Source organism: Schistocerca serialis, chromosome 9 (assembly GCF_023864345.2).
Source record: "Schistocerca serialis cubense isolate TAMUIC-IGC-003099 chromosome 9, iqSchSeri2.2, whole genome shotgun sequence".
Lineage (NCBI taxonomy): Eukaryota > Metazoa > Arthropoda > Insecta > Orthoptera > Acrididae > Schistocerca > Schistocerca serialis.
This window is the reverse complement of record NC_064646.1, coordinates 143,236,697-143,813,412: the sequence shown is the minus strand read 5'-3', so window position 1 is coordinate 143,813,412 and position 576,716 is coordinate 143,236,697. Positions and strand designations below refer to the sequence as shown.

General features: G+C 43.7%; 1 protein-coding gene and 2 pseudogenes across 1 annotated transcript; 1 reads left to right on the top strand and 2 right to left on the bottom strand.

Moving 5' to 3' along the window:
• The first annotated feature begins 6,222 nt into the window (after window positions 1-6,222).
• On the top strand, window positions 6,223-6,340 carry LOC126420077 (5S ribosomal RNA; annotated as a pseudogene).
• Window positions 6,341-116,328: 109,988 nt separating this feature from the next.
• LOC126420094 (5S ribosomal RNA) lies at window positions 116,329-116,446 on the bottom strand (annotated as a pseudogene).
• Window positions 116,447-195,240: 78,794 nt separating this feature from the next.
• On the bottom strand, window positions 195,241-498,987 carry LOC126418603 (uncharacterized). Its single transcript, XM_050085435.1, has 7 exons — window positions 498,795-498,987; window positions 229,464-229,734; window positions 225,353-225,671; window positions 217,463-217,642; window positions 214,890-215,022; window positions 209,022-209,164; window positions 195,241-198,730 (listed from the first exon to the last, which is right to left on the bottom strand). The coding sequence occupies exons 1-7, from the start codon at window positions 498,843-498,845 to the stop codon at window positions 198,535-198,537; spliced, it is 1,293 nt and encodes a 430-aa protein (XP_049941392.1). The 5' UTR covers window positions 498,846-498,987; the 3' UTR covers window positions 195,241-198,534.
• Window positions 498,988-576,716: the final 77,729 nt, after the last annotated feature.

The window sequence follows — 576,716 nt, the reverse complement described above, 5'->3', positions numbered from 1 at the left end:
AATATAATAATTCCAATCCCAAAGAAAGCAGGTGTTGACTGATGTGAAAATTACCGAACTATCAGTTTAATAAGTCACAGCTGCAAAATACTAACGCGAATTCTTTACAGACGAATGGAAAAACTAATAGAAGCCGACCTCGGGGAAGATCAGTTTGGATTCCATAGAAATGTTGGAACACGTGAGGCAATACCGACCCTACGACTTATCTTAGAAGAAAGATTAAGGAAAGGCAAACCTACGTTTCTAGCATTTGTAGACTTAGAGAAAGCTTTTCACAATTTTGACTGGAATACTCTCTTTCAAATTCTGAAGGTGGTAGGGGTAAAATACAGGGAGCGAAAGTCTATTTACAATTCGTACAGAAACCAGATAGCAATTATAAGACTCGAGGGGCGTGAAAGAGAAGCAGTGGTTGGGAAGGGAGTGAGACAGGGTTGTAGCCTCTCGCCGATGCTATTCAATCTGTATATTGAGCAAGCAGTAAAGAAAACAAAAGAAAAGTTCGGAGTAGGTATTAAAATACATGGAGAAGAAATAAAAACTTCGAGGTTCACCGATATGTAGGCTGCAGTAGGTACTGGGAGATGAAGCTTGTACAGGATAGAGGAGCATGGAGAGCTGCATCAAACCAGTCTCAGGACTGAAGACCGCCGGCCGGAGTGGCCGAGCGGTTAAAGGCGCTACAGTCTGGAACCGCACGACCGCTACGGTCGCAGGTTAGAATCCTGCCTCGGGCAAGGATGTGTGTGATGTCCTTAGGTTAGTTAGTTTTAAGTAGTTCTAAGTTCTAGGGGACTTATGACCACAGCAGTTGAGTCCCATAGTGCTCAGAGCCATTTGAACCATTTGAACCATTTGACTGAAGACCACAACAACAACAACATGAATAACTGTACCTTCCATATTCGTGAGTCGCCTCGTCGATGTACAATCAGGCATGCTGTGAAGGTTACTGAATCAAGAAGATATCACGAGAGAAGGTACTTTCGCTCGGGTATCATGGAGTGAAATTAGCAGCCAGTCGTGTCGCAAAACGGTCACACGCACAGTCCTGTGGCGCAGAATGCTTCCATCTGGGAACAGAATCAACCAGTGCAGTCGTCTTCAGCTCTTCGTCATTGTGGAAGTGCTCACCAGAGGATAGGAACTTCTTGAGGTGTAAGCAAGGCCAGTTTAACATACGAGCGGCCGCTTTGGGTGGCAGAGACCTCAAAATGAAGATTTTTGAAGAGCTTGCCAAGAGCGCAAGAGAAGAGGAGTGACGGAGGTGCAGGGGGAGGATACCAAGTGATGTAGCTTGTGTGAAAAAATGATCTCTGTGGTGTCACCGCCAGACACCACACTTGCTAGGTGGTAGCCTTTAAATTGGCCGCGGTCCGTTAGTATACGTCGGACCCGCGTGTCACCACTATCAGTGATTGCAAACCGAGCGCCGCCACACGGCAAGTCTAGTCTAGAGAGACTCCCTAGCACTCGCCCCAGTTGTACAGCCGACTTTGCTAGCGATGCTTCACTGTCTACATACGCTCTCATTTGCGGAGACGTCAGTTTAGTATAGCCTTCAGCTAAGTCATTTGCTACGACCTAGCAAGGTGCCATATACAGTTACTATGATTACTTCAAGAATGTATTCTGAACAGATAATATTGTGAATCATGTACCGTCAAGAGCGACGTTCATCATTAATGGATTAATGTTAAGTATCAAACTAATGACGTCCGCTTTCTGAATTCTCATTCCTTGTCATGTTCCAGACCTCACGTCAATATACACTCCTGGAAATTGAAATAAGAACGCCGTGAATTCATTGTCCCAGGAAGGGGAAACTTTATTGACACATTCCTGGGGTCAGATACATCACATGATCACACTGACAGAACCACAGGCACATAGACACAGGCAACGGAGCATGCACAATGTCGGCACTAGTACAGTGTATATCCACCTTTCGCTGCAATGCAGGCTGCTATTCTCCCATGGAGACGATCGTAGAGATGCTGGATGTAGTCCTGTGGAACGGCTTGCCATGCCATTTCCACCTGGCGCCTCAGTTGGACCAGCGTTCGTGCTGGACGTGCAGACCGCGTGAGACGACGCTTCATCCAGTCCCAAACATGCTCAATGGGGGACAGATCCGGAGATCTTGCTGGCCAGGGTAGTTGACTTACACCTTCTAGAGCACGTTGGGTGGCACGGGATACATGCGGACGTGCATTGTCCTGTTGGAACAGCAAGTTCCCTTGCCGGTCTAGAAATGGTAGAACGATGGGTTCGATGACGGTTTGGATGTACCGTGCACTATTCAGTGTCCCCTCGACGATCACCAGTGGTGTACGGCCAGTGTAGGAGGTCGCTCCCCACACCATGATGCCGGGTGTTAGCCCTGTGTGCCTCGGTCGAATGCAGTCCTGATTGTGGCGCTCACCTGCACGGCGCCAAACACGCATACGACCATCATTGGCACCAAGGCAGAAGCGACTCTCATCGCTGAAGACGACACGTCTCCATTCGTCCCTCCATTCACGCCTGTCGCGACACCACTGGAGGCGGGCTGCACGATGTTGGGGCGTGAGCGGGAGACGGCCTAACGGTGTGCGGTACCGTAGCCCAGCTTCATGGAGACGGTTGCGAATGGTCCTCGCCGATACCCCAGGAGCAACAGTGTCCCTAATTTGCTGGGAAGTGGCGGTGCGGTCCCCTACGGCACTGCGTAGGATCCTACGGTCTTGGCGTGCATCCGTGCGTCGCTGCGGTCCGGTCCCAGGTCGACGGGCACGTGCACCTTCCGCCGACCACTGGCGACAACATCGATGTACTGTGGAGACCTCACGCCCCACGTGTTGAGCAATTCGGCGGTACGTCCACCCGGCCTCCCGCATGCCCACTATACGCCCTCGCTCAAAGTCCGTCAACTGCACATACGGTTCACGTCCATGCTGTCGCGGCATGCTACCAGTGTTAAAGACTGCGGTGGAGCTCCGTATGCCACGGCAAACTGGCTGACACTGACGGCGGCGGTGCACAAATGCTGCGCAGCTAGCGCCATTCGACGGCCAACACCGCGGTTCCTGGTGCGTCCGCTGTGCCGTGCGTGTGATCATTGCTTGTACAGCCCTCTCGCAGTGTCCGGAGCAAGTATGGTGGGTCTGACACACCGGTGTCAATGTGTTCTTTTTTCCATTTCCAGGAGTGTAGTTCTTCCCTCCTCATGCCAGCCTGCGTGAGCTAAAACGCGTGCATTTCGGCCTCCACTCGTAACACGGTGTTGGCTCTTCTGCTAACACAAAAATCTCTAACAGGCGCTGGGTACAGAGAAGAAAGGAAATTGCTGGTGAATGTTCTAATAGCTCCTCGCCGAACTTCTTCAGAACACTTGTGAACCGAGTCGCGTGCCGGCGAGCATTACCATGAACTGGCACAACACCTGCAGTAAGCATTGCACACCCATTGCTTTGAATGACCCGTCGCAATTTCCACAGTTTTTCACAGCAGCGGTCAGTGGTCACTGCTTCACCTCTGGGCAGGAAGTCAATAAGCAGAATGGTGTTTCTGTTCCACAGCACCATGCCCATTATTATCACTCATCTTGACTAAAGATCCACTGTGACGCCAGTGCATTGAGTGGTGCTTGGTTTCTGTGGTAAAGTGAGCATCCCACGTCTCGTGGCCCGTGACGACCCTCTCGAGAAACTCGTCGTCGTCACCGCGATTCCGCTTCAGAAATGTCAATGCTGGGAGCAAGTGATTCATTTTATGGTCGGAAGTCGGGTTTTTCATCCCCCATCTGGCACACATATTCTCGAACGGCAGGTGCTTTGTGACAGTTTCATGCAACAAAGATCGCAATGTCTGCGGAAAACGTCTGTTGAGATCCGTAATAGCGGAGCTGCGTTTCTTCAGAATGTGCTGCTACAGCAGCTCCACAAGGTCGTCACTGAAGAGAGACGGTCGCCCACGGCCCCTCTTTCAACGTGGACACTTTGACGACCTTCGGAAAATTGCCTTCAGCAGCGACGCACCATTTGTTTGCTCATTAGCTTCGGCCCGTACAGAACGGTGAATTTCGATGGGCAACATGTTTTGTGCGTTAAGAAACTTTACATCAGAGCAAATCTGGCTGTGGGTTATCCCATTACGCACTCCGAAATACTGTTGACTGAAGTTGGGCAAAAAGATCGAAAGATGGCTCGTTTACTAGGGGTCGATGTGTTCCAGTGTAAATCTATTTGACTCCCACTCAAAAGGAGCGAGTTCAAATCGCCGTTCGACAATCTTGATTTAGATTTTCTGTTCTTTTCCTTAAATTGACTGAGGTGGATGTCGTGATGGTTGGAAAGGATAAAGCCAATTTTATTCCACATCGGTAGAGCTCGTTCCTCTTCTCTAATCACCTCAACGTCGACGGCATGTAATCCTAATCTTGCTTCCATCATGCTGGTCTGTTTAATCTAAGCTCAATGGCGTGATGAATTCAGAAACCCGTACACAATTTTGTAACCTTCCACTGTACGTGAATTTCGGAACCATGCTGTTTCCATACTTGTGCCATTAAGGCAGAGGACAATTAATCAAGGATAATAAACGGTATGCTGCCACTTCCCCACCTGTTGACGTAAACCCATTGCTCAATGACATACGGACCACAGAGACAAGTAAAAGGAACTGTAGATAATACCTAGAAAGAATACCGAAGGAGTTAAAGCACAGCAAGTTTAACTGAAGCCCAAAACCATGAAAAGCCTAGCAGTCGCCGCAGCAAAAGGAGTAATAAATGAACATCCGGCTATTTTGCACCAGAAAGAGAATTACTTGAAACGTATACTGAAGGAGATAAGAAAATGTGGAGTACTGTTATCAGACTATAACTTTCAGGAAATATGCAACAAAACTGGTTTTAGCTACTGTTGACAGCCATTATGTGTGTTCCAGTTTCTCTCGCTAAGAGTACAGATGAAAAAATAAGGCCACCAGTGAACCTTTAATGCGTCGTTCTGGAAGATAAGTTGGAAGGGGGCCATTAATTACTCTGACGCGTGGATTGTTTTGTGCTCAAGAGAAAAAAGAGAAGTGTGTTAGACGTCCTTCTGGAAAGAATTGTTATTCCGGAAGAGACAGACAGGTGGATGAAATATGTATGTCGAACACTATCGAACTAAGGTCATAAAATAGAAATAGTTTTACACTAGAAGTTTTTCTAAGAGTAATTTTTACTTAACTGATGACTTACGAGGCTTGTTCAATAAGTAATGCCCCACACTTTTTTCTCAGGTCATATTTATTGTTAAGAGTTAGAATTTGGTTACGTTATACATCATCATGTCTTGTCCATGTCCTATTTTTCTACCTAGACTCCATCACGTTCTGTGGCCGTACGCCAACGTGATGGAAGAGCATGTATTCCCTGCTGGTAAAAGCTTTTGTCCTGTAGGCGCAGCCATGTTTCCACTGCACGAGTGACGCTCCCGTCATCTTCAAATTGTGTTCCCCGTAGAGAATCTTTAAGCGGCCAGTCGGAATGAATAATGGCATCCGCACGATTCAGCATGTCAGGAGCAGTGGTTGTGACAGGACGTCCCGAGCGTGGCTGATCATGGAGCTTTGTTTCTGCGTTTTCTGAGGCTGTAACTTTCTTTACCCATATTCCCAGTGTACTCCTATCAACTGCAGATAAACGTTTATGGCTGTTCACCACAGTTTCTGTCTATGCACAGAAGAATTCAATAACAGAACGCTGCTTGTAACGTGAGTCGTATGTAGACGCCATTTTGACGATGTACTACGGCTCTGCCATCTGCCAGAACGGTTCGAAATTTCACCGGCGCCCAGAACAAACATCAAATATGAAGCATCAACAAGGACGTCTGTCTATCTATATTAATGGCTTTTTAAAGAAATGTGGGACATTACTTATTGAACGATCCTCGTATTAAGATCCTCATTCTTTCGTCTAAAGAGGGAATACTAAAATAGCGAAAATGATTTTTTGAAATGCGTTTTTCTGTTTTCCAGTTCCTCTTTTTACTTTTTTACATTTTTATCACGGAGTGAATACTCACTCTTTGACGTATTTGGGAACACTAGAGTACAAGACCTTCCCATGATATGTTTCCGTCGTTTCTCTAAATAACTTCAGGCCAATGCCCTGCTAGTCGTAGAGGGCGGAGAAAATGAGAGTAGATACGATTGGACGACCATTTGTGGCAGCGCTAACGGAGGAGGGGCAACGGCCTTACAGCAGTGGATACACCGGTTCCCGTGAGATCACCGAAGTTAAGCGCTGTCGGGTGTGGTTGGCACTTGGATGGGTGACCATCCAGGCTGCCATGCGCTGTTGCCATTTATCGGGATGCACTCAGCCTCGTGATGCCAATTGAGGAGATACTCGACCGTCTAGTAGCGGCTTCGGTCAAAGAAAACCATCGTAACGACCGGGAGAGCGGTGTGCTGATCACACGCCCCTCCTATCCTCATCCTCAACTGAGGATGACACGCCGGTCGGAGGGTCCCGATGTGTCACTTGTGGCCTGAAGACGGAGTGCTTTAACGGAGGAGGCAAAGACCTACAACTACTTCCAACAGGATGCAGCAACTACCCATACACACGGCCGAACGTCGGAACACATTTACACAATCTTCACGTCTGACAGAATTGTTAGCCGAGGTCAGTCTGGTCGCTGCCCTAGCATTCCACCCAGTGATAGTGTGCGATTACTTTGTGTGGGGAGCCCTCAAGTCTAAGATGTAGTGCAACAACCCTGATAGTCTTCAAGAACTCCAGCAGAACATTTCGGATGAGACTGCAGCAATTCCACCAGACCAGCTTGGATTCGGCTTCACCAATTTGCTGACCAGGGCCCAAAAGTGCCAAGAGATGAATGATGGTCACTTTAAACATTTGCTACAGTCACGTTAGTGCTGTATTTCCTCTCCTGTGCTTGTTTTTCTTTGTACCTTGGAACTCTATTCTGCGGGCCATTATTATTTGCCGCACACTGTAAAGGAACGTCAGAAAAGTTCTGTGAATACTGTCGGAAACTGAAGGAAAAAAGATTTACGAACTAAATACCTTTACTGGCCTCCAAAGTAATCACCGTTAGCTACAATAAATGGTGTCGCACGTTGTTGGATAAGCGCGTCATCACAGGAGATGAGGCCTGCTCTGCCAGTAGTGTCCGGAGAATAAGCCACAGTCATTAGGGTGGTGTTCATCGTTTTCCATGCCTCCCGAAAAAGTCGGCTGACAAAATTCAAGATTTAGAGGATGTAGAACGCCTTTTTCGACAGCAAGGGCTTGATTCATAACGAATTTCTACGCGAGGGAGGCGGGGAGACGATAAGCACCATGCCATTGACTGTCGCCTGGTCTCCACATCGAATTGGTGGGACCAGGCCTCATCTGCTGTAATGATGCGAATATCCAACAACGCGTGACCACAATGCTTCGAGCGATTCCACAAGAAGCGTTTGTTGACAGTTCCCATCTGCTTTTCGACCGATGTCACAAGTGTGTTGTTGCTAATCGTGATTGCTTTGAAGACCGGTTAAGGTATTTTGTTTGTAACTCTTGTTCCATTTATTTTCAGAGAACATTCATCGAACTTTTCGGACGCATCTTGTGTAAACATGGCTATGAGTGATATTTATCCCAATCTGAGCTTGTGCCCGGTCTCTATTTTCATCGTCGACGGCAAGTTGATCCTTACATTTCTATTCCTCTTTCAAAGATTTGAACAACAACGAAGTTCATTCGTGTCGGATGCAAACGCAATTATAGTGAACAGTGGTGTTGGTTACTGACTTTTTTCCTATTTCAGCGCTTGTGGTCTGTTTTCGAATTTGTATGATCTATATAAGATAAGATGGTCGCAAGCGTACTCTACATTATTTTTATTATTCTTAAGATCTTAATTTCGTTGTAAGGTAAGAATTAATCTGCAATGTGACTGACTTATTTGCTTATTTATTTATCTTATGGCGCACATCGCTATCCTTATACATTTTATATACAATTTAATTGCAAATTGACATCCCGACATTGAATATAATCGATAGATTGAGTTATACGAAACATACGAGGTGCGGCTAGAAAAAAACCGGACTGATGCTGGAAAAAACATTTATTTACAATTATTTACAATTTCATGTTATCTCCTTCAATGTACTCTCCTCCTCGGTCTCTACACCGCTCCATACGAATTTTCCACTGTTCATAGCAATGCTGCAGATCATTTTCGGTAAGTCCATACATTACTTCCGTCGCTTTTTCTTTTACTGCTTCAACAGTCTCAAATCTAGTTCCTTTCAAAGCTGACTTGACTTTAGGGAAAAGAAAAAAGTCACAGGGGGCCAAATCAGGTGAGTAGGGTGGATGACCTAAGATGGGAATGTTGTGTTTTGCCAAAAACGTCTTCACTGATAACGCACTGTGAGCTGGGGCATTGTCTTGGTGAAGGATCCATGACTTTTTTCTCCACAAATCGTTCCGTTTTCTCCGTACTCGCTCACGTAGGGTAGCCAGGACGCTAATGTAGTAATGCTGATTCACTGTTTGTCCCTCTGGTACCCAATCCCTCTGGTGCACAATCCCTTTGATGTCAAAAAAAAAACAATCATCATTGCCTTGAATTTCGATTTTGACATTCGTGCTTTTTTTTGTCGTGGAGAACCAGGAGTTTTCCAATGCATCGACTGGCGTTTAGTTTCGGGATCGTAAGTAAAAAACCACGATTCATCGCAAGTAATAACATTTTGTAAGAAGGTGGGATCACTTTCAATGTTTTCCAGGATGTCAGAACAAACCATTCTTCGGCGTTCCTTCTGTTCAATTGTGAGACACTTTGGAACCATTTTTGAACACACTTTGTTCATGTTGAAACTTTCATGAAGAATCTGCCTAACACTTTCCTTGTCAACTCCTGTTAACTCAGACACTGCTCTGATTGTTAAACGGCGATCTTGTCGAACAAGTTTACCGACTTTTTCAATGTTTGCATCAGTTTTTGCTGACAATGGTCTGCCAGTGCGAGTGTCATCACTGGTGTCTTCGCGGCCATCTTTAAATCGTTTAAACCACTCAAACACTTGTGTTCGCGATAAACAATCATCGCCGTACACTTGTTGTAACATTACAAACGTTTCACTTGCAGATTTTCCTAGTTTGAAACAAAATTTGATGTTAACACGCTGTTCTTTCTGTACACTCAACATTTTCCGACGCACAGACAAAACGTCAACTACTTAAAACAGACGCCACGGGCAGACTGAGTGCAGGAGGCAGATGAAACTCGAGCAGTAGGCGGAGCGAGAGTCACGTGACAGGCCACGCGACTTTCAGCCTTATTGCATTCGTTTTATTGTTTCACCAGTACTAGTCCGGTTTTTTTCTAGCCACACCTCGTAGAGTGCTTCGCTACTTCACACGTACGAAAATGTATTTCTTCACTTTTATGTTCTACTCCCAAAAATTTCCGACACTATGCTTTACTAGCCCAGGTATTTTTGTGCGACTCCTTTTCAGGTAATTTCACATTTCGTTGTGCAGTACTCATTCACTTATTTATTTTTTGCCTTTATCAAATTTCATTACTGTTACAACTAAATAGCGTATTACAGTAACAGTTGCTCAATTTGTATTTGATAAAAGAAATATTGCTTTTAATGACCTATGACTTATTCCACGAGGATAATAAAATGTGTAAATAATTATTCCTCAGACATATCCTCAGGCATCCTAATTTATGTTCCCCCTGATTTTCTTTAATCATTCAAGGTAATTTGCAGGATTTTGTGCCAGTCTTTGTATCAGAAATTGAGGATAGACTTAGCAGTAGATGGCACCCATTTGAACTTAGAGAGAAACTGTACGTAAACCTCTGGAACAGTAACTTTGGGGTAAGCAGATCAAAAGTGAAATAATGCATAAGTCAGAGGCTGCGACTAACCGTTGTAGCGCTGAAAAGCGCAGGCATGGAATAACAATAGAAGTTTCCCAGCAGACCGTTCGCTTGCCCAGTGACGTCACAGAACTGCTGATTACGTGCTGGTGACATCTTTTGAGGAAGGTAAAACTGACTGAGTCATCAGGTTAACGACTTCAGGTATGTACGTGTCAGAATACTACAGCGCTTTTTTGTACAATCTTTTCAGTCCTACTCTGACGTGTGAACAATGAACAAAAACGTGGCGGTCCTATCACACTTCCCTGGGGCACTGCCGACAATACCCCTGTCTCTGATGAATACTCGCCGTCGAGGACAACATACTGGATTCTGCTACTTCAGAAATCTTCGAGCCATTCACATACCTGGGAATCTATTTCGTATGCTTGTACCTTCGTCAACAGTCTGCAGTGCTCCACTGTCTAAAATGCTTAATGGAAATCTAGGAAAATGGAATCCCCCTGATGCCTTTCATCCATGGTTCATAGGATATCGTGCTAGAAAAGGGCAAGTTATAAAATCGTGGACAGAAGCTTCTCCCTGTCAAGGAAATTTGTTATATTCGAGCTAAGAACATGTAATATCTCTTTATATTCGATGAATTATTCTGATACAATTCTACCCTTGAATGACGTTTACTAATTTTCTATCTTCATACACGCAGAATCCATGCGCAAAGTAGTTTCACACAATAGCTATGCCATGAGCGCATAATTATTCTTTGTAGTACTCTCTCTGGTGGTTGTTAGAAAAAAGCTTCCGAGATTGTCTTCGTGCCGATTAGCCTGAGCTTTGTTTGAAGAACTGTAATCTGAATATTGAGATTTATGACAAAAGATAACTGATACGAAATTGTACGATTAAAAGGGATATATATATATATATATATATATATATATATATATATATATATATATTGCTCCTTCATACAAAAGGTGTGTATTTGACATTTGAGAATTAATTATATTCATCGATATATTGCGTAGTTGTTAATCAGAAGGGAACTTCCGAAAGACTGGATACGAACCTGCATTTAATAATCCAATAGCTCCATTACTTCTTCGGAAGGTTAAACTTCATCAAAGCCAAATATCCGCTTGATCTGAGGTTTCCCGACTGATTATACAACGCTCCCAAAATTACGAGGCATTTTATTTGTACAGATTAGCGGACTGCCGCAAAGCACGAGCCTGCAGAGAAGAAGAATCATCGCCTGATTTCATTCTAACAAGTAAAATTTCTGAATCATTTTGAGTGACTGAGTTATGATTGTGTTTCCTATTATGAATGATTGATTGCTCGAACGAATTGAGAACTACATAACTGCATAATTACATAGATAGGAGGAAAAATTACAAACATAATCAAGGATTCTGCAGCATATCGATGTCAAAGATATTGGTGTGTAATTTTGCGGGTTCGTTCTTTTACCCTTATTATATACAGTAGTTACCTGCGCTTTTTTTCAGTCTCTTGGGACTTTGAACTGGGCGTGAGATTCGCCATAAATGCAAGCTAGGTAGAGTGGAATGCTACAGGGCTGGTCGCGATGAAGGGAAGAGCCGCAATATTTAGAATTGGGATTTTTATCATCACAGAAGTTCACAAGCGGAATATATTTTGTATACATTAGAAGAACAATAACATAGACACAGCAAAAAGATGTACATATTGGACTGAATACAAACCACAAAACATTTTCTTCAGTTTGTGTGTTTGGTCCTGCTGACAGGTGAAATGTTAAGTTTCTAATATACTGTCAAACTAGCTAATTCGATACTTCTGAATTCCCAGGGGACAACCATTTATTTGTTGCCTATACAACGTTTTTAAACTTTTCTATTCACGGGATGTAAACAGCTGTTGCTCATTGTCATTGACAAAACCCGCTACAGTTTTAAAAATTATTTATAAATAATAATTGTAAATTTGTAAATAATTTTTGCAACTATAAAGGATTTTATCATTGATGATTTATAAATGTACTGTGCAAGTCACTGTATAGTGGAGGTTATTGCATGCCAGTAATAGTCACTTCCTCTCTTATTCCATTCTGGAATGGCATAATTGAAAAGTAACTACTTGTATACCTCCGTCCATTAGGGGAGGCAGTAGCTAAGGAATCAGACTCGAAATCAGCAGCAATGAGGTTCAACACTTCCTTCGTCTATCCAAGTGTGAATTTCGCGTGGTTCCTCTAAATCACTTGAGACGAGTATATGTATGATTCCTACAAAGAACTCGGTCGGTTTCTAATACCGCTCTAGTGTAGTCCCAGACTGCTACGTCTGTAACGACCAGGTCACTTAAACCCTAATTTTCCTATGGTGGCAATCTAATGGTCGTACAGTGTTCCACGATTGCTGTTATTTTAAATTAGCCGACAGAGTGTCGTAAGAACAACGTCGCCCTTATATCAAAGATTTTTATTAAAGTTCGTTGATCATCGTTTCTAAACGGTCGTGTGATTATGCTGAACCGACATACTTCGACCCTAATCGCGCGTCTTTGAATTTCTTCAGCTTCTCTTGTCAGGCCTACTCGACAAATATCACAAACACTGGAGGAGTAATGCAGAAAAACACTGTTCAAATGTGTATGAAATCTTGTGGGACTTAACTGGTAAGGTCATCAGTCCCTAAGCTTACACACTACTTAACCTAAAGACAAACACGCACACCCATGCCCGAGAGAGGACTCGAACCTCCGCCGCGACCAGCCGCACAATCCATGACTGCAGCGCCTAAGACCGCTCGGCTAATCCCGCGCGGCAGTAATGTAGAATGTAGAAGAATCTTATATGCGATATCCTTAACATTCCTAGCCCTTTCACATAATTTTTCAACAAATTTCCGACTCGCCATTCCTACAATCGATGTGCCGTTGAAACTTATTCTATAAAAGATGTGTTATTCTTTAATATTTTTACGAAAAAATTACCATCCTGTAAGAACTTTTATGTGAGAATATGTGTATTTTCTATCAAAGATTGAATAACCGATGTCATTTATAGCTCACAGGCAGCATGCATAAGACATAATTAACAGCCTTTGCGTTGATTCATTTTTCTGTAAAACAAACGACGGTTTAAGAAGGGAGGTTTCACTCTTCTGGCTACTTACTCTTGTTTCTGATTCCGAGGTATTAGGAGGTACGTGTTGTTTTCTGCAAGTAATATCTAATTTATTGGATAATAATCGTTTTATCCATAATTTTTGGGGTCTGTCATTATTGTATTAATTTTATTCTGACGATTTTATGTGTTGCTGGAGATGTATCAGGAAATTGTACACATCGTTTGAAGACAGATCGACCGTTTTCTTATCGCAACGCGCTGTTTAAGGATTGTAATCTCAACAAGTTGAACCTGCAGATTTATTTTCACGAACACTGAATTAATAATCATTACCGCTTTTTACATTCAAGTCCATGTAGTATTTTCACAATCAACGAACCTTCAAACAATGACGATGTTCAGTATCCACCAGCGCCTGATACACGAATAGATCATGGTGAGCGATGGTGTAGTATTTAATGACAGTGATTCAATACAGTAAAAAATTTGGTTGTATCTTGATGTGTGTCATATTGAAATCACAGTGTGCCACCGCATTTGTGGCATGTCTTTTCCGAAACAAAACATTATTCACGCATTGCGTGATTTTAGCAAGCTTTAAATAAATCACTTACTTTTATCTACCAGAAAGAAAAGCTACTTTATAATGCGTTTGTTTTGTCTGATGCCTCTTTGTAGTACGTTTTACACCAAAATATTTGTATGACGAGATGAAGCAGTCGTCAAGGCACTGGACATGTGTTCGACTGGAAGTCATTCAGATTTGTATTTTCCATGGTCTTGCTAAGTCACTTTGAGCCAATGCCGCGGCGGTCGCTTCCTTCCTCCTATCCTTCTCTAATGAGATCGACATCAGTATGACGCTAAACTCTATTCGTTCCGTCATTTTTCCATCCTTAATGAGTAATAAAATGCTCATGGTCGCCACCAGGAAGCCTGCTTAACGAAACCAGTAAACTGTTACCTCCCTAATCCTTCTGAGTTTCAACTCAAATCAGTGTGTACAGACAAATCAATCCACACAGTTATCTACCACTGCAAACTCAGTACTTGTGCTACATTTACTAATTAAAAATACGCCACTCATTGATATGCAGTGGCTGTTTGTAAGGAGCAGGACTCGATTCTTAGTCTCTCTACCCTGATTTAACTTTTCTGTTATTTCTGTAATTCGGGCAGTGCCGGAATGGTTCATAAGACAGAGCAAGCTAGGCGTCGACGGGACGTTGAATTGTATCATCTCCTTTTCTCTTATCGAAACTTACGCCCGCATTCCATCAGCTGCTGTTTTTGTGGAATTTCTATATTGCATCGGCAAAATGATCCGCAACTGTGTTCAAGCTTATTAATTCTTTATTTTGTCTGTCTCAGGATCACCGACAGCTTGGCTTACTGGTAACTAGTTTCGAACATGTATGTTAGTTATCGAATCATTATCTGAGTGGTTCTGAAGTAGTTAATGAAGTAGTATGTATAGTATGCACTTACATTAAGGACAGAAAATGTTCGAAGATGAACAGTTGTGAATAGCTTAAAATGTAAAGGTATTATTTCATTAATGATTTCAGAACCAATCAGGAAATGGTTCGATAATGGACTGACACATCTACTCTTGCCCCCACATGACTCTTCTGCAATTCACAATTAGCTGCTTGGCGGAGGGTTCATCGAACCACTTTGAGGCTGTTTCTCTACTGTTCCACTCTCTAGGAGCGCTTGGGAAAAACGAACATTTAAACTTTGTCGTGTGAGCAGCCATTTATTTTATTAGAATCCTTATTTCTCCCCGTGTAGGTGGTGCCAAAAAAATGTTTTCCTTCGGAGGAGAACGTTGGATATGGGAATTTGGAGAAAATATCTCTCAGCAACGAAAACGCCTTTGTTTTAATGATTGCCACTCCAACTCGCATATCATATCCGTGACACTGTCTTCCCTATTTCGCTATAATACAAAACGAGCTGCACTCCGTTGAACTTTTTCGATGCTTCTGTCAATCCAATCTGGTAAGGATCCCATACTGTACAGCAGTACTCTAGAAGAGGATGGGAAAGCATAGCGCAGGCACTGACGGTCGAAACTAGTCACCAAAAACCCGAATCGTCAGTGCAACTGTGACAGAAGGATAAAATAATAATAATATACTGTTTCGTCTCCCACTGTGGTGAATTTTTAGTGATTACCCATGCATGAGAAGATGGAAACCTGCACAATTGCAGCTTAACTGTCATGATCTTCTCCATCGTTTTAGAAAGGGTATTTTTTATTGTGGGGTCGACATGTACACCTACACACATACTCCGTAAGCCACTACAAGATGTAGGGCGGAGCGTACGCTCTACCGTTAGTAGTAACTCCATTTCCTGTCCCACTCGCAAATAGAGTGAGAGAAAAATGACTGTCTATATGCCTCTGTACGAGCTCTAATTTCCTTTATCATGTCTTCGCGGTCCTTATGTGAAATGTGCATTGGCAGCCGTAGAATCTTTCCGCAGTCAGTCGTAAACACCGGTTTACTAAATTTTCTCGGAAATATTTTGTGAAAAGAAGATCGTCTTCGTTCCAGGTATTCTCATTTGAGTTCACAGAATATTTCAGTAGCACGTGCCTGTTGATCAGAACCACTGATAACAAATCTAATAATACATCCTGGCAGAGGATCGAAAACATTGCAGCAGTGCTGAAGAAGGGGTCGTATTGGTGTTTCATACGCTTGGTGCTTTATAGATGAACTCCACTTTCGCAGAATTCTCTCAATACACCGGAGTCGACCATCCGCCTTCCCTATTACCGACCTTATGTGCTCGTTCCATTTCATATCGCTTTGCGACGATACAGCCAGGTATTTAATCACGGTATGTCACGGAGTACACCACCAGTCCTGTACTCGAACTTTACAAATTGTTTTGCCACTCATCTGCAGTAGCTTACATTTTTCTACGTTTAGAGCAAGCTGCCATATACCACAGAAAACAGAAATTCTGTCTAAGCCACCCCGTATCCTTGTACAATCACTCAACGACGACACGACATCGGAAAACAATCGCAAATTGCTGCTCACACTATCCGTCCATAGCTAACACTGTGTATTTTTTTGGTAATAAGCAGAATGATGCCAAGTTTACTTGAAGGTTTGCGTGATTACACGAATGAGAGCTTGAGCCTGGGGCAACGACCCCAAACTAAAGACAGAAACATGAAACAAAAACAATAAGGTACAGTAATGGCCCTACTTTTTCAATAACAATAATAATAGCCTTGCTGGGACAGGTCATGATTCTTCCCAATCCCCACTGACATACACACAAACACACATATATATATATATATATATATATATATATATATACAAACACAAACGCACACATGCACAGCCACACACAGCTAGTACACCGCAACATCCTAAATGAAACTTACGCTATGATTACTAAAATTTTCCCTTACAGCTGAATGTACACTATCGGTAGGTTGCGTGCAAGAGTTCCCTTGTAATCTTAGAATAAATGACACTCTGGTAAGAGAAACAGCACCCAGGTACGGAGACACAGTAATTGTCAAATCCAAACCATCAACATTCTCTCATACGCAGGTCCGAAAAAAAGGAATTAAAGCGAGGAAAGATGGAGCTCAGTTGTATCCGTAATAACAAGTAGGGCCTACTGGTGCTGTGATTTCTTTCCCCTAAAAGTTGAGCTTCAGCTGGTGTTGTAGTGTACTTGTAACTGTAACTATGTGTTTACATCGCTAGACAACATGCACGTAGTTATGTCAGGAAACAAGAACGAACTGAACTACTGTGAGAGAAGTAGCGAGTCCGAAGTACTTACCAGCCGCATGTCGGCTGAGCTCAGTGACGTGTGTGTGCGGGAGCCTGCGGCCACCGTGCTTATAAAGGTACGCGCAGTCCATCAGCGGCGGTCGTTGCGACACATACCACCCTTTGGAGTACCGATGGAGCAGCCACGAAATAACACCGGACAAACACCCAGGCGGCGCAGCGACACGCTACGGAGAGTGTCCACCCACCTCCACGGAGCTTCTCTTCGAGCGCGTACTCGCTCTTCACCTTAAAAAACTCCAAGACTCTTCAGCGGGTTTTGTACTCTGGATTATTAGGTAAAGAACGAGATGCTTGCCAATATTGATAACGTATCATAGGTGCTTCTTAATTGATGTTTTGTACACCAAAATGCAGGAATGTCGGAATCAACTTTACAGCAGTAGTAATTTGTTAGTTAAAGCCTTGCACTCACAGACACAAACATCAAACACATCACAATAACGAAAAAAGAAACAACTATCTGTAGTAGCTCGAGCTTTGTGAGTCTCAGCAAAAATTTTAGCCAAGTGCTACACATCATCATCATCAGTTATCAGCTATATTAGCAGGTCCTTCGCCTCTCCATTTTCTGCGATCCATTGCTTCCTTCTTAAGGCTGCTGTATGTTGTACCGTCCATCATGCCATCCAGTATCTGGAATCTCTTCCTTCCTCGCTTCCTTATCCCTTCTACATAACCTTCTAAAACTGTTTTTATCAGTCCGTCATTCTTTCTTAATATATGCCCAATCCAATTTCTTTTTCTTCTCTTTATTGCATCTAGTAACTGTCTTTTCCCTACCACTCTTCTCAGTACCTCTTCATTTTTTACTCTGTCCATCCAACTTATTCTTTCCATCTTCCGCCATGTCCAGATCTCAAAAACCTCCAGCCTTTCTCTGTCTTTTTTCCTTATAGTCCATGTTTCAGCGGCATATAGAAGAACACTCCATACAAGACATTTTATGAGTCTCTTTCTGAGTTCTCTGTCCAGACCGCTGCAGAAATTCTCCTTTTCTTATAAAACGCCTCTTTTGCCATTGCTATCCTTGTTTTAATTTCTGTGGTGCACTTCCAGTCGGTGTCTATCCTGCTTCCTAGATGCTTAAAATTTTGCACCTGTTTTAGTATTCCTCCATGCAGCATAATTTTTATTTCCTTATTTCCTCCTAGTGCCAATACTTTTGTTTTATTTGTGTTAATTTTCATTCCATATTTTTTCCGTTAGTTGCAATGGTGTCCACCAAATCCTGTGATTCTTTTTCCCCTGTGGCTAGAAGGACCATGTCATCAGCAAACCTCAAACACCCTACTCTTCTTCCTCCAATTTCTACTCCTTTGTCATCTAATGAGCATTGGTCAATCATATTTTCCAAGTAGAGGTTGAAAAGAGTAGGTGATAGACAGCATCCTTGTCTGACTCCTTATCCTAGTCTGATCCAGTTTGTACTTTCTCCTCTCACTTTAACTGAAACTTTTTGATTAAGATATAATGAGTTTATAAGTCTTCTGGTTTTCCAGTCCACTCTCTTTTCCCTCATTATAGTCGCCAGTTTGTTCCAAACCACATTGTCAAATGCCTTTTCTAGATCGATGAAGCACATGTATAGGTCTCTTCCTTTTTCAGTAAACCTTTCTCCCAAGATTCGTAGGAGCCCTATTGTATCTCTGGTGCCCGTATTCCGTCTAAAGCCAAACTGCTCCTCGCCAAGATTCTCCTCCATTACTTTTTCACGTCTTTTATTAATTATTCTTAACATCACTTTGGCTGCATGTGAAATAGGCTGATTGTCCTGTGCTCGCTGCATTTCTTGGTTCCTTGTTTTTTCGGCAATGGAATCATTACTGTTGTCAGAAAGTCCTCAGGCCATCCACCACTGTCATATATTTTATTACATAACCTCAATTTTTTTCTTATTCCAGCTTGGTTCAAGCATTTTAGTATTTCTCCCGGTATTGTATCTGTACCTACCGCTTTGCCATTTTTCATTGCAGCTATGGCAGACCTTACTTCTTCCATTATGATGGTTGGTCCTTTCCCGTCATCACTTACACTGTTGTGTGATTCAAGTTCCAGAGTTTCTGGTTTCCTATTTGTATCATATAGCTCTTTTAGATATTCTTCCCATCTCTGGAGGACATCGTCACGATCTTTGTACACTACCTCTTCGTCTTTACTCAAAATTTCAATAGTAGCACTTCCTGCTCTGTTTTTTTCCCATGTCATAGTCTTACTCTGCTGTATAGTAAGTCGTATCTTCCATTCCTGTCCAGTTCATCAATTTCATCACATTCCTCTTTTAGCCATTTTTTCCTAGCCTGCTCTGTTTCTCTTCGCAGTTCATTATTTAACCTTCGGTATATCTTTCTTGTATCTTCAGTGTTCTTGTTTTTCAATTTTCTTCTCTCCTCCATCTTGGAAATCATTTCTTGTGTGACTCGTGGTTTTTTTTTACCTTTTCCCTTTTACATATCCTGTATTTTGCTGTCCTGCTTTAATGATTCCTTCTTTCAGCATATTCCAGTACTCGTTGGCATTATCAGGTGGTTCTTTGTCTCGTAATGTGTTTAGAAACTCCCGAGACAGCATTTCTGTAATTTGTTCTTTGTTGGATCTTATCTTCTCTAGATCCCACTTCTTCACCATGGTCGCCTTCTTCAGTTTTTTCGTTCTTATTACTATTTCTGCCATAAGTAAGTTGTCGTCACTATTAATATCTGCACCTGGTAATGTGTGCACCTTCTTGATTCCATTCCTGTATCTTTCTTCTACTAGTATAAAATCGATTTGGTTTCTGTATTTATCCCCTGGTGATTTCCAAGTGTAGAGCCTCCTCTTGTGGTTCTTGAACCATGTGTTTGCCGCTATCAGCTGCCTTTCCCTTCAGAAGTCAATTAACCATTCACCTCTGTCATTTCTCTTTCCAAGACCATGACTGCCTACTGTGTTTCCCTCTTTCCCTTCTCCCACAATGGAGTTCCAGTCTCCCATTACTATTTTGCAGCATTTTTTATTTTCGTCCATTATTCTCTCTATTACATTGTACGTTTCCTCTACAATTTGGTCATCATGTTCTGAAGTTGGCATATACACCTGGACAACACAACACAGACACAAACATCAAACACATCACAATAACGAAAAAAGAAACAATTATCTGTAGTAGCGCGAGCTTTGTGAGTCTCAGCAAAAATTTTAGCCAAGTGACACACGCACACAGTAAAACGTTGTAACACTGTAAAATTGTAACCTTTCGTCTATGTAACAGACGATCCTAAAAAATCCAAAGCTAAATCAAATGGTAGCTGCAATCAAGTGAAACTGTTCTAAAAATTTCAAGTACTACCTATCTAACACCAAATATTTTGAAGCTCTTTTACTTTTTATATGCATAATACGACGCTATTCCGCGTAGAAAGGATCCATAGAGAGACGAACACTAACCATTCTTAACTTCACAGCACACGCACTTCTCTCACAGTCTAGTCAACAAACAAAAGTTTTGCCTTTCTTCTTTCATCAGCATAATACTTTGTATTTCTTTTCGTAAAATATAGTAGTAAAAAAGATTTCTTATCTTTTAAAGGGAGCTTCCTTTCCCAGATATAATGACGTACATAATCACAGTTTGCTCGTTAATATTTTTAAATAATGGAAAGGGAAAGTTTTAGTTATAAATGATGCATTTCAATTAAAAGCTACAGTTTATTACAAATTCAGGATTTTAAAGTGTCTTAGCCACATTGTTTACTGATTGGAATTGTCTTAACCGTTTCGATTATACACGATTTTTAAGTTTACACTTGTCTGTTGCTCACGATAGATGACTAAGAACTACGTACCCATATCTTCAGTATATGCAATGTTTTTAATGTGAAGGCTTTTTTGTGTTCCTCTGAAAATAATGTATAATCGAAACGCTTAAGGCAGTTAAACTCAACAAACAATGTGGCTAAGACGATTTGAAAGTCTGAGTGCAACATGGCTAGTACGCCTCATACAACATTTTTGCAGATCATTAATTAATACAAATCGAAACAACAAAAAATGTCAGGAGGGCCCATCAAGCTGGAATTGTACAGATCCACACTTAAAATCATCCCCACTACAGATAAACTGCAAAATGTCCTTGGTCTTCCTAGGGAAAATTATTCCTCATATTATTTTACACAGAAAAGCCTTACGGACATCCATTTAACAGCTCCTGCTACAAAATAATCTCTTTACTTTGTTACACAGATTACCATTACATTACCTCTATCCGCTGTCATAACAATAAGTGTTGAATACCGCTATAGTATCGGTGTCCTTATAATAGCAATATACACTGATGAGCCAAAACATTATGATGACCTACTTAATAGTTTGTTTGTGCGTCTTTGGAACGAAATACATCACTGAATCTGCGAATCAGGGATCCAACAGTTTGTTGGTAGGTTTGTGACATTAGAAGTCTAGGGTACAGGTCACGTAATTCGCGTAAATAACGAACCGCTGATTTGCGTACGTGGTAATGGCCCCAGGTAGGTTCCATAGGATTTACATCAGGCGAGTTTTGTGTCCAAGACAGTAACGTGAATTCACTATAATGCTCATTAAAGCATTGTAGCACAGTTCTGGCTCCGAGACAATGACAATTACACTGCAAAAAGGTGACATCGCCGTCGGGGGAGACATCAAGCACGAAGGAATGCGGGTGGTTCGTAACTGTCAGCATGTCTCAGATTACTACTACAGGTCTCATGCAAGAGCAGGAGAATGTCTCCCAGAGTACAATACCGCTCCCACCAGCCTGCATCCGTGGCGCGCTGCACGTTTTGAGCTGCCGTTCACCTCGATGACGGCGTTTGTGGAGCCGACCATCTACCTAGGGTAGCAAAAATGTGATTCAGCAGAAGTGTCAACACGTTTCCATTGGTCGACGGGCGAATCCCGATGGTCCCGTGCCCACTACAATCGTAACTGACGTAGGGTCAACATGTGTACACGTGGGGGTGGTCCGCTGCGGAGCTCCATGTTAAACAATGTACGATGAACGGCCTGTTCCGAACGTGCCCCAGTATTGTGCTTTTTCTGGAGAGATGCCACAAATCATAATCTGTCCTACTTTACAGAGTAGACAAGCCTCCGAACACTACGTTCTGTGAACAGTCGTGGACGATCAGCCATTTAGCGCCTACTAGTAGTTTCACTGTCCTTCTACCTCATTCCGTAGATGCACACGACAGTAGCACGTAAACATTCAACCAGCTTCGCCGTTTTCGAGACACTAGTTCACAGGCTCTGCATAATAATAATAATAATAATAATCTGTAGTTTGTCAAAGTCGCTTATCTCTATGGATTTTCCCATTTGCAGCCCACATCATCGTTAGCGTGATCCCCCGTCCGTGTCTGCTCCGCTCGCATACTTTTGTCACAGGGTCACGTGCTCGCAACGCCACAAAACGACGTTCAATGTCGCGGTGGACAGAGGTCATGTTTTGGCTTATCAGTGTATGAGGAAACTTCAGAAAATAAATTACAAGTTATTGCAGCACAACAAGACACTCTTATTGAATACTATGCTACACTTCATAGTGACACAGATATATGATACTATTTTTCAGTCGACCCGTGTGGCCGAGTGGTTCTAGGCGCTACAGTTGAAACGTCCCCTTAGAAAAACTAATGAATTACTGTGCTGATAAACCTCTTACGTTATTTGATTTTCAAACACCTGAGCAGAACTGAACGTACTCAGACATTTCTCTCTTTACTTATTCTGATCAACACTAAATTGACGCACAATAATTTTAGCGCAACGTAATCTGACTTTCAATAGTCTCTACAAAAGAATGGCCCTGACTGACAATAACCTATACCTTTCACGAATCAGTTACTTCACAAAAATCTTCGTTACTCGAACTACTGCAATACAGCGAGCGCCATTACTGCCAGCTAAATAAAAGGTTCTAACTACTGAAGGCACTAACTACTGATAGGCATAGTTGGCAAATGAAAGATTTTGATAGAGAACAAACAATGTATTTACCTTAATAGTGTTCAAAAATCATTATATATATATATATCAGTTCATGACAAATTTACTCTCTCTGATGGACACACGTCCAGATCACCCACTCTCAAAACTCCGCCATCTCACTCCCCACATCCACCACTGCTGGCGGCTCACCTCCAACTGCGCAACACTACGGGCTGTTCACATCCAACTGCCCAGCACTACAATAGCAAATTCCAACAATGCAAACCAGCCACAGACTGCACGTAGCACAGTCAGTGATTTTCATATAGAGCGCTACGTGGCGTTACCAACATAAAAACCTAAACAGCCTTCTTACACAGTCTGGAACCACGCGACCTCTACGGTCGCTGGTTCGAATCCTGCCTCTGGGAGGACGACGGTTCAATCCCGCGTCCGGCCATCCTGATTTAGGTTTTCCGTGATTTCCCTAAATCGCTCCAGGCAAATGCCGGGATGGTTCCTTTCAAAGGGCACGGCCGCCTTCCTTCCCCGTCCTTCCCTAATCCGATGAGACCGATGACCTCGCTGTCTGGTCTCCTTCCCCGAAACAACCAACCAACCAACCTGCCTCTGGCATGGATGTGTGTGATGTCCTTAGGTTAGTTAGGTTTAAGTAGTTCTAAGTTCTACGGGACTGATGACCTCAGAAGTTAAGTCCCATAGTGCTCAGAGCCATTTGAACCATTTGAACTATTGTTCAACAGTCACCAAATCTCTGTAAACAATGGTCAGATCCTTCTACCAATCGTTCAATCTCTCGACGATGACAATCCGCTATTCTAGGGCAGATGGATGAACGTCCTAATCTTTGGAAAAGCTGAGATTGCTGCGAATCAGTTCCTCGATTACCTGGACATTGTTGTCTGTTGTCGAAGGCGACGGCCTTCTTTCCCAGCCACAATCACAAACGTCTGTGCGGTCTTGGTCAAATTGTTGGCATCATTTCACTGCGACTGGACGTGACTTCTCATTTGACCCATATGCCGCCAGAGTTTCAAGGTGAATCTGTGTATAGTTTAGACGTTTTGCTCATAAAAATCATACTGTCTCACGTACTTTCACTTTGGAGTACATTGCCAATTACCGCGCCATTTCAGTCACACACTATGTTTCACCTGTTATCTGTAACACACCAAAACTGTGGCTGCTGGGAATCTGTTCTGACAATAACCCTCTCCTATTGCGCTATGGACATGTGTAACTCGCTTTTCGAAGTCTCACTCTTCGGCCACACACCTTCCTGACACTTACCTAAACCACGCCACCCGCGGGGTCGGCTATATACGGGACAACTGTGCTTGTAAGGCTTAAGTTTAGATCTAATTGGAAAAGTAATCAGTTTACTATAACTTATCCAAAAGTTTGTTATCTTTTATTATCCTCGCAGGAAAGGTTAACTTACTAACGTTAACGAAAGCCGATGGTGTAAAAGGGCGAGAGGATATTCAAGACATCGCACTATAACTTCTGCTGGCCACTTTGAGAATATTTCCAGGCTTGACAGACCAAAAACATACCTTCTATCAAACTGTTTGTTTGGACGTCCCCTACGCCACTGTGGTACATTGCAATCAACTATCTTTTATGCCCTGACTACCGTTTCCTGCAGCACTTCCGGTACTTAACGCACTCGACTCGCATTCGGGAGGACGACGGTTCAAACCCGCTTCCGGCCATACGGATTTATACTTCCCGTGATTTTCCTAAATTGCATAAAGCAAATGCCAGAATGGTTCCTTTACAAGGGAGCGGCCAATTTCCTTTGCCATCCTTCCGTCCCTGATGATCTCGTTATCGACCTCATTGTCGACAAGACGTTAAACACTAAACTTCATTCTTCCTTCCAGTACATATCTTACTCGTAAAGTTACCAGGCGACTGGAAAATCATTCGATGTTTTTATTATGCAATTAACTCTGTGTAATCTGCAAAGGTTTTTTCCAAGTTGTTGGCAATTGAGGTGGAAGCTACTGTTAATGAAACCCGAAAATGCCAAATATTTCAATTTTAATAAACATTTTTGGAACAGTGATTAAATTTTTCTTAAATTTTTTTGGTTTTTATAATTCAGACTTAATCACACTACGTATGTTACAAGAACATAGGTGACCAGTTACGGTCATATCACATGACCATCGGTGCAAAAATAGCTCTGAGCACTATGGGACTTAACAGCTATGGTCATCAGTCCTGACCATCGGTCATATCACATGTCACATCACAGCAGCTGAGAACAGTGCTGCACCTACCATCTTCGAAGGGTGCTATGGATCTGATGATGGTCATGTGATATGACCGAAACCGGTCACCAAATATTTCACTACCAAATGTAAAAATTACCAGTTGATTTATTTATTTATTAATCTGTTCGAAGCCTGGCAAAGTAGAGCTACTCTGTCCTAAAGCTCTGTACAGGGAAAAATATGTCCAACCAACAGGCGCCCACTATATCGCTCCCATCGCGGACCTGCTCTGATGTTGACTGCCACAGTATATTTAGGCATTTCCATTAAAGAAGCTAGCTCTACCCCTCACATATTGCTGAAGTCGAGCAGTAGCTTCAAACAGAACGTTCAGAATTTCCAGAAACTGAAAATGAACGTAAACGTTTCAAAAATACGTATAAAACGCTTATACACATATTGCACCTAGTGTTTGCGTTTGATATTGCTTAAGGTAGCGTAGAAACACCTGTAGAATACTGAAGATTGAAACTGACTGCAATGTTTCGGTTGCATTTGCATCTTTTATGCTTTTTATCTTCTTTTATTTCTTTGTTAGCTGTAATATTAATCTAAAAGCAAGTAAATGAATGAGAAAAGTATGCAGCAAATTTCAACAATAACCAATCAAACGAAAGAACAGTGACTCAGCTGTACATTATCCTTACATGAGTGTTTCAGTCTTCTGCAGGTAAACCGAAAGCAACTACACGTCATTACGCAGTAAGTTTGATCCGAAATTGTTCAAGTAAAAACACTACAACTCTTGGTTATGTGACATAATAATCATCAGTTCATCTTAATCCTTAAGATGATTTAGATAACGCAAAAAATTCCACATTACATGTCTCAAGACTCTGAAAAACGTTTTCCTCCGTTCTAGCCTCGAAAAGTGCATCTCCTGTAGGGCCTGAAGAAGAGACTGACCTAATTACGACACGCTCTGAAAAGGTTTCGATCTTCCCGAGCTCCTTACGCTATAGGAACACGATAAAATCGTAACTTTACAGTTATTTGCAGAGTATTTATATAAATGTCGATGTAGAAAGTAGACAACACGTCCTATGATACCCACGTAGCGAGATGGCCCAATATGGCCGAAACTATCACCTGAGCCAATCACGAACTGCAAACGGAGGCAAGAAGGAGAGAAAAGGATGGCCATACTTCCTTCATATAGAGCTTTAACTTTGTCGTTGTTGAAGCTGTGCCTCCTCCTATCCACTGTCTTAGTAAATTTATTTTACTTGCCTGTTCCTTAGGCATGAGATCACAAACCTCAAGTAAATTTACAATGGCGAGAATAGTGCTGTACAGCATGATTCTGTCTGCTGATTAAATAACACAACGATAACATCTTCAACTTTTGTAGTCCTGTCGTCCTCATTTGCGTATAATATAACGGTATGTTGATTATTATTACTTTGGGACCTGCAGCACACCGGGGGGGGGGGGGGGGGGAGGGGGGGAGTCATCTCTAACATGGGTCAGTGGCCTGGCTGGTCCAGCTCGGCTCACCATGCACTAAATATACGTACATATAAGTAAATAATTTATTACTACAGCCTATAAAAGGGACATGACTGTCTATAACCCATATGTCCTAAATGTAAACTAAATAGTAGAAACAGAAACATGTACATATTCCAGACACTGAAGATGCTTTGCAAAGAATAGAGGCGAACTGCGTATGGCACAAAAACTGTGTTACATTCCGTTATGATTAGACGGTCCCAAAGTAATAATTAGCAACATACCATAGTACCACAACGATATTTTCTCTTGAATACAGGCCTAAAGCGCTCCTTTCCTGTGCCGGCCGTGGTGGCCGAGCGGTTCTAGGCGCTTCAGTCCGGAACCGCGCGACAGGCTACGGTCGCAGTTTCGAATCCCGCCTCGGGCATGGATGTGTGTGATGTCCTTAGGTTAGTTAGGTTTAAGTAGTTCTAAGTTCTAGAGGACTGATGACCTCAGATGTTAAGTCCCATAGTGCTCAGAGTCATTTTAGCTCCTTTTGTGTAATGTTCCGCTTTAGCTGTGCGGTTTAACAATACAGAAGGGGTCTTTTGATAGGTAACACAGAAGGCGTTACAAAACGAAAAATGCTTTCAGGGCATAGAAATATGATTATGTCAAGCATATTGTGCAGTGCCTTGCTTTTTATAAGCGACTCCACTATTACATGTTCGTTAAGAAAATGAGTCATATGTTTGGACATATCTCTTTTATGCAGTTATAAAAAGATAAATTTACCAAGAACATACACAAAGTTCTCTCTACTGACAACGCTATCAGTGTTTCATTAAATTGCGTCTATGTCATTGTGTAATCGGCTTCAAGCGATTCCTTTCACACAACGCAATTAGGTTGAATTGGTATGGTAAAAACAATAACAATTCGCTTGCAAAAGACGAGTAATACCTATGCTTATCTAGAAGATAAACAACACTGGAAATAGCAACTAATGAAGAAGGCTGTAGCTATTAACAGTTAGTGATCCACGGGTAGCGCCAAGCGTCTAGGGCCGAACCGCTTGTCTGGCGCAAAGGTAATCTGTACGCATGCGACTGGAAGCGCTACCGATGTGCTCCAAAACGTCGCTCTTAAAAACGGGAATTTTCAGCCGCTCGTAACTCGCATTCTGTTGGTGATAGAAAGATACGATTAAGTGTTTTGTATAGTCAATGGGCTATGGACCTTTTTCATACCGAACAGAAGTATCGTCTTACTGTAACTGTCCCCCAACGCAGGGACAAAATTTGAATATTACACAATACCTCCAGCTTAGGCAAACGCAGCAAATCGGTTGGCTCTTTTGTGTTATATATGGTGTATAGTGCCCCTTAAGGGATTCATGGAGGCACCATTTGGCTCATGGGTGGTTCCGGAGAAAACCTGAAAAACATGGTTTTTGGGTACTAAAACCGAGCCTCGGATTTCAATACGTGTGTGCACAGCAAATGGCTGAAGTGTTTTCGATATGTTTCTAAGATACCGATCTCAAAGAATCTTGAAAATTTTCTTGATGGCTTTATCGTCTTCATGATATGGATGTTCGAAGTGACTCTATTTGCACACGTAAAATATGCGCGTAATATCCGGTGCGAGGCGAAAACGTAGTGTACAAAGTGCCCAAGAGAGGAGAAATATGCTGTAATAATGTACCTTACGATTACGATTCTGTGGACTCCACGTAGTACAGAAGCACAGGAAAACTTTTTGTGTACCTAAAGTCCGTCTCAAGTGTAAAATTAGTTTCATGTTATTTCAGCTTCATGTAGGTAAACTATCAAAATTTTACTGGCCCATAAAGTTCTTTTCACATGAGTGATATACCCCACTGTAGCAGGGAAAAGGAGGGAACCAGTGGAAAAATGCTACTCTTCTGAAAGATTCCGACTAAAAAGTGCGGTGCCATCTGCCTTATTCTACTTTCTACATCTACATCTACATGGATACTCTGCAAATCAAATTTAAGTGCCTGGGAGAGGGTTCATTGAACCACCTTCACAATTCTCTATTATTCCTCGAAATCTTTAAAAATCCTGGCTTGCGAATATATGCGCCTTTTTCATTCTGAGAGAGGAAGTTAGTAGACAGTGGTTGTGGTATAGGAACAACGAAGGAGACAATGGCAGTGTGAGAGAAAGAGAGGGACACAGTGGTAGTGGAACATAGTTGACAGTGGCAGAACGGTGGTAGAAAAAGAGTAAATGAGTCAGTGCCAGTGAGAGAGGAAGAAAGAGAAAGTAGAAGTAGGTGAGAGCCAGTGATAATGAGAGAGTAAATGAGACAGTGCCAGTGAGAGAGGAAGAAAGAGAAAGTAGATGTAGGTGAGAGCCAGTGATAATGTGAGACAGAGTATATGATGATAATTATGAGGAAGAAAGAGAGAGAGAGAGAGAAAGAGAGAGAGAGAGAGAGAGAGAGTGATTGATAGTGGTAGGAGACAGCAGCAGTTGGAAGCAATGAATGAGATAGCAGCAGTGAGAGCAAGAGGGAGACAGTGAGAAGAAAGTCATAGGATGGCGGAACGAAGGGACTGTCACTGTGAAACAAGGGACAGTGACAGTTAGACACAAAGAGATAAAGTCAGTGAGTTGGGCTGAATGGATGAGTGAGAACTGGGAAGTGGGAGTGGATGGGTATGAACGACTTAGAGCGATTATCATCAAGTGGGTGCGAGCATGTTACAGTCAGAGGAGCTTGTGGGAATGAGTTGCATTTTAAAAATGAGGCGAATAAATTTTTGGAAAGTTTTTAAAGGTCCTGAGGAAGGTGGAATGAGGCAGCTGGTGTCCTACTTTTCAGTCAGTCTTTTAAAACAGAAGCATATTAGCCTTTTTTGTATACCGATAAGAACATATTTCCGCTGTTGAATTATACATTAACTTCCCTCATGAGTCAGTCTCACTACTCGTATTAGTGAAATGCGTATCAAAATGCGTACAGTAGGTCCTGAGATTATGCTTCAAATACAGACTGAGGTATGCGGTGGGGAACGTCAGTCCATGATGTGTGTAGGACATATAACTTCTCATTCCGTTCACGCGGTTGTCATTAGAGGCGGAAGATTAAATATTGATGCATGTGCCTGCAATGATTTAGAGAAATCACGAAAAACCTAAAAAAATACCATGGAGATTTGAGCCACACTTTTCTCGAGAGTGAATTCATTGTCAGAACAGTGGACACCTTGTTCGGCAGTCTGTTTCTTTCAGTCAGAACTGGAAAGCCAGTGATCCGGTGATTGTGCCCAGTACGTGACGAAGCCTTCGGTGCCATTGCTGAATTTTTATTGAATTTTTATTCAAAATTTAAGCAGTAGTTAGTCAAATATGTTATCTCCTTTCTTGTTTTTTTTATACCTCGTTCTTAGTAATATTATCTTCATCAATTCTGTGCGTATGTCGCATGTTATCATTCAGATGTCACAGATGTGAACGTCACTGAGAGCTTTTTACTACAGAGGGAGGCCAGCCCCTGACCAAACCCGCTGAGCTACCATGCTGACCACTAAGAATATGCTGACCAAAGATGTTTCCTCCAAATCAAGTGTCCATATCGTGTATATCCACAGGATATTGCCTATACCTGACAAACTTTCACAATGATCTCCCCGTTGCCAAAATGTTTCGGATTAGTCCAGCATCTGGATACATGGGATATCAAAATTCTTAATGCGTTAGGGAAGCTAGAAAACCTGAAAAAGGAAATGTGGTGGCTCAATCTCGATACAGTTGGGGGCAATGAAGTGAAGTAGAACGAAGATAAGGATTTCTGATCAGAAAAATATGAAGCAATATCAACAGCAGCGAAACTGATATAGTGGGTTAGGATTCGTTATGAACAAGAAGGCAGGGTAAAGAGTGAGTTATTTCGAGCCATTCAATGATAGTTCTTTTCATCAAACTCGACAGCTAATAAATAGCAACAATAATTTTGGTACACATACCGACGTGAAAAACAGAAGGTGAAGAGATAAAGTATGTGATGATATGGCACTTATAATTGGGTATGTAAAGGAACACGATAATTTAATAATCATGGAGGATTGGACGGTGAAGTAGGGGAAAGAAGAGAAGACGATGCTGTGATAGAATATGAGTTTGGCAGCAGGAATAAGAGGAGACAGATTGCGTCTGGCAATATATTTCAATTACTAACAGCGAATACAACGTTCAACTACTTGGCAAGGTTTGGAGATGTGGGAAAATTGCAGGTAGCTTACATCATAATCGGACAGAGATTCTTAAATCCGATATTGGATTGTAAGACTTGCTCCAGAGCAGATATACATTTGAATCACATTTTTAGTAATGATGAAGAGTGAATTGAAGTTTAAGACAAAAGTCTGGAAGAATAAATATGGATCAAAGCGAATTTGGAAATACTGAGGAGTGACGAGATGCGTTTGAAGTTTACTAAGACTTTTGTAATGAATACAACAGTCAGTTCAGTTAAGAGGAATGAACATTTCTAAAAAAGACAATCACAGAGGCTCGACGGAAGAATATAGGTTCTAAAATCAATAAACGACTATTCAAGCTCATGGATAGAATCTGTGAGGCCGGAGATACAAAATGAGACTTTCAGAAAAATATCCTGAAGATAGTGACACGCAGCAGTCTGTTGCCGGACTGCTGCGTCTCATGCATCAATCATAATCTAATTTATAATGATTACTATATCAACTTAATTCCCATTGCTTCGTGAAACACTTCACAGCTGTAATCAGTAACGCCAATGACTGCAAGAAGAAGCTGTATACTACTACATTAATTAGTCCGCCTACTTAGCTGGGTAGTAATGGGCTCGCCTCCAATGCAAGCGGGCCCGGGTTCGATTCCCGGCCGGGTTGGAGATTTTCTCCGCTCGTGGACTGGATGTTGTGTTGTCCTCATCACCGATTCATCCTCATCACCGGCACGCAAGTTGCCCAACGTGGCGTCGACTGAAATAAGACTTGCACTCGGCGGCCTCCCGGCCAACAATGCCATTTGATCATTTCATTTCACTACATAAATTAATTCCTTTACCGATGGCAGCTTTGCATCTAGTTTCCTCTGTAGCTCAGTTCAGTGCATGGTGAGCCAAGCTGGACCGGCCAGACCTTTGACCCAACGTTAGGAATGACCCCCCAAATGGCTGGAGGCCTGACTTTTCAGAGGACAGGACAAGACTGTTACACACCACTAGACCAGCAAGTTACATATTTAGCTCGTTCTCTATGATTGATTCACTCAAGAACCCCTGCTGGGATGAAGATGACATTTACACATACTTTGTCTCTGTCTAAAGATAGTCTTTCCAAACCCATTGAATAACTTTCATCCAAAGAACAGAATCGATCAATACTGGGAGCCACTGTCAGTGTCTTGGCTTCTTGTGCTGAAAACTAATTTTGTTTGCAGACACCACTTCAAAGAAGCCACAGTGTGTATGTGACTGAAGATCGTCGTAGGTTTTCCAGTCTCCCTCAGTCATATGATTTTCTGATGAATATTGGTCTAAGGCGAAACAGGATCAAGTAAAACTGAAGGTATTGATGATAAGAAGATACGGAAACCCAAGACACCAGAACAGTTCTTAGATGTTTCATATGATCCAGCTGAGATAATTCGATTATATCTGATAGAGGTACCACATCGACTCCAGTGTGAAATCACTATAGTGGGAAGAAGCACTCAGGATGTGAGAGTATTTCAAAATTTACTAGATAAACTTGCTTATGACCGTGATGCCGAAACATAAGAAACCATGCACTCTGTTTTCTGTAAGAGTGGCATTAACCTTATAATCACAGTTGCAGGGCCAAGTAGCCACCAACAAGAAATGTATTCGATGGACTAGGCAGATGCAGCGAGGCCATTGGTTACCGCATTATTGGCCAGACTAGCGGCTTACAATGGAAGACTGGATGAAGGACGATTTCAAGAATGAGTAGAAGTAGCAGAGATCCACAACTCTAATTCCCCGTGTAACCACCAGAACAGTGAAGAGAACGATGGGCCGAGAAACTAACTAGTAATAGCACCTCTGGGCAGAGCTGGTTGTTGTACGATGATCCCTGGAAACCTGTATGTCGTTTTTCATGAGGTGTGAACTACGTTCCCAAGAGAGGAAAGTGAAGAAAGGAGTTGTAGGTTTCCTGTAATAAACGTAAATGTTAATGGTAAATTGGTACGAAGTGTTTTGACACAGGAAGTCAGCTTTTGGTAATTGACGTGTAAACAGGAAAAGCGACAAAGGAAAGCAGTGTCTATTTTTTAAAATGTATTGAATGAAAGTATGTGGCACTGGGAGTGGCAAAAGTGCAGAGGTGGCAGAGCAATCAGGACTGATTTAGAATGTCATTCGCGAGTGTTTGAGGCTAAGTTTCGCAATGTTGAATGTCTCATTGTTGAAGCAATTAGGGGACTTGACTTTATGATGAGGTTCGAAATGATTATGGATTCACCCGAAAAATTTGTGCTGGGAAAGATTGTCAACAAGAAAGTGACTTTGAATTTCAGTGACTATGTAGGGAGAGATAGTGAATGAGAGTTGCCTGATCTGAGACTCATTGGAATGAGCTGCAATGAGGCTCATACCCTCGATAGTGAAATGGTGATGAAAATCTCGCACATTAAATCAGATGATACAAGAAGAGCATTGAGGAGCATGATGAAGTCACCTACACATGTATTTTCTGATGCGTCAGGGACGATAAGAAACTCTGTGTATCAGTTGACAGCTAAGGAACACAAGAAATTTTTCGTTTAACCTATCACATAAGCCCCATTTACAAAGAGAAGGTCCAGCATGTTGAGAAAACGAGTAATTAAAGAGACAAACAGCTCTTACGACAATGCCCTGCTACGTGTCATCGAAAAAGTCAAGCCTATCGTGTTGAGACTCGATTCTCCAGATTGATTTCAATATGATTGGCATCATCGGAGAAAAGAGCAGCATTTAAGAATGAACAGAAATTTTGGTGGTGGAAGTGTTATGATTTGGTCAGCATTTTGCACTAAAGGTAAATCACGCATTGCTTGGGTGAACACTAGATTCAACTCTAATATATGCACTGGGATGCTAGAGACAGAATGGGTCAGAATATATTATGACCTAGGGGATGAAATTTCAATGTTTCAAGAAGATGATGCATCTGTGCACATCAAAAAAGTGGTTTGGAGATAAAGATATCGATGTCTTGCCATGACCTGTACATAGCCTGGATTTGAACCCTGTGGGAAACCTTTGGGGAATATATGAAAAGTGCATTTATTGCAATGGAAGGCAATTAGAGGTGGTATATGAACTGGAGCAGATTAGTGTTGAACGTCCCGTCGGCAACGAGTTCATTACAGATGGGGCACAAGCTCGGATTAGGGAAGGATGGGGAAGGAAATCGGCTGTGCCCTTTCAAAGCAACTAACCTCGTATTTGCCTTAAGCAATGTAGGGAAATCACGGAAAACCTAAATCAGGATGCCTGCATGCGGGTTTGAACCGTTGTCCTCCCGAATGCGAGTCCAGTGTGCTAACCACTGCGCAACCTCGCTCGTGTATGTGAGCTGAAAAGCGTGGAACGAGAAGGGTGGGCGACAATTTCACTGCAACAACTACAAACCCTAACAAAACCAGTGCCACAGAGAATTTTTGAAGTAATCAGGAAGAATGGAGGTTACACATCCTGCTGACAATGCAATAACACAACAGGACAGTGAGTCCATTTATACCAGTTTCCATCCAGAAAATGCAAACGTCTTATTTTGTTACTCGTGTTATGAAGGAAAATATGTAATTCCGTAATGATTGTTTATCTCTTATTTGTATTTACTATTTCATAATAAATTCGATAATGTATGTTTCAGACATTGTATATAGGGTGTTTCAAAAAGAATAATCCGATTTAAGAAACTCATAACTATTATGTTATTTGAGATATGTGAGTGAAGAAGGCGTAACACTACCGCCTGCTACTATCATACTATAACCTCAAAGCTGGAGGCGGATCTTATAGTGAAATTATTTTTATTAAAGCAATTACAGTATAAAGAAGCAGAGCAGTGTTACCCTCTGAAAGGAATTTTGTTGTGTTGACGGTGATGTACCTAACGGAGGTGGCTTATCGGAAGTGAAAGTCAGAATTACGTAAATAATCAAACAGTAACAAACAATATTCAACCTATTCACAATGTTCAAAGGATAAAGGAAACGGTCGCCAGCCTAATTAGGCATAAGAATGATTAACATTCTTGTTCAAGAAAATAGATGTGAGTAATTTTAATGGACAGACACAGCCTATACTTTGTCACACGAAAGTACAATGAACTCTGTCACTAGCAGATGTTGACGTTAAAGAAAAGTGCTAACAGTTATGGGAGAACAAGACTATTTGCGTAAGGACAACAGATAACGGAACACACTACTACCTTGAGGACATAGTCAAACTGAATGGTCTCAGTAATGTTACTATTAATATTCACTGTAGAATCGTAAATTGGACATAGGTTCAATATTACTTTTCGAACATATTCCTATCTGACATGAAATATGGATATGGTTCACAGCAAAATTAGTTATTGTGCATGGATTAAGTCTCTCACTACTGAACACCTTTCTACTTAGAATGAAAATTAAATGGAGTTCGCTAACAAATTACTTTTCACTGTCTTTTGAGTAAAGAAATTACTGTTTTCATAGATAGTGGTCTTTCTATTAATCGTTATCTAGCATGAGCACAATAGACGAACTGTGGATCCTGATACATCATTAATATACACTTTTAGTACACAAGAGGAACCCAATATTGTACAGAATTTGACTTGAATAGCATGAGTAATTGAAACTTTTCTATGATTAAGTAACTTTGTGCATTTTAACTACTTTCAATGGAGGAGGGCCCTTAGTATTGACCACTGTAGCAGAGCAAGCTGAACACACTTTCAATAGACTAAAGAAACAAGCCCTTAACAAGCATGAACATATAACTTTCAACAGTAATACTTCTCAACTTTTACTGCAGTAGAACACAACTTGATGTGGTTATAAGACAATAGCTCACTTTTAGGTGATTCAACAGACTGCACTGGGATCATGTTATTTGCAAAACTCTATAAGTCACAGTTTTGAGAACATTCACTTTAAAAGTTGGCAACAAAATATTAATAAGCAGTTTTAATAGAAAAATTATTTTCAGCAAGCATCATTTACTATATTACTCAGTTCTGCTACATTAACTTTAACTTAGTTTCTTCTTACTACCTTCGAGTGGCATTAATTAGTAAAACACTGAGCTTTAATGTTCTTTCAATAAGGACACTCGGTAATCACTTTAGCATGAGAAGGATCCTAAGTGGAAATGTGACAGAGGATAAATTAAGGTAAGTTTTCATAAATAGTCTTTTGGTTACCTTATTATTCAAAACAAATAAATCATCCACATGAGCTGATCCTTCACTGTACATTTCTACAATTCCTTGGTTCCTTTTCAGTGACTGTGCAACGTGGTAACGAGTGCATGTCGGTGGGTGGATTTGCAGGCGGAAATGCTGGACTCTGTCATTTCTTGGTGGCGATGACAGATACCGATTCCAGAATAGTTCCAGCTCTTTATCCATCCATCCGAGGCATTGGAAAGCGGCACGAAAAGCCTCTCTCGGGACCAGCACAATACCCAACTTTTGCATGAGCAGTTGACAGTTTGGTAGCTCGTCCCCGGCTGACTCCTAATCCACCTCTTCTACCTATGCCAACCACAATTTGCGGTCGCTACCAAGTTCCGTTCCGGAGGGGAACCACACCACCTTTTACATACAAAATAACTAAGAACCCTAAGTGAAGGTCAGCAGTTTACATAACAGCAAACAATAACTTTAAACAAAACATATCGTTTGCACATATTGGTAGTTCTAAACAAAATTATTTAAATAAAATTATTCAGTTTTAAAGATAACCAAAGGGATTATATGAGAAAGACAAAACATATAATTTGCTCATATTGTACGTATTGCAGAGATTACACTTCATACACTCTAAAGGACATCAAAGTTTTTAACAGAGAAAAGAATAACCACTCTTATGGTATCGATTCAATCCAACAACATTTACAGAAATTCAACGCTATAACATTAAACAAAACAAAAGGAAAAATAGATCAGTAGAGCATTAGAGCTACGGTGTTACAAACGTACTGTTGGAAAGAGCAAACTCTCGAATTTTACATGGTTCTCGCTAGGTAGCAGCAGTTTGGGCCCACTTCAGTTCTGGTAAAAATGGTGTCGGGATAACAGAAAGCGTTTTGTGTTTTACGATTTGCGCAGTGCGGGTCAGTAATAACTGTTCAGCGTGACTCATACTAGGTACGGTGTGGATCCTCCTAAAGCAACCAGAGCAATAGACGATGGCATGAACAATTCCGAGAAACAGGTTGTTTGTGAAAAGGCAAAACGCCGGGCCGTCCCAGAGTGTCTGACACAGGCGTCGAACGCATCCTCCCTAGTTTCTCAATACAAGGTGGATCGGTCGCACTGGACCTAATGATTGTCTTCATTACTGGTCTCCAGTGCCACCGGACCTGACTGTATGTGATTACTTCTTTATGTGCCTCCGTTACCAACAACTGAGACATCGCATAACAACAGCTGCGGAAACTATAACTCAAGACATGCTCCTTCCAGTGTGGAAACATTTTGAATACCGCATGGTTCAAATGGCTCTGAGCACTATGGGACTTAACATCTATGGTCATCAGTCCCCTAGAACTTAGAACTACTTAAACCTAACTAACCTAAGGACATCACACAACACCCAGTCATCACGAGGCAGAGAAAATCCCTGGCCCCGCCGGGAATCGAACCCGGGAACCCGGGCGTGGGAAGCGAGAACGTTACCGCACGACCACGAGCTGAATACCGCATGGACATACGCCGTACATCTCATGAGGGGCATACTGAACACCTACAAAAATGTACGAAAAATTTTTTTTTAATTTCCCGTTCATTAAAAAACAAAATTCATTGTACATGTTTATTAGTTTCAGAAATATAGACGTGCCAAATCGAATGATTTTTTTGCTACACCCTGAGTTACTTTCTTAGGAATCCTGCCTTTACACTGATTTCCGCTACTACACTTCCGATTATAGATTAATCTGTGGATAGCCTATGGTCGACACAGGAAAAATAAATGTTAGACTTGCCATTAGTGGAGAGTACCGAACGTTATGATAACGTGAGTTGTGAGATACTTTTTTTATATAATGAGTGATAGGGTTATTGATGATGTTTTTGAAGCCGTAATGATGGAGTTATGCGGTTGTTCTCATACAGATTTAGGGCTAAGAAGTCGTTGAGTCCAGTGGCAGGATGACGAGTGATTGAATGTGTGTCTAATCGTGCTGTTGACAGAAAGAGTCTCTGAATAATGGAGGAACCCAATTCCGCAATGAGGAAAAGGAAAAATGTGCGAAATCCAAACCTTATAGGTACATGGTATTTTTCATGTGTTAAAGGTGTTTCTCATTTGGGTATAAAGTTTAATTATTTTTTATTATCTTTAGGCGAGGACCCTGTTTGTAACGTATACCAACGTGAAAAGTACACAGAGGTACGCTTCAGGACACGAGTACGGGGTAAAATGTTCAACGCAAGGAAATAATGAGATAAGGATAAAGTGTTCAAGAAGTAATGTAATTTATGAAAGAGTTTTTGCAAGTTAATGCGGTATTGAGTGTTATCGATACTGTTTATGTGTTTTATGATGTGTTTCAGGGAAACGAGTGTGCCATAACCAATGAGTAATTTACCAAAATAATAACAATTTGAGATGAGCGTAAGCAGGAAAATGAGGAATTGAAGCACATTTGATGCACTGAATTAAGCGGGAAGTGTAAGGCAGATAGTATGATACTATTGCGGGACCCGCATTAGCGCTGGCATCATTTAGTGGCGACATGGTCGATAAGGATCATGTGAGTCGTGGTCAGGTGATAGTGATGTGTCTATATCTGTATCTACGGACATATCAGGGTAACTAACGTAGTACAGGTCACAAATGAGAAAAACTAACAGTAGAACCTGCAACCCTTATCTCCGGACAAATTAGTCTGACCTTCAGATGATGATAGAATTATAAATATGTTAGCTAGTCTACATCTACATCTACATTGATACTCCGCAAGCCACCCAACGGTGTGTGGCGGAGGGCACTTTACGTGCCACTGTCATTACCTCCCTTTCCTGTTCCAGTCGCGTATGGTTCGCGGGAAGAACGACTGTCTGAAAGCCTCCGTGCGCGCTCTAATCTCTCTAATTTTACATTCGTGATCTCCTCGGGAAGTATAAGTAGGGGGAAGCAATATATTCGATACCTCATCCAGAAACGCACCCTCTCGAAACCTGGCGAGCAAACTACACCGCGATGCAGAGCGCCTCTCTTGCAGAGTCTGCCACTTGAGTTTGTTAAACATCTCCGTAACACTATCACGGTTATCAAATAACCCTGTGACGAAACGCGCCGCTCTTCTTTGGATCTTCTCTATCTCCTCCGTCAACCCGACCTGGTACGGATCCCACACTGATGAGCAATACTCAAGTATAGGTCGAACGAGTGTTTTGTAAGCCACCTCCTTTGTTGATGGACTACATTTTCTAAGCACTCTCCCAATGAATCTCAACCTGGTACCCGCCTTACCAACAATTAGTTTTATATGATCATTCCACTTCAAATCGTTCCGTACGCATACTCCCAGATATTTTACAGAAGTAACTGCTACCAGTGTTTGTTCCGCTATCATATAATCATACAACAAAGGATCCTTCTTTCTATGTATTCGCAATACATTACATTTGTCTATGTTAAGGGTCAGTTGCCACTCCCTGCACCAAGTGCCTATCCGCTGCAGATCTTCCTGTATTTCGCTACAATTTTCTAATGCAGCAACTTCTCTGTATACTACAGCATCATCCGCGAAAAGCCGCATGGAACTTCCGACACTATCTACTAAGTCATTTATATATATTGTGAAAAGCAATGGTCCCATAACACTCCCCTGTGGCACGCCAGAGGTTACTTTAACGTCTGTAGACGTCTCTCCATTGATAACAACATGCTGTGTTCTGTTTGCCAAAAACTCCTCAATCCAGCCACACAGCTGGTCTGATATTCCGTAGGCTCTTACTTTGCTTATCAGGCGACAGTGCGGAACTGTATCGAACGCCTTCCGGAAGTCAAGAAAAATAGCATCTACCTGGGAGCCTGTATCTAATATTTTCTGGGTCTCATGAACAAATAAGGCGAGTTGGGTCTCACACGATCGCTGTTTCCGGAATCCATGTTGATTCCTACATAGTAGATTCTGGGTTTCCAGAAATGACATGATATGCGAGCAAAAAACATGTTCTAAAATTCCACAAGAGATCGACGTAAGAGATATAGGTCTATAGTTTTGCGCATCTGCTCGACGACCCTTCTTGAAGACTGGGACTATCTGTGCTCTTTTCCAATCATTTGGAACCCTCCGTTCCTCTAGAGACTTGCGGTACACGGCTGTTAGAAGGGGGGCAAGTTCTTTCGCGTACTCTGTGTAGAATCGAATTGGTATCCCGTCAGGTCCAGTGGACTTTCCTCTATTGAGTGATTCCAGTTGCTTTTCTATTCCTTGGACACTTATTTCGATGTCAGCCATTTTTTCGTTTGTGCGAGGATTTAGAGAAGGAACTGCAGTGCGGTCTTCCTCTGTGAAACAGCTTTGGAAAAAGGTGTTTAGTATTTCAGCTTTACGCGTGTCATCCTCTGTTTCAATGCCATCATCATCCCGTAGTGTCTGGATATGCTGTTTCGAGCCACTTACTGATTTAACGTAAGACCAGAACTTCCTAGGATTTTCTGTCAAGTCGGTACATAGAATTTTACTTTCGAATTCAATGAACGCTTCACGCATAGCCCTCCTTACGCTAACTTTGACATCGTTTAGCTTCTGTTTGTCTGAGAGGTTTTGGCTGCGTTTAAACTTGGAGTGGAGCTCTCTTTGCTTTCGCAGTAGTTTCCTAACTTTGTTGTTGTACCACGGTGGGTTTTTCCCGTCCCTCACAGTTTTACTCGGCACGTACCTGTCTAAAACGCATTTTACGATTGCCTTGAACTTTTTCCATAAACACTCAACATTGTCAGTGTCGGAACAGAAATTTTCGTTTTGATCTGTTAGGTAGTCTGAAATCTGCCTTCTATTACTCTTGCTAAACAGATAAACCTTCCTCCCTTTTTTTATATTCCTATTAACTTCCATATTCAGGGATGCTGCAACGGCCTTATGATCACTGATTCCCTGTTCTGTACATACAGATTCGAAAAGTTCGGGTCTGTTTGTTATCAGTAGGTCCAATATGTTATCTCCACGAGTCGGTTCTCTGTTTAATTGCTCGAGGTAATTAAACCTAATGGGTAAAGAATTAGTGGTACACTGTCCATAATCTGTATGAATATATGGTAATGTTTTTTGTTGCTACAGAGAATGATTGATCAAGAAGTAATTGTCATTAAGAAAATGTAAATGAAGCAATTTATTTTTGGAGATGTAATTGGTAACTGTCTAGTAAATGAACCAAGCCTTTTTTAACAAGGTTAAATAATCTTTCTTGATCATTAATTGTTTTGTAATTGATGTAAATGTAATTGTAGGAGTAAGTTTGTGACGCCACTGTTGTCACACTGTTGGAGGTAGTACAAAACAGCAGTATCAAATGTTTGCTTATGGCTAAGGTACGCACTTGACCTGTCTGAATAGTTCTCATACAGAACGTCCAACTTGTCGACTAACAACCCTTTTTCTGAAGTCACATCATTGGCGCCGAAATTACCCACACAGATAGAAAACATTCGCCCCCATCCATACCTTTTACGCGTACAATACTCCTCCTTATAAAACAACGCAGTGCATCTAATACATCATTATCACCAATGAGTCCAACATATAAAAGATATTAGTCGGTAACTCTGTACCTACGCTCACCCAAAGCCATTTCCTCGTGCCCTGTGGCGCATCAAGCGAATCGATGTTTAATGACGTTGTACGCAGTTTAGTTGGTTCCTCCCTCATTACAGGAGAACAGTGCGTCACTGGTAGCAGCGTCCGACATCCAGGATAACGTTCGGCAGAGTTTAACAGTGCGCTGCCGAAGATCAGTATTTGCCTGACGTTTAGTCAATAAATCTAATCCCACGATTGCGCAGAACTCCATACGCACATGGGTCTAAGCTCCCATACTCTCTCTGAATGTTTTTTTCTTTTTTTTCATCTGAAAATGTAGTTCCGCTGTCCCTGTCAATTCCACATCGTTATTCCTTACTCCACTTAAACTATAATATGGAGGGTTCCGTCTCCACTTACCCAAGAGGTCCAAATTCGTCATAGACACATGAGCCCGTGTGTCCAACGCCCTCTACTGTTTATAAGGGTAGGGAGGGGGTAGGGAGGGGGCGGGGGCAAGGTGTACATGGGTCAAAGATGTGAATCTAGTTTCTTTCCTGCATCTTGAGTTGACAGATTTTTTGGTGGAAGAGACGGGTATTTGTGTTAGAGGTTTGATCTTTGAAGCTTTCGAGATAAGAGGTGAGATTTTTCTTTTTTGCAACTCTCGATCTAAGTATTTACCATGTAATTAATGGAAATCTGTCGGCTATAAAAAGTCCCAAAGAGTTACCAATACCTCGTATGTAAATAATGCTTTAAGTTTAGTTGTTAGTTTAACAAGTTTCCGTACACGGCAGCTGATACCAGAAGTTAAGAAATCAGCGCCACGGGTCAAAGATCTAGCGAATTAGCTGGGGCAAATGTTTGGATGCGAATCTTTACCCCAAAACGTTCATCTTTTCTTTCTACGGTTTTAATACTGAACGCATAGGTTTATTTAACATATTCAATGGACCTTAATTTATAGTACACTATTTCACAGCGACTGAATCAGTATTCATAACATTAGTTCAACTTCATGTTACAGAAACTACGAGAGAAAAATGTTCTCCACACCATTATCTCCTAAAATGCTAGAGGAGGCTATGAAGCTAATAGCAAACGGATCTTCCATTACGAATACAGCTAAAAGACTTTGATGTAATAAATCCACATTATTTAAAAGACCTAAATCAGGCTATGCAGTGATATCATTGCAGCGTTTCCAGAGAGTCTTCCCCGAGACAGAGGAAAGTGTATTGGCAGAGTATTGTATCAGTCTGGATACTACGTTCTGTGGCTTTACGTTTAAATACTGCCTACATTTAGTATATCAGTTTGCCGAAAGTAATGGCGTAAACCACCCGTTTAATACAGAAACACAAGTGTCAAGAGAAGACTGGGCTAGCTCATTCATCGTTCGTCATAATTTAAGTTTGAGACAACCGGAGAAAATCAGTACCGGGAGAACAACGGGGTTCAGTAAGTAAAACACAAATGGAACTTTCTTCAGCAACTTGGAAACTTTTCAACCTAAATATAATTTTTCGCTCCATCGAGTCTATAATCAAAACGAAACAGGAATACAGACTGTTCAGGGAAAACTGCAGGAAAAATTGTGTCAAGAAATGGCCAAATAATAATAATAATAATAATAATAATAATACAATGTCTGCCCTTGTGTTAAAATGTTTTGTATTTAAGTTAATGATACGTTAGTGTCATGTTTTGATGTTTAATGTGATCACGATGATAGAGGCAATGATGACGGTGATCGTAATGTTGGTGATGATCTTGATACACTAAACATTATAGAAGTTAATAACGGCAGTTCATAACAAATACTGTAATTCTTATTTAGTCTGTTATAATTATAATAATTTCGTTTTTTGTGGAATTTTGCCCCATAACAATAGTAAGTTTACCCTAGGCCTGGAGTAAATATTCATTTTCTTCATTTTTAACAATTTTTAAATGTAACTTAAATACATCATAAAACAATCTTGCAGTTACGGTATCGTCTAAAGTATGATCGCAGGTATTTTCAGTGGCATGTAACCAGAAAAGCAGAAGGGAAAAACAGCAAACTGTTGAGTGCACACGTTTGCCACCGCCAACCAGACATACACTCCGGCTCTGCATACGTCTTTGTGCCACTGAAGTTTCTTAGGAACACGGTTCGACAGATTTGGAGTCACCGTTGGTGTTTAATGACCTTGTCTATTGCTTGCAGTCCCCAACCACTCCACACGTGTAACATTGTGGTTGGTGACACTGCTTCTGAACGAGGACTACACGCCACACGTCCCTAGAGAACACACCCTATCTGTCTCGCATCTCTTTCGCCACATCCTCCTCTTCTAACTCTGTGCATACCCCAATGGCGGCGGAGGTGACCTTCGGATCTGCCGTATGTACCCTCCTCGACATATCGCGTGGAAGCCTCTTTAGAAATGCGTACAATGCTTTATGCTCTGCTTGCACTGTCGTCATTCGCCGCCAGCTGATAGCTGGGTGTGAGCGACTGCTGGGGTGGAAGGTGAAGCTGGCTGTGACAGGTACGCTTTTTTGTGAGTAAAATTAGGATTTTATGGATTTTGTTGCGTTCTTTTGGATTTTTTCATACTGAGGTTAAATAATTCACCTTCAATTTCTATAATTAATTTACTCAAAACACTTACGCGTTGTTACAACTGCTTCGTTACTGTCTCATTTTCTGCCCTGCCAGCACTGCATCCATTGAGAGTATTTTCTGCAGCTACGGACTTGTTTCATCAAAATTAAGAAATAATTTAGGAGAGGAAAGAACCGAGAACTCAGTCAAAATTTATAAATTTCTGCATGCTTCAGAGAAATAGTAAATTGTAATTTACAGTCATTACGGTTCTATATCAAGTTGAAGTTTTTTGTAAATATTATTTGACTGTGTTTCTTATACTGCAAGAAAATTTAATAAAATGAACTGCTGTGACGGTTGTTGAAGGGGGGACTGGACGGAATGAGTTACTGGGGCATAACGGTCTCGGTGGTCTAATTTCGTCTATAGCTGCTAGAGTGCGCTTAAGACTGACAAGTTCAAATGTGTGTTACGGTTTCGTAAGGTTGCAACATCTGTTGCTGGCCTGTTACGTGGTCTTCCCATAAAAGGGAGCGAATTTGCAGTTGCTTCCACCTAAGGCAGTCTGTCATACTTTTTTCTTCACAGTCAACGTTTAGTACCCTAAATCAGCATATTCGTAGCTATTTTTATGTGTAGCACAGTTGGAAAAAAATTGTTTACGGTTGTTAATGAATATTGTCTCAGTAGATGTGTATATGGGCATTTCCGCCCCAGTCGCCTTTTATTCTTCATTTGACGAATTCTACAGCATGTTTTGTCTTGCAAGTTTGCGGATGGTATAGTAAGGATGGAATTGACGACGTGTTAGAATACAACGTAGAGTTGTCTTAGGAACGCCAATATCCGTTTCCGTCATGTGCTCACTTGTGGATGCGATGCTACACAAAAGACAAAAGTGTCTTCGATCGGTTCGTCTTTGCGAGTTCTACGGCAGCTGGACTGCCTTGGGCTGGCTCTGAGCACTATGGGACTGAACATCTGAGGTCATCAGTCGCTTAGACTTAGAACTACTTAAACCTAACTAACCTAAGGACATCACACACATCCATGCCCGAAGCAGGATTCGAACCTGCGACCGTAGCGGTCGCGCGGTTCCGGACTGATGCGCCTAGAACCGCTCGGCCACAGACTGCCTTGGGGTGATACGTTCCGTTTCCTGAAACGTCGCGACATGATGAGTAAATATGGGCCAGGAAGGTGATTTCAGCTCAGGAAATCGTTCTCTGTAGAGTTTCTCTGCCTGTGCAGCATTGCGCCTTTCTGCAGTCGCACTGACATGAAAGTAATGATAATGCAGTTTTTAACCAAAGACTGAGCAACGTATCATTTAGAAGTATTACAATGCTGTGTTAGATGTGCCTGTTGTGGTTACCAAATACCTTGGTGTCCAATTCGATGGCGGCAGCAAGAGATCGCCCTACCACCGAAAGTAGTTGCTGTACTAAGGTGGGTTGCTAAGCACGCAACGACTAATCAGCTCCTTATCGGGGCAAACTAGGAAAGGCGATACAGGTTAAGGTACGAACAGCAATAATTTATTGAAAGATTATGTAGTTACACGCGTTGTGTCTCCTTTTGTATATGCAGTTCGAATAACACAGTCATGTTACACAAATATTTATTTACCAGGTGTAGAAGTGTCAAACGGGAATTTGGTTGCAATAATTACATGTCTGTTGTTTGAAACCGATAAGCAATATTTTTTTCAAAATAATCTCCATTGCTGTTTATACATTTCTCCCACCTTTCCGGCGGGCTATGAATGCCACGCCAAAAAGTAGTTCTTCTTTTGAAGCAAACCAGTCAGCGAGTGATTTTCGTTCATTTTCATGCGAACTGGAATTAAAGCGGTGTTCAGCGAGACCGTGTCCCAGTGATGCAAACAGATGATAATCGGACTGAGCTAAGTCTGGAGAATAAGCCGCATGCCGTAGTGTTCCCCAACTGAACGCCTCGATCGTTTCCCTGACCCGTTTTGCTGTCTGAAGGGGCGTCATCATGGAGAATATGATCTTGTGTTTCCTTTTTCATTATGCCGGTTGTTTTTCAGGTAATGTTCGATTTAAATCTATCATTTGCTGTCGCCAGCATTCAATGTTAACGGTTTCAGGAGGTTTTTAGTAGCTCATAATAGAGGACACCCTTCTGATCTAACCAAAATCAGAGCATTGTCTTCTTTCCAAAGCGATTGGATCTTTCAGTGGATGTCGGTGATTTGCCTGGATTCACCCATGATTTACGACGCTTATAATGCTCAAAACGTATCCATTTTTCAGAGCCTGTCACTATCCGATGGAGAAACGACGTTCTTTCGTATCTGGCGAGGAGCAATTCACAAGTTGTCTATCGATTTGCTTGCTGTCTTTCATTCAGTTCGTGCGGAACCCGTTTTCCCACTTTCTGCACCTTTCCCATAGCTTTGAACCGAAAAGGAACGGCTTTCTGCGTCACATTCAATTGTTCCGCGAGTTCCTGTTGAGTTTGAGTATCATCTTCACCCAATAAGGCCTGCAATTCGTTGTCTTTCAACTTTTTTGGTGGTTTCTGTTATCATTTCTTCAAATGATAATAAAAGCCGATCTGTCCGCCAGTCGTAGTTGTAGGCACAAGACTCGACATGTTTACGGGCTTGGAGCAGATAGTGATGTATGGAACTCGGGTTACTGTGTGTTGACATTCGTCGTCAGCCATTACAGGAAGCAGATGGCGCTGCAGGCGCGGTCTCACGGGCCCTACACTGACGGCTAGCACCGTCTATCGGGAAATTCCGATTTCACACTTCTATACCTAGTAGTACTGAAATACCCTTGTCTTTATAGTTCTCCACTGCTGTAACTGATGGAACACTCGTGGAATTAGCTACACAAAGATAACTTTTGATTTCCACAGTAAACGAAGAAGCAGCCGAAGACACTGCATGATATGCGAGGGTGAGTCAAATGAAAACTATAAATATTTTTTTAATGTTATTTATTGTGCGGAAGTGGTATAAAGATATATCATTTTTCAACATAATCTCTCCCACGCTCAAACGAAGTCCCCAGCGCTTCCAAAGTGCATACATTCCTTTAGAAAAAAAATCTTTTGGTAGTCTGCACAACCACTCATGCACCGCCTGGCATACCTCCTCATCAGAACGGAATTTGTTTCCTCCAATTGCGTCTTTGAGTGGTCCAAACATATGGAAATCACTTGGGCCAAGGTCTGGTGAGTATTGTGGTTGAAGAAGACACTCAAAATGCAGGTCTGTGATTGTTGTAACTGTTGTACGGGCAGTGTGGGGCCTTGCATTGTCATGTTGCAAAAGGACACCTGCTGATAGCAGTCCACGTAGCTTTGATTTGATTACAGGCCACAGATGATTTTTTAGGAGATCTGTGTACGATGCACTGGTGACAGTGGTTCCTCTAGGCGTGTAATGCTCCAAAATGACGCCTTTTTCGTCCCAAAAGAGAGTCAGGATAACCTTCCCTGCTGATAGTTCTGTTCGAAACTTCTTTGGTTTTGGTGATGAGGAATGGTGCCATTCCTTGCTCGCTCTCTTCGTTTCCGGTTGGTAAAAGTGAACCAGGTTTCGTCCCCAGTAACGATTCTTGCAAGGAAGCCATCACTTTCTAGTTCAAAGCGCTGACGAAGTTCTTCACAAGCATCACACCATTTACGAACTTCCTACTCCATTCGTAGACTTGCTGCTGTGACAAACAGGCATCACCGTACTGAACCTTCATTCGTAGATGAATTTCAATAGGTTTCACACCTTCACTACGGAAAAGCCGAATAACAAATGGTTCAAATGGTTCTGAGCACTATGGGACTTAACATCTTAGGTCATCAGTCCCCTAGAACTTAGAACTACTTAAACCTAACTAACCTAAGGACATCACACACATCCATGTCCGAGGCAGGATTCGAACCTGCGACCGTAGCAGTCCCGCGGTTCCGGACTGCAGCGCCTAGAACCGCACGGCCACCGCGGCCGGCGCCGAATAACAAAACGCTGTTGTTCCCTGGTGCAAGTCGCAAGTGGGGTGGCCATCTTTATACTGATACTGCGACGGTATGTGTGCATCCGCACTATGCTGCCACCTACAAGCCATTCTGCACGCTGTTTGTAGCAGGCTTACCAACTCACAGGATAACGGCGCGAAATTTCGATTTGTTATTAAAAAATTCAGATGTGAAAATTACCGAACTATCAGTTTAATAAGTCACAGCTGTAAAATACTAACGCGAATTCTTTACAGACGAATGGAAAAACTGGTAGAAGCGGACCTCGGGGAAGATCAGTTTGGATTCCGTAGAAATGTTGGAACACTTGAGGCAATACTAACCTTACGACTTATCTTAGAAGAAAGATTAAGAAAAGGCAAACCTACGTTTCTAGCATTTGTAGACTTAGAGAAAGCTTTTGACAACGTTAACTGGAATACTCTCTTTCAAATTCTGAAGGTGGCAGGGGTGAAATACAGGGAGCGAAAGGCTATTTACAATTTGTACAGAAAGCGGGTGGCAGTTATAAGAGTCGAGGGGCATGAAAGGGAAGCAGTGGTTGGGAAGGGAGTGAGACAGGGTTGTAGCCTCTCCCCGATGTTATTCAATCTGTATATTGAGCAAGCAGTAAAGGAAACAAAAGAAAAATTCGGAGTAGGTATTAAAATTCATGGAGAAGAAGTAAAAACTTTGAGGTTCGCCGATGACATTGTAATTCTGTCAGAGACAGCAAAGGACTTGGAAGAGCAGTTGAACGGAATGGACAGTGTCTTGAAAGGAGGATATAAGATGAACATCAACAAAAGCAAAACGAGGATAATGGAATGTAGTCAAATTAAATCGGGTGATGCTGAGGGGATTAGATTAGGAAATGAGACACTTAAAGTAGTAAAGGAGTTTTGCTATTTAGGGAGTAAAATAACTGATGATGGTCGAAGTAGAGAGGATATAAAATGTAGACTGGCAATGGCAAGGAAATCGTTTCTGAAGAAGAGAAATTTGTTAACATCGAGTATAGATTTAAGTGTCAGGAAGTCGTTTATGAAAGTATTTGTATGGAGTGTAGCCATGTATGGAAGTGAAACATGGACGATAACCAGTTTGGACAAGAAGAGAATAGAAGCTTTCGAAATGTGGTGCTACAGAAGAATGCTGAAGATAAGGTGGGTAGATCACGTAACTAATGAGGAGGTATTGAATAGGATTGGGGAGAAGAGAAGTTTGTGGCACAACTTGACTAGAAGAAGGGATCGGTTGGTAGGACATGTTTTGAGGCATCAAGGGATCACAAATTTAGCATTGGAGGGCAGCGTGGAGGGTAAAAATCGTAGAGGGAGACCAAGAGATCAATACACTAAGCAGATTCAGAAGGATGTAGGTTGCAGTAGGTACTGGGAGCTGAAGAAGCTTGCACAGGATAGAGTAGCATGGAGAGCTGCATCAAACCAGCCTCAGGACTAAAGATCACAACAACAACAACATTAAAAATTTAAGGTTTTCATTTGACTCACCATCGTAGCAAGTGTGTGGATGTCACAGTCTAAATGTTCCAAAAGCAGTTACTACAAACACTGTCTGTTTGACACAGCTGTAGTTGAAGTCACGAACGACGGCGATCGAATTTAGGCTTGTCTCCGCATTACGTCACGAATAGGACTCCAACCAATGAGCGTTCAGTAGTGTTCTGAGCGCTTTACTGTGAATACCGTAGCTAATGCGAGCGTTAAACGCGATCGTAGCAAGTTGTTAAGTGAATTTCTATCTCATTTGTTGTGAGTTATCATCGCTGATGGCTTTGGTAAGTGATAAATTCTGCATAAGCAAGCGAGGAACATAATATGCATGACATACACTTCCTCCAGGCGGAAAGCACGCGCATGCGCGTACGGCAACTGTCGCTTGGAATCGTCAACAATGCCATACCCGTTCGTGCCTCGACATGCACGAACCGCTGTCGTTCGTGGATCGGACTATAAACGCTCTGAATATAGAAGTCTGGGATAACGTCGGTATAGCGATGACACGACGAATCTGTGGAACTTGAACTGTACACGAATCGGAAATCAAGACGGAACTCATGCTTGTCCCTTGCGACCGTATTTGCAACTGACAAGCGGCGGTGGTGCCACGTAACTCCCGAAGGAGCGACATAAGCCTCGTCTGGATTGGCGCTGTTGGCGACGCTGACTCACATACAGCATCTTTGGAGTGGTCGATTGCTGGTGTGACGTTGTCGACGATCGACAACACCGTGTCTTCAGTGACACGATGAAGCATGGCAAAACTGATAATTTCTGTTCAAAAATCTGTGCCTGAAACTAGTGAACAACGACTAACTAAACCAGCAGTAACTTCTCTCGCCGCCGACATACAGTAAGCCTTGGCTCTGTGTGTTAATACACGAACACTGTGACACTCGGCGCTTACTGCGACACTGTGAGACTCTGGAGAAATTGAATGCAAGGTTTTAGAGACGCTGACTGGGGAGTGGAACTGTGCGTCCGCTTATACTTGTGGTCAGCAGATGAATGTTCGTCTGCAAACTATTTGCGTGACGTCAGATGGTAGCAGGATATAGTCCCTTTTCAGCGCTTTCTGTGACGTTGGACCGTAACTATGGCGGATGAATAGGACTATTTCGGAGATGTATGGCGGGGGCATAGCATAGTCCATTATGTGCGCCCTCTGTGGCGTCTGATGGTGAAAGCTGTGTGGCGCCACACAGAAGATTAACTTGCTACTGTGTTCGACTGCAAAGCGGGCGAGCCGTGTTCAGTCCTCCCCCCTGACTTTCTTTTTTTCTCAAATTATGAACCGTCCGTCCAGTCGCTGACGTGTCTCTTCGCTGTATTCAAGCTTGTGTCTATATCGTGGTGTAACGTCCATTTCCAACAGCGAGGTATAAGGATGGGACCTACAATGAAAGTTGATTCCGCACAACTGCTCTATTAGCAGCCGAAGGAAGTGGCTTTCGAATGGGAACCGCAAACGTTTGACAGTAAGGCGACAAGTCAACCGAACCCTCCAGCGGAAAACATGTCTGGTGTGTTATACACGGCATTAGTGACAGTACGTGTGTCATGTGATAGGAATCTCTGATCGACGCATCTGACTTGTACGCTTTGTGAGTCTAACTTGTACGCCTGGTGAGTGAGTGAGCTATACCTGCTTGCCCGATTTAGGTGTTCGTATGAATGTGAATATGTTCACTCCCAAAGAAATGCTGAAAACATAATAATTTGTCTCATAAGCTGCAACATTTTCCGAGCACACAGTCTTCTTTGAGCTGTATCAAAACATATGTTTTTTAACTTTTTTGAAGTTCCATTCATTTTGGAAATTTTGACTCTCGAATTCTTTTCCTGTTACATAGTTCACACCCGTTTATTTGGTGGTTTCATTTCTGTGGTATGGCTCTGTTGTATCTCGCTTGCACTCACTTTTACTTGCGACGGTTCTGTACTCTTACCACATGACCCATATTCTATAACAAATGTATAGTATGACAACCGCCAAGACTACAGAAAGATAACAAACATTTAATTGACCTGACGGAGTTCATAATTTTGTGAAAAAGAAAAAAGAATTGGTAAGAGAAAGTTTTGAACTCGACTTGTCCACGTTTTAATCCGACACTGTGCCCACATTTTTTCCACTTTTTTTATTTGTAATGTATGTATAAAGGAACCTTCCCGGCGCCCAAGGGGAGGGATGGAGCCAAGGGGACACCATATCCCGTTCCCACCCTCCAGGAACCAAGGAAGGCGTAGGGAACGTGGAGCAGAGGTACAATGAACATTTATTTACACTCCTGGAAATGGAAAAAAGAACACATTGTCACCGGTGTGTCAGACCCACCATACTTGCTCCGGACACTGCGAGAGGGCTGTACAAGCAATGATCACACGCACGGCACAGCGGACACATCCAGGAACCGCGGTGTTGGCCGTCGAATGGCGCTAGCTGCGCAGCATTTGTACACCGCCGCCGTCAGTGTCAGCCAGTTTGCCGTGGCATACGGAGCTCCATCGCAGTCTTTAACACTGGTAGCATGCCGCGACAGCGTGGACGTGAACCGTATGTGCAGTTGACGGACTTTGAGCGAGGGCGTATAGTGGGCATGCGGGAGGCCGGGTGGACGTACCGCCGAATTGCTCAACACGTGGGGCGTGAGGTCTCCACAGTACATCGATGTTGTCGCCAGTGGTCGGCGGAAGGTGCACATGCCCGTCGACCTGGGACCGGACCGCAGCGACGCACGGATGCACGCCAAGACCATAGGATCCCACGCAGTGCCGTAGGGGACCACACCGTCACTTCCCAGCAAATTAGGGACACTGTTGCTCCTGGGGTATCGGCGAGGACCATTCGCAACCGTCTCCATGAAGCTGGGCTACGGTCCCGCACACCGTTAGGCCGTCTTCCGCTCACGCCCCAACATCGTGCAGCGCGCCTCCAGTGGTGTCGCGACAGGCGTGAATGGAGGGACGAATGGAGACGTGTCGTCTTCAGCGATGAGAGTCGCTTCTGCCTTGGAGCCAATGATGGTCGTATGCGTGTTTGGCGCCGTGCAGGTGAGCGCCACAATCAGGACTGCATACGACCGATGCACACAGGGCCAACACCCGGCATCATGGTGTGGGGAGCGATCTCCTACACTGGCCGTACATCACTGGTGATCGTCGAGGGGACACTGACTCGGGCACGGTACATCCAAACCGTGATCGAACCCATCGTTCTACCATTCCTAGACCGGCAAGGGAACTTGCTGTTCCAACAGGACAATGCACGTCCGCATGTATCCCGTGCCACCCAACGTGCTCTAGAAGGTGTAAGTCAACTACCCTGGCCAGCAAGATCTCCGGATCTGTCCCCCATTGAGCATGTTTGGGACTGGATGAAGCGTCGTCTCACGCGGTCTGCACGTCCAGCACGGACGCTGGTCCAACTGAGGCGCCAGGTGGAAATGGCATGGCAAGCCGTTCCACAGGACTACATCCAGCATCTCTACGATCGTCTCCATGGGAGAATAGCAGCCTGCATTGCTGCGAAAGGTGGATATACACTGTACTAGTGCCGACATTGTGCATGCTCTGTTGCCTGTGTCTATGTGCCTGTGGTTCCGTCAGTGTGATCATGTGATGTATCTGACCCCAGGAATGTGTCAATAAAGTTTCCCCTTCCTGGGACAATGAATTCACGGTGTTCTTATTTCAATTTCCAGGAGTGTATTTATTTTCTCTTTCTTTATTTTTTATGTAACATTAACATCACCGAGAAGAGCAGAAACCGGCGTCGCGAGGAGGAGGGCGCAGCAAGACGTCAGACTCATTGAGACTATCGACGTATAGATTTCCCGAGAAGAACATTCCGATGTCCAGATGCGAGCTAACATCCCAAAGATGTTCGGACTCACATGCGGTTCCTCTTAGTCGAAATGTCTCGGCTCAAACTCTTGTAGGAGTTGAACCGTACGTGTCGCATTACACGCCCTAAATTTGACACTTGTGATCCTTTTGTTAAATTGTCTGGCTGATGGCAAGTTTGCGAAATACAAAACATAACATATAATAACAGTAATAATAATATCGGAAACTAAATTAACGATCCATAAATGATGTAGGCCACACAGTTGCGATTTGGTTAGAATAATGTTTATTCAGAAAGCAAACTAATAGTGAAAGTGGTCGTATTTAGAGTTATTGTTACACTCGAGGGCATATCCATTTGACACAGTTCGATCTTTCACAATCTCATCGTGAATTACAAGTCCAATACTCCACCTAGTTAACTACGCGAAAAGTTCACACCAGACGCGCGGCTGCTCACCGCTCAGATACCAAGTCCCGCGATACCACACAATGCGAAATTTTCTAAGTCGTTTCACTTCCTAGCTACCTATGGAGCGACCTATGGAGCGACCTTCCGCTTTCGCGTCTCCACCAGCACTCTTTTGTGTCTAGACCAGAACTGTCGACTTTGGTGTCTCCAGCCGAACTGTACTCTTTCGTGTCTAGACCAGAACTGTCCTCTGTCCGTATCCGACCGCGTTTCCCGCGTGCCGAACATCTCTGCGCGATTGACTAGCGCAGTTCCCTTTCCTGAAGCCATCCATCTGATTGGCTGCAGCTTATTCTACACTACTTTACATTTTAACATATTTAAATAATCAAAGCTTGACCACTTTCACGTTCTAAATAAAGTAACAATAATATCCGTTACATAATAAACGTTAAATTCTTTTACATAAAACCAATACAATTTCCTTCTTAACTTTGAATGTCACGGCCAGTAGCCTTGCGCCAATGTGCTTTCTCATTAATAAATAAAGAACAAAAGTAACTATTATGCACTAAAATTTACAACAAATATTCTATTACCTAATGATCAATAAGGTGTCATGCTATCATCGTTTGATGTGCTTTGTGTGGAGGAAATGATGGTCTGACGCTTAACTGAAAATACTGATAATTTAAATTAACTATGTATTTTAAACAAATAAAGTTACAGAGTTGATATTTACTCTGTTTGTCATTTTAATGATGCGCTTTTATATGAAATGTCGAGTGTTAAGATCGACTAAAGCGTTCAGATTTTAGCATTCAGGTCTTTGTTACAAAACTTGTTAATTTCACTTTAACAGTAAATCCCTCTTACCCTCTTCAAGTTTTATTGGGATCACCATGAAAATTTATGGAGGATGGCAGATAAAATTTACTGTGGCTTGATTCCCTGAATTACTACAGAATTAAATTGTTTCCATAAATGTTTTCCTTTAAGGCCGATCTTAGGTCCGCCATATTTAACACTGCTACGCCTCTTCGGCCACAAAAGGCTTCTACTGGGTTTCCCTATGACGTATGCTGTCTCACTCGCACACTACAGCGCTTGGGCCTCAATAGACAATAGACGCCTGTGAGTTTCCCCATCTCGTGGTGAATCTGCGCCCTTTGTGGACAACAGGGTTCGTTTCACAATTCTTGTAGTCTGACTCTTTCGGCCATATATTTAAATGAGAGTGAAATGCTCGTTAACTCACACAGAGAAAGTATCGATTGGAAGTGTGGAAGAGGCGGGGATCAACTCTTTATGACAGGAACACCCCAGCTCGTGGTGGGTTAAGGAAGACACTACAAAGGAAATTGGAGAAAAATTGTCTGGATTTTAGATTACGGGCAACTGCACAGTGGCGTTCATGAAGGAACTGCCAAAAATTAAAGATAGTTTTCCCTCCATCAGCAAACAGTTAATGAGCCGCGTGTCCGCGTCACCACTCAACCCCAACGCGACTGCTGCCTCCATTCGTTCAATGTTCGCTGTTTCTATTTTGCTTTTTTCTTCACAGTTCATTTTGCCTTCTTCCTGTCTTCATGCCTGATCTGTGTTCAGTTTTCGACGGGCTATCCACTGGACCCTCTTACCACTAAATCTGAGTGGGCATACAATGGGAAGTTTCCCTTGCAAGGAGGCTGAGGAAGGGGGGGAGGCGGAGGGGGTGGAGGGGGGGGGGGGGGGAAGAAGCTCACAAGCTCGCATCACAAGTACGCTAGCGACAGCAAGCGCTTCCAGTATGTATGTTTCAAAACGCGATGCGTAAAGACGAGATTTTTCTGGGGCTCATACCTCGTGTTCTCCTGATGACAGGTACGATCAACTGCTTTGGACAGCCCTTAGACTACGGATCTGTGACACAGGCAAGGTCAAAGTCTGAATGTTACACACTTCCTGCAGATTAGGAAAATGGAACAAATCAATTGGCTTTTTGGATTATAGGTGGTCTACGTGCACCTTACGGGGCTTATGGAGGCATTATTTAGTTTACGTGCGTTCTTGAGAAACGCCAAGAAAAGCTTTTCTCACCACTTTTTCGCCACCGGCGGCGGATATCTAAATAACTAACCGCAGCAAATTGTTCAAATTTTAACACTATATTCTCTACTCATTTATGTAGAAGTGTTATCTTTCCGTTTTCAAAAATCTTAATTCTTTATCGAGAAACACACCAAAAACATGGTTCTTGCGTATCAAAACTGAGCGGCAGATTGCGAGACGGCTCAGATTTTTACGATATATTCGTTTGATCCCGATATCGAAAAGACTTATAAATTTTCTTGATATCTTCATCGGTTTCCGAGTACAGAGGTTCAAAGTTGTACACGTAAAATACGCACTTAATATACGTGACGTAGCGCGGAGCAGTATGCTATAAAGTATCTCTGTTATCATCAGAAAAGTTCTGGGAACTGCATGCTATAGTGCTGAAGCGCATGCAGAATTTTTGTGCACGTGAAATCCGAGTTGAGTTGCAAAATTAGTTTTGCGTTATTTGAATTTCGTATAAGCAACGTATCAAAATTTTACTGACCTATAAATTTTTTCTACTTGAGTGACATGTCCTGCTGTAGCAGAGAAAAGTATGAAAACAACTGAAAAATGTCCTATCACAGCACAAAAAGGCGAATATGCTCCTGATTAAAAGACTGAGTGAAAAGTGTGGAGTGAACTGCCTCGTTATACCTTCCTGAGCTTCTTTAATAATTTTCCCAAAAATTCTGGCATACGATAATATTTGCACTTTTCTATGCTGAGAGAAAATGAGGTAGTGGCAGTAGAAAAGAGATAGAAAAGTAATACTGGGAAATAGTAGACAGTGGTAATGGTATAGAAGAAGCGAAGGAGACAGTGGCAATGTGAGAGAAAGAGAGGGACACAGTGCAGTGGAACCTAGTTGACAGTAACAGAACAGTAATAGGAAAGGAGTGAAGGAGACAGTGCCAGGGGGAGAGGAATAAAGAGGAGGAAGTGTAAGTAAGCGAGAGCCAATGATAAGAAGAGACAGAGTCTGTGCCAACGATAACGCGGAAGAGAAAGATAATGATAACGGTAAATAACGGCAACGTGGAAGAGAGAGATAATGATAGTGAAAAGAGACAGCAGTAATTGGAAGGAGAGAATGAGATAGTAGCAATGAGAGAGAGTAAAAGGGAGACAGTAACAGTGAGAGGAGCAGTAGTAGTAGGACAGAACGAAGGAGGCTGTGGCTAAATACCTAGAAATTACAATTACGAGACCACATAGATAATATTGTGGGGTAGGTGAAACAAAGACTGCACTTTGTTGGCAGAACACTTAGAAGATGCGGCAAACCCACTAAAGAGACAGCCTACATTACACCTGTCCGTCCTCTGCTGGAATATTACTGTGCGGTGTGGGACCCTTACCAGGTAGGATTGACAGACGACATCGAAAAAGTGTAAAGAAGGGCAGCTCGTTTCGTGTTATCACGGAATAGAGGTGAAAGTGTCACTGATATGATACGCGAGTTGGGGTGGTAGTCACTGAAACAAAGGCGGTTTTCTTTGTGGCGAGATCTATTTATGAAATTTCACTCACCAACTTTCTCTTCCGAATGCGAAAATATTTTGTTGACACCCACCTACGTAGGGAGAAATGATCATCATAATAAAATAAGAGAAATCAGAGCTCTAACGAAAAGATTTAAGTGTTCCTTTTTCCCATGCGCCATTCGATAGTGGAATGATAGAGAAGTAGTGTGAAAATGGTTCGATGAACCCTCTGCCATGGGCTTTAGTGTGAATTGCAGAGTAACCATGTAGATGTAGATGTAGATGTTTGAGACGGGAGACAGTGAAACATGGAGAGAAACAAAGAGGTAATGACAATGAGTTGGGCTGAATGAGTTAGTGAGAATGGAAAGTGGGATTGGAGGGATATAACAGACTTACAGCTATGGACGAGTGTGTGTTAGGGGAGCTTGTGCAAATGTGAGGTGAGCTCCGTGTTAAACAGAGTGATAATATGTTCGAACGTTAAAAATTTTAGGAAAAATTTTAAAAGCACTGCGGTAGGTAGAATGAGACAGCTAGTACCCTACGTTTCAGTCAGTTTGGAATCACGATCATATTCGCCTTTTTCGTGCTCAGATGGGCGCAGTTTTCGCTGGTTAACTTCACGCTTCAAGTGCTTGGCGACGTGTGAACATGAGAAGTGCACTCCCCATTGGATATGCCTGTGGCATACTAGGAAAACCGTACCCAATCCCGAGGTGAGGAATCAGTTGGTCAATCCACTCCGCCGTGTCAACGTCCAGTGTGAGGGTTACAGTGTGACGCCACCTTCCTCTGGGCGTCGCCAGTTGGCTGTGACCCTGGTCACAGCGAAGTCACGTGAGCCTGGAAAAGAAAACAGTTTATCTACACTACTGGCCATTAAAGTTGCTACAACAAGGAGAAATGCAGATGATAAACGGGTATTCATTGGACAAATATATTATACTACAACTGACATGTGATTACATTTTCACGCAATTTGGGTGCATAGACCCTGAGAAATCAGTACCCAGAACAACCACTTCTAGCCGTAATAACGCCCTTGATACGCCTGGGCATTGAGTCAAACAGAGCTTGGATGGCGTGTACAGGTACAGCTGTCCATGCAGCTTCAACACGATACCACAGTTCATCGAGAGTAGTGACTGGCGTATTGTGACGAGCCAGTTACTCGACCACCATTGACCAAACATTTCAGTTGGTGAGAGATTTGGAGAATGTGCTGGCCACGGCAGCAGTCGAACATTTTCTCTACCCAGAAAGGCCCGTACAGGACCTGCAACATGCGGTCGTGCATTATCCTGCTAAAATGTAGGGTTTCGCAGGTATGGAATGAAGGGTTGAGCCAAGGTTCGTAACACATCTGAAATGTAACGTCCACTGTTCAAAGTGCCGTCAATGTGAACAAGAGGTGACCGAGACGTGTAACCAATGGCACCCCATACCATCACGCCGGGTGATATGCCAGTATGGCGCTGACGAATACACGCTTCCAATGTGCGTTCACCGCTATGTCGCCAAACACGGATGCGACCATCAAAAAAATGGTTCAAATGTCTCGGAGCACTATGGGACTTAACTTCTGAGGTCATCAGTCCCCTAGAACTTAGAACTACTTAAACCTAACTAACCTAAGGACATCACAAACGGCCACGCCCGAGGCAGGATTTGGACCTGGGACCGTAGCGGTCGCGCGGTTCCAGACTGTAGCGCCTAGAACCGCTCAGCCACTTCGGCCGGCGATGTGACCATCATGATGCTGTAAACAGAACCTGGATTCATCAGAAAAAATTACGTTTTCCCATTCGTGCACCCAGGTTCGGCGTTGAGTACACCATCGCAAGCGCTCCTGTCTGTGATGTAGCGTCAAGGGTTGGTCACTGATAAGATTTTTAAATTCTTGTGGTAACTTACTGTAAATGAATGCAACAGAATACTGCACGCCGTTCTGCACAAGAGTCGAGGAAGTGCGATCGAAATGCAGGTCGGATTTCTCCTTAATACTAACTGAATGAAAGCTGCTAATTCTTGGGAATAAGCTGATACTGTTTACGAGTAACGACAGTAAAGAAAATATATATATTGAGAGGCCAGTTTCAGAATACCCTGACTAATGAACAGGGATAGGCAAGAGCTTCGCGAACGTACATCACTTATTACTCAAACCGCTCGTTTCTGAGTCTAAAGTACCATTTGAGAATGGGAAGAGTTGCCTCAAAATATAATACCATACATCAAAGAGAATGAAAATAAGAAAAGTACTTTTTGTGTGGAACTATCACTTGCTTCAGGCACTAGTGTAATAGTAAGAATGACAGCATTAAATCTTTGAACAGGGCCCTGAACACGGGCTTTCCAAGACAGTTTACTGTCCATCTGAACAGCTAGAAATTTGAACTGTTCTGTCTCACTAATGATAACCCATTCTATTTAATTAAACGTCATGTTTTGTTGTATTGTGTGTCAGAAACTGTAATAACTGAGCCTTACTGTGATTTAGTGTTAGTTTATTTTCTACAAACCATGAACTTATGTCTTGAAGTACACTATTTGAAACAGTACCAAAGTTGCACACAACATCCTTTAGTAACAAGCTAGTGTCATCAAAAACAAGAAATATTTTAGAATCACCTGTAGTAGTAGTAATAATAGTATTTATATAAATAAGAAACAGGAGAGGCCCCAGCACTGATCCCTGGGGCAACCCCCATTTAACTGTGCCCCAGTCGGACTCCACATCATAGCCATTCTCAATACTGCGGAGAATAATCTTTTGCTGTCTTGTATTAAAATAAGAGGCGAACCAATTGTGAGCTACTTCCCATATTCCATAACGGTCGAACTTCTGGAGTAATATTTTGTGATCAGCACGATCAGACGCCTTAGTTAAATAAAAAAAGGATTCCTAATGTTCCAAACCTTTTGTTTAATCCATCCAGTACCTCGCAGAGAATTGAGACTATAGCTTTTTCAGTTGTTAAACCACTTCTGATACCAAACTGTACATTTGACAGCAAATTATGTGTACTGAAATTGTCAGTTATCCTTACATACACAGTGTTTTTAATAACTTTAGCAAACTCTGATGGCATAGAAATAGGTCTGAAATTGTCTACGTTATCCCTTTTATTCTATTTATAAAAAATGTTCAAATGTGTGTGAAATCTTATCGGACTTAACTGCTAAGGTCATCAGTCCCTAAGCTTACACACTACTTAACCTAAATTATCCTAAGGACAAACACACACATCCATGCCCGAGGGAGGACTCGAACCTCCGCCGGGACCAGCCGCACAGTCCATGACTGCAGCGCCTTAAACCGCTCGGCTAATCCCACGCTCTATTTATAAAGTGGCTTTACTAATGAGTACTTTAAGCGTTCAGGACGCAGACCATTCGTAAAAGAAAAATTGCAAATATGTCTAAGTACAGGGCTAACATGTGCAGCACATTAGTATTCTGCTAGATACTCTATCATATCTACGAGAGTCCTTAGTCTCCAGTCATTTAATTATTGAGACATTCTACCCCTTGTCAGCATCACAGAGAGCCGGCGGAACTGGCCGTGCGGTTCTAGGCGCTGCAGTCTGGAACCGCGGGACCGCTGCGGTCGCAGGTTCGAATCCTGCCTCGGGCATGGATGTGTGTGGTGTCCTTGTGTTAGTTAGGTTTAATTAGTTCTAAGTTCTAGGTGACTGATGACCTCAGAAGTTAAGTCGCATAGTGCTCAGAGCCATATGACTCAAGTATCACAGAGGAATATTTCAGATATCAGTCTCGGAAAGGCATTTTGCAAGAAAGTTGTAGCATTCCCTGTAGAAAACAAGTTATTTAATTCACCAGCTATGTTCAGATAGTGACTGTTAATCTTCCCCTGCACCCTGATTGGAAAAAAATGCAGTGTGCATCAGGTCATATGAAGTTAGGAGATCTTCCAACATCCTTTTCATTGCACAATCACACAAAAAATTAATACTGAAGTCACCACATACAACTAATTTTTGATATTTCTTATAAAGTGAACCAACATTGTTTCAGAACAAATAATATATTTTTACCACCTGAGACGCCCTGCTAAACCCGCAGGACAGGGCAGGCAGTTTAAATTGTGGAAAGGGGCCGAAATAAGAGGCTGTCAGTTACACTCGAACGTACAACTTTATTTATTTGACCGAACATTACAAGAGCCAAGAAAATAAAAAAAAAACACATTATTAATTTTTGGAACTTAATAACCAGCTGAATACGCCATACAATCTCATGCCGTAAGCTCAAGACCACTTTAATTTAAGATCGACCGAAAGCCGATAACTTATGACTCAAACCAAAATCAGAATTTTTAAAAGGCAAAAGGCCTTATCTTAAAACAGTTCTATAATTATGGTGAACGCCCAAACAATCTGACATCTCAAGAGCAAAACAACTTTAATTTAAAAATCGGCTGAAGGCCCATCACTTAAGACTCAAACCAAAATAAATTGTCAAAAGGCCAAAGGCCTTACTTAAAACAGTTCTTTAAATTAGGCTGAAGGCCCATACCATCTTACGCCTTAAGAGAAAAACAACCTTCATTTAAAAATCGCCTAGAAGCCACACAAATACGAACGACAAGAACAAACAAGAAAAGGCAGTAGACCCAACGGCGCTCTGAAGTTTCCGAGGGTCGGCCTGGAATTCAAACACTAACGCACGCTTAGGCGAGACAGGCAGTCGGCCCGACCATTCTCGATCCGACGACAACCCAACTGACAGACAGTCAATGGACCCACCGACAAGATAACTTCCGCCTCACCCGACCAGCACACAACAGGGAGTTCAATGGTACAACGTAGAAAGTATTGGCGCCCACACCCAATTATACATTGAGCTGTCAAACTGCACACCGTGCTGGACAGTGACAACACGATGAGGGAAATACACTGTCTGAATTTACGTCAACGGCCAGGGCAGGTAAACGGAGCGTTAACGGCCACAAGGCAGAAGATTCCGCTGTTGTTGTTGTTGTTGTTGTTGTGGTCTTCAGTCCAGAGACTGGTTTGATGCAGCTCTCCATGCTACTCTATCCTGTGCAAGCTTCTTCATCTCCCAGTACCTACTGCAACCTACATCGTTCTGAATCTGCTTAGTGTATTCATCTCTAGGTCTCCCTCTATGATTTTTACTCTCCACGCTGCCCTCCAATACTAAATTGGTGATCCCTTGATGCCTCAGGACATGTCCTACCAACCGATCCCGTCTTCTGGTCAAGTTGTGCCACAAACTTCTCTTCTCCCCAATCCTATTTAATACTTCCTCATTAGTTATGTGATCTACCCATCTAATCTTCAGCATTCTTCTGTAGCACCACATTTCGAAAGCTTCTATTCTCTTCTTTTCCAAACTATTTATCGTTCATGTTTCACTTCCATACATGGCTACACTCCATACAAATACTTTCAGAAATGACTTCATGACACTTAAATCTATACTCGATGTTAACAAATTTCTCTTCTCCAGAAACGCTTTCCTTGCCATTGCCAGTCTACATTTTACATCCTCTCTACTTCGACCATCATCAGTTATTTTGCTCCCCAAATAGCAAAACTCCTTTACTACTTTAAGTGTCTCATTTCCTAATCTAATTCCCTCAGCATCACCCGACTTAATTCGACTACATTCCATTATCCTCATTTTGCTTTTGTTGATGTTCATCTTATATCTTCCTTTCAGGACACTGTCCATTCCATTCAGCTGCTCTTCCAAGTCCTTTGCTGTCTCTGACAGAATTACAATGTCATCGGCGAACCTCAAGGTTTTTATTTCTTCTCCATGGATTTTAATACCTACTCCGAATTTTTCTTTTGTTTCCTTTACTGCTTGCTCAATATACAGATTGAACAACATCGGGGAGAGGCTGCAACCCTGTCTTACTCCCTTCCTAACCACTGCTTCCCTTTCATGTCCCTCGACTCTTATAACTGCCATCTGGTTTCTGTACAAATTGTAAATAGCCTTTCGCTCCCTGTATTTTACCCCTGCCACCTTTAGAATTTGAAAGAGAGTATTCCACTCAACATTGTCAAAAGCTTTCTCTAAGTCTACAAATGCTAGAAACGTAGGTTTGCCTTTCCTTAATCTTTCTTCTAAGATAAGTCGTAAGGTCAGTATTGCCTCACGTGTTCCAGTGTTTCTATGGAATCCAAACTGATCTTCCCCGAGGTTGGCTTCTACTAGTTTTTCCATTCGTCTGTAAAGAATTCGTGTTAGTATTTTGCAGCTGTGACTTATTAAACTGATAGTTCGGTAATTTTCACATCTGTCAACACCTGCTTTCTTTGGGATTGGAATTATTATATTCTTCTTGAAGTCTGAGGGAATTTCGCCTGTTTCATGCATCTTTCTCACCAGATGGTAGAGTTTTGTCAGGACTGGCTCTCCCAAGGCCGTCAGTAGTTCCAATGGAATGTTGTCTACTCCTGGGGCCTTGTTTCGACTCAGGTCTTTCAGTGCTCTGTCAAACTCTTCACGCAGTATCATATCTCCCATTTCATCTTCATCTACATCCTCTTCCATTTCCATAATATTGTCCTCAAGTACATCGCCCTTGTATAGACCCTCTATGTACTCCTTCCACCTTTCTGCTTTCCCTTCTTTGCCTAGAACTGGGTTTCTATCTGAGCTCTTTGTATTCATACAAGTCGTTCTCTTATCTCCAGAGGTCTCTTTAATTTTCCTGTAGGCAGTATCTATCTTACCCCTAGTGAGATAAGCCTCTACATCCTTACATTTGTCCTCTAGCCATCCCTGCTTAGCCATTTTGCACTTCCTGTCGATCTCATTTTTGAGACGTTTGTATTCCTTTTTGCCTGCTTCATTTACTGAATTTTTATATCTTCTCCTTTCATCAGTTACATTCAATATTTCTTCTGTTACCCAAGGATTTCTACTAGCCCTCGTCTTTTTACCTACTTGATGCTCTGCTGCCTTCACTACTTCATCCCTGAAAGCTAACCATTCTTGTTCTACAGTATTTCTTTCCCTCATTCCTGCCAATTGTTCCCTTATGCTCTCCCTGAAACTCTGTACAACCTCTGGTTCTTTCAGTTTATCCAGGTCCCATCTCGTTAAATTCCCACCTTTTTGCAGTTTCTTCAGTTTTAATTTACATTTCATAACCAACAGATTGTGGTCAGAGTCCACATCTGCCCCTGGAAATGTCTTACAATTTATAACCTGGTTCCTAAATCTCTGTCTTACTATTATATAATCTATCTGATACCTTTTAGTATCTCCAGGATTCTTCCATGTCTATAACCTTCTTTTATGATTCTTGAACCAAGTGTTAGCTATGATTAAGTTATGCTCTGGGCAAAACTCTACCAGACGGCTTCCTCTTTCATTTCTTACCCCCAATCCATATTCACCTACTATGTTTCCTTCTCTCCCTTTTTCTACTCTCAAATTCCAGTCACCCATGACTATTAAATTTTCGTCTCTCTTCACTACGTGAATAATTTCTTTTATCTCATCATACATTTCACCAATTTCTTCATCATCTGCAGAGCTAGTTGGCATATAAACTTGTACTGCTGTAGTAGGCGTGGGCTTCGTGTCTATCTTGGCCACAATAATGCGTTCACTATACTGTTTGTAGTATCTTACCCGCACTCCTATTTTTCTATTCCTTATTAAACGTACTCCTGCATTACCCCTATTTGACTTTGTATTTATAGCCCTGTACTCACCTGAGCAAAAGTGTTGTTCCTCCTTCCACCGAATTTCACTAAATCCCACTATATCTAACTGTAACCTATCCATTTCCATTTTTAAATTTTGTAACCCACCTGCCCGATTAAGGTATCTGACATTCCACGCTCCGATCCGTAGAACGTCAGTTTTCATTCCCCTGATACAATTTCAAACGAGACTCGTCCGACGAGACAACATGTTTCCAGTCATCAACAGTGCAATGTCGGTGTTGACGGGCCAGGCGAGGCGTAAAGCTTTGTGTCGTGCAGTCATCAAAGGGTATACGAGTGGGCCTTCGGCTCCGAAAGCCCATATCTATGATGTTTCGTTGAATGGTTCGCACGCTGACACTTGTTGATGACCCAGCATTGAAATCTGCAGCAATCTGAGGAAGGACTGCACCTCTGTTAAAGCTGAACGGTTCTCTTCAGTGGTCGTTGCCCCTCGTTCTTGCAGGATCTTTTTCCGGCCGCAACGATGTCGGAGATTTGATGTTTTACCGGATTCCTGATATTCACGGTACACTCGTGAAATGGTCGTTCGGAAAAGTCCTCACTTCATCGCTACCTTAGAGATGCTGTGTCCCATCGCACGTGCGCCGACTACAACACTACGTTCAAACTCAGTTAAATCTGGATAACCTTTCATTGTAGCAGCAGTAACCGATCTAACAACTGCGCCAGACGCTTGTCGTCTTATATAGGCGTTGCTGACTGCAGCGCCGTATTCTGCCTGTTTACATATATCTGTATTTGTATAAGCATTCCTTTATCAGTTTCTTTGGCTCTTCGGGATAGAGTGCCACTATCTGTACTATTCATGAGGGAGTATCTCAGAAAGACGTTGAGCGTCTGCTCCTAGGCAGCCACCGACGAAACTTACTGCTCACCATGCGAGGGCGGGGACCTAAATAATACGTTGAGCCAGTCACCCTCAGATGGCATAATCGTACACCTAGGTTCTATTTTTCATCTGCTCCACACGACAGCTTGTATTGACCTGTATTTCTACAGCTCTTTTGAAACTGATATCGCTTTGTAATTGTTTTCGTGACATTCGAGCGGCAGTCACCACTACTTTTAAGTATGATACTGTTTATAGTTTTTCTAGTCTCGTTTCTTTAGGCCTCTACCATTCATACGTATGAGTTTTTTGTGGCTTGTACAAGGTAATTTTTGCTATACAGAGACAAAATGCAGGAGACGACGCCAGAAGGACAAAAAAGGTCGCAGGGACACATGCCCGGGAATTCGTACCTAGGCGAGATAAAAGATCTTTGAAAGTGTAGGTTTCCACACTCAAGACGGTAGTGAGATGGGGCGCCATCATTACCCTTCGTATCACCAAAGGCACGTCTTCGAGGAGGGACGCAGGGTCAGCTGCAAAAAGTGTAGATATGCCACACCTTTCGTTCCTGCGAAACGCAACTCGCCCTTTTTTCATCTGGCGAACCTTGGATGAAGGGTATCAGACGGGTGCCATATTCCTTGACTTCCGGAAAGGTTTTGACTCGGTGCCCTACTGCAGACTCCTAACTAAGGTACGAGCATATGGGATTGGTTCCCAAGTATGTGAGTGGCGCGAAGTCTTCTTAAGTAATAGAACCCAGTACGTTGTCCTCGATGGTGAGTGTTCATCGGAGGTGAGGGTATCATCTGGAGTGCCCCAGGGAAGTCCGCTGTTGTTTTCTATCTACATAAATGATTTTTGGATAGGATGGATAGCAATGTGCGGCTGTTTGCTGATGATGCTGTGGTGTACGGGAAGGTGTCGTCGTTGAGTGACTGTAGGAGGATACAAGATGAATTGGACAGGATTTGTGCTTCGTGTAAAGAATGGCAGCTAACTCTAAATATAGATAAATGTAAATTAATGCATATGAATAGGAGAAAGAATCCTGTAATGTTTGAGTACTCCATTAGTGGTGTAGCGCTTGACACAGTCACGTCGATTAAATATTTGGGCCTAGCATCGCAGAGCGATATGAAGTGGCGCAAGCATGTAATGGCAGTTGTGGGGAAGGGGGATAGTCGTCTTCGGTTTATTTGTAGAATTTTGGGAAGAAGTGGTTCATCTGCAAAGGAGACCGCTTATAAAACACTAATACGACCTGTTCTTGAGTACTGCTCGAGCGTTTGGGATCTCTATCAGGTCGGATTGAGGGAGGACATAGAAGCAATTCAGAGGCGGGCTGCTAGATTTGTTACTGGTAGGTTTGATCATCACGCGAGTGTTACGGAAATGCTTCAGGAACTTGGTTGGGAGTCTCTAGAGGAAAGGAGGCGTTCTTTTCGTGAATCGCTACTGAGGAGGCTGACTGCAGTACAATTTTACTGCCGCCAACTCACATTTCCCGGAAAGACCACAAAGATAAGATAAGAGAGATTAGGGCTCGTACAGAGGCATATAGGCAGTCTTTTTCCCTCGTTCTGTTTGGGAGTGTAACAGGGAGAGAAGATACTAGTTGTGGTACGAGGTACCCTCCGTCACGCACCGTATGGTGGATTGCGGAGTATGTATGTAGATGTAGACCTGTGACCTGTTGTGGTCGAATGATTGGTCCCACGAAGTGGTCGCGAACTATCTCCGCCCACGCATCGAGGCTGAACCTGTACTGATGGTTCGCTGCCACTATACCGTAAATGTTGTGAAGGTTAAAGATACCGGCCCTCTTAATGATAGCCTTATCTATGAATAGGATGGATGACAGAAATCGCAGCACAGTAGCGGCGTTTGCGACGGACCAACGACAATATCGTCGCCGTGGAGACGAGTCCGCTGGTAATAAGGCTGAATATGTTGTAGATGATGCGGATACTGACAGTTGTCGTGGGGAATGTTCCACACAATCGTCTGGCACATCCCATGCTAGCGGGCCACCTGCCTGGAACTGATACTGGGGTCACTTTGAGAGACCTTTATTTCCAGTTTCAAGTGACGTATACCTCCCTTGGGACCCATTTCCGGCCATATGTCCATATCACCTTTGTTGCTCATGATCCTTTCAGGGACTGTATTCTCACTCGCCAGTATTGCCTGTGGAAACATTCGCCGTCTGTGCTCGTTGCCGCTTTTTTTACAAGAACTTTTTATACAGCTTTCTAAATATTCTATCTGTACAGTCATTGCGATCTGTCCACCAAGTCAGCTCCCTGAGTGATGTGTTATGCCATCGTGAGAGAGTGGTGGTCTCTTTTCTGTGACCAACGTGAGGCGTCGCAGCTAGGGCGCGATCGCCAATTTGTCTATTAAAGCTTTCTTGTAAGAATGTATGTGGGCTCCAGTGTAAGCAGTCAGAGTTTTATACGATCTACAACGGACGAGCTGTGTCCTGCAGACGTGCGTCATGTCCATATGACGTGACTGAACTACAAAAATTAATAACTGATCTAGAAGTGGCCTGAGGAACTTCATATTAGGTACATAACTTCGGTTGTGTAAAGGAACAATCTGTCAAAATCTGAAGTCAATAACTGTCAAAATTTGGAAGTTACAACAAAAAAAAAAAAAAAAGTCAATATAAAACGTAATAATCCGACACTTAAAAAGCTTCAGTGTTTAGATTCAAATTTGGAAATGTCTCATTTTAGGAAACCTTTCGTAATTTTGCTGTAGTAATAACTTTAAGAATTTCAAGTAGATATTTATGTATTGTGTTAGGGTGAGTGTGGAAGAGAGTACTTGTGTGAGTGTATGTGGGACATTCGCCAATATTAAATTTTCAGTTAGTAATTCTGTATAGGAACTTGCAAGTGTTCCAGCTTTGTATCGTGGGAACGAATCCACCAGTGGTTCCCTTACTAATGGATGACGAATGTCCAAGCATGCTTGAATATGTAAGAGACAGCCAGAACGTTCAACACTATATAGTTAAATTCCAGACGTAAAGTACAGCTTAAAGTTTATTTCAATTTATTTAACAAGAGAGTTTCGAGTTACTTATTTTAATGACGTCATTGAGCTGAGAGCAGCGGTTGGTTCTTGCTAGATTTTGGTGCTAGCCACGCCCTGAAAGTCAGTTCTGATTGGCCGTAATTCTGTGCAACCAATAAGAAGGGAGACGGTTTGCCACCTAACGCATGAGATAGAGGTGCTTGTAGAGGGAGAGAAAAGAAGGAAGTGGTGGACTAGTTTTCGAAGGAGCCGGTCATGCTGAAAGTGTCCGAACGCATCATGTGTAAAATGAAGTGATATTGTGACTTCCGCGTTTCGGTACAGTGATAACGGTAGCTCGTGTTTACCTTTAACTACTTGTGAAATTTTAAGAGTCGAGAGATATTTTGTTCTGGAGAAAATCGCGTGTGTGAACTTTGAACTAAAAGCGTGGCAGTACAAAGTAATTTTTTTTACTGAGTATTTATGGCGAGCAAAAACTTTATTTAAAGACAACCACTGATTGCCGAGTGCTAAAGTAAATAGCAGTTTATTGACTGTTACTCTCGTAAATGATTTCGGAATTGGATAGGAAAAGTTCTGGCTGTTTGAGTGTGACGAGGACAGTGAACAGGAACTTTAATGATTTGAACACATTTGGGCTGATGATCTTGCTTAATAGCAAAAAAAAAAAAAAAATCCTAATGCAAGTTTAAAAGGACCTTTGAACTTAGAAATTTGGACAGCAACCTATTTCCGATTTATTCTTTAGAGTTCACAAGACTATTTTCAGCTTTTTGTACTTATAGCGGCCTCCGACGTGTGGTTATGAAATCTCAGTTTCTTCAACACTGCTTTTCTGAGATCTCTTAAGTAGCTGCAGTCAGGAGTTACGCGTGCAGATCTGCAGCAGTATCGAGGTAGGTGGACAATTTATGATGCAGAACCGCCGTTGATATGCGAAAGAGCGCGTTACGTCGCAAACGGTCACAGTGTATTAAGTATGTGCTCTGGCGTGTCTTCTCTCTCCACAGGAACAATCGGCTTCCTGAGCGAGATTTACACGCAACTCGTTGATGCCGACACGATGTGCACTACGACACTGTGGTTGTTATAGCGTCAGATAATCGGGATGTGAAACGGCCTGGGCTCGTGACTGGCTATCGTGTGTTCTGATAACATTTACTTTTATGTAAGCTATTAGGACATTGATCTGGAACACTCGATACAGACGCGGATCAGAGTAGAGAACGGTGAAGTTCCTGTGGTCGCGGCAACCTTGGAGGCAGGCGGACGTCCCGGTGCGGGCCAAACACGCTTTCACCGCCGGGCATGAGCGGCAGGCAGTTACTGCGCTTAGGCACGTTAGGGTTGCTCTGCCCGCAAGAAGACTAATGGAGTGACGCAAGTGTTTGTCCGAGGGGCAGCTCGGCTTCCGGATGAGGAAGACTAACTCATCGCAGAGCCAGTGCTCCCAAATCCAGATACTTCGGGAAGTTGCAATCGAAGCTACAGAATGCAATAGCACTGTCCTCAAACAAAGCGATCTTGTGGAAGTGTGAAAAAAAAAATGAGTTCGAGAATGGAAATACCCTTGTTCACTATTCACCACTATCGCTTTTATTGACTTACGCTCTAGTGACCCCTTGTATCATAGTGTGCCTCCAAATTACGCTCATTCACAAATTGCGCAGTGTTTCGTATGAGTGGCGACTGCATTTTATTCGATGCAGTCTGGAGAACGACCGCACCATCAATTTAATTCTCAGAGCAACCACTAGGTTTCAGGAACTACTAGTACCAACTAGTATCCGAGGAGTTGAATATGGCATGTGGCTGATTTAGCTCTCTTCATTCTAAAACAGTCTTAAATGTTAAGAGTCTTCTGGTTCCAATGTTACAGAATAAAATCAAATAAAATTAAATTTATTTCTTCAAAATTGATTTTTCGTATATGCATCACCCTTGAAACATTGGATTTCTACACTTCATACAACTATGAGTGGTATAAAGTTGATGCCAGTTTATTTTCTTCAACCACAATTCCAGAATTTGACAGAGCTTTAAAAGGCCTAGGTACAAACAAATCCCTGAAATGGACGACATCCGCTGATCTATTGAGATCCTTCGAAGTCAACCATGACAAAAATATTCACCCTGTATGAAAGATAAAACAGGAGAAATATCCTTAACTTTGAGAAGAAGGTAATAATTCCAACTCTAACATTATGCGTGGTGTCTGTCTGTTCTATATCGTGTCTCCCTACCACTTTCGCGCAACGACGCTCTGAGCGTGTTTTTTAGGGAATTGACTAGTTTGAACCTGGGACCTGTTGCTGGTAAGGAGACACCAGACCACACATGACATGTAAAAATCAGAAGAGTTCAGTGAGACTAGCGATGATATAACCAAATGCTTAATGATTTCAGCGTCAGCTCCACTGCACTCCCTGTAAAAGAATCTTAATACTAGCTAAATTTAGTGGAAGGGGTTCAAGGCTTTCCTATTTTTAGTTAGCTGGTAAAATAACGTCGAAAAAGCAGTTAAGTTTACCATTGGAAATTTTATTCTATTCACAAAACATCGTTTATAAATTGCACTACTGATAAAAGGAAATGTTTTAATACAGGATGGTAAAAACCAACTGTGTTCAACAAAAATGTGATCGAATATTCCCTGAAAGGGTTTCCAAGTTCTACAATGGATCGAAGGATGACCTATGCCATATCACATCTATAATCTAGGTTTAAATTAAGTTTCACAAAAGAGAAAACTATCAAAATGGTCTACAGTGACCCTCAATTATCTTTAATTACTTATCCAACTTGTCGTAAATTACAGTGGCTGATGTGGCTTCTCAATAACTATATAACAGAAAAATCATCGCGTTTCAGATTTTTTACTTCAAGTGGCAAATGTGAACACCATGAGCTTTAATTGACGATTGACACTAGTATTACGCAAAAAGGGGGTGTAACAGACGAGACTTCTGCAGTTCTGAGTGACGCTTTATGCACTGTTATGCGGCATCACGTGCGTTCATTACCTTGTCGGTGTTCGTCAGGGGGCGGCGGGCAGCACAGCTCCGCTCACCTCGCCGTCTCGGAAGCAACTCTCGCCTAACTTCTCCTTACTACAATTTACCGAAGTTGGTTTAAAAAAACTATCTGGCTGTGTTTTCATCTGTCCAATCAGGGTCTCAATGTTAACCTTAAGCTCTGCCTACAAAAATTCTTTCTATCCAATGAGAAACGTTATGCTTTTCGTGGTGGGGCAATGTTTTTAAAGTTTGCAATGTAACAGAGACGTGAAAAAGTCTCACGCTAAAACATGCGGCTGGGGTGGCCCTTTTTGTGTTATCGTAAGATCTATACTGTTCTTCTGGAGGGCTCTAGCTTTTAACATGGGCTGGGGGGTGGTCCTGACGTAACAGAGACGCGAAAAAGTCTCACGCTAAGGCTCTAGCTTTTAACATGGGCTGGGGGGTGGTCCTAACGGTTAGCTGGCGACGTGGGTGTCCGTCCCTTATCGTAGGGCCTTCTAACTTAACACGGTTCTGCTCTCGGCTTCTGTTCTCGTTTCTCCCCTCAGAACTGCGTCTGTCTCATGGTGGGAAGGTATGATATGCATTTAGGCATTCTTGTGTTAGTCTGTGGTATTCCATTTGCTCACTCGTTACTCGTATTACTTTGGTTAATTTAATGTCACGATTTATTCGGAGCTATGTGACATACCACTGGATTTGCTTATCATGTCAGGGCTTTCATGGAAGGTGTTGGATTTGCCTGACACCTTACACAACTCCAAAGAATGCACGAGCTGAGATGTGTGAATATAACCGAACGATCAATTCCATAACTCATGGTTGCAGAATACTGATAAGAACTATTTAAAAAGGCTGGAAAAATCAGTAGAAATCGATCTCAGGGAAGATCAGTTTGGGTTCAAATGGTTCAAATGGCTCTAAGCGCTATGGGACGTAACATCTGAGGTCATCAGTCCCCTACAACTTAGAACTACCTAAACCTAACTAACCTAAGGACAGCACACACATCCATACCCGAGGCAGCAGCACGGTTCCAGACTGAAGCGCCTAGAACCGCTCGGCCACAGCGGCCGGCAGTTTCGGTTTTCGAGAAATGTAGGAACACGCAAGGCAATACTGAGCCCACGTCTTATGTTACGAGATAAGTTACAGAAAGACAAATCTAAGTTTATAGCATTAGTAGACTTGAAGAACGCTTTTGACAGCGTTGACTTGTATGAACTCTATGAAATTCTGAAGATAGCAGGGGTAAAATATGGGGAGTGAAAGGTTATTTAGAACTTGTACAGAAACCAGAGGGCAGCTGTGGCGGATCATCTGCCAAGGAACTCTCGCATATTCTGCGGGAACATATTTCAGTCTATCCACGACTCTACTTGACTTCAAGAAGTTTCAAGATGTAAATGACACTTCAGGGAAATCCTACATAAAAAGGCTTTCATTAAATCCCCTAAAAAGATCACTATTTATTAGTAAATAAGCCAGTGAGTTATCATAAAAGTCTGAGAGAGTGCAGCTACAGAAAAGCTCCTGATTTTACTGACTCTTCCGAAAGTAACAAATTCCAAGGAGAAAAATAAATAGCTCGTGCTCAAAACTTTTTTTCAGTATTCCTTAGGCACAACTCTTCAACGTAAATGGCCAAGTACATACACAAATCAACAATTCGATCACTTCGAACTACGAAAGATAAACACCAATATCTGCTGCAACACATCTTGGATTATATGTCGCACATAATACATCCAATGCGCAGCTTTTCCCTAAGTAACCATGAATGGTTATTAAGTTCAACTATATTTCAGTAATAAAATATAGGCTTGTGCCTATACCATTAGCATTACAACACATGAAAAAGAGACAGAATTACAATAAATTAAGATTTTTTTATGTAATTTCTTCAGTGACGCTCTATTCGGGATTCCATGGCGGCAAACACATTGTACAGCTGCTGTCGTTGATGCCACCTTTGGGGCCGGCCGGAGTGGCCGTGCGGTTCTAGGCGCTACAGTCTGGAGCCGAGCGACCGCTCCGGTCGCAGGTTCGAATCCTGCCAAGGGCATGGATGTGTGTGATGTCCTTAGGTTAGTTAGGTTTAATTAGTTCTAAGTTCTAGGCGACTGATGACCTCAGAAGTTACGTCGCATAGTGTTCAGAGCCATTTGAACCATTTGAACCACCTTTGGGGCCGTTTCTCGATCCAATCGTCAAGCAAGACAGAGTATATATACATAAACGTGTGCTTCCGCGGCCATTGTCACAATCAATAACATTTTTCTGGGTTTGTGACGGCATTGTCAATAAGTAAAACTACCGACGTTTCGGTTACTATGCAAGTGACCTTCTTCAGGGTGTTTTTGTGCTGAACGAGAAAACTTTGTTTCTTATAAAACTTCAGGCGTACCTTATCTAATTCGGATAGGCTGTTAAGGACGAAGGAGAGGGATGTTAGAAATTCTTTATTCATGTTTTTATTATTTCTTTTCGTTGGTGGAAATACGACGTATTCATTGGTGTTCCTGCTTGTGCTTCTTAACATCCCTCTCTTTCAGCCTTAACAGCCAATCAGAACTAGATAACGGCCACGTCTGCTGGTATATAAGAAACAAAGTTTTCTCATTCAGCAGTAAACAAAAACACCCCGAAGAAGGTCACTTGCAATTGGCAATGCGGTCACAAACCGAGAAAAATTTTATTGGTTCAAGATGCTTCTGTAACATTTTTAGCAACACATTTGCATTCACGAAATTTCCCCATCTCTGTACTTCGTCCAAGTCTCAGCAGTAATTATAGCCATCGTGGTTATTTACTCGCGAACTAGAGGATGCCAGTAAATCAGGAAGAGCGCTATAAGCAAACATTCACACTGTTGTAAGAGTGAAGTGGCATGTAAGGGAAGCACTAGTTGAGAATGGAGTGAGACTGATTTGTAGCCTATCTCCGATATTCTTCAGTCTACACATTGAATTAGCAGTAAAGGAAATCACAGAGAAATTTTGGAATAGGAGTTAAAGTTTAGTGAGAAGAAATAAAAACTGTCTGTTAGAGAAGGCAAAGGACTTGAGAGAGCAGTTGAACGGCATGTATTCTGTCTTGAAAAAAGATTATAAGATGAACGGAAAGAAAAGAAAAACAAAGGTAATGGAATGTAGTCGACGTAAAACAAACGATGCTGAGGGAAGTAGATTAGGGAATGAGGTACTAAAAGTAATAGATGAGTTATGCTACTTGGCCAGCAAATAACCAACGATGGCCAAAGTGAGGAAGATATAAAAAGCAGACTGATAATAATATGAAATGCACTTCATAAGAAGAGGAATTTGTTAATATCTCATATAAATTTTTCAGTCCGGAACCTCGCTGCTGCTACGGTCGCAGGTTCGAATCCTGCCTCAGGCATGGATGTGTGTGATGTCCTTAGGTTAGTTAGGTTTAAGTAGTTCTCAGTCTAGGGAACTGATGACCTCAGATGTTAAGTCCCATAGTGCTTAGAGCCATTTTAACCATTTTTCTAATATAAATTTATTATTAAGTATTTCCTGAATGCATTTCTGTGGAATGCAGCCTTTTACTGGAAAGGAAAGCTGACGATAGGCAGCTAACACAAGAAGAGAAGTTTCTGAAATGTAGTGCTGCAGAAGAATGTTTAAAATTAGATAGGTAGATTGAAACCCGCTGACGACGTACTGAATAGAAATGACTAAATAAAAATAATTGACACAACTTGACTAAAACAAGTGACCGGTGGATGGAATTCATCCTGAGGCATCAAAAAGTCGTCAGTGTGGTAATGGAAGCAAGTGTGGGGAGAAAAAATTATAAGGGAGGCCGAGACTTGTATGCAGTAAGCAGGCTGATATCCTGGAAGGCTGTAGTGAGTAATGAGAGACGAAGAGACTTTCACAGGGTAGAGTTGCGTGGAGAGCTGCATGAAACCAGTCTTGGGACTGAAGATCACGTTAAAAACTGCATCAGTTCGAACAATAATTTGTTCTATTCTTGAAGACGAAATCCAGAAACTAAGAGAGAGAAAAGTGATGAAAAATAGCCGGCCGAAGTGGCCGCGCGGTTCTGGCGCTGCAGTCTGGAACCGCGAGACCGCTACGGTCGCAGGTTCGAATCCTGCCTCGGGCATGGATGTGTGTGATGTCCTTAGGTTAGTTAGGTTTAACTAGTTCTCAGTTCTAGGGGACTAATGACCTCAGCAGTTGAGTCCCATAGTGCTCAGAGCCATTTGAACCATTTTGATGAAAAATACAAACAAACGAAAGAGCGAAATATTACTTCAATAACTGTCGCCACTGGCCAAAATACCGGATGATCAAAAAGTCAGTATAAATTTGAAAACTGAATAAATCACGGAATAATGTAGATAGAAAGGTACAAATTGACACACATGCTTGGAATGACATGGGGTTTTATTAGAACAAAAAAAAAGCAAAGATTATGTTCTGTACAGGAAATTCTCAATATGTCACTGTCATTCCTCATCAATAGCTGTAGTCGAGGAATAATGTTGTGAACAGTACTGTAAAGTATGTCCGGAGTTATGGTGAGGCATTGGCGTCGGATGTTGTCCTTCAGCATCCCTAGAGATGTCGATCGATCACGATACACTTGCGACTTCAGGTAACCCCAAAGCCAATAATCGCACGGACTGAGGTCTGGGGACCTGGGAGGCCAAGCACGACGAAAGTGGTGGCTGAGCACACGATCATCACCAAACGACGAGCGCAAGAGACCTTTCACGCGTCTAGCAATACTTTTTTTTTGGTTCTAATAAAACCCCATGTCATTCCAAGCGTGTGTGTCAATTTTTACCTCTCTATCTACATTATTCCGTGGTTTATTAAGTTTCCAAATTTATACGACTTTTTGATCACCCGGTATGTAAATGCGCTTTGCACACGTCAGTAATTGCCACAGAAAAAAAGAACAGATCATTATGAAGGCGACCAGGTTTTTCAAACCAGACAAGTATGAAGGATGCTCGTTGTAACGCAATATTGGGTCAGAAATAAATTGTTTCAAGAAATTCCGTACTTAATGAAGTACTAAAATCTATGAATGATGAAACCATTTTAAGTATCTTCTGTATGATCTAAAATCTTTTATACAGGCTGACCTTTATCAGACAATGCATTACATTATGTTACTGGCCAGTTTCACCTGTGGTCATTTTCAAATGTCTGTAATAACAATACTAACAAATTGAAAAGCTAACCCACTACTTAGACACTGTTACACTCTGCGTATTATAATTGCTGTTATAGGTCGCGGAGGATACGGTGGCGGGTGTAAAATGACTAGTTTTCGTCCAAAGGGCTGGGCGAGTTCATTCATTTGTTCAGAAGGGGTGGCCGACAAGCGTTTGCAGCCTTTCGCAATCGACGCGCGTGCCCTGCAATCTTTCTCAAACGATTTTATAGAAACCATTCGGCAAACAATGTCATTTTTGATTTACTTGTAACTTTATATGTGGGGTTCATTTCGTTAATGGTCATAGCTATTGTGATATTAACGTGGAAGTAAGATACTGCGCGAATCCGAAAAAGCTTGCAATTGAAAAACAGACGTCGCTATGATTTTGCTCTGGTGCATATTACATAATACGTTGCCGCATATGAAATTTAGCTAACATATTGAATTTGTCTTTAGAGTTGGTTGGAGGTCTCTATTTGTCACCAATCTCGAGAAAATTGATCTACATCTACATTTATACTCCGCAAGCCACCCAACGATGTGTGGCGGAGGGCACTTTACGTACCACTGTCATTACCTCCCTTTCCTGTTCTAGTCGCGTATGGTTCGCGGGAAGAACGACTGCCGGAAAGCCTCCGTGCGCGCTCGAATCTCTCTAATTTTACATTCGTGATCTCCTCGGGAGGTATAAGTAGGGGGAAACAATATATTCGATAGCTCATCCAGAAACGCACCCTCTCGGAACCTGGACAGCAAGCTACATCGCGATGCAGAGCGCCTCTCTTGCAGAGTCTGCCACTTGAGTTTGCTAAACATCTCCGTAACGCTATCACGCTTGCCAAATAACCCTGTGACGATACGCGCACTCATTTGCAATCGTAGCGACAGAGTCACGGTGAAATATACACAACATTCATCATATTTCAGAAAAGGTTTGAGATGTAGAAGTGAGAGTTTTGGGAAACGACAGCACGCAAAGGACAGTATTTTGCGATATGGTTATTATTAACGATTTCGTTATCTACCGTTTTATTCCATTAACTACAGACTTTTCTGTCGAAAGAATAATTTTTAAGTGCCACTGATAGTTGGTGATACGAGAAATGATATGGGTTTTGGAACGACATAAGTGAAGTCACTACATTTATTTTGTACCAAGGATGTGCTTTTCATAATATGCTGACCTCACTTTTCCTCATTTCCTGACTTCATAAACAACTGTTTCAGAAATCCCTCCCGATTGCGTCTGCACAACATGTTAGTTAGGTTATACTGTGTAAGCTCCGACCAGTTTTGGCAAAAGAAGCAAATTTTAACATGGCAACCAGAGAAATATGTAGGTTTTACTCTATATTCCCCACTCAGGACTCTTCTCTGAAAGTCGCAAATGGTTAACAAACCAGGCATTTTTTAGATACTAACCAAAGAAGGGGTGACAGGACTTTCTGAATAGCCACCATGCAAGTGTGGGCATGGAGGGGCCCCACTTAATATTTACCACAAAAATTGGATTGCAGGCTTCAGTTCCCCTGCAGTGCTCGGCATTTCTCCTACAACGCTCTGAGGGACCCCCCACCATGCTTCCACAGCCGAATGCGCATCTAGTGACTACTGCATTTTGCGAGCATCAGACGCCACTTACAGTTCCGTCGGTGTTATGTGCGTCATATTCAAAAACAGTTTAATGCTACGTACAAACAGAGAGGAGCTCCCATGTACGCATGCCGAAAAATCTTCATTTATAGACTTGCTATTATTTTTTAAAAAGTAATGATTTTTTCTAATTTTTGCTGTTGTTAATGTTCGTTAACACATTTATCTCGATAAATAACAATTATGGCACAACATTTAACGATCTCACGCACTTTACAACGTGATGATGTAAGTGGGCTCCTTCTGTGTTGGCAGCGCTGGGTAGCGCTTTGCATTGGATCTCTGACTGCGCTTTCTTTGCAAGAGACTCTGTGGCTGGTTGGACTCGTTGTTGGAAGTTAATCACCAGTAGTGTTGGGTAGTTGGAAGTTAGTCACCAGCAGTGATGGAAGTACTGTTGGGCACTTGAAGGTGAACAGCCAGCAGTGATTGATGTGAGGAGAGAATAGCCAGAGGTGATGGAGGTTCGGGGTTCGAAGTGTTAGCTCGAGCGGACGATCTGGACGTGTGTCCGTCATGGAAATGTAATTTGTCGATTATTATATAACTTTTGGAACTGGATGTCACGGACCTTTATATATTATATGATTTTTGAACTGGTTGCCACATTGAGGTAAATACATTGTTTACTCCACAACAAAATATTTCCTTTGCTAACCATATCCCTATTAGAAGTTAGTGCTTTCAGTAGTTAGAATCTTATATTTAGCTGGCAGTATCGGCGCTCGCTGTATTGCAGTTCTCTCGTGTAATGAAGATTTTTGTGAAGTAAGTGCTTAATGAAATGTATAGTTTATTGTTAAGATTTCTTTATAGTCAGGGCCATTCTTTTGAATTAATTATTTGAAGTCAGGTTGTTATTGTTTCAGCAGTCAGATTGCGTTGCGCTAGAATATTGTGGGTCAGTTGTGACATGATAAGAGAAAGTAAAGAAAAAGTAGGCTTAGTACGTTCAGTTTTACTCAGCTCTTTGAGAATCAAATAAAAGTAGAAGTTTCATCTTCTGAGTCTGCAATTTAAGTACAGACACACTCATTTAAACAAAGAAGTTTCACTAAGAAGTTTATACAGGGTCCCCCATGAATGTCGCGACAAAGTACAAGCTGTTGTGGAGTGTGTCTTGAGTAACAAATCGAAGACAGGAATCCGTGTCTGGTAGCGTCATCCACCGACGCTACTGAGCGTCGAAGCTATAGGCGCCGGTGCTTGCCTCTAGCCCACCCCTTCGGCAGCAAACGTGATTTTTTATCCTGACAGACCGCTAGCGGAACGTCTCGCAATGTAGTTTGTTATTCAGTGATTGCGATGATCGCCAGTGGAGGAGATGGACCAAGCTGCTGCGTAGACAGGCCTTGTCTTCTACGAATGTGATTCTCTGTTGACTTCATGGATGACGGTTTCGGACACAGGTTTCCACCTACAGTTTATTTCTCTCCTGAAATCCTCTAAAATCTCCAATGATTTTCGGTGTACTGCAGATCTAAACCTGTGTCCGCAACCGTGATCCAATAAGGCCACGGAGTATTGCATTCATAGAAGACAAGGGCTATCTACGCAGCAGCTAGCTTCATCTTACCCACTGGCGATCGCCGCAATCAGTCACGATCGCTGATTAACAAACTACTTTGCGAGACGTTCCGCCTACCTTCCGTCGGCTTAAAAAAGTCACGTTTGCTTCCGAAGGGTTGACCTAGTGGCAGGCTGTAACTTCAACACTCGGTAGCGTCGTTGGATGACGCTTCCGGACACGTGCTCCTATCCTCGACTTGTTTCTTAAGACACTCTCTGCAGCCCCTTGAAGTTCGTCGCAACACTTCTGGAACGCCACATATTTCGATAATAAGCTAAAATGAAGCAACATTTTTTCTCATCCCAGTGTTATTTTGTCTCGTTAGCAACCTGACATGGGCCGGCCGCGGTGGCCGAGCGGTTCTAGGCGCTTCAGTCCGGAACCGCGCGACTGCTACGGTCGCAGGTTCGAATCCTGCCTCGGGCATAGATGTGTGTGATGTCCTTAGGTTAGTTAGGTTTAAGTAGTTCTAAGTTCTAGGGGACTGATGACCTCAGATGTTAAGTCCCATAGTGCTCAGAGCCATTTGAAGCCAACCTGACATGGCGGTTGATAACGGAAGCAAGACTAAAGAAAAATCAAGACAAGTTCATAGGATTTGTCGACCTGGAAAAAACGTTCGACAATGTAAAATGGTGCAAGAGGTTCGAAATTCTGAGAAAAACATGGGTAAGCTATAGGTAGATACGAGTAATACACAATATGTACAAGAGCCAAGAGGGAATAATAAGAGTGGGCGACCACGAAGGAAGTGCTCAGACTAAAAAGGGTATAAGACAGGGATGTAGTCTTCCATACCCATTGGTGGAAGTTCCATACCCACTGTTCAAACTGTACATCGAAGAAGCAATGATGGAAGTAAAACAAAGATTCAGAAGTGGAATTAAAATTCAAGATGTAAGGGTATTAATGATACGATTCGGTGATTACATTGGTATCCTGACTGAAAGTGAAGAAGAATTACATGATCTGCTGAATGGAATGAACAGTCTAATGAGTACAGAATATGGATTGAGACTAGATCTAAGAAAGACGAAAGCAATGAGAAGTAGCAGAAATGCGGACAGCGAGAAACTTAATGTCGGGATTGATGGTCACGAAGTAGATGAAGTTAAGGAATTCTACTACCTAGGCAGCAAAATAACCAATGACGGACAGAGCAAGGAGGATATCAAAAGCGGGCTGGCACTGGCAAAAACGGCATTCATGGCCAAGAGAAGTCTACTAGTATCAAACATAGGCCTTAATTTGAAGAAGAAATTTCTGAGAATGCACGTTTGGAGCACAGCATTGTATGGTAGTGAAACATGGACTGTGGGAAACTGGAACAGAAAAGAATCGAAGCATTTGAGACGTGGCGCTACAGACGAAATTTGAAAGTTAGGTGGATTGATAAGGTATGGAATGGAGAGGAAAGGAATATGTGGAAAAGGAGAAGGGACAGGATGAAAGAACATCGGTTAAGATGGTTCAAATGGCTCTGAACACTATCGGACTTAACATATGAGGTCATCAGTCCCCTAGACTTAGAACTACTTAAACCTAACTAACCTAAGGACATCACACACCTCCATGCCCGAGGCAGGATTCGAACTTACGACCGTAGCGGCCTCGTGGTTCCGGACTGAAGTGCCTAGAACCGCTCGGCCACTGCGGCCGGCCAACATCGTTTAAGACACCAGGGAATGACTTCCATGATACTAGGGGGAACTGTAGAGGGAAAAAACTGTAGAGGAAGGCAGATTGGAATACATCCACCAAATAATTGTGGACATGGATTGCAAATGCTGCTCGGAGATGAAGAGGTTAGCACAGGAGAGGGATTCCTGGCTGGCCTCATCAAACCAGGTAGAAGACTGATATATATAAAAGCAGTCTGCTGCCTCATATCACCCACCCAACACGTTACAGGTTGTTCTCTTCAATTTAGTGCGTAAGTTACAGGACTATCAGTCGTGGACAAGGCGCACAACGTGTTGTGCGGAGACAGGTGGTCATGCTGGCCAGTGTCACATCGCCTAGCGGTGCTGAACTGGGAAGCCGAGCAGCGAGTAAGAGCGTGGTTTACGTGTTTTTGGTGTAGAGTCATTTGTAAGTACAATTTCGACAATCAACGGAACCAACAGCGTTCATTGTGTTTTCAATCGCGCTGCCTTGCGTCCGACGACATTTGAGATTCAGGAATGCATTTTTGAGAATTTGAAATTCACTGCATATAGACTTTGTTCAGCACGCGTTGTCAGATTTATTTGGAGTGAGGCTTACGAGAAATTTGTTTAGGATCATGCTGGCGTGCCGGCCGGAGTGGCCGTGCGGTTCTAGGCGCTGCAGTCTGGAGCCGGGCGTCCGCTACGGTCGCAGGTTCGAATCCTGCCTCGGGCATGGATGTGTCTGATGTCCTTAGGTTAGTTAGGTTTAAGTAGTTCTAAGTTCTAGGCGACTGATGACCTCAGAAATTAAGTCGCATAGTGCTCAGAGCCATTCGAACCATCATGCTGGCGTGAGACAGTTTCGGTATACTGATGGCAGCGTTGATAATGTCGAAATCATGCCTTCGAGATACGGAGTGAAAACCGTCAGGGTATTTAATGCGCCACCAGAGTGCCCTAATGAGCTCATTGAACATGCTCTGTCACTGTACGACGTTGTCATGTCGGTAAGCAACGAAAAATTGTCGAGTGCGCATCATTACCAAGTTAACAGCAGTGTGAGAAGTTGGCATTGGCGACTGTCGCGTGTAGGTAACTTACATTGGGCAACCTGTTCGATCTGCCACTGGTAGAACAAATCTATGGATGAACTACACAAGTCGACGACCATTTCAGGTTCCATGGGAACGACCTGTAGATGGGAGTGAGAGACTTGTTCCATTGTTGAGTGGACTGAGTCGTGGGGACTGTACCCCAATCCCAGCAGCCAGAAAATTTGGAAATTTGTGGTATGTTCCTATGGGACCAAAGTGCTGAGGTCATCGGTCTCTAGGCTTACACACTTAAACTAACTTACGCTAAGGAAAACATACACGCCCATGCTCGAGGGAGGACTCCGATGGGGGAATCCGCGTGAACCATGGCAAAGCACTACAGACCACACAGCTGCGCTGTGCGCCATGACAGCCGGAACCGGTTTACGAAGCGGAAACACCAGCTCAGGTTAAAAGCAGTGCCAAAGACATTCAGGGAAGGATGTAAGTCACTTCAGCCCGGCTTTGACAGTTGCCACTGGATACCAAAGATGCGCCGGACATCCCTGGAAATATACCGAGTGAGACTCAGGAACAGGTGTAGATCAGTTTGCCTGAACCACCCTTATCGGAAGAGATTCCGATAGAAACTAAGAAAGGACAGGGAAGTGCATAGCGGAAAAGAGGAGAAGCCGGGTAACAACCAAGTCAGACAGTGGCAGTGAGACTGAACCTCAGTCTTCTTGCTCACTGCGATGCGAGAACACCGAGAGGCAAGAACGCATTCGCGAACAAACCAAACACCTGAAGGCATTGGTGAGCGCTGAGAAGGAACAGGTCGCTTCACCATCTAAGAGGAAAGACGAGCAGAGCAACGATCAGCTGCCGTAGCGCTCCTGCAGAAACTCACGATGTCAGTCGTAGCCTTGCGTGGTGGACAGACGCCCTTTTCTGTATCTTTCCGCCATTTTGCTGATCGGTTCGGTACGCGAGCGCACCGAACGGTCTTGTTTTCGAAAGAAGAGTCCCAACATTATTCAGTAAGCACTTGGAAGCCCGCCTGGTCAGCCGGGCGGTCTAACGCACTGCTTTCCGGGCGGGAAGGCTTGCCGGTCCCTGACACAAATCCGCCTTGTGGATTAGTGCCGAGGTCCAACGTGCCGGCCAGTCCGTGGATGGTTTTTAAGGCGGTTTTCCATCTGCCTCGGCGAATGAGGTCTGGTTCCCTTTATTCCACCTCAGTTACACTATGTCGGCGATTGCTGCGCAAACACTTTCTCCACGTACACGTACACCATAATTACTCTACCACGCAAACATTGGGGTTACACTCGTCTGGTGTGGGACGTTCCTGTGGGGGGGGGGGGGGGGGAGGGGGGTCCACTGGGGCCGAACCGCACAATAACCTTGGGTTCGGTGTAAGGCGGCGGTGGGGTGAGTTGACTGCTGTAGCCTGTTGTGGGGTTGTGTACCACTGAGGGCTATGGCAGGGCCGAAACCTCTCCATCGTCAGTTCCATACAATACAATACAATACAATATAAGCATTTGGAAAGGCATGCCGAACGGTCCTAGCGAACTGAAACGCTGTTGTCAGTTCTCCTCTTGTCAATCAACGAAAAGCAATGTGCCTCAGGTCCGCGCATGGACACTGCAGCGCCACAACGGCACGAATTCTAAGCGGCTAGCAGCCGACACAGGCATGCCATTCTTCACAATACCGAAAAGTGTGGTTAGAGTACATAATACCGTTCAAATTTTGCTGACCATGGCTTTCCATGAATGCATGATAACGACAGAGTATTGAATGTGTTCTGGAAGCTGTAGTAAATATCACATTATGTAATTTTATTCTCATTCACATCGACATCTTGTTTTGTATTTTAAGTTTCGGAATATGAGGTAGGAATGGAGTGTAGTACCACACTATAGTAATACATCTATAGAAAGACCCGAAAAATTCATTTTTTCTCTTTTCCGTTGTTCCTTAGTTGCTTCAGAATTCATGGAGGTACGTTCCGTTTATGCAACTGATTGAAGGCATTTTGTTTACTGCTGTACGCGATTCGCTTCCTTTATTTGTGATGATGCTTCACAAATAGAAGAAGCGAAATGCATGTGGGAATAAACTGCCTTCAATTGGTTGCATAGACGGAACACATCTCCACGAACCAAAAAAATTGTTTAAGAGAGTGACAAAGACCACGAAGATGCACAGAATGTGGTTATAACTCGCTCCTAGAGATCCAAATGATGAAGTCTCCTACTTCTCTATATGATACATCAACGATTTGCTTCATAAAAACAAAATTTAAAAAATCGCCTTTTCGAGAGCGTGTGGTGAGTGCAGCCATAGAAGTTCGTTGTAGTTTATAACGTGCATCTGATGAATCAAAATATTTCATATATGATGGTATGGTCTGAAAATATTGTGGCGGGAATCTTTCATCTCTGTCTACTATTGTTAAGGATTCGTTCGCAGATAAATACTTGTGACAAGTTAGAGTATAAAGACGATTGCTGCTTGTTTCATTCGCAGTAATTAACGTTGTGCTCTTGGAGTCCTGTCTGACCACACTCTCGGAAATCGCTACGTATTCCGAAAAAAATGGTGAATTATTTGTGACAAGAAGAAGTATAAATGTCACTGTCAATTGTTTCACTCATCGAAATTTCATCTTTCATTTCTTAAACACGTGGAAGTCACGAAATCGGAGATACTCGTTACTGAGAAAGCGCACTATTACGTGTAAATTACAACGAATATTTCAGAAAAATGCTTAACTTTGACGATTAACGAAGTCTCAGAATGTGTTGCAAACACGAAGTGGAAAAAAAATATTTTCGCATCTAGCAGTATACGAACCTACGCACTTTGCCACCACAGTTCCTCGTCTTATTGACTTCCCCTCCTACATAATTCCATTCGAGAGGGACGCAGGCTGACTTCGTTGCCGAATGATGCGGGGGTAAGCCGTAACTGCATGAAATTTTGGAAGGTTTCCTCTATTAGACCACACAAAATTCCTTTGCATTGTTACTTAAAAGTTTTAAACGCGTTTCGATAACACAGGCCAACGAAAAAAATTTTTTAAAACTTTTTTTACTTATAGCTGATCTTTATAAATTTTTATGAGCTGAATCCAAATTTAGCCGTAGTTTCTTAATATCACCCATAATTTCCGAGGAATATGCTATTTATTACATAGTATAAAAATCCTATGCTGTATGGTAAACGGGGAAATTAATGAAATGCTTTGCTACAACATAAGTATGCTTTGCCGGCCGGAGTGGCCGAGCGGTTAAAGGCGCTACAGTCTGGAACCGCACGACCGCTACGCTCGCAGATTCGAATCCTGCCACGGGCATGGATGCGTGTGATGTCCTTAGGTTAGTTAGGTTTAAGTAGTTCTACGTTCTAGGGGACTTATGACCACAGCAGTTGAGTTCCATAGTGCTCAGAACCAACCAAGAATGCTTTGTATTTACAGCAAGCTACTTAAAACAATGATATGTGTTAATAGAGGTTTCACTTGTCAGCTGGAATTGGTTTGTATTTTCTTTCTCTTTATTCTTTGAAGCTTCTTGCGTAGCTTTTTCTACGATGAGTCGCCTGCTGAACTTCTCGGTGAAGCGACCAATAGTAGTCCGCCATCATGTTGGTGTTCCAGAGGCCTTGGTAGCGTTTTTCCATCATTTTAATGTGCTGGCGAAAACGCTCTCCTTGCTTCTCACTTACAACTCCCATATTGTCTGGGAAATAATCAAGGTGACTGTTCAAAAAGTGAACTTTCAGGCTCATTAAACAATTTGCAGTTTTAAACTTCTTTAACATTGTAGCCATAATATAAACATATTCTGGATCTTTTTCATGTCCTAAGAACTTTGTAACGACTTGCTTGAATGATACCCATGCTTCTTTCTCATTTAAGGTCATTATGGATTCAAAGTTAAAATCAAACATTAATTTTCTAATGTCAGGTCCGACAAAGGCGCCTTCTTTTAGTTTAGATTCTGGAAGGTGTGGAAACTTTTGGCAGAGATACTTAAAATATGGTCCATCTTTAGGAAAAGTCTTTACAAACTGTTTCATTAGGCCTAACTTTATATGCAGAGGTGGTAAGAGTACGTTTTTTGGATCTACAAGGTTTTTGCGTAGAATGTTCTTCTCACCATGCCTTAAAGACTCATCACAAGCCAGTTCTTTCTGCACCAGTGTTGATCCCTAACCCTAGTGTTCCATTCACACAAGAAACATGGAAATTTGGTGAAGCCACTTCGATGACCAAGGAGCATGCACGTTACTTCTAGATCACCACATATCATCCAACCATGAGCAGAATAGCCTATTTTATTTAGCACTATTTCTAGGTTTTCATAGCTTTCTTTCTTGTGTGTAGAATGTCCAACAGGTATAGATGCATACATGTTACCATTGTGTAATAAAACAGCGTTTAAACTAGTTTTGGATGAATCAATGAACAGCCTCCAGTCTTCCTTTTTGTATTCAATACCAAACTCATTCATCAGACCGGGAATGTCTGAGCAGTACGCTAAATCACCTTATTGTTGAAAAAACTTGGAAAATTGCTGCTCTCTCTTTCTATACATGTATATGCTGGTTAGAACTGTCAATAAGTTCTTTTCTTTTAATATAGAGCCAAGCAATTCAGCTTTTTCTTTCATTAAGCCCAGATCCCTAACTAAGTCGTTAAGCTCGGTCTGAGCAAACAATTTGGGCTCTAGACTTTCTGTATTACAATGAAATTCATCATCATCTGGTTCACTTAAATCACATTGTACATCAGAAAATACTTGTGTTGGAATACAATTTAAATCATCTGGTGGTTCAGGAACCGGCAAATCTACACCATGCCCTACTGGTGGGATGGCGGACGGAAGGTTAGGGTAGCTTATTACCTTCTTGTTTTTCGAACTATGACAAGTAACACTGCAAAAGTAGCAATCATCGGAATGATTTCTTGGGTCCCTCCATATCATAGGAACAGAAAATCTAAAGGCTGTTTTCTCCTTTTCGGACAATTTTCTCAGATCTTCAACCCACACATAACATACCTTATGCGGCGCCCAAGATTTATCTTGATCACCAAGTTTAGATCCTAAGTATGATAGATAAACCTTTTTCACAAAGTCTGTAATGTTTCTTCGGTGTTTCTAATTACAAATTCACCACAAGTGTAACAAAAACTGTCAGCAGAGTTTTTACAACCACGATTAGACGTTATACTGAGCACATGTACAGGAAACGGGACTGTGAGGTAAATACAGTATAGAAAACACCATCTCGTAACACAAAAATAGAACCGACCTTTTTTTGGCCAGCAAATGCTTTGCAGCAGTGCAACCAACGTCATCTACATTCATTATACCTAATTTTTAAATCATTTTAACTATATAAAAGCTGTTAAATTCTTTAAAAAATCGCTTAATTTAATAAATTTAACTGTAAAATGTGAAGAAATGGTGGGTGATGCAGTTTTTTGAGTATCGTATTTGGATTTCCTACCATAAAAAACATAAGAATAAGGTATTTTCAGCAAGAAAGTTTTTCCAACGTTGGCCTGTGTAACTAATAAGTAAAGTACGCGAAGTCACTAGTAATTTCAGCTAACACTCATGTGATATATGTAAGTAGAGCCGACCTTTTGAAATTTAATGATTTTTAAACTCTTAATTACGTAAAAATAACAGGTATTTTGTGAGAATATTGACCGAAACCGTTTTTTATATTATAATCATTCACAATAACAACAATACAAACCAAATTCAAACAAAGGAAAATTGTCTATTATGAACTCACTTTCCAACCAGACATGTCCTGGTGATTCTTTAATAACACAATCACTAAATCTTAAGCTGAAACCGCTAAATATGTTTAAAATAACAGATTGTAGGTATAAATAAACCACACTGAACTGAACGAGAGGGCCATACCGAAATTCAAAACCTCTCGGTACAGTTGTCGAAAAATCGGCAGGAGGACCGATCGGTATCAGGTCTCAGAAGCTAACTGAATAGGAACTTCGGATGAAAACCGAAACTGACGTCACTACCGAGGCTAACCTGCTGCACCGATTGGTACGAACGATACAGAGTAGGGCCCCAGGGGGACCGGCCTTGTCGACGGACTCAACCGGCGGCGGCGGGCATGGCGGCGCGCGATCGTCACGTCACAACAGCCGCGGGCCAGAGTGGCAGCAGGACGAAGCGATGCAGCAGGAACTGCTGTCGGCCACTACTGTCGCGCTGCGCCCCCCTGATATTCCCTGACACGCTACGGATTTGACGTTTCATCTCATACTCTAGAAGTTACAAAACGAGCTTGGTGTCAAGACCTCAGGAAGGATGATCCCAACACTCAGATCTAATCGCCACCACAATATTACAACACCAAAGCGCATCGAAATTTCGCTTGCTGGCAGATTTAGTGTATGGCACCAGAGTTGACATGCTGCAGGAAGCAGTCACCATTTTACAAATGCCCAGCTATGTACTTATTGATAACATAACTATGCAGGAAACTGTAAGAACTGTCATGCTTTTGCGCGGCGGTATATCCTTTACGGACAGGCAGCGGGTGCCTATAATGGTCTTGGCCTTTCTCTTCGAGTGAATGCTGTGTGGATTGTAAACCTATAGGTCCCTTCAGGTAGCAGCCATAAGAGAGAACGCTCAATTTTTTTTATACAAATGAGTTTCCCATGCTTCTTAGCGTTATCAGGCACATCTTATTGGTTCAAATGGCTCTGAGCACTATGGGACTTAACTTCTGAGGTCATCAGCCCCCTAGAACTAGAACTACTTAAACCTAACTAATCTAAGGACATCACACACACCCATGCCCGAGGCAGGATTCGAAACTGCGACCGTAGCGGTCGCGCGATTCCAGACTGTAGCGTCTGGAACCCCTCGGCCACCCCGGCCGGCCCACATCTTATTCTTGGTGGTGACTTCAGTTGTGTGCTTAACGACAAATGCCAAGCCGGCCGGAGTGGCCGAACGGTTCTAGGTGCTATAGTCTGGAACCGCGCGCCCGCTACGGTCGCAGGTTCGAATCCTGCCTGCCTCGGGCATGGATGTGTGTGGTGTCCTTAGGTTAGTTAGGTTTAAGTAGTTCTGAGTTCAAGGGGACTGATGACCTCAGAAGTTAAGTCCCATAGTGCTCAGAGCCATTTGAACCATTTGACAAAGGCCAAACTAATAACACGAACAACTGTGTAGATCTTGAATACTTAACTCATGATATGCGTCTTCACGAAACATGCGAAAAACTGCACGGTGAACGAGTAGCGTACACCTTCGTAACCAGTCACTCTGCCAGTCGTCTGGACACGATCTACCTGGTGATCAAAAAGCAAGTATAAATTTGAAAACTGAATAAATCACGGAATAATGTAGATAGAGAGGTACAAATTGACACACATGCTTGGAATGACATGGGGTTTTATTAGGACCAATAAAATACAAAAGTATAAAAAAAATGTCCGACAGATGGCGCTTCATCTGGTCAGAATAGCAATAATTAGCATAACAAAGTAAGACAAAGCAAAGATGATGTTCTTTACAGGAAATGCTCAATATGCCCACCATCATTACTCAACAATAGCTGTAGTCGAAGAATAATGTTGTGAACAGCACTATAAAGCATGTCCAGAGTTATGGTGAGGCATTGTCGTCGGATGTTGTCTTTAAGCATCCCTAGAGATGTCGCCCACGATACACTTGCGACTTCTGGTAACCCCAAAGCCAATAATCGCACGGACTGAGGTCTGGGGACCTGGGAGGCCGAGCATGACGAAAGTGGCGGCTGAGCACACGATCATCACCAAACAAAGTGCGCAGAGATCTGTCGGACATTTTGTGAACTTTGTTTTTTTTTGTTCTAATAAAAACCCATGTCATTCCAAGCATGTGTGATAACGGCGATTCAACGCAAGTAAATGGAAGGCATCATCGTGCTTGACCACCCAAAAGAGGTTGCCGGCGAAGAACGAACCTCTCTGTACCATATTGTGAGAACGAAGAAACAATGTAAATGTAGACTTAAAAGACAAAGAAACTCGTACACCTGCCTAATATCGTGTAGGGCCCTCGCGAGCATGCAGAAGTGGCGCAACACGACGTGACATGTACTCTACTAATGTCTTAGGTAGTGCTGGAGGGAACTGACATCTTGAATCCTGCAGGGCTGTCCATAAATCCGTAAGAGTACGAGGAGATGGAGATGTCTTCTAACGCCACATTGCTAGGCAGCTCAGATATGATCAATAATGCTCATGTCAGGAGAGTTCGGTGGCCAGCGGAAGACTTTAAACTCAGAAGAGTGTTCCTGGAGCCACTCAGTAGCAATTCTGGACGTGTGAGGTGTCACATTGTTCTGCTGGAATTGCCCAAGTACGCCCGAATGCACAGTGGGCATGAATGGATGCAGATGATCAGACAATATATGTACGTGTCACCTGTCACACTCGTATTTAAATGTATCAGGGGTCCCATATCATTCCAACTGCACACGCCCCACACCATTACAGAGCATCTATCAGCTTCAACAGTCCCCTGTTGACATGCAGGATCCATGGATTGGTTCAAATTTTTATTTATTTATTTATTTACGCGTCAAGTTCCGTAGGACCAAATTGAGGAGCAAATCTCCAAGGTCATGGAACGTGTCAGTACATGTACTTACAACATAAAAGTAATAACAGATAAAAATAAATGTTCATGAACCTGAAAAAAAGTGAGTTCATAAGTTTAAGGAAACGCTATTAGCAATACAATAAGAATCAGCTTAATTTTTCAAGAAACTCCTCGACAGAATAGAAGGAGTGACCCACGAGGAAACTCTTCAGTTTCGATTTGAAAGCGCGTGGGTTACTGCTAAGATTTTTGAATTCGAGTGGCAGCTTATTGAAAATGGATGCAGCAGTATTCTGCACACCTTTTTGCACAAGAGTTAAGGAAGTCCGATCCAAATGGAGGTTTGATTTCTGCCGAGTATTAACCGAGTGAAAGCTGCTTATTCTTAGAAATAAACGAATATTGGTAACAAGAAACGACAATAAGGAATATACATACTGAGAGGCCAATGTCAAAATACCCAGACTCGTGAACAGAGGTCGACAAGAGGTTCGTGAACTTCAACCACTTATTGCCCGAACCGCCCGTTTCCGAGCCAAAAATATCCTTCTAGAATGAGAAAAGTTACCCCAAAACATAATACCATACGACATAAGTGAACGAAAATAAGCAAAGTAGACTAATTTACGTGTCGAAGTATCACTCACTTTCGATACCGTTCGAATAGTGAAAATGGCAGTATTAAGTCTTTGAACAAGATCCTTAACGTGGGCTTTCCACGATAGCTTACTATCTATCTGAACACCTAGAAATTTGAACTCTTCAGTTTCACTAATCATATGCCTGTTCTGTGAGATTAAAACGTCAGGTTTTGTTGAATTGTATGTTAGAAACTGTAAAAACTGAGTTTTACGGTGATTTAATGTGAGTTTATTTTCTACAAGCCATGAACTGAGGTCATGCACTGCACTACTTGAAACCGAGTCAATGTTGCACACAACATCCATTACTACCAAATTAGTGTCATCAGCAAACAGAAATATTTTAGAGTTACCCATAATACTAGAGGGCATATCATTTATATAAATAAGGAACAGGAGCGGCCCCAGCACTGATCCCTGGGGCACCCCCCACTTGACAGTACCCCACTCAGATCCCACATCGCAGCCGTTATCAACATTTTGAAAATGACCTTTTGCTGCCTGTTGCTAAAGTAAGAGGTGAACCAATTGTGAGTTACACCCCTTATTCCGTAATGGTCCAACTTCTGGAGGAATATTGTGAGATCAACACAGTCAAATGCCTTTGTTAAATCAAATAATACGCCAAGCGTTCGAAACTGTTTGTTTAGCCCGTCCAGTACCTCACAGAGAAAAGAGAATATAGCATTTTCAGTTGTCAAACGACTTCTAAAGCTGAACTGTACATTTGATAGCAAATCGTGTGATATAAAATGATCAATTAACCTTACATACACAGTCTTATCGATAACTTTTGCAAACACCGATTGCATAGAAATAGGTCTGAGCACTATGGGACTTAACATCTGATGTCATCAGTCCCCTAGAACTTAGAACTACTTCAACCTTACTAACCTAAGGACATCACACACACTCATGCCCGAGGCAGGATTCGAACCTGCGACCATAGCGGTCGCGCAGTTCCAGACTGTAGCGCCTAGAAACGCTCGGCCACCCCGGCTGGCGATACATGGATTCAAGAGTTGTCTCCACAACCGTATACGTCCATCCACTAGATACAATTTGAAACGAGAATCGTTCGACCAGGCAAGATGTTTCCAGTCATCAGTTGTCCGATGTTGATGGGCTCAGGCGAGGCGTAAAGCTTTGTATCGTGCAGTTATCAAGGATACACGAGTGGTTCCTCGGTTCAGAAAGCCCGTATCGATGATGTTGAATGGTTTTTCCGCTGACACTTGTTGATGGCCCAGCATTGAAATCTGCAGCAATTTGCAGAAGGGTTGCACTTCTGTCAAGTTGAACGATTCCCTTTAGTCGTCATTGGTCCCGTTCTCGCAGGATGTTTTTCCGGCCGCAGCGATGCCGGAGATTTGATGTTTTACCAGATTCCTGACATCCTCGCTAAGTCGTGTTGCGGGACTTCTGCGTACTCGCGGCGGGCCAACACGATATTAGGCAGGTGTACCGGGTTCTTTGGCTCTTCAGTGTATATGCTGCAGGAGCCGCTACTAAAAAACATAGAGCAAAGTGTGATCGGGCTTAGCAACAGTTCTGTTGTTATCCTATGCTGAAGACATATGCGTAGTTGTCTCATCATTACAAGAACTTTTGTGAGCAGAAACTCTTTTTAGCGGCATTCACGTTTCTTTCAAGGGGAAAACTGAACAGAACCAAAACCACAGACTTGCAAATAGAACGCGATGTTGGAGATATATCACAAGCTAACTGGTGCACAGAAAAGGACTGTCATAAAGCTCTCGGTGCTAGCCTTGAGGCCATTCTAGACAGATTCCTGACGAAGAACTGGTCACAAATATTGCTTTGGTGCTCGACTCTGACGGTGATTTGAACTTAATACAGAAGGTTAAGAGCGTAGAAATCGCCATTGCAAGCAAGATGGATTATTTGGCGCTAATTCTCCCTGTGCCCGACCATCTATCAAAGAGCATACAGCAAACTGGTTTCTTTTTAGAGGGCACAAAAATGGTTCAAATGGCTCTGAGCACTATGGGACTTAACATCTGTGATCATCAGTCCCCTAGAACTTAGAATTACTTAAACCTAACTAACCTAAAGGCATCACACACACCCATGCCCGACGCAGGATTCGAACCTGCGACCGTAGCGGTCACGCGATTCCAGACTGAAGCGCCTAGAACCTCACGGCCACACCGGCCGGCCTAGAGGGCACATTTTCAAAGTTCAATTTGATGTATTAACTTAGCCCACGTCCAGAGGTGGCATTCAGCTCATTAAGGTACACAAAAAACGTGCCACCCTGCTTCTAAATCGTATTAGCGAGGAAATTCGTACCTGGAGGAAGAGTATCATCACAAACCTTATCAAACGGTGTCTAGATCTCCAACCTTCGGCTGCGGACCCTCGACATTCTTCGAAGGACACACTTCGTCAATATTTACCTAGTATCACGCGTTCCACACATAGCGCGTGTACTTCTAATATCATTAATGACGGCTGGACGTGTGTTAGCGGCATTCGGAGCCTACGTCAGTAGAGGCACACTCTTCAAAGTCAGTTATCAGTCGTTGGTCCCTCCCCCAGACAGCGGAGGTCTTGGCCTAGTCACCTCCACAGTAGAGAGGTGGCCCTGTTTGTCAGCTCGCATATCAAGCTATGGTGCCACCACCCGGAAAGTTTTACAGGTTTGCTACTTCTTAGCTCCGGCGTCCCTTACGTCCCTACTGACGAGGCCAGACATATCCCCACCCTTCAACTACTTCGGTCACTTACGTTGAACACAGCTACTGGTATGTTCGTATCGCAGTACCACCGGCGAAACAGGCGACGACGAGGGAGGTATGTCGCGTCCCACAACAGAAGCGTCCACTACACGTCGTGGAGAGCAGGAACCCTCATGTTAGTTGGAAGGTGGTTTGGTGGACGATACATGCGGTTATACTGGACACAGACGTCCGGTCAGCATGGTGCATCACAGTCAACGGTAAACAGATCAGCCGATCGCGCCCCCACAAGATACATACGGCGGGCTCACCTCTATGTGCGGAATGAGGAGTACCACACACGATGAACACGGTCTCAGACGTGGCGCGGCAGAAGACTAACGGAGCTTGATGCGACAAATTTTGTCGTACTTTCTACGACGGAGAATATCGCACCTCGGCTTCTTTTTCCGGATAAACTGTACTTCCCGCGCACCAAAACCGACGCAGTCGCCTGGGTCCTTGGGCAGGCTGTAAAATATTTATTTCTTGGTGGACCTAAAGATGCATAGGACTTTTGGAAGTGCCTGCAAGAACTTAATTGTAAGAGTGCACAGAAACCAAAATATAGGCAATACTTCTCTAATTACTTAGGAAGGCCTTATCTAAATCTACATTTATACTCCGCAAGCCACCCAACGGTGTGTGGCGGAGGGCACTTTACGTGCCACTGTCGTTACCTCCCTTTTCCTGTTCCAGTCGCGTATGGTTCGCGGGAACAACGACTGCCGGAAAGCCTCCGTGCGCGCTCGAATCTCTCTAATTTTACATTCGTGATCTCCTCGGGAGGTATAAGTAGGGGGAAGCAATATATTCGATACTTCAACCAGAAACGCACCCTCTCGAAACCTGGCGAGCAAGCTACACCGCGATGCAGAGCGCCTCTCTTGCAGAGTCTGCCACTTGAGTTTGCTAAACATCTCCGTAACGCTATCACGATTACCAAATAACCCTGTGACGATACGCGCCGCTCTTCTTTGGATCTTCTCTATCTCCTCTGTCAACCCGACCTGGTACGGATCCCACACTGATGCGCAATACTCAAGTATAGGTCGAACGAGTGTTTTGTAAGCCACCTCCTTTGTTGATGGACTACATTTTCTAAGGACTCTCCCAATGAATCTCAACCTGGCACCCGCCGTACCAACAATTAATTTTATATGATCATTCCACTTCAAATCGTTCCGCACGCATACTCCCAGATATTTTACAGAAGTAACTGCTACCAGTGTTTGTTCCGCTATCATATAATCATACAATACAGGATCCTTATTTCTAAGTATTCGCAACACATTACATTTGTCTATGTTAAGGGACAGTTGCCACTCCCTGCACCAAGTGCCTATCCGCTGCAGATCTTCCTGCATTTCGCTGCAATTTTCTAATGCTGCAACTTCTCTGTATACTACAGCATCATCCGCGAAAAGCCACATGGAACTTACGACACAGCCTACTAGGTCATTTATATATAGTGTGAAAAGCAATGGTCGCATAACACTCCCCGTGGCACACCAGAGGTTACTTTAACGTCTGTAGACGTCTCTCCATTGAGAGCAACATGCTGTGTTCTGTTTGCTAAAAACTCTTCAATCCAGCCACACAGCTGGTCTGATATTCCGTAGGCTCTTACTTTGTTTATCAGGTGACAGTGCGGAACTGTATCGAACGCCTTCCGGAAGTCAAGAAAAATAGCATCTACCTGGGAGCCTGTATCTAATATTTTCTGGGTCTCATGAACAAATAAAGCGAGTTGGGTCTCACACGATCGTTGTTTCCGGAATCCATGCCATTCCTACAGAGTAGATTCTGGGTTCCCAGAAATGACATGCGACCCTCCACGTAACTAGAGCTGACAAGAGCTGACCGATTGTCGGTGGAACAACATACGACATGCGTGAGGGCACACATGGTTGATGGAGCTAAGGAGGGTAGCGGCACACGCTTCGGCATCGTGTACGAATTACATTTTCCGTTTCCCCATACGCATTACCTCTGTGTTGGACAGTCCGGAGATTATTTGTTTGTTTACTTAGTGCACAATGCCGCGCCAGTTGCACGTATATTTGGTGTGGTATAAAAGAAATAAAAAATTAAAAAAAAATTGTATCAGCAGCAGCAGGAACTACAGGAGTAGGATTCGTTATGAATAGGAAGGTAGGACATAGAATAAGTTACAGTGAACAGTTAAGTGATAGAGTTGTTCTCATCAGAATCGACAGCAAACCAACGCCGTCAACAATAGTTCACGCCGAAGATGACGTGGCCGTAAGAATCGAGTGGTCGAGGGCGGAAACAGTAAAATCCGAAACGACAGACCGAGAGTAATCCAGAAAGTGAAAGCCATGGATCGAGGATCGTCAGCGGCATACAAACAAGGCCACAAGAGCAAACTGAGAGAAGAACTTAGAGAAGGCGAGTAAATGAGCGAAAATAGTGTCAGAGATCAGAAGGCTTCGGAAACGTCAGCGGACGAAGAAAGCGCGCACGCTTTCCTGCTAGCTTACGCAGCGAGAGGGTCTTGCCGACAGACACAAAGTCCACGCAATCCGCGGTACGGACGCGAACACAAAAAACTGCAAATGGACAACGATGGTGCGTCCATTTCGATGATCGAGTGCTGCGCGTGTACTAAAAGTGTCACTTCGCTACATGGGAAATGGTATGCTGCCCTAAGCTTTTTGGAATGCATGCTCTTGGAATTTCAGCAGTAAGCTTCTCCGTGATACACACTGTCTCTCTCAGAGGGTCCTGTACCTCACTCATCTCCTATCCCACCGCCTCAATATCCAGAAGTCCGACATTTTTGCCTCCCTCGACCTGGAGAAAGCCTGTGACCGTGTACGGCATTCAGGTGTTCTATTCAAACTCTAGACCTATGTACTTCCAATTAACAATGTCCGCCTTGTTACATGCTTCTTACCTAAGTGCCCATCCTTTGCTACTATTAACAATTCCGATTCCCTTATCTTCCATTCCGTGCGCAGAGGCTCTGACCACTCTCTTATCATCTAAACTACCGATATGCCCCAACCACCTCCGCAAGGCCACCTCTTTTAGCATGCCGATATCACCACTTTCCTCGCCGTCTATCCTACACTCCTGAAATGCCGACAATCCTTTCAAATCCAAGTCAATCAGTTTACGTCCTCTACATCTATATGTACGTAATACTTCGCAAGCCATCTAACCGTGTATTTCGGACCGTTCGTCTGATGCTACTAACTGGTTTATCCCTTTCCTGTTCCACTTGCTATGGTACGTGGGCACCCTGATTGTCTGTAAGCCCTTCTGTATTAGATTTTCTCGAATTTTCACGTCGTGGTCATTTCGCGAGATGTTTGTCGGAGGACGTAATATGTCGTTCGACTCGTCCCGAAAAGAGCCCTCTCGAAATTTCAGTAGCAAACCTCACCGTCATTCACAACAGCTCTCTTGTAGCGTCTGGGCACTGTTTGTTGAGCACCACTATAACCATCTCGCGCGGACAAAGCGATCCCTTAGTGAAACGCGCCGTTTCTCTTTGGATGTTCTCTATCTTTTCTACCAGTCCTACCTCGTAAGGATCCCAGAAGAACGATATTCAAGAATCGTTCGAACAAGCGCCTTGTAAGGCACTTCCTTTTTGGATGAATTACATTTCCCTAAAATTCTTCCTATGAATCTCAGTCGGCGATTGCTTTTCCTACTATTTTCCTATGAATAGTGTAGTTTTACAGTGGTAGATTTCTTTTCCTATGTACGCGCAATATGTTAAATTCATTTACGTTCAGAATCAGTTGCCAGAGCCTTCAACATTCGTTAATCGTCTGCAGGTCATTCTGCAAATTCACACTGTCTTCTGGTGTTGGTAGACAACCGTATAATTTGCAAATGGTCCTAATGAACTTCCGAAGCTTTCTATTAGATCGTTTACATATACTGTAAGCAGTAACGGGTCTAATACACTTTCTTCGGATACTCCGAAATTACCTTTACATCTGTGGATTTTGTTTCATTAAGAGCAACGTGTTGAGTTATACATATAGGGAAGTCTTGCATCCAGTCACAAACCTAACCAGTACTCGGTAAGCTCGTAGTTTCTTCACTGAACGGCAGTGCGAGACGGTGCTAAACGCCTTCCTGAAGTCAAGGAACACGGCACCAACCTTTGTGTACGGCGCTATGAATCTCATGGAGGAACAGCGCGTGCTGAATTTCGCAAGATTTGGGTTTGTGGAATCCATGTTAATTTTTATAGAGAAGATTTTATTTCTCTAAAGACGTCATGATGTGTTACCTCCTGGAGTAGCCAATGACGCTTCGAGATCTACCCTTAGAAATGCCGACATAATCATAGGACGAACCAGCCGCAGCTTCAGCCTCCATAACTTCTACCTCATCGTCTAGAACCGTCCTATCCAATTAACTAACACACAAAATCCCATCTAATAATCATCCAACAGAAAACTCAAAATAGACCAAAACTACTGACTGGCCATATTTGGGGATTACACCCCTTCACTTTCTTCCACACCTACAAGACTTTGGTCTGACCTATCCTCCCCTATGGAAATGTGGCATGGATATATGTCTACATCGACATCTACATTTATACTCCGCAAGTCACCCAACGGTGTGTGGCGGAGGCCACTTTACGTGCCACTGTCATTACCTCCCTTTCCTGTTCCAGTCGCGTATGGTTCGCGGGAAGAACGACTGTCTGAAAGCCTCCGTGCGCGCTCTAATCTCTCTAATTTTACATTCGTGATCTCCTCGGGTGGTATAAGTAGGGGGAAGCAATATATTCGATACCTCATCCAGAAACGCACCCTCTCGAAACCTGGCGAGCAAGCTACACCGCGATGCAGAGCGGCTCTCTTGCAGAGTCTGCGAGTTTGCTAAACATCTCCGTAACGCTATCACGCTTGCCAAATAACCCTGTGACGAAACGCGCCGCTCTTCTTTGGATCTTCTCTATCTCCTCCGTCAACCCGATCTGGTACGGATCCCACACTGATGAGCAATACTCAAGTATAGGTCGAACGAGTGTTTTGTAAGCCACCTCCTTTGTTGATGGACTACATTTTCTAAGGACTCTCCCAATGAATCTCAACCTGGTACCCGCCTTACCAACAACTAATTTTATATGATCATTCCACTTCAAATCGTTCCGCACGCATACTGCCAGATATTTTACAGAAGTAACTGCTACCAGTGTTTGTTCCGCTATCATATAATCATACAATAAAGGATCCTTCTTTCTATGTATTCGCAATACATTACATTTGTCTATGTTAAGGGTCAGTTGCCACTCCCTGCACAAAGCGCCTATCCGCTGCAGATCTTCCTGCATTTCGCTACAATTTTCTAATGCCGCAACCTCTCTGTATACTACAGTATCATCCGCGAAAAGCCGCATGGAACTTCCGACACTATCTACTAGGTCATTTATATATATATTGAAAAGCAATGGTCCCATAACACTCCCCTGTGGCACGCCAGAGGTTACTTTAACGTCTGTAGACGTCTCTCCATTGATAACAACATGCTGTGTTCTGTTTGCTAAAAACTCTTCAATCCAGCCACACAGCTGGTCTGATATTCCGTAGGCTCTTACTTTGTTTATCAGGCGACAGTGCGGAACTGTATCGAACGACTTTCGGAAGTCAAGAAAAATAGCATCTACCTGGGAGCCTGTATCTAATATTTTCTGGGTCTCATGAACAAATAAAGCGAGTTGGGTCTCACACGATCGTTGTTTCCGGAATCCATGCCATTCCTACAGAGTAGATTCTGGGTTTCCAAAAACGACATGATACTCGAGCAAAAAACATGTTCTAAAATTCTACAACAGATCGACGTCAGAGATATAGGTCTATAGTTTTGCGCATCTGCTCGACGACCCTTCTTGAAGACTGGGACTACCTGTGCTCTTTTCCAATTATTTGGAACCCTCCGTTCCTCTAGAGACACGGTACACGGCTGTTAGAAGGGGGGCAAGTTCTTTCGTGTACTCTGTTAAATTCTATCAGTTCCTCCAAATCCTTTCTTTCCGCGTCTATTTATCTTCCCCATGTGGATCCGCTAGCACTTCATCAAAGTCCCATCCCTCTCACCCAACTTGAACACTCCCACGCATCCTACACTATCCGCAATCTAGTTCGAATAGTGTCATTCTTTCCCCTCTGATCACCAACCCTGGTATGCTGCCGCACCCTTACAAACATATCTCTCTGTGCCGACATCTACATACTCTCCGTACCCAATCCCAACGATATCCAGCCGACTTCCTCTCGCAGACAATCAAGTCCACTCCGATATCTACCCATCTTGCCATCTATAATTCTCCATCTATTCCACTTCACTCCTGTACGAGTGCAAACTGTAGACACCTGACTGACGACATACGGAAGTTTGGGTCTGGCTGTGACACGTACTCGGATAGCCTTACGATAACGCGACAGCGCGCGTTCGAGTCCTGGTTCAGCACAAATTGTCATTGTAGTCATTCCGTTACACATCCGCAACTGGGAATACGTTTCGAAAAGTATGTCTCCTAGCCGCATACAGATTCCTAACCCCATATAGATAAATTGTTAAGGTTTTCGTGGCAACTTATTGACAAATTGCCTGTTGGCTTCTGTCCGGGTTCTTCGGCTGATGTTTGATTCATGATTTTCCTACTCGTCATCAATCAAACGTCGGCCGGAGAATCAGAAACAGAAGCCAATGTCGATACAGATAGGCCTGAAAATCTGTAATTGCGAATTTTTAACAGCTATGACAATACCTGTAGAGTTAAAAAATACGTGAGGCAGATGAAACAGATAGTATTAGTGAGGTCAACTGTTTATGCATCGTTTATGTATTGCATGAACTCCATTGTTTTCGTTTTAAATTTGGAAAGTATTTTCATAGTCATTAAAAATCCACGAGCACAAATTTTCAGAGCTATCTTTATGGGGCTACAAATCTTTATGGGGCCAGGAGAAATTCCTGTATACTTTTTAATACGTTTTAAAAACATATTATATTGAAAAATTTATTATTTAAATAATTAATTTCTGATTTTTAGTCTTGTGTGTGTCAGATTTTCAATCGATGTCAAACATTTTGATGAGATTACAACAGAGACATGTGGTAAATACCAGAGTTATTTCAGTTTCTCTTTACCTGAGACCCCCCATGAACCTTGGACTTTGCCGTTGGTGGGGAGGCTTGGTGCCTCAACCTTTTCAGTAGTTGCAGGAGCAAGCGTCTGGATGATTGATTGATCTGACGTTGGTACATCAATTAAAATGGCCTTGCTGTGATGGTACTCCGAACGGCAGAAATCGAGGGGAAACTACAGCTGTAATTTTTCCCGAGGGCGTGCAGTTCTACTATATGGTTAAAAGATGATGGAATCCTCTTGGGTAAGATATTCCAGAGGATCTCCTGGCGGGGACTACCTAGGAGGCTGTCGTTATCAGAAGAAACAAAACTGGCGTTCTACGAATCGGAGCGTGGAATGTCAGGTCCCTTAATAGGGCAAGTAGGTTGGAAAATTTAAAAAGAGAAGTGGATAGGTTAAAGTTAGATATAGTGGGAATTAGTGAAGTTCGGAGGACGGAGGATCAGGACTTCTGGTCAGGTGAATACAGAATTATAAATACAAAATCTGCTCAATCCCGTCCTCGTCGCCAAATGTTGAATCCTGCCTAGTCGTCGATTATGGGGTGTCTAGGAAACCTGCTTTCTCGGGTCGCTAGACAACATTCAGACAAATCGTATTAACGAGTTTTATTACAAAAAAGTAAACGACAATACTTTTCTTTGAACATTACACAGTTGTGTGGCAAGCAAATGGCGACATGCTAAATAAGTAAGGTTCTTCAGTGTAAACAATCCTAATACAAGCGAGTAATAGATTTGACTCTTCTATTCAGGTCGCTAGTCTTGAAGCTTCTGTAGAACTGGGTCTTTTTTTATTATATACTGTGTAGTGTGGGCTGAAGAGATCATGCTTGATGACTTATTATTCTAGGATGGGATGTAAGGATAAAAGGAAAACACTTTATTTATTACACATTCAGTTAGGCTTGGGCACTCAATGGGTCCTTTAGCCTGCTGTCTTTGGTGATGTCTATCTGCTATGGAGGGTGAGATGTGTCTAGGCTGTTATGTGTGACTGCTTCCTCGTGTTATGACAGATTGCCTGTGGGGGGGGGGGGGGGGGGGAGGGCAGGGGGGGTTAAACGTTATTGATTTCGGTACTCGATACTTGTGCCATCTTGCAGGGTTCACCGTTCCTACCGATTCTAATTGTCGAACTTCGTCCCTAAGGGCATCGATTTTGTCAAAAACTCGTAGAGCCTTGTCATGGACCTTCTCTTATATAGTGGTCTCGATGAGTGCGGTGCGGATGTCGATGTTTCTTGTCCACCATGGAGCTCCTGTGATCCATCGACAGCAAATGTTATGCAGCGTTTGAAGTTTGTTGTTGTTGGAGACGCAGGTAGTTCCCCACGAGGTGGAGCCATATAACATTGTGTGTTCCACCGTTGCCTTATACAATTCGAGTTTAGTCTTAGGGTTGAGAGCCTGACTCTTCAGGAACGGAATCAATGACCTGGCCATCTTCTGGGCTGCCGTCTTCTTGTCGTCAATATGCTGCGTAAAGAGTAATATTTTGTCAAGGTAGACACCGAGGTACTTCACTCGCAGCGACCATGGGATAAATTGATCAGCTATTTGGAGTCTGTCATTCAGAACTGGTTTCCTCCGTGTGAACATAACGGCTGGCTTCTTCGCCGGATTGATCGTTATCTTATTTTGCAGCGCCCAGCTTTCCATTACAGCAAGTTGTCATCGCACCTAGCGATTAGCTGGTCCAAGTGTCGTCCAGTTATCAGAAAGGCCGTATCGTCCGCATAAAAACTCGCCGTAACAAGGGGGACTGTTGGGACGTCATTTATATACACTCCTGGAAATTGAAATAAGAACACCGTGAATTCATTGTCCCAGGAAGGGGAAACTTTATTGACACATTCCTGGGGTCAGATACATCACATGATCACACTGACAGAACCACAGGCACATAGACACAGGCAACAGAGCATGCACAATGTCGGCACTAGTACAGTGTATATCCACCTTTCGCAGCAATGCAGGCTGCTATTCTCCCATGGAGACGATCGTAGAGATGCTGGATGTAGTCCTGTGGAACGGCTTGCCATGCCATTTTCACCTGGCGCCTCAGTTGGACCAGCGTTCGTGCTGGACGTGCAGACCGCGTGAGACGACGCTTCATCCAGTCCCAAACATGCTCAATGGGGGACAGATCCGGAGATCTTGCTGGCCAGGGTAGTTGACTTACACCTTCTAGAGCACGTTGGGTGGCACGGGATACATGCGGACGTGCATTGTCCTGTTGGAACAGCAAGTTCCCTTGCCGGTCTAGGAATGGTAGAACGATGGGTTCGATGACGGTTTGGATGTACCGTGCACTATTTAGTGTCCCCTCGACGATCACCAGTGGTGTACGGCCAGTGTAGGAGATCGCTCCCCACACCATGATGCCGGGTGTTGGCCCTGTGTGCCTCGGTCGTATGCAGTCCTGATTGTGGCGCTCACCTGCACGGCGCCAAACACGCATACGACCATCATTGGCACCAAGGCAGAAGCGACTCTCATCGCTGAAGACGACACGTCTCCATTCGTCCCTCCATTTACGCCTGTCACGACACCACTGGAGGCGGGCTGCACAATGTTGGGGCGTGAGCGGAAGACGGCCTAACGGTGTGCGGGATCGTAGCCCAGCTTGATGGAGACGGTTGCGAATGGTCCTCGCCGATACCCCAGGAGCAACAGTGTCCCTAATTTGCTGGTAAGTGGCGGTGCGGTCCCCTACGGCACTGCGTAGGATCCTACGGTCTTGGCGTGCATCCGTGCGTCGCTGCGGTGCGGTCCCAGGTCGACGGGCACGTGCACCTTCCGCCGACCACTGGCGACAACATCGATGTACTGTGGAGACCTCACGCCCCACGTGTTGAGCAATTCGGCGGTACGTCCACCCGGCCTCCCGCATGCCCACTATACGCCCTCGCTCAAAGTCCGTCAACTGCACATACGGTTCACGTCCATGCTGTCGCGGCATGCTACCAGTGTTAAAGACTGCGATGGAGCTCCGTATGCCACGGCAAACTGGCTGACACTGACGGCGGCGGTGCACAAATGCTGCGCAGCTAGCGCCATTCGACGGCCAACACCGCGGTTCCTGGTGTGTCCGCTGTGCCGTGCGTGTGATCATTGCTTGTACAGCCCTCTCGCAGTGTCCGGAGCAAGTATGGTGGGTCTGACACACCGGTGTCAATGTGTTCTTTTTTCCATTTCCAGGAGTGTATAAGTTGAAAAGCAGACGCGAAAGGACAGAGCCCTGCAGAACTCCTGCGGAGATCAGTTTCATTTCGGAGTTTTTATCGTCTACTCGGACCTACAGTTTCCTGTCCTGTAGAAAGCTGTCTATGAGTCCAATGTAACAATCCGCAATAGGGGTGGTGCGATGTAGTTTGAAGATAAGGTTGGACCGCCACACCTTATCGTAAGCTTTTTCGATGTCAAGGAATACACCAATCGTGAAGTGCTGCTTGTTGTATCCTTCTTGTATCCGTTCCGTGATCCGTAGAAGTTGAAGTTCGGCAGATAACTTGTCCTTGAAACCGAATTGTTCGGGTCGTATAACATCATGCGCTGTAAGCGTGTCATGGAGCCTCTTCAACAGCGCTCTCTCGAGCACCTTGCCAAGGGTCAGCAAGAGGCTAATTGGCCGGTAACTGTTGGGTTCTGCTAGGTCTTTACCTGGCTTGGGTATTGGAACTACTCGAGCCGTCTTCCATGCCGTAGGAAAATATCCCTATAGAAGACAGCCGTTGAAAATTCGGGTAAGGAGCACAGTTGGCTTCCTGGGCAACTGTTTCAAATCGGTGTTGCTTATAGAGTCGTTGCCTGGCGCGTTATTCCGAGTCTTCCGGGTAATTTTACGGATCTCTGCTGGTGTGGTGAGTTGTGGGGAGAACTGGGCCTTGGTCAGTCGGGCGCAGCACTTATGTTCTCTTCGCATAGAGGCCGATGTTGTCGCGTTGTCGTCCTGGGGAAGGGTCGGTCAGCGTACAATTGGCTGACATCCTTTCCACAACCCTCTCTGCTCTCTCGTTCCCAACTGGTGTGCCGACGCTTGACTTTACGCCGTAACATCCCTCCCCCCCCCCCCCCCCCCCACCTCCCCAAAACGATGGACCATCGTAGTATAAGGAGCCTGATAACCAGAGGGGAGGCAGGAGCGTGGATGCTACGAAGGACTGGAACCTGTGGCTGCAGAGGACGATGGACCTCCAGTCGTAACCCGCCACCAGCCTTCGCTCTGGCGGAAACGTCCCCCGTGAAACGACCAGAAGGGCACGCGTCCACCTCCTGAGGCCCATAAGAAGATGTAGAAGGGTCGGATGCTGCGGCGTGGGCGGGTCCTGCTCCTTGGGTAGGACGAGAGGAGGCGGCGGAGGTGAAGGCTCCGTTTCCATGGGGTCGTCCCGCGGTGTCGTGATGACACCCTCTGGCGGCTGCCGTGGCCGCACTGTCCTCGGGATCCGCAAATGGGCTTCCTTCGGCGCCAGATGCTAAGGAGGGTGGAGCAGGTGGAGCAGTGTCCGATCGCAGAGGCCGTGAAACAACTCTCCCAGCGATGGTCCATCTTGCGCATGCGAACGATTGGAGGCGAGAAACAGTTGCAATGCTTGATCCTTGGTGTATGCGGTCCGAAGTTTGGCCATCTGGGTGCCTATTCTGTTTCTTTCCGCCATCGTGTCGATCGTTTCGGTACTCAATAGCACCGAACGGTCTAGTACTCGAATTAGAGTCCCTGCGTTATTCAGTATGCATTTCGGTGGCGATACCGTTCGGGTCTAGAGAACCGAAGCGCTGTTGTCGGTTCGTGTCGCGCGAGCCAATCAAAAGCAAGCGGCCGCAGATCCGCGCATGCACACTGCACAGCGCACAGCGCCACGAACAGAAAGCGGCTAGCAGACGACACAGGCGCACTATTCTTCCAAGTACCGAAAATTGCTTTTACGTTGCCATAACGCAAGACGCCGCATTCCATCGAGCTGACGTGCCCGCCTTCATCGCCCTTGCCTCCTCCTTATCAGTATGAGGCGCAGTATATCCATTTCCATGATTCTCAGTTGAAATGCATAAAAAATTTTACAGTTTCTCTGACCGCATGTTTACATGCATGCATAATAATGATAGCGTATTTGACTGTATTCTGCAGATTGTCGTAAATGCCGCATTATGTCATCTTATTGTCATTCACACTGACATTACGTTTTGGATTTTACGTTTCGGAAAATGAGTTAGGAACAGTGTGTAGTACCACATTGTACTAATACATCTATAAAAACACCCGAAAAATTGATTCTGAGAGTTTCAAAGAATAAGAAGATAAACAGAATGTGGTTATGACACGCTCCTAGAGAAGTACTTCCCTATATGATGCGCCAAACATTGGGTCTTAAAAACAAAATTGAAAAAAAAACGCATTTTCGAGAGTTCCTGCAGTTCGTCGAAGTTTATAACATGCTTCTCATGAATGAAAATGTTTCGTACGTGGTGCCGCAGTCTAAAAATATTACGGCATAGATCTTTCACCTCTGTCTACTGTGGTTGAGCATTTGATCGCAGATAAATACTTGTGACAAGCAAGATTATGAAGATGACTGGTGCTAGTTACGTTCCCAGTAATTTAAGTTGTGCTCTTAGATTCCTGTCTAACCACATACTCGGAAATCGTTACATATTCGGAAAAAATGGTGAATGATTTCTGATAAGAAAAAATATAATGTTCACTGTCGGTTGTTTCACTCACTGTAATTTCATCTCCAACATTTTCATATTTCGTTCTTTAAACACACAGAAATCACGAAATCATTACTGCGGAAGCGCGCTCTTACATGTAAGTAATAACGAATATTGCAGAAAAATCTTAACTTACACAAATAACAATGTCTCAGAACGTGGTGCATATATGAAGAGTTAAAAAAAATTTTTTGCAACCACCATTGCGCGAACCCCTGATTTTTCGTATTGCATTCCAGCGCGCTAACCACTTGGCCACACCTAATAGACACGAAATGCTCATTTGTTGTAGTATTGTGTAGAGCAACGTAGGCTGACTTCGTTGCCAAACGGTGCTGCGTAAGTCATAAATGCGTGATAGTTTGCAAGGTTTCCAATATCAGGCTTCACATAATTGCTTTCCATTGTTACTTGAAAGTTGTAAACACGTTTCGATAGTTACTAACTAACCCATTTGTGGGAAAAAGTACACAAAGGCACAAATAACGTCAGTTCACACTCATGTAATATACGTAAGCAGAGCCGATGTCTTGATATTTAATGATATTTAAACTCTTATTTGCATAAAAATAACACGTATTTTGAGAGAACATTGGCCGAAAACCTTTTTTTATGTAATCATTTACAGTAACAACCTAACCTAACCATATTTCTAACAAAGGAAAATAGTCTATTACGAACTAACTTTCCAACAGGATGCGTCCTCTGGTGATTCTTTAGTAACACAATCACTACATCCAAAGCTAAAACCGCTAAATATGTTTAAAATAACAAACCACAGCTCATCGATCGACAGGGCCAGACCGAAATCCAAAACCTCTCGGTACAATTATCGTAAAATCGCTGGGAGGACCGTTCGGTAACAAGTCTCAGAAGCTTACTGAATAGGATATTTCGATAAAGAACCGAAAATGACGTCACTACCGAGACTAACCTACTACACCGATCGGTATGAACGATACAGAATAGGGCCCCTGCTGCTTGAAGGTACTGACAGAACGTTCTGCTTCGCCGTTGCACTGTGGATGGAAAGTGCACTAGTTAGATTCTGTATGACTTTGCGTCACAGAATGATTCAGGTTCATTTGACGTGAACCGAAGGCCTTTGTCCTGCGCTATGACTTCAAGCAAACCTTCGAGGTCAAAAATAGTGGCAAACACCGGAATTGTGCTACGTGACGTTGTCGAGTTCATTGGCACAGCAAGAGTCTGCCACAATCAACCAACGAGTATTCCAAATGAGTCCCGCAAAGTTTATGTGCACACTTTACCATGGTGATTGCGACTTAGGGCAAGCAGAGAACTTTTGTGGCGGAGCGGACGGATTTTCCGCACTTACGTGACACTGACGTGATGTTCTATTTGGATGCCCATACCGTGCCGTGTCGACGCGCTAACCGTTTCGTACCAACACTCTCCAACTGTCCTTGCTGAAGGAACTACAACACTTCTTTTTGCAAACCTTTAGGGATCAAAACACGTGACTGTCCACTGTCATTTCGAATAAGAATCACACATCGCTGTATAGCGAGGCTATGCTGAACATGCCAAGTATCGGCCCACTACAGAGTTCTTTATGTCATGCAATAAGTGAGACCAAGATGTGCGAATGTATTTTATCAGAATGTTCAGATCTGAATCAGCTTCAGTGGCCTGTGCAATTTTCCTATAGTTCAGAGGAAAGGATTGAAGCAATTCAGAATCGTGAGAATCTATGTGACAACAAGAGGCAGCAGAAGCGTCAAAGTCTGTATCGGGGCCAATTGGAAGATGTGCAAATGTGTCCGCATTACCATATTGAGCTGTCGGACGATACACAATCTCGTACTGTTATTGAGACAACAACAAAGCCCATATCTGCAATTTTTGGGCAGTTCGTACAGGAACCGGCTTCGTCGGATGCAACAAGGACTGTAATGGCTTATGATCCGTTACAAAGTAGAATTTTCTGCCATACAAATAGTGGTGGAATTTGCCAATGCCTCTTTCACTATATGTGAGTAGTCGCACTGAGCTTTGGACAATACTTTTGACCCGAAAGCAACAGGCCTGTCTTTATCACCTAACCTTTGCGACAGCACTGCACCGATTCCGTAAGAGGAAGCGTCAACTAGCAACACAACTGGTTTCTCAGTATCAAAGTGAACCAAGTATCGATCACTTAGCAATGAATCTTTAAGGTTTTGAAAAGCTTCTTGGCACTCATCTGTCCAAACAAAGAGGACGTTCTTGCCACGCAAGCGACGCGATGGAGCGCGATTTGGACAGCATTCGGTATGAACCGAATATAATATTTCATTTTCCCTAAGACTGATTACAATACTGTGACATTACGAGGAACTGTCAGGTCATGTATGACTAACAAATGTGACTGAAGAGGATGTACACCTTGACTGTTTATGACATGACCAAAATACTGTAGCTCAGGTTTAAAAAAAATCACTCTTGTCCAGTTTACACTTTAGTCCCGCATAATATAATAAATGAAACAAAGCACGCAAATTTGCAATGTGTTCTTCAGGTGTACGACTTGCTACGACAATATCATCCAAATACTTTTAAAAAATAGTTCAAATGGTTCTGAGCACTATGGGACATAACTTCTGAGGTCATCAGTCCCCTAGAACTTAGAACTACTTAAACCTAACTAACCTAAGGACATCACACACATCCATGCCCGAAGCAGGATTCGAACCTGCGACCGTAGCAGTCGCGCGGTTCCAGACTGTAGCGCCTAGAACCGCTCGGCCACCCTGGCCGGCCAAATACTTTTAACATTTTGGTACTTGAGCAGTCAGCTGTTCCAAATACCATTGGGAAATGGCTGTTCCGGAAGCACAGCGAAACGGCAAACGCAAATGTTTAAACAACCCCAAATGAGTGTTCACAACACACACGGTTTCAGACTCTTCGTCTAGTGGTATTTGAAGATACGCGTCTCGCAAATCAATTTTTGAAAAGTAACGACCAGCACCTCATTTGTCCATAAGATCCTCTGGGAGTGGCAATGAATCACAGTTTGTAGGTTGACTGTAGACGTATAATCAACACAGAGGCGAACGCGACGTGAAGGTTTGGGAAGCAAAAGCAGTGGACTTTCCCATTGACTAGCTTGTATGGTCGCAATAGCTCCAGTATCTTGCAATTTTTTAAGTTCAGCAGCGACTTTGTCCCGTAATGCAACGGGAACAGTTCTGGCCAGGCAAAATTTTGGTTGAACACAGTCTTTCATACTAATATGTGCAACAAAATTGGTACCCTTGCCTACAGATTCACAAAAGAGTTCAAGAAATTCTTTCAGCAAGCTAGCTACACTGTCTTTGTCATTGAATGCAGTCACTGACAACACACTGTCCTGAATTTGAATGCCAAACAAATCAAACGAAGCAAGGCAAAATATGTTCTCACAATCGTGTGATTGTAGCACAGTGAAAGTCATAGTTCACGTATGCGAGAGACACATGGCAGGCAAAGTACATTTTCAGAGAACGGGAATGTCTTCTCTATTATAAGCCGTCAGATGCGTGCTAGTTTTATACAGGAATGGGGAGCCTAACAGTTCATATGCGGTACGATTCAGCAATGTGACAGAGGCACCGGTGTCCAAGTGAAGTTTCACACGTTTCCCAGTAAGATTGAAATGAACAAAACGTTTGTTGGGCTGGCGTAGCACTGAAGAAACTGTTTTCTTACTTGTTTTCTTAATACCTACAGCAGGCTTTGAATACACTGCACTGATTACGTGGGCTTTGTGACTAGATTTTTGTGACTGGGCGGAATTCTTGTGTTTGTTGCGTTGCAAACATACGGATTGTAAGTGACCTTTCTTGCCACAAACGTAACACTGTGCTTGTCTGGACGGGCAATCTTGGTGTTTGTGCAGTGAATAGCACCGAGGACATGACTTAATTCTATTCACTGATGTAGCTGCCTGTTTAGTGAACTGTTTACACGGCTTGCAGCGTGTGTGCTGTCGCTACCCACTGGGCTGCTCGTATGCAAGGGACGATCCAGTCCAACACATTTGGTGGTTGCTCAAATTTGTCGACCACTACGGTACCTGAATCATACTGATCTAGAATTAGCACTATACGATGAAATGATTGATCTGATTGTTTCAAAATCTGTTCTCTAAGTCTGACATCAGTTACATTGTACACGATCACATCACGCAACATAACATCTGAATCTAAAGCACCACAAGCACATTTGAATTTGCAGTTCCTCGTCATACCCTGCAAATCTGTTACCAACTCTTGATGAGTTTGTTCTGACGTTTTCTCACTACGAAAGAACTGATACCTAGCTGCCACCACATTCACTTGTTGGTCATAATACACTCATGCTCATAAATTAAGGATAATTGCAGAATGTGGTGCCACACAACGTGGCACTACACAAAACTGGCGATAATACTTTAGGCACATAGGGAGCACACACGGCACAAATCTGCGACTCCACGACATTGATGATAAGTTGAGAAAACCGTCCCGAAACACATGTGCTACAAAACGCCACTGTTTCCTGCGCATGTACCCTGACATCAATATGGGATATGATCAACATGCACACGTACGCAGGCTGCACAAGGGGTTGGCGTACTCTGAATCAGGTGGTCGAGCAGCTGCTGGGGTATAGCCTCCCGTTCTTGCACCAGTGCCTGTCGGAGCTCCTGAAGTGTCGTAGGGGTTTGAAGACGTGCAGCGATAAGTCGACCGAGAGCATTCCAGACGTGCTCGAAGGGGTTTAGGTCTGGAGAACAGGCAGGCCACTCCATTCGCCTGATATCTTCTGTTTCAAGGTACTCCTCCACGATGGCAGCTCGGAGGGGCCGTGCGTTATCATACATCAGGAGAAAGGTGGGAGCCACTGCATCCCTGAAAAGGTGCAAAATGACGTCCCGTTACGCCTGACCTGTTACAAAAAAATGGTTCAAATGGCTCTGAGCACTATGGGACTTAACATCTATGGTCATCAGCCCCCTAGAACTTAGAACTACCTAAACCTAACTAACCTAAGGACATCACACAACACTCAGTCATCACGAGGCAGAGAAAATCCCTGACCCCGCCGGGAATCGAACCCGGGAACCCGGGCGTGGGAAGCGAGAACGCTACCGCACGACCACGAGCTGCGGACAACCTGTTACAGTTCCTCTGTCAAATACATACGTGCACCAATCATAATCCCACCCCACACCATCAAACCACGACCTCCGTACAGGTTCCTTTCATGGACATTAAGGGGTTGGTATCCGGTTCCTGGTTCACGCCAGATGAAACCCGGCGAGAATACCTGTTCAGACTATACCTCGACTCGTGTTCTTGATACCAGGCTTTACGGGCTCTCTTGTGACCAGGGGTCAGTGGAATGCACCTTGCAGGTCTCCAGGCGAATAAACCATGTCTGTTCAGTCGTCTGTAGACTGTGTGTGTGGAGACAACTGTTTCAGTGGCTGCGGTAAGGATCCGAGCAAGGCTACCTGCAGCACTCCGTGGCCGTTAGCGGGCACTGATGGTGAGATATTGGTCTTCTCGTTGTGTTGTACACTGTGGACGTCCCGTACTGTAGCGCCTGGACACGTTTCCTGTCGCTGGAATCGTTGCCATAATCTTGAGATCACAGTTTGTGGCACATAGAGGGCCCGTGCTACGACCTGCTGTGTTTGACCAGCCTCCAGTCGTTCTAGTATTCTACCCCTCATAACGTCATCAATAAGTGTTCTTTAAGCCATTTTCAACACACGGTCACCATTAGCACGCCTGAAAACGTCTGCACACTTACTCGCTGCACCGTACTCTGACATGCATGAACACACCTCTGCGTATGTGGACTGCTGCAAGCGCCACCGTGTGACGACCGTGGGTCAAATGCACCGCATGGTCATACCCCGAGGTGATTGAAACCCGCAAACCGCCCACCAGAGCGTTGTTTCACCGTGTATCAGCATCATCCTTGATTTATGAGCATGAGTGTAGTTAGAGAACCTACAACCTGATCATAGAAAAGTCCACTTGGAGTGGCGTGAGGGAACAATTTCTGAATGAGGCAAAAGACTGCACTTCCTACTGTTGAAAAAAAGTGATATCGTTTCGCAGTAGCTGATACTTTGTGAGCAATAATGTGGGCTTCATACTGTTGCAGTCACTCGAGCGTTTCCTCTTCTTTTTCGTTAAACTGTTGAAATAGCGGTATGGTACTCGGAGCTACAGTTGTTACATGTTGGACGCGTGGTCGCCCAGCGTTTGTTGTTTGGTTGGCCCGTAACTGCTGTACCATGTTTAGAAGGGTTGTAATCTGCTGCGTCTGAAACTGAAACATCTGTGTCAGCTGCGTTGCATTTATCGCTTGCAGCTGATGCACCTGAGCAGGGGGTGAGAGAGGCGAGTTGCTCATTTAGGAATAGACAAGTGAAATACACATACAATGCAAGCAACAAAAATAAGCATAGAAGCAAAGGAAATTTCTGCAGCGTCCTCATGAAAACACTGAACAGTGAAAACGCTATAAGGGACACTATTAAAGCTGGTAAACACAAAATGTTCAAATGTGTGTGCAATCTTATGGGACTTAACTGCTAAGGTCATCAGTCCCTAAGCTTACACACTAGTTAACCTAAATTATCCTAAGAACAAAGACACACACACCCATGCCCGAGGGAGGTCTCGAATTTCCGCCGGGATCAGCCACACAGTCCATGACTGCAGCGCTTTAGGCGTTATGCTCCGCTTCTCTCAATAAAACTGCATCAGCATCCACTTTGTTAATCAACTCGTAAGGATGGACGTTCATCAACTTGTGTATCCTGTCCGAAAATGCTTCTACAGTCTGATTGGGCATTTGTCTCAAATTACTGATTTTTGTCGAAAGGAAAGAGCACTATTCTTTTTGTGCCGTTGCTTTGAACCATTTGCCAACTCTGTAAATGTGGCCGCCTTACTCAAACCCTCATGGCACATGATGTACGTCTTAACCTCACTAGACACACTCATTTTGGTCATCAGCAATGATGTTTATTCACGCCGGTTGCACAAGCTGGCTGTGGATAACGTATCCTGAACAAAAATAGTGACAGCCTCCGATATTTGGCAGGACAAAAAGGGAAAAAAGACTAGAGGTTACAGGATCCACGAATGAGGAAGGTACTGCCAATATTAATATAACTTCACTAGGACCTGATTGTGAAGGATATACTATTTGAAGCCGTAACTTGCTTCGTTGTAGTATAGGAGCATATAAGTCTCTAGCTCTCACTGAATTTCGTTGGCATTCTCCGTAAATGAGACGCATGTAGAATTGTTCTTCGAAGGAATACATCATTCACATTCGCTTGATTCGATGATACTAATCTTACCGTTCCTATTAGTGTTGCATTGTGAAACCGTCGAATGGTGTTTACATGTCAATGGCACGTTATATGGATACGCCGCATTCGGCGAATATTTACGATTTGCACGAGATACGAAAGAGGAATTGTCATAGCATGTGCTTACATAAGTGCCAAAATGATAAGGAATACCACTCAATCCATGATTACAAGATTTCAGCACTGCTCATATGTTCGTTATGCCGCACTGCAAAGCTTCACTGCGTGCAGCAAAGCAAAACAGGTGAGGAAACACACAGTCACCAACATGCTGTCAACTACCATCCATCCCCATAGTATAGCAGCTATAAAAACGAGATTGAAAACACTACAACTACCCAAAAGCGTCGATTCCATACGCCTTATCTGTAGCTTAGCACCGATAATCGGTACCAGGATGCGATATTTTACTGTTTTAAATAAAGTATGATGGCCGTTAACAGCGTCCGACGTATTGTTTTGTGACAACTCGCATCAGAATTGGAAACATATTCTCACCGGCTGGTTCTCAGGGATATTCTGAATCCAAAACCGCTAGTTACGAGTGGTAACAGCTAAGGGATATACATTGAAGAGCCAAAGAAACTGGTACACCTGTCTAATATCGTTTAGGGCCCTCACAGTCCGTCTTCAGGCCACGGGTGGCCTACCGGCACCATCCGACCGCCGAGTCATCCTCGGAGGAGGATGCAGATAGGAGGGGCGTGGGGTCAGCACACCGCTCTCCCGGTCGTAAGATGGCATTCTTGACTGAAGCCACTACTATTCGGTCGAGTAGCTCCTCAATTGGCATCACTAGGCTGAATGCACCCCGAAAAATGGCAACAGCGCATGGCGGCCTGGATGGTCACCCATCCAAGTGCCGACCACGCCCGACAGCGCTTAACTTCGGTGACCTCACGGGAACCGGTGTAACCACTGCGGCAAGGCCGTTGCCTTTAGGGCCCCCGCGAGCACGCAGAAGTGTCGCAACAAGATGTGGCATGGACTCGACTAGTGCCTGAAGTAGTGCTGGAGGGAACTGACACCATGAATCCTGCAGGGTTGTCGATAAATCCGTAAGAGTACGAGGGGCTGGAGATCTCTTCAGAACAGCACGTTGCAAGGCATCGCAGATATTCTCAATCATGTTCATGTCTGGGGAGTTTGGTGGCGAGCGGAAGTGTTTAAACTCATAAGAGCCACTGTGTAGCATTCTGGAGCTTTGGTGTCTTCGAATTGTCTTGCTGGAATTGCCCAAGTGCACAGTGGACATAAATGGATGCATATGAGCAGACTGGATACTTACTTACGTGTCACCTGTTAGAGTCATATCTAGAAGTATCAAGCGTCCCATATCACTCCAGCTGCACACGCTCCACACCATTACAGAGCCTCCACCAGCTTAAACAGTCCCCTGGTGACACGCAGGGTCCACGGATTCATGAGACTGTCTCCACACCTGTACACCTGCATCTGCTCGATATAATTTGAAACGAGAGTGGTCCGACCACGCAACATGTTTCCAGTGATCAATAGTCCAATGTCGGTGTTGATGGGAACAGACGAGGCATAAAGCTTTGTATCGTGCAGTCATCAAGGCTACACAAGTGGGCCTTCGGCTCCGAAAGCCCATATCGATGATGTTGAATGGTCCCGCACGCTGAAATTTGTTGATGGCCCAGCATTGAAATCTGCAGCAGGTTGCGGAAGAGTTGCACTTTTGTCACGTTGAACGATTCTCTTCAGTCGTCGTTGATCCCGTTCTTGCAGGATCTTTTTCCAGCAGCAGCGATGTCGGAGATTCGATATTTTACAGGATTCTTGACATTCACGGTACACTCATGAAATGGTCGTGCGGGAAAATCCCCACTTCATCGCTGTCTCGCAGATGCTGTGTCCTATCGCTTGGGCGCCGACTGTAACACCATGTTCAAATTTACTTTTATCTTGACAGCCTGCCAGTGTAGCAGCCGTAACCGATCTAACAGCTGTACCACACGCTTGTTGTCTTATATAGGCGTTGCCGATCGCAGAGCCGTGTTCTGCCTGTTTACACATCTCTGTATTTGGATACCCATGCCTGTAGCAGTTTCATTGGTGCTTCAGAGTAAATTTTCTAATCGCATTTGTTACATCCGTGTGTTGTAATAGAAAATTGCCAATCTTTCAAGGTTTGCACGATTTCTTCTTTTAAGGAAACAAAAGGTGAGAGACCAACTGGACTGACGTTAAGAGTTAACACAAGTGAATTTCAAGCAAAAACTGTGAGCCGTGCGCGGCTCATATTCGTGCCGTTATTGCTTCACATCTTGCCTTGGCGGTTTCTTGAATGATTTACTGGCGTCACTAAGTTGCTCGTTTGCCTGCCCGTTAATGGCAGCAGCAGCGTTTATGGATAAGAGTACTGTCGTACCATCTTTCGAGCGACCGTTAGCACACTACTAACCATTAAAATTGCTACACCACGAAGATGACGTGCTACAGACACGAAATTTTACCGACAGGAAGAAGATGCTGTGATATGCAAGTAATTAGCTTTTCAGAGGATTCACACAAGATTGGCACCGGTGGTGACACCTACAACGTGCTGACATGAGGAAAGTTTCCGACCGATTTGTCATACACAAACAGCAGTTGACCAGCGTTACCTGGTGACCGTCGTTGTGATGCCTCGTGTAAGGAGGAGAAATGCGTACCATCACGTTTCCGACTTTGATAAAGGTCGGATTGTAGCCCATCGCGATTGCGGTTCATCGTATCGCGATATTGCTGCTCGCATTGGTCGAGATCCAATGACTATTACCAGAATGTGGAATCGGTGGCTTCAGGAGGGTAATACGGGACGCCGTGCTAGATCCCAGCGGCCTCGTATCACTAGCAGTCGAGATGACAGGCATCTTATCCGCATGGCTGTAACTGATCGTGCAGCCACGTCTCGATCCCTGAGTTAACAGATGGGGTCGTTTGCAAGACAACGATTTGCACGAACAGTTCGACGACATTTGCAGCGGCATGGACTATCAGCTCGGAGACCATGGCTGCGGCTACCCTCGACGCTGCATCACAGACAGGAGCACCTGCGATGGTGTACGCAACGACGAACCTGGGTGCACGATTGGAAAAACGTCATTTTGTCCGATGAATCTAGGTTCTGTTTACAGCATCATGATGGTCGCATCCGAGTTTGGCGACAGCGCTGTGAACGCACATTGGAAGCGTGTATTCGCCATCGCCATACTGGCGCATCACCCGGCGTGATGGTATGGTGTGCCATTGGTTACACGTTTCGGTCACCTCTTGTTCACATTGACGGAACTTTGAACAGTGGACGTTACATTTCAGATTTGTTACGACCCGTGGCTCCACCCTTCATTCGATCCTTGCGAAACCCTACATTTCAGCAGGACAATGCACGACCGCATGTTGCAGGTCCTATACAGGCCTTTGTGAATACAGAAAATGTTCGACGGCTGCCCTGGCCAGCACGTTCTCCAGATCTCTCACCAACTGAAAACGCCTGGTCAATGGTGGCCGAGGAACTGGCTCGTCACAATACGCCAGTCACTACTCTTGTTGAACTGTGTTGTCGTGTGAAGCTACATGGGCAGCTGTACCTGTACACGACATCCAAGCTCTGTTTGACTCAATGCCCAAGCGTATCAAGGCCGTTATTACGGCCAGAGGTGGTTGTTCTGGGTACTGATTTCTCAGGATCTACGCACACAAATTGCGTGAAAATGTAATCACATGTCAGTTCTAGTATATTTGTGCAATGAATACCCGTGTATCATCTGCATTACTTCTTGGTGTAGTAATTTTAATGGCCAGTAGCGTATTATCGGATCGTCGTGTGTTGGGAGTTCAGTGGGGACGCAGCGGCAGTGAGATCCGGACAGTCATTACTCGCCCCACCGTTGCCAGCACACATGACTTCAATGGGGACGACCTTGGTTGATCGTTCGGTCGGTCGTCTCGACGGACGACGTATATTTGGTCGTCGACCGCTACCGTTTCCTCTGCGTGTGTCGACTTGTGATTCCTCGTAGTTGTTCCACAGTGACTACTTTTATGATTGCTCGATTTGTTTGTGGAAGTGTTTTTTCGGAACTGTGTGTAGCTTGTGTGGTTTTGCCTGAGCAGTTATTTTAATGCTGTCTTTGTGCTGGATTGAGGTAGTCAGTCAGCTGGGATGGAGCAGCGAGGAACTGTCCGAGGCATGAGGCCAGGCCGGGACCACTGGCGGCGCGCACGCGCTGTCGGATCGTGACGTGCTAGCTGCGAGAGCGACAAAGTTCGTTCCCCACCGAACCTGGACACTGAAGTTGAGTGATCAGTGAACCTGTTATGAAGTCTCAACTATTGTGACATCTCTTCATCCATTTGCGGGTTGTTGCTCCCTGGGACGTTTGGGCTAGCAACAATGTATAATGTGTTGGAGTCAGCGAAATCTTGCTGCCGTCTTCCTATATTGTGATTAATCATCAAATTGACTGTTACTTACCAGTGAAGTGCACCAGCGGTATTTTCTGCCCTGTGGCCTTTAACACCCCAGTTACCAGCCCTGGTCATTAGCGTAGTTTTCCGGCAGTGTGCCTTTCCTTGTCGTGATGATGCTGTCCGGCACGGCGTGTAGTTCGATAGCTTTTTAAGTTGTTTGGTTCATATTTTGCTTAAAGTGGTTATTGTTCGCTTGACTGTTTTTGAGACGCCAATTTCTGAAGACGTAGTGCTGTTCGTATCCTCTTCCTCGGCCGATATTTTCCATCTTTGTTCAAATGGCTCTGAGCACTACGGGACTTAACATCGGAGGTCATCAGTCCCTTAGAACTTAGAACTACTTAAACCTAACTAACCTAAGGACATCACACACATCCATGCGCGAGGCAGGATTCGAACCTGCGACCGTAGCAGTCGCGCGGTTCCGGACTGAAGCGCCTAGAACCGCTCGGCCACCGCGGCCGTCTCCATCGTTGTGCAGTTGGTCGGACGGAAGGGAATTGCTTAAATTATTGGTCGGCCCTTGGGCCGTTCCTAATGTGGGTTGCCATCCGATTATTTAACTTCAACTCTTGGCTGCCTGTTTCATCTCACCTTACGTTTGAGCTACCTTCTCAGGCTGACCCTTGGAACATTTCTGAGCACCACTTGTTCTGTATGTTTTAGATTGCGATTTTCATTTTAGTTTGAAGTATTGTGTGAGGCCTTCGGCCGTGTATTAATTCAGTTCTTTTTAAATTTTACATAAAGGCCTTCAGCCATGTTAAATTAAAATTTTGAAGATTGATTTTATTTAAAAAAAAGTTTTTCCTTAAAATTGGTTCTGTCTGAAATAGTTTGTAATCCAGGCCCTAAGCCGTTAGTTGTTCGATGTGTTATGTGTGGCCTTCAGCAGAGGATTTACGTGAAGGCCTTTTAATAAGGCCTTCAGCCATATGTATTCTTTAAAGGAAAATTTTTTATAAGCAGGAAGGGCTTTATTTTAAATTATTTGTCTGATTTGTTGTTCAGGCCTTCAGCAGTTGTTTCAAATTCGTTTGTGGCCTTCAGCCATGCAATAAGATAATATTTCTTTTATTACGTTTTCAGCCGTTCTGTTGTAAGTTTAAAAAGAAATTTCTTGGTTGGAAAATTGTTTATTAATGTGTTTTAATTATAGTTATACTTGAAAAAAGAGACAGCATTGGTCGTATATTTTTTACTATTGCAAAATCGATTTTCTGTCACTGAGTGACCATCTTCAGTGCTATATTGTGTAACTTAAATTGGGATGCACTGTTGTCACTAAGCTTACGGCAATCACATAGACCTCAGTCTATGTGATTGCCGTAAGCTTAGTGACAACAGTGCATCCCACTTTAAGTTACACAATATAGCACTGAAGATGGTCACTCAGTGACAGAAAACCGATTTTGCAATAGTAAAAAATATACGACCAATGCTGTCTCTTTTTTCAAGTATACCTGATATCTGGTCGTAGTGCACAAGACAACATGGAGTCGCCAATCAATTAATTATAGTTGTCCTTCAGACGTGTAGTGTAGGTCTTCGGAAAAAAATATTACCTTGTATTTTTGTTTCGATTTCTAATCCAGGCCTTCAGCCGTTCTTGTTTTTTATGTGGTTTTCGGTCTTCAGCCCAGAAAGCATCTCAAGTTCTTTAACTAGGCCTTCAGCCGTTTTTTTAAGTTGTGAACTTATAAAGCAATGTGTAAATGAGTGGTTCTTAGAAAAATAAAGTTGTGTGTTTGACTGTGCAACTCACAGTAACTGTTTACGGCCCCATCCACAACCATAACCTTATCCTGTGCGCTCTCTGAGTACCTACCAACCTGGTTCCATACTGTACAAAAAAGATCCAGTTTCTTCTACCATAAATCAAGGAAGGAAAATAGTTATCTACGGCAGCGGAAGACTTTTCGATGGGCCGATCAGAGGACCTCCCCGTTTCGTCTGACAAATAGTTTTCGGGCGCTGTCTGTGGCTGACGAAGTCCACGAGCCAGGTGAAGTCACTCGACCTGTTCCAGAGGAAGCCTCCTGGCCCGCATGGCCTGACCATTCACGGAAGGTGGGATGACTGGTAGTTGGGAGCTTCAGACTTGAGCGCGTAGTGGGGACCCTTAGGGATATAGCTGCCAACGCGGTGAAGGAATCCACTGTACACACTGTGTGCATACCGGGAGGAGCATTCCAGATGTGGAACGGGTACTTCCAGATCCCACGAATAACACAGGGTGCAGCAAACTGCAGTTGATGGGCTGAGCGGAGTGGCCACGCGGTCTGGGGCGTAATGTCATGGATTGGGCGGCCCCTCCCGCCGGAGGGCATGGGAGGGCATGGGTGTGTGTGTTGTCTTAGCGTAAGTGTAAGTCACTTTAAGTAGTGTGTAAGTCTAGGGACCGATGACTCCAGCACTTTAGTCCGTTAGGAATTCACACACATTTGAATATTTTTGCACGTGATGGCTCATGTTGGTACAAACAATGTGTGTCTGTTTGGATTGGAAGACTGCCAATCTTGCTTTTGAGATGAAGGCGGATCTCATCATCTGTAGCATCGTCGACAGAACCAACTATGATCCTTTGATAAAGAGCCGAGTGGAGGGTCTGAATCAGCGGCTCAGGCGGTAGTGCGACCGTGTAGGTTGCAGATTCCTGTAATTGCGCCATATCATGGTGGGTTTCCAGGTTCCGCTAAATAGGTGTGTCCACTACACATAGAAAGCCGCTACGTGGGTATTGGGGGCTGTGTGGAATGGACTGGGCGTTTTTTAGGTTAGAGGACCTCTGGAAAGTGCAGAGAAAGAGCTTCAGTTTCAAAGGGTGCAGGTCGAATACAGCAAGAAGGTAGACGTAGAACCAATCATTGTTGTAGCTGTAAACTGTCGTAGCGGTGTTGGTAAAGAGCCAGTGTTCCAAATGCTCATAGAATGCACTGAATGTCGAACCGTTATAGGTAGAAAAAGTTGGCTAATGCGGGACATAAGTTCAGCCGACATTTTTACAAAGGACCTAATCGTGTTCAGAAAAGATAGTTGGTGGTGTACAGTTCATTGCTATCAGAAGTAGTTTACCTTGTAGTGAAATTGAAGTAGATAATTCCTATGAACTTGTGCGGATAGAAGTTATACTTGACAGTAATAAATTATTAATTGGTTCCTTTTACCGACTCCCCAACTCAGATGATGCAGTTGCTCAGCAGTTGAAAGAAAACTCGAGTCTCATCTCACTTAGATACCTCACTCATACAATTATATTCGGTGGTGACTTCAAGTTATTCGTGATAAGTTGGGGAAAATACATGTTGAAAGTCAGTGGTAGGTATAAATCGTCGTCCGAAATAGTACTGAATACATTCTCAGATAATTATTGTGAACAATTAGTTCAAGGGCCCACTCGAAGTGTAAATTGGCTGCGAAAACATACTTCACTTCTTAGCGACAAATAATCCTGGCCAAATAGGGAGCTTTATGACAGATGCAGGGGTTAGTGAGCAAAAGGTTGTTGCAGCTAGAACGAATGCCGAAACATCCAAACCCACCAAAAATAAACCCTCCGGAGAGACAGTCTCCACTCCTTCCAATCTGACTATATAAGCGCAGATCAGATGCGATTTGAACTGAAAGACTCAGAACACTGTAGTAAAAGTAACGAAAAAGGGATGTCAAATTTAAAATAACCCAAAATCACCAAGAATGGTGAAGTTTTACAGAAGCTCGAATTTTATAACGTACGCAATTGGCAAGACGCAATCAATTCCTTCACTACACGATAACAGTGGTGACGTTACTGACGACAGTGCCTACAAAACAGAGATACTAAACACGGTTTCCGAAGTTTCTTTACAAAAGACGAGGAAGTAAATATTCCAGAATTATAATCGAGAACAACTGCCAACATGAGTAGCTTGGACGTAGATATCCTCCGTGTAGCAGAGCAGCTTAAAACATTTAAGAAAGGCAGAGCCTCCCGTCCAGATTGTATTGCAGTCACGTTCCATTCAGAGTATGCTGATACGATAGCTCCATACTTAGCAATCGCCGGCCGGGGTGGCCGTGCGGTTCTGGGCGCTACAGTCTGGAGCCGAGCGACCGCTACGGTCGCAGGTTCGAATCCTGCTTAGGGCATGGATGTGTATGATGTCCTTAGGTTAGTTAGGTTTAATTAGTTCTAAGTTCTAGGCGACTGCCGGCCGGAGTGGCCGAGCGGTTCTAGGCGCTACAGTCTGGAACCGCGCGATCACTACGGTCGCAGGTTCGAATCCTGCCTCGGGCATGGATGTGTGTGATGTCCTTAGGTTAGTTAGGTTTAAGTAGTTCTAAGTTCTAGGAGACTGATGACCTCAGAAGTTAAATCTCGTAGTGCTCAGAGCCATTTGAGCCATTTCTAGGCGACTGATGACCTCAGAAGTTAAGTCGCATAGTGCTCAGTTCCATTTGAACCATACTTAGCAATCATATACAACCGGGAATGAGTGTTACCGATAATTGATATCAAATTGATTCCATGTTTCTAGATTTCGAAAAGGCTTTTGACAGCCTTGCTTTTGACAGCTTTGCTCGCAAGCCACTTCTATTCAGATTGCGTGTCTATAGAATACCGTCTCAGTTGTGTGACTGGATACTGGATTTCCTGTCAGATATGTCACAGTTCGTAGAAACTGTCAGGAAGTCATCGAGTAAAGCGGAAGTTATATGTGGCATTCCAAAAGGAAGAGTTATAGACCCTCTGTCGTTCCTAATCTATGTAAAAGATTTGGAAGAGCTTTGAGCAGCCCTCTTAGACTGTCTGGAGGTGATGCTGTCTGATGTAGAAAAGAGCCAAACTTGCAAGATCCAGTTTTTTATTTAATTGATGCTTAGTTTCGGGCTCCCTGTACCCATTTTTAAATCATCCAAAGAGATAAAATCTTATATTCCGAAATAGCATGCAATCTATGTTAAGATCGTACATACACTTATACTAAAGTCAAATTTTTCAATGATTGTCTGAACTATCGCGTTTGTCCTGCCAATGTTCATTGAGAAAGACGTTTGACCCGCCTATGTCCATTCAGTTAAATACTCAGTGATACCAATAACGGACAACTTAAATTAGAACGATGACATAGATAATGTTGTGAGGAAAGCGAACCAAAGGCTGCGTTTTTTGGCAGAACACATAGAAGATGCAATAAATCCACTAAAGAAACTGCCTTCTCTACGCTTGCCTTTCCTCTGCTGGAGTATTACTGTTTGGTATGGGATCCTTACCACGTAGGATTGATGGAGAAAATCGGAAAAGTCCAATGAAGGGCACCTCGTTTTGAACTATCGCGAAGTAGGGGACAGAGTGTCACCGAAATGATATGCGAGTTGGGGTGGCTGTTTTAGTAAAACATTGTATTTCACGATATTCAACATTATATTACATACCAGAATATCAGCTTCAACTCAGTGAGTTAATTTTCTATGAAACTTTAACCTCTATTTTTCTTAAAAATGAGAGAACTGATGTTCATTCTTTCATCTTTCAGCTTCGCTGCTAAAAGATTGTATCATTCTTGATCTTGAATTATGTTTTGAAATAATAATGTCATTTAAATAATTTACATATTTATTTTGGTAGCAGATCGCATAAGCTTGTAATCATGTATCAATCGATTCATTTGCAATTTCTTGGCCTTTTAAATCAGGTAGAAGTAGTCCGTTTAGTGATGCTGCAATCACGCGCCATAAGCGCGCTGTCTTTTTTTATCGTTCCAACATTTATAAATCGAATCTGCATTCTAGCGAAGTTCTATTATGATTATGATTGTTATTATTGTTAGGTAAACCATTTCTTTGCACCGACAATTATCAATAATACGGTTTTGTGTCACCAATTTCGCTGCTTGACATCGACGAGTTCTCGGTCTGAAGCTATCACATACGTGAGTAAGAAAATTAACTTATGCTAGTAAAATTCATTTTATGCGATCAGAAAGAACTTAAAGAATAAATACCATCATACCAGTTATACGATTACATGTTTTCTTTTCTTGCTAGCATTACGACGTGTCCTTTTTTTGCTAACATTTGACTCTGATGGATGAATTTAAAATTCTGACCATACTGAAGAAACCATGAGACATTATACAGTCATTGAAACGAAGACATTTCTCGAAGGAGAGATGTCTTTTCACGAAATTGCATACTTTAACTTTCTCCTATGGATGCGAAATTATTTTGTTGAGTACCGTATACATCAGGAAAAATAAGTAACGGAAACAAAAATGGACGGCATAGAAACTGTGTGAAAAGTCCCACATTCTTAGATGTATATTGTAGAGTTTTCATGTAGATGTAGATGTATGTCACAAAACAAGGCCTCTATCCTAGGAGGTAGAATCAGCACATCGACATCACTGCTTCAGGTGGAAGGTGAGTCTGGTCCTCGCGAACCAATTCTGCCACAAAAATTTCCCTATTGACTTAATCCTACCAAAGCTCCCACGACGTACTAAGGCAGAACTTACAGTTTCCACACAGCGATGTACAATGAGGAGACAAAAACCATGGGATACCTCCTAATATCGTGTCGGAGCTACTTCTTACCGGTGCAGTACACCAACTCTATGTGCCATGCACTCAAGTCGTTAGAATTCCCCTGCATGAATATTGAGCTATGCTGCCTCTATCGCCGACCATAATTTAAAAATTATCCTCGTGCAGGATTTCGTGCGCGAACTGACCTCTCGATTACGTCCCTTAAATATTCGATGGGATACATGTCGGACAATCTGGGCGGCCAAATAATTCACTCGAAACGTCCAGGATGTTATCCAAACCAATCGTGAATAATTGTGGTACGGTGTCCCGGTGCATAGCCATCCACAAAAATTCCGTTGTTGGTTGGGAACATGGCTGCAAGTAACCGAACAAAACAATTTCAGCCGACCGGTGTGGCCGAGTGGTTCTAGGAGCTTCAGTCTGGAACCGCGCGACCGCTCCAGTCGCAGGTTCGAATCCCGCCTCGGGCATGGGTGATGTTAGGTTTAAGTAGTTCTAAGGGACTGATGACCTCAGAAGTCCCATAGTGCTCGGAGCCATATGAACCATTTGAAAACCATTTCAGTCAGTGATCAGTTGGACCAGAGGACCCAGTCTATTCCATGTAAGTACAGCGTACACCATTATGGAGCCACCGCCAGCTTTCACAGTGCCTTGTTTACATCTTGCGTCCATAGCTTGTGGAGTCTGCACCACACTCGAATTCTGCCATAAATTGTTACCAAATGAAATCGAGACTCATCTCACCAGGTCACGGTTTTCCAGTCGTCTAGGGTCTAACCGGTATGATCACAAGTCCAGGATAGGCACTGCAGGCCACGTCGTGCTCTTGCCAAAGGCACTCAGGTCGTTCGTCTGCTGCCACAGAAAATTAAAGACCAAATGTCACTGCAGCACCCTACGTTCGTCGTACGTCCTAAAGTTATTTCTGCGGTCATTTCACACATTGTTGCTTGTCTGTTAGCACTGACAACTTACACGAACGTCGCTGCTCTCCGTCGTTAAGTGAAGACTATCGGCCACTGCGTCGTCCGTGGTGAGAGGTAATGCGTGAAATTTGTTATTCTCGGCACCCGAAATGGAATGTCCCATGCGTCTAGCTGCAACCACCATTCTGCGTTCAGAGTCTGTTAATTCCCGTTGTGCGGCCATAATCACGTCGGAATCCTTCTCACATGAGCCACTTGAGTACAAATGACAGCTCCGCCAATGCGCTACCATTTTATACCGTATGTACACGATTCTACCACCGTCGGTACACTTGAATGTCGCTATCCCACGACTTTTGTCTCCTCAGTGTACCACCCACCAGACGGATAAATGACTCCAGCTTCTGTGAGACATGCAACTGCCTGTGGATGCGCGCACGAATAACACTGGGCAACAAAAAAATAATTTTTGAATGTTTCGAGCAATTCCTACTAATTTTGGGTTGAGAAAAACAAATATGACAATGAAACATTTTTATTAGCTCTCTATGATATACACAAGGTGGAAGTATTACATGTTAACGGATTGAGAGAAAAGGATACATTTTAATTACATACACTACTGGCCTTTAAAATAGCTACACCACTAAGATGACGTGCTACAGACGCGAAATTTAACCGACAGGAAGAAGATGCTGTGATATGCAAGTGATTAGCTTTTCAGAGCATTCACACAAGGTTGACGCCGGTGGCGACACCTACAACGTGCTTACATGAAGAAAGTTTCCAACCGATTTGTCATACACAAATAGCAGTTGACTGGCGTTGCCTTGTGAAACGTTGTTGTGATGCCTCGTGTAAGGAGGAGAAATGCGTACCATCACGTTTCCGACTTTGATAAATATCGGATTGTAGCATATCGCAATTGAGGTTTATTCGATCGCGACATTTCTGCTCGCGTTGCTCAAGATCCAATGACTGTTAGCAGAATATGGCATCGTTGGGTTCAGGAGGGTAATACGGAACGCCGTGCTGGATCCCAACGGCCTCGTATCACTAGCAGTCGAGATGACAGGCATCTTATCCGCATGGCTGTAACGGATCGTGCTGCCACGTCTCGATCCCTGAGTCAACAGATGGGACGTTTGCAAGACAAAAACCATCTGCACGAACAGTTGGACGACGTTTTCAGCATCATGGATTATCAGCTCGGAGACCATGGCTGCGGTTACCCTTGACGCTGCATCACAGACAGGAGCGCCTGCGATGGTGTACTCAACGACGAACCTGGGTGCACGAATGGCAAAACGTCATTTTTCCGGATGAATCCAGGTTCTGATTACAGCATCATGATGGTCGCATCCGTGTTTGGCGACATCGCGGTGAACGCACATTGGAAGCGTGTATTCGTCATTGCCATACTGGCGTGATGGTATGGGGTGCCATTGGTTACACGTCTCGGTCACCTCTTGTTCACATTGACGGCACTCTGAACAGTGGACGTTACATTTCAGATGTGTTACGACCCGTGACTCTACCCTTCATTCGATCCCTTCGAAACCCTACATTTTAGCAGGATAATGCACGACCGCATGTTGCAGGTCCTGTACGGGCCTTTCTGGATACCGAAAATGTTCGACTGCTGTCCTGGCTAGCACATTCTCCAGATCTCGCACCAACTGAAAAATTCTGGTCAATGGTGGCCGAGCAACCGGCTCGTCACAATACGCCAGTCACTACTCTTGATGAACTGTGGTAACGTGTTGAAGCTGCATGAGCACGCCATCCAAGCTCTGTTTGACTCAATGCCCAGGCGTATAAAGGCCGTTATTACGGCCAGAGATGGTTGTTCTGGGTGCTGATTTCTCAGGGTCTATGCACCCAAATTGCGTGAAAATGTAATCACATGTCAGTTCTAGTATTCTATATTTGTACAATGAATACCCGTTTATCATCTGCATTTCTTCTTGGTGTAGAAATTTTAATGGCAAGTAGTGTACATGCTAACAACAATGAAAGTGTATTTGATTTTTTTAACTGGTAATTACATGCTGAGAGTTCTAAATTTCTGGAAAAATACTTCGCAGATCTTCGTGTCTGAAGAGAATCATGTGGTGGCCCATTGACTTCGTCGTCTTTTAGCTTGCCTCTTGTAATGGAGTTCCGCAGAATCCCTACACAAAGACCAACAGTAATCCGCAAGCATTACTTCATTCCAGCGGCCCTGATATATTTGTTCCATAACAGAAATGTCCTGATGGAATCTCTCACCATGTTCATCACTAACAGCTCCTCAACTAGGAGGGAAAAAGTCTAGGTGGGAGTGGAGAAAATGGATCTTAAGGGACATGTGGAGAAAATGGATCTTAAGGGGCATGTTGCATTCAAGGTCACGGTGTGTTTGGAGGAGCACTGTCACCAAATGCTTGTAGTTGTCATCTCTTTTGTTGCCTAAAAATCAATGAACAATACCCTTGAAGGCTTCCAAAGCTTCCTTTTCTTTCCCTTCCAAAACTTGGTCAAATGCAGGATCCTTTACAAATTCTCTTATTTGTGGTCCGACAAAAATGCCTTCCTTAACTTTTGCATCACTTATGTACACTAGTGGCCATTAAAATTGCTACACCAAGAAGAAATGCAGATGGTAAATGGGTATTCATTGGACAAACATATTATACAAGAACTTACATGTGATTACATTTTCACGAAATTTGGGTGCATAGATCCTGAGAAATCAGTACCCAGAACAACCACCTCTGGCCGTAATAACGGCCTTGATACGCCTGGGTATTGAGTCAAACAGAGCTTGGATGGCGTGTACAGGTACAGCTGCCCATACAGCTTCAACACGATACCACAGTTCATCAAGATTAGTGACTGGAGTATTGTGACGAGCCAGTTGCTCGGCCACCATTGACCGGACGTTTTCAGTTGGTGTGACATCTGGAGAATGTGCTGGCCAGGGCAGCAGTCGAACATTCTCTATATCCAGAAAGGCCCATACAGGACCTGCAACATGCGATCGCGCAATATCCTGCTGAAATGTAGGGTTTCGCAGGGATCGAATGAACGGTAGAGCCACGGGTCGTGACACAATGTAAATGTAACGTCCACTGTTAAAAATGCCGTCAATGCGAACAAGAGGTGACCGAGACATGTAACCAATGGCACCCCATACCATCACGCCGGGTGAGACGCCACTATGGCGACGACTAATAAACACTTCAATGTGCGTTCACCGCGATGTCGCCAAACATGGATGCGACCATCATTAGATGTAAACAGAACCTGGATTCATCCGAAAAAATGACGTTTTGCCATTCGTGCGCCCAAATTCGTCGTTGAGTACACCATCGCAGGCGCTCCTGTCTGTGATGCAGCGTCAAGGGTAACTGCAGCCATGGTCTCCGAGCTCATAGTCCATGCTGCTGCAAACGTCGTCGAACTGTTCGTGCAGATGGCTGTTGTCTTGGAAACGTCCCCATCTGTTGACTCAGGGATCGAGATGTGGCTGCACGATCCGTTACAGCCATGCGGATAACATGCCTGTCATCTCGACTGCTACTGATACGAGGCCGTTGGGATCCGGCACGGCGTTCCGTATTACCCTCCTGAACCCACCGATTCCATATTCTGCTAACAGTCATTGGATCTCGACCAATGCGAGCAGCAATGTCGCGATACGATAAGCCGCAATCGCGATAGGCTACAATCCGACCTTTATCAAAGTCGGAAACGTGATGGTACGCATTTCTCCTCCTTACACGAAGCACCACAACAGCGTTTCACGAGGCAACGCCGGTCAACTGCTGTTTGTGAATGAGTAATCGGTTGAAACTTTCCTCATGTCAGCACGTTGTAGGTGTCGCCACCGGTGCCAACCTTGTGTGAATGCTCTGAAAAGCTAATCATTTGCATATCGCAGCATTTTCTTCCTGTCGGTTAAATTTTGCGTCTGCAGTGATGTAGCAATTTTAATGGCCAGTAGTGCACTTAAAGGCCTGTCCTCGGTTCATAGCTGTGACAAAGTTTTTCATCAAACCCAGCTTGATATTTTGGGGTGGAAGAAGAACGTCTTTTGTGTCCACAAAAGGCCTGGCTACGACATTTTTCTCGCTAGGGTGAAGATTTCTTGCAGGCCAGTCTTCTTTAATATAATGTAATTTCCTATCTCTACTGCCGCACATACATAAGAAGCAGCAATGTTTTGTGTAACCCAGTTTCATTCCTAAGAGTATGGCAATGACTTTTAGATCACCACAGATTTTCCATTTGTGTTCATGATATTAAATTGAGTCCAAGAGAGCTGTCGTATTTGCATATGTCTCCTTCATGTGAACAGCATGACCAACAGGGACAGATGAAATAATGTTCCCGTTGTGAAGTAACACAGCTTTCAAACTAAGCTTGGAGGAGTCTATGAATAGCCTCCATTCAGTTGGATCATGGTTCAAAGTCAAAGATTCCATCAAGCCATTAATTTCGCAGCAAACGACAAGATTGTTTTTCTTCTCAAAAAAGGGAAGCAGTTCCATTTGACATTTTCTGTACTGTGAGATTCTCACATCACTTTGGAGAAGATTCCATTGCTGTAGTCGAGACCCAAGAATTTCTGCATTCTCGTTTGACAGGCCAAGGTCTCTAATGAGATCACTCAGTTCCGCTTGACTCAGTCTGTGCGGTTTATCATCTTTTCCCTCAAAATCAGGGGCATGGGATGTGGAAGGCTTGTTTGGTTCTTCTTGTTTTACACTTTCATTTTCTACTTTAAACATACAATTTTCGGGTGGAGTAGGAACTGGTAAACTATCCGAATGTGGAATGGATCGAATAGCAAATGGAAGATTCGGGTACTGAACTGTTCTTCTTTTCTTCATAGACAATCCTGCCTTTATAGGTGGAGTCAGGCAGAAATAGCAGTCATCTGTATGGTTTTTAGGCTCCCGCCAAATCATAGGCACGGCGAAAGCAATAGATCGTTTCTTCTTTTTCAGCCATTCTCGCAGTGTAACTGAACATGCGTTGCAACATATATGTGGAGCCCAAGACTTATTCTGCTCCCCTACTTTCATACTGAAATAACACTAATAGGCAGACTGCGTTTCCTAATCTGTCATTTTTATGGTGATTTTTGAATTCAGCAGATGGAAATACATGTAAATTTACTATTTTTAAGCCAGAAACATTTTCATTGTTGCCCAGTCTAAGCGGAGTGAAGCGTGTTCACTAGCAGACGCCTTTCAATGAGAAATCAAGTAAAAAAATAGTCAAAACTCAGAATTGCTAATTAACTATTGGTGAAAACAGAGAAAAAATCTATTCGTAGCACAGCCAAGTCTATGGATGACACACTAATGTAATCAAAAACCTTTTCAGTCAAATCTCATGCTCTCAAAGTAACACACAATCAGAGTTGCTTTTCTGGAACTAGCATGCAAGTCTCTCAAAGAAGCACCATTTTTTCGGTAATAATTGATTGCTGCAGCTACGAGAATTTCAAACTGGGTCCTTTTCTTGCTGAGTTTTACCATCCACATAAAGATATCATTATTACGATATTGGAGGTGGTTAATTTTGGTATAAAAGTTTAGAGAAATTGACCTCTTACGTCTTTCATAGCTTGCACAAGTTCGGTGTTACAGAAAAGCTTTTAGCTATTTCGTCCAATAGTTCTGACATCAGTAACACACGGAAGAAAATGAAAGGCAAAAAATAAGTTTTGTTCAGAGACATTTACCAGTCAACTAGCAGACGCAGTAGCGTATTTAAGCGCTGTAGTCGCCGTCATTAGACTTGGGTGTGACAGCCGAGTGGAGATCCGTGTCATCAAGCTGTACGGGATTAGCAGAGCGGTCTAGGGCGCTGCAGTCGTGGACTGTGCGGCTGGTCCCGGCGGAGGTTCGAGTCCTCCCTCGGGCATGGGTGTGTGTGTTTGTCTTTAGGATAATTTGGGTTAAGTAGTGTGTAAGCTTAATGAATGATGACCTTAGCAGTTAAGTCCCATAAGATTTCACACAGATTTTAACATTTTTTTTGATCCGTGTCATCAAGCTGTACAAGATGACACTCAGTTTATAGAATAAGTAAGATAGAAGAATCCGTCATGAAACAAAAACCAGCATATGCTATCGAGCAAAGATAGAGATACAGACAATTGTCTGACGAATGATAACGATAGCGAGCTATGATCCTCCTCCCCTCCTACCCCCCATCCCCCTCTTCTCTGCCCCTCACCGTCCTTCCTTCTACATCACATTACATAAAGCTTTCTACTCAGACAGGATGATGCTTACTGGAAAGTATCTTTTCAAGAGGTAACATCGATTGATCCTTCAATGTCTGTGCTGTATCTTTTGAAAAGGAGTGATGCAGCGTAGGTCGTGAATGACGTATGGTCATCTGGTTGAGTGTCAAGGCAGATCAGGATCTGGCACTACAAACCCCAAATGTGCGAGTGTAGATGATCCGATAGCGACTGCTGGTAGGGTCCAGCTCGCCAACGTGTCACGATGTGACACTTCATAAATCAAAGGCGCGTGATTAATCTGTTATTCGCTTGGGGTGCTGCCAGTTAAAAGTTTCATTTCCTGCCGTCACTACTTCACGGCGATCTTTAAATGTTCCGCTATTATATTTGCGAAATACAGAAATAAATAATTTTATGCAAATTTAAGAAAAATCTCACTTGAATTTCCAGGAGACAATCGTGAACTTATTAGACTTTTGAACTTACGAGGAGACCAAAAGTATCGAGTTTTTGCAATTTTTTATATTTACAGTACGTCAAGTCCAGAACTCAAATATCAGTCCTCCACAGCAGTTCGATGCAACTCTCAAAAATTGTCGAGAAATCGAATTTGAAGTTTTCCGAACATTTTTAATTCTTTAAAGTAAGTTCGATTTTATTTTTCCAGTGATAGTGTGGCCCTGTGGTATAGTGCTCGCCTATGGCGTGGGGGTCTTCTATTCGAATCCTGGATGGCGCAAATTTTTAAACAAAGGTTCATGTTTTACGAGCATTTTCATGAGACAAATTAGTAGCGGTCGAGATTAGTAGTCATTGGATCGCTGGTTCGATTCTCATTTCAATCAGAATTTATTTTCGTCTTTTTTCCATTTGATTCGAATACCTATATCATCAAAATATAAAATTCACCAAATATATGTCAGTTAACACATATATATGATTGTCATTTGTATGAAAATTGCAGGTCTTCTTGTTTCTAATGACATACAGCACACAAAAATCCAGTTTTCATTGCAAATATGAATTCTTCGTTACCAATATTTTATAAAAGACTGTTAATTAATATTATTTGTACTTAAAAATTACAAATCGGTAATTTTTTCATACATATGTATTTCATGTTTCACAGAAGCGCTAATGGAACATGCGCCTATATTTAAAAATATATTACCGCTGGTAGTCGAACATAGGACATCCATATTGTACGCAAGCATTCTGCCGCGCCACGTAGTCTGCCGAGTAGATGACGTTGTTTTATGGTATTAAAGTCTCTCGGTAAGCGTCAAAGTCGATTTTCTAGAGAATTTTTACGAGTTGCTTGAACAGCTTCGAGCGACAGATCTTTGAGTTTTGAACTTCATGTACCATGAACATTAAAAAATACAAAAATCCGATCTTCATGTACTCACTTTGTTAATCATATAATCTCGACGCATCCAAATTATCATAGAGAAACCGACAGTATTGATTATACGAGACCATTCGGTAAGGCTATCAGTAAGAAACTGTGCATCGTTGTGCATAAATTGTTGTATAATTTAGCCGGTCGGTGTGGCCGAGCGGTTCTAGGCGCTTCAGTCTGGAACCGCGCGACCGCTACGGTCGCAGGTTCGAATGCTGCCTCGGGCATGGATGTGTGTGATGTCCTTAGGTTAGTTAGGTTTAAGTAGTTCTAAGTTCTAGGGGACTGATGACCTCAGATGTTGAGTCCCATTGTGCGCAGAGCCATTTCAACCATTTTTTGTTGTATAATTTATAAATACGTATTTTCCTCATCTGTTTCGTTTATATCGATCTACGCTGGAGATACAGCATCCATAGTAATGTTTGAGCTACACATATACAGGGTGGTCCATTGATCGTGACCGGGCCAAATATCTCACGAAATAAGCGTCAAACGAAAAAACTACAAAGAACGAAACTTGTCTAGCTTCAAGGGGGAAATCAGATGACGCTATGGTTGGCCCGCTAGATGGCGCTGCCATATGTCAAACGTATATCAACTGCATTTTTTAAATAGGAACCCCCAATTTTTATTACATATTCGTGTAGTACGTAAAGAAATATGAATGTTCAGTTGCACCACTTTTTTCGCTTTGTAATAGATGGCGCTGTAATAGTCACAAACATATGGCTCACAATTTGAGACGAACAGTTGGTAACAGGTAGGTTTTTTAAATTGAAATACGCAACGTTGGTACGTTTGAACATTTTATTTCGCTTTTTCCAATGTAATACATGTAGCTTTGTGAACTTATCATTTCTGAGAACGCATGCTCTTACAGCTTGATTACCTGTAAATACCACATTAATGCAATAAATGCTCAAAATGATGTACGTCAACCTCAGTGCATTTGGCAATACGTCTAACGACATTCCTCTCAACAGCGAGTAGTTCGCCTTCCGTAATGTTCGCACGTGCATTGACAATGCACTGTCGCATGTTGTCAGGCGTTGTCGGTGGATCACGATAGGAAATATCCTTCAACTCTCCGCACAGAAAGAAATCCGCGGACGTCAGATCCGGTGAACGTGCAGGCCATGGTATGGTGCTTCGACGACCAATCCACCTATCATGAAATATGCTATTCAATACCACTTCAACCGCACGCGAGCTATGTGCCGTACATCCATCATGTTGGAAGTACATCGCCATTCTGTCATGCAGTGAAACATCTTGTAATAAGATCGGTAGAACCTTACGTAGGAAATCAGCATACATTGCACCATTTAGATTGCCTTCGATAAAATGGGGGCCAATTATCCTTCCTCCCATAATGCCGCACCATACATTAACCCGCCAAGGTCGCTGATGTTCCACTTGTCGCAGCCATCGTGGATTTTCCGTTGCCCAATAGTGCATATTATGCCAGTTAACGTTACCGCTGTTGGTGTATGACGCTTCGTCGCTAAATAGAACGCGTGCAAAAAATCTGTCCTCGTCCCGTAATTTCTCATGTGCCCAGTGGTAGAACTGTACACGACGTTCAAAGTAGTTGCCATGCAATTCCTGGTGCATAGAAATTTTGTACGGGTGCAATCGATGTTCATATATCGTGCTCAACACCGACGTTTTAAGATTTCCGATTCTCGCGCAATTTGTCAACTACTGATGCGCGTATTAGCCGAGACAGCAGCTAAAACACCCACTTGGGCATCATCATTTGTTGCAGGTCGTGGTTGACGTTTCACATGTGGCTGAACATTTCCTGTTTCCTTAAATAGCGTAACTATCCGGCGAACGGTCCGGACACTTGGATAATGTCGTCCAGGATAGCGAGCAGCATACATGGCACACGCCCATTGGGCATTTTGATCACAATAGGGATACATCAACACGATATCGACCTTTTCCGCGATTGGTAAACGGTCCATTTTAACACGGGTAATGTATCACGAAGCAAATATAGTCCGGACTGGCGGAATGTTACGTGATACCACGTACTTACACGTTTGTGACTATTACAGCGCCATCTATCACTAAGAGAAAAAAGTGGTCCAACTAAAACATTCATATTTCCTTACGTACTACACGAATATGTAATAAAAATGGGGGTTCCTATTTTAAAAAAACGCAATTGATATCCGTTTGACCTATGGCAGCGCCATCTAGCGGGCCAACCATAGCACCATCTGGTTTCCCCCTTCAAGCTAGACGAGTTTCGTTCTTTGTAGTTTTTTCGTTTGATGCTTATTTCGTGAGGTATTTGGCCCGGTCACGATCATTGGACCACCCTGTATACTATTGGTAAATGATATAGCATGTCTCTCTATAGGTCAGACTGTTAGGTAAGATTAGAATTCAAAGATGCAGGGATCGTGCGTGGGTATTTGTGCAGAATTTTCTTCAGCAGTTTGATGACTTGTTGTCTGTACCCTGCAAATGGGAAAGTAGCGATTGTTCGGATTTCAAGTATAAATCCTACGTCTACGCGTAAATGGCTGTATTAGATAGTTCAGGAAGTGAATAGTGAAATGTGGTACAAACTTTTGTGATGGCTGGCTGCTTTTCGTTTTCCTAATTACTTGTCACTTCACGTTGTGTTGATTCGAGGTATTATAGTAAGCTTCTGCATTTTCCGTTCAGGAGATTTTAGATTATCGTGCTAGAGCGGTTAAAATGCCTGTTTTAAGACGGATAACAATTAACTTGTGGATCTTTAGGATTAAGCGATCTGAACACTGTGGATACTTTTCGTGTGAGTAAAGACGGAACATCGTAACGTATGAGACACAGCTTAATATCTCAATATTACCTTGAAGGGCCTGTTTGTACGTGACATCTAGAGATGGTGATGACGGCTCTCGTCAACACATTAGTCAAACATTTTTCAAGAATATTCCCGCTGACCTTGTTCAAAACACGCACGTTAACGGATTACCTGATTTCGAAGACGTACCTCGGCGTAAGCAACATGCCTTAGTCGGGGAAAGACCTAACATAAAGATAAAATTTCCAGGTGACAAGGCTCTGCGTGTACAGTTAGGGTTGTGGAGTCTGGATTTCGGACAAATGCCTCAAAAGAAGAAGCTTGAGGCATGTTCGGCTGCAATTTAAAAAAAAAAGTGTATTTGCACGTTGACTGTGGTTCTATGTTCAGATTTTAAAACTGCTCTCTAAAATAAATCTTGTCAAACATCTAAACATTGCTCTCTCATTTTTTATTAGAAGGCTGTTGGGGATGGAAACCTAACATTGTTAAATTCTGAGAGGAATTGTCGTCTACGTTGATTGCACTTTGGTCAGGCGAAGATTAAATGATTGATGTTCCCGACCTTTGAGATGTTGCTGTGACATGTGTCAGAATTTCGAAGTTGTGGACAAAATAAATGCAAAGGAAAATTACTGTTGTTAAATGTCATCCTCGTGATTTAGAGAGAGCTTTGCGGTGTACAGACAATTTGCATAAGCACAATAAGCTGGGTACGTGCCTCATACCCAAGTATAATATTTTCCTCTATTTACAGATGATGTTTTCTATTTCTCTTCCCACAGGGATCTGACAGCCATTTTAATTTGATTTAATAAGACGGTAAAAGGTAACATGACATCTATGAAAGTTCCGTTTGAGGTAATCAAGAAGTTTACAGAGAATGATAAAGTGATGTTTAAAATTTATAAAGCGAAATAAATGGTGACCAGTCTTTCAATCACAGGGACAGGGACAGGACTTTGAACTTCACGATGCGTTTTATCAGCTGCAATGTTGAGCTGGAGAGCTTCTAATAAAGAGTAACTTTTATTTACCATTAAGAAAGTGTATAATCGTGTTCCACAGGAGAGAGAGTAGCAAGATATGTTGTTTTCATACTAGTCGAAAAAGTGTAAGTGAACAGCAAATAATTAGGCGATACTGCTCGTCGGAATCATGTATCTGTGACAGGTTACTGGGTTGGCTCACAGTTTTAACTTGTTACATTCCATCGAGGTAGTAAGTACTCCACAAAGAGGAAACAACTGCGCATAAGAAAATATTATTCTGTTAACTTGCAGGAGACAAAGTCTTCAGAGGAAACATGAGCTGACCGTTGTAGCCGAGCGGTTCTAGGCGCTTCAGTCCGGAACCGCGCTGCTACTACGGTCGCAGGTTCGAATCCTGCCTCGGGTATGGATGTGTGTGATGTCCGTAGGTTATTTAGGATTAAGCAGTTCTAAGTCTAGGGGACTGATGACCTCAGATGTTAAGTCCCATAGTGCTTAGAGCCATTTGAACCATTTGAATTTGATGCATGAGAAGCAGGAAAAGACACATGTCGACATCAATCCACAACACTTCCCTATGACTTCAGATTCGAGTGACCTTTAGTACATTGGCATACGACACACTTCCTCACTATTCAAAAAACTATCAAGTTATTTTAGATCCATGAGTCGTCTTCACATACTTTCTTGGCAAATACGCCGGCAACTTGTTACTGAAAGCGCTGGTCAAGTATTATTTTAAAAGGTTATACATTCTCCTTTTAATTATGTGGTCAGATGGCTTGCTACAGGACTCACAGCTGGTGATAGTGGAGAACATGATGTATAATGTGATGTGCTGTAACGTGAAAAGTATTTATGCTGCGCGGTCTTCGGTGCCCGTAAAAAGTCCCAATCTTTACACAATCCAATCTAGCCACTTTCACTAATGATGATGAAATGGTGAGGACAACACGGACACCCAATCTCCGAGCAGAGAAAAATCCCCAACCTGGCCGGGAATCGAACCCGAGACCCTGTAATCCAGAGGCAACAACGCTAGCTGTTTTTTTCTTTTTCTTTTTTTTTTTTTTTTTTTTTTGTCGTTGCGGACTTCACATGACATCCGTTGAAGTTCATTGTTGATCCTTTCACTCAGTTCTTTTATTACAGAGACTGACCAGCTCTCTGACCGAACACGCTGACCTACCGTCCCGGCACCACTAGACCATGCGCTTCATGCTTGCTAATATTTTGTAGAGGGTCACTCGATTAAGGCCACGCTGTGAAGTTAGGAAGAGCATCCATTTACAGAAATACATACCAGGGAAGTGTTTAATGTCCATCTCCATCTACATACACCCCACAAGCCACCTGCTGGTGTGTGGCGGGGGGGGGGGGGGGTACTTCCGGCACGACTATCTGATCCCCGTTTCCTGTTTCATTCATGAATGCCGGGTGGGAAGAATGATTGGCGGTAAGTCTCTGTAATTGCTCAAATTTATCGGATTTCCTCGTTGTCACCATTTTAGGAGACGTATGTGGAAGGAAGTAAAATGTGTCCGGCTCTTTCGGTACCGTAGTCTCTCGGAATTTGAACAGTAAACCTCTCTGTGATGCGCGACTCCCTTGTTGTGTTTGCCATTGATGTTTGTGTAGCATCTTCATAACGCTGTCGTGACAGTTAAATGATTCCGTGACGACACGCACCGCTCGTCATTGAATCTCTTCTTTCTCTTCAGGTCTGTTTGCTTTTAGGAGGTCAAAGACGCTATGCTTACTCTGCTCGAAGTAATTTTCTGACAAGACATTCAGAGTAATGTCGTATGTATTCCTGTCCCTGCCACGAATTTTGATCGTATGGCTCTCCGAGTCTATAGCTGGCGAATTAAAGTATTCCCCTTTTGTGTTAATGTTTCTCTCTTTTGTTAAAGGACATCTTCTGAACACAACGAGCTGCATTTAAGTGTTTAATAGTCAAACCGGTATTCTTGTGAGTGTAACCTATAGTCAGCAGCATCTCATACAGAGGACAACAAACAACTGTCTGAACACTGATATCTACGACATGAAAATTGTATACATAACAGCAAAAAGGTAAGTCTACTAATAGTATGTACCTCTAAATAAATCACGTGCGTGTCAGACATAAATTATTTATGTCGTTCGTCTATAAAATAGTACAAAGGTTGTCACGTGTGTAACTGCTACCATATCTTAGACAGCGACATTTCTTATTCACTTTTGACATACCTATCACATAATGTCAACATGGAACTGACAGATAGGGCATAGAGACTGTACGCCATGTCCTCTGACCTCTGAGATCATATTTATATGCGTCAGTTGCTATACGTAAAATTCTATATTTGGACGGTTATTATGGAAGGTCAGAATGCACTAAAGGCATACAATTGTAAAATGTATACGTAAATGGATAAACATTGATGTTGATTCTCACGAATGACGCATTTTGCTGGTTGATTTTAATGCATAATCTACGCCTTTCGTATAATTCGTTGGTCAAATCGGACTAGGGTCCAATGGTGATCCAACACATTATGTCAGATTATATCATTTTTCGTGCAGGATGTAGAAAGATTTCCTGTCGTAACCGACGACCTCATTATACGAAGGAGACAGACATTGTATTAAGGCAAACTTGATAAATATATATGTGATTCCCGTTCTTTCGGAATGTCCAAAACAACAGACACCATATTGTCCTGCAGCCACTATGAATAAAAACGCAAAGGAATTAGTGACATTAACTGCCATCGGGCATTGATTTAAATCAATGGGGAAAGTTGAAAAGTTGAGGTCGACTGGATTTCGAACCCAGGTATCCAATTTAATAGGTAGATCCGATGACCACTGCGCCATCCGGACACAGTGGGTATCGCACCTACACGGATTACCTTAGCGCGCCTCCCGTCGGACCCAAATTCGCAACTTATAGGGATACGACTCTTGCCCATTATCTTCATTACTCGAGTCATTTCACTGATTCCCGCAAGGGTTCGAGCTTGGTGTGCCGCCGCATTGAAGTGATCACTGGCCGTCCTCGTCTTTATTATACAAATGTGTGGTGTCTGTTCTTTCAGACATGTCATTGATTTAAATCAATGCCTATTGGCAGCTAATGCAATTAATTCCTCTGTGTCTTACTAAGTATGTTGTTCACGGCATTCAACAACAATTTGTATCTATTTACAGATATAGTTTACAAATTAATACCTTCTGTATAGTATGCCGCTACATAATAATCGTCCAAAGATAGTATTTTACACATATGAGTAGATACGTGTAAATATGATCTCAGAAGTAACAAAAGAAGCGGAGTACAGACTCTATGGTCTATCTGTCAGTTCCATGTTGATAGTGTGTAACAGTTATGTCAAACTTGACCAAGAAATGTCGCTGCCTATGATCTGGCAGCAGTAACATACACGGAAACCTGAGTACTGCTTTATGGATAAACATCACAAAGAATTTATCCAGAATGAGATTTTCACTCTGCAGCGGAGTGTGCGCTCATACTAAACTTCCTGGCAGATTAAAACTGTGTGCCGGACCGAGACTCGAACTCGGGACCTTTGCCTTTCGCGGGCAAGTGCACTACCATCTCTTTTTTTTGTATTTTTCGTTGTGTTTGGTCTGGTCGGACGTCACAAGACATCCGTTCAAGTTGATCGTTGATTCCTTTACTCAGTTTTTTTTTATTACAGAGGGCGAGAAGTCCTCACCATCTGAGCTACCCAACCACGACTCATGCCCCGTCCTCACAGCTCTACTTCCGCCAGTAGGAGACGAGGCACTGGCGGATGTACAGCTGTGAGGACGGGGCGTGAGTCGTGCTTGGGTAGCTCAGATGGTAGAGCACTTGCCCGCGAAAGGCAAAGTTCCCGAGTTCGAGTCTCGGTCCTGCACAGCGTTTTAATCTGCCAGGAAGTTTCATCACAAAGAATTTATCCCTGACAGGCAAGTGACTTGTTTAGGGATACACTAGATATCCGGCCCGACTTCGTACGGGTGGGATTGTTTCTGTGGCCAGATGATTTGTGTAGCATACCGTATTTTATTTGCGGGCCTCTGTGTAGAGTTACGAATAAATTTAGAGAACAATGTTACGGAAAATAATATAATCTCTTTCACATAACTTTCACGATGCAAGCATCATACAGCATGAAAGTTATTGGCGGCGTGAACGTTATGTATACAATACTGAATTTGCGTTTGGAGTGACATCTCATAGCGCTGATTTGAGCACATCGTGATGTAAGTAATATCTTCACTATCATTATAAGTATTGTATGCGAATCATGGGTGTATGCATGTGTGAGTGATTCAACATATATCGAAGGCTGGCTGAGGTGGCGCAAGTGAAAGAAGAAATGAGAAGAAACTCGTATGATGTACATGTTTAGCTCGCGTTACAGCACTCTTCTTGTGAAACGAAGTACACACTGTGATACATTGCTGAGAGTCATTGCCGCAATTCCTTATGGCAGACTTGGATGATGTGCTCAGTGTTTTCATTAAAGGTGCTCTTGGCGACTATCCAAACGGTGCTGCTCCGTTTTTCTTTGGTTTGTCCTTGGGTGCTACGAGCAGATCCTCTTAAGGTATAGCTGTGGGCGCCAGCTTCGTAAAAGAAGAGACAGGAAATAAAGCGTTAGCAGCGAGAACGTAAACAAATCCCACACGATCGATTGACTGAACGTAATTGCGAGACGAGGCCAATAGTTTGGGAGTAACTACCAAGTTATGCGCTTTGTTGGTAAACGACACTTGTGACGTCATCTGTTCGCGTTGTAGGCTGTATGGCTCGTGGTCTGCAAAAGTGGCTCGACGCCATCAGTAAATTTCGAAGCAAACGGGTTGAACGTTTTCTTTGTTCTCACACCATAAATATATGGAACAAAGACTGATCGAGATAAAAGACACTGATTGAGTTCAGTCGAAATTCTTTCACTCCTCTGTCCATCACCCGTCCACTTTCATATGTTCTACCTTTAATACAGTACTTATTTTGCATTTTGCTGGGTTGTTATTGATATATCTGATAGTAACAGAAAAATATATTTACCGGAAATAAATTTTTCTTTATTTAGAATGTTTTTATGAGTATTTTAGAGTAAATAGTTTATATCTATCACGTCAACTCCCAATCGCAGATTGGCTTTTAACATAATGTCTACCGCCTTACCAGTACGTATACTGAACTGAAATGGAGAGGGGGGGGGGGGCTGTGTTCGTGTGTGTGTGCGTGTGTGTGTAAGAAATAAAATGAAAGAGAAATATAAGAGTATGTTCGAGTATAATGACTTTTCTGGAAACTAGAAATCTACTCTGTAGGAATCAGCATGGGCTTCGAAAAAGACGATCGTGTGAAACCCAGCTCGCGCTATTCGTCCACGAGACTCAGAGGGCCATAGACACGGGTTCCCAGGTAGATGCCGTGTTTCTTGACTTCCGCAAGGCGTTCGATACAATTCCCCACAGTCGTTTAATGAACAATGTAAGAGCATATGGACTATCAGACCAATTGTGTGATTGGAATGAAGAGTTCCTAGATAACAGAATGCACCATGACATTCTCAATGGAGAGAAGTCTTCCGAAGTAAGAGTGATTTCAGGTGTGCCGCAGGGGTGTGTCGTAGGACCGTTCCTATTCACAATATACATAAACGACCTTGTGGATGACGTCGGAAGTTCACTGAGGCTTTTTACGGATGATGCTGTAGTATATCGAGAGGTTGTAACAATGGAAAATTGTACTGAATTGCAGGAGGATCTGCAACCAATTGACGCATGGTGCAGGGAATGGCAATTGAATCTCAATGTAGACAAGTGTAATGTGCTGTGAATACGTAGAAAGAAAGATCCCATATCATTTAGGTACACTATAGCAGGTCAGCAACTAGAAGCAATTAATTCTGGAAGCAGTTAATTCCATAAAGTATCTGGGAGTAGGCATTAGGAGTTATTTAAAATGGAATGATCATATAAAGTTGATCATCGGTAAAGCAGATGCCAGACTGAGATTCATTGGAAGAATAATAATGAAATGCAATCCTAAAACAAAGGAAGTAGGTTACAGCACACTTGTTCGCCCACTGCTTGAATATTGCTCACCAGTGTGGGATCCGTAGCAGATAGAGTTGATAGAAGAGATAAAGAAGATCCAGCGGAGAGCAGCGCGCTTCGTTACAGGCTCATTTAGTAATCGCAAAAGCGTTACGGAGATGATAGATAAACTCCAGTGGAAGACTCTGCAGGAGAGACGCTCAGTAGCTCGGTACAGGCTTTTGTTGAAGTTTCGAGAACATACCTTCACCGAGGAGTCAAGCAGAATATATTGCTCCCTCCTACGCATATCTCACGAAGAGACCATGAGGATAAAATCAGAGAGATTAGAGCCCATGCAGAGGCATACCGACAATCCTTCTTTCCACGAACAATACGAGACTAGAATAGAAGGGAGAACTGATAGGTGGTACTGAAAGTACCCTCCGCCACACACCGTCAGGTGGCTTGCGGAGTATGGAGTAGATGTAGATGTAGAACCGGGCATGGTGACGGTGCAGTGAAACATGCTGATAGTCTTCTGCTTCTGCCAGTCCAGGGCTATGCCAAGGGCCAGTGATCTCATGTCATCCCACTCTATTCTTGTCCCTTGGTTTGTATTCTACTACTAGTTTAGGAAGTCTTTGTGGTGTCATACGAAGTAAATTTTGTTTCCATTTTTCTTTGTACTGGATTGTCTTTTGGATTATTGGTTGGATGCCTAATTCGTTCCTTATTACTTTTTTTCTAATTTTATCCTCCATAGTGCACCCTTTCACAGATCTTAGAAATTTCATTTGTGATGCTTCTAACTGCTGCAAATCTTTATCCATAAGCGTCCAGCTTTCTCTCCCCATATGATAGAGTAGGAATTGCCATAACTGTATAAAAATTCAGTTGTGTCTTTTACTTGTTTTGCTCTTAAGTGTTCTCCCCATTGCGCCATATATATGCCAGCAAGTATTCGTTTTTTTCCATATATCCACAGCTTGATCGAATTTTATGTCTCATCCTAAATACTTGAAATGAGCTTTCAGTTCTACTGGTTTATTATAGAGGACTATTTTTGTTCCTACTATCTGAGTACCTAAAAGGGCAAATATAGTTTTAATTTTATTTAAATATTTAGTCAGATTGTAGCTTGCACTTATCTCATTTAGTTTATGTAATGCCATTTGCAATTTATCTTCGCTGTCATGTATGATAACTTGATCATCCCCGAGTTACACTGTGTTATCAGTTTTATTGCTCCCAATATTTGTTCAAAAATGGCTCTGAGCACTATGCGACTTAACTTCTGAGGTCATCAGTCGCCTAGAACTTACTCTAATTAAACCTAACTGACCTAAGGACATCACACACATCGATGCCCGAGGCAGGATTCGAACCTGCGACCGTAGTGGTCGCTCGGCTCCAGACTAAGCGCCCAGAACCACACGGCCACTCCGGCCGGCCACAATATTTGTGCTTGGTAGTCTATTCTTTTCCACTGCCTGATGATGTCATCTACATTCATACTGAATACTTTTCGTGACGAGCTACACCCTTGTCCTACTCCTCGATTTGTTTCTATTGCACGTGTTACCTACCTCCTTACCCATGTGAATTCTAGTTCTGGTGTCCATGTTTAGGCTTTTAGGGAGCTATTCAGAGATTCCTCTTTTTTACATTATTGCTCATGGGCTCTCTTTGTGAATTCTGTCAAATGCTTTTTCATAATTCACAAATGCTAAGTGAGTTTCCTTCGAATTATCTGTTTCAGGGCAAAAACATCGTCTGTGATGATCTTCCCTTTCAGAAACTTGCTTGTTCCTCCATTAAAATTACAGCCGAGATATTTCGCGCTCTTTCATTTGTTATTTTGCTGTAGATATGGCAAGCAGTATTCAGAATACCTGTGCCCCTGTAGGCAGATGTATTACTTCTTTCTCCTTTCTTGTATACTGAAATGACCTTTTGCTATTTTCCATTCTTCCGGTATCTCATATTTTACCCAGCACATGTTATCGAGATTTAGCATTCTTGATTCTAAGAGAATTGCTCAGTTGACTATGTATTCCACCTAGTCCTGGTTATTTTCGATTTTTCATTTTTTGAAAAACTGTCTTCAATTCAGGCAGTTCAGTATAGTCTATTCCTTGCAGTTGTTCTTTTTTATCTCCGTCTTTTATTTCTGCAATGTACCACAGTTCTGTACGATGTGTAATCCTGTCAAATGGTTGTATTACATTTTGATTTACGGTATATCTTTCTTCTTTGTTCAGGTGTCTCATTAATTCCTGTGCCATTTCTTGCCTCGCATGGATATCATGCTGAACTCTGTTTACAAACGCGTCCCACGATGTAATACATGCTGATATTAGTGTCGCTTTTGCTTGATTTCTTTTCCGATGGTATTGCTCTTTAGCTTCTAACGATTTCTTCTGTAAGTATTCATTATAAGCTTTCTGTTCACTTTTTATGGCTTTTTGTGTCTCTTCGTTCCATATTTTTAAACCATTTTCTATTATTCCTACGTTTTTCGCGTAGCACTTCATTTGCTATCTGCCTTATAGCGTTTTTAGTATGACAGTACTGTTGACAAGTGAGCTCCCAAATCTCAAGGCATCTTCCGTGCCATGCTGAAAGAAGTTTCCTCTAAGTTTTACTACATTTCTTGGTTGTCGTCTCCTGGAAAGGTAACAGACGTTTTCGAGACTGATGTCTTGTTCTTGACGATTCACTATGGATTCAGCGAAAGAACGTTTATTCGATTTATGTGATTAGCATTCCTCTTCTTAAGTACTAAAAGCATAGGCAATGTACATTTAAACCTAGGTTACAACTGCTGCACTGTTTCTGGCTGTTGATAAGTTATCTAACAAAATGTGTGTATCTAGTGACGACTGGAAGATTGATGTACTGTTTTGATATCTGCAAAATTACTGCTTTTTGAATAATAATACCGCTCCAGACTGTGATCGAAATTTTTTTGTGTATATTACGATAGCGTTGTCAGCTTTACAGAACGTAAGTGCTCATTCCAGTGTCCCCGAAAAAAATCATTCCTGTTAAGGTTTGACAGTTCGTGTTACCAATGTCCAGAAATGTTTAAACAGATATTGCAAGACAGATGTATGCGACTCATACGTTAAGATGTATGTCATTCATATGTTAGTATACAACAAAGATATAATAAATGTTTCTTTGAAAGGGACTTTACATTCGTTAATATTAATTCTCATGTCGCAAAGAAAGATGAGAGCAGTAATTAATTCTAAATTTGTCTGCACAACAACAATTCATTGTTGTCTAGTCTCACCTAAACATAAAATATCGACGTGTAATATGGATTTCAGTGAATGACTTTCTGTTGAATAACTAGCTACAAGGCCGTAAGTACTGAAAAAAAAGTCAGTGCATTCACAGACATGCATCAGCATTCTGTAGTAGAGCAACCATATAGTTCGTTATCTGCAAATGAATAACGTTGCCTGTAGTTCGACGACTAAATAAATCTACAATTTAATGGAATGCTAGAAAAATATTTAAAAAGTGATAGTTTTTTTGTTTAAATAGATGCTCAGCCAACTTGCATTACGGAGGCGTGTATTCTGCGATACATGGGAAACTCTGAATAATAAAAGGTTGGATAAACAATGGCTGGTGATAGGAACATCAAGATTACGATTAATAGTAGCTAGTGATAATTAGGATCACGCAGCCACTTACATTCGATCATATCAGGACATAAACAATTTACCTTTACGACTAATAAAAGATGGAACGTATTAGTGATGCCAACTTCGTTACGAATTGAATGCTCCGGAAATGAATATGGATGTTCTTAGCGTGCTCACGTGTGTACCTGCGCCCACCAGGGCTTTTCTATGCTTTAATCGTATGTTGTTAGCGTTGTTGTTGTTGTGGTCTTCAATCCGAAGACTGGTTTGATGCAGCTCTCCATGCTACTCTATCTTGTCCAAGCTTCATCTCCGAGTAACTACTGCAACCTACATCCTTCTGAATCTGTTTAGTGTATTCCAAGAGTTTTACCCCCCCCCCCCTCCGGCTAACACTTACCTCCAATACTAAAATAGCGAGCCCTTGATGTCTCAGAATGTGTCCTATCAGCCGAACCATTCTTTTTGGCTCAAATGGCTCTGAGCACTATGGGACTAAACATGTGAGGTCATCAGTCCCCTAGAACTTAGAACTACTTAAACCTAACTAACCTAAGGACATCACGCACATCCATGCCCGAGGCAGGACTCGAACCTGCGACCGTAGCGGTCGCGCGGTTCCAGACTGTAGCGCCTAGAACCGCTCGGCCACTCCGGCCGGCGAACCATTCTTTTAGTCAGGTTGTGCCAACAAATTTCTTGTTTCCCCAATTCTGTTCAGTACCTCCTCATTAGTTACGTGATCGTTCCATCTAATCTTTAGCACTATTCTGTAGCACCACATTTCGAAAGCTTCTATTCTGCTTTTGTCTAAACTGTTTATCGTCCATGTTTCACTTCCATACACTTAACACTTTAATATATATTCGATGTTAACAAATTTCTCTTCTTCAGAAATACTTTCCTTGCCATTGCCAGTCTACGTTTTATGTCGTCTCTACTTCTGTCATCATCAACTATTTTGTTGCACAAAGAAAAAAACTCATCTACTACTTAGGTGTCTCGTCTAACCTAATTCCCTTAGCATCACCTGATTTGCTTCGACTGCTTCATCCTATAGGCAAGACGAAAAACGGAAAATTCTGTTCTACCACTACTTTCTGATTTATTTGCAGTTTCGTACTGCAGTTAGTACACGACACAGCAAAATTTGAATGCTGTTTTCTGTAACAAGCTGAGAGGTGAATTTTAGTACTTTACCCTAGATCGATACTAAGTAGAGTGTTTCATGATCTTTATGGTACGTAATAATGAATTATCGTATTTAAAGAACAAACGTTTTCATAGTATCATTCTTTCTGTGCACAATTCAGCAACATGTTCCAAATTACCTTGCAAAAAGAGTAGATCAACGTGAGTAGGATATTTTCTCTGTGCTAAAGAAAAGTAGTGTCGCAGACTAATTCATTCCGACGACTATGATCCGTTGCCGCCAATTTTTATAGTGTGAACGACACTGCATTAAAATATTCCTAAACTTTTTTGTTGCTCGTTTGATCTTTAGTTGCAAAACAAACACCGTCCGTATAGGCATGAAGGCCCAACAGTGCCGACTAACTGCCGTGTCATAGATAGTCGATAGGCGTCATTGGATGCTGATATGGAGGAGCATGTGGACAGCAAACCAGTCTCGCAGCCCTTTCCAGTTTTCGTGACTGGACTGAAACTTAGTTAGACGTTTAGTAATTCCTAGGTTGTCGTCTGGCTACTGGGTGTGACGCTGCGCAGCTCCGCCGCAGCCTCCTTCCACCTCTTCCCACGCCACTGTCGAGGCCACTTCTGTTGCCAGGAGACCATTTGGGAAAACCCAGCCGCTAGCACACCTGCTCTCTTTCCTCGTAAGATTACATACCCAACCATTTGCTTCTCTTATTTATATTTCACTGTACACACGAATGGCTGTTGTCAAATTACCTTTCTGGGCACTGGCCATATCCAACACATCTGAATAGAGTTGGTAAAGGGACACGACCAGCTGTGGCACTGGCGAAATTAACTCACCAGATCATCTACTACTGCAGTGTCGCCAAGATGAAGATACGGCAAGGACTGCTACGCACACTGTAAGAGATAAAGATGTTTACAACGTAATGAGAGTAAACAGGACTATGATGTCTTAAATCTGCTAGCTGAGGCTATCTTGGAAAAAGAAAGGTGTAACTACAGCCAACAGACACCACAGAAGAGACGAGTAAGGTTTATAGAGGAGCCTACGGAACTAGAACGAAGCCCGCCAGATTTACAATCGCTTTGTCTTGTAACGGAAATGTGAAGAGAGGCGGTAACAAGCATACCTAAGAAGAACGAGAAGAATCAGTGAAGGATCAGTGATACGCTATGACCTGTCGCCTTACTGTCTGGAAGAAGCAATATGTTGCTGGTCCCGACGCCGTGGCCGATTTGATACGGAACGTGCAGAGAAACTAGATATGAAACTTCTGCAAGGTTAGCAGGAGAGCTTCTGTTAAGTTTGGAAGGTAGGAGACGACGTACTGGCAGAAGTAAAGCTGTGAGGACGGGGCATGAGTTGTGCTTGGGTAGCTCAGTTGGTAGAGCACTTGCCTGCGAAAGGCAAAGGTCCCGAGTTCGAGTCCCGGTCCGGCACACAGTTTTAATCTGCCAGGAAGTTTCATATCAGCGCACACTCCGCTGCAAAGTGAAAATTTCATTCTAGAAACTAGATGCATTACGATCGTAGTAAATTGTGTATGTGTGTGTGTGTGTGCGTGTGTGTGTGCCCATCTCAGACTAAAGAAAAGAGAAAGATTGAAGCTGTACAAAAGTATTCTACTTAACTATTCTCTGTAAGTCAGAGACCGTAACATAAATAACCATAACAGAAGTATTAGTATGAAGTTTACTGTTATTAACATATGTACAGTAGTTACTGTAGAACAATCAAGATGTTGGTAGTAGTAATACGTTCTTTCTATACTTGTAATAATCGCATAGTTTGTTACCATAGTCGTAGTATACTGTATACTGTTGTAATAGTAGGGGATAGTTTAGTAACTTGGAACACATTTAGACTTTCGCCTCTAGGCAGCGAGGTAATATATTTTATTGTTCCATTTTGAAATGACTCCAGTCACTTTATTTTTGCTACAGTTTTTTTTCTAAAATTACAAATATTATTCTGAAAATGTAAAGTTTTGCCAAAGATGAAGTTGTTCCAAGGTACAACATGATTATGCCAGCCGGCCGCGGTGGTCTAGTGGTTCTCGGCGCGCAGTCCGGAACCGCGGGACTGCTACGGTCGCAGGTTCGAATCCTGCCTCGGGCATGGATGTGTGTGATGTCCTTAGGTTAGTTAGGTTTAAGTAGTTCTAAGTTCTAGGGGACTGATGACCACAGAAGTTAAGTCCCATAGTGCTCAGAGCCATTTGAACCATTTTTTTTATTATGCCCCTAGCAACAAATTTCCTTTTCGAATTTAAAAGTGTTGCGGTTCAGAATATCTTGTGAATAATGTATTTAATGGTGTATGTGTTACTTCATTAATCTGCTGTGGACCAATAATCAGAAAGTGCAATCAAATTAAGAAAGAATTATTATCAAAAACAAATTGCAAGTTTTAAAAAAAATTGAAATTGAAGGTACAGGCAACTAAAAAAGTCCATTTTCAAGATAAGCAAAATTAGTAAGACATTAAATACACTCAGCTCATTGCAAAATATCACTTGTTCTGTGGTAGAAGGCCTTCCATTCCCGACTGTGCATGTAGACGAAATTTGGCTTAAACATCCATAAGTTGCATAACTAGTTTTAAAAATATACTGCATTTTACTAAGCTTAAAACTCTGTAGCTGGAGAACTAACAATATCCCCCATGTCGCTTTACTGAGTTATACAGAACTTAAATATGTAGAACTCTTAATATCAACAAGCACTGAACAAAACACAACCGCATACCTCACAACAATGAAAGCAGCAAAACATACCGAAACAGCTTATGCCGTTTTCTTGCACGCATTCGTTCATGTGGTTCGAAAATCAGCCACTACACTGAAAAACGGATCAGGAAACATCAAGAGTTCCTGGGTACACTCTCCTCCATATACAGCACTGTACCTTTCTAACAGCAGTGGATGATAAAGATAACCATACAATTAATGCAAATGGTTTCAAAATGGTTCAAATGGCTCTGAGCACTATGGGACTTAAAATTTGAGGCCATCTGTCCCCTAGACTTAGAACTATTCAAACCTTACTAACGTAAGGACATAACACACATCCATGTCCGAGGCAGGATTCGAACCTGCGACCATAGCAGCCGCGTGGGTCCGGACTGAAGCGCCTAGAACCGCTCGGCCACCGCGGTCGGCGCAAGTGGTTTAAGGCAGTGAAAACCATTGGCTCTTTTTCTGTCACAGTAGAGAAACACCCTAGAAAGTGGAAAAAGAAGGCATAGGAAAATTATACATAGAATAGCAAGCCATCTGAATGTTGTAGCGACAGTAGAAGAAAAAAATAAAGCTAACAAAACTTGTATGATAAACGCAGTAAACTGAAACTTCCTGGCAGATGAAAACTGTGTGCCAGTCCGGGACTCGAACCCGATTCCTCCGTTTTTCACGTCAAGTACTCTACCAACTGAGCTAGCAAAACACGACTCACGAACCCTCCTCGCAACTATACGTCCGTAAGTAGCTCATCTCCTGCCTTCCAAACTTCATGTCAGGCACACAATTTGAATCTACCAGGAAGATACACATCAGCGCACACTCCGCTGCTGAGTGGAAATTTCATTTTGGAAACATTCCCCAGCCCGTGGCTAAGCCATGCCCCCTCAATATCCTGCCTTCCAGAAGCGCTGATACTGCAAGTTTCGCGGGAGAGCTTTTGTGAAGGTTGGAAGGTAGGACGTGAGATACTGCCGGAAGAAAAGCTATGGGTCGGACAGTGAGTCGTGATTGGGTAGTTCAGTTAGTGGAGCATTTGTCCTGGCCCGGCACACAGTTTCAATTTGCGAGGAGGGTTCAGATCAGCGCACATTCCGCTTCTAAGAGAAGATTTCATACCGTAAACGGAGTTCAGCATTCAGAAAAAAATAGATTATTATAAAGATTTACTAAAATCGTTCCAGTTCTCTTCTCAAGAATGTGGACTGCAATAAATAAACGAATAGCATTGAGATACATAAATTTTATTCAACGTTTCGTTATCCATCTCCTTCAGTAAGACAGAAGCAGACAATCACTCGTGCTCTTCTAACATTTGGCCAAAGCCGACTCAGAAATAGAGAAACTATCCTCAGTGGATGCACGAGAATTTCATCCCCATAAACTCACAGTGCTATAAGAAAGAGAACGGACCCAGTAGTATCTGATCACAAGATTAGTGATGAATATCGAGCGCGTCATGTCGTATAACAATCAGTGGCAGTACTAAGGAGCATTATGAAATGGGACGATCTCGGAAAAACAGTATTAGGGAAGGCGAATGAAAAACTTAGATTTGTTGAAACGATTCTGCCAAAATGCAATGTTGCTCTAAATGAAATCGCATATGCGACGATGGTGCGACCAGTTCTAGAGTCCTTCTCAAGTAAGCACGCCAAGAGAAATCGAATAAATCCAAAGGCGCACTGCTTCAATCTTAACAGTTCGGCAAATCCTGTGGGAAAGTATGACAGAAGTGCTTGGAAATCCTCCAAACAAAAACGGTGCAAATCTCGCGAAATACTGTTGTGTAAATTTAGAATACCTTTAACAGTTTCCACAATGAACCTCTGTCTCGAAATGTGGCAGAAAATCCAAAGAGACTCTGCATTCAGAAATTTGGTGATTGAAATTTCGTAAAAAGATCGTGTAGCAACGGAAAACGCCTTTGTTTTAATTATTGCCACCCCGACTAGTGTAACGTATTCGTGACACTCTCTCCCCTATTTCGCGATAATACAAAACGAACTGCCCTTGTCTGGACTATTGGTCTTATCCGGTAAGGATCCCGTATAGCACAATAACATGCTAGCAGAGGAGGGACAAGCGTAGTGTAGACATCCTCTTTAGGAGACCTACGTTCCTCCAATAAATCCCAGGCTTTAGTTAGCTTTTCCCACGGCATTATGTATCTGATCGTTCCACTTTAAGTTATTCGTGCAGTCGCTAAGTATTTGGCTAAATTTGCAGCTTTTAGATTTGTGTGATTTATCGTATAACCGCTTAGTCCTGGTGTGGATGACTTCACATTTTATTAGAGTCAAATGTTATATATGTCATTTTGCAGTTGTTTTTGACCAACGGATGACTTTGTCAGACGGTAAATGACGGTAGTACGTGCAAATAATCTAAAAGCTCAGCTCAGATTGTTTCTCAAGTCGTTTATATAGAGTAGGAACAGCAAAGGGCCTATAACACTTCCTTTTAGAACGTCATTATCACTTCTGTAATTACTACGAACTGTCGCATAACTGAAACTATACGCCGTAGGCACGGAAGGTGATTAGAAGATGCTTGTCAGGAACGGCCTCGAAAGCCCACTACAAATATGGAGTCAATTTCAGAACCGCTGTCGATACAATTCGTTAATTCGAGTGAATAAAGAACTAGTTGTGTTTCACAAGAACGATATCTTCTGAACCCGAGTTGACCATGTGTCAATAAATTGTTTTCTTCGACGTAATTCATGATGTTCGAACAAAGTATATGTTTCAGAACCCTACTGCAGATCGACATTAGTGATATGGGTCTGTAATTCAGCGGATTACCTTTATTTTCTTTCTTTAATATTGGTGTAATCTGTCCAATTTTCCAGTCTTGGGGGACGGCTGTTTCGTTGAGCGAGAATTTGTATGTGATTGCTAAATATGGAGTTATTGATCAGCATAATTTGAAAGGAACCTAATTGGTAGACAATCTGGACGGAACTACTTACCAAGTGATTTAAACTGCTTCCCTGTGCCTATGCTGGTACCAGCAGCAAAACACGATCAGTACCTTCGCTGCGCGATATCGATGGTAGTGTTACCGAGGACATTGGTACTAAACTCTATTTTCCGAAGTTCTTTCATCAACGAAGACGAAGTAGATGTTCCAGAATTCGAATAAAGAACTGCTGCCAGAATGAGAAACTTAGTAGATATTTTCGGCATAGGGTACGAGTACACATGCAAATATTTTTATATATTGTACATTTGCATGTAAACACATCAGTATTTCGACAATAAAAACAAGGCCCACGAAGGGTGTATTATTTTTTTTTATCTATGCGACTGGTCAGTTTCGAACTTCGTCGTTTTCAAGCCCGTATCTTTAACTTCCAGCTTCACTATACATTTTGCACTTACATTATGATGTAAGCTGAAGCTGGAGCTTATGATACGTTCTTCAAAATGCCTAAAGGTCGACATTAGCCAGTTGAATTCGTATGTTGTTGTTATGGTCTTCAGTCCAAGGACTGGTTTGATGCAGTTCCTCATGCTACTCTGTCCTGTATCCTGTATCATATCCGAGTAACTACTTCAACCTACGTCCCCCTGATTTAATTCAACAACATTCCATTATCCTCGTTTTGCTTTTGTTGATATTAATCTTATACTCTCCTTCCAAGATATGGTCCGTTTTGTTCAATTGCTCTTCGAAGTCCTTTGCTGTCTCTGACAGAATTACAATGTCATCGGCAACCCTCGCAGTTTTTATTTCTTCTGCCTGGACTTTAATTCCTACTCCAAATTTTTCTTTTGTTTCCTTTACTACTTGCTCAATAAACAGATTTATTAACATCGGGTGTAGGTTACAACACTGTCTCAGTCCCTTCGATTTCGTGCCCCTCGACTCTTACAGCTGCCATCTGATTTCTGTGCAAATTGTAAATACCCTTTCGCTCCCAGCATTTTAGTCCTGCCACCTTTAGAATTTGAAATAAATTATCCCAGTCAACATTGTCAAAAGCTTTCTCTAAACCTACAATTGCTATAAACGTAGATTTGTCTTTTCTTAACCTATCTTCTACGAGAAGTTGTAGGGTCAGTATTGCCTCGCGTGTTCCTACATTTCTCCCGAATCCAAACTGACCTTCCCGAGGTCCGCTTCTAACAGTTGAATACGTAAAAAAAAAAAGACCAATGACACAGCCCACCTGAACAATGTTTTAGTTCTCGAAATATGTTGAGGCTGTGAACCCTCACAAAAATAGAAGTTTAACACATCAGTGTGACGATTGTTTTTTATCTGCGTCGAATAGTCGTTCCACAAGCACGTCACAACTTTACGACCTTATGTTTCCCGCATGGTCGTCATTGCACCACTAAGTGAACTACAGCTGTCGGTATAGACTAACTGTTTTGTATTCACGCTCCCGCACTTCAACACCTGAACTGTTGCCCGGCTGAAAGTAAGTATTAATGGCTTGCTCTTGCCACACATATTTGGAGGTACTGACGAACCAAAAACATTGGGAGAAATGTGTTCGTCGCTAGGATGACTATGTTGAGGAACAGGTATGTAGACATGAAGAATAAAGATGTAAAATGCGAAAAATATTTTTTGTATAAAAAGCTTTTTGAGTTTTCGAGGAAAAAGATCGGAGGCACTACTTTTCACCACGCTTTCGTAAGTAAGCGCAAAAGAAACTGGTATAGGTATATGTATTCAAATACAGAGATATGTAAACAGAATACGGCGCTGCGGTCGGCAACGCCTATGTAAGACGAGTGTCTGGCGCAGTTGTTAGATCGGTTACTGCTGCTGCAATGGCAGGCTATCAAGTTTTAAGTGAGTTTGAACGTGGTGGTATAGTCGGCCCACGAGTGATGGGACACAGTGTCTCCGAGGTAGCGATGAAGTAAGAATTTTCCCGTACGTCCATTTCACGAGTGTACCGTGAATATTAGGAATCCGGTAAAACATCAAATCTCCGACATCGCTTAGGCCGGAAAAACATCCTGCAAGAACGGGACCAACAATGAATCGTTCAACATGATAGAAGTGCATCCCTTCCACAGATTGCTGTAGATTTGAATGCTGGGCGTGCGAACCATTCAACGAAACATCATCGATATATGCTTTCGTAGCCGAAAGCCCACTGGTGTACGCTTGATGGCTGCACGACACAATGTTTTACGCCTCGACTGAGCCCGTCAACACCGACACTGCAATTTTGATGACTGGAAACGTGTTGTCTGGTCGGACGAGTCTCGTTTCAAATTGTATCGAGCGGACGGACGTGCACGAGTATGGAGACATCCTTATGAATCCATGAACCCTGCATGTCAGCAGGGGACTGTTCAAACTGGTGGAGACTCTGTAAGGTGTGGGGCCTGTGCAGTTGGAGTGATATGGAACTCCTGACACGTCTAGATACGAATCTGACAGTTGACACGTACGTAAGCATCCTGTCTCATCAGCTACATCCATTCATGTCCATTGTGCATTCCGACGGACGTGGGCAATTCCAGCAGGGCAATGCGACACCCCACACGTGCAGAATTTCTACACAGTGGCTCCAGGAACACTCTTCTGAGTTTAAACACTTCCGCTGCGCTCCAAACTCCTCAGACACGAACATTATTGAGCGTATCTGGGGTGTCTTGCAATGCGCTGTTCAGAAAGTGATTTCCACTCCCTCGTACTCTTACGGATTTATGGACAGCCGTGCAGGATTCATAGTGTCAATTTCATCCACCACTATTTCAAACTTTAGTCGAGTCCATGCCACGTCGTGTTGCAGCACTCGTGCATGCTAATAGGGGCCCTACACTATATTAGGCAGGTGTATAGTTTCTTTGCCTCTTCAGTGTGTATCAACACCTGTAACATTTTATCTGTAGAACGTATTTACCAGTGTGTAAGTAGGCTGTTTAGGTTTTTTTATTGGTAACGCCACGTAGCGCTATATATAAAATCACTGACTGTGCTGTGTGCAGTCTGAGGCTGGTCGGCATTGTTGCAATAGTCGCTATTGTAGTGTTGGGCAGTTGGCTGTTAACAGCGCGTAGCGTTGCGCAGTTGGAGGTGAGCCGCCAGCAGTAGTGGATGTGGGGAAGTGAGATGGCGGATTTTTGAGGCCGGATGATCTGGACGTGTGTCCATCAGAAACAGTACATTTGTAAGAATGGATGTCATGAACTGCTATATATATTATGACTTTTGAACACTATTAAGGTAAATACATTGTTTGTTCTCTATCAAATGGTTCAAATGGCTCTGAGCACGATGGGACTTAACAGCTGTGGTCATCAGTCCCCTAGAACTTAGAACTACTTTAACCTAACTAACCTAAGGACATCACACACATCCATGCCCGAGGCAGGATTCAAACCTGCGACCGTAGCAGTCGCACGGTTCCGGACTGCGCGCCTAGAACCGCGAGACCACCGCGGCCGGCTTGTTCTCTATCAAAATCTATCATTTGCTAACTATGCCTATCAGTAGTTAGTGCCTCCAGTAGTTTGAATCTTTTATTTAGCTGGCAGTAGTGGCGCTCGCTGTATTGCAGTAGTTCGAGTAACGAAGATTTTTGTGAGGTAAGTAATTTGTGAAAGGTATAGGTTAATGTTAGTCAGGGCCATTCTTTTGTAGGGATTTTTGAAAGTCAGATTGCGTTGCGCTAAAAAAATATTGTGTGTCAGTTTAGTGTTGATCAGAATAGGTAAAGAGCGAAATGTCTGAGTACGTTCAGTTTTGCTCAGCTGTTTGAAAATCAAATAATGTAAGGGATTTATCGGCACAGTAATTCAATAATTTTTCAAAGGGAACATTTCTAGTGCAGTTGAGAAAAAGCAGTATAGGTATTTGTCTGTAATCATCTTAACATGGAACTGACCATTAACTTCGTAGGACTTGGGTTATGGTTGAAATCGAATAACTGTAGTGCAATCATTCTCTATCAGACGTGAAAAACTAACTATTATAATCTATCTTCCACTCTGATGGATATGCCCTGTTACTTAACTTACATCTTAGGATTATCAGATCAACATAGGGGGAAGTAAATTATTTGAACTTCACTGTCAGTATTACGATGTCTTCCTGGGTGATGCTCTGACGTCCGAAGTAAAGGAATCGGACTGTGTGCGGATATTTCCAGGTAAAAATAAAACCGAAATGCAATATTGCCATGAAGCTACATTTAATTCTGGTGATTCAGTTACTTTCATTCTTCTACGAATTTCAATTGGAAGCGCGTTTTGTGCGGTTAGGAACTCGAATCCAGCTCGCTGTTTCTCACGCACCGACATAGTTACGTTGCACTCCGCCACGTTACACGCTGTAATTCGGAGCCCTCTGGCGGCAGAGGATTGCAAGTTGTGTCAGCGAAGCACGAAATTTAACCGAGTAACATGCATGAGATGTAATACCTCAGCCGATATTGAGAACGGAATAAAAATTTGGAATTACTTTTCAGCACGACCTCTTACTTTGAAATATCTTGTGTGCGTAGTATACAAGAAATTTGTTATTTATGTTGTAGATACACACACTAGATTGAGAAGGTAACACATTAAATGAGTGAATGCACATACCACTTCTACAGCTATACAAGCTGTATGGAAGTCGCTTGCTGGAAAAGAGGCCTCGTTAATAAGTGATTCAAGGCCAAAGACGGCAGCTTCCTGGTATGAGAATGTCAAGAAAGACCTTGTGCAAATGACAAAACGACCAGGAGAGGGGCTCGGAAAGCCTCCTTCAAAACAGCCATTGTGTTTCTTGCAACTTTCCAAGATGAGCGACTGTTAACTGGTGCGAAGTGGATGAAGCAGGCTATAGACGGTGCTAGCAGATGCAGAGTCTTGGTTAAAAAAAAAAGAAATGGGAAAGCATTAGAATTGTGAATAACCTGTATCATGTGGTGTATCAAAGAAATTCGCAAAATACATGACATATGGCGAGAGCTCGTTCATGTTACCAACTGTGGAGTCTCAGTGAAAATCTCGTATTGCTATCTTAATTAAGATATTACTGGAGACGGTTACTATTTTTTTCGTCACTGCAAAGTACAGCGGAGATATGTTAATTACGTTAGAATGTATAGATTAGTACTGAAATGCAGGTGAGGGAGACGGTATTATAAAAACTGACAACATATACACTACTGGCCATTAAAATTGCTGCACCACAAAGATGACGTTCTACAGACGCGAAATTTAACCGACAGGAAGAAGATGCTTTGATATGCAAATGACTAGCTTCTCAGAGCATTCACACAAGGTTGGCGCCGGTGGCGACACCTACAACGTGCTGACATGAGGAAAGTTTCCAACCGATTTCTCATACACAAACAGCAGTCGACCGGCGTTGCCTGGTGAAACGTTGTTGTGATGCCTCGTGTAAGGAGGAGAAATGGGTACCATCACGTTTCCGACTTTGATAAAGATCGGATTGTAGCCTATCGCGGTTGCGGTTTATTGTATCGCAACATTGCTGCTCGCGCTGGTCGAGATCCAATTACTGTTAGCAGAATATGGAATCGGTGGGTTCAGGAGGGTAATACAGAACGCCGTGCTGGATCCCAACGGCCTCGTATCACTAGCAGTCGAGATGGCAGTCATCTTATCCGCATGGCTGTTACGAATCGTGCAGCCACGTCTCGATCCCTGAGTCAACAGATGGGGACGTTTGCAAGACAACAACCATCTGCACGAACAGTTCGACGACGTTTGGAGCAACATGGACTATCAGCTCGGAGACCATGGTTGCGGTTACACGTGACGGTGCATCACACACAGGAGCGCCTGCGATGGTGTACTCAACGACGAACCTGGGTGCACGAATGGCCAAACGTCATTCTTTCGGATGAATCCAAGTTCTGCTTACAGCATCATGATGGTCGCATCCATGTTTGGTGACTTCGCGGTGAACAGACGTTGGAAGCATGTATTCGTCATCGCCATACTGGCGTATCATCCGCCGTGATGGTATGTGGTGCCATTTGTCACACGTCCCGGTCACCTCTTGTTCGCATTGACGGCACTATGAACAGTGGACGTTACATTTCAGATGTGTTACGACCCGTGGCTCCACCCTTTATTCGATCCCTGCGAAAACTTACATTTCAGCAGTATAATGCACGACCGCATGTTGCAGGTCCTGTACGGGCCTTTCTGGATACAGAAAATGTTCGACTGCTGCCCTGGCCAGCACATTCTCCACATCTCTCACCAATTGAAAACGTCTGGTCAATGGTGGCCGAGCAACTGGCTCGTCACAATACGCCAGTCACTACTCTTGATGAACTGTGGTATCGTGTTGAAGCTGCATGGGCAGCTGTACCTGTAGACGCCATCCAAGCTCTGTTTGGGTCAATGCCCAGGCGTATCAAGGCCGTTATTACGGCCAGAGGTGGTTGTTCTGGGTGCTGATTTCTCAGGATTTATGGACCCAAATTGCGTGAAAATGTAATCACATGTGAGTTCTAGTATAATATATTTGTCCAATGAATACCCGTTTATCATCTGCATTTCTTCTTGGTGTAGCAATTTTAATGGCCAGTAGTGTAGTGCCAGAAAAAAAACGAGTTTTATAAAACCATCTATTAGACAAAATGTTGTAATTCTTAAACTGTAACTGACAATTTAATAAATTCCCTGTACTACTTCAGTTAATGTCATTCAGTGTTGGTACAATACCGCAACTTCCTCCGCATTGCCGGTCCCAGGTAACGCGCACCGAAATCGAAGCATAAAAACACAGGCCGCTCACGTCCACGTCCCCTCCAAATGTTCACTTTCCTTTTCCTTCCATATAACAGACGCTTCTCCTCGTGGAATTCGTGTATGATTCATGTACTAATATGAAGTAGTCAGCCACCCGGTACTTATTCATTCTTGAAACAGATTTGCAAGGCAATCACTAAATTACAGAATCTACTTTTAATGTATTCTAGAGGGACAGAGAATTCAGGTCAGCCCTTAAAAAATGCAGACTGTATCTTATCTGCAAGTGCTTGTAATAACGTAAATATTTCGAAGAGTGAGTAATTTGGATGTTCTTATTACTGACAGTTGCACACGGACGCTAGCATAAGAAGTGCACGATAGCTGACGTGAAAAAAATTACGAGCTCGCTTTATAAGCATTGCGGCTGATGAAAGGTTTGCATGAATTTCAAACGTGTCCCAGCATGATGACATATCGAAACTGAGAAAAAAATCGTAAATGGTTCTTATTTTTGTCCATGTTCATAACATCCCACGAGTTTAAGCACTCAACTCTCAAAATGTGACTTCAAGTAATTTTTCGTATGAACATCTGACTTCACATATGTAAACAGGAAGATGCAACTGCCAACAGTTTTCGAGAGAATGGAGTTTAAAAATTTTAGGCGTGAGTAAACACTTCGTATGATGGCTCGTATTCAAGGAGTCTACAGCCGAGCGAATAAGTGCTTAGTTTATTAAGCAAGACATCTGTGGAGCCAGCCGCGGTGGTCTAGCGGTTCTAGGCGCGCAGTCCGGAACCGCGCGACTGCTACGGTCGCAGGTTCGAATCCTGCCTCGGGCATGGATGTCTGTGATGTCCTTAGGTTACTTAGGTTTAAGTAGTTCTAAGTTCTAGGGGACTGTGAACTCAGATGTTAAGTCCCATAGTGCTCAGAGCCAACATCTGCGGATCGGATCACGCTAACTGTAGCCTTCTTTTCCCCTTCATTATGATGTGATTCCGGCAACGACGTGTGTGGAACGCCATAAAACTGTGTAACGTCCGAGAACCGTCAATGAATGTAAGCGAAGTTTGTTTTGCAATAGTCACATTGACCAAAAAAAGAGCACATGCATAAGTTCGGTGTTTATTACAAGTGCTATAGGTTCCAAGAATTATTCTCGTGTTTCTATGATCAGTATTATCCTGATGGATTACAGATTACACTTGTCACACATGTGGAAAAAATAACATAAATAAAATGACTGTGCTGATTATGTTGGAAGTTCTTGTGTATCGTTTTTATTTCCAGTGTCCTTACGAAACGTTTTTCCTATTTTTAGGCATATAGATTATGAAAATAATAAATAAATCATTAAATATTGATAATTTGTTTAGTCATAATAAATCTGTTGTTAGAATTACATGGAAATCAGTTAAAGCGATAAGAATAAGAGATTCTTTCCAAAGACCTTCGCTTCTTAAAGTAACCGCTTGCTCGTTCGACTGCGTACTCATTCAGTACTAGCGACCACGCAACGTATATAAGCACGTGGAAAGTTTTCAAACTTGATTTTCTTGAAGACGGTTGAGAATTGCTTCTTCTTTTTTACATATGTTGAAGTGCAAGTCATACCCTACACATCCTTGTCAATATGAATCAAATCGGTGAGAGGAAGTTCGTGCATCCCCTCGCGAGATCCTAACCGCCTTACAGGAAAGACCTGGGGGTTGCCGATGCGTTCAGGCGCAAAATGTAGGTGAGAAAAGCCTTGTGTTAGCCTTACGTTCCGGGTAGCAATAGATTACTGTACTTCCTAAAGGGTTAATTACTTAGATTGTTCGATGTTATCGTGATGCAGTGATGCAGGAAACTGTACCTGGACGACAGTTATTTCTTAAATGAAAATATTACCGAAAACTTTCCTATAGTTTCACTGCTTCATCTAACAGGCACAACTACGTCACGTGAAAGAGGCGCGAGGCTTTAAGATTTTAAGTGCTTAGTTAGTAGCATGTCTGTGGGCTGATATCCACTGCGTCGGTAGTGGCACTTTAAGTTATCTCTCCAGGATGTAAATCTTTGTGTACTAGTTTTTGTAAACTACTGTGTAAACTACTGTGTACTAGTTTGTGTAAAAGTTTAGGCCAAGGTAAAGTGATTGTGTTCAACGCTAATATAAACGATCTCTCCAGTTTTATACATATTTCTAAGTTTTTAAAGTGTCTTCTCTTAGTTCCACTCTCGTGTATTTTAATTACTTATAAAACAAACTCGAATATCCATATGTATAATGGAAAACCTTATTCGATATTGTTCTGTTCGTATTACTCACCTCACCTCTCTCTCGAATTTGCGTAGTAGTAATCAAAATACGATTTCATCGTAAAGCTTGAGTTACTCATGCTGTTATGCGAAGTTTACGTTTAAATTTTCACCATTTTTATGGCAAAAATGTTTGAGTTGATCCATAGCAGTTTTATTTACAGGGCCAAAATAGTAATTTACACTTCATTCAGTAACTCCTTCGTGACACTAAGCTCTGAAAGTCGAGCACTTCAGTTTTACATTGCACAGTCCCGCTGTATTTAGCTGCGATGTGGCTGAATTTGTAAACCTGTGTCTGGTTTTCATTTTCATCATTGTTTACTGCGATACATTCATCAAAAGCTGTCGTTTATTCTAAAAGTACTCACATAAGATTTTTCAACAAATTTTGTACGTACTTCCACTAGATTTGTTATGTGTAAACTGGTTAGCTAGAGCTCTACAGAATTATTGTCAGAGTAACTTTCTTGCGACGACCATTTACTGGTTGGTATAGTAAGTCCACGGAAGTAAAGAAAGTGAAAGAAAGTGGCATTGTGAGTCGTAATTTTGTTGATAATTATATCGTTCTGTAGTTTGTCCCTTTAAATGCGAGGAATGCTTGCATAAATTTATGAAAAACTAAAATGTTAGAGTGAAGCCACATCCATAGAACTCAAAATGAATAGCACCTCTTCAATAAAATAATGATTTTAAATTGAAAGGGTCTTATTTCATATTTTACGAAATATACCACACCGTCTTTAGTATAAATGTTAGACAGTGTCAATGAGACAATCCTTATGGAATTTCTTTGTTAGGAATTAATCCTGCGCCAAAAATCGATTTTGTTGCTCGTGTACAATGATTCACAATAAATTTCTTGGCATGTACAGTTTTTCTAAGCTCCAAGCTTATTTCCTTCATTTTCGAGATGCAATGGTATGGAAATCCAAGCCCAGCGAAACATCTTTTCTGGAGATACGTCAAAGATCTGAGACTATATATTCTCACCTATTAACAGTTTTTTTAAAATAACAATGATTTTCTGCTGACTGTTTGAAAGATTACGATAGGTTTCCTGTGTGTAGCTGGTAAAGTCTGACTTCACTGACTTCCCTTTCAGAAAAGGGATCAGTTCAGACGCAGAGCAAACCAGTACGTCTGAACATTAAGTTCAGTGATGACGATGGTGACAGTGATCTTGAGTAACGAAACACAGATGATCCTTTGCAGTACATACGTATTCAGTGAATTCCATGGAGTGAGGCCTCTGGGATGTGGGAAGAGGTCAAAAAATGTATATTTTGTTTTAAGTGTAATACAATGAATTGACTTACCATTACTAAATATTATTGCAATACAGTGCTCATGTTAACTATAAGGTAATGTAAAACATAAATTTTACGAGTTTCTATGAAGACACTCTCCAATAATGTAGAAATGGTTTTCGAACGAGAAGTTCTTTAATTCACTCTTACTCTCCAACATGTTACTACCAAGGCATTTAATAGGCTTTAGCAAGTTGTTGGATGTACGTATACCATGCGTTCTGCATTAATTTTAACCATCTGAAGTCTTTGTGAAGTTTTTTATAACCTAATGCTTTTCACTACTTTCATTTTTGAGAAAAGAGATATATTGATGTGTGTGCGTGTGTGTGTGTATTGTCGTTCACGTCCTCTGTCATAAATATTTATCTTTTTTCGAAAAATGGTGGAAAACATGGAAAATTGAACTAGGATCAAGAAAACTCCACAAAGACTACAAAGAGGTTAAAATTACCGAAAAAAGGCGTTATATATATTCAGGGTGATCAGAAACAGCCAGGAATGCTTGTAAGAATGTTGCGGGTAGGTTGGCTGAGAAAGAACTGTTAAGAAATAAATTCGAGACGTTGCGCGGTTTCCGAGTTAATTAGCATTGAAGTTACCAGAATGAGATTTTCACCCTTGTAGCGGAGCGTGCACTGATATCAAACTTCCTGACAGATTAAAACTGTGTCCCATGTCTCCGCAATATCCTTTCTTCCAGGAGTGCTAGTTCTGCAAGGCTCGCAGGAGAGCTCCTGTGAAGTTTGGAAGGTAGGAGACGCGGTACTGGCAGAAGTAAAGCTGTGAGGACGGGGCGTGAGTCGTGCTTGGGTAGCTCAGATGGTAGAGCACTTGCCCGAGAAAGGTAAAGGTCTCGAGTTCGAGTCTCGGTCCGGCACACAGTTTTAATCTGCCAGGAAGTTTCATATCAGCGCACACTCCGCTGCAGAGTGAAAATCTCATTCTGGATCTCTAGGGATGCTGAAAGACAACATCCGACGCCAATGCCTCACCATAACTCCGGACATGCTTTACAGTGCTGTTCACAACATTATTCCTCGACTACAGCTGTTGCTGGACTGTGTCACGGAAAACTTTTGTTATTTCTATTCATAACCTACTTCCTCTCCAGTGTAGAAATAGTGTAACATCAGATAAGTGCGAAGCTCTGTTCGTCACGAAATAATGTAAATTACGTGAAATATTACCAATGTTAACATCCTTCACATAAATTGCTGCAAATCAATTTGTTAACACACTGCTTACGTGTAAAAAGTGTATTACAACATTGATTTTTAGCGATTTATGTGAAGGATGTCAACACTGGTATCATTTCACTTAATTCGCATCATTTCAAGATGTACAGAACTTCGTACTTGTCTCATGTTACTGTCTTTGTACAGTGAAAAGGTTTGCTTTTTACGATGACATTTATACACGTAGGAGGATTTTAAAGTCTAACATGTACTAAAGCAAAATCTTTTGCAGTATCGTTGAAAATGACACACAGGGCGAAAATGCAATTGTGAAATAAGCAACCTCTACAGTTGACGGTGAAAATAGTGTTCTTCAAAACAAAACATTTATATGTCTGTCCTCTTCTCAGTAAACCCCTCAATTACCTCTACAACTCTTTTCTTGGCGATTCTTATGAGCCGCGAATCGCTGCTACTCGCTAGCGCAACATGATCTGTGATTCCACGAGAAGAGGCAACGCCGCCCTCACGTGGGCAGGGCAGCTACAGTGTGTGGACAAACAGAGCCGAGTTGGCAGAGCAGGAGGAAACCGCGCGTGGTCAGGTTTCTGCAAGGGCGACCACTCCCTCCGTGGGCGGCCGGGAAGTCGCCCAGCCGCCGTCCTTGCTCTGAGAGCGCCGCCGCCTCACTTTCAGATTACGTGACGGCAAGCGCTCCAGCAGCTCGCTTCGATAAACGTCCCTACTGTCCTTGTGCCTCCATCGTGTTGCCGGATTAACGCAGACAAGTGTCCAGTGTAGGAGACTCTGCGCCTTTCTACATCTGCATCTACCTACACCCTCAATAAGGCAAGAGTGAATGGTTTGTACCCCTGCTACTTGTTCCCTTTTCTGCCACACTAGCACATCAAACGAAAGAAAAACGATTACTAGGACGTCGTCTCAGTATGAGCCTTTTTTTCAGTCATCAGTCTTCTGACTGATTTGATGCTACCCACCAACTTATCCTACCTTGTGCAAATTCTTTCCTCTCTATTACACTCATCATTTTCTATAACGTCTTTGGCTTATTCTAGTCTTCGTTCAGCCCTGGTATTTCCCCTCTATTGCTCCTTTCAGCACCACGTCGACTATTCCTGGACGCCACAGCATACTCCCCATTAGCTTACCCGCTGGTTAAGGCTTCTATAGCAATCAGTCTGTACCTATTCCCTTTAGTATAAAGGACAGTTAAGTGGAAGTGAGGTAATTTTTTTAATGATGGTACCGCCATTTGACTGTAATAATTTTACTTTGTCGTTATAAAATCCGGATTTCGGGCATAGGCCATTTTTAAGAACAAAAACTTATTTATATGCCAAAAGACATCAGACCGGTATGACATACAAATCCTTGTCAGAAAAGCATATCGCGTCATATAGTCCAGATAGATCATTAGCAAAGGGGGGAACATCTCTAAAATGTCTAAATAGGTTGCAGGCCTCCATTTCTGAATCCTATAGCCCAAATTTTATACGAAACTTTTAACCAACAAACAACTGGAATGATCTGATTTGTTGCTCAGACACAATATTGAGGCGCATACCTGTTTATTGGTTAGCAGTTTCATGTAACAGCCATGTAGCCCAGAAATGAAAGCCTGTAACTTATTTAGACGTTTTAGAGATACTCTTACTTCTGCTAATGGCAAATCTGGATATATGAGCAGGTATGATTTTCCCCTACCCCCATGAACCATGGACCTTGCCGTTGGTGGGGAGGCTTGCGTGCCTCAGCGATACAGATGGCCGTACCGTAGGTGCAACCACAACGGAGGGGTATCTGTTGAGAGGCCAGACAAACGTGTGGTTCCTGAAGAGGGGCAGCAGCCTTTTCAGTAGTTGCAGGGGCAACAGTCTGGATGATTGACTGATCTGACCTTGCAAAACGGCCTTGCTGTGCTGGTACTGCGAACGGCTGAAAGCAAGGGGAAACTACAGCCGTAATTTTTCCCTAGGGCATGCAGCTTTACTGTATGGTTAAATGATGATGGCGACCTCTTCGGTAAAATATTCCGGAGGTAAAATAGTCCCTCATTCGGATCTCCGGGCGGGGACTACTCAGGAGGACGTCGTTATCAGGAGAAAGAAAACTGGCGTTCTACGGATCGGAGCGTGGAATGTCAGATCCCTTAATCGGGCAGGTAGGTTAGAAAATTTAAAAAGGGAAATGGATAGGTTGAAGTTAGATATAGTGGGAATTAGTGAAGTTCGGTGGCAAGAGGAACAAGACTTTTGGTCAGGTGAATACAGGGTTATAAATACAAAATCAAATAGGGGTAATGCAGGAATAGGTTTAATAATGAATAAAAAAATAGGAGTGCGGGTAAGCTACTACCAACAGTATAGTGAATGCATTATTGTGGCCAAGATAGACACGAAGCCCATGCCTACTACAGTAGTACAAGTTTATATGCCAACTAGCTCTGCAGATGATGAAGAAATTGATGAAATGTATGATGAGATAAAAGAAAAGGGAGACGAAAATTTAATAATAATGGGTGACTGGAATTCGAGAGTAGGAAAAGGGAGAGAAGGAAACATAGTGGGTGAATATGGATTGGGGGTGAGAAATGAAAGAGGAAGCCGTCTGGTAGAATTTTGCACAGAGCATAACTTAATCATAGCTAACACCTAGTTCAAGAATCATAAAAGAAGGTTGTATACATGGAAGAATCCTGGAGATACTAGAAGGTATCAGATAGATTATATAATGGTAAGACAGAGATTTAGGAACCAGGTTTTAAATTGTAAGACATTTCCAGGGGCAGATGTGGACTCTGACCACAATCTATTGGTTATAAGCTGTAGATTAAAACTGAAGAAACTGCAAAAAGGTGGGAATTTAAGGAGATGCGACCTGGATAAACTGACTAAACCAGAGGTTGTACAGAGCTTCAGGGAGAGCATAAGGGAACAATTGACAGGAATGGGGGAAAGAAATACAGTAGAAGAAGAATGGGTAGCTCTGAGGGATGAAGTAGTGAAGGTAGCAGAGGATCAAGTAGGTAAAAAGACGAGGGCTAGTAGAAATCCTTGGGTAACAGAAAAAATAGTGAATTTAATTGATGAAAGGAGAAAATATAAAAACGCAGTAAATGAAGAAGAGCAGGCAAAAGGGAATATAACCATCTCAAAAATGAGATCGACAGGAAGTGCAAAATGGCTAAGTAGGGATGGCTAGAGGACAAATGTAAGGATGTAGAGGCTTATCTCACTAGGGATAAGATAGATACTGCCTACAGGAAAATTAAAGAGACCTTTGGAGAAAAGAGAACCACTTATATGAATATAAAGAGCTCAGATGGAAATCAGTTCTAAGCAAAGAAGGGAAAGCAAGAAAGGTGGAAGGAGTATATAGAGGGTCTATACAAGGGCGATGTACTTGAGGACAATATTATGGAAATTGTAGAGGATGTAGATGAAGATGAAATGGGAGATACGATACTGCGTGAAGAGTTTGACAGAGCACTGAAAGACCTGAGTCGAAACAAGGCCCCGGGAGTAAACAACATTCCATTGGAACTACTGACGGCCTTGGGAGAGCCAGTCCTGACAAAACTGTACCATCTGGTGAGCAAGATGTATGACACAGGCGAAATACCCTCAGACGTCAAGAAGAATATAATAATTCCAATCCCAAGGTAAGCAGGTGTTGACAGATGTGAAAATTACCAAACTATCAGTTTAATAAGTCAGAGCTGCAAAATACTAACGCGAATTCTTTACAGACGAATGGAAAAACTGGTAGAAGCCGACCTCGGCGAAGATCAGTTTGGATTCCGCAGAAATGATGGAACACGTGAGGCACTACTGACCCTACGACTTATCTTACAAAATATATTAACGAAAGGCAAACCCACATTTCTAGCATTTGTAGACGTAGAGAAAGCTTTTGACAATGTTGACTGGAATACTCTCTTTCAAATTCTAAAGGCGGCAGGGGTAAAATACGAAAGCCGACCTTACAACTTGTACAGAAATCAGATGGCAGTTATAATAGTTGAGGGGCATGAAAGGGAAGCAGTGGTTGGGAAGGGAGTTAGACAGGGTTGTAGCCTGTCCCCGATGTTATACAATCTGTATATTGAGCAAGTAGTAAAGGAAACAACAGAAATAAAAACGTTGAGGTTCGCCGATGACATTGTAATTCTGTCAGAGACAGCAAAGGACTTGGAAGAGCAGTTGAACGGAATGGACAGTGTCTTGAAAGGAGGATATAAGATGAACATCAACAAAAGCAAAACAAGGATAATTGAATGTAGTCGAATTAAGTCTTGTGATGCTGAGGGAATTAGATTAGGAAATGAGACGCTTAATGTTGTAAATTAGTTTTGCTATTTAGGGAGCAAAATAACTGATGATGGTCGAAGTAGAGAGGATATAAAATGTAGACTGGCAATGGCAAGGAAAGTGTTTCTGAAGAAGAGAAATTTGTTAACTTCGAGTATAGATTTAAGTGTCAGGAAGTCTTTTCTGAAAGTATTTGTATGGAGTGTAGCCATGTATGGAAGTGAAACATGGACAATAAATAGTTTGGGCAAGAAGAGAATAGAAGCTTTCGAAATGTGGTGCTACAGAAGAATGCTGAAGATTCGATGGGTAGATCACATAACTAATAAGGAGGTATTGAATAGAATTGGGGAGAAGAGGAGTTTGTGGCACAACATGACAAGAGGAAGGGACCGGTTGGTAGGACATGTTCTGAGGCATCAAGGGATCACAAATCTAGCATTGGAGGGCAGCGTGGAGGGTAAAAATTGTAGAGGGAGACCAAGAGATGAATACACTAAGCAGATTCAGAAGGATGTAGGTTGCAGTACTGGGAGATGAAGAAGCTTGCACAGGATAGAGTAGCATTGAGAGCTGCATCAAACCAGTCTCAGGACTGACGACAACAACAACAAACAACATGATTTTCTGACAGAGTCATACCAGTCTGATGTCCTTTGGCATATAGACAAGTTTTTGTTCTTGAAAACAGCCTTGAGAACTTGAAAACACACGTTGTTGCTCATGGCAACGTCCCAACAGCCAACAACGAAATCCAGACGATGCAATGTGAACAGTCGTGACTTGCTGGTAGGTTAAGTCAAAACTCAACTTTCGTGTCCAGTATCGGTGAGCCATGGCCCTCGTAGCAATGGGAACAGCACAACACACTCCGACCGCGCGTGGACGCCGCCAGCGGCCTCGGCCAAACTACACGCCGCGGAGATTTCCTATTTCCTCGCTGCTCCAAGCCAACCGACCAACTCCAAGGCCCGGAAACGGTGGAAGGACCAAATATACGTCGGCCGCTGAGACGACCAACCGAACGACCAACCAACGGTCGTCCCTCTCCAATCTGCCTCCGTCGTTCATGTGTGCCACCAGCGGTGGGCGAGCATTGGCTGTCCACGCGTCACCGGCGCTCCGTCCCCGACTTCATTGCCGCTGCGTCCCGACTGCACTGCTGGTCCGTCTCCAATTTACCGCCAGACACACGACGATCCGGAAATACTGTCGGTCGCTCCAGAGATGGTATGACAGTACACTTATCGATACGCGTTGCTGCTGCCGCTCATGGGCAAATAAGGCAGGAAGTTAGTGACGCCAGTAAATGGAATAAGAAAACGAGGCGGTAGTACCGAAATAGAAGATGACAAACAATAGATGGCATAAACGCGAACCGTGCACGGCTCAACTAAGTAAACTGTTTATTATTTCAAAACTAATCGACATAACTGCTAATACATTTATCCCACTGTGAAACAAGACGGTCAGTGCCTTCATGGAAAAATGTTTGCGGTTGTCTACGAAACTATGATTGTATCCAGCTGTGCACCTCTTTGTCCGAAGCAAATCGACGGCCACGAATGTCTTTCCTGAGGGCTTCAAAAATATGGTGATCACATCGGGTGAGATCGGGACTGAATGGAGAATGTGTAAGGTCTTCCCAACAAAACTTCTGTACCAAAGTGGAAACAACCTTGGCAAAATATGGGGGAGCATTATCTTGCAACAGAATGATGCCGTCAGTCAACATTCCTGGGCGTTTAGACTTTTTGGCGCGCTATAGTTTTTGCGAAGATTCCACGTACTGCTGTGAGTTCCTGTGGCGCCGTGTTCCAGAAAGTCAACGGGCAGCGGACTCTTGTAATCAAAGAATAAGGTGAAACTTCCTGGCAGATTTAAACTGTGTGCCCGACCGAGACTCAAACTCGGGACCTTTGCCTTTCGCGGCAAGTGCTCTACTGGCAGAAGTGAAGCTGCGAGGGGGGAAGGGGGGGGGGACGTGAGTCGTGCTTGGGTAGCTCAGGTGGTAGAGCACTTGCCAGCGGAAGGCAAACGTTCCGAGTTCGAGTCTCGGTCCGGCACACAGTTTTAATGTGCCAGGACGTTTCATATAAGCGCACACTCCGCTGCAGAGCGAAAATCTCATTCTTAAAGATAAAGGTCATCATGACTTTCCCGGAGCTGGCGTGCCCGTTGTTCGATGCACAATCAGTGCACAGTGCATTATTTGGACCGATTTTTTATTGAGGAAGCAGTCACGGCAAAAAAGTCCATAGAGATCTTACAGAATGAATTTATACTGGCTGCACCACTCCTCTGAATGCTTCGAAACTATTGGTTCATGCAGGATGGAGCAAGTCCACAACATACTGCGGGCGTTTCTATTTCCTTCAGACAATAATTACAGATCGGATCGATGCCCTGGATACCTTAGCATTCACTGAACATGATCGCCTTATAATCTTCGCGAGGTTATTTCTTTTGGTGTTATCAAAAGGACAGAGCCTTCAAAGATGCACCTCCTGCACTCCAGAATCTTCGTACTGCAATTTCCAGAGAGATTTTTGCAGTCGATGTGCTTCAGAAAGTGATCATGGAATTCAGTTCAAGTCTCTACTCACACATTGCTCCAAAACGAAAATACTTTGAAAACCCTTACATAAACTTTCAGGCTGTCTACTACAGCATAGGTATAATAAAAAGAATCAATCACTCCATATCATATCGTACGAGACAAAAACTTTCTAACATCTATTTTGTGCCACCCTCTATTACTAGCTATGGCGATTCCTTTTGAAATAATTTACTTAAATTTTACTAATCGTTCTTATTTGACAGCCCCTTATACTTCTTCCTGGGGTATCTTACCTGTCGAAATAATTTTTAACTTTTTTTCAATGGCGTCCCATTTCAGATACTTCCAGTTTCTTGTTCTCTGGGGTTTTTACATACGTTCTTCTGTTACAGAAGTACACTTCAGAAACCTTTTGCGTATCAACGCCGGATACCAGTAGAGCTCTTTTATTGCAGAAAGCTCCCATCACCTGGGCCAATATGCTTTTGGTATGTTCTTTTCTTGGGCCATCCCGTGTAACCCTTTTCCCAGATACATACACCAGTAGCAACACTGTTACCTACATCTTGTTCAACAATAAAGACAAGATTCCACCTTTAGAACAGAGTTGAATTTATAGGAACTCCTGTAGGTGAAGCATGTACGGCTATATCTATTAGATTAACTGGAAATGAAAAAGCTGGAAACTGAAAATGAAAGATTACACTGTTCCTGACCATAGTCTGAAGTAATGTCATGATATTAAATGTAATTGTATCTTTTTAGAGCAAATGAAGGCAGAAAACTAACATTACTTGAAACTCTGGCTATCAATAAACACAAATCACAGAATTTTGACTTAATACTTAATGATCAAATACTGTTCCCATATACCCACTCCCTAAAGTAGCAGCAGCCAGTTCATAACTTTCTGATCAAAAGGTTATATGCTTGTTGTAAATTGTACAACTGTTCAGCACACGTATATAATTGGCTCCTTCTCTTCTCCCCTCCCTCCCTTTTCTTTGCTTGATACAATCGCCAGTTATTTTCTACATATAAAGTAGTAGTGTAACAGGATCATTCTGAATTGAAAACTATTCGCCCTCCATTGACTCCTTCCTCCCCTCTGCCCCCTCCCCTTTTTTTGCCTGTTCACGACATTCACCACTTATTTTCTTCATTTGCTGTTTCTTGTTATTGGTTCATTATTTCCTCGTATTTTCTCTCGACGAAGTGGCACAGTACTATCAAAGGTAGTATTCTTCCTTTCTGGCCCTTCTCCCATATAGCACCCTGAGGACAGGGATCAATATCATCTCCCCTCCCCCTCTCATCTGGCCCCGAAAAGCTCCTATTAACACACTAACGATAAAAACTAACAAATCATCTCTATACACAAAAAATATTCCGAATATTCATAATTACAATACACATGAATTACTTCCTTGGCGTCAATGCACACCGGGCATGAGGTATATGGATCTCTCGCTCCTCTGTTGCTCATCCTTCCACTCCCTCCTCTTAGCCTGTTTCCTTGTCTTCACTAATTCCTATGTGATCAAAAGTATCCGGACACCTGGCTGAAAATGACTTACAAGTTCGTGGCACCCTCCATCGGTAATGCTGGAATTCAATATGGCGTTGGGTCACCCTTAGCCTTGATCACAACTTCCACTCTCGTAGGCATACGTTCAATCAGGTGCTGGAAGATTGCCTGGGGAATGACAGCCCATTGTTCACGGAGTGCTGCACTGAAGAGAGGTATCGATGTCGGTCGGTGAGGCCTGGCACGAAGTCGGAGTTCCAGAACACCCCAAACGAGTTTTACAGGATTCAGGTGAGGACTCTGTGCAGGTCAGTCAATTACAGGGATGTTATTATGTTACTTTAAATCCGTCTTGATTGCAATTTTTTTTTTTTTTTTTTTTTATGTGACGTAGCATGTGAAAGTCGCTGAATTGGACGGGTTACTCCTGTAACTTAAATATCAGATCTGAAGATGGTTCTGAATGAACCGAAACCGGTCATATGAATAATAAAAAATTTGCAATCAAGACGGATTTAAAGTAACATTATAAAATCACTGATTGCTGTTATCCCATAAGACATTATGTCTGTTTTTGCAAAGGGATGTTATTGTCGAGTAACCACTCCGCCACAGGTCGTGCATTATAAACAGGTGGTCGATCGTGTTGAAAGATGCAGTCGCCATCCCCGAATTGTTCTTCAATAGTTGGAAGCAAGAAGGCGCTTAAAACATCAATGTAGGCCTGTGCTGCGGTAGTGCCACGCAAAACAACACGACCACACCATAACGTCACCGCCTCCGAATTTCCGTGTACCTTCACGTTTCCACTTAACTATCACAATGGAAACACTCGAACTAGGAATGTTTAGGAGTGTGGAAATATCACGTACAGAGGTATGACACAAGTGACACACTATCACATGACCACGTTCGAAGTCCATTGAGTTCTGCGGAGTCGCCCAACATGCGCAGTCTTTGTTCTTGTCAGCAGCTGCAGCTTCACATTTACTGGTGATGTTGTTTCAGTTACTTGGCGCAGGCAATGGCGTAGTGTTAGAAACTTTTGTCTTTCCCTTCGGAATATACAGGCTTGACGAAATTGCCCACTAGCCTACGCTAGTTCCCACTCGTTTCGTTTCCCACTCGTTTCATCACCTCCACCTGCTTCTCTGTTGGCTTAATATTCCTTACTGGACGTTTCTCCACACTTCCCTCATCGTTCTTGCAAACTTCTGCACCGTCTCTCGTTTCCTGCCTCCTTTCTGGCTAAACATGTCGAATGCTAACGGTATCTTTTTTCCGTACACCACCTCGAATGGCGACAACCCTGTGCTAGAGTCTACTTTGGAGTTGAGTGCACAAACTAAAAAGGATAAATACGTGTTCCATGTCCCATCATAATGCTGTGAAATCACGTAATAACTAAGCATCTTTCCACTTTCTGCTGGATGAATTCATCTGTCTTTCCGTTAGGTTGTAGATGAAGTGAACGAGGTTTTTTTTTTTTTTCCAGCTGACCCTTGGTCCGTAATTATTGTCTTTTGCACCCCGAACTTCAATATCGGCCTGCTAGCTAATGCTTTCACTAATGTGAGTACCTGTTTGTCTGGCATTGGCACCATCTCTAAGTAACGAGTAAAATGGTCTATTATCATTCAACAAAAAAAGATTACCTGCTAGTGTTTCGTTGAATGGGCCAAACACGTTCATCTCAGTAAAACTGAATGGTTCTGTTTCTTGTGGCAGTCTCTGAAACAGTACCTGCTTTCACTTTAAATCTGTCTGCTGTGCACAATCCACACAATTTCTGACGTACTGATCAACATTCTTCCTTCTGTCCTATCAATATTTTAGTGACATTTCCCGATTCGTCACCCTGCTTCCCCTATGTCCCGAAAAGATGTAATCACGTATTTCGTGTAATACTTCTACCTTCAACTTGGCTGGCACCACCAGTGGGGTCCTAATTTCATCTCTCTACAGGTAGTGTGTATCTGTTTATTGGTTAGCTGTGCTATATAGTGCAGGAATGAAAGTCTGCTGTATATTTGGGCCTGTTAGAGAATTTCTCACTTTTACTAATGACAGATCTAGTCTATATGATCAGAATGACTTTTCAACAATGACTTGTGCATTGGGTAACCATCGATTATATCCTTACTATTCAAGTGGCAGTAATCGTAACAAAAGTAATACTTCTGTCAGTCATGACTTCTTGGGCACAATCACAATTCATGCCCTCCAGGAGCTGATGCTCTCTTCTTTAATATCATCACTCAATTGTTGGCCTACAAAGTCCTCCAAACTGATTGCAGCGATCGTGGTTATTCTGTGCAGCCTTTGATGCACCTGTGCTTCACTGCTTGATAGAATCCTGTGTTGTGTTCACTGGTGTAGAGACATAGGCACTTCTGATACCACTTCCAAGGGGACAGGATGAGTAGTGGAGCCAACGTCTCCAGTGGAAACACTGTTGAGTTGAGAATGACTTTTATTGACTTCGGCACATGACACGGTAAGGTGACCGCCCGTCTCTATGTTGTCACCGGCCGGCTCTGACGAATAGGCTGCGGCTCCGACCCTGGCTACTGAACTGGCGCCCTGCGATGCTGAAGACAGGCCAGAGGAAGGCGCGCAACCTTTAGAGGCTTCAGCGGCGTGGTACTTCCCCCTGTGTCGTGGAGTCCGTACGGCCCCTCGCTTCCCCAAGACAGTGTGCAAAGACGGCTGTGCCTGGGGTGCGACTTACTGCCCTCAGGCAGGAGTTGGATGGCAGTTGGCGTTGTGGCACGAAGTCCAACTTGGAACTCAATGTAGCAGGCAGCAGCAGGATCAGATGGCAGGTTGATGGCCTGGGCTGTGGCACCAAGTCCAGTGAAGGACTTAGTGTTGGCGGCAGGTGTAGTCTGTTCTTGAACACATAGCTGTTGCTGGTTGTGGCCAGCCCGGCATAGCTCTGGTGTCATGGTGGTGCTACTGATCTCCGGCGACGAGACGTGACCCTTCATTCAAAATCCAAACTTATTTATATGCCTCTACTGCGCACTTGTTTCACTAGAACCCAGCACCTAGTCACGTCACCCATAACGAGAGATCTGCCCTGGCGAGGTGACATCGCCCCACTGCCTGCACGGTTATCACTGTGCGGTGCAGTTTACTGTTGTGCTCGACTGTCCCGGCTTCATAATCCTCTTGCGTGTCTGTTATTGTGACCCGCATGTCGCCACACCGATGGCTACCAGCTCATGGTCGTTAATGAAATGCTCTGCGGCAGCTTCTACAATACTTCTCATTACTTTTGCTAAATACAAATAATTTTTACTCAGAAACTAGATAGTGGTACTAGATCATAAAAGGTCACTTACTATGGAAAAACAATCTGTGTACAGCTCTAAACTCTGACTTATGTTGTATGGACTATCTGTACAGTCGTAAGTAGCCTAAAGATGGCCTAGATAACTGAATGCCAGTTGACAACGAACTATAAAACATATTATTGTGGAACTTCAATGGATTGGAAATAATAGTCAACCAGTTGCAAAATACAAATTTATTAAACCTTGACCGTGGTTAGTATCGTTTTAAAACTGTCTTCTTCAGAAGGTATCGTATACAGACTCACACATTATCGTTATCCAATGTGGCAGTCCTTGACTGTGTCTAGAACATGTGCGTCCCATCCACTTAATCACCATTTAAAATACCAGGGTAAGTCAATTATTATCCACAAAGTAGTTATAAAATTTTATTGTAATCAAATAGGAAACTTACAAGAACACAATTTTTCGACATAGTCTCCTTGCGTTTCAACGCGGTCCACCGTTGTACAACCTTCCGATGCCCTCATAAATGAAGGCTCTCGGTTGAGCTGCGGGTGAGGAATGCACCGCTTCTTTCATTGCTTCGTCCGAGGCAAATCGACGGCCCCTTAACGCTTGTTTGAGTGGACCAAACAAGTGATAGTCATAAGGGGCAAGATCGGGACTATATGGAGGATGATCCAAAAATGGTTCAAATGGCTCTGAGCACTATGGGACTTAACATCTGAGGTCATCAGTCCCCTAGAACTTAGAACTACTTAAACCTAACTAACCTAAGGACATCACACACATCGATGCCCGAGGCAGGATTTGAACCTGCGACCGTAGCGGTCGCGCGGTTCCAGACTGAAGCGCCTAGAACCGCTCGGCCACACAGGCCTGCGAGGATGATCCAGTACTTCAAATGTGAGTGTCTGGAGAGTTTCAGCAGTGTGTGCAGCAGTATGCGGACGGGCATTGTCGTGCTGCAACACAACACCTTTTGACAGAAATCCTCAGCGTTTGCTTCGAGCCGGCCGGTGTGGCCGATCGGTTCTACGCACTTCAGTCTGGAATAGCGCGACCGCTACGGTCGCAGGTTCGAATCCTGCCTCGGGCATGGATGTGTGGGATGTCCTTAGGTTAGTTAGGTTTAAGTAGTTCTAAGGGAACTGATGACCTCATAGTGCTCAGAGCCATTTGAACCGTTTTTTTCGTTTGCTTCGAATTGCAGGCTTTAGCCTGGCAGTAAGCATCTCGCTGTAAAGTACACTGTTTATTGTTGTGCCCCTTTCCCCATAATGATCCAGAATTGGACCTTGTGCGTCCTGCGGACGGTTGGGTCTTGGACTTTTTCTTGCACGGCGAATTTGGATGTTTCAATTTCATACTCTGCCGTTTACTCTCCGGCTCGTAATGATGAATCCATGTTTCTTCACCAGTAATGATCCTGCCTAAGAAGTTGTCCCCTTCGTTACCACAGCGATCCAAATGTTTTTTTGCAGATGTCCAAGAGTGGTTGTTTACGAAACTGTGTGAGTTGTTTTGGGACCCATCTTGCAAAAACTTTGTGAAACCCAACTCTGTTGTGGATGATTTCGTAGGCAGCACCGTGACTAATTTGCAGACGATGTGCCACTTCGCCAATAGTTAAATGTCTGCCTAAGAGAATCATTTCACGTGAACACTCAATGGTTTCTTCATTTGTAGCGGTAAACCTTCGTCCGGCTCCTTCATCGTGCATAACACTTGTGCAACCAGTTCCGAATTTTTCAATCCATTCGTAGATACTCGGTTGTGGCAAAACACTGCTCCCGTACGCTACCGAAAGATGCATTTCGGCTCCTGATACGCCTTCCGACCACAAATAACGGATCATTGAACGTTGCTCTTCTTTGGTGCAAATAGACAGCGGAGCAGCCATGATTAACAGCATAGTAGCGATAACGAAACTAACCTAGCAACTTGTAAATTGCAAAGATATAACAACAAATAAACAAAGCGTGCGTCATCAACGTAAAGCGACAGTTCCACCAAAATAAACAAAAATATAACTAAACTGTGGATAATAATTGACTTACCCTCGTACGCGATTTAAAAGAAGTAGCTCTCTACCGTACCCAACGGCCTTGCCGCAGTGGTAACACCGCTTCCCGTCAGATCAGTGAAGTTAAGCCCTTTCGGTCTGGGCTAGCACTTAGATGGGTTACCATCCAGTCTGCGCCGGTCGAGCTGGCCGTGTGGTTCTAGGCGCTACAGTCTGGAACCGCGCGACTTCTACGGTCGCAGGTTCGAATCCTGCCTCGGGCATGGATGTTTTTGATGTCCTTAGGTTAGTTAGGTTTAAGTAGTTCTAAGTTCTAGGGGACTGATGACCTAAGATGTTAAGTCCCATAGAGCTCAGAGCCAACCATCCAGTCTGCTGAGCGCTGTTGGCAAGCGGGGTGCACTCAGTTCTTGTGAGGCAAACTTAGGAGCTACTTGACGGAGAAGCAGCGGCTCCGGTCACGTAAACTGACGTACGGCCGGGAGAGTGGTGTGCTGACCACATGCCCCTCCATAGCAGCATCCAGTGTCATCTGTGAGCTGAGGATGACACAGCGGCCGGTCGGTACCGTTGGGCCTTCCAATGCCTGTTCGGACGGAGATTAGTTTTAGCTCTGTACCGTATTCCTGAACCTGGAACCAGGTACCAGTTACCGAATGCCTATCTTATGGCTTACAGGGCAACAAAAAATTGATTCTCAAAATATCGCGTAATTATTTCTTGACCGAATTTAAAAATTTAAAATGGTGTCACAATCTACTCATTAAGAGGTATAACCTTATGTTGAAACTTAACACAATGAGACAAAACTATTGTTAGAAAGTGTGTACTTTTCTCAAAGCAGCATAACAGCTGGCACGCAAATGCTTGGAATTTATTCATCCAGTATTTGAAATTGGGAGCACTTAGTGAATTTCAACAAACTTTACACATAATTTTAAACCTTTAAGAAACTTTTTCTCTGTGACATCCCTCATAAAATAAAAGGAGAAAAAAAGTTTTTCCCTTACTACGTTTTCACTGTTTCTCCAGTGCAAATTCAGCATCAGGCATGTCATTTTAATTTATTTCTTCTTTACAACTAACTCTATTCGCAACAGACTTTGCAGACATTATCTCCTACGGCATTCAGTGAGTAATAAAGACAAACAAACAAAGAAACAACGTCCGGTCCCGGTGGAGGTTCGAGTCCTCCCGCGGGCATGGGTGTATGTGTTTGTCCTTACGATAATTTAGGTTAAGTGGTGAGTAAGCTTAGGGACTGATGACCTTAGTAGTTAAGTCGCATAAGATTTCACACACACAAACAACGTACGAACAGGCCTTAAAGGCCCAACGCTACCGACCGTCCACCGTGTCATCCTCAGCCCTTAGGTGTCACTGGATGCAGATACGGAGGGGCATGTGGTCAGCACACTGCTCTCCTTGTTGTTGTCAGTTTTCATGACCGGTGTCGCTACTTCTCAATCAAGTAGCTCCTCAATTGCTATCACAAGGCTGAGTGCACCCCGCTTGCCAACAGCACTCGGCAGACCTGGACAGGGACCTATCCAAGTGCTAACAAAGCCCGACATAGCTTATTTTCGGGGATCAAACTGGAACCGGTGTTACCAATGCGCCAAGGCCGTTGGTATGTAACAATTTTTATCTGAAAGCAGGTTGGTTTCATTCAGGATTCCAATATGCCATATTATGGGCTATTATGCGCTAGATGAAGATGAAATAGGAGATACGATACTGCGTGAAGAGTTTGACAGAGCACTGAAAGACCTAAGTCGAAACAAGGCCCCAGGAGTAGACAACATTCCATTAGAACTACTGACAGCCTTGGAAGAACCTGCCCTGACAAAACTCTACCATCTATTGAACAAGATGTATGAGACAGGCGAAATACCCTCAGACTTCAAGAAGAATATAATAACTCCAATCCCAAAAAAAGCAAGTGTTGACAGATGTGAAAATTACCGAACAATCAGTTTAATAAGCCACGGCTGCAAAATACTAACACGAATTCTTTACAGACGAATGGAAAAAGTGGAAGAATCCGACCTCGGGGAAGATCAGTTTGGATTCCGCAGCAATGTTGGAACACATGAGGCAATGCTGACCCTCCGACTTATCTTAGAAAATAGATTAAGGAAAGGCAAACCTACCTTTCTAGCATTTGTAGACTTAGAGAAAGCTTTTGACAATGTTGACTGGAATACTCTCTTTCAAATTCTGAAGGTGCCAGGGGTACAATACAGGGAGCGAAAGGCTATTTACAATTTGTACAGAAACCAGATGGCAGTTATAAGAGTCGAGCGGCACGAAAGGGAAGCAGTGGTTGGGAAGGGAGTGAGACAGGTTTGTAGCCTATCCCCAATGTTATTCAATCTGTATATCGAGCAAGCAGTAAAGGAAACAAAACAAAAATTCGGAGTAGGTATTAAAATCCATGGAGAAGAAATAAAAACTTTGAGGTTCGCTGATGACACTGTAATTCTGTCAGAGACAGCAAAGGACCTGGAAGAGCAGCGAACGGAATGGACCGCGTCTTGAACGGAGGATATAAGATGTACATCAACAAAAGCAAAACGAGAATAATGGAATGTAGTCGAATTAAATCGAGTGATGCTGCGGGAATTAGATTGGGAAATGAGACGCTTAAAGTAGTAAATGAGCTTTGCTATTTGGGGATCAAAATAACGGATGATGGTCGAAGTAGAGAGGATATAAAATGTAGACTGCCAATGGCAAGGAAAGTGTTTCTGAAGAAGAGAAATTTGTTACCATCGAGTATAGATTTAAGTGTCAGGAAGTCTTTTCTGAAAGTATTTGTATGGAGCGTAGCCATGTATGGAAGTGAAACGTGGACGATAAATAGTTTAGACAAGAAGAGAATAGAAGCTTTCGAAATGTGGTGCTACAGAAGAATGCTGAAGATTAGGTGGGTAGATCACATAACTAATGAGGAGGCATTGGACTGAATTGGGGAGGAGTTTGTGCCACAACTTGGCAAAAAGAAGGGATCGGTTGGTAGGGCATATTCTGAAGCCTCAAGGGATCACCAAATTAGTATTGGAGGGCAGCGTGGAGGGTAAAAATCGTAGAGGCAGACCAAGAGATGAATACACTGAGCAGATTCAGAAGGATGTAGGTTGCAGTAGGTACTGGGAGATGAAGAAGCTTGTACAGGATAGAGTAGCATGGAGAGCTGCATCAAACCACTGAAGACCACAACAACAACAACATGGGCTACAAAACCCTGTTTTGCATCATTATCTCTGTTCAATGCGACGGCTTTACGACTCATTACTGGGAGGGACTTTATGTCCACGTGGTACCACGATACTGGTCGACGTCGGGGCCAACTTCATGCTGCATCAATAACCTCCACATCATACATGTACTGCTTCCTGCCGAGTGCATCCTTCATTGAACCAGAAAGATGGATGTCCTAGTGGCCTTCTGTTATGTGGCGAGGAACCTAGCGGTCACACGTCTTTGAGTGTCTCAACTGGTGGACTAGTGTGTCGGCACTAGCAACACAGATGTCTAGTTGAGCAGCGAGGAGTTTTATTATGATCCGTTGACCACGTCAAATTCGAGTGTCCGCACGTTCCAAAATTGGAGTAGTCACAGTTATTTGCAACCCGTCGGCACACTCGTGGTCGATGCTTGTTGCGACGATGGCAGATGGCTTTCCCAACGTCTCACCGTGCTTTTGTTCACTGCCAGATCTTCGTAGATATTCTGTAAGAGCCTAAGTGAATTTGCGATGCTCTGGTTTTCCACCATAAGAAATTGAATGGCAGCTCTCTGCTTAGAAGGCACCTCTGCTACAAACGCCATTTTGAAGGATACGTATAGCGCCACAACTTACTGGAACACACAATAAACTTCGCATATTCTCAATTGAAACTGTCCGAGAAAAAAATGTTGCATTACTTATTGAGCGCCCTTGTAAATTACTAAATGTGCCTGCACAACTTCATCATTATATGGCACATAGTTTAGGAGATACGACATCGTAAATATTGCGATACATGATAACCTTTCTTTCGTTTAAAATACAGAGCAAAATACCCACATTATATTTATCCAATATATCATAATAAGAGCACTTAACGATGTCCAGCAAACTTTAAGCACAATTTCAAACCTTTTCTAAACTTTTTATCGCTTACTTACTTAACATCAAATACACAGTTTGAACAAAAATATGAAAAGAGCCTGAGTAATGCGTGCTTGAACATTATTGCAAATTCTAGCCAAGCATGCATTTGAAGCTGTTGTACACTACTGGCCATTAAAATTGCTACACCACGAAGATGATGTGCTACAGACGTGAAATTTAACCGATAGGAAGAAGATGCTGTGATATGCAAATATTAGCTTTTCACGGCATTCACACAAGGTTGGCGTCGGTGGCGACACCTACAACCGATTTATCATACACAAACAGCAGTTGACCGGCGTTGCCTGGTCAAACGTTGCTTTGATGCCTCGTGTAAGGAGGAGAAACGCGTACCATCACGTTTCCGACTTTGATAAAGGTCGAATTCTAGCCTATCGCGATTGCGGTTTATCGTATCGTGACATTGCTGCTCGTGTTGATCGAGATGCAATGACTGTTAGCAGAATATGAAATCGGTGGTTTCAGGAGGGTAATACGGAACGCCGTGCTGGATCCCAACGGCCTCGTGTCACTAGCAGTCGAGTTGACAGGAATCTTATCCGCATGGCTGAAACGGATCGTGCAGCCACGTCTCGATGGGGACGTATTGAACACAACAACCATCTGCACGAACAGTTCGACGACGTTTGCAGCAGCATGGACTATCAGCTGGGAGACCATGGCTGCGATTACCCTTGACGCTGCATCACAGACAGGAGCGCCTGCGATGGTGTACTCAACGACGAACCTGGGTATACGAATGGCAAAACGTCATTTTTTCGGATGAATCCAGGTTCTGCTTACAGCATCATGATGGTCGCATCCGTGTTTGGAGACATCGCAGTGAACGCACGTTGGAAGCGTGTATTCGTGATCGCCATACTGGCGTATCACCCGGCGTGATGGTATGGGCAGTGGACGTTACATTACAGATGTGTTACGGCCCATGGCTCTACCCTTCATTCGATCCCTGCGAAACACTACATTTCAGAAGGATAATGCACGACTGCATGTTGCAGGTCCTGTACGGGCCTTCCTGGATACAGAAAACGTTCGACTGCTGCCCTGGCCAGCACATCCACCAGATCTCTCACCAATTGAAAACGTCTGGTCAATGGTGGCCGAGCAACCGGCTCGTCACAATACGCCAGTGACTACTCTTGATGAACTGTGCTATCGTGTTGAAGCTGCATGGGCAGCTGTACCTGTACACACCATCCAAGCTGTGTTTGGTTCAAATGGCTCTGAGAACTATGGGACTTAACTGCTGAGGTCATCAGTCCCCTAGAGCGTAGAACTACTGAAACCTAACTAACCTAAGGACATCACAAACATTCATGTCAGTGGCAGGATTTGAACCTGCGACCGTAGAGGTCGCGCGCTCTTAGACTGTAGCGCCTAGAACCGCTCGTCCACTCCGGCCGGCCCAAGCTCTGTTTGATTCAATGCCCAGGCGTATCAAGGCCGTTATTAAGGCCAGGGGTGATTGTTCTGGGTACTGATTTCTCAGGATCTGTGCACCCAAATCCCGTGAAAATGTAACCAAATGTCAGTTCTAGTATAATATATTTGTCCAATGAATGCCCTTTTATCATCTGAATTTCTTCTTGGTGTAGCAATTTTAATGGCCAGTAGTGTATTTGACTGCAAACGACGACTATACAATGTCTTCAATACCTTGGAAGAGTGGGCCACGGTCAGAAAAGTTTTCCCTGTAGCTGTGAATGCATTTTGTCGGAGTTAAGTGATTTCTAACACAGGCGAATTGTTGGTTTTCGTATGGTGCATGGCTCCGTAACCATGGTAACCAACGTGTTTGGTGTTTCAAAAGAACAACATATTTAATATTTCTAACGCACACAGGGAAAGTGAAGAAACATCATCGGCTAGGTCACAACCCCGACGAAAGCGAGTTTTGAGTGATTGTGACGGACGGTCTTTGAAAATCACTGTGACGAAACGTAAGAGGACGGCAGTTGCAAAAGTCACTGGAGGACTGAATTTCGTACTCATGAACCGTGTGAGCACTGAAACATCACGAAGGGAGCTTTCGGGCTAGCTGGCACTCCAAAACCACACATCGGTGATGAAACTGTTCGTAAAAATAAACCGTGGTGCTGAAGGATTAAACACTGTACTGTGGAACAATGGAAGCAAGTCATGAGTCTTGTTCCTAACCCTTCCCAACTACTGATTGAGTTAACGCCCGAAGAGTGAAACATGGCGGGCACTGGGTGATGATCTAGGCAGTCATATCGTCGTATCTCATGGGCCCCACGGTTACACCGCAACGTCGCATTACTGGCAAGGATTGTCTGACCATTTTGTCTGATCAGGTCAACCCTACGGTGTAATGTTTATTGACAATGGTGATACTGTGTTCCAAGACGACACGGACTCTCTTCACACAGGTCGTCCAGGATTAGTTTCGTGAACGCGTAGTTGGTAACCAGGGTCACCAGAGTCGCCACCATATCAGTATTATTGAGATTTTGTGAGCTTCTTTGGAGAGAAGAATGGATGATCGCTATCCACCTGCATCATCGTTATCTATATCTTTCCGTGCAACTTCAGATTTCCCTCATTTTGTTATAATGATCGTTCCTCCCTAGGTAGGTCGGTGTCAACAAATATTTTTGCATTCAGAAGAGAAAGTTGGTGATTGAAATTTCGTGAGAAGGTTCCGCCGCAACGAAAAACGCCTTCGTTTTAATAATGCACACACCAAATCCTGTATCATGTCAGTGACACTTTATTTCAGGATAATACGCTACTGGCCATTAAAATTGCTACACCACGAAGATGACATGCTACAGACGCGAAATTTAGCCGACAGGAAGATGTTGTGATATGCAAATGATTAGCTTCTACGGCATTCACACAAGGTTGGCGCCGGTGGCGACACCTACAACGTGCTGACATGAGGAAAGTTTCCAACCGATTACTCATACACAAACAGCAGTTGACCGGCGTTTCCTGGTGAAACGTTGTTGTGATGCCTCATGTAAGGAGCAGAAATGCGTACCATCACTTTTCCGACTTTGATAAAGATTGAATTGTAGCCTATCGCGATTGCGGTTTATCGTATAGCGACATTGCTGCTCGTGTTGGTCGAGATCCAATGACTGTTACCAGAATATGGAATCGATGGGTTCAGGAGGGTAATACGGAACGCCGTGCTGGATCCCAACGGCCTCGTATCACTAGCAGTCGAGATGACAGGCATCTTGTCAGCACGACTGTAACGGATCGTGCAGCCACGATCCCTGAGTCAACAGATGGGGACGTTTGCAAGACAACAACCATCTGCACGAACAGTTCAACGACGTTTGCAGCAGGATGGACTATCAGCTCGGAGACCGTTGCTGCGGTTACCTTTGACGCTGCATAACAGACAGGAGCGCCTGCGATGGTGTACTCAACGACGAACCTGGGTGCACGAATAGCAAAACGTCATTTTTTAGGATGAATCTAGGTTCTGTTTACAGCATCATGATGGTCGATCCGTATTTGGTGACATCGCGGTGGACGCACATTGGGAGCGTGTATTCGTCATTCCCATACTGGCGTATCACCCGGCGTGATGGTATGGGGTGCCATTGGTTACACGTGTCGGTCACCTCTTGTTCGCATTGACGGCACTTTGAACAGTGGACGTTACATTTCAGATGTATTGCCACCCGTGGCTCTACCCTTAATTCGATCCCTGCGAAACCCTACATTGCAGCAGGATAATGCACGACCGCATGTTGCAGGTCCTGTACGGGCATTTCTGGATACAGAAAATGTTCGACCGCTGTCCTGGCCAGCACATTCTCCAGATCTCTCACCAATTGAAAACGTCTGCTCAATGGTGGCCGAGCAACTGGCTCGTCACAATACGCCAGTTACTACTCTTGATGAACTGTGGTATCGTGCTGAAGCTGCATGGGCAGCCGTACCTGTACAGGCCATCCAAGCTCTGTTTGACTCAATGTCCAAGCGTATCAAGGGAGTTATTACGACCAGAGGTGGTTGCTCTGGGTACTGATTTCTCAGGATCTATGCACCCAAATTGCGTGAAAATGTAACCTCATGTCAATTCTAGTATAATATATTTGTCCCGTGAATACCCGTTTATCATCTGCATTTCTTCTTGGTGTAACAATTTTAATGGCCAGTAGTGTACATAACGTGCTGCTATTCATTGAACTTTCCGTTAATTCTATCTCGTAAGGATCACAGACCGCGCAACAATATTCCTAGAGGACGGAGAAGCGTAGTGTAGGCAGTCTCTTTAGTAGATTTGTTACATTTTCTAAGTGCCCTGTTGCCTTCCCCACATTTTCTATATGTTCCTTCAAATTTAAATTGTTTGTAATTGTAATTCATAGGTATTTAGTTTATGGCCTTTAGTTTTGGCCTACTTGTCGTGTAACCGAATTCTAACGGATTGCTTTTAGCACTCTCGTGGAATACCTCACACTTTTCATTTTTCATGGTGAACTGCCAATTTTCGCATTCATAAATCTTTTCTAAATTGTTTTGCAAGTTGTTTTGATCTTCTGATGACTTTACTAGAGAATAAACGACAGCGTCATCTGCAAACAACCTAAGACGGCCACTCATATTGTCTCCCAAATCGTTTATATAGAAAAGGAACAGTAGAAGGCCTGTAACACTACCTTGGGCAACGCCAGAAATCACTTCTGTTTTACTCGATGACTTTCCGTCAGTTACTACGAATTGTGACCTCTCTGACAGGAAATCACAAATCCAGTCATATAGGTGATTCGATACTCCATAAGCACTAAATTTCACTACAAGCCACTAGTGTAGTACAGTGCCAAAAGACTTCTGGAAATCCGGAAATACAGAATCAATTCGAAAACCCGTTGTAAATAGCACTGGACATTTCGTGTCAGTAAAGACTTAGTTGTGTTTCATAAGACTCATGTTTTCTAAGTACGTGTTGACTGTCTATCAATAATGTTCGAACACAATTTGTGTCCCAAAAATCCTGCTGCATATCGACGTCAATGATATGAGCCTGCTACCTTCCTTGAATACTGTTGTGACCTGTGCATGTTTCCAGTCTTTGAGTACGTATCTTTCGTAGAACGAGCAGTTACATAGGACTTAAGTATGGATCTATTGCATCCGCGTACTCTTAAAGGAACGTAATTGGTATAGAGCCTGGACCAGAAGGCCTGGTTTTAGTAAGTTATTTCACTTCTCCGAGGATATCTACTTCTAAGTTACTCATGTTGGCAGCTGTTCTTGATTGAATTCTGGAGTTTTAGTTTATCTTCTATGATGAAGGAATTTCGGAAGGCTGTGCTTGGTAACTCTGTCGATAGTATTTTCATTGCTATCGCGCAGAGAAGGCATTGATTGTGTCTTGCCGCTAGCATACTTTACATACGGCCAGAATCTCATTGAGTTTTCTGTCAGCTTTCGAGACAAAGTTTCGTTTCCGAAACTATTATAAGCATCTCGCTTCGAAGTTGGCGCTAAGTTTCGAGCTTCTGTAAATATCGCCAATTTTGCGTTTGTTTAAATTTGGCATACTTTTTTTCGTTGTTTCTGCAATAGTGTTCTGACGCATTTTGTGTACAGAGGGGGTTCAGCTCGGTCGTTTTTTAATTTATTTTGTATAAATCTGTCAATTGCTGTCGATAATAATTCTTTGAATTCAAGCCTCACCTGATCTACATTTACATCGTTAATTTGGAAGGAGTGGAGATTGTCTCTCAGGAAGGCGTCAAGTGAATTTTTATTGGCTTTTTTGAATAGGTATATTTTTCGTTTAGTTTTGGAGGATTTGGGGGTTACAACATTCATTATCGCTATGACAGCTTTGTGTTTCACTAATCCATGTATACGTTTTGATGCTCGTTATTACCTCAGGATTATTTGTTGCCAAGATGTCAAGTGTGTTTTCACAACCATTTACTATTCGTGTGGGCTTGCGAAGTAACTGCTCGAAATAAATTTCAGAGAATGCGTTTAGCAGAATTTCGGATGATGTTTTATGCATACCTACAGATTTAAGCACGTAAATTAAAGTCACTACCAACTATGACTATACGAGTCGGGTACTTGTTTGAAGTTAAACTGAAGTTTTCTTTGAAACTTTCGGAATTTGTATGATCTGAACTGTGTTTACGTGCCCGATGAACCGCCATACGATCCAAATGTACAGCAGACATCGCTCTATAACTGCATCTCTGCTCATCATGTGTTACACGAGTGCACAAATACTGCCACTGGATGCTCGGGGCATGGAGAAAGATTTGCAACGTAGCCAGCAACTTAAGGATCTGTGGTAAGCCACTGACACCTGTGAGACTAGTGTTGCATTAATCAGTACGTAGTTGATGAAATAAACTGTTAGCTCTGTTACAAGTCGACGATGCTCTTAACTTACACTTCTTGACTTATCTGGCGCCGGCGGAAGATTATAGCGTCGGTTGCATCTCGTAAAACTTAAAGCTAGATAAAGGAAACAGTGAATTGGTGGGGAAGTGTTCAAGAAGTCCACGTACTTTGTACAGCTGCATTTATTCGATACCACTCGAGAGATGTTTTCTAAAACTAAAATTATGAGGTTCTTTGGTCACTTAAGTATTACCCTAGGATACTAGGAAAAAGACTCACCTTACTGAAAAGAGAGCTTTGTTGGAAAAGATATTTGTACTGACAGCATTACAAATCTATAATATGTTGTTTTGAAGACGACCAATGCTCGAAACGTGTCAGGAAATTAATAAAGTATTAGTTGTCCAGACTAACGTACAATTAAATTGTACTGTTCGTTGGTTGATTCATGGACCTATGTGGCACGAGGTGTCTACGCACAAGTCATGTATCTCCCGTAAATAAATGGCCACTGATTTGTGTACGCGGTGATGGCACACGACAGCGACAAAGATGGGAACCATCGGCTTTGAATTTTGCGGCCGAGACATTAATGTGATTTCACTATCATGCTCCTCGAACCCTGTAGCACGATTCTGACTAATTATACTACTGAAAGATGACATCGTCGTCAGGGAAGACATCAAGCATGAAGGGATGCAGATGGTCCGCAGAGGACCTAGTATCATCGATTACCACAACAGGTCCCATGCAAGCGCAGGAAAACGTCTATCATAGCATAGTACTACCCCCCAGCAGCCTACGTCTGGGGTGCGGTGCACGTTTCAAGCAGCTGTTCACCTCAACGACTATCCGCCCCCGGTATCTGAATAGTCAGCGCGAGAGAATGTCAACCCTAAGGGCCCGGGTTTGATTCCCGGCTGGGTCGGAGATTTTCTCCGCTCAGGTACTGGGTGTTGTCCTAATCGTCATCATTTCATCCCCATCGACGCGCAAGTCGCCGAAGTGGCGTCAAATCGAAAGACTTGCACCCGACGAACTGTCTACCCGACGGGAGGCCCTAGTCACACGACATTTCTACATCTACATCCATACTCCGCAAGCCACCTGGCGGTGTGTGGCGGAGGGTACCTTGAGTACCTCTATCGGTTCTCCCTTCTACTCCAGTCTCGTATTGTTCGTGGAAAGAAGGATTGTCGGTATGCCTCTGTGTGGGCTCTAATCTCTCTGATTTTATCCTCATGGTCTCTTCGCGAGATATACGTAGGAGGGAGAAATATACTGCTTCACTCCTCGGTGAAGGTATGTTCTCGAAACTTCAGCAAAAGCCAGTACCGAGCTACTGAGCGTCTCTCTTGCAGAGTCTTCCACTGGAGTTTATCTATCATCTTCGTAGCGCTTTCGCGATTACTAAATGATCCTGTAACGAAGCGCGCTGCTCTCCGTTGGATCTTCTCTATCTCTTCTATCAACCCTATCTGGTACGGATCCCACACCTCAACGACGGCGTTTGTGGAGACGACCATCGACCTTGAGTAGCAAAAACGTGATTCATCCGACGAGCCAACGTGTTTCCTGTGATCCACCGTCCAATCTCGATGATCTCGAGCACACTACAATCAAACTGACGAGATCGTTGGGCCAATAACTGAACACGCAGGGGTCGTTTACTGCAGGGCCCCTTTTACAACAATGTGCACTGAATGGTGTACTCCGAAACATATGTGTATCCATGGGCAATGTGCTATTTCGCCAGGGGTGCCACAGATCGCCATCTATCCTACTTTAGAGAGCAGACAAGCCTCCAAACCCCACGTCCTGTGAAGAGTCTTGGACGTCCAACCACTCAGTGGCTAGTAGTAGTTTCACTGCCCTTCTAACTCTCTGTAGATGCTCGCGACAGTAACAGCTTCGCCGTTTTCGACATACTCAAAAATGGTTCAAATGACTCTGAGCACTATGGGACTTAATTTCTGAGGTCATCAGCCCCCTAGAGTTAGAACTACTTAAACGTAACTAACCTAAGGACATCACACACATCCATGCCCGAGGCAGGATTCGAACCTGCGACCGTAGCAGCAGCGCGGTTCCGCACTGAAACGCCTAGAACCGCTCGGCCACAGAGGCCGGCCTCGACCTACTGGTTCACAGGTTTTGCGTAATAAATAATCTTCCCTTTGGCAAAGTCGCTCATCCCGTTGGATTTCTCCATTTGCAGCGCATATCTTCGCTAGAGCAGTCGCCCATCCGTCTCTGATTGGCTTACATACTTTTCTTATGCGTCACTTGCCCACAACGCCACGAGGAGGCATCCAACCCTGCAGTGGGCAGTGCTCATAATGTTCTGGGATATTAGTGTATCAGCCAGTTCCTTATCGGTTAACGTATCTACACTTCAGTACATTTCTCTTATCCTACTGCTGGAAGAACAAACCTGAGACAGCACCGAGTAGTATTGAATACAAGCTTAAGGACGAAGAGTAAAGGGGAAATTACTGCTTGCAAGATCCCGTCGCTTCTAAACTGATACTGTTATTACTCAGCTTAGCCGCGAGTCCGTACAGGGTGGTATATGTGACGTACAGTATGACTTGTCAGCATTTCCACCAGGAATATGCGAGTGTAAGTCGGACCTTCCTTGATCCGCCTTGGTGGGTCGTGTCGTCGGATTTCCTCCTACCTGTGCGCGGTGCAGCTCTCGTAAATGTCGTCCCGTGCAGATTCTTCATTGGCGCATTGGATGTCTCTGTCGGTGGAAGCTAATTATCTGAAATTGCTATCGTTCAACTTTGGGGTATCTATTTACTCGAAATTAACATTCAGAATGCCGTAATATCACTTTTATTCCTATTAGATGAATAATGAAACAGTCGTGTCACAAGCTATTCGTAACTGAGAGCATGGCTACCATCGAACAAGACAGGTAGAGCTCTTAAGGCCGACTGACGACTTTGCCGCGCAGTCCGTATCTCTCACTAGTTTCGTCACAGTTCGTGGATTTTAGATTAAGTTCGTTCTTACTAAGATATGCATTTGTTAATGAACGGGTGTGAATTTCAACGAGGCAAAATTATGATAAATAGCTTTAAACATCCAAAGGCTCCTCCTAGTATTCATGTTGTTATAAATGACTTTAATTATTAAATATAAATGAACAAAAAGGGTGACTTTGGCGTCAAGATGGCGGTACGTCCCGTCATGTATATTTCCCAGGCTGACGCTTGTTGCTACGGTCCAGCGCCGAGCCCCACCCCACTACGCGCGACGTATGGTCGCTTCGTCACCTAGCCAGCCAGCGTGGGAAATGCTGTCCAATTCATGGTCGGCTACAGACTACAGCACTTCCTAACTATCGTGAATACATCAATGAGAGACAATAATTTATTAAAACTAGTAAAAATGTCTTCCTCACGTAAGAGGTACCTTACATGCTGTCAGCGGCAAGTACCATGAGTGAATGGAACAAACCTATTCCCAAACAAGACACATGACGTATGCGTTTGTATTGTTTGGCTGTTATTTCCAGGGCAGTTCAGATACGAAGACAAAATAGGATAAGAAATCATACTAAATGTAACCAGTGTGTAACGAATCACTGTAGACCACAAGTTCTCTATGCCAAAATACTCGGAAAATGTCCCTGAACATTCTTTGAAATTTTTTCGATGGAGTTGGGTTCATGTTTTATTTTGGAATCTAAAGCCGTTTTGTTATAACACAATAAATTAAAACGAAACTATGGTTGACTAATGCTAGGCATAGTAAAGAAGTGTCCGCGATGTGTATGGCACTTCTAATTACACAGCTGTGAAAGTTACGCGTTATAAGGAAACATGCTCAGTTCATGGAAGAGTTAGCTGAGGAAAATATGTTTCTCCACAGCTAGGCGCACGCGAACCTTGAAACAAGCACCAGCGACTGTGAATGTTCTCTGTCAATTATGTCACATTTGCTAAGAAAATACAGTAAATTGTAACAAATCTTTTTATTCATATCAAATTTGTACAGGCTCGAGTGTTACAGTTCACAACTGTACTATTTGCACTGCAATATTTAATATAAATTACTTGCTACCATCGTGTAAGATATAAATAAAAAAGTGTCTAATCTACTCTAGCCTAAAATGTTCAACGTGAAACAGTGTGATAAGGAATAAACTACGTGAAAGCAGACAAACATAACAGTTACGTTATGAAAATGGTTAACATTGCGTTGCTGTCTTCATCTTCCAACACGACGCATCGAACACCGACGTAATTCGCTAGCAGCCGTTTTGGACGTCGTCTTTAAAGTTATTAGGTGGGAGTATAGCTGCTTGTAGTCACTACAGTGACATCACTATCCTCGTTAGTGAGAACCAAATAGGGAAATAGAACGTAAGAAGGAATGAATGTACAAATATGGTCACTTTTGGGAATGGATGAACAGATGCTGGGATGTGGGAAGTTTCAGGTATACTAAGTGGATCGTTTCGTTTTTTATTCTTTTATGTTCCTTGCAAGTAGTTATGTAGTCTTCTGCAGTAATGCAAGGGGAAGGTACTTAAATGTAGAAAATGTCCTGCATAAGACTGGAGGTTGGGTAGGAAAATATGTAACAAAAAACGGCATAAGTTTAAAAACTTGTTATTAAATGTAAGAACGTGAAAATGGGAGATGTGAAAATTTTAGAAATTGCTGATAACATATCTCAGTTCCTGATAAGGTAAATCGTACAATACACCGAAGTATAATCAAACAATGACAATGCCTATTTTGTAATTGTTAAATAACAAATTGCGCTAGTTATAGAGGAGGACCACATAAAAATGTCATTCCTACTGTTTCAGAAAGAACAGAATATATAAAGACGAGATACCAGTAGGCAAAGGGAAGAGTATTTCCCTTACGGTTAATGCTAGCAACTTTACTTTCCGAGACATTGAGACGCCTATGGTTTGAAACAGAATTATAATTTTTTACGGAATTGGTGAGTCTTTGAAAAGAAGTGAACAGTCATATGACGCTCGTTAAAGTTAGCGCTATCACATTTCGTTAAGAGGCGTGGAAAGTCTTGTAATTATGGATACCGAGAGTGCTGCTCCATTACGCAATGTTTATGTGGCACTGGAGATGAAACTGCGTTTTCATATTTAGCACATCCCTCGCCTCTTTCTTCGAACAGCTTCACTGTATGGAGACTTGACAAGCTAATCATTGCACTCCTCTTTTCAAGAACTGTCGAATATTCCGGAAGAAGTGTATAGTTCCATTAAAAATACATCGATGAATCATCATCTCCATTCATAAAAATGTTATTAACCACATAGAAAATTCTATCCCTTTTGTATCTTCCCACAGTCTGTTAACGTGTTCCAGTACTTCCAACCGTTTATAAACTATTACTTGAAAAGATATGTCTGAGTATATGGGTATGAGTCGATGCTGCCTTAAGTGATTTAGGGTGTCAGTAAATGCCTTGTAAATACAGAAAAATGTACTCGTTTTTATGTTAGAAAGAGTGTCGTATTAATTAGATGGTTTTCCGCGTTAATGGTGGGGGTCTGAAGGTGCGTAAGAACGAAGGGAAGGGACGGCAACACGTTTACTCGGACAGAGCTTCGACCTCGAGGCGGAAACTCTGGAGTAGACGGGCACCGCCCTGCGACCACTCACGAGCTGTGCGACGGACAACGCGTGGGTGTTGCTTCACTCGTGCGAACCTCGCTCTGTTTGCTACGGGGACGGTGAGAAGATTCTGCGGCTGCAGCGCATCCAAAGTTCCAATCCTATTAGCGCCTGGAAATATGGCCCTGCTTCTCGTCGATCAGAATTACTATATCCGCGAGTGAAATAAAAAAATTGCTGTGGCGCCCGTATATTAAGTGAACAAAGGATTATGACTGCTATAAGAGCTGGCACAGACGTTCCCATTTATTTCTAGAATTTGTAGGACCAATGATCAGAAAACCAGCTTGATAATTTTTGAGCGATGAATTTGCGAGTTGTATTGTCATGATGCAGAGATACCAACGGCCTTTTGGCGGAAAGCAGAGAACACTTGGAATTGACAGGCTACGTTGCATATAAATGTGAGTTAATAACAGAGATAGGAGGAAATATATATAAAAAACAATAGAACAGATCATAAGAAGTTCACACAAGAAGAAACTGAGACGATTTGGATTGCAGTGGTATGGAAAAACATTAAAAATCAAATAGGCATATATACTAAGAAAATAAGAGGTAGAAGAAAGAATAATCTAGGTTAGAAGTCTAGAAGACAGTTACCAAAGTGAAGGACAGCTGGTGCATCCAAGATAGCTAACGTGACGATGGACGAAAATTCTTGAAGAAGATAAAAACCGAAATGCGAAATATTTAATACATATTCTGGTGGATGTAGCTTGTAGCAAGATTTTAGAGATGCTTAGAGCTATCCAAGATAAAAAGAGCTGGACGGCGTTAAACCCGAAACACTGGCTTCAAAAAAGGAAAAGTTTTACATTTATTTCGTTATGTACGAAAAGGGACGCGAAACTGGGAATAGATTCTCTTGTTAGGTTTCTTTTTTTTTTTTTTTTTTTTTTTGTTTTTGTTTTTGCAACCACGATTCTCATATCGGACTTGGGAATCTACAACTGTCGTTATCAGTTTTATTAATGACAGTTCCAGTACCACGAAAAGTGCATAATTACGTTTGGGCCTTAGGCCATTAGGACGTGCTCAGCCACAACAGGAGTTGTGTTGTGACGGAGCTCTTGATAAACGTCTAGGAATTAAAGCGGTCGTGTTAATATATAGTCTTTGTAAAGCTACCATTGGCATTTAATAAAACTGATTCTCCTGTGTTATGGTATAGCCCTGCCAAAAGCTAAGTGAATTATGAGAACGTAGTTTACATATTGCAAGTTTGCGTTTTCCTCAATACACCATTATCGTCTCGATTAAAATAATCGAAGATTTGTACTGCACTATATCTGCCTTAGCTGTAAACTCAGAGAAAATTTGAAGGCCACATGAAAATAAATAAATAAATAAAGCTGTAGCAGAGGGCATTGTCAGAGACCGTGGTATCTTCTATCATGGGAGCACCTCAAATACTTGCGAATGAGCAGAAGGAGGGAAGGTGAAAAATATGATCTCGGAAACTCTCGAATACTAACGTAATAACTTTGGGCATTTTGCCTTTGCGAGAGCGGGTATAACAGCAGCAATAAAGAGCAAGTGTCCGGCAGACGAGGGCCATATTTCCAGGAGAGCTACTACTGGATCCGGCGACGCGCTCAGAAGCGGGGGTCGTAGGGCGTCGCGTCGAAGCCGACGTATCGATTGTTCTTGCGGTGGACGAAGCCGGTGTCTGGGGCCGTGTTGTAGTAGATGACGCGCCGGATGCCGAACGGGTCGATGTAGCCGAAGCTGCCCGCTCGCCGGTCCTGCGACAGCGTCTCCTCCTCCTGGTACTGACGCGGCAGGTAGTACCTGAAACACGACCAAAACGCACGTAACACGTCTGGAGGCACTTGTGCTTCTGCATAGCCTGCTGTGCGACAAACAGTTAGCGACTTTCAGAGTGTCTACCTTTTCACTTAGTGTGCCATTCATTCATTCATTCGTTCATTCATTCATTTATCTTGTTACGTAGATCTAATCAAAAAGCAGAACTTTCAAGGATGTGAAAAGTGTCAAGATCTACTTTAACATGGGAAAGGACATCACAGAAATTTAAGCTTTATCTTGAAAGTCTCCTCGGGTTTCCTGCCGGACCCTACAATCAACTCGATTCGATATTTCGGCGATCCAACTGGTCGCCATCTTCAGGAGAAAGCTGCTTCTGCTGATGAGTCCCGCTGAGAACTGACGTTTTTCTTTCTTTTTTTTATTGTAATTTTGATACCTGTACAAACAACAGGTAGGCTGGCAGCAGCAGTCTACGCTGCTCTTCAGCTTTAGAGTAGACAACGAGAAAACAGAAAGAATACTCATAATTGACATAATGGCGGGTAAAAAACAGTAGACATAGAATACAAAACATGGAGCCGTTCACACTCGACGATAATCCACACTACAAACTGTTGACATGATGCACAAACACTGGTGATTTCGATGGAACATGTGAACGATGGAGCGTGACGGCGAACACTAAACACAAAACACGATGGCACACACGAGAAACAGATGGCGATGATCTCCAGCGCGCGAATGTCCACGTAACGTGTGTGAGTCCGGGGACCTGCCAAGAGGGGAGGAAGGTGGTGGAGGAGGGAGAGAGGAGAGCAAAGATGCCAATGGCAGAGGAGATGGGAGAGGGGTAGGGGAAGCCCAGGGGAGGAGTGGGGAGAAAGGGAGGAGGGAGGGAAGGGGGAGAGAACGGAGAGAGGGTGCCCAAAGGAACAAACACAGGAAGAGGGAGGGAGGATCAAAGTTGGTAGGAGGGGCAGATGGAGGGGAGGAGGGCATCATCAGGGAGGGGGAGCTGATGGAAGCCACCTTGGGAGAGGGTGTGGAGAGTGGAGAGATGGAGAGCAGGTGGGACATGGAAGTACAGGCACGGCAGCGGACGGGGGCGGGAGAGGATGGGAGAGACCAACGGGTGAGGGGGATCGAGTTTGCGGGAGGTGTAGAGGATCCGTATCTGTTCAAGGAAAAGAAGGAGGTGGGTGAAGGGAATTAGGTCGTACAGCATCTGCATGGGGGAGGGGAGACAGATGCGATAGGCGAGGCGAAGAGCATGGCGTTCTAGAATCTGAAAGGATTTGTAAAAAGTTGGGGGAGCGGAGATCCAGGCAGGGTGGGCGTAGCGAAGGATAGGGCGAATGAGGGATTTATAGGTATAGAGGATGGTAGAGGGGTCCAGACCCCAAGTTCGGCTAGAAAGGAGTTTGAGGAGACAGAGGCGGGAGCATGCCTCGGCTTGGATCGTCCGGAGGTGGGGGCTCCAGGAGAGGCGACGGTCGAGGGTGACACCAAGGTACTTAAGAGTGGGGGTGAGGGCGATAGGACGGCCATAGTTGGTGATGTAGAAATCGAGGAGGCGGAAGGAAGGGGTGGTTTTGCCTACTATGATCGCCTGGATAACTGAGGCCAGGCCGTCAATCGACGTCCCACACAGGCCACTGTACCGTACACGGCGCATGCGCCGCCCATCACAGTTGCTGCCGCTCCATGACTGGGCATGTGGTGCCGCCCTTAATAGAACACTGCCGGCAACGATAAATCGCACGATATTCGAATACTCGGGCTGGCTGCACCGAAGAACGTTCTGTTTTGATGTGGGATAATACAGGATTTAACGTCCTGCTAAGAGAAAACCCATTGTCTCTGTTAATTACATTATCCGCCAACCTAATTTCAATTGCTTCTTTGTAGACACTGTTCCAAAAATCGGAAGTGTTGGCAACTCTCACAGTTTCGTCAAATTTCATACCATGTCCTTAATTTTAGCAGTGTTCTGCTACTGCCGATTTTTCCGGCTATTGTAGCCTCGTATGATGGCGATGACACACCTGTCATGAACTGTGCGAATCGAACGGCCGATGTAAGCCTTCCCACATTGGCACGTAATTTTGTATACACCGGGTTTTCTAAGCCCCAAATCATCTTCCGCCGAGTAGTGCCCTAATCTTAGAAGGTGTACGGAACGCACTCTTAATGTTAAAATTCCCTGGTCACAGTCAGTGTGCTCCCTGCCGCCGTTGGATAAGCAGCTGCAGCAGCAAGTCGTATACTCCTAGCTCACTCATTTGTTACATAGTTTAATTCTTAATTTCTTTGCATGTTTTTGGTACTTGCGTTGTTTAATTCATAAATTTCGGGTGTATTATAGTATTTGAGAGTTGTAGCATCGCGTTTTAGTACCTGAATAATGTAAAATCGCGTAGTCTCCTTCCGCCGCCGAGCAGTGTGTCAGCAGTGCGCAAGTAGCAGCATTACTGCATTTACTAGGCAATCTTGTATTTTAATAACCGTTTAAATTTTTTGTCGATTTGTTTGCGCTCTCTGTAGATTAGTTCAGACGTTCTTTGCACAACAGTTTTTAGCATGGATAGGGACTGCAACTGCTGTGTTCGGATGCAGGCTGAGTTGGCATCCCTTCGCGCCCAGCTTCAGGCAGTGTTGGCTTCGGTCACACAGCTTAAGGCTGTTGCCAATGGGCATCACTGTGGGGGTCCGGATGGGGGTTTGTCGGGGACGGCCAGCTCGTCCCACGCATCCCCCGATCGGACTACGACTGTGGTTGCCCGGGATACTGCCCGCATTGAGGCTGATCCCTCACCTGTGGTAGAGTGGGAGATCGTCTCAAGGTGTGGCAGGGGGCGAAAGACATTCCGGAGGGCTGAACGGAAGGCCTCTCCAGTTTGTCTGACAAACCGGTTTCAGGCTCTGTCTCAGGCTGATACTGATCTTCAGCCTGACATGGCTGCTTGTCCCATTCCAGAGGTTGCCCCTCAGTCTGCAAGATCTGGGCGGTCGCAGAGGGTGGGCTTACTGGTAGTTGGGAGCTCCAACGTCAGGCGCGTAATGGGGCCCCTTAGGGAAATGGCAGCAAGAGAGGGGAAGAAAACCAATGTGCACTCCGTGTGCATACTAGGGGGAGTCATTCCAGATGTGGAAAGGGTCCTTCCGGATGCCATGAAGGGTACAGGGTGCACCCATCAGCAGGTGGTCGCTCATGTCGGCACCAATGATGTGTGTCGCTATGGATCGGAGGAAATCCTCTCTGGCTTCCGGCGGCTATCTGATTTGGTGATGAAAGCAGAGCTCACCATCTGCAGCATCGTCGACAGGACTGACTGCGGACCTTTGGTACAGAGCCGAGTGGAGGGTCTGAATCAGAGGCTGAGACGGTTCTGCGACCGTGTGGGCTGCAGATTCCTCGACTTGCGCCATAGGGTGGTGGGGTTTCGGGTTCCGCTGGATAGGTCAGGAGTCCACTACACGCAACAAGCGGCTACACGGGTAGCAGGGGTTGTGTGGCGTGGGCTGGGCGGTTTTTTAGGTTAGATGGCCTTGTGCAAGTACAGAAAGGGCAACAGCCTCAACGGGTGCGGGGCAAAGTCAGGACATGCGGGGACCAAGCAGCAATCGGTATTGTAATTGTAAACTGTCGAAGCTGCGTTGGTAAAGTAACGGAACTTCAAGCGCTGATAGAAAGCACCGAAGCTGAAATCGTTATAGGTACAGAAAGCTGGCTGAAGCCAGAGATAAATTCTGCCGAAATTTTTACAAAGGTACAGACGGTGTTTAGAAAGGATAGATTGCATGCAACCGGTGGTGGAGTGTTCGTCGCTGTTAGTAGTAGTTTATCCTGTAGTGAGGTAGAAGTGGATAGTTCCTGTGAATTATTATGGGTGGAGGTTACACTCAACAACCGAGCTAGGTTAATAATTGGCTCCTTTTACCGACCTCCCGACTCAGCAGCATTAGTGGCAGAACAACTGAGAGAAAATTTGGAATACATTTCACATAAATTTTCTCAGCATGTTATAGTCTTAGGTGGAGATTTCAATTTACCAGATATAGACTGGGACACTCAGATGTTTAGGACGGGTGGTAGGGACAGAGCATCGAGTGACATTATACTGAGTGCACTATCCGAAAATTACCTTGAGCAATTAAACAGAGAACCGACTCGTGGAGATAACATCTTGGACCTACTGATAACGAACAGACCCAAACTTTTCGACTCTGTATGTGCAGAACAGGGTATCAGTGATCATAAGGCCGTTGCAGCATCCCTGAATATGGACGTTAATAGGAATATAAAAAAAAGGGAGGAAGGTTTATCTGTTTAGCAACAGTAATAGAAAGCAGATTTCAGACTACCTAACAGATCAAAACGAAAATTTCTGTTCCGACACTGACAATGTTGAGTGTTTATGGAAAAAGTTCAAGGCAATCGTAAAATGCGTTTTAGACAGGTACGTGCCGAGTAAAGCTGTGAGGGACGGGAAAAACCCACCGTGGTACAACAACAAAGTTAGGAAACTACTGCGAAAGCAAAGAGAGCTTCACTCCAAGTTTAAACGCAGCCAAAACCTCTCAGACAAACAGAAGCTAAACGATGTCAAAGTTAGCGTAAGGAGGGCTATGCGTGAAGCGTTCAGTGAATTCGAAAGTAAAATTCTATGTACCGACTTGACAGAAAATCCTCAGAAGTTCTGGTCTTACGTTAAATCAGGAAGTGGCTCGAAACAGCATATCCAGACACTCCGGGATGATGATGGCATTGAAACAGAGGATGACACGCGTAAAGCTGAAATACTAAACACCTTTTTCCAAAGCTGTTTCACAGAGGAAGACCGCACTGCAGTTCCTTCTCTAAATCCTCGCACAAACGAAAAAATGGCTGACATCGAAATAAGTGTCAAAGGAATAGAAAAGCAACTGGAATCACTCAACAGAGGAAAGTCCACTGGACCTGACGGGATACCAATTCGATTCTACACAGAGTACGCGAAAGAACTTGCCCCCCTTCTAACAGCCGTGTACCGCAAGTCTCTAGAGGAACGGAAGGTTCCAAATGATTGGAAAAGAGCACAGGTAGTCCCAGTCTTCAAGAAGGGTCGTCGAGCAGATGCGCAAAACTATAGACCTATATCTCTTACGTCGATCTGTTGTAGAATTTTAGAACACGTTTTTTGCTCGAGTATCATGTCGATTTTGGAAACCCAGAATCTACTGTGTAGGAATCAACATGGATTCCGGAAACAGCGATCGTGTGAGACCCAACTCGCTTTATTTGTTCATGAGGCCCAGAAAATATTAGATACAGGCTCCCAGGTAGATGCATTTTTCTTGACTTCCGGAAGGCGTTCGATACAGTTCCGCACTGTCGCCTGATAAACAAAGTAAGAGCCTACGGAATATCAGACTAGCTGTGTGGCTGGATTGAAGAGTTTTTAGCAAACAGAACACAGCATGTTGTTATCAACGGAGAGACGTCTACAGACGTTAAAGTAACCTCTGGCGTGCCACAGGGAAGTGTTATGGGACCATTGCTTTTCACAATATATATAAATGACCTAGTAGATAGTGTCGGAAGTTCCATGCGGCTTTTCGCGGATGATGCTGTAGTATACAGAGAGGTTGCAGCATTAGAAAATTGTAGCGAAATGCAGGAAGATCTGCAGCGGATAGGCACTTGGTGCAGGGAGTGGCAACTGACCCTTAACATAGACAAATGTAATGTATTGCGAATACATAGAAAGAAGGATCCTTTATTGTATGATTATATGATAGCGGAACAAACACTGGTAGCAGTTACTTCTGTAAAATATCTGGAAGTATGCGTGCGGAACGATTTGAAGTGGAATGATCATATAAAATTAATTGTTGGTAAGGCGGGTACCAGGTTGAGATTCATTGGGAGAGTCCTTAGAAAATGTAGTCCATCAACAAAGGAGGTGGCTTACAAAACACTCGTTCGACCTATACTTGAGTATTGCTCATCAGTGTGGGATCCGTACCAGATCGGGTTGACGGAGGAGATAGAGAAGATCCAAAGAAGAGCGGCGCGTTTCGTCACAGGGTTATTTGGCAAGCGTGATAGCGTTACGGAGATGTTTAACAAACTCGCAGACTCTGCAAGAGAGCCGCTCTGCATCGCGGTGTAGCTTGCTCGCCAGGTTTCGAGAGGGTGCGTTTCTGGATGAGGTATCGAATATATTGCTTCCCTCTACTTATACCTCCCGAGGAGATCACGAATGTAAAATTAGAGAGATTAGAGCGCGCACGGAGGCTTTCAGACAGTCGTTCTTCCCGCGAACCATACGGGACTGGAACAGGAAAGGGAGGTAATGACAGTGGCACGTAAAGTGGCCTCCGCCACACACCGTTGGGTGACTTGCGGAGTATAAATGTAGAAGTAGATGTAGAATCCTATATTAACCCGCATCAAAACAGAACGTTCTTCAGTGCGGCCAGCCCGAGTATTCGAATATCGTCTCTGAATGCGATTTATCGTTGCCGCCAGTGTTCTACTAAGGGCAGCGTCACCTGCACAATAATAAAGGGCAGCAACTGCGATGGGCGGCGCATGCGCCGTGTGCGGTACGGTGGCCAATATAGGATGTCGATTGGCAGCCTGACGTCAGTTCTCAGCGAGACGCATCAGCAGAAGCAGCTTTCTTCTGAAGATGGCGACAAGTTGGATCGCCGAAATATCGAGTAGATTTTAGGATCCGACAGCAAACCCGAAGAGACTTTCAAGACCTATTACGCCGGGAAAGCCTACGATGTCACATTAATCTTTAGCTGTCTACTGACTATCAATATACTGCTTAAAGCTCTTCACGCTTGTATTATCTAAATTTAATCGACTAATTCGTAAGGAATTTAATACTTTTAAGGAAGTTGCTCTCTCCTCAGTTTTACTACGCTCGTCCGCAAAACGTAAGGACGAGATAGATAAAGTAGGATAACATACACTGAAGCGCCAAAGAAACTGGTGTAGGCATGGGTATTCAAATACCGAGATATGTAAACAGGCAGAGTACGACGCTGCCGTCCGTAACACCTGTATAAGACAACAAGTGTCTGAGGCAGTTGTTAGATCGGTTACTGGTGCCACAATGGTAGGTTATTAATATTTATATGAGTATGAACTTGGTGCTAAAGTCGGCACACGAGCGATGGAACACAGCATGTCCGAGGTAGCAATGAAGTGGGGATTTTGCCGTACGATTGTACCGTGAAAATCAGGAATCCGAAAAAACATCTAATCTTTGACGGAAGGAAAAAGTGCCTGCGGGATCAACGACGAGTAGAGAGAATCATTCAACGCGACGTAACTGCAGCCCTTCCACAAATTGCTGCCGACTTCAATGTTGGACCATCAACAAGTGTCAGCGTGCAAATTATTAAACGGAACATCATTGATATGGGCTTCCAGAGACGAAGGCCCCGAAAGCTTTACGCCTCAAGCTTTACGCCTGGCCTGGGACCGTCAACGCCGACATTGGACTATTGATGACTGTAAACATGTTGCCTGGTCGGACGAGTCTCGATAGAAATTGTTTCGAGCGGATGGATGAGTATGGGTATGGAAACAACCTCACGATAACATGGACCCTGCATGTCAGTGGGGGACTGTTCAAGTTGGTGGAGGCTCTATAATGGTGTGGGTCACGTGCAGTTGGTGTGATATAGGACCCCTGATACGTCTAGATACGACTCTGACAGGTGACACGTACGTAAGCATCCAGTCTGATCACCTGCATCCATTCATGTCCATTCTGCATTCCAACGGAGTTGGGGAATTCCAGCAGGACAATGCGACACCACACACATTCAGAATTGCTGCAGAGTGGCTCCAGGAGCGCTCTTCTGAGTTTAAACACTTCCGCTGGCCACCAGGCTCCCCAGACATGTACATTACTGAGCGTATCTGGGAAGCCTTGTAACGTGTTGTTCAGAAGAGATCTCCACCCCCTCGTACTCTTACGGATTTATGGACAGCCCTGCGGTATTTATGTACTACTTCAGACATTAGTCGAGTCCATGCCATGTCGTGGTGCGGCGCTTCTGCCTGCTCCCGGGAGCCCTACGCGATATTTGGCAGGTGTACCAGTTTCTTTGGCTCTTCAGTGTAAATGTCATAACGCGAACGTCCCTTTCTGAAGCCTTACTGTTCTTCTGAGTATACTGCATCAGCGATAGTTCGTAATCTTTGATTAAGAATTTTCCCACAGATTTTATATCCTGCATTTAGAAGACCTATTCCACCACAATTTCCTGTATACAGGGTGGTCCATTGATAGACACCGGGCCAAATATCTCACGAAATATGCATCAAACGAAAAAACTACGAAGAACGAAACTTGTATAGCTTGAAGGGGGCAACCAGGTGGTGCTATGGTTGGCCCGCTAGATGGCGCTGCCATAGGTCAAACGGGTAGCAACTGCGTTTTTCAAAACAGAAACCACCATTTTTATTACATATTCGTGTAGTACATAAAGAAATATGAATGTTTCAGTTGGACCACTTTTTTCACTTTGTGATAGATGGCGCTGCAATAGTCACAAACATATAAGTACGTGGTATCACGTAACATTCCGCCAGTGCGGACAGTATTTGCTTCGTGATACATTACCCGTGTTAAAATGGACCGTTTACCAATTGCAGAATAGGTCGATATCGTGTTGATGTGTGGCTATTGTGATCAAAATGCCCAACGGGCGTGTGCTATGTATGCTGCTCGGTATCCTGGAAGACATCTTCCAAATGTCCGAACCGTTCGCCGGGTAGTTACGTTACTTAAGGAAACAGGAAGTGTTCAGCCACATGTGAAACGTCAATCACGACCTGCAACAAATGATGATGCCCAAGTAGGTGTTTTAGCAGCTGTCGCGGCTAATCCGCACATCAGTAGCAGACAAATTGCGCGAGAATGGGGAATCTCAAAAACGTCGGTGTTGAGAATGCTACATCAACATCGATTGCACCCGTACCATATTTCTACGCACCAGGAACTGCATGGCGACGACTTTGAACGTCGTGTGCTGTTCTGGCTCTGGGCACAAGAGAAATTACGGGACGATGACAGATTTTTTGCACGCATTCTATTTAGCTCATTCACCAACAGCGGTAACGTAAACCGACATAATATGCACTACTGGGCAACGGAAAATCCACGATGGGTGCGACAAGTGGAACATCAGCGACCTTAGCGGTTTAACGTATGGTGCGGCATTATGGGAGGAAGAATAATTGACCCCCATTTTATCGATGGCAATCTAAATGTTGCAATGTATGCTGATTTCCTACGTAATGTTCTACCGATGTTACTACAAGATGTTTCACTGCATGACAGAATGGCGATGTACTTCCAACATGATGGATGTCCGGCACATAGCTCGCGTGCGGTTGAAGTGGTATTGAATAGCATATTTCACGACAGGAGGATTGGTCGTCGAAGCACCATACCATGGCCCGCACGTTCACTGAATCTGACGTCCCCGGATTTGTTTCTGTGGTGAAAGTCGAAGGATATTTGCTGTCGTGATCCACCGACAATAACCGACAACATGCGTCATCGCATTGTCAATGCATGTGCGAACATTACGGAAGGCGAACCACTCGCTGTTGAGAGGAATGTCGTTACACGTATTGCCAAATGCATTGAGGCTGACGGACATCATTTTGAGCATTTATTGCATTAATGTGGTATTTACAGGTAATCACGCTGTAACAGCATGCGCTCTCAGAAATGATAAGTTCACAAAGGTACATGTACCACATTGGAACAACCGAAATAAAATGTTCAAACGTACCTACGTTCAGTATTTTAATTTAAAAAACCTACCTGTTACCAACTGTTCGTCCAAAATTGTGAGCCATGTGCATGTGACTATTACAGCGCCATCTATCACAAAGCGAAAAAAGTAGTCCAACTAAAACAGTCATATTTCTTTACGTACTACACGAATATGTAATAAAAATGGGGATTCCTATTTAAAAAAAACGGAGTTGATAACCTTTTGACCTATGGCAGCGCCTTCTAGCGGGCCAACCATAGCGCCATCTGATTTCCCCCTTCAAGCTAGACAAGTTTCGTTCTTTGTAGTTTTTTTCATTTGACGCTTATTTCGTGAGATATTTGGCCCGGTCACGATCAGTGGACCACCCTGCAGACACAGTCTTATAAACAAGGAAAAATATCCTTTGGATAGAAGATGAGACGTGTTTGTTGTTCTTTGCGAGCATGAGAGAAATGGCGATCAGTGCAGAGTCGGTAAGCAGTGGAGTGATAAGAGTGGAACTCGCTGTTACCTGAAGCCGTTCTGCGTGGTGGCGATGCCGTCGTAGAGCGGGAACTGCGTGTGCGCCTGCGCGGGCGGCTGCACAGTGTTCTGGTAGTAGCCGGCCGCCGCGTTGTCGTAGCGGTCCGCCGCCGGCGGCGACGCCGTCTGGTACTGCGGGAAAAGTGTGCCTCAGTTCAGTACAGCTTTTAGACACTTTCCGTGGCCCACATTCGTGAGAACTCGCTGCGATGTCGAACGTGTCAGTGATTTTACAAGTACGACACTTTTCTCTGAAAACATGGCTACATGCTGCACAAACACAATTTTAACTAAAGTTCAGTCTTGATCACAACACTTATGTCTCAATAACATAGGTGACCGGTTTCGATTTATATAACAATCTTCAGACCCATGGCTTCCTTGAATGATGGTAGGCGGAGCTCTCCTCAGCTGCTACGAAGTCAGCTGAGGAGAGCTCCGCCTACCATCCTTCAAGGAAGCCATGGGTCTGAAGATGGTTATATAAATATAACCGAAACCGGTCACCTATGTTATTGGAACATAAGTGTTGTGATCAAGACTGAACTTTAGTTAAAATATAATAATCTATTGATCACTATATTCCAAAAATGTTTACCAAGATTGTTTTAAAAAAATCTTAGTCTATAACAAAATTTGATAAATGTCACCAAAATGTATACACACTATCTACCAGCGGAAAAATGGTACTATCGGAGAGCAGAGATGCGAATATGTTTCTGTCTTCCTCAGCACCTTTAAAAATTTCCCAAAAATTATGGCATGCAAACATATTTGACTCTTTTTTAACATGGAGCTCACGTCAAACTTCTACAAGCCACCCTAACAGTTACACGCTCACACCTACCAGTCCATCGCTCATACCCACCCCAAGCCCAGTTGCTCTTTCTCACTCAGACATTCAGTCCAACTCACAGTCATTATCCCATTGTGTCTCTCGAAATGTCACTCTCTCCTGCATCACAGCCACAGTCCCCTACAACTACAGTTTCTTCTCTTCGTCATTGTCTCCCTCTTGCTCTTTCTTACTCATAACATCTTATTCCTTTCGTCTTCTTTACTAGTGCTGCTGCTGTCTCTTCTCTCTGTCACTATCTCACTCGTCGTTATTGTCATATACTCTGTCTCTCATTATCACTGGTTTCCACCTCTTCGCCTTTCTCTTTATTTCTTCTCCGGCCCCATGGCACTGTCTCCTTCACTCTTTTCCTAGCACTGTTCTGTCACTGTCTACTATGTTCCACTGCGCTGTATGCGTCTCTTTGTCTCACGCTGCCACTATCTCCTTCGCTCTTTCTAGAAGACAGCCACTGTCTACTATCTTCCAGCATTTATTACTTTTCCAGCTCTTTGCCACTGCCACAAAAGAGTGAATATGTTCCCATGACAAAAGTTTTGGGAAATTTTTAAACGGGCAGCTTATGCCTGTCGTTTCAATCAGAATATTTTAGATAAACAGGTTTGTATACTCATTTTTTGTGATCCCAGAGGAACATTTTTCCACTGATTTACTTCTTTTTCCTGCTGCAACAGAGCATGTAACTCCTATGAAAAGAAAAGTATTGGTCAGTAGATTTAGATATTTTACTTGTGTAAAATTGAAATAGATGATAACTTATTTTACACTTTAGACCGTACTTTACATGCAAAAATGTTTTGGAAGTGCTCCAGAACTACAACATGGGGTTTCCAGATGATAGCGGAGATACTTTACAGTATATTTCTCAGCGTTATGTCACTTTATTAACCACATTTTCGCCTCACACCGGATTCTACGTGCGTATTTTTCGTGTAAAGGCAGGGTAACTTTGAACCACTGCCTCTAGAAAACAGATAAAGATATGAAGAAAATTTTCAACGTTGTTCGAGACCGGGATTTTAAAAATATATCTAATAAATTTCAATCATTGTCCGCGAATAGCCGTCTTGGAATCCGAGGCTGGGTTTTGCTTCACTGGTGATGGCGGGAATATAGTAAAAAACCATTTCTCGAGGGCCCGCCCATGAACTGGTGGGGCCTCCATAAGTTCCATCAGGTTCACCGTAAACCACATCAAATGGAAAAAGAACCAACCGATTTGCTCCATTTGCCTAAGCAGGAGGACGTCTGTAATAATCATACTTTGACCCTGTGCTATGGGATAATGACACTAAGGCTATTCTTCTGTTCTGTATACAAATGGTCCCTAACCCAAGTGCTATCAAAAACACTTGACGCTATCTTTTATCACCAACAAAACCCGTGGTATGAGCAACAGAAAATTCTGTTTTTATTCGCGGCGTTTTGGAACGTATTAAGTGCGAGTGTAGTTGCATGCATATCGATCCAGGAATATAGCGCACCAGGGATATAAGATGGCCTAAGCAGATGATTTTCGTTGTCTTAGAACCACGTGCCTATTTGAAACAAGCAATGTTCCTATTCTTTGCACGTAGAACAATTTCGCTACATAATGGGATTTTGGTAGATGTTGTTATGGTCCTGATCCAAAATCTAGTTATGCAGCCCTCCAAGCTAATTTATTCAGTACAAATACCTCTATCTATGTGTAACTGTTGCATTCTATTTTCTCTTGTTTGTGCCTAATGTGATCATGTCTTGGTCGGCCTCTGCAATTTTTACATCCACACATTTTCCTCCATTACCAATAATGTCTCAAGCTGTGTCTTATTAACCAATCTCTTCTTTTGGGCAGGTTGTGCGGTAAAATTCTTTTGTTTGTATAAAATGACAGTACCAGTTTGGCTTTTGTTTTTGATTACCAAGACTGGCTTTGGCCACCAAGCCCCTTTCCCACTAGTTATATGTGTATCATCGTAGGAGTACAAACACTCAACCTTCCACGACTCGTCTGTTATATGTCTATCGTCGTGTACACACACAGACTCAAATTCTCACAACGACAGCCATACGATCACTGGAAAATCCCCTTAGTGGCCGAATCGTGGAAATCAAAAATAAAAATAAAAGCTCAACTGATGCCGTCGTTTGCTCCTAAATAATACTATATTTGCGGAAGTTGTACCACTGTGATCCATATGCTAGACAAGAAATTAGGTTCCTTTTCTCCCAGTATCTCCACGTTAGTTACTTGGTCTCCTGTTGCACCATTCTCCTTTTGTCTGCATTACTTATCCTCCTTGTTTTAAATCCGTATGGGGCTACACTAGACACAAAAACTTTCAGGAAAAGACTTCACAACACATATTTTTATTTGTTTTATTTTGTGACATCTATCTTTTAACTGGTTTGATGCGGATGGCCTCGACTTCCTCTCCCGTGTCTCTAAAAATCACTCCCACTTAACGACCTCATTTATTTGTTAAATATATTCCGATCACTGCCTTCTTCCACATTTTTACGCTCTACAGTTCCCTCGAATACCACAGAAGTTCTTTCTTGATGTCGTGACACACGTCCTATCATCGTCTCTGTTCTTGTTGTCGATTCTGCAGAGTACCTCCCCATTTCTCATCATATCGGTCCACCTAACTTTCAACATCTTTCTATAAGACAAGATGCGTTAAGCTTTGATTATATTCTTTTTTTAGTTTTCTATCATTCAGCTTCGTATAATGCTTTATGGCAAACGTACGTTTCCAGAATTTTTTTCTTCAAATTACGGCCGATGTTCGACACTAGCAGGCTTTGTTCGGACAGGAATGGCCTCCTTACTTATGCTAGTCTGCATTTTGTGTCCTCCTTGTTTCGTTTGTCATGTGTTATTTTGCTTCCAAGACAGCAGAATTCAGTCACTCTGTCTACTTTGCGGTCGCCAGTTTTAAAGTTTATTGCTAATCTCATTTCTGTTACTTCTCATTACCTTGGTATTACATGCACTGATTTCTCTTTTTCAGAGAAGCTTTGCTTGCTGTTGATAGCTTCATTTTATAATCTCTTTACTTATGTCATATTCATTGTTCCGTTTCAATAACTGATCCCCTTATTATTGTCTGATTTAACCATATTACACTGCATTAACTTTTTGTACGTGTTCACTTTCAAGACATCATCCATTCCATTCAATGGATCTTTGAAGTCCATCGCCATATCGGTCAAAATTACAATGCCATCGGGAAGCCTCAAACTTTTTAATTCTTGTCCCTGTAATTTGATTCCTTTGGTTTCTTTCACTGCTTTCTCAATGCAATTCGATCCCTGCTACATTCAGAGTTTATTCATTTATAGTGATTGATTGCTTTTCATATTTCTATTTTTCTCTTTGCCCAAGTATGCATAACATAGATTGATCAGCCAGAACATTAAGACCACCGACCAACTATCGATATAAACGCGTACAGGCGATAGCAGCGTCACCTGCCAAGGAATGACTGCTGGCGCCATGTTACTGATCGTGCGGCCCCTCCCGCCGGAGGTTCGAGTCCTCCCTCGGGCATGGGTGTGAGTGTTGTCCTTAGCGTTAACTTAGTTTAAGTAGTGTGTAAATCTAGGGACCGATGACCTCAGCAGTTTGGTCCCTTAGGAATTCACACACATTTGAACATTTTGAATGACTGCTAGTCAGGCACACGCAGGGTGCATGTAGTATCATTAAGCGGGCTGTCCGTATGTAGAATGGGCAAGGCGCGAGATCTGCATTTGATCGAGGGCAGATTTTTATTGCTCGAAGGCTCGGCACGAGCATTTCGGAAACTGCACGACTCACCGGGTAATCGAGGAGTACTCTGGTGATTCCCTCAACACTTGGCAATGCCAAGGTGAGACCACGTCCAGACGTCGTGGGGTTGGGGCGCCAACACTCATTACAGACTGGTAAAACAGGACAGGCGGCGAACTGTGGTGGAACCAATACCAAACTTAAATGCTAGGCAGAGCACGTGTCTGAACACATAGTGCACCAAACACTCCTGGTAATGGGCCTCTGCAGCCGACGACCGTGCATGTGCCAATGTTAACACCACGATATCGGCAAGTGCGACTGATTGGGCACGTGACTATTGGCACTGCATGTTGGAGCAGTGGCAACGTGTTGCACGGTCTGATGAATCCCGACAACTTCATCGTCATGCCGACGGGAGGGCGCGAATCCGTCGCCTTCCAGAGGAACAGGTCGTTGACACCATGGGACAGAGACAAGATCCGTTACGCTGTGGGGAACATTCACGTGGGCATCCATGGGTCCTTAACCCAATCGAACACATCTGGGATGTGACTGAACGTGTCTTCAGAGCATAGCACCCCCTCCCCCCTTTTCCCAGAATTTATGGCAATTAGGTAACTTGTCGGTGCAGATGTGGTGCCAACTCCCCCCAAGCGCCCTACCAAGGCGTCAGTGCTTCCACGCTACGACGTGTCGTCGCTGTTATCCGTGCCAAAAAAAAAACATACTAGCTATTAGGTAGGTGGTCATAATGTTCTGGCTGATCAGTGTATTCTATAGTGTGCATGACAGAACTAGGCAACGGCCTTGCCGCAGTGGATACACCGGTTCCCGTGAGATCACCGAAGTTTGGCGCTGTCAGGCGTGGTCGGCACTTGAATGGGTGACCATCCAAGCCGCCATGCGCTGTTGCCATTTTTCGGGGTGCACTCAGCCTCGTGATGCCAATTGAGGAGCTACTCGACCGAATAGTAGCGGATTCGGTCAAGAATACCGCGAGAGCAGTGTGCTGACCCCACGCCCCTGCTACTGCATTCTCCACTGAGGATGAGACGGCGGTCGGATGGTCCCGGTAGGCCACTCGTGGCCTGAAGACGGAGTGCTTAGTAATAAGTGCTTAACATTACAGAACTACTGCGCGTTATAGAGCACAGATCTCATATTGCTGTGATGCGATAATGTAAACTGGTGTAATACAAACAATGGTCTACAAGGGGTTACTTGAGTCCTTTTACCTGGTAGTTGCTCGGCAGACCGGAGTACTGCGGCTGGATGGCGTTGGACGAGATGGGCTGGTAGCCAGGGTAGATGACCGACGCCGGCGGGCTGAAGCTGAAGGCGGGAGCTGAGTAGCCCAGGGCGGGCCGCCTGTAAAAGGTCAGGAGAAAGGACTCAGCACCAACAGACCGGGCAAGGCCAAATTATGTACGCGACTGGGATTTTACTACATGTTGTCTCCAGCTTTGAGCTGACACCCCAGTCAAGCATCGGCTGATGATTCTGAATGGAAGGTGTAGGGTTACCAGCGCCAATGACTTGGTCCTGTTTAAATTAACGAGAAAAATAAAAAATGGAATGTGCTCGCAAACATCAAAACAATACTCGAGGAGATACTTAAACGTTATGGGAAGCGTCTTTTTTTCACAATTTCTACAAAAAAACCCTATGTCTTATTGTGACCTCTCAGGTTTTTTCGGTGTGGTTCATTACTGATGTGCTTCTGGGTATACAGCTGACTTGCTGTTGTTTCCATTTTTTGCGCAATATTTTCGAGTCGTGCAGTTATGTGTGCATAACCTGAAGAAGACGGCTGGATGGGTCGTCGAAATATTGTCCACAACCACTTGGCTGCGTATCTGCAAGTACATCCTTACGTTTTATTGCTTGGTTGCATCCACATATTCTGATCACTAGAGTGCAGAACGACACCCACACCTTCTTTGAGTAGCCAGTCTAATATGAGAATAGCGATAAGTTGCTGTAGCATCCAATGACTGTATAACCATACTGCCTCCCATTTATGAGAACGTATTTTTCTTAGTTCCACTGTTTTGATATGTAAATAAATTTACAGCTACTAGCGTTAAAATATTGGTATGACTTAAAAAGGATGCTCTATATCAGCTACTGTAATTTGTGCCTGGGACAGAGTTATATACAACACAAATGTTAAAATGGACATAGTTAATGTTCGAGTGTGCGAGTAGGGCAGCAATCACTCGCCTAATCACAGTGGAGTGGTAGCTGTCATTGAAGGAAAAAACTTCAGCCAGCCACACTTCTTGATATATGCTTTATTTCATCACGTCTAGTTCTCGGCTTGAGCCCGTCATCAGATGGCATCGACGATTTATTGTACAAATTTCATATCATTTTGATCTATAATATAACAGAATATTCAGGATTTTTTGTTTACCTTTCCATTTCTTATCTTACCAGTCGACTTAATATTTTGAACCCTTCTGTAATACTACATCTCAAATACTTTGACTGTCTTCTTTTTGACAAGAAATAGCTAACTTCAGTGTTTCACATGTACTACTTCATAGGGTAATATATTACCTGTAATATATCATTACTTGGGTGCACCTGTGGACTAGTGCTGGTAGCTACTCTGGATACTATAGCTGGTTTTTCTGTTTCTAGGAACAAGGACTATTCTGCAGCCTGAAGATAATGGAATGCTTTTACCTTAATGTGGCTAAGTGCTGGTGGTCTAGCTTGATCCTGGTGGTTTCTGTAGAAAGCCTGTTTTTTCTAACACCTTTTAAAAAAGAAACTTCTCATAGGCTTGGCAAGAAGCAGCACATCACAGCAAATACTATGAGCATTAGTAAGAGAGGGCCAATTGAAATCTGCTAGCATTCAATTTAGGAGTTGGACTGGAGTCATGATCCATATGTGGTTACCCTGTGATTTAAAAACTGTTACATGTAAGAAGTCAGAAGCCCGTTGATCTTATTTGATCAGTAAAGTTGTTCTTTTGTTATGGAAAGAAAATGATTGGCAAATGCATTGGTGTCAAGGGCTGAGTCAATTTACATTTTTCTGTGAGAAATGGTGCAGTGAAGAAGCACTTGCTAAGCAGACAGCGGTCCCATATCAGACCATAGAGACATCAGCTAGTTGGAAGTAGTGTTTGATAATGATGAAACAGGCTTGGTGAAGTCTTACAGACAGCAATAAAGTCCACATGTTTCCGTGGAAATTTGTGGTGTTTGTGTGTGTATCTTTCTCCTTTTTCAACTTTAGACTGTTTTCTCACAGAGGAAATTCTAGAAAACAGCTGATAACTGAAGCTACTATTTGCTGTGCTCATTTACCAATTCAGTGTTCAGGTCCTAGAGTTTTTTTTTAAATGTGGGTAGACTGCTATAGAGCTTAGATATGTTGAAGAAGTGGTTGTTTCAACCCTGACTTGTGGGTCAAAGTCAGGCTAGCATCAGTTATTTAGACCGTGTGTGTATTGAAGAAGTGGTTGTTTCAACCCTGACTTGTGGGTCAAAGTCAGGCTAGCAGCAGTTATTTAGACTGAGTGTGTATTTATAAAAGCGCAGACGGTTAATCAGGGTCTATCACCAAACATTTTGGAGGTAGTCTATGGAACAATAAGTTGCGTAATTTGTCTAGTGCTTGACACAGCAGAAAGATGGGAGTGGTTCTTCATCCAACACTATGGTGCAGTCGGCAAGGAAGGTTTCATGCCTATTACGTTTGACTGGAAGTCTGACCCTCTGCTGCTGGTTGTGGAACAAGAGCTTTCGTCACGCTCAGAGTCCTTCATCAGAGCAGCGCGGCGTGCACTCACCTGACTGGCTCCTGCTGCGGCGTGGAGAGGGGCAGCGGCGCCGGGGTGGGGGGCGCTGTGGCGATGGGCGCGCGGTAGCTGGTGCCGCCCTGCGAGGGCGCAGACTTGCTCTTGGCCAGCGCGCTGCCGATCGGCTCATCGCGTCCCACGTACACCGACTTGGTGCGCACCACGCGGTACCTGCGAAAGTGGGTTTAAAGTCTGAGTGTGCGTCTGGGACAGTGTGAAAACTACACATTGTTTTGCGCAACAAGAAACTGTACTTCAACTGGTGGACAGTAATGTCGTCGTAAAAGGAAACTAATTTGGTTCTCAATATAATTTGTTAAGGCTACATATCACGTAATTGAAGCTAAATAAGGCTACATTCTCACGTAACTGGAATATTTCATCATCCGACCATGTGTAACACAAGGGAAGCACAGGTACAGATACAATTCTAACCATGCTATATCAAGCAGCTTTGATAAGAGATTCTCGTTGGCTGTAGTAATACTTAATGACATTTCTGACAATGCCAGTGATAATTTGTTTCTTGAAAACTGCGGCACACATAACCAGATATTTACGACAAGATCGCAATAAATGGCAATTCATATTTACGAAAAAAGGAAAACTCGGCTTACAAGTCGAAAAAAAGTTAAATAATTAACTTTTTGGCTGTTTACAGGTATATGTCTACAGTCATGGCAAACATTTAAATCTCTACACCAAGCTAATGTAGCACGCCGGCAGAGAAGCCAAATGGTGCAATCCGTCTGTACTTTGTCAATGATCTGCGCAATTTTGCTTCGGATCTTCTTGTACTTTGCCGCAGACATTTCAGCTTGTAGTAGGACTGTAAACAAATAAAAATTAATTACACGGCATTTTGGTTTGAAGTGATAATTAAGACTTAAAGGCCACACAACGTAACTGGATGTTATTTAAGATATCCTACACACATTTTCAAAGCAATGTGACACTTGGTTTGGCTTTCTTCTGTGGACAGGACTTAAAACTCAATGTCAACATATAGTACGCATTCAAGTAATAACACTAGTTCTTGATCCTAGGTCTAAGTATGTCAGAATTTCTAGAGATAAGGAACAGGAGAAAAGGAAAAGCAAAGGGATACTATAGACAAATACTCAGGGAGGCATAGAGCACTGTCATCGAAGCAACTGTCTTCCTGATAAGCCTGAGATGTCTCCAGTGCATGGATTTTCGAGATATACAGCATTGGACAGGCAGTCCTTCCGTCAGCGCACCACTTGTTAATGGAACAGACTGAAAATTGTATTTCTTTATTCTCTTCGCTTTGTCCATGAGATAATACTCCCTCTAAAAGTGACGCTGTACTCGTTCTGCATACCTGTTAACCATGTACCGGTTCTCCAAAATCCAACTGTTTTATACAGGGTGTTACAAAAAGGTACGGCCAAACTTACAGGAAACATTCCTCACACACAAATAAAGAAAAGATGTTATGTGGACATGTGTCCGGAAACGCTTAATTTCCATGTTGGAGCTCATTTTAGTTTCGTCAGTATGTACTGTACTTCCTCAATTCACCGCCAGTTGGCCCAATTGAAGGAAGATAATGTTGACTTCGGTGCTTGTTTTGACATGCGACTCATTGCTCTACAGTACTAGCATCAAGCACATCAGTGCATAGCATCAACAGGTTAGTTTTCATCACGAACGTGGTTTTGCAGTCAGTGCAATGTTTACAAATGCGGAGTTGGCAGACGCCCATTTGAAGTATGGATTAGCACGGGGCAACAGCCGTGGCGCGGTACGTTTGTATCGAGACAGATTTCCAGAACGAAGGTATCCCGACAGGAAGACGTTCGAAGCAATTGATCGGCGTCTTAGGGAGCACGGAACATTCCAGCCTATGACTCGTGACTGGGGAAGACCTAGAACGACGAGGACACCTGCAATGGACGAGGCAATTCTTCGTGCAGTTGACGATAACCCTAATGTCAGCGTCAGAGAAGTTGCTGCTGTACAAGGTAACGTTCACCACGTCACTGTATGGAGAGTGCTACGGGAGAACCAGTTGTTTCCGTACCATGTACAGCGTGTGCAGGCACTATCAGAAGCTGATTGGCCTCCACGGGTACACTTCTGCGAATGGTTCATCCAACAATGTGTCAATCCTCATTTCAGTGCAAATGTTCTCTTTACGGATGAGGCTTCATTCGTGATCAAAGTGTAAATTTTCACAATCAAGATGTGTGGGCTGACGAGAATCCGCACGCAATTGTGCAATCACGTCATCAACACAGATTTTCTGTGAACGTTTGGGCAGGCATTGTTGGTGATATCTTGATTGGGCCCCATGTTCTTCCACCTACGCTCAATGGAGCACGTTATCATGATTTCATACGGGATACTCTACCGGTGCTGCTAGAACATGTGCTTTTACAAGTACGACACTACATGTGGTTCATGCACGATGGTGCTCTTGCACATTTCAGTCGACATGTTCGTACGCTTCTCAACAACAGATTCGGCGACCGATGGATTGGTAGAGGCAGACCAATTCCATGGCCTCCACGCTCTCCTGACCTCAACCCTCTTGACTTTCATTTATGGGGGCATTTGAAAGCTCTTGTCTACGCAACCCCGGTACCAAATGCAGAGACTCTTCGTTCTCGTATTGTGGACGGCTGTGATACAATACGCCATTCTCCAGGGCTGTATCAGCGCATCAGGGATTCCATGCGACGGAGGGTGGATGCATGTATCCTCGCTAACGGAGGACATTTTGAAGATTTCCTGTAACAAAGTGTTTGAAGTCACGCTGGTACGTTCTGTTGCTGTATGTTTCCATTCCATGATTAATGTGATTTGAAGAGAAGTAATAAAATGAGGTATAACATGGAAAGTAAGCTTTTCCGGACACATGTACACATAACATATTTTCTTTCTTTGTGTGTGAGGAATGTTTCCTGAAAGTGTGGCCGTACCTTTTTGTAACACCCTATATGCATTCCTTCACTTACAAGGACACTGTCATGTTGGAGTGAGCCCGACACTAGCTTGAACTGAAACAAAGTTGCGTGATTTATAATGAAATACGTTAATCGTCTTATTACTTTAGATGCAAAACCTGTGCAATGTACTCATGCTCATGTCAGCTCTGCAACGGCTGCCTCTTCTTGCTATAATATTACCTATTAATTGAAGCTCATGTACACAAGCAAGAAAGGTTACACATCGCTGCATGTAGGAAAGCAAGAAATATTGCCTATATGATTTGAAAAAGAAATTAGCACTCCCTTTTTCAAAAATATGCCGTGCAACATGGACACGACAGAATTACAAGTGCCTGTGATCAATAACGGTGAAAGTACGTTAATCAGACACACAAGTATTCGTGAGTTGAGCTGTAGGCTTATACAACCAGTCCTTCACTTAGGTAAGCAAATATCAAATATGATAGAATATCGCCAAACTAATGATCAGATTAGACAAAGCCTTACCATCGCATGCGTTTGTAGCCATATTTTATGGAAACAAATATTGGACATGGGAGAATATAGCTGACCTAGTAGAAAGAAATGTCGTGTGGCTAGGTCCTCCCGTCGGGTAGACCTGTCGTCTAGTGCAAGTCTTTTGAGTTGACGCCACTTCTGCGACCTGCATGTCGAAGCCGAACAAGTGATCAGATTAGACAAAGCTCTTAGTATTGCATGCGGTTGTAGGCCGCGTCGTCACACACGGAACCCCGCCACAGCCTGAACATACTGACGAAGAGGTTAACAATCCAATCGGAACAAAGACCATGAATTGGAACAGTCACGAAACTCTTGCTTCATTATAGACGACAAATTTAGATAAAATCTCACTGCAGTGGTGTAATGTATCGCTGGGAACAGTACGTCAGAGAAACGAACGCACTTACCAAAAAGTGGCGTGAACTCCAAATAAGCAAATCACGAACAGAGTGACTATGACTCAGCTAAGATGGACTGTTTCAAATGTGATGGATGTCAGGCAATTTCAGACGGGCTAAATATTTAGGTATCCCTGCACCACGACAAGTGTGTGATCTTTTATTTCATCTGTAAATGTATCAGGGCTCAGGGGTCTGTTCGTTGGATGTCTTGACGTGACGTCACGGAACATATGACCAAAACCGAGTGTGGAATGGAACACAGAAGTGAGCCAGTATGGAGAGGACGGGATGTGAGGATGCAGCACGCAGTTAGCTCCACGTCGTGTTTCGTATTGGTAATCGACGTCAGCCCATCTTAATTGAAATACATGTGTCTAGACTTTTTTTAAAAGGAAATCTTGTTTTCTCATATGTAACCGAGAATATTTTAAAGAACTATACTTTAAAATGAATTTCCTTTTAAATACTTTGTATATTTATGTGTGCATCAACCAACCTGTAGGATCGTTTTGCATATAACTGGATGAAGCATGGCGGTTCTGACTGGCGTTACTTTTATATGTTATGATTTGTTGCAAAACAGCAGAATAAGAGGTATATTGTGTTTTTATAATGTAGTGGTTCGTAATGTACTTTCTTTTACTTTTATTGTAAAGTCTGGCGATGGCTAGTGTATAGCTGAAAGCGTTAATTCTATTCAAAAAGCTTCACCATCAAGAGAATTAAATAAGAGTTATTGACGTCGTGACCACTTTACAGATCGTCGTTTTATACCAAATTCTGTTCTACGACTCATGAGTTCTCAAGTGCTACCAGCAGTCCAGGTAGCACAATGAATATCTGTAGGGCGTTAAAAAAATGGGTACACATCATACAACGGTCACATTTCTGCAGTCGGTATTAAGTGGCGCTTCAGGTGGTGTAAAGAATGACGTCACTGAAAATGTCTGGAAACTAGTGATTTAGAGTGACGAACCACGCTAACTGCCTGCAGAACGTTACCTATCGCCATGTGCAGTGCCAACACTAGAGTACAGAGGAGGTGGTGTTGCATTATGGGGTGTCTTTTTCTTGGTTAAGTTGTGATCTCCTTATTGCGTTTAAGAATATGCTAAATGTGAAAAAAAGTGAATAAATTTTACAACAGCAGGTGCTGAACACAGTCCAGGAGCATTTCGGGAACGGTGATGCTTTATATCAGCATGACAACGCAGCGTGTTATAAAGCGGCAACTGTGAGACAATGGTCTGTGGACAATGAGATTTCTGAAATGGGCTGGGATAACCAGAGTCCCGACCTGTACTCAGTGGAACGTCGACTTCACTCCAGAAGGTAGCGTCCAGCAACCTTGCGTTGCTGTTGGAGAGAACAGTCTGCTGATCCTCTAGAGATATTCAGAAACCTCACTGGAAGTGGTTCCAGCAGATTGTAAGCTCACATAACGGTGAAGGGTGGGCACTGTGCTGGCCCTAAGCTATCGCCAGCACACCGATCGGCAAAGATGAAGTGCGAAGATCGATTTGCAGGCACTGGCAGCTGGTACTTTTTGTCGATGATACAAGTATAGCCATCACACTCAACAGACGAGAATTAACTGGGGAAATTGTAAATGATCTTTTTCAGAAAATTATTAAGTGGTTCTCTGCAAATGAGCTCTCATTAAACTTTGACAAAACACAGTATATACAGGTCCACACAGTAAATGGAATGACACCATTAATAAATATAGACTTCGCCCAGAACTCGGTAGCTAAGGTAGAATATTCAAAATTTCTAGGTGTATGCATTGATGAGGGGTTGAACTGGAGAAAACACACTGAGGATGTGCTGAAACGTTTGAGTTCAGCTATTTATGCTATTAGGGTCATTGCAAATTTTGGAGATAAACATCTGAATAAATTAACTTACCACGCCTATTTTCATTCTCTGCTTTCGTATGGCATCATATTCTGGGGTAACTCATCAATGAGTAAAAGAGTATTCATTGCACAAAAGCGTGTAATCGGAATAATTGCTGGAGTTCATCCAAGATCGTCCTACAGACACTTATTTAAAGAGCTAGAGATCTTCACTTTAGCCTCACAATATATATTTTCACTTATGAAATTTGTTATTAGCAATCCGAACGAATTCAAAAGTAATAGCAGTGTACATGGCTACAACACTAGGAGAAAGGATGATCTTCACTACTCAAGGTTAAATCTAACTTTGACTCAGAAGGGGGTAAATTACGCTGCCACAAAAGTATTTGGTCACTTACCCAATAGCATCAAAAGTCTGACAGAGAGCCATATAGCATTTAAAACGAAATTAAAATAATTTCTGAATGGCAACTCCTTCTACTCATTGGATGAATTTTTGGACATAGTAAGTGGGTAATTTCCCCAACACAAAAAAAAAATATTGAGTGTCATGTAATATTTTGTGAAATGTAATGTCTTGTATAGACACCTTTTATTTAGCTGACATGTTCCACAGCATTGTGAAGTGTCGTATTCATGATTTATGGAACAAGTACTAATCTAATCTCTAATCTGGATCAAGTGCGCCTATCACGAGACGCCAGAGACACATCCACAAGCACCACGCCGCCAACGCTCTCTCGGCAGCAGATATTTAGGCCGCCGACGCTGACCGGAGGGACTGACTCACTTATTCATGCAGTTTGGCATCTGTCAGTTTACTCGTAGAGCCAGTATAGTTCCTCACAGTACATAGCGGCCAGATTAGTGACTACAGTAGGACTACTATCATTGAAGTTACATCAGTCTGCAAAGGACTGCTACAAAACATAGACTCTATTCAAGTTAAGTAACAGCTTCCTGTTCGTGTAAATAAATAGCTGTATAATTCCACATGTACTTTTGTGTTGTAGAATGAGGATACCGGCCACCCATAACAAATCCTCTCGCTTTCTTCCTTGTGGTATAAGACTTTACAGGCACAACCCACATTAATGTTTCCAAAATGAGATTTTCACTCTGCAGCGGAATGTGCGCTGATATGAAACTTCCTGGCAGATTAAAACTGTGTGCTGGACCGAGACTCGAACTCGAGATCTTTGCCTTTCGCAGGCAAGTGCTCTACCAACTGAGCTACCCAAGCACGACTCACACCCCGTCCTCACAGCTTTACTTCTACCAGTACCTCGTCTCCTACCTTCCATACTTTATAGAAGCTCTCCTGCGAACCTTGCAGAACTAGCACACCTGAAAGAAAGGATATTGTGGAGACATGGCTTAGACACAGCCTGGAGGATTTTTCCAGAATGAGATTTTCAGTCTGCAGCGGAGTGTGCGCTGATCAGTTTGAATCTGCCAGGAAGTTTCATATCAGCGCACACTCCGCTGCAGAGTGAAAATCTCATTCTGGAAACATCCCCCAGGTTCAAATGGTTCAAATGGCTCTGAGCACTATGGGACTTAACATCCCAGGTCATCAGTCCCCTAGAACTTAGAACTACTTAAACCTAACTAACCTAAGGACATCACACACATCCATGCCCGAGGCAGGATTCGAACCTGCGACCGTAGTGGTCGCGCGGTTCCAGACTGAAGCGCCCAGAACCGCTCGGCCACGAGCGGCCGGCCATCCCCCAGGCTGTGGCTAAGCCATGTCTCCGCAATATCCTTTCTTTCAGGAGTGCTAGTTCTGCAAGGTTCGCAGGAGAGCTTCTGTAAAGTATGGAAGGTAGGAGACCGTTTACTGGCGGAAGTAAAGCTCTGCGGACGGGGCGTGAGTCGTGTTTGGGTAGCTCAGTTGGTAGAGCACTTGCCCGCGAAAGACAAAGGTCCCGACTTCGAGTCTCGGTCCGGCACACAGTTTTAATGTACCAGGAAGTTTCACATTAATGTTCCCGGATAGACGTCAGGATACTATTGATCAGAAAGTTTATTTCAGGACCTTTTGGACAGTGTCTGGTGTTAAAGATTACTCGTTGAAATCAGTGTTACTAGAGTAGAAATTTGACGCCGCTCGGAAGCGTCCCCGCGGTCGCTCACCCCGAGTTGTCGGCGACGTAGTCCCGGAGGCGGAGGACGCCGTCGGCGCCGATCCAGCCGTAGGAGCCGACGACGGAGCCGTCCTGCAGCCGCTTCTCCTTGCGGTACTGGCCGCTCTGCGTCTGGTAGCGGAAGTAGCGCTCGGGGCCCTCGTCCGTCTGGATGTGGAACTGGCCCGCGTCCGCCGCCGGCACCGGAGCGGGCGCTGGAGCTGGAACGGCGCTGTTCCAGGAGGCGGGGCTGCCGCTGGCGCTGCTGATGCTGCGGCCGCTCACCGCGCTGCTGCGGCCGCCAGCCTCCGGCCGGCCGGCGCTGAAACCTGCCCAAGACAAACTAATATACACTACTGGCCCTTAATATGGCTACACCAAGAAGAAATGCAGATGATAAACGGGTATTCATTGGACAAATATATTATACTAGAACTGACATGTGATTACATTTTCACGCAATTTGGGTGCATAGAGCCTGAGAAATCAGTACCCAGAACAACCACCTCTGGCCGTAATAACGGCCTTGATACGCCTGGGCATTGAGTCAAACACAGCTTGGATGGTGTGTACAGGAACAGCTGCCCTTGCAGCTTCAACACGATACCACAGTTCATCAAGAGTAATGACTGGCGTATTGTGACGAGCCAGTTCCTCGGCCACCATTGACCAGGCGTTTTCAACTGGTGAGAGATCTGGAGAATGTGCTGGCCAGGGCAGCAGTCGAACATTTTCTGTATCCAGAAAGGCCTGTACAGGACCTGCAACATGTGGTCGTGCATTATCCTGCTCAAATGTAGGGTTTCGCAGGGATTGAATGAAGGGTAGAGCCACGGGTCGTAACACCTCTGAAATGTAACGTCCACTGTTCAAATTGCCGTCAATGCGAACAAGAGGTGACCGAGACGTGTAACCAATGGCAACCCATACCATCACGGCGGGTGACACGCCAGTATGGCGATGACGAATACACACTTCCGGATGAGACCATCATGATGCTGTAAACAGAACCTGGATTCATCCGAAAAAATGACGTTTTGCCATTCGTGCGCCCAGGTTAGTCGTTGAGTACACCATCGCAGGCGCTCCTGTCTGTGATGCAGCGTCAAGGGTAACCGCAGCCATGGTCTCCGAGCTGATAGTCCATGCTGCTGCAAATGTCGTGGAACTGTTCGTGCAGATGGTTGTTGTCTTGCAAACGTCCCCATCTGTTGACTCAGGGATCGAGACGTGGTTGCACGATCCTTTACAGCCATGCGGATAAGATGCCTGTCATCTCGACTGCTAGTAATACCAGGCCTTTGGGATCCAGCACGGCGTTCCGTTTTACCCTCCAGAGCCCACCGATTCCATATCCTGCTAACAGTCATTGGATCTCGACCTAGGCGAGCAGCAATGTCGCGATACGATAAACCGCAATCGCGATAGGCTACAATCCGACCTTTATCAAAGCCGGAAACGTGATGGTACGCATTTCTCATCCTTACACGAGGAATCATAATAACCTTTCACCAGGCAACGCCGGCCAACTGCTGTTTGTGTATGAGAAATCGGTTGGAAACTTTCCTCATGTCAGCACGTTGTAGGAATCGCCACCGGCGTCAAACTTGTGTGAATGCTCTGAAAAGCTAATCATTTGCATATCTCAGCATCTTCTTCCTGTCGGTTAAATTTTGCGTCTGTAGCACGTCAGTTTCGTAATGTAGCAATTTTAATGGCCAGTAGTGTAGATTGCTAAGCGGCTAAACGACGCACGGGCCCAGTTGCAGGCAGCCTATTTTCACGGCTTCCAAGGGCAACAAAAATTTGATTTTCAGTATTTCACATAATGAACGTACAGTTGCGACTATGGACAGCTGTATAATTGAATGACGACAGTGAAAATTTGTGCCACATCGGGAATCGAACACAGATTTCCCGCATTACGCGAGCGGTCGCCTTGACCGCTTTGGCTATCCGTGCACGACTCATGGCCAGACGCCAATTCCAGTGTGTTGTCAACTATGTGTCTACAACCTGTAGAGCCAAAGAAACTGGTACATCTCCCTAATATCGTGTGGGCCCCCCGCGAACACACAGAAAGACTCGACTAATGTCTGAATGTGGTTCTAAAGGGAATTGGCACCATGAATCCTGTAGGGCTGTCCATAAATCCGTAAGAGTACGTGAGTGTGGGATTCGAACCAGGTCGGGTTGACAGAGGAGATAGAGAAGATCCAAAGAAGAGCGGCACGTTTCGTCACAGGGTTATTTGGTAAGCGTGATGGCGTTACGGAGATGTTTAGCAAACTCAGGTGGCAGACTCTGCAAGAGAACGCTCTGGTTCGCGGTGTAGCTTGCTGTCCAGGTTCCGAGAGGGTGCGTTTCTGGATGAGGCACCGAATATATTGCTTCCCCCTACTTATACCTCCCGAGAAGATCACGAATGTAAAATCAGAGAAATTCGAGCGCCCATGGAGGCTTTCCGGCAGTCGTTCTTCCCGCGAGCCGGCCGCGGTGGTCTAGCGGTTCTAGGCGCTCAGTCCGGAACCGCGGGACTGCTACGGTCGCAGGTTCGAATCCTGCCTCGGGCATGGATGTGTGTGATGTCCTTAGGTTAGTTAGGTTTAAGTCGTTCTAAGTTCTAGGGGACTGATGACAGTAGATGTTAAGTCCCATAGTGCTCAGAGCCATTTGAACCATCTTGCCGCGAACCATACTCGACTGGAACAGGAAAGGGAGGTAATGACAGTGGCACGTAAAGTGCCCTCCGCCACACACCGTTGGGTGGCTTGCGGAGTATAAATGTAGATGTAGATGAGTGTGGAGATCTCTTCTGAACAGCACGTTGCAAGGCATTCCAGATATGCTCAATAATGTTCATACCTAGGGAGTTTAGGGGCCAGCGGAAGTGTTTAAATTCAGAAGTGTGTTCCTGGAGCCACTATGCAACAATTCCGGACATGTGAGGTGTCTCATTGTCCTGATGGAATTGCCCAAGGCTGTCGGAAATCATAATGGACATGAATGGATGCAGGTGATCAGACAGAATGCTTAAGTATGTGTCACCTGTCAGAGTCGTATCTAGAAGTGTCAGGAGTCCCATGCCACTCCAACTGAACACGCCCTACACCATTACACAACCTCCACCAGTTTGAACAGTCCTCTGCTGACATGCAGGGTCAATGGACTTACGAGATTGTCTCCATACCCGTAAACATCCATCTGCTCGGTACAATTTGAAACGAGAGTCGTTCGAACAGACAACATGTTTCCAGTCATCAGAAGTCCAATGTCAGTGTTGACAGACCCAGGCGAGGAGTAAAGCTTTGTGTTGTACAGTCATTAAGGGTACAAAGGTGGGCCTTCTGCTCCGAAAGCCCATATCGGTGATGTTTCGTTGAATGGTTCGCACGCTGACACTTATTGATGGCCCAGCATCCAAATCTGCAGGAATTTGCGGAAGGGTTGCACTTCTGTCTCGTGGAGCGATTCTCTTCAGTCGTCGTTGATTCCATTCTCGCAGGGCTTTTATCCGCCCGTAGCGATGTCGGAGATTTGATGTTTTACCGAATTCCTGATAAGCACGGTACACTTGTGAAATGGTCGTACGGGAAAATCCCCACTTATCGTTACCTCGGAGATATTGTGTCCCGTCGCTCGTGCGCCAACTATAACATTACTTTCAAACTCACTTAAATCTTGATAACGCGCCACTGTAGCGACTGTAACCGATCTAACAGTTGTTCCAGACGCTTTTTGTCTTATATAGGTGTTGCCAACCGCAGCGCCGTATTTTGCCTGTTTACATATATTTGAATACGCATGCCTATACCAGTTTCTTTGGGGCTTCAGTGTATCTTATGTATACAGGGTGGTCCATTGATACTGACCGGGCCAAATATCTCACGAAATAAGCATCAAACGAAAAAACTACAAAGAACGAAACTCTTCTAGCTTGAAGGGGGAAACCAGATGGCGCTGATATTAATATGCATTTATTACGCACACATAGGGGAGTTAGCAGTTCGCAAAGTCTACAATTTTTTTAGATTACTATTATTGTAGCCGACAGAGCAAGGAGTCGGATTAGAGCAGGTATCTGCAGCACGCCGTGCGGACGGCGAGTGTGGGCGACTTACGAGCATCGGCGAGACTGGCGGCGCCTTCCCTGGCGCTCCCGCTGCTCATGACGTCATTGGGTACGGCGACGCTGGAAGTGTCGGACCCCGCGGCGGCGCTGTCGGCGGCCGCAGGAGGCGGCGGGCCCACCGTGCTGGAGCTGGAGCCGGGATCCGCGACCGCCTGGGCTGGAGCCTCCGTGCTGACCGGCGCGGCGGCCGGGCCGCTCTTGTCGCCGTCGCCTTCGCTGCTCTCTGTGGCGGCCGCCGCGGCGGCGGCGAGCGCCAGCACCTGCAACCACGAGCAGAAGGCTTCGTCACTTCACAGCCCTCCAGAAGCACGTTTATATCAGGTAGCAATGTTGCTACAATCATTCTTTGACTCTGCATGGGACAGTGCGGTGATTTAAAACGTACTAGCAGATTAAAACTCCACTGAACAGCCAGAACATTATGTCCACCGGCCTGCTATCGATATAAACACGTACGGGCCAAAGCAGCGGAACTGGCGAGGAATGACTGCTGGTCAGACACACGCACGGTGTATGTAGAATCGGTGAGCGTGCTATCCGTGTGTAGGAAGGGGAAGGCGCGCGATATACCGGGTGATCAAAAAGTCAGTATAAATTTGAAAACTGAATAAATCACGGAATAATGTAGATAGAGAGGTACAAATTGACACACATGCTTGGAATGACATGGGGTTTTATTAGAACTAAAAAAAAAAAAAATACAAACCTTCAAGAAATGTGCGACAGATGGTGCTTCATCTGATAAGAATAGCAATAATTAACATAACAAAGTAAGACAAAGCAAAGATGATGTTCTTTACAGGAAATGCTCAATATGTCCATCATCATTCCTCAACAATAGCTGTAGTCGAGGAATAACGTTGTCAACAGCACTGTAAAGCATGTCCGGAGTTATGGTGAGGCATTGGCGTCGGATGTTGTCTTTCAGCATCCCTGGAAATGTCGGTCGATCACGATACACTGGCGACTTCAGGTAATACCAAAGCCAATAATTGCGAGGACTGAGGTCTGGGGACCTGGGAGGCCAAGCATGACGAAAGTGGCGGCTGAGCACACGATAATCACCAAACGTCGCGCGCAAGAGATCTTTCACGTGTCTAGCACTATGGGGTGTGTTTTGGGGGGATTCTAATAAAACCCCATGTCATTCCAAGCATGTGTGTCAATTTATACCTCTCTATCTACATTATTCCGTGGTTTATTAAGTTTTCAAATTTATACTGACTTTTTGATCACCCAGTATTTGAGTTTGACCGAGAGCAGACTGTGGTGACCTGGAGGCTCGACGCGAGTTTGCAGTTGGAATAACTAGCACTTTCTGTACCTCTGTCAAGCACAGTTTTTAATGAGATTCTGATTCCTCATTTCTTTTGCAGACAAAATTTAATGACACTGTATATAGGATGATTCAGCTTCCCCTACCGCTACTTTGTGTACTTTTTTGCAACCTACAACGCCTTCAAATACCATGTGCTACATTTCATATTCTCTCGCTCAGTACACTAAAATAAAGAGGACTTTTTTGTAGGAAATTCAATGTAGTAAAATTTTGTTCTGGGACATGTTTTTGCTAGAGGCTGTAGTTTTCGAATTATTCAAGAAAAACGTACAAGAGTGACCTTAAAGCACATTCAAAAACTGTGGCCCCCAGCGAAAACTTATTCTAGTACAAAATTTAACTACTTTAAAATTACTACAAAAAGGTTCTGTTTACTTTTTCTCTAGGAATAAAATTTAGTGCATAGCGAGCGAAAGAATATGGAAATCGCCGGCCGAAGTGGCCGTGCGGTTAAAGGCGCTGCAGTCTGGAACCGCAAGACCGCTACGGTCGCAGGTTAGAATCCTGCCTCGGGCATGGATGTTTGTGATGTCCTTAGGTTAGTTAGGTTTAACTAGTTCTAAGTTCTAGGGGACTAATGACCTCAGCAGTTGAGTCCCATAGTGCTCAGAGCCATTTGAACCATTTTTTGAATATGGAAATCTCGCTCTTGGCTTTTTAAGGTGTTGTGGGCTGCATAATACCGATCGCCAGGGGCAGTTGAAGCATTATGTACGATTACACATGTGTGATTATGAACAACTCCCCCTGCACCTTCTGTGCGCAAAGACTGCAATGCCCGACTATGTAGTAAAGAGATAGCAACCAGATCGAACGTATTGCTTAGGTCGTAAAGTGACTGTCAACTGGGGCAGCGCTCTTCGGAACAAAGGGATGCAAATCGACCCTACGCTCAAGAAGAGAATGCGTCTCTTATATTTATTTTTTGTTTATTTAATTATTTAATACAAATAATTTTGTTGAATTTTGTCGTAGTATATTTTATAGAATTGAGTTTTTAAATTATAGTTTATTGGTAATGTAAGAATTTTATGAAATATTATTTTAAATTTTTTAAAGTAGATTTTATTTATTGTACCTTCTGTATCAGGGTTTATCAAAATTTTAATTTTGTTATTTATTTTTAATTTTGTTATTATGTTTATTTTGTTTATATTATGTTTATTTTTAATTTTGTTATTTTTCGCGAGCTGTACTGGCATAGTTGAAGTGCTGAGAGCAGGCACTCAGTCGTGCCTGTGTAGAGCGTAGTCTGTGATAGAAATTTTGCTGTTCCAGTCTAGTAAGAGCGCGCCTACATAACTGTGGTCGACGTGGCCGACTGCCATGTGGAGCGCCTGAGATCAGTTCCTGTTACTGCCAGGGATTTTTCCTTGCTGGGTGGACTGGATCGGGAATGCACCCAGGCTCGTGATGCCAGTGTTGAGGAGCTGTTTGAAGAGGAAGTAGCCGCTCGAACGTCTGCGAAGTCTGCCACGGCCGAGAGAGTGTGTGCTGAAGACAAGACCCTTCAAACCGTATCCACATGACGCCACTGGCCGAAGGTGATAAGGTAGTCGGTCGGTCTCGATTGGCCAGTCTGAGGCCAGAACGGCAGAGCATTATTATCAGCTGCGCGCGATTAGCCGAGCGGTCTAAGGCGCTGCGGTCATTGACTGTACGGCTGGTCCCGGCGGAGGTTCGAGTCCTCCCTCGGGCATGTGTGTGTGTTTGTCCTTAGGATAATTTAGGTTAAGTAGTGTGTAAGCTTAGGGACTGATGACCTTAGAAGTTAAGTCCCATAAGATTTCACACACATTTGAACATTATTATCGTATTATACTGCAGTAAGAGTGAGATGAAACAAATGCAGAAGCGATATGCTATATTCGTAACAGATCAGTGTAGCCCATTTAATAGTTTATGATACACGTTTAGGGAAAATGGACTGTTCGAAAAAAGGGCGGTGTTACTACTACAGTAGCGTGATGGGTAAGTCTAGAGCAAGGGTTCCCAAAATTTTCGTATGAAGGAACACTTCGAAGATCCTGGTACTTTGATTAAACCCGTTGTTTTATAGTTTAATATTTTAAAAAATTACAAAAAGTTGTTTATTCTTTTGAATTTTATCGTTCTGGGATTACCGAAGGAGCGATCCGTTTTTCTTGTTAAATTCATTCAACATCCTAGATCGCATAAATATTCCTTTGTTTAAGGTAACAGGTTTCAAAAGACTTTGCTGTTATCTTCAGGTCTTAAACATCTTTTTGTAGTGAAATTTGTTCATTTTACGTTGGACCTCACGCCACGTTGTCATGTGGATAAAAATCAGAACATTATAAGAGTCCTGTTGTAATTAAAATGTTTAAAAACATAAAGCACCTTGTGCAAATGGGCATATCCATCTATATATCGCTTGTAGATGCTTGTTACATCACAAAAATCACAGCACACAGTAGCACATCTGTTTACATGAGGTGGACATATTCTAAACAGTGGAAATCCACTTTAAAGGGCAGTTGTATTTTATACGTCGTTTAACGTGGATTTTCGCTGTTTAGAATATGTCCAGCTTATGCAGACAGATGTGCTACTGTGTATTGAATTTTTGATGATCGGGAATATTCTGCCACGACCTCTCCTACTTTCAGCCAAATCCTGTGAAATAAAAAACAAATTTCCCGTACCAGATTTCGAAATGGCTACCTTCATTTTCTGCGCCGTACCATTATCATGCGTTATTTATCTCCATTACAGAAGCGTAACGCATGCAGGCAGAAAAATAGGAAATTCATGGCAAAAATGGTTCAAATGGCTCTGAGCACTATGGGACTCAACTGCTGAGGTCATTAGTTCCCTAGAACTTAGAACTAGTTAAACCTAACTAACCTAAGGACATCACAAACATCCATGCCCGAGGCAGGATTCTAACCTGCGACCGTAGCGGTCTTGCGTTTCCAGACTGCAGCGCCTTTAACCGCACGGCCACTTCGGCCGGCTTAGGAAATTCATGTACTTGCGGTTTTGGCCAGATATGAATTAAATGCTAGCATTGGAAGAGTACTATATTTCGATTACATTTTTCATGCCCCTGATCGCGTTGAAAATGTCTCAATAACAATTTCGCAACTGACACGTTACTGTCCTGCACAAGGGTGGTGGCGCATAGTGCGTGTCGCATAGGGTAGGACATGATTCTACAGCTAGTGAATAGCGGAAAAGAACTTTGCGTCGAGAGTACCGCTCTGGTTCCATGCAGGTAACGGAACTACAAGCGAGGAGCAAAAACCGCCGGCCCACGTTCGCAAGTTGCGGACGCCAAGGTCGTGGACGACGACTCGAGAGAGCAGCACGGCTGCTTTGTGTGGACCGTGGAAGGGGAGGAGCGAAGGCCCGCCTGCTTTCACACACTGCCCCTCATTCCTTTTCCTTTTGTTAGTACTTCAGTAGGCCACTTGTAGCGGCTTGTTGCGCAAAAAATCCCTAAGAAAGAGTGCTAAATCACTCCTGTTTCGAACGTCGTTTCTTGTAGTCCCATTCTGCCAGACATTCACACTGATAGCGTTTACCTTGATCCAGTGTTGCGCGAAGCTGTAGTTTAGTTCGTAAAGCAAGACTCCGCCTGAGCCGTAATGAGAATTTGTTTATTTAAATGGTTCAAATGGCTCTGTGCACCATGGGACTCAACATCGCAGGTCAACAGTCCCGTAGAACTTAGAACTACTTAAACCTAACTAACATAAGGACATCACACACATCCATGCCCGAGGCAGGATTCGAACCTGGAACCGTAGCGGTCGCGCGGTTCCAGACTTAAGCGCCTAGAACCGCTCGGCCACACCTGCCGGCTTGTTTATTAACTACACGACCGGATTTATAGCATTACATCTCCGTCCTCAGGTTCGAACAATTAACTAGAAACAACCATACATGCAGATACACCTACATAGTTCGTTGTTGGCCTCGCCGGCCGAAGTGGCCGTGCGGTTAAAGGCACTGCAGTCTGGAACCGCAAGACCACTACGGTCGCAGGTTCGAATCCTGCCTCGGGCATGGATGTTTGTGATGTCCTTAGGTTAGTTAGGTTTAACTAGTTCTAAGTTCTAGGGGACTAATGACCTCAGCAGTTGAGTCCCATAGTGCTCAGAGCCATTTGAACCATTTTGTTGGCCTCGGTGCTGTGCTTCGCTGGCTGTTCGTAGCTCCCTTGCACATGGGAGGACGAGAATCTGACTTTCCAAACAGACAGGTCCGACCGATATGCATGTTTGTATCCAGTTCATTGTCAGCGGCTGAGAATGGAGCTTTACCGGTCTGAAACCAATCACGAAATTAATAAATAAAATCTCATTACAACTGAAGCCGATTCTTACTTTATCTGTAAGTTATACAATTGCGCATATCTTCCACATCGAGTCCCTTGTAGCGTAGTTTTTTAAATTATTTTATACTAAGTATGATTCTTCATTTGCTCTCAGAGTACATAATAAGAAATAAGATTTCATTTAGTTTCAATTTGTACTGGTATCGGAGATAGTGTTCGTGCAGAATGTGCCGCAGCAAATGAGAACACAGCCAATGGCCTTCTCGCAGTGGTAACAGCCGGTTCCTGTCAGATCACCTGGCAAGCGGGGTGCACTCAGCCCTTATGAGGCCATTAAAATTGTTACACCACGAAGATGACGTGCTACAGACGCCAAATTTAACAAAGAAGATGCTGTGATATGCAAATGATTAACTTTTCAGAGCATTCACAGAAGGTTGGCGCCGGTGGCGACACCTACAACGTGCTGACATGAGGAAAGTTTCCAACCAATTTTTCATACTCAAACAGCAGCTGACCGGCGCTGCCTGGTGAAACGTTGCTGTGATGCCTCGTGTAAGGAGGAGAAATGCGTACCATCACGTTTCCGACTTTGATAAAGGTCGGATTGTAGCCTATCATGACTGTTTTTTATCGCATCGCGACATTACTGCTCGCGTTGGTCGAGATCCAATGACTGTTAGCAGAATATGGAATCGGTGGGTTCAGCAGGTTAATACGGAACGCCGTGCTGGATCCCAACGGCCTTGTATCACTAGCAGTCGAGATAACAGGCATCTTATCCGCATGGGTGTAGCGGATCGTTCAGCCACGTCTCGATCCTTGAGGCAACAGATGGGAACGTTTGCAAGACTACAACCATCTGCACGAACAGTGCGACGGCGTTTGCAGCAACATGGACTGTCGGCTCGGAGACCATGGCTGCGGTTACCCCTGACGCTGCAACACAGACAGGAGCGCCAGCGATGGTGTACTCAACGACTAACCTGGGCGCACGAATGGCAAAACGTCATTTTTTCGGATGAATCCAGGTTCTGTTTACAGCATCATGATGGTGGCATCTGTGTTTGGCGACATCGCGGTTAACGCACATTAGAAGCGTGTATTCGTCATCGCCATACTGGCGTATCACCCGCCGTGATAGTATGGGGTGCCATTGGTTACACGTCTCGGTCACCTCTTGTTCGCATTGACGGCACTTTGAACAATGGACGTTACATTTCAGATGTGTTACGACACATCGCTCTACCCTTCATTCGATCCCTGCGAAACCCTACATTTCAGCAGGATAATGCGTGACCGCATGTTGCAGTTGCTGTACTGGCCTTTCTGGATACAGAAAATGTTCGACTGCTGTACTGGCCAGCACATTCTCCAGATCTCTCACCAAATGAAAACGTCTGGTCAATGGTGGCCGAGCAACTGGCTCGTTACAATACGCCAGTCACTACTCTTGATCAAATGTGGTATGGTGTGGAAGCTGCATGGGCAGCTGTACCTGTACGCGCCATCCAAGTTCTGCTTGACTCAATGCCCAGGCATATCAAGGCCGTTATTACGGTCAGAGGTGGTTGTTCTGGGCACTGATTTCTCAGGATTTGTGCACCCAATTTGCGTAAAAATGTAATCACATGTTAGTTCTAGTATAATATATTTGCCCAATGAATTCCAGTTAATCATCTGCATTTCTTCTTGGTGTAGCAATTTAATGGCCAGTAGTGTACTTGAGTGAGAAGGAGCGGCTCTGGTCTCGTAAACTGACATACGGCCGGGACAGCGGTGTACTGACCATACCCCCTCTCCCCCCTCAACCCCCCCCCCCCCCCCCCCCCACATTCCCCATCCAGTGACGCATTTGGGCTGAGGATTATACGGCGGCTGGTGATGCCGTTGGACCTTCATGGTCTGTTTGAGGGGTGGAGGTGGGGTTGGGGTGTTGAATTTTGGTTGAGAACACGTACCACTACTGTCTGATGCAGGGGTTGGACAAATATATGGAAACGCCAAAAACACATTACCAGGTCCAATTACCATGTAGGAAAATCGTTGGCCGTCGAAATAGCTCCCAGTTGTCTCGGTATGGATAAATACTGGTCCTGTATGGTACACAAGGGAATCTTACACCATTTTTCAAGCAAAATTGTGGTACGTCCAGGTAACGATGACTGAGTGACTGAGATGGATAGCGATCATGCACCTTTTTCTCCGAATTAGACCACAAAGGCTCAATAATATTGAGATCCGGTGACAATGGTGTCCAGGCGAGATGCGAAAATTCATCCACGTGTGTGGTAGTTGGGATTATAACCCTGCAGTATGGACTTAAATTTTCGTTCGGCGATCTTGGTTCAAATTTCCTGTGGCTTCTCCGAAAGGAAATCAGACGAAGTCCAGAACATTTATATCAATAAATTACAGGCGCCATGTCCAATCCTTTCCACGATGAGCTAACACTTCATCCATTACGATATAGTCGCAGGCGAGATATCGAAATTCAATCTCCGTTCCATCCTTCCTGAACGTTTGCAAGCTCGCCTACTTCTCACCTAGAACAGCTGATATGTTAGACAGCCTTCAATACTCAGTGAAACTCTGTGATGTGCATTGCGTGACGGATCCCACGCGCGGCATGGCGTAGGTTTCGGCGAAACGCACACCGCCTCTCAATAAGGAAAGGCGTTGCGGTCCTGCTGCCCAAATCCAGAGAACTGGTCCAGACTGGACAGCGAGCCCGGATAATGACGTCACACTTTAGCCGCTCGCTGTAAAAGGAGCCAACCGCGCCCTCGCGGGAAGGAAACACCCACTACATTGGACTAATTATGTCTGTTACAAAGTAACTCATCAAACTATCTTGACGAGCAACTACGCAAAGTATTCAGATAGCCTGATGACTCTTCCTAAGTCGAAACCGTGAACGATACCTATTTTTTCTGATTCAGAAAATATTTTTCTTATGAAACTCAAGTCTTTACTCAAATGAAGCAATGCGTGCTATCGACAGTGGAGAAAAGTAGATTCCATATTTCAAAATTTTACTGATGCCTTACACACTGTTCCTCACAAGTGTCTTCCAGTCGAAATGTGTGAGTGCGGAGAATCGTCACAGTTGTGCGACTAGGTTCTTGATTTGCTGTCCGAAGAGTCACAGTTTGTAGTAACTGACACAAAGCCATACTAAAACAGAAGTGATACTTGGGGTTCTCCAAGGAAGTGTTATTGGTCCTCTGCTGTTCATAATTTATATAAACGATTCAGGAGACGGTCTAACCAGCTCTCACAGATTGTTCACAGGTCATTCTGTCGCTTATCATCTACCAAAACCACCAGAAGAACTATGTGAATTACAAAACGATTTACACAAGATATATCTCTGATGTGAAAAGTGTTAATTGCCCTGAACAATGAAAAGTGTGACGTTCTCCATATAAGGATTACATGATAAATAATACACGTCGAAATGTAACCGTTTCAAATAAATACCTAGGATAACGGTTATGAAAAACTTAAATGTGAAACAATCACATAGAGAATGTTGAGGGGAAGGCGAACCAAAGATTGTGTTTCATTGCCAGAAGAGTTAAGAAGATGCAACTGATCTACTAAAGAGACCATCACATTTTGCTTTTCCGCTCTCTTCTAGAGCTATGTTGCATGGCATGAGATTCTTAGCACATACGATTGACAAACGACGTCGAAGAAGCTAAAGAAGGGCAGCTCGTTTCGTAGTATCGCGAAACAGGACTGTCACAGGTATGATAAGCGACCTGGGATAGCAATCACTAAAACACTTTTAGTTGTGGCCAGATGTTAACTCGAAATTTTAATCACCAACTGTGCCCTCCGAATATGAAAATATTTTGTTCACGCTCACGTGAAACAACCATCCTGAAAAAATAAGAGAAACAAAGGTCGCATGGAAGGATTTAGTTTCGGGAGTGGAGCGGTCGCAAAATAGTGTGAAAGTGGTTCTATGTGCCAATTACGTAAGTGAGAATTGCAGAGCAGTCATGGAGTCGTAGTTGTAGACATGAGGATGAAATAATAATAATGGTTCAAATGGCTCTGAGCACTATGGGACTTAACATCTTAGGTCATCAGTCCCCTAGAACTTAGAACTACTTAAACCTAACTAACCTAAGGACAGCACACAACACCCAGCCATCACGAGGCAGAGAAAATCCCTGACCCCGCCGGGAATCGAACCCGGGAACCCGGGCGTGGGAAGCGAGAACGCTACCGCACGACCACGAGATGCGGGCAAATAGTAATAATAAGAAAAAAAAGGGTTTAAGACGGTCCCTCAGGCAGCATGGCTAGTTTACGTAATATCGAGTGAGCTTTTTTAAGGTATTTTTTCCAATTTTTGCGGTTTTAGTATTCAGAATAATACATTCGATTCTAAAGCATATTTATATCATGAAATGCACGCAGAAGACGCAAAGTATAGCAATAAAATATTTAGAGAAATATCAGTAAGGGATATGAAATGAATGAACACGTGAAATGAATGATAGGCGGATGTAAGATTTGTTGTGGGGTTCGAGGGAAGTGCAGTGTATCTATAAAGACATCGTATACAAGAATGGTGTGCTTAGTAAGTAGAGCTGACAGCAGAGACAGACCGCGGTGAGATATGTGCCGCTAGAATTACAACAGGCGGGCACAGCCCGTAGGAAAGTGTGGCAATGATCCTTATGGAACTTCTTTGTAAGAAAGCGGATGTTGTTTTCGTGAATGCTGAGATTTTGGGAAACGTGAATTTAGGGAAACGTCAGCTGACGAATATTTTGCGACAGTTGTTTCTTCGCATACCATTCATAGGAGGAAAGACCAGGCCGCGTTAACGATGTCTGCTGCTGACGCGAATTGGGTAAGACAGACAGTTCGTAATGTTGGTACGAAACGTAGCACTGGGCAGTGGTGTGCCCTAAACACCATGTAATCAAAAGTTTCAGGATACCTCTTTATAAATGACAACTACACGTGAATGTAGTTGAATCGGCCTAAGCTGATCGTTGACAGTTGTAATGGGCTGGAGGCGGCAGCTTCACGGGCGTTCGACTAACCAGTAACGTCACGCGATTTTCAAATGTTTATATGGCAACGCCTCAGTGTTGTCGCAGCTCTGTCGACGCCTATTGTTTTAGCCTGCAGCCGTTAGCACTTCGCAGTTGAAAGCTGCCAATACCACTGCGATCTGTCAGGGATCTTCTTACGCCGTCTCGACTACAGAACCCGCTAGTGAAAAGAGGAAGCTGGTAGTATTGCGTTGTCAGTACAGTTCAGTTCTTCTTGAGCCGCCCAAGTAGACTGTTGTGAATTAGAAGCAGAAACGAGAAGAAACATGAACATCTAAACCAAGACCAGGCAGACCTATACACTGACAGACAAGGACCATCTAGTTTTGTGGAGGATGGTTGTGAGAAAATTACATGAAATCAGCAGTAGGAATCGCTCGTAAGTTCCAAAGTGCTGCCAGCAGTTCGGCTAGGACAGTGACTGTGGATAGGGAGTTAAAAAGGGTATGGGATATAACAGTGGAACAGCTCCTTATACAAGCAAGGGGTAGTGTAAAGAGTAACAGCACTAGACAGTGGATGACTGGAAACGAGAGATCTGGAGTGATAAATCACGGTACACTTTGTGTCAGCCCCAAGGAGGACTCTGGGTTCGATGAATGTGTGGAGAACCTTACCTGCGATAACGTTTAATGTAGGCAGCGAACTATGCAGGAGATGATGTTACGTTATGGGATGTTTTTCGTTGTTAAATGTGGCACCGTTATTGTGCTTAAGAAAAACGCTATATGCGTAATGAAAAGAACGCATTTTATGATACAGTGTTCTGCATACAGCAGAGGAACGTTAGGAGACGATGATCGTTTCTATCAACATAACAATGCATCTTACGATAATGCAGCATATATGATGATGATGATGTTTGGTTTGTGGGCGCCCAACTTCGCGGTCATCAGCGCCCGTACACATTCCCAATATGTACACACTCCAGTCTAACTACTTTCATGAATGATGATGGAATGATGAGGACAACACAAACACCCAGTCCCCGGGCAGAGAAAATCTCCAACCTGGCCGGGAATCGAACCCGGGACCCCGTGATCCAGAAGTAGCAACGCTAGCCACTAGACCACGACTTACGGACAGTATATATGCGAGTATGGTTTGTGGACTGTTACGATCCTGAAGTGATCTGGCCTCCCCAGCGTCCCGACTTGAACCCAGCGGAACACCTCTTAGAGAGAAAGTCGATTTCACTTCAGATCCCTGCCTCCAGCATCACTATCTTCTTTGGTTTAGATTTTTGAGGAAGAATGTGTTGCGATTCCTCCACAGGCACCGGAAACCTCGTTGAAAGTGTCCCCAGTCGTGTAAAAGCATCATAACGGTGGAGGGAGTACAGACATGATGTTGGTTGCCACTGGTAGGTATCTGGATAGCTTTGATCAGACAGTGTGTGTGTGTGTTAGAGATGGGCAAACTCGTTCATCCTTGGGAACTAGTTCACTGGTGATCATTCTTTTTTGGGAGCCGTTCATTTTTACTCGTTCACCGTTCATTTGTGCTTGTTATATGGTTCTTATGAAAAATTGAAAACTAGTAGTGTAGGTGACTGAAGGATGGAGGGCACCAAGAGGGGGCACTTGCCTCCCCCCTGGAGTATAGAGCTTTTATTCATTACAGAATTCTCACACACTTTTAGAAGAAATTTCTGTGATTCTACAGAACCTCTCGTTTAGCCAACTGTAGCCTTGTGTGGCTGATCGCAAATAAATAATATAGGGTGGCGCACGGAAAACCGGCCTCGAGTACAGACTACTCGCCAATTATGGACGATGTGTTGCCCGTTACGAGAAGATACAACAAATAGACAAACATGTAATAATTAGGCAGTGAAGAAATAAAAAGCTAATGCAAGCAACAACTGCGAAACAATCTATGACGATGTGTAGAGAGCTGGAGAAGAGAATATGAAAATCTCACGCGACGCGCGTGGGATGTAGCTCATGTAGTCTTGTAAACCTGTTGGTGGCTGTTTCCCATCTTAATAAACCACAAGTGTCTTGTATAAAATTCTTCGTTTCGACTTCCACTACATAGCTATGCTACGTTGTAAACAATAATCGTTTACACCGTATATATACTTCACTTCACGTTGTCTCTGAGTTTGTAGGCAAAGTAGACTTCATGGAAGCATAAAATAGAATGTGGTTATCTTATACTTGCATCACACGCTTAGTAAAAATTAGGTTTTTATGTTGCATTATTAAAGTAAATGCAGCAATAATAATAATAACAATAAAGTTCATAGTAATAAAGTTTTTGGTTTGAAAGCTCCTTCTGAACAAATGTTTTTGAGATAATAAGTAAATACGATTTTATGGCAATCTATGTCTTTTCAAATGAAGAGGCACCGCTTTTCCTACTGAGCCAAAATGACCCACAACCCACTTTTTATTCTTTTCTTTCTTTTCCGAAGAAAACAAACTAGCAGGTAATGAAAATTGGAAACAACCAAACTTAAAAATAATTAGAGCCTTCCTAAACGTAATGTTTTGTACATGAAATATACACGAAAATCGTTTTATATGAATTTTCTTACACTAAAAATTAAGCAAATTATTGAAAGTTAGCTGCTAACTCAAGTCGATGAAACCAAAAAATATATGAATAACAAAAAAACTTGCCTTGTTATAAGTATGTCTTCTGCTGTTCATCGATATAATGAAGTGAGCTGATATGCCCTTTTGTTACCTGAAAAGACGTACCTATTACATACAACGTAATTTTTATGTAATTTACGTAACTATAAAATACTTTTTGATTACCGGTCGTGGACGCTAAATAGCCAGAACCAACTGCAAGAACAGTTTGAAACACATGTAAAATAGGTGAGCGCAGTGAACGAAACGAACAACTGGATGCTGAACTATCTAGGAGCGGTCGGCAGTGGAACTGAGACAGGTGGTCATGCGACGAACGACGAGTGCGGCCGAGGGAGACCGAGACTGAGACGAGCATGCGATCGAGGCTGGAACATTAACTGCCCAAGTGACCGCCGCGACCGAAGTGAACTATGAACCGATCGTTCTTCGTTCCCGGGAACTATAAGTAGACCGCCGCGACCGATGTGAACTATGAACCGATCGTTCCTTGGAATTCGTTCCTCGGTCCTTTCGTTCATCTTGGTGAACCGTTCCTTTGCACCCGTTCGTCCGCGAACTACCCACCTCTAGTGTGTGTGTGTGTGTGTGTGTGTGTGTGTGTGTGTGTAGGTGTACACTTTACACAGTTTCCTCTCCAAACAGAGCATTCGTTATGTTCTGCTCAGGAGCAATGCAAGCTGACGAGGGAAGAAGATGAGGTGGCAACCTGGCCCCCATAGCGGCGCACATTGTGTGTTAATGCGGCGACCTTGGGCGGGACCAGCGAGAGGCCGCGAATTGGACGCGCCCGTCAGCCTCTCGGCCTGGTGTGGGCGCGCCGCTGCCCCCGTGTCGGGTTGCAGGTCAGCAGCCGGTGAAGGGCCCAAGCAGCAGACACCTGTCACGCGGCATTGCTCCGCGGGAGGGGGGGGGGGGGGGGGGGGGGGGGAATAGGGAAGGGGGGGAGTAAAGTCATTTGCCAGCGGTCGCAGTGAGAGTTCGGGAGATGGTTTGTCGTTTCCACAAGTAGCTACACTTTCCTCTCTAGTCATTTTATTAAACATTTTCTCATTGAAATAAGTCGCCTGGAGCGCAACAGAGTGTATTGTTTAAAGCCACGCCTAGGAGAGTCTGCCAATACTGGTGATTCCTGGAATAGGGGCAGATAATTCACAACTACTAAAGTTGTAAAACCACCGTAGGTTACCGTTACTGAGCGTAGACTATGGGAGTTTTCCATGTAGAATTGGTCAATAATATTATCTTGGAACGCTTCCATTTGGTCCGTGTTTGCACAGAAAAACAGTAATATCACAAATTGAGTCCGCATTGATGCAAACACCGTGTTATTTGTTTATTTCTTTGTTATCCCAAACTAGTTTCGGCGACAAATATCACCACCGTCAGTGGTTTGTTTTTTAACCTAAAACATGCAGAAAATGGTATCGTTGTACAAACACAATAAAGCATTATTACATTTTTACAAATCGTCTTTTGAAATATAGTTTTATATTGATACTTTCATACTACCTTATTTATTGTATGCTACAGCATGTTTTAAGCTATTATTGGCGCTGTTTGTGACATATTTTCTGTGCTTTTTTTCTGTTGCCATCTACTTACTTAGTGAACATCATGTCATCTGCAACCATGTGAGCGGCTGTTAGTAAACAAATACTCAAGGTGAACTTCGTATGTCAGCAGTATATACTTAGGGTTGTGGTAGTGTTTGTGGAAACCAGTTGTTTTGGTATGTATTTAGCTGTTGCTTAGCTATTCGTGTTCTCACGTTCGTTGGATAGTGTGTGGTTGCTTTTTACACAGAAAAACAAAACTTTTGCACCTTGTTTCCGATCCAGAATATTACGTCATCTTGCTCTTCGCGTGTGTCGCGAGAGGCGTATCGCAAGTGACGAGAAAGGCTATGAAAAACTGTAGCGCGAATTACGACGACTTCTATCCATTATTTATGTCTCTGTGTGTCATGGGGAAGTGGTTCTTTTGCGTGTGTGTGCTTTCTGTTCTGTGTCCTTGGTCAGTTCTCTCAGAGCAGTAAAGAGTGTGTTGTTGCGGAGTGTTGTGTTTTCGTTTATTACATTTTTCCCTTCGACTATAGCCTTTTCTTCTATCGTTAGTTGTCGGTATAGACTGTTGCTGTTTCTCAGAATGCGTAGATCGTTTTCGATATTAGTGGGGTTATGGTTTTTGTTCATTAGATGTTCTGCAAAAGTTGAATGTATGCTGTCACTTCTTAGAGCTCTCATGTGCTCCGTGAATCTCGTTCGGAAATTTCTGCTTGTTTGTCCTATGTAGTGGGCCTGAAAATATATAAACTCACTTGCAACTCTTGTCAGGCCACTACATAGGACAAACAAGCAGAAATTTCCGAACTCAATTTGTGATATTACTGTTTTAGCATTGGTCAGTTGAGATAGTAGCCACGTTACCTGTACCTTAAGCGTGTTGCATACCTATTGGGCGTTACTTAATTTCGATCACTCTGTTTACATATGCAACCAGTGTGTTACTGCATTCTCCTAGAAATTGGAAGCGGTGAACCGTCTTGAAACTGAGTAGGGTATGTAAAGGACCATGTAACCTATGGGAACATTTTTGTTCTACGTAGATATCTTCCTATCTGTTGCTTAATAATATACAGTATTTACAGAAAAATTGAAACTGTCAATTTTTAATGCAGCTTTTATTGGAAAATTGTTGATTTGTAACGTGAAACTCACGGATGTTCCGGTAAAAATAGAAAAACGATACAGATTTATCTTATAGCGTTACAAAACGAAATTTCCTGAAAAAGGTAAAGGTAAAAAACGCATAGCAACACCATATCAAACATTGCTTCAATACTTCGTCGAGGTTATATAGAACATCTTTCTCTTATTCATAAACAACTTTCACACTTATCAATAAGAACGGTAGACTCTTGCCTTCAATCATGATGAAGAACGTTCTATTGAGTACAAAATAACAGCAATAATTGTATAGATTGTTTATATTTGTGCATGTAAATTGTAGTTTCATCAGAATCAATTGCTTTCGTTACATAAAAGCGAAGAAGTTACGCCATCATCTAATTTCCTTTACTTATAAAACGCAATTTGTATATTGTTAGGATATAAAATAACTATGAACTAGCACAAAACGATGCGAGGCTCCAATTATGTAAAAAAAAAAAAAAAGACAAATATAGAACAAAGTGAAGTTGTCGGATCCAAGTTTCTCCTCACACATTCAGTTATGTTTCTTTCCCTTCCAATGCATCCAGTAATCCTACCATTTACTACGCCATTTGTGTACTGTACCAAACCTATTGAACTGTAGTTTTGGTTTAGCGCAACTCTAATAACAACGATTTCGCGCATGCGCTTAATTCATGGGGGATTTCCAACTCACCTACGTCGAATATGATTGAATCAACCCTAGTATGTAATTTATACATTGAAGGAGAAGTGAATCATCTACGGTTCTCGTGTACCAGATACAAGACACAATAAATATCCTTTATTGGTGCATTGCTTAACGCAGAGATTCCTCTTCCAAAGTCGGCTGCAGTGTTGTTATAAACCCGAAAGGGTGCCCTAATATTAGATATGATGTTGAAAAACGTAAAAATTTGTGACCTAACAATCTAGAGGCACCGTGTACATGATATGCGCAATTATGTATGACACGTTTTATTTTATTATTATTATTATTATTGTTGTTGGGGTTGGGTTGTTTTGGGGAAGGAGACCAGACAGCGAGGTCATCGGTCTCATCGGTTTAGGGAAGGATGGGGAAGGAAGTCGGCCGTGCCCTTTCAAAGGAACCATCCCGGCATTTGCCTGGAGCGATTTAGGGAAATCACGGAAAACCTAAATCAGGATGGGCGGACGCGGGATTGAACCGTCGTCCTTCGAATGCGTATTATTATTGTTATTATAGTGGTATATATGCATTCGGCTCCAGGAATTCACTGCCTAGTTCATTCGCTTGAACAGTGACTCGTAATGATGTTCTCGATAAAGTGCCATCATTTTACGCGGTGCGAAAAACTGTTTCGAGGAGCGTAGTAGCAGCCTGCTGGATATTGCAATGGGTCTTCGTCGCCTTGTTTTATGAAAATGTCGCAACAGCACCCCTTTGCTGCCTCTACCGGACTGTCATGAGGCCAATGATCTCCCTGTATTAACTCGAAAGCTTTCCGCCAGCAGAATCTGCAGTGTAAAGGCTGGGTGTAGCTTCTGTAGTAACGAGACATCGTCTACCAGTCTGTAAGCACTACTTGTTTAGCAATTTACAAACAATATTTGTTTCCTTTAAATGACAGTGTTTTGATTTTGGATGACAGCATGGAATTATTATCTCCAACAGTACCTTTGTTGAGGCTCTTTTCGGTAATGTCAAAATTCGTGGTTTCACTATACCATACGCGAATGTATAGTGCGCACAGAAACGATACTAGATAAATGGGACCTTATGATCCGATTATGATGACATGAAAGGCTTTTAATCTCTGGCGCATGTAATAAGGTACCTGTGCACTGATGATAGGGTGAAGTAGACATAAGGTGGCGTATGGTAGCCACGTAATTTGTCTTGCCGCAACCATCCTAACTTGCCATATGAAGCACTGATATGGTCATATCGATGGATGCTGCAGATGCATTCATACCCTGGGCGGCTGGTCCCGGCGGAGGTTCGAGTCCTCCCTTGGGCATGGGTGTGTGTGTTTGTCCTTCGGATAATTTAGGTTAAGCAGTGTGTAAGCTTAGGGACTGATGACCTTAGCAGTTAAGTCTCATAAGATTTCACACACATTTGAACATTTTTTTGCATTCATACCGTTTTGTGTTTCCACTAATTGTGCCATGTTGAATTACGTCACAATAGTTTGGTAGAACGAATGCTTGAACGAGTTTACGTTTCACATCCTATGGAAATACGTATCGAAACTTTCATACGGCAGAGAAGCAAGCGGGATTCTTATCATTTTACAATAGTTTCTGTACCCAGTAGAGATGCACATCCAACGTTACATCCAAGTTCTCAGCTGTTTTCTGATATGGTGTTTGAACATCGTCGTGCTGAATAGGAAACAGTTCGTCATGGAATTCTGAAATCATTAATTTATGATTAGATACTAATAGTACTTGAGAGTTCGTTACATTTTATGTAAGCCCCAGGTTTTCAGTCCATGTTACCGCTAAAGACAGATCATCAAATGGTTCAAATGGCTCTGAGCACTATGGGACTTAACATCTGTGGTCATCAGTCCCCTAGAACTTAGAACTACTTAAACCTAACTAACCTAAGGACATCACACAACACCCAGTCATCACGAGGCAGAGAAAATCCCTGACCCCGCCGGGAATCGAATCCGGGAACCCGGGCGCGGGAAGCGAGAACGCTACCGCATGACCACGAGCTGCGGACAAAGACTGATCATCGTTCATCTGGGAAATCGCAGTATTTATATCTTCAGATCAGGCACTTAGCTAAAGCTGAAGGTCATCGGCGTATTACAGAACCGACGAAATGTGACTCACATACAAGGGAAACAAAATCGGGCCTAAGAGTGATTGTCTCGCACTCCTGAGGAAACACATTCCCAGAACGATTTTGCATTCCCACAAACTACAAAACAACCCTGTACACCCTCTAAGCTGCTTAATCAATGTTTAAAATTCCTTACAAGTGGGTAAAAATTCGATAGTCTTCTACGAGCAAGACTGAGACCAGAAATCGTAATTAATTTTCTTACTTATAGGGCACAAGGTGGAGCTAGTCTCCTCCCATCAAAAGGCTTTCAGTTGCAGAGTCTGCTTCTTGCTCAAGTACCAAGGTAAACGAAATATGTCATCGTTGTAGCTCGAGGAAACCAGAGATCACGTGATAATGTTATGTGGAATGTACGAGTTTAGGTTCCCATCCCTACTGTCTCTTCTCGTACACGTAGTCTACCAACAACGCAGTACTGTCCAGCAGGTAGCATGCCTTTCAGGGACAGCGACGCTGAGGTGCTAACGTCTTTAGATGCATGGCGATAGTTGCATCAGTCACTGTTTCGCATGGACTGAATTCTGCGTTTTCAGGACACGTTATAGTTGTGATGCACTATTAATATTATAGTTTCATCATGGCTCTCAGTCTCTGTGATTTTTTTTTCTGCGTTTGACTTTCCGGCGTAATGTTAAGTTATTCAAAAGAAAATGACCAATTAAGAACCACTGTAATGTTTCAAAGAAGGAAAGGAGCTCGTACATGTCTTATGTATCCGTAGTTAGTTAGTTACGTGTTCCATGGATAATTCGCACGATAAATCGTAATGATATGGAACGAGTCATTTTACAATCACAGAATAAATTAATTTTTAAATTTGGCTACATGCTGACCATATAGAAGCGCTTTTTTAGTTATACAAAATGTAGTTTACTAACTCCTACCCTCCACCTCTTAACATTACGGTAATATCTTTTTCTACTGAATAGCAGGATCTGTCAAGGAGAAACTCTTTCAGTTTGTTTTCAAATTTTACTTTGCTTTCTGTCAAATATTTTAATCACTACGTAACTGATCAAAATTTCTGCTGGCAATATCATGCACCTCTTTTTGTGCCAAAGACAACCTTAATGTAGAATAATTTACGCTATTTTTTCTTCTGAAATTGTAGTTGTGTACATAATGTTTACCTTTTAACTATAGTGGATTATTGACAGCAAATGTTACGAGGGAATAAACATAGTTGGAGCAGTAGTCAGGATCCCTAAATCTTTAAGCAGATGTCCTCAAGAAGATCATGGATGATTACTAGTTATTATTATTAAAGCACGTTTTCGAGCAATGAAGAATTTCGTTCTGAAAGATGAGTTGCTCTAGAACATTAATCCTATGAAATTATTGGATGAAAATATGCGAAATATGTCACCTTACTCCCCAAGATTTGCAATGACTAAAAGTGCAAATGTGGCAGAAAACAGTTGCTTCAGGTTTCACGAAACGTCCTTCTACCAGATTAGATTCTCAGCAATATGAACGCCCAAAAATTTTGAAGTTTCTGTCCTATTTATTATTTCTTCACCAAATGTTACACTAATCACTGTTTCATAAATAAATATGTTGAGTCTTTCTGAAATAAAGAGAAAACCAGTCAATGGTACTTCCAAGAACACTATTTACCATTTATTCTGTTGTTGTATGTTTACTTGGATTGTTTACAATACTAGGGTCATCCACAAAAAGAACTAATACTGCTTGTTGCTGTTAGATGGAATATCGTTTATATGACAACTACCTAAGATTGAGCTTTGGGAAACCCCACGCTTGATTTCTAAGATTTCTCCCGAGTCGGAAGAAGCTCCCCTGATTGCATTCGTTGAATTACTGAGTATAACTTCTGCTTTGCTTTGATTAGGTGTGATATTAGCCATTCGTTGCCTACACCATTAATTCCATAAAATCTCACTTTATCTAGGAGCATATTGTGATTCACGCAGTCTAGTAGAACGTGACTACCAGAACCTCTCGTGGTTCACGGTAAGAAAGGCCTGAATGTAAACATTATCCAGCTCTAATTTGCTGGATCGCTCAGCTTCACTTTTATCCTTCCGAACTCGCCACCGCTTAACATTCGCATCGCGGAGTCAAGTTTCCAGCTCGATGCACATTGTGCGAGCGCCATATTCGCGAAAGCCTCGCAACGAGGGCTCACGCACTCAGGAGAGCAGCAAACGTCTGTAATCAAATCGTAACATTTACCGCTCGTGAGGCGTTAATTGCCTTCTGTGAGCCATGCGATTGCAAAATAAACCGCCTGCCCCCAATTTATAGCTACCCGCGGAGATTCTGACGCAGACAAATCAGATACCACACCGGCATGCTCCATGTGTAGCTTCTTACCGATCAGATTTCTTTCTCCCGCTTAGCAGCATGGCGCCTTTCCAGTGTAATGGTACTTGAATTACGTAACCATTACGGCACCTCACCTCAGCCTCTCGATACCAGCAATATTTACTGTGTTTCTGTAAAATAGTTAACGTATTTATGTGACAACATTCAGATTTGATTTCATTAATGTAGAGGTACTTCTATACATCGATATGTATATATTTCAATGATATTATTCTTATATGTATTCTTTCTTTTGTCACAATGATCTTTGATGTACTTCTAACACTGATTTTTGGGCGCGTAAGCGGTTATTAGAGAGTCAAGCTTTGGTCGTCATGTTAAAAAGACGCAAATTGTAGTCAGTTTATGAAATGTGAACTTTAACAGTGAGGGAGATATTTTCCAGTATGTTTCATATTGTGAAGTGATGTTTTGGAACGAGTTACGCGATATTGCAACAAAAGTAATAAAAGAGAAGTGTAACTTAAATTCGGAGTGCTGATTACTTTTTCACATCACCATTGTCCTAACTTGCAAAAGTGTAATCTTCAAGAATGGTTTATAAAACACATCTATAAAACTTTTGAATATCGCAGAATAACACCTAGGCCTCTTTGCATCCGAGCTTGGAATCATCACTACCTAGATTTTCGACGATTGAGCCATGAGTTCACAACGAGACCAGCGTGGGAAACACGAAAAGATGAGTGCCTAGTTTATCCATTATTTCAAGAAATGACTTTATTAACTGTGCTCTAATGACACTTGCCACATAATATAAGTTTGCTGTTGCCCGAAAATGCAATATTTAGCATCGTGAGCAACACTACAACCATAATTAATTTTTGACCTTTGTTGTGGTAGGGTTATTAGACCAGTTACCATAAAATATTCATTTTGAGACATTTTTACTTTTTAAATTAATTTGTGTCAACCAGTGAAATATAGTGCTAATGCTAATACGAGGATGCTATATTTCTCTCTGATTTCAGTCCATATGTTTCTTTACTTAATCACAAGTAAATTTTTTTGCATAACACACTTCTATATTTGAGTCATACGTCAACTCCTCCCGCTGTTTTGACTGTGGTACGGTCCCTCCTCTTCCCCTCCACCCTTGATTAGTCTGTTGATCAGCTGATTGCTTGGCTCACGCCTATAAATAGATTGTATAGCATGCTTCTGAGACTACAGAGAACGCAACCTCTTTCTTGGTGTCCCCCTGCTTGAACGAACCCGTATGCAGGTTGTGTCTCCCACCACGAAATCATCTTCACTTTCCGCGGTGTGGATGACGTCGTTTCGCTTTGTCTTTCTCTGATGGGAGAGCTAGATCGTCGTGGCTGTTACTGGAGTTCGCAAGTATTTCTGGAGCTGACTTTACACACAAGAGGAAAAAATCGTATGGTCACCCACTGATGGAGCTCATATGCCAAGGATCATTATTTTGATGCTTAACCAACCAAGACGATGAATAATACATGCATATACGCAGTAAAATACGCTGAATGAAAATAGTCCGCTGAACAGTGGCTGGGTGGGTCGTGAGTCGTGCGGGGGTAGCTCAGTCGGTAGAGCACTCTTCTGTGAAAAACAAACGTCCCACGTTCGAGTCCCGGTCTGTTGTTGCTGCCAAAGGTGGTCCCTCCATGTACTACAGTTCGTGCTGTATATACGCCAAAAGCACCTACAAATTTAATCATGTATGCTTTGTGTGTTCTAAACTGTGTATGCACAAGAAGTAACATTTCGTTACTTGCTGTCCTTACTGGTTTTGCAATTGTAATAGACAGTAATGTACATTAAGGTGCTATGTCTATACCGTCCACAGTAAACGATTCACATAGAATACAACTACTAGGTTAAATGAGAACCATCGCCGATGTCTAATTAGTGCCTGGTGCTAGAAAAGTTCTTTGAGAAAAAAAGAAAACAATCACCCCAGTTACGGGTCAAATACGTTATTACGAGGGGCATTCAATAAGCAATGCAGCACATTTTTCTATCGGCCAATTTTTATTGAAAAATGTGGAATTTGTCGTGGGACATTGTGGCATATTCCCGCTTCAGCCTTTATTGTTTTATGAAGCTGTGATAGGTGGCGGCGCTGTGTGCAGCCTGCCGTTGAGTTTCCTTTGGCGGAAACCAGAGCATTACAGATACTCACAGTCGCTTGGAGAATATCTACGGAGACCTGGCAGTAAACAAAAGCACGGCGCGTCGTTGGGCAAGGGGTTGGTCATCATCGCAAGAAGATCGCGGAAACGTGTCCGATTTCACGCGTGCCGGCCACCCGCAATAGCTATGCCACCCTCAGCAGGAATCGACTTCAGCCTGTTCGCCGCCAGAGAAACGCAAATTAACTTCTCCTTCTCTGAAGGTCTGACCCAAGTCTGCGCACCCGAGATGAGCTCAAAGAACTTCATTCGACTGTTCTTCCTCATTCACCCTACAGCCCAGATATCTAAACTTCCATCTGTCTGGCCCAATGAATGATGCACTCCGCGGGAAGCTGTATGTGGATGATGGGGAGTTTGCTAAAGGAGCAAGATATTGGCTCCGACGTTGGCTCCGATGTCGATCAGTAGAGTAGTGCCATGCAGGTGTGCCGTGTGCTCCTGCGATTTGATTGTTCCGGTGTATTGTGTTCGATTTTTTTTATTTGATTCGCTTTGCGGTGCACGGGTTGGTGCGCCCTCTTGGATTCCGTAGGGGAAGCCGAAAAGGCAGTCTCGTGCAGAGGGAGAGACGAGCGGGCCGAGGCGGAGCGACGCCGGAAGACCGCGGAAGTCGCGCCGGCAAGTGGTGTGAGTGTGGCAGTCGCATTAGGGCCGGCCGAGCAGCCGAACTGGAGGTACTGCAGTGACTCGCTGTCGTTCGTTCTGTTCACAAGTTCAACCTTCCTCACGCTGTGGCCACGTGCTGGTATTATTCTGGCCATCACCTTATTAGCGGCATTTGGATTAATATTGTTAAAGGTGAGCCGTTAGTTTGGTGCATCTTCATCTGGTGGAGTTACAGCGAGACTTCTTTCTGTCGTATTCTGGCTTGCGCTGCTGAGCAGTGAGTGTTCCCACGTCGCGGGTCGAAATACTGACTTGTGCCCTGGTTGATTTACGTATGAATTGGAGTGCCTATGTGGGCGTGTTTGCTTAAATTGTTGATGAAGTGTTTCACAATACCCTTACTTGAGTGTCTTTAAATTGCATTTCAGTTTGTTACTGAACTTAGGTCAGTTAAGGGACGCCCAAATTGTCACGCTAGTCAAGTAAAGTTTAGTCTACTCTGACACCACTATTTACCTGTTGGATTAAAATTAATTCAATCTTAACCACAGCTAGGAATAATTCAAGGCTAATTGTAAGGGCCGTGTATTTTTATTTTTTTGTCCTTTCCTCTTTCTCACTACTGTTGAGTGTTAAACTGTTTTGGAAACCCCTCTGACGTCATTTCACGGTGTGGTTTTAAAAAGAGTTCTGTGGGTACTGTTGTGGGCACATATTGCTATACGTCTCTGATATTATTTCCTGTAAGCCATTGTGCCCATTAGATTACGTAAGGCTTAAATACGGTGATCAGTTTGGTAATTTTCTGTGTTTCGTAATAACATTTTACAAACATTAAAATTTTGGGAAAGGTTTCAATCTCATATTTACAGATTGTTTGATGTTAGATAACTTGTTGATGCTTCATGTTGAAACAGCTGATGTACATTTAAATTGAACAAGTTATACGTCAATATGTTGTTACCAGTACCTTGCATGAATTTCCTTGCATAATAAATTAAATGTTCTATTCTATCCTCAATTTATTGCTCAGCCTTCCACTCCAGCAGCCCCTGTATCCTGCTGCCAACCATATCAGCAGGCATACACGCCCTTCCAGCAAGGTGGCGTAAGGTCGTCTCGTTAGATTGAGATAATGCTGAAGAACAGGGTTTTGTAGCCAAAAGAATGGGGTACCCTGAAAAAATCAACCTGGTATCAGAAAAAAATGTGTTGGATTACTTACTGAACGCCCCTCGTAAAATCAGATTACCTCTGTTGATTAACCACGTATCAAAATTGCTATCGTAAGGACTTTTAACTTTCCTGCGCTCGTGCAGAGAAAAACAGCGTAACCTCCATAAATAGATGATGTAGACATTAGACTTGCCTCGGCCTCATCAGAACGCTCCAAACGGCTGAAGGACGTGGAACAGCTGGCTCTGCCAGAAGAACCGTAATAACGGCTCGAAATCTCAGCCCATGTGAAGGCCACCCGGCATAACACGCAACGGTTGGAGCACGCGGTTACCTTAGAGTGCGTGGGGAAGAAGCGTCCACCGGGCGAACGGTCGTTGCTGTGTCGTTTCCTGACGCTCACAAATAACTGACTTTTTTTATGTCACCAGGGCTAAACCAAACACGGCATTCGAGGAAGTAGTATCTCCGAGGTACACAGAAATCAGTCCTTATGAACCAGAAATAGGGCAGCACGTCGTCTGGTGTTGAGAGTAAACGAAAGAAATTTACTATATACTGGGCCGGTGTCCATGTATTCCTAACGGAATCACAAAATGTACGCATCTATGTAATTCGATAAGGCAAACCATTTGCGCTCGTCCCATCTCAGATCCTGGCAGCGGAAGAAATAGTCGTCCTCAACATTTGGCAAGCAGCAAGTGGATTAAGCATAGTGGCAAGAAGTTCCTAGTCAACAGACTAACTTCATCGTCTTGGACTGGATTCCATACCTCTCGGCGGTGTCTCCTGGAGAGATACCTGTGGCACTGTTTTTCAGCCGTCACCTGTCCTTGTCTGGGGTAGTTCTATTTTTGTACTCTGAGAACCACTGTAAGGTGTATGGTAGAACGTATTTCCCATTGTACCTCTCATTAAGGCTTCGTATTATTCCATCTGCGTACTGTCCATAGGGTACATGATTAAATGGCTCTGTGCACGATTTAATTTCACTGTTCTTGTCTTCGCTTTCCCTACGGGACAGACACGTAGAAGGGTCGTGCTAAATTTCTAGGTTCGTCTCTTAATGCTGGTTCTTCAAACTTTCTAAATGGATTTTTCGCGGCATAATTTCCGACTATCTTCAGCATCTCCAAGACGCTCTTCCATGAGTGAAACAAACGTTGACCATCAGTACTATCCTTCTTTGCATGCGTCCTATATCCCCTATTAGTCCTGTTTGATTCGAGACCCACATACATGACCAGTATTCTAGGATGGGTCGTGTCATCTACTCGACGTTCGCTTAATCGGATCGGCAACCCCTCAGACACTGAAGCATCACGGAGTTGAGTATGCTCAAGGCGTTGACTCCCCGGAATGCGTCGATCAGAACAAGGGCGACAGACGACATGACAAGCGTTAGGGACCTATTTCCTTAGCGGTGTCACGGGTGCAGAACCGGATCGGCAAAGAATTCCTTCACGCCCCGGCTATATAGGACGGTGCAAACCAACAAGTTGGCATTTCGCTCCACCGAAGCTCTGGGTCAATTCATGCGCCGGTTCTTAGTAGCCCATCAGTCAGAATCCGGTAGGAAGCGACCGCAGCGGAACCTACGACTTCCAGCGATGTTCCGAGACGTACCTGTCGAATAACTACGCCGAAAGCTCAGCCTCCATCGTTAGGGATTATCAGTGATATTGTCTTCACGCCCCACCACGTTTACTCACTGTGTGTTGCGGGCGTATGCCTGTTAGAGTCTGAGAAGTTTTATTATTTTTAATGAGAAGAGCTTTTTCTTTGTCATTAAATCTCTCTACTGCGGTCGCAATAAACCCTTGTTTTTGTTTGCCTGTGTCTTATTATTGCGTATCAAGCACTTAGTGCAATTCTCACAACAGAATAACGATAAGAAAGTGAAATACAAAGATAAGTTCGCTATATAAATATAAAAAACACAGAATTACGACCCCGGCGTTTCGAACTGGGCCGGGCCCAGAGGAGAATGACATCCACAGCAAATTACGACTGAAAGCTGGATAACGGCCCCGTTTACAAAGACAATTTCTTAATGCAAAGAAAAACCACAATCTCAAACAAAAGCCCCAGTTTTCGAAACGGGCTGGTTCCATGGGAGGACAAGAGCCACACAACATATAGGTCAAATCTGGATGCCGACGTCTTTTAAACAATTCACGAGCAAATATATATATATATATATATATATATATATATGATGAAGTGAGGCAGTTTTACTTCTAGGGAGGGTTAGTCCCTCACAATCCATATTTTTTTACGAGACTGCCTGTGCGGCAGAGTACTTGGTACACACCATTATGACGCGGTTCAGTTCCGCCACCGCCGTTCTGTCCTGAACAGACATTCAAAATCGATGATTCTGAGCCTGTTTAGCCGGGATGGGTAATATCCATATCCCTGCCTCATGCAGATGAGAGAGGTCACATGACGTTTACTGAGCTTCACCGAGGTGAAATATGAGCGCGAAGTGACATTCGGATGTATGGTCGACAGGTGGCAATTGTGATTTGCTTCAGTCGCATGTCATCCACATACATATGAGCCCATGAATATATCTCTTCTTCTTATAAGGTTTCTGAAATTTTATTTCCCTTTTAGTTCAAATGGTTCAAATGGCTCTGAGCACTATGGGACTTAACATCTTTGGTCATCAGTCCCCTAGAACTTAGAACTACTTAAACCTAACTAACCTAAAGACATCACACAGATCCATGCCCGAGGCAGGATTGAACCTGCGACCGTAGCGGTCACGCGGTTCCAGACTGTAGCGCCTAGAACCGCTCGGCCACCCCGGCCAGCATTTAACTCTTAGTCTTTCTAATGGTGCGCCTCCGTTGATAAGTAGTCTGCTTGTGTGGGTACTATGCTGAGGACTCGGATTCGGTTCCCGAATTTTCCTTGGTCGGAGGACTGGAACTGGATGTTGAGAACTGAAAAGGTACTTGAGAGAGAAGTAGCGGCTACAAATCCTGTGAGTGCGCTGTGCTAGGCGCGCTCCTCATACCACATCAGAACGACGGCACTGGCGGAAGAGGACGCGGCGGTCAGCAAGTCTTAGTGTTTCTAATGCCTCTATATTTAGTAGTTTAGCTAACAACATCCTTCTGCAGGAAAGATATTCGAATGGTTCCACTTTGTTGATCTCTGGTTCGCCCAAAGTGGTAACAACTCGGCAATAACAAAGCTTCGATCGTTAAGCGACTTGAGCTCAGTTCTCCGTGTTGTTGCGGACCGTATCTGGTCTGCTGCCGGGCTTATCTCCATCTCCACTGGAGACCTTCGTACGGGGAACGGGAGAAACCGTGCAGGGCGAGTCCATTTTCTCCGCTCCGCTCGGCGCCGCACGCCGTCACGTTTCGCCGAGGCGCGGGCAGCGGCGGCGGCTGCAGATCTGACCGCTAACGAGGCGCCGCCTGGTGACAGCCACTTTCATCAGTGACGTCACGGCGCCGGTCGTTTCTGCGGCTGCGGAGAAACTGAGTCAGGGCTGACACGGTCCACTGGCCACACGAGAAGTGGCGGCCGCGGCCAATCGAGTACTTCGAAAGACCGTAAGCTAAGCTCACCGGGCAAAGGAGGAAAGGAGGAAGGAACGGAGACTAGGGTTTAACGTCCCGTCGGCAGAGAGGAGCAAAAGCACGGATTGTTTCAAGAATGAGGTAAGAAATCGATCGTGCACTTGCAAAGGAACCATCCCGGGATTTGCCTGGAGTGATTTTGGGAAATCACGGAAAGCCTAAACCCGGATGGCCGGACGTAGATTCGAACCGACATCCTATTGAATACGAGTCCAGTGTGCTGACCACTGCGCCATCTCTTTCGGTACCAGACAAAGAGTTTGCCGCCATTCTCCTACAACGGTTAAACATCCCTCGATTACTGACCTATCCGGATTTGATTCCCATTGAGCTGTGGCACAGATTATTCAGATTTCTCCAATGGATAATACTCATGAACCCCAGCGTGGAGAAAGACTATGCGAAAACGTACCAGGCGATAATTTCACGATAACTCACCTCTAAACCAACGTCCGCGTGTTTTTATAAGGACAAGTTCAAATGGCTCTGAGCACTACGTAACTTAACATCTGACGTCATCAGTTCCCTAGAAGTTAGAACTACTTAAACCTAACTCACCTAAGGACATCACACACGTCCATGCCCGAGGCACGAATCGAACCTGCGACGATAGCAGTTGCGCGGTTCCGGACTGAGCGCCTAGAGCCTCTCGGCCACAGCGGCCGGCTATAAGGACAAGTCAGCCGTCTGACGATGAATGTATAAATTTGAAATGTGAAACAACGCTTGCCCATAACCTAAACAAAAAAAACCTAATTCGGCTAGTTGGTATTATAAACTACACTACTGGCTATTAAAATTGCTACACCACGAAGATGACGTGCTACAGACGCGAAATTCAACCGACAGGAAGAAGATGCTGTGATATGCAAATTATTAGCTTTTCAGAGCATTCACACAAGGTTGGCGCCGGTGGCGACACCTACAACCGACTGACATGAGGAAAGTTTCCAACCGATGTCTCATACACAAACAGCAATTGACCGGCGTTGCCTTGTGAAACGTTGTTGTGATGCCTCGTGTAAGGAGGAGAAATGCGTAGCATCACGTTTCCGACGTTGATAAAAGTCGGGTTGTAGCCTATCGCGATTGCGGTTTATCGTATCGCGACACTGCTGCTCGCGTCGGTCGAGATCCAATGACTGTTAGCAGAATATGGAATCGGGGGGTTCAGGAGGGTAATACGGGACGCCATGCTGGATCCCAACGGCCTCGTATCACTAGCAGTCGAGATGACAGGCATCTTATCTGCATGGCTGTAACGGATCGTGCAACAACGTCTCGATCCCCGAATCAACAGATGGGAACGTTTGCAAGACAACAACCATCTGCACGAACGGATCGACAACGTTTGCAGCAGCGTGGACTATCAGCTCGGAGACCACGGCTGAGGTTACGCTTGACGCTGCGTCACAGACAGGAGTTCCTGAGATGGTGTACTCAACGACGAACCTGGGTGGACGAATGGCAAAACGTCATTTTTTCGGATGAATCCAGGTTCTGTTTGCAGCATCATGATGGTCGCATCCGTGTTTGGCGACATCGCGGTGAACGCACATTGGAAGGGTGTATTCGTCATTGCCATACTGGCGTATCAACCAGCGTGATGGTATGGGGTGCCACTGGTTACACGTCTCGGTCACCTCTTGTTCGCATTGACGGCACTTTGAACAGTGGATGTTACATTTCAGATGTGTTACGACCCGTGACTCTACCCTTCATTCGATACCTGCGAAATCCTACATTTCAGCAGGATAATGCAGGACCGCATGTTGCAGGTCCTGTACGGGCCTTTCTGGATACCGAAAATATTCGACTGCTGTCCTGGCTAGCACATTCACCAGATGTGTCACCAATTGAAAACGTCTGGTCAATGGTGGCCGAGCAACTGGCTCGTCACAATACGCCAGTCACTACTCTTGATGAACTGTGGTAACGTGTTGAAGCTGCATGGGTAGCTGTACCTGTACACGCCATCCAAGCTCTGTTTGACTCAATGCCCAGGCGTGTCAAGGCCGTTATTACGGCCAGAGGTGGTTGTTCTGGGTACTGATTTCTCAGGATCTATACATCCAAACTGCGTGAAAATGTAATCACCTGTCAGTTCTAGCATAATACATTTGTCGAATGAATACCCGTTTATCATCTATATTTCTTCTTGGTGTAGCAATTTTAATGGCCAGTAGTGTACGACGGTTCAACATCCCTCGATTGCTGATCTACCCGGATTTGACTCCCATTGAGCGGCGGCGCAGATTACACAGATTTCTTTTGTAGCTAATAGTCATGAAGGACAGCATGGAGAAATACGATGCAAACATGTTCCAGGCGATAATTTCACGACAACACACCTGTAAATCAACGTCCGCGTGTTTTTATAAGAACAAGTAAGTAATCTGACGATGAATGTATAAATTTGAAATGTGCAACGACGCTTTCCCATAAACTAAACAAAAAAACCTAATTCGGCTAGATGGTACTATAAACTACCACAGCCTGCCAAAATTACCTGTGTACGTTGGATGATAAAGATTTTCATGAATAAAACAATCCACATCGCTCAGTGTATTATCTCATTTTTAACATAGTTTCTACTGGCATTATCAAATCTGTAATTATAAGGGGCAGTCAAAAAGTTTCCGTTTGAGGACGTTGCCGCAGCTTTTATGCAACGTAACACGACTCCGATGTGGGTATGTAAGCACCGACATGTCGGCAAACGATAAGTGGGACAATCATTTCTTTCCGACGTGCTTGCGAACTACGGCGAAGTTATTACCAAATTGTCCCAAATGGACCATCGCGTTGTGTTACTATTCTTCCTTGGTTTTTCTTGCACCAGTAGACATCCATCGGAGACTGAAGAACGTATATGGGACAGCATGTCTCTCGGAAACCACCGTTGTGGAATGGTGCGATCTGGTCGCGGTCCGGCGCAAGACGCCGGCCTGTGAGGCCATTCTCATCGACGCCAACTCAGTGGGGGACACTCCAGCACCAGTCCTGTAGTCCTGCTCTCTCACCACGATTAGCAAGCCTGCAGCCTTGAAGGGTCGACGGTTCTTGTCGGACGATGATGTGCAGCAGGCAGTTTTGGACTTCTTCACGCAGTAGGTGACGATGATGATTTTGGTTTGTGGGGCGCTCAACATCGTGGTCATCAAAAATGGTTCAAATGGCTCTGAGCACTATGGGACTCAACTGCTGTGGTCATAAGTCCCCTAGAACTTAGAACTACTTAAACCTAACTAACCTAAGGACATCACACACATCCATGCCCGAGGCAGGCATCGTGGTCATCAACGCCCGTACAGGTTCTACAGGTTCCAGTCTTTCCGTTTCCAGTCTCGCCGTTACCCGAATGATGATGAGATGATGATCAGATGATGAGGATGAAACGGGCACTCAGTCCCCGGGCGGAGAAAATCCCTGACCCTCACGCAGCAGCAAGGATGCTTTACCGAATGGGTACTTTAATGTGATGCGTTGGTGAGATGATTGCCTCAAAGCTCATGGCGATTTTGTCTAATTAGCATACCTGATTTGGACTGTACGGCGTTCGAACGCAAACTTTTTGATCGCCACTTAGAGGATTAAGGTAACATAAGAAAGAGAGTTGTTTGTTATACTTCTTAGGTTAAAAAGGACGAAAACTTAAAAAAAGGGAAAAAAAGATGTTCCTCCACCAGGACACGGAACACAAATTTAACGGAATTAGATCAAACACAGATTAACTTAATGGTTCCATCTGAGTGGCTAATTTTGCGTACTTAAATGGTATTTTATAATTTGCCATCTGAAAAGCTAATTTAAATCATGTTTTATATTGTGGCTCTGAATAATGTTAATTGTAAATAATGAATATCATTTTCTAAGAAAAAACAAAAAAAGTCACCCCACTAACGTCACCTTGTCGCTAAGAAGGTTTGAGCCAAGTTGACAATTGACGCCTCTCTACCTTGATAATGTATAACAAACGCCTCCGGTTATTATGTTCCTTTAACAGTAGTAATAAATAAAGTATTATACTAAGCGCTGTACACGGTTTCGTTCGGAAAATAGCCGCAACGATCGCCGAACCCTTCAGGAAATCTATTTCCTTTATTATTCAAGCTGAATGAAGGTAAAATCTTTTTGATTGTAAGGCCACGTCATATTCCCCTTCAGTTTCTTCTAGACGATCGACGTTTCAACCCCTCTGCTCAGATGCATTTAATTATATTTTCGTGTTCATTGTTAGATGAACAATGCCAAAGACGAGCGTCGCAATGACTTGGAGTTTTCCCGCGCTTATGCTGAAGAAGCAGGATTATTGGGTAAAATTATTCACTCTACTATTGATGGACGATACTCAGTGGATAGCGAAAGAGGCAGAGCAAAACGGACGCACCTGATTACCTCGACACTGCGGGTCTATGAAGTGAAGTGTGGCTGTGGCAGAAATGAGAGGGTTAAGAAGGTATTAAAGTGCACAAACGCTACTCGCGGTTAAAATTATCTGTGAAATACGGTATGTGGTAGCGGAACATCAGGAGAATTGCGGCCATTACAGTGATTTCAACAACGTACGTATGCTGGCCAAGGAAGCGAATGTTTATAGAAGGGAAGCCCGAGAAGCGACTGAGATGTCCAAGAATGAATGTAACTTCAATGGAGAAGACGGCTACAGGTTTTCTGCTTCGTGGACGTACCCGCCTTCAAGCAAATAATTACGCAGCCATGGTACGCGAAGAATACAAACATCACAACAATATTTTCTATGAGCATTCCCCATCTCCTGCTGTGTCTCTTTCGATTTCTATCCAGAGCCGTTACGATGGCCCTCCAGTGGTAGGCGGAAGAATGTTACCCAGTAATTCCACTTCTTCAGCATAAGCGCGGGAAAACTCCCTTTTAATATGTGAACGCGACAGTGGTCTTTCAAAGCATTCAGCTAATCGTGGACACGAAAAGATCCTGAGGAAGATGCGAGCAGTCGGTTCGAAACGTCGATCGTGCATAAGAAATTGAAGAGGATCACGATGCGGTCTGACATCCGAGAAGATTTTACTTTCAATGACGCGAAACCAAGCAGACTTCCAAATGGATGATGAGGTGTTGACCTAGTCTTTAGCTGAAGTGAGTCAGCTCTCCCACATCGAACCAGCACTGTGTTTTCTCAACTCAAGGTGAAAAGCAATTTAAAGAGGCACTTGCGTATGCTTGTACGTGATTGTGCTTTGACGAGGCACTATCTTCATCGTACGGCCAGTGAGACGTACTGTCAGATGAAGTGCATTACATTTGCAGCGTAAACTCCTCCCTGAGTTACTCCACGCAGTGACGCAACGCCCTCTCACGCCCACGCCGCCGCGTGCGTGGGACGGGTCTCCGTGCCGGCCCGTTACCTCAGCTGGCCGGCGCGGCAGATCTTTAAGCCGCAGGCACGCGCCGGGAGAATACAGTGGCTGACGTCACGCCGAGGATATCTGCGCGCCGGTTGCCCGCAAGGACGCCGGAGCCGACGTGGAGTTGCGCGTCGTGGGCGACTCGCCGTTGCAAAAGTGCAGCCGGCGATCCGCGGTCGTGACAGCCCGCACCGCATCCAGCCACTGGCGTTAGTGTGCCACTGAATCACCCTTCACTGCAGCCAATAGCCAACGAAGAACAGCGTGCTTTGACATCTAAATCTGCGCTATCTGCTCAGGAGTATCCACACATCCCTTTGAAATCGGAAAGTGACCACTAGATGTCAGTATAAAAACCATTTCCATTTCTTGCTGTTATATTTCGATTTATTCAAAGGCAAAGAGAAAAGGTGAAGTTGTAGCCCAGCGTAGAGCCTGCGCCTACCGTAATGTATTTTCCACTTTCAAATGTTAAAAAACATAAAATGTTTTTGAAACTTCCTGGCAGATTAAAACTGTGTGCCGGACCGAGACTCGAACTCGGGACCTTATGCCTTTCGCGGGCAACTGCTCTACCATCTGAGTTACCCACGCACGACTCACGCCCCGTCCTCAGAGCTTTACTTCTGCCAGTACCCGGTCTCCTACCTCCCAAACTTTACAGAAGCTCTCCTGCGAACCTTGCAGAACTAGCACTCCTGAAAGAAAAGATATTGCGGAGACATGGCTTAGCCACAGCCTGGGGGATGTTTCCAGAATGAGATTTTCACTCTGTAGCAGAGTGTACGCTGATATGACACTTCCTGGCAGATTAAAACTGTATGTCGGACCGACACTCGAACTCGGGACCTTACCTTTCGCGGGCAAGTGCTCTACCATCTGAGCTACCCAAGCACGATTCACGACAGTCAAGCTATGAGGACGGGGCGTGAGTCGTGCTTGGGTAGCTCAGATGGTAGAGCACTTGCCCGCAAAAGGCGAAGGTCCCGAGTTCGAGTCTCGGTCCGGCACGCAGTTTTAATCTGCCAGGAAGTTTCATATCAGCGTACACTCGGCTGCAGAGTGAAAATTTCATTCTGGATAAGATGTTTTTCCTGTTCCTCGGTAAGAGGAAGGACTGGCTCTCTGTTAACGAACGACGGTAGACGCACGTTATTTTAGAGCGCAATCGGCGGTAAGCATTTTGGTTGTGAGAATAAGTAAAAGTCTGTACTTTTTATGTGCGTAGAAGGAAGAATATAGTATTATTTCACCAGTGAAAAATTGTTTGACTCGTTATTCCAAATAATACTGCAGTATATAAAAACCCGAGAAGCCAGCCTGTGTACTTCGGAGTTATCACGAAGATCCGATTACAACAATATAAAGGACACGAATCAAGATTTTTTAGGTGGATACGGCGATCGGACGTAGTATTATTAATTGGTAAGCATAAATTTACAACAAGAGAAAGACTATTAAGTTCATGTGAAACTAATATGAGAAGATTTTTTACTCATTCACAGGCATGGCTCAGCCTATTGTGCTTGTCCGACACGCCGGAAAATTTTAGAGGAGGCAGTGATCAAAATTCCAATTTCAAATCATCTCTTTATTATTTTCGTATCTGCCATTAATTAATTTCGTTATTTCCATATACCTAAACTTTATTTTTTTATTATATTAATATGGGCCCTTCAGGAGTGCACAGTGACCTCGAACACAGTCTCTACATGTCACTCAGTAAGAAATTCGTCAGTGACATTTCAGCCTTTTTACAGCTGTTCGAGTAGAATGTTGGTGCTACGATTATTAAGTGGAAATGCGAAGGAACAACCATAGCTAAACGAAGATGACGCAGACGTCATGTCATGGCGGACAGGGACCGTCGAGAATTGCAGACGGTGTACGTAAATGCACGAAATCAGCGGAAGGAACCACTTGTGAGCTGCTAAGTGCTACCAACAGTCGAGCTAGCACAACGCCTGTTCGTAAGGTATTTAAAAGAATAAGGTACAATGGTCAAGAAGCTCCTCGTAAATCATACTTTTCATTAATCGTTGGTAAGCGACGCATGAAGTGATATAAACAGCGACGGCACTGGACGGTGGATGGCTGGTAACGAGCGATCCAGAGTGGTGAATCACGCTACACTATGTGGCAGTCTGGTGGAAAGGTTTGGTCTTCGCGAATGACCGGAGAACATTACCTGCCATCATATGAAGGGCTTATTTCAATAGTGGTACAAGTCCATTATCTCCACTTTTCTGCCTATAATGCTTCTGAAATTAATGATCCAAACAAACAGAAAGAAAGGTTCATCTCTAGCAAGAAGCCATATGCTTGAATATTTCTGGTATCTCAACAGCAGATTTTTCAGCGCTCATTTAACTTTAGGACTCTGTATCTCAAAATGAACAAAAATGAATTTGTATCACTATTGAAATAAGCCCTTTATATGTACTGCGAACGGTGAAGTACTGGATTTTTTTGTTTTTTTTTTGTTTGTAGTTTGAATGCGGTCCTCTTAATGCTCTTAAGAATTTATGAATGCTGTAGAAATAACAACCGCTGGTCAGAATGACGTCAAATTGCAAGGGAATACTATTGGAGAAGGGGGCAAATGTATGGCAGAAGAAAAAAAATAGTGTGCAAATTGATCAACAGATGGTGCTGTCATGCGCACGACCCACTGAAGTTGGTGTAATACGCCAGGTACACGGCATTGCTTCCTTTCGCATCTGCGACGTTCGCCATGACTGTCTCAATGCAGAATCGTCCTCTGCTTGTAAAGCTGTATTACAAGAGTGATGACTGTGCACACGTCGCTCTGGAAATTTGTGGTAAGGTCTTATGGGACCAAACTGCTGAGGTCATCGGTCCCTCAGCTTACACACTATTTAATCTAAGTTAAACTAACTTAGGCTAAGGACGACACACACACACACACACACACACACACACACACACACACACACACACACACACACACACACACATGCCCATGCCCGAGGGAGGACTCGAACCTCCGACGGGGTGCCACGCGGACCGTAACAAGACGCCCTGGACCCGCGGCTGCCCTGCGCGGCCCCACGTCGCTCTGAAGAACTTCTGGACACTGAAGGGTTTGAAAAAAGGCGTTGGTCCGATGACTGCGGTGGGTCTGGAGGAAATGATGGAAATTATTCGGAAATTCGAGAAGACTGGTTCGTTTGCTGTGCAACCTGGTAGAGGGAGGAAACATATTGATTCGACGTCAGTGGAAGCAGTGGCCACAGCAATACGGGAGGAGACGAGTGGTGGTGTGCAAACGCGTTGTGCACATATCTGTGAGCACGGTGCGTAAAATCCTATGAAACATCCTTCTTTGCTATCCATTCAAAACTACCCACGTGCACGAGTTGCTTCCTGTTGACCTACCAGCAGGAAAGACCTTTGCTTTAGAATTTCTTGCTTTCAGGGAAGTGGACAATGATTGGCCGTGGAAGATTTTGTGGACAGGCGAAGTCCACTTCCATCTGACAGGATATGTCAATACACAGAATTGTCGAATATGGGCAATGGAAAATCCACACGCAAATCAACCAGTACCACTCCATCCTGAAAAGGTCACTGTGTGGTGCGGTTTTACTGTATCATTTATCGTAGGGCCATATTTTTTCGAAGAGACAGGCGCTTCCTGTCCTGTTACCTGTACCGTCACTCGTAAGCGCTCTGAGTGTCTTTTGCAAACCCCGTCATTCCAGTGTGGCTGTGTGGATGGGATCATAATTATGAAAGATGGCACGCTTCCGCCCACTGCAAATCCAGCTAAGCAGCTGCTGAAGCGCCATTTCGGAAATTCTAGAATTATCAGCCGCCGTTTCCCTACAGTCTGGCCGTCCCGATCACCTGGTCTTAATCCGTGTGACTTCTGACTGTGAAGCTATCTGGAAGATGTTGTGTTCAGTGTTCCGATTGCAAACTTATCTGCACTCATTCAACACATTCTGAACATGACCCCCGAAACACTTCGATCGGTTGTGGAATATGTATGCTGTTTCTCAATTTCAACTTGTTGCAGAAAATGGTGGACAGCATATTGAACATGTTTTGCGTCAGTCACACGAAAATTAATAATTATATTTCATTTTGATTGATGCTTTTTATGCGGTTTTTCACCTCAGGACAATTAGAAAACCAATGTTATTGACGCTTTTTATGCGTTTTTGGCCTCAGGACAATTAAAAACCGATTTTTCCCGTCCGATGTGATATGACCTTGCCGTGGTGGATGGGCTTACGTAGCTAACACTACCACACCTGTACACCCACGCACACTGAGTAGTACAGAATGAGATTTTCACTCTGAAGCGGAGTGTGCGCTGATATGAAACTTCATGGCAGATTAAAACTGTGTGCCGGACCGAGACTCGAACTCGGGACCTTTGCCTTTCGCGGGCAAGTGCTCTACCAACTGAGCTACCCAAGCACGACTCACGCCCCGTCCTCACAGCTTTACTTCTGCCAGTACCTCGTCTCCTACCCTCCAAACTTAACAGAAGCATCTGTATAAAAAACTGCCCTTTGCTGTACAGATTTATGTAAGCATTTTCCTCAAAAAAAAAATCCATAGTAAATCAAGAAAAATAAGATCTGCGATAAAACGCAAACAGCGGCTATTTGGCGTAACTGAGAAAGAAAAAGTTTTGTTTCAAGTATTGTATTTTCTTTTGATTTACAATGCTAAATTTAATTGCCGTAAGCACAAATAGCGTTAAGCATTACGGCGACAGTTTATTGTTAACGTTTCAATTTCTGTTATTTTCTTGTCTTTTGTTCCACATCGTTGATGAGTCTCCTTCTTGATGAGTTCCGCGGAACACTATCGATTAACGAATAAAGCACAATTTCGGCTAATGTTCTTCGTTCTGTTTTTAAGACTCGATCTAACGCAATTGTATTCTGTCACTTATTCGCACTAGCTGTGAGCGTGACGTAACATTGGTCTGTAGCCGTAATTTCCGCGGGCGATAATCTTCGAACTGTTCTCGTTCGATTTGAAGGTTTATCCACACACGCAAGGTTATGCAATGGGCATCTTAGACTGTGAATGGCCAGGTTTCTCCCCGCAAATGACTCCCTGTACCAAGTATCCTGGTAAATGACGTAGCTGAGGAACTGCATCGGCTTTACTCGGTCGAAGTGAATGCTGAACATCAACGTCTCCTGGAGTTCCATTACTTGGGCATTGCCCCACTCTTGTCACGTCTGTACTTGGAGTGGCTAATTAAACAGAAAGGGATTCTTTGTTTCATTGTAGCAATGCTGAGTGATTGTATTAGATCTCAGACATTTTCTCCAGTGCATAAACAGAGATATATTCAAGGTAGGCTGTTTCGACAAGTGTTGAAAGTGCAATAGCCATTTACGAATGTACCTGTGACCTTTCTACGTTCTATGCTGATTTATTCTTTCCTCTCGGACGACCCGGTAGCCTGTGTATAAAAATTCGATGACTCTACTGTGAACAATAAAATGATGTTGTTACGACGAGGAATGCCACTGAAATGAACGAGTATTTGTAACAAACGGACTGAAAGAACGTAATCTGAGGCTGTTTGGCTCTCCCAGAATACGGTGTGATATCTGTTTCTGTGATCTCCGAAGGTGAATGGATTTGACAGCCTGTGACGATAGAGTCAGTAGCTAGGCATTTGGGAAATGTGTTTGTGAATATGTAGGTCGTGGTCACGATGTCTCAACCGTTCCAGCCAGAGACATTTGAGGAGCGTACCAGGCGTCGGATCGGCAGTAATTGTTTTCGCCGTGAGGAGGTGACGATAGCCGCTAACGATGGTTGCCACACAGCGCGGTCGTTTCCCAATGAGCGGCGCAATGGAGCATTTGTGGAACGGCTGAGGGGCCCTGTTACGCCCGGTTTCTTCATCATGTTTGGGTGCACCATTTATAGCGCTTAACGGCACGGAAAGAGTGATTGAGACTGCTAGCACGAGAAGTGAATTCATTGAATGTGGACAGGTACCGTTCCCACATGTAATCAGCTTCTTTTTTTTTTTTATTTCTCGTTCGATCTGCCAGATACATTTTACAAAGAACAGATAAGATTAATATAGATCACAATAAACGTTTGGAACTTACAATGTGGAAACAAATTATATCAGTTATATTACAATTATGTCAGGGAAACTACGTTATTACATTAAAAGGAACAAAAATCACATAATCAGGGTCAAATTAAATGGTGAAACCAGCAGGTGCCATACCCTAAAAAATGGTCTTCCGCAAGGATCAGTCTTAGCTCCCTGGCTCTTCAACATCTATATAGCAGATTTGCCTGATCTGCACTCACGTAAATTTGCCTACGCAGATGATTTAGCTATTACAGAGCAAAGTAACTCGTTTGAAAACCTTGAATCAACACTAAATGAAGATCTAGCTACACTGAAAAAATACTATAACACATGGCATCTAAAAATCAATGTGACAAAAACAGTAAGCACAGTCATGCATCTAAACAACAAGGAAGCGAGAAGGGAACTGCGCATGGTTATAAATGGAAAAGCTGTCAGCCACGAGAATTTCCCAAAATATCTCGGTATTAAGTTAAATCGCAGCATGACTTTCAGACAACACCTAACTGATACTGCCCAAAAGCTAAAGACGAGAAATAACCTGCTCAACAGACTCGCAGGCACCACTTGGGGTTGTGATGCTGCCACTTTACGAACTGCTGCACTGTCACTGGTGTATAGCGCTGCAGAATACTGAGCCCAGCCTGGAGCAGAAGCCTGCACGCCAAAAAAGTGGATGTACGACTAAATGACACTCTGAGAACCGTCACCGGCACTCTCAGGCCAACCCCCGTTGAGTGGCTTCCGGTGATGGCAAACATCGCTCCTGCTTCCATACGTAGAGAGCAAGCAACCCAGGACATAGTAGAAAAAATTGAAGCAAACCCAAGACTACCCATACATGCCGACATGGGAGGACCCACGAGACTCAAGTCCAGGAAACCGATCGTCTGGAGCAGAAAACTGGGCACAGAGGGCCTCGATGCTGAACGGAAGAATGCATGGCAGGGTCTGAGAAGAGGCGTCGTGGAAAACCATCACCTAATTCACGACCCAACCGAAAGGGTTGAAGGCTTCGATCTCAACAGGAAACACTGGTCGGCTCTAAACAGGTTTCGCACGGGAGTTGGACGATGCAGACAGCAAACAACCAAATGGGGCTATACAGACGATTCGTGTTGTGACTGTGGCGAGGTACAAACAATGGACCATCTTCTGGTTTGTAACATTCATGGTTTCAGAGACGGCTCTCTGATGTCGCTCCACAAGTTAACGGACAATGCCAGGAAATGGCTCCATAATCCTAATGTTACTGTGTAATTAATTGTCTTCATGCAATCAGCTAAATAATCATAAATGCTACCACTTAAAACTTCCGACCTATTAGGCGGTGGTCGATGTATAAAACTTTCTTCTAAGGTTTCCTCTCCGACTGCGGGAGACATCTTCAGAGGCAAATGGCGAACTGCAACCAGAAACTCTATGTCGCGCTGAATATATAGGCAATATAGAGGGCACCACAGTCTGTCACGTGACGTCGGCTACGAGATTATCGCTAGTATTGCCAACATTTTCGATTGAAAGTATTCGATCGTCATTCTTAGGTTGCAATGTTGACATCCAAATTTTATGTAATCTTCCCTTTTTCTGTTAGAATTATTGTGGTGTTAATAAATACCAATAGCCTCTTTATACCTACGCGCATGATAACGTGATGTTTTCGATATGAGACTCGTCTCAGTGAATTTTATTTCATGATCATCCTCTTGGTAAAGATGTTCCGCTACGGGCGATTTATCCGTATATTCTAGGCGCAATTCCTCTTGTGTTCAACGAGACGGATGTTAACACTTCTTTTTGTGGTACCAATATAAACCACACCACAACTACAAGAAATTTATATATACCCGGTGTAGACAAAGAATGTCGAATATCTTCTGCCGACCTCAAACATTCTTTTACCTTCCTAGTGGATCTGAAGGTAGTTTCCACACCGTACTTGCTCAACACTTTCCCAATAAGATCGGCAAAAGACTTAAAGACATACTTTGGCTACACCGGGTAAACATTAGATTCCTTGTGGGGTGTATATAAAATTCCCAGCGAGAATCTCGTAGCCAGCGCCACGTGATAGACTGTGGTGTCCTCTACACTGCCTGTATATTCGGTACTTACTCGGGTTCTGGTTGCAGTTCCCCATTTTACCTCTGAAGATTTATCCTGCAATCGCAGAGGAAACGTTAGGAGAAACTTTTCTACATCGACCACGGCTTAATAGCCGAGAGTTTTAAATGATGTTATTTCCAACCGTGAAAGCTTACATTGTATAATCATAAATGCTATTTTTTCTTCATTACACTATCTCTGTAAAAATACAGCTTCACGCATTATGCCTTGTCATTAAGTTCCGCTGACTATGGGAAACACTTCAGAAATATTCTTATACACTGAACTGCACCAAAATTACTCTCAGGTATGTGGGAAACTTTGATTAATACGAGGGTTCATCAAAAGTAACGACTGATGTAGGTTAAAAAATTAATAGTCAACATATAGCGTAATTCATCTTATATCAGTTCATATATTAATTCTTATATTTCATTCTTATGTTTATTTTTCAGGGCGGTTTAGTGCAGTCCCTTCTATGATACTTGTAGTAGAATCCTTCGAAACACAGTAATTGCGAACAACACGAGCATCATGCCAGGGAAGGTTTGCCACAGCGACATTATTTCGAGTGAATCTGACTCGGGGAAGAAACGTCGTTAACATTGATGAAGATTTCACGCGTTGGCAACAATTTCGCGGCAAGCCAAGCGTAACGAATCACTTTACTGAAATCTGGCGCTTGTGACTGATTGTGAATCAAGATACACTACAGGAATTTCATCGAAACAATTTCAAGTAATTTTCTCATTCATTTACTATTCTTTGTTTTTTGTTTCATTCACCAGGCGTACAATTAGCCGACGAATAAGGACAACGATATTTCGACATACACTGGAAAACATTCGTGTAGTAATCTTCTACGACGTTGGTAGATAAATGAGAAAGAAAATTAAAACTGACAATCAGGTTACGAACACAGGGCGTAATAGTGTAAAGCCGCGACGCTAGCTACTGTACCATTGCTTCGGTTGAACTATTTACTCTCTAAAAGGCCCATAAAGTGCCTCGAAAACTTTGAAACTGTCTAGAATCTGTGGATAAGCTGAGACACGTTTTCGCTTATTTTGACTCCCTCTTCCACCTAGAATAGCTTCTGGGAAATCGGATTATGCCACTTGCCGTGTTCTCATCGTTAGTTTTAGTATCAAATCGACAGGGATAATATTTCAACATTGGTGAAAGCGTGAACAGTGTAATGGTACTTGAATTACGTAACCATTACGGCACCTCACCTCAACCCCTCGATACCAGCAATATTCTACTGTGTTTCTGTAAAATAGTTAACGTATTTATGTGACAACATTCAGATTTGATTTCATTAATGTAGAGGTTCTTCGATAGGTATATATTGCAATGATATTACTCTTATGTGTATTCTTTCTTTTGTCACTATGATCTTTGACGTACTTGTAACTCTGATTTTGGGGCGCGTAAGCGGTTATTAGAGAGTCAAGCTTTGGTCATCATGTTAAAAAGACGCAAATTGTAGTCAGTTTATGAAATGTGAACTTTAACAGTGAGGAAGATATTTTAAAGTATGTTCTATATTGTGAAGTGTTGTTTTGGAACTAGTTACGTGATATTGCAACAAAAGTAATAAAAAATAAGTGTAACTTAAATTCGGAATGCTGATTACTTTTTTACATCACCATTGTCCTAAGTTGCAAAAGTTTAAGCTTCAAGAATGGTTTATGAAACACATCTATAAAACTTTTGAACATCGCAGAATAACACCTAGGCCTCTTTGCATCCGAGCTTGGAATCATCACTACCTAGATTTTCGACGATTGAGCCATGAGTTCACAGCGACACCAGCGTGGGAAACACGAAAAGATTAGTGCCTAGTTTATCCATTATTTCAAGAAATGACTTTATTAACTGTGCTCTAATGATACCTACCACATAATATAACTTTGTTGTTGCCCGAAAATGCAATATTTAGCAGCGTGAGCAAAACTTCAGTGATAATTTAATTTTTGCCCTTTGTTGTGGTAGGGTTGTTAGAACGGCTAGGCGAGAAGGAGGAGATAAAATTTACGATGTCAGGAGTCAGCTGAGTCCATGAACAGCCGAGTGGCTGGCTCTGAGCTGAAGGACGTTCAGGCCGTGCCGGATCTGCGCAGAGCGTGGGATAGGCCGCCGGGCCGCCGGTCACCTGTATATACAGCAGACCACACCACACCACAGTACGTGGGCCGCGCAGAGTCAGAGCCAGCAGCGGCCGCTGACGTCCGATCTAGAGCGAATTCTGGCGATGACAGCCGGTCTTGCTGACGACCTGCATCGTATTTGAAGCTCCCGACCTTTGTGCAAATTTTATTTCGAAAATTGGACGATGATTCAATAGGAGGGACGATTATACACTACTGGCCATTAAAATTGCTACATCAAGAAGAAATGCAGATGATAAACGGGTATTCGTTGGACAAATATATTATACTAGAACTGACATGTGATTACATTTTCACGCAATTTGGGTGCATAGATCCTGAGAAATCAGTACCCAGAAAAACCACCTCTGGCCGTAATAACGGCCTTGATACGCCTGGGCATTGAGTCAAACAGAGCTTGGATGGCGTGTACAGGTACAGCTGCCCATGCAGCTTCAACACGATACCACAGTTCATCAAGAGTAGTGACTGGTGTATTGTGACGAGCCAGTTGCTCGGCCACCATTGTCCAGACGTTTTCAATGGGTGAGAGATCTGGAGAATGTGCTGGCCAGGGCAGCAGTCGAACATTTTCTGTATCCAGAAAGGCCCGTACAGGACCTGCAACATGCGGTCGTGCATTATCCTGCTGAAATATAGGGATTCGCAGGGATCGACTGAAGGGTAGAGCCACGGGTCATAACACATCTGAAATGTAACGTCCACTGTTCAAAGTTCCGTCAATGCGAACATGAGGTGACCGAGATGTGTAACCATTGGCACCCCATACCATTACGCCGGATGATACGCCAGAAGGACGACGACCAAAACACGCTTCCAATGTGCGTTAACCGCGATGTCGCCAAACACGGATGCTACGATCATGATGCTGTAAACGGAACCTGGATTCATCCGAAAAAATGACGTTTTGCCATTCGTGCACCCAGGTTCGTCGTTGAGTACACCATCGTAGGCGCTCCTGTCTGTGATGCAGCGTCCAAGGTAACCGCAGCCATGGTCTCCGAGCTGATAGTCCATGGTAGTGGAAACGTCGTCGAACTGTTCGTGCAGATGGTTGTTGTCTTGCAAACGTCCCCATCTGTTGACTCAGGGATCGAGACGTGGCTGCACGATCCGTTACAGCCATGCGGATAAGATGCCCAGTCGTCTCGACTGCTAGTGATACGAGGCCGTTGGAATCCAGCACGGCGTTCCGTATTACCCTCCTGAACTCACCGATTCCATATTCTGTTACCTATCATTGGATCTTGACCAACGCGATACGATAAACCGCAATCGCGATACGCTACAATCCGACCTTTACCAAAGTCGGAAACATGACGGTACGCATTTCTCCTCCTTAAACGAGGCATCACAACAACGTCTCACCAGGCAACGCCAGTCAACTGCTGTTTATGAAAAATCGGTTGGAAACTTTCCTCATGTCAGCACGTTGTAGGTGTCGCCACCGGCGCCAACCTTGTGTGAATGCTCTGAAAAGCTAATTATTTGCATATCACAGCATCTTCTTCCTGCCGGTTAAATTTCCCGTTTGTACCACGCCATCATTGTGGTGTAGCAATTTTAATGGCCAGTAGTGTACCTTCGAATGATTGTTTCTATTGGGGGGTGGCTATTTACTCTGACCAGGAAATTGCAACGAATTTCAGGGGCGGATCGAGCTGTCTTAGCATCTCTCCTCGCCCTGTGTCTGTCACCGTGCCGTCGGAAACTGCCTCTGGGCATTCGAAGTGCGCAGTCAGGCTTTGAAAATCTCTGCTGGCATCAAATAGAGAGGTTATAGTAGCCATTATCTACCGATCTACAGGAGTGGACAAACGGAAAGGCGGAACGCGTTACCATGCCTGATAGTGTGTGAGAAAACAGTTGACTTTCGAAACAGCGTCCAGTCGTCTCAAACTGTTAAATACAGGCCCTGTACGGTTTTCAATCGAATCTTGTACCATTCTTCGAGCAAAGTAGTGGCAAGTTAAGGCAGCGATGAAGTAGGTGGATAGCGATCATCGAACCTTCTTTCCGAAGTGGACCACAAAGCTTCAGTAATATTGAGATCTGGTGACAATGATGGCCAGGAAAGATGTGTCAATTCATCCTGGCGCTCACAAAACCAGTTCTGGACGATGCGGTCTGTGTGAGCAGCATTCCTATCGTCTAGGAACACAGCATTACCATTGGGCAACAAACATCAAACACTGAAATCTGGTCAGCCAAAATAGTCACATCAACCTTGACAGTAACACGATCTTGCTGAGTAACCACGAGGCCCATGGAATACCACGTTGTGGCTGCCCAAATCAACACCGAACACGCACCATGTTTCACTCTTTGAACTTGACCTCTTCTAGAAGTTGGTAACAGTCTGATCCGAGACACATTCGACCAAATGACTTCTTCCATTTCTCCACAGTCCAGGTTTTATGTGTTCGAAATTACATTTTCCTGGTAGGGGCGTTTGGATTACTAATTTGTGGTTTTGGAATTCTAGCTCTCCTTGTAATTCCCAACTTACGGCGCTCCCTTCGTCTTGCTTCCGTGTTTACACGGTTCGCGAGTGGGACACTCAGTTCTATAGTGACTTTTGCAGTTGTCGTTCTCTTATTTTTCGTCAGAGTCCTCTTCAATGACCCTCTGCCACGACCACTCAGCACAAACTTTCGCCTGCGTTGTGGCAGCGGGTGATGTTTTTCCGCTTTTCCTGTGTGCGAAATATCTTCGATAGTGTGCCTCATGAAGCACCAAACACTTTGACTTCTTTGCTTGCGGAAGCGCTCACCATACGAATTCCAACAATTTGAGCACGATCGAAGACACTTAACTCCGACATAATGCACTCACAACTACACGTGTCACTGCTCTGATCACGGCTGACACTTGCAACGTGTTGATGACGCAGCACAGATGTCGTTTGAGATCAAATACAACAGCGCAACCTGCAGGCTAGTGTTTACGTTGAAGCAAGCATTTCTCGTTGTGCTACATATTTTTGTCCAACTCCTGTGTGTTGTAAGGGGATACTTCAGAATCACTTCACTGAACTTCGAGCAACGTTCGATGTGGTTTCCGGTTAGGTCTTAAGGCACGGTATACAATAACTCTAAACTTTTCGGTACAGTGTCTAAACGCAATTTAATCAATAATGGGGGAAGCGTGATTCAATTTATAATAATTTGATCATCCATTCGCTTGCTTCGAATGTGTAAATGTCGATACATTTCAGTTGAATCTTTGAAAGACTGTAAGCTACCAATAGCTCCTTTACGCTAGCTGCGGCGGCCGAGCGGTTCTAGGCGCTTCACTCCTATACCGCGCGAGTGCTACGGTCGCAGGTTCGAATCCTGCTTCGGGCATGGATGTGTGTGATGTCCTTAGGTTTGTTAGGTTTAAGTAGTTCTAAGTTCTAGGGGACCGATGACCTCAGATGTTGTCGCATAGTGCTCAGAGCCATTTGAACCATTTTGAGCTCCTTTACTTCTCCTGACCACGCACAGTGTTTGCGAGATGCTTAAATTTCAGGCACACCTTTAACAATGCAGTTGTGTAATTTACGTTTTCCAATCGAGAGGTCAACATAAACGTAGTAGCATAAAAATTTGGAACGCATACCCAGTGGTACTGTTTTCCTCGTAGCTATTCTTGCCATAATTTTATAAGCTTTACCACAAGATGGAAGTTCCTGATCGTCAACTGCCTTTCACTTGCTTCTTCTCTACAGTGCATTTATTACACATGTATATTTAGCAATAAAAGGGGGGGATGTGATTTTGTACCATTTTATTGACACTACAACTGTTTCCATTTAAGAAATCAGAAAAACAGTGTGCTGATTGTTATAAGCCCTTCGAGTACAGATGTTTTAGCCATTCTAGGACAACATTTTCAAATTTTTGCTTACAACAGGAAATAAAACAATTTTAATAAGTGACATTACTTAGTTGTGTAAAGAAATTGTATGTGTGTGAACTGAACTGTTAAAACATTATGACAAGTCAGTTCATAAAGTGTTGTGCGGAAAACTGCCTTACTTTGTTGCGTCACGCATTCCACTAGTTGTCGGTACGTCGCCGGACGAAATGCCATGAGATATCCGCACACAGGCCACGAAATACCTGACTACCAGCAGTTAGTTTGTGAGCTCTCTATCAGCTCGACAAAATCACACACCGAAATGTGTTGTGTAGGGACCATATTTCGCGAATAATTGCTATGCTCCTGATATTTATAGTCACATGCACGTCGTTCAACTAGAACACTTTTAACAAAAAAATTCTCAGTACCGTGAAGCAAGACTCGTAATGACACTGCTGCACTGTAGGAATACAGGTATCTGAAATACGCTTTAATGTGACGTAGGAAAACAAACTGTTAAATGATTCGGCGAAGCGAATCCTCTCGAACGGACGCTGGACTGCAGACAAATGCCGAGAAGGGCATGTCAGAGGAACCACTCCCTTTCCTCCTTTCCGTCTTTACAGGGACAGCGCAGTCCAGAATGGAAACTCGTCACCGCTGTTTGAGGTGATGCGAGGGGTGCTCAATAAGTAATGCAACATATCTTTTTTCTGAAAGCAGGAAGGTTTTATTCAGGATTCCTATACACCGTATTATTCCCACTGTTTTGATTACAAAATCCTATTTTCCAACATAGTCTCCATTCAACGCGACGACCTTACGCCGTCTTACTGGGAGGCCAGTACGCCCGCATGGTAATAACCGACTCATCTTCCATGTACTGCTTCACACAGAGTGCATCCTTCGTGGACCAAACAGGTGGAAGTCGGAAGGTGCGAGATCTGTAGGGTGGATGAGGAAGAACAGTCCAATGAAGGTTTGTGAGCTCCTCTCGGGTGCACACTTTTGTGAAGCTACGAGTTGTCATCGAGAAGGAGAAGTTCGTTTGCATCCGTCGCCCAACGACTCATCGTGCTTTTGTTCACTGCCAGGTCTCCGTAAACATTCTGCAAGTGCCTGTGAATACCTACTATGCCCTGGTTTTCCGCCAAAAGAAGCTGAATGACAGCTCCCTGCTTCGAACGCGGCTCCTTAACAGATCCAATTTTGAAGACTACTGTAACCTATCGGAATTCCACGAAACGATAGTGGCTGAAGCGGGTATATTCCACGACGTCCCATAACAAGTTCCGTATTTTTTGAACCGAAATTGGCCGAAGAAAAATTACGTTCCATTACTTATTGAACGCCCCTCGCATCATCACCTATAGGTGTTGGCATGGAATTGTGGCAAAAGAGAAAGATGAAATTACTGTAGCGATGCGTATAAGATACAGTGTACTGGTTCGAAAGTGATCTGGATACTCCACCGGCCACCAGAACGTATGTATACAAACTTCCTACAGACGGAACCACCGGCGGGATCACGTATACTGTACGGTATTTACTCCATAATAAGTCTAGTTTGGTAACCATACATCGAAATTGGTTAATTATTTCTTGGTGAAAAATTGGTTCTGTTATAGCAAATAAAGACTCCAAAGTCAAGAAACGATTGTGGGATAATTCGGTTGCTTCCGCCACTTTATATTGTAACAGTGATATGCGGTTTAACGGGTAAATCAAAATTTACCTCTGGAGTGCCCCTATTATAATGTGCTCCTACCACCACATTGGAGCACATGCAGTCATGGCATGTTGCTCATTTTTATTATACACTGCGACAGCAGGGCTCCAAGCAGACGTAAGCTACACCTTTGAATACGATATGGGAGCAGTGCAAATCGTAACGTTTATATTGATTTGTAACGTGATTTTTACAATAGGGAGTGTGTTTAGAGGAATAGAAATCTGCAATAATTAAAAAATTACAGCACAGTTGCCGTTTTCTATTTTCTCAATGTCCCTGGAAGATATTAAACAGCGCATTACAGGACAGTTTATTTACAGTTCTCTTGTAGCGTACAGATATTTATTAAAGAATGTCGTTATCCTTTAAGAGGAAGAAAACGACTAGCAAACAGCAGGAGAGCTCACCTTTTGCAGAAAGGCTCATATATCTACCCAACAATATGAAGTGCTCTTCGCAACACTTCCAACCAAATTAGTAATGTGGAACGTAGGAAACTTGTATTAAATACAATACCTACATTATTTAACGTACCAAATAAGCCACTACATCTGCAGCTGGAGAGAAAATCATGCAGACGGCACAATAAAACGCCAAAAGCAACAAAATTATTTCGAAAGACAGGAGAAATCAGTTCTGCAATCGTTGCTACTTCTGGGCCACAAACGGCAAGAAACTTCAACACAGTCGTAATTATACTAATAAAAGTATTCGTGAATTAGAAAGTGGATTAAGGTGTAGGAATCCGTGAATCATTAGAATCCACGCAAAATTCTTACGTGTCAAGAAAAGTGTCTATTTCAGTTAGAAGAGACAGTAACATAAATATATGCTTCTCATGTGTTTATATTCTCTTTATTCCAAAAGAGTAAGCTGCAGTTATTCACATATTCTTAAGTATTTCTTCATGAATAAGTTGTAGCTTATGCCACTGAATCAGAGAGATACAGCACTTTCACATTCATTTCACGATCGTTCATGTCGGTAATTTACTGATGCTTCAAACGCAAAAATATAATACCTATTTCTTTAATGAAGTAGAAATAATATTAAAAACAAACATTAATCTTACGGCTGGCTTCCCGCCGATGGGGCCGGAGGTGTCTTTCCAACTGTAAGACGATAATAGCTTTTACAGCACTGATTTGAGTATCGCGATTGTTTATATTTAGATTATGCTACAACCATGTTGGCTCCATTGTTTCCCTAACTCTTCCTACGAATATGTTCACTTTGTTATCTTAAACGAGGCACAATCATTTCTCTTTTTTTGCTAAATTAAATAAACGTTTGTTCTACCGATGTGTATTAAATCTACGACTACATGTACATCCCGCAAGCCACTATACGGTGTACGATGAAAGACACTTAGTGTACTTCCAGTTCACTTACTTCATTCCATACTCTTATATTATTCCACTGGCGAAACGTGCACTCAATATATGCCCGAAGTTACTGTTATGGTCATCTCGCGATATGCAAACTGTAGGAAACGTGTTCCTTCTCTCTTGTCTAAATATGCTTTCTAGAAATTTTGCGTTTCTTGCAAAGTATCACACCGTGCTTCTGAGCAATTCAATGAGGATCTGCAGTTTAAGAAAGAAATCAGTGACGAATCGAGTCTGTCTTGCTGTCTCTGTCTGTCCTCTCTCTCTCTCACTCTCTCGCTCTCTCTCTCTCTCTCTCTCTCTCTCTCGCCCTCTCTCTCTCTCTTTCTTTCTCTCTCTTTCGGATTCATAAAATATGGTAAGGATACTATCCTCATGGATAATATTCAAGAATCGATTGGGCAAGACTTTTAAAGGCGACATTGTTCACTGACTAATTACACTTCCTTAAAGTTCTTCCAACGTATCTTAGATTTGTCTTCCACAAAATTAGATTGTGATCTTTCCCCCTCCCCCAAGGGATATTCCTTCACAGATTTGATGTCCTAGAGAAATTCTTGCATTTGATCGACCAAACAATATTGTGCCTTTCGTCTGTATGGATATCGCATTAAATTGGGTAAGGGTGTTAGTCAGCTGCCAGACGATCATCTGCTAGCATTTCTGTAGTTACCTAGGACGCTAGTGGGATCATTTCTAGAGTGTTGCTATAGCCTTTAGTGCCCTTATCAGGTAACATAACAATAGACACCAAACGAATACAGAGACGCGGTGGTAGTGTAGTAACGGTTCGGTATAGCCCATACCAAAGCGTAATAGAAATGATGGCGGTACTCGAAAGGGTATGCTTGGAAGAAAGATGCCGTTCTCACGAAGGCCTGTTTGGTAAATTTAGAGTAGAGTTCATAGAAGGCTGTGCGATCATTCTGCTACCCCCATCGTATATGGTACCTAGGGACCTATGAGAGTAAGATTCGAGAGATTAGGACACGCGGAGAGGCATGCAGGAGCTCGCTTTTCCTTCGCTCAATATATGAATGAAAACGACAGAACATAAATAAAATTTGTAAGAAGAACCCTGCGCCATGCACTGTACAGCGGCTTTGGGGGAAATTTTCGTACTGACACAACCCGCCACCTCACAGCTAAGTTGTCAGTCATCAGTATTACGGACAAACCGTCGTCATCAGCCAGGTGATTTACACGGAGGAGCCAAAACATTATGACCTCTACCCACGCTGACGTTGGATGTCGCCTGGTGGCGTTTCGGGCACGTGACGCGGTAACAAAAGCATGCAAGCGCAGCAGACACGGACGGCGGATGACCCTAGATCAGATATGAAATGCAAACGGGTAAAGCCATTGAGATAAGCGACTTTGACGAAAGGCAGATAATTATTACGCAGACCTGTGAACGAGTAACTCGAAAACGGCGAAGTTGGTCGAATGTTCACAAGCTAATGTCGTGGGAATCTATGGTAAGAGGTAGAAGGACAGTGAAACTACCACTGGGCGCTAAGTGGTTGGTCGCCCATGACTCTTCACAGAACGTGGGGTTCGGAGACTTGTGTGGTCTGTAAAGTAGGATCTCTGCCGAAAGAGCACAATGTTGGTGCACGCTCAAGAGTTTCGGAGCACACCGTTCATCGTACACTGTTGAACATGGAGCTCCGCAGGAGATTACACCTACGTGTTCACTTGCTGACCCAACGACATCGTCAATTACGGCTGCAGTGGGCACGGGACAATCGGGATTCCACCGTCGATCAATGGAAGCGTGTCGCTCCCCGGATGAAAGACAGTTTTGTTACACTAAGTCGATGATCGCATTCACAAACGGCGTTATCGAGATGAACGCCAACCCGAAACGCACAGCGCTGGTGGGAGCAGTATTACGCTATGGGAGACATTGTCCTGCGCGAGTCCTGTGGTAGTAATTGAAGACACGCTGACAGCTTGTGTTGTCTTGTATTCCTTCGTGCTTGATGTCTTCCCCGACGGCGGTGTCATCTTTCAGCAGTATAACCATCCGTGTCTCGGAGCCAGAATCGCGCTACATTAGTTTGAGGAGACGTATAGTGAAATAACGCCTGATGTAAATCCTGTGGAACCCATCTTCGTCGCTATCTGGCGCCAAAACCTCTTACGCAAATCAACGGGCAGTTATTTACGCGATTTACAGGACATGGTTCGAATGGCTCTCAGCACTATGGGGCTTAACTTCTGAGGTCATCAGTCCCCTAGAACTTAGAACTACTTAAACCTAACTAACCTAAGGACATCACACACATCCATGCCCGACGCAGGATTCGAACCAGCGACCGCAGCGGCCGCGTGGTTCCAGACTGTAGCGCCTAGAACCGCTCGGCCACTCCGGCCGCCTTACATGACATGTGCGTAGACATCAAACGCCACGAACCACCACAAACCTACCAACAAACTGTCGGATCCCTGATACGCAGAATCAGTAATGTATTTCGTTCCAAAGACGGAGAAACAAGCTATTAAGTCGGTGATCATAATGTTTCGGTTCACCAGTGTGTGTGTGTGTGTGTGTGTGTGTGTGTGTGTGTGTGTTAGTTCACCAGTTAGGTACTATGTTCCGAGCAGTTTTGACAAGGAATGAAACTTCCTGGAATGTACCGGGTGATCAAAAAGTCAGTATAAATTTGAAAACGTAATAAACCACAGAATAATGTAGATAGAGAGGTAAAAATTGACACACATGCTTAGAATGACATGGGGTTTTATTTGAACCCCCCCAAAAAACACCCCATATTGCTAGACGCGTGAAAGATCTCTTGCGCGCGTCGTTTGGTGATGATCGTGTGCTCAGCCGCCACTTTCTTCATGCTTGGCCTCCCAGGTCCCCAGACCTCAGTCCGTGCGATTATTGGCTTTGGGGTTACCTGAAGTCGCAAGTGTATCGTGATCGACCGACATCTCTAGGGATGCTGAAAGACAACATCCGACGCCAATGCCTCACCATAACTCCGGACATGTTTTATAGTGCTGTTCACAACATTATTCATCGACTACAGCTATTGTTGAGGAGTGATGGTGTACATATTGAGCATTTCCTGTAAGGAACATCATCTTTGCTTTGTCTTACTTTGTTACGCTAATTACTGCTATTCCGATCAGATGAAGCGCCATCTGTCTGACATTTTTTGAACTTTTGTATTTTTTTTTGGTTGTCATAAAACCCCATGTCATTCGAAGCATGTGTGTCAATTTGTACCTCTCTGTCTACATTATTTCGTGATTTATTCAGTTTTCAAATTTATACTGACTTTTTGATCACCCGGTATGTTCAAATCCTTAAGCTATGCCGAATGATAACTTTTCAAACAATGTGATTTATTTCTGTCTTCAGGAGATTGGCTACTGCGTGAAGTAATAAACAAACGTAGGAGATTGACAGATTGTTTGGTTGCTTAAAGGTTAACTTCCTATGCAAGGAGCAACTAATACTGAGCAACAAGTGGGACTGATACCGATTCTTTCATTACGTTTTATGGGAACAGTAAAGCTACGTCCATCCAGGTGGAACTGCTGATAAGTCACAGCTGGTCTGCAATTTCCTTTCGGCGACAATGCAGACGCGCATAGCGCTCTGTGCGTACGGCAGGCGCGCACTTTCTCGCCGTTTGCTAAGACCGTTACGTCACAAGTCTTACAAAAGTCAAGGTACCGTCTTAGGAGAACCACTCGCCGTCATATGCATCTCCCGAGCCCGCGCTTCAGTCGTCCTGTACGGTCGCAGTTCCAAAAGAGCCGCGTTATTACGAAACACTGAAACAAAGAACGGCAGCGAATGCTGACAGCCAGTGCCTCGCGAATCACCTTATCAGCGTCACTGCTTTTAGTTGAGCATTGCAACAGCTGATCTAGAAATCTACCGTGATGCACATCCAAAGTCCTGATCCCGCTGTGTGATTCTGACTCTATTACTGTTGCCGTTAATTTTAACTAAATGAACAGGGGTTATGTAACCACCACCTAATTCTCAGTGACCCGGAATAGGGACAAATACTTCATATCTTGCTTCTTTCATGGTAGCCATTGTATCCATTCTTAGCAATACTGAAACAATGAAGTGAATGGAAAGTTTAATAATAAAGTCCACGTATTTACTTTTTACCAAACAGCGTTTTTACTTCGCTTCAGTTACACCAATTAGTTTATGCTTAACAAATTGTTAATTTGTCATATTAATAGACGATTATTATTTATTGTATAAATGCTTTTGTATTTATACTACAAACAGTATACTAGTACGTCATTGACATTGATTTGCAGTAGAATTTTGGAACAAATACTATGTTCGTACATTACGAAATACATCGAATAAAACGATCTTTAGACGCATAACCAACACGGATTCAGTTAATATCGTTCTTATGAAACACAAAAGGCTCTTTATTCACATGAAGCAATGAGTGCTATCGAGAGGCTAACTCAGGCTGATTCCACATTTGTGTATTTGCACACGGCTTTTGACACAGTGTCTCATAAGCGCCTTCTAGTTAATTTACGTGCCTGCGCAGTATCGTTTCAGATGTGCGACTGAATTCATGATTTACTGTTGTAGAGGTCGCAGTTCATAGTGATTTACGGGAAGCCATCGATTGAAACAGACGTGATGCTATTGGGGATCTCTCCGAAAAAGTGTTACTGGCATACATACGTACAAAAAAGAAATCCGTTAAATTTCGATTACACGATAAATCACATAAATTTAAAGGCTATCAAATCAGCTAAATACCAAGGAATTACAATTGTTGTTGTTGTGGTCTTCAGTCCTGACACTGGTTTGGTGGAGCTCTCCATGCTACTCTGTCCTGTGCAAGCTTCTTCATCTCCCAGTACCTAGTGCAACCTACATCCTTCTGAATCTGCTTAGTGTATTCATCTCTTGGTCTCCCTCTACGATTTTTGCCCTCCACTCTGCCCTCCAGTACTAAAGTGGTGATCCCTTGATGCCTCAGAACATGTCCTACCAACCGATCCCTTCTTCTAGTCACGTTGTGCCACAAACTCCACTTCTCCCCAATTCTATTCAAGACCTCCTCATTAGTTATGTGATCTACCCATCTAATCTTCAGCATTCTTCTGTAGCACCACATTTCGAAAGCTTCTATTCTATTCATGTCTAAACTATTTATCGTCCCTGTTTCACCTCTATACATGGCTACACTCCATACAAATACTTTCAGAAACGACTTCCTGACACATAAATCAATACTCAATGTTAACAAATTTCTCTCTTCAGAAACGCTTTCCTTGCCATTGCCAGTCTACATTTTATATCCTCTCTACTTCGACCATCATCAATTAATTTTCTCCTCAAATAGCGAAACTCCTTTACTACTTTAAGTGTCTCATTTCCTAATGTAATTCCCTCAGCATCACCCGACTTAATTCGACTACATTCTATTATCATCGTTTTGCTTTTGTTGATATTCATCTTATACCCCCCTTTCAAGACACCGTCCATTCCGTTCAACTGCTCTTCCAAGTCCTTTGCTGTCTCTGTCAGAATTACAATGTCATCGGCGAACCTCAAAGTTTTTATTTCTTCTCCATGGATTTTAATACCCACTCAGAACTTTTCTTTTGTTTACTTTACTGCTTGCTCAATATATAGATTGAATAGCATCTGGGAGAGGCTACAACCCTGTCTCACTCCCTTCGCAACTACGTCTTCCCTTTCATGCCCCTCGAGTCTTATAACTGCCATCTGGTTTCTGTACAAATTGTAAATAGCTTTTCGCTCCCTGTATTTTACCCCTGGCACCTTCAGAATTTGAAAGAGAGTATTCCAGTCAACATTGTCAAAAGCTTTCTCTAAGTCTACAAATGCTAGAAACGTAGGTTTGCCTTTCCTTAATCTTTCTTCTAAGATAAGTCGTAGGGACAGTATTGCCTCACGTGTTCCAACATTTCTACGGAATCCAGACTGATCTTCCCGGAGGTCGGCTTCTACCAGTTTTTCCATTCGTCTGTAAATAATTTGCGTTAGTATTTTGCAGCTGTGACTTATTAAACTGATAGTTCGGTAATTTTCACATCCGTCAACACTTGCTTTCTTTGGGATTGGAATTATTATATTCTTCTTAAAGTTGAAGGAATTTCGCCTGTCTCATACATCTTGCCCAGTTACGAACATCTTAAGTTGGAACGATCATATAGCTAACGTTGTGGTGAAGGCAAACCATATAGTGAGTTTTGTTGGCATTACACGTATAAAATGCAACAGGTCTCCTAAATTGACTGTCTACACTACGGTTTTACGTCATCTTTAAAAGTACTGCTGTGCCGTATGGGATCCTTACCATATAGGATTGACGGTGACATCGAAAGAGTTCAAAGAAAGGCAGCTCATTTTGTATTATCGGGAAACAGATGCGAGACTGTCACGGATATGATACGCGAGGTGAGGTGACAATCATTAAAACAAGGGCGTTTTCCATTGCGTCGAGACCTTAAAAAGGCAATTTCAATCTGCAATGTTCTCCTTCGAATGCGATAATATTTAGTTGACACCCACCGGCATAGCGAGAAATGATCATTGTAATAAAATAAGAGAAATGAGAGCTCGCACGAGAAGGTTTTTTCCATGCGCTGTTACAGTGTGGAACGATAGAGAAATTGTGTGAAAGTGGTTCAGTGTACCCTCAGCCAGGCACTTAAGTGTGAATTTCACAGTATTTATATAGATGTCAGACCGATGAAAAAATCGTTATACGATAAGTCATACAAATTTAAATGTTGTCGATACAACTAAATATTTAGCTGTTACAGTTACGAACAACTTAATTTGGAACCAACACATAGAAAATGTTCAGGGAAAGACTGCATTTTATTGGCAGAACACTTATAAGATGCAACAGATCTGCTAAAGAGACTACCTACAATACGCTTGTCCATCCTCTTCTGGAGTGCAGCTGTACGGTGTGGGAGCTTTACCAGATAGAATTGACGGAGGACATCGGAAACGTTCAAAGAAGGGCAGCCCGCTTTGTACTATCGAGCAAGAGAGGAGATAGTGTCACGAAGCAAATTAGGATGGGACTGATTAAAACAAATGCGTTTTTAGTTTCCGAGAGAAACCTTTTCTCGTTATATTCGTGTGAGCTATGGTACTCCTATTTCATATTTCATTTGGTCATTACGACCTTGTCTTAACATAGTTCATGATCGTACAGGGTGCGGTCTGTCTACTGTAAAGATCACCGGGTTCAGATCTCGGTAGCATGTTAGCTAAATACCTAGGAATTACAGTTACGAGCAACTTAAATTGGAACGATCATATAGATAACGTTGTGGAAAAGGCAAGCTAAAGATTGCATTTTATTGGCATTTCCTTAGAAAATGCGACAGGTCTCCTAAAGAGACTGTCTACACTACGGTTGTCCATCCTCTTCAGGAGTACTGTTGAGCCGTATGGGATCCTCATTAGATAGAACTGACGGTGACATCGGAAAAGCTCAAAGAAGGGCAGCTCGTTTTGTATTATCGCGAAATAGAGGAGAGAATGCCACGGATATGATACGTGAGGTGAGGTGACAATCATTAAAACAAGGGCGTTTTTCATTGCGTCGAAATATTAAAAACGAAATTTCAGTCTGCAACGTTCTCCTTCGAATGTGAAAATGTTTTGTTGGCACCCCACCTACACAGCGAGAAATGATCATTGTAATAAAATAAGAGAAATCCGAACTCGCACGGGAAGATTTAAGTGTTCGTTTTTCCCGCGCGCTGTTAGAGAATGGAACGACAGAAAGTGGTTCAGTGTACCCTCAGCCAGGCACTTGAGTGTGAATTGCAGAGTATTTATGTAGATGTCAGGTTGATGAAAAAAACCGTTACACAATAAGTCATAGAAATTTGTTGTCGATTCAACTACATATCTAGCGATTAAAATTACGAACAACTTAATTTGGGACCATCACATAGAAAATATTCAGGGAAGGCGAACCAAAGATTGCATTTTATTGGCAGAACACCTAGAAGATGCAACAAATCTGCTAAAGAGACTACTTACAATACGCTTGTCCGTCCTCTTCTGGAGTGCAGCTGTACGGTGTGAGAGCTTTACCAGATAGAATTGACTGAAGACGTCGGGAAGGTCCAAAGAAGGGCAGCCCGCTTTGTATTATTGTGCAAGAGAGGAGAGAATGTCACGAAGCGAATTAGGGTTGGACTCATTAAAACAAATGCGTTTGTAGTTTCTGGGAGTCACCTTTTCTCATTATATCTATGTGAGCTGTGGTACTGATATTTCATATTTCACTGGATGGATGGATGGATGGATGGATGGATGGATGGATGGAGAGGTTTGTATGAGCGCACGACGGCAAGGTCTTGTCTTATTACTTGATCATGTGGGGTGCGATCTGTTCACTCTAAAGGTCACCGGGTTCAGATCTCGGTAGCATGTCATGGGTATGCTGAATGCTCAACCGTAGTCTCACAGTTGGTGTAGTGGAATAGCTCCCTCAGGTGCAGTACTGATTCCCCAGCTGATGAAAGAAAATGCTGCCTTGGCATCAGTCATGGTCGTTAGCAACCGTGGCGTTCATTAGGATAGCAAAAGCAGTACCGTGAATGGGTAGTGACATCTACTGTCAGCTATGAGCACCGTATTAAGAAGGTAGATTGCGGTTTAAAGTCACAACGGAGACTTCAGTACTAAACGCTACAAGAGAGGCGATGTGTATCATGGAGAAGTTTACTACCTGAATTCCGAAAGCGCATGGTCGAAGAAGAGTCGGGTAACATATTACTTTCTCCCACATAAACGTCTCGTCAAATGAGCGTGACGAGAAAATGTGAGAAATCAGAGAAGATGGAGAGGTTAGTCGACTGACGTTCTTTCCATTTACGATCGAAACAGTGAGGGTGGGGGAAGGGGGCGGAATATAGAAGTGTCTCGTGAAATACAAAGACAGATGCAGAAGAGAGTGTCATTAGAAACAGAGAAGGTTCGATGAGGATGAAAGAAGAAATTTATTTCGATGGAATGAGATGCGAAATGTGTTGCAGACTCTCTAATTTAGAATAACTGATAGAATGAATATTTATTAACGTGTTTCGTCTTTACGGCAAGATTTCTTCATTATGGGAAATCCTCTAAAGAGCGCTGGCGCCTGCTGATGAGTGAGCTTAGTACGCGGACCCTCCGTTCCGGCAGATCTGCCCGTTCTTGCGCCACGCAGTCTTCTTACGACAGTACTCCGCTCTGCCTCGTTGACTCGGCGTCTACATCCGCGTTCCACACGCGGACTTCGCACAGATTTTTTACACATGGCTTTTCTTATGTTCATAGGGAAGTTCATTCCTTCTCTGGCAGTAGTTTGCACAGCAGCAAAGACGGTATTAAAAAAACTGGTAAGTTACCACAGAACAGTTTCTCAGGTACGTCAGTGGAACCAGATATGCATGAGATTGCAGACAAGCGGTTGACGAAGCACTAGTGAGACCATTGCTGCGATAAATAGAGACAAGAAGATCCTAGACTTAAATCCGCCTCAATGGAAGATAGGGAAAAGGGTAGACGTCGTGAGGATGTTAGTGGGACAGATTTGGACAGATTAAGAGGATGTAGATGTTGCGGAGAAGTTGAGCTTCTGTGTTCATCAGTCGGCGGTGGTCATACGCCTGTTTTTTTGTGTTTATCTTTCAAGGGAAAAGATAAATATTCCAGAAATTGGTAAAAAATAAACATTTGTACAACTAAAGGTGGGTCCAGCCTTTAGCTCTTGCTTAATTACAGCAAACAGTTTAAGCATAAAAATGACATAATCACGCAAATAATTGATTGACGTGGCAATAATTTACCGAATCTCTATGTATAAAACGCAGTGTCCCGACTGACCCACTCACACACTGCCTCATTATCGTCCAACTCAAACCACTAAGAACAGAAACATGAAATTTGCAGAGGATGTTGCTCTGTAATGAAGACATCCTTTACGGACAGAGCTTTTGATTATCCATCGCTAAGGGGGCGAAACAGAGGATGAAAGGCTTTGTGAAAATATGTCGCTATTAAGGAAATTTTCAAACAAGAACTAAAAAATTGGTATTTGGTTTCTCGCTCAGAAATTAAAATAATACGTATTTAAGCATTTTTAAAATTCGACTCTAAAGAGGTGAAACAAGTGGTGAGAGGCTTTTTGAAATAAATAATTGTTAAAGAGCTGCTCACTATTTTTATACCTATGAAAACTTGTATTTGACTTTTCGGTCCCAAATAAAAAAATACGTGTTCTAGTATTGTTTTGCAAATGTTTTTGAAGCTCAATCTACGAAAATTTGTATTTGGCTTCTCTGTTGGAAACAAAAAAAATTACGTGTCTCAATGTTTTTGGAGATTCAACCCCCAAGGGGATGAAATAGGGGATGAAAATTTTTAAGAAATTATTTCGTTATGTTAAAAAATTAAAAAAAAATTATTGATTGGCGACTCCATGTTGTCTTGTGCACTACGACCAGATAACAGGTATACTTGAAAAAAGAGACAGCATGGGTCGTATATTTTTTACTATTGCAAAATCGATTTTCTGTCACTGAGTGACCATCTTCAGTGCTAGAAGTTAAAAAATTTTTCACATTACGATCAGAGAGTACAACATAGAAAATCACAATTACATCTGCATATGAACATAACACTTGTTAGAAACAAACCTATATTGTATAACTTAAATTGGGATGCACTGTTGTCACTAAGCTTACGGCAATCACATAGACTGAGGTCGCTGTTTACCTGCACTTGTTCAGCAGACCTCGGTGCGACGGGGCTTGACACGCCCTCTATGTGACATGTATCACGTGAAGACATAGTATTATTGGTTTTGCGAATTATTAACACTAAATAACTCTTGTACTATTGTGAATGGTGTAGTAATTCAAATTTAAAATGTACGTACAACACATAGCAGACGCAGGAGAATATCTAAAATACATTGGCATATTGTTTTTTATAAACTATAAAACATAAAATAGATCGATGATAAGTTGTTAGAGTGCAGAACATATAAAAAGCAAAAGATAATGCCAAAGAATAATAAATGAACAACATAAAAAGAGGCGCAATACAGGTCTTTCTTAAAAAACGTAACACCCACCATCTGGCGTGGGAAGTCAAAAGTACAACGTTCGTAATTTATGTAACAAACGTTAATACCAAGGAGTCAATATATAAAAAATAATAACGTTAATACCAAGGAGTCAAATATATAAAAAATAATCACAGTACGAAACTGCCGTTACTTAATAATTAAAATACCGTGCAAATGTAAGGTGCGAACAAGTAGTATACATCAATCATCGAGAAACCATCATGAGGAAGGACAAGTAATATTGTCACTTATACCAAAATGTACATCGTACTTTAGAGAAATTAAACATAGACTATGCACGATATCCAGCACTTATTCAAATAGCAAAAGAATTGTTAACATACATTAAAAATAATTACGTAAAGTGATAACCGGTTTGTATTACTTTGTGTCAACGCCTACGAGATGTCGACTGTCGAAAAATTATGTTCAGTAGGCGTCTATAAGTTCTGTAAATTACAGAACAAAAAAGAAAGAAGCGTCTTTTAAACAACCGACATTAGTAATGTTATTAAAACAAACTGAAAACATGTGTGTCAATGTGTTGAGATAGTTGAAAAAGCGGCCATTATACGTGTTCTCGTAGCGACTATGACTGAGGCGTTGTATATAAGGGATAACAAGCAGCTGACTATGAATTGCAAATTGTGATAAATGACCACAAGTTGACTTTATTTCATAGTAAATCGGAGAAGCATTCCCAAAAATGTGTGCTTCTCGATATCGTTTGCTCGTTGAGCAGCGTGATATCTGGAGCTTTATTATGACAAAAGATCTCCATCTCTTCCATAAGGTCGAGAAGGCGACCTTTTTTACCCTTGTGCAACAATTTCAATTGCGATGTCAAATCTGGAGTTGTATGACCAGTTGCTACCAGATGGGCTGCGAAATTCGATTTTTCAGCAATATCTTTCCTCTCAAGTGCAACGTTCTCACGGAACCTTGTTTCTAATTTTCGTCCTGTTTGCCCTATGTAACCTCCATTACACGTGGCACACATAAGTTTGTAAACACCTGATTCATGTAAGACTTTGCGTTCATGAATGTTATTCCTTAAAAGCACGCCCAGTCTGTTCGCCGTCGAGAAACCTACATTAATATTTCTCTTCTTGAATACACTGGCAATTTTATTGCTAATGGGACCATAGAAAGGCAATGTGATAAATTTTTGATTTTTAGTTTCGCTTGTCTCATTCCGCCTTAAATTGTCTTTACTATATTTTTTGGATGTCATCTCATAAATTTTCATGACATATTTCAACGGGTAATTATTATTTCTTGCAATTTGTTTAACTGTGTTTAACTCTTTCTCATGGTTTTCCTTAGATAATGGTAATCGGAACATACGATGAAATGCAAAGTGGTAAAACGCTTTTTTGTGTTGGTCTGGGTGTTGTGAACGATAATCTAAGATGATATCTGTGAATGTTGATTTTCTGTAAATGTCAAATGTATGTTTTCCATTTTCCCTTCCAATGGTTAGGTCTAAAAAATTAATGACTCCATTCTGTTCTTTTTCAACTGTGAAAGCAATTTTGTTGTGTAAGCTATTAAATGTACTGACGACTTCGTCAATATCAGATTGACTACCATTAATAAGCAATAGCGTGTCGTCTACATATCTATAGTAGTATACGATCTTTTTAGCTACTGTTGGAAAATCTTTTAGTAATTTCAATTCAAGATAGTTAATAAAGATAACTGCCATAATCCCTGATACACAGTTTCCCATGCTGAGTCCATCTTTTTGGACATAAACTTTATCGTTAAATGTGAAGTAGTTATATTTTAAGCAGAATGATAATAATTCTATGAACTCGTTTATTTCCACGCTGGACATATTACTGTGGTTTCTGAAATTAGCGTCAATAATTTGTATTGTTTCATCAATCGGGATATTCGTATATAAATTGACAATGTCCAGCGAAAGAAACGTCATAGTGTCTGTAATAGGTATATCTTTTATTTTCTCTACTAATTGGGTACTATTTTTAATCGAGAACTGTTGCACAAATTTACAATGCTTATTCAAAATAGTTAGACATTTTTTCGCAATATTCACCAACGGGCCCCCTCTCCCATCAACTATCGGTCTAACGGGATTAGATTGCTTATGAACCTTGAATTGTGATCGTAACTTAGGAATTTTTGGATTCATTATCTTGAGATACTGTATCTCACGAGGGGTTATTATATTTGAAAGCGATTTAAGTTTTTCATTTAACTTTCTTTGGATCTCATTCGTTGGGTCTCTCGCAATTGATGTAATACCGTTTTCTTGAAAAAATTGTAAAGTTTTTTCTACATACATTTCTTTTGTAACAATAATAACAGAATTCCCTTTGTCTGCCTTTGTGACAATTGCATTACTTTCTTGTAATTTATTATTCAAACTTTTCACTGTCAAATGGTCCCTCCTGTTTTGGTTATTTTCTTTTTCTACCTCGTTCTTTAATAGCTTTTCTACCGCTACAGCCATTTTATTCTATTCTACCTTATTTATTTTACAACTATCCATCCCAAATTTTACCTGCACTAGTGTATTCTTAATTGCTCTCCTATCTAATTGTTTATGTATGTTGTACTTTACACCTTTATTCAAAAGTTCCTTTTCTTCCTGATCAAATACTATATCCGTTAAATTTTTAACTCTAGGATAGAAGTTATATTTATGTTCGCCATTTAACATTTGTCCTTTCCCTTGTACGAAAATTGGTATGACATAATAAACTACAATTCAGACAGAGTGTACACGATAACAGTTTACAAGGTTCCACAATGGTGTAGGTGAAGTCGAGACAAACAATTTGATATAGGACACTTGCGGTCTGTCGGGCCGGGAAAGAGCCTCAAATTGACCTACAGTAGCCACTAAGCCATGAGCGTGGCGCGAGATTTTGTCTTTAGTCGTCCATGGGTATCAAACGCACCTTATTCTTGCACTTATAAATGTAAAATTGACGTCTTTGTAAATTTTACATGAAAATACTGTTAATTTAACAGCAGAAAATTAACAATTAAATTGCTTTTTGTCTGTCCTTCTTCCCACTTAACTACCGTTCTTGTGGTTAAGTTTAGAGAGAATTATAAAGTTTTTTCCTAACATTTACAAGAGCTTTTTTTCTCTTTCATAATGTTCACGGGAAAGTTTAAATTAATAATTATAATGAAATAGCAGACTGAACCAGTAGCGTAAGAGAGCGACAGGACACTGAAAATGTCGCGCGGCGTATATATTATGCTGCACCTCACGTTGCTATTTTACCCCAATTTGAGATCATTCCCCGGCTTACGTTGTATTCGAGTGCTCACACTCAAGGCGATACGTACATAATATGGATTTTAATTTAATTGTCATATTTGTAATCAGCTACCTCTTGTTGCGTGTTGGCTGATGAATCAGGGGGACAACCTACATAAAGGCAGATGCAAAAAATGGCTCTGAGCACTATGGGACTTAACATCTATGGTCATCAGTCCCCTAGAACTTAGAACTACTTAAACCTAACAAACCTAAGGACATCACATAACACCCAGTCATCACGAGGCAGAGAAAATCCCTGACCGCGCCGGGAATCGAACCCGGGAACTCGGGTGCGGGAAGCGAGAACGCTACCGCACGACCACGAGCTGCGGAAAAAGGCAGATGCACTAAGGCTTTTCTCACGCAAGTGAAAAAACTGTTGCACACTGTACGCCATAACATTAGCTCCTTAGAGCGAACTCTTCCACTTTTTTGGTCAGATTTTGCAACAAGTACTGGCTCCTTTGTTGCGATAATACACTGACGAATAAAAAAATCGCAAACCCAAAAAATAATTAATGTAGAGTAATGAAATTTCTGGAATATATTTGTATAGCCAACATATTTAAGTGATAAACATTAAAGAGCACTGGTCTACGTAAGCGCGAGGTAAGCCATTGCAAATGTGAAATGCCGGTACATTAATAACTGGTGTAGCCCCAGAAAGTTGCATGTAAGCATGCAGTCGTGCATACATTGTGTCGTAAAGCATCTGGATGTCAGTTTGTAGGATGGACTTCCATGCCGGTTGCACCTGGTCGGTCAATACTGGGACGGTTTGCGTTGTTTGTGGATGACGCTGGAGCTGCCCTCCGATTATGTCCCATAGGGACTCGATTGGAGCCAGATCTGGTGTTCGAGCAGTCCAAGGCAACATGTCGATACTGTGTAGAGAATGTTGGGTTACAACAGTTGTATGTGGGCGAGCGTCTTCCTGTTGGAAAACACCCATTGGAACGCTGTTCATGAATGGCAGCACAACAGGTCGAATCACACTTCCACCATTCTGTGAAGTTTGTGGTGTGCCGCTTTCAGTTCAGCATATTGTGGCTACGTGTGTTCTGTATACTGGTATTAGGGCAGTCCGCGGTCTCACTGGAGATCTGCCCACCGTCCTCGCAGATACAAATACCAGTGTTACAAGAGTGGTGAAATTTTGTGAACTATCAGGCCTCATCCCTAAACTGATGGGGAAGGGTGGCAGACTTTATGTTATAAACTGCTCCGCATGTGGGAACAGCTTTCGTCCCCACCCATGTCATTTGCATGCTGACTTTTCGTCAGGGCGCTGATGACCATGATGTCGAGCGCCTCCTCAATCCAAACCATCATCATCATCGAATCACAAGATTGACGTACAAATCTGTAGTCAGGATGCGTGGGATAACCAGGAGTGCGCCCCTAGTATCATACGAAATCGCACCCCATACCAAAAATCCATGTTTAGGTCCTATGTGTCTAGCACGCAGACAGGTTGGTTGCAGACCATCAACTGGTCTCCCTCTAACCAACACACGGTCATTACTGGCACCGATACAGAGCCAGTTTTTGTAGGAAAACACGAAAGACCTACACCCTGTCCTCCAATGTTCTCTCGCTTGACACGACTTAAGTCGCAAATGGCGGTCGCTTGGGGCCAGTGGAATGTGCGCTACAGGAGGTCTGGCTCGGAGCTGTCCTTTAACTAACCGATTTGCAACCGTTCGTTGTGTCACCGTGCTGCCAACAGCTGCTCAAACAGCTGCTGAAGATGCAGTACGACACGCAAGAGCCATATGCCGAACACGTTCGTCTCCCCTTTCGATACTGCCACGTCGCCGTCCGGAGACTAGCGCTACCAACAGTCATGTCCAGTGGCTGCATTCCTGCCAAGTCTTTCTGCAGTATCGCAGAAGGAACACCCAGCTTCTCGTAGCCTTATTATACGACCTCGTTCATACTCAGTGAGTTGTTGATAATGGTGTCTTTGTCGCCTTAATGGCATCCTTGACTAGCATCAACTCAGCACGTCCAATCTCAAAGGTAACTAACACCCACGACCCTTACAGTGTGTATTTAAAGGACACCAGATTTTGACCCTCATATTGGAGCTACTAACGTCACTCCCATGCTGCTGGTGTGAAATCTGAATAGAAATCATCTTCCAGATGTACGTAGAAACACACCTGCCAACTTTCTTTATGTGGCACAGCTCCTTCTTGGTGTGGCGATTTATTTTCTGTCGGCATAGATTTAAGCACTCTGGTATCATACTGTCCCTTCCAGTGTCCAAATGATTGATAAGCTGCTTGCTGATACGGCCCACCTCAAATAATGACAGCCATCATAGTTGGGAACGAAAGAATGAGATAAAAAGCGCAGCCAGAGTTCAGTGGGATACACACTATGAATGTGAATGATTCTGAAAGCGTTTGACAATAAAATATGGAAGAAGATGGGGCTTCAACATTTTCTTCGTTTTTGTTCCCTCTCACTCTGTTTCTTTTTACGCATAGCGCTGCCTGCAGCGCGCGTGTATGAAGTCGCACTTACATGAAACACTCGTGTTACGTAAAATACAGCATTCCAGTGGTACTAGCAGTTACCGCAGCTTAATTTGTGCCATTCACAATTCGCGAATTTCATGAATGAATTGATTGAGAGAATAAGGACATATTACGTCGTAAGAAAAGCGGCAAGCCAGCACCTGGCAATGACAGGGAACAGCCGTGCCGTGCCGAAAGCTCGTATAATTTTTAACGATCTGTCGTTGCTGTAAAACGTTCCGCCCTGCCGTTCACTTCCGTCTGTACGACACACGTACTGTCACAGCCTGCGCAACGACGGGACAGTGTCGCCAACTGTACTTTAAACTTCTGAACTACTAGCGGCTTTTTATATCCTATGTACACCATTTTTATACAAATCACAAAAAATCGCAATATTGGTATACAACAATGTAAGTGTAAAGGTATGTCAGATGACGGAACAGTCCAAAGTAGTTACTGAAAGATAAAGTTTTACAGCATCTTTTAGCGGTTTGTATCAAAATACCTTATGAAAGCTGTGGTGGACAGCTTAGAGATACACTATATGATCGAAGGTATCCGGACACCCCCAAAAAATACGTTTTTCATATTAGGTGCATTATGCTGCCACCTACTGCCAGGTACTCCATATCAGTGACATCAGTAGTCATTAGACATGGTGAGAGAGCAGAATGGGGCGCTACGTGGAACTCGTAGACTTCGAACTATGTCAGGAACTCATGGACTTCGAACTATGTCAGTTGATTGGGTGTCATTTGTGTCATACGTCTGTACGCGAGATTTACATACTCCTAAACATCCCTAGGTCCGCTGTTTCCGATGTGATAGTGAAGTGGAAAGGTGAAGAAACACATACAGCACAATAGCATACGGACCGACCTCGTCTGTTGACTGACAGAGAGCGTTGGAGAGGGTCGTAATGTGTAATAGGCAGACATCTATCCAGAACATCACACAGGAATTCCAAACTGCATCAGGATCCACTGCAAATACTATGAAAATTAGGCGGGACGTGAAACAACTTGGATTTCATGGTCGAGCGGCTGCCCATGAACCAAACCTAGCTCTGGTAAGTGCCAAACGACGCCTCGCTTGGTCTAAGGAGCGTAAACATTGGATTGAACAGTGAATAAACGTTGTGTGGAGTGACGAATCACGGTACGCAATGTGTCGGGCCGATCGCAGGGTGTGGGTATGGAGAATGTCCGGTGAACGTCATCTGCCAGCGTGTTTTCCATGGAGCGGGCTTGCACCCCTCGTTGTTTTTGGGTGGCACATTCACAGCACAGGTCTCCATTGATGCTTTAAGCACCTTCTTGCTTCCCACTGTTGAAGAGTAATTCGGGGATGGCAATTGCGTCTTTCAACAAGGCCGAGCAGCTGTTGATAATGCACGGCCTGTGGAGGGGTGGTTACACCACAATTACATCCCTGTAATGGATTGGCCTGCACAGAGTCCTGACCTGAATCCTACAGAACACCTTTGGGATGTTTTGGAACGCCGACTTCATGCCAGGCCTCACCGACCGACATTGATACCGCTCCTCAGTGCAGCACTCTGTGAAGAATGGGCTGCTGTTCCCAAAGAACCCTTCCAGCACCTGATTGAACGTATGCCTGCGAGAGTGGAAGTTGTCATCAAGGCTAAGGGTGCGCCAACACCATATTGCATTCCAGCATTACCGATGGAGGGCGCCACGTACATGTAAGTCATTTTCAGCCAGGTGTCCGGATTCTTTTGACCACATAGTGTATGGCGGAAATTCGAGCTACTGTGTTAACAGGTAATTTTAGGTGGCCAATGACTGCACTGTGGCAGATGACGCATTTTTTAGCCCTGAACTTAAACTCATGTCTCAATCTAACCACAACCTCGCGATGGGAAATGTATCCGCGAAAATGGCCGACAACAGTCTGCGGCAGAAGTAAAATCACGATCGCTTTGTTGACGGCAATTGAAGCTAACCTCTACGAGAAAACTCAAGACAGAAAAATTTCAGTTTCAGCGCTAAAAGAAAACTGTAATTTTTCGCTATCACTGGTTACCTGAAATTATCCTCATACTCGCTAAACGAGCTGTCACTTTACCAAACAATGCGAAGTCCTGGTTGGCAATTGGTTGCCAATTATAGGCGACACAGGCATATTCCTAACGAAAAAAGTAAGATAGGAAGAAAAATAAGAGCAAATACGAAAAAGTCAATACGATGATGAAAATAACGTGGCAAAGTATTAGAAATAAAAAATTACCTTTAAGCCAATTAACTGAATAAAGAGAAAGATCAAAGTGTTTTGATCAGATATAGAAATTAAAAAGAATTCACTGCATTTGACGAGATTTGAACCTATGAACTTCTACACATAAGATTTATTAGTGAAACACTATACCACGCCGTCTCATCGCTGTCGATTCTTACATTTATGACTGCTGTGACACAGTCGCAGCGATGAATTGCAGCGTTTAAAAATTAAGTATCATGCACTATCATGTCAATCCCACCTAATGTAAGCCGATTTATGCTGTTATAATAAATTTATATGTGACACTGAATCGCGTCTTGTGCGGAAGGATCCAGTAGTATTTGATTAACGCTATGTATGAAATAAATATTCCGCTAGCATCATTATGTGTCTGTGTCTGTGGTTTTTTGTGTGATTATCATGTGTGGCGAAATACGAAATAAAAGGGCCAGATCTAGGATTCGGCATCCAAACACATCAAGAAAGAAAGGAACTGGAAGTGAACTGATGGTTGTGGCAGTGTGGAAACGGCGAACGGTTCGGGCGTGAGGTTGAGCGCTCTGATTGGAGGAAATCAGCTCCAGCGCGTGAAGTGTCAACTATCAAGTAATTTTAATCGTTTTATAGTCTCTTCTGTGAAAGCCTCGTTACTTCTGAAATCTAAACCCACCACTGTCAAGCGTTGGTTTCTCTCTACAACTTTTACGAGGGTTGCCCAGAAAGTAATGTACCACTTTTTTTTCGCAGCCGGAAACAATGCTACGAGTGTGAAACGTTACGTATGTCTTATTTGAAGTCTCCTGAGTGGGCGCGCCAAGTTTTCGTCCCTTGCGACAGATAGCATAGCTGCAGGACAGTTTCAAAATGTCGTCTGTAGCTGATGTATGTTACAAGTAACGTGCGGTCATAGAATTTCTCACTGCAGAGAAAGAAAATGTGGGGAATATTCACAAATGTTTGTGCAAGGTCTATGGAGCACCTCCTGGTGACAGAAGTACAGTTAGTTGCTGGTCACGGAGGGTGAGGTCATCAAAAGGCGGTTCGGCGGAGCTCCATTATTTGCAGCGGTCAGGGCTGTCACACCTGACATGTTGCAGCGAGCTGATGTCGTCATTCGCGAGGACAGACGCATTATGACTCGGCAAGTGGCGCTACATATGTCAATCAGCAAAGGATATGTGGTTGCAACCATCCGCACTCCTGGAGAATCATTAAGTGTGTGTAAGATGGGTGCCACGGTGTCTAACGGTGGATCAAAAATCGCACAGAAAAAACATTTGTTTTGATCTGTTGTAACGTTTTGAAGCTGTCCCGGATTGTGACAGGTGATGAAACCTGGGTTCACGATTTTGAGCCCGAAACAAAACGACAGTAGATGGAATGGCGCCATTCTCACTTCCCAGAGAAGAAAAAATTCAAAGCAACAGCTTCCGCCGGTAAGGTGATTATCACCGTGTTCTGGGATTGTGACGGTGTGATTCTCATTGATGTGATACCAAGAGGCAGTACCATTAATTCAGAAGCATGTGCCAACACATTAAAAAAAGTCAAGACACACTTCCGGCTACTTCGGCGCCACAGCAACCCAGGAGATGTTCTGCTGCAACACGATAACGCTCGGCCCCACACAAGTCTGAGGACTGCTGAACACTTCGCAAAACAGGGCTGGACAGTGTTATCCCATCCACCATACAGCCCTTACCTAGCCCCTTCGGGCTTCCATTTGTTTGGGCCATTAAAGGATACCATTCGTGGAACACATTTTGAGGACAATGAGGAGGTGATCCACACAGTGAAGCACTGGCTCCGCCCCCAGGACAAGGTTGGTACCGACGGGGCACACACGCCCTTGTTTAGCGCTGGAGGAAGACCACAGAACGGGAGGGAGATTGACTGGAAAAATACGGTGTGTAGATAAAACACCTTTCTTTCGTGTGTGTAATTCTCATTATATTCAATAAAGAAGTGTTGAAGGAAAGAATGCGGTGCATTACTTTTTGGGCAACCCTCATACTTTCCATATAATAAAATAATTATTCTTTAATGCCTCAGGCTGGTCCGCCTCCGTAGCACAGCGATAGCGTTACCACCCATCACGCAAGGGGGCCTGAGTTCGATTCCCGGGACTGGGTGTATGTCCATCATCTTTTTCATCATCATTGCCCTCAAGTCGCCGAAGTGGTATCAACTAAAAGACTTGCAATATGGCGACCGGAACCCCGATAAATGCCATACGATCATACGATCATTTTATTTTCAGTGCCTCAGGGTGCGACCTAGCAACTTGTCTTAGTCAAATTGCGCCATAAAGTTCTTTCTGCACGGTTCGGTTTCGAAGCTCTTCATTATTTAGCCTATCTACTCATCTACTCTTTAGCACTCACTTTTCAAAAGCTTCTGCTCTATACTTGTCTCTACTATTTATCGACCACCTTTCACTTCCATGTAACATAACCCTCCACAAAGATATTTTCAGAAAAGATTTCATATTATCTATTAAATTACGTCTCTTTTTCAGTAACGCTATTCTTGGTATTTCCGGATATTATACCCTCTCTTCACTCATCGGCAGTTATCTTGCTGCCCAATTAGCGAAATGCTTCTTTAACTTCTAATGACTCACTTCATAACGAATTTACCGCATCCTCAAATGACTGAGTCTGCTATATCCCGTTGCTCTTGTTTCACTTTTATTGGTATTCCCTCTTCTTTTCAAAGAGCTATGCTTTCAGTTCAAATGATCTTTCAGCTCGTTTGTTGTTTCTGACGGAATTAAAGTGTCATCACGAAGTTTCAAAATATTTATTTCTTCTTCCTGATTTTAAAATTCTCTTCCCAATTTTAGTGCGGGTTAGGCCTAGAAACACGCTGAAGAGCCAAAGAAACTGGTACATCTGCCCAATATCGTGTAGGAGCCACCGCGAGCACGCAGAAATGCCGCAACACGACGTGGCATGGACCCGACTAATGTCTGAAGTAGTGCTGGAGGGACTGACACCGTGAATCCTGCAGGGCTGTCCATCAATCCGTAACAATACAAGGGCGTGGAGATCTCTTCTGAACAGCACCTTGCAAGACACCTGAGATATACACTCCTGGAAATTGAAATAAGAACACCGTGAATTCATTGTCCCAGGAAGGGGAAACTTTATTGACACATTCCTGGGGTCAGATACATCACATGATCACACTGACAGAACCACAGGCACATAGACACAGGCAACAGAGCATGCACAATGTCGGCACTACTACAGTGTATATCCACCTTTCGCAGCAATGCAGGCTGCTATTCTCCCATGGAGACGATCGTAGAGATGCTGGATGTAGTCCTGTGGAACGGCTTGCCATGCCATTTCCACCTGGTGCCTCAGTTGGACCAGCGTTCGTGCTGGACGTGCAGACCGCGTGAGACGACGCTTCATCCAGTCCCAAACATGCTCAATGGGGGACAGATCCGGAGATCTTGCTGGCCAGGGTAGTTGACTTACACCTTCTAGAGCACGTTGGGTGGCACGGGATACATGCGGACGTGCATTGTCCTGTTGGAACAGCAAGTTCCCTTGCCGGTCTAGGAATGGTAGAACGATGGGTTCGATGGCGGTTTGGATGTACCGTGCACTATTCAGTGTCCCCTCGACGATCACCAGTGGTGTACGGCCAGTGTAGGAGATCGCACCCCACACCATGATGCCGGGTGTTGGCCCTGTGTGCCTCGGTCGTATGCAGTCCTGATTGTGGCGCTCACCTGCACGGCGCCAAACACGCATACGACCATCATTGGCACCAAGGCAGAAGCGACTCTCATCGCTGAAGATGACATGTCTCCATTCGTCCCTCCATTCACGCCTGTCGCGACACCACTGGAGGCGGGCTGCACGATGTTGGGGCGTGAGCGGAAGACGGCCTAACGGTGTGCGGGACCGTAGCCCAGCTTCATGGAGACGGTTGCGAATGGTCCTCGCCGATACCCCAGGAGCAACAGTGTCCCTAATTTGCTGGGAAGTGGCGGTGCGGTCCCCTACGGCACTGCGTAGGATCCTACGGTCTTGGCGTGCATCCGTGCGTCGCTGCGGTCCGGTCCCAGGTCGACGGGCACGTGCACCTTCCGCCGACCACTGGCGACAACATCGATGTACTGTGGAGACCTCACGCCCCACGTGTTGAGCAATTCGGCGGTACGTCCACCCGGCCTCCCGCATGCCCACTATACGCCCTCGCTCAAAGTCCGTCAACTGCACATACGGTTCACGTCCACGCTGTCGCGAGATGCTACCAGTGTTAAAGACTGCGATGGAGCTCCGTATGCCACGGCAAACTGGCTGACACTGACGGCGGCGGTGCACAAATGCTGCGCAGCTAGCGCCATTCGACGGCCAACACCGCGGTTCCTGGTGTGTCCGCTGTGCCGTGCGTGTGATCATTGCTTGTACAGCCCTCTCGCAGTGTCCGGAGCGAGTATGGTGGGTCTGACACACCGGTGTCAATGTGTTCTTTTTTCCATTTCCAGGAGTGTATAATGCTCACGTCTGGGGAGTTTGGTGGGCAGCGGAAGTGTTTAAAGTCAGAAGGGTGTTCATGGAGCCACTCTGTAAGAATTGTGAACTTGTGGGGTGTCGCATTGTCCTGCTGGAATTGCCCAAGTCCGTCGGAATGCACAATGGACATGAATGGATGCTTCCGTACGTGTCATCTGTCAGAGACGTATCAGGGATCCCATAGCACTCCAACAGCATACGCCCCACACCATTACAGAGCCTCCACCAGCTTGAACAGCCCCTTACTGAAATGCAGAATCCATGGATTCATGAAGTTGTCTCCATACCAGCACACGTCCATCCGCTCGTCCGACCACCACGAGTACCAGCATTGAAATCTGCAGCAATTTGCGGAAGGGTTGCACTTCTGTCACGATCAACGATTCTCTTCAATTGTTGTTGGTCCCGTTCTTGCACCGTCATTTTCCGGCCGCAGCGATGTCAGAGATTTGATATTTTACCGGATTCCTGATGTTCATGGTACTTCGTGAAATGGTCGTACGAGAAAATCCCCTCTTCATCGCTACCTCGGAGATGCTGTGTCCCATCCCTCGTGTGCCAACTATAACACCACGATCAAACTCATTTAAATTTTGATAGCCTGCCATTGTAGCGGCAGTAACCGAACTAACAACTGCACCAGACACTTATTGCCTTATACTGGTGTTGCCGACCGCACCACCGTATTCTGCCTGTTTGCATATCCCTGTATTTGAATACGCATGCCTGTACCAGTTTCTTGGGCGCTTCAGTGTAAATGTAAGCTGATCGATTTGTTAGACGACGGCTGTCACCGACAGTAGTTAGGAAAGTCTCAATTCGTTTCTAAACTGTAGTCAACAAACTGCTTACTGCACTTTGCAACACTAGTAAGCGCAAAAATAACATATGAGATTGGGCAGCCTATAGTGCACAGAGGACGGCTGTTCCATGGTCACGCGGCAAACGCTAGCCCGCGCTCTGGATGGTACACGCCAATGGTCGGAGCTAGTTTCTTTGCTGTGAGCTGACAAATGTAATATTAGCACAAACAGAATTATGAAATTTGTTGTAAATTATGCGCCACAGCTGAACAGGAATAAGTTTGTTAAAAGTTGATTTTGGCCCAACTAAAGAGGTTTTAACTTACCATAGTCTGTTCGATTTCCTGTCCAAGTATATAAAATACCTGAGAAACAGCAAAGTTAAGTTTCATAACAAAGTGAAAATTTTATTTTTCTATCACTCTTCTTGCATAGATGAAATTTTATTTAGTAAATATCAGCAAATATGGGGTAAAATAACAGCACACTGCCTATTGCTAAATTTAATTGTTTTCCAATACTGTACGTACTCATCTGTAATGGGGAAGTTGTCACGAAGTATACAGATAAAGTATGTTAATTTCTTGTGTACTGGCCATTTAACGTCGCGTGGTACGCACTGCAATAATATTATAGCAAAGCAAGTAATCAACTATATTAATATGAATCGCTCTGGTGGACTATGATGTGTCAGTACATCTGTACCTTCCTTTGACATGAACGTTTTTCTCTCTGTCAGCATACACGTTTACTCACAGCCCTCGCCCGCAAATATTCATTGACGTGTATCATTTGATTGGCCCATCTCATTAAATTGTCACAAAAATATTCTTGGCATAAACAATAATATTCTTGTGATAGGATCAGAGTTGGTAAAAATGGTGTTTTTCATGGACAATCATCCATCGAACATAACACCCCTTTATAGTAGAACTCACTAAGGCAATTAAGTAATTCTATTGCGAATCAAACGATCAATCTTGCAAGTTGTACTCTATGTTATATGTGGCTGGATCCCGGTTCGCCTTTGTTATTTTTTACGCCTCTGAATGGGGACCTGTTAAATACAGGTACCGCAAGGGAACCTAAAAATCGTCAGAAATGACAGGAGTCACAAAGCGAACCGATCACACATGCCTCCCGTTTGTCTAACGACATCACCGATTTATAATGATCACAAATAATTACTCACTGAAAAACTTATTCTGCCAGTCAGTCGAATGAGGACGGGAGGACGGGAAATGTTAAAAGAATGCCTAAGTAGAAAATACCAAGAACAGATTTTTTTTGGGTAAGATGGTATCTATGAAAATTCCTTAACTGCTGACACAGCACTGCCATACCAACTGTGAAAATAAAATATTAGATTGCTGTATAAGTTCTAGTATTTTGTTTGTATGTTGGTATTCTGGTTTTGTGGGTTTATTGTCATTTTTATAAATAGAGACAATGCATGGAGCTGAGGACGCTAGAAAATTGAGTGCTAAGTGGGAAAATAGGAAAATTTGTGGCACATTCTTCTGTGACAGCAGCGGAGGCAGCTAAAAACATTTTCAAGGTTTATGGGGATAATGGCACTGTACAGAGAACGGCAAGATAATGATTTTCTCATTTTAAGGAGAATCGTTTTGACATTAGTGAACTCTACATTCAGGAAGACCTGTGGGATTTTATGAAGATCTTTTAAAAGCATTAATACAATGATCCATGTCAGTGCGCTCGAGAACTAGAAAATGTGATGAACTGTGATCATTCAACATTGTACGAAATTTGCATGCAGTGGGTAACGTTTAAAAAGCCGCGTGTATGCTCCAAGCCAAAATCACAGAAAATCAACTGGTGGCCATGTCTGCATGTGCTTGCTCGTGGTCAGTTGGCTCGTAAACAATACCGACCATTCCTGTCCTGAATCGTTACTGATGACGAGAAATTGTGTCTTTATGGTAACATGAGGAAAAGAAAGGAGTGGTTGAGCCCAAACGAAACAGTAACTTCCCATGAAGGACGTATGGGCATCGACAAAACAAAACGTTATGCATCTGATGGTACAGGGACGGTGTGGTCTACTGCGAATTTCTTCCTCGAGGTTTAACCATCACTGACGACATTTATTGTCAGCCACTGAGATGGTACTGCCCGCCCGCATTCTGCTAGATTGACAAATAAAAGCCTAAACAGGAGTTTTGTTGGCAAATCATTCCTCGCCTACCTATTTCACCCGATCTTGCGTTATCAGATTTTCCTCTTTTCCGCTCTCTAACAACCTTCCAGGAACATTCTTTATGGATGAAGATTCGTTCCGAACATGACTGGAAGTGTTCTTTGGCTCAAAGCCATTTTAATGTCAGTAACAGTCACGGTAAAGCCTAACCTTAAATGTTCGCATTTAAAGTCAAAGCGATTTGATTTCTACAGTCGCAGAATCGAAAATTTACCCCAGCATTGGCAGACTGTTGTAAATGGTGAAGGAGAATGCATTATTGATGACTAAAGTCTCTGTTACCTGTGTGTGTTGTGTTTAAACTTGTGGGATAACGCTGTGATTGGATTGGATTGTTTGGGGGAAGAGACCAAACAGCGTGGTCATCGGTCTCATCAGATTAGGGAAGGACGAGGAAGGAAATCGCCGGTGCCCTGTCAAAGGAACCATCCCGACATTTGCCTGGAGCGATTTAGGGAAATCATGGAAAACCTAAATCAGGATGGCCGGACACAGGATTAAACCGTCGTCCTCGCGAATGCGAGACCAGTGTGCCAACCACTGCGCCACCTCGCTCGGTAAAAAACGCTGCGGATTTATGCACCAACCTAATAATAGATATTCTTCTTGTTCCCAGCGTTGCACTGGGTTCGCGGGTTTCGCTTTGTGGATGAACATTCGCAACAGCTTTCGATGAAATTCGTCTTCCGACATAGATGACAGATACTTAGAGACCTGTATTTTGACAGGTCTCCAACGCTCTTTTCGTTAGTGCAAAGGGAAGAAATAAATTCAGATTAGCCTGTGTGAAACCCTGGTCAGAAATAAAAACAAATAAGTGCAAAACAATAAAAATTATCTCCGCTTCACGCGTGAAAATAATATAGAATATATAGGCACACATGATAACTGATTTAGGCAAGCTTAATTTGGGATACCTGAACTATACATGATCTGGGATTACTCTCAGTATCACATCGCTATTAAGACGGAAGACACAAAACTTTTCAGAAGTAAACTTTAAAAATGAAGTCAAAAAACGTTTAAGTCTTTTCTGTGTCATTTCTCTATTTCAAGCAACACAAATTACACTGAGACCCCAAAGAACTTGATATGCGTATTCCAATACAGAGATATGTAAACAGGCAGAATACGGCGCTGCGGTCGATGGTTCAAATGGCTCTGAGCACTATGCGACTTAACTTCTGAGGTCATCAGTCGCCTAGAACTTAGAACTAATTAAACCTAACTAACCTAAGGACATCACACACATCCATGCCCGAGGCAGGAGTCGAACCTGCGACCGTAGCGGTCGCTCGGTTCCAGACTGTAGCGCCGAGAACCACACGGCCACTCCGGCCGGCCGCTGCGGTCGGCAACACCTATATAAGACAGCAAGTGTCTGGCGCAGTTGTTAGATTGGTTACTGCTGCTACAGTGTCAGATTATCAATATTTAAGTGAGTTTGGCCTTGGTGCTACTGTCGGTGCACTAGCGATCGGACACAGCATCTCCGAGGTAACGATGAAGTGGGGATTTTCCCGTATTACCATTTCACGAGTGTACCGTAAATATCAGGGATCCGGTAAAACATCAACTCTCCGACGTCGCTGCGGCTGGAAAAAGATCCTGCAAGAACGGTACCAGCAACGACAGAAGAGAATCGTTGAACGTGACAGAAGTGAAACCCTTTCGCAAAATTGCTGGATCGTCAAGAATGCGGAGGCGAAGACCCACTCATGTACCCTTGATGACTGCACGATACAAAGCTTAACGCCTCGACTGGGCCCATCAACACTGACATTGGACTGTTGATGAATGGAAACATGTTACCTGGTCAGACGAGTCTCGTTTCAAATTGTATCAAGCGGATAGACGTGTACGGGTATGAAGACAATATAATGATTCCATTGGCCCTGCATGTCAACAGGGGAGTGTTCAAGCTGGTGAAGGCTCTGTAATGGAGTGAGGCGTGTGCAGTTGGAGTGATATGGGACCCCGACAGGTGACACGTAGGTAAGCATCTTATCTGATCACCTACATCCATTCGTGTCCATTGTACATTTCGACGACTTGTGCAATTCCAGCAGGACAATGCGACACCCTACACGTCCAGAATTGTTACAGAGTGGTTCCACGAACACTCTTCTGAGTTTAAACACTTCCGCTGGTCACAAAACTCCTCGGACATGAACATTATTGAGCATATCTGTGATTCATTGCAATGTGCTGTTTAGAAGAGGCCTCCAACCCCTCGTCCTCTTACGGATTTATGGCTAGCCCTGCAGGATTCATGGTGTCAGTTTCCTCCTGCACTACTTCAGATATTAGTCGAGTCCATGTCACGTCGTGTTGCGGCACTTCTGCGTACTCACGGGGCCCTACACGAGATTAGACAGGTGTGCCAATTTCTCTGGCTCTTCAGTGTATATGCCCGCTGTTTCATGTTGGCGTTAAACTCACTCCTGTCTTCCAGTGCTCATTCTCAACAGTGAGCGGTTGCGCTGCAAAGTAGTTATACGAATTTTACGATGTCAGTGCCATATTCGTCTTTTGCTCTGTCCACATTCCTTGACATTTCGTTGCGAGGTACGAGAAAATAACAGCTACAAGAATGTAGTTAACTACAGTGGGTCCCTTTCACTGATGTGATTGACCGCTGTAGGCCAAACGCACAGATGACAAGAATTCCTCAGTGTATTACAAACGGTTGCGACAGTTTTACATTCCGGACAGGTCGAACTACCGCCAGCGCCAACCAGTAGCCAGCGCTGAGGGGGTTTCGCAAACTGTGCGCCCGATTTCTGTCACACAGACCCATTGTGTCGTCAGTCAACCGTGATTAAGAGCTAGTCTTGATACCACTTCTCTCAGCAGCATTGTGCTGTCGTTGCGTTACTAGCAAAACCAATTCCTGATTAATTTTATAACTAGCTTTCTACCTAACAGCTCCACAATGTGAAGAAATCTATGTAGTGATTTAGAAATAACAGATCAGCCGTGGCCGAAGTCACTTATGTATCTGTGATGGTAGTCGAGCCGGAGATAGAAGATCGAATCAGGTGGTGAAACTTCTCTTTGCAAGCATTTTTGACTTTTAATGAAAGCGAGAGAAGGTGGTTTAATTCCTAAACCTACCCTCTGTGTATCATGGAGTTAGGTCATCTGACACTGTGGCTAGAGACCCGTCCGTTGGATGTGGGCATAAAGTTCGGAGAACACATTGTGTATTATTCGAGAGGAGGCTATATGCCCACGTTACACTTCGGCCTCTTTCACTCATAACAACAGATACACAACGCTTCACCCTAGAAACGTTCAGCACCTTATCTACCGGAAGATGACATGGTTACAAACTTGAGACACTGCTGCTAAGAATAATTTCTTGTCAGGTTTCCAGTCAAGAAAACCTGGCCGGCCGAAGTGGCCGAGCGGTTCTAGGCGCTACACTTTGGAACCGCTTGACCGCTACGGTCGCAGGTTCGAATCCTGCCTCGGGCATGGATGTGTGTGATGTCCTTAGGTTAGTTATGTTTAAGTAGATCTAAGTTTAGGGGACTCATGACCTCAGAAGTTAAGTCCCATAGTGCTCAAAACCATTTTCTGAAGAAAACCTGTCAGTTTACCTGGTTTACAGCAGCAAAGAAGAGTTGTATTACCTCGATATTTGACTACATCTCACAAAACGGCAGAAAAAGGACGACAAAATTTGATTTCTGATTAATGACTAGGTAAGGCACTTCAATGCTTACTTTAATACCTCTTTTTTGTTTATGATTGCTAGCCACTATTCTGTTGCGGCGAGTTACTCTGCAGCGACGCGTAAACACGTGAATACATGTCTTATATATGTGAAACAATCTACATACCCCTTTGAAGAAAATCCTTTCGGCCGCGTCATTTTGTAATTAAAACCAGATTTGAAACCGACATTCTGGCTGACTTTGTGATGGTTCTCTTCAGCGCGACTAAGCTTGTTAACCAACGTAAGACTCCACAACGCAAAACAGTACGTTTGTAGCTTCCATACTGATGTAAGAGCTGGAGGTCGCAGCTGTTAACATTTCCACTGGGTAAATTACATTCAGGATGGGCAAAGTAGGCCGAGAAAACATTTAATGCATCCTTAGATACTTACACTACTGGCCATTAAAACTGCTACACCAAGAAGAAATGCAGATGATAACGGGTATTCCTCGGACAAATATATTATACTAGAACTGACATGTGATTACATTTTCACGCAATTTGGGTGCATAGATCCTGAGAAATCAGTACCCAGAAAAACCACCTCTGGCCGTAATAACGGCCTTCATACGCCTGGGAATTCAGTCAAACAGAGCTTGGATGGCGTGTACAGGTACAGCTGCCCATGGAGCTTCAACAGGATACCACAGATCATCGAGAGTAGTGAGTGGCGTATTGTGACGAGCCAGTTGTTCGACCACCATTGACCAGACGTTTTCAGTTGGTGAGAGATCTGGAGAGTGTGCTGGGCAGGGCAGCAGAAGAACATTTTCTGTATGCAGAAAGGCCCGTACAGGACCTGCAACATGCAGGCGTGCATTATCCTGCTGAAATGTAGGGTTTCGCAGGGATCAATTGAAAAGTAGAACCACGGGTCGTAACACATCTGAAATGTAACAACCACTGTTCAAAGTGCCGTCAATGCGAACAAGAGGTGACCCAGACGTGTAACCAATGGCACCCCATACCATCACGCCAGGTGATACGCCAGTATGGGGATGACGAATACACGCTTCCAATGTTCGTTCACCGCGATGTCGCCAGACACGGATGCGACCATCATGATGCTGTAAACAGAACCTGGATTCATCCGAAAAAATGACGTTTTGCCATTCGTGCACCCAGGTTCGTCGTTGAGTACACCATCACAGGCGCTCCTGTCTGTGATGCAGCGTCAAGCGTAACCGCAGCCATGGCCTTCGAGCTGATAGTCTACGCTGCTGCAAACGTCGTCGAACTGATCGTGAAGATGGTTATCGTCTTGCAAACGTCCCCATCTGTCGACTCAGGGATGGAGGCGTGGCTGCACGATCCGTTACAGCCATGCGGATGTTGTTGTTGTGGTCTTCAGTCCTGAGACTGGTTTGATGCAGCTCTCCATGCTACTCTATCCTGTGCAAGCTTCTTCATCTCCCAGTACTTACTGCAACCTACATCCTTCTGAATCTGCTTAGTGTATTCATCTCTTGGTCTCCCTCTACGATTTTTACCCTCCGCGCTGTCCTCCAATGCTAAATTTGCGATTCCTTGATGCCTCAAAACATGTCCTACCAACCGATCCCTTCTTCTAGTCAAGTTGTGCCACAAACTTCTCTTCTCCCCAATCCTATTCAATACCTCCTCATTAGTTACATGATCTACCCGCCTTATCTTCAGCATTGTTCTGTAGCACCACATTTCGAAAGCTTCTATTCTCTTCTTGTGCAAACTAGTTATCGTCCATGTTTCACTTCCATACATGGCTACACTCCATACAAATACTTTCAGAAACGACTTCCTGACACTTAAATCTATACTCGATGTTAACAAATTTCTCTTCTTCAGAAACGCTTTCCTTGCCATTGCCAGTCTACATTTTATATCCTTTCTACTTCGACCATCATCAGTTATTTTACTCCCTAAATAGCAAAACTCCTTTACTACTTTAAGTGCCTCATTTCCTAATCTAATTCCCTCAGCATCACCCGACTTAATTAGACTACATTCCATTATCCTTGTTTTGCTTTTGTTGATTTTCATCTTATATCCTCCTTTCAAGACACTGTCCATTCCATTCAACTGCTCTTCCAAGTCCTTTGCTGTCTCTGACAGAATTACAATGTCATCGGCGAACCTCAAAGTTTTTACTTCTTCTCCATGAATTTTAATACCTACTCCGAATTTTTCTTTTGTTTCCTTTACTGCTTGCTCAATATACAGATTGAATAACATCGGGGAGAGACTACAACCCTGTCTCACTCCTTTCCCAACCACTGCTTCCCTTTCATGCCCCTCTACTCTTATAATTGCCATCTGGTTGCTGTACAAATTGTAAATAGCCTTTCGCTCCCTGTATTTTACCCCTGCCACCTTCAGAATTTGAAAGAGAGTATTCCAGTCAACATTGTCAAAAGCTTTCTCTAAGTCTACAAATGCTAGAAACGTAGCCTTTTCTTAATCTTTCTTCTAAGATAAGTCGTAAGGTTAGTATTGCCTCACGTGTTCCAACATTTCTACGGAATCCAAACTGATCTTCCCCGAGGTCCATGCGTGATCACACTTCCATACTTATCAAGAGGTCCGAAACGAATAATACGGTCTGCTGCCATCCTGCATTAACGTCGTACATTCCAGCAGGTATTTATCCCATAGGCTAGGGGTGATGCGGTTCTGTAACATATCTGTGTAACGTAACGTTAGTCACAAAATTTAACTTCACTTATCGTTAAGCCGTTACCAAAAAGGTAATGCCGTTCAACGTTAAAACTTTACTGTAGGTCTAGCGTAAGTGACTGTTAATCATTCACTCGTAATAGTGAAATTCATGTTGATGGTTTTAGTAAAACGAGCAAGTGGACTAAAAGTTTTACCGTTGTTTCGGACCTCTTGATAAGTATGGAGGTGTGATTACACATCACAATCACATCGCGATTACGGGCAGCATGGGGTTCACGCCTGAGCCTCAGGACGTGCGCTAGCAGCGCATGTCGGGTGTTTCAAGCGTCAACTTCGCGTCTCAATATCTCGGGATGTAATGGGAATATTGCGATGCAATCAACGCCATTGTGTATGTGCTTTGTCGTGCTATGGATTGCTGAAGAAAAAATATAGGAGGTCCATTTAAAAAAACAAAAACTTGTGTTAAAAAACACATATGCTTCCGTTGTAGAATGTTTCCAAATATGTACATTCATGGGCCCCAGCCCTACACTGATACCGGTGAAAGTCGTTTTCCAATAGCTGTTATTGTTCCAGAGATATTTTAGGTGGACAAGATAGCTGGGACACCCTGTATAAGGAATAAAAGCACTAGCAGTGGACCTTTGAACACTATTGCGCTCTTTCTGTATTTTTTTCCCAGTTACTAAAATATTCTACCTTTCCGACATTGTCTGAATTATTCAGCACAACTTTTGGCATTCTGTTTGTTTAATTTTAGTCATACCAGCTGTGCTTAAAGCCTTCAGTTCCATAAAGCTTGACTTTTTCAAAGAGAGTAATATGATTTGCACAATCAAAAGCATTGGAAAGATCACAAAAAATATCACCTGGCGCTGTATTATTATAACCAAAAGCGATCGGTGCATCAGTTCAGTGCACATTGTTGTTATTTCTGCCTTTAGTAAAAGTGCTGGAAGTTTTTCATTGTACACTGTATTGACGAATGGGCCGCGCGTATTACGTACTTGGGGTCGGCAGGTTGGGAGGAGCTCCTCGTTTGAATAAGACCCACCCACCACCCGGCAGGCGCACAGCGGCCGTGGCGCGTCGCTTCCGCGTGCCCGCGGCGGCCGTAAACAAACGAACGCGCGGAAGGCCGGCGACGCGGCCCGCCGCCCACGCGCTGTCCGCTGTCCCACCGCCCCCGCCCCCGCACCCCGTTCAACCTCACCCCCCCCCCCCCCCCCCCCGCAGCCTCTCACCAGCTACAGCGATCCGCCGTCCCAGCACTTTCACTGCACGGACTGGCCCCGATCTGCGCTGATAAACGGACCGATGCGTGCATGCACGGGAACGCCCGTAGCCAGCGATTCAGAGAGGTACTCATTAGGTTACCGCTAGACGACGCGGTTCATGCGGCTAGCGGAGTAGGGCTCGGTTGGAATTGTCGAACAGCGACGGAACGTCAATCAAATGGTTCAAATGGCTGTGAGCACTATGGGACTTAACATCTGAGGTCACCAGTCCCTAGAACTACTTAAACCTAACTAACCTAAGGACATCACACACATCCATGCCCGAGGCAGGATTCGAACCTGCGACCGTAGCGGTCACGCGATTCCAGACTGAAGCGCCTAGAACCGCTCGGCCAGACCTGCCGGCCATTAACTTATATTTTTTTTACATTTTGAGCTAGCTGCCATTCATCACATCAGTTACAAACTTTATCTTCCGTGCTGGAGAAGTAACATCGTTGATCACGAAGCATCACTAAGTCTAGTTTTCCAATATAATAACCACTTTAACGAAACACAAACTCCTCCTCAGAGTGACCGTGTCTTGCCACCTCAACTACACGAGAGCTGTCGGCTGACAGCCTCGATTTCGCGAGTCCAAAAAAACTGCTCCATGAAATTATTTAACGTACTGGCCTGGAAGCCAGGAGCAGAATGTATTCTATTCTTTCTCATCGGCCATTTCCTGCTTCTGCCTACAGCCTTTCCGTAAGGGACTGCCTCCTGGTAAACTTACAGACCTTTTTCTGCAACAAATGCTGGAAGTACCAGCCGCCATCGAGAAATCACTCTTCATGTAATCAAGCCATGTATGCTCCAACCACAACCCACTTAGGAGGATTAGGGAAAGCGCGGCCAATCTTATTTTGGCAGCACGAAAATACCGTTTCACCTGCAGCCGGAAATTGACTGACTACAACAGCGGACGGAACTAGCGCTTGACCGGGAAGTTTTATATGCATGCTATGGACCGCGCTGTCGAGCGTACCATCGCACGCACGCACGCACACACACACACACACACACACACACACACACACACACACACCAAGAGCGAGAGCTCCCTTTATTCAAGATACGGGCAGCTACACTATTGGCCATTAAAATTGCTACACCACGAAGAAGACGTGCTACAGACGCGAAATTTAACCAACAGGAAGAAGATGCTGTGATACGCAAATGATTAGGTTTTCAGAGCATTCACACAAGGCTGGCGCCGGTGGCGACACTTACAACGTGTTGACATGAGGAAAGTATCCAACCGATTTCTCAAACAGCAGTTGACCGGCGTTGCCTGGTGAAACGTTGTGGTAAGGAGGAGAAATGCGTACGATCACGTTTCCGACTTTGATAAAGGTTGGATTGTAGGCTATCGCGATTGCGGTATATCGTATCGCGACATTGCTGCTCGCGTCGAGATCCGATGACTGTTAGCAGAATATGGAATCGGTGGGTTCAGGAGGGTAATATGGGATGCCGTGCTGGATCCCAACGGCCTCGTATCACTAGCAGTCGAGATGACAGGCATCTTATCTGCATGGCTGTAACGGATCGTGCAGCCACGTCTTGATCCCTGAGTCAACAGATGGGGACGTTTGCAGGACAACAACCATCTGCACGAACAGTTCGACGACGTTTGCAGCAGCATGGACTATCAGCTCGGATACGATGGCTGCGGTTACCCTTGACTCTGCATCACAGACAGGAGCGCCTGCCATGGTGTACTCAACGACGAACCTGGGTGCACGAATGGCAAAACGTCCTTTTTCCGGATGAATGCAGGTTCTGTTTACAGCATCATGATGGTCGCATCCGAGTTTGGCAACGTCGCGGTGAACACACATTGGAAGCGTGTATTCGTCATCGCTATACTAGCGTATCACCCGGCGTGATGGTATGGGGTGCCATTGGTTACACGTCTGGGTCACCTCTTGTTCGCATTGACGGCACTTTGGATAGTGGACGTTACATTTCAGATGTGTTACGACCTGTGGCTCTACCTTTCATTCGATCCCTGCGAAACCCTACATTTCAGCAGGATAGTGCACGACCACATGTTGTAGGTCCTGTACGGGCCTTTCTGGATGCAGAAAATGTTCGACTGCTGCCCTGGCCAGCACATTCTCCACATCTCTCACCAATTGAAAACGTCTGGTCAATGGTGGCCGAGGAACTGGCTCGTCACAATACGCCAGTCACTACTCTTGATGAACTGTGGTATCGTGTTGAAGCTGCATGGGCAGCTGTACCTGTACACGCCATCCAAGCTCTGTTTGACTCAATGCACAGGCTTATCAAGGCTGTTATTACGGCCAGAGGCGGTTGTTCTGGGTCCTGATTTCTCAGGATCTATGCACGCAAACTGCGTGAAAATGTAATCACATGTCAGTTCTAGTATAATATATTTGTCCACTGAATACCCGTTTATCATCTGCATTTCTTCTGGTGTAGCAATTTTAGTGGCCAGTAGTGGATATGAAATGGTGTTAGTCATACAATCTCCGAGCAGTCACTATTGCATTTTCCGTCGTTCCGTAGACTGATGTATTTCTTTAGTTGTATACTAAAACTTTTTTCCATCCAAGTTCACATTGCCACATACCTCATGCCGTATGATAGCCTCGAATTTTGTGACGATGGAAACCTGGACAAAAGCTTGCATTATATTTTATAACATTTCCAAAACGTGAGAAGCCTAATGTACATTTTTTTTGAGACTGAAAACTTAGTTTCTGGATGAACAAACTGGTGATTACGCTTTTTTATCACTATACTGTAACAACTGATCCAGTTTCTGACAGCTGCAATAGGCATAAATCGAGTAATTGCTTATGCTGTTTCCAGTTAAGTTTTAAATGAAATATGCTTTTATGCGCTGGATTAGCCGAGCAGTCTAAGGCGCTGCAGTCATGGACTCTGCGGCTAGTCCTGGCGGAGGTTCGAGTCCTCCCTCGGGCATGGGTGTGTGTGTATGTCCTTAGGATAATTGAGGTTACGTAGTGTGTAAGCTTAGGGACTGATGACCTTAGCAGTCAAGTCCCATAGAATTTCTCACACATTTGAACATTTTTTAATGCTTTTATGTTAGAAAATAAACAAAAATTTTTGCGTGCATATAGTTACTCTGCTGACGTAATCTGGCGCCAGCACAGCATGCGACATAGAGGCCACAAGAAGATCGATCGAGGCCAACGACATCCTCGCTGGAAACGTGCCGCCAACGCTCTCTTGGCGGCCAGCATTTAGACAGCCGCAGCGGACCGGAGGGCAAGCTAGATCGAGCCTGTTAGGCCGAGTTAGTTCTTTCAGTTCGTTCGAATTAGTTCGAGTCTGTCATCTAGCGTGTCATCGCGACGGAGCCGCAGTCTTACCGTCTACCACAGAGACACGCAGCACATAACATCCTTATAGTGAACATAGATGACTTCTACTTCACCAGTAGTGAGGCTGAAGACTATGTAGGAGAGCTTGTACCACAGCACATGGTAGCTTAAGTTAAGTAGCTCTTTGTTTATGAATAAAGAACCCAGATAATAATTGCGTGAAGTTTGTATTATGCCGGCCGGTGTGGCCGAGCAGTCCTAGGCGCTTCAATCTGGAACCGCGCGACTGCTACGGTCGCAGGTTCGAATCCTGCCTCGGGCATGGATGTGTGTGATGTCCTTAGGTTAGTTAGGTTTAAGTAGTTCTAAGTTCTAGGGGACTGAAGACCTCAGATGTTAAGTCCAATATTGCTCAGTGCCATTTGAAACATTTTTTTTAAATTTGTGTTATAGAACGAATGAGGATACCAGCCACCAACCAACATCCTCTCCTTGTTTCCCATTGTACAGCTCTACAGAGACAACGAGACGACAGAAAAGCGGCTAACGAGGGTTCAACAGTTACTAGTTCAAAATCATAAGGGGCGATCAAAATGTTTCCGTCTGAGGATGTTGCTGCAACGTATATGCAACCTGGCGCGAATCCAATGCGGTTATACAACATGCAGGCAAGGGTTCAAATGGTTCAAATGGCTCTGAGCACTATGGGACTTAACTTCTGAAGTCATCAGTCCCCTAGAACTACTTAAATCTAACTAACCTAAGGACATCACACACATCCATTTCCGAGGCGTAGCGGTCGCGCGGTTCCGGACTGTAGCGCCTAGAACCGCTCGGCCACCCCGTCCGGCGCAGGCAAGGGGTTAGTGCGCCTTCGAAAGGAAACGTTTTAATCGCCTACTCCTCGTACGTAACGCAAAAAGCATTAAGTGAAAATTGCTGAATGAAATAATGTTGGCATCTGTCGTACACAGGTAGTCATTTTGAAAAATTTGGATGTATAAAATGAGCAGATGGTAAACTGGATCACGACGGAGACAGTTTAGCTAGGTAACGTCTTAAGTATTAATTTCATAATTTTACTATCAGTCAATACTTTAGTTACACATTCGACTCGCTTGTTCCGTGACTCAGATTTTCCGAATTTGACCCAAGTAACACACATTGTGTTGAAAATTTTAAAGCAAGTTGATCACATGCTACATGCAATTTATATGAAACTAGGACTTTTCTAGGACGTTTCTGTCTACAATTTCTTTTCTCTGAAAGTTGTCTATTATACACATCAATTTTTTTTATTTTTAATGGATGTTCTTTTGTGTAGTAACCACACGAAGACGGGCCCTGAACTGAATATTCTAGAGCGTGCCTTCTCATTTGAACTATCGTCTAGGACTGCAGTATCTAGTCCTATTTGTATATGTTCCAGCCTTTAACGCAAGACGATCAATTTTTTCCGGCGGTAACTGCTCGAGATTAACAGTTGGAAGCTATTTGATAGTTTCTTGGTACTCTATGTACAGCTATCCCACAACGCACTCATTTCTCTTGACAACACAAAATGTGGCGGACGGTTGTTCAATCACCTGCACTCCTGTCGCGCTGTTGCGTCTCTGTGGTATTCTGTCTCTTTGATAGGAACAGCCTTCACTTTCTGATTTCCAGTGCCGTGAAAGGAGCAAGACAAGCACGCGTGCTGGTACCACGTCAGCCCAGCAATGCTTTCCGTAATGTGAGGCGAGGCAACAGGAGCGACCGAGGGCTGGCTGGCGCCGGGCTCCCGCTCCAGCCCCGGCGCGGTCAACAACCGGCTCTGCTCCAGTAACTGAGTGAGGTGTCTGCACTCGGCCGGTCAGTGCGGCCGCAGGCGTGTCGCAACCGCGCCCGGCTCTGCGGTCTTCACTTTCTATACGACCTGTCCGGCACGTGGTGGCCGAGTATCGTACTAGCTGCAGCGGCGTATTCGAGAGATATTCGGATAACGACTGTAGGCAAAGACAAACTGCACTTTGCTTCAAGAGGCTGGCGTCGGTTTCTTGTTTTTCACTCCAGTTTAAACTGTTACTGGAAACCACTGCGCAGTTATGTAATAGACTGGCCGACAAAAAAGTGAGGTACCGAAAACGGGAGAAGGGAACGAAATGAATCTTCACGGATTAAGGGAATATGTGAAGTTATTTCAGTGATGACAATATTGAGTTAAGTGTGGAAAGATCTCGGCAATCTGAGCCCACTTATCAGTATAACTTGCATTCTCTCTGGCCTGAATGCATTCATTGACTAGTTTGGGCAGAGTGACATAAAGCTTGTGTATCTTTTCTTGACGCTAGCTGGCCTAAACTGTTGGAAAATTGTACTGAAATGCAGGAGGATCTGCAGCGAATTGACGCATGGTGCAGGGAATGGCAATTGAATCTCAATGTAGACAAGTGTAATGTGCTGTGAATACATAGAACGAAAGAGCCCATATCATTTAGCTACAATATATCAGGTCAGCAACTGGAAGCAGTTAATTCCATAAATTATCTGGGAGTACGCATTATGAGTGATTTAAAATGGAATGATCATATAAAGTTCATCGTCGGTAAAGCAGATGCCAGACTGAGATTCATTGGAAGAATCCCAATGAAATGCAGTCCGAAAACAAAGGAAGTAGGTTACAGTACGCTTGTTCGCCAACTGCTTGAATATTGCTCAGCAGTGTGGGATCCGTACCAGATAGGGTTGATAGAAGAGATAGAGAAGATCCAACGGAGAGCAGCTCGCTTCGTTACAGGATAATTTAGTAATCGCGAAAGCGTTACGGAGATGATAGATAAACTCCAGTGGAAGACCCTGCAGGAGAGACGCTCAGTAGCTCGGTACGGGCTTTTGTTGAAGTTTCGAGAACATACCTTCACCGAGGAGTCAAGCAGTATATTGCTCCCTCCTACGTATATCTCGGGAAGAGACCATGAGCATAAAATCAAAGAGATTAGAGCCTACACAGAGGCATACCGACAATCCTTCTTTCCACGAACAATACGAGACTGGAATAGAAGGGAGAACCGATAGAGGTACTCAAGGTATCCTCCGCCACACACCGCCAGGTGGCTTGCGTAGTATGGATGTAGATGTAGATGTAACTGGTCTTTGATATTCCGTATACTAGCAAAGGGACGAGCCGATCCTACACGTGCCCTATCAGGGACAGGTCTGAGGGTCTTGGTGGCCACGGGAATTCCTTAACACTTTGCCGTCCGCGCGTCTCGTACAAATGTATTCGCTTCGCGCCGGCAGCGCTAATTCGGATTGCTTGGCTTGTCGCCGGCCGCTTGTCACCTTTCCGCTGATGACAAACTTCAAGTACATTGACCTTCGCGATTTAATTTTCCCGGAAATCCTCTATTTTGCCGAATAGTTCAACAAACTCGAATTTTCTTTTCAAGTAACTTCTCTGCAAGTTCTACACTGTTATAATAATTATCCATGTAGAGGTGATGCCACTTCCCATAAGAAAAGGTGTCAATAGCTCCATCACTTTTTTCGCTAAAGGTTGTCCAGCGCCGAATATATCTTGAATGAGGTAATGTATCCCGTTCTCGAATCACACAGCATCGGAATGAGTATACCATATTTCGTAATTTTCGACGGATTGTAAACTTTAAAATTTAACTGTCCACGCCACGGTATCATTCCTTGATCAGTTGAGATGTTATGACTTAGATTAAACGTTTCTTTAAACTTTTTGGAAACATAATCAATTGCGAATTGCACTTGGAAAAGCCGGTCGGCATTATCCGGTTTCTTGTTGTTGTCGTAAAAATGTAAAAATGATAATATTTTTCTGAATCGCTTGCGGGACATCGTTTTGCGAAATATCGATGTGTCTATCAACGGATTCGTTGATGAATAATAATCGATCCTTGGTTTTTTTTACAATTCCATTAGGATAGCAAGTCGAAACCTTTTTCTAAGTTCGGGTCCCGTAATCTCGACAAATTAGGCATTTTTTAAAATCCAGTTTCCTTCTATTGCAATTTTGATTGTAATAGTTGTTGGTTTCGTTGCCAATATATTCAAATAGATCGTTCCCAATATATAATTCTACGATATCCACGCCGCTCTGTGTATCTTTAGGAAATATGTGTGGAGCCGGAGATCCTTCAAATTTATTATTGGTGCTCAGTAAATCATAGTCTGTCTTCTTCGTCTGATTCATTCGAATCAGTTGGCAATCGTAGCGTTCGCCGAATTCTTCTTGGACGTATTTCACTATCTTCCGACGATTCTGCTTCACTTTCATTTTTTTGATATCCAATGTCTTCTTCCCAATCGGCCAAATCGTCAAGAACGTCAGACAAGACGTCCGCGCATTCATCGTAAATAATCGTATCCTCTCTTTCGTCTGCCATGATGAAAGTGCACAAGTAATTATAACAACAAAAAAACTTGTTGATGAGTGTAACTTATTGTTACCTAAACAAAACACCAACAGAATGAAAAAGATACTAAAATGCTGTCGCTGACCACTGCGCGATACCATGCTCACGACACCACTATAGTGTCGACGGCCACTGCACGATGCTATGCTCACGACACCCCTGTGATGTAGCCGGTCGTTGACCGCTATTTCGCGCACGACACCACTGTGGTGTCGCCGGACGGCAAAGTGTTAATATCACACAGACAATTCGTGGAGAAGCGTGGCACGTGTTAACGGGAACTCTTTCCATTGAAAAGTGGCGTCACTATGCTGTCACATGAGAGATCACAGGATGTCTGTGACTTACTAACGTCAAATCAGGGTCCACTCCATAACTCTTAGCTGTGACCTGAAGGAAGTCAAAGCCAACAACTTTCCACAGCGTGACGTCCGGAGTAACGCTGCTCTCCCTCTCCAAAATGCTGGAAAATATGGATCTCTCCAAAACGCTGGATGATCGGTACCTGTCCCCAAGTCGCTGCGTGCTCGCGACGATGCTCATCCGGGGGCAGTGCGGAAACGCATTTCATCGCTGTACACCACGCAGAACTGTTCTTAGCAGTACATACTTCCCAGCCGCAGTAGCACTCAAGATGCACCAGTTTGTGGTTTACGGCAGCCTACAGACGCGACAGTAATTCCCTAGTCTGGCTGCTGCTACCATGCGACCAGTGGTGGGGGATGACCAGATTTTTGCGGAGAGTCCATTAATTGCTCCTGGATGGCAGCCACAGATGTGATGGATTACGATATGGTTGGTGCACAGTTAGACGATCCTGCCTAGTCAGAAGTGGTCGACTGAAACTTCCACACGAATGTGCCCGTCCTCACGTTCTCATGCAGTCCTATTTGGGGCTACTACCACATCTGCAACCCCTCTCGCCCACGCCTCTCCCCCCAAAAAGAGATCTGGGTATAGCACGAGCAGACCATTATGCCACAAGAAAACTCACAATGAGACCCCTCCCGACTCTGCATGGCGCTGATAGCGCTGACTCATACGAGTACGTGGAATATCCGAATCCTTCACGTGACACCGTTCATGCCCGTTATGTACCTTACAAGTTGTGGTAACGACACCAAACATGAACAACACTAATTCACTCTGGTGGCTGTTTTACCTGTTACAGAAAAATGTAACTCCAATAAATTTACATATCCATCGATGGGGCGTAAGGATACGAGGTTACATTGACATCCGACTATTTCTTCTGAGTACTCCACGTTTTTGTCAAGCGGCGTATATTCCAATATATTTTACAAACGAAAGTGGATGAGAGTCACACAGGGAATGACCACAGCAACGCTTATTAATGAAAGGACGATCATATGCGATATCAAACAAAACTTGTGGCTGGAGTGATTTCTTGGGTGGGCGGACACAGCATGTTATCTTCGCTGGACAGTCATCGACAGGCGCTAAAGTAGCTTCAGGGGTGCCACAAGGAAGTGTGTTGGGCTTTTGTTGTTCGTGTTACATATTAATGGCGTGGCAGACATTTTGGAGATGATGCAGTAATCTATAATGTAATAATTTCAGAAAGAATCCGCACAAATACTCACTCAAAACTTGACGAGATTTCAATATGGTGCAAAGACTGACAACTCGCTTTAAATGTACATAAACGTGAAATTGTGAACTTTGCAAAAAGAAAAACAAGTAGTGTCCTATGAATACAGTACCAGCGGGTCGTAACAGACATCAATCGACTCATACAATAGTTGGATACAACAATCTGTAGGGATATGAAATGTAACTGTCACACAGGATCATAGGCGAAGTAGGAGGTACACTTTGGTTCAGTGGAGGGGCCCTAGAAAAAGGTAATCAGTCTATAAATGAAACCTCTTACAAAACAGTCACGCTACCAATCCTAGAATGTTGCTCAGATATGTGGTGCTCACGCCAAATATTGTAAAACTCGATGTGAGGAACAGCCTGTGTCAGTAGTAACTGCAAAACAGATCCATCTTTATGAACCACTGCTGGAGTATTTGCGCACAATGCACAGAATTAACGCTTTAGAAGCTATAGGCCAAAGCAGTGAAATTTCAGGTGGGGTTGTTAATAATTCTTTTACTCAAAAACGTCGATTAAGAGAGAGCGTTCACTAACTATTTTAATCAAAATCATGATTTGTGTGATTCTAAATTTATTTCAGAAGTTTATGTGCACAAAATCTGAACAAAGACATGAAATTATAGTACTTGAAGTGCAATTAAACCTTGACAAAAAATTGAGATAATATGATTAACAGTTGACAAAGTTAATTGGTGGGGAGAGGAGATATACTAAACTCATTTCTCTTCCATAAATAATTTGCCGTATCATACATACCTATCAATAACAGTGATTGCATGCCTACAAAAGGAAGCTGAGGTTATCCCTGCAACTGTGGCTGTACTGTCTTGGGAAGGCAGAACCATAAATGCTGCGGAATCCCTAAATTCCATTAGATCTAACGTACCAGTGCTGCAAGTTATCCTCGCCATACTCGTCCATGTAGCGTAAACAGACCACTGAGGGCATGCCAGCTAGCATCAGCTGCGCACCAACGAGTTCTCTGTCATGAACTCGAGCATTGGACTCTGCCAGTCCCCATTGCTGGGGAGGGTTGACTTCGAAGTCTGCTATCCTACATCCCAAAGTGAAGCCCCGAAGCTAAGTTGACAACAGCTGGAAGTGAAGTCCCCGAGATCCAGAAATTAAGTGTCTGAGATCAGAGGGTACTTTAGAGAAAAGCCTCTCTGCATTTTGCGCTAAGAGAATTTCGTCAACCAATTTTTAACAAGCTACCTTTATTGTGCCAGTCGCATAGATCTTTTCTTAAAAAATCCCACAAGGGACTGGTAAAACGTCAAATCCAGTCAGCATGTTTTCCATCCTCCCTTCTCAAAGAAGGCAACTTAAATGCTAGGTAATCCTGACGTCACAGTACAGCCACCAGCCAGTGATATTTTTAGCTGTCGTAGATTCTTATGGCCATGGGAAAAGAATTAAGAAAAAAAGATAAGTTCGTTCCCTGACAACAGCCTGTCAGCCATGTGAAAGCTACAATTCTTTGGAGTCCTATTTTGGTGTATTTTAGTATGGCTAAGAGATGTTTATCTGGCAGAATCTTCTTTCCGTACCCCAAACAGGACACAGGCTGTAAAAAGTACCGTTCCATAGCTGTTCCTCTACCTTTACTGGGTTTTTCCACCTTAGTCCATATTATTCCAGAGTCACTGGCTCTAGTCAGTGGGTGATACTGCCATGATGTCTGCTCCTCTACTTTCGTTTGAATGATACGTGCATCCCTCATTTGCTTTTACCTGAGAGGCCCCTTGCTAATTCTCAGAACACCTTGACCCTTATCTGCAGCATTCTGTTTGCTTGTATTTTTCCTTAAATGTCCTGTTCCCGGCATACCACAGCTTGAAAATTTTATGAAAGAATATATTATAACAGTATGCACTAGGTTAACTGTAGTACATTAAAGAAAGGGAAATATAATCGACCCTAACAATCACTGTTATCACTTTATCCAAGACGAAAAAAATGTGTTTGCGTGATTTTCATAAGGGTAATTGCGTTAAACTGAATCTAGGTATCGAAATGAATGAAAAGTGACCAGTAAAAACGGCTTCATGCCTTTCAATAGATTTATGGGGCGACATTGAGTGTATACAAAGAAGCACAGCACATATAGTGATACGGCTATTTGACTCACAGAGATGCTGATAAACCTGAACTGGCAAACACATGAAAACAGTCGCCCAGACGTATCACTTCTGTAGCGACTGCGAAGGAAACGTTAGACTAATTACTGCATGCACAAAGGACTTTGAGCAATCGTCGTTCCCAACCTCATTATGGGAATGGTACGGGAAGAGTTGAGTGAACACTGTATGCAAAGTAGGAGAATGTAAAGTGAGTTGGTAGTGGTTGTGGTAGTGAGTAGTGAGATAGAGGAAAATGGGGTGAGGTGGCAGAGATGAAATGAAGGGGGAAGAGGGGGGAGGGGTAGGAAAGCAAAAAAGGAAGAAATCATTCTTAGATCAAAGGAAAAACAAGCTGTATGTTTCCTTTCAATAAAACGAAACTTGTTTGATGACAAAAATAGGCACTTTCTTGCAGTTGCAAAGACAGAGTTGAAATGAGAAAATGAAATGAGCGTATGATGTCGTTGGCCGGGAGGTCCCATCTGGTGAAGTTTGGCCGCCAAGTCTTATTTCAGTAGACGCCACATGGGGCGACTTGCACGCCGGTGATAAGGATGAAATGATGATGAGGACAACACAACAAAGCGGAGAAAATCTCCAACCCTGCAGGGAATGGAATCCGGGTCCACTTACATGGGAGGGAACCATGTTACCACCCAGCTAAGCAAGCGGACAAAGACAGAGTTAAAATACCTTCAACAATCATTACGTGCTTGTCGGCATACAAGAACGTTCAGTTAACATTCCACAATTATTAACACAATTCTTATTATTTACTTCGAGCAGTGATACAGTCGATGTACCTGTGATTTAATTATAACGATCTTGTCTAATAAACAATAAAGGTACGAAATAATATTAAATAAAAGTGTGAGTTTGGAACTAGTTATGATAAAACTAAATTTAAAATAGACGTCACAGATGGCACCTATTTTAAACAATAACGAGTTCACTCGCTTCCATAACAGAAGTACAGTAGATTCTGGAGCAAGAATTAGGCCATCTCATCTTCTCCTCGACACCACAGCGAGTCATGTGTTACAGTGTGGCAGTTTCTCCGAATTTGCAGAAGCGGTACGTAACTGTGCCACCAGACCACATGTCGCCTTCGATTTGGCATTGACATTCCTACGCAGAAGTCGTAAGCGCGCTCGGAACTGGCGACCTCTCCGGAGAGCAGAGTCAGTTGGCGATGCTCCTGGCCGGCCTTGGACGCCGCTGTGCCGGCCTTGCGGGTCGTACGCCACTGGCGTCTCATCTCGGTTACCAGTGACGTAACCAGACCGCCGAGGTGGGCGCTCCCTGGACCGGATTCCTGGCTGCCCTACGACGGCGAAGAGTGTCTAATTAAGGTGAAGAGGCTGCACCGATCAAAATATAATGGTAACTGCAGCAGAACTAGAGAGCTTATACACGGTTAACGCACGGGTCTCTTTTTTGGGGTGAAATTAAATTTCAGTCCTTATCTGCCACCAAACAGTGGAGTACAGAAAGATTGTCATGTCAGTCCCAGGAGTCATTTTCTACAGTACTCTGTTCGACTGGAGCTGGTAATTCGGCTCTATCGAGCCATTTGTCAATGTTAGTAAAACTACAGACAGGCCGAAAATCAGGTGTTTCTCAAGGATCAATGTCGGGACCAACATAATTTTCTCTCAATGCCAGGCCATAAAATCTAAATTCTGTTCACGTAATTCGTCAGGCTGTATATGACTGGATCAGCAGAACATTACTTAAGAAGATTCATACATATGTACAAGCAATACCTCAGCAAAGACTCTTGGAGTTCATACTTATAGGACACACTGCCACAAATCGGACCGTTATACCGAATAATTGGCAACCATTGCTGTACAATCGCAATGAAGTCATGAGATGTTCAATTGACTCTCTTATTAGGACATGTTATGCGTTTTGGGATTACATCCATCTTCAGACATCACAAACTTCATCTCCTTCCTAACCAACCAGGCGTATAGCCTGGTTAGGAAGGAGTTGAAGTTTCTGATGTCTGCAGATGGGTGTAATCCCGAAACGCGTAACATGTTCTAATAAAAGAATCAATTGAACATCTCATGACTTTATTGCGATTGTGTAGCATTGGTTGCCGATTATTAACATAAAAATGATCGCAGGCCTTAGACGGGATTTTATGTCCTGTATATCACCGTTATACCGGAATCACTTTCCCATCTTCAGTTAAAGATTTTGGTGTAAAACACAACGGACATTTAATGTTCAAATGTGTGTGAAATCTTATGGGACTTAACTGCTAAGGTCATCAGTCCCTAAGCTTACACACTAAATAAACTAAATTATCCTAAGCACAAACACACACACCCATGCCCGAGGGAGGATTCGAACCTCCGCCGGGACCAGCCGCGCAGTTCATGACTGCAACGCCTTAGACCGCTTGGCTAATCCCGCGCGGATGACATTTAATATGGGCTAAAAATTTGTATTTTTTCTTTAATACATTTTATGTATTTAAAATTATAAACCTTTAAAAAAACAGCAGACTACATAGCACTGCCGAGAAGAAAACCAATGCATACATATACACCTGGTAACGGTACTTTTTAACAGTTAACAGTAGTTACAAGCTCTATAATTTAAATTGCAACCAACTGGTTGCTGTTTAAATTGTAAACCTTATAACTGTACTACAGTCACAGTTATCAATATGTCAGCCCTTCGACAAAATATCTATTAATAGTAGCGTTTGATACTGTTGAGCGCGGCAGTTAGTGGCACAAATCTGTTTTGACAGACAAACGTTTATACCCTATCTGTAGAGATACGGAATATAAACTGTAAATTTTGTCAAAGCTATTTTAATGCTACCGTGGAATAAATGTTTCTTGATAGGGATGTAATTAACTACACTGAGTCGCACAGTACTACAAGATGAATCATTCACTAGGCCACAGAATTGTCATCTGTTTAGAAACTTCTTGACAGAGACGCGAACCCGAAACCTTTCCACTGACGGACGATGCTCTACCCGACTGACCAATGCAGCGAAGAGTCACAGATTTTCTGCCGGCACGAACGGTCTGCTGCATGGAGAAAGATTCGTTCTGGAGACAACAATCAGGCTGTGACTAATCCATTTCTCCGCAATATCATTTCAACTTGGAGAGCTAGTCAAGGCAAGGTTTCACGTTCAAGTCCCAGCCCTTGCATAAAGTTTCTGTCTGTCTGGAAGTTTCAACACGGTACTGACACTTTGCGAATAATTGTAAAGCTGGGTTGGAAACTGTTAACGAATAAATGTGATTGTGATGGTGCACTTAAGACACGCAAAGAAAAGAAAAAGAAACAATGGATCAAAGAAAAATTTCAGTGGATAGAATACTAAATTAAACAAAATGAAACAAGAAAACGCTGTCATACAATAAGAGAGACGAGGAATAAAATTTCATCCAATAATTGATTAAAATAGAAATGGAAATGGTGGATCAGTTAAAGACGACCATATAATATTTACTGAATATCAATTTACACCACGTATCAAGAGATTCACGGGAACAGGATGCAGATATTGATGGAGAGCAAGAAGAAATAAAGTAAACATAAAGACCACTGAGGAAAATGTGTGGACCTGAGAGAGAGGCAGAGGAATCGTGATTTAAACATAACGATGAAGTACAGCAATTTGTACAAGTTTATAAAATCTGAGAGAATACTCTGGTTAGATGGTAATAACAGGATGCCCAGAAGAATAATGAAGACTGTACTCCACCAGAAAGAAGGGCCGACAACGTGAAAGGTGAGTGGACAATGTATTGGACGAGCCTACCAAGCTGGACATCCGAGGATGGAGAAGAAAAGCCGAGAACAGGTACACTGTAAAGGAGCCCAAGGCCCATCAACTGTACAGTCCCTCACAATTTCAAATCCGTGGCTGTTTCCTAAACAAATAGCCAGGATTTTCATTAGTGTGACTAACAGTGAGAGAAGAAACGTCCCCTTTGAAAATTAAGAATGACTGTGCTGGTAAACTTCTTCGTTATTTGATTTTCAAACAGCTGAGCAAAACTCAACGTACTCAGACTGTTTTCTCTTTACTTATTCTGATCATCACTAAACTGACACACAATATATTTAGCGCAACGCAATCTGACTTTCAATAATCCCTACGAAAGAATGGCCCTGACTAACAATAACCTATACCTTTCATGAATCACTTATCTCACAAAAATCTTCGTTACTCGAACTACTGCAATAGAGCGAGCGCCAATACTGCCAGCTAAGTAAAAGATTCTAACTACTGAAGGCACTAACTACTGATAGGCATTGTTAGCAAATGAAAGATTTTGATAGAGAACAAACAATGTACACTGCTGGCCCTTAAAATTGCTACTCCAAGGAGAAATGCAGATGATAAACGTGTATTCATTGAACAAATATAATATACTAGAACTCACATGTGTTTACATTTCCACGCAATTTGGGCCTGCAACATGCGTTCGTGCATTATCCTGCTGAATGTAGGGTTTCGCAGGGATCGAATGAAGGGTAGAGCTACGGGTCGTAACACATCTCAAATGTAACGTCCAATGTTCAAAGTGCCGTCAATGCGAACAAGAGGTGACCGAGACGTGTAACCAATGGCACCCCATACCATCGCGCCGGGTGATACGCCAGTATGGCGATGACGAATACACGCTTCCAACGTGCGTTCACCGCCATGTCGCCAAACACGGATGCGACCATCATGATGCTGTAAACAGAACCTGGATGAATCCAAAAAAATGACTTTTGCCATTCGTGCACCCAGGTTCGTCGCTGAGTACACCATTGCAGGCGCTCCTGTCTGTGATGCAGCTTCAAGGGTAACCACAGCCATGGTCTCCGAGCTGCTGCAACAGTCGTCGAACTGTTCGTGCGGATGGTTGTTGTCTTGCAAACGTCCCCATCTGTTGACTCAGGGATCGAGACGTGGCTGCACGATCCGTTACAGCTATGCGGATAAGATGCCTGTCATCTCGACTGCTAGTGATACGAGGCCGTTGGCATCCAGCATGGCGTTCCGTATTACCCACCTGAACCCACCGATTCAATATTCTGCTAACAGTCATTGGATCTCGACCACCGCGAGCGTCAATGTCGCGCTACGATAAACCGCAATCGCGATAGGCTACAATCCGACCTTTAAAGTCGGAAACGTGATGGTACGCATTTCCCCTCCTTACACGAGGCATCACAACAACGTTTCACCAGGCAACGCTGGTCAACTGCTGTTTGTGTATGAGAAATCGGTTTGAAACTTTCCTCATGTGAGCACGTTGTAGGTGTCGCCACCGGCGCCAACCTTGTGTGAATGCTCTGAAAAGCTAATCATTTGCGTATCACAGCATCTTCTTCCTGTCGGTTAAATTTCGCGTCTGTAGCTCGTCATCTTCGTGGTGTAGCCATTTCAATGGCCAGTAGTGTATGTACCGTAATAATGTTCAAAAGACATTATATATATATATATATATATATATATATATATATATATATATATATATATATATATATAATTCATGACATCCATCTTTACAAATTTCCTTTTTCCGGGGGACACACGTCCAGATCGTCTGCTTACAGTAACCTCTCAAAACTCTGGCATCTCTCTCTACACATTCACCACTGCTGGCGGCTCACCTTCAACTGCCCAACGCTACGCGCTGTTCACATCCAACTGCCCAACACTACAATAGCGAATATTCCAACAATGCCAGCGAGCCACAGACTGCACTCAGCACATTCAGTGATTTTCATACAGAGCGCTACGTGGCGTTACCAGCTCAAAAACCTAAACATCCTACTTACAGAGAATTTCACGCCCTTCAGGACTGCTCTTCTGAAAAACATTCCTCCTCTCTTCTTCTCCCTCCCCCCCCCCCTCCCCCTCCCTAGACGATTATTAGTATCTTGATGCTGACGATAAGCCTAGGGTATAAACGACTGTATGAGTTCGAGTTCTGGGTCACAGCATGCTTTGCACAGTTGTAAAGCCACGCTACGTTGCGCCAATTGCTCTGCAAGCGCCGGAGCCCTAAATACGCTGGTGAGCACGCAGCTCTGCACCTGGAGCCCTCAAGCGCTGGAGGCTGGGAGGCGGCGACGTGGGCAGCAGGCGGAGGCGAGAACGGGACGCCGGGCGTTGGTCAGTGAGCGAGCAGGCGGGTTTCGCAAGCGAGCGCCTCGGTCACGCAACACCGAGATAGCTCTGCTGCCCGCTGGATGCAGTCACTCCCCTCTGCTTCTGTCTTACTGTATCGTCTACCCAGAACGTCGACCTGATATTCTGCCAAGTGTTTATGGCAAAACACCTGTGTTTGACAGACGAAAATAAACTGCTGAGAAAATGTTTTGCCTCACGATCACACCTTGCATAGGCTTTTTTGATTTTTTCTTGTTTAAAAACAGCAAACCTACTCTACACTACGTACAGTCGCCTGTGTATTGAAAATAGAAGTAAACCATCAATTATAGTGTATTTCTGCAGAGTGCGGTTTGACCCCAATCGTGAAAAGGATAACGGTGGTTCAGCTGCACTACTCGGTGTGTAATAATAAGCAGCCTCAGCAGAAGTCTTCCTTGCTTGTTAACGGCCACAGTCCTGCAAGGAAGGGAGTCCTCGAATTTCTTCAGGAATGCCAGGGATGGCGAAGAACTCTCTTCGTGTGTGATGCGCGTGTACGCATGCCAGTATGTCTGGCCCTTGTGCACGCTTGTACGCTATCCCCTCTACCACGTCACGCTGCCTCAGCAAAAGAAGAGTTGGAAAGAGAGGGGGGGGGGGGGGGGGAAAGCACTGCATGTGACCCGCGGCTATATTTCATATTTCTCAACAACAACGGTCACGAAAAAACAAAATTTTTGTGTTATTTACTCTTTTTGACGCGTTGAAGACGTAATAACAATCGTATCTAGCACAAACTGTCGGCATATCGACAGATGCAGACACTTCAAAATGGCTCTGAGCACTAAGGGACTTAACTTCTGAGGTCATCAGTCCCCTAGAACTTAGAACTACTTAAACCTAACTAACCTAAGGACATCACACACTTCCATGCCCGAGGCAGGATTCGAACCTCCGACCGTAGCGGTCGCTCGGTTCCAGACTGAAACGCCTAGAACCGCTCTGCCACACTGGCAAGCAAAACAGGAACACATTCGCATGTTTTGTGCCTCGACAGGAGAATTTTTCCGCTGGTATTGTGAAGAGAAACAGTCCTGTCATACTTCCCTGAGGACTCCTGAAATGACCTGTACATCTGCCAGTTTTGTGCTGCTGAGAGCGACGTGTTGACTATCAATGGAGACCTGCAGAGTTCCAGGAAATACAGCCCCGACAGCTCATTACAGCTAAAAGAGACGGTCGTGACGAAGCACATACTGCGGCCGGTTCCTGGCGGCTGGTATGCCGCAACAGGTGAAACGCGCGCGTCTGCCGAGGGCTGAGGCGGGTCCAGAGCGCTGGCCGCGGCTCGCCCTCCCACCTGGACGTTGCGTCAGCGTGGTGCCCTCTGGTGCGCTCGTCCCCGCGGCCCACTCGAGTTGCGTGTAGCCTCTCCTCTGCCCGCCTCGCCTATCCTCGCAAATCGCGCGTTGCGTCACACGCTGCTCCTGCCCGCAAAGGTGAGCCGGCCAGGCCACGAGCTCCTCCAGATGCGCCCACTGCTGTTCAGCACTGCCTGTTCGTTACGCTCCAGCCAACGGCCACTGTCAAGGTGCCTCGCCGAGCGTTCCTGCCAACACTGGAACGTGTCTCAAGGCGCATACACACTAGCCCTACGAATGACAGCCAACCGCTTGGTTGGTCGAGATTTTCTTGGTATGTAGAGGCGGCAAATCGGACCCTTCGAGGCGTTGGCCTTGGTTGCAGTTCAGTGTGGTGGCGGTAATGTACCGCAAGGAAGCAAGGGAGAGGCTGTTGTTATGGGTGGTTGGTATCCTCTCTCTACAACGCAAATGCACGCGTGGAATAATATGCTTCTTTACTAACATGAACTTGAAATATTTACTTATCATGAATAGAGTCCCTGCGTTGTGGTACAAGCTTATAGGTAATAGTCCTCTTGCAGACAATATAGGTAATCTTGCGATTACAAACTTTAGTCACGCCGGGCCGTTTTAACGGACATACTATATTGAAAGATCTCGAAACTCCTGCTGTGAATTTCCAGCACCAATGGAAGCACACCTCCGTGAATTGGGCGATAAAGGTCTTTCCACCTAGAAGAGAGGGCTGGTGTCCTCCGCCAGTATCTCTCTCCTTGTTCTTCGATTTCTCCCCCTGCTATGGCCCTGTACATTCCAACAGTTCAGTCCTCCGTTTGTAAGACTGGAGAGCAGAAAATCAGGATTTAATAAAACACGAAACCCGCGGATCACTTCGTATAGGCACTGGTCCGAGTAGAAAATAATAAAGATGGTAAATTAAAATGATATAAAAACTTCCTGGCAGATTACAACTGTGTGCCCGGCCGAGACTCGAACTAGGGACCTTTGACTTTCACGGGCAAGTGCTCTATCAACTGAGCCACCCAAGCTTGGATAGCTCAGTTGATAGAGCACTTGCCCGTGAAAGTCAAAGGTCCCGAGTTCGAGTCTCGGCCCGGCACACAGTTTTAATCTGCCAGGAAGTTTCATATCAGCGCACACTCCGCTGCAGATTGAAAATCTCACTCTGGAAAATGATATTGATTGGCGACTCCATGGAGTGCTGTGTGCACAACGACCATACATGTTAAATTAAAAGGAAGGCTTTGTTGGCCGTAATATTGATGTTTTATTGATAGCAGAATCGATTTTGGATCACATAGTGATCATCTTCAGTGCTGTACAAATTAAACTCAGACACTGGTATCAAGTTATCAATAACCAAAACTGAGAAGCCATCACAATAACTCATCGGTTCTCAGTTTTGGTTATTGATAACTTGATACCAGTGTCTGAGTTTAATTTGTACAGCACTGAAGATGATCAATATGTGATCGAAAATCGATTCTGCTATCAATAAAACATCAATATTACTACCAACGCTGACCTTCCTTTTAATTTAAACGAAGATGATATAATACCATATCTGGTTGATAGACTGTTTTGTAATGAAAGATGTACACAAATAAAACGACGCCTTCCACCGTGACTGCAGTCACTCGTTTAGGATAGCATCAACATGAACCACGATGCTTATTTCTACATTATCTGCGAGCAAGTGCTGCCATTGGTTCTACATCCTCACGTGAACACTACCGTCCTCCAGAACGACAACAGCCGTATTCAAAGGTCTGCTGCATAGGATATTCGTTTGAGGAACACTCTGTCACCGTATATCATCTCAGCCTCCATTGTTAATGTAAACTACGCAGATAGCTGGAGGACTGGTAATCCAACCGATGCTAATGCGTTTCTTGTTTACTCTCCGTCGACAAGCTACTCATGGATACCTCAGTCCATACGTTAGATCCATACGGTTGCAGGGTATCAGAAGTAGATGTAAGTAAGAACTGAGTGCAAGTGTGACAGTCAATGAATGAAAGAGTGGCGAGGAGAGGGAGTTGCTTTTAATTTGCTTGCTTGTAATCACTAAATTCTTATGGCACTATGTCCTATGGTAGTTTCTAATTTAGAATAACAAGGCTTACAGTACCCAATGGTGTTAGCCACATGCTGGACGGAGTGGACACCTGTTCAGCACGTGACTTTTTTTATGATAAAAGGTGCACTAACCATAGACGTTTCTTTTATAACTTAAATTGTGCCTCCTAAACTGCTTCAAAGGTGCCATATTATCCTACAAGAATTACAAGTTTGCAGCTTTTATGATACCAATTACAGGCACGTGGCCGTAAATGAAACTTCAAAGCTTACGCACCAATTTCTGCCTTTGGCGATAACTGAGTGGCATGGCACCAATGGTTGTAGAGCTGTTGTTTTCCTATGGTCCTTAAATTCCATCCACGGAAGGCAATAAAATGCTGATTCGCTCATTATTGTGGGTCAGTGACCGAGCAGTTTTTGTTCCTTTCCGTAACGTAAAGGGCATCTGCTGTCAATGTTTATAAATCGTGTTCGTAATTTTAGCATGCCTGTATTGGGCAGGTTGCTTAAAAAAGCAAAAGTCAAAGACCAAGGCTGCGCAAGGAATCCATACATGAGTTGGTTCTCGCTGTCAGAAGGACGTGTATCGTGTAACAAGAAGAAACCACGGCCCGTTATATTCTCGAGGCTAGGCGCGGCCAGTGGCTGTAAACGCATTTTCTTCTGAATGTATCGTTACGACCGAGGAAGTGGGCTGCTTCTGTCAACCTGGTGAGAGCTACAGCCATATTTTTCTAATCAGGGGTAACACCTGCTGTGCACTTAACATTAATTTACAATTTTCGTAGAACCTCATGCCGTTGTCAGTTATTTCTAGCACGTTTACTATTTATTATTTTGTTTTAGTTGAGTCCAGTAGGCATAAACCTGGTTTCATCATTGTTTCTATTGTACTCACTCACTTCAGTTTGCATCCTGCCCAAAGAGAAAGTCCGAAATATGATTACTAGAAATTATAGGTGAAGAAAGAAGACAAGTAACAGGAGGGGTGTTTTCCATTTATAAACTGCGTTAATTTTATGCGGTGTTGTTAATAAGCTCACGGAACAATATTTGTCACCCCCTTCAAAGTGCACACTGTTGGCGATGGATCGCCGTGAATGCTGTATAAGTGGTACCAGAAGGTCTTGAGACACTCCACCGCCAACGTAAGTCACGGCAGTGAAGTGGCATGTGCGAGGGACGTTCAATATGTAATGCAACACTTTTCTTTTTTTAAAAAAAAAATCAGATTGGTTTTATGAAGGGTTCCACTACATCATATTATTGCCCACTACTTTGGCTACAAGACCCTATTATTCACATAATCTCCTTTCAGTGCGACGGCCTTAGGCACCTTATTGGGATGAACTGCATGTCTGCACGGTACCACTCTACTGGTAGACGTTAGAGCAAACATCTTGCTGCATCAATAACCTCCCTATCACCCACGCATTGCTTCCAGCGGAGTGCATCCTTCATTGGGCCAAATATATGGAAGTCGGAAGATGCGAGAGCCAGGCTCCAAGATGGATGAGGCAGAACAGTGTAATGAAGTTTTGTGAGCTCCTCTCGGGTCCGCAGACAAGTATGAGACCCTGCGTTGTCATCGGGAAGGAGACATTCGTTTGTACTTTGGTGGCGGTGAACATGCTGAAGTAATTTCTTAGATTTTCTGAGGGTAAGCACAATACACTTCTGAGTCGATCGTCGCACCATGAAGGAGGACATCAAACACAGGATAACGTCTTCAGAGTTCCAGAAGACAATCACCACAACTTTACCTCATAAGGATGCGGCTTCTTCGGAGGAGAGGTGGTGTGGCGCCGCTCCACGGATTGGCGTTTCGTTTCTGGTTCGAACTGATGGACTCGTGTTTCATCGCCTTGTGCGATGTTCGACAAAAAACTGTCACGATCAGCGTCGTAACGCACGAGCAATTCCGCACAGATGATCGTTCATCGTTCTTTGTGGTCTTCTGTTAGGTGACGAAGAACTAACTTAAAGTTTGTGTTCTGCCTTACGGCAGGTCTTGTCATGGGGGAAGCCTCGTCAGAGAGGTTAGAATTTAACGATTAGATACGCAAATACCAAATAAGATAAACCTCAGGCTTTTGAAACAATACGTTCCTATAGGAGCTGACGCATCTGGTTCAAATGGCTCTGAGCACTATGGGACTTAACATCTATGGTCATCAGTCCCCTATAACTTAGAACTACTTAAACCTAACTAACCTAAGGACAGCACACAACACCCAGTCATCACGAGGCAGAGAAAATCCCTGACCCCGCTGGGAATCGAACCCGGGCGCGGGAAGCGAGAACGCTACCGCACGACCACGAGCTGCGGACCGCTGACGTATCTCATTAGAAGCAGTGGTAGTGCCAAGAAAAGACAGCCTAGAATGAAACTGCGATTTTCTGTTAATAACCCCAAGCAATAATTAGCACTGACTATGTTACAGCATGACAAACTAAAACTGACTAGCTTACAACACAGCAGATTGAAGCCCAGAGTCTGATAATACACAGGTACGAGTCCTACTGTCAAAAGGTTGCTTCCTAGGTTTTTTAACAAAATATCAGTCATCAAGGTGGCCTTTACAATGCGTTAATAAAAAAGATTATTCAGGTAGTATACCTGAACACAGATTTGTTACTGCAAGCAACCAACATAAAGGATGGCAGACACTTGTTACGTACAATTGCTATTTATTAGAATGTTAACAAAACACGACTGACTTGAGGTCACAGCATTGATGTGAGAATAAACGAAACTCTGCTTCAGATTTAACCAGGGCGAGAGAACAGTGAAAGTAGTACGAAAGTACAGAGTGATTCAAAAAGAATACCACAACTTTAAAAATGTGTATTTAATGAAAGAAACATAATATAACCTTCTGTTATACATCATTACAAAGAGTATTTAAAAAGGTTTTTTTTCACTCAAAAACAAGTTCAGAGATGTTCAAATGGCCCCCTCCAGACACACGAGCAATATCAACCCGATACTCCAACTCGTTCCACACTCTCTGTAGCATATCAGGCGTAACAGTTTGGATAGCTGCTGTTATTTCTCGTTTCAAATCATCAATGGTGGCTGGGAGAGGTGGCCGAAACACCATATCCTTAACTACCTGAACGTCAACTACCCGAGGCGATGGATCGGCCGCCAGGCAGCCCGTGACAGAGCACTTCATCACTGGCCTCCAAGAAGCCCTGATCTTACCCCCTGCGATTTTTTCTTATGGGGGTATGTTAAGGTTATGGTGTTTCGGCCGCCTCTCCCAGCCACCATTGATGATTTGAAACGAGAAATAACAGCAGCTATCCAAACTGTTACGCCTGATATGCTACAGAGAGTGTGGAACTAGTTGGAGTATCGGGTTGATATTGCTCGTGTGTCTGGAGGGGGCCATATTGAACATCTCTGAACTTGTTTTTGAGTGAAAAAAAACCTTTTTAAATACTCTTTGTAATGATGTATAACAGAAGGTTATATTATGTTTCTTTCATTAAATACACATTTTTAAAGTTGTGGTATTCTTTTTGAATCACCCTGTACATCTTGAGGTCATCAGTCCCCTAGGACTCAGAACTACTTAAACCTAAGGACATCACACATCCATGCCCGAGGCAGGATTCGAACCTGGGACTGTGGCGGTCGCGCGGTTCCAGACTGAAACGCCTAGAACCAGCCGGCCAGATATTTTTCATACCGTGACTTGGCTCACACATTGAAGTTACCGGGACCGTACGACTGCATGTCTGTTTCATCCTTCTCGGAGACAAAAAGTTGCGCTATCCTCTTCATCTTCAGGATGAAGGTTCTGTGGACACTCCCAGCTTCCAAGGTGACATCATCCGTTTTCACAGGGCTAAAAGCGTAACGTTCCTGGTTTGATGAACATTCAGGCGTCTTATCGCTCCTCAACTAGTCCGCTAAATCACCCATTGTTAATCTGATAGAAGAAGCTTGCGGACTCTGGTCCTCACCGAAATGGTGCCATAATCAAAGCTAGAGGCTGTGTTAGCGGTATCAGCATGATGTGTTACCTAGGGGTTTTAATATTTTTTTGTGAGATCTAAAATTTAAAAACCTCTCTCACACCGGCCTGATTTAGCTTCACTGATCAGGATAGTAAAAAATATGCGTATATTAAGGGAATTTTCATTCACAAAGCAGGCTTATCACATTCACACAGTTCAATACTGTTCTATCATGATTCAATTGAGCTTAACGTAAATTCCATAAGGCAGTGAAGCAATTTCGATTTGTCAGTCGATCTCCTGAAAACATTTGTAATAATTATTAACTTTCGGTGATCACATGGGGAAGACCGGAGATCTGCTGGTAAGACCGTGTTAGCCTATTTATTGAAAGTAATAAGCTGGATATCTTGAGCATACAAAACGGCAGGTTCGTCCAGTGTAAATCAGACGTCCCCCACTGATCCCGGGCAACACAGCGTTGTACGCAGACACTGTCAATAATAATCAGTTAAATAATACGCGAACACACTTACTTTAGTTTAGTTCATGTATTAAATTCCTTCTCATACAGAATCTCATCAAGATGGCGACTAGCTCAACAATACATACATATACATCTTCGATCTTTCATGGCTGATCGGCAAGATCTCCTTTCTTTTCATAAGAGAAAACTTAGGTAGCAGAGAAACTATTCCATGTAGTAAATGGACGCTCCAAGGAATAATAGGGCTTGAAACTACTTTGCATTGATAATCATCGTATATTAAAGTTTAGGTTCAAATGGTTCAAATGGCTCTGAGCACTATGGGACTAAACATCTGTGGTCATCAGTCCCCTAGAACTTAGAACTACTTAAACCTAACTAACCTAAGGACGTCACACACATCCATGACCGAGGCAGGATTCGAACCTGCGACCGTAGCAGTCGCGCGGTTCCGGACTGGACGCCTAGAACCGCTCGGCCACCGCGCCGGCTAAAGTTTAGGAAACGGTAAGATAAGAAGAGATATTTCGAGATATGTACTGAGTTATATAATTTATAAAATTTCTGAAAATATCGCGGAGAGAACGCTGCAAGAGACATTACAGGCTGATCAATTTTTTGTGCTCAAGATAGACAGAGAGGGGAAACAGTATCAAACCAGACGAATGGCTGATAAATTGTTCTGGGAAAAAACTTGTTCCCCGTCCGGGGTCGCTGCAATTAGGCACTCACGGAGGTGAGCGTGAGAGACCTCCGCCGGAAGAGAAAGGCCGTCCTGTGGCTGTCTGGAGTGAGGGTCTGCCACCAGGGGGCACTCAGTTAGCTCCGGGCACCGGCAGGGCGGGGCTCTGCTCTGATGACGTCACGGCGCCGCGCCGGGTGAAGGGTGTACGCCGGCCGCCACGCGTGCGGTCTGCGTAACAGGTATTTCTGACCGATCAAATGTCAGAGCGGACCGCTAACGTCTCAGCGAGCAGCTGCCGTTTCCTCCTATCGCGGCTGCGATGGCCGAGTTTGTGGGTGTATGGTGCGCTGCCGTGGCAAGCGTGACGCAGCTGGCTTAGCGACTTGCTGGCTCACAGGATGACTTACCGCAGGGGTCTCCAAACTACGGCCCGCGGGCCGAAACCGGCCTGCGAGGGCCGGCAAACCAGCCCGCGTTAGCTGGCCCGACATCCCCAGTATCAGGCCCGCAAAATATTTGAGGTGGTACCTATACTGCCAACAATTGAGTTTCGAAACCTATCGCGACCAATACAACGCGACATTGTCGGAGCTCTAGCTTTACAAAGCGGAAGGTTCAAAAATGGCTCTGAGCACTATGGGACTCAACTGCTGAGGTCATTAGTCCCCTAGAACTTAGAACTAGTTAAACCTAACTAACCTAAGGACATCACAAACATCCATGCCCGAGGCAGGATTCGAACCTGCGACCGTAGCGATCTTGCGGTTCCAGACTGCAGCGCCTTTAACCGCACGGCCACTTCGGCCGGCACAAAGCGGAAGGTCATGATTAAACTTGTGGCTATACACAATAAACAGACAGACCATTCACCTACTAGTAACAGAGCATGAAACACTAATAAACTCGTGAGACACTCGCAACATAGACACAATCACGCAACAGAACTGTCAAATATATGCTCTGGCTCTGCTATTCGCTACAAGACTGCATGACTAAACTTATAGTTGCGCCGCTTGAAATAACAATGCGTTGACATACTCTACCTCTGTTACGCCTTGCAGTAATAGTGTTGCTAACAACGATTTTGTGATTTCGTTAACTTTGCAGGACGCTTTCGTGAAGAATGTGCAGTGACATACGAGGTGTGGCTAGAAAAAAACCGGACTAGTACTGGTGAAACAATAAAACGAATGCAATAAGGCTGAAAGTCGCGTGGCCTGTCACGTGACTCTCGGTCCGCCTACTGCTCGAGTTTCATCTGCCTCCTGCACTCAGTCTGCCCGTGGCGTCTGTTTTAAGTAGTTGACGTTTTGTCTGTGCGTCGGAAAATGTTGAGTGTACAGAAAGAACAGCGTGTTAACATCAAATTTTGTTTCAAACTAGGAAAATCTGCAAGTGAAACGTTTGTAATGTTACAACAAGTGTACGGCGATGATTGTTTATCGCGAACACAAGTTTTTGAGTGGTTTAAACGATTTAAAGATGGCCGCGAAGACACCAGTGATGACACTCGCAATGGCAGACCATTGTCAGCAAAAACTGATGCAAACATTGAAAAAATCGGTAAACTTGTTCGACAAGATCGCCGTTTAACAATCAGAGCAGTGTCTGAGTTAACAGGAGTTGACAAGGAAAGTGTTAGGCAGATTCTTCATGAAAGTTTCAACATGAACAGAGTGTGTTCAAAAATGGTTCCAAAGTGTCTCACAATTGAACAGAAGGAACGCCGAAGAATGATTTGTTCTGACATCCTGGAAAACATTGAAAGTGATCCCACCTTCTTACAAAATGTTATTACTTGCGATGAATCGTGGTTTTTTACTTACGATCCTGAAACTAAACGCCAATCGATGCATTGGAAAACTCCTGGTTCTCCACGATAAAAAAAGCACGAATGTCAAAATCGAAATTCAAGGCAATGATGATTGTTTTTTTTTTTTTGACATCAAAGGGATTGTGCACGTTGATTGGGTACCAGAGGGACAAACAGTGAATCAGCATTACTACATTAGCGTCCTGGCTACCCTACGTGAGCGAGTACGGAGAAAACGGAACGATTTGTGGAGAAAAAAGTCATGGACCCTTCACCAAGACAATGCCCCAGCTCACAGTGCGTTGTCAGTGAAGACGTTTTTGGCAAAACACAGCATTCCCATCATAGATCATCCACCCTAATCACCTGATTTGGCCCCCTGTGACTTTTTTCTTTTCCCTAAAGTCAAGTCAGCTTTGAAAGGAACTAGATTTGAGACTGTTGAAGCAGTAAAAGAAAAAGCGACGGAAGTAATGTATGGACTTACCGAAAATTATCTGCAGCATTGCTATGAACAGTCGAAAATTCGTATGGAGCGGTGTAGAGACCGAGGAGGAGAGTACATTGAAGGAGATAACATGAAATTGTAAATAATTGTAAATAAATGTTTTTTCCAGCATTAGTCCGGTTTTTTTCTAGCCGCACCTCGTACTTTTTTGTCGGTGAAATTGGGCAGAATAAAATACGCCAGAATTTTGGTCAGGTACGTCCACCAATCAAAATTATGTAATTAAATAAAAATCGGAGTTCGTTTCAGTGCTAGCTATTCCCGCAACCTTAGATTTTTGCGACTTCATCTTTCCTTTAGCTTTACATTACGGTCATCATGGAGTGCTAGGGTGCTTTAATCCCACTAGGTAGATCTTGGCCCTTATGACTTCGTGGAGGAGCCAATGTGGCCCGCGGACTAAAAAGTTTGGAGACCCCTGATTTACCGCACTAACTGATATGAACATTATGCTTTTATAGGCTTTTATTCTCCTTTATGCTACTTGGATTGAGAAACTGACGATGCTATTCTCGTATTATCGTAAGACAATCCCTTTTGATGACCTAACTGCCTATGAGAAACAGGTTAAGAGGTCAAGTGCGCAGAGCTGCCGTTCGTTTCTACAGCTCTCTGTACGCGGAGGAGAAGCAGTACCCACCTCGAAACGTATCTTAGACCTTTAAAGGCACAACCTGTAAGCCCAAAAATTTCGAGATTGAGGTAATAAAAAATAAAGAAAAGCTAAATTTGTCGTCCCCCAACATGAGTCGAAAGCTCAGAACGTTCACACAACAACGTCTACCTGTCACTACAGTCCTTTTTTGGTATACTGGTCAGCTCAAACGACACGTTCTCACCTTCTGCCGTCTTCGTGAACCATCAGAGACCTATCCTGCACTGTGTGGTTTTGTCAGTTAGTTAGTTACTTTCATATTCTATGGACCATTTTGCATGATAAATAGTAATGATGTGAAACGAGTCATTTTACTTTCACATTGCAATTTAATTTGTAAAATATGTCTGCACGCTCAACATTTGTACCATTGTTTATGTAAAAAATTATACAGAAGTGAGTTAGTAAATCCTACTCACCACCTTTTACACATTGCAATTACACAAATTTCTCTGCACAATAAAAGGCGTTGTCAAGGAGACTGTTGTAGTGTCCCTAGAAGTGCAGAACCGAATATGCTGTGTCTTTTTAAAATTAAGGATGCGACCATTCGTAGGAAACCAGTTAGTAATACTTTTAAGGACATTGTTTACCATATGCTTGGGTTGATTTCAAAGCTAGCGTCAATTCAAAAAAGAACCAAATGGTTCAAATGGCTCTAAGTACTATGGGATTTAACATCTGAGGTTATCAGTCCCCTAGACTTAGAACTATTTAAACCTAACTAACCTAAGGACATCACACTCATCCATACTCGAGGCAGGATTCGAACCTGCGACCGTAGCAGCAGCGCGGTTCCAGACTGAAGCGTCTAGAACCGCTCGGCCACAGCGGCCGGCAAAGAACCAATTCTGTATGTTTTATGTTAGATGGAAGATAGTTTACATTTATGAGGAACAATAGTGGACCTAAGACTGAGCCTTGGAGAACCCCACACGTGATTTTTTTTTTTCCCCCCAGTCAGAATAATGTTCCTGGACTACAATGGTTGTATTAGTAAGTACTACTTTCTGCATATTCTGGTTACATATGACATTACCAATTGGTCGGTTATACCATCATTCTCATAAAACTTCAATATATCTAGGTAGATGCTGTGATTCACTCAGTCAAACCCCTTACACAGGTCGCAGGAAATACCAACTGGCGAAATTTTTTTTATTACTATTGTAGTAGGTTCGTATTTATAACACCAAGTCTCGTCACCAGCGCTGACATTTTCCACCAGAGACTTGCCCTCATTTTGCATTTCAGTCAAGTCGGCTGCCGTCGACACCTCGTTGTTCTTATTCGAGATTCAATGTGTGCAGAACAAACTTTCCACACACTTGTATCCCCTTCAAAACACGGTGGTGAATGCGTTAAACACTTGATTTAGAAATGTTTCTCCATCACGATTTGTGAGACAGAACGTTCACACTGCGACCGCGCGTCCTTTGCTTACTGCCTGCCTGCTCACAATTGACAGGCCGAATGGACAGCTGCAGTTAACTGTTTTCAGTTCAAGCCATCACGGTAGTTGGTGCGCTGACGTCGCTTATACACCAAGTATAAGATCAGTTCAAAAATGATTCAAATGGCTCTGAGCACTATGGGACTTAACATCTGAGGTCATCAGTCCCCTAGAACTTAGAACTACTTAAACCTAACTAACCTAAGAACATCACACACGTCCATGCCCGAGGCAGGATTCGAACCTGCGACCGTAGTATCAGCAGGGTTCCGGACTGAAGCGCCTAGAACCGCTCGGCCACACCGGCCGGCTTACCCGTAAGGGGACTAATATCTTGATGGACGTTGTAGAAGTTTGTAAGATCTAATACAGTCGTAATAACAGATATGAGACGTCAAAGAAAATAAAGAAAATCAGAGGACAAGGCATTAAATGACAAGACAAGAGAGGAAAATGCAAGACAAACTGGAAATGCCAAGGCAAGACGAAACAGGAAAAGATATGGCAAGGCAGATCACGATATTACAAGACAAATCAGGAAATGGCAAGGCTATAAAATGAAAAGAACAGAGTAGAGCAGAGGAGAGAAGAAGGGTAAATAGTGAGTAGTAACTATGAATCTTTGAGTATTTTACCTCATAAATACTCCAGTACCATTCGGCCTTAGCTGCCAGTACATAATTGGCATGAATGTTTTAATATACCCAACTAGGCAGCAAGCGAAGAAAATTAGATGTGCCCAATATAAATGTACCGTCATATACTTAGGATGTGAGTAGTACAGGTATCGGTAACGTTGTTGGGAGCTGTGTGTGACACATGGTGCGCAGAACACAGAATTAGGGAACGCGTCGAGGCGGAGCCTTTCTCCGTTATGCCTGGCGCCTGAAGGCCGTCGAAACAGTATCACTCTGCTCACGTTTCCCCACACAAAGAGCCGATGCTATCGATGAGCGGCAAATCGTCCAGCGAGAACACGTGCAGCAACAGGACGCAATCCAATGCGGCTCCCAGCGATATGTGCTCCAATAAACTTATCTCAGTGCCTGTACCTCAAGTAGATCACGAGTTCTTGGTACATTCTACTGAAACAATTGTCTCCATTACTTAATATAGTTTTAGAAACTATGCACACATCAACCGAACATCACGGTCGGTAGTAAAAAGAATAACAGTCGAATGTTGTCGCTTTTTTACATCTTTATCATGATGAAAAGAAATTTCGCATCCCAGGTAATCAAAATGATTTACTTACTTTTCTAATATTATTTTTGGTCGCATCCGTTGTTTTCGCCGGAATGCCACTACTTTTTCCGATATAAATTTTGAAATTGGACTTTTGACCGATTCTGAATTCTTTAAAAAGTTCTTAGTACTTTTCTTCTGAAGCGAGTGTTACAATCTGGCCGTAAGTATACACTAATGTTTTTGTTTGATAACCCTCATCTAGTTTTATTCCTTTGTTGTTTTTTTGTTTTCTCAGTTCAGTTTTCAATCACGTTACTTACGAGTGTACCTAAATTGAATAAAACTGGGGAAGTCTACAACCTTGTTTAACTCCTTGGTTCTTACGTATAATGTTCCCAGTCATTATTACAAATTTAGTTTCATTGCATAAGACATTTATGGCTCTGACCACTATGGGACTTAATATCTGAGGTCATCAGTCCCCTAGAACTTAGAGCTACTTAAACCTAACTAACCTATGGACATCACACACATCCATGCCCGACACACGATTCGAACCTGCGACCGTAGCGGTCTCGCGGTTCCAGACTGAAGCGCCTAGAACCGCTCGGCCATAAGACAAGGCCCACATCAAGTGTTGTGGAACTCAGTTTTCTTGTAAAACTGGTGAGTTTTGTCCTGCTTAATCTGTCAAACTCCTTGACACAGTCGATAAAAGCCATGTTTGCCTCAGTATTAAATTCTATTATACAATTTCAGTGTGTCTGTGGAACAATAAAAATAACTTTAAACAAGACATAAATGCCATGAGACAACAGCTGATTCATTGCTTGGATAGCAGACAAGGAGGGCATAACCCAAATACTGACACCAGAAATAAAATTTTTCAGATCAGTTAAAGGATGTAAGCTAGAAGACAGATTAAGAAATGACGATACTAGAAATGAGTTTAAAGTATTTACGTTAACACAAAAAATTGGCACATATAAGCAAAAATAGAAGGAACTTGTAAATATATTTCAGCAAGATAGATACAGTAAAAAGGTTTTGCAACATGTCTCACGTCGAGTAATCTGTTTTACTTGGTAAAAAACTTTCTATAGCCAAGATCGCATAAATATTTCTTTATTTCCGGCAACAGGTTTCGACAGACTTTGCTATCATATTCTGGTCTACAAAAAATTTTGTTACAAAGTATGTTCTTTGTGAGCTGAAATGAGAATAGAGTGTCATATTAGTGTATAAAATCTAGCAATTAAACAAATCTTCGCCAAAAATAAAACATTTAGAATCACAAAGCACCTTGCGCATGTGGCCATGTATGTATATGTAGCGCTCACAGAAGATTGTTATGACTTAAAATACACATTAGCGAGTTTTTTTTTTTTTTTTTTTTTTTTGCGTTAGACTGACATGTTCCATTCGTTCATGATCGATCTTAGGTTGTGCATAAGGTACAGCTACTGTGAAGAGTAGACGAGTAGCGTTGTATTGAGAGTTTCTGCCTGCTGTTATACGCTAGTTGCTTTTCTTCTGCGACCACTTCTGTGATGATCCGTAACTGGTCCTGTCGATAGAAACTTGATCTTGTTCTAGAGACATCACTTCAACACACAGCGACATTCTATGCGGCTAGCACCTGTTTCACTCCCTGCTCCATTGGAGTAACTCTACGGAGCCTCTGATAGTAGGTTATTGTTGTCCGAACGACTGGAAACGAGGGATTCGGAGTGACGAATCACGCTATACTGTCTGGCAATCCAGTGGGAGGGTTTGGGTTTGGCGAATGTTGGAAGTGCCGTCGCGTGTAGTGGCAACAGGTAAATTCAAAGGAGGTGTTTTCGAGGTTAGTCTGTGGTTGCATTATGGCGCTTAAGTTAAATGTGGATGAATATGAATGCATTATACAGAACTGTGTACTACGTACAGTAGAGTAACAGTTCCGAGGCAGTCGTTATTCGTATCAGCAGGACAGTGCACCCTGTCATGTTGCAGCGTCTGTGAGGCAACGATTTGTGGATAATACCATTCCTGAAATGGGCTAGCCTGCCCAGAGACTGGATCTAAATCGAATGGGATGACTTTGGAATGAGATATAATGTCGTGTTCGCTCTAGATCCCAGCATTTCTGGTTTCTTTTCCTGAGTAAGAATGGGCGACCTTGCTCCACAGACATTTAGATACTTCATTGAAATTGTCCGCAGAAGAGTTCAAGCCATCCTAAAAGTGGAGCGCGGACAAGCACCTTATTGATATCCGCTAATACATAACCGAAAATATTTGATCAGATAGTATTCTCTGCCAACGACTGGCAGGTAGCAGAAGGTATGTGACCCTGCACAACACGTTAGGATTATTTCCTATCCAAATCACGTGTGCAGAGAGGGAAGAAGAACTGCTTAAATGCGTCTGTGCGCTGTAATTAGGTCTATTGTAATGGTCTCTGCGGGAGTGACACGAAGCGAGCCGAAGAATATCGCTATATTTTTCACATAATAGTGGCTTTTGGAACGTTTCAAGTAGCGTTTCGCGGCATAGTTGGCGTCTACCTTCTAGTGTCTGTTAATACAAGGTCTTCGGCATCTCCGTGACGCTCCTCCGTGAGTCAAACATTCCTGTGACCATTCTTACTGCCCTTCTTTGAGTATGTTCAGTGTCCCTTTTTAATACTACATGGTATGGATCCCACATACTTATCAGTTTCCAAAGATAAGAAAACAGTTTATGAAGCCTTCTCCTTTGCAATGTAACTGCAACCTTTTACCGTATCTCGCCACTGAAACGCACTACTGGCCATTAAAATTGCTACACCAAGAAGAAAAGCAGATGATAAACGAGTATTCATTGGACAGATATATTATACTAGAACTGACATGTGATTACATTTTCACTCATTTTGGGTGGATAGATCCTGAGAAATCAGTACCCAGAACAACCACCTCTGGCCGTAATGACGGCCTTGATGCGCCTGGGCATTGAGTCAATCAGAGCTTGGATGGCGTGTACAGGTGCAGCTGCCCATGCGGCTTCAACACGATCAAGATTAATGACTGACGTATTGTGACGAGCCAGTTGCTCGGCCACCATTGACCAGACGTTTTCAATTGGTGAGAGATCTGGAGAATGTGCTGACCAGGGCAGCAGTCGAACATTTTCTGTATCCAGAACGGCCCGCACAGGAACTGAAACATGCGATCGTGCATTATCCTGCTGAAATGTAGGGTTTCGCAGGGATCGAATAAAAGGTAGAGCCACGCGTCGTAACACATCTGAAATGTAACGTCCAGTGTTCAAAGTGCCGTCAATACGAACGAGAGGTGACCGAGACGTGTAACCAATGATACCCCATACCATCACACCGGGTGATACGCCAGTATGGCGATGACGAATACACGCTTCCAATGTGCGTTCACCGCGATGTCGCCAAACACGGATGCGACCATCATGATGCTGTAAACAGAACCTGGATGAATCCGAAAAAATGACGTTTTGCCATTCGTGCACCCAGGTTCGTCGTTGAGTACACCATCGCAGGCGCTCCTGTCTGTGATGCAGCGTCAAGGGTAACCACAGCCATGGGCTCCGAGCTGATAGTCCATGCTGCTGAAAACATCGTCGAACTGTTCGTGCAGATGGTTGTTGTCTTGCAAACGTCCCCATCTGTTTACTCATTGATCGAGACGTGGCTGCACGATCCGTTACAGCCATGCGGATAAGATGCCTGTCATCTCGACTGCTAGTGATACGAGGCCGTTGGGATCCAGCAAGGCGTTCCGTATTACCCTCCTGAACCCACCGATTTCATATTCTATTGACAGTCATTGGATCTCGACCAACGCGAGCAGCAATGTCGCGATAAGATATACCGCAATCGCAATAGTCTACAATCCGACCTTTAAGTCGGAAACGTGATGATACGTATTTGTCCTCCTTACACGAGGCATCATAACAACGTTTCATCAGGCAACGCCGGTCAACTGTTGTTTCTGTATGAGAAATCGGTTAGAAACTTTGCTCATGTCAGCACGTTGTATGTGTCGCCACCGGCGCCAACCTTGTGTGAATGCTCTGAAAAGCTAATCATTTGCGTATCACAGCATCTTCTTCCTGTCGGTTAAAATTCGCGTCTGTTGCAGGTTATCTTCGTGGTGTAGCAATTTTAATTGCCAGTACTGTACGTCTGCCACTGTAATTTCATGCTACTACCGTTGCCGTACTCCTTGTGTGAGTGGAGGGCAAAGTGTGCTGGCCAGCGGTTCAGGATGCTGGACGCGTTCCCTAGGATGAGACGCGGGAGAACCCCTGCTGACCGCCTCATGTGACCGTGGCGGGACGCTGTGATGTCGTCAGCACGTTTGGCGGCCGCGGGTCCGGCCGACGCAGCTCAGGGAACGCGTCCCGAATCTCAACGACCGGGAAGCCACAGGCCGGACGTTACCTGGTTCCCGAAGCAGTGCGGACTTACCGCGCCAAAGCTACGCGCTTCCTTACGCGTTTGTCAATAGCAGAAGCTGAATAAGGAGTAGTATCACAAAGCGAGTTTCTGTGGGGTTGTAAACCGAAAGAAAATATATTTAAATTTAGTTTGAGGTTTCCGCATTAGGAAGAAGACACTTTCTTGTTTACCTAGACGTGTTTCGGTTATTTGTTTACATATAAATTTTAATTTAAAATACATGCAAGTTGGTATTATGGTAATGGGATGAAATAAAAATTCCATTTATAGGTAGGAACCTGATCTTCATATAGATGACGTGTTCAAGAATGTTAATCAAGTAACTGTTTCGAACGTTTAGTCTTTGCATAACTGTTGGATTTTGTAGTTAATAGCAAGACGTTTACCCGCACGCTTCATGTGTAAAGAAAACTGGAGTTGCTATCACGACTTTCGTATTTATCTTCGAGTGGTGGTATTCTCGGGATAGGCTTCACAAAACTGTCTCAACAATAATACATGCATTAATAGCACATTTTATTGTTGATCTTGCTGTCTACCTTGCGTATTATCTCTGTTAATTTTATCATCAACTGATAAGTTAGTTTTAAAGTACAATATGGTTGAGGCCTTCGTGGCCACTTGTTACGAATTGCCTCTTCGCTTTCATTCCGCGGCCTTCGGACGACGTTAATTGACTGATATTTTTCTGATCGCCTTAATTAGTAGCTGACGTTATCAAATATTCACCTACGGAACTATTGGTGCTTGAGACATTTTCTCACTCTGTTATGACTCTTTAAGAGACAATTGTTATTATACTGTTACCACTTCTGTTAAACTGCTTCGTTAATTACGTTTCTGCTTTATTCTAAGATTTTTGTGTCTGCATGCGCAAATATTTCCAAAATAATGTGCCTGATTGTTAATTTAGAAACGTGTTAGTTGACCTGGAATTCGTATGTGAATATGAGAAAGTAATTTTAGCCAGCCGCTGTGGCCGAGCGGTTATAGGCGCTTCAGTCCGGAACTGCGCGACTGCTACGGTCGCAGGTTCAAATCCTGCCTAGGGCATGGATGTGTGTGATGTTCTTAGGTTAGTTAGGTTTAAGAAATTGTAAGTTCTAGGGGACTGATGACCTCAGATGTTAAGTCCCATAGTGCTCAAAGCCATTTGAACCATTTTTTGAAAATAATTTTAAAGAATTTTCAAACATCATCCCATTTACTTTTGTCGTCTGTTGTACTGCGCGCGCCTGTGTGTGTGTGTGTGTGTGTGTGTGTGTGTGTGTGTGTGTGTGTGTGTGTGTGTGAGTGTGCGTGTGTGTGTGTTTGAGACAGAGAGAAAAAGAGAGAGAGAGACTAAGGGGAGAGAGAGCTAGCTTCAGTTGCGTTTTGTATTGTTTGTAGCTAATTTTTCTCAAAAAGTGCGAGAGGAAAGAAGACGATTGGACTATGAACTAGAACTATCCACCGGGAAATTGTAGGTAAAGTAACTTTCCTACTTTTCTCCATTATCACTGAGTTTCAGTCCTGAGTTTATATATGTGCGAAACGATCAGTGGTCAAAAACAGTCTTTTGTCTGTGGGCAGGCAATCAGTCTATTGGCAGCTATGTCTAGGAGTACCCAACAAAGCTCCACTCATCACCTTTGAGACCAACACGGAAAAAAATACCTCAGTAAAGGGATGAATCTTTTAAAGAGGAACACTCTTAGCCATCGGCCTATAGCATAAAACACCCACCCAATGCCCACAAGGAACCATGTGAAGGCGGTTCCTCTGACGCGACTGTCATACGTTTTGTCCAATGAGTTGTATTTGAGGTGGCCACAATAACCCATTGTCTAGTTCAGGCTACCTTACGCTTTCAGTTAGTGCGAGAGGTCTTAAAGTATAAGGGGCGATCAAAAAGTTTCCTTTTGAGGGCATTGTGGCAACTTTTGTGCAGCATAGAGCGTCTTCGATGCGGATATATTAACACTGATGTGTAGATAAGGGATTAGTGTGGGATTTGTTTTATTCCGACGTGCATGCAGCAAATTACGAAGCGCGAACTATGACGATGTTATCGAAAATGTCGTAACGCAACGGTTACGCCAACTCAAAGGGGAGACATTTGAGCACGAGCCCTACAGTCCTTATCTCTCCGCACGCGATTATCATGCCTTTGGTACCTTAGGAAAGGCCGTGAAGTGTCGACGATTGCTGTCGGACTAAGATGTGCAACAGACGGTTACGGACTTGTTCACGCAGGAGGCCACGACGTTTTACCAAACGGGTATCCTCAACCTGGTGGGTCGGTGGGATAATTGCCTCAGTGCTGACGGCCGTTTTGCCTGATTGGCATGCCGATTCTGGACTGAACGGCCTTCGAAAAAGAAACTTTTAGTTTACCCCTTATAATTTGCACATTATTGTAGCAGGCTAAGTAACTTCTATTAAATACTGCACTGCACTTCAAAGTGACATAGGTACACGGCACTTTTTCTCAAATTAGTTACGGGTCTCTGTAAACAACGGAAGGAACGTACTGTCAATCGTTCGGTTCATCGACGATAGAGATCCACACCTTGCTCAGGGAACCATTCGGACATTCGAGAATCGCTGTGTGAACATCATCATCGGAAAATCTCTCCAAACCCCCCCCCCCCACCAGACGCTCAGATGCTGTTTCAGGTTGCCGAAAAGATGGAAATCGTATGGTGCAACATCTGGACTTTCAGATTAGAATCACTCACGTCTGTGCAGTCTTGGTCAAATTGTTGGCACCATTTCTCTACAGCAGAACGCGCCGTTGCATACGGTCCGTACACCGCCGGAATTGTTGGTGAATCTGTGAGCACCTTAGACGATTCACCTACAATATTCGTACTGTCCAGCGTACTTCAACATTGGATGGCGTTTCCCGTTGTCCCCCACCCCCTATTCCAGCCGCACTATGCAATGCATCACCAGTACAGCAGCAGAGCTGTGTACACAGGAAACACGGAACACGTGCTCTCTTCTGACAACGCGCCACTCTTGTTTTTTTTATATTTTTATTTTTTGGAACTTTGTGGTAAGTTCCTATGGGATCAAACTGCTTAGGTCATCGTTCCCTAAGCTTACACGCAACTTGATCTAACTTAAACTAACTTACGCTAAGGACAAGACGCACACCCATGCCCGAAGGAGGACTCGAACCTCCGAGGGGGGGGAGCCGCGCGAACCGTGACAAGCCGTCCTACACCACGCGGCTACTTCACGCAGCCCACTCTTGTTGCGAAATGGTTTTGGCGTGGAACAATATGTGTAACTAACCTTCGGAAGGCCCTTCGTATCGAAGGCGACCATGATACTTGTGAAGGCGAAATTATTCTTATTGTGTTTGACGAGTCACCAAAGAGTGCACTTCTTATCCCTGTTGCTTTCCTGGCTCGATCTGATAGTGCTTTCGGTGGCGGAGTTAAGTTTGTACTCGTATATAAAAAGTTAACGTGTTGCAAGTGCATATTACAGTATATACCGTATGCGTGAATGATGAGCCAAAGAATCGGACGTTTCGTAATGATTGTCCTACAATATTAGAGACAAGGTTCCCAGGTTTTATGTGCACTTAGGGACACTCTGGACAAGGAAGTGGCAGCCAAAAATGCGCTTTATGAGACTCAATGAAATTCTTGTCCTATAGCAGTTGTCAAGTTGACGCCGAAATTGGGTCCACACTATGTCCAAGAAAGGTTTTTTTTTCTCTTCAATGTGGGAATCTACACGCACCTAACAGCTACTGGTGATATCTTTACCGTTTTTGTATCAGATATTCTTAGGTATGCAGCTGTGTTGTCTGCCGACGTGCTTTGTTGATACCGAGTGACACAGTAATGAAATTTGACATTGTCAAATAGGAACAGGCGACCTTTTTGTAAAATCCTTTTCAAGTCCAAAATGTCTCGATCACATCTGATGGATTTGTAGACGTTTACCAGTTTCGAGTCTAATCAGTCATCAGGACCAGTATCTTGTTTCCAGAGAAAGACGCCGTCATCTAGGGCACATTGTGGCCACTGAAAATCATCTGACTTGATTTTAAGAGATCATATAAAAGCGTGTCCCAGCTTTCACCGCATACCATTTATCAGAAAGCTCACGAGAAATCCACTGCTTTGAAATGCGCTGCTCTTACTGCATTCGCAGAAATGAATTTAGGGATGTGTAATTTTGTCACATTGGAGCCTTACTTTATTTAAAATCTCAGTTATAGACATTATGAAAAGTTACGAAGAGGGAACCAAAGTTGTTGCCATGGTGAGGGTCATGATGAAGAAGAAATCGGGTCGTTCGGCCAGACAGTGTGACTGGAGTGCCGGGGAAAGCGACCTTGGCTTATTGGACACGTAACCGCTTATTACAGGAGCCGCTAAACGCTCGTGTTGCGTGCGGAGGTAGCAAGTATAGACGGTGCCGTTTCACTGATTATGTTGGCTCCCGGCGTTAGTGCAGCACAGGAAAATAAAATTTTCAAGCGTCTATTTCATTTACAGCATTCCGAACTTCTCTGGTTAATCTTCAGACTGTTCGTAATTTGTATTTACACAAGCCATATTAATAAAAGATGATATTTTAGAAATAGGTCTCAGGCACTAACTACATTGTTACTTTGCAGGGCATTCATGTAGACTACATAGATTTTGTAACTGACTACATAATGGCTGAAACTGTTTATTTTGATTTAACTATCTTACTAGTGTATACTTTCAGCGATAGGCCACATTCAAGTACCCTGTTAAGGGATCTTTATTACATAATTTTCACTTAAAGTTAAAAGCTGTGGCTAAATATACCATAAGTTACACTAGATTTAGTAACTTACTGGATATGTTCTTTATCTCCTGGACGATACAACATCTGTCACGATAAATATTGTCGATTTAGAGAAATATATTGTTACAAGAGTTTATACCAACGGGACACTGCATATTTACAAACGTGGTGCAGACATGTGTCATAGGTTTCCCTTGTTCAACTAAAAGCATCCACATAGGACTAAGAGTACCCCAGTCCTATATGCTCTGGTGCTTTGATAACATTAATAATGTACTCTAATCGTACCGTAAGTTGGAGTATTTTAAAACTGAATGGTAAGTTAGCTGCAATGAGTAGAATTTGTGGTATGAATAATGACGCCCTTTTCTTTACCGGTTGATATCTGAGCTTCTACGATGTTTCGAAGCTTTTTGAGAGGGCATATCTGGAACACTGAGAAAATTTAGGAATTCTGTTGGTAAGTTTATGTTTTCAAATCGATTCGTCATTATATCAATGAACTTATTATTATTTTTCTTCCCCTGGTGTAGTTGTTATTTAACTTCTTTTTTTTTTAATGGTGCAAATGGCTCTGAGCACTATGGGACTTAACTTCTGAGGTCATCAGTCCCCTAGAACTTAGAACTACTTAAACCTAACTAACCTAAGGACATCACACACATCCATGCCCGAGGCAGCATTCGAACCTGCGACAGTAGCGGTCGCGCGGTTCCTGACTGCAACGCCTAGAACCGCTCGGCAACTCCGGTCGGCTATTTCACCTCTCTTCTAGGTTCATCGATTAAGACGGAGCGCGATATGTGTCATTTCCAAGTTCTAAAACATATGACAACATTCAACAATATTCAAATAGCTCGAGAACATTGTCAAATAATCTCGCATTTCCCACCCTGAAAAGTACATTGATGGAGAAAGAGACAGAATATTTCCTGTTGATCATACTGATATGATGAGATGACCACTATCTCGATAGCCACAACAGCTATCACCGCATAACCGGTTAACATCACCTTCGATTAAGGTAATTATGAAAACACCGCTCGCAGAATCGCGGTTTGAGAGGGGTGGGGGTGGGAGTAAGGGGAATCTTGGTGCTTGGCCCCTGTTCGAGTCAGGAACATGGGTTAAGAAGTTTTTGGTTTAGCCCGGACCTGCAGCTATTTGTACAACCATTCTTACTGTAGCTGTTTTACTATATATTCCTAGCGGTCTAAGGCGCTGCAGTCATGGACTGTGTGGCTGGGCCTGGCGGAGAATCGAGTCCTCCCTCAGGCATGGGTGTGTGTGTTTGTTCTTAGGATAATTTAGGTTAAGTAGTGTGTAAGCCTAGGGACTGATGACCTTAGCAGTTAAGTTCCATAAGATATAACACACATTTTTACTATATATTAAGCAAGGTTTCAATGACGAACTGGAGCTGGCGCCTAGGCTAATGGTGCGAATCGATTAATTCCCATTGCAAAAGACTTAAACAAGTTGAAATTAATGATCAATTAATGGCAGCGTTTGTACGTCCACAGTTCAGATTTTACATGGAAAAACAGTTAACCTCGTTCGGATTTCAGGTCAGCTTTAAACAATTCTGGACTGGAGCGAGACTGTTGCTTGAAGTTTGGTTCACAGGTGTATCGGGCTTTGATCTAACATTAATTACAACAGTTTCAAAAAATCTTGCGTCGTTTTGATTTTACGTGCAAAAGTACGTTTTTCTGAAAGGTTTTCGAAGCGCGCCGCTTCTGTATTTTAAACTTGCAGGAATCGCTTCAAACTTTGCAAGAAGGTAGATAAATGCGTAAAGTCAAAACTAAATTTGTTCATCCAATAATTTTATCCGTCATCGACATACAATCGTTTAATTTCGACCTCAATGTAGTGCGTAAAATTCGTTCTTACGTAAGCTGAATACGCGGAAACGTTTAAAGTCAAACTAATAAATTAAAAAGTTTCATTCTTACGATAAAACTGAAAACTCTCTTTAAAAAATACAGCTTCGTTCGGATTTTACACGCGAAAAAAGTACTTTGAGATTTTTCACGCGCGCCGCTTCTGTGTTTCAAACTTCTGCAAAACGGTTCAAATTTTATAAGAAGATAGAAAAACTCGTGTAATTAATGGTCGTCCTATTTTTTGAAAGCTTTACCCGTTTCCACGTTATAAGCAGCATGGTTCTAAAGAGAATAAAATAACCTAAACCGGATTAGTCATCATCTGAGTCAACAAAAATTACATCGGTTGCCAAACTATGGCGGTCTAATGCAAAAATTATGCTAGAGTAAAAGTAGAGAACCAGAATGAAAAATGTTGCTGTCATAGCACAAAAAAGGTAAGTATCTCCTGGGCACAGCTAGGGATGTAAAACACGGAACTAGCTATCAACTTATCTGCAGCTTCAAAGGAAAGTAAATAAAAGCATCTTGATAAATTCGCTTTTTCATTACGAGTTAACCCTAATTTCCCAGCCTAGTGAGCTCTGTCAGCTGCAAGGTGTTGCCACACCTGCATCTTGCAATTTATAAGCTGAAGTCCCTGATACGAAGCCCAAAAGCCAGAAGATGCGGCAGCAGTGGTAAACAATATCAATGAAGCGCCAAAGAAACTGGTGTAGGCATGCATATTCAAATACAGAGATATACTAAACAGGCAGCATACGGCGCTGCGGTTGGCAACGCCTACACAGAGTGACACAAAAAGGTACGGCCAAACTTTCAGGAAACATCCCTCACACACAAATAAAGAAAAGATGTTATGTGGACATGTGTACGGAACGCTTAATTTCCAAGCTAGAGCTCATTTTAGTTTCGTCAGTATGTACTGTACTTCCTCGATTCACCGCCAGTTGGCCCAATTGAAGGAAGGTAGTGTTGACTTCGGTGCTTGTGTTGATATGCGACTCATTGCTCTACAGTACTATCATCAAGCACATCAGTACGTAGCATCAACAGGTTAGTGTTCATCACGAACGTGGTTTTGGAGTCAGTGCAATGTTTACAAATGCGGAGTTGGCAGACGCCCATTTGACGTATGGATTAGCACGGGGCAATAGCCGTGGCGCGGTACGTTTGTATCGAGACAGATTTCCAGGACGAAGGTATCCCGACAGGAAGACGTTCGAAGCAATTGATCGGCGTCTTACGGAACACGGAACATTCCAGCCTATTACTCGCGACTGGGCAAGACCTAGAACGACGAGGACACTTGCAATGGAGGAGGCAATTCTTCGTGCAGTTGACGATAACCCTAGTGTCAGTGTCAGAGAAGTTGCTGCTGTACGAGGTAACGTTGACCACGTCACTGTATGGAGAGTGCTACGGGAGAACCAGTTGTTTCCGTACCATGTACAGCGTGTGCAGGCACTATCAGCAACTGATTGGCCTCCACGGGTACACTTCTGCGAATGGTTCATTCAACAATGTGTCAATCCTCATTTCAGTGCAAATGTTCTCTTTGCGGATGAGGCTTCATTCCAACGTGATCAAATTGTAAATTTTCACAATCACCGTGTGTGGGCTGACGAGAATCCGCACGCAATTGTGCAATCGCGGCATCAATACAGATTTTCTGTGAACGTTTGGGCAGACATTGTTGGTGATGTCTTGATTGGGCCCCATGTTCTTCCACCTACGCTCAATGGAGCACGTTATCATGATTTCATACGGGATACTCTACCTGTGCTGCTAGAACATGTGCCTTTACAAGTACGACACAACATGTGGTTCATGCGCGATGGAGCTCCTGCACATTTCAGTCGAAGTGTTCGTACGCTTCTCAACAACAGATTCGGTGACCGATGGATTGGTAGAGGCGGACCAATTCCATGGCCTCTACGCTCTCCTGACTTCAACCCTCTTGACTTTCATTTATGGGGGCATTTGAAAGCTCTTGTCTACGCAACCCCGGTACCAAATGTAGAGACTCTTCGATCTCGTATTGTGGACGGCTGTGATACAATACGCCATTCTCCAGGGCTGCATCAGCGCATCAGGGATTCCATGCGACGGAGGGTGGATGCATGTATCCTCGCTAACGGAGGACATTTTGAACATTTCCTGTAACAAAGTGTTTGAATTCAGGCTGGTACGTTCTGTTGCTGTGTGTTTCCATTCCATGATTAATGTGATTTGAAGAGAAGTAATAAAATGAGCTCTAACATGGAAAGTAAGCGTTTCCGGACACATGTCCACATAACATATTTTTTTCTTTGTATGTGAGGAATGTTTCCTGAAAGTTTGGCCGTACCTTTTTGTAACACCCTGTATAAGACAACAAGTGTCTGGCGCATTTGTTAGATCGGTTACTGCTGCTACAATGACATGTTATCAATATTTAAGTGAGTTTGAACGTGGTTTTATAGTCGGCGCACGAGCGATGGGACACAGTATCTCCGAGGTAGCGATGAGGTGGGATTTTACCGTACGACCATTTCATGAGTGTACTGTGAATGTCAGGAATCCGGTAAAACAACAAATAACCGACATCGCTGCGGTCGGAAAAATATCCTGCAAGAACCTGACCAACGACGACTGAAGAGAATCGCTCAGCGTGAAAGAAGTTCAACCCTTCCGCAAACTGCTGCAGATTTCGATGCTGGGCTATCACTAAGTGTCAGCGGCGAACTATATGGGCTTTCAGAGCCGAAGAGCCACTCGTGTACCCCTGAGGACATTACGACACAAAGCTTTACGCCTCGCCTGGGCCCGTCAGTATCGATATTGGACTGTTGATGAATGGAAACGAGTTGCCTGGTCGGACGAAAAAATGGTTCAAATGGCTCTGAGTACTATGGGACTTATCTGCTGTGGTCATGAGTCCCCTAGAACTTAGAACTACTTAAACCTAACTAATCTAAGGACATCACACACATCCATGCCCGTGGCAGGATTCGAACCTGCGACCGTAGCGGTCGCGCGGTTCCAGACTGTAGCGCCTAGAACCGCTCGGCCACTCTGGCCGGCCTGGTCGGACGAGTCTCGTTTCAAATTGTATTGAGCGGATGGACGTGTACGGGTATGGAAACAACCTCATGAATCCTTGGACCCTGCGTGCCAGCGTGGGACTGTTCAAGTTCGTGGAGGCTCTGTAATGGTGTGGAGGATGTGTAGTCTGAGTGGTATGGGACCCCTAATACGTTTAGATACTATTCTGACCGGTGACACGTACGTAAGCATCCTGTCTGATAACCTGCATCCGTTCATGTCCACTGTGCATGCCAACAGACTTGGGCAATTCCAGCAGAATAATGCCCCCCCCCCCCCCACCCCCAATCCACACAAGTCCAGAATTTCTAGAGAGTGGCTCGAGGAACACTCTTCAGAGTTTAAACACTTGCGCTGGCCACCAAAGTCCCCAGACATGAACGTTATTGAGCATATGTGGGAATAACTAAAAACGTTTCTCTGTTGGGATAAAATTTCCGGTGGTGGATTTGTTCCTGAGTGCTCACTAGAACAGTTTTTTTTTTATTTTTGGGTGAGAAGGGATGTTTTACCTTAGGGGATCATTTCTCCTCCAAATCCGCCCCCTGTTACATGTATTGTGAGGGGTGTAAGAGGAAATAGATACAAACTGAAGTACCTGAGGGAGGGGTGCACCCGTGATAGGAAATGAAATGAAATGTTCGTTCGTTGTGGCCTTGATGGCCACGTGTCCCCACCTACGGAAATTTTTTTTAAACCCCACTGCATGGCAGTCAGACACTCTGACCGCTCAGACACCTGTAATAGGAAATATCCCGGAGTGGATGCATGCATCCTGATCTTAAATGACACGTTGAGTCACCGTCTACGACATGACAGGTGCCATGTTTGATGACATGATGACACCTGTTATGATTTATCAAGTTGGTTTACTTGACACGATGTACCGGGTGAACAAAAAGTCAGTATAAATTTGAAAACTGAATAAATCACGAAATAATGTAGATAGAGAAGTACAAATTGATACACATGCTTGGAATGACATGGGGTTTTATTAGCACCAAAAAAATACAAACCTTCAAAAAATGTGCGACAGATGGTGCTTCATGTGATAAGAATAGCAATAATTAACATAACAAAGTAAGACAAAGCAAAGATGATATTCTTTACAAGAAATGCTCAATATGTCCACCATCATTCCTCAACAATAGCTCTAGTCGAGGAATAATGTTGTGAACAGCACTGTAAAGCATGTCCGGAGTTATGGTGAGGCATTGGCGTTGGATGTTGTCTTTCAGCATTTCTAGAGATCTCGGTCGATCACGATACACTTGCGACTTCAGGTAACCGAAAAGCCAATAATCGCACGGACTGAGGTCTGGGGACCTGGGAGGCCAAGCATGACGAAAGTGGCAGCTGAGCACACGATCATCACCAAACGACGCGCGCAAGAGATTTTTCACGCGTCTAGCAATATGGGGTGGATCGCCATCCTGCATAAACATCGTACGTTCCAGCAGGTGTTTATCAGCCAGGCTGGGGATAATGCGATTCTGTAACATATCGGCATACCTATCACCCGTCACGGTAGCAGTTTTGCTGTCCAGCGCCATCTGTCAGACATTCTGTGAACTTTTTTTTGTTCTAATAAAACCCCATGTCATTCCAAGCATGTGTGTCAATTTTTACCTCTCTATCTACATTATTTCGTGGTTTATGAAGCTTTCAAATTTATACTGACTTTTTGATCACCCTGTATTATATTACGTCATGGGTATTGACACTAACAAGTTCAAATGGTTCAAATGGCTCTAAGAACTATGAGACTTAACATCTGAGGTCATGAGTCTCCTAGACTTCGAACTAGTTAAACCTAACTAACCTAAGGACATCACACATATCAATGCCCGAGGCAGGATTCTAACCTGCGACCGTAGCAGCCGCGTGGTTCCGGACTGAAGCGCCTAGAACCGCTCGACAACAGCGGCCGGCTACTAACAAGTGAAAAGGTGCTAATATGTCGAGATATTTTGATTTAAATGTCTTTGAAGCTACCAGATGGGTGAAAAGCTAGTTTCCTTGTTTTACAGCACTAGCTCTGTTCAGGACATATCCGCCTTTTTTTGAGCGATGATAGAACCATTTTTCATTCCTGTCTTTATGTTCAGCTGCACCGCGCCTGTACTTGTCTTGTGTCACCGAGACAACGCCGACGGGCACTTAGGTGTTGCAGGGAATCGTGGCAGATGGAAACAAAGAGACGGTTTCGTGTAAGAAGCTCGGAGGCACACATTTGACGAATGCATCCATTTATGGTTTTTGTGGCGAAGCGGTTCCCGGTATAGAGGAGCGGAGTGGAGTGGGGGTGGAGTGTAGTGGAATATGGCCATGTTTGGCTCGCGGCCCGGTCACGCCACTGCGGGCGCGCTCCGTGAGCGGAATACCGCCGCGCCGCCGCCGGCTGACCTAGTGGCCGCGCGGGCCGCAAGCCTTCCGGCAACAGCGCGGGCGGCGGCCACGCCCACTACACGCACGTGCTCCGTGGCAGGCGCCCGGCCACGTGCACAGCGTTAAGCCGTCGGCACACGGCCCGTTGAGCGTGCCGAGTTCCTGACGTCTTAGCGTGGAATAGCACGTTCGGGAGTCTTTCCGAACGTGCAGAGCAATATCTGGCATGTCAGATATTCTGAGCGTGCGTCTGAGCGTTTACCAATGAGATGGCACAACGCCATTTACGTCACACGCACGCCGTCTCCCTTCAGTACAGAGTTGTGAGGTGCCATATTGGCATTCATTTCAAGCCTACATGTATATATGCCCTTTCTGAGCACCAGAAAATTGACAATCACTGGATAACCCGTTGTTAACTGTGTGATTCGTTCCAATAAAATAATGAGAAACATCATATTCGTGGCAAAAGGATTACTGTAACTTGCGTATTGTGAGAGTATGCTATTTGAAGGCAGCGACACACTGAATATTCACCCAAAACGCATTGTTCTTGCTACAATTTGTTATAATTAAATTTCAATTAGTAACATATCTACGATTATGGTTTTCAGGAAGCGCTAACATGATTACAACTGAGACCTGTAATGTTGGTTTATCGCAATGAGTTGCGTTACTGACATGTATAGAGCAATTGGTTGGGGCAGTGGTTCGCGTTTTAGCAGTTCCAAATTTTTTTACCTAACCTTCGCGTTTTTATTAGGTTCCGATACTTTATGGTTAGTTTGATATAAGTATATATTATAATATTTGATGTTATGTAAATATAATTTCACCTTTTTTTTTTAGGGGTGACTTTGTTCGATTGGCTTAATCTACGGGACAGCTTGCGCTACTTGTATAAAGATATTTTGCTCCTTTTTCTTTTACGCTTCGTAGCTCACATGTTGCAAAGATTGTGCTACTGGGTAGAAACAGTGATCAAATAAGACTGACCTTGGGGCTTTACTAAAATATGGAAATGATGACATAATGTTCATCTCACGCGGAGACGTATTCCAAATTTGTACCGCACTGTTTGTAATGGAACTTTTATAAGCCTGTGTCCTTACTGATTGGACATGCTCTCTTCCTTTTCGTGGACGATGGAGGAAATGTGCGTTTTAATAGAGCTAACGCGGGAATTTTATGCGCGCCCGTTTAGTAAACAGTGTGATTTACGAACTAGAAACTTCCCTCAACTGCTGCTGGAGCGCATTGCGATCGCGTATACCACGTTGGGGCCCAAGTGCCGTCTGCACAAGTCGCATCGTTGCTGAGCGTTCAGCAGCACTTTGAACTTGGCACGCTCAACGTTGACATTCGACAGCGCGGTCCATGTGTCCACGACATTAGCGTTTCCTCTACAGTGGTCGCACGAAAGGAGCAGCCAGCCGTGGATACAAGGAGAGTGGTGTAGGGGGTAGGGGTGGTTCGTAGTTCTGCCAGGCGCAGCTCATGGTTTCCAAACTGGTGAGCACTCCGTCCTCTACCGGTCAGAAATATGCTGACTGCCGTACCTTTCCTAAGAATCTGTCTGTCCATGTTTTTAGAGACGGTTGCGGGACTCGGCTGTTCGATACTGGATGTCAAATTGAAACCTTTCAGCCGTCTAGTTTCCAAGCTTGTTTTATTTGGCAATCAGTTTCAGCGTTTTACTATCCCATCTTCAGGCCCATGGACAACACACACACCCATGCACGAGGGAGGACTCGAACCTCCTACGGGGGGAGCCACACGGACCGTCCAAGACGCCTCAGATTACGCGGCTACCCCGCACAGCTCTTACAACAGAGACGGTAAAGTTGGCGAAAGTGAGTAATCTTGATATCAGATTTCCTCGCCAGGTAATCGTCACAAAGTTAAGTACACTACGACGCCTTACTTCCACCTGATGCTGTGTACGCACCTGCAACATTCCCCGAGCGTGACTTCCGCAGTGTTGCGATCAACAACATAACGCACCGCCTCTGCGTGGCCGTGGGGCAGGGGCTGCCCGCTCATGCATATACATGGACTTCGCGTGTTTGTTTTCCATAACAATCGCTTCCGTTGCTGTCTCATACTTACTGCCTTACACATCGATACAGTTAGCCTCCCAAGTCCATTCTCTCAAAAATAATACTCCCCGGAACAAATCATGAAAATTGCAGTTTCATTTCTAGCGGATCAAGCGAAGACGTTTCAGTCATTGGATTCGAGACCGAAAGAATGGGTGTTCAATCTCCGTTCGACTTGGATCACCCGCTCTTCCACCTGCATACAACTGTACCTTGCAAACATGAGAGAATAGTTCATCAAATAGAAATGATCTAAAATTATGTCGTAGAACCTGCAGCCATGGCGGAGGGAACTTCATACCAATATAGTCGGTTATCTGCCATGGCCCATTTCCGCACTGGGCGAGGGGGAAGCGACTTTTTGCATGCCCCCGTTCTAATCTTTTATTCTCATGATCGCTACCAGAGCATTACGACGACGTCAGCAGAATGGTCGCACTGTCTCTAATTTTATCCAAAACCGTTTGCCCAGAACTAAATAGTCTCTCTTCCAAAATTCCCACTAAACTTCGCCAATCATTTACGACTTGTATACCGTCCCATTACGATTATAACAGCGCATATCTGATTTCGCTTGATACCTGTTGCCGTATCCAAATGATAAAGACTCCAAACGCTCTTATATGTAATTTCCATTCCGAAAACTCCAAACAGACCTAATTCTTCCATTCGCCATCCTTAATGCTGATTTTACGAGATCATTTCATTCCACATCGCATCAGTATTATCCCTAAATTTGATCCTCTGCACAACTTAAGGACCAGATACACTCAAGAGCCAAAGAACCTGGTACACCTGCCTAAAATCGTGTAGGGACCCCGCGAGCTCGCAGAAGTGCCGCAGCACAATGTGGCATGGACTCGACTAATATCTGAAGTAGTGCTGGAGGAATCTGACACCATGAATCCTGCACGGCTGTCCATAAATCCGTAAGAGTACGACTGGGTGGAGATCTCTTCTGGACAGCACGTTGCAAGGCATCCCAGATATGCTCAACAGTGTTCATGTCTGGAGAGTTTGGTAGGCAGCGAAAATGTTTAAAGTCAGAAGAGTGTTCCTGAGCCACCTGTAGCAATTCTGGATGTATGGGGCGCCGCATGGTCTTACTCGAATTGCCCAAGTCGGTCGAAATGCACACTAGATATGAATGGATGCAGGTGGCCAGACAGGATGCTCACGTACGTGCCACCTTTCAGAATCGTATCTAGACGTATAAGGAGTCCCATGCCACTGCAACTGGATAGGCCTCACACAATTACAGAGCCTCCTCCAGCTTAAGCAGTCCTCTGCTGACATGCAGGCTCCACAGATTCATGAGGTTGCCTCCATAACCGTACACGTCCAACAGCTCGATAAATTTAAAACGAGACCCATTCGACCAGGCAACATGTTTCTAATCATCAGCAGCCCAGGCGATACGCAAAGCTTTGTATCGTGCGGTCATCAAGGGCACGCAAGTGGGTCTTCGGTTCCGAAGAACATTCGACTTTCGGCTACGAAAGCCCATATCGATGATGTTTCGTGAATTGTTCGCACGCTGACACTTGTTGATGGCCCAGCATTGAAATCTGCAGCAATTTGCGGAACGGTTCCCCTTCTGTGACGTTGAACGATTCTCTTCAGTCGTCGTTGGTGCCGTTCTTGCAAGATTTTTTTCCGGTCGTAGCGATGTGTGAGATTCGATGTTTTACCGGAATTCTGATATACACAGAACACTCGTGAAACTGTCGTACGGGTAAATCTCCACTTCATCGCTACCTCGGAGATGTTGTGTTCAATCGGTCGCGAGCCGACTGTAACACCACGTTCAAACTCATTTAACACCTGATAACCTGCCATTGTAGCAGTAGTAACCGATCTAAGAACTACGCCAGATACTTGATGTCTTATATAGGCGTTGCCGAAGGCAGTGCCGTATACGGCCAGTTTACATATCTCTGAAGACGCATGCCTGTACCAGTTTCTTTGCGCTCCAGTGTATATAACGTACAATGCATATTAACAACTCAATGGAAATAAATTAAATGCGGGACAATGTTGCCAGAGGCAGTCGTGGACAGAAATTTGAACGTCACATGATGTGAGCTCACTGTGACTATAGCGTCAAGTCCGCAGCTCGTGGTCGTGCGGTAGCGTTCTCGCTTCCCGCTCCCGAGTTCCCGGGTTCGATTCCCGGCGGGGTCAGGGATTTCCTCTACCTCGTGATGACTGCGTGTTGTGTGATGTCCTTAGGTTAGTTACGATTAATTACTCTAAGTTCTAGGGGACTGATGACCATAGATGTTAAGTCCCATAGTGCTCAGAGCCATTTCAATTATAGTGTCAATTTGAGCTGGCCCCGCAACACGAGGCATAAAAGCTATGACGCTCTTGTAGGTACATAAAAACACGCGCGCATTGGAATGCAACATTGCATAAAAATTTCAAAGAAATAGGTGAAGAACTTTCGGAGTTTTAAGATTTTAAAGAAACAAATATGATATTTTCGTTAGTAAAATATCCCCTTTATATGTCACAGCACAGGCCTACATTGATGTTTTAAGCACCTTCTTGCTCCCCACTGTTGAAGAGCAATTCGGGGATGTCGATTGCATATTTCAACACGATCGAGCACCTCTTTATAATGCACGGCCTGTGGTGGGGTGATTACACGACAGTAACATCCCTGTAATGGACTGGCCTGCACAGAGTCCTGACCTGAATCCTACAGAACACCTTTGGGATGTTTTGGAACGCCGACCTCGTGCCAGGCCTCACCGACCGACATCGATGCCTCTCCTGAGTGCAGCACTCGGTGAAGAATGGGCTGCCATTCCCCAAGAAACCTTCCAGCACCTGATTGAACGTATGCCTGCGAGAGTGGAAGCTGTCATCAAGGCTGAAGGTGGGCCAACACCTTACTGAATTCCGGCATTACCGATGGAGGGTGCCACGAACTTTTAAGTCATTTTCAGCCAGGTGTCCGGATACTTTTGATCACATAGTGTAGCAGTTATTTTGATTCGAAGATGTAGTACCTCCATATTAAGCAGTATACTCCTGTAGAAGTTGGACATATCTGAAGAACTGTCAGCAACAAGGTGTCTATCATTTTGTCAGAATTCAGACTTCAGATAACAGGCACTGTATTATATTATACGGCAGCACACGAACACTGAAAACTGACATACGGAACCTACATCCCCTGTCGGCTGTAGGGCGCTGCTTTTTGCTTAATCATTGCTGCTCCAGAATGACAGTAGTAACGAGGGGTAGTAATTACGTACATGATATGTTATTAGAGTACTGAGCCTCTGACGGGCACTGGGAAAACCTGGCTGCATTTACAGCCTCCATTGTTCTTTTTCTTATACGACGAGTATCTTTTCCCTTTCTGCTCGGCAGAACCAGTCGAAGATTGCAGATGTAGGAAATGGGGCGCTAAACCTTGAGAGCGAACTTATTGTCGGGTCCTTTCACAGTCGGTGTATACCGGCACAGCCCCACCAACCCACTGCACCAGGTGCGCGCCGTGGAGCGAATGTGAGGTCACTCAATAGTGGCTTGGCTGCCTTAGGATATTTTAGGTTCTGTAAGTACGTTCTTAAAAAAAAAATTGCAGTAATAACTCCTCTCCGTCCGATCTGTGTTCGAAGAAAAGAAAAAAAGGGGCGCCAAGAAAAACATGTGGAACTATAAATCAGTGCATGAAAGAAAGATTAGAGTTTAAGCTTCTTGGAAATTCACGTTGTAACAGCAAGGCTTCAGCTAGGTTGATCAAGAGGTAATTTAGCATGTCCTTGTAGAGTTAATCAAGCAGGCAGTCAAATGAAGCGGATTTTGAAACATCCCAATTCCTAAGTAAAGAACAACAATTCTAAGAAATACCAGTCCCCTGTTTTAACCACCATGTTCCTCTATACTCCTCCCGGGAGGTGCTAACATACTATCTCGTCACAAAGGAAATGAAATGCCAGCATGGCTAAGAAACTATTTTCTTCTATATACACTATGTTATCAAAAGTATCCGGACACCTGCCTGAAAATGGCTTGTTTGTGGTGCCCTCCACCAGTAATGCTGGAATTCATTATGGTGTTGGCCGACCTTTAGCCTTGATGACACCTTCCACACTCGCAGGCATACGTTCAGTCAGGTGCTGGAAGGTTTCTCGGAGAATGGCAACCCATTCTTCACGGATCTGCACTGAGGAGAGGTATCGACGTCGGTCGGTGAGGCCTAGCACGAAGTCGGCGCTCCAAAACATCCCAAAAGGTGTTCTGTACGATTCAGGTCAGAACTCTGTGCAGGCCAGTCCATTACAAGGATGTTATTGTCGTGTAACCACTCCGCCACAGGCCGTGCTTTACAAACAGGTGCTCGATCGTGTTGAAAGATGCAACCGTCATTCCCGAATTGCTATTCAACAGTGAGAAGCAAGAAGGTGCTTAAAACATCAATGTAGGCCTGTGCTAGGATAGTGCCTTGCAAAACAACGAGGGGTGCGATCCCCCTCCGTGAAAAACACGACCACACCATCGCCTCCGAATTTTACTGTTGACACTTCACACGTTAGCAAAAGACGTTCACTGTGCATTCGCCATACCCATACGCTGCCATCGGATCGCCACAATGTGTACCGTGATTCCTCACTCCACACAACGTTTTTCCATTGTTCAATCGTCCAATGTTTACGCTCTTTACACCAAGCGAGGCGTCGTTTGGCATTTACCGGAGTGACGTGTGGCTTATGAGCAGCCGCTCGACCACGAAATCCAAGTATTCTCACCTCCCGCTTAACGGTCATAGTACTTGTAGTGCACCCTGATGCAGTTTGGAATTTCTGTGTGATGGTCTGGATACATGTCTGCCTATTACACATTACGACCATCTTCAACTGTTCACGGTCTCTGTCAGTCAACAGACGAGGTCGGGCTGTACGCTTTTGTGCTGTATGTGTCCCTTCACGTTTCCACTTCATTGTCACATCGGAAATAGTGGACCTAGGGATGTTTAGGAGTGTGGAAATCTCGTGTGTGTGTGTGTGTGTGTGTGTGTGTGTGTGTGTGCGTGCGTGTGCGATTAGAAATATGTTTATTAACGTAAGATGTCATTGTATTTACTTATGTGTTATTCAACATGTCACTGAAATTTATTTTAAATTTTGTCAGAAGCTGTAGAAACTATAGATCGAAGTCTCTAAAGGATACGCAGCACTGTAAGTTTTGGGCTGACTGTATTGGTGTACTCAAAGGTCAACAAATAAGTAAAAAAAGCAAAACTGTTCTGCACATGTACTACCCTCGAATACACTAACTCTCTTGACTAAATTCAGTATAGCTTTATTTTATGCCAAGATGCATATTAGGATTTAGGCCATCTTTAAGTGCCATAATAAAGATTTTCTGGACAGCATTCTGGACGCTGAAACTGTGTTTTGTTCTGTACTTTGTGGCTCCTTTCCCGGCTCCATATTCGTAGCACACGCACTCTATCTCCACTAGTGTACCAGCGAGTATGTGTGCTATGCATATAAAGGTGGTAGAAGTAGCCAAAAACTGTAGAATAAAAAGCAGCTGCAAAATTCGAAAAACAGTCCACAAACTCGTTTTATTGATGAAAACATATATGTATTTCACCTCTTGGAATGGATGAAATCCCGGAACGCATCTTTGCACAAATAAATTTATATCAAGAATTTGTGACTTTGAAAACTCATATTGATTTATTCACTTAACTTCCATAGATCTTTTCGGTGTCATTTTACACCAACATACATTACGTTTTTTACCTTGTACCTAAAAAGGTTCAATGTGGCTTCCATTGTCTATGCAGCAGACAGCCTGTCAGAAGTCGATTTCTTGCCGCACCATGTCAGGCGTGAGTTGTTGAACTGCGAGGTAGCGTCCAGCTCTGAACTTTAGTAGAGAAGCCGGTAAAGGTGGAACAAACAGGGTATCCTTGATGCGCACCCAAAAGATGTCAAGAAGTGTCAGGTCCGTTGAATGTGGGGGCAATGCAACTGGTGCACCTCGGCCGTTCCACTTACCTCGAAAGTGGACATTTAGGAAAACCTACAGCTGTGTTTCTTAACTTTACCACTTAAGTGAAAAGTCGACTCATCATTAAAGATAATTATTCTAATGAAATCTTCATCCAACCCATGTAACATTTCCACATAAAAGGCCTCAGCAATGTTTTAGTTCTTACACCATTGTAACCTTGTTTGGTTTGAGATGCAATCGTTTTCTTAACACACGCCAAGAGTCACATGTGGAATGTCCACCTCTCGATAAGCTTTCCAGGTCGATTTTGTAGGACTATTCACAAAGATTTGTTTTACTTGCTATACGACGTCGTCATAGGATTTGTTATATCTTAACGAATAGTAGGCCAATTTGGAGGACCGTTACCATACGCTGTACAACGACTGTGACGATGTTCGACAAAAGCCTGTCACGATCAACCACTTAACCTGCAAGCAATACCGCATATATTCCTTCTTTGTTCTTTATGGTCTTCTGTTAGGCGGCGAGCAACCGAGCGTGAGCACATCTTTGAGTAATTCAACCGGTAGACGCGAATGTCAGCACTACTGACAGAGACGTCCAGTTGTGCAGTGGGGTGTTTGATTGTGATCCGTCGATCATTAAACGAGAGTATCCGCACGTTCCAACAATGCTATGTGCGAGCGGCCGTCCCCAGGTGTCACATCTGTGTGCGACCGGCCGGCACGTGGGGATGGGGAAAGTTTGGGCGACCTTGTTTCGATGATGACGAACGCCTTGCCCAACGACTCATCGTGCTTTTGTTCACGGCCAGGTCTCCATAGATACTGGCAAGCACCTGTGGATATGTGCAATGCTCTGGTTTTTTGCCAAAGGAATCAATGACAGCTCTCTGCTTGGAACCCAATTCCGTCACAGAAGCCATTGTCAAATCTACGTACAGCGCGTAAAAAGGCTGAAGCGGGAATATTCCATGATGTCCCACACCGTATACCGCATTTTTCCAACCGAAACTGGCCGAGAAAAAAGTGTTATATTAGGTACTAAACGCCACTCCTATAACGTCGGTGTCAGTTTCGGTTCTAAACAATAAAATGTAAGATTTTACAGGGACGTAATTATAATACTAACTTTCAACTTTTCGAATCAGGAACACAATGACGCACTCCAAGGAGAACTAGTCCACCGAGACTTAGCAGCAGCTGGCAGCTTAACGAGAGCGTCGAGGCTAATAATACCTTGCACCACGATTCGCAATTACAGATGGTTCTTGTGCTCTGATGCTGTTTCACTTTTCTTTCCGAACAAACCCAGCATATACGGAGCTACTTCGTACGAGGACGTTAACTCACTACACTGTCCTAGCAAACGTAGTCATCCGTCAAGTATACGTAAGATTTTCAGCTTCAGTGACCACTTGTAAATTACTGGATAAAGTGGCGCAGTGGTAAGACAACGGATTCGTGTCCGGAGGAGGATTGTTCAAATCCCGGAGCACACAACCAAATTTCTTTTCGTCATTCCGCTAAATGGCTTAAGGAGAATTCAGTTCGAGCTTGTACTTAGGCTGTAATGATCTTGTCCTCGACGGAACGTTAAATCGTTATCTTCCTTCCTTATTTCAAAATGGTTCAAATGGCTCTGAGCACTATGGGACTTAACATCTATGGTCATCTGTCCCCTAGAACTGGAAACTACTTAAACCTAACTAACCTAAGGACATCACACAACACCCAGTCATCACGAGGCAGAGAAAATCCCTGACCCCGCCGGGAATCGAACCTTGGAACCCGGGTGCGGGAAGCGAGAACGCTACCGCTCGACCACGAGCTGCGGACTCAGAGAACGCGGTCTCATCCATTAAATCTCTGGGAGTATGTCTACTGAGCGATTTAAAATGGATCGACGATCGAAGAAAAGGCAGATGCAGTCCTGAGATTCACTGGAGGAAGTGAGCTGATAGAGACTCAAAGAAAAGCAGCGCGTTTCCTCGCAAATTGGTTTAGTAAGCGCCATAGCGTTACGGAGATGCTTATTCAACTCGAGCAGCTCACGCTACAAGAGAGGCTTTGTTCATATACTGCTACATTTTCCGACAGCTTATGTTCCCACAATCGAAGCATTACACATTGAGGTGTCAAAAGTTATGGCATAGCAACATGCACTTATGAAGATGGCGGCAGTATGGCATACGCAAGGTATAAAAAGACAGGGCATTGGCGAAGCTGTCATTTGTGCTCTGGTGATTCATGTGGAAAGGTTTCCGACGTGATTATGGTCACACGACAGAAATTAACAGACTTTGAACGTGGAATGGTAGTTGGAGCTAGACGCATGTGGACATTCCCATTTCGCAAATCTTTAGGGAATTCAATATTCCGAGATCCACAGCATCAGGCATTACCTCTCACCACGGGCAACGCAGTGGCTGATAGCCTTCACTTCGCAACCGGGAGCAGTTGCGTTTGCGTAGAGTTGTCAGTGCTAACAGTCAAGCAACACTGCGTGAAATAACCGTAGAAATCAACGTGGGACGTACGACGAACGTATCCGTTAGGAAACTGCGGTGAAATGTGGCGTTAATGGGCTACAGCAGTAAGCGGCCGGCGCGAGTGCCTTCGCTAACAGCGCGACATCGCCTGCAGCTCCTCTCGCCAGCTCGTGCCCATATCGTTGGACCCTAGACAGCTGAAAAACCGTGGCCTTCTCAGATGAGTCCCGATTTCAGTTGGTGTTAGCTGATGACACGGTTCGAGTGTGGTGCAGATGCCACGAAGCAATGGACCGATGTTGTCAAAAAGGCACTGTGAAAGCTGGTGGTGGCTTCTTAATGGCGTAGACTGTGTTGACATGGGAAAGTCTTGGTCCTCTGGTCCAACTGAACCGACCGTTGACTGGAAATGGCTATATTTGGCTACTTGGAGACTGTTTGCAGCCATTCAGCGATGTAGTTTCTGTGGATGACAATGCACCGTGTCACCGGGCCACAATTGTTTGCAATTGGTTTGGAGAACATTCTGAACATTTAGAGCGAATGGATTAGCCACCCAGATAGTCCGACATGAAACCCATCGTGCATTTATGGGACGTAATCGAGAGGTCAGTTCGTGCACAAAATCCTGCACCGGCAACACTTTCGCAATTATGGAGAGCTATAGAGGCAACATGGCTAAATATTTCTGCAGGGGTCACGCGGAGTGGCCGCGCGATTAGAGGCGCCATTTCAGTGACTGCGCAGCCACTCCCGTCGGAGGTTCGAGTCCTCCCTCGGGAATAGGTGTGCGAGTGTGTGTTGTTCTTAGCGTAAGTTAGTTTAAGTAGTGTGTAAGTCTAGGGACCGATGACCTCAGCAGTTTGGTCCCTTACAAATTCACAACCATTTATTATTTTACATTTCCGCAGGGGACTTCCAATGACTTGTTGAGTCTATGCCACGTACAGATATTTCACTATGCCGGGCAAAAGGAGGTCCGACATGGTATTAGGAGTTATCCCGTGACTTTGGTCACTTCGCTGTACATCTCGGGAAAAGGCATAGTATGTAAAATTAAAGAGATTCAAGGTCGCACGGGGGACTACAAACAATCGTTCTTTGTCCTTCCATGTAACACTCTCGATTGTAATGAGGAAGTCGGAAACCTTCGTCAATACACAAGGTCATCTGTGCCAGATATAACACGGTAGACAGCCGAATACACATGTAGATGCAGTAGCATCGTCCTTATGTGTCGTCACTAACAGAAGAGAGGGCTTGCTGTGCAGAAAGCTACTTCTCCTCTTACACAAATATGTGATCTGACAGAAATTGCCTGTAAGATACGATAGTATTGGAACAATAGCAACTGAATATTCTTTCACATCTATCGACCACTCCCGATAAAAATGCTGGATTAGTACGTCGCGCGGAAATTGAGTCGCAGCACTTAAGTCTGACTAAACAGCATGGGAGAACGCGGCAAGAGAACGTTTGAAGCTGTAACAGACCCAGGGGAAAGGCAGCAGCTGTTAGTGTCTGCTGAGGGCTGGCCGTGGTAGTCGTGGCCGAACACGGCTCTCGCATCCGCTACAGGCGACACTACTTTCAGCGACCTTGAGAAATCGCATTTCTCCAGGAAAGGAACACACACACACACACACACACACAGACACACACGCACACACACACACACACACGCAAACACGCCCGCATGCTTGCTCGTACTCACAGGCGAAGGGTGGGGAGGTAGGGGGGAAGAATGTCCCATACGAACACCTGTGTCCAAGCTGGATGAAAGTCGGGAAAAAGAATTTACTATCTTCTTGCTCACCACCTGCTGTTTGTTGGAGATCCGAGCAGCTGATTTTTTTATAGCTCTGCTTCGGCCTTTCGTGTTATTATAACGGGTTGAGCCACTCGCTTACTTGGGGTTTACAAGCAGTTGCGAAAAACTGGAAATTTGTCCTTCATGCCCGTAGCTGCTCACAACAATTGCGTAATTGCAGCTACTAGGCATTTTAGCGACAACTGTATCGCCAGAAATAATTTGGCTCCTCTCAACAACGTCACACTAGTCCACAGGACGGATTACGTATGCTTTGCGAATAGTTCAAATGGTTCAAATGGCTCTGAGCACTATGAGACTCAACTGCTGAGGTCATTAGTCCCCTATAACTTAGAACTAGTTAAACCTAACTAAGGACATCACACACATCCATGCCCGAGGCAGGATTCGAACCTGCGACCGTAGCGGTCTCGCGGTTCCAGATTGCAGCGCCAGAACTTTTCGAATAGTGCCTACTGTAAATACGAAGGTGGAGTCAAAAGCGTCAGGGCAATCAAAGAAGAGATTGTAGTAGTACTTACAGTTATTTCGATTGTATTAGTTCTTACGAACTTCTACAAGGTCCATCAAGATATTAATCCTCTTATGGGTAAGCCGGCCTGTGTGGCCGAGCGGTTCTAGGCGCTTCTGTCCGGAACCGGGCTGCTGCTACGGTCGCAGGTTCGAATCCTGCCTCGGGGAGGTTAGTTAGGTTTAAGCAGTTCTAAGTCTAGGGGATTGATGACCTCAAATGTTAAGTCCCATAGTGCTTAGAGCCATTTGAACCACTTGATTGGGTAATGCTTTCACTAACAAGCGGAAATTAGAGACACGCAGGCCAAACTTGTGGTAAACGGATTGTCAGATCACAGTGCACAGTCAGTAATATTACGTAGTTTAACTCGATGTGCAGTTCAGAAACAAAGGAGCCGGTCAGTGTGATTAATAACAAAATAACTGAAGATTTTAAAGGAAACTTGAAAAATGTTTGTTTGGATGTTCACAGTGGGTTTAATGCTAGCTCTAAGCTCAAAAGCTTTGTTAACGAGTTTGTGTCCATTTATGAAATCAGTTTTCCTAAAAAGATAATTAAATGCAATAATGGGAATTATTAAAGAAGCTTTGTACTTCCAAAGCCATTAAAAAATTTAAAAGAAATTCTTGGATCACAACAGAGGGTGACAAAAATATGGAAATACTAAAGACACAACACATTACCATGTTTAATACGGTGTACGAAAACAGTTGATATTCAAAATAGCTTCCAAACGTCTCAGCTTGTCTTCAGTTCACAAATAGGACAGTAAACTGAAATCAGTATTCAATGCTGTTAACTCATAGGAGATCACGTTATGTATGTCAAAAAGAACGAGATCGTCATAAACGAAAGTTCTCTGGATTATCAATTAACGATTCTATCTTCAGCATAGAAATGAATGATATATGCAGCTTTAAAACTGTGTAAAAATCTACGAATGGAAATAAAATGTGTGACAGGCAGCAGAAGTGTTTTCAAACACACATCACAGTTTTTATCTTTAACAACTTCTTCTGGACCGTAGAGTAATTCTTGAACTGAGATAGTCATTTATATAGAAAAAAACAGTACGTTCCTGGCATTTAGCCGTATAAATGTTTTTTCGTCTTTTTGTTCAGTTGTAAATGTTTTGTTTGACAATTCAATATCACAACGTTTATCGTGAATATTAACTATGGAACGAGTAAATAACTAAAAACGCCACTGAATACGATACGCTTAAAACTTTCGACTCCCGTCAAGATTTTAAAAGATATCTGACTTACATTTTATGTTACTAACAGACGTATGAGGGATTAGTGTTCTAAGTTGATCGACATCGAAGCTAGATTTGTCACTTCCTGAATACGGAATTCAGTGACACAGCAAATATCAATTGTATTTTGTTCGTTGTAAAATTGGACTATCGATCGATAACCTTGCTTAACGAAAAAGCTGAAGCACACAGAAATTGTTAATCACATAAAACGTATTTGGTTATAATGCTAACGTAACAGAAATGGTTAGTTGCGGCGGTCGAGACTGCGACATTTGATTTTGAGAATAATTAAGAATTGTTCCTTTTCTTGTTTCGAAATATTCCAGGAAGTAAACGACCACGAGTTTCCAGTTGTTTTTCCACCGTCCTCCTGCGGACAGTACATTAACGAAAGTTGTCATCGCTTCTTTCCATCACGTTTTGCGTTAAGGGAGGGAAATTTCCTTCCCAATGATTCTACACATGTATTATTTCCACACCGAGTTAGGTAACCATTTTGTGTTACTATACATTAATGAGGTTCAAACGGCTCTGAACACTATGGGACTTAACAACTGAGGTCATCAGTCCCCTAGAACTTAGAACTACTTAAACCTAACTAACCTAAGGACATCACACACATCCATGCGCGAGGCAGGATTCGAACCTGCGACCGTAGCGGTCGCGCGGTTCCGGACTGAAGCACCTAGAACCGCTCGGCCACAGCAACCGGCACTGGGTTGAAGCTCAGTAAAATATCAAACTGGTGAAAATACTGACTAGCTCTTAACGTAAAAAAAAAGGGACGGAGTAGGTGAGTACTTCAAGAAACTTTAAAGAGTGGGAGCCCTTGACTACGGGATTCACTAGTGACCTGCCGGGGCTTCGCACTGGTAGCACTCAGTGACTACTGCCGGACGACTTACGTGGCGCAAATTTTGTACGCACACTTTCCTCGTGAATCAGTCGGCCTATTAGCGAAAACCGCACCAAAGTCGCTACAGTAGGGATTAGCCTTCATATACAGACAGAAAAATGCGTCAGTGGACTTAATAATATCTACGGAAAATATTGCGGGAACTATAACTTAGTAATTGTAAAGATGACACAATTACTGCGTCACTCCATTCTGATATCTGGGAGTAACAGTCTATATAGATATGTAGTGGAAGGATCACATTATCTCAGCTACAAATAAATTACACTGAAGCGCCAAAGAAACTGGACTAGGTATGCGTTTTAAATACAGAGATATGTAAACAGCTAGAATACGGCGCTGGGGTCGGCAACGCCTATATAAGACAACAAGTGTCAGACGCAGTTGTTAGATCGGTTAATACTGCTACAATGGCAGGTTATCAAGGTTTATGTGAGTTTGAACGTGGTGTTATAGTCGGCGGTAATATGAGTATGTAATACAACATCAATTTATATGTAATTTACAAGTAAACTGCGAGTATCAGATTTAAAGCGCAGTGTTTCTCGTGTGATCGATTTCTGTGGCTGATATCTTGCTAGCGTGCTTTCCACTCCTTAAAGTAGGCAGTCGAGTTGGATACACTTCTTGTTAGAACGTCTCCGTTTCCACTCTTCGTTTTTACTGACTTTTACGGTGATTCAGTTCAATGACGTACCGTAATGAAGCAGCTGCAACTGTCTGGAAACATCTTGTTTGTGAACCCTTGTTTACTCTAACTACAATGAAGAGGCAAAGAAACTTACTGCTGGAGAGAAGTGACACCATGGATCCTGCAGGCCTGCCCATAAATCCGTAAGAGTAAGAGGGGGTGGAGGTCTCTTCCGAACAGCACGTTGCAAGGTATCCCAGATATGTTCAATACTGTTCATGTCTGGGAAGTTTGGTGGCCAGCGGAAATGTTTAAACTCAGAAGAGTGTTCCTGGAAGTGTGGGGTGTAGCATTGACCTGCTGAAATTGCACAAGTCCGTTGGAACGCACAATGGACATGAATGGATGCAGGTCATCAGACGGGATGCTTACATACGTGTTCACTGTCAGAGTCGTATCTGGACGTATCAGGGGTCTCACATCACTCCAGCTCCACACACCATTACAGTGCCTCCACCAGATTCAACAGTCCCCTACTGAGATGCAGTGTACACGTCCATCCGCTCGATATAACTGAAACGAGACTTTTCCGACCATGCAACATATTTTCAGTTATCAACAGTCCAACGTCTTTGTTGACGGGGCCAGGCGACGCCTAAAGCTTTGTGTCGTGTAGTGATCATAGGTACATGTCTACATCTACATCTACATCTACATCCATACTCCGCAAGCCACCTGACGGTGTGTGGCGGAGGGTACCCTGAGTACCTCTATCGGTTCTCCTATTCCGGTCTCGTATTGTTCGTGGAAAGAAGGATTGTCGGTATGCCTCTGTGTGGGCTCTAATATCTCTGATTTTATCCTCATGGTCTCTGCGCGAGATATACGTAGGAGGGAGCAATATACTGCTTGACTCCTCGGTGAAGGTATGTTCTCGAAACTTTAACCAAAGCCTGCACCGAGCTACTGAGCGTCTCTCCTGCAGAGTCTTCCACTGGAGTTTATCTATTATCTCCGTAACGCTTTCGCGATTACTAAATGATCCCGTAACGAAGCGCGCTGCTCTCCGTTAGATCTTCTCTATCTCTTCTATCAACCCCATCTGGTACGGATCCCACACTGGTGAGTAGTATTCAAGCAGGGGGCGAACAAGCGTACTGGGCTTTCGACTCCGAATGCCCATATCGATGATGTTTCGTCGAATGGTTGGCGTACTGACACTTGTTGATGTTCCAACATTGAAATCTGCAGAAATTCGTAGAAGGGTTGAGCACTCCTGTCACGTCGAACGGTTTTCTTTAGCTGTCGTTGGTCTCGTTCTTGCAGGATCTTTTTTCGACCGCACTGATGTCGGAGATTTGATGTTTTACCGGATTCGTGATATTACGGTACACTCGTGAAATTGTCGTATGGGAAAATTCCCACTTCATCGCTACCTCGGAGATGCTGTGTCCCATCGCTCGAGGACCGAGTATAACACCACGTTCAAACTGACATATTGACAACCTACCATTCTAGCGGCAGTAACCGATCTAACAACTGCGCCAGGTACTTACGTCCTATACAGGTCGCAGCGCCGTATTCTGCCTGTTTCATGTCTCTGTAATTGGATAGCATGCCTATACCAGTTTTCTTGGCGCTTCAGTGTACAACACACACTTTGAAAAGCCCCCTGCTGCCACACCCTTCGCGGTGGTTCACAGACTTTTGGACGTATATGTTGGTCTTCAGAAACGCGCTGCCTGTGGATTGCGCTACGGCGGGCAGCGGGTGAGTGGTGGCGAGCGTCGGCCGGATGCCTCTGAAAGCGAGAGTGCTGCCGGCAGCTCGGCCCGCTTGCCCTCGATCAGCCAGAACTGGACCACTCGCGCTTTCGGCCGGCGCTCAACCTGCCCGGGCAGTAACGGGCCCAGCCAGTGTGTAAGTGCGGACCGCTGCTGCTCCTGCTGCTGCCGATACACAACGACTCTCCCGCTCCCCTCATCTTCTTGCTCGGCTTACGGCGACGGGTAGCAGAGCAACCGCTTGCAACAGCTGGCCCGCAAGAAACTGCTTTACCGCCTGACAAGAAATTAGTACATTCTGGAGCAGGACCTCTGTATGACTAACGTGAACTTTCTCGTGATGAAATACTGAATCAGAGCTCCAGTTACGTCTCCGACACAGTTTTGGTTATAAGTTAGTTGCGAACACCGTAATTTCAGAAAAAAAAACTTCTCTGGTGTATGTTACATTAGCAACCACTGGTTTCTGAGAAAAACGAATTATTTACAAGTTCATTGCACATTCATATACACTACTGGCCATTAACATTGCTACACCACGAGGATGACCTGCTGTGATATGCAAATGATTAGCTTTTCACAGCATTCACACAAGGTTGGCCGGCCGCGGTGGTCTAGCGGTTCTAGGCGCGCAGTCCGGAACCGCGCGACTGCTACGGTCGCAGGTTCGAATCCTGCCTCGGGCATGGATGTGTGTGATGTCCTTAGGTTAGTTAGGTTCAAGTAGTTCTAAGTTCTCGGGGACTGATGACCACAGTAGTTGAGTCCCATAGTGCTCAGAGCCATTTGAACCATTCACACAAGGTTGGCACCGGTGGCGACACCTACAACGTGCTGACATGAGGAAAGTTTCCAACCGATTTCTCATACACAAACAGCAATTGACCGGCGTTGCCTGCTGAAACGTTGTTCTGATGCCTCGTGTAAGGATGAGAAATGCGTACCATCACGTTTCCGACTTTGGTATAGGTCGGATTGTAGCCTATCGCGATTGCGGTTTATCGTATCGCGACATTGCTGCTCGCGTTGGTCGACATCCAATGAATGTTAGCAGAATATGGAATCGGTGGGTTCAGGAGGGTGATACGGAACGCCGTGCTGGATCCCAACGGCCTCGTATGACTAGCAGTCGAGATGACAGGCATCTTATCCGCATGGCTGTAACGGATCGTGCAACAACGTCTCGATCCCTGAGTCAACAGATGGGGACGTTTGCAAGACAACAACCATCTGCACGAACAGTTCGACGACGTTTGCAGCAGCATGGACTATCAGCTCGGAGGCCATGGCTGCGGTTACCCTTGACGCTGCATCACAGACAGGAGTGCTTGCGATGGTGTACTCAACGATGAACCTGGGTGAACGAATGGCAAAACGTAATTTTTTCGGATAAATCCAGGTCCTGCGTGCAGCATCATGATGGTCACATCCGTGTTTGGCAACATCGCGGTGAACGCACATTGGAAGCGTGTATTCGTCATCGCCATACTTGCGCATCAAATTGGTCAAATGGCTCTGAGCACTATGGGACTCAACTTCTGATGTCATCAGTCCGCTAGAACTTAGAACTACTTATACCTAACTAACCTAAGGACATCACAAACATCCATACCCGAGACAGGATTCGAACCTGCGACCGTAGCGGTCTTGCGGTTCCAGACTGCAGCGCCTTTAACCGCACGGCCACTTCGGCCGGTGCAATTTTAATGGCCAGTGGTGTAAATTCCCTGGGAGTTGGCACATACGCTCTATGCACCTATATATCTCCATAACGACCGTTCGCGTCGATTTGTGTGTGTGTGTGTGTGTGTGTGTGTGTGTGTGTGTGTGTGTGTGGGAGTAAGACAGAGAGAGAGCGAGTCTGAAGGAGCAGACACTGCTGCAGACGACCTGCTGTTGGTTGATCTGCGGGAGGGAACCAAACAGCGAGGTTATCGGTCCCAGTGGATTAGGGAAGGAAGTCGGCCGTGCCTTTTCAAAGTAACCATCCCGGCATTTGACTGAAGCGATTTAGGTAAATCATGGAAAACCTAAATCAGGATGGCCGGACGCGGGTCTGAACCGACGTCCTCCCAAATGCGACATACGGCTCAATGAGGTAGAGAAGATGTATTAGCAAATTGCGAATACTATTAGACATCAGCTGTATAATTTATTAACGACACATGAATCCGGATTTCACGCCTAACACGAGCGGTTGCTTTAACCACATCGGCTACCCGTGCACGCTTCGCGGACCAATCCAAATGTCCGCTCGTTAGAGTGTCATTCGGCACATACATCCACGTCTGAAGGACATTGGATAGTACTATACAGGCACTGTAAACTTCAGACACTGCAAAATTATGATACATGGCTAGATAGACCGCGACAGTAATAATATCATCTCTCCCTCTGTGAGGAATCACAGAAAGTGTGAAGGTACAGGACGTGGACAGGGCGACATATGGGGGTGCGGATCGACCTAGGAGGCGTGTACGGACAGCCGAAGGGGTTAAACAGATCGATCGTGCTACGCGGGAAATCCAAGTTCGAGTCACGGACCGGCACAAATATTCATATGTCACCTATACATTGTACAGCTGACATCTAATCGTATTTGCAATGTGTGAATACTTCTCTTCCGAATCTATACGGGGTTTTCTCGTGTAAGGTAACCCATACTGTGGTGACCCTTAGCCACTAGTGGAAATGCCCATGCCCCCACCCTGCCACATCAGCTAAAATTACCTCTCTGCTGTTTTCTGTACTCAAATGGCTCTGAGCACTATGGGACTTAACATCTATGGTCATCAGTCATCTAGAACTTAGAACTACTTAAACCTAACTAACCTAAGGACATCACACAACACCCACTCATCACGAGGCAGAGAAAATCCCTGACCCCGCCGGGAATCGAACCCGGGAACCCGGGCGTGGGAAGCGAGAACGCTACCGCACGACCATTTCTGTACTCAATTTTGACAAAATTTGCATTTTTGTAAATATGTTTAAAGTCCGCCCCCGGTAGATGAGTGGTTAGCGCGACAGAATGTCAATCCTAAGGGACCTGGTTCGATTCCCGGCTGGGTCGGAGATTTTCTCCGCTCAGGGACTGGGTGTTGTGTTGCCCCAATCATCATCATTTCATCCCCATAGACGCGCAAGTCACCGAAGTGGCGTCAATTCGAAAGACTTGCACCCGGTGAACGGTCTACTCGACTGGAAGGCCCTAGTCACACGACATTTACATTTTTAGTATGATTAAAAAGTCTCACATTATCTGAAAACCGGAAATGTGCTAGTAGGACTCACGCTCTGACGGATCCGTACGAACTTAAATGTGTATACAAATAGTTCGTCTGTATGCTCTGATGAGTGAGTTTGCCAGTAGCAAAATATGTGATCAAAATGGCCGTATCTGTTCACTTAGAAGCCTCAATTGTTTTTTCCGTCACCAAGAGACCACACTCCTTAGTATGTGACATATTTCAACTTGATACCTCTTCCCCTTCATGAGGAAAAGGAGTCTAAAGAGACGAACATGCAGACAGACAACAAACTGATCCTACACTGAGGTGGTAAAAGTCATGGGGTATCGTCTCGACCTTCTTTTGTCTGACATAGTGCAGCATCTCGTCGTGGCATTGATTCAACAAGTCGTTGATAGTCCTCTGCAGAAGTATGGAGCCACGATGCCTGTACAGCCGTCCATAATTGCGAAAGTGCACGAAGTGAACCGGCCGTTGTGGCCGAGCGGTTCTCAGTCCGGAAACGCGTTGATGCTACGGTCGCAGTTTCGATTCCTGCCTCGGGCATGGATGTGTGTGATGTCCTTAGGTTAGTTAGGTTTAAGTAGATCTAAGTCTAGGGGACTGATGACCTCAGATGTTAAGTCCCATAGTGCTTAGAGCCATTTTAACCATTTGCACCAAGTGACTTCTCGATTATGTCCCATAAATGTTCGATGGGATTCATGTCGGACTATCTGGGTGGCCTCCCTCAAATTCTCCAGAATGTAGTTCAAACCTATCAGGTACAGTTATGATCTGATGTTCTAGAACATGAGGTCCATGAATGGGTGCAAGTTGTCTCCAAGTTCCCGAACATAACAATTTCCAGACAATGATCGATTCAGCTGGATCAGATGACCCAGTCCATTCTATGTAAACACAGCCCACTCCATTACGGAGACAGCACCACCTTGCGCAATGCCTTGTTGACAGCTTTGGGCCATGACTTCGTGGAGTCTACGCCATACTCGAACCCTACCATCAGCTCTTATCGACAAAAATCGGCGCTCGTCTGACCACGTCACTGTTTTCCAGTCTTCTAGGGTCCAACTAGATAGGGTCACGAACCCAGGTGAGGTACTGTGGTGACTTGCTGTCAGCAAAGGCAGTCGCGTCGGTCATTTGTTGCCGTAGCCCACTGACGCCAAATTTCATCGCACAGTCCATGCGGAAACGTTTAGCCGGCCGGTGTTGTCGAGCGGTTCTAAGGCGCTTCAGTCTGGGACCTCGCGACCGCTACGGTCGCAGGTTCGAATCCTGCCCCGGCCATGGATGTGTCTGATGTCCTTAGGTTACTTAGGTTTAAGTAGTTCTGTTCTAGGGGACTGATGACCTCAGATGTTAAGTCCCATAGTGCTCAGAGTCATTTGAACCATTTTTTTTGCGGAAAGTTTGTCGTACGGCCCCCCATTGATTTCTACGGCTATTTCACGCAGTGTTGCTTGTCTATTGGCACTGACAACTCTACGTCAACGCCGCTTCTCTCGCTCGTTAAGTGAAGGTCGTCGGCCACTGCGTCGTCCGTGGTGGGAGGTGATGTCTGAAATTTGGTATTCTCGGCACACTCTTGACGCTGTAGATCTCGGAATATTGAATTCTCTAACGATTTTCGAAATGGAATGTCCCACGCTTCTAGCTCCAACTACCATTCCGCATTAAAAGTCTGTTAAATCCTGTTGAGTAGCTACGATCACATCGGAAACTTTTTCACATGAATCACCTGAGTACAATAATGACACGTCCGCCAATGCGCTGCCCTTTTACACCATGTGTACGCGACAGCACCGCCATCACTAGACGTGCATAGCGCTACCCTATGACGTTTCTCACTTCAGTGTGCAATGCTTCCGTTTTTACCGATTGTGACACGGAACCCCAAAAATGTATTATATTGACGGATAACACTGCGCGTCACAAATTAAATGTGCCATTGTACAGGCTTTCTTACAACATTTAAAGTAAAACATAATCTATATATGTTTGGTAACTACTATCCATATGTTTTAGCATGCTGTATAATGAAGGATACATTTTATTTGTTCCTCATAAATTATAGTCGGCAGAATCGTAAGAATCGAATGCCGTTGGTCAAGTAGCACATTTGCTTCAGCTCTCTGTAAGTGGGCTGCTTCTGTGTTGGCAGCGCTGTGCAGCGCTTTTCGTTGGATCTCTGACTGCGCTTTCTTTGTAAGAGACTCTGTGGCTGGTTGTACTCGTTGTTGGAAGTTAATCGCCAGAAGTGTTGGGCAGTTGTAAGTTAGTCGCCAGCAGCGATGGAAGTACTGTTGGGCAGTTGGAGGTGAACAGCCAGCAGTGATGGATGTTAGATGTGAAGAAGCATTGATGGAGGTTAGAGGTCTGAAGTGTTACCGTAGGCTAACGATCTGTAGATGTTCGACCTGGAGAGTGAATATTATTCATGATTACGTACCTTTGCACTATCTGTCAATGACAATTTATATTCGTGTCTGAACTGGATGTCACATTATTAAGGTAAAAAATACATTATTTGATTTGCAACAAAATCTTTCCTTTGATAACCTCTTGCCTATTAGCAGTTAGTGGCTTTAGTAGTTAGAATCTCTTATTTAGCTGGCAGTATTCACGCTCGCTGTATTGCAGTAGTTCGCGTGATGAAGACTCTTTGGTAAGTGCTTAATGAAATGTATAGGTTATTGTTAGGATTTCTTTTTAGTCAGGGCCATTCTTCTGAATCAATTATTTGAAGTCAGCTTATCCTTTTTTTGAGCAGTCAGATTGCGTTCCGCTAGGATATTGCGGGTCTCAGTCATTCAGCAATTTAAGTACAGACACACTCATTTAAATAAAGAATTTTCATCCTGTTCGCTGACCTGTGTGATTCCACAATACCGTTTCGTTGTATCAGCAAGAGCTCCTTCTTGGACATGGGCGAGTCACGTACTGTAGGTGCTAGCTGTGTGAAAGTAACCTACTGTTGCCACATAAACCATAGACGTCTGTTATATAGTAGTCGTTTCCTGAGCCGGCCAGAGTGGCCGTGCGGTTCTAGGCGCTACAGTCTGGAACCGGGCGACCGCTACGGTCGCAGGTTCGAATCCTGCCTCGGGCATGGATGTGTGTGATGTCCGTAGGTTAGTTAGGTTTAATCAGTTCTAAGTTCTAGGCGACTGATGACCTCAGAAGTTAAGTTGCATAGTGCTCAGAGCCATTTGAACCATTCGTTTCCTGAAGACGCTGCTTGGACGAAATGACACTTTGGCAACAACTTGCCTTTACAGTCGTGAGTCGAGGGAGAGGCTTCTTCTCGTGGGCACAGTATAAGAACAAGAACTGTATGGAAATTCTGATACTTCCACCGGTTAATCCTTACACCGTCTCTCTTCCTTTTTTATCAGGTTCTGCACCCCTGTGCCTTGTCCTTGCGAGCTACTTGGTACGGCCAAGGGTACGAGTAACGCGTTGCTCAGCTGTCGAAGCCAAAGAAACTGAGAGGAAGCTCCTAAGCTGCGTAGTCCGAGTCCTGGCACTTATTTAAGACACCTACGCCTCCTGTCGCGCAGAATTGCTCCTCCGCGAGACAAGCAAACTATTAGCGGGGCTACAGAGCGACCGCTGGCGTCAGCGCAGTAGCACCGCCGCGCTACTTTGGGACCGCAAACACCGGCTGATGCATAAGTCATGCAGCGCAGCGGCCCTCAGCTCAGCCGTTGCGGCCTTGCTGTGGGCGTGGCCAGACTCGCTCGTCCCCAGGAGTCTCGCCACGCTCGCCTTCCGGGAACCTGACACCACAGCCAACGTTATCTGTAGTCAGCAGTGCCTAGTCTATTTCTCTACCCGTCTTCTCGCATCAGGGAATTCCGGATTTATTTAAAATTTACTGTTACTGTTCTGCTAAGTTACATCCTCCCTCTGTCCCTTCTGGCCGGACGCGGGGGCCGAACGGTTCTAGGCGCTAAAATCTGGAACCGCGCGACTGCTACTGTCGCAGGTTCGAATCCTGCCTCGGGCATGGATGTGTGTGATGTCCGTAGGTTAGTTAGGTTTAAGTAGTTCTAAGTTCTAGGGAACTGATGACCTCAGAAGTTAAGTCCCATAGTGCTTAGAGCCACTTGAACCATTCGAACCCTCTGTGCGACTGACTTGAATTAAAAGAACCGAGCTGTATGATGGGTCGGATATCAAACAGCCCCTTCCTGGAAGGGAAAAAAAAAAGAAAAAAGAATGTACAAATTATGGCCTTAGCTTTCATACAATTTTCAGTTTAGATCCCAAACATTATTGTTTTATTTTTATAAAAATGACTGTTTTCAGGTACTGCCCATCATCAGATCATCTCGGCATAAATACAGTGTACGAAGGAAGAGAAAGTAGAAATGTTAGTCAGATATCAGAACTGTTCTACACGTACCAGTATTGTATATAAAAAAAACATTGCTGCAGTTGCTGTTGTGCTAATTTACACCACTGGCCATTAAAACTGCTGCAGCAAGAAGAAATAGATATGATAAACGGGCACTCATTGGACTAATATATTATACTAGAAATGACATGTGATTACATTTTCACGCAATTTGGGTGCATAGATCCTGAGAAATCAATACCCAGAACAACCACCTCTGGCCGTAATAACGGCCTTGATATGCCTGGGCATTGAGTCAAACAGAGCTCGGATGCCGTGTACAGGTCCAGCTGCCCATGCAGCTTCAACACGATACCACAGTTCATCAAGAGTAGTGACTGGCGTAGTGTGACGAGCCAGTTGCTCGGCTACCATTGACCATACGTTTTCAATTGGTGAGAGATCTGGAGAATGCGCTGGCCGAGGGAGCGGTCGAACATTTTCTATATCCAGAAAGGCCCGTACAGGACCTGCACATGCGATCGTGCATTATCCTGCTGAAATGTAGGGTTTCGAAGGGATCGAATGAAGGGTAGAGCCACGGGTCGTAACACATCTGAAATGTTAACGTCCACTGTTCAAAGTGCCGTCAGGGCGAACAAGAGGTGACCGAGACGTGTAACCAATGGCACCACATACCATCACGTCGGGTGATACGCCAGTATGGCGATGACGAATACACGATTCCAATGTGCGTTCACCGCGATGTCACCAAACACGGATGCGACCATCATGATGCTGTAAACAGAATCTGGATCCATCCAGCCATGAGGATAAGATGCCTGTCATCTCGACTGCTACTGATACGGAGCCGTTGGGATCCAGCACGGCGTTCCGTATTACCCTCCTGAACCCACAGATTCCATATTCTGCTAACAGTCATTGGATCTCGACCAACGCGAGCAGCAATGTCGCGATACGATAAACCGCAATCGCGATAGGCTACAATCCGAACTTTATCAAAGTCGTAAACGTGATGGTACGCATTTCTCCTGATCACAAGAACGTTTCACCAGGCAACGCCGGTCAACTGCTGTTTGTGTATGAGAAATCGGTTGGAAACTTTCCTCATGTCAGCACGTTGTAGGTGTCGCCACCGCCGCCAACCTTGTGTGAATGTTGTGAAAATCTAATCATTTGCATATCACCACATCTTCTTCCTGTCGATCAAATTTCACGTCTGTAGCACGTAATCTTCGTGATGTAGCAATTTTAATTTCCGGTAGTGTACATTCTTTTTAGTCGAGCAGCGTTTCTACCCTCTCTTTGTTAGTGTTTACTGTACTTACACAAACCTTCAACTGAATATGGTTGACTGAATGACTGGTGCGGATCTTCCTTGTGTATCCATTTATTATGTAATATAAATGGATTGTACTCGGCCGGTCATTGGCAGAGGCCAAACGATATCTTGATCCTCAGCGCCGCCCATGGCGCTGTCGGAACTCGCGCAAGTGGCGAGTTTCTATGGCCCTGGCACCAGCTCGCATGTTTCCGCCCGTGGTGCTTTTGCCCTGGCTGTTTCTTGTTCGGACGACACAGCACTTTCGGTACTCCTAAGGTGAAGTGTCGGCAAAGATCGGTCCAGTGCCGGAAGCAGTGGGAGACGAGTGACGAGTGTGCGCTGGAAGTCGCTCACTGTACCGCCGAAGGACGTCGACATTCTAAACACGGCGAGCTGCCCGCTGCAGAGCGGATCCAACCGCGCCGCGCAGCGTTCACGGCCGGCTGTGTGCGCAGATCCCGCCCAGCCTGGGCGGCCACAGGAAGCTGCGATTGGAGCCGCCGCGCGCACCCATTGCCCTGGCGCCGTACACAGCGCACACGGACCGCGCCGGACGCGGGAAAGCGGGAAACGCGGCCCCAGCCAGCGTGCTTCCCGTCCGCTGGGCGTGCGCGCTGCTCCGCCGTGGCGGGAACACAAGCGGCCGGTGCGGAATCGATGACACAGAGCAAACACAGCCGCCAGTAGAGGCCGCTTCATACAAACGACCACACTGTTACCGCCTGTTCCAATGACAGTCCGTGAGATTCGTATTTGCCACAAGCTGCCCGACAAATAAAAGTGAAGGACCCGGAAGAAATGGTCGGATGTCGATGAAACTCTCTACAAGTACACACCATCGGCAGATATGTAAATGATTAAGAGTTGCAGTTCTCCGTGACAAATACAACGGCCACCAGAATGCAATACTGTTGTTAGACATTACAGTTGTTACCAGATCTGGCAGGGCAGACAAGAGATATCGACGGCGTCACACAGTGTGATATTAGCTGCAGTGCCCGGCCTTGCTCGCGATACTTAATACCTGCCACACAACGTGATCGGCCCCGTGCCTTCCTGATACACACAGTGAATGCAATCTACTTCTGAAGCTGCAGTCGCTTTAAGTCGAAGGGCATATTTGAATCACTGGAATGCGAGCAACGAATACGTCTTCACCTATATGAAACGGTCATTTGTTGCCCCATCTGTTGTTACTTTTTGAGATACAGGTAGTCTCCTATTCTTTCCGCTCAGTTCAAATGGTTCAAATGGCTGATACGAATAACCACTATCTCAGAACAAATGGTTCAAATGGCTCCGAGCAAAAAAAATGGCTCTGAGCACTATGGGACTCAACTGCTGAGGTCATTAGTCCCCTAGAACTTAGAACTAGTTAAACCTAACCTAAGGACATCACAAACATCCATGCCCGAGGCAGGATTCGAACCTGCGACCGTAGCGGGTTTGCGGTTCCAGACTGCAGCGCCTTTAACCGCACGGCCACTTCGGCCGGCGGCTCCGAGCACTGTGGGACTTAACTTCTGAGGTCATCAGTCCCCTAGAACTTAAAATTAAACCTAACTAACCTAAGGGCATCACACACATCCATGCTCGAGGCAGGATTCGCACCTGCGGCCGTAGCGGTCGCGCCGTTCCAACTGTAGCGCCTAGAACCGCTCGGCCACTACAGCCGGCTCCGCTCAGTTTCCACAGTCTTAAGTAGGGCTCTGGTTGAGCACGACTCGAATTGTTCGAACAGTTCGCGTCACAGTTGGAGAAATCTCGGGTTCTGTTCAATCTTTTGATCGGTCCGCGAGATCATGAATTTTGTTGGTAGTATACCAACGGCCTGCCTTAGAGCTTATATGTCACTATGGGTATTAATAATAAAAGTAACTGTGAGACACGGACTAAAACGTTTAACGTAGGTTATAATTCCGGACGTCAATATGTCGATATAAGGAGGATGGTTTTATCTGGTTTCCTCGTTTTTTTTTTTTTTTTTTTTTTTTTTTTTTTTTTTTTTTTTTTTTTTTTTTTTTTTTTTTTTTTTTTTTCATCAGTCTACTGACTGGTTTGATGCGGCCCGCCACGAATTCCTTTATTGTGCTAACCTCTTCATCTCAGAGTAGCACTTGCAACCTACATCCTCAATTATTTGCTTGACGTATTCCAATCTCTGTCTTCCTCTACAGTTTTTGCCCTCGACAGCTCCCTCTAGTACCATGGAAGTCATTCCCTCATGTCTTAGCAGATGTCCTGTCATCCTGTCCCTTCTCCTTATCAGTGTTTTCCACATATTCCTTTCCTCCCCGATTCTGCGTAGAACCTCCTCATTCCTTACCTTATCAGTCCACCTAATTTTCAACATTCGTCTATAGCACCACATCTCAAATGCTTCGATTCTCTTCTGTTCCGGTTTTCCCACAGTCCACGTTTCACTACCATACAATGCTGTACTTCAGACATACATCCTCAGAAATTTCTTCCTCAAATTAAGGCCGATATTTGATATTAGTAGACTTCTCTTGGCCAGAAATGCCTTTTTTGCTATAGCGAGACTGCTTTTGATGTCCTCCTTGCTCCGTCCGTCAATGGTTATTTTACTGGCTAGGTAGCAGAATTCCTTAACTTCATTGACTTCGTGACCATCAATCCTGATGTTAAGTTTCTCGCTGTTCTGATTTCTACTACTTCTCATTACCTTCGTCTTTCTCCGATTTACTCTCAAACCATACTGTGTACTCATTACACTGTTCATTCCGTTCAGCAGATCATTTAATTCTTCTTCACTTTCACTCAGGATAGCAATGTCATCAGCGAATCGTATCATTGATATCCTTTCACCTTGTATTTTAATTCCACTCCTGAACCTTTCTTTTATTTCCATCATTGTTTCCTCGATGTACAGGTTGAAGAGTAGGGGCGAAAGGCTACAGCTTTGTCTTACTCCCTTCTTAATACGAGCACTTCGTTCTTGATCGTCCACTCTTATTATTCCCTCTTGGTTGTTGTACATATTATATATGACCCGTCTCTCCCTGTAGCTTACCCCTACTTTTTTCAGAATCTCGAACAGCTTGCACCATTTTATATTGTCGAACGCTTTCTCCAGGTCGACAAATCCTATGAAAGTGTCTTGATTTTTCTTTAGCCTTGCTTCCATTACTAGCCGTAACGTCAGAATTGCCTCTCTCGTCCCTTTACTTTTCCTAAAGCCAAACTGATCGTCACTTAGCGCATTCTCAATTTTCTTTTCCATTCTTCTGTATATTAGTCTTGTAAACAGCTTCGATGCATGAGCTGTTAAGCTGATTGTGCGATAATTCTCGCACTTTTCAGCTCTCGCCGTCTTCGGAATTGTGTGGATGATGCTTTTCCGAAAGTAAGATGGTATGTCGCCAGACTCATATATTCTACACACCAACGTGAATAGTCGTTTTGTTGCCACTTCCCCCAATGATTTTAGAAATTCTGATGGAATGTTATCTATCCCTTCTGCCTTATTTGACTGTAAGACCTCCAAAGCTCTTTTAAATTCCGATTCTAATACTGGATCCCCTATCTCTTCTAAATCGACTCCTGTTTCTTCTTCTATCACATCCGCCAAATCTTCACCCTCATAGAGGCTTTCAATATATCTGATTTCGGAATTTCTGTCTGACCATGATGTAATGTAATTGAAATCTTCCCGTATCTCCCGGCCTTTTCCAAGTATACCTCCTCCTCTTGTGATTCTTGAACAGGGTATTCACTATTACTAGCTGAAACTTGTTGCAGAACTCAATTAGCCTTACTCCTCTTTCATTCCTTGTCCCAAGCCCATATTCTCCTGTAACCTTTTCTTCTACTCCCTCAACTGCATTCCAGTCGCCCATGACTATTAGATTTTCGTCCCCCTTTACATACTGCATTACCCTTTCAATATCCTCATACACTTTCTCTATCTGTTCATATTCAGCTCGCGACGTCGGCATGTATACCTGAACTATCGTTGTCGGTGTTGGTCTGCTGTCGATTCTGATTAGAACAACCCGATCACTGAACTGTTCACAGTAACACACCCTCTGCCCTACCTTCCTATTCATAACGAATCCTACACCTGTTATACTATTTTCTGGTGCTGTTGATATTACCCGATACTCATCTGACCAGAAATCCTTGTCTTCCTTCCACTTCACTTCACTGGCCCCTACTATATCTAGATTGAGCCCTTGCATTTCCCTTTCAGATTTTCTAGTTTCCCTACCACGTTCAAGCTTCTGACATTCCACGCCCCGACTCGTAGAACGTTACCCTTTCGTTGATTATTCAATCTTTTTCTCATGGTAACCTCCCCCTTGGCAGTCCCCTCCCGGAGATCCGATTGCTGATTCTTCCACCTTTAGGGGCAATTTCCCACCCCTAGGACAAGAGAGTGCCCTGAACCTCTATCCGCTCCTCCGCCCTCTTTGACAAGGCCGTTGGCAGAATGCGGATGACTTCTTATGCCAGAAGTCTTCGGCCGCCAATGCTGATTATTTATCAAAATTTAGGCAGTGACCGAAGACGTTTTGATTATGAATCAAAGACGCTACCCCTAGACCACGGGTCTACTCCTCGCTTTTAGCACTTGAAAATGGGATGATGTTGCCCCGAAACATGTAGTGACAAGAATCACACGATCTACAACTGGGCTGAATATCCTCAATATTGCTCGAGTCACTGTTTTGTAATGGCTTCTCATCAGTTATAAAGTTGGTGAACGACTGATGTGACGTGAGACAAGCCACGCACTGACGACAGAGTTTACACTTCCATAAAAATCGCCAACCGCTGTGGCTGAGCGGTTCTAGGCGCTTCAGTCTGCAACCGCAATGGCTGCTACGGTCACAGGCTCGAATCCTGCCTCGGGCATGGATGTGTGTGATGTACTTAGGTTAGTTAGGTTTAAGTAGTTCTAAGTCTAGGGGAGTGAAAACCTCAGATGTTAAGTCCCATAGTGCTGAGAGCCACTTGAACCATGAAGTGTGTATCGCCTGTCAGTCACTTACGATACTCCGTTAAAGTTAGCCATTGATTTAGTTTCTGTTCAATTTACCGTCTTAAGACATTGTTGTTAATCACAATCATCTTTTTCTTGCGGGGACTTGATTTTTGCAACTTTTTAAAATTATTATTTCGCCCTACTCTGCTTTCGTCTCATTGTCACCAGTAGACTAATACTTGCTTCGACGCCGCTGTCCTGGTACTTCTTAACTAGCAGTGTGCAAAAAAATTAATTAACAACTGCTGATAGCGTTCAATTATGCCCGCGAATCACGCTACTACAGCTGCGCTTACTATTTGACTGTAGCTTGGTGCGATCTGTATCAGCAGACAACGGCAACAAGCTTCCTCGACGCGCAGTTTCAAGTCATGATCGGCTAGATTTTAGAATGTATCCTTACACTGCCCCGTACAAGAAAGGTTTGAATGCGTAAAGAAGCGAGGTTCAGTTTGTCATTGATACTGAAGTGAAATAAACAGCGCATACGCATCCAATGAGTACCCTAACATGTTAATTATGCTCGGCGAATTTCGACACTGATGGCAATGAAGCAGTCACGACTTCAGTCGTCAAATAGCATGGTCGAAGAACTCCGTCTTCTATTACGTTCTTATGTCATGAACAACGACTTCGAGAAACAGATAGTTTGAGAAGGCGCGGCGGTAATAGTCTAAGACCAGCAAGAAGTGAGGATAAGGAAGAGTCTGACTTACAGATAATACACCATGATCCTCAGTATCAAAATAGGAGAAGCTGCTGCAGTGACTGATATCAGCTTTACGTTAGTGTGGCGAATAGTACTCAGTGACTGATTTCACACTTACTACCTGTCATTGACACAGGAGCTGCATGGGTACGATTCCAATCACAGGTATACTTTCCGCGAATGGGTCGTGCATAATTTCAATCTGGATGCCCTGTAAAACATTGTATTCTCTGATGGCTCCACTTTAACAAATTATGGTGCAGTGAAAAGCCATAACATGCCTTACTGGACCACAGAAAATTGTCGACGGGTGTGTCATGTATGTACTCTGACAGGTGAGACACGTTGAGCTTTTGTTTAGATGCTCTTGTTGAAAACGTCAGTCGAGGCTTAATGGTCGTATGTGGATGCAGCACGCTGGCTACCCAGCCTATCCTGCATGTGATGTGCAAGAACTGAACTGAAGATTTCATGGAAAATGGTGCATGTGATGTGCAAGAACTGAACAAAAGATTTCATGGAAAATGGTGCATGTGGTGTGCAAGAACTAAAAAATGATTTCATGAAAAATGGTGCATGTCGTGTGCAAGAACTGAACAAAAGATTTCATGGAAAATGGTGCATGTGGTGTGCAAAAACTGAACAAAAGATTTCATGGAAAATGGTGCATGTGGTGTGCAAGAACTGAACAAAAGATTTCATGGGAAATGGTGCATGTGGTGTGCAAGAACTTGTGGAAAGATTTCATGGAAAATGGTGCATGTGGTGGACAACAACTGAACAAAAGATTTCATGGGAAATGATGCATGTGGTGTGCAAGAACTGAGCAAAAGATATCATGGAAAATGGTGCATGTAGTGTGCAAGAACTGAACAAAAGATTTCGTGAAAAATGGTGCATGTGGTGTGCAAGAACTGAACGAAAGATTTCATGGAAAATGGTTAGGACCAAGAGGTCCTCAGAAATGGATCGCAGCACCGCCCGATTTAACACCAGTGAGTTACGTTCTCTGGGGGCATCTAAATAATTTCATGTCACTGGGCTCACAGCTTCAGACGACGTCAAACAGCACATCGAGGAAGCTTCTCACTCCGTGAAACAAGCAACTTTTATGTCTCATCCGCAGTTTGTTTAGAAGGCACATTGGGTTGTGCGGTCAGTGAACTGGGCAACAGTTTGAACGCCTCACTTAATGAACATTTCGCCACCGAAACATCTATCTGAATAGAGCCAATTATCTGCAGCATGTTGCATCCACCACCATAACTTCGAACGCTTCTAGTTCCCTAACTGAAGTACTCAGAAATTTGATTTAAAATGATTTATACACACCTGGTTTAAATTCATCAGCTACAAGACAGAAAAAATAATGTTCTGTTTAAAAAATATATAATTCGTTACTGTAACTCTATCAAAAATAGCAAAATAAAGTATGTTAATAACTATAGAGAAAGATCAAGACAAGAAAAAGATCAAAACTATTTTCATACGATTTAGAAAAGATATATGTGTGGTGCAAAAATTGGCAACTGACCCTAAATAAAGAAAAGGGTGAGGTCATCCACTTGAGTGGTAAAAGGAATCCGTTAAACTTCGGTTACACAATAAATCAGTCAAATCTAAAGGCCGTAATTTCAACTAAATACCCAGGAATTACAATTGCGAACAACGTAAATTGGAAAGAAAACATGGAAAAAGTTGTGGGAAAGCAAACCAAGGACTGTGTTTTATTGGCAGGACACTTAGAAAATGTAACAGATCTACTAAACTGCCTACATTACGCTTGTTCGTCCTCTTTTAGAGTACTGATGCACGGTGTGGGATCCTTACCAGGTAGGGTTAACAGAGAACGTCGAGAAATTTCAAAGAAGGGCAGCACGTTTTGCATTATGGCGAAATAGAGGAGAGAGTATCGCCGAAATGATATAGGATTCGGGGTGGACATCATTAAAAGAAGGCGTTTTCCGTTGCGGCGGAATATTCTCACGAAATTTTAATCACCCACTTTCTCCTCCGGATGCGAAAATATTTTGTTGACGCCGACTACATAGGGAGAAACGATCATCATGATAAAATAATTGAAATCGGAGCTTCCACGGAAAGTTATAGATGTTCGTTCTTTCTGCGCGCTGTTCTATATTGAAATAACAGAGAATTATCGTGAAGGTGTGCCGATAAACCCTCTGCCAGGCGCTTAAGTGTGATTTGCAGATTAGCCGTGTACATGTAGATGTACCGGTACATATAGATGTAGAAAGAGAAACGTTTCTTACGTTGAGCTGTCTAAATAAACATTTCTTTAACTTCTCATTTTGAAAATCGACATATCTGAAACACGCTTATGTTAACACCAGCTCCATCCTCTCCGTTCCTCGTCATCTACAACACTGCATTCTACACGCAGTGATCGTAATTATCTAAATGGATACTGTTTATGTCACAACATTCACAGATCACGACGGACTGATGCAAAACAGCATCAAGAAACTGTAAGTGACTTCTTTACCGTCACGCGTTCCAGTTGAAATACGACTTCTAAGAGCTGTAGAAAAGTGAGTGTAACCGATGTGTTAAAAGTCAGCTGTAATCAGCTATGGCATCATAACACAAATATACGAAACGTTAGGTATAACGTTCTTTCAACCTGAAACTTCCTGGCAGATTAAAACTGTGTGCCGGACCAAGACTCGAACTCGGGACCTGTGCCTTTCGCGGGCAAGTGCTCTACCATTTTTTTTTTTTTTGATCGTTTTGTTTGATCGTTGCGGACGTCAGATGACATCCGGTCAAGTTCGTATGTTGATCCTTCCACTCTGTTTTTTTATTACAGAGGCCAACCAGATCTCTCGCCGAACACGCTGAGCTACCGTGCCGGCACCATCTGAGCTATCCAAGCACGACTCATGCCCCGTCCTCACAGCTTTACTTCTGTCAGTACCTCGTCTCCTACCTTCCAAACTTTACAGAAGCTCTCCTGCGAACCTTGCAGAACTTTCAGGAGTGCTAGTTCTGCAAGGTTCGCAGGAGAGCTTCTGTAAAGTTTGGAAGGTAGGAGACGAGGTACTGGCAGAAGTAAAGCTGTGAGGACGGGGCGTGAGTCGTGCTTGGGTAGCTCAGATGTTAGAGCACTTGCCCGCGAAAGGCAAAGGTCCCGAGTTCGAGTCTCGGTCTGGCACACACTTTTAATCTGCCAGGAAGTTTCATATCAGCGCACACTCCGCTGCAGAGTGAAAATCTCATTCTTTCAACCTGTCGTTTTTCTATGTTTTTATTATGTGTTGATGTTTTCCCTACTTTACTGCAGTGGAATGTGAAGGCGATTAGAGTGAACCGATACACTATATTGTTCGTTGACAATTATTAAATATGTGCTGCTGCGTCAAGCGTAATTCATTGCTACCACCAGGACTAGTCTAGGAGAATGAGATGTCCCTATTCCGCCCGTAGAAACAATCGTGGATCCATGCTTAGTTTCTTAGGGTGGGAGGGAAGCGGGGGTGGGGGTGGAGAGCGGGGTATGAGAACGGGAGAGAAGGATCACAGTTTCTTACTATACTGAGCGACACAAAGGGTAACATCTATCGAAAGCTTGTAATTGTCTCCCGTTGCGAAGCAGAAGTTTGAAATTCGGCTCAGAGGAGCCTACAACCTCCATCTGTAATGGTGCAAAAGCATGGTGCCCCGTGACGTCACCCCTCGGGGTCGGAGACGCTCCAATCAGTGAAGCCCCGACACGTACAAAAGAAAGGCCAGAGCTCACGAAGTTCACGTGCGGCGTAAGGTGGATTAATGATGTCTGTCACCAGATTTCGGTACAGTTCTTCCCTACACCCCATGGACGCGTCACACGATGGGAAGACCGTCACACACCCTATTAGCCACTTTTCAGCTCTTCATTTCACGCCTCTGCGATGGACATCAGAATCACGACACCCATCGTCGAAATCAGGCAGTTTTGTTATGGGAGGCCGAGGGAAACATTTCAAATACGCCGCCGCTCATTATCGACACGGGTGTCATAAAAGTCGTCAATGCCGGCCGGAGTGGCCGAGTGGTTCTAGGCGCTACAGTCTGGAACCGCGTGACCACTACGGTCGCAGATTCGAATCCTTCCTTGGGCATGGATGTGTGTGATGTCCTTAGGTTAGTTAGGTTTAAGTAGTTATAAGTTATAGGGGACTGATGACCTCAGAAGTTAAGTCCCATAGTGCTCAGAAATGTTTCCAACACTCCTGACGCCACTTCCACCCCACCCCCCCCCCCCCACACCCCCCTGGACGATTAAACCCTTCTCTAAGGACATCGTGGGGCTCCAGCACCACTGAACGGAATCGCACACGTTTCGACAGTAGCGCGATACGAAGTAGCAAAGAGTTTTTATGGATTTTCAGCTCTCCTGTTTTGCGCCATCCTTCGCCATGATCACGAGAATTGCGCGGGGTGTGGATGGGAGGAAGGATACGACATTGGCATAAGCGTGAATGAACCGGCAAACACAGTTAAGGGGTTTTGAAAAATTACACTTCAATTGGGTTGCGCAGTGTGTAACTCTGCCTTCCTCTCTTCGTAGAGTAGAATTTGCCTTCATCGTCAACCCCCCACCCCCCCTTGCCGTTTAAGTGCCAAAAATGCTTATGTTCTGAATAGTAACAATAATGATCATAAAATGTATAAATTTTTTTAATGTCATCATAATAATTTGCTTACTATAGCGCTTGGTAAATCGCTTTATCATAACTTGCAAGAAATCGCAATTCTGAAGAAAAACATGACAGTAAGCATCCACCAGGAAATTGGGTAATTCCGCTCATTATGCAGCTGATTGAAGAACTGTAGCAGCAACAAACTCTCAGATCTTGTCAGCGTTGTGAACCTAAGTGTGCACTCACCATTATCAATTTTTCACTACGACTGTGGAAACTATGCTTATGCGAGCGTGTAAATGGCGCAAATGCTCTGTGTATCGGTTGTCTGGTTGCCACCGATGTATTGTTGGTGAAAGGTAGGTAAATCTGTGTGTATGAACATCTTCCCGGCTAGAATGTTTCCTGCAGTCGTCCGGTCAGGTCTCAAGTCAATCCACGTAGGGAAACCATCAGGAAAGTAACTGAAAAGTGTCCTGTGTTACACATAGCCTGTAATTTTCTAGAGTGCCTCTCTATTTTCAAGGCTCTTGCAGGAGGACTGCGCCAATTCGTCATCATCGTTTGCGTCCAAATTTATGGAACTGTAGGCTTTGGCAAGAAATTTAAGTGACGAAAATGGGAGCTCCATATAACCAAGCGTTCATGTAAGAGAAGTAGCATTTCTGGTGCGGGTCGGGTGAGGTATGAGCCATTTATGTTAGCGCAGTTTTCAGCCAGCTGTTGGCGCACCGGAAAGAGTTCCGAATGGTAATACAGGGGTCGTGGGGTCCATTCTCAATCCCGACAATTTTTTTTACTTTGTATATTTAAGTTTCTTATACTGCTAGCAATCCTAAATGCTCACTGTATTGAATTTGTAAATATTGTAATAAAATGCTTGAAAAGGGAAGGCAAAGGAAAATTTGGGATAAGCAATAAATTTCCAGGAAAGGATTGTAGTTACAGCATCCACGACGACTCTGCAAATAAATTTCCCGGAAGGGCTTGTAAGGCATCTACGACAAGTTCGTACATACAATTAGATCCTTTTATTATTCTACAGTTGACGATTTACACGTTCTCTCACCCTCTTCGTAAAACAGGGGAAGCGGCAGTTTTATCTACATCTTGCATACTTTATAAACGCCACATTTTTGCCATGACGTGGTTGTTTTACAATTTCTATAGAAAAACAAACTTGGTTGACATTCATCAAAAGTTCTCAAAATGGTTCAAATGACTCTGAGCACTATGGTACTTAACTTCTGAGGTCATCAGTCCCCTAGAACTTAAAACTACTTAAACCTAGCTAACCTAAGGACATCACACACATCCATGCCTGAGGCAAGATTCCAACCTGCAACCGTAGCGGTCGCGCGGTTCAAGACTGTAGCGCCTAGAACCGCTCGGCCACTCCGGCCGGCATCAAAGGTTCTCTCTCGTCACATAGTTTGCAGCAAAGCACGCTTAACGCTGCTCGAAGATTATAAAGAAACTAACGAAATTTGATGTGTAAGCGTAGGCTTCCGCGGCCGTTGTCTTCTTCAATAAAATTCTTCAGGGTATCAGACCGCATCGTCATAATTTAAAATGCGCCAACGTTTCGGCCAGCGTTGCAGCTAGCCTTCATCAGGGCCTTACGTTAACGTAAGGCCCTGATGAAGGCTAGCTGCAACGCTGGCCGAAACGTTGGCGCATTTTAAATTATGACGATGCGGTCTGATACCCTGAAGAATTTTATTGAAGAAATTCTATGTCCTTTACACTTTGTCCGCAGCCCGTAGCCTAGTGGCTTTGCCGGCACGGTAGCTCTGCATGTTCGGTCAGAGAGCTGGCTGGTCTCTGTAATAAAAAAACTGAGTCAATGGACCAACAAACGAACTTCGACGGATGTCATGATACGTCCGCTACGATCAAATACAACGAACAGTAACGAAAGGAAAAAAAAACAAAAGAAAGTGGCTAGCATTGCTGCCTCTGGATGACGGGTTCCCGGGTTCGATTCCCGGCCAGGTTGGGGATGTTCTCTGCCCGGGGACTGGGTCTTTGTGTTGTTCTCATCATTTTATCATTATCATCATCATCATTCGTGACAGTGGCTAGATTGGACTGAGTAAAAATTGGGGCTTTGTATGGGCGCAGTTGAGCGCCCAACAAACCAAACATCATCCTTTACGCTTTAATAACAGTCCTTTCTTCGAAAGTTATTTACTAAGTCCTAGTTGAAGCTGCAAGTACAATCACTTTTTGAAAATTTATTTGCTACCCTGAATTTCAGTTTGCCTTTCTCTGCATGGATATTCTAAAAATATTAAGAAATTCAGTATATTAAGCATTGCAGTGTATTAGCAGTGTAAATAACGTATAAACTGAAAGTTAAAAGAAAGAATATCGCTGCAGGGAATCGAAACCAACTATCCTCAAATTGAAACTTCCTGGCAGATTAAAACTGTGTGCCCGACCGAGACTCGAACTCGGGACCTTTGCCTTTCGCGGGCAAGTGCTCTACCATCTGAGCTGGAAATATCCTCGGATTATCGTTCTGTACTCTTTCCGCTGCTCCAGCCACTGGCTAAAAACTACGCTGACGTAAATGGTTCACGCCTCATCCGGTCGGCGCATATATATATATATATATATATATATATATATATATATCTATATATATATATATATATATACTTCTGTTAGTCTTTTCATCTGGCCAAGCCCTGCGCACAGAATTAATTTGGACGAAACAGGTGATGAGGAGGAGTGGTCCACTTCTTAGTTTTGATGCTGCTTTATTTTCTGAAGTTTAGGTGATAAATTTGAAATTTGATGTGTACAAAGATATAAACACTTTTAGTTTTCCCAATAATGCTCTACTGCCGCCCTTCCCTCCCCTTGGATCCAGCGGTATGTAGAATTGTCGGCATGATTCTACTGCTGACGCCTTCAAAAGAGATAAAGATTGAAAAGGCAAAGTGCCAGCTGTGTAACTAGCATTACTTTGTAGGAGGCAACACTTTAGCGTAACTGCTGACCTTGAGGAAGTTGATCTGTACGTTACATTTTTTTCTGTTGTGCACGCCTACAGGCGGAGTGTTGCGCAGCAATATGGCTTGTTAACCATTCTCCTCAACTACCTTTTTGTTTAGGTTATAAGAGTATTTCTTTGGACCACTTTCTTACTGTAGCGAGAAAGATAAACTGAGATTAAAGGAAAGGAGAACAGAGGTATATACTATATAAAGAAAACGGTAGAAAACCTGAACGTCTCAATGAGAAAATTCACGTGTGGTGACAGTATTTTCTGCCCAGTTGAGATGCTCCTCCAAGACTATACTCCTTTAACGTTTGCTGATACGGTATGGGTGTACCGCTGAGAAGAAGAGGAGACAAACATTAGCGGAACTAAGGTTCAAATGGCTCTAAGCACTATGGGACTTAATATCTGAGGTCATCAGTCCCCTAGACTTAGAACTACTTAAACCTAACTAACCTAAGAACCTCACACACATCCATGCCCTAGGCAGGATTCGAACCTGCGACCGTAGCAGCAGCGCGGTTCCAGACTGAAGCTCCTAGATCCGTTCGGGCACAGCGGCCGGCGGAATTAAGGGCTAATTAATTTATAAGATACTAAAATTACATGGAACTTCTTCCTACCATTTAATTTAAATCCCAAGTTTTCCATCCATCTCAACAGTAAGGACCATGATAGTATTTAGATCATCAGTTCTGGCACGTTAGTAAAGCCGGAGGTCATCGGCATAGAAATGACATTTATAGGCAAACAGAATGACTATGTGATGTTATTGATTTAAAGGAGATGTTTCATATGTACGTATTTACCTTCTAAGGCGTCGATGTAGCACTGAATCAAACGCTGTGAGCCAGCATCGAAAACAGCTTACAAACTGCTCTTGAATTCGTTGTTGAGTCGCTGATAATCGATTAACAATTATGTTTCGACGAAGGCAACGCGTATGATCGTTAATGTACAGTTAAACAAAACCAATATCAAACTTGTTGGAGAAATATGACATTTGGAAAGCAATTTTTCTTCCTTCAAAAGGCGACACACCTGAAGGAAACTGCCGCCTGGAGTAACGCAGAAAAATCATTTAAAACTCATGGTCAGGCACTGCGTGCTAAGAGAAAGATTAATCCATAATGAAACTCGATAATAAATGACGGTTACTTAGCTAAGACTTTGGGTAGTATTTATCAGAATTTGTAGTTCTTAAAGATATTAAAAAGAAAACTCACCGAAATTTGCTGTCTACTCGTTTGAAAACGCTCGCAACGTAAGCTGCAGCGAAGTACAGGGTGACAGAAAAACGGGAACATTTCCACAATCCAATAAAACTAGAAGTGATTAAGGAAAGAAATTGCATTAATAGTAACTGAAACCTTACAGCTTTGCATTTACGAATCATTTATGGCATTTATCATTTTTTTAAAAAATTACATCCTCTAGATGGCGTCCTCCTGTACGAATACATTCGTGAAACCTGCTGTTGAGATTACTCATTGACCGCTGCAACATCTCAGGTGGGATACTGTGAATTGCATCCCGAATTCTCTGTTTTAACTCATCCAGGGTTCTTGGCCGAGTCGTGTGGGCTTTGCTCTTGAGGTAGCCCCACAAGGAAAAAAAATCACAAACGGATAAATCTGGCGGTCTAGGGGGCCACAGTATGATATCGAATCGTGAGTCACACGGTTGCCAAGCATTTCTCGCACACATGCCGTTGATTGCCGTGCAATGTGCGATGTCGCTCCGTCCTGTTGAAACCAGGCTTCTTGAACGTTTGGAAAGTTGTTCAATACAGGCTTAAAGAAAGTTCGTAACATCTCCACGTAATGATCGGCATTAACAGTTATTGTGTTTACCTGCTCATTTGCGACAAAATACGGTCCGATAATCCCATGTGATGAAAGACCACACCCTACTGTCACTTTACTAGCGTGTAAAGGGCGCTCAAGAACGTCGTTAGGATTTGTGTTTGCCCAATAACGGTAGTTCTGTTTATTCACATAACCCGTGAGATGAAAATGTGCCTCGTATGACATCCACAACTTGTTTAGAAAGTTGTCGTCATTGTTTATTTTTGTTATCATTTGTTGACAGAATTCTAATCGTAACCGGTAATCGGTGTCCTTCAATTGTTGCACCATCTGTAGTTTATACGGATGAAATTTTAAATCGGGCCATTCTAATCACCGCTGCTTGCTTACAAAATGAACGCCGTGGGCTCCGTAAGACAGACTCGCGTACATCAATGTTCGCTGGAGAACACACAGTTCTTGGTCGTCATGTTGGTTTCTTCTCTAGGGCAGATCCACTCTCTTCAAAGTTATTAATCCAATATTTTATCGCGTGTTTTGACGGAATGGCATCATGACGTCCTAAATTACAAAAACGTCGCAGCTCCCTCTGCGCCGCTACCATTCTTACATTGTTTTTATAAAACATTTTTATGGTTAACGCACACTGTTGTCCGTTCCGCTGATCCATGATGGCTGAAATGGCGGACTGTTTACTCACTAACTGTCACGAGCCCGCAGTGCTACCACCTGCCCATGGCTGCCACTACTCATTTAACATTCCCGTTATTCTGTGTCACCCTGTATTTCATAATATTATTTCCCTTTTTTGGCCTTATTTTTACTCTCATAAGTGATAATGTAATGATGTGTAATAAGAAAAGGATGACTCATTTACAAACATCCAGTTTACTATAAAATAGTTGCGAAATATTCAAAGACTGCATTTAATATAGCAAAGCTTCATAAAGGTGGTGAACGCGAAGTCACTGAGAATAAATAAAGGACCTTTGCTCTTTTATCTTCTTCCTGTAGAATTTTCTCTTGTTCGGAACCTCTTGAGCTATTTAGGCCTAAGCTATTGAACCAGTTTCTGGTTGCTACATAAATGATGTTTATATTTATATATTTGTGTCGATTACGTCATTAATTCAAACCACTACCTCGTCTCCTTAGCATTTACGCAGTTTACGTTGTAATTTACACGAGTTTCAGCAAAAAGCAGACGAGGATAGCGACGGATTGTTCGGACACTAACGATCGGACAAAATTTACGTCCTTTCGTCCTACTTTTCAGTTAAGTGCCCGAACCCTCCTGAGATGCTTTATCAGATAATTTTCCGGCTGTATGTAATGTATTGCAATAAAAATTACCCGGGTCTGATCTGTTTCCGTTTGCGAACAACGACATCTGCCATCCTACTTAATGCCCTAATACCAGGCAGGTCTATGAATAAAGAACACGAGGGTGGACTTCTACAAGGTAAACCGTGTTATAAAAACAGAGAACTTCCCTGTGGCGTACCACATTGTGCGCATCTGAGTCAAATTATCCATCCTCAGTGTGGGTTGCCTCTATGCTGCGACTATCCTATTGTCCTGTTGTACAATCTGCAAATTATTATATTGCCGCCGCACCTATGAGAAACATTTAGCTTGTTTTAACTCTCATTGTGGGACAAGAAGGGAATACCACAGCAGGAGTACGGCGTTAGCTATCGACTACACACAGCAAGAGCTTATCGATGCTGCATTGTGTATCCTATCGCGGGTGGGGCTTTACAGGAGTACCTGAAACTTTCACTGACGTCATCGCACGAGGTTTTCTGCTCAGTGCTTTACACCACCTGTGAAAGAGAATGTTTTTCTACTGGAAGTCAAGAGTGGTCTTAAAAGTACGAATACCTGTGTTTACATCCCTGGTAAAAAAATGTTTGTAATGCAGACAGCGAGATCTAAAGGAGCTTTTAAGGTTGTTATGTCACGAATATTTTGATATGTCTCCATGCAGAAGTGTGGCCCCAATTTCACCATGACATATTTGACATTGCTGCCAAAACTGTGTAATGTAAAAAGTCAGTGCAATGCAGCAGTCATCTGTAACTGTAGTTCAAGCTGTCTGTCAATTTACGGAACAGAGAGCAGCATAAGGCGATAAGACATAGAAAAAGTCCAAAGAAGGACACTTCGTTTTATATTATAGCAAAATTAGACAGTGTCACCCGTTTGATGCGCGAGTTGGGGTGGTAATCCTTAAAACAAAGGCGCTCTCCGTTGCGGCGAGAGCTTTTCACGAAGTTTCAGTCTCCAACTTTCTTCCTCGGAATGCTAAAATTTTTCGTTTGACGCCCCCCTGCATAGGGAGAAATGATCAACGTAACAAAATAAGAGGAATCAGTGCTCGCACGGAATGATTTTCCCGCGCCCTATTCGAGAGTGAAACGGTAGAGAAATAGTGGGTAAGTGGTTAGATGAACCGTCTGGCACGCACTTATTTGTGAATTGCAGAGTAGTTATGTAAAGATAAATGAAGAAAATCATGTGGATCTTTTTTTTCCCAAGATGGCTCTTGTCACTTACGTACTTCCGCAGTACTCATACATCGACGTGAAGCTAGGTAGCTACTCACCTGTAACAAACAGAAATAACGTCCGTAGACATCACGAATTTATTGCGTTCCTAGTTTACTTACATTTGTACTTTTTACAACTTACAAAGCATACAGAAAACATAGTCGTTAATAGAAGGTCATAAATGAGTTAGATAATATGTTCGGAGTTTATACTCAGTGCGGAAGCCATTAAATTATCTTCGTTGAATATTTATTCAGTTTCATTTACACTCCAGAAAAATAGTCTTTCAATAGTTCTGCTTCTTTTAATTAACTAGCAGCTACTATAAATTTAACTTCAGAGGAAAATAATTTTGAGATATATAAGGGTTCAAGCAGTTTTACGGCAAAAGAAGCATACCCGTTAATACTAACGCAACACTTCTGTGGTACTAACGCAATATATATTTTTTTTAGATTCAGTTTTAAAATCGCGAATGATGTGAGTGTTACCGATAACAAAGGAATTGCACGGCGCACATTTGGCGACACATAGTTTTTGGTCGCGTATTCAGGAGGAATATTACATAATGACGGCTTCTTGGGACAGGAATTGAGAGCGAGACCGTTAAGTACATAACCCACTGAAGAAGACAGAGACATTGTCAGTTTCAGACCTATCCGGGGAACTTAACACAGATAAATTCCTCTGTCGTTCCTGTGCTAAGGGCCGGCCGGTGTCGCCGAGCGGTTCTAGGCGCTTCAGTCTGGAACCGCGCGATAGCTACGGTCGCAGGTTCGAATCCTGCCTCGGGCATGGATGTGTGTGATGTCCTTAGGTTAGTGAGGTTTAAGTAGTTCTAAGTTCTAGGCGACTGATGACCTCAGAAGTTAAGTCCCATACTGCTCAGAGCCATTTGAACCATTTTCTGTACAAGAAAACAATAGAATATTCGCGACTTTTCTCGAGCGAATGGCAGACAGAGTAACGCATCGAGATCACTAGAATGGCCGCGACTTTTCTCGTAGGTATGTGTTAGCTATATACAGGGTGTTTCAAAAATGACCGGTATATTTGAAACGGCAATAAAAACTAAACGAGCAGCGATAGAAATACACCGTTTGTTGCAATATGCTTGGGTTACAGTACATTTTCAGGCGGACAAACTTTCGAAATTACGGTAGTTACAACAGATGGCGCTGCAAGTGATGTGAAAGATATAGAAGACAACGCAGTCTGTGGGTGCGCCATTCTGTACGTCGTCTTTCTGCTGTAAGCGTGTGCTGTTCACAACGTGCAAGTGTGCTGTAGACAACATGGTTTATTCCTTAGAGCAGAGGATTTTTCTGGTGTTGGAATTCCACCGCCTAGAACACAGTGTTGTTGCAACAAGATGAAGTTTTCAACGGATGTTTAATGTAACCAAAGGACCGAAAAGCGATACAATAAGGGATCTGTTTGAAAAATTTCAACGGACTGGGAACGTGACGGATGAACGTGCTGGAAAGGTAGGGCGACCGCGTATGGCAACCACAGAGGGCAACGTGCAGCTACTGCAGCAGGTGATCCAACAGCGGCCTCGGGTTTCTGTTCGCCGTGTTGCAGCTGCGGTCCAAATGACGCCAACGTCCACGTATCGTCTCATGCGCCAGAGTTTACACCTCTATCCATACAAAATTCAAACGTGGCAACCCCTCAGCGCCGCTACCATTGCTGCACGAGAGACATTCGCTAACGATATAGTGCATAGGATTGATGACGGCGATATGCATGTGGGCAGCATTTGGTTTACTGACGAAGCTTATTTTTACCTGGACGGCTTCGTCAATAAACATAACTGGCGCATATGGGGAACCGAAAAGCCCCATGTTGCAGTCCCATAGTCCCTGCATCCTCAAAAAGTACTGGTCTGGGCCGCCATTTCTTCCAAAGGAATCATTGGCCCATTTTTCAGATCCGAAACGATTACTGCATCACGCTATCTGGACATTGTTCGTGAATTTGTGGCGGTACAAACTGCCTTAGACGACACTGCGAACACCTCGTGGTTTATGCAAGATGGTGCCCGGCCACATCGCACGGCCGACGTCTTTAATTTCCGGAATGAATATTTCGATGATCGTGTGATTGCTTTGGGCTATCCGAAACATACAGGAGGCGGCGTGGATTGGCCTCCCTATTCGCCAGACAAGAACCCCTGTGACTTCTTTCTGTGGGGACACTTGAAAGACCAGGTGTACCGCCAGAATCCAGAAACAATTGAACAGCTGAAGCAGTACATCTCATCTGCATGAGAAGCCATTCCGCCAGACACGTTGTCAAAGGTTTCGGGTAATTTCATCCAGAGACTACGCCATATTATTGCTACGCATGGTGGATATGTGGAAAATATCGTACTATAGAGTTTCCCAGACTGCAGCGCCATCTGTTGTTGAAAATTGTAACTACTGTAATTTCGAAAGTTTGTCTGCCTGAAAATGTACTGTTGTCCCAAGCATATTGCAACAAACGGTGTATTTCTATCGCTGCTCGTTTAGTTTTTATTGCCGTTTCAAATATACCGGTCATTTTTGAAACACCCTGTATATGCCAGAAAGAAACGTATAAAATACGATGACGCGGACACGCGTGCTACATAGGAAAGTACGACTACTCGATTCAGTCGAGTCGACTGACGAAAGAAACGAACCAATAGGGTGCGGGCTGACTGGTGGGGGCGGTGCGGGTGGCGATGCGTTCGGCCCCGCAAGGGGGGGGGGGGGGGCGACCCGAGCGAGCAGTTATACGCGTGCTACTGCCATTTCTTCGACAGGGAGGTAAAGTGCTTTTTCAGCAGAACAACGCGTGTCCAGATACCGCTGCTGCGACACAACGTACTCTTCATGCTATACAATGACTACCCTGGCCAGCAACATCCCCAAGTCTCTCACCAATTGAACACATGGTATGTGGTGAAGCGAGAATATACTTATTCTCCAGAACGTGCAAGAACCATTGCCGAGTTGCAACAAAAGGTGCAAGATGCTTTGCAAAAGCTATAGCAAGTAGCCATGCGGCAGCTTTATGATCATTTGCATGTGAAAATACAACCGTGCTTTGCCCCCGGAAGGGGATACATTGTGTATTGATACGACTGTTTGGACACACTTGATTGTGACATGTATGTTTCATTTGGTTGGATTTGTGATCTAATATTCCTACATTGATCAACTACCTGTCACCTCACTTCTCAGTAAAACAATATTGTCTTTGAGGGAACTGCATTTTTTCAGCCTGTATATTACTTTTGAGTCAGATTGCAGCACGTCGCCACAGCATAATCTCGTTTTTTTTTTCTTTCTGTTTTTGCTTCGTGAGACAGGAATGTAAGCAAATTTCGTCGTAAGAAACAACTACTTCAATCTTAGATAACAATGACAATTGAAAAATGAGCCATAACTGTACTTTTCAAGAGCAACGGTAGTATCATTGTACAAACAGTGAAGATTAATGAAAAGTCTTCAATTTACAGCGTAGTTTATATAAGAAACGTGTATCGTTTTGCAGATTTTTCAATAGACTGATCATTTATGAGATATTTTGTAAATGAATGAGTAACTAGAGAGAATGTCCATAGTATTTAATTTTCGTACACTTCTTTTGTGGTATTACTATAAACCGACACATTTCTATAGAGCCCTTTGTAACGTGCTTTTGACTGTGTGGGTAAGCTATTAAAAACATAGACCCATTAAGTTGGCGCCAGGAGAATACAGTTTAGTGGTACGCGAAGGTGAAGGGGTGCCCCAAACTTACTTCAAGCTCCATTGGCGTTTTTCTTGTTTCGCTCGATACTGCAGATCATCAGCTATGAGAACAAGGTCTATACTTTCTCTCATCACCGAATATCTCAATTATGGCTCCGTCTGTAGTGATAATACACTGCATCTTAACGCATTGTCGAAATCAGATGTCCAAAAAAGTGAGGGGGTGGCTTACTTGTTAGTGTATTAAGTTTTAGGAGAAGATTTGGCAGTGCGTAAAATGTGACGAGGAGAGTGTGACCGTTAGAGAGTTAGCGCTGCAGGGTTCTACTTCAGCGACCTCGAAAGCTACTTTCTCACTTCTTATCGGAGGGTGAGCACAACTGTTACTTGTTTTTCTGTGTGAGTGTTCATTCAACCTCATGGCCGTAAGCGGATGCCACTCAACTAATCTGATTTCCGTAATACGCACAGGTAATTATTTCCAACTGAATGAATTCATAACTGTCTTTTAGGAGTTTCTGTGTCTCTTTAAAATTACGATTTTCATTGCATATACCAAATTCTGCAATATAACTGAATTCCTTTACGAGAAAGTCTCTAGCCCAACTGAAGAACGACACGCTCTGCTACAAAAGAGTCTCATATTAACTTTCTGCCCATAGTAAGTATTATCGAAGAAAGTGACTATGAGGTGATTGCAGACATAGCAATAGCTAGGGTAGATAACTGGAAAGGGGGGGGGGGGGGGACTTCGATTTTGGAGGTGTCGGAGGAATAAAATAGCATGCATAGAAATGATTAAACACGGGACTGATTTAACACTGAAAATGGTTCAAATGGGATTTGAAGAGCATTCCTAAAGAAGACTAGTCCAAAGTATTAAGTGTTACGCACAGTACCAGATAAGTGGTATCAACTGCACAACACACTATTCACACCGAAAATATGCATCTAACGTGTTGATCCACCTATATTTTTGCTTTTTATGGAAAGGGCACTGTAGTTTCATGGACTAATTTTATGGACTAATAATAGAGTCTAACGATGAAAAAAGCTTTATTTAATGAAGGTAACACTGTCTTTTGGTTTTTAGTATGATTATTCCTAATTTTACAAGTAAAAAACCGCGTTACTCGGGATATTTTTAAAAGTAGTTAAAAATTTATGCTTAGTGATTTTAATGATACATATTGCATATAATATTTTCATTAGTATTACAAAGTTGAAGTGTCGATGACAGTGAGTACTTTCCGGAGAGTTTCAGACAATTATAACTTCCTTCCACATGAATTTAGCGAAGTGACCACGGCGAGAAAATTTGAGAAATTAGAGCTGATACAGAGACTTACCAACAGTTATTCTTATCATATGCAATTCGCAAGTGCAGAAGGAAAGGGAGGCTCTGTCAGTGGTTCAAGGGTACCCTCGGCCACACACCGTCACATGACTTGCAGAGTATTGATTTGGATGCAGACACACAGTACAATGCTGTTCATATCCAGATCTTCGGTAGTTAATCACACGAGCGGACAGTTTGATTTGAGTAAGAATTAAATTCATTTCCTTAAAGTACCGTCGATAAAGAAAAAAATAAATATTGAAATGGTGAAACCGCAAATATTACATTAAAACTAATCCATTTGTATGGCTTTGGATCCAGTGACAAGAAAGCAAACAATTGTGTGCTCGAAACGAACACATTACTTCAGTAATTAGCATACCCATCAGTATATCATTCCAGCTCATCGTCACATCTGAACTTAGAATGGCCGATGAGGTTTCCTCCTCATTGTTCACTTGAGATGGTTTCTGCTGCTGTTGTTGCTGTTCTTCTTGTACGTATCAGCTCGGAACCTCTTCGACCTTATTTCATTTAGTTGTCAGGTACACTGCTCCATACTTAGTCATTGACATCTGTATGTTCCCTATTGTAAAGCCGCGCGAATTAGCCGCGTGGTCCAGGGCGCCCTGTTACGGTTCACGTGGCTACCCCCATCGGAGGTTCGAGTCCTCCCTCGGGCATGGGTGTGTGTGTTGGTCTTAGCGTAAGTTAGATTCACTTAGATTAAGTAGTGTGTAAGCTTAGGGACCGATCTCCTTGGCAGTTTGGTCCCATAAGATCTTACCACAAGTTTCCAAAATTTCCTATTGTAAAAATCATTCTGCAGTGCTCTTGATATTCTGTTGGGAGTAGAATTAAGTAACTTCCATCCTTCTATATCTTGACAGGTTCCTCCTTTTTATATGGTGTAAATGACAATGAAACTTTACATATCCAGGCGTCCCTATTTCTCCGCAAGCGCAGAGAGGTGTTGCCGGTCTCCCGATTCTATGTGGACGGTGTAAGGACCATGTCCAGTAATGAAATGCACAATTTCGTTTGTCGGCCATCCAGGCATGCTCGTACTGTGACACTCGGAAGGGAGCTGCACACACACCTACATCCTGTCGTTCGAGTCACCCTGCCATTCATCTGTTCTCCAGGCAGAAGCCAGATGTTGTTACTTTTATTTACCCCTGTAATGAGCTGCACTCGGTAGACTTAACCTGGCGTCAATCCCCGCTATTACCCGTACAGACTGAACAGTGTCGTACCAATGCTCCAGTAAGCCTGGGAAGTACGCTCCTCATCATTCGTTTGAGAACGGACTTACAGACCTCGGATCGCAGCCGGAACTTGTAGTAGCAGTAAATACATAAATATTCCTCGATCTGCGAGAGCTGTAACGAATTCGCAAGTGAGACACTAGTGTGATTTAGTTAACACTGACAAGGGAACCGTACGAACGTCCCCTCACCGATCTATTTCATACTGGCAGGATGTGTGGGGCACGACTAGGACTTCAACATACGTAAACAGTGAAACGCAACTTTCAACCTTTTTCTAGAAAATCGAGAATTTTCCGCCTGCTTATGTAGTTTGTAGGGTCGCTCGTCCTCAAGGGGTCCGAGGCCGGGCGAGGAAGCGCTTCCTTATTTTAATAAAAGCAGGGTCTCTCCATTTAATTTCGCTGCCGGTACATTTTTTCCCATTCCCATTCCAATTCTAACAAAATATTCATTATGACTACGGAAATTATCAATTTTTAATGGTTCCTTTATTGTTTGCATGCTCTTTACCCCGAGGAAGTGAGATATAAGTTTTTGGCAACGAAATTGGAAATAATTACACGAGAATCTTTCAATCAAAACAGCATAGTCTATCTTTTCATATTACTACAACTACATGCATGAGAAATACGAGTGTAATGTGTGACCTATGGAGCACTGCACGAATTAGGATGATACTGATCGTAGAAACATGGGGAACTACACTGAAGCGCTAAAGAAACTAGTATAGAAACTGGTATACACATTCAAATGCAGAGATATGTAAACAGGCAGAATACGGCGCTGCGGTCGGTAACACCTATATAAGGCAAGTGTCTGGCGCAGCTGTTAGATCGGTACTGCTGCTACAATGGTAGGTTAACAAGATTTAAGTGAGTTTGAACATGGAGCGATGGCACACAGCACCTCCGAGGTAGCGATAAACTGGTGGTATTCCCGTGCGAGTGCAGCGTAAATATCAGGAATCCTGTGAAACATCAAATCTCCGAAATCGCTGCGGCCAGAGAAAGATCCTGCAAGAACAGGACCAACGACGACTGAAGAGAATCGTTCAGCATGACAGAACTGCAACCCACCCGCAAACTGCTGCAGATTTCAGTGCTGGGCCATCAACAGGTGACAGTGTGCGAACCATTCAACGAAACATTATCGTTAAGGACTTTCGGAGCCGAAGGCCCACTCGTGTATACTTCATGAGTACACGACACTAATCTTTACGGCTCGCTTGGGCCCGTCAACACCGGCATTGGACTGTTGATGATAGGAAAGATGTTGCCTGAGCGGACGAGTCTCGTTTCAAATTGTATCGAGCAGATGGATGTGAACGGGTATGGAGACAACCTCATGAATCCATAGACCCTGCATGTCAGCAGGGGACTACTCAAGCTGGTGTAGGCACTGTAATAGCGTGGGGCGTGTGGGGCTGCAGTGATTTTGGACCGCTGATACGTCTAGATACAACACTGACAGGTGACACGTACGTAAGCATCCTACTTGATCACGTGTATCCATTCATATCCATTGAGCCGTGCATTCTGCCTGACCACCTGCATCCTTTCACGTCCGTTGTACATTCCAGTTTCTTTGGCTCTTCAGTGTATAACTATTGAACGCTGAATTTTTCCATATGCGTCTGCTGCACGCAGTTCCTCGGAGTACCACGCAAATGGAAGCACGTCCCCGAGTATTGGTGCAGACTGTTGATGAAGTACGATTCATTGAATTTTTATGCAGCCATCTCCTTTCCTGCTCGATGGTGTATGTGGAATGTTGTAGTCGTGTTACAAGGTCCTTTACATGACTGTAAAAATAAATATCGCAAGGCTGCAGTAGGGTGCATTTATGGTGAATTAGTTCAATACCGAAAGTTGTCAGACGCTTACCATTGTGAAAAGTTTCGTCATAGAAAAGCAGGTTCGTTTGCCCTCCCCATGAATTGAGGAGCAAAAGCATGGCTTCGAGGCGTGCGCTACAAAACTTTTGTATTGTACTGCTGTGAGTCTGCCGCACTTTTAAGATGTTATCGTAACGTTTATGTATTTGCTTACTCACGCAACTGATTTTTTCACCCTCGATCCAAATGAACCAGCAGTCTCTCGCGAGCCTTTTTTCGGGATGAACGGTATGACAATAATAAAAGAATCATTAAATACTGATAGTCTGCAAAGTCGTAATAAAATCTGTTGTTAGAAGTACATGGGTATGAAAAAAAAGTACCGGCAGCGACATTCGATCCAAACAACTTGCTCTTATGGAACGAGGCACTTGTTTGCTCGATTGCTGACTCTTTCAAAACGAGCGACCATACAAAAAAGTACGTAGGCACGCCTTGAATTTTCTACCTCGAATTTCTCGGAAACATATGTTGAACGGAATTAGAATTATATATTAATACCTTCAGCTGCTGACAGGCGAGGACGGGTGAAAATGTGTGCCCCGCCCGGGACTCGAACCCGGGATCTCCAACTTTCATGCCAGATGTTCTATCCATCTGAGCCACCGAGGGCACAAAGGACAGTGCGACTGCAGGCACAATCTCGAGCACGCCTCCCGCGAGACCCACATTCTCACCTTGTATGTCCACACACTACATTCGTAGTGTCTCACCTCAACACACTCAGTAATCGTGGAAGACATTCTTACCAAGTCCCGTAAGAGTTCGGGGAATATGTGTGCATCCGCACGGAAGAAGAAGGTCATGGCCGGAATTGCCAGAACTATGTACTTATATGGTGTCTGTTCTTTTGGACATGTCCGAAAGAACAGACACCATATCCATATAAGTACATATGTTGAAATGCAAGTTGTTGTGTGCTTGTCATAATGTTGCTGTATAGTCCCGTTTGTCTTTGTCATCACTGTCGTCGACTGTCTGGTGTTTCTGTAATTGCACTTTTATTTTACTTCAAGAGTGTGCTTAAATGCTACCTTCGCTATTCTGCTTTTTTGCGATTATGTTTCTTTGGCAATTTACAACCGTTGTTGGCTGTATGGTCCTTGTAAGCCAAAGTAAAGACATAACAAAAATCCTACTCGTGCCCTGCACTCTGTCAACACGAATCAAACTGGTGTGAAGTATTTCGTTCGATCTGCTTGTGAGCTGCACTGACCACTTTAAGGGCTCTCAGAGCACACCTCCTGAGGCTCTGGCCGCGTGTTACGCCATTGGCCGTGACACGGTGAGCTACGTTGACGCAACGTCCGGCGCAGGCGGCGATGCTACGTATGTCCCGACGGCCACCGCATACTGAGTGGAGTGACAGCTTTGCTGAGTCAGCTGCTCGCGCCACCGACATGGGCCCCGCTCACAAATCCAGCAACCACCATCTGACACACTCATTAGCGTTTACTTTGGCATCAATGTTGGTAACAAAGTAGTTGAAATGGCTCTAACCACTATGGGACTTAACATCTGAGGTCATCAGTCCCCTAGTCTTAGAACTACTTAAACCCAACTAACGTAAGGACATCACACACATCCATGCCCGAGGCAGGATTCAAATCTGCGACCGTAGCAGCAGCGCGGTTCCGGACTGAAGCGCCTTCAACCGCTCGGCCACAGCGGCGGGCCAGAAGAGCTCAGTCACCTCGAACGTGGACTGGTCGTTGTATGTCTCATGAGTCACAAATCTATCTGCGACATTTCAGTCCTTCTAAAGCTGCCCAAGTGAAATGCCAGTGAAGTGACTGCGAAGTGAAGACGCGAAAGAATATCCCTAGCTAAACCTCCTGTATTGATGATCAAAGACCGTTGAATATTGAGGTGGGTAGTTGTAAAAAAAAATCGCATAGGGAGTCACTCGTTAGTCCCAAACTGCTACCCCAAGTCCATCTAGCACGATAACTCGAAGTAATCATTTAAAAAGAATGCGCTACAGCAGTCGGGCAGCTCCACACAGTCAGCAGCTCTTGGTCTAGTGGCTAGCGTTGCTGCCTCTGGGTCACAGGGTCCCGGGTTCGATTACCGGCCGGGTTGGGGATTTTCTCTCATCATTTCATCATGGTTCATCATTGTCATCATCATTCGTGACAGTGGTTGGACCGGACAGTAAAAATCGGACTGTGTAAAAATTGGGTATTTGTACGGGCAATGACGACGGTGCAGTCGAGAGCCCCAAACAAAACATCATCATCACAGGCCACACATTTCTGTAATCAATATTGGGCGACGCTTGAGGTGGTGTGAAGTGCGACGTCACTGGTCAGTAGAAGATTAAAAAGAAGTGATTTCGAGCCATTAATCACGCCATACCCAGTGGCAATTCCATGGAAGGGTTTGGGTTTGGTGAAAGCCTCAAGAACCTTATCTGCCATCATGTGTAGTGCTAACAGTGAAGCATGGACGAGGTACTGTTAGAGTATGGTGATGTTTTTTGTGGTTAATGTGTGCTCCCTCTATTCCGTTTTTGAAAAACACTATATGTGGAAAGATAAGGACACAGTTTACAGTATTGTGTAGAGGAACAGTTCGGACACAATGACTGTGTCAGGTCGACAATGCACCCTGTCATAAAGCAGCATCTCTGAGACATTGGTTTGTGGACAGTGACATTCCTTAAATGGACCGGCCTGCCCAAGATCCAGATGTGAACTCAATGGAACACCTTTGAGATGATTATAACAGTGACTTCGCTCCAGACTCCGGCCACTACCCTTTCTTGTTTTGGCTCTTCAGGACGAATGGACTGACAGTCGTCCACATACAAGAGGTCTTCCACCTAACCATGTGCTTCTTTCTCTATAAACGCATTTATTTACTACTCCTCTTTTAAATACTCCTGTGTTAAATTCCCACAATGATTTTCGGGATTACTGAGTCACAGTTAAAGCCTGAAACGGTCTTACCAGATTTTTGTTGTTGTCACATTGTGGCCAAGTGGTTTTAAAATTTTAGGGGACTGATGACCTCAGATGTTAACTCCCATAGCGCTTAGAGCCATTTGAACCATTTTGAGCTCTTCTGGCTGATCCATTATGATATTACTACTTCTCTTCTGGCAACAAAATACTCCCGGCCTCCTTTTACCCCTTGTGACATCTAGCGGTCAGTTCCTCACTACACAGTGATGTCCAGATGTTTCCGATCAGCTAATAAGTGACTGGAAAGAATATCTTTGTTCTCTTAAACTGTTATATTTCATCTGTGATCTGTAACTTCTGTGATGCGTTTAAGTACTGTGTATAATTTTAGTGTAAAAGTGTATAGGGTAGCTTTTACATTGTTGCAGCGTAAGGGAAAAGATGGATTTCAGTGCTGGCATGGCCGGTCGGAGTGGCCGAGCAGTACTAGACGCTACAGTATGGAACCGCGCGATCACTACGGACGAAGGTTGGAATCCTGCCTCGGGCATGGATGTGTGTGACGTCCTTAGGTTAGTTAGGTTTAATTAGTTCTAAGTTCTAGGGGACTGATGACCTCAGCAGTTAAGTCACATAGTGCTCAGAGTCATTCGAACCATTTTGAAGTGCTGGCATGTAGCCCATTCCCTTCCACGAGCACCAAAGGAGTCGCCGAACTTAGCGTCCCTATGGAAAGAACTGCAGGCCCTTAACAGTTTTCTCCATAATCGTTACTGGCTTTGGGCACCATGACGGATCCCCACCATCCCTGGGCAGTCACTGTACTCACGTGCATCAGCAACAACGGGTGAGGGGGCGGGTGATGCCCGGGGAATATTTGCGACGGTGGCAACGTGGGGAAGCGGTAATGAGAATTTCCACCATTGCCACTCAGTTGATTTGTTCCTCACATTTCATGTTTCGATAGACGTATTTCATGTTCAAATGTGTTTAGGCAAAATTTTTAGAAATCCTCAATGCATTCATCGGAATAATCCTGACATTTCACATAAGCGCTCTCTAAGATAGTGGCAAAGATAAAATTTTTCTCCCTTTCGTCTCATCTGGTAATCTTACCCTATTATTTCTCACTCTACTTCTTCTCATTAATTCCTTCTGTGCCGCTGTCCTGCGTTCTGTTAGATATCACGACTATTCGACAAGCATGTAAAGTGGAAATTGCAAATGTTAATAAGACTAATATTACTTTAATTTCAAATATCCTTTGCTACACATAAGGCCATTATTATTATTAGTATTATTATTATTACTATTATTATTATATGTAGCTCATGTATAACATCGATTGTTATGTTTACTCGTTGAGGAAATTTGTTTAGATGCGAAAGAGCGCTGGAACGCCCTGATCTCGTCAGGTCAAAGGAATTCGTAAATAAATACAGAAAAACAAGTAAATAACGTCGAACGTTTTATTACTGCATATAGAGAAATTCATCTGAAATTGTAGTCAAGATGATGACTGTGCCAGTTTTACTCTACGGCTCGAACACATGGGTGTCAATTACTAAATAAGAAAGATACAAGATTCGGAAAGGAAATTCCTGAGATCCAAGGAAGGCTGCACGAGTCTACACACATCAAAAAATGACGAAGTGCAGAGATAACTTGAAATTTCTTGAAAACCCTGTGAGCGTAGTTCGTATACCTGAGGTAGATTCTTCTCGAAAACGTAGCGATAAAGACTATTGCAATTTTTTCTCGTTGGTATGTAATTTAATTATCAATCTTTCTAATACATGATTTCACAGAGCAGTAGAATTGTTACAGAATAGATGAATCACAAGTTCTAACTGACGCTGGCCGTCATATGTCCGACGGTCCAGTTACGTAATCACTTTGCGACATTTTTCCATATACTTTTCGACGCTTCCGTAGCTCTCGCATTCATTCGTCACTGGACATCTTAAGCCCTTGGATTTATTTCGACTCGAGTTTTCTTCTGCATTGCGTTTTGTTTAATTCCGAGAGTATTTGAGAGGCATAAGAGCCAACACTTTCCATTGTTCTGCAATTTTAAATTAATACCGATTTTCGCTTATATTCCTCGTAGTATTTTTACCGTCTCACTTTGAGACGTAGTAGGGCTCCGCAAGCTCTTCACAGGAACACCTGATTCAGTATCCTAGCTAAACCCGTTTTCTCGCTACACCAGTCTATAACTTAGCACGAAAGTAATTCGTACCGATCAGCTGCATGCGTCTACACTGGTGCGGTGACGTCATAACAAAACAAATACTGCATGGCCAGCAGAACAGATATGGACTACCCATTGTCGGTACAAACATTGGTTTTGCATTACTAGGCTCGCAGTTATTGGCGATTTAAATCTGATGGTATTTTGCCACACACGACAGTTGACCGATGAGCGAAAATAGCTTTTCACGTCGAAATAGATAAAAAAGGAAGATGACTCTCGTCTTTGAACAAAATGCAGTAAGGCCGATGGTAAAAGAGACATCGAAATACCTGTGAATGTTTGGCAACAATTTTCTCCGTGCCCAAAACTAGCGAATCGCCTTTGGTCGTACCAAGAAAATAAAGGAGACATCACTAGCCTTTACCTGCCTTCTCGATAATGTTTGGGAAACGTACCTCCAGTAAAATATTGTTCAAGGCATCGAAAAGCACTTTCGACTCTAACAGATGCCGACTTTCCAATTAATTTACAATATTTTGATCGAACAGCACATGGAAAATCATTGTCATTACCTCAGTGGGCGAAATCAAATGAAACGACAAATTATTTTTCCTGTAATGACCTCTTTGTGAGCGGGACTTTAAACTGTAGCCTTCATTCAAAAGAATTACAGTCCTTGAGCCGTTACTAATTACTAAGCACACTTTCTGATATAATGCTGCATCTCACGGAATCAGGATACTACGACTACGAACGTTGTTGCTCTGTTTACAATTACAACGACATTCGAACAAAGCACGCGATCTTGTAATTTCAATTGATTCAGCACATTGTGCAAATGGTAATTCTTTTCTGTGCAGTATTCAATCCACATACTACAAATTAAGTAGAAATGCGGTATCTGTGAAACGGGTGAAAGTGCTTCTGACGTATAGAATAATGTTATACTGGAGGAATGTTCGCCAGACATTATCGATGAAAGTAGGTAAAAGCTCGTTCTATTGCAAATTCGGGAAATCGTTTCCCAGCAAACATTAGTATTGCTAATCGGATGAAAACAAGGTGCATAACGGTTGAAAAATTTAGCTTAGCCCATGAATAATGAAATACATCGAAGTAAACTTATGCAGGGAATTCATACATTCTTTGGCAGAAGGGAAAAAAAGCAATACGCACGTGCTTGAATAAAGTATAAACACAGAACAGTTTCTGCAGCACAGCATTATGTCAGATTACTGTTATAATTATTGGATAAGGGCGGGATGATGGGCTACCATTTAATTCCGGATCGTTGTCTAACGGATTAATAGACTCTGATAGACGGAGAATTAGTTGGGAAGGGACGCTACAGTAAAACGAATGCGGTAATTTCAGTGGAACCATTCACATGTTTCTCTGAAGTGTTTCAGAGAAACGCAAATCAGGACGTTCAGCTTGATGTCTGAACGCGACTCCTTCCGAATACGCGCCCTCTGTTTTAGTACACTGTATGTTTGAAAAAGTGCTAGTAGTGACGTACAGGTTAAATTATGTTCGTAACTAGGTGTTCGTTGCAAGTGACTATACTGGAAAATAATACTATAAACTATCCTTGCGGGATGGCGCTACCATTAACATAAGGCAATGGTAAAGTTCTACTAAATCTGAAATTTGAATTGAACCTCACATTGTTTTACTACGCATGGCCTTATAAGAGGTCTTACGCCGTTGTCTTCCTCCGACCTTTTTTGGAAATTTGTGGTAAGGTCTTATGGGACCAAACTGCTGAGGTCATTTTTTAATCTAACTTAAACTAACTTACACTATGGACAACACACACGCCCATGCCCGAGGGAGGACTCGAACCTCAGTCGTGGGGGATGGGGGACGGTGGGGGGGGGGGGGAGATCTACAGTTTAATGTGGACTCAGAGCCGGCCGCGTTACAACCGGGTTTTACCCCCGAAGCCACCGAGCTACATTACCATAAATGTATAGAAAAATAAACTCACAAAGGTAACCAGGCCCAACCTGGAACAAGGCACAAGTCATAAAACATGTACAACAACTACCTCACGTAAATACAAATACCAACCTAAATTACTGATCTCTTTGTATCGTAGATCAAGAGAGGTGGCAAAGTTGTGAAGAAACAGGAATTTTATTTAGTGAAAAGCAGTGCTATAATCCTTATTCGGGATCCCCCAGATTTTCCATGATCTGAAGTGAATTTTAGATATATTGCGACTTCAAATTTAATGGCTTACATGCATACATCTCAGTATTTGAGAAGCTTCTTGCCAGAGTAAAACTTCAAGCTTTCCGAGATTCTCTTCGTCGTCAGAGGCTGAATAACAAAGATGATAGTGAATATCTTCGAAAACGCCATTTTAACGTAGACGTGACGCGGTACGAACACCGATATAATCTTACACATGGATATTGTTGCGAGAAAAGCCGAACCCATAATGGCTTACATTTCGAAAAGACCGCTAAGAGAAACTCTACTCGTTTTTTTTTTTGGTTATGCATTCCATAGAATTACGGGCACAGATAACCAAATGTATTGGAAAAATTAGGCAATTCGTTTGGATCAGTACCGCATAGCGTGAATGCCTGCTAGGCGGAAGACGACAGCAGACTAACTCATCAGTATTGTTCTGATAGTCTGTCAAAAGGAAAATTCACTGAAGAAAGCTATACAGTTATGAGAGAATTGGTGGCCAATGTGTGCCATTGGAAAGAATACACAAAGGAACTGTGCGAGATCAGAAATTCAAGAATGAAAATAATCTAATTGAAAACACCAATTGGTACGTAAGTGGTGAAAAAGTACGGTAACAACATGAACGACCAGTTATTCAGAGTAATAAATGATTGCTAAGAAAGAGGACTCATGCCAAAATACTCCACGAACTGCAGAGCTATTTCCATATCGAAAACAGGTAAGACTGCACCAATTTTAAAACGATATCACTGTTATCACATGCCCATAAAATATTCATTAGTATACTTAAATGTGGATAAAAGGAAAGCTAGATAAGTATATCTCAGAAGGCACATTTGGATTTAGAGAAGGCACAGGCACTCAAGAAACAATTTAGGCTTTGAGCATGCTATTGGAGAGGAGGATGAATATGGATGGTTAGACTTACCATGCTTTCATTGGCTCAGAAAATTATTTTGACAGATTGTACTGCCGGCCGGTGTGGTCGAGCGGTTCTAGGCGCTTCAGTCTGGAACCGCGCGACCGCTGCGGTCGTAGGTTCGAATCCTGCCTCGGGCATAGATGTGTGTGATGTCCTTAGGTTTCTTAGGTTTAAGTAGTTCTAAGTTCTAGGGGACATGATTTCAGATGTTAAGTTCCATAGTGCTCAGAGCCATTTGAACCATTTGAGCAAAGAGTACTGAGAGCTAGTCTGTTGAGTTATGAAGAAAATAGGGCTTTACTGGACTCATAGAAGATTGATTAATCAAATGTATCAGAACCAAAACTCAAACACAAATAACGTAGAAGAACAGGCCAGGAATAGAAAAGGGGTTAAAATTGGATGTCCCCTATCTCGATCTTTATTAAACGCTTTAATTGAGGAAGCTATCCAGATGAAGATGGAGAAGGCAAAGAGAACAAAAGTTGGTGGTGAAAGGGTGCATTGTATTAGATATGCTGACGACTTTGTAATAGCTGCAGATTCACATTCAACCCTTTAAAAAGAAATAGAGTGCTGCAAACACTGTCAGACACTGTTAAACTGTGGATATTAAAAGCGAAGAAAAAGGTAAAGGAATGGAATGGTATTACGGAAAAATATGGACGAAATTGAAACCACTATAAGAATCGATAACGTCAGAATTTGATCAAATGAAACAAATTTACTATCTGGGTAGTATAATGTCAGAGGATAATAGACGCTTAATTGAAGTATTACATCGGCAAAACAAGTATTTATTGCTAAGAAAATGTTTTGGCCAGGAAACGTATGTACACAAATGTCAGAAAAAACTTTGCAAAATCATTTTCATGGAGTACACTGTTCTATGGAAGTGAAAGTCTGACTTAATGTAAACTGGCAACGGATCAGCTTGAAGCTGATGAAATGTGGATACAGCGAAAAATACCGAGAGCGAGTTCGATGGAAAGAAAAACCAAAATGGAAGTCTTAAGGGAAGTCAGCGAAAAGGGGAGATATTAAAGGAAACAGAGGACAGACAAGTAAAATTTGTTGGACATGTCATCAGACAATAAGTTCATCACAAACATTCTTTAAAGGAATGTGCTGGGAAAGAAAAGATGAGGTTGGTCTAGGAAGAAGTATTTGGAAGACACAGAGAAGAGGATAGGAAGTGACAATTACATCAAACTAAATCGAATAGCCAATGGTTGTATTGATAACCTTAAGAACATAAATAATATAAATGTATACACGCCTTCAGAAGATGAAATGTTTAGTACTGAAAGCCAGATCAGGTATTTAAATATCCTCGAGCTTTTGGACTAGTGCTCCTTGGCCACTGTCAGTCATCGTTTGAGAATGGATAAAGAGTACTCGTTCGAAAAGGAAAGGATATTTAACCCCTACAACCTACTGGAAACTCAAGAAAACATTATTAGTTCATATCGCCGCTTGGTCATACAATCGTAGGCTTAATACTGCCAACACGCACACGTAAAAGTGACGATACTATCCTAGCTTTCAAACTACCAGCTCTTTTTACCGGAAAAGATGAGGGATAGGTTGAGGAAGGTTAAAGGGGAAGGGCATACTACTCAGACGTAGAAAGTTTCAAATAGTTCAAATGGCTCTGAGCACTATGGGACTTAACATCTGAGGTCACCAGTCCCCTAGAATATAGAACTACTTAAACCTAACTAACCTAAGGATATCACACACATCCATGTCCCAGGCGGGATTCGAACCTGCGACCGTAGGAGCAGCGTGGTTCCGGAGTGAAGCACCTAGAACCGCTCGGCCACAACGGGCGGCGCGTAGAATGAGAGGGACCCTCAACAGGTGGAGTCTGAGTGACCTTCCTTTTTAACCTTCCTCAACCTATCTCTCTCTCTTCCCTGTAAAAGGGAACTAATAGTCCTACAAGCTGTACCGATACCTCAGCAGTTTGGTCCTACAGGAACTTACCACCATCACCTGAAAGCTGACATAATATAATTACTTTTAATTTTATGCACGCCTCTCCGCAGAAATTAAGTATTTTGTCTCCTGAAAGTAAATACTAGGCAGCAATTGTCTCTCATAATTTCATTACTCTGTAATTCTATTTCATCGATGCCGAACCACTCTAATCACCGGGACTACACCATTCTTGTACGACGCTCTCCCTTACGAAGTAAGCCAGTCACGAATCTGCACGCTCCGTCCTCACTTTTAGCACCGAGCGAGGCCACGGCGCCTGGGAGTATGTAGGACGCGCCACGCATAGCGGCGGGCAGACAATGAGAGCTGGTTAGCGCCTGCGGCCAGAGGCAGCAGGGGAGGTGAGGACTCACCAGGCAGCTGCAGTAGCAGTAGCGGGCGAGCAGCGAGGCGGCCGCTGGGTGTTTGAGCATAGCGGGCGGCAGGCGATGTGGGGCCGGCGGCACCAGCCGCTGCTCCCAGAGGCAGCAGACGCGGCTGAGATCACTGACGGCGAGTGACTGCACTCTGCTCCGGAGAGTGTGCGGAGCGCCCCGCCCCTGGGAAGACTGCGCGCGCATTCCTGACACGCTTCTGGCGCGCCGAGGCGCTTTCTTCCAGTGCACTGGCGCCAGAGGCAGCGCCAGTGCCTGCAGTCTTTCAGGAGCCACGCGAAATTCACTGACTGGCCAAAATATTATGACAACTGCCTAGCGTCTCATGATGTTACGTACACCTGATATGGTAAGGAAAATACGCTGAAGAGCCACAGAAACTGGTACACATACCGACACTACTGGCCATAAAATTCCTACACCAAGAAGAAAGGCGGATGATAATGGGTATTCATTGGACAAATATATTACATTTTCACGCAATTTGGGTGCATAGATCCTGAGAAATAAGTACCCAAAACAACCACCTCTGGCCGTAATAACGGCCTTGACACGCCTGGGCATTGAGTCAAACAGAGCTTGGATGGCGTGTACAGGTGCAGCTGCCCATGCTGCTTCAACACGATACCACAATTCATCAAGAGTAGTGGCTGGCGTATTGTAACGAGCCAGTTGCTCGGCCACCATTGAACAGACGTTTTCAATTGGTGAGAGATCTGGAGAATGTGCTGGACAGGGCAGCAGTCGAACATTTTCTGTATCCAGAAAGGCCCGTACAGGAACTGCAACATGCGGTCGAGCATTATCCTGCTGAAATGTAGGGTTTCGCAGGGATCGATTGAAGGGTAGAGCCACGGGTCGTAACACATCTGAAGTGTAACGTCCACTGTTCAAAGTGCCGTCAATGCGAACAAGAGGTGACCGAGACGTGTAACCAATGGCACCCCATACCATCACGCCGGGTCATACACCAGTATGGCGATGACGAATACACGCTTCCAACGTGCGTTCACCGCGATGTCGCCAATCACGGGTGCAACCATCATGATGCTGTAAACAGAACCTGGATTCATCCGAAAAGATGAAGTTTTGCCATTCGTACACCCACGTTCGTCACTGAGTACACCATCGCAGGCGCTCCTGCCTGTGATGCAGCATCAAGGGTAACCGTAGCCACTGTCTCCGAGCTGATAGTCCATGCCGCTGCAAACGTGCGTGCAGACGGTTGTTGTCTTGCAAACGTCCCCATCTGTTGGCTCAGGGATCGAGACGTGGTTGCACGATCCGTTACAGCCATGCGGATAAGATGCCCGTCATCTCGACTGCTAATGATACGAGGCCGTTGGGATCCAGCACGGCGTTCCATATTACACTCCTGAACCCACCGATTCCATATTCTGCTAACAGTCATTGGATCTCGACCAACGCGAGCAGCAATGTCGCTATACGATAAACCGCAATCGCGATAGGCTACAATCCGACCTTTACCGAAGTCGGAAACGTGATGGTACGCGTTTCTCCTCCTTACACGAGGCATCACAACAACGTTTCACCAGGCAACGCCGGTCAACTTCTGTTTGTGTATGAGAAATCGGTTGGAAACTTTCCTCATGTCAGCACGTTGTAGGTGTCGCCACCGGCGCCAACCTTGTGTGAATCTTCTGAAAAGCTAATCATTTGCATATCACAGAATCTTCTTCCTGTCAGTTAAATTTCACGTCTGTAGCACGTCATCTTCGTGGTGTAGCAATTTTAATGGCCAGTAGTGTAGTTCCGGAACCAGCCCAGCTCCCAAGAGACACCCTGTCCACTGGTGGCTGATATGAACGAGAATGAGCGCCTGAGAATGGGCTGTAATCCCCAAACTCTCTCTGATGACTGATGGTAGACTGTAAGCCAAAAACTGGCTAACGAACTAAGAGAAGAGCCACAGTATGTGTTTTCCACTTATAATTGCAATCTACTATAGCTTTGTTATTTCCTTTCTTCTGAAGCTCATCCTTTGATTTCTCTTTTACATACTGCACCAGACGTTGGACGGTGGATACTATGTGTAATGGATTCCCAGTCTGATGTCAGTATGATGCTTTGAAGTATCAGAACAAATGAAAGAAGAGACTGAAAATGGTGGAAAGCAATACCTCAGGACCAAGAATAACCAATAGTCAGAGGAGTTAACATGTAAATGTAGTCTTGATATCTACGCATACAGCTGAGTAGTGGTCCGTACGTAAGCCTTGAATCTCATTCTAAACATGCTCCTTTATCTCTCACCTCCTTTGATTCCAATTGCTACAGCCTTACTCTTCTGTTTGCGACACTAGCGCTTTCTCATCTGCAATTTTGGGGTAGTTATTTGTAACAGCAGCTGAGACTTAGCAACAGACACAGAGAAATAGCATAATAATCTCTAAACATATCTTTTATTAGTTTTGACTTAGCAGAACAGCCAAGCACTATTTATTTCTCCTGTGTAATGTAATAAAGTTTATTACCGACTTAGAGAGCTTATCTATAGAGTACTTACATTATAGCTTTCGCTTTGTGAAAATCTAACGGGGTCCGTATTTGCGAGAACATATAGCACATTTGTTGTACAAGATTTACAAATTAAATTAGACATTGAACAGTTCATTGGTGTCACTAACCACATATGCAGCTTTGACACACAAACAAACCGTTGCTGTTACGCGTCAGCGTAAGCTGCTTTCACACCCAATAGTGTCTGTCCCTAATGATCTTTTTTCTGTTTAGATTACTTTATCACACTTATCGCAAGTTTCCTTTCGACCAGCCTTTACGTAAGTATGTAATAATATACATTTGCTTCACATCGCTATGTCACTAAACAAATGAACTTCAGTAATATTGCTGCCACATGATTTACGACACTTTGGAAAAGAATGTTTCAGACTCTTAACACTTCTGCAACAAGGCGTCCTTAGGACTGTTTGCAGCTGCTAAACAGAGTTTTTAAAATTCGTAATTTCATGTTCTAGTGTTATTCGTATTTTGTGGAGGACTGTTGTGCAGTAAATTGGTTAAATGGAAAAAATTAGAGACGTTGCAAACTCATCTTTGTCAAGATATTTCTAGCTATACATCTGTGCAGCCCCATTCCGTCTTTGAAACGATGGGACTAGTATCATCTCATTCACTTAGCTCCAGGTTTTGCATCCTGTAAGGGTCCCCATTTAAGACTGCATATGAAGACCAAAAACCTCAATAGTGGACAAACATATCTCAACGGACTTAAATTTAGTCAGATTTACGATATTTTAAAACTTCTTTGCTCAAAAATACTGGGTGTCTTGGAATTGCCTATAGAAATTCGTAGAAATTACAGATGGTAACGAGTAGATAGGATCTGGATAGGTATACTGAGAGCATCAGTTTGCGAAGAATAAACATGGAAAAGCACTTGCCTATTCTCCTGTGCGTACTATATTTAAACCAATTGTTGCAGGGATAGAGACCAGTACTAATGGACACACGAAAAGAGAATTAAAATCTCTATTTGGAGACTCTTCTCCTCCCCCTTAAATGATGGACTATATTCAGGAGGATGGAACAGAGACAATACTTCTTCGGATAAGAGTCCCCATTTAAACGCCTATTTTCCCAGTGCAATTTACATCGCGAAGGAATTTTTAAGAGGAAGTTAAACCATCATGTAGAAGGTGTGCAAAACAAATTGGTCCGGATTTCATTTATAAATCTGATGCGAAACTGACTGTTGTTAATGAATAATAAAACTGCTAGTAGCAAAAATGTTGGAAACGGTAATTTCGATGCACCAATCGGTTGGTGTCAAGAGTCTGTGGATGCGCATCTCTCACATGCTCTGCCCCAATACTTCTATGTGTCACTACGTTTGAGTGAGTCAGAAGAGTAGATTTGTTTAGCGACCAGGCGAAAGCAACACAAAATCGTGTTCACGAGATAACAGTGCGTATTCGCTGTCGAGTGTTACGTGAAGCAATATTCGTGGAGAACAACTGCGGAACTGTTTGCGCAGGAGTTAAAAATTGGAAGTGTTTTTGCACAACTTCCAGCAAAATCTGCAATGTAGAATGCAGTGGCAAAGCGGCACGAAACGGTCTCTGTAGCTACTAAAAAAATAACTATCCACAAATTCTTCGAACACCAGAAAACATCGCTCGGCCGAAGTAACGCCTGCAGCAAAGTCCGACGAAATCTCTACGTCGTATTTCTTCTCAAGTGAGAATTAAACAATCGCCGTGTCGAAACATTGTCAAAAAGGTCTTGCATCCATATACCTACAAATTTACTGTTGTGCATGAGTTAAAGCGTTCATACGAACTCCCGCGTGTTGACTTCTGCCGGTGAGTGGACTGAAATCACAACTTATAAATCACCAATTTTTAGTTTTTTCACATGAGGCCTAGTTCAGACTCTCACGATATGAGAACTCACACTACATTCGCCATTATGTATAAGCAAATCCCGATCAGTACTTTGAAGAGACGTTGCATAATCTGTGCCCAGAAACTGGACACAGATACAGGATGTTTTCGTACGAGTGTGCAAAACTTTAACAGGACATAGAGGTAGGGAACCTAGGGTCGGAGAGGTAATAGGAATAAAATCACATTACTGTGTACTTTTTTATTTACGTTACTTACAGTTAACTGTAAATAACATCATTGACACAATGAACGTACCGTTTATACTATAACTTACAGAATGAGCTAACACTGACGGTCATCAACCTCAAATGCAAGCATGACGTCGGCGAACAAGATTCTGACGCATCCTGGCAAATAGCCCTGTTGTGTTTCGAATCACGTCACAGGCAGCTACAATTCTGGCAACTAATTCCATCTCCTTACCCACTGGGATCTCACACACAAGTGACTTTAGATATCACCATATGAAATAATCAAGGGGATTCAGGTTAGTTGACCTCGCAGGCCATGGAATAGGACCGCCCCTTCTAAGTCACCGACCAGGAAATACAGCATTGATATTGGTTCAAAATGGCTCTGAGCACTATGGGACTTAACATCTGAGGTCGTCAGTGCCCTAGAACTTAGAAATACTTAAACCTAACTAACCTAAGGACATCACACACATCCATGCTCGAGGCAGGTTTCGAACCTGCGACTGTAGCAGTCGCGCGGTTCCGGACTGAAGCGCCTGGAACCGTTCGGCCACAGAGGTCGGCCATTGAGATTGTTGCGGACATCCACACTGCAGTTGCATCCACATTATCTCACGAACAGCGAAGAGTACGTTCTCCAACAACTCAAGTAGAACTCTTTACACGAACCCCAAGCACAGGTAGCCCTCAGGCTTCCTATTCATCAGGCTCTTCTTCCTTGTTTCCTTGCAGCAAATAAAGAATATACACGTAAATAAACAGCACAGTACGTGTAAACTTGTACGCATGTCCGTTGTAAATAAGCTGGAAAACAGTAATGCTAGACGAAGTGGTACACTAGTTTTCTTCCATACCTCCTCAAGCTGGCTTCCCCGATCCCAGGTCCCCTACCTCAAATTGTTCAGCTGAGCATTTTCTGTGTCCGGTTACACTGTTACAAGCTCTTACGGAAACACTCTGTATATGTATCAACTCATACGTATCGATAATTTTAGCCAGACAGTAGCACAGACCACCTGGACAACCTCGTCACGAGTGCACGAGGAATACGTGAGGTGAGGACAATCAGCTGGCGTATTACAGTCCACAGGCAACCTCGATCGCTTCATCTCTATCCCTGTGATTATTACCTGTGTGACAAATCGAAAAGTCGCACTCTGGAAGAGATACAGCAGGACACTGGATACGCCACTGCTGCTAACCCTCAGAGCTGAGCTGCTTCACGTGTTCACAGTTTGATGAGCAAAGCGCTACATCGATGTCAACGCTGGCCAATAACAGCATTTTCTGTTATCTTCATTAACAAGTCGTTTGATACGGCTCGTCACGATTTCCTCTCCTGCTACAACATATCATCTCAGAGTAGCACTTGCAACCCATGTCCTCAGACATTTGCTGGATTTATGCCAATCTGTCTTCTTCTGCAGTTTTTACGCTCTACAGTTCCCTCTAGTACCACTGAGGTGATTCCCTCATGGCTGGCCACTGTGGCCTAGCGGTTCTAGGCGCTTCAGTCCGGAACCACGCGGCTGCTACGGTCGCAGGTTCAAATCCTGCCTCGGGCATGGATGTGTGTGATGTCCTTAAGGTAGTTAGGTTTATGTAGTTAAGTCTAGGAGACTGATGACCTCAGATGTATAGTCCCATAGAGCTTAGAGCCATTTGAACCTTTTTTTTTTATTCCCTGACGCCTTATACTGCCATCCTACCCCTTCCTATTTAAGTGTTTTCCATACACTTCTTTCCTCTGCGTTTCTGCGGAAAACCTCCTCATTCCTCACCTTACCAGTCCACCTAATTTTCAATATTTTTCTGTTGTACCACATCTCAAATGCTTGTATTCTTTTCTTTTCCAGTTTTACCATAGTGAATTTTTCACTACCATGCAGTGCTGTGCCCCAAAGTACATTCTCAGAGATTTCTTCTTCAGATTATGGCCTATGTTTGACACCAGTATGTTTCTCTTGGGCAGATACGCCTTTTTTGCCAGTGCTAGCCTGCTTTTTATGTCCTCCCTCCGTCCTCCGTTATTGTGCTTCCTAGGTAGCATAATTCTTAACCTCGTGACAACCAGTTTTGATGTCAGATTTCTGGCTAATCTCATTTTTGTAACTTCTCATTAGTTTCGTCTTTTTTCGATTTACTCTCAACCCAAATTCTGTACTAAGTACACAGTTCATTCCATTCCACACATCCTGTAATTCTTATTCACTTCCACTGAGGATAGGAATGTTATCAGCGAATCATATGATTGACGTCATTTCACAATGAATTTTAATCCGACGTTTAAACCTCGATTTTATTTTCGTCATTACATCTTCCATGTAGAGATTGTCCAGTACGTGTGAAAGACTACATCCTCTCTTACACCCATTTTAATCCAAGCACTTCGGTCTTGGCCTTACACTCCTGTTCCCTCTTGGCTCTTGTACCTATTGTATATTAATCGTCTTTCCCTATAGCTTACTCCTATTTTTCTCGTAATTTCTAACGTCTTGCACCATTTGACATTGCCGAACGCCTTTCCAGGTCGACAACTCCTACATACGTGTCTTGATGTTTCTTTAGTCTTGCTTCCATTATCAACCGCAAAGTCAGAACTTCCCCTCTCGTGCCTTTATCTTTCCTAAAGCCAAAATGACAGTCGTCTAACAGGTCCCCAATTTTCATTTCCTTTATTCTGCATATCGTTTTTGTCAGCAAATTGGATGCATGAGCTGTTAAGCTGATTGTGCGATACTTCTCGCACTTGTCGGTTCTTGCTATCTTGGGAACTGTATGGATGATGTTTACCCGAAAGTCAGGTGGTGTATCACCAGTCTCATACATTCTATAAACCAACGTGAATAATCGTCTCGTTACCACTTCCTCCAATAATTTCAGAAATTCTGATGGAGTGCTACTTATGCCTTGTGCCTTACTTGATCTCAAGTCATTTAAAGATCTTTTAAATTCTGCTTCAAGTCTGGATCCGCTCTCTGTTGCCTGTTCACCTTTGTTGCCTCTTCCATCACGTCATAAGACAAGCCTTCCCCCTCATAGAGGCATTCAGTTTACTTTTGCCATTTATCCGCTATCTACTCTGAATTTAACAGTGGAATACCCATAACACTCAATGCTACTATCCTTGCTTTTGATTTCACCAAAGGTTGTTTAACTTTTCTGTTTGTTGAATCAGTTCTTTCGTCAACCATTTTTTCCGGTTTCTTTATATTTTTCGTACAGACATTTCACTTGATCTTCCTCCACTTGCCATTTATTTCGTTCCCAAGTGACTTATATTTCTGTGTTCCTGAATTTCCCTGGACGTTTCTGTGCTTTCTTCTTTCGTCCATCGACTGAAGTATTTCTTCAGTTACCCAGGGTTTCTTCGCAGTTATCTTCTTTGTACCCATGCTTTTCTTTCCAACTTTTATGATTGCCCTTATCAGAGATGTCCATTCCTCTTCAACTATATTGCCTGCTGAGTTATTCATTCTCGCACTATCTTAAGCCTCAAAGAACTTCAAGCGTATCTCTTCATTCTTTAGTAATTCCATATCTCATTCTTTGCGCATTGATTCTTTCGGACTAGTTTCTTAAACTTCAGCTTGCTCTCCATCAGTCTGAACTGTGATCCGATCCTATGTCTGCTCCTGGGTACGCCTTACTATCCAATATTTGATTTCGGAATCTCTGCCTGACAATAACGTAATTTAACTGGAATCTTCCCGTATTTTGCGGTCTTTTCCAAGTTTACCACCTCCTCTTGTGATTCTTGAACAGAGTATTCGCTGTTAACAGGTGAAATTTATTACCGAACTCAAACTTTTCTCTCTCTCACTCCTACTACCAAGGCCATATTATCCCGTAACCCTTTCTTATACTCCTTCCCATACAACAGGGATCCAATTCCATATGACTATTAGATTTTCGTCTCTCTTTTCGTACTGAACTATCCATTCAGGGACCTCAGATATTTCTCTTCATCGTCTGCTTGCGATGTCTGCATCTATACCTGAGGTACTGTTGTCGGTGTTGATTCGCTGTCTGTTCTGACCAACCCAATCACTGATCTGTTTGCAGTAACTCACTCTCTGCCTTACCTTCCTGTTTCTAACGAGTCCTGCTTCCTTTATACCACTTTCTGCTGCTCTTGATATTACGGTACACAAGACTGACTAGAAATCCTTTTCTTCTTTCGATTTCACTTGACTGGCTCCCACTATATTTAGACTGAGCCTTAGTATTTCCCTTTTCAGATTTTCTAGGTTCCCTACCGCGTTCAAACTTCTGACATTCCACGCCCCGATTCATAGGACGTTGCTTTTCGTTGATTATTCAATCTTTTTCTCCTAGCCATTTCCGCCTTGGCAGTCGCTTCCGGAGATCCGATTGGGGGGTTGGTCTGCAGTCTTTTGTCAATAGAGAGATCATCACAAAGTGTTTCAAATGACAGGTCACATGTGCTGTTGATACGTTTTACGTGCTTTTAATGCAGTGATTTCCATTGGCTCTGCATCCTCAAGCCGTTGATCAATGTTGATTCATCCTCACCCCAAGAGCAAGAGAGTGCCCTGAACCTCTGTCCGCTCCTTCGCCTTCTTTGACAAGGCCGTTGGCAGACCGAAGGTGACTTCTTACGACGGCAGTCTACGCATTCATTGCTGATGACTTTTATTCAGAATTTAAGCGCAGGCGAGGTTCTAACACGGAAGCTAGGGACGCTTTGATTACTAGTAAAAGACTCTATCCGTAGATCGTGGGTGCATAAAGCGCCAGTCTTACTGTAACTATTTTCTGAGTCAGTTTTTATTTTTCCTACCTTGTGTAACCGGAACCTTGTCTTGAGATTGATGTGAGCTGCTTATGTCAAATGAATAAAGGTACTAACAGGAAAAGAAATAAGACTGCTTCTTGTCTCCAGAAAGATAACACAACAATATGCATAGTCTCTGCTTATTATACAGGGTGTATCAAAAAGAATCATCCGATTTAAAAAAATTCCTAACTATTATGATATTTGAGATATGTGCGTGAACAATGTACTGTTGGAAAGAGCGAACTCTCGAGTTTTACATGGTTCCTGCTAGGTAGCAGCAGTGTGCGCCCACTTCAGTTGTAGTGAAAATGGTAGCGGGACAACAGAAAGCGTTTTGTGTTCTACGTTTTGCGCAGTGCGCGTGAGTAACAACGGTTCAGCGTGACTTTCGTCCCAGGTATGGTGTGGATCCTCCTACAGCACGGAACATTAGACAATGGCATGGACAGTTCCCAGAAATAGGTTGTTTGTGTAAAGGCAAATCGCCGGGCCGTCGCGGAGTGTCTGGCACAGACGTCGAACGCATCCACTATAGTTTCGCAAGGAGTCCAGAGAAATCCGTTTGCCGTGCAGCTCGACAGCTCAACATGCCCCCGATGTCCGTCTGGCGTGTGTTGCGTCGACGTTTACACATGAAATCATACAAAATTCAGCTCCTGCAAGTTCTTAGGTGAAGATGACAAACAATAAGTTGTGGAGTTCTGTAATTTCGTTCTTGGGAAGTTTTATTCCACTCTTAGTGTTTAGTGACGAGGCTACATTCCATCTAAATGGCAAGGTGAACCATCATAATGTGAGAATATGGGCTACAGAAAAAAATGGTTCAAATGGCTCTAAGCACTATGGGACTTAACATCTGAGGTCATCAGTCCCCTAGATTTAGAACTGCTTAAACCTAACTAACCTAAGGACATCACACACATCCATGCCCGAGGCAGGATTCGAACCTGGGACCGTAGCAGCAGCGCGGTTCCGGACAGAAGCGCCCAGAACCGCTCGGCCACAGCGGCCGGCGCTACAGAACAACCGCACTAAGTTGTACAACATGAGAGGAACTCTCCAAAACTTAATGTGTTTTGTGCAGCTTCATGGGAAAAGGTGTTACAGGAAACATATATCTCGATATGATTGAGAACTTTCTTTTCCCACGGATGGAGACTGATTCGAACGACTTCATTTACCAACAGGATGGGGCATCGCCACACTGGCATCTGGAAGTGCAGGAATTTATAAATGAAAAGATTACTGAACGATGGATCGGTCGTCGCCGGCCGCAGTGGTCGAGCGGTTCTAGGCGCTACAGTCGGGAACCGCGCGACTGCTGCGGTCGCAGGTTCGAATCCTGCCTCGGGCATGGATGTGTGTGATGTCCTTAGGTTAGTTAGGTTTAAGTAGTTCTAAGTTCTAGGGGACTGATGACCTCAGATGTTAAGTCCCATAGTGCTCAGAGCCATTTGAACCATTTTTGATGGATCAGTCGCACTGGAACGTATGATTTAGGCTTACGTTACTGACCTCCAAAGTCACCATACCTGACTGTATGTGACTGTTTCTTGTGGGGGTTCGTAAAACACTTTGTTTATGTTCTTCCGTTGCCAACAACAATGATTGAACTGAGACATCGCATGACTGCATCTGTAGAAGCTGCAGCTCAAGACATGCTCGCTGCAGTGCGGGAACAACCTGAATACCGCATTGACATATGCCTACACCTCAAGGGGGCATATTGAATACCTATGAAAATGTATGGAAAAAAAAACTTTTAAAGTTTCCCGTTCATCAAAAAACAAAATTAATTGTATATTTTTATTAGTTTCAGAAACATAGACGAGCCAAATCGGACAATTCTTTTTGATACCCCCTGTATTTGGAATTGCTTCGACCACTTGAGTGGGGCGTAGACGCCCTCTTTTTACAGTACTGGCATGCGTGCTCCCGTTTCTCTTGCGCTCCCACGAAACCGGATCAGTGCGTGGCGCAGGTGCGTTCGCAGGCATTTCAGATCTCAGCCAGCACAGACGCACATTGTGCAACGCATTATACCGTCTGAGGGTCAGTCGAATTTACTGTCGCAACAGCTGGTATCCAGACAGTAACAGGTGGGCCAGTCACTGAGTTATTTATGCGGTCAGGCATTAAAAGAGAACACGCTGCATTTAACGATCAGAAGGCGTGTCTTATACAATTTGTGTAAATAATTCCCTTAACATCAGTATCCTTGTGAGCGGTAGACATTGGTGAATTATAGCGTTACAGGGGCACTCAACAGAGTACGTCAGTAGCAGCTTATGAAACGACGACTCAGTATGCTGCTGATGGTCTTCCGTTTGTCGAATGAGAAATTCAGCCTCAGTCCTCTGATGAACACTCACATATGCTTATGAATCTATTCCATACGATCGTACCTTCTTTAACAGTCTGCAGTGGGCCACTGTGTCAAACGCTTTCCGGAAATCTAGAAAAATGGAATCTGCCCGTTGCCCTTCGTCCACAGTTCCTAGTATGGCTCTGAGCACTATGGGACTTAACATCTGAGGTCATCAGTCCCCTAGACTTAGAACCACTTAAACCTAACTAACCTAAGGACAGCACACACATCGATGCCCGAGGCAGGATTCGAACATGCGACCGTAGCAGCAGTGCGGTTCCGGGCTGTAGCGCCTAGAACCGCTCGGCCACAACGGCCGGCAGCATTCACTGACCATTAGGCCTTCGTCAGCGCCGTGACCCGCCGCAACAACAGACAAGCCGTAGTAGAGGAGCATAGCCTCCTAACACCAACTTTAGCCGGGAAACGGCTTGCCGTCTAGCAGTCACTTGTACCTGGCACAAATGTATACGAATACATCGTACCTAGGGTTCCGCGATACGATGCTGGACACACTGCGCCAAACCGGCTATTCGCCGCATGCTCATGGTGTATGGCCGAGACAGGACGCTTTGGCAACGATCGTCCTCTGAGTTTTAATGCGCGGTCTTGAGAGAACCAGCGACGCAACCACCTTCACCAGACCACCAAACGGCTGTCCACCGGTCACGGGCACGGCTCCTGCACGTCACGGCTGCCAGGCTAAAGTGCGCGTCATTTACGACGGCGGCCGAGTTTAGGTTCGTTCTGCGCATCTGACGTCACAAAACACAGTCAGCCAATGAACAGAAAACGACGTTGCCAGAGCTCGACTGCAGTGCAGAGCATGGAGGAGTGTCTTCAGTTTTAGAAACGTTCAGTCATAAATAAAGTAATAGAGCAAAAGCAATGCCTTGATAGCAGACTTTCTTTTATAGAAAGATTGGAAAAAGCTTTCTTTATACCAATTACTTCATATTCTGTTAATTAATTAAACCAAACAAGCAATAAGCCTCCTAATTCAGGCGATAGCAAGGAAAAGTGTTTGTATCATTCTCACGAACCACTTTTTTGCAATAAAGAATAGCGGTAATTGTTTATTTCCTATTGTACTTTGACGAAACGTGAGTAATTTATAGTCATACCAACAGTGTTTCTCGGTATATTGCGTGATATTTTAGAGTCCTCCAGGAGTTTTGTTGAATGACGAGCTGTGTTAGTGTAATGGTTAAGGTGTTTGACTGCTAAGGGAAAGGTTCTGAATTCAAACCATAATCGGTGTTTAATATTTTCTTTATTTAAAAACAATATCGAAGTGTCTTACTTCATGAATTTTATTCGTTTGAATGTAATTTATTGAAATTTCTAGTGCTTTGCCTCTTCGTTTTAACCATAATAGGTTTTCGGTTTTTCTAATTTTGTCCTCCAATACTTCTTTTCACAGCAATTAAAAACAATGAAAAGGCACACATACAATATTCATGTTATCTGTTTTGTTTGTATATCTTCTCTTCCGCAGTCGCTGTTTTACTATTCATATTGAGATATATTCTTTTGGGACAGTATGAAAAGTATTATTTAGAGCAGAATTTGAAATATATTCCTCTTCTGCAACTGTAATAAGCGTCTTATTTAGACCATACACGTTTTTTTCTTTTGAAGCATCTTCAGTGGACAGTACTTTGTCTCCTGCATTGCCAAGTAAACTTTCGTAGTTTTGTGCTGCTGTAACACAATATTCAACGTTTGTGTCGGCTGATCAGTGTTTTAGCAAATAAATGCTGTTTGTGTGTACCACACACAAAAATTATATTTGACATAGCTCAGAGCACTTCACTGATACACAGTATATTCAAGTCCTAATGTTTTTGTAAGTCCACAGTTTTGTTTTTTTATGTATTTTGTCTACTTCCTTTTGATTGATGGAAGTGCTTTAAAATAAAGCCAAACGCGCCCAGTGTAAATAAAACTTTTATTACAGTCGCGAAAGACGGAATATTTGTCAATATTACATATGATACCTATCTGGTACTTAAATAAAATGAGATATTGTTATACAGTAAATTTTATATGAAATTTATGTATCTTGTCCACATTTCATTCTCAACACTGTGGCAACTAAAATCGACCATACGGGAAGTATACGCTATGGACTTTTGCCTCTGCAAACTCTTCAAAATTTCGTGCAATGGTTTACTACATTTAATGCCGCACAATAACTGTGTAGAACATCGAAACAAAATTAAGTCATTTATGGGGGGAAGGTATCAGTCAAGAAGATGTGTAAAAATCAAATTTTTGGGCCAAATAGTTTTTATGAAATCGAATGATAAGTGTGTCAAAGCAGTCTGAACACCATGTGTCTGCACAGGCGAGCAGTGCAGTGATGACAAAATCGCGCACAGCGCGGAATGCGGGGAGCACGTCTCTGTAGCAGCGAAAGGGTTAATGCGGCCGTGGTGGCTTTACTTCATAAACTGCGTGCTCCCCCTTAAACGTAAGTTTGCGAACTATACTATACTATGACGCTGCTTCTGTTGGCGTGTGCGTCGTTTGCAACTGGCAACGCAACAATCTCCCGCGTCTGGGCGGGCATGCGCGAGCCGCCAAGATAAAAGAATTGAACTATAGAGGGCATGCAGACAAGCAGGCATGCTGGTTCGAGCGAGACTGCAAGATTTGATCCCAAATGAACGTGCTTCTCTCTGCAGTATCGTCAGAGAACGTGGACATCGTAAGAGGCGACTCATGACAGCAGTTACTGCAGCGAACGGGTAACGTACAAAGACACTTACTGCCATCTCCTGTGTCATCACAGATTATTACCGCAGTCTCTATTTAGCAGACCAACTGCCTGACATTGACGTTGAGGACGTCCTGCACGACCTGCCGCCTTTTGGTAGGGCACAAGAAGATGGCACAGTCTCGGAGGCCGTCACACAGGAAGAATTGCGCATGCCTGTCACAGGATGCGATAAACAATTCCCCTGGGCCTGATGGTCTTCCGCTTGAATTTTGTAGCACTTTTCTGACCTGATGGGGGAAGTTTGGTGGCAGATGTGCTTCTAACTCCGGGTTCCGAACGTTCGCCCCGCCCCCTCCCGAATTTGTGGAGTTCATGGTAATGCCCGTGCAAAAGCGGAATGGAGAGAATGCAGATCGCAAGACTTCCGGCCGTTGACGTTAGTGAACTCCGACTACAAGCTGTTGGCCCAAACAGTTCGTGCTCGCCTCCTCAGTACTGTCAAGGATGCCTTTCACGCCGACCAAACATGTCTGGGAGGTAGGAGTAATGCACACACGGCGTCAAGCTCTTGTAGAGATGTGGCACTCACGTCTGCGTGTCGTTGAGAACGTGCCCTCGTGGCGACTGACCTAGATGATGCATTTGACCGAGGGGAGCACTGTTTCCTGCAGGCTGTCTTAGAGAATATGGGCCTATTACCAGTATCTGCTGATGTGTACATAAACCGTTTGTATGTGAAATAATTTTTAGAACAGGACAATTTTCAAATCTCCCGCTCCACGGGACGCACAGAAAGTGAGGAGGGGCACAATCGTCAACCCCTGTTGAAATTACGACACCACGCACCATTTCCGTCCGACTACAAAAACCGCTGTTAAAAACTGGTACGTTCGCAGCTACTAGGGTTGACTGTGGTGCTCCACAGTCGCACCGCACCGTCAGTTCTGTAGAGAACTTCCTCCGTCACGTAAGAGAGAACCCCACGTAGTGTACTCGCAACATTGGCCATGCTATGGCACCACGTGGAGAAGAGAGTTCAGAGCTCATTGTCTCCACTGCGTGCGTACCTTGAAGCGAGAGATCTGATCGTGAGACCTATTTTACAGTCATATGGTACATTTCCGGACATCGATTCCTTATCAAAACTTTATCTATTAAGCATACGCTAGGAATGCGAATACATAGAAAGATAGACCCCTTATCATTTAGCTACAAAATAGCAGGTCAGCAACTGGAAGCAGTTAATTCCATAAATTATCTGGGAGTACGCATTAGGAGTGATTTAAAATGGAATGATCATATAAAGTTGATCGTTGGTAAAGCAGGTGCCAGACTGAGATTCATTGGAAGAATCCTAAGGAAATGCAATCCGAAAACAAAGGAAGTAGGTTACAGTACGCTTGTTCGCCCGCTGCTTGAATACTACTCAGCAGTGTGGGATCCGTACCAGATAGGGTTGAAAGAAGAGATAGAGAGGATCCAACGGAGAGCAGCGCGCTTCGTTACAGGATCATTTAGTAATCGCGAAAGCGTTACGGAGATGATAGATAAACTCCAGTGGAAGACTGCAGAAGAGACGCTCAGTAGCTCGGTACGGGCTTTTATTAAAATTTCGAGAACATACCTTCACCGAAGAGTCAAGCAGTATATTGCTCCCTCCTACGTATATCTCGCGAAGAGACCATGAGGATAAAATCAGAGAGATTAGAGTCCACACGAGACTGGAATAGAAGGGAGAACCGATAGAGGTACTCAAGGTACTCTCCGCCACACACCGTCAGGTGGCTTGCGGAGTATCGATGTAGATGTAGATGTAGATGTAGAAATCTATAACAGGAATTGTGAAACATTCAGTGTATCCCATCAGCGTCTGCCTAACCTCCATGTCTCGCAAGACAGCGCGCTGCGTGTTACTCTGTACGAGCAGGTTCTTATGACTTCGTCGTCTGCTATACGTTAATACTTATTTTTCCTTCTTTTTACAAATACAGAATGGAAATAAACGCAGAAAATCCTATGGGATGACTGATGAGGTTGTGAGAGGACGCGGTAATAGGGGAACGAGAAAGGGCAGCTCCTACAGGTGCTGTGCAGTATAGCCAACTTATTTAGCAAATTACTGACGAAAGAAAGAGGGAAGAAACGCTGGTTCAGAGAGGGGGCCGCTACAGGTGTCCGGCGTTTAGCGCTCATGTTTACGCAGCTTGTCGAGCCGGCGCGGACTTTCCCAGCCCAGAGCAGCGGTCCCACAGTCCGAACCATGCTCTTCTTTTGTTTCGCAGGGGGCGGGGAAACGCCGCAGGAAAGCGAGCGGCGAAAGTGGAAGCGAGGCCGGCTGCGGCCGGCGGGATCAGACAACCGAGGGCCGAGGGTCCGCTGTTCGTGTCCAGGCTGTCAACTCGTAAACCTCCGTAACAGTTCTTTGCCGGCTTTGACTCACCTGCCACGTCCATCAAAACCCACTCACACAACCGGCACGAAAGTCAGGTCAAGGAATTACAAACGTGCGGAAACTGTAGTGATGCATTTAATTCACAACGCTTGAAGCTTGAAAACCTGCTCACAACGTAAGTGAGGGAGATGACAGGAATAGCGTACCGCTTGAGGCATTCCGCTTTCTTGTTGAAGATATTGTCATATTTCTCTAGTTCTATGGCTTCACTGAACAAGCGGCCGCTGTCACTCTTCTCCACAGCGAGAATTTGCGTGTCAGCGAATTTTTATGTGGTCGGTGATAATCCAGCGCGTGCTTTGACACGGCCGATTTCTCCATCTGTTCCAGCCTGCAATACCATTTGTTTTTGTGATCCGGCTATTGATGGAATGTTCAGTCATTGCCACAGAGACTTCTCCAAATGGTTCAAATGGCTCTGAGCACTATGGGACTTAACATCTGAGGTCATCAGTCCCCGAGAACATAGAACTACTTAAACCTAACTAACCTAAGGACATCAAACACATCCATGCCCGAGGCAGGATTCGAACCTGCGACTGTAGCGGTGGCGCGGTTCAAGACTGAAGCGCCAAGAACCGCTCGCCCAGTCGCTTACAAACTGGCAGAAGTAAAGCTGTGAGAAGAGGGCGTCAGTCGTGCTTGGGTGACTCAGCTGGAAGGGCACTTGCCCGCGAAAGGCAAAGGTCTCGGTACGGCACACAGTTACAATCTGCCAGGAAGTTTTGCCATCAGATGGTATACAACTTTGGGCTTCGTTATGTACAGTTATTAACATCACCACAAGTCACTATGGGAAACACAGTTTATGCTTTCCAGTTATGTTGATTACACAGCTTTACGGAAACATTGCCGCAGGCAGTATTTCTTTTTTTTTTCCAAGTACAGAAGCGTAGTTACTTTATAGTGGCCCTGACTACTTTGCTGAAGCTCGACGAAATAGGTGGCTCACAAGGTTTGGCCTCTCCTTGATAGAGATTAAATATCCAGTTGTCTGCCCCTTGTAGCTGAGTGGTCAGCGCGGCGGAATGTGATATCTAACGGCCCGTGTTCGATTCCCGGCTGGGTCGGAGATTTTCTCCGCTCAGGGACTGGGTCTTGTGTTGTTCTTATCATCATCATTTCATCCCCATCGACACGCAAGTCGCCGAAGTGGTGTCAACTCGAAAGACTTGCACCAGGCGAACGGTCTACCCGATGGGAGGCCCTAGCCACACGGCAATATCCAGTTAGCATAAATCAATCGATATTTTGGGTATGAGTGTAGGTGTGACAGTTCGTGACGTGATTCAAGTCCGTATCTAGAAAGCTCAAAAGGATACAAGCTTGGAAATTAAAAAACGTTTGAAGAGTTCCTCAGTTTACTGTACCGCGATACATTAAAATGTCGGCCACCGACGGTCTTTTCAAGTGGTTATGACTCTAGAGTCGTGGGAGCATATTTAGGTTTTAAATAGGAAAGGAAGTTGTGCACGAGACTTGCGACGATACATATAATACAAAGTATCTGGATGGACTGGTGAGACACGTGAAAGTGTCAAGAGACCGGTCGCGGTAATCTAAAACAAAAGTGCAATTGTTGCTGCTATCTGATTCCGGTAATTACTGCAGCTGCGCATTCTACAGCATCATGATCCACTTGCTGCACAAAAAATCAAAATATATCAGCATATAGTACATCCCTGATCATAAAATTGGGCACGAATGTATAGAGCGTACCATTCCAAAACGAAGATACAAAACTAGCCGAGACAGGATCCAAAATAAATACGTAGTACATTCGCGGGTGTAAGCACCTTACGGCCGCTTGGACAATTCTGACGAACCCGAACAAGGAATGTACGAGGATTTCGTTGCTGATGTAAAGTCCAGTGGAGACGGACTCACTTCGCACGTGACGCCGGGGACAGAAAAATGAATTTTTGCCGGGAGCACCAACTTAAAAAAAAAGAATTATATGATTTTCTGCACTCGATTGTCAGTTAGCCCAAATAACTGTGTCAGTGGGTGGCCTGCAAATGTGCATACAGCAGTTTGTAGAAGCGTCCGCACCGAATGCGTAAATAAAATTTAAGTAGTTGGGGAAAGTAACACAGCCAAACGCTAAAAATAAAGAAACAGACAAAAATAGAGGGCCAAAAATGGAAGTGGCTCACCAATTAAAGAAGGACATTTACGACAAAAAATCATCTCAGTAATAACAAAAATCCAACTCAACTACATCGTCATAAAACTAGAGTGAAAATTACTGAAAAGGCCGATAATCAGGAAAGACTACAGCATCGTGAGGAAGCTACTTCACGTGTTAGTAGGAGATACAGCGTAGATTGCGATGACAGCAGAAGTTTTATTGACGCGTTTCACTTTTGTGAGCCGCGCGGGGTAGCCCCCGTCTGAGGTTCGAGTCCACCCTTGGGCATGGGTGTGTGTGTTGTCCTTAGCGTAAGTTAGTTTAAGTTAGATTAAATAGTGTGTAACCGATGACCTCAGCAGTTTGGGCCCATAGGAACTTACCATAAATTTTCAAATTTTTTCACTTTTTTGAGGCAACTTCAGAATTTCTGCAGGAGAAAAATACATAAGAACAGGTTTAGTGTATGGTCATGTCTAGAGTAAGAGTGTGGTACAAACTTTTTTTAAATGCTACAAAACTCCAGAGCAGCATTTTAAAATAAGCTTTACCCCCAACTCAGGTAAGATAGGACCATACCATTAATCTGTTCTTATGTATTTGTCCCATGTAGAAATTCTGAAGATGCCTCATAATGACGAAATGCGCCCATAAAGCTTCTGTTGTCATCACAGTCTACACTGTTTTCTTCCACTGAAAAAACATCCCGGTTGATGCACTATGACCATAGAGTCGGAGGATTTATACTAATTCATGTGCTCCACTGATAACCGTAATCGAAGAAAGGAGAAGGCAATTTGCAGTTTCATGTTCAAAGGACGACTTTGTCGTAGGAAACAAAACAGAAGTTAGGACTTGAGAAGGACAGGACAGGATATTTGGCTTGGGAATTTCGTAAGAAAATCGCATCATTCGCCTAAATGTGTGTAGTAAAAGCACGGAAAATCAAATCTGGATGGCTGCATTGAAATTGGTGAACAGTACTTCTACCGAATATATGAACTCCTCACATACAACATACGCTGATCAGCCAGAACATTGTGATCAGCGACCTACTAACGACACCGAGCGAGGTGGCGCAATGGTTACACACTGGAGTCGCATTAGGCAGGACGACGCTTCAATCCCAAGTCCGGCCATCCTGATTTAGGTTTTCCGTGATTTCCCTAAATCGCTCCAGGAAAATGCCGGGATGGTTCCTTTGAAAGGGCACGGCCGACTTCCTTCCCCGTCCTTCCCTAATCCGGTGAGACCGATGATCTTGCTGTCTGGCCTCCTTCCTCAAACAACCCAACCCAACCCTACTATCGACATAAATCCGTTCAAGTGACAACAGCGTCACTTGGCGAGGAATGACTGCTAATCAGTGAGTGTGCTGTCCGTGTGCGGAATGGGGAAAGTACGCGTATTATCTGAGTTTGAACGAGGGCATACTGCGATGGCCCAGAGGCTCGGCACGAGCATTTTGGACGACTTGTCTGGTGTTGAAACAGTGCAGTGGTGTCTTCAGCGCGTGGCGAAACCAAGATGAAACCACTTCCAGGCGTCGTAGGGTTGGACGGCCACCCCTTACTTCAGATGTCGGACGTCAGAGTCTAAACCAGGCTCGTCCAAACTGTGCCCCTGGGGCGCTGGCGCCTGCGATCGCCCGCGGCCAGCGCCCCGGGCGAATTCGTGTGTTGTCGCAGTGGTCGAGCCGTGTCGCTCAGCTGGCCGTGCAGATCGCCCGCCAAGCCTCGCCATCCCGCTGTACGCAAATATAGCAGTAGATAAAAATTTATTTTGCGACCACACATCGCTGTCCTTTTCAGCGAAACTGGGGGAAAACGCATCTAAAACCAATCTTCTTTGTTAGTTTTTTATTTGAGTTTCAATGAATGAAACAATTAATTGTTAAAGTGATAAAAGTGTTTTAAAAGCAGGATTGTACAAAATTAATTGTATGTTCTTTTCTGGCGTGCTACGAGCAGGAAACAGGTTGGAAAAGTTGGTGCGCAAGTTACAAATGATCGCTGAGAATTGGGAAAACAGGGAAACCCTTTGCTGCTGGGAATCTCATTAAGGATTGCCTGGTCGACTCGGCGGCTTGTATTTGTCCACCAGACCTCACGGAAAAATTTGAAAAAATAGCTCTTTCGCCTCAAACTGTTGCTCACAGAGTCGGAGATATGGTCTCAGATATGGAGCAGCAATTAATGGAGAGAGCGGCAAACTTCATTTCACTTTCTATCGCTCTTGACGAGTCCGAGGACGTTGCGGACATATCTCAGCTCGTCATATTCATTCGAGGTGTCGACGACAATCTGCGTGTCACCAAAGAATTTCTCGATCTTATACCATTAAAAGACACAACCAGGGGTTTGGATATTTTTCTAGCCGTGGAAAACGTCTTAGAGTCAATGGGTTTAAAATGAGAACGCCTGACCAGTGTAACGAGGGATGGAGCCCCTGCGCTACGAGGGATACGCACTGGATTTCTGAGTTACGTGAGGTGAAAAATGGCTGAAGTTGGCTGTTCCTTATTTGCGACAGTCCATTGTATGATACACCAGGAGGCACTTTGTGCGAAGATTGTCAACATAAAAAATGTTATGGACACAGTTCCTCTAACGGTTAATTATCTTCGCTCGCATAGACTCACACATCGCCAATTTAAAGAATTACTGGCTGATATCGAAGCGGAATACCCTGACATCCCCTACCACACCGAAGTAAGATGGCTGAGCAGATGAAAGGTGCTTCATCGGTTTTTCTCCTTGAGGGGCGGAATAAATACTTTTTTCGAAATGAAAGGACGTCCAGAAGAATTACTTTGTGACCCTAAGTGGGTGGCGAATTTGGCTTTGAGTGATCTTACTGGTCATTTAAATACTTTGAACATTTCATTCCAACGCCGAAATCACTGTGTCGTTGATTCAGTGAAGACGATTCAAGCATTTAAAAAAAAAAAAAAAAAAAAAAAAACTTATTTTGTGGGAAAAACAATTGCGCGAGCGAGAAGAATTGCGGACACTTTCCTTCACTAGACAGCGTTAAAGGAGATGTGGATTTTTCAGATTATGTTGCAATCATTTGCGAATTACAAGAACGGTTTGAAAACAGATTTTTGGAGATAAGTGAGCTTCAATCGGCCTCAGATATATTTGTTCGCCCTTTTTCCCTTCGGCATAGGACGTCTCACAAGTGCTTCAACTACAGCTGATTGACCTGCAGTGCGCCGGCCGGAATGGCCGTGCGGTTCTAGGCGCTGAAGTCTGGAACCGAGTGACCGCTACGGTCGCAGGTTCGAATCCTGTCTCGGGCATGGCTGTGTGTGATGTCCTTAGGTTAGTTAGGTTTAATTAGTTCTAAGTTCTAGGCGACTGATGACCTCAGAAGTTAAGTCGCATAGTGCTCAGAGCCATTTGAACCTGCAGTGCGATATCCGCCTCATGGACCGCTTTCTCATGTGTAAAACTTTGGATGACTTTTACAGCTGTCTTCCACAAGAGAAATATCCTCTTTTCAGATTATCAGATTAAGAGCAGCCGACCAGTTGCAAAGGATAAAGTAATCTTTACCTAGGTTTCAATAGATATAAATCTATCTTCTTCAGAAGACGGCAGTATTTTGCACAGTATTTTGCCTAAGTTCTCTCAATGTTTGGTTCCACGTATATCTGTGAGCGCTTTTTCTCTCTTTAAAAGCTTGCTAAAACTAAGAACCGTTCATTACCTGGCGATAAAAATTTGACTAATTCTTTGAAGTTATTAGTCTCAGGGAATATTGTACCCAACATTGACAAAACCGTTTCCTCGAAAAGGAAAAAAGTGTAAAATGTTAATTGCCTTCTTTAACAATGTTGACTGTAAGAATTAAAGAGCTTTATAACCTTAATTATATTTTTTAATAAATTTTGAAACTTGGTCGGTTAAAATTATTACGTACAAAACTGCAAACTAAGGAACCGATTTCTAAACTCTGAAAAGGGATACAAAGAGATGTAGCCCGGAGTACAACAAAACATATTTACTTGTAACTGCTAACAGTAAGAATGAGACTCTATATCCCTTACATAAAGTTATTTCTAAAATAGGATATTTATGACTCTAGTTCATTTAAGAAAATGATATATTTTTCAGAAGACGCCTATTGTACATATGGCGAATGTGCATGCGCAGTACTAATAGAATCAACCTGTGGGTCAGAAAACAACTAAGACGTTCTTCGATTCTTGTTTTGGATATTGTTGTCTAAAGCTTTGCATAGTAATTCTGCTACACGAACACTAGTTGTTACGTAAACGGTAAATGATTTGCTTGTTTTAACGCTCATCGACCTCTTTTACAGAGGTGCGCTTCCTCTGTTATTTTGTTTGCGTTGGATCTGACTGCGGGACAGTCCAGCGCAGAGCAGTGGTGTGCGGTCTCACTCGCTCCGCAGCTGTTTCTCTCGCTCATAGGCTGACACTAGCGACATGCGGTCGCGGACGGGGCCCTGAACTACACTGCCTGGCGCCCGCGGGGCGCGGGCGCGCCCACCTGGCGCAATTCTTGGATGAGGCTGATCCAAGCAGACTGGTAAAACAGGACAGGCAGTGAACTGTGGCGGAACTAACATCAGACTTTAATACTGGGCAGAGTACAAGAGTGTCTGAACACACAGTGCACCGAACACTCCTAAAGATTGGCCTCCGCAGCCGACGACCCATGCCTATGCCAATGTCAAGACCACGACATCAGCAACTACGACTGAAATGGGCAAGTGACCATCAACACTGGGTGTTGGTGCAGTGGCAAAGCATTGCACGTTCTGATGAATCCCGATATCTTCTTCCTCATGCCGATGGGAGGGGGAGAAGCCGACGTCTTCCAGGGAAATATCTCCTTGACACCTGTACTGCAGTACGGATATAAGCTGGCGGTGGCTCCATTATGATCTGGGGAACATTCACGTCGCCATCCATGATTCGAGCAGAGCTCGTGCAAGGCACTCTGACTGCCAAGCAGTATCGTGCACTGGTTGCAAACCACGTAAACCCCTTCATAACGATCATATTTCCCGACGGCAGTGACATTTTTCAACATGATAATGCGCCATGTCACAAGGCCAAGAGTGTAATGGAGTGGTTCGATGAAGACAGTGGCGAGGACCAGCTGATGACCTGGCCTCCCCAACTCGCCAGATTTGAACCCGATCTGGGATTGAACGTGATATCAGAGCTCTTCGTCCCCTTCCCCGGGATTTAAGGGAATTAGGTGAGTTGTGTGAGCAGATACTGCGTCAGCTCCCTCCAGCGACCTACCGAGGCCTTGTTGCTTCCATGCCACGACGAAGCTTCACTGCTGTTATCCACGCCAAAGGTGGACATACCGGCTATTAGGTAGATGGTCATAACGTTGTCGCTGTTCAGTGTGTATGGACGTCTCATGGCCCCACCCGCAGTTTCAACCGTCCTGTCACTCTTCCCAGCTCTTCCAAACTCAACAGAGGTTCTGATGTTTATCTTATCGCAGGAGCCCTGGGAGAAGCTTCGGATAGGAACTGGCATGGCATTGGCCTTTAATTTTTTGCAGAATGAAATTTACACTATCTACTGAAACTTCCCTTAAACTAAAATTATGTCGAGCAGCCGGCCTGAGTGGCCGAGCGGTTCTAGGCGCTACAGTCTGGGACCGCGCGACCGCTACGGTCGCAGGTTCGAATCCAGCCTCGGGCATGGGTGTGTGTAATGTCCTTATGTTGGTTAGGATTAAGTAGTTCTAAGTTCTAGGGGACTGATGACCTCAGATGTTAAGTCCCATAGTTCTCAGAGCCATTTTAAACATTTTTTATGTCGGGCGAGACTCGAACCTGCACCTCCGCCTCTTGCAAGCAACTCTGTTACCAGTTGTGCTGTCTTTGCATGCCAAAAGCTACGGTAGAAGTCCTATTTCTCTTTGATCCTAGGCGATGGTGTTCATTTTTCTTCCTAGATATAAAAAGTTCAGTTACTGCCCAACAAAGAGAGTACCCTTGTCTCTTCTTCCGCATCAGCAGCGTCGAATCAACGAGAGGATGCGACTGGCGGTTCCGGTCATGTTCACCTGATGTCCGCGTTCCGCCGCGCTCGCTGGAGCGAGCGAATCAACGGCCACGGGCAGAGACAGCTGTCCCAGCCCATCAGAGCGGGAAGGTGGCAGCCGCATCATCGATGGGGCTGTGCGCTCACTCAGATCGACACCTGTCGCAACACGTCACTAGAGGTCAATGCGCTTGGGAGCTATGATTCACTATTGTTCCTCGCCACCTGGCAAGTTAGAGACATCCCGAAACAGTTTCACTGCATGAAGCTACTTGACACTTAAAAAAAATAATTTTTAACTCGAACGTTTGAGGAGTTTTTATTCCAAATTGCATATTTCGGTTGGTTCCAAACTATCAAGAAAAGTGAAACAAGCACAATGAGAAGTAACGTCCAAACTTTATACAAAGATGAGATGCAGTTCGACCACGTCGTGTTTATCAATTTTTTTTAAAAAATTTACGATACCCGATGCGCACAGATTGTATCTCAACGTACATAGCTTTCACCGTGGAGCTCAAAAGAGAGCTTTGTTGAACAACTTAGTACACAAAGCCAAGAATATTTCACACAAGGATCGCCTCAGCTTCGAGATTTACCGTATGCCGATGCCGTTCAGAAGGAACGGGTACTCTGTACGTGATAACGAGTCAATGTTGTCAAGGTAACCAAGACGCGGCACCGTTCAAACAAGCCAGGTGGAACAACACATAGCATTCTTCCATTTTGCGCTGAAACAATTAGTAAGATAGGTAAAGTCCTAAACAGTCAATGTTGATGATGATCAGGTCCCATGCTCCGAGGAGCGTAGGGGACGATGCTGGAGACCCGCACCTCCGACTAGGCAAGGTCTTAGCGAAGGTGGTTTGCCTTTGCCTTCCTCTGACCGTAATGTGGATGAATGATGAAGATGATGATGAGGACGACACAACAATACCCAGTCATCTCGAGGCAGGGAAAATCCCTGATCCCGCCGGGAATCGAACCTGGGACCCCGGGAACGCGACCGCAAGACCACGAGCTGTGGTCAAACAGGCAATGAATCAGACCAATATTCCGACCATCCAGGTAAACTAAAGAAAATTTGCGACCCGTTAACCTCGGGCTGAGAGAGCAAAGAATTTACATTATTTGAGTGCGTGACAAAAGATACTCCATATCGACTGTTGCCGATAGCTGTGTTAAGAATCAGCCGTGGCTAAACACAGAATGTCAAACAATCACAAAATTTGGTTTGAAGAATCGAGAGTACTTGCTCACGCATTAAAATGTTGGGGGTTCTGTCATCAAGGAAGCAGTTGAAATGAGTGTACAAACAACACCGGCTATACACTAAGCAATGCATGAAAGCGTGTCGCTGATAAATAGAAAAAAATGGTTCGAATGGCTCTGAGCACTATGGGACTTAACAGCTGAGGCCATCAGTCCCCTACAACTTAGAACTTCTTAAACCTACCTAACCTAAGGACATCACACACACCCATGCCCGAAGCAGGATTCGAACCTGCGACCGTAGCGGTCGCGCGCTTCGAGACTGAAGCGCCTAGAACCCCTCGGCCACCACGGCCTGCTAATAAATAGAGACCACAGAGGAAGCCTTCTCGCAGTTACCGCCTGTTGCTAGTAATGGCGCTGCAAGCAACGCTGGGCAGAGAGCACAATCTACAGACGCAGAGGGCGCGACCCTCATGACGTCACATACTTGAAGCCGGGGCCCCGCAACGAATTAGTGGCGTCACACTAGTCGCCTTGTTCGACATACATCACGAACGCTCTGCTACGTCTGGGGGCTGCTGTGAAATCAGTATCTCAATGAAGAAGCACCCAATAAAGTCGTTAACTCTGTAGTACATTGTTGAGAGCGCGAATCTATTTAAATGCGCAGCTATGAAGTATTAAAGCGATCTCAATAGTAATTCGCTTCCTTCTGTAGACGCTTCAACTCGTAAGATCTGTAGCGTCACGTCCTGTGACGTACGCGGCGTGTCCTTCTCGTGGGCCTCGTTTCAGGCCGCTATGCCAGTTGTTCCAAACATTAGCTTCTGGTGGAAGTACTACGATAAAAGAATGTCACCTTGTTTTATTTTCGGGAGTACTAATCGTTCTGATTATAGTATAAAGGATTAATGAATCGTATTTCATTTGTAAATGGACCCTTTCAAGATATGTTTTCTTTTATATACATGAATTTGGGTTGCACTGTGTGCTTTTACTGTAGTAGTTTTATTTTTGTCATTTGGCTTTTGATTTCCTGTCCGTCCAAACCGAAAAGCTCTCTGGGAGAACGCAGTGAGTAAGAAAGTTTAGAAAACCGACCCAAACATAGCAAAATATCATCACAGCATTTTCGGCAAGAGAACATACCCTGTCTGTATTAAACAAAATGCTGGTTTACGAAAGCAACGTTTTCACGTCACATACTTCTCGTCTTGGTTATTCGAAAGGAATAACAAAATTAAAGTCTCGAAATATTTGTTTATGACCAGAAGAAAATCTGAAAAAGACTTCCTGACACGGTTTTACTCACGAAAGTGCTGTAACGTTTACTATCTAAAATAATTTTTGCGTGCACACAACAGAAATTAAGAGCAGTAGCAATCGTAAACATTAGCCTGCTAATGTTTTGGGGCATCTAACATGGCGGCGCCGGCTTCAAAGCAACGTACATCGCTTAAGTCTGCAGCGCTATCTGCACTTAGTATATTTCCATGGCGTCTTCTCAGTACGTGCCATTTCCGTGTTGTCATCATGACGTAAACCAGCCAATCAGATGCCGTTCTCGCCAGATTCGCGACAGTCAGAAATAACCCCAGGAGGCAGGCATCGAAAGCTAGGGATGTAATGCGAATTTGACCCGCCAAGTAAGCTGAGAACTATTATGTAAAGACTACGCCGGGAAAGGCTCCGTGGCCATATCGCTAACGATTTTTGTTGCGTATGACGTATTTGGGAGAGTTTCACTTTTTTAAATCAATCATTTCACTGGTATTATGTGTGTCGCAAAGACTTCCTCTCATGTGTCAACCTCTTGACACAAGCCCTATTATAGTGTCTTCTTGTCAGTTTTTCAGACATTCTTTTCCTGGTCTATTCCGTGGAGAACCTTCTCATTTCTTATCGGTACAGCTAATTGTCGCCGTCGTTATAAAGCACTGCCCCTGAACCGCTTCCATTCATGTCCGTTTCTGTTTTCCCACAGCCAGTGAATCACTTCCGCAGTGATGTGCTCCAGACGTACATTCTCAGAAATTTCCTCCTCAAATTAAGGCCGATATTTGATATTGATAGATTCTCCTGATCAGGATGCCCTCTTTGCTCGTGCTAGTTTACTTAGATGTCATCCTTGTTTCACCCGTCATGTGGTTTTAGTTTCTAAGTTTGCGAAATCCCTTCACTTCGTTACTTCGTGATTTCTAATTTTAATTTCTAGTTTATCGCTAATCTCATTTCTGCTACTCCTCATTTGCCTTTCTTCGGTTTAATGTCAGTCCATGCTCTATGCTCGCTAGACTTCACTCCAGTCAATATATCCTGTAATCCTTCCTCACTTTCACTGAGGGCAGCGGTGTCGTCAGCGAATATTGTTATTGATGTCTTTGGACCCTGAATTTTAATCGCACTTCTAACAGAAATAAAGTCTCGTGGCAATGAAATATCATGTACTAGAGCAAAGAATTAGCTACTGGCAGGGCGTTATTGTTTGTGGGAGGCAAAAGCAACAAACACGAGGTGGTGCTACGGTATTTTACATCTATCTTGGTTTTGTGGCCGGCCGCGGTGGCCGAGCGGTTCTAGGCGCTTCAGTCCGGAACCGCGCGACTGCCACGGTCGCAGGTTCGAATCCTGCCTCGGGCATGGGTGTGTGTGATGTCCTTAGATTAGTTAGGTTTAAGTAGTTCTAAGTTCTAGGGGACTGATGACCTCAGGCGTTAAGTCCCATAGTGCTCAGAGCCATTGAACCATTTTTTGGTTTTATGATTGGACGTAAGTTACCACAGTACCTATCTCTCCTCTGTCTACAGTATCCTATGAGTCAAGTAGTCGAAACATGCGACATAGAATTTAAAAAGTCCTTAGGCAATCTATACAAAAATTATTTATTCAACGTGCAAGAAGATTTATGTCGTTATAAATGGTTTTGGAATGTATAGGCCGTCTTCACGACCGTACTGACTGGCTACATGGTAAAAAGTCACATTCGTTGCCGTCAGTAGCTCCTTAAACACTGTTAGTGTGTAGAAAATATACTTAATGTCGTAGTGTAATCGACAATGGAATAAAATTCACGGCAGTTTAAAGCTGTACGGTGGTGCGAGACTATTTATCTTTTGTAAGCGTACGAATCTGTCAATTTCAGGTACTGTAAACGCTCTCGTGGCTTGCCTTAGAGTTTCGACATCTCGGAAACTCTTTCCTATTTTTCCAAAGTTTCCAGCAAGTAGCCTAGTTAAGCTAGAACCTGTGGGAAAAAGCACAAGTTGAAGCATAGCTTAAACACTGCATAGGGACTGTTTCTAGATTGAAATTTAAGCACGAGACGTTGTGTTGTCCAAGATGAACTGTAACTCCGTAAGATTTTATGTTGACTGTGCTACAAATATAGCACCATTCTTATCCATCATCTATCAGAGATCATTGGAACAGCGGACTGGAAGAAGGCCCAGGTCATAGCAATCTATAAAAACGGTAGAAAATCGGATGCACATATTTCGCTGACATCGATATGTTGTGGAATCATGGAACATATTTTGTGTTGAGACATAACGACCTATCTAGACTCTGAGAAGCTCATCTGCAGAAACCACCACGGTTTGAAGAAACAGCGGTCATGCGAGACACAGCTGGCCCTCTTTGTGCATGATATACAACAGGCTCTAGATACCGGCTCCCAGGCCGATGCCGTATTTCTCGACTTTCGAAAGGCGTTCGACTCAGTTTCGCACTGTCGCTTGCTCAAAAAATGCGCGCTTACTGCCTAGCCGATGACATATACGGTTGGATAGATACTTTTCTAACAAACAGGGACCAGTATTTCGTCCTGAAGGGGGTGACTTCAACAGAAACACATGAAGTGCCCCAGGGCAGTGTAATAGGTCCGCTGCTTTCTACGGTTTACGATTTACGTAAAAGATCTGGTTGATGGTATTGACAGCGGCATTAAACTTTGTCGATGATGTTGCAGTCTACAGGAAAGTAGTATCACACGAAAGTTGTGAACAAATCAATTAGGATTTGCAGAAAATGAATGCGTGGTGAAATGACTGGCAGTTATCTCTCAATATTAGTATGTGTAACCTACTGCGTGTAACAAGGCGAAAATCCACATTAATGTACGAGTACAAAATAAATGCCCGGCCGGCCGGTGTGGCCGTGCGGTTAAAGGCGCTTCAGTCTGGAACCGCGTGACCGCTACGCTCGCAGGTTCGAATCCTGCCTCGGGCATGGATGTGTGTGATGTCCTTAGGTTAGTTAGGTTTAATTAGTTCTAAGTTCTAGGCGACTGATGACCTCAGAAGTTAAGTCGCATAGTGCTCAGAGCCATTTGAACCATAAATGCCCAGTCTTTGGAAGCGGTAACATCCGTCAACTATCTGTGTGTGACAAATGGTTTAAATGGCTCTGAGCACTATGGGACTTAACTTCTGAGGTCATCAATCCCATAGAACTTAGAACTACTTAAACCTAACTAACTTAAGGATATCACACACATCCATTCCCGAGCAGGATTCGACCCTGCGACCGTAGCGGTCGCGCGGTTCCAGGCTGTAGCGCCTAGAACCGCTCGATCATTGCGGCCGGTCTAGGTGTGACTATTGGAAATGATCTCAAATGGAATGATCAGATTATACAAGTAACGGGCAAAGTGAACTCTATATTGCGGTTCATTGGTAGAATCCTGAAGCGATGCAGTCCTTCAACAAAGGAAATTGCTTACAATACGTTAGTTCGTCCAGTCTTATTGTTCGTTTGTATGGGACCCTTACCAGTTGGATCTGATTCAAGAGATTGAGAAGGTCCAAAGAAGAGCGGCAAGATTCGTGACTGGTACATTTAACCATTGTGAGAGCGCTATAAAACTCATAGAAATTTTGCAGTATGACACACTTGCCGATAGACGACGCTCTAAACGGAAGGGACTACTCACTAAATCCGAAATCCGATCTTCGCCGAAGATGTAGAGCATATATTATTACCACCAACTTTCAAATCGCGCAGCATCACAGTTCAAAAATTAGAGATTGTTCCGCGAGTGGAACAGACGGTGGGGGAAATATGCCTTTGGCGCGAATTGTGTCCTCCGCCACACACCGCTTGGTGGCTAGCGGAGTATATATGTAGATGTACATGTAGAAGAAACGTCATGAAAGCTTCAGCATCGAAGCCCAGGCACCATATTTTAAACCATAATGAAATTTCAACCAGTGTGTTGATAAAACGAGTTGGGCCGGACTTTTGTCTTCCTCAAATACCCGGATAAGACTCACACGCCCACCCTTTACATGGCACCCACACCACACTGAAATATTTTACGCAAAAGATTGAGCGCAGGGAACAACGAATCAATCGAGCCATGGAGTAACGCAGCCCACAGTATTGTCGGAATTTCTCCCGAACTGTCAACACGCGACGTGACGAAAGCTGCAGCCGGCGTGTTTACATGTCTGCCACCGGAGAAAGCCTTCTGCCGCGTTCTCTCGAGGAGTCGTCTTCTCCACAGGTGCAGCACTCCAAGAGGCCGCGCCTGGCGTCCTACTTCCGGTGTGTTTATAAGTGTGACGTAAGGGCGCCAGTGCAAGTGGTCCGACAACACGAATCAAGGACGTGGGGCGGCTGACGCAACACCGTTACCAGAGCTCGGACACTACCCGTCAGCTCCACGGAGCCGTGCCATCAAAGGACATACCTGGCCGTTTCGGGAATACGCACCTGCATCTGCATGATATAGCGTGTCTTGCCAGGTACCGTAGGAGATAGTTCCAACTCTATTGCCAGCTTTCTAAAGTTTTAACTATTATCTAACTTCACGATAGAATAATATCTTTTGATATATGACTGGCATTCACAGATACCGAAATAAGTACATAGTCGTTCTACCAATCTGATGTCCGCCCCCAGCAGCTGAGTGGTCAGTGCGACAGAATGTCAATCCTCGGGGCCCGGGTTCTATTCCTGGCTGGGTCGGAGATTTTCTCCGCTTAAGGACAGGGTGTTGTCCTAACCATGATCATTTCATCCCCATCGAGGCGCAAGTCGTCGAAGTGGCGCCAAATCGAATGACTTGCACCAGGCGAACGGTCTGCCCGACGAGAAGCCCTAGTCACACGACATTTTTTGCCAATCTGATGTAAATAATTATCGAGGAATATCTCTATTTCAGGTCGCATACAAAGTTCTATCAGTCTTTCTTCAAAGAGCACGAGAGCAACTGGAAAACAAAATCGGTGAATACGAAGCTGACTTTCGCCCCAGTAGATCCTGCACAGAACAAATTTTCAATCTAAAGACCGTGCTAACAGTCAGAAACAGCACAATAATTTGCACGCTTGTTGATTTTAAAAAGGCATACGACACATTTGACCAACAAGCAATTTTTGATATCCTTGAAGAACAAGAGTTAGATCCAAAAATCCGCAACCTCAGCAAAGAAACATTGACCGATACTACCTCTAAAGGTGAAATTCATGGGTGAAATATCCGAGCCCTTCCTGATCAAGACTGTCTTCTCCCCTACTCAACCTTGTGCCGGACAAGGTCATCCGCGAATAGGAAAAGGAACTGAAGAATAAAAACTGCTGGAAACGTATACAGATGGGGCGAGTTAAGGATGACACAAGAATTTCGTGTTTAGCTTTTGCTGACGTCTTAACCTTACTAGCGGATGATGAGATAACAGCAATCGAACAGGTTGAAACCCTTAAAGAATGTGCTCAGAAAGTTGGTGTGCAGATATTTCTCATAAAGTCTGAGTTCATCGCCACAAGAACTGACATCCAAAACTTGATTATAAAATACGGTCATATCAGTGGCGACCCTTTTTTAATATACTTAGGTGAAATCCTTGAATCTATAGGCGACAGAAAATAGCACAAAACAATCGTCTCCAAAAACTAAAGAGGGTCTGTAGAAGAACCTACAAGGTGTACACAAAAAATTCTTGTCCAAAAACATTAAAATTGTTGTTGTTGTTGTGGTCTGCAGTCCTGAGACTGGTTTGATGCAGCTCTTCATGCATATTAAAATTAGGCTTTATAATATAGTATTAAAACCTGAAGTCCTGTATACCAGTGAAACCCTGACAGTCCACATAAAAGGTGACCTAGAAAACTTATTAAAGGAAAAACGTAAAATCATTAGATAGATACTAGGGACAAAGAAAACAGAAGACAGTTATAGACTGCTACCTCGTCAAACAACTGAGAAATTGTCCAACCTTGCAGCAGACAACAGAAAAAGGCGATTATGGACACTTCTCCAGTCTTCCCAAAACAAGACTTACGCACAACTTTCTTAAATACGTAGGACTTAAAGCTATACCCTGGATAAGAGAGGTCAAAAAGGACCTAAAAAAAGCTCAGATAAATTATTCAGATGTTTTGTACACAAAAGTATTGAAGCAGAAAGTTGACAGATGGGGAATCAAGTCAGAGAACGAAGCTCCGAAGAAATCAGGAACAAAATGGACAGAGGAAAGGAAGAGAGCCCATGCAGAAAACATGAGAGCAGTGTGGAAAGACAGGAAAGAGAATCAAGTTGTTTTGCGAGATCCAACAGGGTTCAGTCGTACATAATAAATAAATATAGATGGTGTTACAAAAAGGTACGGCCAAACGCTCAGGAAATATTCCTCACACACAAACAAAGAAAAGATGTTATGTGGACATGTGTCCGGAAACGCTCAATTTCCATGTTAGAGCTCATTTTAGTTTCGTCAGTATGTATTGTACTTCCTCGATTCACCGTCAGTTAACCCAATTGAGGGAAGGTAATGTTGACTTCGGTGCTTGTGTTGACATGCGACTCATTGCTCTACAGTACTAGCATCAAGCATGTCAGTACGTAGCATCAACAGGTTAGTGTTCATCACGAACGTGGTTTTGCAGTCAGTGCAATGTTTACAATTGCGGAGTTGGCAGATGCCCATTTGATCTATGGATTAGCACGGGGCAATAGCCGTGCCGCGGTACGTTTGTATCGAGACAGATTTCCAGAACGAAGGTGTCCCGACAGGAAGACGTTCGAAGCAATTGATCGGCCTCTTAGGGAGCACGGAACATTCCAGCCTATGACTCGCGACTGGGGAAGACCTGGAACGACGAGGACACCTGCAATGGACGAGGCAATTCTTCGTGCAGTTGACGATAACCCTAATGTCAGCGTCAGAGAAGTTGCTGCTGTACAAGGTAATGTTGACCACATCACTGTATGGAGAGACCTACAGGAGGACCAGTTGTTTCCATACCATGTACAGCGTGTGCAGGCCCTATCAGCAGCTGATTGGCCTCCACGGGTACACTTCTGCGAATGGTTCATCCAACAAAGTGTCAATCCTCATTTCAGTGCAAATGTTCTCTTTACGGATGGGGCTTCATTCCAACGTGATCAGATTGTAAATATTCACAATCAACATGTATGAGCTGACGAGAATCCGCACGCAATTGTGCAATCACGTCATCAACACAGATTTTCTGTGAACGTTTGGGCAGGCATTGTTGGTGATGTCTTGATTGGGCCCCATGTTCTTCCACCTACGCTCAATGGAGCACGTTATCATGATTTCATACGGGATACTCTACCTGTGCTGCTAGAAAAAGTACGACAGAACATGTGGTTCACGCACGATGGAGCTCCTGCACATTTCAGTCGAAGTGTTTGTACGCTTCTCAACAACGGATCGGTGACCGATGGATTGGTAGAGGCGGACCAATTCCATGGCCTCCACGCTCTCCTGACCTCAACCCTCTTGACTTTCATTTATGGGGGCATTTGAAAGCTCTTGTCTACGCAACCCCGGTACCAAATGTAGAGACTCTTCGTGCTCGTATTGTGGACGGCTGTGATACAATACGCCATTCTCCAGGGTTGCATCAGCGCATCAGGGATTCCATGCTACGGAGGGTGGATGCATGTATCCTCGCTAACGGAGGACATTTTGAACATTTCCTGTAACAAAGTGTTTGAAGTCATGTTGGTACGTTCTGTTGCTGTGTGTTTGCATTCCATGATTAATGTGATTTGAAGAGAAGTAATAAAATGAGCTCTAACATGGAAAGTAAGCGTTTCCGGACACATGTCCACATAACATATTTTCTTTCTTTGTGTGTGAGGAATGTTTCCTGAAAGTTTGGCCGTACCTTTTTGTAAGACACTGTATAGTCATTCTCTATGCGTTGGTCCATCTTTGGAACGTGGAAAGCAATACAACAGCGATTTTGAGCGGCACGGTTTCGAAAAGCATGATCCTAGCCTTGTGACAAGGACAGCTTTCTTGCTGAAAGATGCCAGCGTTTTTGGAGAAGACATCAGTCGTGAAGGAATGTAGGTGACCCACAATAATACTCACGCAGCCCACAGTTGTTATCGTGCCTTCGATTACTACCACAGGTCCCACGAAAACCCAAACGAATGTTTCCCGTAATAAATATTCCCCAGCAGTTTGCGTCCTTCGTGTGAACCGAGCAGTCATCCACCTGTTTACAACGTGATTCATCTTCACACAGGTGATACGTCTCTATTGATCCACGATCCAATCACTACGGTATCGTGCCCACTGCAGGCATAAGTGACTAGATTGTTGGGCCAGCATGAGAACACGTAGTGGTTCTCTACAACAACGTGCGCTCTACGGTGTGCCGGTAAACACCTGTGAATTCACCAGAATTATAGTCGGCCATCAGATCTGCCACAAATCGCACCCTATCCTACTTCATAGAGCGGGCAAGCTTCTGATCTCAATGTTCTGAGAAGAGGCGTTGACGATCAACACCTTGCTGCCTACTCGAGGTTTCACCGTCTTCCAGTCACTTTCTACGCGTGCTCATCAAAGCAGTAGGAGAACAGCCGACCAGGTACGCCATTTCGGAGAGGCGCGTTCCCATGTGCCGAGCCACAACAGTCCAAGGTTTACCAGAGTCTTTTATATCTGTGAATTTCCCCATTCGTGGCCCGTATCGTTTGGTTCTGGGATTCGGTTATTGTAGAATCTGTCGACACACGTTTAACGGAAGACGTGAGTGGGGATTTCAGCTGAGTACGACCTGAACCTAACAAACGAGTGTTTCTAAGAAACAGCAGAAAGCTGTATATTCTATAGCAGCATTAAACGCCAAATAAAGACACGCCCAATAAAGACAGGTTTAGTAAAAAATATTCAGCTTCACCTTATTCATAATAAATGTCAGCCATAATACTGTAATAAAAAGACCAACGACTAATAAACTCGTGTCTAGACCGTCATTTGTCATTTATTGGGCCTATAAAATTAATCTTGAAAGACTTCATTCCAAAATTGCTTCTCCATCATGCCAATTATAAATATCTGTTGTAAATGTTTCTTACAAGTTTTTATAAGTTTTTCGTCTTTATAACCCCAATTATTTGTTATTATTAGTCGCGTGTTCCTCTTAGCACTTCTTCTCTACGTTCATCAGAATTTTAAATAACTCGACAGACTATATCGTTGATGTTGTTTTCAGAGTTCACGGTTATTCTTTTGATTAATGTGTGTAAGGTCAGAACTGCTCTCTTTATACCTTATCGTTCGCTGTAGTCAATACTGTCACATAGAACTTCAAATTTGCTTTACCATCTTCTCTATTTGCTTGTAGTATACAACGTAAAAGTAAGAGATGTTTAGTTGATTGTGTAGCAAAATCCACATTTGTTATGTTCTGTTTTTTTCTGTAAACATGATTATATATACATCTATGTGATGCAATAATGCAGCAAACTCATGCTATAGTGTAAGGTTTACAGTGAACTTTACATGCAATTACAACATGAATTCTGGCTTCACTTTTGGATACTAACACATAAACCATGTAAAAGTATAGGTCACTGTTGTGATTTATGATTACTACTAGAGGAATATCAACAAATATTTAGCTCTAATGTCGTAGATTATTCACTCGGTATATGCATAGAACTCTGATAATGCGGAAAAGGCACAACAAGGAGCCAAACACGACGCAACTTTAAGAACATACTCACTCCCAAAAACAGTTAGGAATAGGAAAATTAGAAGTATCGTAACTACGTAAGTCATTAGACATCTGTCGTTACCGAAGGTGCAAATTTACTTATTTAATTACTGTTTATTTAGTCTGACCATGGCAGGGCCTTATAATGCTGTCTCTTACATCAGATCAGGAACCAATCATACCAAAAAAATATTGCCAAAACATCCTCAATTACTGTGCATATTTCTGGTTCAGCTATGTACATCTGAGGCATGATGAGCACGGTTGTAATTAACAACACAAATAATAACACAGTAAAAACAATAACAGTAATAAATTATTAATAACGGACATTAAGGGTAACAATAATATTGATCAACACATTTCAAGCTGTGTTTAGTATACTCAGAAACAGAAGTAATAGAGAAAGAGGAGAAGATTAAAGGGACAGCGATAATAGCTGTCAAGAAAAAAAAAAAAAAAAACGAGATGTTCAACAAAGGACTCAGTGACAAGGAAGAGAGAAAAGCGGCGAGGAAGTAGGTGTTGACGAGAGTGAGCTGCAGACTCTCTGATATAATGAGGAAGATCATTCGTAAGTCGGGTTCCTGATACAAGAAATGATTTCGAGGAAATGGTTGGGATTGGGTTGTTTTGGGGGAGGAGACTAGACAGCGAGGTCATCAGTCACATTGGATTAGGGAAGGACGGGGAAGGATGTCGGCCGTGCCCTTTCAAAGGAACCATCCCGGCATTTGCCTGGAGCGAATTAGGGAAATCACGGAAAACCTAAATCAGGATGGCCGGACGCGGGATTGAACCGTCGTCCTCCCCAATGCGAGTCCAGTGTGCTAGCCACTGCGCCACCTCGCTCGGTCGAGGAAATGGTAGTGTCACTTAATGATATAGGGAAGGTTTTACTTGGATGAGAACGAGTATTTCTGCTGTGCTGTTTAGATAGTAGTGTAGCGGCTGAAGACAAGTAAGAGGAAGTGAGATAGTTGAAAAGACGTTTGAGAACTCAGAGCATGATAGTCTCCGCAGTTATTGGTACGTCGCCGTGGTAATTGTTCGTAGGGAGGAGCGATATGGCCGAAATAGCGAACGTGTGAAATGTATCAGACTCAAACAGTCAACGCCAGTTTCAGTAGACACAAATTCCCTTACAGAAGTCCTTGAAGAATAGGATCACTGTAATCAAGTACGGGGAGTTTTAGCGATTCCACGAGTTTCTTTTTAAGCTCGACAAGGATTTATTTTTATACACTCTATGGGAAAAAAAGTATTTGGCAAGGATAGTAAACAGGAGACATGTCGATACCAAGGCATGAAGTCTTCGTGAATCTCATTCCGTGTATTTGGTTACGGCTACGGTCGCAGGTTCGAATCCTACCTCGGGCATGGATGTGTGTGATGTCCTTATGTTAGTTAGGTTTAAGTAGTTCTAAGTTCTAGGGGCTGATGACCTCAGAAGTTAAGTTCCATAGTGCTCAGAGCCATTTGAACCATTTTTGAACAGTCAAGAGCGTGAACAATACACGCTGATATGAGCATTTCAGGCAATATGTGTAAATGGGCTCAAATAAGCCAGTTGGAGTAATTGGCGAATTGCTAGACATTGGAATAGGGGCGCTGCCATTGTTTGGTGATGTTGGCAGGAACGGGTGAACCGTGGCCGAACACACGGTGAAGAATGAAGTTGTCGGCCTAGACAGGCGACAATATGTGAGGGCCGAGCAATCGTCAGAGAGACACTCATAGGCCTGGATTCATCATTGTCTTCTATTTGACGTGCAACTGATGCTTCATTATGCACAAGGACCTTTAACAGTCGGCTCACAGAAAGAGGACCGAGCTCATGGCGTCCCTTTCGCCGACTACCATTGACCTCTGTACACTAAGAAGCCCGTTTGAAGTGTTTTCCGAGAGATTCGGCCTGGAAAATTATTAACTGAAGTAGAACTATCCTCAGTGACGAGTCACGCTTCGAATTCGGTTCCAGTGACTAGCGAGACGTCCCAGACAGCGATGGGATACCAACCTGCCGCCGGTCATATGGTCCTACAACCAGGAGTGTTGGTCCTGGTGCCATTTCATTTCATACCAGAAACCCTTTGGTTGTCATCGGCGACACCCTTGCAGCACAGCGGTACGTCGACGTGCTCTAAGCCCCGTTTCGTTGCCCTTAATGGCAAGCCATCCTGGGCATACATTTCAGCAAGATAATGCCCGTCCGCACACGCCTAAAGTTTCTACTGCTTGCGAAGCCATACCTCGGCTAGCACGGTCGCCGAATGTCTCCCCGAGTGAGGCTGTTTGGAGCACTATGGGCAGGGCTCTCCAACCAGATCGGGATTTTGACGATATAATGCGGCAGCTGGACAGAATTTGCCACGATATCCCTCATGAGGATATCCAAGAACTCTGTCAGTCAACGCAAAGTCGAATAACTGCTTGCACAAGGGCCAGAGGTGAACCAATGCGTTACTGACTTGCTCAGTTTGTGAGGCTGTGACGTACTCAATTTCTTGCAGTTCTTTCTCTTTGATAAATCGTCCAATTTTTCTGAAATCGTAATCATTTGTTTGTCTGTATGTTACAGTCAACACCCGGTTTTAGTTAGAACGCATTCTTACTAGTTAAAACTAGTTTTTACTGAGCCACTTCGTCAAAATGCGTTTTGCCTAGTTAAAACTGACTTCCGTCCTCCCCCGGTAGCTGAGTGGTCAGCGCGACAGAATGTTAATCCTAACGGCCCGGGTTCGATTCCCGGCTGCGTCGGAGATTTTTTCCGCTCAGAGACTGGGTGTTGTGTTGTCCTAATCATCAACATTTCTTCCCCATCGACGCGCAAGTCGCCGAAGGGGCGTCAAATTGAAAGACTTGCACCCGGCGAACGGTCTACCCGACGGGAGGCCCTGGCCACACGACGTTTACGTTTAACTGACTTTCGCTTTTGACCAGCAATAAATTCTAGTTGTAACTAAGGCTATCAGTACCAACTGGTTTCAACACACGCCACTGTAGAAATCAGTGACTACATAATAAAACCGATTCCTGTTATCGACAGAGCAAAAGCAGATCTCCCCAATATTATTGGAGTTGTTCTTCAGAAAGATGAACAGGGCTTGCACAAGATTGGAACGAAATATGGGATACTCGAAAAATTGTATTGCAGGTATGTACTTCTGAATTGATTTCAATAATTAAGGACAAATGTCACATACATTCATTACTTCAATGATTTAATGCTCTAAAAATGTTGCTAACTATACAAGTAATTAATTTCTTTAAGTTTTAATACTTACATTGTAATATATTTTATAATATGTATTAAGTACCTAATCGCCTTTCAAACAAGCTAATTAAAAGTTCTCTTCCAGATCCGAATTCGAGGTGTCCAAAGAGAAATTCTTGCTGCTGGAAGACGTGTCAGAGACAGAGGTATCATTAAGAACTGCTGCCAATATGGCAGCCTTAAGATCAGGACAAGGATTTGTTCGCTTTGTGTGCAAGAAGGCATGTATTTAAAAAAGGTGCTTTTGTAGGAAAAAAGGAAACCTTTGTAACTCAAAATGTTACGACAGTTTGCCTCGCTATAACAAATAATCAAAATGTAATTGTTAAATTTTTTGGTACCTTTCTCTTTTATTAAGACTGTAGCAACTTATATCAAATGTATGAGTCATTAATATACTTTTACTGTATGATTATTTTGTTTCTCTTTTCGTAACTAATACAGTTAATATGGCTCAGTAATGTTCCTTTAAATGTTTCTTCAGTGTATGGTTATTTTTGTATTGCTGTAGTTAATGACTTAGATGTATGATCAATATTCTCAATAAATATTGCATTGCACAATACTAAAAATGCTGTTTTTTATTTCAATCAACACGTAGTTGCTCTTAATTTTAATACTTGCCCCTAAATAAATTTAGTGAAAACTAGTTCTGTCTAGTTTCGTTAGAACGCGTTCTTAATAGTTGAAAATAGTTGATACTGATAGCCTTAGTTACAACTAGAATTTACTGCTGGTCAAAAGCGAAAGTCAGTTAAAACTAGTTTTAACTAGGCAAAATGCGTTTTGACGAAGTGGCTCAATATAAACTAGTTCTAACTAGTAAGAACGCGTTCTAACTAAAAACGGGTTTTGACTGTAACATATATATGTACATCACATTTACTAATTTCTGTCCATCAGTCTAATTAATGAGCCACATTTATCCGCAAGTTCTTTGCGGAAGGAGAAAAAGTTGTTTCTTTGCCATGGATGAATCGGTCACGGCATTTTGACGGAAACAGACCAGCATTCAACTAAAGTGTTCAAGAGCAGTGTATAACAGCTAAATTGCAAAAAAGAACCATGTGAGTTCTGAATCTTGTTCTTCGGAATACGAACCCAGCACATTTGCCATTGCGCAGCCTGAATCAGCAAAATCAGCCGAGCGAAAGAGGCAAATCAGAGTGAATCGTAAACGGAAATTACATGCGCTTTCGGACGGAAAAAAGCCAATACCACAGATGAACTGGAGTTCTGTGCGCACCGTGTTACGAAGCGCAGGCAAATGTTAGTACTTACAGTAACCATATTATGTTTGCCAAGCAATGGAAGAAAATGAGGAATGCAAAGAGTAGAGGCCGTGAACTACTGGGATACATGAACGGCCTTATAGCAGGCACTACGGCCTCGGCGTTAAGCGACTCCTGCACGGAAGTCTTGAGCAATACTGTTGCTGCACCAACAGAGGCGCGCGACGATAATTTGTCTGGCAGGAGCGGCGGCAATAAACATATGACATCATCGGGAGCGGCTGGAACGAATGGGAGCGTTTAGCGCAACTTGCGCTCTAATACACTGTGTGTGTAGAAGTGACTCACCGATACAGTGGCGGTTGGGCTCGTGAAAATTGTGCCTGTACGACAGAGTACGTGGGGAACCAGTATTATGACCACCTTAAATATGCCACTTAATTTTCAAGCATAATAGCCAAAGACACTAGTAGCAGATTCACGAGGAGCGTTTCCGGAATTACATACTAGATGTATGCCCAAGAACTAAAGCAGTGAACCAAAACAAATTGTCAGTATTAATTAGAGGGAAGATTTTTCTCAGTGTGAAAAATGCACAGTCGTTCCCACATTGTTTGCCTTCCTTCTCTAGATGTAAAATACCAGAAATTAAACAGTAAGATGAACCATGACCATAAACATTTACATACTTTAGACCGGTTATAAAATTAATGCAACTCATACGAAGTCAGGTGAGTAATTTTTATTTATTTAAGCTTATTTAGCGTGGCCAGATGTAAGTAGGCTGTTTAGGTTTTTATGTTGGTAACGCCACTTAGTGCTCTGTATGAAAATCACTGACTGTGCTGTTTGCAGTCTGTGGCTGGTTGGCATTGTTGGAATATTCGCTATTGTAGTGCTGGGCAGATGGATGGGAACAGCGCGTAGCGTTGTGCAGTTGGAGGTGAGTCGCCAGCAGTGGTGGATGTGGAGAGAGAGATGCCAGAGTTTTGAGAGCGGACGATCTGGACGTGTGTCCGCCAGTAAAAGGAAATTTGCAAAGATGGATGGCATGAATTGATATATATATATATATATATATATATATATATATATATATATATATATATGATGACTTTTGAACATTATTAAGGTAAATACATTGTTCTCTATCAAAATATTTCATTTACTAACTATTCCTATCAGTAGTTAGTGGTGAGGTAAGTGATTCATGAAGGGTATAGGTTACTGTTAGACAGGGCCATCCTTTTGCAGGGATTATTGAAAGTCAGATTGCGTTGCGCTAAAAATATTGTGTGTCAGTTTAGTGATGATCAGAATAAGCAAAGAGAGAAATGTCTGAGTACGTTCAGTTTTGCTCAGCTCCTTGAAAATCAAATAACGTAAGAGGTTTACTAGCACAGTCATTCATAATTTTTCTAAGGGGACGTTTCACAGATTATGGCCTTTAGGCCCTATCTTACATCTGACCAGAGTCAACACATACAAAAATATTATACAAAAATCACAATAATACTAATTTGTATTAGTAATAAAACTAATAATTGGCATTAAAATGATAATAATAACAATAATAAAACAGTAACACTGACTGATAATGGTGATCGAATAGTGGAGGAATTAAAAATGATATTAATTTTTACTACATAAAACTTAATAATAATAGTTTGCATTATTAATAAAAGTAATAATATGCAATAATAATAATATCATTAAATACTAATAATAATGGTAATAATAATAATAATGGATGGTTTAAGAATTATACTGATTAGTGCAGCACTTTTGAAGCCTTGTTTAATATTAGAAGAAGTGGAATGGTTAATGAAACAGGAGACGATTAAAAAGAAAGTGACAGTGGGTGCTATGAAAAAAGAGAATGTCGATAAAGAACTTTGTAGACAAGTGGAGGGAAATGTGGTAGGGGAGGGGGAGCTGACTGGAGTGAGCTGCAAGAAGAGATAGCCATTGTGATAAAAGGTGGACCATTACCTGTCTCTTGAACTTTGAAATGGTTTTAATTTCTCTAATATTCTGAGGAAAGTTGTTCCATAATCGGTTGCTGATACAGAAAAATGACTTAGAGAACGTGCCAGTGTTGTGTAATGGTACAGAGAGGATTTCACTTTGATGGGAACGAGTATTTCTGCTGGGTTGGTCAGATGGTACTGTACGCGTTTAAGATAAATAGGAAGGAGTGCGATATTGAGATAATGATACGGAAAACACATTGTATAATACTCTCTACGCTTATTGGCACACAGCCAAGATAATTGTTCATAGGCAGGAGCTATATGGTCCAAACAGCTTACATCACAAAGTTATCACGCACAAGCATTCACCGCCAGTTCCAGTCGACGTGAGCACTCAAACGAAAGCCCTTGGAGAATAATCAAGAATGGGGACTATTAGTGACTCTACGGGTTTCCTTTTAAGCTCTAGAGGAAATAAATTTTATATTTATATTTTTGTAGTGAATGAAGTGATAATGACATCTTCATAAAGACTGCAGGTGTGAGGTCAAATCAGTCTAGGTGATGGTCCAAAAGCATCACCAAATTCTTTGCAGAAGAAGAAAAGGCGATTTCTGTGCTGTTTAAGAAGAATAATAAGCCTTTTCTGGCCGACTAAGATTGCTTGCATTTTAGATGGGTTAAGCTTCAAACCCATGTTTCTGTAGTCAAGATCACGGACGCCGTTCATCAACCTCAGTCATTATCTGCAAGCCAATGTCTTGTTGTGCATTTAAAGAAACATGTACACGGTTCCACTGGAAACTTTCGTAGTGAAGTCAGAGAACTTTAAGCTAAAATAGGAAACTACACGTTATATTACTGAGGTTAAAAGCTTAAATGTGGAACATGATAATGGATGTAGGGGATTTGCAATACCATAATAGACTGAAACACAGTTTAGGCGACAGTGCTGCCTTTGAAACGCTTATGTAGTGAAAGACTTTGATGGTCAGTCTCGTCTCCGCCTAACCCTAACCGAGGGCTGCAAGCTGTCTCTAAGTATGCAGCACGATGAATTCTTGTCCATTTAAGTGTTACAGAAGGAAAACAATTAATGACGACTTAATTTTACATCAATAGCGACTCCATACAATAAAGTGGTCTCAGTTTATATTTATATTCAGCACTAGTTTATATTTATATTCAGCAAAGGAGCTGCTCATGTTATGCTGAGGTATTTTGTACTAGTAACACTCTGACATTTTTTTATTTTCGTGAGTGGACCGAGGTGTAATTGTCAGCTGAATGTAATCGTACCGTCCGCAGCTCGTGGTCGTGCGGTAGCGTTCTCGCTTCCCGCGCCCGGGTTCCCGGGTTCGATTCCCGGCGGGGTCCGGGATTTTCTCTGCCTCGTGATGACTGGGTGTTGTGTGTTGTGTGATGTCCTTATGTTAGTTAAGTTTAAGTAGTTCTAAGTTCTAGGGGACTGATGACCATAGATGTTAAGTCTCATAGTGCTCAGAGCCATTTTTGTAATCGTACCCACGCGGCACATTCCTTGTGTTGGTGTTACTGTTGTTGTGGGAAAAGCCCTCTTGTAATAAATTTATGAAAATTTTATCTTTCAGGCAAATGCAGTTTCTGAAAGCGACGTATGTAAGTTGTGAAACTGAAAGATGAGTACATTTAGTGAAAATACTATAGGAGAGGAAAACGAATAATGAAGTTGGAGCTGTAAATAAGTTAAATAACGTAGAGAAAATAAAGAGACTATAAGAAAGGAGATGGAAAGGTGTGATGTCCACAGGCATGAAAATGTATCGAAGTCCGCGTGACCGCTACGGTCGCAGGTTCGAATCCTGCCTCGGACATGGATGTGTGTGATGTCCTTAGGTTAGTTACGTTTAAGTAGTTCTGAGTTCTAGGGGACTGATGACCTCAGAAGTTAAGTCCCATAGTGCTCAGAGCCATTTGAACCATTTTTTTGTATCGAAGTTAAATGCCTCACGAGGTACCTGGAATGATGCGCTCTGAGTACGCAGTATAGACGCTTTAAGTATGCATCACGTGCTCTGAAGACGATCTGTTTAAAAATTCTGTTAGCGTTGGTAGAATTTTACAGCCACATTTGTACCTGCGACTACAAAATCCACGTTGCCAAACCCAAGCTCTCATATTGCATCACGTCCAGGAGATGGGAGATAAGCTAAACAGATAAGCACTATTCGGGACTTCCGTGAGAAGACGTTTAAATTGCCTCTTGTTTGTTGAGAGTTTTCCGTCCATCTTTCCCTCTCTCTCTGTCTTTCTCTACCTTCTCTCTTCCTTAGCACAGATGCTGCAAGAGATTAGTATTTCCAACGAGCCTCATGCGATATGCAAGATTTCAAGATGTAGCCGGGACTTAAGTCGCGCAATTTACACTTCCCCCAAAGAGAAGCACAGAAGCACGTGATGTGGAAATCTTGTATTTAATACGTGTTAATGACCTTTTACTTTTTATTCGCCTTGCGACTTATTTGACAGAGTTTCAGTACTGAGGTAAACATGATGCAGCTGATAAGAATTACTTAATCACATGGACAGATCAAACAAGTTTCGTCTGAACACACTATCGACGTTAAAGAAGACTCTATCCATCATAAATACGTAATTGACATCTTTATATCTTCTGCTGTCGTAAAAAAGGCTGGAGACTTCAACGAGCGAAGAGACGACGAACTCGATCAGTCACCGTGTAAACAGATCGGTTACAGTGAATGCATTGCATAAATGGAAATTATCGACAAGGCGATAATTCAACACTGTATTTTCTTAACAGTGCAGCTGTAGAGTCTTTCTTTATTCATAGATTTGACATGCCACCATATTTCTTACACAGAGTGACCGATATAGATCAAATATTAATGAAACATACATCTACGTAGGTAGGGTGACTGTATTTGGGATCATTGGCCTCTCGCTATACGATATCATTTCATTCAGTAGAGATGGAGCGATAGACTGTAGAGCTCTTTGAGTGTGCGGCACATTTTGGAAATCGTGAGTCTGGCACGGTTACGGAAGCGGATATTTTAAATTCACTTTTGCTTTGGATGGTAAGATACCGCTCCCAAACGCGATACACTTTTCAAGATGTGTTTACTGTCAGAGAACAGTCGGCTGTATTACAAAGATGAAGCGATCTGGTTCAAAGGGCTATGGAAGAAATCGAGAGGCAAAGATAAGAGCTAAATCGAAGATTAAAGCGATCAGCGCGAAGACACGAACGTAAATTAAGATTAATTCTTCAACCAGTTTGAACAATTTGATGAAATGATTTAAAATTTCATCTGTACAAGACGTGTGCTGTTTAGCAGCTTAAGGCGTCAAATAATGAGCATGGAGACACTGCCATTCGAATACAAGTGCTCCTTGAAGAAAACGAAAAAGTCGTCAAGAGTGATGAGGCAAGTTCTATAAACAGAGTTTCTGCTACTGGACCAACGTGAATCCTGTTAAACCTCTCAATTCAGAGCGCGTAGCAGCGTGGTGTGCTATTGGGTCTGTGAGCGTCAGTGAAAAGTGTATTTTTGATCATGGTTTTATTACGACAATCACCATTGAAACTTACTTTCACACTCTCAGCACTTTCGAGCTTTCACAAACGAGGAGGCCCCTAGTTCCAAGAGAGAGTTCAGCATGATTTTCAATGAAAACGATACGTTGCACACTTGATGTCATGCTTATTTTCAAGTCCTGCAACCGAACTGCACTTCACGACTGCATTTCCATTCTCAGGCTTGACTAACTTAAATATGTCCATTTGACCTTTTATACCATACACCTAATAATGACTTGACAGCAGAAACTATGCAACAATGAAAAAGACAAAATTCAAAGGGATATTTTAATCCAAGTTAGGAAAGGCAGTGCGACAGATTATTGTCGTTATATCTGCACAATAAAAGGAAAGTAGCGATGATGCAGTTCTCATTAAGGGTTGCCTATACTCTTTAAAACACATCATTTTAAGGCAATGCAGTAACAAGCGTTTCTGTTAAATTTTCATATGGTGTACGTTGACTTCTTAAGCCCACTCCATACTAAAATGGACACAAACAAATTGCATATTTCCAAACAATGTGCAGGGGATTCGGTAGTGCTCGCCATCAGTGACTTTTAACTACGAATAACCATTTACACTGGCGCGAAAGGAAGAGAACGTGAAGATGCGAACACAGAATCATACGCTGGGCATTGCTATTTTGACTCTAATATTGGTGCGGTAAAGTTGCTTAACTTATATTCTGTACAGCGCATCATAGTCACAGTACAACATAAATGTACAGTTTGGTGTAGGAAAGAAAGAATTTAGGTGTCTTAATTTTTACGTAAACTTGAAATGCACTTAACACTGAACTGCAGGTACAGACTCCCTTAGCATTAGCCCAAAATTTTGCAAAGGTGTAGAAGCTTTTCGCTGGCTTCTCATTAGGAGTAAGAAGTGAATTTTAAAGCAGAATACTAATTACTGACGACCAACCCAACCTGAACTAAGGCTAGCATTTGCACTCTCGTTATTAACAACCGAAATATTTATTTTAGTGATGATTTCATATTTTAATAGCTGCTTTAAATCAGAGAGGTTCTGGTGTCTGCTTTGTCAGGTGCGAAACGCTTTAAAGATTTTGTTAAAGTACGTGTAAGGAAAATAATTATGATAAAATAAGATTAATGAATTGATGACCTGTCACATAGGCCACTACATAAAATCTGCTGTATGGTTGTTTGAGAAGATAAAGCGTATTCCCGGGTAAACCATTCTTAGTTATCATCAAAAATCTCTAACATATAAGTGATACATTGGCCATCTAACTACACATACAATGAACATAACCATCGAGAATGATCACGTCTTTTGTATACCTTTAATTTTAATAAGCATAATGACTGCATATTCCCACTTGTTTTCTTCGAGTGAAATACGCTACTCTTTTTCTTTTTAATAAAAAGAATGACGAAGTGATTGTATATTTACACCGTTCCCATCTGGTGCAAACATCTAATTAATATCTTCTTTGGAAATTGGAAATTTGTGGCAAGCTTCTATGGGATAAAAATCCTGAGGTTATCGGTCCATAGACTTACACACTACTTAATCTAATTTAAACTAGCTTACGCTAAGGAAAACACACACACTCTTGCCCGATGGAGGATTTGAACCTCCGACGGGGGGAGCCGCGCAAACCATGGCAAGGCGCCCTAGACCGCGCCACTATCTTCTTTCTTACGTCCCCAGTAGAACGTTGGGCGCTTCGGCAGTTTTCCACCAGTCATATTCCATTTCTTTTGGCATATGTGCTTGGATCCCAGAAGCACGTATGATACCTACATTCTTCTATCAGCAACATTACAAGCTCAATCTCCCCACCCCCCTCACGGCCCTGGGAGGGGAGAGGGGGATGGTAAAGAAGAGGCGATGGTGATAGTAAGGGCATTCGGCCAACGTCTAACATTAACAATGCCAGGTCCGGTAATTACCATGCAGACAGGCAAAAGAACAAGTAACATTACATCCTCCTCGGATCAATCCATCACTCACGGAACTCGTTCAACGACAAGAGAAGCAGACGACAAAGCAGATCAAAGTGTTCTGTATTGCCAGCGCCGAAGCGGAAAGAACGAGAAAAATCGCTGAAAAATCGAGAACTAGGCGAACACGAGCGAAATACTGCGAAAGCGAACCGCCCAATGCAGAATTCCGTTTGCGTGTGAGCGCTTAGTGTTTGCACCGGACTGAATTCACGTTCGGTGCGCCGGGTTCGCTTGTGTTCACTTCGTGTGAAGGGGGGATTTGCCACACTAGTAGCGCGCCTCCGTATTAGATGACCGAGCTTCAGGCTTCAGATTTAGGCTTTCAGCGATTTCCCTGAACGGCTTAATGCAAACGCTAGGACGGTTCCTTTGAAAATGGCAAGGCCGATTTCCTTCCCCTTCCCTTCCCAATCCGTCTCTAAATGATCTCATCACTGAGAGAACGTTAAAATGTAATCTTCGTTCTTCCTACTTCATACAATGTCTGTTATCATGCCTGCTTGCTCATTCCACTAATTTTGCTGCTGACACTGCCTTCTCCTCAGACAGAAACCAGACGGAAAGTTGACGGCCGACAGCTAGCGGAGCGAAGAATGCATACAGCGGCGAAAGCGTCTCCGGCCGAGACCGCAGAGCTCTGGAGGCCGGGCAGGCGAGAAACCCGATACCCCAGCTGGGCCGTTGCCTTCGGATCCGATACTTCCACGTTGCTGGAGCTTTGTTTCGAGCACAGCGGCCTTTTGATTTCCTGTCAACACGTGCCACTGGAACGCCGGGAATTCGACGTGCGGTATCCAACCATCGAAAGAAAACTCGTTTGTAGCTGCATCTGTTTGATTTCTTTTTTGTCCTTGGAAGGAAGATCACGGTGTTTCGGTGTTTAGCCCCGTCGACACAAAGTCCTTGGAGCACAATCTCGGAGAGAGGTAGGAGAGGGAAGAAAATCAGCCATGTACTTTTGAAAGAAATAATTCCAGCTTTCATCGAGGTAGGGAAACCGAGAGCTACGTGTCCGCACGCATATTTTAATTCTCGAATGCAACTAACTAGTTAGTTTTTAGTCCTCATCTTTGGTAAAAGCGCTGTTTGAAGTATTACTATTAAATTAATTGAAGTTTGTACCGATTTGTAATGGTATTCCGTTGAAATTTTCAGCATGATGGAGAAAACATACGTCTGTAAACATTTTCGTGGAGTCCTATTAGTATTTAATCTGTCTATTGACACACAGTCAGCATGGGTTTAAAAAAACATCGTTCCTGTGAAACACAACTAACTCTTTACTCACATGAAGTGTTGAGCGCTATTGACAAGGGATTTCAGATCGATTCCGCACTTCTGGATTCTCCAAAGACTTTTGACGCTGTGCCACACAAGCGGCTTGTAGTGAAATTGCGTTCTTACGGAATATCGTGTCAGTTATGTGACTGGATTTGTGATTTCCTGTCAGAGAGGCCACAGTTCGTAGTAATTAACGGAAAGTCATCGAGTAAAACAGAAGTGATTTCTGGCGTTCCCCAAGGTAGTGTTATAGTCCCTTTGCTTTTACTTATTTATATAAAAGATTTGGGAGACAATCTGAGCTGCCGTCTTAGGTTGTTTGCAGATGACGCTGTCGTTTATCGACTAATAAAGTCATCATACGATCAAAACAAATTGCAAAACGATTTAGAAAAGATATCTGTATGGTGCGAAAATTGGCAGTTGACCCTAAATAGCGAAAAGTGTTAGGTCATCCTCATGAATGCTAAAAGGAATTCGTTAAACTTCGGTTACACGATAAACCAGTCTAATCAAGACCGTGAATTCAACTAAATACCTAGGTATTACAATTATGAACAACTTAAATTGGAAGGAACACATAGAAAATCTTGTAGGGAAGGCTAACCAAAGACTTCGTTTTATTGGCAGGACACTTAGAAAATGTAACAGACCTACAAATGAGACTGCCTACACTACACTTGTCCTTCCTCTTTTAGAATACTGCTGCGCGGTGTGGAATCCTTACCAGATAGGACTGACGGAGTACATCGAAAAAGTTCAAAGAAAGGCAGCATGTTTTGTATTATCGCGAAATATGGGAGAGAGTGTCACAGAAATGATAAAGGATTTGGGCTGGACGTCATTAAAAGAAAGGCGTTTTTCGTTGCGACGGAATCTTCTCACGAAATTCAAGTCACCAATTTTCTCCTCAGAGAGCGAAAATATTTTGTCGACACCGACCTACGTAGGGAGAAACGATCACCACGACAAAATAAGGCAAATCAGATCTCGTACCGAAAGATACAGGTGTTCGTTCTTTCCGCGCGCTATACGAGATTGAAATAACAGAGTGTTGTGGAGGTGGTTCGATGAATACTCTGCCAGGCACTTAAATGTGATTTGCAGAGTATCCATGTAGATGTAGATGTAGAATCTTTGTGCACCTAGTAAAGAAAAACGTGTAGTATCGCGGGGAAAATGAAGAAGGACCGAGCTTCTAGTGCCTGGAGCTTGCGAGCTCACACACACTCTCTCTTGTCTGATGTTTTGTACGCAATATATGAGTTTCGCTCTTTATATTAAAGTACTTCAGTAATTATTATAATATCTGATACATTGCGGTGTCCATCATTTCAGTTCCATCATCGATCCGAATTTTCCTAATGCGAGCAATATTCGTTGTGCTTTTAGATTTTCATTTCAAGCTTCAAATAAGAGAGGTTGGTGATGAACTATTGGACCGCGAACGACCGAACGCTAATCGCTTTCTCTCGTTATTTATTTCTTTAATTGAAGCTAAAGCGGCCCTGAGATATTTCGTACCGGTCAGTCTTCGATGACTTGCGTGATTTTTTTCGTAAAAATTGTAGTAAGTCGAATGGTCAGCCGCCGTCTGACAAGCGCGTCAATCAAAAGCATAAGAAGAGGCAGCGTTTGAGGTAAAAAGTACTAAATGAATGTTATCTACCTCTTTCGCACCGAAATATAAGGAGAATTAAATTTTCCGGCCCCCTTCTTCTATGAGGCTGCCTTTTATGCATGTGACTTAACTACGATTAAATAAAAGTTTTAAAAGGAAACGCCTCATGTTGACGGTAATGGTTTGCCACAAGTTTTTATTTTTTTTTTAAAAGTGAAACGCCTCATGTTGACGGTAATGGTTTGTCACAATCTTTTCATTTACGATACTAATACCAAATATACCATATGGCTATGAAATAATGCACCTCAGGGCGTTGTTTGTAATTTCTTCTTTATTCAAATTATTATTGGTTTCGTGTGCCTATGATCATCTGTAGATGTAGACGTTCTCGGTAACACTGTGTGTGGTGCTGTCAACATGATGTCTGTTCCTTTACTGTGGCAGAAATCTTTTATTGTTTCTACCGATTTCACGGCTAAAAATACATTTCGTCTATTATTATTGATCATTGACGTTAAAATTTTAAATGTATTTCATAATAATGTGTTAACAATTGTTTTAATCGGTTCACAGCCGCACGGGTTAGCAGCGCGGTCTAGGCCGCCTTGTCACGGTCCGCGCGGCTCCCCCCGTCGGAGGTTCGAGTCCTCCCTCGGGCATGGGTGTGTGTGTTGTCCATGGAGTAAGTTAGTTTAAGTTAGATTAAATAGTGTGTAAACATAGGGACCGATGATCTAAGCAGTTTGGTCCCATAAGATCTTACCACAAATTTAAAAAAAGATTAATCGGTTCACAAATTCATCTCTGACTTCAGTGTTAAAATCAAGTAAGACAACACATGATAGGACACAGAACTAACATACGTGAGTACGGATGTTCAAATCTCCGTGATTTTCTGCTTAAGGAGTTACCAGGAGGGTTCCTTTAGGAAAGATACTTTCGACTTCCTGCTCCATTCTGGCCCAGTTCGATCTTGTAGTCCGTCTCTAATGATTTCCACGTCGCTGACAGGACGTTAAACCCTAATACTGCTTCCTATCGTTATTAGATGCAGGAAATATTATTTAATTTGGTTTAAATAAAAATCATCGTTGAATATACTAATGTCATTGTACAAGAGGAATAGTAGGCTTATTGAAAGAAACCTAAAATATAAAAATAACGATGTTGTTGTTGTTGTTGTGGTCTTCAGTCCTGAGACTGGTTTGATGCAGCTCTCCATGCTACTCTATCCTGTGCAAGCCTCTTCATCTCCCAGTACCTACTGCAACCTACATCCTTCTGGATCTGCTTAGTGTATTCATCTCTTGGTCTCCCTCTACGATTTTTTCCCTCCACGCTGCCCTCCAATACTAAATTGGTGATCCCTTGATGCCTCAGAACATGTCCTACCAACCGATCCCTTCTTCTGGTCAAGTTGTGCCACAAACTTCTCTTCTCCCCAATCCTATTCAATACTTCCTCATTAGTTATGTGATCTACCCATCTAATCTTCAGCATTCTTCTGTAGCACCACATTTCGAAAGCTTCTATTCTCTTCTTGTCCAAACTATTTATCGTCCATGTTTCACTTCCATACATGGCTACACTCCATACAAATACTTTCAGAAATGACTTCCTGACACTTAAATCTATACTCGATGTTAACAAATTTCTCTTCCTCAGAAACGCTTTCCTTGCCATTGCCAGTCTACATTTTATATCCTCTCTACTTCGACCATCATCAGTTATTTTGCTCCCCAAATAGCAAAACTCCTTTACTACTTTAAGTGTCTCATTTCCTAATCTAATTCCCTCAGCATCACCCGATTTAATTCGACTACATTCCATTATCCTCGTTTTGCTTTTGTTGATGTTCATCTTATATCCTCCTTTCAAAACACTGTCCATTCCATTCAACTGCTCTTCCAAGTACTTTGCTGCCTCTGACAGAATTAAAATGTCATCGGCGAACCTTAAAGTTTTTATTTCTTCTCCATGGATTTTAATACCTACTCCGAATTTTTCTTTTGTTTCCTTTACTGCTTGCTCAATATACAGATTGAATAACATCGGGGATAGGCTACAACCCTGTCTTACTCACTTCCCAACCATTGCTTCCCTTTCATGCCCCTCGACTCTTATAACTGCCATCTGGTTTCTGTACAAATTGTAAATAGTCTTTCGCTCCCTGTATTTTACCCCTGCCACCTTTAGAATTTGAAAGAGAGTATTCCAGTCAACATTGTCAAAAGCTTTCTCTAAGTCTACAAATGCTAGAAACGTAGGTTTGCCTTTCCTTAATCTTTCTTCTAAGATAAGTCGTAAGGTCAGTATTGCCTCACGTGTCCCAGTGTTTCTACGGAATCCAAACTGATCTTCCCCGAGGTCGGCTTCTACTAGTTTTTCCATTCGTCTGTAAAGAATTCGTGTTAGTATTTTGCAGCTGTGGCTTATTAAACTGATTGTTCGGTAATTTTCACATCTGTCAACACCTGCTTTCTTTGGGATTGGAATTATTATATTCTTCTTGAAGTCTGAGGATATTTCGCCTGTTTCATACATCTTGCTCACCAGATGGTAGAGTTTTGTCAGGACTGGCTCTCCCAAGGCCATCAGTAGTTCCAATGGAATGTCGTCTACTCCCGGGGCCTTGTTTCGACTCAGGTCTTTCAGTGCTCTGTCAAACTCTTCACGCAGTATCGTATCTCCCATTTCATCTTCATCTACATCCTCTTCCATTTCCATAATATTGTCCTCAAGTACATCGCCCTTGTATAGACCCTCTATATACTCCTTCCACCTTTCTGCTTTCCCTTCTTTGCTTAGAACTGGGTTTCCATCTGAGCTCTTGATATTCATACAAGTCGTTCTCTTATCTCCAAAGGTCTCTTTAATTTTCCTGTAGGCAGTATCTATCTTACCCCTAGTGAGATAAGCCTCTACATCCTTACATTTGTCCTCTAGCCATCCCTGCTTAGCCATTTTGCACTTCCTGTCGATATCATTTTTGAGACGTTTGTATTTCTTTTTGCCTGCTTCATTTGCTGCATTTTTATATTTTCTCCTTTCATCAATTAAATTCAATATTTCTTCTGTTACCCAATGATTTCTACTAGCCCTCGTCCTTTTACCTACTTGATTCTCTGCTGCCTTCACTACTTCATCCCTCAAAGGTACCCATTCTTGTTCTACAGTATTTCCTTCCCCCATTCCTGTCAATTGTTCCCTTATGCTCTCCCTGAAACTCTGTACAACATCTGGTTCTTTCAGTTTATCCAGGTCCCATCTCCTTAAATTCCCACCTTTTTGCAGTTTCTTCAGTTTTAATCTACAGGTCATAATCAATAGATTGTGGTCGGAGACCACATCTGCCCCTGGAAATGTCTTACAATTTAAAACCTGGTTCCTAAATCTCTGTCTTACCATTATATAATCTATCTGATACCTTTTAGTACCTCCAGGGTTCTTCCATGTATACAACCTTCTTTCATGATTCTTAAACCAAGTGTTAGCTATGATTACGTTGTGCTCTGTGCAAAATTCTACCAGGCGGCTTCGTCTTTCATTTCTTAGCCCCAATCCATATTCACCTACTACGTTTCCTTCTCTCCCTTTCCCTTTACTCGAATTCCAGTCACCCATGACTATTAAATTTTCGTCTCCCTTCATTATCTGAATAATTTCTTTTATTTCATCATACATTTCTTCAATTTCTTCGTCATCTGCAGAGCTAGTTGGCATATAAACATGCACTACTGTAATAGGTGTGGGCTTCGTATCTATCTTGGCCACAATAATGCGTTCACTATGCTGTTTGTAGTAGCTTACCCGCATTCCTATTTTCCTATTCATTATTAAACCTACTCCTGCATTACCCCTATTTGATTTGGTGTTTATAACCCTGTAGTCACCTGACCAGAAGTCTTGTTCCTCCTGCCACCGAACTTCACTAATTCCCACTATATCTAACTTTAACCTCTCCATTTCCCTTTTTAAATTTTCTAACCTACCTACCCGATTAAGGGATCTGACATTCCACGCTCCGATCCGTAGAACGCCAGTTTTCTTTCTCCTGATAACGACATCCTCTTCAGTAGTCCCCGCCCGGAGATCCGAATGGGGGACTATTTTACCTCCGGAATATTTTACCTCCGGAATAGTTTACCCAAGAGGACGTCATCATCATTTACTCATACAGTAAAGCTGCATGCCCTCGGGAAAAAGTACGGCTGTAGTTTCCCCGTGCTTTCAGCCGTTCGCAGTTCCAGCACAGCAAGGCCGTTTTGGTTATTGTTACAAGGCCAGATCAGTCAATCATCCAGACTGTTGCCCTTGCAACTACTGAAAAGGCTGCTGCCCCTCTTCAGGAAGCACACGTTTGTCTGGCCTCTCAACAGATACCCCTCCGTTGTGGTTGCACCTACGGTACGGCTATCTGTATCGCTGAGGCACGCAAGCCTCCCTACCAACGGCAAGGTCCGTGGTTCATGGGGGGGGGGGGGGGGGGGGGAATAACGATATACTCGTAAATAAACATGTGCTGGAGTACAGCTCTTAATGAGATTATTCGCAAATGTTCCGAGTTCGGCCTCAGAGCTCACCTCACGGAATAACGCAATGGGGATACAAAAGATAGCTTAGTGGTGGCCCGCTCCTCAGATTCACATGTTAAAGATTTGACTGGTCGCTTCCTGCTTTTTGTGAGAAGGGAGGCATCAGTTCTCTCCAAAACATCAAAACAAGACAACTCAACTTATGTCTACGTCAGAAACTTACACTAAAAGTCCCAAAATCACTCACATCGACCTGTGAAACATATATGCGGGTCCAGAAGCTGTTAGCAAAGCTGTTAAGCGGATCTTAATGTACAAGTACAACAACTGTTCTGAAATTCCGGATACATCTAACGTAATGAGAAACTGCCTTAGCAGATAAAAGCCAAGGGCAGCAGTGGCTAATATTCGACTACACCTCTTGAACAATGTGCTAATAGAGATGTTTAATCACGTGTATTGCCATTTTGACCCTGGAGAGCACGAGATAACAACGCCACCCATTCTAGTACAGTCGTTAAGAGTTGCGATGGAGACAGGATAAGAGTAATAGGTTGGTCAGAAGGAACAGTCTGTGAGGGGAGCACATGGCAGCGCGTTATGTATGTTGCATTGATAAGTGGCATGCGAGGACAAGACTGTGCCGTTCCTTTGTAAAATTAGTGGGCCCGTGCAGGCCATCCTGTGTTCTAAAGGGTGCCGATTTCTCACGCTGACGTGGTTATTTCTTTTGATAAGTCCTAAGTTCTAGACCTTGTAAGAGGTCCATGATTAAGGAATTTGTTGCTAGCGCACTCAAGCAGATGTAATTTCGATAGATTGCTCGCGCTGCCTGCGATATGTAAGTTATAAGAGAATCTCAGACCAAAGAGCAGTGTTGTATGCAGTAGGAACTGTGTAGCAGTAGGAGTAAGTAGTGGCTAGCAAGCAGTCGTGTGTGTGGAGTTGGCTGGCCCGGCGTGGGGAGCGATGGCGTTGCCTGAGCGTTGTAGTATAAGGTAAAAGCAGCCTCGCGCATATGTAATATTGTTATATCAAGCCCCTTGTAAATGCTTTTAAAAAGAAATCTCTTAATAATAATCTTTCTTGTAACAATTAACTTTTTAGAATCATTCATTTCAATTTAAAGAATTTACTAATTTCTCGAATCCACGGTCATCCCGATTATTGTAAAGGAAAATCAGTTGTTTCTTTTTATACGTGACAAATCTATCGGCCAGCATTGCACTCGGCTATGCCAGAAAAATTTCTTATAGGAGCAGATATATATGCGTTATCCGGCGACCTTATTGAAGGAAGAATTTTCTATTTATTCAGAATGATCTTTCAGGGCCATGACGCAGCACTGCTGACGTCCAAAATTTACCAGTTTAAATTCACAGTCAGTTATTGAAAGGTTTTAAGTGAGCCACAATTTTTTATTGAGAGATTAGTCACACTTTATTATTGATAGGTTACGCAATTTATTTATTGGGAAGTTACGCTAAATGTAAATGTTATAGTTATATTTTTTACTGTTGGGAGGTTTCGGAACTTTTCTATTGGGAGGTTACACTAAATGCGAATATTATTCATATTATTTTACTGTTGGGAGGTTACAACCTTATCTACACTGACGTAACAAAAGTCACCTCCTAATATCGTGTCGCATCGCCTTTTGCCTGGCATAATGCAGCAACCCGACGTTGCATGGACTCAGATGTGTGTGAAATCTTTTGGGACTTAACTGCTAAGGTCATCAGTCCCTAAGCTTACACAGTACTTAACCTAAATTATCCTAAGGACAAACACACACACACCCATGCCCGAGGGAGGACTCGAACCTCCGCCGGGACCAGCCGCATGGACTCAACAAATCGTTGGAAGTGCCCTGCAAAAATATTGATCTATGCTTCCTCTATAGCCGTCCTTAATTACGAAGTGTTGCCAGTGAAGGATTTTGTGCATTAACTGTCCAGTCGATTGTCCCGTAAATGTTCGATAGGATTCATGTCGGACGATCTGGGTAGCCAAAACATTATCTCGAATTATACAGAATGTTTTTCAAACCGATGACACGGCGCATTGTTATCCATAAAAATTCCATCTTTTTTTTTTTTTTTTTTTTTTTTTGAGGGGGGGGGGGGGAGGTGGACATGATGACCAGAAGTGGCTGCAAATCGTCTCCAAGTAGCCGAATATAACCATTTACTGTCAATGATCGGTTCATTTGGAGCAGAGCAGATAAATGCCCACCACACCATGAAGGAGCCGCATCAGCCAGCACAGTGCCTTGTTGCCAACTCGGGTCCATGGTTTCATGATGTGTCTGCCACAGTCGAACCCTACAATACCCTCTTACCAACTGAAATCGGGACTCGTCTGACGAGGCCAAGGTTTCCGGTTGTCTAGGGTCCAACCGATGTGGTTACGATCACAGGAGAGGCGCTGCAGACGATATAGTGCTGTTAGCAAAAGAACTCACGGCTGTCGCCAGCTGCCATAGCCCGTTAACGCCTATTTTCGCCGCACTGTCCTAAAGGATACGTTAATCGTACATCTCTCCTTAGTCTCTACGGTTATTTCACTCTGTGTTGGCCGGCCGGGATGGCCAAGCGGTTCTAGGCGCTACAGTTCGGAACCGCGCGACCGCTAGGTCGCAGGTTCGAATCCTGCCTCGGTCATGGATGTGTGTGATGTCCTTAGGTTAGTTAGGTTTAAGTGGTTCTAAGTTTTAGGAGACTGATGACCTTAGAACTTAAGTCCCATAGTGCTCAGAGACATTTGAACCATTTGAACCACTTTGTGTTGCTTGTCTGTTAGCCATGACAGCTCTATCCTAATTGTAAGCGTAGGCTTCCGCGGCCGTTGTCATCTTCAATAGAATTCTTCAGGGTATCAGACCGCATCGTCATAATTTAAAATGCGCCAACGTTTCGGCCAGCGTTGCAGCTAGCCTTCATCAGGGCCTTACGTTAACTGCTAAATGAAACACACTTGGTTCCTTAAATAGCTGCACGAGAAATCCGTGTCGTTACTTGATTGGCTGTAAAAGGAGGAGGAGGAGGGGTGAAAGGTATGCTTTATTGGTGTTTCCTTTATTATCTGTCATTGGCTGAAATAGCTGTTTTCTATTGGTCAGCTATTTTAGCCAATGACAGATAATAAAGGAAACACCAATAAAGCATACCTTTCACCCCTCCTCCTCCTCCTTTTACAGCCAATCAAGTAACGACACGGTTTTCTCGTGCAGCTATTTAAGGAACCAAGTGTGTTTCATTTAGCAGTTAACGTAAGGCCCTGATGAAGGCTAGCTGCAACGCTGGCCGAAACGTTGGCGCATTTTAAATTATGACGATGCGGTCTGATACCCTGAAGAATTTTATTGAAGAGCTCTATCCTAATCCCACTGCTCTCTGCCGTTAAGTGACTCCCGTCGGCCACTCCATTGTCCGTGAAATTTCGTATTCTCGGCACGTTCTTGGCACTAAGGATCTCCGAATGTTGAATTCCGTAACGATTTCCGAAATGGAATGTACCATGCGTCTAGCTCCAACTACCATTTCGGATTCAAATCCCTTCGTGCGGCCGTAATCACGTCGGAAACCTTTTCACATGAAATCACCTGACTAGCAACGACAGCTTTATCAATTACCTTTTGTAACTTGCATACGCGATACCAGCGCCATCTGTATAAGCACATGTCCCTATCTCATGACTTCTATCACATCACATCTGATTAATAAATGTCTAAGGCGCATAATTTATTGGTCATACGTTCAAATCCAATCAAGTAATGTGGAGTACGTGACAGGATCAAATTTATGAGACCAAGCACCTTCCTTTTCTTTAAGTCCACAACGTAATAAGGAAAGAATAATTTACCACATGATAGCTTATTACACACGGATCACTCGGCCTTATCGAAAGAACCATCCAAGTACAGGGTGAGCACAAAGTCTTAACCTGATTATAAAAATTTATAACAGAATAACCGTTTGACATAATAAGTTACATTTGATGCCGTTACATAGGTTAGAGTTACTAGTTGTTGTGGCCAATAGATGGCGCTAGTGCTCCACAACACCGACGCGGTCTGTTAGGTCATGTTAGTTGCTGGCGAAATGGCATAGAAGCAGGAGAAAACGCAATGTGTGCTTTGGTTTCACGAAACGAAATCGCGGCCGGCCGGAGTGGCCGTGCGGTTCTAGGCACTGCAGTCTGGAACCGCGTGACCGCTACGGTCGCAGGTTCGAATCCTGCCTCGGGAATGGATGTGTGTGATGTCCTTAGGTTAGTTAGGTTTAAGTAGTTCTAAGTTCTAGGGGACTGATGACCTCAGAAGTTAAGTCCCATAGTGCTCAAGTTTTTTATTTGGCTCTTGATAATCTTACGAGAATCCATATTTCCGTAAGCAGAGTACAGAGGTTTTAGTGAATCCAGATTTGAGTCTTTCACTCTGCGGCAGAATGTGCAGTGTTGTGAACCTAGCTGGTAAAGTAAAACTGTGTGTTCGAACGGGACTCGAGCACAGTTCTTTCTCTTTCGCCGGCAACGCTCTTCTCGAGTGAGCTACCCAGGAAATATTCACGACCCGCTGTCATCCTATTGACAGACGTCTGGTGCATTTTGTATGGCATTCCTACAAATATTTTTAATTTTTTGCCATGTGTAGTTGCAGTCACTAAAACAAGAAAACAAAAAAAGTACCGATGGGATGTTTCATATGATCTCTGATAATAATGTAACAAAAAAAATGGTTCAAATGACTCTGAGCACTATGGGACTTAACTTCTGAGGTCATCAGTCCCGTAGAACTTAAACCTAACTAACCTAAGGACATCACACACATCAATGCCCGGGGTAGGATTCGCACCTGCGACCGCAGCGGTCGCGTGGTTCCAGACTGTAGCGCCTAGAACCTCTCGGCCACTCTGGCCGGCAATAATCATGTAACACATTGCTTAGGTTCTTATTAGAAGTAAAAATGGTCTCCATCTTATATCTGTCCGACCGAAGGACGACCTCATACTGTCTATATATGAAGGTAGTAACTGTTCTCGAAAGAACAGATACCATTGCTGACCGTGCAGCATCTCTAGAATAAATGATAATTAATTGAAACCCTCCGCTGCCGACAGGTGTTGTTGAAATACCTCGATGGGGACAGCTGTTCATCTGTGTCCTAGGTGGCTCAGATGGCTAGAGCATCTGGCATGTAAGAAGGAGATCCCGGGTTCGAGGCCCGGTCGGGGCAGACCTTTTCAGCTGTCCCCATCGAGGTATATCAACAACACCTGTCGGCAGCTGAGGGTTTCAATTAATTATCATTCATATTGGTCTGGTGCAAGGAAAGAAAGCCAGAATGTTTTGTTTATGCCTAATCGATAAGGTCACTAGACAGTGTAAGGAATCAGGAAGACAAGGATAAGGGAAGAAACCAGCTGTGCCCCCTTCGAAAGGCGCCAACAAGGCGTTTAGCTTAAATGATTTAGAGAATACGCAGAAAATGTAAGTCTGGATGGATGGGCTGGAATATGGGTTTGATGCGTTTCCCAGTTCCATGTTTGATTGCAGTGAGAGCAAAACGTTAAGAATAAACAGTGATTGTAGCTGAAGTCTACTGCAATAGGTTGATGGAACGGCAAATAGCGTTTAGTGTCCCGTCGACGATGAGGTCATTGTAGACGGAACACGCCATTGGACAGCGAGGCGGGAGGAAGTTAACACGTTCATTGCAGTGGATCCATCCCGGCAATTTCCTTAAGCGATATAACTGAATCATACGGAGATTTCAGCCCCCAGGTTGCTGAACCGGTGCCTTAACGTCCGCGGAAACTTTCTGCGTAGCAGTGTGGTGAACATGCGAGGACAGATCGGTTCCCCACAGTAGCCTGACACAGTGACTGTTGAACACATTGATTATTCTTCGCATTTTGCCGTCACCATCCAAAATAATAATAATAATAATAATTTGATTGTGTCCCAACAACTGAGATCAAAAATTATAACGCAGGAAACTTTAACTTTGCCCTTCATGTGAATCACTTCATGCGCAATCTCTGAACTGGTTTCACCTACATATCACGAAATGAAACTGAGTTTATGTCCACAAACACCATATGAATGATGCTAGCTCAGTATTACGAGGAGCAAACGACATGTGTGTATTTAATTAAGTATGCATCCATTATACATGTCTACGCACTACTTTCGTCCAGTTCTTTGTCTACAGGATGAATTACTATTAAGTGCGGTAACTGATACTGCTGAAATTATTAGTAAATACGTGGGGCGTTCAATAAGCAATGCAGCACATTTTTTTTCTCGGTCGGTTTCGGTTCAAAAAATGCGAAATTTGTTATGGAACATTTTGGAATATCATCGCTTCATTTCCTGAAGTTCCGATACGTGGTGGCGTTATACATAACCTACAAATTAGCTCCACAATACAGGTGCGTTCCAAGCAGAGAGATGTCATTGAGTTTCTTTTGGTGGAAAACTAGAGCACCGCAGATATTCAGGGGCGCTTGCAGAATGTCTGTGGAGATCTGGCAGTGAACAAAAGCACGGTGAGTCGTTGAGCGAGGCGTCTGTCATCATCACAGCAATGTCGCGCGAACTCTCGCGTGCGGCCGGCCGCACACAGAGGTGACTCCTGCAGTGTTGGAACGTGCGGACACTCTCATTCGAGGTGATCGACGGATCATCATCAAACACCCTCAAACACAGCTGGACATCTCTGCCGTAGTGCTGTCACACTTGTCCACCTTTTGGGGTACTCAAAGGTATGTGCCCGGTGGGTTCCTCGACGTCAAGCAGAAGACAAAGAGCAACGAAGGATCATCTATGGGCCGGCTTTTGTGGCCAAGCTGTTCTAGGCGCTTCAGTCTGGAACCGCGCGAGCGCTACAGTCGCAGGTTCGAATCCTGCTTCGGGCATGGATGTGTGTGATGTCATTAGGTTAGTTAGGTTTAAGTAGTTATAACTTATATGTTAAGTCCCATAGTGCTCAGAGCCATTTGAACCAATTTTTTGATCATCTATGCAGAATTGCTTGTACTGGCGATGGAGGTTACTGATGCAGTAAGACGTTGGCTCCGACGTCCAGCAAGTAGAGCGGTACCATGCGAACGCACAGGCCCTGCCAGTAAGGTGGCGTATGGCTGATGGCACTGAACAGTGATTATGATGAAAAACAGGGTTTTGTAGCCAAAAGAGTGGGCAATAATATTTTTAGTGGAATACTGAATAAAGCCAACCTGCTTTCAGAAAAAAATGTCTTGCATTACTTACTGAACGCCCTCCGTTGGTCGGCAAACGGGCCGTTTGCGAGAGAAATGCGAATATGCAGTAACGTTCCACCACTGACTTAAATGTGAGACATAGTTGCAATTTGCAAAAATGGTTCAAATGGCTCTGAGCAATATGGGACTTAACATCTGAGGTCATCAGTCCCATAGAACTTAGAACTAATTAAACCTAACTAACCTAAGGACATCGCACACATCCATGCCCGAGGCAGGATTCGAACCTGCGACCATAGAGGTCGCGCGGTTCCAGATTGAAGCGCCTAGAACCTCTCTTTCACACCGGCAGGCTTGAAATTTGCACAAAGTATTTAAAATTAAAACTTTTTTGGTTAAGTCCCCATCTAAGTGGGCTCAAATTTCCCCCAAGTTTCAAATGGTTCAAATGGCGCTGAGCACTATGGGACTTAACAGCTGTGGTCATCAGTCCCCTAGAACTTAGAACTACTTAAACCTAACTAACCTAAGGACATCACACACATCCATGCCCGAGGCAGGATTCGAACCTGCGACCGTAGCAGTCGCGCGGTTCCGGACTGCGTGCCTAGAACCGCGAGACCACCGCGGCCGGCCCAAGTTTCATGTTTTATGACTGTGGTAGTGCAAGGTTTTGTACATTTTGTTGCTGACGTAAGACGTCATCCAACTTATCGATATGGTTCAAGATGGATACACCGAATAGGGCCTGTACCTCGGCATTTAAGGTTACGTGTCCTCAGTCCTCTGGATTTTTCTGTCTGGAGTCATCTCAGCACTCCAGGTTATACACTTGAAGAACTGGAATGGCGAATTGTGAAATCTTTTCAAGACTTACTATTTGATGCGGAGTGCTTAAATGAAACCGTAACTCACTGCTGACACAAGTGCTGAATTGCATCAAAATGTGAGGATGCCACGTGCAATACCTCCTTTATTAGATACGGCAGTACAGTAAATTGCAACAAGTAACGTGCAGAAGTAGTTTTGCATTTCTTGTTAAGGTGGGACACGGGTGAAACTTGTGTCCAGTTAGGTAGAGACTTAATCGAAAAGTTTGCGTTTCAACTACATTCGTACTGACTAGGATCACAACTCATACTGAAGTATGTGCCCGCTCGTAAGCACACATTAGCAGTTATCTCTCAAATAGCTCGTTTGTGGAGCCATGCTTACTGGAAAATTTTTGCTTCTGTTGTGGTGTACTTTCAACTACGTGAGTTTTTAGTTTTATTTCTGATAAATCCGGTACGCACGGTATTTACAAATCCTACTACAGGTGTTACCGAGGGGGCTTAGTAGATAAAGTTTTCATAAGAAATCCATGTCCGGAAATGTTCCTTTTGGATGTAAAATACAGTTCACGGTAGGATCACATTCAAATCGCCCACTTGTAACAGACTTGGCTTGTTTCTCTTTTCCAAATTGAATCAATCGTTACTGGTCTTTCTGAATTTACCCACCCGATACCTGTTTTGGTCGAATTGCGCGGTTCTTGGTTTTTGACAGAAAGCTTGGTTTATTGACGCACTTTTCGGTTAGCAGTATTTCTCTACCGTTTCTAAAGTTAATTAGAGCATTCCCTATGCTCAGGATTTAAGGATACAGAAAGTCTGAAGGGTCAGTCATCCTGGCACATGCATAGTTAATTAAAACTGCAGAAATAAATAAAACTGAAGGTATGAAAGTCAATAAAAATTGCATTTCACAATATCACATGACTTCTATTGTAACAGACGATTCACATCACAGTTCATAAATCGTTCTAACAGCTTTGAAATACATCTGTGTGTTTGGTCTTGCGTTTGGCGCCATGAGAGACGAACGGTTGAAAACAGTTATGGTTATGATCCACTTACGTTACGACCAGTTTTGTGAATAGTCCGTTTTGAGTCGTGGTGTAATAGACTCAAGTGAACTTTGCTTGTAAATGATATCAAAATGGGACCCGAAGTCAATGTCGAATGTGCACGTGTTATTTTCGAACGCAATATTCAACCAGAAAGAAGACGTGTGTTTTAATATCGAAATCAAAAAGCCTGATCGTTATTAAGACGATGATAGAAGACGTTTCCTCTAGACAACGCTGCCGAAGATAAGAATAATCGATTTTTCGTATAATCTTTATCTCACTCAACGTTACTAAAGCGACGAAATCAGTCATGATTCATTACAGTTGCAAGCTAACGTTCTTTTTCATGATAGTGACAGCGTTTATAAGAGAGGTGATTGTAAGCTTGACAGTACATGCACACACACACACACACACACACACACACACACACACACACACACACAACGGAGACAATGACTTACGAGGTCCACAGAAGGCCATGGCATGGGCAGTGTTTCGAGTACTGGCAATCGTGTCTTCTACGTGACAAAGGACGTCATCTTTAGAGTCGAGAGTAGACTGCGCGCCTCCGTGGAGCACCACAGTCAACCATCCTAGTTGTGAACGTATCATTCCCTCGCAAGCGTTGTTATAGTCGGACGTGACGCCATTTTTAGTTCTTTAAAAATGTGTTTAATGAAACTTCCCTTCTCAGATCTTGGCAAAAGAAAGCAAGCAGTAAACTAATGTGGATTACACTATAAACAAAAATTTGTAATGCTAGAAAATGGGAACTCCACAATGAGCTACACGAAACAGAAATCTTGACTGTGTTATGTAGGCTATGTCAATCGCTATGATCTGTATTCAGGAAAGAGTAGTTGCAGCTAAAAAGTGGTCAATAATACATTCATCCTCCAACAGGGTAATAAGACAAAGACAGTTGTTCAGTAAGAATTAGGAGCCAAAGTTAAAAATTATGAGATTTCAAAAATTAGGTTTGAAAATGATACTGTAATTAACCCTGTTCAGATGTCAAATTGTTTCAATGAATTCTTCTTAAATGTAGTAATGTCAGACATAGATTTAGCAGCCTATCAAGACAATGTAAGTTTCATAAATCTGGAAAACAATCCAAGCACATCTTTCAAACAGTTAGAAAAAATCACCCAATGGGATGTGGAAAACGAAATTCTGTCTTGAGAAATACCCACATCTGCAGTCACAACCACTGTCAGTTAGATTTACCGACGTTTTCAGCAGTGATGCTTTCCAAATGTATTACAATAGGCAGATATAAAACCACTATTCAAAAGGGGATCAACAGAAGATATGAGGAATTACACCCTATCTATCTTCTGCCGGTACTTTCTAAAAAGTGTTTGAGAAGAGTGCAACAAAACAAATTAAAAAATTTCTTACAGCAAAAGGCATACTGTCTAAAAACCCGCCATTATTACAACAGGAACTGACTACGATGCCCTCTTCTCAGTTTGCGTGCGTATCGTGAAGCGGTTTGTATCCAAATGGAATATTTCTGGCCATCACAACTTTATCTACTAATTTCCGTCTACAACTCCTACAAGACTTTAGTAAGAATTTTCATATATAACCTATATATTGAAAGGCATAACGGTAGGTATGTGACTGTCAGACGACAGATACACATGTCAGTGTCCCAGGAGCATCAGTGTCCCAGGAGCAATGGTTGGCACTTTGCAAAACGTATGCTGTGCTACAAAGTGTGCTGTTTACCGACTGTTGTACACCAGAGAAAATAAATAAGGGTGTAAACTGAATGTGTTCTACCTCGAAAACCATTTGCATTGGGACACATATCCATATGAAGTTTTTGCTTCAAATGAGCGTTCTTGTCACATCCATGAAAACTGACCAATCCTCCTGGGACACTATGTGTCAACAGGGAAAAATGAGATCTCCAGACAGTGGACGTAGAGCACCGATACAGCGCATCCAGCATCTTGGCAGCGAATGTTCTCTGCACTCTTACAAGTAGGTATACTTAGTGGAGGTATCTCCATCGGCGCTAGAATGGACTGAACATCTTCGCATCGATATACAGGGATTCTCTCCTAAGAGTCGTCAGGAGCATTTTGTCTGATGTTTCCGTAGATATTTCCAATTTCATTTTTGCAATGTACAGCTCCAGTCAGCCCAAACAAATAGTGCTCACTACGTCTTTCATGCGGCGTCCAGAGTCGTACAACCAGCGAGGTGGCGCAGTGGTTAGCACACTGGAATCTCATTCGGAAGGACGACGGTTCAGTCCCGCGTCCGGCCATCCTGATTTTGGTTTTCCGTGATTTCCCTAAATCGCTCCAGGCAAATGCCGGAATGGTTCCTTTGAAAGGGCACGGCCGACTTCCCTCCCTGTCCTTACCTAATCCGATGAGACCGATGACGTCGCTGTTTGGTCTCTTCCCCCAACCAACCCAACCCAGTGTCGTACGAAAGCGTCGGTTTGTTTCCCTTTAGAAACAAAATTATTTTTTGTTAAAGGGGTATTTTACGTACTCATTCACTAGTCCAGTGCGACATTTGTTCGCTGTTACTTAACAGGGAGAGTAAGACACGAAGTATAGCCAGTACTCCAGGAGTGACAACACCGTCTTAGCCCGTGGTGACTGCTACCATCTTGGAGCAGCGCTGCTCAATCGCTGCTGGAGTACTAGTTATTATTCGTTTTTAAAAAAAAAAAAATGGCTCTGAGCACCATGGGACTTAACATCTGAGGTCATCAGTCCCCTGGAACGTACAACTACTTAAACCTAACCAACCTAAGGACATCACACACATCCATTCCCGAGGCAGGATTCGAGCCTGCGACCGTAGCGGTCGCGCGGTTCCAGGCTGTAGCGCCTAGACCCGCTCGGCCACTATTCTTTTTTTACTGTCCCTGTTGATTCATATCGATAAAACAAATGTCGCATGTTGTTTGCAAGGAGAAAGAGGCCAACGCTTTACGTCGACTCTGGATGTCGTATAAAAGACGCGATGAGATCCGTTTATTAGGGCTGAGTCGAGCTACACATTGCAAAAACGAAATTGCAGATATCTGCGGAAACACCAGAGAATATGCGTATGGCGGCTGTTAGGAGAGACTCCTGGTAAAATTTATTTTATACCTATCTTGTTTACAAAATTGTTAATTTTTTTATATTTTTGTATAGTTTCTGTCCATTACGTCTGTAACCCTAGTTGCATGTAAAGTATGCATGTAATGTTGCATGTATGCGCTATAAAATGTAAATGTCGTGTGACTAGGGCCTCCAGTCGGGTAGATCGCTCGCCGGGTGCAAGTACTTTCGATTTGACGCCACTTTGGCGACTTGCGCGTCGATGGGGATGAAATGATGATGATGATGACAACACAACGCGCAGTTCCTGAGCGGAGAAAAATCACCGACCCAGCCGGGAATCGAACCCGGGCTTTGACATTCTCTCGCGCTGACCACTTAGCTACCGGGGGCGGACATGTATACGCTGAATAAATAGATAAAATGTCGGTTCAAAACAACTAGAGTCGTCTAAATTTCCAATCGTTATTTTATTTGAGCAACCAGTTTCGGTCCTAAATTACACCATCTCCAGGCTCCCTGACAGCTGTGTGGAAAGGATCAACATGGGGGCCAGCATTCAGTGACAGATAACCGTAGATTTCTTCTTAAGACAGCAATCCATTCGACCGGCAAGTAGTGATCGAAGGGATCGCTGTGTTCAGAAGAAATCCACGGATACCTGTCACTGAATGCTGGCCCCTGTTTCGACTGGACCGGAGATGGGATCCTTCCCACATGTTCAGAGAGCCTGAAGATGGTGTAATGTAGCACTGAAACTGATTGCTCAAATAAAATAACGACTGGAAATTTAGACGACTCTAGTTGTTTTGAATCGACATTTTGTACTGAACAGATAGTGTCGGAAGTTCCATGCGGCTTTTCGCGGATGATGCTGTAGTACACAGAGAAGTTGCAACATTAGAAAATTGTAGCGAAATGCAGGAAGGTCTGCAGCCGATAGGTACTTGGTGCAGGGAGTGGCAACTGACCCTTAACACAGACAAATGTAATGTATTGCGAATACATAGAAAGAAGGATGCTTTATTGTATGATTATATGATAGCGGAACAAACACTGGTAGCAGTTACTTCTGTAAAATATTTGGGAGTACGCGTGCGGAACGATTTGAAGTGGAATGATCATATAAAATTAATTGTTGGTAAGGCGGGTACCGGGTTGAGATTCATTGGGAGAGTCCTTAGAAAATGTAGTCCATCAACAAAGGAGGTGGCTCACAAAACACTCGTTCGGCCTATACTTGAGTATTTCTCATCAGTGTGGGATCCGTACCAGGTCGGGTTGACGGAGGAGATAGAGAAGATCCAAAGAAGAGCGGCGCGTTTCGTCACAGGGTTATTTGGTAAGCGTGATAGCGTTACGGAGATGTTTAGCAAACTCAAGTGGCAGACTCTGCAAGAGAGGCGTTCTGCATCGCGGTGTAGCTTGCTGTCCAGGTTTCGAGAGGGTGCGTTTCTGGATGAGGTATCGAATATATTTCTTCCCCCTACTTATACCTCCGGAGGAGATCACGAATGTAAAATTAAAGAGATTCGAGCGCGCACGGAGGCTTTCCGGCAGTCGTTCTTCCCGCGAACCATACGCGACTGGAACAGGAAAGGGAGGTAATGACAGTAGCACGTAAAGTGCCCTCCGCCACACACCGTTGGGTAGCTTGCGGAGTATAAAAGTAGATGTAGATGAACAGCCGAAGCCCCGCAACCATCTGTATAAAGTTCGACTTGTTGTTGTTGTTGTGGTCTTCAGTCCTGAGACTGGTTTGATGCAGCTCTCCATGCTACTCTATTCTGTGCAAGCTTCTTCATCTCCCAGTACCTACTGCAACCTACATCTTTCTGAATCTGTTTAGTGTATTCATCTCTTGGTCTCCCTCTACGATTTTTACCCTCCACGCTGCCCTCCAATACTAAATTGGTGATCCCTTGATGCCTCAGAACATGTCCTACGAACCGATCCCTTCTAGTTAAGTTGTGCCACAAACTTCTCCACTGCCCAATCCTATTCAATACCTTCTCATTAGTTATATGATCTACCCATCTAATCTTCAGCATTCTTCTGTAGCACCACATTTCGAAAGCTTCTATTCTCTTCTTGTCCAAACTAGTAATCGTCCATGTTTCACTTCCATACATGGCTACGCTCCATACAAATACTTTCAGAAACGACTTCCTGACACTTAAATGAATACTCGATGTGAACAAATTTCTCTTCTTCAGAAACGCTTTCCTTACCGTTGCCAGTCTACATTTGATATCCTCTATACTTTGACCGTCATCAGTTATTTTGCTCCCCAAATAGCAAAACTCCTTTACTACTTTAAGTGTCTCATTTCCTAATCTAATTCCCTCAGCATCACCCGACTTAATTCGACTACATTCCATTATCCTCGTTTTGCTTTTGTTGATGTTCTACTTATACTCTCCTTTCATGACACTGTCCATTCCGTTCAACTGCTCTTCCAAGTCCTTTGCTGTCTCTGACAGAATTACAATGTCATCGGCGAACCTCAAAGTTTTTATTTCTTCTCCATGGATTTTAATACCTACTCCGAATTTTCTTTTGTTTCCTCCACTGCTTGCTCAATATACAGATTGAATAACATCGGGGAGAGGCTACAACCCTGTCTGACTCCCTTCCTAACCACTACTTCCCTTTCGTGCTCCTTGACTCTTATAACTGCCATCTGGTTTCTGTACAAACTGTAAATAGTCTTTCGCTCCCTGTATTTTACCCCTGCCACCTTCATAATTTGAAAGAGAGTATTCCAGTCAACATTGTCAAAAGCTTTCTCTAAGTGTACAAATGCTAGAAACATAGGTTTGGCTTTCCTTAATCTAGCTTCTAAGATAAGTTCGACTTACAGAGAAATAAAGAAATAAATGTTCCACCCTGTGTGTGATCGACTTACCGACAACGTGGCGACCAGCAGGCCTCGGGCGAACACGGAGCGATTCGTCATGATCGATGACAGTCGGTTCGATTCGATTCGAGTGGAGGCGGTGCGGCGGGTCGGGACGTCGGACAGCGGACCGCAGCGCGGGGCGCACAGGGCAGGTAGGGCTAGCGGGCGAGCAGGCAGCCGATCAGCTGACGGCCGCGCGTCTACTGACTGGCGTCTGGCGGCCAGCGGCTGGCGGCGGACGGGTCCGCAGGCGTGGCCGCCGCTTCCAGGGTGGGGGAGCCGGCGCTGCCCGGCCACGCAAAAGGCGCGCCGCCGTCCCTGAGTCACACGCAGGGGCGCACCGCCCGCGCGTCACTGCGGCGCGTCCCGGAACGCGGGCACGGCCCGGTACCTCCTCGTGCTAGGCGCCGGAAGCGTCGCCCTTTCCTAGCACAGCTTTCCTGCTGCTATTTTGCGCTTCACATTTCCCTGTTCGGACCTGGAACGGTGACGCGCGATTCGATGAATGTACGTAAGTGGAATGCGGTTTCGTCTCCCGTTTATTCCGGCTTTTTTGACACATAATTACCCGGCCGCACCTGTGTACTCGCCCTTCAGCTACGGTGATAAGCCCGAGCCAGCTATCGGTATTCTGGAGAAGGAAGGTTCTGTCCTGCGTCGAGGAATGTGCTGCGAGTACATAGAAAGTTAGATCCCTTATCATTTAGCTACAAAATAGCAGATCAGCAACTGGAAGCAGTTAATACCATAAATTATCTGGGAGTACGCATTAGGAGTGATTTAAAATGGAATGATCGTATAAAGTTGATCGTGGGTAAAGCAGATGCCAGACTGAGATTCATTGGAAGAATCCTAAGGAAATGCAATCCGAAAGCAAAGGAAGTAGGTTACAGTACGCTTGTTCGACCACTGCTTGAATACTGCTCAGCAGTGTGGGATCCGTACCAGATAGGGTTGATAGAAGAGATAGAGAAGATCCAACGGAGAGCAGCGCGCTTCGTTACAGGATAATTTAGTAATCGCGAAAGCGTTACGGTGATGATAGATAAACTCCAGTGGAAGACTCTGCGGGAAAGACGCTCAGTAGTTCGGTACGGGCTTTTGTTAAAGTTTCGAGAACATACCTTCACCGAGGAGTCAAGCAGTATATTGCTCCCCACTACGTATATCTCGCGAAGAGACCATGAGGATAAAATCAGAGAGATTAGAGCCCACACAGAGGCATACCGACAATCCTTCTTTCCACGAACAATACGAGACTGGAATAGAAGGGAGAATCGATAGAGGTACTCAAGGTACCCTCCGCCACACACCGTCAGGTGGCTTGCGGAGTATGGATGTAGATGTAGATGTAGAGAAAATGGCCAGTTCTTCCTTCACTCCTGCTGAATGCGAATATGCGAATATGAACCACCTTCGGTTGTTCATTACAATGACGACAGTGAAATTCCGTGCCGGACCGGTACTCTAACCCAGATTACACGCTTTACGTAAGTGGTCGCCTTAACCGCTTCGGCTATCCGTGCGCGAATGACGACCAGACCCAAACTTCCACAATCGTCGTCCTTGCGTCACAATCTACAATTGTAAGTCACATATAGCCTCTTCCGGGAAGGACATACACTACTGGCCATTAAAATTGCTACACCAAGAAGAAATGCAGATGATAAACGGGTATTCATGGGACAAATATATTATACTAGAACTGACATGTTCAAAATGGCTCTGAGCACTATGGGGCTTAACATCGGTGGTCATAAGTCCCCTAGAACTTAGAACTACTTAAACCTAACTAACCTAAGGACATCACACAACACCCAGCCATCACGAGGCAGAGAAAATCTCTGACCCCGCCGCGAATCGAACCCGGGAGTTATTTAAAAGAAAATGAAAATAATTCACAGTTGGGTCATTATACCAAAAAACAAACGCCTACATAGAAGTATAGCGACACGTGAGGACATTCTCAACACCGGTCCACAACTGATAGTGAGCCACCGTTGCAAAACTTTGCCACCTATGCATGCCACCAAGTAGCGTAGTTGTGGAGTTGGGCGCTATCAGTATTCAGATTTTGGAATTACTTACGTTATTACAATGAAAATGTAATGCAGGAGATGTAATGAGAATGCTCACAACGACGCCGATCGGTGTAGACAGTGATTCCGTTACAGATGAGTGAATTGCTCTAAAGAGGAATACATAATTGGTCAAAAAACCTCTTATCCTTCTCTCTCTCATATATACGCTGAGAGTGACAGGAACTTCTCATTAGTGAGTTATTCCACCTGCAGCAAGGGAAAGAGTAATGCTTGGTTCGCACCTAAGAAATGACTCTACCACGAAGGTTTTTTTTCCCACTGGTAAGGACTGTTGTTTTTGAGCCAGAAGCATGGCTGAGTCCAATTTGAAATATGTAGGCAACTGTTCTATCTCTTGTGTTATATATCTGTGTCATCTTGAATAATAACCGGTTGGCTGCACTTGTAAATACACTCCTGGAAATTGAAATAAGAACACCGTGAATTCATTGTCCCAGGAAGGGGAAACTTTATTGACACATTCCTGGGGTCAGATACATCACATGATCACACTGACAGAACCACAGGCACATAGACACAGGCAACAGAGCATGCACAATGTCGGCACTAGTACAGTGTATATCCACCTTTCGCAGCAATGCAGGCTGCTATTCTCCCATGGAGACGATCGTAGAGATGCTGGATGTAGTCCTGTGGAATGGCTTGCCATGCCATTTCCACCTGGCGCCTCAGTTGGACCAGCGTTTGTGCTGGACGTGCAGACCGCGTGAGACGACGCTTCATCCAGTCCCAAACATGCTCAATGGGGGATAGATCCGGAGATCTTGCTGGCCAGGGTAGTTGACTTACACCTTCTAGAGCACGTTGGGTGGCACGGGATACATGCGGACGTGCATTGTCCTGTTGGAACAGCAAGTTCCCTTGCCGGTCTAGGAATGGTAGAACGATGGGTTCGATGACGGTTTGGATGTACCGTGCACTATTCAGTGTCCCCTCGACGATCACCAGTGGTGTACGGCCAGTGTAGGAGATCGCTTCCCACACCATGATGCCGGGTGTTGGCCCTGTGTGCCTCGGTCGTATGCAGTCCTGATTGTGGCGCTCACCTGCACGGCGCCAAACACGCATACGACCATCATTGGCACCAAGGCAGAAGCGACTCTCATCGCTGAAGACGACACGTCTCCATTCGTCCCTCCATTCACGGCTGTCGCGACACCACTGGAGGCGGGCTGCACGATGTTGGGGCGTGAGCGGAAGACGGCCTAACGGTGTGCGGGACCGTAGCCCAGCTTCATGGAGACGGTTGCGAATGGTCCTCGCCGATACCCCAGGAGCAACAGTGTCCCTAATTTGCTGGGAAGTGGCGGTGCGGTCCCCTACGGCACTGCGTAGGATCCTACGGTCTTGGCGTGCATCCGTGCGTCGCTGCGGTCCGGTCCCAGGTCGACGGGCACGTGCACCTTCCGCCGACCACTGGCGACAACATCGATGTACTGTGGAGACCTCACGCCCCACGTGTTGAGCAATTCGGCGGTACGTCCACCCGGCCTCCCGCATGCCCACTATACGCCCTCGCTCATAGTCCGTCAACTGCACATACGGTTCACGTCCACGCTGTCGCGGCATGCTACCAGTGTTAAAGACTGCGATGGAGCTCCGTATGCCACGGCAAACTGGCTGACACTGACGGCGGCGGTGCACAAATGCTGCGCAGCTAGTGCCATTCGACGGCCAACACCGCGGTTCCTGGTGTGTCCGCTGTGCCGTGCGTGTGATCATTGCTTGTACAGCCCTCTCGCAGTGTCCGGAGCAAGTATGGTGGGTCTGACACACCGGTGTCAATGTGTTCTTTTTTCCATTTCCAGGAGTGTAATTTATTTAACTACGGGTCTAGTAGCCTAGAAGCAACGTTAACACGTTAGATCTATAAAATTAGGAAAAAAGACATTCGCTACAACTGTGGTCGAAATATGGTTATAATCAGTATTGAGAAATAGAGAAAATTACTAACATGGTGAATCATGGACAGGACCGAACACTTCTTGTCTATGAATAAACGGCACAATTAGTGTATCGTCAGATAAGCGGGAAGTATGGGACCACTGTTCCCAATCGTGCCCAATTGAAAAACAAAAAAGCTGTAAGAATCATCCAGAAATATGCTCCCAACTTAACGCGATGAAACACACGTAATAGACTAGGAGACCATGCCATGAATCTGAAACGGAGACAGTAGGCTGAACATAACTGGCTAACCGTAAGACATGGGGGCACAATTCACCTACAGTGCTTAAAAATTAATGAAAATATGGAAACTTTGACAGGAACCCACCTAGTAATAAATAAAACATAAAAAAGATACACTGAAGCCCCAAAGAAATTGCTGTAGGCATGCGTATTAAACACCTACGTAAGACAAGTGTCTGGCGCAATTTCTAGATCGGTTGCTACTGATACAATGGCCAATTACAAGATTTAAAATGGCTCTGAGCACTATGGGACTTAACTTCTGAGGTCATCCGTCCCCTAGAACTTAGAGCTACTTAAACCTAACTAACCTAAGGACATCACAAACATTCATGCCCGAGGCAGGATTCGAACCTGCGACCGTAGCGGTCGCGCGGTTCCAGACTGTAGCGCCTAGAACCGCTCGGCCACCCCGGCCGGCTATCAAGATTTAAGTGAGTTTGAACGTGGAGCAGCAGTCGACGCAAGAGTGATGTGACTCAGCATCTCCTCGGTAGCGATGAAGTGGGGATTTTCCCGTACGACTATTTTACGAGTGTACCGTGAATATTAGGAATCCGATGAAACATCAAATCTCCGACATCGCTGTGGCCGGGAAAAGATCCTGCAAGAACGGAACCAACGACGACTAAGAGAGTCGTTGAACGTGACAGAAGTGCAACCGTTCCGCAAATTGCTGCAGATCGCAATGCTGAGCCATCAGCGTGCGAACCATTCAACGAAAAATCATCGATACGGGGTTTCGGAGCTGAAGGCCCACTCGCGTACCCTTGATGAGTGCACGACACAAAGCTTTATGCCTCGCCTGGGCCCGTCAACACCGACCATGGACTGTTGATGACTGTAAACATGTTGACTGGTCGGACGAGTCTCGTTTCAAATTGTATTGAGCGGAAGGATGTGCACGGGTATGGAGACAACCTCATGAATCCATGAACCCTGCATGTCAGCAAGGGACTGTTGAAGTTGGCGAAGGCTCTGTAACGGTGTGAGGGTGAGCAGTTTGAGTGATATGGGACCCGTGATACGTCTAAATACGACTCTGACAGGTGACATGTACGTAAGCATCCTGTTTGATCACGTGTATCCATTCATGTCCATTGAGCCGTGCGTGGCTTATGTTCCTGCCATCTATTATGTAACATCTTGTTTTCCGTAAGCCCGCCTCGTCATTTTAAATTTCCATTACTGGTGTCACTGAATTACTGTCTTGGCTGCCCGAGAGTGGCAGCAGCAGCAGCGCGTATCGATATCTGCCCTGTCATATTAGCTTTGCTGGACGGCTTATTATTTCCTGTTCTTGGTGTGTCGTGGAGAGAGATCGGACCTGGAGCGGTCGGGACGTAGCTGCAGCCAAGGACGGGGCGCAAGGAGGCGCGGACAGCCAGTACTCGCCGACCGCTCGCGACACAGGAGACGGAGATGGCAGCGGGATTGACCGTTGGTCGGTCGTTCAGTTGGTCACGTCTTTGGGCGACGTGTGTTTGGTCTTCGACCGTTTCTGGGCCTCGTCACAGGGTCATCTTGCTGGACGTTGCTTAGTTCCTTCTTGTGCGGAGACGTCATGGCCAATGGGCAAGAGCTACCTCTGCATGATTGGGTCCGAGCCAGTGTGCCCGGATCGCCGTGTCTCCCAGTTCCCGACGGACAGCGGACGGTCATGGTTTGAGTGCCAACGACCTCGGTTGGTTGTTTGTCGGTCGTCTGGTCAGACGACGTGTGTTTCGCCACCGACCGTCCTTCGGGTTTGCGTGTGTGTCTGCCGCAGATTTGTTCTAGTTGTTCATCAGTGATTCGTTTTACGAGCGTTCGAGTTTCTTGTGACAGTGTTTCGTGCAACACTGAATACCCTGTGTCATTTCGACTGAGCAGTGCTTTCAAGGCTGTAATGCTGTCTGCGTACTACAGTAGCCAGTTGGTCGGCTCCGACAGAGCAGCGAGTGAGTGTTTTCTCACCATGTTGATGCTGTCCGCCACGGCGTGTAGTTCCACAGCCATTGCGATGTTCATGTATGTCAGTAGTTATTGTGCTTTGACTTATTAACGAACCAATATTTGAAGACGAGTGTTACTGGTCGCTTCGCCTCGCTGGCGTTTTGGTTGTAGTGTTTTTGGTCTGGTGACCGAAATCAGGTAGTTGGTTGGTTCGTCGGCTGTCTGTCGGTTGGGTTGCCTTCTGATTTAGAGATCGTTGGTCAGGCTGCCTGTCTCGCCTAAACGGGCCTTAGTGTTACATTTCCAGGCCGATCCTTGGAAACTCCTGAGCACCGTTCCGTGTCTTCTATATAGTAACTTCCTTGTTTGAGTTTTCGCTATTTTGTTGATGTGTGGCCTTCAGCCGAGTTTTTATATAGCCTGAATTGATGTTCCTACGATTGTTATATGGGGCTTTCAGCCGAATTTTACATCAAATCTTTTAAGGCCTTAAGTCGTGAAATTATTGTGTTGATGTGTGGCCTTAAGCCGAGTATTAATATCTCTTAAATTAATGTCCTTGTCTTGTCCTTAAGGCATGAGACTGTTATTCTTTATTTTATGTGAAATGTTTTAAGATAAGGCCTTCTGCCTTTTGATTGAAACTCCTCTTATTGCTTAATATGCGACCTCCAGTCTGGTTCCATTAAAATTAAATTGCTAAGGCCTTCAGCCGATTAGGTCGAAGATTTAGAAAATATTCTTTGGTGAAACCTCCAAAAGAATCTTTTATTTCAATTTTGCTTAGGCCTTGTGTCTTGGATTTTGAATATCGCCTTCAGACGATCTAAAGCTAAGCAAGGAGGTTTTGAGTGTTTTGCATCCTTGTAGTAATATTGTGTGTTGATAAAAAAAGTTTGTATGTTGAATGCAACTGACAGGAACTCACTCTGGTCCGTTTCTACAACCTAATCCGCTCTGTCCTGCTAGCCGTGGCGTTTCATCCATTGTGCATTCCGACGGACTTAGGCAATTCCAGCAGGACAATGCGACACCCTGCATGTCCAGAATAGCTACAGAGTGACTCCGGGAAAACTCTTCTGAGTTTAAACACTTCCGCTGGTCGCAAAGCTTCCCAGACTTGAACATTATTGAGCATAACTGGGATGCCTTGCAACGTGCTGTTCAGAAGAGATCTCCACTCCCTCGTACTCTTACGGATTTATGGACAGCCCTGCATTGTGGGCCGGCCGCGGTGGTCTCGCGGTTCTAGGCGCGCAGTCCGGAACCGTGCGACTGCTACGGTCGCAGGTTCGAATCCTGCCTCGGGCTTGGATGTGTGTGATGTCCTTAGGTTAGTTAGGTTTAGGTAGTTCTAAGTTCTAGGGGACTGATGACCACAGCAGTTGAGTCCCATAGTGCTCAGAGCCATTTGAACCTGCATTGTGATTTTATACAGTTTTCTGAAAGTATGAAACGGACCGGGACAGTCTATTGCAGGCTGAGATTTAGCTGCTGTCCGAGAACAGATAGGGGCTGCATTGACCATAGCTCTCAGGATTCACCTGCCGCTCTAAGCTGCAATGACAAGCGGGCACCAGAGACGAATACTACTGCACCTTTGGTACCGTTGTAATTCCCGTTGTCAGTGTGTCTTTCGAAGCGCCACACGTGACTGGTCTGACTTCACTCAAGTGTGAGTGATGGACAGTGGTGGGTTCGCGTATCTCTGGGCAGAGGGCGAATATGGCAACTGGTTACAGGGTTTCCCCCTTACGAGTTATCCCGTTGGGCGAATAGCCGATTTTCCTACCAAGTCCGGCTAGTGGTACGGAAGGTGAATGGTCGACTTCAGTTTACTGGAAGAATTTAGGGAAAGTGTGGTTCACCTGTAAATGAGGCCGCATATAGGACGCTAGTGCGACCTATTTTTGAGTAGTCCTCGAGAGTTTGAGGCCCGTACCAGGTCGGATTGGAAGAAATTCAAATTCGGGCTCCTAAATTTGTTGCCAGTAGATTCCAACAAAATGTATGTGTAAAGAAGATGATTCGGGAGCTCGAATGAGAATCTCACGAGAGAAAGCGACGTTCTTTTCTAGGAACACTACTGAGAAAATTTAGAGAATCGGTATTTGGAGCTCACTGCAGAAGAATTCTGCTGCCGCCAATATACATCTCGCGTATGGACCACGAAGATAAGATGGGAGAAATTAGGGGTCATATGGAGACATATAGAGACCCATTTTTCCCTCGCTCTTTTTGGTAGTGGAGCAAGAAAAGAAATGACTGGTACTGGTATGGGGTACCCTCCACCACGCACCATATAGTAGCTTGAGGATTGGTTGGTTGGTTTATTTGTGGAAGGGTTCCAAACAGTGAGGTCATCGTTTCCATTGGAGTAGAGAAGGATGGGGAAGGAATTCGGCCGTGTGCCGTTTCAAAGGAAAATCTAAATGAGGTTGACCGGACGCGGGTTTGAACCGTCTTCCTCCGGAATGCGAGTCCAGCGTGCTGACCACTGCGCCGCCTCGCTCGGCTGGCTTGGGAAGTATATATAGATGTAGTTGCAATTGTAATCACAGTTGATGAGTGTTTTGCTACTGGGAGCTCCAATGATAGACTGGTAACCCCTCAAAAACACAGCAGGCAGATTCAAACAGGAGACCAGCGTGCACCAGGTATACTTGCCGCAAGGTCTCATTCGAAATATGAAGGAGGATCTGACGGCGGCTGTTGAACGCACTGGATGCAACGGTCGGCAAATCTTAGTTTATGTTGCTACGAATGACGCTTTCCGTTTTGGTTTGAGTCCATCTTTGCTTCCTTTAGGCAGCTGACTGAGTTTTTTGAGAATTGTACCCAGAGTCCACAGTCCTCTGGTTTGGAGCCGAGTTGAAGGTCTAAACCAAAGGCCGACACAGTTCTGCGACGACCCAGTATGCGAATTTCTTGACGACTGCTAGACAGTGAAACATTTTCAGGGCCCCATTGAGTAGGTCAGAAGTGCACTACACAAAGGACGTGGATACCGAGGTAGAAGAGTATATATGACGGACTCCTCACTGAGGTCGCTGATGTACAGCTTGCCTAAGACGAAGCTAGGTCAACCACATTACTGTTATCGAACGTCCACCCCTGCAGATCGGAAACAGACGGCTAATACGATATCAGTAAACTGCAGTATCATCCACGGTAAGGTCCTAGAATTACTGTCGTATTTTAAGAACAATAAGGCCAATAATATATTAGGAACTGAAAGCTGGTTGAATTCGAAAACAAACAGCAACGATATCCGAAATCCAGATTCGAATATACACTCCAGAAAAGATAAAAAGACACACCACGAAGGAATTATCTGAACGAGACGAAAATCGGTATATGTGATATACATGTACAGGCGAAAAAATGATTACAGTTTCAGGAAAACTGGATGATTTATTGATGAGAAAGAGCTTCAGAAACTGAGTAACTAAAACGTGTTGGTCCACCTTTGGCCTCTATGAAAGCTGTTATCCGGCTTGGATGATTTATTCAAGAGAAAGAGTTCCACAAACTGAGCGAGTCATTCGTCTTTGATGCTGGATGTCCTTGTAAGGACCCCTTTGGTTGTCATTTCCGGCACCTTTATAGCGCAGCGACACGTCGGCGCGCTCCGTTTTGTTGCCCTTCGCTGCAAGCTATCCTGGTCCTCGTGAGGACATCCAAAAACTCTGTCAGTCAATGCCAAGCCGAATAACAGCTTGCATAAGGCAAGAGATGGACCAAAACTTTATTGGCGTGTTCAGTTTGCGAAGCCCTTTGTCTTGAATAAATCATCGAATTTTTGTGAAATTGTAATCATTTGTCTGTCCGTACATGTACATCACGCCTACCGATTTCCCACCCATTCGGATAATTCCTTCGTGGTGCGTTTTTTTTTTTTCAGTGTGCTGCTTTTCTCCCGCGTTGTTGTTGTTATTGTGGTCTTCAGTCCTGAGACTGGTTTGATGCAGCTCTCCATGCTACTCTATCCTGTGCAAGCTTCTTCATCTCCCAGTACCTACTGCAACCTACATCCTTCTGAATCTGCTTAGTGTATTGATCTCTTGGTCTCCCTCTACGATGTTTGCCCTCCACACTGCCCTCCAATGCTAAATTTGTGATCCCTTGATGCCTCAAAACATGTCCTACCAACCGATCCCTTCTTCTAGTCAAGTTGTGCCACAAACTTCTCTTCTCCCCAATCCTATTCAATACCTCCTCATTAGTTACGTGATCTACCCACCTTATCTTCAGCATTATTCTGTAGCACCACATTTCGAAAGCTTCTATTCTCTTCTTGTCCAAACTGGTTATCGTCCATGTTTCACTTCCATACATGGCTACACTCCATACAAATACTTTCAAAAACGACTTCCTGACACTTAAATCTATACTCTATGTTAACAAATTTCTCTTCTTCAGAAACGATTTCCTTGCCATTGCCAGTCTACATTTTATAGCCTCTCTACTTCGACCATCATCAGTTATTTTGCTCCCCAAATAGCAAAACTCCTTTACTACTTTAAGTGTCTCATTTCCTAATCTAATACCCTCAGCATCACCCGATTTAATTTGACTACATTCCATTATCCTCGTTTTGCTTTTGTTGATGTTCATCTTATATCCTCCTTTCAAGACACTGTCCATTCCGTTCAACTGCTCTTCCAAGTCCTTTGCTGTCTCTGACAGAATTACAATGTCATCGGCGATCCTCAAAGTTTTTATTTCTTCTCCATGTATTTTAATACCTACTCCGAATTTTTCTTTTGTTTCCTTTACTGCTTACTCAATATACAGATTGAATAACATCGGGGAGAGGCTACAGCCCTGTCTCACTCCCTTCCCAACCATTGCTTTGGTTTCTGTACAAATTGTAAATAGCCTTTCGCTCCCTGTATTTTACCCCTGCCACCTTCAGAATTTGAAAGAGAGTATTCCAGTTAATGTTGTCAAAAGCTTTCTCTAAGTCTACAAATGCTAGAAACGTAGGTTTGCCTTTTCTTAATCTTTCTTCTAAGATAAGTCGTACGGTTAGTATTGCCTCACGTGTTCCAACATTTCTACGGAATCCAAACTGATCTTCCCCGAGGTCCGCTTTTCTCCCGCGTATGTATTGCGAAATGAACACAACGAGAGAATACGAGAAATTAAAGCCAATACGAAGTTTTACCGCCGGTCATTCTTCTCATGCGCGGTTCGTGAATGGAACGGGACAGGGAGTACAAGTTCGTCGTATCCGAAGCACCACCCGCCACACATCGTAATGTGTAATCTACTCACACCGATTTACAAGGTTTGAACAAAAATATGGAAACATAGCGAGAAACGCATGCTTGAATATACGAGGGTCGAACTTAAATAGTGGCAACTACTTATCCACAACCGATACAAAAGAGTTATATGTTTGCACCTGTTATTGTCCTTCAAAGTAGTTACCAGCGTTGTGTAGAACCCGTTGCCAGCGAAGTGGAAGGTGCAGTGGACAGTTAGCAGAGCCTGTTCTGTCGATGGTGCGAATGGAGCGGTCTGTTGCCTGTCGAATCTCTGGAACAGTTCTGAAGCGAATGTCGCGAAGTGGTTCCTTCGGAATCAAATCAAAGTCACAAGGGAGTATGGTGTATGGTACGGTACTTCCCAATCCCTTCGACCGAACAGAGCAGCCACAGCTTTCGCTGTATGTGCCTCCGCACTGTCGTCCAAAATGATGGGTGGCTTGCGCAGAAAGTGTCGCCACTTGTTTCGCAAAGCTGGTAACAGGTGAAGATCCAAAAACGAACAGTAATACTGTGCATTGACGGTCTGCCGTGGAGGAAAGTAATCGTTAGGATAACACCATCACAGTCGTACACGAGAATCACCATAACTTTTACCATACTGGGTCTCTGACGCACTTCCGACTTTCTCGGCGACCCATAATGACGCCATTCGTTGGGCTGGCGTTTCGGTTTTGGCTACGTGGCATTCGCTTCAGAACCGTTCCAGACATTCGACAGGCAGTAGACCGCTCCATTCGCACCATCAACAGAACAGGCTCTGCTAACGGTATACTACGCCTTTCACATCGCTGGCAACGGGTTCTACACAAAGCTGGTGACTACTTTGAAGGTCAGTAATGGGTGCAAACATGTAACTCTTTCGTATCGGTTGTGAATAAATACTTGCCACTATTTAAGTTCCAACCCTCGTAAATACAGATGTTAGCCAAGCCGGAGGTTACGCTGTTGTACTGGATCACGTACGGCACCCATGCAATGTCCTTAATACGTTGCATTTGTCAGTCTTATTCAAATCAGTGTTCTGTGTAGTTGCGATTGCATTATATCGGAGCTAAGTGAATTCGAACGGGGATAAATTGCTGTTGCTCGTATGGTGTGTGCTTCTATAGCCAAAGGAGGCGTAGTGTTTGGTGTTTCAAGAGGCATCGTATCGAAGATTTATGCCACTTACAGGGAAAGCCGGGAAGTTACAACGCGGACGGAAGTGTGTGTTGTGTGATCGTGAGAGACTGTCACTGAATAGGTCTGTGACGAAAAATAAGGGGATAACAGCTGCGGAAGTCACTGCTGCACTGAATGTCGCGCTCGCGAACACTGTAAGAAAAGGAAAAAGTAGCGAAAGGAGCTCCATAAGCAGGGAATGGCAGGGCAAGCTGGAATTTCAAAACCACCCATCAGTGATATGGAGCATTGGAAGAAAGCCTTTTGGTCAGATGAGTCTTTCTTCACACAGTTTCCAACTGCTGGTCGAGTTAACGTCCCAAGAGTGAAACATGGCTTTGGTAACATGGTCCCGAAAGTTACTCTGCAAGGCTGCAATACTGCGAAGTATTATGTGACCATTGTGGCTGATGAGGTCCATCCTAGCTGGCCGCGGTGGCCTAGCGGTTCTAGGCGCTTCAGTCCGGAACTCCTACGTTCGCAGGTTCGAATCCTGCCTCGGGCAGTTAGGTTTAGGTAGTTCTAAGTTCTAGGGGACTGATGACGTCCCATAGTGCTCAGAGCCATTTGAACCACTTTTGAGGTCCATCCCTTGATACAATGTTTGTCCCCCTGTGGTGAAGCTGTTTTCTTTAATTTCTTGATGACTATTTAAACACATTATCAAGTAAAATATCTAATGAATTAGTCACATATCACTTTTTCTTTCTATGTATAGACCCCTGTAAAAATTACATCTTTGTGCTGCTCGCTTTCTCGCAGATGGCGGGAAGATGCTTGTGTTATGTATGCTATGTTATGTATTGGGCTAGAGTGGTATGTATTATGTTGTTTCTCTGCATATTTTCTGGCAAAAACGTATTTGGAATGATGAAGTACGAGTATTGAAGAATCAATTTAAACATATAGGGCCTTTTATTCTAGACCACTGGAATAATATAATGAACCCAACATTTTTTTGTACCATGTAATGATAGTTGTTACTGCGAGTCTCAATGTACAAAGATCTTAAAAAAGTGATAAAGGATGAGGTCTAAAATTTAATAAAATTAGTCACCAATATTCAATTTAAAATCAAGATTGAAATTCTAATCACAATTTCTTTGGTTCTGCCTTTTAAGGAATCGTGATCCACTTATACAAAAGAGTGCACTGTGCATGAAGTAAGGTTTGTGACGACATTCGAATACTCAATTTTGTTGTTGTTCAAAGAGAGACTGTATTACAAAGTATAAGTACCTTATCATTATAATCGGTGCATGTGCACGCATTCAACAATGCTATGTTCATGTTGTTGATTAATTTCATTAAATAAAGATTTATGTGATGATATGTGAGAGGATGAGTCGATTAGCACTCAAAATGAGTGGACGCTTCAGACGGCCCACGAGAAGGCAAAATGGCGAGGGCACTGCGGGAGACGTGGTCAATGATGATGGTATGAGTGGCGATAAGGCCACAAGTTTCGAGTACAGAATATTCTACCGGAACAGTTAGCACTGAATTTAGAAAACTGTGAATAACGATAAACGTTTTGAGTATGAGCAATTTATGGTCGTTTAACTCAGGCAATCTTCACTCAGTCAATAGTGATTGATTCATGTGACGACATTTGAAGTTATTTGTAACTGAATAAAAATTTTAGTCTGTGGAAGCAATTTATAGCACACCACTAGTACCAAACAACTTTATTTGAAGAACTGCTAACACTTCAAGTTTAGGCAGAGAATAGCACGTGCGTTTATGACTGACCCTAGAGTTGCATTTTCACCTGTGCTTACCCCAGACGCAAGTCCGAGGCACACCTGTAAGTGCATGCGTCTTTCACTGCGCATGAGCTATTTCATTCGCACTTAGAGAGACGCACGCACGCTGTTGCAGTCTTGAAGGTACAGTTGCAGGTTAAATGCGCCTGTTTGACTGGCCAGTAGGCAATCTGTTTGTTTATCAGAGCCAGCCTGGGGTGCTGGCGATGTGCACCAGCGACGTTACAGCATAAACATACCCTCTAAAGGCGGGCTAGGACCAACTAACATTACTTATGAGTCGTACAGTACGGAACAAATTACTTGCTAGATTCCTAACAATTACAATTAACAGTTCAAGACTATGTAAGTATGAGTATCTTATTTATACCGCAAAACGTATAGAATCATATTGATGAATTAAAAATACGAGGAAACCTTTTATTAAAAAAGAAAAAAGTCATCAAATCAGTATTTTTGATAAGTCCTTCAGTTTGTATTATGAACACTTTTTTTCTTAGGTTTTCTTCAGGCAATTTTCAGCAGTCGATATATGTTTCAAAAAACTCATGACATTGAACTGCACTTACTGGATTTTGTTAGTACTTACTGTTTCGGTTATAAGCCATCATCCGCTGCGAAATTCGCTCAAAACATGTCATTTGTCACGAATATTGCAACACAGGCCAATGAATATCTTAATTCACATGAAACACATAATAACAAACCCATTCATGGCATTTACAATTGCAGCAAAGGTCCCATTCATATGTCGTCTCATATGAATGGGACGTTTGCTGTACTTGTAAATGCTTTGAACGAGATTTTATTACGTGTTTCATGTGGATTAAAATATTCATTGCTTTGTGTTGCAATATTCATGACAAATGAAATGTCTTAAATGAGTTTCGTACCGGATGATGGCTTACAGCCGAAACAGGTACTACTAATAAAATGCAGTAAATGCAGTTCACTGTCATGAGTTCTTAGAAACATATTTTTTTGCTTCACTTCGGGTGGTCGTAGATTGAAACACAAAGAGTTAAACGTCACGATATTTTGTTGTTGCTCTGATGAATTCGATTTACTGGCTAAGCCGTATGCATCGGCAGTTGAAATTTGTGATTAAGAGAGTGGAGTAGTTGCTGCAGTATATGGATCTGCAACATTCAAGGACTGGCTCGCGGCCAGTGGAGAAATACCAGACATTATATGTTGGATTTCCGATTCCATTTGCAAATAAAAAAAACATATACTTTGAAATGTTCACGTCTCTTGTTATAGGCCTACTTGTTGCACTACGTGCGAATCGACCAGTGCTCAGCTGTTACTTGTGCAAGCTGCCTGCAGCACTCGCGAACAACACACAAATGAGCAAAGCTGCTATGCTCTGATAGAATCCCACACTATGGTACGTCTACGAAACTGATAATTACTCGTACTGCTAAGTGCTACTGCAGCTGAATTTTCGTCATCCAGAAAACATAAACTAAATTCAATTCATATAATCGAAAAGGACCCAGCTAACTTTCAAGATTAAAAGAAAAGAGAAGATAATGTTTCCCGTAATGGATCTGCATTTAATTCGGACACCATCACAGTTAGACTGCAATTCAGCGAGGAAGAATACTCTGACGACATTTATTTTTAATGGAAAGGGTCACCTTATCAGAACGTTGTGAGAGAGAATGAGGGAGTAAGAAAAATTATCTTAAAAATACTAATTTACTTGCTCGTAGTCAATATTGTTTAAGTCTAAGTAGTATTGATTTACAGTTTATTTCATCCAAAAACGTAAAAAGCAATACATATACAATGTTCAGATTTTTCTAAATCATTAGTGTGATAATATGCACATTTATAAACGCTGTATCTGTGCAGATGGCACCCAAATCCTAAGACGGTAAATTGAGGTGCAGATCACTTTCCAAAGTCTGAGGGACTCACAATCGTAACATATACTGGCTAGCATCGACTTTTGATTCTACTGTGATAGAGAACTAACCACATAAAGCAATCACAAATTGCAAAACACTCGCAAATAGTGAGCTATGCAATGCAGAGACATGGAAAATGCTAAATGCAACACTTACTCCACAACAGCTAAAACCAGCACCAAGCTGAAGCAGAGCACCAGACAACGACTTTCCAAAGACCAGACATGAACAGCCGCCATGTGTTCTTCCAAAAGCGACAACTGCCTACTTTCACACAGTTCTCAAAACTTCCGTAGGGGGGGAAGGGCATTGGAAGACTTGCCACAGTAACAACTGCAGATCTCCCTCTCTCATCCTACATATAGGGAAAGCTTGGAGAATTTTCTCCTACTCCACTCGTTATATTCTGTGTCAACAAAGTTGGCATTGTACTGGCCTTCGTCTTACGATTGGCTGGGTGGGCATGTACACACGTCAAAAAAAGTTTTGCATTACCTCGGCTCCGGGAGTTCCGGAACCTGTACAGAAAACTGGAATAGAGATCAACATCAACATCATTTCCGTCCTTTTTTTTGCTCATGGAAATCACACATTTCATGTTGTACCACCATACAGCGAGACCTTCAGAGGTGGTGGCGCAGATTGCTGTACACACCGGTACCTCTAATACCCAGTAGCACATCCTCTTTCATTGATGCATGCCTCTATTCGTCGTGGCATATTATCCACTGTTGCTCCAGATTGTCCCACTTCTCAACGGCGATTCGGCGTCGATCCTTCAGAGTGGTTGGTGAGTCACGCCGTCCATAAACAGCCCTTTCCAATCCATCCCAGGCATGTTCGATAGGGTTCATGTCTGGAGAACATGCTGGCCACTCTAGTCGATCGATGTCGTTACCCTGAAGGAAGTCATTCGCAAGATGTGCACTATGGGGGTGCGAATTGTCGTCGGTGAAGACGAATGCCTCGTCAATATGCTGCCGATGTGGGTGCACTATCTGTCGGAGGATGGCATCCACGTATCACACAGCCGTTACGGCGCCTTCCATGACCACCAGCGGCCTACGTCAGCCCCACATAATGCCACCCCAAAACAACAAGGAACCTCCACTTTGCTGCACTCGCTTCACAGTGTGTCTAAGGCATTCAACCTAATCAGGTTGCCTCCAAACACGTCTCCGACGACTGTCTGGTTGAAGGCATATGCTACACTCATCGGTGAAGAGAACGTAATGGCAATCATTAGCGGTCCACTCGGCATGTTGTTGGGCCCATCTGTACAGTGCTGGTTGGTTCTCGTGGCTGCAAAGATGGACCTCGCCATGAACGTCGGAAGTGAAGTTGCACATCGTGTAGCCTATTGCGCACAGTTTGAGTCGTAAAACGACGTCCTATGGCTACACGAAAAGCATTATTCAACATGGTGGCGTTGCTGTCAGGGTTCCTCCGAGCCATAATCCGTAGGTAGCGGTCATCCACTGCAGTAGTAGCCCTTGGGTGGCCATAGCGAGGCATGTCATCGACAGTTCCTGTCTGTATCTCCTCCATGTCCGAACAACATCGCTTTGGTTCACTCCGAAACGCCCGGACACTTCCCTTGTTGAGAGCCCTTCCTGGCACAAAGTAACAATGCGGACACGATCAAACAGCGGTAATGACCGTGTAGGCGTGGTGGAACTACAGACAACACGACCCGTGTACCACCTTCCTGGTGGAATGACTGGAACTGATCGGCGGTCGGACCCCCTTCGTCTAATAGGCCATGCTCAAGCATGGTTGTGTACTCTATTTTTTATTCCACAAAAACAGTAAAAACAATGGCTAGCTTACAATGAAATGTCAACTCTAAGGTGACAGATAATTGCAGCCATAAATTACAGCGGTGATAGAATGAGGAATGATATTCAGTCTATAGCAGTAGCACTCATTTAGCATCTTCACTGTCACCTTCAACTGGTGGCAATTCAGCATGCACATTTTCTTATTCTGCAGCCTGACGTTCCTCATCATCATTTTCCAGACCCAAATGAATCATTCAGTATATCCTTGATGTGCGTTCCTTCCAGGGTAAATTACGTGGACAGAAGAGCAGTCCCGAACGGTGGCATCGCAAAGTCCTTCACTGCCTTGTTATTTTTTGTCAGTTTCAGCCTTCTAAACGCATCCTTAGGGAGTTCAAGGTCTTCCTTTATAACAGGCATCAGATGTTTGCCGTTATCTTTGAGCTGGTTTAGTGACATCTATGAACAGTCGAAGGGACTGTGTCTGTGATACAATATCCACAATCAACGTCCATCTTCAGAAGTTCTGGGAATCGGGGCGATGCAAAACTTTTTTTGGTGAGTGTAAATGCAACTCGCTTCCCATTTTGTTTACGGAAACATAACGGTGACTCTTTTCTCTGCTTCCGGTCTTAGGATAACCTGTGGGCTTTCGTTGAAATCTTGTGGGAGCTCACGTGGCTCCAGCTGCTTTGAAAGGCGCTATTGGAGTACTCTGGCCTGAGGTACCCAAAGTGGCTCACTCTCGAGCGTCCACGGCCACTGGGAGTTCCTGGTGGGAAATCTCCCGGATTTCCACCATTGTTTGCCCACCGCTAAGCCTTGCAGGTGGCTTGTCTCGCCGCATTTCAACAACTGGCGGAAGCAGTATCTAAAATTCCAGAATTCACAGGTCCTGCCGTTCCATTCAGAAAGCTTACGAGAGTAAAACATAAAATGTTTAGTATATACCTGGTGATCAAAAAGTCAGTATAAATTTGAAAACTTAATAAATCACGGAATAATGTAGATAGAGAGGTAAAAATTGACACACATGCTTGGAATGACATGGGGTTTCATTAGAACCAAAATGCAGGATGGCGCTCCACCTCATATTGCTAGAAGCGTGAAAGATCTCTTGCGCGCGTCGTTTGGTGATGATCGTGTGCTCAGCCGCCACTTTCGTCATGCTTGGCCTCCAGGTCCCCAGACATCAGTCCGTGCGATTGTTGGCTTTGGGGTTACCTGAAGTCGCAAGTGTATCGTGATTGACCGACATCTCTAGGGTTGCTGAAAGACAACATCCGACGCCAATGCCTCACCATTACTCCGGACATGCTTTACAGTGCTGTTCACAACATTATTCCTCGACTACAGCTATTGTTGAGGAATGATGGTGGACATATTGATCATTTCCTGTAAAGAACATCATCTTTGCTTTGTCTTATTTTGTTATGCTAATTATTGCTATTCTGATCAGATGAAGCGCCATCTGTCGGCCATTTTTTGAATTTTTGTGTTTTTTTGGTTCTAAGAAAACCCCATGTCATTGCAAGCATGTGTGTCAATTTGTACCTCTCTATCTACATTATTCCGTGATTTATTCAGTTTTCAAATTTATACTGCCTTTTTGATCACCCGGTATATTCGCTTAGCGAGATCTCACTGGCCGAGCGGTTCTAGGCGCTTTAGTCCGGAACCGCACGACCGCTACGGTCGCAGGTTCGAATCTTGCCTCGGGCATACATGTGTGTGATGTCCTTAGGTTAGTTAGGTTTAAGTAGTTCTAAATTCTAGGGGACTGATGACTTCCTATGTTAAGTCCCATACTGCTCAGAGCCATTTCAACCGAGATGCGACAAACCAGTATCGTCACAAGTTTATGGATCATCATTTCTGCTAGAGACTGAAGACAAGTGCTGCTAATATTTCTAAATGTTCTCCAAAGAAGGTAAGGTGATCCCCATTCATAAAACTCTGATTCTCTGAGCATAGACGGCAAGAGACTCGTCATTTGTAGAGTCCATGGCATCAACTACACTGAGCTTGTGCTCTAGACAGCTCTGAGAATTTTCAGCGGTGTTTTCCACAGTATCTCTTTCAGGACTAAACATAGAACTACTGCTATCCAACATATTTGGGCCCATTTCATTGTTACTTACCTTCTACTAGGTCGGACCACTAGGGTTGCCACTTGTTCCGACTTCGTAGGGATCGTCTTTTCTTTTCTTTAATTGTCCCGTGTCTCATATGAGTATGACGGGATATGCTCATTTTGGTTTACTTTTACAGTTTTGCTTCTTATATTACATACTGCAAAATTTTTCATGTCATATTCTTAAGTTTACCATCTTATTATTGTTATCCAAAGCCATTATGGGTAAAGTACACAACGTATTTAGAACTGCTTCGCCACCTTATTTTCATAATAGTGTCGTCGAGGTTGCTATCAACTGTTTCACCACCTCGTTTTCATAATGGCGTTAAAGAGGCAGCTATATATTCCAAGTGAAGGAAAATTTGTTATTGTAATACGTTCTTCTATGACAATGATGTTTCAGCAGCCGAACTGTCATCTGCACATCATGGAGTGCTACTGTTGGTTTGTACTGGTTAAGGTCTTAAGCTAGGAAGTACAACTTTCAAAAAACCTAAGTTAAGTTCAATACTCGATTTTGGGCATGCAAAATGTGAGGTGCTATCACAAAAGTGTTGTCTCCGCTTTCGGTAGAATTCGTAGAAAATGAATTAAAAGATGGCACATTTAGTCTGCGGAGAGTTTCTGAATTATCAGGGTGAAAGGAAAATTACTAAGTTTCTATGACGATACAAATGAAACAGCTGTTGCTGTTTTCGGAAAACCTAAGTTTATTTCAGATGAACCCAGTTTGGAAGTTGGTAGTACACAAATTTTCATGCAGAAAATGTAGTAATGATCTATGGAAAACATCATTCAGTTCTTCTGAGTTTTAAATATTTAAAAAGTAATGTAAATGAAACTAATACTTGCTGTCATAATATTAATAATATGGACAATAACGCTCGCTATATTCGGCGTCGACAGTCTAGTACTGGAAGTCTACAACGACTTCTCATCTTCTAGTAAGATAACTCGTGAACGCAAAAATAAGTTGAAGTTTGTTCAGTAAGAATATTTAACTATTTTATGGGCTTATTCCCGCACGATAGTTGTCGTTGTTGCCGGTTCTCGAGCGTTTACTAAGACATTGGACAGCTATTCGATCGTAGTTTTTCTCTTAAGGGGAAAAGAGGCCAACTCTTTAAAATGGACTTCCGTTAAAGGTGTGGATGAAGAAAATGAAAAGTGGCTTCCCTTTTTTGTATACAATTCATACATAACTGTAATATGACTTTTATTACATGGTTTTACAACTTGAAAACCAGAAAACGCAACGTACAGATCTTTATGACCTTTTACAGTACCTGAGCATAAAACGTTGAATCGAGATTGAAAGATGACCGTTTTGTGTTATAACGTGAATCAAAATTTAGAGATATTGCTTGAGCTAATGAGACCAGGAGAAATTTAGGAAAGCTGCTACTAACAATTATCAGAGAAGCCTAAACTAATTAAAAGACTGACCTTTGAAGAAATTCACTGTCATGAGCATGAAAGACGAGATGACCTTTGGTAGCCTTATGGATATTGGAAATGACTATAGTATAGAAATAAACAGTGACGAATTGTACAATGAATTCGCAGCGTTAAGAACTGTCACTGAAACGTGTAGAATTTCATATTTACCAACAGACCAAAAATGCATTCATTTCCTTAGTAAAGCTACAGCCCCAAACTTATTAAAGGCAGCGAAATTTTTTTCTGTTTTTGTGATCAATGCAAACGTGGAACAGGTGTTTTTTCTGATGAAATACTTGTGAACTGACGAGCGAATCTAACTTAAGGTGAAATCTGTTTAAAAGTGAATTGCTTATAAAAATAAACTAAAATATGAGCTGCACAGAGTTACATTGACATGTCCTACGTGTGAAGAGACTTCTAGAGGCTGCTACATCAGACAGCAAGTACGTCTGTAAGTTTCAGCCCCAGCCCCACCGATTTTCACCAATGTATAAGCTAAACACGGTTAACTTTTAAGTATTTTAACTTTCTAGTATGGCGTTTGTAGTTTAGTTTTGGTATGAGTATTAAAACTAACAAACGTTAGTAAGGTCGTCGCATGTGATGTATTAAAGTTTGACATACCCCGATTTTTTATTCGCCAAAGGTGGCAACGGTACAGACCACTGATAGCGAAGGAAAACACAAGATACAAAGATCCTGTTTCAGTGACGACAAGGATAGTTCTGCAGTTTCGAATCCTGGTAAGAGTTGGCCCAGTTTGAAGTTCCAGTTGACTGGATGGAAATGTAACATAACCCCAGAAGTTTTCCAGTCCCTTGTCAAACAGAAGGATTGTTTCCTGTGCAACGTTTACAGTGAGTAGTTACAGAGTATTTGAATGTGCTAATTTCTGAATATGAACATGTGCGTGTCTTTGGCGGGGGCTTGGGTATAGTCTTATTTTGCCAAAAGCATTTAATTAGATTTGTTAGATTTTTTTTGTTTACCTTCAGCCTCCAACTCTGAAGAAGAGTCGTTGGATGTCGCACGAGATTCCCAACTGAGGAGGTATTTCCTATACTGTTTGGTGACTTTAGGAGGCAATCACATGGTTTTCAGAACCCATACAAAAGTGAAAGCAACTTTTTGAATCATAAGCACAATTGCAATTTTCTTTCATTTGATCTCGTCGCCGCAAACTATTTATGACTCAAAACGGCTTGAGAAGAAATCAGGACGGCTCTGGCATGTCAAGAGTTCCAGAATTTGTTCTCATCTTTGACGGAAATACGAAAGGAGGCTTTTTATTTTGTTCAGGTCTGCCTTTGTTGTTTCCATTGTGTCTTAAAACCGACGGAGTTAACCATCCACAAGAAGGGAAATGCACGACAGTACTTTCCAAAATCCGTGTTTCTCGTTAGACTAATCGGTCAAAGTGCTCGTGCAAAGGCAAATCTGAATACGTGCGAAAAACTGACTAGTGTAACGTACCACCAAACGGAGACAAGCACGAGCAGGGGTAGATTGTTGCGCGTGTCGAGGTCTGTGATGGGGAGGACTCGTACACCAGTGCTCAATAGCGCGCGTGCACAAATCAGAGACGTGTGGTTTACACTGGTGCATGCGCTTGATTGCCTTTTGTGCAGACACCCAGAGCGCACGGGAAGTTGGACAGATGTAAATGCACTTTAAGACAGTGGGGCAACGTTTTCTGTTGCATTTCCTTCTTGACGCAATAATTTACCAACAGCGTATGTATTGTAGAAATTTATTTTATTTTATGAACTTCTATGTGCTACCAGTTTCGGCATTATATTGATGCAGTCTTGAGGCCCCACAGACTCTGTGTCGCCTGGCCACCAAGAGCTGTTGCAGGACGAATTGATTCACGGATCCAGTTATATGGCTCCTTCGGAGTATAGTGATTTTACGACTACGACGAGTGGAGCCTGAAGATGGCATCAATGTAATGCCGAAACTGGTAGCACATAGAAGTTCATAAAATAAAATAAACTTCTACAAATCATACGGCTGTTGGTAAATTATCACATCAAGAAGTTCATGCCAGCCGTCGTCCCACGATCCATAATGGATCAACGAAGATTTTCTGTTGCAGGTCACACATTGTTACGACCGCCATTAGGGCAGTAGCGTCGTAAAAAAATTCGGTGGGATCCAATTCTTCTCTCGCAGGAAGTTCAGGGTACGTTGTGTTTAACACAGATAGGCCAAGGAATTAGGGTCAGCAGCTCTGCTTCCTTCAGGATTCTACGACTTCCTGCTACTTGATACCACGCGGAATCATGAATACTAGACTGTGGAATGAATTGGAGAGCATCTTCCGGGAAACAGCTACAGTCAAGTGTGACGCAAGGTGGGGATAACTTGGCCAGTAGGAGCGCAACTCATGTCGCGTTAGTGACGGAACAGAGCGACGCCCATGGCCGCGACCTTGGAGGGGAGCAACCGTAATAACTCAGTCCGCCACTGCGATGCGGTCTGCGGTGTCAAGAGCGCCTTCAGACCCTCCGGCGCTACGGCTTACGAAACGCCAGCCGTCATTCAGCCCCCGGCCGAGAGTCCTACGCCATCCTCACACGGGACGAGGCAGCTAACGCTGACGTGGACGCGCGCCATCCACACACGGGACGAGCTAGTTAACGCGATTTACACTCTGCGCGCTCTCCAGTTGCAGTCTGCGGCATCTGGTGCGGGATCTGGCGCGTAAATCACAGTTTCCTTACGAATATGGATGCGCCTGAAATTGCTGCGTTAACCCTGTTAGCGATTGTCGAAGAAGAACGGAGAAAACCGTGAAGAAGACTCTGGACTCGTTGATGACTTGAACAGCGGACACTGCTCTACAACGATCTGACATACATACTAGTAGAAGTTATTCGTTACGTAGCTCAATCAAATCTTCATCCTATTTTCAGCTTTAAACCGAATGTAGTTATAGTGTCTAATGTCAGTCTACACTTGCTCAATATCTGTGTTCTTGATGTTGCGTTGCCGTTGAATACGACCGCTCCTACGAATTTCAAGATAGAGAGTTTCGTAATTTTATTCGAGTGGAAGAGGAGATTTTTCCGAAGCTGCTCAGCATCACTGAAAAAGATATTTATGGACAAGATAGAAATACAAGGCTGTCCATAAAACCAAGAGGTAGGTATGTACATTTTACTCATAGGTTCTAATAGAAGAAAGCTACCAGAGTGTAACTTGTGTTCACTTTCTGCCATAGACAGACAGTTAGTTCAAGGACGCCGATACCCAGGGCAAGGTGGTGGGGTTCCCCTCGCCCCGCCCCCCCCCCCCCCTCCAACCACCAGCCTAACTCTTAGGGAAAGGAAACAATATAGTGTAGCCACGTGCTTTAGTTTCAAGTAAATGATTTAAAACTCGGAACTATGAAGGCTTTTAACAATGCAGGAACTGGAACGATTTCCCGGATACTTAAAAGTCGCTACTCCTCTTCCTAAAAATTAAGAAATACTCCATGCTCACAGGTCTAGCGCCCTCACGCCCTCCTACAAAACATCGTATGGCGCCCTTGGTTACGTTATAATTTCTGGCCACTGGGGAAACAGTCCAGTCACTGGCCTCTGGAACAAGAAGTGCAGCAAATACAGTATTCATAATAAATAACATCAACTACCATATGTGTTGTCTGCAGCTCGTGGTCTCGTAGTAGCGTCCTCGCTTCCCTAGAACGGGGTCCCGAGTTCGATTCCCGGCGGGATCCTGCATTTTCACTTGGCCCGAGATGATTGGGTGTTGTTGTGTCGTCTTCATCATCATCATTCATCCCCATTAAGGTCGGAGGAAGGCAACGGCAAACCACCTCCATTAGGACCTTGCCTAGTACGGCGATGGGGGTGAATGACGCTCCTGTCTGTGGTGCAGCGTCAAGGGTAACCGTAGCCACGGTCTTCGAGCTGATAGTCCATGCTGCTGCAAACGTCGGCAAACTGTTCGTGCAGATGGTTGTTGACTTGCAAACGTCCCCATCTGTTGACTCAGGGATCGAGACGTGGCTTCACGGTCCGTTACAGCCATGCAGATAAGATGTCAGTCGGCTCTCAGCCGTGCTAGCGTGCGGAGCTGCTCCGCGCGACGTCCGACGCTCCGCTCTCGGCGGTGTTTACTTCCGCGTCGCGGTATTTGTGTCTATCGAGTCCAGTACTAACGTAAACCATGACACACTCGTACCGCCGTGCAAGGATCAAAGTAACGTTTCAGGCCGAACATCCACGACCCAGAGCTTTCGAAGTCGAACAGTTCCTACGTGAGGATCTACGTTTGAACCTCCAGGACGTAATCGGCATACATTTTTCCATCACTGGAAGTGTTGTCTACATCAAGATGTCGACGGAGGAAATTTGCAATGACATAATTCACCGTCATGCCACCGGACTGAAATTTAAACACTCTGATGGACATATGGGTGCTGTGACGGTCGTCCATGCTGGACTCGGTCTCCGGACATTGCGGGTGTTTGAGCTCCCGTTCGAGGTGCCTCAGGATGTGGTCATTGCCGCTTTCCAACCATATGGCACCGTCTTGGGTCACGTCGCGGAGAAGTGGCAAAGATTTACCACCAACCCCGTATTAAATGGCGTCCGGCAAATAAAAATTGAGCTGACGAAACATGTCCCATCGTACCTGCTGATTGGCGGTGTGAGGGCCATCGTCATGTATGATGGACAGCCACGAACGTGCGCAGGATGTGGCCAGGAGGGACATGTACGTTCCGAATGCTTACACCGCTGTTTAATACAGACGCCGTTACGTGAAGAGACCCAGGCTTCGACGGTCACGTCCTTACCCATCACCTACGCCAAGGTTGCACAAGACCCCGTCGTACCAATCTCGATTGCGCCAGCAGCATCGTCAACGCCACCCGCCGCAGCACAACGCGCCGAGGACACAAGCACGGCGTCGCCTCCAGTGCTCGCTTCAGGACCGTCTGGTTTGCAGACCGAAACCGATGTTCCTGTTGGAACCATGGACGTCGACCCCGGTGCCGTGCCGACGTCTGCCTTTGTCCAGACGGGTTCGGCGTCAGACGACGGGCGACCACATTCTGATTCAGAAGGCCACATCAGAAAACAGCGGTCGCCTCGCAAACACAGGAAACGACGACGAACGCCTTCCGATGACGCCCTTTCTCAGACGGCCCCACGAGATGTCGACCTGATGTCTGACGGTGATCTCCCACATTGCGTCCAGTCACGCGATGTGGCAGCAACAGGCGCCCCTCCTGTGACGCCTACTCTCCCAGCCAAGGACGTGTCCTCGCCGTTGTCAACGAATGATGACGGCGGTCCCCCTGCCACTCATGTTGCGGAATCCACAACACCCGTTCCGGAAGTATGTGACCGTCACATGTCCACGTCGTCAGCTTCCTGGGCCGATGACGTCGAAGAAGAAGTGGAACAGACTGCCAGTGTGTCTGCACAGGAGTCCACCTCGGCGACACTGGGGCTGGCGCCCCGCCAGTAATTATCACCACGGCGGGACCACCGGCGGGTCTCCACCTGCCGGCTACATCTACCGCACGTTCTGCAAATAATGAGGGTGGCCGTACGCAGCAATGCAATATCGGATCGCCACGATGAATCTTGCCACCATTCGTGCCCCCCATAAACTGGCCATGTTCAGAGACACTATTTACTCTGCGGATGTGGATATAGCACTCTTACAAGAGGTGTTTGTGGCTGACTTCCTAGTTCCCACCGGGTACAACGCCCATGTTTCCCCCGCATCCGATACCGGTAGCTGCGTCGCCATCCTGCTACGCGACGGACTCCCTGCAGAGGACGTCATCTACCTCCCCACTGCGCGAGGTATGGCCCTCACACTGTTCGGCGTGCGTATTATTAATATCTACGCTCCGTCCGGCACTGGCCGCCGTCATGACCGACAAACATTTTTTCCCGAAAGCGTCACACCCCTCTTCACCGGTCCGCAGGACGATTTGGTACTCGGTGGGGATTTTAACTCGACACAAGAGCCCGCGGACCAACTCCCGCGACATTCCCCTTGTGCATCTCTCTCAGTGGTCATCGACCGTCTCCGACTTGTTGACACATGGAAGAAGCTCCACGGAATTCAACCGGGCTATACATTCTACACCTCTCACTCGTCAAGCCGCATAGATCGCATCTACGTTACCCGCTCCCTTGCTGATGGCACACATCATGCGGAAGTCTGGCCCTTGGCCTTTTCAGACCATGATGCGTACCTCTGTGACGTCACGCTCGCCCGACAGCAAGTGTGGCATAGTCGTGGTCTGTGGAAACTCAATGTCGCTCACCTGACCTCCTTAGACTGTCGCCGTATGGTCGAAGAAGCGTGGGCACGCTGCCACCATCGTCGAGAAGCCTATGATTCCACCTTATCATGGTGGCTCTCCTGTGCAAAGCCGACCCTCAGGAAAACTCTGATGAGTTATGGGAAGGAATTAAAGGCGTGGCAAACTAATACCCTGCACTTCTACTACACCATTCTACGTGACTGTACGATGATGCCTTTCTCGCCAGCCCGGCAGTCGATAGTCCATCGCACGAAGGCGCAGATCTCCTTGATCATGCGGCGTAACTTGGAAGGCACTGTAGTCCGTTCTCGAGCTTCTAATCGAATCCCTCAAGAACGTCCGTCGATGTACCACCTCCTTCAGGAAAGACAACGACGACGACGAGCTCTGATCCAAGTCCTCACTGATGTGGAAGGGCGCCGGCACGACACCCAACAAAGCATCGGTCGTGCTCTCCATGCTCATTTTGCCGGGCTCTACCCGGCCGTACCGCATTCTGCAGCACTGGTCAAAGAAGTCACTCAGCTTACTACGAACACTCTTCCGGAGGGTGCAGTGCATGACCTCCAAGACGACGTAACCACAGATGAAGTGGTAGACGCTATCAAGGCGGGTTCCGATAACAGATCTCCTGGACCTGACGAAATACCCATCGAATTTTATAAAAGTTTTCACTATTTGCTGGCTTCCACGTGGACGGCAATCGCACAAGAGCTGATGTCACCGATGACAGTGGTCCCGAGCGCCTTTCTAGAAGGAATTATTATCCCCGTACATAAACCGCGCGGGTTATCGAGGGTCCAGGACTATCGACCAATTACTTTGCTCAACAGCGACATGAAAATATTCACACGGCTACTGGCATCGCGACTCAAGAAGGTCGCACGTTACGTCACATCCTGCGACCAGACTTCCCTAGGAGGCGACAACAACATTCGTACGGCCCTTTGCCGTTACAGAGACATGATAGCATTAGCGCATCATCAGCGTCTCCCTGGCGCCTTGGCTTCACTGGACTTTAGCCAAGCTTTCGACCGTGTTGACCACTTCTATTTACGGACAGTTCTTCAGCATATGGGTTTTCCTGGCGGTATTGTCACAGTGGTTATGCGCCTGTTGAGTAGTGCAACCTCTAAAATCATGTACAATGGTCGTCTTACACCGTCCCTGGTCATCGCACGATCTGTACGACAAGGATGCCCTCTTTCCACGATTTTGTATGCTTTCGCCTTGGAACCCCTGCTCCAGGGCATGCGCCAACATTTGGAAGGCATGGCTGTGCAAGGCCACCGTTTTTGTTGTACAGCCTACGCAGGCGACATAGTACTATATCTGCGCAGTGAAGATGAAGTACGAGCAGCACTGACATGGGTGGCGACTTACGGCGAAGCGTCGGGGAGCTGCCTCAACGTGTCCAAATCCAAGGTCCTGCTCGTTGGTGAGGGCTTGCCGGAGAGATGCGCTGCCCCCCTTAGTGTCGCCGCCACCATACGGTGTCTTTGACTTGATTTCACAGCAGACCTGCGCCGCTCAGCGACTATCAATGGTAGACGCTTGCTACAGACAATCAGAGCAAATCTCGCAGATCACCGGCTACGAGCTCTCGACGTTATCCAATGCGCGCAATACGTGAACATGTATCATGCTTCCCGTATACCACACGTGGCTCAAGTACTACCAGTCCAAAATCTCCTGGCGCGACGACTGTTGATGGCTTTCGGCTCCTTCGTCAGCTCGGGGATGTTATTCAAAGTGCAGTATGAATCCCTTGCACTGCCACGAGATCGTGGCGGGGTGGGACTCATCCACGTGCCGCCTCGTGTCAAGGCACTATACGTCAGCTCCCAACTAAAACTTTGGCATCGTTGCCCGCAGAGCCTTACTAGCCTCCTGCTTCACAACTTTGCACCGGCCTCCTTGTCCGCCCCAGTACTGGTATCGACCATTCAAACCCCCTTTTATTACATCCAACGATTTTTCCTGGAGTTCAGTTATATCTACCGGTCCTTACCACTTACACGTTTCTACCTCACGAAAACAGTCTCCGAATTGTTACAACAGTGCCGCCCGCCCAACCCCATCGAACGTAAGTATCCACAGTACGTGTGGCGACACATATGGAAGGCGGTCCATGCGCGTTTGCTCGAATCAGACGTTCAATCAGCGTGGTACATCACCGTGAATGGCAAACAAGTTAACCGAGATCGTCTGCACTGCATCCATCTCGCCGATTCATCCCTCTGCACCCACTGTGGAGTGGATGACACGGATGTCCACCGGTTCCACTGTGGCACAGCGCTACACGTCTGGACACTTGCGCGGCGAATTTTGGCATTTCTTACTCGGCAGACACCGGCTCAGATCGACGTCCACATGCTTTTGTATCCCGATAAGACTTTCTACCCCTCCGCCAAAACTAACTCTGTGAATTGGATCTGTGGCCACACGATCCGCTATCTTTTTACTTCTGGCGACAAGTCTACGCTAGGATATTGGACTTATCTCAACGAACGACACTGCGTCCTGATACGCAAACCACGCTATAAACAATATTTTTCCAATTTCTTACGGAGCACTTTCGATGACCACCTAGTAGCTGGAACGTCCAAGCCCTGAGAAGCTGAAAACTGTGTAAACCGAACCGAACTGAATATATCTGCTACCCAGAACCCACGCCTACGCCATGAGAAGACACGTTTGGACGAGATGGCATGCTGTAGGCGGATACACTTCAGGAGCTCCTGTAAGAACTGGACTTTAACTACAAGTCGCACGACGACTTAAAAAGCTTTTCCTTATTTATTCCTCATAATTTGTTCTTAAAGGAAAAAGAAATTTGATTTTGGCTTTCAGAAACTTTTTTATGTTCCAAAAGATTGATTCTTCGCCAACAAGACGAAGGAGACTCATTTTTGTTTACTGGACGGAGAAACCAGTAGAATTGGAGTCTGTTTTCTTTTGAAAAAAAAATCTTTTCCTTGTTTATTCCTCACAATTTGTTCTTAAAGGAAAAAGAAATTTGAGTTTGGCTTTGGAAAAAAAAATTTTTTTTTGTTATTAAAAAAAATATGGTCCCGTGGTTAGCGTGAGCAGCAGCGGAACGAGAGGTAAAAAAAAAAAAAAAGAAGAAGATGGATAGAACGTCTGCCATGTAAGTAGGAGATTCCGTGTTCGAGTCCCGGTGGGGGCACACATTTTCAACATGTCCCCAATGAAGTACATCAACACCTGTTTGCAGCTAGGGTGTCCATTTAATTATCATGTCACGAAGATTGATGTATTGTTGACTCCCACTTACATAGTGAGAAATGACCGTCATGAGGGAATAAGGGGAATCAGAAGTCCCTCCGAAAGAGTTAAGCGTTCACTTTTCAAATATTCTATTCGAGACTGGAACGGTCGAAAACCACGAGGAGTCTGAATATGTTTCGTGAACGCTCTGCCGAGCACTTGGACGTGAAACGCTGAGTTATGATGTGCATACAGGTGATTACCTATGTCAATACATCCTATTAGGTTGGTGCATAAGTTCATAGCGTTTTTCTATAAGTTTAATGAACATCACAGATACACATAACAGAGACTTCAGTCATCAATAATACACTACTGGCTATCAAAATTACTACACCGAGAAGAAAAGCAGATGATAAACGGGTATTCATTGGACAAATATATTATACTACAATTGACATGTGATTACATTTTCACGCAATTTGGGTGCATAGATCCTGAGAAATCAGTACGCAGAACAACCACCTCTGGCCGTAATAACAGCCTTGATAGGCCTGGGCATTAAGTCATACAGAGCTTGGATGGCGTGTACAGGTACAGCTGCCCACGCAGCTTCAACACGATACCACAGTTCATCAAGAGTAGTGACTGGCGTATTGTGACGAGCCAGTTGCTCGGCCACCATTGACCAGACGTTTTCAATTGGTGAGAGATCTGGAGAATGTGCTGGCCAGGGCAGCAGTCGAACATTTTCTGTGTCCAGAAAGGCCCGTACAGGACCTGCAACATGCGGTCGTGCATTATCCTGCTGAAATGTAGGGTTTCGCAGGGATCGAATGAAGGGTAGAGCCACGGGTCGTAACACATCTGAAATGTAATGTACACTGTTCAAAGTGCCGTCAATGCGAACAAGAGGTGACCGAGACGTGTAAGCAATGGCACCCCATACCATCACGCCGGGTGATACGCCAGTATGGCGATGACGAATACACGCTTCCAATGTGCGTTCACCGCGATGTCGCCAAACACGGATTCGACCATCATGATGCTGTAAATAGAACCTGGATTTATCCGAAAAATGACGATTTGCCATTCGTGCACCCGGGTCCGTCGTTGAGTACACCATCGCAGACGCTCCTGTCTGTGGTGCAGCGTCAAGGGTAACCGCAGCCACGGTCTTCGAGCTGATAGTCCATGCTGCTGCAAACTCGGCAAACTGTTCGTGCAGATGGTTGTTGACTTGCAAACGTCCCCATCTGTTGACTCAGGGATCGAGATGTGGCTTCACGATCCGTTACAGCCATGCAGATAAGATGCCTGTCATCTCAACTGCTAGTGACACGAGGCCGTTCGGACCCAGCACGGCGTTCCGTATTACTCTCCTGAACCCACCGATTCCATAATCTGGTAACAGTCATTGGATCTCGACCAACGCGAGCAGCAATGTCGCGATATGATAAACCGCAATCACGATGGGCTACAATCCGACCTTTATCAAAGTCGGAAACGTGATGGTACGCATTTCTCCTCCTTACACGAGGCATCACAACAACGTTTCACCATGCAACGCCGGTCAACTGCTGCTTTTGTATGAGAAATCGGTTGGAAACATTCCTCATGTCAGCACGTTATAGAGGTCGCCACCGGTGCCAACCTTGTGTGAATGCTCTGAAAAGCTAATAATTTGCATATCACAGCATCTTCTCCCTGTTGGTTAAATTTCGCGTCTGTAGCACGTCATCTTAGTGGTGTAGCAAATTTAATGGCCAGTAGTGTATATTCTCCTTTACCACTGCCAATTCGTGAGTAGCTTTTCGATTCCGCGACTGAAAAATCACATGTTTTGAGGTGAAGATCTCGTCTAGCAATGTTCGGAGCGCATTTTCACCCGGAAGGAATCTTCCTTGGAGGTTGTTCGATAAACAGCGGAAAAGGTGAAAATTTGAGGCCACAAGATCAGGCAAACAAAGGGGTGCGAAGTGAATTCCAAAACCAACTCCTGTACAGTGTTTCTAATCAGTCTAGCAGAATGCGAGCGGGTGTTATCGTGAAGTAGCATCATATCACGGAACACTTCCTGGTCGTTGTTATTGGACTGCAGGTGCAAGACGTCTCAGTTGTTGAAAATAAATGTCAGCAGCGATAGTTACAGCTCAGAGAAGCAATTTGTAGTACACCACACCGTCGCTGTTCCACCAGATGCATAACACTATCTTTTGTGGATGAGCCCAGGCCTTTGTACGGGGAGTTGCTGCTTTATTTCAGCTCAACCATTCCTTTCTTTTCATTATGTTAGCATGAAGGCACAGTTCCTCGTCACCAAACTATACAGGATAGGAGTGGTCGGCGTTGTTGACGAGCCAATTGATGGCTAGCGAGCAGAGACGCACATATGGCCACGCGCTGATTTTTGTGATTTTGGGCTAGAGTATGCGCTACCCACAAAGCCAGTTTCTGAACCTTCCCCACGCATGCAAATGCCACACGATGGTGGAATGATCACGGCCCATCAGATTTGCCAGGTCTCGAGTTCACTGACGTGGTTCATTGTGGAACTCTGCGTTTAAAGGATCTTCATCAGACCTCGAAGGTCTTCCTGAACGTGGAGAGTCACTAATGTCAAAATGATCCTCTTTGAAACGAGAAAACCATTTTCTTGTCGTGCTCTGACCAATAGGGTTGTTCCCACACACGGCGCAAATATTTCTGGCTGGCTCTGCTGCTGTCATCCCTCTGTCGAAGTCAAACAGAGGAATTTGTCTAATATGTTCCGCTTTCTCCAGTTGGCACTCCGTTTTCTAGCGTCCACAGTTTCACTCATTGTATCCAGATGACAAATTGACAATATGTATACTCAAATAGCAAGACTAAATTACAAATAAAAAATGACAGTCTATAAGCAAAGGCATAGGGACCGCAATACCAGCATGCAAAACAAAAACGCTACCAACTTACGCATCAGCTAAATACTATTGGCGGTATAGTGTATTTTACTATTGACGACAGTGACGTAGGATGGATTTTATCGTATTTGACGCTACAATAAGCATGTTTCCTCGTAGGCTGTTGTAAATAGTTTTATTATACCTGAAGATAATCAATGATAGAAATCGATAGCTAATAAAGAATATCAGGTTACATTCCATTCACAAAGCTGTTGCATTCAGCGACTGTTATATTGACTTGTAAATTATAGATTTCAGCGATCAGTCGTCATTTTTAAATTTTATTGGCAGATCTAGATTTCAGCTAGAAGCTAGCCATTCCCAATGCTAAGAATACAAGAAGTACATAGTTAGAAGATGTCATAAAAAGTTACGATTAATGGTTTAACTCATATGGTTTGTATATTACATACCACTATTATTTATGCTCAATGCGTGTAATGCCTGTTGGTCGGGCTTCATCCACAGTTCATTGAATCCTAGTGTTTGCGGAAGGCAGGCTCTATGGAGGACACATCGGTTGGTTACATGGCATCATATATGTGAACTACGTATACAAACTTCAAGGGAATGAGATTTTCACTCTGCAGCGGAGTGTGCGCTGATATTAAACTTCCTGGCAGATTAAAACTGTGTGCCTGACCGAGACTCGAACTCGGGACCTTTGCCTTTCTCGTGCAAGTGCTCTACCATCTGAGCTACCCAAGTAAGACTCACGCCCCGTCCTCAATGCTTTACTTCCGGCACAGGTTCTGAAAAGTTTGGAAGGTAGGAGACGAGGTACTGGCAGATGTAAAGCTGTGAGGACAGGGCGTGAGTCGTGCCTGGGTAGCTCAGATGGTAGAGCACTTGCCCGCGAAAGGCAAAGGTCCCGAGTTCGAGTCTCGGTCGGGCACACAGTTTTAATCTGCCAGGAAGTTTCATAAGTAAGATTCTTACATTGTCGTCCGACTAATTTCTTATTTGCCATCAAGTAATAAAATTTCCATGTTGACTCCATTATTATTATTAAAACATTTAAATTACATCAGGTGGGTAAAATATTTTTAAAATTAAAAAAAAATTGAAAAAATTAAAATTTGAAAAAAAATTTAAAAAATTGAAATTTTTTTAAAACGTTTTACCCACCTTACATAATTTAAATGTTTTAATAATAATAACGGACTCACAACGAGTGAACATGGAAATTTTATTTCTTGATGGCAAATATGAAATAAGTCGGACGACAATGTAAGAATTTTGCTTATGTTTCATTTTACGTAATTGTCATGCAATTTTGAAGTGGTTTACTTCCCTTGCAGTTTATATACGTACTTTAAATAGATGGCGCCATGTAACCAACCGATGTGTCCTCCATAGAGCCCGCCTTCCGCAAACAGTGGTATTTAATGGACTGTGGATGAAGCCCGACCAACAGGCATTACAAACATTGAGCATAAATAATAGTGCATTGAGGATGGCTAGCTCCTAGCTATAAATTTTAAAAAGGACGACTGATCGCTGAAATCTGTAATTTACGAGTCAAATAAAGAATAGCTGTCAACGATCTTTAAATATGCTTTTTATCAAATACGAGGATGCACGAAATTTCTTATCATTCGAGGTGCACTGCTAGGATGAGATATGGGTGTAATTAAATCACTTAAAGACTTGCCGGTTTAAAGGTGCGATGTGAATACGAAATGGATCACGGAGGGCACGCTCACAGTACGACAGCAGGGGGCGTCGGAGCTAGGGCTGGTTGGCGGAGTGAGGCGAGCACAGGCTAGTGGACAGCCGGGTCCGGCGTGACTTACCAGGAGGACGGCGAGCCGGCAGCGGTGTGTGGCGGTGTAGGAGCGCATGCTGCCGTTCTGCTGGACACACTGTGGCTGCCAGCCAGAGGTGCGCCGGCCTCGCCTGCAGTGTCGCAAGGCGCCAGGCCCAGGTTTCTCCCGATGGCGGGGCGGCTCCACACCCACTGCGTCCCGGGGTCCTCTGCCGCTGGCGACCCGTGCTCCGAGAGCGCGGTCACTCCTGGCTGACCCATGCTACATTTGCTGTCGAACTTCATATTAATTTTAAAAAAAATTCTTCGTTTCCATAACAATAAATACTGCCTACAGGAAAATTAAAGAGACCTTTGGAGAAAAGAGAGCCACTTGTATGAATACCAAGAGCTCAGATGGAAACCCAGTTCTAAGCAAAGAAGGGAAAGCAGAAAGGTAGAAGGAGTACATAGAGGGTCTACACAAAGGCGATGTACTTGCGGACAATATTATGAAAATGGAAGAGGATGTAGATGAAGATGAAATGGGAGATATGATACTACGTGAAGAGTTTGACAGAGCACTGAAAGACCTGAGTCGAAACAAGGCGCCGGGAGTAGACAATATTCCATTAGAACTACTGACAGCCTTGGGAGAGCCAGTCCTGACAAAACTCTACCATCTCGTGAGCAAGATGTATGAGACAGGCGAAATTCCCTCAGACTTCAAGAAGAATATAATAATTCCAATCCCAAAGAAAGCACGTGATGATAGATGTGAAAATTACCGAACTATCTGTTTAATAAGTCACAGCTGGATAATACAAACGCGAATTCTTACAGACGAATGGAAAACCTGGTAGAAGCCGACCTCGGGAAAGATCAGTTTGGATTCCGTAGAAATGTTGCAACACGTGAGGCAATACTGACCCTACGACTTATCTTAAAAGAAAGATTAAGGAAAGGAAACCTACGTTTCTAGCATTTGTAGACTTAGAGAAAGCTTTTGACAATGTTGACTGGAATACTCTTTTTCAAATTCTGAAGGTGGCAGGGGTAAAATACACGGAGCGAAAGGCTATTTACAATTTGTACAGAAACCAGATGGCAGTTATAAGAGTCGAGGAGCACGAAAGGGAAGCAGTGGTTCGGAAGGGAGTGAGACAGTGTTGTAGCCTATCCCCGGTGTTATTCAGTCTGTATATTGAGCAAGCCGTAAAGGAAAGAAAAGAAAAATGCGGAGTAGGTATTAAAATCCATGGAGAAGAAATAAAAACTTTGAGGTTCGCCGATGACATTGTAATTCTGTCAGAGACAGCAAAGGACTTGGAAGAGCAGCTCAACGGAATCGACAGTGTCTTGAAATGAGGATATAAGATGAACATCAACAAAAGCAAAACGAGGATAATGGAATGTAGTCGAATTAAGTCGGGTGATGCTGAGGGAATTAGATTAGGAAATGAGACACTTAAAGTAGTAAAGGAGTTTTGCTATTTGGGGAGCAAAATAACTGATGATGGTCGAAGTAGAGACGATATAAAATGTAGAGTTGCAATGGCAAGGAAAGCGTTTCTGAAGAAGGGAAATTTGTTAAAATCGAGTATAGAGTTAAGTGGCAGGAAGTCGTTTCTGAAAGTATTTGTATGGAGTGTAGCCATGTATGTAAGTGAAACATGGACGATAAATAGTTTGGACAAGAAGAGAATAGAAGCTTTCGAAATGTGGTGCTACAGAAGAATGCTGAAGATTAGATGGGTAGATCACATAACTAATGAGGAGGTATTGAATGGAATTGGGGAGAAGAGGAGTTTGTGGCACAACTTGACTAGAAGAAGGGATCGGTTGGTAGGACATGTTCTGAGGCATCAAGGGATCACCAATTTTGTACTGGAGGGCAGCGTGAAGGTTAAAAATCGTAGAGGGAGACCAAGAGATGAATACACTAAACAGATTCAGAAGGATGTAGGTTGCAGTAAGTACTGGGAGATGAAGCAGCTTGCACAGGATAGAGTAGCATGGAAAGTAGCATAAAACCAGTCTTAGGACTACATCATAAACTGTCGAGAGGTCAAAAATGGTTCAAATGATTCTAAGCACTATGGGAATTAACTTCTGAAGTCATCAGTCCACTAGAATTAGAACTACTTAAACCTAACTAACCTAAGGACATTACACACATCTATAGCCGAGTCAGGATTCGAATCTGCGAACGTAGCAACAGCCCGGTTCCGCACTGAAGCGCCTAAAACCGCTCGGCCACAGCGGCCAGCAGCCGCGAGATCCATCAAGCCAGTATTCGAACTGATAACCTCAAAAACAACAGCAACAATAACAACATGAACAGCTACTGACTCAAAGGCGTCGGCGACCTTGAAAAGCACGTGTCTGACTTCCATTAGTCACGGTGGCGGTGCTTGCGAAGCGCCGTAACCTTGCCCCAGTGAGTGCAGCATTCCAGAGGGTCCTCTCGCTACGTGTTGGGCTGTGCTGGCACGGGCCCACTGACCGCCGACCTCTGTTGTTATTCTGCTGTAGGTGGCGGCATCTGGGTCACCGGACCAGCCCGACAAGGGCGCTCACCAGGTCTGCGTATACGCAACAACGAATAATTCGCGCCTTCTGCTAGTTGTTCAGTAATGATAAAATATTTAATTATTGAAATCGGCACCTTTGTTACTACGGGATTGTGTATTATGGAAGTGATACGTGAATTTTTTCAAATACTTAAAAGTACCTCCCCACATTGATCTTCGAGGTATTCGCACAGCAGTCAATACCGGTATTCATACCCTCATGCTCTTCTATTTTCTTGCTTTGTTGTTGCTGTCTTCAGTTCGAAGACATTTTCGATGCTCCTTTCCACACTAGGCTATGCTGTGAAAGCCTCGCAACTTCCAGAACCTAACTCCATTTGAATCAGCCTACTGTTTCAAGTCTTGGCCTAGCTCTATAATTTTTGCTCCCGCGTTTCCTTTTATTAACAAAGCGACGACTCCTTGATGCTCAGAATGTCTCTTATCAACCGACCCCTTATTTCAGTCCAGCTGTGCCATAAATTTCTTTGTATGCAAACTCGATTGAGTGTCTCCTCATTAGTTACTCTATCTGTCTTTCAAATTTTCGGCATCATCCTGAGAACCACATTTTAAAAACTTCTATTATTTTCTTCCCTGAATTGTTTATCACCCACGTTTCACTTGCATATGTACAATACACTCCAGGCAATTGTCTTCGTAACAATTAAATTTATGCTTCATGTTAACAAATTACTCTTTTGCAGAACTACTCTTCTTCCTATTGAAAGTCTGCGTTTTATATCCTCCCTACTTCAGATATCATCATTTATTGTTCTGCCCAAATTGCAAAACTTTAGTGTCTCATTTCCTAATCTAATACGCTCAGCATTGCTTAATTGACCTCTATTACCTTCAATTACTCCTATTTTACTTTTGTTGATTTTAATCTTATAACTTGTTTTCTAGACGCTATTAGTTCCAGTCAAGTCCTGTTCCAAGTCATTTTCCGCCTCTCAGAGAACCGTAGAGTCGAAGGCAAATCACAAAGTTTTTATTCCTTCTTGCTGGGCCTTAATTATTCAGAAATCTCTTTCGTTTCCTTGACTGCTTGCTCAGTGTACATAAGGCACTTCTCACCTGTTGCCTCACTTTCATGGCATTTGACTCTCATAACTGCAGTCTCGTTTCTGTATAAGTTTTGGTCACAGTTAAAAAAGATAATATTTGTTTAAAACGAACATAGCACTCTAATTCTGAATTACCGAAATTATAAGACAAAACTAAATAATTAATTAGATATAAGAACTGCGTGCAAAGGACGTACCCCTGTAACGATGTTATGAGGACTTCTTAAGCCTCTATTCATATAAAGAATTTTGTACAATGAAAGTAGTTATATAAATATATCTTGAGTATTTCTTATACTATAATATTTAGTATAGAGTCATTTTGCTTCTGTTATGGTTCGTAGTTTTCTAGGTATTGAATTCAAAACTTTAGCTGAAACCCCAGGACCTATTTATGCCCAGGACGTTTCCATGTTGCTAATTTAACGACGAGCATTTGCTATTCACGGTTTACTTAAATAAAGGCAACAAATTTTCTATTGGACTGATGTCTCCAAACTGTGGGGGTACACTGAAAATCGATAATTTAAGATTTGTACATACTCATGCATATCACGTTGCAAACAAAAAGTTGTTTTCAATGAGAGCTTCTTTTCAAATCATTACTTTTATATGTGTTTATATAAGCGTTTGAATTCAAAATATCGTCAACAACGATTAGTTCTCAAACTTCTGTCCAGCTAATAATGGCCTAACTGTGACATTACGATCAAACACAAGCGAAGATTTACGTACTGCGAAATAGGTTGGAACGAAATCGTTAAATTAATTTAGAAACTGTCATTGGGATGTTAATAATATTGTGAACTTGTAACGTAACGGTAAAAAAATTGCTTAAAATACACGTAGGCGACCTAATACTGAAAGTTCGAATAGGGTGTAATGTCCGAACTATAACGCGTTCATTAGAGACAGAGAACAATCCGTGGCTGAAGAAGGCTAGGGAAACAAATGGTATCCTAAATCGAGATGGATGGACCGGGTTTTGAATGATGATCGTACCCTGTGGGACACTTCTCTCGGTACCCAAATCGGAAGTTGTACATGAATAGCAGTTTAAGCTGAAAGGCTGAATTTTATCCGAATTCACGTCACTCAATAAAACTTACAGCTGAAGGTACAAAATAACACAAGCATTTTTGTCTCCAAGAATACTAAATTCTTTTGTTTCCCAGCCATCGCGGTTGAGTTTCATTTCCTTTAAGCACGCATACAGATGGTATGAAAGGGCAGTGCATTGATGTAGCTGTCATTTGAATTTAGCTGATTCACGTGAAAAGATTTCCGATGTAATGATGGCCGCAAGACGGGAATTAAAAGAATTTGGACGTGGAATGGTGGTTGGAGCTAGTATTCGATATTCAGAGATCCACAGTGCATAAGAATGGGCCGAGAACACCATATTTCAGGCCTTACCTCTCACCATGGACACTTAACGATCATTGCTCTCAGACAAGGAACACTGCGAAAAATAACCGCAGAAATAAATATGGGACAAACGATGGACGCATGCTTTGGGCCAGTGCGGCGAAATTTGGTGTTAATGGGCTATGGCAGCAGACGACCGATGCGAATGTCTTTACTAAGAGTACGACATCGCCTGCAGCTCCTCTCCTGGGCTCGTGACCATATCGGATGGATCCTAGTCGAATTGGAAACCATAGTCTGGTCAGATGAGTCTCGATTTCACTTCGTAAGAGTCGACGATAGGGTTCGAGTGTGGTGCAGACACCACGAAGCGAGGTCCCACGTTGTCAGTAAGGCACTGTACAAGCTGATGGTGGCCCCATAATGGTGTGGGCTGTATTTACATGGAATGGACGGGGTCCTCTGGTCCAACTAAACCGATCATTGACTGGAAATGATTATTTTCGGCTACTCTGGGACCATTTACAGCTATTCATGGACTTGGTATTCGCGGGCAACGATGGAATTTTTATGGATGACAATGCGACATGTCGAGACTGGTTTGAAGAACATTCTGGACAGTTCGACGGAACCGTTGGCCGCTCAATAGGCCGACGTAAATCCCATCAAACATTTATGGGACATAATCGAGGAGTCAGTTCGTGCACAAAATCCTCAACGGGGACAGGTGAAAATGTGTGCCCCGACCGGGACTCGAACACGGGATCTCCTGCTTACATGGCAAGCGCTCTATCTAGCTGAGCCACCAAGGGGACAGAGGATAGTGCGACTGGAGGGACTATCTCGCGCATGCCTCCCGCGAGACTCACATTCTCACCTTGTATATCCACACACTACGTTCGCAGTGTCCCACCCCAACACACTCATTACTCGTGGAAGACATTCTTTCCAAGTCCCGTAAGGGTTCGGGTAATATGTGTGCATCCGCATAGAGGAGAAAGGTCTTGGCCGGTCATCAATGGTGTCTGTTTTTTTCGGACATGTCCGAAAGAACAGACACCACATCCGTATAAATACATAGTTCTGGCAATACCGGCCATGCCCTTCTTCTTATGTGCGGATGCACACATGTCCGAAAGTACAGACACTATATCCATATAAATATATACGACTTCAACGTGTTCATTGCCACAAAAATGGAAACGAATTTCCTTTTCTCCATTACAACGCAAGGTGTCACACAAGTCTGCGTACCTGAGAGGAGATTGCAAAACTTCATTGGTCATTCAGCCTTCAGCTTATACCTTCCGATTTCCATATGCCTCAGTGAGAAGCAATACGTGGATGACGGGGAAGATGTTGATGCTCCGACGTCGACCAACAGAGTGGTAACATGGGGGCATACAAGCCCTCCCAGGAAGGTGGCATAATACCGTCGCACTGAACGGAGATTATGTTGAAAAATAGTGTTTTGTAGCCGAAAGAGTAGGGAGTAATATGGTGTATTGGAAACCTGAATAAAAGCAAACTGATTTCAGAAAAAAATTATGTACTACATAACTTATTGAACGCTCCTCGAATTTTAGGCTGACTGAACTAGCTTTAATTAAAATAATGTTTCACTGAATTGGCCAAGGGCGATCTTGTTGCTTCTTCGTGCTTTATGCGGTATGGTGAGTACGTCCTTTATGGAGATGACACAGATGTGAAGGTATATTGGGATGCTGAATGTGTTTGAGCAGTACAAAATAGACCGCGGATTGACGCTGCAAAAAATGGTTCAAATGGCTCTGAGCACTATGGGACTTAACTTGTAAGGTCATCAGTCCCCTAGAACTTAGAACTACTTAAACCTAACTAACCTAAGGACATCACACACATCCATGCCCGAGGCAGGATTCGAATCTGCGACCATAGCGGTGGCGCTGTTCCAGACTGAAGCGCCTAGAACCGCTCGGCCACCCCGGCCGGTTTGACGATGCAACACGTCACACATTTCCATCACAGTGTTTACGGTAGTAAACACAACGGTTGTTATAAACACTCCTTTAGGATCCTCAAGAACTTACTTTCGCATCTGGCGGTTTGTCACCATAAGAATGACGCGCTTAGGTTGTTTGTCATAATAAAATAATAGGAAGTCCGATATTATTCTCATCTTTTCAAGAGAAACTCGTGTCTTGACCCAGATTAAGCACCAAATGCAACATTCACCCAGACGTCATATGGTGAGGAACAGTACACAATCGGGTGCGGCAGCGCTGATGTCACCACGCACGTAAACGTTATTGCTGACGGGATGACCGCCTTCCTGCCCTATTCCACGATACCTCCCCCCCCCCCCTCCCTGCCCCATCTATACCCTCCCTCCCCCTGAGCGATCTAGCGCGTGTTCATACGCTATGGACCGAATGAAACGTGCAAATTTCTTTTTCGGTGAGCTTATCTGTGCAATCTTAGGAAAGATAGGTATCAGTGACTAAGAAGGCCTAAGAAGTAGATCAGTCCAGTAGTTTTTAAGCTAACCTCTAGTATTTTGAAATGTGATGTTAAGGATGCAGGCCTTGGTACACTTATTTCGCTTAGAGCTTTTCCCCTGCTTGCTAACCTTCGCTGTGTCACCGCCTCCGACCACGCCGTCTGACACAGTTGGCGCGTGTGTAATACACACACACACACACACACACACACACACTCAGAGCAGAGCGCGGCACATGTCCGGCCGGCTCTGCTGTGATTCACGCTGTTGGGAGTCCACGGGTCGAGGCTGGACGTGTAGGCTTCCACGACAGCTCACATACGTTACGGCGCACCGTTGGACACTAACAGGCGGTATTTTTGGTCTGACCAGCTGTTTCGCAATCACATGTAGCTGTAACGCTTAGTCATGCCTGGTGCAGCGGCTTCAAGACAGAGTAGTTGCCATTTAAAGTTTTAAAATTAAATTAATCACAGTAAACGTAAGATGGTCCGAACGAATAGTTTCCAAACTAGAACAATTTTTTCAAAAGAAAAGTTTTGAAATATCAGCGATAGAGCCAGAAGCATAGCTTTTCAACCGAAATTTCCTGCTGATCGCTCAGAAACAGTTTACAGTGCCGATCCCAACGGAACTGCTAAGATAGTAGTGTAAGCTACGAGAAGGAGACGTAGAACGAAAACCATAAATGTGAAATTCGAAAACTCCGTTGGCAGAAGGACGAGCAGTTTCATTTAATCATACTATTTCTATATTTTTGTGTCTTAGTTGGGTTCACATTGTAGGTAATAGTGTCTAATTTTGAATGCACTTGTTAGTTTTCAGACAATTAGTTGAATAGTTCTCACGTGATTAATGAACCAGTCTCATACATTTATTCTGATAAATTAAGAATAATGCTGATACATGGTGAAATTACGCTCTGGTGGGCGGTTTGCGCGTTTAAATCACCTCGGGGTATGACCATGTGGTGCATTTGACCTGTGGTCGCCGCACGGTGGCGCTGGCAGCAGTCCACATAGGCAGAGGTGTGTTGGTGCATGTCAGAGTGCGGAGCAGCGAGTAAGTGTGCAGACGTTTTCAGACGTGCTAATGGTGACTGTGTGTTGAAAATGGCTCAAAGAACATATTTTGATGACATTATGAGGGATAGAGCACTAGGACGACTGGAGGCTGGTCAAGTACAGCAGGTCATAGCACAGGCTCTCCATGTGCCACAAAATGTGATCTCAAGATTATAGCAACGATTCCAGCAGACAGAAAACGTGTCCAGGCGCTACAGTACGGGAAGACTACAGTGCACAATACCACAAGAAGACCGGTATCTCACCATCAGTGCCCGCAGACGGCTACGGAGTACTGCAGGTAGCCTTGCTCAAGACCTTACCGCAGCCACTGGAACGGTTGTGTCTAGACACACAGTCTACAGACGACTGAACAGACATGGTTTATTCGCCTGGAGACCTGCAAGGTGCATTCCACTTACCCCTGGTCACAGGAGAGCCCGTAAATCCTAGTGTCAAGAACAGAGTACATGGTAATTGGAACAGTGGTGCCAAGTAATGTTCACGGACGTGTCCAGGTATAGTCTGAACAGTGATTATCGCCGGGTTTTCATCTGACGTGAACCAGGATACAGATACTAACCCCTTGAAAGGGATCTGTATGGAGGTCGTAGTTTCATGATGTGGGGTAGGATTATGATTGGTGCACGTACACCCCTGCAGGTCCTTGATAGAGGAACTGTAACAGGTCAGGTGTATCGGGACGTCATTTTGCTCCAGTATGTCCACCTTTTCAGGGGTGCAGTGTGTCCCACCTTCCTCCTGATGGATGATAACGCACGGCCCCACCGAGCTGCCATCGTGGAGGAGTACCTTGAAACAGAAGATATCAGACGAATGGAGTGGCCTGCCTGTTCTCCAGACCTAAACCCCATCGAGTACGTTTGGCATGATCTCGGTCGATGTATCACTGCACGTCTTCAAACCCCTAGGACACTTCAGGAACTCCGACAGGCACTGGTGCAAGAATGGGAGGCTATAACCCAGCAGCTGCTCGACCACCTGATCCAGAGTATGACAACCCGTTGTGCGCTCCGTGTACGTGTGCATGATGATCATATCCCATATTGATGTCGGGGTACATGCGCAGGAAACAGTGGCGTTTTGTAGCACATGTATTTCGGGACGATTTTCTCAATATATCACCAATACCGTGGACTTACAGATCTGTGTCGTGTGTGTTCCCTATGTGCCTATGCAATTAGCGCTAGTTTTGTGTGGTGCCACGGTGTGTGGCACCACATTCTGCAATTATCCTTAATTTATGAGCATCAGTGTAGTATTATGTTAATATATTTCAACAGTTAACATTTGAACAGTCTGTCTTTGATGCAGCAGTACAGATATAGCGTGTATCCATAAGAGCGTGCAAGACATAGGACATAGAGATTGCTCCACTGAACAATTTGAGGTAGGGAACCTGGGATCGTAGAACCGAGCTTAAGGAGATAATAGGAATAAAATCAGATTACTGTCTACTTTTTTATTTACATTAGTTACAGTTAAGTGCAAATACCATGACTGACATAATGAACGTACAATTTGTACTACATCTTAAAGAATATGCTGAAACTGACGGCCATCAACATCAACCTTAACATCATCGGCGAACAAGATTCTGATGCACCCTGACAAATATTCCTGATGTATTTCTAATCACAGTACAGGTAGCTACAATTCTGGCAACTAATTCCATCTCCGTCTCCACTGGGGTCTCACATACAAGTGACTTTAGATATTCCCACTGGAACCATAGGAAATAATCAAGGGGATTCAGGCCAGATGACCACGCAGGTCATGTAATAGAACCTTCCCTTCCAATCAGCAACCGGGAAATACAGCACTGAGATGGTTGCGGTCATCGACACTGAAGTGAGGCTGTGCACCGTCATGTTGCATCCACATCCTCTCACGAACATCCAAGGTACATTCTCCAATAAATCATGTAGAACTCTTTGTACGAATCTCAAGTACAGGTGGCCACGCAGACGGCCAGATAGAAGATATGGCCCAATGAGATTGACGCCTACAATGCCGGCCCAGGTATTCACAGCAAAACGTACTCGATGATGTGACTCCACCACAGCGTGAGGGTTTTCTTCGGCCCACACTTGGCTATTCCTGCTGTTCCAAATACCATCGCGATCAGATGAGGCTTCGTCAGTAAACAGCACGATTAGGAGGAAATTTGGTCAGTCAATCTATTGTTGGAGCAACCACTGACACAATGCGACCCTTGGTACAAAGTCAGACACAAGCATTACAGAGACTCGTTGTGCGTGATACTAGTGTAATTGTTCGTGGAGTACTCGCCACACGCTAGTGCGTGCAGCGGCCATTGCACGTGCAGTACGACGAGTACTTGTAGTGGGGTCCGCTGGAACACGTTCCAGCATCTCCTCTTCAAAATCGGGTGAGCGAGTGGTCCTCATGTTGCCACGTCCCTCGTTTCTCCTTTCCAGTGAACCAGGTCTCCCGCATCCATCGATCGAGAGAAATAACACTCTTCGTGACGGATGATACCTGTCATTAAATCATTCCCTATACAGCCCTTCAGCAGCGAGACTATTGCAACATACGTCTCCATACACAACGTGCACGTCAGTGAGTTCTGCGACACTGTACCGGTACTGCTCCATCGTATTGCACTGTACATCTCTGAACAGCACTGAGTAATGAATGGGTCTGTCGTTGATTTGTAGCATGTTCTGTCATGAGACAATGTAAATACGATGCAACAGAACGACCTCTTCGACAAGAGAAGTAAGCAAAACCTGCATGAAGACTTCATACAAATCAGGGTCGTCCTCCTAATTTCCTTGTAGGAAATAAATAATGTACATGCAACTAAACAGCTCAGTATGTGTAAACTTGTACGCATGTTAGTTCTAGACGAGCTGGGAAACAGTAATGCTAGACAAAGCGGTAGACAAGTTTACTTCCATATATCCTTAAGCTGGCTTCCCCGACTCTAGATTGTTCAGTGTAGCATTCTCTACGATCTGTTACAGTTTTATGCGCTGTTACGGAAACACCCTGTATACTATGAAATTATTTTGTTAATACATGAGAGCGACTCAGTTAATAGTTTGAAAGTCAGCACATACGTTCGGAAGTAGTCAGCATCAACTCAAATACGAACCCAACTAACACAGATAAATGAAGAAGTAATAAGCCAAAATCATAAAGCTTAGGATGGGTTTCGAATAACAAAAGACCAGCATAGGCACCTGGACACCAGTTCTGACATACACAAGTGAACAACAAGTTCCTCCAAAGAACTAGCTGAACCAAATTGAGACCGCGAATTTCGGAGATAAATGAAATAATTATTTACACTGAATACGACAAAAAGGTAAGAAAATAACCAAATTTTGTTTGAAGTAAGACAATAGTAGCCGAAAATGTGAAGAAATGGAATTACCACGTATCATACCGGTAGAATGGAGCTAAGAAGATATACTTAAAAATCGAAAGTATGTGGACACCCATTAGCGGACTTTAATACGGACTGTTTCCACCGTTCGTCTTTTTGACAGCTTGAACTCTGTTGGCGTTATTTTCAATGAACTATCTGAATGTCTGTGGAAGAATGGAGCCTATTCTTTCCCAACAGTCACAGCCAGAAAAAGTAGCGGGATCTGGAGCGAATCCGTCGTTTTAATTCATCCAAAAGGTGTTCCATTAAATCTCTCTCAGGTCAGGACTCTGGGAAGGCTAGCCCATTTCTGGAATCTTACTGTCCACAGTTGCCACAGACGATGCTTTATGACAGAGTGCAATGTCATGCTGAATATCGTCTTCGTCTATGAACTCCTCCTCTGCTGCACACAGTACATAATGCTGTACACTGTCTTCATATCCTTCCACATTTAGTATTTTATTAAGCACAAAAGGGAATCACATGCTAACCACGAAAATCACTCTCCCTACCGTAAAGCCAACTCCTCTGTATTTTACCGTTGCCACTACACATGATGTCGTGTAACGTGTCCTTTCCTAAGCCTTGCTTCTTTTTTGAAAATAGACGAATCAGAGAACTTCCAAGCCGTCAAAAATATTAAACTCTCCCTATAACAGCTCACTATTTTACCTTCCAGTCACATTTTTCAGTTCCTCCATAGGTCACATATCTTATTTGGAAATAGATATATCAGTTTTTCCTATGGCAATGACAAGCAGTGCACGGCATTATTCTCATCCAGTGGCGATGGTTGTTTCATAACTGCAGGTAGGTCCAAATGGTTCAAATGGCTCTGAGTACTATGGGACGTAACATCCGAGGTCATCAGTCCCCTAGAACTTAGAACTACTTAAACGTAACTAACCTAAGGACATCACACACATCCATGCCCGAGCCAGGATTCGAACCTGCGACCGTAGCAGTCGCGCAGTTCCGGACTGAAGCGCCTAGAACCGCTCGTCCACCGCGGCCGGCGAGAACAATTGAAGGAAAGGAGAATTACAGCCATTATTTTTCCCGATATATGTAGCTCTTCTGTATGGTTAAATGATGATGGCATCTTCTTGGGTAAAATATTCCTGATGTAACGTAACCCCCAATTCGGACATCCAATTGGAGACTTATTTACTTGCCTTCTGACTGGCGCTACAGTCCTTGTAGAACCTTGGACTCCTTTGTCACCTGCCTACATTCTTCTCTGTCCAATGGTTTCGTTCTCTAATTCCTGGCTCCCACTGCTTTCAAAACTTCCCCCATATCTCCTTGCCACCTATTCTTGGGTCAGCATCCTATCCTTCTCACCGCGGGCTTTCCTGTAAGCGCTCTCTTTTAACACTTCGAGAATCTGGAATTCCATTTACATGACCAGCCCATCTTATTCCTCTTTACTTGCTTTTCACCACAGTATTCGTATGTTCAAAAACTGTTCAAAAATGGTTCAAAATGCTCTCAGCACTATGGGACGTAGCTTCTGAGGTCATCAGTCCCCTAGAACTTAGAACTACTTAAACCTAACTAACCTAAGGACATCACACACATCCATGCCAGAGGCAGGATTCGAACCTGCGACCGTAGCAGTCGCGCAGTTCCGGACTGAAGCGCCTAGAACCGCTCGTCCACCGCGGCCGGCGAGAACAATTGAAGGAAAGGAGAATTACAGCCATTATTTTTCCCGATATATGTAGCTCTTCTGTATGGTTAAATGATGATGGCATCTTCTTGGGTAAAATATTCCTGATGTAACGTAACCCCCAATTCGGACATCCAATTGGAGACTTATTTACTTGCCTTCTGACTGGCGCTACAGTCCTTGTAGAACCTTGGACTCCTTTGTCACCTGCCTACATTCTTCTCTGTCTATTGGTTTCGTTCTCTAATTCCTGGCTCCCACTGCTTTGAAAACTTCCCCCATATCTCCTTGCCACCTATTCTTGGGTCATCATCCTCTCCTTCTCACCGCGGGCTTTCCTGTAAGCGCTCTCTTAACACTTCGAGAATCTGGAATTCCATTTACATGACCAGCCCATCTTATTCCTCTTTGATTGCTTTTCACCACAGTATTCGTATGTTCAAAAACTGTTCAAAAATGGTTCAAATGGCTCTCAGCACTATGGGACGTAACTTCTGAGGTCATCAGTCCCCTAGAACTTAGAACTACTTAAACCCAACTAACCTAAGGACATCACACACATCCATGCCCGAGGCAGGATTCGAACCTGCGACCGTAGCAGTAGCACGGTTCCGGACTGAAGCGCCTTAGAACCGCTCGGCCACCGCTGCCGGCTAACTGCAGGTAGGAAGAGGCATATACTTCACTTACCTGCATACGATGTCTTACAATTCACGCCATTTCACCAAAAGTCTCATGTGATACAATCTAGGCAAATGTACACACGCATGAAGGAGATGCAATATTCTCTCACCCACTTAGGTTTCAACAAGAATGATTTGCATACATCATATTAAAAACGCTGAGGCAACGGAGCTGGGCGAGTGAAAAGTCATTGGTCTACTTCATAATTTGGAAGATTAAAGGTAAAATTTTAAACGTGATGATGGGAACATAGGTTTGACGTGGGGCCGCAACTTTTGGAGTGAATGTCATTCATGGCCGCCATCTTGAAATCCGCCATTTTGGATTCAAGTCATTTTTTTAAAATGGGAAGGGGGTGTACGACACACGAAATAACACTCGCTTGAGCTCTGGAATTGAGCGGTGTAATTTCTTTTTGTCTATATTGTACAGTTTAGAAGTTATTAACGTTCAAAGTTACATTGATACCGGCTCATGTCTCTCTTTGTTCCAGGTGATCTAAAATGGGTCTGACACATGAAAAGAATATCGAAATCATCCTTATATCAGGGGAACGTAGCTACCGAACAATAGCACCTGTCTACAACAGACGACACCCAGACGGAGAGCTGGTATCGCAAAGCACAGTCGCTCACGCGATCACCAAATTCCGGGAGACGGGCTCTGTTCACGATAGGGCACGTAGTGGGCGACCAAGGACTGCCACCAATGGGGAAACTGCGGTTGTTACGTCGTTTGTGAAAAGTCCTAAACGAAGTACCCATCGTGTGGGCCTAGCATGTGGAATAAGCCTAACCTCCGTTGTCCGGATACTGCACACCAATAAGTGGCATCCTTACAAGCTGCAGATGCAACATCGATTTAACCAGGATGACCCTGATGGCTGGTTGGAGTTCTGCCTGTGGGCTACCGAACAACACGAACTGGATCCTTCGTTTGCCAAGGGCATACTGTTCAGCGACGAGGCGCATTTCAGTTTGAACAGGGAGGTTCATCGACATAATTGTCGATACTGGAGTGACGCAAATCCGAACCAGAGGTGTACAAATTCCCCTTGCAGCCTGCTTGCCCCTAGCTCCTCTGCAACCATTCATGCAGGTCAGCCTGCCGCGACGTAAACACAAGAGTGCGCGTGTACTGAGGCATAGTGGGTAATGCGGCCGATACGGGCTCCCGCAAGCCCGGGCTACCTGGGTTCCCGCAGGCCTGCCAAGTTTCACGGGACCCGCTCAGCTTGCTGCGCCTGACAACAGGTTGCGCTGTCAAGCTACCGTGACTAGAGTAGCCAGGTAGTTAGCCCGCAGTACATTTATCGCAACGGTGGGGGCAGCACAACGAATAGGTCGGACTTTAGTGAGATTGAAAAAAAATTGACAACTGGCGAATACATGCTGGTAACGAAACAGAGCACAAGTGCCCCATAAGAAACGTTTTCGTGTGTTTATGAGGCCGCTTCAAATAAATCGGTAGGTGTGTCTCAATGCAAACTATGGTTCAAATGGCTCTGAGCACTATGGGACTCAACTGCTGTGGTCATCAGTCCCCTAGAACTTAGAACTACTTAAACCTAACTATCCTAAGGACATCCATGCCCGAGGCAGGATTCTAACCTGCGACCGTAGCAGTCGCACGGTTTCGGACTGCGCGCCTAGAACCGCGAGACGCAAACTATGTAAAAAGCTCTTAAGTACTTATTTAGGAGCCTCGAGTATGTTACGACATGTGTGCAAATTTGACAAGCAGTTCCCTCACTCCGTAAATTTCTTGAAAGAGGACAAAGATTTAGTGGCCGAAAATGGGGTCGAAATGTGTGCTAAGGACCTGAGACCATTTAGCAGTATAGAGGAAGAAGGATTACATGGTAACCCGCAAACGATGTCAAAATCTTTTGTAAGGTACTCTTTTCCATGCACTGTCCGAAATATTATGTAGACAGTAATGTTCCTCTTGATGGTCAAGTGTGCAAAATTTCTTCAAGATCGGAATAAAACTGTAGGTTGGTGTAGAAGTGTGTAAGTAAAGTACCCTCCGCCATGTACCATTCAGAATTTTAAGCAGACAGCGCCCTTCATCCTGCTTTGAATATCAAGTATGCCAAATTTCATCAAGATCGGAATAAAAACGTACAATTTGTCGAATTCCGTTAGGTAAAGTAACCTCTGCCATGCACCCTACGAAATTTTAAGTAGACTGTGACCTTGCTCTTGGTTTCAAGGTATAGTGTGCAAAATTTCATCAAGATTGTATGCAATACAAACACACGGACACAATGAAAACACACTTTCAGTTTTTCTGAAATTTTCCAAATTTTCGGTCGATTTTCGAAAAATTTTATTTCATAAAAACCTTGTCCTGAGAATTACGAACACAGCAAAAAAAAAAAAAAACAAAAAGTTGCCGAATTGGTCCAGCCGTTCTCGAGTTTTACGCTTATCAACGCATTTGGCAATTCATTTTTATTTATATAGATAAGCCCGAAATATACGCGTAAAGGAAGAATGTACAAATAAAACCGAATATTTTTTTACCTGAAATTAATATATATATAATGTTAGGGTTTGTCTTTTGGTGCTCAGGTGAAATAAAAACTTTTAATTAACGTTCATAGTACGACAATGAAGCGCGCAGTCTAAACGGCTGCGTAGCGCAGCTCAGCAGTAATATGGGCAGGCAAGCAAGTTTCCCGCAGCCTGCCCGGGTTGGGTTCTGCTTGGCTTGGCTGGGAGTGAAGCAGCCCGCCCGTTCTGTTGACAACGCGCGGCGGCCTGCCCGCCTGGCCACCGGGCAAGCATGGGCGGGTTAAAAGCGGAACATGTACACCTCTAATCCGAACTGGGTTGCCCCAATTCGAGAACATAGTCCAGCGAAGGTGATGGAGTGGTGTGGCACATGGGACACCCGCATCATTGGGTCATTTTTCATTTACAACACCTTAACTGCACCACAGTATCTGATACTGCTGCAGGACCTTGTGTTCCCTTCCACACTGAACGCTGACAGCATTTTCCCATTTTATTTTCAGCTCGATGGAGCCCCTCCGCGCTATGGCATTGGTGTCCGTGAATGGTTGGAGGACCAACTGCCAGGGAAGTATCGCCGTGGTCTCGTGGAGTGGCCGCCCAGATCCCTTGACTTAACGCCCCTTGATTTTTATCTAAGGGGACATCTTAAGCAGATAGTGTATGCTGAGAGCATTCGTGATTTGAGACACCTGGAGGAACGCATACTACACGCCTGTGACCAAATTGTGGGAGACACTCTCCTCCGTGTGCAGTCAGAGTGGTTGCGGCGACTACAGTTGTGCATTGCACGGGATGGACAACACTTAGAACATGTTTTGTAGCAGTTGGTATGAAGGTAATTTCCCAACTTTGAACATTAATAACCTCTAAACTGTACAAGACAGACAAAAACAAATTACACCACTAAATTGCAGAGCTCAAGCGAGTGTTATTTGATGTGTCATACACCCCCTTCCCATTAAAAAAAAAATGACTTGAATTCAAAATGGCGGATTTCAAGATGGCGGCCATGAATGTCATTCACTCCAAAAGTTGCGGCCCCACATCAAACCTATGTTCCCATCATCACATTTCAATTTTACTTTTAATCTTCCAACTTAGGGAGGTGGCCAAGGACTTTTGACTCGCCCTTTCTACAACAACACTGATACAGTCACATTTTCATAATATTTCTACAGCCAGTGTGATACATTTCATTATTATATTACACCTATGACTGCGTCTTTTCTACTTCAGTAACATACAGGTTACAATTTATGTGTATTACATTAATATTAACATTTATAATTTCAATTTACATCCTTCCAACGTCTAAAATGCATAGGTTACAATTTGAATAAATTACATTTACAGCCGGCCGTTGTGGCGGAGCGGTTCTGGGCGCTTCAGTCTAGAACCGCGCGACCGCTATGGTCTCAGGTTCGGATCCTCCCTCGGGCATGGGTGTGTGTGATGTCCTTAGGTTAGTTAGGTTTACGTATTTCTAAGCTCTAGGGGACTGATGATCTCAGATGTTAAGACCCATAGTGCTCAGAGCCATTTGAACCATTTTTTTTTTACGTTTACAACTAGTATTTTACTGCTAAATCAATTTCAAATCGCCTACTGTTGCGCACACAGCTTCTGAATATCCATGTCTTATCGAAAATGACCCCACGCTATGATGCTCTCTTTATCATCAAGTATATAGTGTTTATCATCTGTTGGCGACAATGTTATTTTACATTGCTGTGTAGTGGGAATTCTATGTCACTTGGAGTGAAATACACTCCTGGAAATTGAAATAAGAACACCGTGAATTCATTGTCCCAGGAAGGGGAAACTTTATTGACACATTCCTGGGGTCAGATACATCACATGATCACACTGACAGAACCACAGGCACATAGACACAGGCAACAGAGCATGCACAATGTCGGCACTAGTACAGTGTATATCCACCTTTCGCAGCAATGCAGGCTGCTATTCTCCCATGGAGACGATCGTAGAGATGCTGGATGTAGTCCTGTGGAACGGCTTGCCATGCCATTTCCACCTGGCGCCTCAGTTGGACCAGCGTTCGTGCTGGACGTGCAGACCGCGTGAGACGACGCTTCATCCAGTCCCAAACATGCTCAATGGGGGACAGATCCGGAGATCTTGCTGGCCAGGGTAGTTGACTTACACCTTCTAGAGAACGTTGGGTGGCACGGGATACATGCGGACGTGCATTGTCCTGTTGGAACAGCAAGTTCCCTTGCCGGTCTAGGAATGGTAGAACGATGGGTTCGATGACGGTTTGGATGTACCGTGCACTATTCAGTGTCCCCTCGACGATCACCAGTGGTGTACGGCCAGTGTAGGAGATCGCTCCCCACACCATGATGCCGGGTGTTGGCCCTGTGTGCCTCGGTCGTATGCAGTCCTGATTGTGGCGCTCACCTGCACGGCGCCAAACACGCATACGACCATCATTGGCACCAAGGCAGAAGCGACTCTCATCGCTGAAGACGACACGTCTCCATTCACGCCTGTCGCGACACCACTGGAGGCGGGCTGCACGATGTTGGGGCGTGAGCGGAAGACGGCCTAACGGTGTGCGGGACCGTAGCCCAGCTTCATGGAGACGGTTGCGAATGGTCCTCGCCGATACCCCAGGAGCAACAGTGTCCCTAATTTGCTGGGAAGTGGCGGTGCGGTCCCCTACGGCACTGCGTAGGATCCTACGGTCTTGGCGTGCATCCGTGCGTCGCTGCGGTCCGGTCCCAGGTCGACGGGCACGTGCACATTCCGCCGACCACTGGCGACAACATCGATGTACTGTGGAGACCTCACGCCCCACGTGTTGAGCAATTCGGCGGTACATCCACCCGGCCTCCCGCATGCCCACTATACGCCCTCGCTCAAAGTCCGTCAACTGCACATACGGTTCACGTCCACGCTGTCGCGGCATGCTACCAGTGTTAAAGACTGCGATGGAGCTCCGTATGCCACGGCAAACTGGCTGACACTGACGGCGGCGGTGCACAAATGCTGCGCAGCTAGCGCCATTCGACGGCCAACACCGCGGTTCCTGGTGTGTCCGCTGTGCCGTGCGTGTGATCATTGCTTGTACAGCCCTCTCGCAGTGTCCGGAGCAAGTATGGTGGGTCTGACACACCGGTGTCAATGTGTTCTTTTTTCCATTTCCAGGAGTGTATGTACTGGCAATCGAGTTATCAACACGATTTAATTCACATTTTCCAAATCATTTGTGCTCAATTCCATAGCTGGTGAGCGTTTCGCATCTTTCGCTCAACACATTATACGTTGTGTTCAAAATTCCAGAGCATACAATTTTTCTCTCAGACCTACGAATTCTGTAATAATGTCGCCTTAAAATACATCTTCCATTACACCTACATTCGTTTTATTGATGCATGGGATGTCATAAACGTTTCTGTTGAGATTACCCAAATTATCAAACCATTTATGTACATCACTTTAGATAACATGAAAAATTTCTGAGATAGTTAAATGACAGATTAAGCTCCGCTTGCCTATGTAACATATTATAACGTTTTTGCCTCAGATTTCTTCAACGCATATCCATAATGTAACTCTACATGAAGAATCTTAGAAATGTCAAAATAGCTATTCCTGCTGATATGGGTTCATCAGGAACAATAAGTCTGCTTAATTGAATAGGAAGCATATTGTCTGTAAATACCACAATTCACTTGAAATTCAGCTTATCAATCAGAGCAGCAGTTTCATACATACCTTCCCAGCTTGTTATTTCCTACATATTATTCATTTTTTGTACATTCTGCGTAGTCTTGCACAGAACACTGTACATCATAAGTTTGAAAAATCTTCTCAATTTTTTTTCCATTTGTACGTTTTTCAGCATTAATATCGACATATGTTTTCATCCAAGGAGCTTAATGGAATGATCATATCCGCTGAATTTCGCTTAGAATATGATTATTGTTTGAGTGCTTTGACTTTCTGTAATGAATCAACTAATTTTATCGCGTAGTATGAAAATCGACTTCCATGGAACTCCTACCTCGTTGATACTTTGTGGTGGAAGTATTTTATCTGTGAATAATGGTAGACTGAAGAAAAGTTCTTGGATATTTCCTGATATTCAAGATCAACTTAAAAATGAATCTTATCTGAACCAACTGGTATCATAAAAGAGTCCATAAACCCATGCAAAATCAAAGAGCAGTAGAAATTACATCAATATCCAGCTGCATCGACACATGAAACCCAAGGTTCATCATTATTTTCGTTATAATCAGGCATGAACCTATTGTTTACAACAGCATGTGTATATGAACTGCAAACTGTACCACATCTGATACCATGTCCAACAAATTATAAGTTGCAATACTACATTAGTAGTTTTCAGAAAAGTTTCCCACACTAAAGCCGCGCGGGATTAGCCGAGCGGTCTTAGGCGCTGCAGTCACGGACTGTGCGGCTGATCCCGGTCGAGGTTCGAGTCCTCCCTCGGGCATGGGTGTGTGTGTTTGTCCTTATGATAATTTAGGTTAAGTAGTGTGTAAGCTTAGGGACTGATGACCTCAGCTGTTATGTCCCATAAGATTTCACACACTCCCACACTAAACCAGATGCAGTCACATAATGAGTTCGTTCCTTTTGAGGAAAAGTGCATGGAGAGTTTCAATCGACCAATGGCAAAACATCAATTTTAATATGTACCTTACAGTAAGGTACTAATGTCTTGCATTCAGAAATAAACCACACCTTGCACACCCTTAGGTATTCGTATTCTTTGGTAGATGTGTCACTGGTCAGCCAAGCCATTGATGGTATCAACTGATTGCAACTATTGATCCAACGAAAAGGAATCGTCAGTTATATACTCATATGGAAAGACCCTTTCCTTATTACTCAAGCTAAACTATACACTGTCACAGAAGTACTTTCTTATTATTTTCAACTCATTAGGATTTAAATACAAGACACATATTTCAGGAGAGCGAGGCAGAAAACTAAAGGAATCTACAAACCAAATATTTATGTCGTAATGATGTTACATTGCAACAGATTTAGTAAATGCTTTATACTTCTCCAAGTCTGAAATGACATTGGTCTTGTATGTCACTTCAGTTCGCCTAAAGCATTCGTTGCGCATATGGTCAATTTGTGCTGCATGTAATGAATTTTGTTTCTTTGAGACAAATATTCGTCTTCTTGATTACAATAAGTATTTTTTTATGCATTCAGCGATCAGATACAGCTCTTTGCTAAGTCATTCTGTAAGGCGACTGTTTTTTGCCTTCTTATGTGATGAACTAATGTAATTAATTTGGTCGCTTAGATTAACGTGTTTATATCATTTGGAATTGAAATTTAGGTGAGGTTATCAGTTTATTAATCGTAGTGGTTGATACTGGACAACTTCACACTAACAACCGTAATATCGCATGCCTTACATAAGTAATTTTTACTCTGTCTAGGACAGCGAGAGAGACTAAGGAAGCGGCGGACTTCGGGCACATCTGGGGTGACGTGGGATTTTTGCTCAGCAACGTGAAGAACACAATTTTTACAACACGCTGCGAAGCCGTCCTGTGGAGCTAACCAGCGAGCGCAGCCTCCTGTTGTCAGGGGCGAGGGTGAAAGTTGCAAGGAGACGGTAAAGAGCCGTCTCACAAGAATTGCCTGCAGTTTTTTTCCGCCCCATCGAAATGCACGTCCTGCAGCCCCGCAGGTGCCCAGGACTCAACAGTTAAGAATCGTTCCCACGAAGAACATAGAGCATTTTCCTGCTGCTGTTTCCAGGAGGCCCTGCGATTGGGTAAGTCCTTCAGTCAGACACTGCTCTAAATTGCTATAGAAGCTTCTAGAACATTAGAGTATGAACTGCTCCGGTTGGCTAGCAGTTTCATGTATAAAAAGAGTGGGAGGAAATGAGGTTCTACTGCAGGCCATATTTGGTTGAGTCGAGAGTCCACATTAGTGAACAGTGGTTTGCTAATGTGCAGGCAGAAGGTGTCAGGGACTCCCTGTTGGTGTCCTTCCACACCACTGAAGAATTTATTGTTTGTTTGAGACGCTGTTGGCAAATCGTCCAGTGATAACTTTTAAACTTAGTTTGAGAAAATGCGGATTGTGCCAATTGAAGTAAGATCATTTTCTTTCTCTGCGGACAGAAAGACGAATATGTGCTTCTCTGTGGAGTTTTAGGCATTCCAAAGTACTCACGACTGCGCACTTGAGTCAAGTGCCTACTTCTGGCAAGCGTGCAAACAGCTTGCCTTGACTAGTGAACGGATTCTCTACTTGAGTAACTTCGAATATACGAGTTTTCAAATGCAGCTATTTGTCTACTGTGTAGTTAAATTCATATCCGCAAGTCATACTTCGTCTACACGCCAACTGCACTCTTCCGCAGGTCGACTTGGCGGACGTGCTCTTTACTTCTTTACTCGACTATTTATGGTGATATACGCTCCACGGCTTGACAAACAGAGAACCATAACGATAAATGTGTTCAGTTCCACTGGATTGTTCAAAAATGGTTCAAATGGCTCTGAGCACTATGGGACTTAACATCTGAGGTCATCAGTCCCCTAGAACTTAGAACTACTTAAACCTAACTAACCTAAGGACATCACACACATCCATGCCCGAGGCAGGATTCGAACCTGCGATCGTAGTGGTCGCATGGTTCCAGACTGAAGCGCCTAGAACCGCTCCGCCACAGCGGCCGGCCACTAGATAGTTTTCTGAGTTCACTGTTACCGGTACCAGTGAGGGTAGGGGTTTTTAGTAATAAGGAGACTACACAGTGTCAACCATTTAAGTGTTCCTATCATGAAAGAAGGGTAGGAGGCCCAATTTTGGCATAGAATATAGGTGAAATTACAATTAAATGAACACACTTAGCTGTTTACAGGCGTTGACATACGTCAACGGGGACAGATAAAAACGTGTGCCCTGACCGGGACTCGAATCCGGGATCTCCTCCTTACATGGCAGACGCTCTATCCATCTGAGCCACAGAGGACACATACGATAGCGCGACTGCAGGGATTTATCTCTGGCACGCCTCCCGCGAAACCCACATCCTCGACGTATTGGCCCGCACTACATTCGTAGTGCCCCCGCCCATTATACTCATTACTCGCGGCGCGTTGCCGATTCCCCTAAGAGTTCGGGCACTGTTTGTGCATTCGCACAGAAGAAGAAGTGGCCGGTGAGCCTTAATTATAAATATACTAAGATGGCATCTGTAGAATATAGGTGTAGTGACAGCCACAGACTAGTCTAACCAGTAGAACTAACTGAATGCTGCAATTTTACAGATTCTATTTTGCAGTTTCCTTGATTCTTTCTTGTAACAAATAACTTGATAGCAACCTACTGTTCTTATGTAACTAGGTCTAGTCTTTTGCCCATTGATCCTGAATATGTTACTGAAGAAAATGGTTCAAATGGCTCTGAGCACTATGGGACTCAACTGCTGTGGTCATAAGTCCCCTAGAATATAGAACTACTTAACCCTAACTAACCTAAGGACATCACACACATCCATGCCCGAGGCAGGATCCGAACCTGCGACCGTAGCAGTCGTGCGGTTCCAGACTGTAGCGCCTTTAACCGCTCGGCCACTCCGACCGGCGGTTACTGAAGAACATTAATCAGTTAGGACCAGTTAAATAATTTTTGTGTAACATCTGAAGTGGGCCAACCGTAGAAGGACTAGGCAGAACGCAACAACAACATAATAAAATCTTGACTGACCTAGTTATATGTAATGGGGACCTGCAAGCATCTTAGATTAGATTAGATTAGATAGATTAGATTAATTATTCATTCCATAGTCCCACAAAAGAGGGATCCTTCTTGTTGTGGTACATGTCAGATAAACAAATTACAAAAATGAAATTAGAAAAACTTGTTTCATTAATTTTAATGGTCCTCGGTCAATAAACAGTAAAATAATGTACATGAAGTAAAATTAAACTTCTAATTTTACGGTATATTAATAATTTTTACTTATGGACCGTCTGACAGCAACTGAATAAAACACAATTTTAGTGCCATACGCGTTTCGCCTTTATTTTCTGCAAGGCATCATCAGTGGCCTTTAAATTTTGCAAGTTCGTCATCAAGTTTGGTGGCCCAGCATTCTTGTCATTCTGATTCGTAGCAATCCATTTTCTCCTACAGGATCCTGTGATAGGGTCGCTGGCCCTAAGCACAACCCCCAACCTGGAGGACCAGGGTCTTGATTTCGGGGATGCCTACCCCTAGAGCAGTTGCTTTCACTTCAGCTAACGAACTTGCTCTGCCCGGCCTGTTGGTCCGCGGGAGGTATTTGATTTCCCTCCTACCACCCATATCTGGGAGGCTTTCCCCGATCCGCCACCTGGGGACGCGCCCTCTAGGAGTTACAGGCTCTCCCGAGGGAGAGCCCAGCTTAGCAGAAATTAAAGAAAGCATCAAGAAGCTGAAGAGACATAAAGCTCCTGGAAGTGATGGTATAGACACAGATATATGGAAGCTCAGTAAATTTCCTTTTGTAAACTGCTTACACAAAATCATCACCAACATCTGGAAGCAGGAACAGGTCCCACATGATTGGAAAGAAGTAGTTGTGTGCCCTATATACAAGAAGGGGGACCCAACAAATTGTTCAAACTACAGAGGAATTGCGTTACTAAACACAACATATAAAATTCTGACAAATATACTGTTAGCAAGGATAAGCCCTTACGTTGAAGACTCCCTAGATGACGCCCAATGTGGATTTAGACCTAACAGATCGACTATTGACAATATATATGTCCTAAGGATGTTGGGTGAAAAGAAATATGAATTCAATCAAAATGTACATATGCTTTTCATTGATTTTAAAAAAGCTTTTGACAGTATCAACAGGGAATATTTATGGAAGTGCATGAGGCAGATTGGCATCCCTAACAAATTGATAAATTTAATAAAATCTTGCACTTTAAACTCAAAATACAAAATAAAAGTAGCTAGCAAACTTTCTGAAGACTTTGAGGTTAAAACTGGAGTCAAACAAGGAGATTCACTCTCACCAGTTCTTTTTAACATAGTAATCAATAGAATAATCCAAAAAGTAAAGCTACTACAAATTGGAGCACAACTGGAAAGCAAAATTAACATTGTAGCATACGCTGATGACATTGCATTATTATCTGACAGTGAGAATGATTTGAAGCTTCTTACAGCACAATTAATTAAAGCCACAAATGGCACAGGCCTCCAGCTGAATACAGACAAAACAATGTACTTTATCTTATCCCGCTATCCATCAAATAATAATGTACTGCAAATTAATAACACAGCTTTCACAAAGACAAATGAATTTAATTACCTTGGTACAATAGTAACCTCTGACAACTCCATAAAAATTGAAATAGAATCACGAATTCAGAAGGCTAACAAATGCTACTATAGTCTCTTGACAGTTTTCAAAAGCAAGTTAATTTCTAGGAACACCAAACTACAAGTATACAAATCATTGATTATACCAGTACTCACCTATGGATCTGAAACCTGGACTCTCACAAAAAAAGAGGAAAACAGATTAAGAGTATTTGAACGAAAAATTTTGAGAAAAATATTTGGACCCATAAGAGATAGGATCAGTGATGAATGGAGATTGCTAAATAACAATGAAATTTACAAATTATATAAAGACTCCGATATAGTGGCCAAAATTAAAGCCAAAAGACTGAAATGGATAGGGCATGTCATCAGAGCACCACCAAACAGGACCATCAAGAAAGTGACTGAAGAGATTCCCACCGGAAGACGACCTCTTGGACGCCCACGCATGAGATACTTGGACAATATTCAAGACGATCTCAGAAAACTAGGACATGACAGACAGTGGCAAATTACTTGTAAAGACAGAGCAAAGTGGTTCAACATTGTCCATTCTGCAGCAAAAAGCCTTCATGGATTGTAATGCTTAATAATAATAATAATAATAATAATAATAATCATCAGTGGCCTGGAATATGTACATATGTTAGCTATTTTATTTACATTTTTGTCATTGTGCCTATAGGTTATAAACAGTTCTGGTGGTTGGTATTTCCTATTAAGTAGTAATGTTTTGAACTGTACTTACAGGTTGCGTGGACAATTTCCTACATATTACGCTCCTGTTGCATTTTTGGTGTTGTTCTTCTTCTTATGAACGCCAATTTGCGGTTTTTTTCGCCATTCCACAACACTATGCACGGAACGCTTGTTTTAAAGCAATGTTTTGGTTTCTGTTGCCGACTGTCAAATGTTTTTGCCAAAGATCGAATGTTATTGCCAAACTTATGAGTGTAACTATTGAAGTATCTGTGGTCTGTTCGTGTATGCATTTGTGTGTGCGTTTGTGTATGGGTGTGTGTGTGTGTGTGTGTGTGTGTGTGTGTGTGTGTGCGTGTGTGCGTGCGTGCGTGTGTGTGTGTGTGTGTGTGTCAGTGTTTTTTGGTGTGATATATATTTTTTTGTGCTGTGTGTGTGTGTGTGTGAATTTTGGTGTTTTTTTTTTTCCTGTGTGCCAAAGATCGAATGTCCATAAGTAAAAATTATTAATATACCGTAATATTACACGCAACTGAGGAAGACAGGACTATAAAAGTTGAAGATGTAAACTTCTAATATTTACAGGTTTAATACTTACATCTGCTTTCATTAAATTCATCATTCACACAGTAGCTATTCACACACTTGGCTATTACAAGCAAGTATTGTCAAAAATTAACGTAAATTATTCATTTCAATGATCTTCAGTTAAGAACAGTCAAACTATGTACAAGATTTAAAATTAAGCTTCCACTATTTACATACTTAAGACTTACACCTTCTTTCCATACATCCATCATTCATAGAGCAGGTAGTTACTTGGCTGTTACAACTAAGTATTGCCAAAAATTATAGTATAATAAATTTTCATTAAAATGGTCTACTGCACTTGTTGAGAAAATCATGGATGGAATAGAAGGAGTTGGCCACCAAAAATTCTTTAAAATCATGTTTAAATTGTGCCTTGTCTGAAACTAAACTCTTAATGCTTGCTGGTAACGTACAGAAAATATGCGTTGTTGAATACTGGACTCCTTTCTGGGCAAGAGGAAGTGATTTTAAATCTTTATGTATATTGTTCTTATTCCTAGTATTGATACTGTGTACAAAGCACTAAGTTGGAAAAAGAGATGTATTATTTACAACAAACTTCATTAAGGAATAAATATACTGAGAAACTGTGGTTTGTATGCCCAATTCTTGGAATCGGGTTCTTGTATTTTCACTACACATTACTCTTATTATACGCTTCTGTAATCTAAAAATTTTTTCTCAGTTTGTGGAGTTACCCCACAATTTGATACCACATGACATAATGGAGTGAAAATAAGCAAAATATGCAAGTTTTTTTATATTTATATCTCCTATGTCTGACATCACTGCAAAAACAGGAATCGTTTATGTCTTAATTCTATCAACCCAGTATCGTTAATATCAGGTTAGTAGGCAACAAATTGCTCAGTATTATAAAAATAAAATTTGCGGAACTGTTACTAGGTTTGCACAATTTTGCAATAAACTCTTAACTTCGCATGCTAGAAGAAGTACATGTACTGTGCCATGCCATAACTAATATTTCATTTCCAGAATTTTTTTCTGATTTTTGACCTCACTTTATTTTTTTCACGTCATTGTGCTGTCTTTATGTTGTTGTGTGACTATGTAAATTACGATAGGACTTTGTTGTAGGATAATGTAAAATGTATTGACAACTAATAGACACAGTCCGATGACTTTGTAGAGTCACTTACCGTATAGAAATTTTTGATAATTTTGCAAATTATTTTCACATATGTATGCGCAAATAACAGAGTAGGGGGCTCATTTTAAGTGTTAGCAAGGGTCGTAAAGAGAAAGAACAGAATAGCACCGTATACAGAGAAGTAGTGGCAAAAAAAAAAAAAAAAAACCGTGTCGAAAGGGAAGCTGCATGTCTCGACAGCACAATTGTGATAAGATAATGGATTATGCAACAGATAATGAGGGGCAAGCGCGAAACTATGTAGAAGCAATAGTTACTTTACGAAACTATCCAGAAAGTGATTGTGATGGACAGTAAGTGGAGAGAAGGTGTTAGAGCGGGCCTGCATCACGTACATCCGGACGAGGTAGTCTGACGGGTACATATGGATCGCAAATATTTAGCAGAGAAAGACCGACATCGCGATAAGTGAGACTCTCCTCAGTCAGTTTGGATGGAGCGAGGCACGTATGATGGAGAAAGAAAGGCAACGAACGATAGGTTAAGCATATTCGACTATTTGGACAAAACTATGCAAAAAAATTTGATGAAACAGAGCTTGAAATGCGAGAGTAGATTAAGAAATTAGGGGAGGAGACAAGAAGAAAAATAGGGTACCTCAAAAACCAGCTGTTGGAAACCCGAGCAGAATTGAAACGAGATGTTTCAGACGCACAAAAGCAAGCAAAGAAAGCGAGAATAATAGCATGAGGCACAAAGCGTATCACGTAAGAAACTCGAACAGAAACCAGGACGACAGAGAAGGAAGGCAAAACTATTCTCAGTAAGATCCACAGCAAGATAAAGAAACTTGAACAGCAAAAAGTGCAATCTTCAGACCCGTTATGGCTGAAGATCATGAAACAAAATACCAGGAAATTGAGAAGGGATTAGACCAGAGGCTCTCCCAACTTCTAGAAAAGAAAGAGTCCTTTGTTGGTTCAGGTGTGTATATGCAGGATTCGGACATATGCAGGTGCGATGTTACGGATAATGCGATAATGCGATTGCGAGCGTCACTTCACGACCGAGCATGGCACAAGAAACATTGGAAAAAAAAGAAAGAAAAGAAACCGTCCCAGTGGTGCGTGGAAACCGGACCATGCAGCCGTCAGTGATACAGCAGTAGTCGGAGACAAATACGTAAAGCGCAGTTACAATTGGATTCTATAGACAAGAAACACAGACGGTGCGTGAACACACCAGTAGTCAGAAATCCCGAGGAATATTACGTTACATTGCATTAAGGAGATGTGCCACACATGTCAATAATGTGAATGCATCACAACAAGCAGTAGAAACAGCACGCACGAAAACACACGTTCACGTGAGAGAAATATAATAGCTGAGCGAAACGAGAGAACCAGAGGAGGCATTCGATCACGAAAAATATTTGTCCATACCGAAGATTCAACATTATAAGGAGGACGGGAACACACTGCATCCCTGGAACTCTATTGAACAATTAACCGAGATAATACCACCATATTGGCCAGAGCAAAGTAAAATTGATTTAATGTGCGCTCATCTCGAAAGTGTGGTCGCAAAGACGATGAGAAAGACACCACGATCATGTGAGACGTATGAGGCGTTCAAAAACGCGTTCTTTAGTCATCACCGATCAAGAACGACGCAACAGAGAATCAAATAACAACTGATAGTCCATCGAGACATAGGTACATTAGTGCTGCAAAATTCTTTGACTAAATTACCAAGAAAATTTAGTTTCTGGACATTCTGTGCAGCGACTTCGAAATTATATGGCTGTGCTTTACAAAAGTGCCGCTTTCATGGCAGCAAATGGTGAGAGAAAAGTGCGGCGACGACAGAGAAACATTCCGAGGAATTTTACAAGATGACAAGTTCATTCAGAGAAGAGCAAGCCACAAATAAGTGACGACAGCACGAGGCTACTTCCGATCAGCTACGCAACAAAAATAACAATCATCACCACAATGATGGAAACTTCAAATGAGCAAATAACTGGAATGGAAACGGAAGCAGGCCAAAATACAACTGTCAGCAATTCCGCAACCAGAATGATCAAAGTAAATACTGCAATAGTGACGGTAGAAACAATGGAACACTGTTCCAGCGAAACAGGAATGCACAAGGCTATGCTCAGCAAGGAGGTCCGATTGTAGAAGTTCGTCCACCGAATACAGGAGGAGCAAGAGAAAAAATAGAATAGGTTCCACAGCGGGAAAGACTGTACATAAACCTACACATAAAGTCGGAAGCAGTCACATGAAATTACTTGGTTAGGACGATTTATAGGAGCTATTGATCGAAGAATCGAACACAAGACAGAAACATGACTTGTGTCCGATAGTAGAAATCCTAATAGGCAAAGTAAAGGTAGAAGCTATATTACACAGTGGAAGCCAGTTATCGGCCATTTATGGACAGTTATATAAAACAAGTATGAAGTGTGTAAGTGCACCAGTGTTGAAGGTACAGAAAAAAATATACAAGGAGAGATCTGAGGGAGTACATCGAAATAAATAAACAGATCAGAATGGAGTTTATGTAGTAAGGACACAAACTTTCAGCAAATCTGTTCATGGTGTCTAAGTTAGTGAGTGGGATCATTCTTGGAACGGATTTCCCAAGTGAACAAAGGTCCATAATGGATACGGGACGTGGCATAGCAACATTAGGTGGATATGGAGAAATTGCTATTTGCTTTGAAGAGGAAGCTACAAATAGACAGACACCTTCTAGCTGTGAAGCTACATGTGAAGAACTTGCATGATGATTCCATAGAACAACACCTATGGTACAATGGAGAGAGGAACAATAATGTAAGGGATACAGTAGCAATGGCCATTAGGCCACTGACGTCAAATTAGCGAAATTAATGGAAACTGACGCTGTAGATGGAACAGAACTGGAAGGGATACTGAGGCACGACATCGAAGTGTTCATGCTGAAACCTGGGTCAATAAAAGGTTCCAGTTCTGGTTCCATATCAAACCACAAAAGCGATTCCGTGTTCAACCCTACGTCATCCCTATTTCTTATAGAAAGAAGGTCTTTCTTGAGCTGCAAAATATGTTGGATGATACGATGTCTGAACCTGGATCATCCATTCGCAACAGTCCTTTATGAGTCGTAGACAAATGGGACAGGAGTATCCATCTAATCGTAGACTCCAGGCATATCAACACCATCATTTTTAAGAGACTGACCGTCTGGATAAATTAGAATAATTATTGCAGAAATAACCATCGAATTTCTATGCTTACATCAATAGATCTCTGGTCGAGTTTTTGTCAAAGTGAACTGGCACCTGAGTGTCAGAAATAAACTGCCTTTATCACGTTCGGTAGGTACTTCCAATTTAAGCAGTTCCCTTTCGGCCTTAATGTGTCCTCTGCGGCATTTATTCGTGATTTAGAGACCATTCTAGAAGAGAGCCTTAAGGACAAAATTATGTGTTATGTTGATCACATCTTAATAGGAGAAAGTAACTGGTGAGGCACTACATGACAAGATGAATGATTATGGAAAATCTATTAATATGAAGTCATGTGCCATGACAAGACGATTCCATTTCCTGGGGCATATTATTTTAAGAGAAGGGATAGTGCCAGACCTGGAGAAATGGAGGCATAGCCAAATTCAGCATACCTCAACAGGAAAACAGCTTTGAGGGTTACTAGGGGTGAAAAATGTTTATAAGAGTTTTGTGTGTATTGATGAACTATTCGCTGCTGTACTATGTCGATGACAGGGGAAAAGGCACCAACCATGTTAGACGAGACTGCGGGTGAGACTTCTGTTGTTTGAAGGCAGCTCCGCTTGTGGTCCCTGTCCTGTCACATCCAAATTTGAGCAACGACTTCTGCATGCCCACAGATAGTTCTAAAACAGGACTTGGCATGTTAATCATCCAGGAGTATGAAGAAAATACGAAGATGATATGCAAGACAACTGCTTTTGAATGTCGTGTGCTCATGAAATACAAGCACAACTATTTAGTTACCCAACCAGATGCCCTAACAGTCAACTGGGGATTTCAGAAAGTCCAGTATTTTCTCTGTAGGAAAATAACAGAGTCTCTACTGACCACACGGCATTAGACTTCCTAATGACTACAAAACTCCTGACTAGGAAACTGGCGTCGGATTTCTATGCTTCAAAGTGTGATTTTACAGCAGTTTATGCCCCAGGCCCTACAAATGTTGCTGAAGATGTTCTGTCTTGGTCATCTACTGGAGTCACGAATCAAAGGGGGAAAGCCATTGTAGATGAGCCTTTCTCGATTTATTACATCAAAAATGTGACATTCGAAAACTTCATCATGGCATCAATGAAGAACATATGTGTGGGAGAGGCTAAAGAAATGGCTCTCCTCAACATAAAGACAATCTACAAAGATAAGATCGAGAAACAAATCAAGGAGCACAATTTGTTACATAAAGGTGTACTATTCTTCAGGTGCATGCCCTCTGGATAGTGTGTGTGCTAGAGGTGCTGATCAACAAAGTTATTTGGTACACACAACCCAGAAGTGCACACTTTGGTGGCAAGACGTGCTTCCCTAAACTAAAAATGCCTGTGTTATTTTAATAATATTGAGAGGCAAATATGGAAGGCACTGACAATATATAAACATTGTTAGAAGAGCAAAACTGTAACAATCTGAACATGGGCACAAATCAATACCATTATGCCCTTCAAATAAACCCTTTACCTACCATCCAGCCTCAGAGGTCAGTACATGATATTTAGTATCTCTTCTATCAACAACAATTTTATTTCAATGAAATTTTATGTCTTTTTCCAATCTGTTAAGTTAATCATAAATGCGGAAAAAATTATAAAAATTTACCTGTGGCTTTGTGTTAAAGTGTTGGTACACATTTCCTCCAACACACGCCTCTCATATGTGTGCTGTCAGAAGCATTTTTCAAGAACCAGATGTCTGTCTGTGCAGCGTCTGTTATGTCATTTGCCATCGTTGACTCACGTTGTTATTCTTGCAGTGTTCAACAGTTCTCCTTGTGTTCAGCACATTTGTATTTTGGTGCATTATTTCATAACATTTATCTCTCCTACAAACTGAAAATGTTATGGAGAAAAGGACTATCAGATGAAGAGATAAAGGAATTGTTGGAACAGTCTTCTGATTCTGAAACTCCACCTAGTGAATGTAAACTTCCAGTGATGATGATGATGAGGCAGATGTCGCCGAGAACTCAGAACTACACGAAAAAAATGATCCTGAAGAATTCCTTTACGAAGATGGAGAAGAACAATTGAGTGCAAATTCTGTTGAGTGTGACTTACTGTTTTCTCACAATGGGAATGAAATACGGCCTATTGCTCCTCAACCTGGAATTTCTGGTAGGCGGAGCAAAAAGAATCTGCTGAAAGAAAATCAGAGATGTACAAATTATACGATTACTGTGACTGAAACTGGGATAATGAAGAATCTTGTTATATATTTTTCTCTTCGTGTACCCCTCATTGTCAAAGTGTGTATGTGGACCAACAAGAAAGGTATAATTGTCTACGAGAACAAAGTGTATGAAATTCTTGGTGTTCTGATCCTGAGTGGAGTTTACAAGTCAAGAAATGAAGATATCAGTCTTCTTTGGAATGTTGACAATGGTCGACCTCCGTTCAATGAAATTATATACCACAACCGCTGTCATGCTATTGTGAGGGTGCTGCGTTTTGAAAATGCAGCAGCCCAACATGGACATAGATCAAGTGACAAACTGGAAAAAATTAGAGGAATTTTTGAGATGTGGGAAATTACCCTTAGGAATGCCTACATTCCAGGAAGGCCCATGACTTCGAATGAACAGTTGGTCACATTACGAGGTCGCTGTCCGTTTCAACAAGACATCCCATCAAAATCTGGCAGATACAGATTCAAATTCTGGGCAAAAGAAACCAGAGCTATGCGACTTGGAGAGAATGTCATGAAAACCCTGTTGACTGAATTTGGAAAGCCAGGACCTGTGATAATTTCTTTACATCTGTCGATTTAGCTCATTATTTACTGTCCAAAGATCTGACACTAGTCGGTTCTATTCGAAAAAAAGGTTGAACTGCCTTCTCATTTTATTATACCTAAGGGACGTTAAGTGTCCTCTAAAATTTTTGGTTTCCAACCAGATGTGATAATAGCCTCTTACGTTCCTGAGAAAAACAGAGTTGTTACTATCCTTAGCTCTCTTCATGACCGATTAATGCTGTCATCATTACAAGTAAAGAAGCCTCAAGTTATAATGACATAAATTGCTACCAAGGGTGGCATTGACACCAAGAACCATAAGACGTAATGCTACAGTATGAAGAGAAAAACAAGGTTCTGGCAATTCGTAGCTTTCGTCAACATGATGGATGTAAGCGTAATGCGTCCATAATTTAGATGATGCTGGCTAGCAATTAAAAAAAAAAATGAGACCTCGAACTTTCATCATCGATGCTGGAAAGATAGATAAAGTTTAACTGCATGCTTTAAGTGCACAAAAACTGAATGCTCAGAACATTCTGCTATTGTATGTAGACACTGCACAAATTTGCAATAAGAATAAAAGCCATCAGTAAAAGTATAAAATACTGTGTTTTTTAAAATGTAAACTTTAAATAAATAAAATTATTTTAAAAGTAGTCAAAATAATGTCCGTTTAAGTCAATTTAAACAACACGGGCCTGAGAGGTCCCACTGGTAGGCGACGCTGTAGAGATTGTCTGGTAAGCAGAGCGTTAAAGGAAACAACAGCATCCGATCTCGTGGGCCCATTATCCTGCACATCAAAATACGCGATGCTCACGATACTCAGGAAGGTGACTGGATTTTCTATAAGCAAGGACTTGTACAAGGCGTTCCTTAGACAAATGGGAAGTGTAGAGCGTATTCTGTCCGACAATAGTTCACAACATCTTTCAGAAACGTGGCAGAACACATTGAGGAAACATAACATGAAGCCTGTATACATCAGTAGGTACCTCACAATCTCCAACACATGCGAACGCCTTGTGAAGGACTTAGGAAACCTTTATAGGCTACAATGGACGAAGAAGCACGTGATTTGGGACATGTACTTGAGAGATTTTCAGTAGAGCATAAATCAGGTGCTCCACAACACCACGCATTTCCACCGTTGATGGTGTTACGATGCTAGGATACAGCTACTAATACAGTAGCACACATAATTATGAGCAAAATTTAAATACACTCCTGGAAATTGAAATAAGAACACCGTGAATTCATTGTCCCAGGAAAAGGGAAACTTTATTGACACATTCCTGGGGTCAGATACATCACATGATCACACTGACAGAACCACAGGCACATAGACACAGGCAACAGAGCATGCACAATGTCGGCACTAGTACAGTGTATATCCACCTTTCGCAGCAATGCAGGCTGCTATTCTCCCATGGAGACGATCGTAGAGATGCTGGATGTAGTCCTGTGGAACGGCTTGCCATGCCATTTCCACCTGGCGCCTCAGTTGGACCAGCGTTCGTGCTGGACGTGCAGACCGCGTGAGACGACGCTTCATCCAGTCCCAAACATGCTCAATGGGGGACAGATCCGGAGATCTTGCTGGCCAGGGTAGTTGACTTACACCTTCTAGAGCACGTTGGGTGGCACGGGATACATGCGGACGTGCATTGTCCTGTTGGAACAGCAAGTTCCCTTGCCGGTCTAGGAATGGTAGAACGATGGGTTCGATGACGGTTTGGATGTACCGTGCACTATTCAGTGTCCCCTCGTCGATCACCAGTGGTGTACGGCCAGTGTAGGAGATCGCTTCCCACACCATGATGCTGGGTGTTGGCCCTGTGTGCCTCGGTCGTATGCAGTCCTGATTGTGGCGCTCACCTGCACGGCGCCAAACACGCATACGACCATCATTGGCACCAAGGCAGAAGCGACTCTCATCGCTGAAGACGACACGCCTCCATTCGTCCCTCCATTCACGCCTGTCGCGCCACCACTGGAGGCGGGCTACACGATGTTGGGGCGTGAGCGGAAGACGGCCTAACGGTGTGCGGGACCGTAGCCCAGCTTCATGGAGACGGTTGCAAATGGTCCTCGCCGACACCCCAGGAGCAACAGTGTCCCTAATTTGCTGGGAAGTGGCGGTGCGGTCCCCTACGGCACTGCGTAGGATCCTACGGTCTTGGCGTGCATCCGTGCGTCGCTGCGGTCCGGTCCCAGGTCGACGCGCACGTGCACCTTCCGCCGACCACTGGCGACAACATCGATGTACTGTGGAGACCTCACGCCCCACGTGTTGAGCAATTCGGCGGTACATCCACCCGGCCTCCCGCATGCCCACTATACGCCCTCGCTCAAAGTCCGTCAACTGCACATACGGTTCACGTCCACGCTGTCGCGGCATGCTACCAGTGTTAAAGACTGCGATGGAGCTCCGTATGCCACGGCAAACTGGCTGACACTGACGGCGGCGGTGCACAAATGCTGCGCAGCTAGCGCCATTCGACGGCCAACACCGCGGTTCCTGGTGTGTCCGCTGTGCCGTGCGTGTGATCATTGCTTGTACAGCCCTCTCGCAGTGTCCGGAGCAAGTATGGTGGGTCTGACACACCGGTGTCAATGTGTTCTTTTTTCCATTTCCAGGAGTGTATATGGAATAGCAAAATACCTATGTTTACATAATTACATAATCTCCTCCACCAGTACAGAAGTAGTGCTACACAACGTATTTATTTGTGGTATCGTGAGATAGAAGTCTGCATGTCAATTTCAATATAAGAGCTATGCTCACACCTGTAATTGCACTGATTATGAGTGCTCACGTTCATCACCATTCTACAGCTGACAGATTCTAGCGTAAATATCCATACTTATGTACAAGACCATCAGATGGCGCAGTGGTAGCATTAATCAGTACTATCATCTCACATCACGTTAAGGCATGAATCTACTATTCCATGCAATTACATATGACTACATTATTATCATAACTTACAGTCAGGCCTCTGCTGTACATTTAAAAAATAGTCTATAAAACAATGTGCAACATTCATAAAACATCGTTTATACGTAAACCTTTCTATATAATTTTAGAAAACGTGTATACATTTTATAAACATCTTAACAATTCTTTGCTAAAATTTCGTTTGTAAAAATCACATTTAATAGTCATCGAACTATCCCTGGATGTACTAAAATCAACCTACATACGATACGATTAGCTGAGTTATTAAGTGTTTATAGGTTTATAAACACTTAATAACTCAGCTAATCGTATCGTATGTAGGTTGATTTTAGTACATTCAGGGATAGTTCGATGACTACAGCACGGATATATTACACCACTGGCCATTAAAATTGATACACCAGGAAGAAATGCAGATGATAAACGGGTATTCATTGGACAAAGATATTATACTAGAACTGACATGTGATTACATTTTCACGCAATTTGGGTGCATATATCCTGAGAAATCAGTACCCAGAAGAACCACCTCTGGCCCTAATAACAGCCTTGATACGCCTGGGCATTGAGTGAAACAGAGCTTGGATGACGTGTACAGGTACAGCTGCCCATGCAACTTCAACACGATACCAAGTAGTGATTGGCGTATTGCGACGAGCCAGTTCCTCGGCCACCATTGACCAGACGTTTTCAGTTGGTGAGGGATCTGGAGAATGTGCTGGTGATGTCGCCAAACACAGGTGCGACCATCATGATGCTGTAAACAGAACCTGAATTCATCCAAAAAAGTCACGTTTTGCCATTCGTGCACCCAGGTTCGTCGTTGAGTACACCATCGCAGGCGCTCCTATCTGTGATGCAGCGTCAAGGGTAACCGCAGCCAAGGTCTCAGAGCTGATAGTCCATGCTGCTGCAAACGTCGCCGAACTGTTCGTGCAGATGGTTGTCTTGCAAACGTATTTGCAAACGTATAATAATTTAGGCATATATAGCTGCGTGGAGCAGTAGATCCGTGCCTTAAGCTGACGTGAGATGAATCACTAAGAACGTTTTTTAAAAGTGACATGCCGACTTCTAGAGTAACTCACGACACCAACATGGAAAAACATTGGGTGGCACCACTTACTGTACTGGTGGAGGAGATTATTTAATAGTGTAACAGAGGTATGTTGCTGTTGTGAAGTTCTACGCAAAATCATCAAAGAATCAAAATGTATGATTTTTTCCCATCGATGAGAAAGTGATTTGGAGTATAGGCTCGAAATGGCAACGCATCGACCAGGAGCCATCCTGGTTTTTGTCTTAATTGGTTTAAACAAATTACAAAGATCCTAAATCTGGTTGGTCGTTATTCCCGAATATGAGTACAGTGTAATACCACTACATGAATTATCAAGAAAAATTAAGTTATTTCGGTAGCAAAATAATTATTTGGAATTTAGTAAAAAGTGAGACTGGTAGATGTGGTAGCTTGCTGCTGCCTGCTATTGACTGTGTTTTGTTAAGTTGTGTAATTCTGTTGTAGCCACTTGGTGTTTAATTAATGAATGGTCAGAAGATCATTGCACTTCTCTCACCATTAACTGTGGTACTGATAGACTGCATAAATCCCTTCCATTCAGAAACTGCTGCAAATTGTAGAGTGAGCTGCACCCTATGAAGCTACTGGCCACACATCCACAGTGTATCCTGCAAGGTGGGTAGCATTATGTCTGATGGAAAAAGGCTGGTCATGTTTAAATCTGGGATAGCCATCTGCTGTAATGCATTGCTTTACTTGTGTTGAAATATCTGAAGTTCCACAGCACCTGGGAAATAAACTTCTGTTATAGAGGGAGCCAATTTAAGCCTAATGATCTCTTCAGATACTGGGAGAACTGAGGTTAGGGTGATGCATTTGATACCCTTAAGCTGCGGAAAGAATTCTAGCCAGTGGTAGAGGAGACAATAAAATCGACATTGTCGAATACAGACTGATAGCATGTTACAATTATGACGGGCTCTTCAGTATGGCAGACAATTGTCAGCTCCACCTGTTGACCTTTTTTTACAAAATGGTTCATTTAAGAACTGCAAATAAACGTTCGCTTGATAAACTGAAAATAACTGCACTATACCATGTATAAACACAGGCTAAGTGAAGTAATTTTGTCTCCTCTCAAGACAGAACTGGACAGGAAATTCTGGGGATGTACAGCCTGTCTCTAACCTGAAAAGTTACATTTTTCCCAGAAGAACGCTACGGGCACGTACACAGTAACTAAGACTTTCCTCTAACATTGTAGAACAATGTACAGAGATTTACATAGGTTCTGTACATATGCGTTTCTTGTGTTAGTATTATTTAAAATTCATATCTGTATTCAATGTAGTGTTAACACGATTTGTTGAAAATAAAAAGTACAGCCCCACTTTTTCACCCTGATACACCCAAAGTCCGGCCACTGTGGACGAGCGGTTCTAGGCGCTTCAGTCCGGAACGGCGCTGCTGCTACGGACGCAGGTTCGAATCCTTCCTCGGGCATGGATGTGTGTGATGTCCTTAGGTTAGTTAGTTTTAAGTAGTTCTAAGTCTAGGGGACTGATGACCTCAGATGTTAAGTCCCATAGTGCTTAGAGCCATTTGAACCATTTTGATACACCCAAAGAACAATTTATCGTAGCTGTAGACCTACTGCACTTACATGTGGTACACCCGTTTAATAACCGTTCTTAACTCTCTTCATTTACGAATAAACATCAGTTTTTCTATCATTAAAACACTTTTTTAATAATGTGCGATTTTTCCAATGCTTTCAGAGCGGACACTTTTAGTCATAGAGAGAAAATGAATAGCGCCTTTTGTAGAAAAATTAATATAATTTAATTTTTTACCGGGAAACATTTTCGCTAGTTGGTCAATTTTAGAGATATTCAGGAAAATCCTGAAAACGTGAACTTCCACCCTCTCTCCAACCCCGAACTCACGCCCCCAGGCCCACGCGCTCCTGGTTAGGATTTGTAATATGTTGTTCATGACACCCCCTTCCTCTATCACATAACAAAAATTTGCAACTGCACAGATGTTTTCCCCTAACTTTCCTTCGTTGACATTACTACAGCAGAAGGTAAGGTCTGCGACATTTTCCAGGACGACTCACTTAATTACTCAATTTGAAAACTTTGTATGTAGGCTGTATAATTGATGTCTATTGTCAAGAGTCTCCCATTTCAGCTTTTCAGCGTTTCTATGATGCGCTCTCGCGAATCAAACACTCTTAAGAACATTCGTGCTGCTCTTCTTTACAGATACTACCTGATCGAAAATATCCGGGCGCCTGTTAGTGGATTGATATGGGATGTGTCAACTATACCATCTGTGACGACTTGAACTCTGCTGGGGACACTTCTAATGAGGTGACTGGAAGTCTGTGGGGAAGTGGCAGCAGCCGCGCGTGATTAGCCGAGCGGTCTCAGGCGCTGCAGTCATGGGCTGTGCGGCTGGTCCCGGCGGAGGTTCGAGTCCTCCCTCGGGCATGGGTGTGTGTGTTTCCCCTTAGGATGATTTAGGTTAAGTACTGTGTAAGCTTAGGGACTGATGACCTTAGCAGTTAAGTCCCATAAGATTTCACACACATTTGAACATTTTTGGAGTGGAAGCCCATTTTTCCTCAACAGCGAAAGACAGAGAAGGCAATGTTTGGCGCTGAGGTGTGGAGACAAATCGATGTTCTAACTCGTCGCAAAGGTGTTTCAGTCGGTTGGAGTATGGACTTTCGCCTCATCATTTCATTTCAAGAATGTTATTGTCCACAAATTATCGTGTCACAGATGCTGCTTTATGACAGGGTGCACGCTTATGCTGGTACAAAAATCATCTTCGAACTGTTTCTCTGCTGTATGCATTACATAACATTGTAAGATTTGCTTGTACCGTTGCGTATTTAACGTTGTCTTAAGCGCAGTAAGGTGTCTACATCCTAAAAACCAAATACGCCCGCACACCGTAATGCCACCTCCTCCATATTGCACTGTCAGCACTACACATGATAACAGTACGTTCTTCGGGCATCGCCAACCCCAAACCCTTCCGTAAGATTGCCATAGGGTACGGTGTGATTCATCACTCCAGAAATTCGTTGCCAGTCGTTCACTGTCCAGTAGCGTCGGCCTTTGCACCACCTCGAGCGTGTCTCAGCAATTACTGCAGAAATATGTGACTTATGAGGAGCTGCTCGACCGCTATACCCCATTCTTCTTAACTTACTACGCACGGTCTTTGCGTTGGCTGGAACGCTGGTAGCATCTTGGAAATCATGAGTGATTCCTTCCAGTGATTTTATGCGTTAATTCACAGCCACACTACGCAATTTTCGGCGGTGCCTGTCCGTCAGTACATCAGGTCTTCCTGCTCTAGGTTTAGCTCTGA

What these genes read in the sequence shown, in the direction of transcription:
- LOC126418603 (XM_050085435.1), bottom strand. Translation starts at nt 498,845, where the DNA reads ATGACGAATCGCTCCGTGTTCGCCCGAGGCCTGCTGGTCGCCACGTTG. An exon ending in CGCCAGTCTCGCCGATGCTC is followed by an intron (nt 225,672 to 229,463) that starts GTAAGTCGCCCA and finishes TGTCTTGGGCAG; the next exon opens with GTTTCAGCGCCGGCCGGCCG. An exon ending in ACCACGCAGAACGGCTTCAG is followed by an intron (nt 198,731 to 209,021) that starts GTAACAGCGAGT and finishes GTCGTGTTTCAG; the next exon opens with GTACTACCTGCCGCGTCAGT.